This window comes from Drosophila willistoni, assembly GCF_018902025.1.
Source record: "Drosophila willistoni isolate 14030-0811.24 chromosome XR unlocalized genomic scaffold, UCI_dwil_1.1 Seg144, whole genome shotgun sequence".
Lineage (NCBI taxonomy): Eukaryota > Metazoa > Arthropoda > Insecta > Diptera > Drosophilidae > Drosophila > Drosophila willistoni.
The window spans coordinates 9,209,785-9,770,720 of NW_025814057.1; the positions used below are offsets into that span (position 1 = coordinate 9,209,785).

The 560,936-nt window shown below is 36.7% G+C and overlaps 54 protein-coding genes, 2 long non-coding RNA genes and 15 other non-coding genes across 96 annotated transcripts; 35 read left to right on the plus strand and 36 right to left on the minus strand.

Annotated features, from left to right (window-relative positions):
• Window positions 1-15,947: 15,947 nt before the first annotated feature.
• LOC6639519 (syntaxin-7) lies at window positions 15,948-18,745 on the minus strand. Its single transcript, XM_002061765.4, has 6 exons — window positions 18,697-18,745; window positions 18,155-18,366; window positions 18,019-18,088; window positions 17,792-17,936; window positions 17,269-17,712; window positions 15,948-16,800 (listed from the first exon to the last, which is right to left on the minus strand). The coding sequence occupies exons 2-6, from the start codon at window positions 18,294-18,296 to the stop codon at window positions 16,705-16,707; spliced, it is 897 nt and encodes a 298-aa protein (XP_002061801.1). The 5' UTR covers window positions 18,297-18,366; window positions 18,697-18,745; the 3' UTR covers window positions 15,948-16,704.
• A 1,122-nt stretch (window positions 18,746-19,867) lies between these two features.
• On the plus strand, window positions 19,868-21,976 carry LOC6639518 (membrane-bound alkaline phosphatase). The gene is made up of 4 exons (XM_002061764.3): window positions 19,868-20,053; window positions 20,294-20,553; window positions 20,622-21,726; window positions 21,790-21,976. The coding sequence occupies exons 1-4, from the start codon at window positions 19,945-19,947 to the stop codon at window positions 21,918-21,920; spliced, it is 1,605 nt and encodes a 534-aa protein (XP_002061800.2). The 5' UTR covers window positions 19,868-19,944; the 3' UTR covers window positions 21,921-21,976.
• Window positions 21,977-22,056: 80 nt separating this feature from the next.
• Window positions 22,057-26,986, plus strand: LOC6639517 (cleavage and polyadenylation specificity factor subunit 6). Of its 4 annotated transcripts, none has more exons than XM_002061763.4 (7): window positions 22,057-22,452; window positions 22,683-23,420; window positions 25,272-25,418; window positions 25,749-26,212; window positions 26,275-26,574; window positions 26,643-26,711; window positions 26,776-26,986. In XM_002061763.4, exons 1-7 carry the CDS (start codon window positions 22,384-22,386, stop codon window positions 26,975-26,977), a joined length of 1,989 nt encoding a protein of 662 aa, XP_002061799.2. In that variant the 5' UTR covers window positions 22,057-22,383; the 3' UTR covers window positions 26,978-26,986. The 4 variants fall into 4 exon arrangements, with proteins under 4 accessions (XP_002061799.2, XP_015034552.1, XP_023036190.1 ...); XM_015179066.3 differs by having other exon boundaries at window positions 26,779-26,986; XM_023180422.2 differs by having other exon boundaries at window positions 26,646-26,711.
• Window positions 26,987-29,818: 2,832 nt separating this feature from the next.
• Window positions 29,819-32,254, plus strand: LOC6639336 (bax inhibitor 1). 2 transcript variants are annotated; one of them, XR_006954698.1, is made up of 5 exons: window positions 29,819-30,149; window positions 30,617-31,070; window positions 31,139-31,309; window positions 31,361-31,505; window positions 31,745-32,254. XR_006954698.1 is itself a non-coding variant. In XM_002061762.3 (4 exons), the coding sequence occupies exons 1-4, from the start codon at window positions 30,079-30,081 to the stop codon at window positions 31,781-31,783; spliced, it is 735 nt and encodes a 244-aa protein (XP_002061798.1). In that variant the 5' UTR covers window positions 29,819-30,078; the 3' UTR covers window positions 31,784-32,254. The 2 variants fall into 2 exon arrangements, 1 of the variants encoding a protein (XP_002061798.1); XM_002061762.3 differs by lacking the exon at window positions 31,361-31,505.
• Window positions 32,255-32,308: 54 nt separating this feature from the next.
• LOC6639335 (gustatory receptor for bitter taste 66a) lies at window positions 32,309-34,385 on the plus strand. The gene is made up of 3 exons (XM_002061761.3): window positions 32,309-32,686; window positions 32,878-33,465; window positions 33,528-34,385. The coding sequence occupies exons 1-3, from the start codon at window positions 32,416-32,418 to the stop codon at window positions 34,286-34,288; spliced, it is 1,620 nt and encodes a 539-aa protein (XP_002061797.1). The 5' UTR covers window positions 32,309-32,415; the 3' UTR covers window positions 34,289-34,385.
• Window positions 34,328-35,558, minus strand: LOC6639334 (selenocysteine insertion sequence-binding protein 2). Its single transcript, XM_002061760.3, has 3 exons — window positions 34,972-35,558; window positions 34,668-34,891; window positions 34,328-34,605 (listed from the first exon to the last, which is right to left on the minus strand). Exons 1-3 carry the CDS (start codon window positions 35,517-35,519, stop codon window positions 34,379-34,381), a joined length of 999 nt encoding a protein of 332 aa, XP_002061796.1. The 5' UTR covers window positions 35,520-35,558; the 3' UTR covers window positions 34,328-34,378.
• A 209-nt stretch (window positions 35,559-35,767) lies between these two features.
• On the minus strand, window positions 35,768-38,054 carry LOC6639333. The gene has a single exon (XM_002061759.4). It carries the CDS (start codon window positions 37,967-37,969, stop codon window positions 35,879-35,881), a length of 2,091 nt encoding a protein of 696 aa, XP_002061795.1. The 5' UTR covers window positions 37,970-38,054; the 3' UTR covers window positions 35,768-35,878.
• Window positions 38,055-38,349: 295 nt separating this feature from the next.
• LOC6639332 (ADP-ribosylation factor-like protein 5A) lies at window positions 38,350-39,759 on the plus strand. The gene has a single exon (XM_002061758.4). The coding sequence runs from the start codon at window positions 38,919-38,921 to the stop codon at window positions 39,456-39,458; it is 540 nt and encodes a 179-aa protein (XP_002061794.1). The 5' UTR covers window positions 38,350-38,918; the 3' UTR covers window positions 39,459-39,759.
• Window positions 39,760-40,178: 419 nt separating this feature from the next.
• On the minus strand, window positions 40,179-41,913 carry LOC6639331 (ras-related protein Rab-43). 3 transcript variants are annotated; one of them, XM_047012020.1, is made up of 5 exons: window positions 41,852-41,913; window positions 41,329-41,544; window positions 41,171-41,255; window positions 40,683-40,939; window positions 40,179-40,608 (listed from the first exon to the last, which is right to left on the minus strand). In XM_047012020.1, the coding sequence occupies exons 2-5, from the start codon at window positions 41,539-41,541 to the stop codon at window positions 40,504-40,506; spliced, it is 660 nt and encodes a 219-aa protein (XP_046867976.1). In that variant the 5' UTR covers window positions 41,542-41,544; window positions 41,852-41,913; the 3' UTR covers window positions 40,179-40,503. The 3 variants fall into 3 exon arrangements, with proteins under 3 accessions (XP_046867976.1, XP_002061793.1, XP_023037088.1); XM_002061757.4 differs by lacking the exon at window positions 41,852-41,913 and adding an exon at window positions 41,632-41,733; XM_023181320.2 differs by lacking the exon at window positions 41,852-41,913 and having other exon boundaries at window positions 41,329-41,734.
• Window positions 41,914-46,462: 4,549 nt separating this feature from the next.
• LOC6639330 lies at window positions 46,463-47,634 on the plus strand. Its single transcript, XM_002061756.3, has 3 exons — window positions 46,463-46,799; window positions 46,869-47,280; window positions 47,346-47,634. The coding sequence occupies exons 1-3, from the start codon at window positions 46,463-46,465 to the stop codon at window positions 47,632-47,634; spliced, it is 1,038 nt and encodes a 345-aa protein (XP_002061792.3).
• A 678-nt stretch (window positions 47,635-48,312) lies between these two features.
• Window positions 48,313-56,205, plus strand: LOC6639427 (ceramide transfer protein). 4 transcript variants are annotated; one of them, XM_023178376.2, is made up of 9 exons: window positions 48,313-48,437; window positions 48,854-49,252; window positions 49,949-50,341; window positions 50,429-50,577; window positions 50,652-50,712; window positions 54,091-54,315; window positions 54,377-54,608; window positions 54,697-55,035; window positions 55,662-56,205. In XM_023178376.2, exons 2-9 carry the CDS (start codon window positions 48,911-48,913, stop codon window positions 55,787-55,789), a joined length of 1,869 nt encoding a protein of 622 aa, XP_023034144.1. In that variant the 5' UTR covers window positions 48,313-48,437; window positions 48,854-48,910; the 3' UTR covers window positions 55,790-56,205. The 4 variants fall into 4 exon arrangements, with proteins under 4 accessions (XP_023034144.1, XP_023034148.1, XP_002061791.2 ...); XM_023178380.2 differs by having other exon boundaries at window positions 48,313-48,418; XM_002061755.4 differs by having other exon boundaries at window positions 48,314-48,507.
• Window positions 56,206-59,258: 3,053 nt separating this feature from the next.
• On the minus strand, window positions 59,259-100,635 carry LOC6639426 (Down syndrome cell adhesion molecule-like protein Dscam2). Of its 3 annotated transcripts, none has more exons than XM_023180313.2 (31): window positions 100,495-100,635; window positions 90,778-90,914; window positions 90,521-90,642; window positions 90,379-90,437; window positions 85,093-85,169; window positions 84,396-84,585; window positions 80,905-81,070; window positions 76,395-76,485; window positions 76,189-76,276; window positions 75,926-76,074; window positions 75,740-75,863; window positions 73,636-73,763; window positions 72,245-72,381; window positions 71,376-71,518; window positions 69,973-70,134; window positions 69,059-69,203; window positions 68,397-68,833; window positions 68,153-68,306; window positions 66,775-66,892; window positions 65,192-65,354; window positions 64,534-65,031; window positions 64,067-64,213; window positions 62,682-62,834; window positions 62,323-62,417; window positions 61,063-62,113; window positions 60,847-60,993; window positions 60,444-60,778; window positions 60,311-60,383; window positions 59,771-59,851; window positions 59,537-59,708; window positions 59,259-59,451 (listed from the first exon to the last, which is right to left on the minus strand). In XM_023180313.2, exons 1-31 carry the CDS (start codon window positions 100,544-100,546, stop codon window positions 59,304-59,306), a joined length of 5,742 nt encoding a protein of 1,913 aa, XP_023036081.1. In that variant the 5' UTR covers window positions 100,547-100,635; the 3' UTR covers window positions 59,259-59,303. The 3 variants fall into 3 exon arrangements, with proteins under 3 accessions (XP_023036081.1, XP_002061790.2, XP_046867989.1); XM_002061754.4 differs by having other exon boundaries at window positions 59,771-59,920; XM_047012033.1 differs by having other exon boundaries at window positions 59,405-59,467; window positions 59,771-59,920.
• On the minus strand, window positions 96,761-98,001 carry LOC6639424 (acyl-CoA Delta-9 desaturase). Its single transcript, XM_002061752.4, has one exon. The coding sequence runs from the start codon at window positions 97,944-97,946 to the stop codon at window positions 96,855-96,857; it is 1,092 nt and encodes a 363-aa protein (XP_002061788.1). The 5' UTR covers window positions 97,947-98,001; the 3' UTR covers window positions 96,761-96,854.
• Window positions 100,636-110,919: 10,284 nt separating the features above from the next.
• On the plus strand, window positions 110,920-112,449 carry LOC6639423. The gene is made up of 3 exons (XM_023181626.2): window positions 110,920-111,176; window positions 111,245-111,966; window positions 112,043-112,449. Exons 1-3 carry the CDS (start codon window positions 110,996-110,998, stop codon window positions 112,316-112,318), a joined length of 1,179 nt encoding a protein of 392 aa, XP_023037394.2. The 5' UTR covers window positions 110,920-110,995; the 3' UTR covers window positions 112,319-112,449.
• Window positions 112,450-117,406: 4,957 nt separating this feature from the next.
• On the minus strand, window positions 117,407-118,942 carry LOC6639115 (eukaryotic translation initiation factor 4E1). Its single transcript, XM_002061750.4, has 5 exons — window positions 118,438-118,942; window positions 118,298-118,372; window positions 118,127-118,226; window positions 117,974-118,061; window positions 117,407-117,899 (listed from the first exon to the last, which is right to left on the minus strand). The coding sequence occupies exons 1-5, from the start codon at window positions 118,701-118,703 to the stop codon at window positions 117,739-117,741; spliced, it is 690 nt and encodes a 229-aa protein (XP_002061786.1). The 5' UTR covers window positions 118,704-118,942; the 3' UTR covers window positions 117,407-117,738.
• A 6,623-nt stretch (window positions 118,943-125,565) lies between these two features.
• On the minus strand, window positions 125,566-126,098 carry LOC6639114 (pupal cuticle protein C1B). The gene is made up of 2 exons (XM_023180131.2): window positions 126,077-126,098; window positions 125,566-126,012 (listed from the first exon to the last, which is right to left on the minus strand). The coding sequence occupies exons 1-2, from the start codon at window positions 126,086-126,088 to the stop codon at window positions 125,620-125,622; spliced, it is 405 nt and encodes a 134-aa protein (XP_023035899.1). The 5' UTR covers window positions 126,089-126,098; the 3' UTR covers window positions 125,566-125,619.
• Window positions 126,099-127,820: 1,722 nt separating this feature from the next.
• LOC6639113 (vitelline membrane protein Vm26Ab-like) lies at window positions 127,821-128,333 on the plus strand. Its single transcript, XM_023180128.2, has 2 exons — window positions 127,821-127,853; window positions 127,926-128,333. Exons 1-2 carry the CDS (start codon window positions 127,845-127,847, stop codon window positions 128,331-128,333), a joined length of 417 nt encoding a protein of 138 aa, XP_023035896.1. The 5' UTR covers window positions 127,821-127,844.
• Window positions 128,334-129,387: 1,054 nt separating this feature from the next.
• LOC6639111 (cuticle protein) lies at window positions 129,388-129,990 on the plus strand. Its single transcript, XM_023180122.2, has 2 exons — window positions 129,388-129,510; window positions 129,583-129,990. Exons 1-2 carry the CDS (start codon window positions 129,388-129,390, stop codon window positions 129,988-129,990), a joined length of 531 nt encoding a protein of 176 aa, XP_023035890.2.
• Window positions 129,991-131,269: 1,279 nt separating this feature from the next.
• Window positions 131,270-131,816, plus strand: LOC124460716 (pupal cuticle protein C1B-like). The gene is made up of 2 exons (XM_047012181.1): window positions 131,270-131,330; window positions 131,403-131,816. Exons 1-2 carry the CDS (start codon window positions 131,322-131,324, stop codon window positions 131,814-131,816), a joined length of 423 nt encoding a protein of 140 aa, XP_046868137.1. The 5' UTR covers window positions 131,270-131,321.
• A 1,075-nt stretch (window positions 131,817-132,891) lies between these two features.
• On the plus strand, window positions 132,892-133,447 carry LOC6639469 (pupal cuticle protein C1B). Its single transcript, XM_002061745.3, has 2 exons — window positions 132,892-132,900; window positions 132,973-133,447. The coding sequence occupies exons 1-2, from the start codon at window positions 132,892-132,894 to the stop codon at window positions 133,384-133,386; spliced, it is 423 nt and encodes a 140-aa protein (XP_002061781.1). The 3' UTR covers window positions 133,387-133,447.
• Window positions 133,448-136,624: 3,177 nt separating this feature from the next.
• Window positions 136,625-137,372, plus strand: LOC6639468 (cuticle protein 12.5). Its single transcript, XM_023180103.2, has 2 exons — window positions 136,625-136,815; window positions 136,888-137,372. The coding sequence occupies exons 1-2, from the start codon at window positions 136,687-136,689 to the stop codon at window positions 137,335-137,337; spliced, it is 579 nt and encodes a 192-aa protein (XP_023035871.2). The 5' UTR covers window positions 136,625-136,686; the 3' UTR covers window positions 137,338-137,372.
• Window positions 137,373-139,596: 2,224 nt separating this feature from the next.
• On the minus strand, window positions 139,597-140,161 carry LOC26529348. The gene is made up of 2 exons (XM_015179152.3): window positions 140,095-140,161; window positions 139,597-140,007 (listed from the first exon to the last, which is right to left on the minus strand). Exons 1-2 carry the CDS (start codon window positions 140,113-140,115, stop codon window positions 139,804-139,806), a joined length of 225 nt encoding a protein of 74 aa, XP_015034638.1. The 5' UTR covers window positions 140,116-140,161; the 3' UTR covers window positions 139,597-139,803.
• A 2,171-nt stretch (window positions 140,162-142,332) lies between these two features.
• LOC6639467 lies at window positions 142,333-144,844 on the minus strand. The gene is made up of 3 exons (XM_002061743.3): window positions 144,721-144,844; window positions 144,450-144,646; window positions 142,333-144,334 (listed from the first exon to the last, which is right to left on the minus strand). Exons 2-3 carry the CDS (start codon window positions 144,450-144,452, stop codon window positions 142,523-142,525), a joined length of 1,815 nt encoding a protein of 604 aa, XP_002061779.2. The 5' UTR covers window positions 144,453-144,646; window positions 144,721-144,844; the 3' UTR covers window positions 142,333-142,522.
• A 612-nt stretch (window positions 144,845-145,456) lies between these two features.
• Window positions 145,457-146,501, minus strand: LOC6639466 (polyadenylate-binding protein, cytoplasmic and nuclear). Its single transcript, XM_023180097.2, has 3 exons — window positions 146,241-146,501; window positions 145,990-146,162; window positions 145,457-145,932 (listed from the first exon to the last, which is right to left on the minus strand). The coding sequence occupies exons 1-3, from the start codon at window positions 146,352-146,354 to the stop codon at window positions 145,497-145,499; spliced, it is 723 nt and encodes a 240-aa protein (XP_023035865.1). The 5' UTR covers window positions 146,355-146,501; the 3' UTR covers window positions 145,457-145,496.
• Window positions 146,502-153,471: 6,970 nt separating this feature from the next.
• LOC6639465 lies at window positions 153,472-155,009 on the plus strand. The gene is made up of 2 exons (XM_002061741.3): window positions 153,472-154,206; window positions 154,286-155,009. The coding sequence occupies exons 1-2, from the start codon at window positions 153,589-153,591 to the stop codon at window positions 154,823-154,825; spliced, it is 1,158 nt and encodes a 385-aa protein (XP_002061777.3). The 5' UTR covers window positions 153,472-153,588; the 3' UTR covers window positions 154,826-155,009.
• A 1,937-nt stretch (window positions 155,010-156,946) lies between these two features.
• Window positions 156,947-158,411, minus strand: LOC6639496 (probable deoxyhypusine synthase). The gene is made up of 2 exons (XM_002061740.4): window positions 157,994-158,411; window positions 156,947-157,948 (listed from the first exon to the last, which is right to left on the minus strand). Exons 1-2 carry the CDS (start codon window positions 158,204-158,206, stop codon window positions 157,067-157,069), a joined length of 1,095 nt encoding a protein of 364 aa, XP_002061776.3. The 5' UTR covers window positions 158,207-158,411; the 3' UTR covers window positions 156,947-157,066.
• A 974-nt stretch (window positions 158,412-159,385) lies between these two features.
• On the plus strand, window positions 159,386-165,703 carry LOC6639495 (cyclin-T). Of its 2 annotated transcripts, none has more exons than XM_023181698.2 (4): window positions 159,386-160,696; window positions 160,776-160,821; window positions 161,333-161,958; window positions 162,027-165,703. In XM_023181698.2, exons 1-4 carry the CDS (start codon window positions 160,081-160,083, stop codon window positions 164,348-164,350), a joined length of 3,612 nt encoding a protein of 1,203 aa, XP_023037466.1. In that variant the 5' UTR covers window positions 159,386-160,080; the 3' UTR covers window positions 164,351-165,703. The 2 variants fall into 2 exon arrangements, with proteins under 2 accessions (XP_023037466.1, XP_002061775.1); XM_002061739.4 differs by having other exon boundaries at window positions 162,030-165,703.
• Window positions 165,704-167,424: 1,721 nt separating this feature from the next.
• LOC6639494 (serine protease 3) lies at window positions 167,425-168,320 on the minus strand. The gene has a single exon (XM_002061738.4). The coding sequence runs from the start codon at window positions 168,295-168,297 to the stop codon at window positions 167,485-167,487; it is 813 nt and encodes a 270-aa protein (XP_002061774.3). The 5' UTR covers window positions 168,298-168,320; the 3' UTR covers window positions 167,425-167,484.
• On the plus strand, window positions 168,309-170,340 carry LOC6639493 (brachyurin). Of its 3 annotated transcripts, none has more exons than XM_023179219.2 (4): window positions 168,309-168,714; window positions 168,781-169,340; window positions 169,404-169,666; window positions 169,734-170,340. In XM_023179219.2, exons 2-4 carry the CDS (start codon window positions 169,111-169,113, stop codon window positions 170,051-170,053), a joined length of 813 nt encoding a protein of 270 aa, XP_023034987.1. In that variant the 5' UTR covers window positions 168,309-168,714; window positions 168,781-169,110; the 3' UTR covers window positions 170,054-170,340. The 3 variants fall into 3 exon arrangements, with proteins under 3 accessions (XP_023034987.1, XP_002061773.1, XP_023034990.1); XM_002061737.3 differs by having other exon boundaries at window positions 168,309-168,571; XM_023179222.2 differs by having other exon boundaries at window positions 168,309-168,567.
• Window positions 170,341-175,375: 5,035 nt separating this feature from the next.
• LOC6639492 (acyl-protein thioesterase 1) lies at window positions 175,376-178,131 on the minus strand. Of its 2 annotated transcripts, none has more exons than XM_015179085.3 (7): window positions 178,045-178,131; window positions 177,669-177,801; window positions 177,563-177,594; window positions 177,089-177,476; window positions 176,849-177,004; window positions 176,701-176,718; window positions 175,376-175,545 (listed from the first exon to the last, which is right to left on the minus strand). In XM_015179085.3, the coding sequence occupies exons 2-7, from the start codon at window positions 177,714-177,716 to the stop codon at window positions 175,486-175,488; spliced, it is 702 nt and encodes a 233-aa protein (XP_015034571.1). In that variant the 5' UTR covers window positions 177,717-177,801; window positions 178,045-178,131; the 3' UTR covers window positions 175,376-175,485. The 2 variants fall into 2 exon arrangements, with proteins under 2 accessions (XP_015034571.1, XP_002061772.2); XM_002061736.4 differs by lacking the exon at window positions 175,376-175,545 and adding an exon at window positions 175,734-175,782.
• Window positions 178,132-178,386: 255 nt separating this feature from the next.
• Window positions 178,387-179,743, minus strand: LOC111519746 (nestin-like). Its single transcript, XM_023181590.2, has 2 exons — window positions 178,810-179,743; window positions 178,387-178,716 (listed from the first exon to the last, which is right to left on the minus strand). The coding sequence occupies exons 1-2, from the start codon at window positions 179,683-179,685 to the stop codon at window positions 178,453-178,455; spliced, it is 1,140 nt and encodes a 379-aa protein (XP_023037358.1). The 5' UTR covers window positions 179,686-179,743; the 3' UTR covers window positions 178,387-178,452.
• A 1,413-nt stretch (window positions 179,744-181,156) lies between these two features.
• Window positions 181,157-182,530, minus strand: LOC6639188 (PCI domain-containing protein 2 homolog). The gene is made up of 2 exons (XM_002061734.4): window positions 182,310-182,530; window positions 181,157-182,240 (listed from the first exon to the last, which is right to left on the minus strand). Exons 1-2 carry the CDS (start codon window positions 182,469-182,471, stop codon window positions 181,209-181,211), a joined length of 1,194 nt encoding a protein of 397 aa, XP_002061770.1. The 5' UTR covers window positions 182,472-182,530; the 3' UTR covers window positions 181,157-181,208.
• A 380-nt stretch (window positions 182,531-182,910) lies between these two features.
• Window positions 182,911-184,382, plus strand: LOC6639187 (1,5-anhydro-D-fructose reductase). The gene is made up of 4 exons (XM_002061733.4): window positions 182,911-183,135; window positions 183,248-183,390; window positions 183,446-184,144; window positions 184,212-184,382. The coding sequence occupies exons 1-4, from the start codon at window positions 183,067-183,069 to the stop codon at window positions 184,270-184,272; spliced, it is 972 nt and encodes a 323-aa protein (XP_002061769.1). The 5' UTR covers window positions 182,911-183,066; the 3' UTR covers window positions 184,273-184,382.
• Window positions 184,383-184,859: 477 nt separating this feature from the next.
• LOC6639186 (aldo-keto reductase family 1 member B1) lies at window positions 184,860-188,732 on the plus strand. 5 transcript variants are annotated; one of them, XR_006954703.1, is made up of 7 exons: window positions 184,860-184,879; window positions 184,947-185,031; window positions 186,953-187,095; window positions 187,167-187,650; window positions 187,718-187,926; window positions 188,109-188,312; window positions 188,578-188,732. XR_006954703.1 is itself a non-coding variant. In XM_047012032.1 (6 exons), exons 1-6 carry the CDS (start codon window positions 184,875-184,877, stop codon window positions 188,621-188,623), a joined length of 972 nt encoding a protein of 323 aa, XP_046867988.1. In that variant the 5' UTR covers window positions 184,860-184,874; the 3' UTR covers window positions 188,624-188,732. The 5 variants fall into 5 exon arrangements, 2 of the variants coding, with proteins under 2 accessions (XP_046867988.1, XP_015034555.1); XR_006954702.1 differs by having other exon boundaries at window positions 188,109-188,294; XM_047012032.1 differs by lacking the exon at window positions 188,109-188,312.
• Window positions 188,733-190,267: 1,535 nt separating this feature from the next.
• Window positions 190,268-193,577, plus strand: LOC6638977. The gene is made up of 8 exons (XM_002061731.4): window positions 190,268-190,460; window positions 190,650-191,059; window positions 191,124-191,194; window positions 191,316-191,853; window positions 191,914-192,070; window positions 192,142-192,958; window positions 193,021-193,217; window positions 193,284-193,577. The coding sequence occupies exons 2-8, from the start codon at window positions 190,898-190,900 to the stop codon at window positions 193,376-193,378; spliced, it is 2,037 nt and encodes a 678-aa protein (XP_002061767.1). The 5' UTR covers window positions 190,268-190,460; window positions 190,650-190,897; the 3' UTR covers window positions 193,379-193,577.
• Window positions 193,578-194,568: 991 nt separating this feature from the next.
• LOC111519749 lies at window positions 194,569-197,576 on the plus strand. Of its 3 annotated transcripts, none has more exons than XM_047012179.1 (4): window positions 194,569-195,110; window positions 195,327-196,197; window positions 196,265-196,810; window positions 196,874-197,576. In XM_047012179.1, the coding sequence occupies exons 1-4, from the start codon at window positions 195,006-195,008 to the stop codon at window positions 197,044-197,046; spliced, it is 1,695 nt and encodes a 564-aa protein (XP_046868135.1). In that variant the 5' UTR covers window positions 194,569-195,005; the 3' UTR covers window positions 197,047-197,576. The 3 variants fall into 3 exon arrangements, with proteins under 3 accessions (XP_046868135.1, XP_046868134.1, XP_046868133.1); XM_047012178.1 differs by having other exon boundaries at window positions 194,569-194,683; window positions 194,776-196,197; XM_047012177.1 differs by having other exon boundaries at window positions 194,569-196,197.
• A 1,168-nt stretch (window positions 197,577-198,744) lies between these two features.
• On the minus strand, window positions 198,745-202,222 carry LOC6638975 (transcription factor SPT20 homolog; the record flags this gene model as incomplete). Its single annotated transcript, XM_023181564.2, has 5 exons — window positions 202,094-202,222; window positions 199,992-200,682; window positions 199,759-199,910; window positions 199,579-199,695; window positions 198,745-199,506 (listed from the first exon to the last, which is right to left on the minus strand). Coding segments are annotated over exons 2-5 (1,647 nt in total), but the record flags the coding sequence as incomplete, so codon positions are not given.
• Window positions 202,223-202,571: 349 nt separating this feature from the next.
• On the minus strand, window positions 202,572-202,928 carry LOC124460700. Its single transcript, XM_047012116.1, has 2 exons — window positions 202,865-202,928; window positions 202,572-202,807 (listed from the first exon to the last, which is right to left on the minus strand). Exons 1-2 carry the CDS (start codon window positions 202,926-202,928, stop codon window positions 202,611-202,613), a joined length of 261 nt encoding a protein of 86 aa, XP_046868072.1. The 3' UTR covers window positions 202,572-202,610.
• Window positions 202,929-203,349: 421 nt separating this feature from the next.
• LOC6638974 (protein O-mannosyltransferase 1) lies at window positions 203,350-216,213 on the plus strand. Its single transcript, XM_002061728.4, has 5 exons — window positions 203,350-203,411; window positions 212,222-213,802; window positions 213,867-214,429; window positions 214,501-215,277; window positions 215,351-216,213. The coding sequence occupies exons 2-5, from the start codon at window positions 213,060-213,062 to the stop codon at window positions 216,073-216,075; spliced, it is 2,808 nt and encodes a 935-aa protein (XP_002061764.2). The 5' UTR covers window positions 203,350-203,411; window positions 212,222-213,059; the 3' UTR covers window positions 216,076-216,213.
• Window positions 216,214-216,282: 69 nt separating this feature from the next.
• Window positions 216,283-218,140, plus strand: LOC6638973 (EF-hand domain-containing family member B). Its single transcript, XM_002061727.3, has 3 exons — window positions 216,283-216,902; window positions 216,976-217,152; window positions 217,217-218,140. The coding sequence occupies exons 1-3, from the start codon at window positions 216,391-216,393 to the stop codon at window positions 218,013-218,015; spliced, it is 1,488 nt and encodes a 495-aa protein (XP_002061763.1). The 5' UTR covers window positions 216,283-216,390; the 3' UTR covers window positions 218,016-218,140.
• A 414-nt stretch (window positions 218,141-218,554) lies between these two features.
• Window positions 218,555-218,628, minus strand: Trnai-aau. Its single transcript has one exon. It is a non-coding gene; the product is annotated as a tRNA-Ile (tRNA).
• Window positions 218,629-219,470: 842 nt separating this feature from the next.
• Window positions 219,471-220,427, minus strand: LOC6639064 (mitochondrial import inner membrane translocase subunit TIM14). 3 transcript variants are annotated; one of them, XM_047012189.1, is made up of 3 exons: window positions 220,383-220,427; window positions 219,836-220,075; window positions 219,471-219,767 (listed from the first exon to the last, which is right to left on the minus strand). In XM_047012189.1, exons 1-3 carry the CDS (start codon window positions 220,410-220,412, stop codon window positions 219,654-219,656), a joined length of 384 nt encoding a protein of 127 aa, XP_046868145.1. In that variant the 5' UTR covers window positions 220,413-220,427; the 3' UTR covers window positions 219,471-219,653. The 3 variants fall into 3 exon arrangements, with proteins under 3 accessions (XP_046868145.1, XP_002061762.1, XP_023037118.1); XM_023181350.2 differs by lacking the exon at window positions 220,383-220,427 and adding an exon at window positions 220,232-220,268 and having other exon boundaries at window positions 219,474-219,767; XM_002061726.4 differs by lacking the exon at window positions 220,383-220,427 and having other exon boundaries at window positions 219,473-219,767; window positions 219,836-220,286.
• A 2,405-nt stretch (window positions 220,428-222,832) lies between these two features.
• On the minus strand, window positions 222,833-222,906 carry Trnat-agu. Its single transcript has one exon. It is a non-coding gene; the product is annotated as a tRNA-Thr (tRNA).
• A 590-nt stretch (window positions 222,907-223,496) lies between these two features.
• Trnat-agu lies at window positions 223,497-223,570 on the plus strand. Its single transcript has one exon. It is a non-coding gene; the product is annotated as a tRNA-Thr (tRNA).
• Window positions 223,571-223,850: 280 nt separating this feature from the next.
• Window positions 223,851-223,932, plus strand: Trnas-aga. The gene has a single exon. It is a non-coding gene; the product is annotated as a tRNA-Ser (tRNA).
• A 142-nt stretch (window positions 223,933-224,074) lies between these two features.
• Window positions 224,075-224,148, minus strand: Trnat-agu. The gene has a single exon. It is a non-coding gene; the product is annotated as a tRNA-Thr (tRNA).
• Window positions 224,149-224,448: 300 nt separating this feature from the next.
• Window positions 224,449-224,522, plus strand: Trnat-agu. Its single transcript has one exon. It is a non-coding gene; the product is annotated as a tRNA-Thr (tRNA).
• A 407-nt stretch (window positions 224,523-224,929) lies between these two features.
• Trnat-agu lies at window positions 224,930-225,003 on the minus strand. Its single transcript has one exon. It is a non-coding gene; the product is annotated as a tRNA-Thr (tRNA).
• A 298-nt stretch (window positions 225,004-225,301) lies between these two features.
• Trnat-agu lies at window positions 225,302-225,375 on the plus strand. Its single transcript has one exon. It is a non-coding gene; the product is annotated as a tRNA-Thr (tRNA).
• A 209-nt stretch (window positions 225,376-225,584) lies between these two features.
• Trnat-agu lies at window positions 225,585-225,658 on the minus strand. The gene has a single exon. It is a non-coding gene; the product is annotated as a tRNA-Thr (tRNA).
• Window positions 225,659-225,923: 265 nt separating this feature from the next.
• On the plus strand, window positions 225,924-225,997 carry Trnat-agu. Its single transcript has one exon. It is a non-coding gene; the product is annotated as a tRNA-Thr (tRNA).
• Window positions 225,998-245,116: 19,119 nt separating this feature from the next.
• Window positions 245,117-268,244, plus strand: LOC6639315 (MOB kinase activator-like 2). The gene is made up of 5 exons (XM_047012117.1): window positions 245,117-246,152; window positions 264,562-264,722; window positions 267,001-267,097; window positions 267,154-268,137; window positions 268,184-268,244. The coding sequence occupies exons 1-5, from the start codon at window positions 245,188-245,190 to the stop codon at window positions 268,242-268,244; spliced, it is 2,268 nt and encodes a 755-aa protein (XP_046868073.1). The 5' UTR covers window positions 245,117-245,187.
• Window positions 268,245-273,726: 5,482 nt separating this feature from the next.
• LOC6639314 (putative alpha-L-fucosidase) lies at window positions 273,727-276,289 on the plus strand. The gene is made up of 6 exons (XM_002061724.4): window positions 273,727-274,151; window positions 274,213-274,354; window positions 274,928-275,034; window positions 275,100-275,576; window positions 275,636-276,054; window positions 276,109-276,289. Exons 1-6 carry the CDS (start codon window positions 273,923-273,925, stop codon window positions 276,214-276,216), a joined length of 1,482 nt encoding a protein of 493 aa, XP_002061760.1. The 5' UTR covers window positions 273,727-273,922; the 3' UTR covers window positions 276,217-276,289.
• Window positions 276,290-277,821: 1,532 nt separating this feature from the next.
• On the plus strand, window positions 277,822-285,994 carry LOC6639313. 2 transcript variants are annotated; one of them, XM_023181614.2, is made up of 6 exons: window positions 277,822-278,323; window positions 279,301-279,501; window positions 283,183-283,473; window positions 283,537-283,606; window positions 283,997-284,779; window positions 285,408-285,994. In XM_023181614.2, the coding sequence occupies exons 2-6, from the start codon at window positions 279,322-279,324 to the stop codon at window positions 285,830-285,832; spliced, it is 1,749 nt and encodes a 582-aa protein (XP_023037382.1). In that variant the 5' UTR covers window positions 277,822-278,323; window positions 279,301-279,321; the 3' UTR covers window positions 285,833-285,994. The 2 variants fall into 2 exon arrangements, with proteins under 2 accessions (XP_023037382.1, XP_046867993.1); XM_047012037.1 differs by having other exon boundaries at window positions 279,306-279,501.
• Window positions 285,995-292,507: 6,513 nt separating this feature from the next.
• On the minus strand, window positions 292,508-301,185 carry LOC6639312 (protein charybde). The gene is made up of 4 exons (XM_002061722.4): window positions 301,054-301,185; window positions 293,509-294,289; window positions 293,230-293,340; window positions 292,508-293,151 (listed from the first exon to the last, which is right to left on the minus strand). Exons 1-4 carry the CDS (start codon window positions 301,118-301,120, stop codon window positions 293,073-293,075), a joined length of 1,038 nt encoding a protein of 345 aa, XP_002061758.2. The 5' UTR covers window positions 301,121-301,185; the 3' UTR covers window positions 292,508-293,072.
• A 23,242-nt stretch (window positions 301,186-324,427) lies between these two features.
• LOC6639311 (V-type proton ATPase 16 kDa proteolipid subunit) lies at window positions 324,428-325,092 on the minus strand. Its single transcript, XM_002061721.4, has one exon. It carries the CDS (start codon window positions 325,000-325,002, stop codon window positions 324,520-324,522), a length of 483 nt encoding a protein of 160 aa, XP_002061757.1. The 5' UTR covers window positions 325,003-325,092; the 3' UTR covers window positions 324,428-324,519.
• A 1,909-nt stretch (window positions 325,093-327,001) lies between these two features.
• Window positions 327,002-327,909, minus strand: LOC6639310 (V-type proton ATPase 16 kDa proteolipid subunit). The gene is made up of 2 exons (XM_002061720.4): window positions 327,848-327,909; window positions 327,002-327,668 (listed from the first exon to the last, which is right to left on the minus strand). Exon 2 carries the CDS (start codon window positions 327,630-327,632, stop codon window positions 327,150-327,152), a length of 483 nt encoding a protein of 160 aa, XP_002061756.1. The 5' UTR covers window positions 327,633-327,668; window positions 327,848-327,909; the 3' UTR covers window positions 327,002-327,149.
• A 26,719-nt stretch (window positions 327,910-354,628) lies between these two features.
• On the minus strand, window positions 354,629-354,702 carry Trnai-aau. Its single transcript has one exon. It is a non-coding gene; the product is annotated as a tRNA-Ile (tRNA).
• A 1,067-nt stretch (window positions 354,703-355,769) lies between these two features.
• On the minus strand, window positions 355,770-356,213 carry LOC6638592 (ketohexokinase). Its single transcript, XM_002061719.3, has one exon. The coding sequence runs from the start codon at window positions 356,211-356,213 to the stop codon at window positions 355,770-355,772; it is 444 nt and encodes a 147-aa protein (XP_002061755.2).
• Window positions 356,214-364,671: 8,458 nt separating this feature from the next.
• LOC111519484 lies at window positions 364,672-365,340 on the plus strand. Its single transcript, XM_023180630.2, has 2 exons — window positions 364,672-364,865; window positions 364,930-365,340. Exons 1-2 carry the CDS (start codon window positions 364,754-364,756, stop codon window positions 365,280-365,282), a joined length of 465 nt encoding a protein of 154 aa, XP_023036398.1. The 5' UTR covers window positions 364,672-364,753; the 3' UTR covers window positions 365,283-365,340.
• A 1,707-nt stretch (window positions 365,341-367,047) lies between these two features.
• Trnar-ucg lies at window positions 367,048-367,120 on the minus strand. Its single transcript has one exon. It is a non-coding gene; the product is annotated as a tRNA-Arg (tRNA).
• A 489-nt stretch (window positions 367,121-367,609) lies between these two features.
• On the minus strand, window positions 367,610-367,683 carry Trnai-aau. Its single transcript has one exon. It is a non-coding gene; the product is annotated as a tRNA-Ile (tRNA).
• A 429-nt stretch (window positions 367,684-368,112) lies between these two features.
• On the plus strand, window positions 368,113-368,186 carry Trnai-aau. The gene has a single exon. It is a non-coding gene; the product is annotated as a tRNA-Ile (tRNA).
• A 2,022-nt stretch (window positions 368,187-370,208) lies between these two features.
• On the minus strand, window positions 370,209-416,806 carry LOC111519486. Its single transcript, XR_006954743.1, has 4 exons — window positions 416,779-416,806; window positions 411,860-412,028; window positions 390,452-390,536; window positions 370,209-370,340 (listed from the first exon to the last, which is right to left on the minus strand). It is a non-coding gene; the product is annotated as an uncharacterized LOC111519486 (long non-coding RNA).
• On the plus strand, window positions 377,346-378,624 carry LOC6638587. Its single transcript, XM_023180624.2, has one exon. It carries the CDS (start codon window positions 377,445-377,447, stop codon window positions 378,576-378,578), a length of 1,134 nt encoding a protein of 377 aa, XP_023036392.1. The 5' UTR covers window positions 377,346-377,444; the 3' UTR covers window positions 378,579-378,624.
• LOC124460727 lies at window positions 405,457-405,984 on the minus strand. Its single transcript, XR_006954742.1, has 2 exons — window positions 405,922-405,984; window positions 405,457-405,859 (listed from the first exon to the last, which is right to left on the minus strand). It is a non-coding gene; the product is annotated as an uncharacterized LOC124460727 (long non-coding RNA).
• Window positions 416,807-419,611: 2,805 nt separating the features above from the next.
• LOC6638946 (protein arginine N-methyltransferase 1-A) lies at window positions 419,612-420,791 on the minus strand. Its single transcript, XM_002061714.3, has 2 exons — window positions 420,389-420,791; window positions 419,612-420,328 (listed from the first exon to the last, which is right to left on the minus strand). Exons 1-2 carry the CDS (start codon window positions 420,748-420,750, stop codon window positions 419,695-419,697), a joined length of 996 nt encoding a protein of 331 aa, XP_002061750.1. The 5' UTR covers window positions 420,751-420,791; the 3' UTR covers window positions 419,612-419,694.
• Window positions 420,792-431,555: 10,764 nt separating this feature from the next.
• On the minus strand, window positions 431,556-431,629 carry Trnai-aau. The gene has a single exon. It is a non-coding gene; the product is annotated as a tRNA-Ile (tRNA).
• Window positions 431,630-446,857: 15,228 nt separating this feature from the next.
• LOC6638944 (5,10-methylenetetrahydrofolate reductase) lies at window positions 446,858-466,397 on the minus strand. 2 transcript variants are annotated; one of them, XM_023180068.2, is made up of 4 exons: window positions 466,323-466,397; window positions 448,089-448,742; window positions 447,921-448,018; window positions 446,858-447,851 (listed from the first exon to the last, which is right to left on the minus strand). In XM_023180068.2, the coding sequence occupies exons 2-4, from the start codon at window positions 448,576-448,578 to the stop codon at window positions 447,480-447,482; spliced, it is 960 nt and encodes a 319-aa protein (XP_023035836.1). In that variant the 5' UTR covers window positions 448,579-448,742; window positions 466,323-466,397; the 3' UTR covers window positions 446,858-447,479. The 2 variants fall into 2 exon arrangements, with proteins under 2 accessions (XP_023035836.1, XP_046867987.1); XM_047012031.1 differs by having other exon boundaries at window positions 447,921-448,015; window positions 466,323-466,396.
• Window positions 466,398-482,323: 15,926 nt separating this feature from the next.
• Window positions 482,324-483,505, plus strand: LOC6638943 (DNA ligase 1). Its single transcript, XM_002061712.4, has one exon. The coding sequence runs from the start codon at window positions 482,385-482,387 to the stop codon at window positions 483,447-483,449; it is 1,065 nt and encodes a 354-aa protein (XP_002061748.4). The 5' UTR covers window positions 482,324-482,384; the 3' UTR covers window positions 483,450-483,505.
• Window positions 483,506-517,999: 34,494 nt separating this feature from the next.
• On the plus strand, window positions 518,000-520,517 carry LOC6639570. Its single transcript, XM_002061710.4, has 3 exons — window positions 518,000-518,425; window positions 518,970-519,698; window positions 519,779-520,517. Exons 1-3 carry the CDS (start codon window positions 518,263-518,265, stop codon window positions 520,285-520,287), a joined length of 1,401 nt encoding a protein of 466 aa, XP_002061746.1. The 5' UTR covers window positions 518,000-518,262; the 3' UTR covers window positions 520,288-520,517.
• The last annotated feature ends 40,419 nt before the right edge of the window (window positions 520,518-560,936 follow it).

The window sequence follows — 560,936 nt, forward strand, 5'->3', positions numbered from 1 at the left end:
GCTGCTGCTTCTCTTTTTCACTTTGTTTTCCAATTACCATCTAACCAATTAACGAGGAAATTTCCCCCCTTACAGACATACATATGGAAAAAGTGCAAATGGATATTGGAAATGAAAAACTCATTCCAATACACACTTAATGCTTCTGAAACTTCGGAAGCATTGGCATTAGTTTAACGAAAAGAAATACAACACAATACAAAGTAAACAAAACATTAGCATGCAAAACATCTGTTTTTGTTGAGTAGGTCTTATAGTGTGAGGGATGATGGTCGAGTGGAAGGGGAGGGGGGAGAGGTGGGTGGCAGGGGGAAAACTGCATGGAGCCAATATATCAATTACATGTCGATGTCGAATGAACATAATGCAACATGGACAACTCTGACTACCGGAAAACCTCAACAACTACAACAATAACAACAACAACAACAACAACAACAACTTAGGGGGAACCTGTATGAGTGGGGCAGCGAGTGGTGGAAAGGAGATTGGGAGGGGGAACTCTCGTTCTTGTTCTCATTCGCCTCGATCGTCTCGTTCTCGTTCTCGCCTTTCGCCTGTCAGCTGCAAGTCAATCAAATAGCAATTCTCCTACCAAATACCCATACCCATAACAATCCATTCCATTCCATTCCATTCGTATTCATTCATATGTATATCCATCCATCCCATTGCACTCGCTGAAAAGCTACAAATGCCTTATTGTCAAAACAAGCGGCAACAATTAGTTTACCAAATTACATGAAAATATTTTTTAAATGCTTGAAAAACATTCATCGTACACTGATTTGACACATGTCTGGGGGTCGCCACTGAAGTTTTTGAGGTCGTCTCCTGTCACAAATTTGTTTTTGGCGCGGGTGTGCGAGGAGGGAGAGAAGAGATAGATGGATATGGATGGATGGATGGATGAATGGAGATGGCGTTGGCAATAGTCGATGCGGTGATGCGAAGAAGATGGTTGAGTTGATGGGGGCCAAAAAGGGAGCTCTGAATAGTCAGTCGTCCATTTGTGGCATGTCGCATGGCATATGGATATTCATGTGCTTAAGTGTGTGTGTGTGTGTGTGTGTGTGTAAAGATGCAACGTGTTGAGATTTGTTTTTGTGATTTTTACATGTGATTTCGTGTAAAATATCCCCCACAAGAGCGTAGCCCAAAAGGGATAGGAAACAAATTTTGCAAAATATTCCCAATTTAAGTTACCAACATTATGGCTAGGACAATGCAAATAATAACTTATTATCGTTAGTGATTCAGTTAAAAAAGCAAAATGCTAAAATGCTAAAAATTTAAAACCATGATTACTTGTTTTTGAGGAAAGAGACGAGTTTTTGAACCAAATGTTGAAAAAATCAAATTACTAATTAACCGAAATTTGTATGCTAATATAAGGATGGTTCCTTCGGAGCCCCTTTAACCGTTTAGAGATGATTAGGGCTTAAAACACACACACAAAAGTAAATGTTATTTCGTGCAAAAATCTGTAATTTTTTAAGAATTTTTATTGGCGATACGGATAGTCTCAGTTCAACAACATTAACCCAATATGTGTGAAAATTTTCATCCAAAAATATTGAAAATTAAGTAAGATATAGGCAATTTTCGACGGGAACTCGAAAAAAAAGTGGTTTGCGGTGAACATCGTAACTCGTCACAGAATCATCGGAAATGATAAAATCAAATTGCATTAGTTAAAGGACAAAATTCGCCAGGTAACGCTCGACGAATATCGCCCAAAACACCAAGTTATTTGTTGTTGTAAAAATAATAAATTTAAAAAAAAAAAAACTCGGCAGGGTTACTGAAGAATTTAGTGAAGAAGTACTGTGCAAAATTTTAAATCTTTTCACCGACTTTGAAAATGGCAACTTTTCAGGAGAGCGTTTCAAAGTTTTGGACACCCAAAAATCTAATATAAAACGGACGGCCGACCTGCGTTCAACTGCCCATAACTTCAGAAGTTTTACTCGGATCGATCTAAAATTTTAACACCTCACATTCAGAAAAATAAATTTTAAAAAATTAAAAAAAAAAAAATTGTAATACTATACCTCCCCGCTTAATAGAGCTTAATCAAAAATCAAAAATTTATGTCGTTACGTTGCTTTTAAAGATATTCATTCATTTGGCCTCATCTATTAGCATCCGTTGGCCCCTTCTCACTTCCTTATTTCGCCAACCATGTGCACTTTGCACTATGTTAAATTCCTGTTATTTGCCTTTTTACGCTGCCTAACCAACCTCCTCCAAGTTATCCAAGCTATTCAAGATTTGTTCACTAGAGGATGATGATGACGATGATGATGATGATGATCACGAGGATGATGATGATGATGATGATGATGATGGTGGGGCTGTGCAGTGTGCAGTGTGTTTTATTTCAAATTCACACGAAGCCCAAAGCATCATGTAATTTGTATACACAATAGATCGTACCAAAAAGCCATGGGGAGTATAGTATATCTCGTAAATTAACGGCGTTCCATTCCGCTTACACACATACAGATGCACTGACACCCACTTCTACACACACACACACACACACACAGACACACATGTATGTACATATGTATATATATTTTTCACTTCGTTCGTTTTTGGTCATAAAATAAAGTTTCGAGAAGCGTATAAAATTTATAGCGATTCTTCTGGGTTTTGGTAGAAAATCTGACAGCAAACACCTTACATATTCTCCTTCTTCGTCTTTTCATCTCCCCTCTCATCCCCGTCAATTCCATCCCATCCCTTTTGGCCAACATCTGATGTGATGTGATTGACATGTGTGGTGCGAGTGGGAATGGGAATGGGAATGAGAATGGGAGTAAGAGTAGGAGTAGGAGGAGGAGGTGGAGGAGGAGGAAAGAGAACGGTCGTCTGGCATAATGCAATTCGCATTTCAATGCAATTTCACAGGCAATTGCAGGCAAACTAAACAATGAACTAAGCAGCTCAGTAGCAGCCAAAAAAAAAAAAAAAAAAAGAAACACAATAAAAGCAAAAAGGGAAAGGGAAATGGAGAACAAAATGCAATGCATGGGCCCTTTACTCATGGACGATTAGGTCCATGTGAGAAAAGTAAGAATAAGATCAAATGGTTACAGTTAGAAGAGAAAATGATGATGATGATGATGATTCCTTCAGGGGCTCAGGGGCGCTTCGGTTTTCGGATACTTAAGGTGCTTACATGGGTTGCTCTTTTTTTTTTTTGCTTTCTTTCTTTCTTTTTTCATCTCTCTATTCTATTCTATTCCATCTATCGTCTTACTTAGTTTTTTGTATTTGTATTTTTTGTTGGACAAAACAATTGTGCAACAATTTGTTTTGGTGGTGAGCTTAGCCTACGGGGCTCTACGTTTTTAGAGCTAACAAAAATTCTTAGCGGATTCCCACTCGAACCTGGTGGTCCACCCTGCCCACCCCTGACCGCCGTTTGCAGCAGTCAAAAGGCGGAGAGAATATACGAATTTTCAACCCCTTTCTTTTCTTTTTTCCTTTTTTTTTTTTTTTTGGTTTGTTGTGTTGGGAGTGAACTTTTTAGCATAACAATGGCGTGCACAAGAGAGTCTGAGGATGAGAATGAGAATGAGGACGACTTCTTCAACTGTTTTTCGTTTGGGTTTATGGAAATTAGCAGCGAACACAATTTCAGCCTGGAAGGGATGTGCCCGGCCGATAGAGAGAGACATGTCGACAGGAGATCGGCAGAAAATTAATTCATTTATATGCAGAAAATTCAATGATGTTACAATGTTATCAATTTTGGCCCAGCGGCAAGATTTCATCCATCCATCCATCCAGTCAGACAGTTGTCAGTCAGTCAGTCAGTCATTCAGTCGTCGTTGTCGTCGTCAATTGTGGGTGGTTATGAGGCAAAAAAGGGCTTAAAGGTGTGGCCACAATATGATGGCTTAGTGAAGGTCTCTCTCTCTCACACACTTACTCAAATATATCTAAAGATTCATACATATACATCCTTGCATGGGTAAGAATATGGGTGTGTGTGTGTGTGTGTGTGCTTGGTTAAGTGGGTGGTTGGTTGGTTGGTTGGTTGTCGAGTTAATTGATTGTGGGAAGGATTGACTGGCTGTTGATTGCCAGCATATGGGCGCAAAAGGTGATTAGAAATCCTTCAAAGTTAAGTCGACTTAAATTTGTCTGTTTATTTGGAATATCATTAAGGATTATGCTAACCAAAACTTAATAAGATATATTTTCTTTATAATGGAAATTTTATAATTGTATATTAGAGATGGGATCGGGAAAGAAAATGCTTCCCGTCCCATCCCGTCCCGAAATCAAATTTGCTTTTCCCATCCCGGTTATCCCGAAAAATTTTTAGTCCCGACCGCGGGTCCCGACATTTTCCCGAAAATTTTTTTTCATATATGCATATTACTTTATTTATATATTTGTTTTTCCAATAAACTCTTACTTTATATATCCATATTTTTATTTAAAAACAATATTTTTTCAAAATTGTCTCCAATAAGCCGAGTTTTTCTGTCTTCCAAAATTCTACTTGAAGTAGAAAAAACTCTTTCGCTAGTTGCAGAGGATGTCGGAACATTTAAAGTTTGCCTAGCCAGCATTTGCAATAATGGCAATTCATTGCACTGCTTCCAAAAAGACAATATATCCACATTTTTCTTAGGTTTAACATTCTTAATATAATTACTAATTTCTTCGTCAATATCATCTTCACATGGAAAACACGAAATATTACACGAGTAATATTACTCGTGTAATATTTCGTGTTACTAATAAATTGCAGCCAGTGAGTAATATCGATAAATACTGAAAGTTTTATCGAACATTTTATTTTTGGGTCCCGAATAGTTTTTGGGTCCCGATAGTTTTTCCGGGACCTGCGGGAATTTCGGGATCGACCTCTTATCCCGTCCCGTCCCGGTTTTTTGAAAATCTTTCCCATCCCGCCCAATTCCCATAAAGTTTTCGGGTCCCGCGGGATTCCCGAAAATCCCGATCCCGACGCCCATCTCTATTGTATATACATAGATGGCTAAAGAAAGAGAGTCTCAGACACACCTACTTCCCCGCCTATTTCCCTCTCTCTCACTGTCCCTTTTTTGTATGCATGACCCTTAACCCAAAACAAATACTCATACAAATTGAATTTCAAATCAATGTTTTTAAGTATTTCCGACCGGAATCGATGTATAGTATAATTTCCATGCAATTTCAAGTGCATATTCAAATTACACTTCAATATATTTAACTGCCCTACAAAAAAAAACCATTCGAGAGAGAGAGAGAGAGAGAGGGAGTAAGACCTGGCATTGCGTTAATGAAATGTGACACGTATTTCCCTCTGACCCAACTTTCTGAATGTGGATATGCCCGTGCTCCTGTCCCTTACCAAGTCCGTGCCCTTACCCGTGCCCGTGCCCAATGTCCGTCCCACTGTCTGTGTAATAAATATGAGACTCATTAAGAAAACCATAAATAAATGCAGCGTCAGTGCATGACCAGCAATTAAGTGCGAGGAGCAGGCTCAAGATCATCAGCCAGCAAACTGAACCCAACTTGTGACGATTAAGAAAAAAAAAAAACGAGAAGAGAACTATGACTTATCACAGTGGGCTAAATGCAAGTTAAAAATTAAAAAAAAAACTAATGGCAGTAGTAACTTTATCTTAAAAAACTAAAATTCTTACATTTAACTTCGATCAAAAGTGAGTAAAAATCGTAATTTTTTTATAATTTTTAGCATTTAACCCATTTGAAAAACTTAATTTCAATTTCAGGCCAATTTTTACATTAAAAAAATAAAATTTTAATACACTACCAAAATCAAAAACGATTTCAAATCGACAAAATATCATAAAGCTTAAATTTTTGGATAATTTGTCCACATTTTTTGCTCAAAACTTTTGATCTCTAACTTACAAATGATCTTAACAATCGTATAGTAGAATGACAATTAATGTTTCCAATAATTTTGCATTCCAAATTACTTTTGGTTGCTTGGTTTTTGTGATATCTCAAACCACTGTCCTCTTACAGTGTTAGACGACAGAGAACCGTGGGCGGGGTGCATAGACAATGTAAGCAAAAGGTCTAGCGATCTGTTAGCGATCGAACTGCAATGAGAAGATGTAATATGAGCAAATACTATGAAACAGAGAGAAAAAGGAAAAAAACAAAAAACAAAAACAAGACTGTCGCCCTGCTGTCTGGCGTGGTCGCTGGTCGGTTGAACTGTTCGCATTGCCCACTTAAGGCAATCGGGTGACAAATTTTAATATTTTGATGTGTGTTTTGGGTGTTTGGTGTGCCCCGAGAATAGGCATGACACTTGAATTTCAATTGCTTTGGTCCGACGATGATGATGATGATGATGATGAGAAGGGACTTGGGACAGGTTTTATGGTTACGCACTCACTGTATTATTTACTGTATGCAGATGTTTGCCCCGCTCCTCGCTCCTACTCATTGCTCCCCCACCTCCTTCTCCTCAACAAAAAAAGAAAAAAAAAACCGAGGAATGCCCGAAAAAAATTCAAATTCTAGTGAATTTCTAAAGAAATATCTAGACAAGGAAGGAGCAGTAGCTTCGAGGGAGTTACTAGAACATAGAAGCAACGGAGGGCACTGCCAAGTCATGGCCCTGTGAACTCTGGCACCTGTGTATGTATCTGCCATAGATACACTCACTACGAATATATGTGCCCAGACCCAGACGACGTTTCCTCCTCTATGGCAATAGATAAAGAGCAAATGGAGCAAAGAGATACAGAGAGAGTCTATTTGAAATTGTGACCTCAGGCTTGTTATGGATAAAAAACAATCAGGATGAGAAGGCACACACACACACATACGCATACGCATACGCATACGCATACGCATACACATACTCACACACAAACAGCCGCCCCTTTCCAGTGATTTGTTCTTTGATTTAACATATGCCAGTTTGACCCCCAACAATCTGGTTTGGTTTTTCTTTTCATCACCAATCGATTGCACAAATTTTTCGCTTTGTCGCGTTCTCTGGGCAAGCAACCGGCGGCTACTTGGCCGCGCCCATATCGTGTCCAAGTTATGCCCAGGGCCTGCATATGAAATATCATGAAATGATATGGAAACACCATTCGACATACTCCCTTTTCCCCGCTCCCCGCTCCACTGTCCCCATTCCACATTCAACAAATTCCTGCCAATCCAGGACAATATTTACAATGAAAATATTATTCACCCATATGGACTTGAGGTCGTAATCCATAATTGGAATTGTCGTCGTCACCGACGCCGCCGGTCCCACTGCACCCTTCTCCTCCTCCCGCTACTCCTGCTTCTGTTTGTGAGTGAATGAGTGAGTGCATATAAATTGGTCTGGGATTTGGTTAACAGGTAACACAAGCCACCAATCAGTTATCATGGAGATTTCAACTATCATTCATTGAAGATAAGGAAATGCGTCATAACAAAAATGATTCGAAACAGACGAATTTTTAAATACATTCCACTAATTCGATTAACTTTAATGATTAAATCGTTTTATGATTGATACTAAAAACTAAAAACTAGAAAGTCCTTCAGCAGGATTTCAGGACAAGACAAGAGCAGAAGGGAAAGGAGAATTGAACTATTGATGTTTGGAAAATGGTAATGAGGTTAATATTGGTTACCATTTAATTTATAAATATAAGTATCAACGCTTTAAAGTCATCTTTTGGTCCTTTTGTTTTAGGTTTTTCGTTTATGATCTATGATTTTCAAACATTTTGCTTTAGTTCCTTCAAAATTGAGTCTCAAAAAACTCCAAGAAAATCGTTTAAGTAGCTTTCGAAATCAGTTTTTGATTGAAAGTATCAAATCCAAAGACTGGCCCATCTACTTCACTCATGAATGATAAGTGTCTTTATAATTTGTTTCAAACTATTGGCTAAACTCTCTAAATCATTTGGACTAATGCTTTTCAAATTAGCCTCAACATTTGTCAAATCGTCGATGCCGCCTCCAAACCGCCTTCTGGTGCGGATTCTAGACCCACTGACATCTTCTTCTCCAGAATATGAATCATTCTGCCTAATGAATGTGTCTGTCACATGCTGTCAACACGTTGCTTAACGCACATACCCAGTGAGCGAGTGAGTGAGTGAGAGGAAGACTCCCCCCTCCCGGATACCATAGCGATCCACGAATATACATAATTCATGGCCCTTCCTTTTGGCCCATGGACTCCCCCAAATATGAAATGGAGCAGAGACACAGCCACCATGAGACAGAGAGTGGGCTATATTTAATACAAAGTGACATTAATGTCAGGCATAATTTGAAAGAAAGGAAAGAAAACGCCAGCGGAAAAACTCAAGACACACACACACACACACTGGCACACACACACAATCAAAAAACGATAAACGAAACAACGATCAAGACCAGAAATAATTTGACAGCCATCTCCCCATAACCTACACCTCTCCACCCCGCCCACTGCTGCTTCTTTACCGCAATCTCTTTTCGTTTTTTTTTTTTTTTTTTGAAAAAGATTGAATGATTGAGATGATCATTTTGTTATTGCAGCTTTATGTATTTGATTCAGTTGCTCTATAATGTTTTCTTTTCTCTCCATCATTCTTTTTTAGTTTTTGGTACGTGTGTGAACTCGATGAACTAGAAAATTGCCCTGGCCATGGCCCATTGTCTGTTGTCTGTGGGCCTCTTTTGTTGCAAATTCATAAACAAACAATTATACAACAAATGGCCCAGAACGCAGATACCCAGAAACAAAAAAGAGAAACGAACAGGAGCCGCATTAGACACCTAGCCAAATAATAGGAGCAAGCCAGCCAGCCAGACAGACAGGCAATCTCAATGCACAATAGTTATCAAGCACGGTGGCATCCATCCAAAAAAAAGAACCCAACTGGGATACATCTATGGGATATATATATTGTCTGACCCCTTAATCCCGTCCTGCGGCAGACAACAACTCAATATGTGATGTACTCCGTTACAGTTGCTTTGCGCTCGGCTTGATCGCCCTGATCACCCTGATCACCCTGATCTCTTTGTAGTTTTGGTAGTCAAAGAGACGGAGGGTTACCAGTTCATTTCGATCATTTTAAACTCAAAGCCGGCGCGGTGTTAATTTATAAAAAACAGAAACGCGCCCCCAGTTTGCAATTTTTACTTTGCTTTTATTTTTTTCGTTCGTTTTTTTCGCTCTTTTTGCCATGTTGACGCTTTTTTCACACAGCAGCCCCGACGCGTGGTATATTGAACGCAAATCAGATAAAATTATATAGTTCGCTACTTGTTTATATTCAGAGTATAGGGCATATAGAGCATATAATTTAGCACAGTGGTTAAAATTGATCTAAAGTCAGTGCAAGATGAGCCAAATTCAAGTTAAAGCCCATAAAATAAGTTTTTCATGACCTTTTAAAAACTTTGGCTAAAGGTCTTAGTTACTTTCGAATGACTACCAACTTGAATTTAAGTCGCCAAGATGTATATCACAGGGAAAATCAATTCCAAAGTATATATATTGTTGAACATCCTTAACAGGAGAGTTGATCTTGCCACATGTCTAAGCCACTAGAGCTCAGACTCTTCAAGTGCAAGTAATAAAATGTATTTTAAAAAAGTTTTGTATTCAAATGTTTGTTATTAAAAAAAAACAGTGCTTATTGAAATTATACCAAATTACATATTTACATACAATGGAACGTGTATCATTTCCTAGCCATTATGCGGATATATTTATTATATCTTATGGTATTGGGTTTTGATGCAAGGTTCTTGATCAAAGTATAACGAGTTTGTTATATAATCGCAAACAAATTCAAATTTATGTATTTTCAGTTTGAAATATTTGGTATAACTCCAATTACTCAGGTATGATCGAATTCAAGGACATTGCCAGGTAGGGAGTTTGACTGGGGCGGTACATCTCTCAAAAAATAACGTAGGTGTTCCAAGGCCAGTTGGAATTTATTATATAGAAAGGTTTTCCAGTTCAATCTGCAATGACTTTTAAGCTGATTATAGACTGGCTTTACTTATATCGACTATGTGTACAGATTCTTTGGCTTTAATAGACTGAAAGATCTTAAGAACAATTACTGTTTCTACTGAAACTATAAAAAACTCTCAAATTTAATGAAAAAAGACAAAATCTGTATATATTTCTAGATACATTGTTGTTTTGCCGACCTTTTTGATTAAAATCATTGTCATCGAGTTCTATTTCTAGATACTTTAAAAGGTGCAATAGATGCTGACTCAATTATCCAAAATAAAATGTATAATTATAATAATAATTGAGATAATTGAGTCTGCATCTTTAAAATAAGAAATTACTTATTTTAAAATCAATCAATATCTAATTTTGGCAATTGGAAATTTTGATCTATAAAATACAGTAAAATGTTGAAATAATAACTTAAGGTAGCAAAAAGTTTTTAACAGAACCTTTAATCTCTTCAGAATATAAAAACCTTCATATGTATATGTATATATGAAAAATAGTAGTTATTAATATTGATTTTTTAGGGTATAATGATGAAGTATTTTTCAAAGAAGTAACTTCAGTAGGAATGAGAAGAAAGAAAACATTATGTCAATTATAAAAGAAAATTTGGACAAAAAACAACTCATTACTCCTTAAGTTAAAACCCAAATGAAACGAAAAAACTTTTAATTTAGTTACTAAATGGATTATTCTAGTCAAGATTTTAAGAGGATAATGTTCTAATGGAACGTATTGTAGTTAGTTAGAATCTTTACTCTCTAAATTCAGATTAATTGTTATTAAATATAATTTTGATGTATAAATTTATTATTTATGAACATAACTCTGCAAGAGGTTTGAAATTGTTTGTTTCCAAATTCTGTTAAATTTGTTGTTTTCACATAAATGAATTAACTTTTACATTTTCCATTTTACAATTTGGCTAAATTTTGATGGTCAAATAAAAAAATAAATATTGTATTTGATGGAAAAGTTTCTCCAAATAATATTAAGTTAAATTTGTTAATTAAAATAAAGGTTTGCTACTATCAATAAACGTTTGACAATTGCAAATGGATATACATACAATATATATATATATATATCTATAGTAAGAACTGAAATGACAAAGATCTAGTAGTTTTAATTCAAGTTTGTTTAATTAATAGTTTAATGGGCATAATAATCATGAATAGGCAAATGGACGTATTTATAAAGCAATTTCAATTGAATTTAATATTTTTATTTTGTTTCACACGAATTGAAGAACTCCCAAGTTTTCAAGTTTATATATGTATATTTATATATACATGTGTATGTATGTGTGTATGGATGTCCACTTGACCCTCTCACCCACTGTGCATATGTATATAATTTTTTTGCTTGATGATTTCTGCCTACACAGCAGCAGCAGCTACTGTAGGAGCAGCAGGCTCCAAGCCTCCACATCCAACAACAACCACAACATCAACTTATATATGTATGTATAGTGAAGAGGCAGGCAGGCAGGCAATCCAGCCCAGGCGGCGTCTGCGGCGTTTGGGGGCGGCGGCAAAGATCAAAGACCAAAGGCAGCAGCCGCTGACTGCAAAACGGTTAAAAATCTTTTGAAATGTGCGCACTTTTTGACACCCAATTTGTTTAGAAGTGTGTGCTTCTAGGTGGGGATGATGAACATCATGATGATGATGATGATAAAGGCGAAGGAGGGAAAGAAGGGCCGAGGGGCGGGCCCGGCTAGTGGCAGTTCATAAAAATGTTGAGATTGAGATAGATACTATTGCTTATAGATTTGGTTCATCAGTGGGCCACTTTTTCTGCGAATTTCATTAATAAAAATGTCGAAAGTGTTTAGGGGGGTGCGGGTAAGGGGGAAGAGGGCGGCGCGCAAAGTGTTTCCCACTTTCCCCCCCCCCAAAAAAAGGTAGAACAATCAAAAGAAAGCAGCAGCAGCAGCTATAGAAATACGTTTTCAGTTTTGCCTTTTTGTTTTTAATAAAAATTCAAAAAGATTTACACTTCATCAAGTAAATTCTACTTAAAATGCTGTAATAGAACAAGAAGAAAAAAAAAAAAAAAGAAACGAACGAACAAACGCAAACACACACGCATAAGGGGAAATCTCTCCCCACAACAACAAAAAAAAAAAAATCTTTTTCATTCATAAAAATGCTTAATTAAGAATTTTTCCAAAGAAGCGAAGAAATGAGATAATAATAAGTTTATTGATTTGGGAAATGCCACAAAAACCGGATGAACCGGATGTTTATAACGGTAAACGTGTGTGTGAAATGGCATGCAGATTAAGGATGAGACCCTTTAAACAAAAATTTTCCCCTACCATGATGAAAAACTTCTGGTAAGCCAACGCCAATCCCAGTTGTTGGCAAGTTGGTAAGTCAATCCATGCTTAAGCAAGTTGACGGAATTTCCTTCCTATTTTTCGTATAAGTATTTTATGCGCCAAAGTCAAAACATGCGTTTGGGAAAAATTCTCGATGAACAGAAGGCTGGATTTATTTGTACAAAATGACTTTGCAAATGAGATTCCGATTCATCCATGTACATACATATGTATGTATGTACATATGTATGTAGGTACTCACTTGGTGGTAATGACCACACTACCAGAATGTGTCAATATTATTATGGGCCCATATGATGAAAGACCTATGCAAACACACACACACGCACACACACACACAGACAGGCACCAGCATCAGCATAAAGGATGATCTCTTTGTCCCTGAGTACTAAGTACTACCTGCTGTTTTGAAGGTGTGCATAGTTTCTGTTAATGTTCCAACACCTTCCAATCTCAAGATCTCAACTCAATCAACGTGACCTGCGGCAGAGAGACTGGATTTTCGAATTGATTTTTTTTTCCTCAACTTCTTTTTTTTTGTGTTTTTTTGTGAATGGAGGTTGAAAAATATGAATATGACATGTACCAAATAATCGATGTGATTACGCCGTGTTGTCAACTGTAGACTCATAACCGTAACCCTTGGCCCATCCACACACAGAACCAATCAATAATGTTCGAGTGTGGCGAGGAGGAGGGAGAACGCGGTGACGTATTTGGACAGCCACTGACAGGCCAAGCACAACCAAAAGAAATCAACAAATTGGATATCAATAAAGGAACCATGAACAGCAAATACTCTCTCTCGATCTAAATACATTTACTAATGTATCCCTAAGGCCAATGACATATTTTGCATTTCTTTCTCATTCGTTTTAACTTAAACTTCTAAAAAAAAGAAACATTTATGGAGCAATTAATTGAACTTAAGAAATAGTTTCAATTCTAATTTAAATACATTATTATAGAGTTTAAAATATAAGGATTTGAAATAAAAATAAATTATCTAAAATTTAATTTCGAAAAATATAAAAAGTATGTATAAATAATATTGGCATGGCCTAAAAACAACCAAACAACCTTTTTTAAAGAGATTTATTGGCTTTGAAAGATGTTTTTAAAAATATTTATCTAATTTACTAAATAAAATTAAAAAGGTTACAAAAAAAATGATCAATTACATAGCTAATAATGACATTTTGACATAACAAACTAATCAATGGGTACATTAGCCTTTATATAGACGTAGTCGTACGAACAAGTGGCCCATATGACACCAGGCCCGGGCCTGTTCCGAATGACCCTAAGTAAAGTTAACGTCATAACCTCTACCCACTCCGACCTAAGGGAATAGGTGTATTACATATATAAACATAAATTAAACTAAAGAAATAGAAGATATTAAATGTAATAAGATATATAGGTATATATATATATCTGTAGATAAAAAAAAAACAGGATAGGTTAAAATAAAGATGATTACAACTAATTACAAGCGAGGAAGGACAAGAGCGCAGTTTTTATACCCGGAAGTGATGTTTCGGAACCGATAACATGCCAAAGTCTGTTGTAGTCACTACATATGTAGTATACAAAAAGGTTCATGCAGAGAAATTAATTTAAAAAAAAAGTATTAAGTTTTAAACCCTTACCAAAAAAATAAAGAGACTTTTTGATTGTTATCAATTATTTTTGTTGGCCAGCTCGAGCTCAAGAATTGATAATACAAAAGAAGTCATCCGATGTTGTTTGGCTTTTATTTTTTTTCTAAATGACAAACTTCGATTCTGTTTTTTGATTATGTTTATTTATACCTTTAGAATTAATTGTGTTAAGTCGAGAAGATAATATCGGACAAATGGGCGATTGCCATACGGGCTCGTTTTACGGCATTTTCCATCACTTCGGCGAGCGTTTCGGGCGATAAATTCTCGCATTCGTGTCGGATATTTTCCTTGAGGGCTTTCAAGGTCTCAGTTGATGTAAACACGGACCTCCAAAAAAATCCATAAAAAGAAGTCCGGGACCGTTAAATCGGGCGATCTGGCGGGCCAGTGCACATCGCCAAAACGCGAAATTAAGCGACCCGGAAACGCGTTCTTCAGAATGTAGACACAATTATTCCGCGTTCTTGGGGGATGTATCGCTCCATGGCTTATTCACTTGTATTCTGTATCTGTCTGGTCCACAAATGTCAAAACAGATTTGACATTGGCGGCCATTTGCAAAAATGAGAGCATCTTCCAATAAGGTGATTTCTGTACTAAGAAACCTTAAAGAAAAAATTAACCAAAAACAAAACTGGCTCTAAGAAAAATGTTTAAAAAAGTAATATGAAAGATTTAAACTAAAATAAAGTAAAAGCCGTAAAGAAAAACCACTAACAATAGCATAAACTTAAAATCTGTTGACAGATGATTAAAGTTTTAATAGCTATTTTTAAGTTAAAGTTGTATTATCAAATATGGCGCGAATAATTTGTAAAGGACAAATAATAGATACGAATTTAAAAAACAAAATTAAAAAATATAGAAATTACTTTCATAAAACAAAAAAAAAAAAAAATAGATATAGACAGAGAATGACTATTCATCGATCGACTTATGGTATTTAGTTACTCATTATGTTTCAAATTTAAACTCCTAAAACTGAATAATTTAACCTTGATGATATAGTCAAATTAATCAATATACCCTTCATATAGAGTTATACATTTATAGTTGGTGGAATAAGAAAAAAAAAGAAGAAAAAAACGAAAAAAAATGAGTGTATAAAATCATCTTGTACCAGAAATAACTACATGACTTGGCGCAAATACAATTTGTGTGCGCGATCTCGTGTATTTGTTGTTGTTGTTGTTGTTGGGTCCCCCAAAAGACCCGAAGGCCCAAGAGCCAAGAGAGAAGGAAATGAGCTGCACTTAAATGCATGCGAGAAAACCACTCGATGCCAACAAGTGGATAAGAAGCCACCACACAAATGATGCCCAAACGAACTATCAATGTCAGTGAATTGGCAAAAAATTTAAACTCAATTTGTATGCAGGCCCAGAGTCCGAGTTCGAGTCCAAGAGAGGAAACCCTTTACACATTGACACACCTCAAGCAACAGGCCAACAGCCACAGACCTGCCCATGGGCTGTGCCTCAAGTGTCAAGCGTCTGCCGCATTGCATTAATGTGTGTGTACGTGTGTGTGTGTGTGTGCGTGTGTGTGGTGGAGGAGATGATGAACACCCAGTCAGATTTGGAACTTCAGGTCCAGGGCATAAGCTGCTGAAGCATGCGTATCAATGCACAACACAAAATCTTAATGATCGTCAAGATGGAACTGAAATGAGGAGTAGGAGGTGGTAAAGATGGTTATGCTTGTTGACAGGGGGGGGGGGGGGGTGCGGAGGGAGTGGGGCTGAAGATGATGTTGACCATGATCAGGCACATTTTGAATATCGAAAAAGATTTAGAGTTCCATTCATTGATTCATTCATTTCAGAGGGCAGCCAAATGAAGTGCTCGAAACGTTTTCAGCGCAAGCCAGTTCCCCCCACCTCCCCCACCGCACTCTCTCCTTCCACCACTTTTCTTAAGGATCGTATTTTTTGTTTGGTGTTTCGTTTTTGTGTTGTTTTTATTTATTTATTTTTAATAATGTTTCTTTTAGTATATGCTGGTTTTATTTTTAGGCCTTCCACTTAAACATAAATCAAAGTTACAAAGCGCTGTGTTTCAAAAACAGAATTAATTAATTAATTTGCAGCCAACAATTTTCTTTCTCTTTCCTTACTTTCTCACTTTCATCTCTTTTCTTTTGTTTTGTTTTCTTTTCATATAATGAAATATACAAAGTGCTTTAATATTAAATATTGTACATATATAAAATATAAGATAAGATAGTTTTATAGCAAATATATAACATAGAAGAGTGTAAATGTATATGGGGAAGGTTCCAATACTTATTGAAAATCATGCAACAGAAATTTTGAGACAATTTTTGTCATAATTTTTAAGTTTTTAAGGAGTGTTTGTTTTGTTTTTTTTTCTAATCGTTTTTGGTTTTCTTTTTTTTGTAAGTTTTTTTGTTTCCTCTGTTTGGAACTTGACTTTTGTCCAATCCCAAGCCAATTTTAAAGCCTTCAAATGCATCTAAGGTTCCCAGGAGCGTTTTCGGGGGGGTAGAGAGAGAGAGAGGAGTGGAGTGGTTTCTCAATCATGCATTTAACATTTGTCTTTTTCACAATAATTTTCTAAGTTCTGGGGGGGTTTGATTTCAATTTTTTTTTTTGTTTTTCAATCTGTTTATAATTTAGTATCATTTTTGTTTTTTGCTTTTTTTAGTTGATCTTTGCAGTTGAGTCTCTTCTAGTTTTTAAATTGAAATACAAGAATCAAGATGATAAACAGTAAAACAAAACTCAGTATGCCTATAAGGATTAGTTTCTTCTTGCGTACTTTGTTCTGCAAAAGAGAAAATAAGAAAATATTATTAAATGGATATAGAGTTTGAAATGAGCTTTAAACGATATTTCTATTAGTCAAGAGTATTTAACTAATTATACTATAATTTATTCTATATAACATCTCTACAAAATCTGAATTGCAATATGTATTCACTTTTTTCTATTAAGATATAGAAAGATCTTTAAAAACTTAAAAATAATTACTTTTTTTTCAACAAATTCCTAAATGATTTAAAGCTCACTTAATGTCAATCTTAATTATGAAGATTGTGGATCGAATTAGGTGCTAATTGGTCCGGGTAAAAGGATTGATTCAAATCCCAATTACTTCAAATAATTGACAATCTATACTATATATATTTTATAAACTAAATTGGATTTTGCAATTTAATAAAAACGTGCAAAATGTTAAAAACGAAATTAATAATGGAAAATCATAAGTTGGGATAATTGTTGAAATATTTACCTTATAAGAGCTTGCCTTTCGCAGATTTTCCGTACCCTGTGAGACAAAGACACTTGTCTGTTCCACCTGGGACTCAATGGAATCCACAGTCAAGGCCTGCTCATAAACCATGGCGCCCAGTTTCTTATAGATCTCATTTACACCCACAATATTGTTCTCCAGTTCACGTATGGCCTGTTCCTGTTCCTCTAATGCCTGCAGATCGACTTGCTCTTGCATTTGCGTTTGGATTTGCTGTTGTTGCTGCGATTGTTGGCTCGATTTGTGATTAAAGAAATTGTCCTCAAAGCTATTGTTGCTGCTGGCATTATGGGAATTGGAATTGCTATTGTTACGAGCAGAGGAGGAATTACTGCCGCCAGGTGGATGGGAAATGTTATAGTTCTGGGCACGAGCCTGACGCAAAGCATTCTTTTCAATGTCCGCTGTTTTGCGTTGAATGGACTGTAAGAATGAAATTAACATAGATAATTATACTAATAATAACAACAGATAACAATTGATAAAAGAGAATGAGTCATACCTGGAAGGCGGTCAATGCCGCTGTGAATTCATCAACCAGGCGATCTCTTTGGATCTTCAAATGTCTTTCCTTGCATTTGTCGACTTCATTGATCTGACTGTTAGTATCGGTGACCAGTTGCTGGGTATACGTCATTAGTTGATGACTATAAAGAGAACGAGATAGCAGGAGAGCAATTGTTTTATGCTTGTGAGATTTGATTGTTAAGTCAATGATAGATTACGAACAGCTGTTTTTTCAATTCGGGCGAATCCTGTGGGGTGTTCCTTTGATTGACCATACGCTGCATTGTGCTAACTAAAGAGAATGCGAGAGAGAGAGATATTAAATTGATTCGTGTGATTAGTCATAGGGGTAGCTTACCATTACGTTGTACTTTTTCTATGCTAGTGGTTATGATCTGGGCCAGACGTTGAAATTCAATCTCACTGAGGCCTCCGCCCCCAGAAATGCCACCACCGCCTCCGCCTCCGCCGAGGCCATTCTCCATATGCTGCAAATCCATGCTTTCGTACGCAGACACCTTGATGACCTTACAATTTTCCCTTCACTGAATATTGTTTTCTTTGTTTTGCCTGCAATCGAATTCAATTAGTTGAGTTTTGCTTTTTTTTTTAGTCACTTATATCATTATATAGTATATACATATGCGTCTCAGCCAAGTTTTCTTTTTATTTGTATGTTTTTATAGGGCCTAAGGGGTGTGGTAAGGGGGGAGGGTGACAGTGGTACGAGTGGCGGACTGTGGGGGGATGACTCTTTGTTTGATTTTGGATTCGGGGTCAGCGCAGACATTTAGCAAAATACATTTACTTGGACAATAAGGCTTGATAATTTTTAGCACTTTACTGAGATGATTTTAAACAGTTTTTAGTCGTTAGCCAAGTGGAATTCAATTTAATTACCTATAACTGCAAATTTGTTGCGTTTTTTGTGTTTTTAATTGTGTGTGTGTGTTTTTTTTTTGTTCAAAGTTAGTGTTGAGAGGCGAAAACAGATGATAAAGATAAAGATAAAAATACCAAAAATACCAAATGCAGTGTTACCCTGTGCTTAAAGTGAATGTTAGTGTGGCCTTTTTTTATATGCATAAGGTAACGGCAAATTGACAATTGGGCGCAATTTTTAAATTGTTTGAATGTTAACATTAACCAAAGAGATCTACATTGACAACAATTAAAAAAAAAAAAAAAAATAATACAAACTAAACAAGAATAATACTGAAATGTCGTCATAATGTCAGAGGATGATAATCATTTAATTGCCCGGCTAATAGAAAGATAATTGTCATGCATTTCAAACATTAAACACACACAAAACCGGTTTCTAATATATACATTAAATATATTCAGAAATTGAGTTCTATATTGATTAATAATGCCATAAGAAATCAGGTAATGAAATCTAAACAAACTGCATCGCAAATGTCTGTAACTAATGACCCAGGGAAAAGGCCAAAAACCCCATAAAAAAAAACAAGTTGCCCAAAAAACAAAAACAATTTAGGTACATATAGACATAGAAATGTTTGAATGAACTAAGTCACGTTGCATAGCATTTTAAAAATCACTTAAAGAGATTATATATTTCTTTTTTTTTCTATAATTATGAGTAAGGTAGCTAATCTGTAGCTGGGCCCACACCAAATTAAGAATCTACTATCAAAGCTAGTGTAAATGATTCGTATGGTAATAAAAGGTCTATTCGGGATGCATTTGAAACCTGTTCTAAATGATTAAAAAACCCTTCATCCAATATGCATACAATTTAAATATCAATAAACTAAGAAAATCTGGTTCTTCAACAAATTTTCCAAACAATCGTTTCCAGTTTTTCAATTAATAGCCGTGTGGCAGCATTCTGTTGTATGCGTATGTGTATATCCCGAAAAATTGAATATTTTCGTCGATGTTTTTGTTACATTTGTCTGTCCCCAACCCCCTTCCCCGCCTTTTCTTTCTCCCCGTACTTTTGACTTTCATATAAAACGCAAACCACAGTCCGAATGTGGTTTAGTCGTACCGTAGACTTTATAACGGTTCTGTCTCCGATATCCCAACTCGAAAGTTGAACTTGTCTCTTCGATTCATCAAAATTCTACGTCTCTACCGAGAGAGTGAGAGAAAGAAAGAAAGAAATTAATTAAAAGCAAAATGCGTATTTTTCGGCTATCGCCCGGTGATCTGTTCCTACCGTTTCCACTACCCCTCCTCCTGCTCCAGTTGGCCGTTTTAAGCCATTGTCAGTACACATATGGGCCAGGTGCGTGACGTTTTGTTAGCGAGAGTGCTGCTAGCTGGTTGAATACAAATACAAAACATATGCAAAATACACTGCTTAATCAAGTGCTAAACAGAATATAAAGCCCTAAAAAAAACACAAACACACACACACATACGCACAAAATTCTGTCACACAACAACAAAAGAAATATTTAAATTAATATCACACTTTCGCTCATTAAACAAAAAAAAATTCTTATTTTTTTCTTTTTTCTTATAGAGCAGAGCTGGCATATACATTCTCAAAGTGCGCTTAGGAATAAGGAATTATGGTTCCATGATGCCCAACGTACACTTTACGAGAAGCTATCAACGCCCCCAAATCAATATTTGGCCAAGAATGTTATATTCTTTCTGGGCGATGGCATGTCAGTGCCCACGGTAACAGCAAGTCGGATATATGATGGCCAACTGCGAGGCATTGTGGGTGAACGAAATCGCTTGGAATTTGAGAAATTTAATCATGTTGGTCTATCAAAGGTAAGTGGAATATTTTTCCAATACTTTCGATTTCAAAAAGCATAACTTTGGGGATGAAAATTCTTTAGACATATTGTGCCAACAAACAAGTCTCCGATTCGGCATGCACAGCTTCCGCCTATTTATCAGGGATCAAGGCCAATTATTTGACCATTGGTGTGACCGCTGATGTTCAGTTGAATGATTGTGCTGGAGCAAGATTACCACAGAATCGTTTGTCATCGATAGCAGCTTGGGCATTGCGTGGCCGTAAATCAGCTGGTCTGGTGACCACAACACGAGTTACTCATGCCAGTCCGGCTGGTGTGTATGCTCATACCTCAAATCGGGATTTCGAGAGTGATTACGATGTCCATGAGTTGGGTCAGAATCCAAGCAATTGTCCGGATATAGCTCAGCAATTGATAGAGAGTGATGTGGGCCAACGATTGAGAGTAATTCTCGGTGGTGGAACTAAAAAATTCTTGCCCAATACTACGACAGATATTTATGGTAATCAGGGTCAACGATTGGATGGACGAAATTTAATAAATGAATGGCAGTTGAGTAAGCCGGGAAATGCCCGAGTAGTGTTCAATCGCACGGATTTGCTTAACAATGATCCGAGGACAACCGATTATCTGTTAGGTCTATTCAATGCATCGCATTTGGCATATCATTTGGACGATAGCATAGATACACCAACATTGGCGGAAATGACTGAAGCCGCTTTGGCAGTTCTTTCAAAGGATAACAATGGCTATTTCCTTTTCGTGGAGGGCGGACGAATCGATCATGCCCATCATGAGACCAAGGCTAAAAAGGCTTTAGACGAAACTGTTCAATTTTCGGATGCCATACGCAAGGCACGTCAAATGACCAATCCATGGGAAACATTGATTGTGGTTACTGCTGATCATGGACATACGGTTACAATTAGCGGCTATCCTGATGTGAATAATAACATTACAGGACTAAATTCCGAGCTGAGTGATATTGATCAATTGCCCTATGCCACGCTCTCGTATGCCAATGGGCCAGACTATCAGAAATTCTATACGACTAATGATAGTGTAGTGGAACGTGTGGATTTGCGGACATTGGATATTGGCGACAAGGATGCTCGCTATCCTCATGGAGTGCCCATGTCAGAGGAGACCCATGGTGGCGGAGATGTGGCTGTCTATGCCCATGGTAAGTAATGTATTTGAAAAATAATTTCAACTGCCTCTTGATTCCCCGCCTCTATTTCCTCAGGACCCTGGTCACATTTGTTTACTGGTGTGTATGAGCAAAGTTGCTTGCCATCCTTAATGGGTTTCGCCTCTTGCCTGGGACCAGGAATAACCTATTGTGATCTGCAGCCCAAGGAATTTTATAATCCCTAAGTTTTAGATTTTAAGACAGTTTGTAATTTGAATAAAAAAAATAGACACATTTCAAATTATAAGTGTTGAAAAATTTGTTTGTCAGTGTTGGTGAATACTTTTTTTTGCTGTAATTCAGTATTACAAGTTTACTTCGATCTGGTCCCACTACACTCCGCCATTTTAAGCCAAGCTGCTGAAAAAATATTTTCGCGAAGCAAAGTGGGTTTTATTTTCGTACATAAGTAGAATGTAAATAATTGTGTATGTAAAGCACATATATTAGACAAAGCCAAAGCAATTAATTAGTTAATTGCACGGAAAGCAAAGTTAGTTACTTAACTTAGGAGAGCCGCGCGCCGGTGGCTGCTGTACCCAAGCGTTTCTGTGTTGGTGTCTGCTTGTCACAGTGAAAATAAGTGAAACGGGCCAAAAAAGTGAGAGAGCCGATTGCTGCTGCATTAAGAATTAACCAGTGGCAACCATGACCGATGGCGTGGTCTTGGATTTGTATGCCGAAGACCTGGACAAGGACTTTACCGGGCAGGCTCAGGTGAGTGCAGAGTAAATGGAGCGCTGCGGCTCTGGAAGAGTGGATGGTTGAAGTTGAGTTGAAGGCGGCGGGCGCGTGTGTATCTATTCACTTGCGCCGCCCCCCCTCCTCCACCCAATCAACGAGCTGGTCACACTAAACACGCGAATTCACATTTTTTTTTTGTTGTTTTTACTCACATTTATGTATTTCTTTCTTTGATTTTTTTTCTTTGTCATTCTCTCTTGCAGGATGAATTTGGAGGTGATGGTGTAGATCTATACGACGACATCGGTGGACCCTCAGAGGCAGCTGCCTCTGGCGGCGGCGGTGGTGGCACACCCACCGCAGATGGCTCAGCCGGCCCCGGTTCAGGGGATTCTGCCTCAAGCGGCGGTGCCGGTAGTGGGCCCAATGGAGTTTACCATCAGGGCAGTGGTAGTCTAACTCCAACCATGAATCGACGCTATCAGCTGTATGTGGGCAATCTAACCTGGTGGACAACGGATCAAGATATTTCGAATGCTTTGCGCGACATTGGTGTCGCTGATTTGCAAGAGGTGAAATTCTTCGAGAATCGGGCCAATGGTCAATCGAAGGGATTCAGTGTCATTTCTTTGGGCTCGGAGCAAAGCCTGCGTGCCGTCTTGGAGCAGCTGCCCAAGAAGGAGATGCATGGCCAAACACCGGTAGTTACCTATCCCAGCAAGCAGGCTTTAACGCAGTTCGAGAGTTTGCAGAAAACACGTCCAGTGCCGCCGCCTCAGCAGAATGGTCCGCCACGTGGCCCGGCACCACCAAATATGAGTGGAGGCAGCGGTGGTCCCATGCCACCACATCCCGGTGCTGGTGGCCCTCAAGGCGGTGGTGGTCCGCCCGGTCATCCGCCACGGATGAATCCCATAATGCCACCAGGTGGACAATACCGACCCCAGCACATGTCACAGGTGCCTCAGGTTGGACCCAATTCAGGACCTCCACGCATGCAGGTGTGTTTCATTAGCTTAATCTTTCTCTTCACCTCCCCCTCCCCCCACAAAAAAAAAAAAAAAAAACCTTCAAAACTTTTCATTTTGCCGTTTAAAGTTTCATTCCCTTTATATTTGATTGTTTCTAAAAATTGTTGAAAAGATTTCTCGATATCATCATCTCTTATTTGTTCTTTTCTTTAGATCTTATTTTTATTAATTATTACAATGTTATGATTAACAAACGCTATACACATTTTTTTTTTTTAATTAATAACTTTAACTTAAATGGTTTTTATTTTGTAATTTTACCTCAAAATTGTTCTGAATGCAAAATTATTAATTTAATTCCTTTCCCGACAAAACAAAACAAGAAAAATCTTTTTACTATTATCTTTGTGAATATCTTTAATTTAATTTACGATATTTATATACTTAACGTCTGTGATATTTGGTCTATATGCCATTCTGATGATTAGCTAAAAAAAAAAAAACATCGTATTATATAATCATCATTGTCGTATTAACTAGGTAAATTAAGTTTCTTGTTGTTGTTTTTTTTTCTCTTGGTTTTAAGTAAATTAACCTATTATAATTTATTATTGATTTATCTCTTTGGTTAAACAAGTAAATTCAGAACAAATTTGTGTGTGTGCGTGTGTGTGTGTGTGTGTAGCAATCCTAAATAGACTTATTGTTGGTATATCTGTTTATATATATATGTAGGACCTACACATCATATATGTATATATACATAAGCCTTTAGGTTATAGGAAAATGTATATAGGAAATTTTGTACAGGAAAATGTATTGTAATTCGCACAATGTAGATAAAAAAAACACCAAGCAAAGTAATAATCCGCTTAAAATATTGTTAAAACAAAAACCTTAAATTTATGTGGCACAATTTTAAGGAAAAAGTAGAATTTAGTCAACTTTCAATTTGATATTATACTCTGTAAAACAAAAACAAAAACCTTGTTAAGAGAGGACCTAAATAATATGCATGTATTAAAGCCATAGAATATAAAGTAATTAGTAAAAAGAGAAAGAAACAAAAAAAAAAGATAAATTTATATTTCAAAATATTTCTCATAAAAGTCAAACTTCAATTGTCTTCTTATTTCGAGCAATAATGGAATGATATATAAATAACAACAAGAACAACAACGAAAATATTTTTATTCTCGAGTTTATTCACTTTTGTTTGGCGCCAAGTAGCTTTAGCTATTAGTCCTTTAAGGCTGTCAAGCTTGATCCTTGACCTCTTGCGATGCATAAAACGCATTGCCAATAATCGAAGAGGATTATTGGAATATATATTTCGGTCTGTAAGTAACGTTTGGGTTGTATTTTCTAACTGTGAAGAAGAAGATCCCCAGTTAGTTGTAGAAACTATATATATATATATATATATATATATATATATATATATAGATTAGACAAAAGTTTGAGCTTTAATTGTTTGAATTGTATATCTATATAGTTAGATTTGATCTACTATCTTTCTCTCTCTCTTTTTCTCTATCGTATTTTATTGTCTGATTTGAGTTAATTTGCAAAATATTATGTTTAGCCTTTTTCCTTCTTTTTTTCACCCTCCTATTTTTGTTTATATATTTTTTTTGTACTATTCTTCCTACACTCCTCGTTATCAACTTATATATATAAATATATGTATATTATATAAAAGAAAAAAAAACGTTTATGTATTACGCCTTATATATATTTATGTTCTATTCCATGTCTTTGACAACGGTTTCGCACACTTCTACCCCACAACAATCAATCAATGAACAACAACAACAACAATCAACCAACCAACCAACCAACCAAATGAACGATAACGAAATATTTATGTAAATTATATAGCCGCCAATGCATCCCCAAGGCGGATTAATGGGCAATCAACAGCCGCCACCAAGATATCCACCAGCGCAAGGTCAATGGCCGGGTCAACGGCCAGGCGGACCACGACCAGGTGGTCCATCCAATGGACCTCCTCAGCGTCCTCCAATGGTAACAAATCCCTATAAGAAAAAAAAAACACAAAAAAAAAAAAGCAGACCCCTTTTACTACAGATAAATCTATTTATATTTATATATATCCTCTAACTTAGATCAAAATTTCAACTAACCGAGATATTTAAGTTAACTTTAATATTGTATAAAGGCCGCTTAAGCAGATGTATTCAGAACATTTCAAGATAACATTAAGACAACCACCCACCCATCCATACACAGCGACATTGATCAGAATCTCACCTGTTGCCGATTGACCTCTTCCTGATGGCTGTTGACCGTGTGACTATTTGACTAATCGTTGTTCCTTCTCCTTTACCTTTTTAGTTCCAAGGTGGTCCAATGGGTATGCCAGTGAGAGGTCCCCCCGGTCCGGATTGGCGTCGACCGCCCATGCATGGTGGATTCCCGCCACAGGGTCCGCCACGTGGCCTGCCACCAGCTCCCGGGCCAGGTGGACCGCATGGTGCACCAGCTCCACATGTGAATCCAACGTTTTTCAATCAGCCCGGCGGTCCGGCTCAACACCCTGGCATGGGTGGTCCCCCACATGGAGCACCAGGCCCACAGCCAGGAATGAATATGCCAATGCAACAGGGTATGAATATGCCACCACAACACGGGCCACCGCCACAATTTGCCCAACACGGGCCCCGAGGTCCATGGCCACCACCACAAGGCAAGCCACCTGGTCCGTTCCCCGATCCGCAAATGGGTCCGCAGCTGACGGAGGTTGAGTTCGAGGAGGTGATGAGCAGAAATCGTACGGTCAGCAGTTCGGCCATTGCCAGGTGAGAGCAACAGAGAGGGAGAGTGAAAGACCAATCCAATTGTAATATTTTCTCCTTTGCAGAGCTGTATCTGATGCCGCCGCTGGCGAATACTCCAGCGCCATTGAGACCCTGGTCACAGCCATTTCCTTGATCAAGCAATCAAAGGTGGCACACGATGAGCGCTGCAAGATTTTGATAAGCTCATTGCAGGATACTCTTCATGGGATTGAGGCCAAGAGCTACAATCGTCGCGAGCGTTCACGTTCCAGGGAAAGATCGCATCGCAGTCGTCAAAGACGCGAGCGTTCATCGTCACGCTACCGTGAACGGTCCAGGGAACGGGAACGTGATCGAGATCGCGAGCGCGAAAGAGATGGCGGGTAAGTGATCCGAAATGAATGAAAATATACGATATAACTAAATTTTCCATCGTTTTATCCTTTTACAGCAGTTATCGTGAACGTTCACGGAGCAGAGAACGTGAACGTCAGGCTCAAGATCACTACAGAGATGACAGGTAATGAATGATTCGGCATTATTGACTTATTCCAATATTAATCCATGGCAATCCTCTGTTACAGTAGCAGTCGTTCGGCTCGTCCACGTAAATCACCAGAACCCGTTGTGGCGGAAGCTGCAGAGGCTCCCTCTTCGAAGCGCTATTATGAGGATCGTGAACGGTATCGGTCATCGGATCGTGAGCGGCGCGATCGCGATCGGGATCGTGATCGTGAGCGTGAACGTGATCGGGATAGACGCGAGGAGCATCGTTCAAGGCATTGACTGCTAGAGCAGACACGCAAGCGAAAATAAAAACACACAGACACACAAACCTAGACCTACACCTAACTAGACACACACACACACACACACACACACACACACACACACACACACACACACACTGAACACACACAAACACACTCAAACTCTTTCTAATAAACAAAACGTAATAATGATGCCGCCGCCTAGCTTGAGATGCGCGATTTACCAAATTCTGATTTGTATCTTAACATTACCAATATCGTAGGATATGAATATATATAATATGGCATACAACATAGTTTCTCCTAGACCGCCGTACCCAGACGGAAAACTGAACTGTTGACATACGACACACACACTACAACAAGAACAACAACAACAAGCCAAGAAACTATAAAAGAAGGCAAAAAAACAAAAGAAAAACAAATGAAACAAATCAGAAACAAACAAAAACACAACAAATATGTTCCAGCCGTTGCAAAGGATGTTTAAGGAGAATGAGGATAAAGAAGCGCAAGGATCAGATCAAATGTTGATATTGATTATGAGAACGACGACGAAAGTAGGACAAATCAGCGTTGGACAATTGTTTGTGGAGGACTAAATATGCTCATCAACCCACACACACACACACGTCTTCGCAGCAGAATTTCAATATTATTGTACTTTAATATTTCGGTTTATTTAATAAAAATATATATATATGGAAAAAAACAAACCCAAAAAAAAAACAAAAAAAAAAAAATGAGAAAATAATAATTGTTCGAAAAAAACGATTAACTTTCAATCTTGTCTTGCATTGTGTGTCTACCATTTAATCTACTCTTAGTTAATCAATTTTATAAATTGTACAACCAACAATTGTATGTTAACGATAATCAATTGCAGCATAAATACTGCAATAATCAAATTGTTATATTAACAAAAACAAAAAAAAAGAATACCAAAACCAAAAAACAAAAAGCGATATTTTGTTGCCAAAATGAACAAAGCGATACAAAAACAAAAAGAAAACCAAAAGAATGCAAATTAAGAAAACCTCAAACGAAAAATATGAAAAGAAATTTTAAAAAACTCAAGCAAAAATCCATTGAGAAAGATAACGGGCTAGAAAGCGACAGATTCTTTTGTTGTAAGCGTATTTATTATTATTATTATTCATTCGATTCATTTGTTTGTAAGCCACATCGCTCTGTCTCTTTCTCTATGAGTGAATGAATGTGAATTCGAATTTGAATGTATCTGCTGCGCATGTGTGTGTGTGCGTGTCTATGCGTATGTGACTGTGTATGTGTGTGTTTGTGTGCGTGTGTAGATTTTAAAATATTCAGACTGAGCCCAACAAATTTTGTAGCATTAAAGAACAACAACAACAACAACATTCCTAACCGCATTTAGTATATGACGTAGCACATAAAAGAAAATTTACTAACATTGTTTTTTTTTTATTATTATTATTATTATTATTATTGAATGTAGTTCGTATACTCAGAATTGTCTGCGGGCTGGGTTTTGGCTGTTTGTTAAACAAATTAAAATTTTATATACAATCGCTAGCATTTCCAATTGTATCATTCTATGTATTTAATATATATTTATCTATATTTACACACATAATTTTTTTTTTTTCAATTTAATTTATTCTTTTTATTTTGTTTGGAGACTTTAAGCTTAATAATTTCTTTTAATTTGTACATACATACGTTTTTATTGTAAATCAAATATTCAAAGTAAGATCTAAAACTCATCCCAGCACTAATCCCTTAAACTAAAGAAAACAAAAAAAAAAGCAACAACAACAATTTACAGATGTGTAAAATTTTTAAGGAACATAATTTTATGAACTGAAAGTGAAAGAGATGGATAGATATACCTACATATACATATATATCTATACATACATTTATACATAGATGTATTTTGTAGTCGTTAGTGTGTACCTGTAACTCTCATCTAGGCATATATATTTAGGTCTGAATAATTTAACGAGCTTAACTAATGAAACTAATGAAAAAAAAAAAACTGTGATCTTTGAGAGAATACTGAACATAAATTATTATGTAAAATCATGACGATAAAAAAAGCAGGTAACGTCGCAACCAAATACTATTTATTTATATATACTTACATATATATACGTTTATAAATATATATCTATTTATATATATGTTCATATACATAACAACATTTATGTATATTTAGTAAATAAGTCGTCCGCGTGTTTTTGATTGTTTTAAATCAAAAACAAGCACTCGCACAAATTTAGTCATTCCCTTAATTAATTCATTCTTCTATCTACATTCATTTTTCCAAGAGATGAAACTGCGTTTGATCTAATTATTATTATTTTTTTATTTTATTATACAAAACAAAAGACTAAAAATATACATACATATATATTTCTGCATTTTCCAATTATTATTTAAAATTTTTTTTTCTTCCAAAAATATGTATTTACAAATAAAAATTTTTGTTTAAATTTGGCGCCCACAAAATGCACATGAAAAAAAAAAACAAAAAAATCCAAAAATAAATGAAACGAAACAAAAATGAATAAGTTTTAAGTGAGCTCAATCAAAATTCGTTAGACATATATATATTTTTTTTCTATAAAGCAACAAAGTAAGTAAAGGTGCAATCGTAAAACTCTCAGCATGATTCAGTTACAAAAAAAAATTAAAGGTAAAGTGTACTTTAAAATATGTTTTAGGATGGTAAAAATATGATTTGATTTTTAAAATTTTTTCTCACGTATTATGAGCCATATTTACACTATAATAGAAGGCAGTGTAAATGGGGCATAATATTTAACAGCAGTTCCCAGTATTTTTATCGTACATTAACATTCCCACTATTTTTTTTCATTATTTTAACGTGCTGTAAAATAAATTTTGGACTATTTAATAACTAAAAGCACAAACAAAACAAACAACAACGATCCGAGTAGTCGTTACCAAAGACGTAAAAAAAAAAAATCAAATCGTAATCAAATTGTAAACAGTTCTCTCTCTCGTTCCGTTCACTCCTCCGTTTGATTTAATTTTTGTTTTAACAAAAAAATAATACACATAAAAAAGAAAACCAAAGAAGGAAAATTTATATTGAAAGGACACGGAAAAATGGCAGAGACACAGGGTATAAATATAAACGAGCGTTTCCAACGCTTTGTGAATGGACTCAGCGATAGATAGTAAGTAAAAGAGAAATCAAAAAACTGTTCGATGCGAGAACATTCCAGATGCATTCCACAAAAGTTTTGCACTCTGGGACTCAGGTGCAAGTGTCCGTCTCGTCTGACTGACGTGGTGTTGTTTTGATATCGAGTTCATGAGCGTAGCCCACATTCTATTTGCAGAGGGGGGTCCGCCACATCTTTATTTACCTATACTTATTCGCTTTGTTTGCCTGACCGTACGAAAGGTCAAATTCATATTTCTTCGCTAATTTCAATAATACACTGTGAAATTACAACAGAATGTGCCGAGGGGGGAGTCTACACTTATGTTTTTATTTGGGGACCACATCAACAGTTGGCCGCACAGTAAAATCAATAATCCTTGAACTAATGCCACCGCCCTGCTGGCGTTGCCCCATCCACCCCCGCCCCATTCCATTAGCACTGATTATTTCAAATTCCCCTTTTTCTTCTTTTTTTAGTGAGCCATATGTACGCCAGCATCTGTCCAAGGTGTATATGGTCTTGGGCAGCACCTCGGCGGCCACAGCAATCGGAGCCGCATGCCAGATGCGAGATTATCTAGATCTTGGCATATTGGCAGCTATTGCCACATTGGTCCTGGTCTTGGGTCTCCATTTCTACAAGGATGATGGCAAAAACTATTACACACGCCTCAGTATGCTATATGCATTTGGCTTCTGCTCTGGCCAGACATTGGGTCCACTATTGGGCTATATTGCCAGCATTAATCCGGCCATTATCCTGACTGCCCTCACCGGCACCTTTGTCACATTTGTATCCCTCTCCCTGGCCGCTCTATTGGCTGAGCAGGGCAAATATTTGTATCTAGGTGGTATGCTGGTGAGCGTCATCAATACCATGGCCCTTTTAAGTCTCTTCAATATGATCTTTAAATCATATTTCGTTCAAGTGGTAAGTGTTTGTATATTCTCACTGTTGAATGTTTCATTAAATAATTGTGTTGCTGTTTGTTGTCCTAGACTCAACTTTATGTTGGGGTATTCGTAATGGCCGCTTTTATTGTCTATGACACCCAGAATATTGTGGAGAAATGTCGCAATGGCAATCGGGATGTTGTCCAACATGCCCTGGATCTGTTCTTTGATGTGTTAAGCATGTTCCGCCGTTTGCTGATTATCCTGACACAGAAGGTATGGCTTATATATATTATTCATTCATGTCAGTCACTCACTCACCCACAGCTCAAAAACTTTATGGTCTAAACACCATGCAAATTCCAAAAATGAAAAATCATTATCCTTATTTGCCATTGGAAACACTTTGCAAAAGTTTTGACAGACGCAAAATTCCAAAAAAAAAATATTCCTTCTTTTGTGAAATCAAACGGTATATAGACCGATTTAAATATCTTTCTCTTAACCCAAGGCAATAAATATGCTTACACAAAAAATCAGCTAGAAATAATTTGTAGGTATAATATGTAAAAGAAAAAAGTATATTTATTTCGTTCTCAAAATATTTTGCAAAGTTTTCTAGCCATATTTTGTGATATAGACTATTTATTAGACCTTGGAATTGTAAATGGAATATCGTATAAATCTTATTTTACCTCCCTTTCCCCTCAGGAGGAGCGAAAACAAAATGAACGCCGCAAGAGGAACTAAGGCCATAGTAACAACATCTCTACTAAGCCCTATATACTATCCAATCATCACCACCACCACCAACAACAACAACAACAACAAATTGGCCATAGAAGCAAAACCCGGTCTTATGGCCAAGAAGAGTAAACAAAAACAAACCTAAAAAGAGAGAATTATTGTTTTTGCAAATTACATTTCTCCAAAAATTTTAAAAATAGAGCCGTGTATATTTTGGCTTTAAATTACATATACATTCAAGTTACACCACATACATATATACATATATAATAATGAGTGAGCCACCCCGCCCCTCTACCATCCTCCTTTAATGGAGAAAAAAGCAGGAAAAGAAAAAGGGGCGGCCCTCTCCCACAATCCCTCAACTGTTTATATCCAAACAAAATTGAAGAATATATACACTACACTATGATGATGTTGTATAAAGCAAAAAAAAAAAAAAGTAATAATAAATTGATTGAGTTGAGTTGATTATATCTTCGTTGTTGTTGCTTTCCCCGTGTCATTTTAATTAGGCTAAGTGCAGCAGTAGCAGCAGCAAAAGCAAAAGCTGGTCAAAGGTTAGGGTTGTTATTTGACCACGGCCTAAACGTATTGGCCAACATTTGATGTTGTAGAGGTCAGCAAGCGACAACATGCCGTCGACGGTGCAGGCGGAATCCACCAATACGACAACCACCCGGATGGTTCATCCATTGCTACAGCAATTTCAACAATTATTCTTTGTGTCCAAGTTAGTTGGCATCTTGCCGCAAGATTTGGAAAAGTTTCGTTCAAAAAATGTTCTCGAGAAATCGCGTAATGGTGCATTCTATATGGTGTTTACACTGATTATCTATATAATATTATATAATCTGTTGATTTACTCATTCGGTGAAGAGGATCGTACATTAAAGGCATCGCAGAGTGAGTAAAAAAATCGCTATCTTATTGTTAGTTTCTTTTGCTATATAAATAGCAATACAATTTTCTGTTTTAATCTAATCAGTTCATTTAATATTTTAATTTTCAATTTCATTTGATTAGAATGAGAGGGAGACAGAGAGAGAGAGTATATCGATTTTAGATTAACTCGACTACTTGTCCTTTTTTTATAGGCACTTTAACCTTTGTGATTGGTTTATTCCTGACCTATATTGGTCTCATAATGATGGCCACGGATCAGTTGACCGCTCTGCGTAATCAAGGACAACTTGGTGATCTCTATGACCGTATACTCGCCGTAGATGAACGTCTCTTTAGAGAGCAATGTGTGGTCGATAATAGTCATATATCGGGCAGGATTAAGATAATGCTTATAATGACCTTCTTCTTTGAGATCTCAATACTGATAGCCACCTATATTAAGCTAGTGGATTACACTCAATGGATGTCCGTGCTTTGGGTGGTATCGGCAGTGCCCACTTTTATTAATACGCTAGATAAAATATGGTTTGCCGTCTCGCTATATGCATTAAAGGAACGTTTCGAGGCCATCAATACGACACTGGAGGAATTGGTGGCAACGCATGAGAAATTCAAGGCATGGCTATCGGGCGGTGATCCCTATATGGATGATAGTCATAGTTTGGATAGCTCACAGCCTCCGCCGCAATATGATAGTAATTTGGAGTATCTATACAAGGAACTTGGTGGCTTGGATATGGGTTCATTGAAGGGTTCTGGCCGCAACAAAGTGGCTCCAGGTCGGTTAGCTGAATCAATTGAGATGATATTGTACGTACAACTACTTGCTTTTCTTTTACAGTTGCCCATTCGATGAACTCTTTTGGCGAATCGGTGCAAACTGGCCAAAAGCCTCAAATGAATCCCATGACCGTTAATATGGCCCATGAGAGTGAGCTTAGCAATGCCACCAAGGTGGAGGAGAAACTGAATAATCTATGCCAAGTGCATGATGAGGTCTGTGAAATTGGCAAGGCAATGAATGAGCTATGGAGTTATCCGATTCTATCTTTGATGGCCTACGGTTTTCTCATATTTACGGCTCAATTGTATTTTCTGTATTGTGCCACACAGGCTCAATCGATACCCTCACTATTCCGTTCGGCCAAGAATCCCATTATCACGGTGATCGCATTGAGCTATACATCCGGCAAGTGTATCTATCTCATCTATTTGAGTTGGAAAACGTCGCTGGCCTCAAAGCGTACGGGCATAAGTCTGCACAAATGCGGAGTTGTGGCCGATGATAATCTTCTGTACGAGATTGTCAATCATTTGTCATTGAAATTACTCAATCACTCGGTGGATTTCTCTGCCTGTGGTTTCTTCACTCTAGATATGGAGACGCTGTATGGTGTTAGTGGTGGCATCACCAGCTATTTGATCATTTTGATTCAATTCAATTTGGCTGCCCAACAGGCCAAAGATGCCATACAAACCTTTAATTCGTTTAACGATACAGCTGGACTTATGGGAGCAGCTACCGAGATGGGCAATGAAAGTTCTACCACTACGATCCTATACGATTTGATGACGACCACCATGATGACTCCAATTGATTGAAATGTTTTTATTTTGACTTTCTTTTTTGTAATTTTTTTGAATGCACCTTCTGGCACCACACACATTTCTCTCTTTGAATAAATTGTCATTTCACAATGCAGTTAAACGTTTGTAGTCCTTTCTAGCTTCGTCTAATTCTAATAACAAGTCTTTGTAAATGTCCTGCGCTCCATCGTAGTCCAAGATGGCCACACAGGAGATTTGAGCTCGCTTCTTTAAGGCGTAGGCTAACTCCCGACGCATTAGGGAGAAGCAATATGGCACATTGTGTTGTTGGCAGGAAAACTTAATCTTGTCTATCGTTTCATCTAGGCCGTCTGTAAAAAAAAAAAGGAGCAAATCCTTTATTAACTTTGCATACATAGTTGAAGCTACTCACCTTCACCTGGATTTGATTCGCAGTCTGTAGCTAGAATAAGCAGTTTTACTTTGTTTCTTATATTTAAATGTGAAATAGCCTCACGGAAACCCAATGCCATGCGCGGATGAGCACGAGCCTTGATCTCATTAGCTGCATAGGCTCGCTTCTGAAAGCGATCCAAGTCCTTTAACAATTGGGTGGTTAATTTTTTCAATTGAGCTCTTGTACAATTATCGCAGTAGCTAAAGAAGAAATGTTAAAAAGGTGTATTCAGTTAAGTTAAAGAAGAAAAAAAATGGTAATCCCTTAATGGATGGGTAACCTTCTAAAGCGTCGAGAATGTATGGAATGGCATTTGTTTGTCTCGTTTATGGATAATCCTTGTAAACGCGTCTCCAACTCCAGCTGACTAGATGAAGTTTCCATCATAGACGATTGATCCTTCTCCTGGTGTGGTGAATCTATGAGGTGATTATCAGTCTCAGGTTGCTCCGTGGTTGTTTCTTTGAGTGCCGCTGCCTGCTTTAAATTGCGATAACTTCGAATGCTACGCTTTAATCTGGTTACTTTCTCTTTGGTAATTAGATTGCGATGGCATTTGCCTTTGCGTTTGGGTACAATTGTCCTAATAAGACTAAAATTTGGACTCTTCTTTCTTTGGAGTTGCTGTTCCTTTTTGATCTGTCCTTGTTTTTTTGGTTTCCGACACGGCAAACGGCATATAAAATCAAACAGAGTATCGGCGTATTTATGCTTATTTTTGTATTTGTGGGTGCGCAACATTTTAGTTGTGGCCGAGTCGTTATCCTTATGCAGATCATCAAATGTCCTGTGATCAATAATATTTAATTTATCCGAATTGCGCGACATCTTCAAGAAGATTTGCTTTTTAGTGTTTAGTAACCTTTCGAAAAGCCGTTTCACTTAACCCTTTAGTGGGTGTGAGACCACACTTATTGCAACACCTGAAGGGTTAAAATTGGTTGTTTGGTGTTGGTAAACGCATGGATAGCGCTTGGTTTTGAATTTTAATGAAAAGGAAGAACAAAAAAACACCTGCGCTGTAAAGTGTAAATTTCATAAATTCAATTTAATTTAATTTAAATTAAAAACAGAAATTAAAACAACTTTTGGCTTATTGAGTACAGTCAAGTGGTTGGTTCACTGGTTGTTAAACTCTAATCTTATATCTAAATGTCTTTCATCTATAGAGGATTCATTTGTTTAAGCTATAATCTAATACTACTTTCGATGGCTATATGCAGTTCATTAAATTCCTTGAGGTGGGATAAGATTAGATCGCGCTCCTTTTCATAGATCTCCCAGTATTTCAAATACTGACTAACATGCTGGAATACCAAGGAGCGAGCAAAATCCAGACAACTCCGTACATGACGCATTCTTCTCCGACAACTAGATAGGACCATGCGTAACTGTTGCTCTGGCTCCAATTGGGCCAGTATGAAGGCAAATACATTCTGCACATCCACTCGCACATCGGTGGGAAATACCACAGATTCGGCTGGATTGGATTGGGGAAAAACAATGAGAGCAGGAGTTTCCGGCATAGATAGTTCCCAGGGTAGATCATTCGCCTGGCTATCGAAACGTATGAAATGTAGATCCGGACTCTTCAGCAATGCCGAAACTTGGAGAAAGGCCTGCGACAGGACTGCTGATAATCCACAATCGGGACGTTGCATGAACACAACTTGTGTGGCATTTGGACGCTGCAGAGCTTGGAGCAATAGCTGTCGATTGTAATTGGAGACAAACAGTGAATTGGGCGGAAGCAATGAGTTCTTATGTATTCTAGGCAAAGTTCTTGCATAGAACTGTCGTATAAAGTCCTTCAGTGCCACATAGGAGAATGCTTGATGATGATGCTGAGGCATCACATGCAGAGCCTCTTCTGCCAGATCCAGGATAAAGACTTGCACCAAGGCGTGGGGACTTTGATGATTTTGAATTATACCCAATTGTTGCAGGTAATCCTTATATTTGATGGAATCGAACAGCACCACGCCCAATGAGCGATTCTGTGGTGGATTTTCGGCGGAATGTTGCCAAATCAGATGGCCATATTTGGTCACCATTTTGGCTATGCTAATCTTTAGCGAGGGCGTGCCATGTTGGGTATGAGCAAGGCATCGATTCCGAGAATGCAAAGCCATCAAATGAACTGGTTGAGTGGCCTTTGGTTCAACATTTTGATGACTATAATGAAGCCAAAGACGATCGAGATATCTATTAATTTCGTAATAGTTGGCTAAAGTTGTGCCATTAAGTTGCCAGGACACCGATGGCCATTGTAGTGGATCAATTGCCTGCTCCTCCCTAGATTCATCTTCTTCGCTCCAAAGTCGATCGCAATCTTCTTGCTGTTTCTTCTGCACGATGGCCTGCTCTTCACCCATCACCAGAGGCATGGCACTCTGCTGCTGCTGGTGATGCATCTTAATGCCCATGGCCAGCACCGGCATATGGCGAGCCTTCGCTGCTATTGTCATTGGGTTGCCATAGCCATTCGAGATTAAGGAGAAACTCTTCAGTGAACTTCTCACCCATCTTAATATATCCATGGATGTCCAATCGTTGGTTGTCGTATTGTAGAAATGCACACCATTCCGACTGTCGATCAGCACCAGTTGAGGTAACACTGAATTTTGCTCCTTCAGCATTTGCCTGGCACTCTGGCCGAAAGTAACCGTAAACCGTATATTTCTCTCCGGATCAAGTTCCAACCAACGAACCGCTGCTGACCGAAACCGTCTGTAGGCTTGATCGTCTGCTGAGCTTACTAACGCCAGGACAACTGCATCGGCTATCTTTCTTAGCTCGGACAGCTCTCCGCTCGAATGGATTCGGTCTAAGGGTTGAATTAAATTGTTCATAAATCGTGACAAATCATCAAAATGCCAAGCTCCTTGGTAATCAATCATCATATTTCGACCGTAACGAACAATTAGTGTCGGATATTTGTTTGGATAGCCACCGGCTCCAGCTGGAATGGGTCCGAATGTCCGGCTGCAATTGCACTGCAAGTGCCAGCAGTCGACTGCACCAAAGTAGGCGTAATCATGGTAGTAATTTGCCACAGCATTGTACACCAGTCGAGCTAATCTTGCCTCGCTTGACCACGACACGTAGTAAAACAGCACCGAGAGTTCAAACTCGAGGGCTCCCCGCCTCACCTGGGATACACTGCGACCGGGACATTCGCTAATCGGTGAGCTGATGGGATTCGAGGCGGTCTGCGAGTGGGCATGTGCAGAGTGGAAAGCAAACGGTAACAGCAGTATGTATGCTATTAATTTCATTTTTCTTTTTCTTTTATTGTTTACGTTGCTAATTAAATTTCGGTGCAGTAACAGCTGATATTGGCGAATGTGCTGGCATTGAGCAACACTAATGTGCACGATGGGTACACCAGCACTGTTTGGTGCAGTATTTTTCAGCACTAATTATGGTGGAGATAAATAATGTGAAACAAGAGTTATAATTAACTTAATTGTATCTGCAAATTGGCAGAAACAAAGTTGAGCAAACTTTTTGTATAAAAATTTTGTTTTCCCTACAAAATAGAATCATAAGAAAATACCAAACATTAGAAACGATAAGTTTCGACAAATGTATTGTTAAAGTTGGCGGCATGAACTATCGTTTGTTCAGTCAATGTTGGCAACACTGTTCAGTCACTGCCCAGCACTGGAAAAGCGAGGCGACAACCCTAGTGTGCTGTTAATTAATCACTTTTACTGTTTACTTTTATAACTAATACTGTTGTTAATTTAATTAACAAAACACAAAAAAAAAAAAACATAAAACGAATTAAAATTAAAATACGGGTATTGTCATCTACAACGACGCAAAAGACCATCACAGTTTCCTTAAGCCACCACTTTGAACTGCAGACCAACGAAATAGACAAAAAAAAAACACATAAAATAACATAATAATATTAAGAAAGTCGTCTACTGTGCGTATGTGCGTGTGTGTGTTTATTTTGTTGCATATTGAAGCTTATAATATATGCAGAGTTTCAATGCGAACGCATATATAATTCACAGCTTTTGGCCTTCCGCTTTGCCTTTACAACAGCACTACCATCAACAACAACAACAACAAAGACGACAACCCACACAATCGCACACAAACATATACACGGGCACACCACAAGCGAAGGAGAGGAAGAGACAGAGACAGACAGAGAGGGGAGATAAAGGAGATAGCGATAACCTGTGAACACCAACAGCAACAACATCCAAGATGGGCCTCTTACTCTCCCGTTTATGGCGGATGTTCGGCAATGAGGAACACAAACTTGTGATGGTCGGTCTGGATAATGCAGGAAAGACAACAATTCTCTATCAATTCCTAATGAACGAAGTTGTCCACACAAGCCCCACCATTGGCTCCAATGTCGAGGAGGTTGTCTGGCGGAACATACACTTTCTTGTATGGGATTTGGGTGGCCAGCAGAGTTTACGGGCCGCCTGGAGCACTTATTATACAAACACAGAGCTGGTCATTATGGTTATCGATTCAACGGATCGAGAACGTTTGGCTGTGACGCGAGATGAACTATATCGGATGCTCCAGCATGAGGATCTGAGCAAAGCCAGCCTTTTGGTCTATGCCAATAAGCAGGATCTGAAAGGATCCATGTCAGCGGCGGAAATATCTAGGCAATTGGATTTAACCTCCATAAAGAAGCATCAATGGCACATCCAAGCGTGCTGTGCGCTCACAGGCGAGGGTCTGTATCAGGGATTGGAGTGGATCGTTCAGCGCATTAAGAATAAATGACAGGCTCCTGCCCCTGCCCTAGTTGATAGTTAATAACTAAATACTTACATATACACAATACATACGATTATAAAAACAAACGAAAAAACGAAAACCATTATACAAACTTGTGGTCGCAATTCCAATTTTTAAGAGTGCAAAATTTGCAAAACGTCAATCAAGAAAACCGTTTTTCAATTACCATTTCCCTGTTTCAATCTACATACATATATAATATATATGTATGTTTTGTATGATTCGTCATTGTTAGGAATTGGAATTGAGATTGGCCCAGTTAGAAAAATAAATCAATTTTTTTATATATATTTTACAGAAAAGCAAAACAAAAAAAAAAAAAAAAAATAACACAATTTTTAAGAGTTTCCAAAATTGTTTAAGACATTATTAAATTGTTGTTGCCAAGCCAATATTTCAATAAGTGCTTTAGTTTTAAACTACCTCCCTTCTCTACTCCCCCCTCTCCCCTCAAACACTTCCGGCCTCTCCAAATCCCAAAACTAACTAAAATCTAATATAAATGATTGAATAATAAATAAATTTACGTGTTTAAGATTTTAAGCAAATTATTACCTACTTCCACTAACTAAAAAAAAAGAGAATGTGAGATAAACACAAGAACAACAACAACTGCAACAATGAAACAACCAGCAACACAGAGAGAACTAATAAATGAGAAGAAATTGTTTATAAAATAAAAAAAAAAAAACACAAATTTTATTTCGAAAATCTGTTGGACGTTTTCTTAATTGACCATAAGTCATTATCATTATTGATGATGTGAGATTTGTTTGTACTCTAGCTTGTTAAAAATAAATACATATTCAGTGTACCTATATATATAAAACAAATTAATCCAATTTGGGTTAAAGTAGATTACTAAATATATATATATATATAAGTATATATATGGTGTATATATATAGCCACGCGAAACAGTTTTGATCACAAAAGATATATAGAGATGAATATAGTGTGAGGTTAAAACAAATAACATAAAAATAAAAGTTATGCAGTTAAACACACAGATTAATAAAAAATATATGCTTTAAGTTAGGTTACAGGAACTGCTGCAACTTTTCAGTGGTTTACTCTGGCCCAGCGTTATTGTGTGATCATCCACTTCTTGCACATTATTGGCATCGTGTTGTCGCTATTTAAGACACCGAGAAACAGACGATTAATCAAATCATCAATAGAATATACTTATATTTAAATAATTTCTACCTTTAATTCAGTGGCCAAACACCGAAATGCATCTTCCACATTCATATTGGACTTGGCCGATGTTTCCATAACAAATAATATTTCAGGTATATATTGACACATTTGGCGGGCCTCCTCGAAATCCACTTCGCGCTCCTCATCCAAATCACATTTGTTGCCAATCAATATGATTAGCACATTGGAAGCTGTATATCTACGGACCTCTTCAATCCATTTCTGAAGATTCGAAAAGGAAGAACGCTTTGTAATATCATAAACTGCAATAGAGAATCAAGTTAAAACGAAACGTAGCGTAAATTAATTTGCGTGGCAATTGCCAAGAGATATGGTCGACGAGGTGTCATTAAAATCAGTGCCACTTCATAAAAACTATTATCAGAAGGAGCTGCCAGGTAGGTGGGGGCTCAACTGATAACACAACCATGACAAATGTGTGGGTGTGGGTGGTGTTAAGTACCGGAAGTTAGACGTCACCCTCTCTCACTCACCTATTAGGACACCATTGGCCGAGCGATAATAGCTCTGTGTAATAGTACGAAATCTCTCCTGACCAGCTGTATCCCAGATTTGTAGCTGCAAACAAAGACGAAATTCCCAAATGAATCATTCAATGTATCGAATGAACGTTTATCTGTCTTTGGCTTACCTTTACTTGTTTACCCTCCACTGCAATGGTCTTCATGGAGAAGTCAACTCCAATTGTATTCCCGTGACGCTCAACGAAGTTGCCTGTCTTGAAGCGTTCCACAATGCAAGTTTTCCCCGTGCCACAGTCGCCAATTAGAACAATTTTGAATAGAAAATCAAAATTCTCCTCATTAGGCAGAGCCATTAAGGTCTGTGGATTGCGGGCTGTCATTTTCTGAATGGGATGGATGGCTTTGTTTATTATTATTATTTATTACTAATTTGTTTTAGTTGTTGTGTTCTTGTGTGATGTTCACCGTACAAGCAGGTGTGTGCAGGTCCCGCTTGCACCTGTGTGCGTATGGTTAATTGTCCGTTATCTCCAAAAACCAAAAACAAAACAAAACTGAACTAAAACTCGCCACACTCTTGTTTTATTCCCCACACTGCATAATACTTACTCACCGCAACAAAACGGATTCTCTAATTTTTTGTTATTGTTCAATGGTCCATAGCCTGGCAACTCTATTGATATTACTTACCAGCCGCAAACGATTCACAACACTGCTTGCCCGGCACTATTTGAATATTGATTTAAAAGCATTCCAATCGCAGTCTATGTAACTGACAACTTTTTCCAATATATGTACCTAACTATATTGAAATATATATATGTATGTATTTTTTCTCTGGCTTCATGTGACATTGTTTTACCGCCTGAAATTACGCAAGATCAATGGCGAAAACTATCAAATGGAAAGCGTTACCACGGTGCGTGCATGTGAAATTTCTTTTGTCAATGGATTTCAATCACATTGACAATTAAGACCCTTCAGCACGTAGAAACAAAAAGCTTTTTGGTAAATTTTCACCACGTACCCTAATGATGGCGCCATTAGTTTTTCCAAATGACGTTATAAATATTTATGTATAAAATACATTGAAATATTTCTAATACCACTTTTCTCTTGCTAAAAATTGAAAATAGTTGAAATTTTTTACAAGAAAACCTTGACCTATTTATATAAAAAAAAAACTTATATATATATATATATATTAATCTAATGCATCTTAATCTCACTTTCAAACCACACAGCGGAAGCTGTCAAGGAAAAAGGAAAACAAAATAAGAAAAACAAAACATGTTCTACATGCAAATTGGCCTGACCAAAAAAACCAGCCAACTGCTAGGAGATTGCCAAGTGAATTGGAAAACCGCATCGTACATGGACGATCTTGGTTTTTAGATGGTGTGCTATACGCACTCGCACTATTAGCATTGCCCCAGTCATCATTTCGCAATGGAAAGTTTAATTGATGCCACCGCCGCCGCCGCCGCCGCCTAGACCAGAACTCGTCTGACAGGAGAAAACCAAACAAAAATTTGTTTTCCTTCTCTAGCCTTTGGGATGACCCAAATAGCCCATGGAGAACCCTCACGATGAGTCACTGGAATGCCATAGGGAAGTTGCATCTTGTTATATTGTGCTTCTTGGTGTTGGTGTGTTTGTGTGTGTGTGTTAAGTCTTCCTTTAAAGCTGCTGCAAATGTTGCATCTCTTTTTGGCAAAAAGGAAATCAAATACCAAATAGGCAAACACTGACGTTTTATTACAGGTTTTTTGTTGTTGTATGTTTTTTCGGCTGACTTCAGCCTACCTGACTGGCGGGTAGCTTCTGCCTCTGTCTCGTATCGGCGTTGCATTATGGTAGTTGCTTTTTATCGGCCGACTTGCTGGCTAGTGGCTTTAGTTGAATTTCAAACGTTTGCGCGCGCGGTTCACTTCGACAGTCCAAGAGAGAAACAAAAGAAAAAAAATAAATAAATTTGAGCAAATCTTTCAATCATTAATAATTTATCAAAGGACTTTTAACCCAAATTTTGTTACTTTTCATCTCCTAATTATTAAGGGGTTTTTATTTTTTTTTTGTTTTTGAAAGTGCATTTAACGTGAGAAAAGGAGAAAGAACTGAAAGAGAATAATTTGGGTCAATTTGCGAGTGGGCCAAGTTCATTTCAACGTTTCAGATCGTTTCCAGCTGATTTGTCTATAACTTATGTAAGCCTCAAAATGTTGGCAAAGAATTTGCTGATCATTTTTTTTTTTGTTTGTTTGTTGTATTAATTACTTTCCTAATTGTTATGCATTAAGTGTTAGCTTTTTTATATATAAACTTTCTATCCGCCTGTGTGTTTCTGTTTCTGTCTTTGATTTTGATTTCTGTTTCTGTGTGATTTTGATTTTTGATTGATTTCTTCACTTATTCGAGGCACGAACTAACACAAAAAAAAATTCCAACTGGACATCACTTGCACTTTCCTTTACTTTGACTTAAATTGCCTTTCGCAACAGTTATTTATATTTTCGTTTATTTTTTTTTTTTTTGTTTTGTCGCTTAATTAAATATTCAATGCCATTCTTCAAAAGCGGGTGCAACGTGCTCGTTGGAAATTAAATAAAAATACAAAAAAAAAAAAGAACGGGGAAATGGCAAAAACAATTTTTGTTGTTGTTGTTGTTGTTGTGTGTGTGTGTTGGTAGGCCCATCAAATTGATTTTTTATATACAAATGTATATGCATATATATATATTAAGTATTTCATTTGTTTCCATTCACCTGTTAACCCAGTTTCAGCAAGAAACAAAAAATTATAATCAGACAGAACTTGAAGTAATTTTTAAGCCCAAGCCGGAGACAAAACACAAACACACACAATTAAGCGACTTAATACAGATTCTGTCCCAGAGCCAATTAAAGATCAGATGCACTAATTCACCATAAGTTGGCAAAAGTGTTTTCTCTCTCTATATATTCACTTAACTTGGACTTCTTGGACTTGCCTGGTCGGTCTCTCCTCCAGTTTGGCATACCACAAGCTGACATTTCTTGCGTGCCTGGTTAGATAGTCCACTTTGTCCACTATTTGTGAACTATGTGTAAATTGGGTATACCCATACATACATATATACTTATATATATAACATGGGAAAACCAGCTAACACCACATAGAGACATTTTAGTCAGGTTAATGTCCTTGTAAAATACTTCAAAAGACATTTCAATGTGATTTAAGCTGATTTCGAATATGTTTTCTTAATCTTTATTACATTTATTAGCTTCTAAATGATGATACATAACTCTTATATATCCTTAGACAAATGACAAACTAATACATTTTAGTTGTGAAAATTTCAATTTGCATTTAGCTTCAGTTTTTTGGAAATAACATTTAAATTAATATACATAAATTCGAGCTGACAATGATGACTTTAAATATAATTCTGAAACATTTTGAAAACAAAAACTATATTAAGCGAAAATCTGAAAATATCCTATACTTTAATAATAATAATAATAATAATAATGAAAAAACAAAGAAAGAGTATCAAAATGTTGTTGAATTTGATTCAATTGAGTGTCTGCAATTTGTAGCTGTTGGTGTTGGTTGGTTGTTTCGTTGTTGCTGTTGATTTCCTATAGAAATCAAAATCAATCCTTAAGACCATTCATGGCCATAAGCGAGAGTCCAATAGAAAACGATCAGTTTCTGTTTGACTGCAACCAAGTTTGAGTCCAATTCCGACTCCGAATCCGACTCCAAGTGCGAGTGCGAGTGCGAGTGCCTGGGCAAGTCTTTCGCCTCAATGTGTGTATGTCAACTTCATTTGATATACGGAAAGAGTGGATAGGCCAGTTCTTCCTCTTGCATCAAGTGGCAAACATTTGGTTAAACTAAACTAACTGACTAACGCACTTGCGCCCAATCAAAATCACTTTTCTGGCCGGCGCCTTCTTCTTCTTCTTCTTCTTTACTTCTAGCCTAGATAGTGACCCAATTGTGAATTTGAATTTCTCATGTCTATCATCGTCGTCTTGGTCACTGCAATTAATCTCATCTGCATTTGAGCCAAAGCTCAAGGCAGTTAGTGGTTGTTGTTGTTGGCCATGGCCATGCCACGCCCACTGTCTAGTCAATGTCATGTCTTTGTCATGGTCTAACCATTTGGGGAGAAATTTTAAACCCTTGTGTGCAAAAAATCAAATTGATCTAGATTGCTTCTTTTTTTTTCTTTTCTTCTGCTAGATGAAAATTGTAGCCTTTGGGAAAGTGCTTGAGCATCTATTAATGTGTGTGTGTGTGTGTGTACGCGTCTGTGTGTGCAAAAAGAATTGTATCAAATGGCAGACCTGCTCGACTCCTTCTTCTTTCAGGCTGGTTGAACCGGGTAGGCAAGGTTCAGGTGCAAGTTGCATAATATTTAGCTGGATGCATTTTTTTTTTGTTCTGAAATTCTAGATGAGCAGTTTGTCTTTTTTTTTGGGTTAAATGCAACTGGTTTTCTTTTTTATTGATTTAGAATGATAAATCAATCTGTTAAGATGCTTTCACTGGAATAGTCATGTGTAAAATTGCGAATTGCCGTACTCAAAGTTGTAATCAGAATTCAAAACTCTTTGCCAACTTTGCTAACGGTTCATGGAACAATGCCAATAGCTGAAAAAAGCAACAACAACAACAACATCGGCAACAATAATAAAAACAAGATATGTTCGACAGGCGCCAAAACTGAAAACCAGTTGGTATCAAAATGATGATGGAGAGAGGCTTTCTTAGGGGCTGAAGCTGGGTTATGAGAATGCAGAATGGGCTGTGGTGTGTGTGTGTGTGTGTGTGAGTGAGTGTGTGCTTCAATTGCTGTTATACAACTGTTGAATAATGAATGCCATTAGGCAAACGTTTTTAACAGCTAAACTGAGAATAAGTCTAACAATCTGACCAAGTCAAGTTTGTTGCCTAAGTCTTTTAATAACTTAAGCCCAAATTGAGTTTGTTGCTTAAGTCTTTCGTTAGTAAAAGTAATTAAGGATAATTCTTTCCATTCCAAAATGAAAGGCAAACTAATAATAAAACCTATAAAAACTTGAAAATGATGTTTTGTCAGCATATTGTATAGAATTTTTGTTTTTTTGAAAGTTGGAAAGGATAAAACTTACTATAATTTAAACACATTTTTTGGTTGTTTGTTTACTTTTCATGCTAGTCTTAAAGCAATTTCACTTAATACTTATATACTTATAATTATCATTACCTCAGCCTCAATCGCAATCGCAATAGCAAAAGCAATGGCAATGCGTGCAGGTGGCATAGCAATGGATAATAATACATTAACATTAACTTGTCTGATGCTGATGATGTTGATGCTGTTGCCACTGATCTGTCTGAGTCAAGAAATGTGGCAAGCGGATGACGAGGAGTCACAAAATTTGGCCGATCAGCTGGCGGATGCAGAGGCTCATGTTCAAACGGATTTCGATGGCAATGCTCCACATATACGCAAAAAACGTCTAGTCTGGATAACAGACGACGGACGTTTGGCATTGCCGCCGGGCACATCGCTAACATTTACACCAACAATTGCCATGCCATTGGTTAGGCATCCACCCGAGGGCTTCTTCTCTAATCTGACCATCAGTTTTCCAGTCACAAGTGAGTGTGTTGTTCGCAAAGATTGCTCAATTCAACATACATTGATTTCGTTTCGGTTTCCATTTCCAGTTGACTTTGATAAGCTGGGACTGACGGATAATCAAAATCCTTTGGGTGATTTGCCCCCCTTCTTTGCCCGATCATTTGGCCATGAAGCTGGCCATATGCTGGGGGACTATGTTGCCAGGTATTTGCATGTCCAGCGACGTAAAAGAGACCTCAACGAGCAGAAGAGCAGAAGTGGAGAGAATCGGCCATATAAAATACATGAAGAGATTCCTAACTATCCGGAATTACCTGCCGGACTTCAGCATTTTTTCCATGGTGGCGAAAGGGTTCTACTCTATGGTGTAGTGGAGGATTTTCTGGCCACCTTTGGCATGGATGGAAAGGCATGTTTGTTGCGTACAATTTGTGAAATGCATTCGAGAAGTCTGGAGAAATTTGGAGTTTTTGGTGAAATGACAAAATTGTTTTTAACGTAAGTAATGAGATATTTCAAAATTTTCAATGTACCAACTTGAAATTTGGTCTTTATTTTTTAAGGGTCACCAAATCACCGTTTTCTGAATTACTGCCCGAATATGTACAGGCTCAGCATGTGGGTGAGGGCAAACAGGCGCCAGGTGAATGTTTTCCCTACTACAAGGCTTGTCCCAAAAGCATTTTCAAGGCTTTGGCTAGTAAATATAGCAAACCCACCAAAGCCACAACAACAAGGACGACAACAGCCCGACCTATGGGTGAATACCACGAAGAGCAGGTTATACAACTGCCTGTTAGCTCAATTGATAATGATAACGCTCCAGTTATCAGCAATAACGTCTATATGTAAATTATCCTAAAGACCTCGCCCCAAAACCAGTTTATTGTTGACCTCGTCTAGTTTTTTAACAAGAACAAAAATTGAGTGAATATTGAAAGTCATTTGTTTGTAATTAACATTTACTAATTAATTTTTAAATTCGTTTAAATTTATTTATTGTATTTATTTTTATTTATTTTGTTTAGTCAAATAGGCGTTATTAACTTTTATTAGTGTTGTAAATAATCATAATTGTGGCATAAAAACGAAGACGAATTTAATCTGCAATTATCGCTGTAATTCCAAGTTAAATAAGATGTGAAAAAATAAATGCAAAAATAGACAATAAGATTCTTATTGGCAAAAATGTTGTTGCAGCCGTTTATCTAAATAAGTTCATTTAACGCGCCAATGTTTAAAAAGTCAGCGGTGCTGTGAGCAGTGTTGTTAAATTTGACTCAGAGTATCGGTTATCGATGATGTGACATATCGATAGTTTCACCAACAAAAATCTATCGGGTGTTGATGGCAAACATGATTTAACAACTCTTGCCAAATATTTGTAAAATGTTTTTAAAAATGAAATAAACGGTGTGAAAATCAAGTAAGTTAACTGCGAATTGCGATAAACTCAAAGTATCACCTCAAATGTATCGATATCGTAATCTATCGCGGTGGCCATGTGTGAATGGCTGGCGGCAGGAATCATTAACAAAAAGGTTTTCGCTCTGGCCACACTACAATCATTATTCCACAACAACAAGCGGGACCTCCAAAATATAATCCCTCGGTACCCGTACCCAAGGGTACCAAGGTAATCCAAAACCCAAAAAGTAAATAAATAAAAAGAGACGTAAATACGAAGCAAAGAGTGAAAGAGAGTGCGGCGGCCGTTTTGGTCAGGTGAGAGAGCAAGAGCCACCTAAGCAAAATGTAAAATAATACCCGGGCTCACACCGGCGATGGTGTTGAAGCGAAGAAGAAGGAGCGGCCCATTTGACTCGGAGTCAGACCAGGCCCAACTCCCAATTGGTAATTGGGAATACATATATATCAAGTGAATATGTGTTGTATATTCATCTTGCCGGCATTGTTGTTGTGGGTGTTGTCGTTGTTTTTGTTGTTATTGTTATTGTTGTTGTTGTTGTTGTTATTATTGTTGTTTATCTACGTGGACGTGGCGCAATATAAATTGTAATCTCTTGCTGATTAAAGTTGTTGCTGTTATTATTATTATTGTTGTTGGTAGATATTTAACCCCCTCCCCTCCAAAACGCACAACGACGAAGACGGCCTTCAATCCGGCATGGACATGACAGCGGCAGCTACAGACACAACAGATACAGCTGGTGCTGGAACAGTACCAGTTGGTACTGGACATACCACAATAGTCACGCCCCTGCAGTCGAGTAATGAGGCGCCGGCTGCGGCAGCAATTGGTTCGCAAAGCGAATCATCAGAGGAAGAGGATTATTTGGACAATAGCATTGAATTGCGTGGATATCTAAGCAAATGGACCAACTATATCTATGGCTGGCAACCGCGCTATATTGTTCTAAAAGATGGTACACTCTCCTACTACAAATCGGAATCGGAATCCGATCTGGGTTGTCGTGGTGCAATCAGTTTGGCTAAAGCAACAATTAAGGTAAGCCACATAGGCGTAGATCGAACCGTCCCATGATATGTGATCCAGGTCGAGGTTTCAATGCAAATTCCAAGATTAAACCACAAAGAAGACTATTTTGCAACAAATCAGATTCAATTATAGTTGATCGAGAAAAGATTAAACCCCCCTTTCCCCATATGATTTAATACTATGGGCTACGGCTGTGTTTATGGGAGCTTGAGACGATGGCGCGCTGGTGGTGGTGGCGATACGTCGAACAGAGGCCAACCAAGTGCCTTTAATTGAACTAATAAAAAAGTAATGGGAGTAATAGAGCATGTGTGTGTATGTGTGTGTGTGTGTTTGTTGTGTGTTTGTTGTGTGTATGTGCGCATGTGTGTTTGGGTCTCGAAATTAACCGAGAGTTCAAGTTGTCCCCGCCACATACACCCTACGTCACCCCCGATTTGATTTGACCAACGGGCGCACAATCAATGCAAGCCAAGCAAGCAAGCAATCAATTAACGTTAACCAGAAATAGACCAGAATTGAAGTCATCGACGATGTAAGTGCCAGTGGCCTTGGTATTAGTTCTAGCTAATGGCTAATGGTGTTGACAGGTGGCGCTTCTTTATCAATTTCATTGTCCATATATATATATTTATATATGTATATTCATTTATGATTCATAGACCAATTTACCCATCTACCTCCTTATTATATACATCTATCTAGGCACACGAATCCGATGAGCTACGTTTCGATGTTGTGGTCAATAATCTAAACAATTGGTGCCTTCGAGCTGAGACAAGTGAAGATCGTATGCATTGGGTGGAAGTATTGCAGCTATATAAAGAGGATACTGGCAGCACGGATACAACTTCATTACGTCGCCATGGCAGCACAATGTCCTTACAATCGAATACTATATCATTGGCCAGCGGTGGCAGTCTCAAGAAAACGCAACGTAATCTACGTGAAAAGGTCGGCGAACTGGAGACCTTCAAGGATATACTTTACGGTCAGATTGATACACTGCAACGGTATTTTGATGCCTGCTCCGAGTTGAATAAAAGCAATACACAGCCCTTGGATCTCGGTGATGGTCTAAAGCCCATTGATTTCAAGGTAAATACCTTTTACCCTACATTGTAAAGCAATAATTAAACGTATTTATATGTATGTATGTATGTTCGTCTCCTTACGATTATCAAGGGTGAGTCAATTACGTTTCGTGCCACAACGTCCGGCGTTCTAACGACCCTACAACATTGTTTGGGAATCATAAGTGAAAATGATGAATCATGGAAACGAAAACTGGAGCGTGAAATTGATAAACGTCGACGCTCCGAGGAACTGAATAAGTAAGTCTCTGACATGAGATATATCAATGCATTACGTAATAACTATCTATTATCTCTCTTATTTGTATTTGTAGAAAGTTGAAAGATGAAATGGAAAAAATGAAACGTTTATCATATCCAGGCCCAGACTTTGAGGTAAGTTTCAAGGTCATTAACCTTCGTAAACCACTTGAAGATGAGTCCCCCCGTCCCTATTGTGGTTATCTCAAGAAACGCTACAGGACCGAAATAAAGGACATTTTCAACGCTTTAGACACAAAGCCAAAGCAAAGTCATTCCAAAGCATTATTTGCTTCATTATTTTATGAAGCAAAAACGTTCGAAAATCTAATTACTACCGACTTTCAGTTAAATTTCTCAAATAATTGTATTTTAATTAGTACAACTCAAATCAAGAAGTGTTTATTTGAAATGACCTATTATCGATTCTGTTGTGGGCTTAATACATTTTTCTTTCAACAACCTTTCCCATAAATAAGTATATAAATATCTAATGGCACACAATTTGTAGTTCATGGTCAGTTGATGGATAAATAGATAGATTTACTTACCTCACGAAAATACACAAAAAATGCGGCAAACAAATAACCATAAAAAAGGCGTCAAAAAATTATAACCTGCCTGCCTGCCCCTCTTCGCTCTTCTTCTCTCATTTTTGTTTTTCCCATTTAAACAACTCTCACTCACTCTAGTTCATGGTTTTTTTTTTTGTTTTTTCCATCACGTAAAGTCAAATTTCATTATTATGGCCGCATTCCATTTATATTTAAACAATTTCGATCTTATGTTAGTATAGTTGTTCTGGTGTGGGGAGTTCTGATCTTATCATACACTTGGCATGCAAACGTTTCAATATTTAATTACTTTTTCCCTCAACTTCCGCAAAGCAAAAACAATAATAATTTAGATTACATATGTAATGCTTTTTAAACCATTTTGATGTAAGAAACACATTTCTAATTGTATCTAAATCTATTTGTAATGTCGCAATTGCCTTGGTGGTTTGAGGATGAAGAGATGAATGAATGATAGTTTAGTTTAGTTGGTGGTCAACAACCAGTCAAGCGCAAGAATGTGAGTAGCTTTTGTTTAGTAGGAGTTAGTATGTCAGGTTATTGACAGCTGAAGCCAATATACTAACATATTGTCACAGGTATTGGGGTTGACAATTGCCTGTCAAAGCTTAGCAGAGCTGACAATAATACTCTTACATTAGAAATGTTGTTACATGACTTTTGCTTTCACCTCAAAACGAAATGTGTACTCCATTTTTTTAAAAAATTTAGTATAAAATCGTTTTTTGGTAATAATACTTTATATAACCCAAACATTTGAACCAATATTGATATTGATTGATTGATTTAATGGCAACCTAAAATCGGTTTGTAGAGTTGAAAACTTGTTAAGAAATGAACCATTAATAATTTCTCGGAAAGTATAAACAGCTTTGTTTATATAAATAAACCCTTAATGGGAAAATTATTTAGATTGAATGGCAATTTCCTATTGTTTTACTAGGGTAGTAAGCCCTTTTATTCTTAAAAACATTTGTGTAAATATTATGAGATTTATTTTCTATATAGAGAAGGGATTAAACAAACTTTAATTATTGATAAAATTGTGAAATTAGAGTGTACAAATGTTGTTTAAATTTAAATGGGATATGCTTTTGGCTCTTTACGCTTCCCACCTGACATATTTGATTGACTGACTGACTGACTGGCTAACTGAACGAGTGATAGACTGATGACTTATGGCTTGTCTGCTTCGCTGTCAGCTTTATGGCTTTATGGGCTGAGGTTCGAAGCAGTAGTTAGTCCAGTCCGCGGTCAGCGATCGAGTTGCCAACACGTACAAATCATTTATAAACAATATACAAAAAGAAACAAAAACAAAACGAAACTGTTTTTGTCTGCAAATTGTGAAACTAAACTTTACATACATTTTGTTTTTTGTCCATCCACAACGCATTGAAACAAGTTGAAGTTGAATAAAATTTCAACATTAAATTCAGAATGCCCTCGGCCCGTTTTATTTGGCGCTCTTGCAGCAAAGTCAAACAAATTGCGGTACGTTAAAATGGGCGGCAAATTGATGTGATACGAAGGCGTTAAGTGAAAAGAGAAACAAAACGTCCCTTCAGTCCGTTAAATTGGCCTCATTTATGGTCGATGGGCGTTGAGGTTGGGTAAGAAGAAGGATTGTTGCCGTTTTCCGAGCAGCAGCAGCACGTCACATCACGTCACATCACGTCACGTCGCGTCTCGTCACTTCGCGGCACTCCATTCCACTTGAAATGGGGCCAAAAAGGGGGTTTCCCCATTCTATCCTGTCACCCAAAAGCCGAAGTTTTCTCCAATGCCGTTCACGCATTGATTTATTATTTAAATACGAGGAATCCTTTTATACGAAGCTTTTTCTGTGCTTTCTCCTTTTTCTCTTCTCTCGTTCCTTCTCTTAAGATGTCTCTTTTTCTCTCTCTTTTCACATTTTGCTGTTGCTTTCAGACATTTTGTTCTTTATCTTTATTTTTGTTTTTAGTTTTTGAACCACCAAGCAACAGTTTGTTTCGTATCCTTGCTCAAGACGGAAGGATTTGTCCTGAATGCACGCTGCTTTGCTTAGTTTATTGTTCGGTTCTCTCTTTCGTTTTTTTCTCTCTTACCCATTCATTTAGTTAACAATTTTCCTCCGTTTCGTTTAAGTTCCGGGGTTAAGAAAAAAGCCAAGCAATTAGTTTAGTTCTTTTTGTGTGTGTGTGTGTGATTTTTTTTTGTCCAGGTTAAGAGCCTGGTAAGTGAAAGGAGAGAAACAGGAATGACTTCATAACGTTTTAATCAAACGACTAAATTCAGTTAACAAATGAATTGAATAAATTTACAAAATATTTCCATTCATAGATTTGAAATTCCTTGGAAGTATCTAGCTCTGCACGCGCTTACCAAAAAAACAACTAATAAAAAGATAAAGAACTAAACAAAAAGGGAAATATTATGAATTATAACTAAACGTTGGCGACGACGACGACTACAGTGAGCACTTGAAATTGAAGAGATGACGTCTATTTTAGCCAATTATGGCTTTGTTCCCATAGTTGGGAGGCTTCACTACAGTGTGTCCAACACGCATCCCCCAGACGAGACCGTGCCGGACCAGACCAGACCAGACAGTCTTTCATATTTAGTATTCATGGCACATGGACGCGCCTTTGTATCTATTATGCTCGCCCAATTACGCATGCTGACTGAGAATCTACTAGCCATCACTCCTCTCTCTCTCTCCCTATGGGCTCCTGTCATTTTTTTTTGTTTTGCTTCTTTGGGCCACATTTGTTGTCCGGCAAAGTGTTGACAATTAATTTATACAGAGCACGTTCCATTTCTTTGTCGAATTGAATGCGGTTTCGTCATTAAAATTAATTAGACCAAACCCAATCCCCAACTCAGATTTGATGTCCTACTGATGATTGGCTGAAATTGTATTTCATATTTCATAACATGTTTTGCATTGCAGGAGGGTCCACATTCCACATTACCCGAGGATGAGTTCTTCGATGCGGTTGAAACGGGTTTGGAGAAAATTGAGGAGGACATGCAATTGCGTTTCAAATTGAGACTTCAATCACAAATCTCACAGACATTGGTCAATGTGCCGCATGAGGCAGTGGCCGAGGGTGAAGAGGCACGCGAGGAGTTCGGTACTGGTGCCGAGGCCAAGAATCATGCCCTGTGGTCCGAGGTAAGCGGTCAAGTAAACTCAATTATTTTCGTCTACTAATTAAATTTTTCTGCCACCACAGATTGATCGTGTTTGCAAGGAGCAATTGCATCATGCACGTGAGGGCGTCGGACAGGATGGCAATGGTTGGCAAATTTTTGCCGATGAGGGTGAAATCAAAATGTACAAACGTGAGGAGGAGGTCAATGGCATGGTTATGGATCCATTAAAGGCTTATCATTCAGTAAACGGTGTGACAGCTAGAGAAATGTGCCATTATTTCTTTATGCCCGAATTCCGCAACGATTGGGAGAGTGAGTAATATACATATGATTTGTATTTGGGCAAGAAAATAGAAATAGAATTGACCCCTTTCGCCCATTATCCTTGTTTTCGTTGCAGCTACTTTGGAAGACTGCACCATTTTGGAGAAAATCTCAGCGGATACATTGCTTTTCCTACAAACCCATAAACGCATTTGGCCAGCCAGTCAGCGTGATGCTCAATTTTGGTCGCATATGCGTAAAATAACCGATGGCCTTGAACCAGGAGCAAGGGATTGTTGGGTCGTGTGTAATAACTCAACGGAATATGCCAAACAGGAGTCAAAGAATGGCAAATGTGTACGCATTTTTCTAACCGTAATATTGGCCTGCCAAACCCATTTACCCGATGATTATGTCAAGGGTCAACCCCTCAATCGTGATGATTTGACCTGCAAAATAACCTACTGTTCTGTGGGTAAGTAATCTAACAAATAATAACAACAACAACAACAACAAAGCAACAATATACGATTCTTTAACTCGAAATGCTGCAACAAATAAGAGTTGATATAATGCCAATCAAATGATTATATCCAAAATATGTATATGATTACTACTTGGTAGTATGTACAAGAATAGCTTTATGATATGCTTTACTAGATTTACTAGTATATACGCAAATCAATTTATAAGACGACCGACCACCTGCCTAGATGATATCACGAATATGTTGAGAGAAAAAAAGGTAAGCAACAAGTTAAAGACAATTTCCCCGTTTTTCCAAAGAAGACAACAAATTATTTAGTTAGTTTTATAGCTTCTCTAGTTTATCTAATCGCTGAACTAAAGCTATAAGGTACTATAAGGAACAATCTTGGCAAATTGGAACTGTTGTCTGGGGGGCAAATGAGTCTGAGTCTTGGTCTCGTTGGTCTTTAGGGATATTATTGGGATTGTAAAGTCAACTTTAGAGTTCTATATCTACTTGAATTTGTTGCAAAAATGAAAAAGAAAGAATGAAAGAAATATTGTGTGTTGCGCAGTGTTGTTGTTAAGATACGCACTTTCATGTATTGATGTTTCATTCACATATTATTTCAGTCAATCCCGGCGGTTGGGCGCCGGCAAGTGCTCTTCGTGCCGTTTATAAGCGGGAGTATCCCAAGTTTTTAAAACGGTTCACCGGCTATGTGATAGACCAGTGCAAGGACAAACCCATAATGTTCTGATATTTGCCATAAGCAACAAAAATCAATCAAAAACACAATAGAAACAATACACAAAACAAAAAAAAAAAAATGAAAGACGGAAGATGAAAATGAAGCCCAACCAACCAATCAAAGTTAATATTATCATTATCTATATAGCTTAGTCTTTATTTTATAAGAAATGCCAATTCAGTGGCTGAAACAACAACAACAACTTTTTGCAACAAATCCAATTTTATATACTCTTTATGATGAGTTCTAGCCTACCTATACACTTATAGATATATACCTATATATATATATATACATATATACACACAAACACACACATATATATACATATGTGTGTGTCTATGTGTCAGTGTTCGGGCTGTAAGTGAAATGTTAAAATTCCTTTTAATTTTGTTCATCTCCCTTTTTTTATATAAACAAATCAAAGAAAAATTAAACCCTGTTTAGCCTTAAGTTATACATATATATATATATAATCGGTGTAAGTGAAACACAATCATTGTATAGCTATAACTTCCAAAAAAAAAAAAAAAAAAATTCTCTATACACACACATATATAGATATTTATATATATATGCTAATGAAGAAACAACAACAAAATCTCTATGAAAAATGCTTTAATTGCAATAATTGCAAAACAAACACAAAAAATAGAAACCGAAATGAATGAAAAATGAAAAAATTCGATAAAGAGAATGTGAAAATGTTGTTTTTTAAAAAAATGAAGTGGTGATGTGTTTTTTGTTTTTCCAATTGTGAGTCTATATACACAAAGAAACCTTTCTATATACAACAAACTATTGTCTATCTATCTATTTACCCACTACCCACAAGTTTTTGCCCAATGAAATGATTTGTTTTTACTCAAGAAAAGAAAACTGTAAATAAAGTCCAACAAAACTTATTGTTATGCTGAATAAAAGGCATTATCTTTTCCTGTTTTTTTTTTTGTTTTGTTTTTTTTTTTTTCTTTTATCATATGTCATGTCATGTATTTCGGTTTTCTTTCATAAGTTTGGTTTAATTTGGTTTTTTTTTTGCTATGCGGATTTTACAAGATTTCACGCTTATGTCTTTGTATGTGTGTGAGTGTGTGTAATTTTACAACTTTTTTTTGGTTTTGTTTTACATATATATATATATATAAATATGTATTTTAGTTTATCGTTTTCTTTTTTGCTTTCAATTTACAACCAAATTCTCGAGTTGAAGAAATTTTAAATGCCTACGATTTTGTATTTTGTTTTTTCTTTTGGTTTCTCATGTAGATTCGAAAATGGTGCAGTCTGAAATGTTTCATTTTGCCAAAAAATTCTCAATATTTAATACTTTTTCTTTATGTTTAGTTTGGTTTTTTTTTTTTTTTTAACTTCAACTTTTTGTGCTGGGATTGTTAATATTAGATATATAGATTTATATATCGAAAGAATTTATACTTCTTATACCCTTGAGCAATGACATTGTAAGTTAAGCTAATGAATCGTTTAGATATACATACATACATCTGACATCTAATCAGTTTTTAAATCTAGATTCTTTAGAAAAGTTATGAAAGAGAAACAAATTTAAATTTGACTATCATAACTTTTTTAGAAATGGAAAGAAGTTAAAAGTTTGCAAAGTCCTTTTTGGCAAGAGTATACAGTATTCGTATTGCCCATGTTGAATTTTCTTTGGGTTATTATCTTTCAATATATAAATGCATATTTTGATGTATCAACAATCCTTGATTATAACTTGAACCACTTTATTTTTTATCATTAAGTTAGATATTGTTAATTCAATTTGATGTTGATGTATTTTTAATGCATTTGTCCTGTTTTTTTGCTTGTTTGTTTTCTTTTGTTTTGCTATATTATGTTTTAATGTATTTGTTGTGTCATATTGTCATGTTATTGGTTGCTTTTGGTTGTTCATATTTTTGCATTTTTGTTTAGCTATTGGAAAATAGAATTGTTGTATATTATATGTATGTATATGCTTGTTGTCTATATAGTTTATGTATGTTATGTAGGTATATGGTATGGTACAGAGCAGTATGTGTGTGTGTGTGTGTGTGTGTGTTGGTGTGTATAGATGTATTTTGTATTTATAATTTGGCAAATATTCGGCTATATCCTGTTGTGGTTTGCTATATTTATCAATCTGCTGTCCTGGGTCTAGTTTTAGTTTTTATGTTGAGCTGTTTTTCTTGGTTTTTGCTTTTCATTAACATATCCTTGCATAGATAATGGCTAGATATGATGATCTGATGGTATGACCAGAATAATCTTTATTCGTTTTTGAAAAAAAAAGTTGATTTTATTCCTAATGCAAGGATAGAAACTTCGGTAAACCGAAATTAGCTTAGGGAAAGTTTTCTCTTTTGCTTCGTTATGAAAATGCATGCTGGTTTACGACTTTGGCTTTTCCTTGAAATATTTTCCGCGCTAACATATAATTAATGATAACGTTTTTCTTTCATTTCTTTGTGTGTGTGTGTGTATACATATATATATGTATATATGTTTTAAATGTAGTTATGAGAGATGCTTAGCTATTTACAACAGTTTCATAAACTTTGAATTTTATGCATTTATTATTATTGTGTGTTTTGTTTTCTTTCTTACTTCCCACCCATTATCATTATTATCATCATCATAATTGTGATCATTATTAATTAATTCATTAATCAATAGAATTCATTTAAATAACTAGCTAACAGTTGTAAAGCAAACACTTACAAACTGATGCAAAAAGTTGATGAAAACAAACAATTCAACGAAATGCTTCTCATAATAATGATTTACTACAAATACACAGAATCGATTTTATATACTATATATATATACATACATATATATATGCGTTCTTTTTAAGTTTTCAATATATATATATATATGTATATGTAGGTATATATTAATTATATATATGTGACTGCTTTTTATACTCAGCAAAGGGTAAGTTCAAGTTTTATCGTCTTTACATTAAATGCTTAGCTTAGAGTCTATAACATGAATTCATTCATTATACTCAAATGTTTTTTGTTTTTTATTTCATTTTGTTTTTTTTTGTCAAGTTGAACTAAGCATTAATCAGTGTGTAAATAAGTCTTATATTGTTTTTTTTGTTTTGTTTTATATTTTCCTTCATGTTTTCGGCAAATTATTCGAAAATTTATAATATTCATATTCGTTACCAGTTTTTTTTTTTTGTTTTATCTTTTATTTTTTTTGTAAATAGTTTTTGGTTTTAAAGTAATTTTATTTTTAAGAAAGTTGCTTAGTTTTGGATGTGTGTGTGTGTGCCATTTCTTATGGATTTTACAACAAATCTTACAATTTTACATATTTCTGTTTGTTTTTTTTCCCCCATTTTCAATTTGCAGAATTCAAATTTATATATATAAATTTTTTGTATTTTTTTTTTGAAATTTTTTTTTTTCTTGTTTTTTATATATATATTTCAATTTTGCAAATATTTAGATTTTTTGGAAGTTGTGTATTTTTTTTGTTATTTTTTAGTTTTTTTTTTTTTAATATTTTAGACATTTATTTGAAATGCTTCACGCTGTAATTTCTGATTGGCACGCATTCGTGGCGACGTTTGGGTCTTTGTCTTCTCGTTGGCATCCGAAAAACGAGCTGGTGGATTTATGTGGTCCTGATAGTTTGGTGGATAGTTGGATATGCTAAACGTACAGGGTTCTAATTATAAATATATAGAACGAACTGGTCGCTTGGTTCCTTTCTTTTCTTCTCTGATTTAACTCTTACCTAAAAGTAGTCTCTTCATTGTGACTTGAATAGCCACTGGAACTTCGGACATGACGCTGTTTGCCGCTGGTTCCGGGTTTCCCCGCTTTACGTGCGGCAAACGGTGGTTTCGATTTCCTGGTCATGCTAGTGGGTGTTGTCTCCGATGAGGAAGATGTCTCATCTTGTGTATCTAAATCAAAACAAGAGTTAAAATTGCATTTTGTTATATGCATTCTATATGCAAATGCTTACCCCGTTGGGCGCGATATTTGGCCGAGTTAAGAGCGCGTGCAGACACATCATTGTCGGACTCGGAGCCGAGTGTGTCATATTCTGTAATTGGTATGTGAAGTGTTAGGATTTTCCTAACTTCGGAATCTGTTGAACCTGGATTGTCCGATTCTAAAAAGTTTAGTACGATTTTCGATGGATTTTTGTACGTTGTTTGTTTGATTTGAGATTTTTTTGTGGGTGAAAAATGTGAATGAAAGAGAAATGACAAAGATAATTAAACCCAAGAGGTATGGATGAGGCGAATGAGGTGATGATACAAATTTGGCTTAATTCTAACTAGAAATGAGTAGAGTTAAATGTACGATTAGCAATACAAATTGTTGATATATATAGAGCGATTAACACTTAAATGGACTTGAATCCTTTGTTAAATGATAAAAGGAGATAAGAGGGCTTATTTTCTTATCAGTCTTATATAATTGATTCTGATTGTATTTTCAAAAATTAACGCTCATTTGATCAACAATTGTGTTTGTCTTTAAACTTTTTAGCTTTTACCTTGACTCTCGGAATGTGGATCACGTAGTCGGCCGACTTTTCGTCGTACTTTTGTATATTCCGGTTCCTTGGACTGTACAAGAATAGATTATAGATAAAATTGAATATGGGCATTTTGCAGAATCACACTCACATGATAGCTCTCTGGCTTGACATCATGATAGACAAAGGATCCACGCACTGAATGATATGGCCCACTATAGACATTGCCGCTATATGAGCTCTCGCTATATGTTTGCTTGTTCAATTGGAATGTGGCATATGGACAAATATCCTCGATATATTCATTGCCCTCAGCCTTGCCAAAGCTACCAGAATCATTTGAATTGGAGCCACGTGGCGCTGAGCTGCCAGGATTACAACGTACAGCCAAATATTGCTGATCCCGATTTTGTTTATTCTGCAAATTGGCCAATGATGGTGACTCCGACATGGATGAGCTGGCTAAACGTGCCTGATTGTTTAGTTCTATATAAATAACAGGTAACAATTTTATGCATATTCACACTGATCATCATTTCGAATCAAGAACTTACTTCGTTTTCTAAGAAACAGAGCCGCTGCAATTAGGGCCAAGAGCATAAGCAGGGATAGGCAAATGGGTAACAAGAGTTTGAAATTCGCATAGAATGGTAAATCGCTGAGATGCGAAACAGGTGTCGAATGATCGTTGTTATACAAAACTACAAAATAAAAATAAGAGAGGTTAATTTTTAGTAGATTTAATATGATTTGATTGAACGACGACTCACCTCCTTGAGGGGAAAGCGTTGTGAAATTATAAATGGCTGTTGTCGATCCCGCATTATTGTGGGCAGTCACTTTCAGTTGGTATTTGGTGCCAGGAACTAGATCACTAACCGTATAGATACGCTCTGTGGGCGGTATATGATTGGAGACCACATTCCATGATGATCGGCCATAGACACGGGATTCGATCATAAAATATAATATGCCACAACCGCCATCGCCCCAAGAGTCAAGCCAACAGGTGACACTGGTCGAGTTATTGGTAATCATTTGCGAGTGCTTCGGCTGTACGGGTGGATTGCCCTTGGTATAGGAGTTAACAATGTCACACGGAAGGCCAGTGCCGATTTTATTGAATGCCGTGATATACAATTGATAACGTGTGCCACACCATAAATTTGTCAATAGATGGGAATTCGTTTTGGCATCCACTTGCAGTTCCTCCCAATCGCCATTATCGCGTTTATAGTTAATGACATATCCCAATATTGGACTACCACCATGACTATTGTCCAGCCATTCGAGGTGGAGGCTATCTGTATAGGAATTAATAACCGTCAAATTGGGAGCCTCTGGTGGCACTTTAACCACAATATTATAAACGATCTCATCCTTGCCCCAAGTGTTCTCCACACTGCATGTGTAATTACCCGCATCGCTGGCCTGGCACTCCTTCATATAGAGTGTACCATTCTTGGCTATGGTCTTTCTAGCACTTGTCTCCATATTATGGCCATCCTGACGCCAAATGGTGACTGGTGCCGGTGCACCCACTTTACGACACGGCAGCTCTAAGTGCTCTTTCCAGGGTGTGACAATGCGTTGACTGAACGATACAATGCGCGCTGGTACCTTATTGTTGGGCGGCACTGTCACCACTTGGGTCTTCTCGCCCTCACCCATTTTGGTGGAGGCAGTCAACCAGAATTGATATGTCGCCGACTCTTGGGTGCGGACAGTCTCATGCATTTCCACATAGGGACCAAGTAGACGTTTGTGTGTTCCCTCCTCGCGGCCACCCTCCAGCATGGACATATAAAAGGTGTAGCCAGTCTAAATGAGAAGCGAAAAATTAATAATTCTAATCAATTTCGAGTTCTTTGATAGTTTTCCCATCCATTCTAATCCATCTTGAATGTGGGTTTTCTATGCCCTTCTTGTCTCTGACAATTAAAGTTATCTACTTAAGAGTTTGGATCACTGTTTAATTGCCAAATTAATTAGCCAAAGATGGGGGGAAAACTGCTTATCCTAGTACTTACGATGTCACCGTTGGGCAAGTCGGGCGGCAGCCAGGATATTATGATTTTCGTGCTCGACGCGGGTATTGCCTTGATTGCTTGCGGCGCCGAGGGCACTGCATTCCACAAAAAGGAAAAAGGCGACGAATAAAATAAATATATGTATGTTATTCATATATATATATATGTACGTGCAGTTTGTAGTATAAAGCTTTCCATAAAAATTGCAAGCGAGGCGACGACCAAAAACGGATGAGAATAAAAGGAAAAGGGCTAGGCAAGGATGGTGGGGGTTTTTTTTTTTTTTTTATTTGGGGGCGTATAGAAGGGGTGTAGAGAGCCGCACCTCGTTTGCGTTCATTGAACCGAATGCCACTTACCATCCTCGTGGGTGCGGCAATAAAACGGTTTGGTTTTCATGCCATCGCCTACTTTGGTGTAAGCCAAAACCCAGACCGTGTAGTTGGTGTATTTGCGCAGATTCTCGATGGTGACGTATTGATTTGTTGACTTGACAACCTCCGGATCGGTTTCTGAGTGAGGTAGAAGGGGGATTGAGTTAGCCAGTGAGCCAGTGAGTGGGTGAAGTGTGTGTGTGGATGGGTGTGTGGGGGTGGTAGAGCATAAGAAACAAGAACAATTAGCACTGATTGGAAATATGAAGACCCACACAGAAGGCTAATTATATTGCAAGACCAATGTCTCGCTATTCGACAGGGAGATGACTAACACACACACATATGTACACATACATCAATACATATGTATGTGTGTTAGTATCCACAATTATGGCATTGATAAAAGTATCCATGGTATTAGGTATTAGAATTAATCATAAATGGAATTCAATTGAATTATGATATAAATGACACATAATCGGTCTATAATCTTTGGGCTAACTTCAATTAAGATTTGGTCCTAAAACTATAATTAATATTTCAAGAAATTAGATATTGATATGACGCAATTGCAAATAAATTTGTGTCTCGAACAATGAGAAAATAATTAGAAACATTTCATTAGCTTTTCATTATTAGCTTTTCTTTTATTTTTGTACCTTCTGAAATTCCAAATCTTTTGGCTTTCGTTTTATGAAAATAGCTACCAAATAGAAAAGATTATTTTAACTTTAGATTGAATAGATATACTGAAAATCGAATTGAAGCCAAATTTAGACTCTGAAATATTTATTTTGGAGGTGTCTTGAAAATTTCTTGTACATTGCAATACCAAATCCTTTTTTGTTGATAGTTTTTGTTCTTAAACTTTAAATTTTACGTTAATCTTTGATCAAACTGTCTGAAACTTAAGTTTTTAGAAACTATGCTAAAGCCAATTGAGAATTACATAGATTTTGCCTCAGATAAGCAACGATTGAGGGTGTCTAAACTGTTTAAAAATCAATTAATATCTTGTTTCGACAGTCAGTAATATGATTTACGCAGATGAAATTGAGTTCTGTATCAAGTTGACTAGATTTTTGAAATTTTGTGAATCGTATTTTAAGAAATTGCATTTCTTTAATCAAATGCGAAAACCGTTCAGCATCGTAATGGGTTAATGGTATGGCATAATTGCTGTATGCCCGCCGCCCAATGCCGCTGAAGTAATTTGCAAGGCAAACATTTTACAGAGAAACAGGAAACAGAGAAGCCAAGTGGCGGATACGGACAGACAGCCAGACAGACAGACAGGCAGACAGACTTAAGGGGCGGAGGAGGGTAAGGTCTGGTTGATTCTTGTCTCGATGAGACAGACGACTTACCATAAAGCTCGTCGACCGATATGTAAAACACTTTGTAGCCCTTGATTTTGCCATTTTGCCCATCGATGTCCGGCGGTGACCAGGTGATATAAATCGATGTGGAGCCCAGGACATCGCATTGCGGCGATTCTGGTGGCGATGAGGGAACTGTTTGTGTGTGTGTGCCATGAAACAAGAACCAAAAGAACAAGAAGGAAAACTTTATTAAACGTTTTTTTTTTTATTTTGTATGTGTATGTGTGTGAGTGTGTGTGTGTGTGTGTTTGCTACGGCTACAACATCAGGTTTGGTCTCGACGCCGATGCTGGCCTCGGTACGGGCAATTAACAAATCCAATCAATGTTGGCTGGTCCTACATCCCTCAATGTTGGATGGGATACGCCATGCTCCAAATTGGGGGCCCATCCCCATTTGCATTGCAATTGCCGCCCCCCTCCCCCCCCCGGAAAACAAACACATACACTTACCATCTTCCATTGTTTGCACGGCAATTTCCTTGCTTGGAGGACCACTGCCTTGACTGGTATAGGCCTGAACAATCACATGGTATTGGGTAAACTTGTTGAGATTGCTCAACACCGTCTCGCCACCGAAATGTGAGCGCACTTCAACGGTCTTGAAGCTAAAGCCCTGAGTGGGATTAACCTCTTTATCCTCGGGAGTTAGCGACATTTGATATCCAACATAGTAGCCAAGTAATATGCCATTCCAATGGTCACGTTCCGGTGCATCCCAAGTGACCGAAATCTCTGTTGAACTCTTCGCCTCGGCACGCACAGTCAACGGTGGCCCAGATGGCACCTCCTCCAATGTTGTTACTTGTACCACTTCAGAGAATTCGGATGCTCCCAGTTTATTTTCAGCCGACATCCGTAAATGATAGGCTTTTGCTGGTCGCAGCTGTTGGATATTGACCACTGTCTGGCCACCGGTGATGGTAATGTGCTCGGAATTCTGCCAAATGTCTATATTAGAGACAAATTGTACAAAACGAAGAGACAAAGAAAAAGCGATAAAGACATTTAAACATTGCAAAATGATAAGAGTTCATGGAGAACCTACAAAATTTACTTAAATTTAAACTTGAAAACGTTTTTTTGATATCTCAAAAACCAAGAAACTTACCAGAAATTTGTTTATAATAAATGTGATACTCTTCGATTGGACTGTTGCCAGCAAATGGTTGGCTCCAGGTCAATTGTAAGCTACGCGATTGCTGTGAATTGATGCGAAGGTTCTTTGGCTGTTCTGGTACCTCCTGAACGATTAGCTGTATGGACATTTCATCCTGTATCGAAATATGGCCAAGTGTGTATTAGTTTTATCAATGCGGTTAGACAGAGAGAGAGAGAGAGAAGAGCATTAGGTGTGTATGTGTGTGTGTATGTACATTTGGCACATTAAGACTTCATTTGCACACTGTCTGCAGTGAAAGTCACGACAGCAACAGCCAGTTGCAACTGCTCCAGTGCCAGTCTTAGTCAAATTGCCATAAATTAGGGTTAACAACAGTTGCCAGCTGGGTGAAATTGTGTGAGTGTGTGTCAGTGTGTGTATATGTGTGTGTGTGTGTGGAGTGTGTTGGCAGGTAGGTGGATGGGTGTTCTTTATACACAATTTACAGACAGACGACGTCTGGGTAAAAGTTTGCCTCGTTGTACAGATTGCTCACTGAGTCAAAGTGCAGAATGGAAGACAAGGAGGAATGAGGTAGGAAGGGAAAGAGACGTGAGCTCAGCCAGAGCAAAACGGTGATTCAACATGAAATCTGTTTCATTTGTGGGCTATGCAACTAATATTTTGAAGTGCAAAACCCGAAAACAAGTTGCCAAGATAAATGGAAATGTACTTACATATAAATATGTCTTTAAACAAGTTTCTAAGATGATAAGTTTTTTGTTTTTCAAGTCAATTCAATCAAGTATTATAAAATTTAGTGGGTAAGAAAACGATTTTCTAATGATTTCTGTTTAAAAAAAATGGGATCAAAATCGTTTCAATCTTTAAAAAACCCTTGTCTTCAAAAAAGTTTGGTTTCCATGAATATAAAAAATGATAATAAGAACTACAAATGAAAAAGCAAAACTTTTGTTACAAAATATATAAATTGAAAGAATGTCTCATATTTTAGCGCCTAAAATTATGTAATTATGTCTATTGCAAAGGTGTGAATCTAGGCAATTTTATATTGTATCAGGATCAAAGGATGTAAAGTTTTAGGCAGAAACTAAATTATTTTGGGTCCTATACGATCTTGGTGAAGAATATGCAAAAAATATATCAAATCTTTATCTGAAATGTTTAAAATCCTAAGGGTCTCTGTCCTAAATATACTTTGATATGATCTATTATTTGAAAACCCAATAGATCAAGGCAATTTCTAGCTTTGCGAACAGTTTCGATCCTATGGGATAGGAGACTAGGGAAAAAAAGGACTGATCCTTATCTCTGATTTTAATTGAATCATGAATCACGTTCTCTGTTTGGTGTTATGTATTTGCCTTCAATATGGGTATGCCATTGTGTTTTCACTATTTCCAATGGGTACATTTTCCCCATCTTTGGCCTATACTCTTACATATACATTTCTATATATGTATGCATGTAAGTGCTATATGTACATACATACGTACATACACACACATGTGTACTGTTAACAGAGTGCTGTGTCTTTTGTGGCACAATAGTGTCACCATTGCAAAACTTACCTGTCCGAATGCATTGCTTGCCTGACAGATATAAATGCCCGTATCCTGGCGATATGTATGCGAGATGCCCAATTCGGAGACCATGCCATCGTCGAGCACTTGATCTCTTATTGTGTAGCTGTATGCGTGTGTGTGTGTGTGTATGAGTGTTTGATTTATATGCAAGTAAAATGCATTTAAGAGATACAACGACACATGCAAACGATGGCGAGATACGGATACAAGATACGTTGTGTGGAGCCAGGATACGAAGAGGATACGTGTTTGCGCAACGTGAGCGATGCAATGCAATTTTATAACAATGTTTTCCACGTTGCATCAGTTGTTGTTGTTGTTGTTGTTGCAGTTGTAGTTGTAGTTGTAGTTTTGTTGACAAAGACGAAGACGTACGAGGCCGAAACACGTAGCATTTTGTATGTGTGTATTGGTGTGTGTGTGTATATGCGTGTGCAAATGGCATAAATAAATAAAACGCGTGTGTGTTGCCATGAGAGAAGGGAGAGAAAAGCCGGAAATACACATACATTAAAATACTTATACGATTTATATATATATATAATACAAGTGGGCAGAAAATGGAGCAAGAACTGGGACAAAACCTGAGATTGCTTTTACGTTTGCTCAATTACAAATTAAGCTTCAAATACATACACACACAAACACTCACACGTACGAATACTCTATGACATGTGGCACCGATAGCATTATCTAACACTAAATTGTTGAAATATTTCGAGAAAATCCTTAATGAAATAAAATTTTGAATATATATTCTAAGGACTGTCTAATAAACTTTGCGATCTTTGCGATCTTTGCCTAGGTAAAATTGAACTATATGCCTACAGATTGGAATTTGTTTAATGTAGATAGAGAGAGAGCAAATGCTTTACTTTGCGAATCTGTCCAACTAACTGATTAAGAAATTGACTTACCCCACTAATATAGGGTATATGAAATAATTTACTAAGCTGCAAAAATCTTAATTACTAAAATTCATTGCAGCACCAAATTTTTGATTTTAAAAACTATTTTTTCCTCAAGTGTGTGTGTGTGTGTGTGTGTGTTGACTGAAGTGGCACAATTCACATTCTTCTTGTAGTTGCCTACATTGAAATTGTGTTACCAATTTACCGTTCTCAATTTGTTACTATTTTCTTCGTCTTCTGCTTCTTTTCATGTATTTGCACAGGTCTTTTAATTAAAATCAATTTGTTGCTTACAATCGACTTGGAATTGATTTTATCAGACCAACTTACAGATAAATAAACAAAATACAAACACACACAAACAGACAAATAGACAAACAGTCAAACGGTAGAACTAAGGGTGAAAGGGAGGGGGGAGGGGGATGAGTTGTTTGGCATGGGGTTACTTTTACCGTGAATCCAGCGACTCATCAAGATATTGTTGCGTTGCCTGAATTTTCCATTTAAAGTCAATGGGATTATCGCCTTGTACATTGCATTGAACATGCACCTGTTTGCCCTTGGCCACGGAGATTTGTTTCGTTTTCGTTTGAAAATGGGCAGGCACTACGTGTGAATGGAAGTAAACAAAATAAGCAAAAAACAGTTGACAGTTGAGACTCCAAAGTATAGATTTCTTGTGGTAGATGCTCTTACCATTCACTTTCAGAAAGATAACTTTGCTAACACCAGAGCCAATGTTGTTCTTTGCCTCGCACAGAAAATGTCCTTGAGACTCTTTGCTGATCTTCTTAAAGTAGATGGTGCCATTGGGAAATAGTTGAACGGTGGGCTCATAGAGAAAATCTTTATATTCGCCTGGCGTTGGTCCAATCGCCTTCTTCCAGGTGATGGTGGGCTTGGGATAGCCAGCCGATTGGCAATGCAATAGAACATCAGCTCCAGCCTGGGCACTGGAATCCTTTGGCTCCAATATCCATTTCGGTGGCACATTAACAGTCAATGGTACCGTAAAACGTTCTGTACCAGCCACATTGCTGGCAATACAAGTATAATTTCCCGAATGATCCGATGCAATGTGCTCAATAACCAAACTGGCTGAGTATTCATCTAAACGACGAAAGACTTCATTGCTAGACAAAAGAAATGAAATAGTATTTTTATATCAAATTTAAATTGAATATTGATAAGTTTTTGCAAACACATGCCCCAAAAAGTAGGCAACAAAATGTCTATAAATTGCATCAGCCAAAAGACTTTGTTTGCAAAGTGCCCCAAAAAGGTAGGCAACAAAAAATGTACAAAAAAAACACTGTAGAAACTAAAAGCTTTTTGCTCTTCTAATTGGATTTACTTACCCCGTGCCTATTAGTGGCTTGCCATTGCGTTCCCATCGAAAACTGACTGGCAGATCGCCCTCCAATATCTGACAGGAGATGGCCGCTCGCATACCTTCACGCAGCATATTGGTCATTGCCTGTATGGGCATAATTTTTGGTGGCACTGTGGGTGAAATATTCAAAAAAAAACATGGAGAGTCCATAAATGTATGCATATACATATAGATTACATACACTAATATATATATGTATGTAGGTACTCGCAAATAACCATAAACATTGAGTGAGCATTTGCCAAATGTCGCCAGTTTGGCTTAAGCACAAAAGCCACTGAGCCTGATAATAATCAAGGATGTATGTATATATATATATATATATATATGGAAAGAGATAGATAGATTGAGAGAGAGAGAGATGTAGGGGCGTGCCACTACTCGTGGCATCAATGCAGATGCGGGAGCTTAGCAACAGCTGCCGAGTAAATTATTATGAAGAGAGCAAAGAGATAGCAGCAGCCGTAGGATGATGACGAGGCAGACAGAAAACACAAAAGTCAATGACTCCATTGTGGGTCTTTTTCCTTTACCCCACGCGTCCCCCGAATACCCGTATCGCGTCTCCCATTACCCTTATCCGCTTGCATGTGCATTAAAAAGCGTGCTCTGGCAACTGGAAATAGTTGGTTGCTGCGGCTGTATAGTTTTTTTCTTTTCTCTTTTTTTTTTTTTTTTTGTTGCCAGTTTCTAATTGGAATAGTTTCATCCACTGTATTCCTTTCTCATGCTATAGCCTCTACTCCGCCCCAATCTCTTTGCTTACTATCTGCTCTATGCTTTTGCCGCTTTTAGGCTCGGAAAACTTTCTAATTTAAATATTGGAAAAATATTTCGCATTATGTTTGTATGTATGTATGTATGTGTGTATGTACGTACCCAACACTTGAATCTCCACATTGCGCCTTGAGGTCTGCTTCTGTTTATTTTGGGCCATGCACGTGTACGTGCCAGCATCCTCCAGACGCTGCAGTTGCTCGATAATTAAGGTGCCATTGTTATAGGCGCGCTGTCGTCGATTTATGGGCAACGTTTGCCCATCTTTTGGGAGAAAGAGTGAAAAAGAGAACACAGAGGGTGAGCGAGATGTTCAGAGAGGGCGAACAAGGACCAATTAATTTGGTTATGTGACTTATGGCTGGCCATGCATATTCATACATGTCCATATATATGTATATATATATGACAACCAACACCTTATACCACTTGGGTGAAAATGAATCTTAAAAGGTATTTTTCAAGCAAATATTTGAGTGTTTTTAATGCAATAAGAAAATATAAAATTAGATTTGTCAGGGTGTTAAAAGTTAAGTAAGTCTAAGTTGTTATATTTTGATGGTTAATCAGAATAAGCAAAGTATAAATATACTATACATATGCTATTCCAGATTATAATTGAAACTGAATTTCTTTCGGTTCCATTTCCATAAGTCCTTTTGTCAAGTTATTTTCTTTGAATTTTCTTCAATTTACATTTCTAATGCCTTGTAAATAAAATTGATTCACGATTCAGGAACAAAAACAATGAGTAAATACATTGAATTTTGAAGAATGTATTCAAGCAATTCAAAATAAAGCCTAAAAGCATGCAAAAAGTTTTGAGCGAATTGCAGTGAAAAGGTGCAAACGAAAATGAAAATTGCTTTTTAATACCAAAAAAAGTTTCCAAATTTGGAGTTTTATCTTTTAATATTGAAGATTATTATTATATTTCTTATTTTTTTTGGCTCTTTTCGTTTCATAATAAACACAATTTCATGTTGACATGAAAGATAAATAAAAAGAATACCTATATATTTTTATAGAAATGCGACAACTTGAAATAATTTATTTCATAAAGAAAAAAGAAGAAATACAGCCAAAATGATATGATAAAAATACCAGCAAAACAGTAGTTGAATTTTAAAAATATAAATCTTTATGTTTGTATGCATATACATATATAAATATATTGTATATATATATATATATATTTATATATGTAAAGGTACACGTTCATTTGGTAGTTTTAATAGTTTTCACTGATATGCGCAATAACAAACGTGCAATTTTTAATAACAAACAACTGGCCAAAAGGCAAATAAACAGGAATGCAACTGAATGCGGAAAAACCAATAAGAGAAAATCTACTATATGTACAATAAAAAGTTGAAATCAAATATACTATATACATACATATATATGTATATATGTTTGTTTGTACATGTGTTTTCTATGTGAGTGTGCATTGAATTTTATATTAAAAATTTTGCTTTGAGTGGCCTACACTGATTCATGCTTACCTCTTTCCCAATGGATTTTATCGATGGGATAACCAGCCACAGGACATTTTACAATCAAATCAGAGCCAGAGATTCCAGTTATTTTTGGCATTTCGCGTATGTAAGGCAATCCATAGATGTTCACTTTGGCGCTATGCGAAACCCTGTTAGAGAAATAGGTAGAATGGAATGGAATGGAGAGTAGAGTAGAGTAGAGTAGAGGAGAGCAGAGTGTAGTGGAGTGAAGTGAAGCGATGTGAGTAAGCAGAACTGATGCAAGTGATGTGGAATGTATGTAGGGCTATAAAACATTGTATATGCCAGAAAATTCCTTGTACAAGCGGGGCGTAAAACCAACTAGAACCAGATTGAGTATTAGTGATGACATTTCAATTGTAAAAAGCAAACATTTTAACAATTCGAAACGAGAATGTATTGTATGGCGCGAAATTGAAATATTCAAAAGAGAAAAAAACCAAACTGATTGAGGCACAAACACTCACACACACACACACACAGACACATCAAATGAGTATATCCATGGGGATTAAGAGTGTTTTTGTTCTTCAATAAAAGGTATTCTCTTGTCATCTCTAGTCACGTTTCGCCTACAAAAGTTCGCTTAGCAAATTGTTTGGATTTTATGTTGCTTTTGCCTGCCTGCTGCAAACAATGTCGAGCCGTTTTTTTTCCTCATTTTTTATCCATTTTTTTCCCCCCTCGTTTCGTTTTTAGCCCCAACTAAATTTATGATTTAGCATGGAAATGCTTTTTATGTCATTTCTAAGCCCGTCTCCCCCACTTCTCCCTGTGCGGGGGAGGGGTTCCCTTTCTCTTGAAATGTAGTTTGTATGCGTTTGTGATTTATTTATGGAACTGCGGCTACTCACTTGCCAATTGCATTCTGGGCCGTGCAGGTATATTCTCCGCCATCCTCCTCCTTGACATTTGATATATTCACATGGCTGATGACATCGTCATGAATGGTAACATATTGACCCACTAAAAAGCGTGAGTTGTCTGGTATCTAAATGGTTAAAAGGCACAAACATGATAAATATAAAAGACAAAAAGAGAGAAAGAGTGAAAAAAATAAATAAAGTGGGCCAATTAGCAAACATTTTTCCCTCCGCACACACACACACACACACACACACACATATGTATATACACAAAGCAAGAGGGAAAAATCACAGTACCAGAAACAGGCATAATGAAGTGTGTATGTGTGTGTGTGTGTGTGTTAGCAGTAGTAGTGTGAGAAGTAAAAAAAAAAAAAAATGAATGAAAAATTCATGTAAATCGAATTGATTGAAATTGCATAAAATTTGCACTAGGCCAAAGTGAGAAGATGCCCCCCCAGAATGTCTATCTGTGTGTGTGTGTGTCTGTGTGTATTTTGAGAGAGGCCATGGGATGAAAATTGCAAATTTATGCAAATAAACGAAACAAATCCTTGAAAATGCTCCATGGTCATGAGTTTGAACCAAAGACATGAAACAGAAACAGAAAAAGGCAACTAAAATTCTTCAAAAATACAAGAAAAAAACGAAAACCAAAACGAGTGTAGGAGAAAGCCAAAGAGAAAAGCAAATGCCATGGCATCTAAAGTATGCACTGGAATTGCCAAAAAACAACAACAACAACAAAAAAAAGGGGAAATACAAGAAGGAAAAATCAAGAAACAAGAACCAAAAATAAGGCACAAAAGTTGCTAGGGATTTTCCAAAAAGATTTATATTTGTGTGGGTGTGTGTGTGTGTGTTAGTGTTGGTGTGTCTGTCTATCTTTCATGCCGTATATTGCAGTAGTATAAGTGAAAATTGTAACTCGGAAAACATATTTTTTTTTCATCTTTAAGCAAAATGCCAAATTCGTATTTAAGATGTTGAGATTTAAAACTAAAAAATGATGGCAACAATATGTCAAATAAATAGATTTAGTTGCTAAGAATTTTTTAAGAATTTTCCGCATGGAAATCTTATAGAGACTTTTGATTTTTATTTTTAGTTTTTTCTGCATATCAAAATGAGATGGCAACTACTTATCAACTACTTTTTCCCCATGGTGATAAGTAGTTATTTTCTTCTATTTTGATAACATGGCAATGGCAACTTGATTTTCACTTGGAAACGGAAACGCTGAAGGCATTTCCTTGTTGCGTTTGGACTTGCCAAGCTAAATGGTGTTCCATTCAAGTTGCTAGTTGTGACTGTGTGTGTGTGAGTGTGAGTGGGAGTGGGAGTGTTCGTGTGCGAATGTGTTTGGTGATTAAACTTACCGGAAATCCGTCCAAGGACCATGTAAATTGAGGCAATGGATTTCCGGTGGCAACGCATTTCAGTGATACCGTCGGTCCAGGCTGCAACGTTTGCTCCGAAAACCAATAAAGCAGTTCCGGGGAAGCATCTGAAATGGACAGAGATACAACAGAAACACAAGAATTTTTATTTAACTAACCATTGCAGTTATGTGGTTATGATGTTGAAATGAATTAAGCATCTCAACTGCGGTTTGAATGTTTTAATGAAATAATTCTACAAATCTTCTTAACTCCTAGGGAGGTCTTAATGCGTTTTTAAAATGTTTCATTATTTGACAATCAAAATCAGATTCACACATTTTCTACAATTGCATTTCCTTGACTTTGCCATTTTGTTCATCTTCATCTTCGTCTTGGTCGTCGTCTATGTCACAAGGGGGTGGGGAAAAGCGGAAAATGCATTTGACATGCCAACAAATGTTATCCAGCTGCTGAAAATTGTATCAATTTCCTTTTGCACAGCAAGGATTTTTCGGCTTTCGGTATCTTGGCCTGGCATTGTCAGTTATAAGCTGCCATATTTATTTGCTCTCTGACACACACACACACACACAGAGTGTGAGAGAGAGACAGAAATTCGCACACTTTTGCAACGTTGACACAATTGCTGCCATATCCGGCCGCTTAATGGCGCTTGGCACATGCCCCAAGGGCTACGGGGTTATCGTTATATCGAGGTACACGACGGCTCGCGGGGTATTCGATGGAGCTTTTAACACCGAAAATCAAAAAAAGGAAAACCCCCAACAACAACAAAAAAAAAACATGGAAGCGAGAGTATATACTCTCAGTTTCCCCAGGCCCATCATCCAGTCAGCCTGGCAGCCAGTGCGAAGCATGCCAATAATATATCGAAATCAATTTCCGTTTGCGCCTAAAAGCAAATCACAAAAATTGTTGCCAAAGCGACAATGCGCAAATGTGTGTGACAATGTCAGGTTTATGCGTCCGATTCGAATCGCGATAAACCTAAACAAGTAACTACAAAATGAATATAGATGGCGATGCAAAATGAAATTTGAAGAATTTATCTATTCATTTAGGTCAAAAGTGTATAAAAACATTATCTCTATTTATACAAAGTATCTATTCAAGTATATACATATATGTATCTAGTATGTTTTTCTAGCGGCCAAGCTAAAAGCAATCTTTAAGTTTCGTATTAAGCGGGATAAAATAATAGTTTCCTATACATAGACTAAAATACATCCTAAAAGTATGCAAAGAGCAGTTCAAGAATTCGCTTTTTAAAATATATAAAAGAGTTTTCAAATATATGTTTGATATCCTCAAATTTATAAATTTCTTGCAAATGATGAATACTTTTCCAGCCTATTGCATACTTTAAGGAGCAAAGTTCCCCTATTTCGCCTATGCCTAAGTTGGTTAAAAGTTTTGTCTACGCATAAACTACGCATACATGTTTGTATAATCAATCTATGATACATTCATGTTTGTATTGTCCCTGAGGCTGGTAAATGTTACAAACTGCCTCATATGTATGTTATATTGAAAGACAGCCCCTCTCGCGGTCTCCATTCCCTTTGGGGCTACGCCCGGAAACCTATTTAGTGTCTGCGGCTAGGATTTTTAGTGCTGGTAATAAAATTAAGTCGTCGTCGTCGTCGCTGCGTTTTATGGGACAGTTAGAGCTTTGTCCGTCGCATTGTTGTTGTTGCTGTGCTACTGTGATTTGTTATCGTTTCTTATGTTAGTCAACATTTGTTGTTGTTGCTGTTGCTGAAAAATGTTAGCAATTTGCTAAATTAGAAAATAATGAAATGCAATTATGACAAACATTTATTTGTGTGGTCTGCGGTCGCCGCAAACAGCCAGGAAAAAAACCATCAACGAAAGAACTCCCTGCCCACTTTGGAGGAGGAAATTACTCTTTTGATTGAATGGGAGTGGCAGTGGTAGTGGTAGTGGTAGTGGTAGTGGTATGTGTGTGTGTGGCCATAAGTGGTTATTAATGGCCATCAGGATGTCAAATTTATTACAACAAATGGTTATTGAAAGAGAGCAATCGAGTGTTATGTAGTTTGTGTTTTCCCTTACTTACCGCCCAATTGAAGTTCAGCTGTTGATTGAATTTGCTCCCATTCATTTGAAACGAAACATTGATACATGCCCGGATCCTCCTTTTGCACTTTTTTTATAATCAACCGTGGCGGATCAGTTAAAATCTGTAAAGAAATTTTGTTCGTGTTTTGGTGGCCATTCAATTTGATTTGTTCAATTGTCGTACCTCGACTCGATTATCTCTCAGTATGGGCTTGCCGTCATGCAGCCAATTCACATCATGAACCGGATGACCCGAGACAATACATTGAAATTGCGCATCCTTATCGACATCGACGGTCTGCACCTGTGGCTGTAGATGGGCGGTCAAGGGAGCTAACCAACGGGAAAGAGAGCAGATAAAGAAAAGACGAAAGAAAAATGCACATTATCCTTATTCATTTACACACCCAGAGAGAGAGAGAGAGAGTGAAAGAGAGGGACACTCACCTGTCACCGTTAGGGACACTTGAATGGTCTCCTCGCCAGCCGTATTGTTCACCCAGCACAAATATTTTCCACTGTCCTCGAGACGAGCCTGTAACACACACACATACACACACAGAAAAGGAGAGAGACATAAATCAATTGGCAATCAAAGGCATTTTCATTTCCCATTTTCCATTTCCATGTCCAACAACATTCACAATACGCACCTTGGTGATTTTGAGCAAACCCGCCGAGACGATGGTGATGCGTTCACTCAATTGCAATGGCAGCAGCTGCTCATTCTCCTCCTTGAACCAACTGCAAAGAAGATACACACACACACACACACTCAGATGTAAATATATATATATATGTATGTATGTATATATACATTGAAAATGTTGGCCAAACAAAGGTTGAATGAAATTCATTTCTTTTATATTTGCACAAGCTTTTGACAGTTCGATAGGCCTTGCCTTTGCTCTGCATTGACTCTTCAGGCATTCCGGATTCCCCCTTCCACACCCTTTCCCAGCGTCACCAACACCACCTCCCCCCCCCTTTATCAATCTTGTTGTTTTAAACAAATTGAAATGACGACGATTGAATTATCAATAATTTCGAATTCGCTTCATTCAATTTCTTTTCCTTTGATTGTTGATTGTTGAGGTTGAGGCAAAAAATATTTTCAATAGCACTTAAGTATTGCGGGGCCAAACGGGGAAAATGTGTACGGGTGGCGAAGTAGGCGTGGCAATGGAATTGATTGAGTTGCATATTACGCACGACATTACCTATAAAGTATTTATGATGAAATTGTGCAAAAATGGGACATGATGAATCCGCAATGAAGTTTTCAAAATGTTTAATCATTGAACTCTTAGCTAACAAAAAAATAAACTCACAATCAAAAAGCTGTTCAAGTATTTCCGTATTGACCATCACACACAGGAATATATCATTTTAAAGACTAAATTGTTGATCCAATTTACATAATTTCCATCAGATTCTACAAACGGAGACAAAATCTGTTTGTGGGTGTGGCAAATAGTCGATAAGTCATTAAGAAGTTTTTAATTTTCTTTGCATCACTGCACACACACACACACACACACACACACACAAATAACAGAGTATGTGATATTCATTATTGAATAATATAAGCAAATGAGACGGCGTGTGAGGTAAAAGAATATAAATTGCGAAAATCAACAAAGAGCAACGCATTTTCACCCCTCAGACTGATGTCATAATCTGTTTGATGGCTGGTCATTCCTCTTTGGCCAACAGGACCCAATCCATTTTTTTTTTTGATTTTGCCCGCTCTGTGACTTTTGTAAATAAAGTTATTGATTTTAATTTGGCTTTAATTGCACTTGAGTGCATTTCTCGTCTTATGGCTGATGGCATGGCATTTCTTAATTAAAATCAGGCAAAAATACCAGGCATACCCAGAGAGAACAAGGACTATGAAATGAAAGAAAGGGGTATGTGATGAATGCATGGATGGATGGATGGATGAATGGATGGATGGATGTACGAATGTATGAATGGTTGTGGCGAGAAGCAGTCTCTCTCTCTCTCTCTCTTTCTCTCTTTTTAGCAGTAATTTGCATATGAAGTGTCTGTTTGTTGGAAATCGGAATATGTTCAGTCATTAACAACAACAACAACAACAACAGCAGCAGCAAGAACTGCATCAATGTTGTTGTGGGAATGTTGTATGAGGTGGTTTTTGGAGAACAAAAGAACGAGTTTGCCATCAACCGACGCCCGAAACTATGCAATAAAAAATGATTTCAAATATTTCTATGCCCAAAAGTATGAGAGAGAACAAAAAACAAAACTGCCAACTATTTTCACATTTATGAGCAACCAGCCGCCAGCAGCCAGGACCAAAGACCTGCTGCAGGTCGCAAACAATGCAACCGAAAACAAAACTCGTCGCCGTTTTCACCTCTCTCTCTGCTCAGCCCAGCCCAGCCCTGTGTCCTGCCCACGCTCTATGCATATTTCTTCCTGCTCCTTCGTCTTTTGGTGGATGCTTGGCACAGCGGGAGACATCAAATAAAAGGCAGCCGCGATGTGGCATATCCTGGGTACATTTTTTATGCATGCAACGCCAACGACGCAGCAAGGACATAGAGAGCGAAGGACTAAAGGACACAAAACACATCCCTGAACTGTATGGGCCATATTACTTGGCATCCTTTTGGGTCATCCTGGCAGCAAGGACAATCTTGCCTCACATCGCCATAAAAAGCAATGCATGTTTTAGTACTCGAAAATCGCCATGATGAGCCAAGGGCCCAAGTGGCCAAAGAACATTCCACATATACATACATACATACATACGTATGTATCCATGTTTATCTTCTCTATGTCCTGTACATTCTCTTCTTAGTCCTCCTCCTCCAACTTCTCCTCCTCCTATTCCATACTCTTCGTTTTGAACACCGAGTAGAGTAGTAAAAACTTGATCGGCAATTTGCCATTTTTGGCCATAAACGTTTCGCAACATTTGATTGATTTGTGCTTGACATGAAAGAGACAATTTCGCGTACAACCAGCAAACGACAACATGGCCGACTCGATGAGGGGGTAAGCGAAGTAGGCGAAGGGAGGCGAAAATATTTTGAAGACAAGACAAATGTCTCGGCAAGTGGCCCAATAAACAACATTGATATACGTATATGCTAGCATCTGTTAACTTCCATCCTCCTCAAATCGTGTATACTGCGTGGTGCGAACGCTTTGGCATTTTCAACACTTAAAGTCAATGCCAGGAGAGGCATAAATTTTTGCCAACTGAAGTCAAAGTGTCAGAAAGTTGACATTTTTCGAGAGTATGAGATACATCAAGCTTTAAGTATGAGGGAATTTAAGTGATAAAGATGTATGACCATGGCTCAAAATATTTAAAGTTACGTCAGTCGCCTTAAGAGGGGATAGAAAAAAAACTAACACTGCCACTTTTCATTTCAAAAATAATGACGATATAGTAAGTCTGAACTTGTCCTTATTTAGGGAGAGCAAAATTCTCGTAGTGCAGGAACAATAACTTTTTTCACAATGTCCAATGGACATCCTGTGGACTTTTCTAGAAATTTCAAGTGGTAGGTTTTTTATATTTTGATCAATCCTCAATGAAGGTGAAAGAATATTTTAGTTAGACTAGCAAAATTGAATATAGAAAGGTAACATAGGTAACTTTTCCAATGATTAGATGTCCTTATGGCCAAGCTAGAAGGAAAGTTCGTTAACTAAGCAAAGAGACCCTTTGTCGTTATAGCTTGATTGTTTCCTGATTTAATGTTTGATTTGGCAGAGAGTTTTAAGTTAATAACACAGGCCGACATTTTCGAGGTCGTGAAAAAGTGTTCTAGGTTCAATAGGTCTTTTATAGTAATTCGGGGGTGCTGATCACGGCCCTGTACTTAGTTTTTGCCCATCACGTCGGGATTTCGAAAAAAATGCGTTGGAATTATTCAAAATGGCCTCATTTTCAATATTTTCTAGTATAATATAAACAAGTTATTATACTCAAAACGTTATTATTTTAACCTATTAATATATTAGGTATGATTTAAACGCAATTTACACAAAATCAAAGAGGCGTTTCTTTGTTATCATCCATATCATCATGCACTTTGGATATGGTTCCAAAATGAGTAAAATTCGAACCAAAAAGTATGCTATAGGGATTCGAAAAATTTGCAAATTGTTAATTTTAAAAAAAAAATTATTGTAATTTTATGCATCTAACAAATTGTTTATATGTAATGTTGGCAAACAACAGCTATTTTTCTTAAATAAGAAATTCTACAATTCGTTAAAAATGTAGAAAAACAATTTTTAGCTTTATATAGTATACTTTTGGGTGCCTATTTTCCAACCCTAGATCCCCCAATTTCACAAAATCTGGACGTGATGAACAAAAACTGAGTATGCAGTCAGAATCAGCGTACCCGAATTAGTCAAAAACACCTCTCAGGTTAACGTCACCAAAAATCATGTCGGCCTGTGTAATCAGCTTAGGGTTTAAGGGATTCATTCACCTCATTTAACATGTTCTTTAGTCATTGAATGCTATGGCTTTGAATACACTTTAAGAATGCATATGATGGATGAATTTAAGTATCTTAACCATATCGACTTGAATTTGGGCCAGCTACAACTCTCGACCGCTGAGCCATCAAAATGGCCTAGGGGGAGTTCCACTATAAATCTCACCATAAACTCATATTTTACAGTTCCACGTATGTATTTGCATATATGTATGCGTTTTTTTTTCCGATTGTACATACATATATGTTGGTTTATATATCCTTTGCGATGCGATGCGTTGTCCCACATTTTGACAATTTGCCTGACATTTTTATTATGATTTTTCCATCATGGGTATTTCGTTCGCTCTCTCTTTATGTTTTTTTGGGTTTCTTTTTTTTTTTTTGGCCAAGAGCGCTAAATATTTCACATTGTCATAAAGTGTGGACCAACTGTGGCTGCTGAACGTATGTGGTATACCTGTCTGTCCCTTTAGCCGCTCTCCCCGTACCCCCCTCTATCCAAGTTGGGGGGAAAAAAAAACCAGCTGTGTCCTGTGACATGGCCACGTGTTTAAACTTGTCCTGTGCCCTCTTGTGTTGTTTCTGTTTGATTTTGTTTTTTCGTTGCTTTTTGTTGTTGTTTTGTTTTGTGTTGTGTTGTTGTTGTTCTTGTTGGCATTTTACTCACCGATATGTTGGCACCGGATGTCCTTGAGCTATGCACGGCAACGTTGTTTGGCCATTAAGGACAACATGCCGCATCGAATGCTTCTCCACGTTGATGCGCGGCTGTACCATGCCCTTGGGCTCCGTTACAATAATGCGGCCAGGATATGTGGAAATTTGTATTTCAGCTGTGCGGGAGAAAAACAAAACGCACACACACACACACACGAATATATAGAAAATACAAAAATGAGCAAAATATGTGAAAAACAAAAATTACTCAAGTTATGGCAGCCGGCATTAGTACACAAGAGTACCCAGTTTTTGCCCCCTTTCTGTTATCTCCCTACACCCATGATGCCACAGGCATTTACTTAGATTTAAAGCGTAACGCTTTCCTGATAAAAAATACTGAGAGACACACACACACACACGCACACATATACAGAGTGTGGAAATATACATACATACATATATGACAGCAGTTGTGCATATTCTGTGCATGTATTTTTTAATTAATTAAAAGTAAATGAAAGCAATCAAGTTGATTACCTGGACCACCTGACCAGGCTCTCAACCATTCATTATGCTGCTGGGACACGCCCTAGTCCTTTTGTCCACACACACCCACACACACACACACACACACACACACACACACACACCAAGAGAGAGATAAAACACTCTACTACTAAATCATGTTGGCCACAACCCAACATTTCGCGGCCAACAAATCCCAGACGAAGCATTTTATTAGGCCACTCGGCCGAATCAAGTTGGGTGGATGGGACTTTTTTTTTGTATTTTTCGTTTTGTGTGCTCTACTATGATACATAGTTAGTAGCTTCGTTTATAATTTCAATTTTTGTTTGGCATACTTTCACATTTCATACAGTGAATACAACCTACTTTCAATATGAATTGGGATTACGAAACGTTATATAGATTTGATCGATTTTTTTCTTTTTTTTTTTTTGGTAACTTTTAATTACAAAAATACGTGGAAAGGATTTTAAATGATTTTTATTAGTTCGTTTTAGTCATGTGTGTGCTGTAATTTAATTATGCCACTAAACATCATAATTATCCCTGAAAAGATCTTTATTATGACAATGGATGAGAGTGCGCAAGGGGTGGGGGGTGGGGGTGGTAGGAGAAGGGATATGCATGTGAATGGCATGGTCATTATTGTTAGCCATTCGTTCATTGTGTCGCCATGGAGTTATTGTGCAAACTAAATGGATTTTTGGTTTAAATTGTAATTATGTACGTAAAACGAGAGGGTAGGATGGGGGATGGGGGCTAGGAAGGGGTCAACAGGCTCGCTCCGAGCGAGACAGCGGTCATGGTAGGAAAACGACCGAAAACTGTTGCCTGCTTTTGTGCGCCAGGTATGCGCTTAATGGAAAATGGCATGAACACACCACAGTTTGAGTGTGTGTGTGTGTGTGTGTGTGTGTGTGTGTGAGTATGCTAAATGAATTAGTTATGACCACTATCCGTAACGTAACCATCTCCACTTTCAAAGTTCCTCTCACTTTCCCTCGCCCTCTCCCCTCTCTGAAGCTCATATTACACTTTTAATGAGTGCAATGTAAGCAGTTTTGAAAGAGAATTAGTGAGAGAGAGATAGAGAGAGAGAGAGAGAGAGAAAAGGGCGTAATAGAAAGGGAAAACCAAGAGATGGAATTGGTATCCATTGTTCTCTCTACACAATTCCATAAAATTAATATTTGTCTGTATATACATACATACACATGAAAATGTAAGCCAAAAATATACGGCTGTGTGTGTGTGTGTGTGGGTGTGTGTGTGCAATTACAAACAAACATATAAACTTGAAAGCAACTTGCGGCTTTTGTGGCTTCAATTTCAATTTGATTAATTAAATGCGCATAACAAAAGTTATATACAAATACCAGAATCGCCCGAAAAACTCAACCAGCCAAGAGCTAAAGCTTTCGAGAATGCAAACCGCAAGAGTTCGATCCATATATATGGAGTATGTGACTGCAAAAATTTGCCAACTTTTTCAAGATGCAAACGAAAAAGTGAACTGTAAATAAACTGAACAAACAACAAATCGCTCACAAAGAAAATACAAGTTGAAGAAACCAATAGACACACACACACACATTGACAGAGAAATGAAAAGAAAACGAAAAACGGGGAGGTAAAGCCAAAAGGGAAGGGAGCGGGGAGGAAAACTTTTATCGCATTGATTGATGATGTGAAATATGCGAACAAAGGCTAATAGAAATTCAGCTTAAGCGCATTTTCACACACAATAAACTTCAAATAAGCAAAAAGAATTCCACATATTGACTTGATGCTTTCCCTTTTTCCCCCCCTGCCCGACACAATCACATCCTACTCTCGTCTGTGTGTGTGTGTGTGTCCAGGACTTTTGTTGTTGTGGGCAAAACTCCTTGGACTTTTCCTTAGTATTGGTTCTGCTGATGCTTTGGGCGCATTGCCCTTTTTCGTCCTGACGATTGAATGTCACGCATCATAAATTATGCACAAAAACGACAAGTTGACTTTTGGTCAGCAAAGGAAAAACAACTATTATATGGGATTTACAGTTCAGATCAAGGCGAATCTCACATGTGTGTGTCTGTGTGTTTGCTTTTGCCTGTATATGTGTAAGCAAATAACAAATGCTGAGTAAATAATTACATCCTTCTTTTGTATACTCTACAGAAAGACAAGACAAAAATGTATTTCATTGAGCACATAGTTTAAAAAAACAAATCATTTTCATTAATACACCTAAGGTCAAGTTAATAAGTACATCAGGATTATCTAAATTGTCTAGTTATTGTGTATAGCTTCAAGAGAAATATCAAATTGTCTTTAATATTATAATAAAAAAAGCTTTCTTCTTAGTCTAGGAGTATTATCTGTCTCTCTCTCTCTCTCTCTCTATATCTCTCTCTCTCTTTGTATGTGTGTCTAGAGTGAAGAGTATCTAATAGTCATTGCCATTATTTAGTAGCAGCATTTTGATTCTTTTTTATGCTACATTTACATTTTATTGCTAGTGGAAATTGCAAGCAAACAATTGAGATTATATATATTGATTATATATTGAAATTTGGCTCAAATCTTGAAAATTATTTCCAATTATTTCGTATTAACTATTGAATTGAAAGACCTTTGTTTACTTCAATTGAATTTATTGCTTTTGTTCTCCACTTAAAGCCAAATTAGGCAATCCTTTCTAAGCCTATTATAGAGTGAAATATCTTTTCTATTGATCTTAATAATTTAACTATCCTTCTCTCTTTAGGCTTTAATTGCCAGTCAGGCCACAAAATGCCTCTGCCTCTGCCTCCTGCTCCAGTTTGCTAATTTATTCAACTCAATTATAGTCTCTTTTCCCGCACGAAAGTCTACTCAAAGTCATTCTACCATCGCCAACTGGGTACTCTTGCCGCTGCCAATGAAAGTGCTGCCAATTCATGCATCGTCCAGTTGGACGATTAAGCTGAAAATGCGATTATCACGTACTTGTCAGTTTATTTACAGTGCGGCATGTGTAGCTTTTGTACGCATCATTGGGTCCCGCATTATTTATGTACAATTCGCCATTCGATAGCACCGTGTACTTGCCGCCAATATCAGTGTTTGGATACAGATGCATGCCGGTGTCCTGTACCCAGGCGGTGACCATTACAAATTCCGACATGTAGCTGGGCACCTGCAAAAAAAAAAAAAAAAGAGACAGAGAAGACGAAGTCGATGTGTAAGTAAATTTGATTAACAATTTCCCTCTCGTCCTTCTCGTCGTTTTGCTTTTTGTTTGTTACGGGGCACAAATAAGATTTGAGTGTGAAAATGTGTTAAGTGAATTTTTTGTGTTGCCCGGAGCTCGGAATGGCCAAATGGATTGCAGTCCTTGGCGCCGGGTTAGAATAATTTGATTGATGTGGAAAAATACACTGAGAACAGAGGTGAAATATGTTTCTACATCAATTTGGTTTTTCCATCATTATTAGTAGAAATTGCAAGAAGAATTGCGGAATCGCAAGGTTAAAACTAGTTGAGAATTACAATGAAATAAAACAAGCAAAGCAGAAGGCAAAGCTCTAACGTGGTTTGAAGAATTTACTTTCTGAATATGATATTTAACTTGATTTGATTACTTTCTTTTGTGCTGTATAAAAATTGTTTCGGTGTAGTTTTTGCTGTTGTTTTTTTGGCTTACCTGACACTTGAGGACTGCCGTGTTGCCTGTCATCACGTATTCATCGTGGACCTGCACCGTATACTTTTGGTTGACAACTGTAACGAATTAAAAAGCATATATTATGCAAAGCGTTTTTACTTTTTGTATATTTTTTGGTTGGTTTTGAGTTCAAGGTTATGTGGAATAAAGCTAATAAAACCAAACAGAACAGAACAGAAAGTAAAATGAAATACGAGCGAAGAGAAACAATTATGTTTCTCCCTCCGTTTGTTTTTATTAGTCGTATTTTTCTTGTTGTTGTTGCTTTTGTTGTTAATTTTTAATGTTTAAGGATCACACATAAAAAAAAAGGGCTAAGGACAACTTTTGTTATTTTTGCTGTGACAGCCAAAATATGTGTGGAACATTAAATAACCGGACTAACAGCAAACAGGAAAAGGCAGAGGGGAAACAGAAGGACTAGAAGAATAGGAGATGTCTGTCACACACATACACACACACACACAGAAACACACCGACATTGTCCAACATATTGTGACACTTAACAAAAGTGTTGCCGTTTGTCAGGCGATGACAAGAGAGGACTAGACAGGGGAAGCCAACCAAAAAAAAAGGACAAATGTAAAGACCGTTAAAAAATTGTATTCGGCAATTTGAGCTGAAGATTTTTTACACACAAGAATGACAAGGTCTCTAAAAAAAAAAGACAGGCATCTGCACAGTGGTGTGAGGCTTAAATGAAAAATATGTCAAATATAATTAATGTTGGTTAATTTTCTTGGAAAATTTAATACAGTTATCTCTTTAACCTTCTTAAACCTTGCTTTTTAAACGACTTGAGTTCAAGCTCACAAAAAAATTAACTGTAAAACACTTAAACTGATTGAGAATTACAACTAAATGAATACTATCAGTAATTCAAATAGAATTTGGTGTAAAATAAGTTATTGAATCGATTTTATTATTAATATCAATCAGTTTCAATGGATTTCAATGAACTTTTAAGAATAAATTTAGATAATCATAAAGATCATTGTTTATACATATAAATTCAAGGAAGAATTTCTCCCAAAAAAAGAAACTGTATCCTGTTATTTTTTGTTTCTCCTAAGCTTTATATATCGTTGGTTATATATGTATATATATTTAGGTGTTTTCTGGTAGTAAGAATTTTCTTTTATATTTTTGGCCCATTTGCTGCAATGAAAAACATTTAAATTCCGCTCACGCTTTTTACCATGTTTTCTTCTTGCCTGTTTTCTGTATTGTTTTGTTGTTGTTGTTGTTTTTTTGGTGGTTCTGGCCATTTGTTAGCCAACTTTAATATGCTAAAATTGGATAAAGTTTAATTTGAAAAGTTGTTGCTATTGTTTGTTTGCTGTTGTTGTTGTTGTTGCTGTTGACTGAACAACAACCAAAAAAAAAGAAAAAGAAGAAAAACTGAAAAAAAAAACTTTGTGACAACATTTTATTATAATTCCTATGGTCTGGGTCTGAGTTTGGTTCTGGTCCTATCCACTACTACTCTCAATTCAAGTCCCGCCGCTTCTTCAGTTCTCACTCTCTCGTCGACTCTCCCTCGCTCTCTCTCTCTCTCTCTCTCTCTCTCTCTCTCTCTCTCTCATTTTTTTGACTCTTTTCCCCGCTTTCCCGCCTTCCTTAGCTCTTCAATTCGTTGTGTAGTTTAGTGCAATTTTGTTTTTGTATCTTCATTATTTGTATTGCCCGGACCCGAGTCCCGGCCCGGCTCTATATAATTTTTGTTGTTGCATAAAGAGTTTTCCTTTTTCTCGGTTTTCGTTTTTTTCTATTTTTAGTCATGACAAAGTTTGATATTCTTTTTTTTTCTTTCGCTTTTCATGTTGCATTTTGCATGGAAATTTACCAAAAAAAGAAAACTCAAGGACCCACGAAGGGAAGTGAAGGGCGAGGGGAAAGCAAATTTGAATGACTGGCGAGGGGGGTAGAGTGACAACAATGTTGCATAGTAAAAGGACAGACAGGAACAGGACAGCTGGGCAGGAAAGTTAGTATGAAAGCTAAGTTTATGGTAAGTGTTGGAGAGAAGTTGGCAGAGGATCATGAGGAGAAAATGGAGAAGACATTCGCTGCACTCGAATTTTATGCGGAAATTCATTTCCGTTTTGTTTTTGTGTATATGTCTGTCTGTTTGTGTGTGTGTGTCCTTTTTTCAACTGACATGAAGAGAGAGAGAGATATAGAGGAAGAGAAATTTATGTGTATGATGTGCGTGCCGGAAAGATGCTTTTGGTCTTTCGCTGATTTGCAGTTATTGTGCACAAGTTTTTTCTAGTCTAAGGATGCGGGAAGGGTGGGACTATTAAATTATCATTTGGTGTGGATCTGATTGCCATGAGGGGATGGATAGCTAGCTAGCTAGCTGGTTGGTTAGTTGGTTGGTTGGTTGGTTGGTTGGTTGGTTGGTTTGCTGCGGTTTGCAACCAGAAATGAAGAACGTCTCCTCAGATAGACAGACAGACAGGGAATTGGGGTATGTCATGAGCACAGGATGTGGCATCTCGTGTTACAATTTATTTAGTTATAATGATCTGTACCAAAGAATTGAAAAACTAAGTACTTAGTCAATACTGAACGTACTTATAATTCTAAGCGAATTATTGTATAGTAACTTATTATTTGACCTTCTTCTTATAAAGGAGATATCCATTTGATTTCTAACCAGTTTGAAATTAGACTTGGTTTGAGTGTTGAAGTTTTAAGACTGGAAACTAAGACTGCCAATTCGAGTTGATTACTATCAGTTGACTAAAAACTTTGTTAAAATGGGTTAATTGCAAAGGTACTCGTACTAGTGAAAGTTTCTTACACAACAAAAAAAAAAAGAAGAGGAGAAATCTAAGCCGACAACTCTAACTTATGCATAGAAACTTTTGCATCTCATTGTTATATACCTGCACATGGAAGTTATCTACCCATATATAGGTGAATGGGTGGTTGGGTGGTTGGGTGGTTAGGTTTTGGGGCATGTTATTAAGTATGTGGAACAATGTGCAACTCAACTAATTAGAAACAAATTACGCAGGTTTCATACACAAGCATCAGCCTGCTGGCTGTTAAAGAAACTTTGTGGCTCAATCAGAAACTTTGTGCACTTGCAAGGATGTCTTGCCAGGGATTCTTCTCTCTTGTTCTAGTGTGTGTGTGTGTGTGGGTTTGATGAAATGCAAAAGTGCACACAGACAGGCACAAAGTCAGCGTTGAAAAGTCGTGCTGGCCGTGGTCGTGATGGCATTGGCAACTTTGTGTGACTCCCAAGCAACATTCATCACTGTCAGCATGTTCTTTGGCCTGACAAAACCAGCAATTGCGTTTGCCAGAGTTGACTAGAGTTTAGACAATCTATGTATACTCACTATGCCAAATACATATACACACTCATACACACTCATACACATAGACACGACCACGACAAATGAGTGAATTTGTCAAGAGGTTTTTGTGTTGGCAACTTTTTTTGTTTTTTTTTTTTCATTTTCTTTGTGCTAATTACGCGCATTTAACACAAAAGCGGCAAACATTTTCCATTGCCATGCCATTCTGTGTCCTTTCTGCGTCTTATGTCCTTGGCAATTAAATAATGGCAGTGGCCAGATCGAGTGGAGATTTCTATTTGCCTTTTTCGTTAGCAACTTTTGCAAATTAGGCAAAACGTTTTGCGCCAAAAATCTACGCGTTGTCAAATTGTTCAAGCGTAAAGCGAAGGGCGAGCGAAAGCAAAAAAACAAACACAAAGAAGAAAAAACAATTTTTTGGTCTAGCATGAAAACGATTCTGGCAGAAAACAAATATACGGACGAGAGCGTAAGAGGGTGAGAGATGGGCAGAGATGACAGAGGTAGAAGGAAGACCGCAAATAAAATAAGCCAGCAGACGTGGCGTATACGTAACATAACAGTTAGAACGTTGAAAAATGGCCGCCGGACGTTGAAACTTTGCATGAAAATCTACGCAAGTCACTCGCTCCTCTCTTTTACTTTGCGTGTGTGTGTGTGTGTGTGTGTGTTTGTCTATTGGTCTTTGTGTGCCCTCGTGGGGCAGACTCTATCTTAGATCTTTGTGGTTGCGACTTTGTGCTATTTGTTTTGCTTTGAACTGACTTCTCTTCTCCACACACACACACACAAACACACCACACACATACAGCGCCGACCCCGCCACAGTCTCTTCTTGTCCTTCTGTTAATTAAACGCTCCGAAAAAGTCAAGTGGACCCTTTGAGGATTAGCTAGTCAGCCTAGCTCGGTCTCTCGACAAAACCATTTATATGGGGCATATCTTTTATGGCCTTTGCTAATTGTTGTTCTTTTGCTCTTTCTTTCTCTATCTCTATCTCTGTCTCACACTCTCTTGTGGTCGTTTTATTTTTGTTGCTTTTGGGTAAAAGTTGAAACAGCCAGCTCAATGAGCCGCAAAATCTATGCGACATGTGATGGCAATCAAAATGATTGCCCCAAAACTAGAGATAAGAACAGAGACCCTCTCTCTCTCTCTGTCTCTGTCTCAACATGGCAGTTCATTAATGCAGTTAAATGAAGGAAGAGAAAGACAAGTTTTTATGCAAGAAAACGTACAAATAAAAATGACGAATCCATAAATGCTCTCTCTTTCTCTCCATCTCACTTACTAACTTACTGAAATTTACTTCATTAAACCCAAAAGGCGCCAATCTCAACTCTAACTTGAACTTTGATGGAATAAATTTTCATAGATTTTTCGCTCAATGATTTTGAGCCAGTTGACGCTTGAGTTGATGGTTAAGTTTGGCTCAAAATTCATACAACTTCTCGTTAATGAGGCTCTACTCTATATCCAGGAACCAACCAACAAAAACACATCCAGTGGAAGTCAATTCTCACTGTGAGGCGCCAAATTAGCGCACAGCAGTTTTTGGCTTGGCGCCGTTGGGCCCGACTCCTCCCTACCTCCCTCCCTCCCACCTTCCCCCACCCGGAAACGTTGAAACTTGCCGAACCGAACCCCCGAAAAACATTTGCCACTAGCGATAGTAATTAAAACTTGCGTTGCCTGCCTTTTTCGACTGGCTATCCGACCAACGCGAAAAACTTTCCAATTAGGCCAAAGTTTTCGACAACAACAACAACAACAACACCAACAAGGCAACTCCCAACGTCAGCACAAATCAACTTGCTGGCTATAAATTTGGCTACCACTTAATTTTTTTTTTTTCGCTTCGTCCTCCTACTTCTTTTTTTTTTAGATTTTTTTTTTTTTATAAATTAATTGAAATTTATTTGGGACTTACCGCCACGTACATGAACCTCTCGACTGAGCACAGTGCCAACCAGATTTCTTAATTTACATCTGAAGGATTTAAGCATGAAGAAATCAGTCTCAAGAATGTACAAATTTATATATAGAGTAGTATAGAGCAGCGACAAGTTTACCTGTAGACAGTGGCATGGACTTCATGACGATATTTCTCAGCTGTGAAAGGATAGAACATCATGCTGCCATTGGATAGTTGAAAGACCATATCCTGTTGCGGTGGTATGGGTGTCCATTCCACCTGAAATGAAAGGTATGATAAAAGATTGCCTCCATGCATAATTCAAGCCGAAGATGGCGGCCAAAGATGATAATGGGAGTGGGGGCAGTGAGGGGCGGCGGAAAGGCAGAAGGTTATTTTCTTTCTTATACATACCTCCGGTGGGGGACTGCCATGGCCAGAACATTCTATGAGTCCACCCGAATTGTTGGAGAACTCGACGCGATGCGGGGGCTCATGAAGAAATATCGGTCCCTGCAGATCCAGTCCATTTACAATGTGGCTTGTTTCAACTGCAAGAGATGTAAATGGTGAGAAGAAATGAGAAGAGAAACCAAAAGGGAAAATGTGTATAAAAGAAAGTTGCAAAATTTTCAGTTAAATTTAAATTTTTAATTAAATGTGGCGCGCCATCAGGCGTGACGTGTGAGAGAGAGAGAGAGAGAGAGAGAGGGAGAGACAGTGGCCAAAGTTAATTTCAATTTCTGTTAGGCCAAAAAACTTTTCGACCAAATTAAGTGGCAGGCAGAGAGGGAGAAAGATAGAAAGAGAAGCCGCTACCGTTAATGTTAACGTCAACGTTAGCATAGCCAGCGGGGTATTTCTCTCTCTCTCTCTCTCTCTCTCTCTCTCTCTCTCTGTCTCTCTCTTTCACTCTCACTCTGACTTGGCCTAAATTTTAATGAGGCGTCACTGCCGTCCCCACAACAAAGGCAACTGGCAACGGGCAACGGGCAACAACAGAGACAATTGCTTTTTACCTGCTGGCCATTGTTGTGGTTGTGTGGCCACACAAAAACCTGTCTCTAATTGCTTCTCCTCAAATATTCTCTCCAAGTATTGCATAATTTTAGGTCCGCTTTCAAATTGCTTTTGATGCGGCTTTTTATGTCGTATTTATTATTAACAAAAAACAAAAGAGAGACACAGAGACAGAGAGAAAGAGAGAGAGAGAGAGACTACTTGATGAAGGTGTAACTTTTGGGGCCAAGAGTTGAGCCTTGCATGTGCGGTTACTTGGACAACAATCTATGTATATGGAATACTTTGGGAACATTGTTGCCAAAGTGACCTCTTTTTCTTCATGTGTGTGTGTGTGTGTGTAAATAATTTAATAATTTTTCCACAATTTTTGTCATGAGTTCTTTTGAGTCTAACAAAAAGAAACTTGAATATTAGGCAAGAGAATTGCATCTCTGGCTGTGAATTGTGATAAAAGAAACATTTGAAGAATCTCCCAGGAGAACAAACACACACAAGGCATTGGGCAAGTGACAAGCTCATATATACAGATACATATATACATATATATATATATTTATGTTTTTGCTCTCTGTATGTCTGATGATGATGATGATGGTGATGGCATGAGCCTTGGTGCTTGGACTCCTCATGGTAATTTCAACAAACAGCCGCAAAGTATGCAACACTGAATTTGTAAGCAATTTTCAAGTCAAAAGCAGCAACAACAGCCGCAACAGCAGCAGTCGAGCAATAATATGAAAAATTGTTTTGTCAAAAAGGCATTAGGCAAAAGATAACGACACAACTGTGGGAAGATAGCAATAGAGTGACTAAGGACATAGAGCCAGGGGCAACGGGAGCGGAATAAAACCGGACGTTGGCAAAAGCCCCCAAAGTGTAGCAAACTTTGTGCCACTTTCCTTGCGGTTATGTTGCTGTTGTTGCTGTTGTTGCTTTTACTGCTACTGCCTGGCAACACGCTGTCAACTGCAATGCCCAAAGGAAATGCGCCGCAAAAAGCAGCAGCAGCACCACCACCAACACCAACAGCAAGCGGGCAAAAGGAAAAAGCCAAAACAACAAAAAATTGGAAAAGAAAACGAAAAATTGTTGCTAGTAGTAAAAAGTGTTTGACGCAAAAGTTGAAGGATGCCAGCATAGCGTATTAAATTTGCAGTTTTAGTTTTTAAGTCACTTAAGATAAAGTTGTTCCCTGAAATTTTACAAACAAAAAAACGAACTTCAATTCCTGCGGAATGGCCAGAAGAGAGAGAGAGAGAGAGAGAAAAGGTAGAAATATTTAATGAAAATTTCATTTGCTCATCTGTCTGAGCTCTTTGCCTTAAACATTTTTGTGTCTTATTTTCATTCATTTAATTGCTAAAATTGACGAGACATGCGTTTTTGCACACAAACACAGAAATGGAGGGAGAGAGAGAGAGACAGACGCCATTTGGCTCAGATTTCCAGGATGAATTTCAATTAAAAGTTTACCTAAGACACGAACAGAAGTTGCAGCTAATTAGGAGGAGCTTAGGCCACCCACATATCTCTGTCTATCTGACAAAAAGTTGCCCGATAAACTCCAATGTCCTTTGTCCTTTGTTTTTTTCTCTACTTTCTCCACATAATTGAATACACGCCGCTCCATTTGTCAGCATTGTCAATCAAAGGACAGCATAACAGGAGCTGCAGTGTAGTACACACAGAGAGAAAGAGAGAGAGAGAGAGAGTAGATGGTTAGCAACCAAGAGAAAAAGAAGAGCAACGGGACGAGAGTGGAGCTTATTAATGTAAGTGCCGCTCACTTTTTCTACTCCCTACTCCTGCTCCTTGGCTCATTTTTCCATTCGCTCCTTTGGCTAAAATCAATTACGCGTCTGTCGTCTCTGGCCAAGCAAAAAGCGAACTAAATGAAACTAGCAAATGCCAACGGCAGACTTGCATCATTATCATGGATCATTAAAATTTGCCCGTTGCCATTGCCATTGCCGTGTTGGTCCCTCTTTGCCATTGCTTGAGGATTGCAGGAGAGGAAATGCCAACGAAGCAAGCAGTAAAAGTAATGAGAAAGGAGGGAGTAGAATAGAAGAACAGAACACAAACACACACACACACACACACACACACACACACACATACACAGAAGAAACAAAATGACGGCAGAAACAGACTAAATGCAAATGAGCAACAGCAACAGCTTCAACTTAAACTAAAGCTTCATTCCACTCAACTCTCCAGATGCCTTATCTAAAAAGAAAATACACTCTAAGAAATGTATTCATTGTAAGTCAAGACATAACTTTTCAATTTCTTTTTAAGGAAATAACTTTAATTTCACATGAAATAATTGCACAATGATTTATTTCCTTTTTCTTTTTATGTCTTTTTATGTGAAGTTGCCAAGAAAACAGCGATAAACAATAAGTAAACAAAGTCAGAAAAAAAGGAGGATCAGAGTGAGTACAAAAACTTCTTAAATATAATTGCATATTTTTAGGCGGGTATTGGCGAAATTATTTATTGGAGCATTGGCTCTTAAAATTTTCCTGTTTCAAATTATTTAAGAAATGGATCTTATTTGATGAGTAATCCTCTTCAAGGATTATGTCCTTCGATACCATATTCAAATGGTTTTCTAATTGCATTTGTTTGCAGTGCACAGCAATTGCAATTCTGTTTTGTTTAGTTGAGTAAAATCCTTATTTAATTAAGAAGAAAATCTGTGTGAAGAAAAACTGTCAACGGAAATGGACATTCTGTGTGCAGGCAGCAGAGGACTTTAATGAGTGCATAGCGAATGGAACAATAATGTTGCAAACAGTTTGCCAACTTTAAATAGTGCACACTAAATCGAAAGAAAAAAAAAAAAGAACAGGAAAATAAAAAAAGAGCTCTTACTCAATATAAAAGCAAAGACGAAAGAAATCGACTCAAGACAAACTTTTCCGCACACACCATTTAAATGAAAACGCAATTTAGAGTGGGGCAAAAAAAAAACGACAATGGCTACAAAAACAACAACAACAACAACAACAACAATGACAATAATAGCAAGAAAAGCGTTAAAGCTGATTTGCATATGCCGTGTGCGACAGAAAGGAAGAGACCAAGTAAAAAGAGAGAGAGAGAGAGTGAGAAAGAGAGATGTCAGAGGAAAATGTCGTTACATTTTCCTTTTTCTTGCGTAGGAAATGGCTTGACAAATATAAACAGCAGGGCAGAAAACCGTCAGACAGACACGACCCAGGGAATTTGATTGAGGCCCTTCCCTAACCTTACACTTCCACCCACCCCTCATCCTCATACTGTGGCAATCCTCTGCTGCACATGGAGGCAAAGCGACTAAGACAGGATAGGCAGCCGAAAAGTAGGCAGCATTTAATATTTAAAGCAGTAGCCTGGAATTGGACTTGGTCCTCTTGAGCAGGGCAGGCAAGAGGGCACACAGGCAGCAGGTCTAGGGCTGTCTGTGTCTGTGTGTGTGAGTGTGTGTGTGTGTGTGGGTGGGCGGTATGTTGATGCTGATGGTGCCTCAAGTGCACGCATTTTTCTGCTTAAAAGCCTCGACTAATGCGACGTCGAAATGGAAGTCCGGGGATCTACATACATAAGTCTGTCTGGGTGCTGCGCAACAAAGCGTAACACAGTAGGTGTGTCTATGCGTTCTTTGTGTATGTGTGTGTGTATAAGAGTGTAAACTGTATATGCTTGGGTTTTTACTATGGCAAACATAGATGGCCAAGTTGCCTTTTTTTTTTGCTCTCTACTGTGCTCCGCAAACTTGACTTGCTTTGACAAAACAGAAAAGAAAAATGAGGAAACAGAAACAGATGAAAGACTGTTTGACTTGAAAACTTGACTGATTTGAAGTTTACCTTAGCCTCGTCACAGAACGAAAAAGTAGTGTATCATTCAAGTATATAAAAACTCGTCAAGTCATACGTATTCTTTAAAGATGTTTATTTACTTTTATTTACTTTTTATGATCTAATGCTTGATGGCATTAATCTATCTAGAATACTTTTCTCTTTAAGCACATTTGTTCATTTTAGTTTAATATTATTGGAGAGCCATCTAAAAGATTCTTAAGCTTTTGTTTTAATTTGCATTCTTAGCAGATTTTCTCTTGGTAAATCTCCAACAACAAAAAGCCAACACACTAATGACTCTTGGAGTTCTTTTTCAATTGCAACTGCCATGCAACGCATTTTTCTCATCAAATATAAACAGATAAGTACGTGAAAAAGAGGCAAGCGAAAAGAAAACAGGACAAAAAACAAAAATAATTAAGCTGAGCTAAACAAAAAAAAAAAAGAAAAACAAAAATTATATATATACTCTTCCTTATTCGCTTTTGCTTGCTGCTGCTCCCTTTTATACGAAATGTGTTGCTGGCAGCCTGCAACACTTCCCACTTCCTTAACAAGCCTTTGGCCAAGCTCGTCCTTTTTATTTCATGGCATTTTTGTCTGTTATTCATTTTTTTTTTTTTTTTTATTTGCGGCCTCCCCTCCCTTTCTGGTTATTTCTTTTTGTTTTTTTTTTTTTTTTTACTGTATAACTCAAAAAGCCAAAGTTATCAGCAAAAGATCAACGACAGTTCCCATGCCATGTCCATGTTTATGTCGTCGTCTTCATTCTCGTACTCGTCGTCCTCGTCCTCGCCCTCGTCCATGTCCTGGCTGCCGCAGGCTCTTTGTTTCTTTCACATTGCTAAAGTCCAAAAAGAGCTGCAGGCTGCGGGTTGGGTCCTGTCACTGCCTTTTACTTCAGTGCAGCAGCAGTACCAGCACCAGCACCAGCACATGCTGGTCTCAGTCAAAGTCTCAGTCGCAGTCGCAGTCGCAGTCGCAGCCTCAGCTTCAGTTTCTGACTGTGACAGTGGAGTGGAGTGGAATGGAATGAAGTGGAGTGGAGGTTAGGAGGGGCCTTTCTTCTTCGGCTTGTTGCTGATGATGAAGCTGATTATGCGCTGCATGCTTTGGACTTAAGCTTTTAGGCTTTGCCTCCATCAGTGCCTTGGACAATGTTGCCAGGTCCTCACAAAAGGCAACAGCAGTCAGTCTTGTTTCTTGTTTTTGTTTCATAAAATAGCAGTCGGCAGTCGGCAGTCGGCAGCAGCCAGGAGCCAGGAGCCAGAAGCCAGAAACTGCATAATCTTAGCCCTCCTGGCGTGCTATGCTGTGACGAACTGCCATGGTTATTTACCCCGCATGTTCCCTTGGAAACATCATCAACTTGCTATAGCAACGTGACATTCGAGGTCATTCACATTTCGAGGGCAGGGCATGTTGTTGAACTTGCTACAGAAATGGGGAATTTCACTACAGGAGCGGACTAATAATGGATAATGAATCTGAATTGAATCGTACTTCTTTTGTTTTTTTTTCAATTTTTATTAACAATAATTAATTTTATTTCCCCACTTTTGTTCCCATATTGTCTTTGGTCTAATGCCAGTTAAAAAATGTATACATTTCTCCAAATTATTCGTCCTTCTGATGCGTTATCGTTGTCTCCTCCATATCCTCTTTGGCCTGATCCTTATCGCCCCAACCCCAGACATTGTGACTGCCATCGCCAGTGCGTATAACCCGTCTCTTTACCATATCAGTGGACACACTCTTTAGATCATATGCCCAGCCAATTGAGGCGAAGAACTGAATGAAATATGTTGTGAAATCTCTCGAGTATTTACCCAGCTCGGCACTCTTGTAGTCCCACGGAAAGACATGATGATAATTGTGATAGCCCTCACCGAAACGCAGCCAAACCAGAAAATGTTCATCCGTTGGACTAATTGTCTTATCATAGGGCCGCTTGCCATACATATGAGCCGAACTATTGACCAACCAAATCAAATTCAGGGTCAAGCACCAACGGAACAACGTTGGCACATGCCAGGCATTGTTGAAGGACTCATTCCAGCAGTACATCGGTATCGCAGTGGTCAGCAGAAAACAACAAATGGGCATTAGGATCATGTAGTATTTCTTTTGGAACATTATCAACGGATCATTGCGCAAATCGGACAGATCGATGCCCTTGCCTTTGGCAATCACATCCGGATGCTTTTTGCAGCACAACCAACCGATGTGAGAGAAGAACCAACCGCGTTGCGAATTGTAGGGATCGGCGTCGGTTTCCGAATACTTGTGATGAACACGATGATCGCGTGCCCAAATATAGACAGCATCCTGAAAGGCCATTGTATTGAGGAACAAAAGTATCAGTTGAAGCGGCAAATTTGCCTTAAATGTCCGATGTGTCCACAATCGATGGGCTCCACCAGAGATTCCCAGGGCCGAGAATAATATGGCAAAGAGGGTAAACACAGACGTTTGCCATTTGACGGCGGTGAATAGAAGCCAAATGCCATATGTGGATGCCACATAAAGATAGGCAAATGCAATTATATTGAACCAGACCAATTCAATTTTACGTTTCTCTGCGTGCTTCAGATGCTTTATATCCTTGGCCAAGCCGCCATCGATGGTCTCAGCATCCGCCTCAAAGAGCACACCCGTTGTACACATATCCGGTTGTGAGATTTTCTGTTCTTCGGCATTCGGTGGCATTATCACACTCTGATCACTGAGATTAAAAAAAAAAAAATAGGATAGAGACTGAGACACACACGTCCGCACCTCAGGAAACTTGAACGTAAATTGTCACTGATCAATGTCTCAGATCACATTTATATTGACAATATATATATATATATATATGTATTTGCAATATTCTTAACGTTTAAGGTCTATAAAACATTAGAGTGTATCAGATGTGGACACTTCTCTCTCTCTCTTTCTCTCTCTCTCGATCTGATCGATGTATGTATTTGCATATATCAAGTCTGATGTCTATAAAACGTAATCAGAAATTAGTTTTAGGCTCTCTCAATCTGTCTACGTAACGCTAACTTGAATTGAATTAAATTTGTGGAGAGAAAAGCTTGAGCCTCTCCGGAAAACATTTCAATTAATTAATTCATTGCACATTAAACCATTTTTATAAAGGTGTGTCTCATGCGTACATATATAATTTGCTGACCTAGACTATTCCATAACAAGAGTTTTGCCTCACTGTATACAGTGAAACCTCTCGTGGCGGTCTTTCTAAGTTATTTGCTATAATAACATAATATATATCAAAATTTATTTCATGAAGTTGAAGGTTAAAAAACTAACCCGAAAAAAAAGATATCCATTTGGGCGAATCTTTCACTGTATATAAACTTTAAAGCACCCAAAAAACTATATGTACATATATTGAAACACTATCAAAAACCACAATTTCGATAAATATTTCAACTTGATAGATTCCAGATACAAATATTCGTGGTATTAAATAATAAAAAATTGTCACGTCTGAAAATTTCGTGATCGGCGTCATTTATGAGGTAAATACGTAAATTCGATATGCGGAACACTAAAATCTATCTACATATACATACATCAAATTTATTGCATATTTTATTTAGGTATGCCTAAAAACGAAGACCATGAAGGCCATTGTTAGAATTTGCAGTAAATTCAATTGCAAATCCCTTTTGCAATAGGAAAATTCAAATTAAAGCAATGTGGAAAATGTCAAAGCAAGTTAATGGCTGACTTGGGGTTTGATTTGCCAAATTAAAATTTTCCAAGTATACCAACTAATATATGTACTTTCTTCAACTAGAGACGGTCCTGTGTCCTTTTCGGTTACAAACTTGGCCCATAGCTGAAAGCTACGTGTAGAGAACAAATTTGTTACGCCCGGCTAGTCAAGAAACGAACAAACGAACGAAGCTCTCTAGTCACACATTTACACAACACACTTCCATTTGGTGGCCTCCACTCGAAACGAGTTTCGCAGGATACTCAGTAAGGAACGCCAGGAGCAGTTTTTGCACTCCACGAAACATATTTGGTTGCTAAATGCCATGACACATTAGACAATGAGGATCTCTAATTATGTCTCGAAAACTGCAATTAACATTTGATCCTAGCCTGCCATTGCTCTCTCTCTCTCTCCTTCTCTTTCTTCATGTCTGTCTGTGTATGTGTGTGTGTGTGTGTGTGTGTGTGTGTGTGTGTTTAGCTCCTTTTGTGCCTTGAAGTGTCAAGCCACGCCAGCGGCAGAAAGTTTTATAAAATACTTCACGTCTCCCCCCTATTCATTGTGGACCCATTCTAGATTCTCCAACCATACACCATCCGCCTTGGCATGCAAACTTTTGCCATTGTCGATGTTGTCGACTTTGCCTGGCTTTTGGTTCTGTTGCTGCTGCTGCTGCTGCTGCTGCTGCTGTTGTTGACTTCATTTCTTTGAGCAGCAAAAGCGATGGCAGCAGCACAACACAAACAAAAGTGAAACGTGTGCTTTTCAATAATTCAGTTTTATGGCACAAACTCGAATCCAACTCAAGCTCCTCTGTCTCTCTCTCTCTCTCTCGTCTCCTACCATTGCTCGCCTTCTCTATTCCCCTCTCCTTTTTAGATGTTGATGTCGCTCATTAACAGCAAATGGCAACAGCAACAGCAACAACTACAACAACAACAACATTCAACTTGCGTATGCGTTAATTGAAATGCTTTTTTACTTTTTGCCATTTGCAATTTGTTTTTTTACTGGTTTAAAGCAAGTGGAAACAGGAAAGGATATTCCCAACGTAAGTTTCAATATCTTTGACAACACGGCGTATACGTAACAATTTCTCATCAAAAACAAAATGCTCATCTTCCGCACGATGTAATTCAGCTTGTTCCATGAGAGCTTTGAAATTTTGTATTTCAAATTTGATTATTTTGCTTTACATATTTTCAAATTAGAAACTTACACTTGGAAAAAAACGGAAATTTAAATAAAAAGCACAGATATTTTATTAAAAACAAAATCCAAATGAAAAGTTAGAATTGATTTTCAAAAATTGTTGTCGTTGTTTGTATGGAAATGGAATCAAAAAGCTTGTTCAGTTTTTCCAATCCTTAGTATATAAATAACTTAATTTCTATTTTGTGAAAGGGTTTTTGGGGGAAGGGAGGAAACCAATTCAATCAATTGAAGGTGACAAAACCAATAACAAAGAAATTCTCATAGAGCTCGTTTTTTCACAAAGCTCTTTTGAAATATTTGGTTACTCACCTTGTATGACATACAGGATCAGGACAGCCTTAAAAAGGCTGTAAAAATCCATTTTTTATGAGCACTAATGCTTTCCATTACATTTTTTATGTGTGGATTTTAAATGCCGAATTTCGCGCGGTTTTTGTTTTTATTATTTTCGTTGACTTTTTGGTTTTTTTTTTTTTGTTTTTTTCTTTGTTCGTTGTTGTTGGTTCTTGTTTTTCTTGTTTTTGTATTTTTACTTTTTGTTTGTCTGTCGATTTAGCTTATTCAATTTCTACTTCGCTGATTGAAGTTGTTAATGTTAATGTATCTCTTTTTTCTATTTTTTCTTTTTGGGTTTTTTAATTTTCCTCCTTCTTTGTGTTTGTTGTGTTTTTTATTTGCATCTATTTAATTTTACGTATTAAACGCAACGAGGAATTTATTAGAATTTTAAATGCCGCCGGAGATTTAAATGCTCATTGTATATATTTATGCTGAAATTGAAAAGAAAAATCAATATTATTTACGTGTATATATCTCTTCGACATAGGATAATGAAATATCGGCTAATTGCCGATTTTAGCCCGTATCTTTCAGTGTTTCATTGTTGTTGTATTGTTTTTTGCTTTTCTTTTTGTTTTGTTCTTTTTTTTTTTGACTTGCTTTTGATTTCACTTGACGACAGTCAGTCAACTGCGATTCGCATGTCAGCGGGGATATTAATCATGTCAAGTCCACGCTACAAAACACACACACACACACACACACACACACACACACACACACACACACACACACATAGACACACATACACATACATACACAACACACTAACACGAAACCTCCAAACCACTTCGGCACTCTGGCATCTTATGCAAAGGGGAAACTCAACTGGCAACTACAACACTTGAAGAAAAATCTTGGAATCTAAACGACAATAAGAAAGTGCCAGAAGATTTCTAAGATGTTTTAGTAACCCAAAAGAAATTGTAAACTTTTGTAGTTTAGAAAAATTATGAAACATTATGAAAGAAATCGATATTCATTTCAAAACTTATCAATTTGTTTTTTATAGAAGAAAAAGTAAAGATCATGATATACCTGTAGCTCAATATTAAATCTATTGTTGGCTTAGTGACCAGTAATATAGCTGCAGATGATCTTTGACAACCTTTTTGTGCAGTGTATAAATCTTTACCCCTCTTATGGTGCTGCAGTTGCGATATATTTTCCTTTTTCTTTTTCCTGGTTTGACTTTTGCGCCCCTTTGAGCGCATTTTTATGCGAAAAAAAAGCGAAGAAGGAGAAAAAATGAAATAGAAAAGCCAGAAGAAGAAAAATTATGCATCAGCGCGAAATTGGAGCGCCATAAGTTGCCAACTGAAGTGCTGACATCCTCATCTTCAGCTGAAGCTAAAGTTTTTGCGCCCCTAAGTATCTGACGGATGCAAAATATGACAAAAATATGCTAAAACACGTATGGGTGAGTGTGTGGCAAGAGAGTGTATAAGTATGTGTGTGTGTGTGTGTGTGTGTGTGTGTGGGTGTGTGTGTCAGGACTCTTATAGTCATTGTATTGGCTGCTTGACATTACATTAACTTTCCCCGTGACTAGCTCCAAACGGCAACAATTCCCCAAGGTGCGGTGGTAAAACTAAAATGAAAATGCGATATTTGCCGAAACTTGAAACTATGCAAAAGGGACAGATGAAAAGCACAAAACCGAAACAAACAAACACAGCAAACAGAAGAAAAAAAAAGAAAAAAAAAGAACTGACAAAAACGACAACATATAAAACTGTCAATAACGATAAAGTAAAAGTCAAAAAGGGACTGCAGAAGGGAATAACACAAACGGCAAAAAAAAAATACCGACAACAGCAACAAAATGTCGCTTAAGCAACATGGAAATTATGCCCAGTGCGAATATCATCAGGAAACTTACAGGCATGGAAAATATGGCAAGAAAAAAAACAAAAAAAAAAAAATGAAGAGGATGGAGCCTGATGGGGCAACTGAAATGCTTCGTTTATTTTCTCCTACATACTTTTTATATTCTTCTTTTTCTTGTGTTGCTTTCTTCTTTTTTGCTCTTCTTGGTGTGTAAAAAATCATGACTTGGCAATTATGCGGCAAATGTGCGCACTGGGCATGACCAACAGCAGCAGCAGCAGCAGCAGCAAAATCACTACCAACAGGAGCGGTAAACGGCAACGGCAGCAAAGTAAAGGAGACAAAGCATAAATATTACGCATACGCCGCATTGCACTGCCAACGTTTGCTAAATTGCTGGCAATTAGTTTAAAGTGCGACAGCATAAAAAAATATCAAAATTGCAAGCCTAAGCAGCTTTTAACAATGCAATTTTTGTATTTTTCAAAACTGAGCTTAAAACATAACACAAAGTACTGGGCGTGGACTAAGTATAATGGAAAACTCCAACAAGGCATGCCGAAAAGTGTATGCCCTTTGAATATGGTGAACTGGGCATATTTACTAGCTAGATGTTTCAACTTGTATATAGAACGGAATGAATAGTTCAAAGAAAGAACTCCGCAAAGCACTTGATGCTCAAAGACATGCTCCATGAAATGCCAGAAGATGGACAAATGCAATTTGCCATCCGCTTGGTAAGCGGGTTTCAGTTACGTCTCATGCCTTATGCTTTCCTTTGGTTGGTTATCATTTGTCTTGGACTTGAACGCGCTCTCGCACTGGTACCCTTTACGGCTTAAACACTTCAAGTCAAGTTCGATTTATTTATATTACACTTAACGCTGTCTGTGACAATTTTCAGTCGGCTATTCTAGCCAAAGGTTGCCTCTAAGGCACTAGACAAACACATTGCCAGAGCCAGTCTGTCTCTCTGTCTGCCAGTCTGCTAGTCATCCAGTGAGCCAGTCAACCAGATGGGTTGTACATGTAGTAAGACAAATGCAATTTATAGACTTCAACACTTGGTTGGCCCCCGTCGGCTTGGGCTCTCTCGGCTCTAAGCTTGGACATGGACATCGACTGGCTCAAGTTTGCCGCCGTTAGCTGCCAACGTCTGCCAAATGCGTGATTTATTTTAATAGATAATCATTACGCCATCGATTTCTATCATGTCTATAGCTCAAGTGGGGGGTGGGTGTGGTGAAGAATGGGGGGGAGGCAACAGTTTGAATCTGTTTCGCTTGTTGCATGCGATCCGAGTTCATTTTACTTCTCTTTTCTCCCCATATTCTGTTTTCCTACGGTTTCTGCCACCTCGTCGTGATACGTGAGGCAATAAATCAAACAAAAAAAAAAAAACAAAAAAAATAACGTAAAAGGAAAGAAAATGGCTTTTAGTTTATTGTTTTCCGTGAGCAAATAGAAAATCTATGTTTGGATATATATCCAAGATAAATGATATACTTTAGCTGCTTTGGCAGCAGAATGAACCAGCAACTTATGAATAGTTATTAACCCGATTACGACCAACAGATAGCAAAGATAAGAACAGAGGGCAATTAATTGAACACTCACACAAAAAGGTTAATTCAGAATGCTTAAGCTAAGCCGTCTTACTTGTAACTACTAAGGGGATTCTCTAATATTAATATCTTCCAATTCGTTCCATGGGCCATTTAGATCATATAAAGACTAATTCTTAAAGTTCAACCCGTGGACCGTGCCTATTTCTTTGCATTCAGCCAACTGGGCATAGTTCACGGTTCATTCACATGGATGCAGAGAGCCGTCGCCGTATTTAAATTGTGCCATTATGCACTCGAGAGTCGGGGATGCCAAACCCCTGACTGAGGCTCAGGCCCAGGCTCCTTCTCTATCTCTTTCCCGCTCCCTCTGTTTCTTTCGTTCTCTCCTTCTCACTAATGACTTTTTATGGCGCCTCTGGTGGAAAAAAAATCAATAGAATGCAAAAGAGAACCAGCAGTACTGCATGGGAATCTCGGCATGAAAACAAAGGATTGGGTTTGTGGTAGAGATGATGGCGGCTGACAGAGAATTGTGATAGCTAACCGGCTCGCTGGCTGGCGGCTTGTCGTCTGTAGCTGTTGCATTGTAACACACTGGCCGACCGGCTAGCCGCAAACAAATGCTAAATGCAAACGAGACAAAACAGGCAAAAAAGGCAACAAAAAACAAACACCAGAAAAGAAAATCAATAAAACAAAAGCATAAAGTACCAAACAAACAGAACAGAACAGAAAATGCATAACAAACTGTGAAATGAAAAGCCAAAGAAATTATATAAAACAGAAAACAAAAAAACAACAACGAATATTAAAATCAACCAGCCGAATTCTATATATTCTTAAACCTTAAACTTTTAATGATAATCCAATCTGAGCAACATATATTTTAAATTAACTTATTACCAGAAAACACAAAAAATTGCATAAACTTATCTACCACGAAGGTGATTGAAGAAAAATATAGCATACATTTTGGGGCCAAATCAAGTGACCAATATTATAATGCCTTTTTCGCAAGAGTAAAAGTAGAGGCGGAGAAGTATAAAGATATAGAATGGGATGGCAAGATGATTGCTTGCTCTGGCTCTGAAGTGCACATAAAAATCATTTAAAAACACTAAGAACAGGAGCCAGAGCAACAGCCACAGCTACAGCACCACCAACTGGGCCCAAGGTAAGACCAGGTCCAGGACCAGACTGTGATTCACTGCACAAAAAAGAATTGAGTTCACCATGGCCTAAGAATGTGTGTGTGTGTGTGTGTGTGGGGGTGGGGGAAATGAGTATAGTGGCCTGGATGGGCAGAGGTTGTGCACACAAAATGGGTCTAAAGTCATAAACTTTTTCCACATAGCAGCAGCTGATGCCAACACGTTAGTTGTTGTTGTTGTTGTTGTTGTTGTTGTTGCTGCTGTGTTGTTGCTCTTGTTACTCCCTGTTCAGTGATTTTTCCTTGCCTTTTACTATGGTAGCCACGCTTTGCTAGTCTTTTGTTTCTTTATGACTAACGAGCAAAATATTGGGTTAAGTAAAATAGTCTAGAAAACATAAGAAACAAAAAAAAAAAACAAAAATTGAATGAAAAAATAAAAGAAAAGCCGTCTAAAATATATTGCATATTTATGTAAATTCAGTTGAGGTTATTGCCGAAATTACAGTCTGAAGAGTGACTGCGGTGAAAAGTGTGCCAAAATAATGACTGTCTGCAGGAAATATGATGAAATAGTCTAAGGCAAATATGCAAATATTTTGTTTATAGATTTCTGAATAAACTGTGCAAAGAGCTTGTCATTGTCAAAGGAATTTATATTGAATTTGAACATCAATTGAAATTTCTCTGAATAACGATTTCTCAATTTTGACTTCATGAGATTAAAACCTTCTTACAATTATGTCTTCCGAGTTGACCCTAAAGAAAAGCCGTCGGCATGTTTTCCTTTTAGTTTTTTGGCTGGATAAATCAAATGGTCCTTAGGATTATATTAAAACAGAGAAACGATTAACTCTTATAACTATAGTTACGCTCAATTAAGTTAAAACGCGTTTGCTTAGAGAGGTCTGGGCCATGTCAATCATATGCCCATCCAAAAAGGCAAACAATCATCTCAAACTTTTTTGTTTTAATCTCCATTAAATGCTGCCACTGTTTTTAGACCCAATCGCATCATCCTGCCATCTTCTATATATACGCGGCAAACACATCAATCACGCGGCATCGACCCTGCTAAGAATAATTTTCAAAATGTGCCAACCCGCGTTTTAAATGTCACACGCCAATCAAAAGAGGCAAGAATAACAACAATAACAACAATAACAACAACCAAACAAGAAATAATATAGAAACAAAAATGCTTGCCAGCATAAATAAACATAAGCCAACATAAGTTGGGCAGGTTCAGGTTATCCAGATCTCGTCAGTGGGGGGCATAAATAAAATATAAGCCAAGTCCTAAAAAGAAATTGCAAGCGTCTTTAGCATGTGTGTTTGTGTGTGTGTGTGTTTTGTGTGTGTGGACCAAAGGCAGGGAAAGTGATTTCTTAATTTCCCACAGAGAAACTTTAATGCCACATCTTGTGGCACCCCTTTTCTTTGTTTCTCGCTTTCTATGCCTTCTTCCACCTTCTTATTCTCTGGGTTAAATGTTCCTGCTACGTGACTTTTGTGAAAAATGATGGATTTGTTTCGTGGATGGGTTTGGAGGAGGAAGCAAACAAAAAGTGAAACTTTAAGTTTGTTTCGTTTTGCCGTTTGGTTTGTATTTTTATGTTTGTTTCCCTGTTGTCCCTGTTAAGGGCAAATTGCGCATACGCAGCGTAAAACAATTCACCAAAAGCAAAAATTGCGTATACGCACTGCGGGCAGCTGTTGCAGCAGCGGCAGCATCAATTGTAGTAACTGGCCAGTAAATAGCTGAACAGGAAAAGTACATAAGCCTATAGAGAAAGATACAGAGAGAAGGAGTGTGTGTGTGTGAGAGAGAGAGTGAGAGTGGGAGTGAGACAAAGATAGATTGAAAGATACGAACGAGTGATAGAGACAAGAGAAAGAGCAATGCGAGCGAGCGAGAAAGAGAAAGGAAGAGAACGACAATGACCGAAAATTTAAATCAACCAAAAAACCGGCAACTGCAGGCTACTATTACTACAACTACTACGCACATGGAGCGGCCATTTTGAATGTGTATGTGAATGTGAGTATGTGTGCGTGAGTGTGTGTGTATGGTGTGTTTGTATCGGTCACTTCCGCTGTAAAACGCATGAAATACGAGCGAATTTTTACTACACATCAGCAACAGAAAGCATAAACTAATGCGACATTCCCACAACCAGTTGGCCGACGCTTCGCATCTGCACATCTCTGCATCTCCACCTCCCCCCCATCTACACCCTGATGGCCATCGTTTTTGAATGTGTGTATGCGGCAATCGATAAATTTTGTGTGTGCAGCAGCATCAACAACACGACAACAACACCACCAACAACAACAACAACAACAACAGAAACAACAGTTGCACTAAAAGCTATATATAGTTGGGCATGTGTTGTATATGCCGGCACAGACACGGAATTTATAGTCTACTCCTCGTTTTCCCCATTCTACTCTCCCTCCCTCTTACCTTACTTCTTTGCTACAGCCAAAAATAGTTAGTTGCACGAGGTTTGCAGTTTCGTTCATAAAATCAATAGGTCCAGCCAGTTTATGTCGTTCATTCTCTCCTATCTCTATCTTTCCCTTTCTCACTCATTCTCTCTTTCTCCCTTCTCCCTCTCTCTCGCATTTTTCTTGTGAATAAAAGACCGGCCGGTCTTTATTTTATGTGAACGATTTCATATTCCAAGCACAAAACAGAAATAAAACACAAATGCCATACAAAGAAAATGTCAAACAATTAGGCAGCAATTAGGCAAAAGGGTGACTATGGACTATAGAGGTGGAGCAGCAGCAGCAGAAGGACGAAGAGACGGCGGAGGAGGAGTAGCTAAAAATGTAACAAGAAGGATAAAATCCTGACGAGCACAAAGCCAAGCATTGCTAAACGTGTCTTCAGGTTTGTCACAGCAAAAACAGAAAGAAAAAAAAGTAAACCAAAACCAAAAGGGGGAATTGTGCCTTCAAGGAAGCCACTTAAGCAGTGCCAGCTGCCTGACAGGAAACAAGTGTGCGTGCGTGTGTTTGTGAGTGTGTGTGTGTGTGCATATGCGTTATTGATGAGGCTAGGTGTGAGTTGGCTTGCTGGTGGTGGTGCTTACCACATAAGCTTCTATGCATATTAGGTTTCAGCAACAAGAACAGGGAAAGACTATTGCCATAATTCCATATAAAATGTTCGTCCAACATACAATATTAGCAATCATCATTAAAATTCTATGACTTTCATTCATTTCAATTTAATAGGATTGCAAGAATTTCACTTAAATCTTCAACTTTTGTGTGAAATCAACAGACATTAAGGACTTTGAGGAACAAAAAATTAATACATCATATTCAATTACTTACAACCCACTCACTAAATCATATTCCCGTCGCTTTCTTTGTGGCATTCACTTAAAAAAAAAAATCCAATTTTATTCTTAAGTGAAATTTGTTTAATATTCAAATCAAATTTGCTTCTACTTTGCACTTATTTCACCTTAAGTACACCATCAACAAGAACCAAACAAAAAAAAAAAAGACGAAAAAAAACAACGAAATTTCCATTCAAAAAACACTTTTCCACGTTGCCATACTTATATGCATGTTTGTTGTAGTAGTTCATGTAGTGAGGACGACAAAAAAAAAAGAAGAAAACGTTAAGTTTTTGCTGCCTCGATTTTAGCACGTTGTTGCAATTCAATTTATTTTCAATTTGCAAGCATGCAATAAGAGGGCGGTACGAGGTGCAGGCGGGGGCGGGGAGGGGGAGGGGGAAAGCGAGTAAGGTAGGATGTAAGGTAAACTAGAAAGCCAAACGGAGGAGCACCTTTCATTAGGACACAACTTTATCAGTGAAAATTTTAGCGTTGCATACTTGGCGGCGCGTTGTCTTGATGGCAACGGAAGCCGGTAAGAGTTCGAGCTGATGTTATTGTTGTTGTGTTTTTACACTGCAATTTCCATGGCATATACAACCATACCACCATACACACACACACAGACACACACCATGCACACCTTTGAATATATGAATGTATATATAAATTTAATATATATGTAACTCTGTTATTTACACGGCACGCACGTTTGCCGCTTCACTAGTAGTTGTTGCACTTTACCTGCCTTTTGCATGCTCTTTCGTACACAATTCTCAATTGCAATTGACGGTAACGGTAACTGCGATAACTGCGGCGGCGCGCTCTCTTCTTGCTTGCTTGCTGTACACTGTACTGCAATTGTTGATAACGGTGTCTCTAATTCTCCATCGCACTCCTTTCAATTCTCTCTCTCGCTTTCTGTCCTTCTCTCTCACTCAATCACACACAAACTCAATCTTGCTAGCTCGCTTGCTCTCTCTCTCTCTCTCTCTTTCTCCCTCTCAGTGTGTGTGTGTGTGTGTGTGTCTGGCACACTCCACACTTACAAATTGAACCGTTATACTTGTCGCTGTATTCAGGGCAAAAAAAAAAAAATAGGAGCAGACAAGAACCGTACAGGAGCAACGTCGAACAGCAACTGAATTCACGTTGAGCTGGGCAACGCATTTTCTAGATGGCTATATGGATGCCAGGTTTAGGTTGCCATAGTCGCGTCGGTGGATGCTGTGTACAACTGCGCAGAATCCGAACGACAATGGTTAAGCAGCGGGATGGAGCGGGTGCAGCACAACATGAAACGTAGTAAAATTCGTAGTAATTGGATGCTATTTGGAGTTTCATTCATTCATGGCATAGCCATTTGACTGCCCGCCCAATTGAACTGATCAATGTACCTGCAATGTGAATGCTGGCAATGCTGTTCACCTTATTGTCGTTACATAAATACAAAGAAAGGCATACCTACATATGTATGTATGTACATAGGTACCCTCCAGTACCAAATGTCCCCGGTCGACAATGTCGCCGCATCATCGACTATACCGACGTCGGCAGAATTAAACCATCCGCGGACATACCGTCGACTTTGTCGCTCAGTTGTCCCGATTGTCCTTATTGCTAGGCCATCTAATGTTAAATGTCGCCGCAACTCAAATGAGCGTATCGCCGCTATGTCCCCCAAGACAGCGGACATGTCCCCGCAAACTCGACGGAGAGTCTCCGCAGACGCGTACTGCAGGGATGTATGTAAGTTGTATGCAGTTCCCATAAATCATTGTAAGGAAAGTCAAAAGGTAGCTTTGACTATCGTCTCAAGACGATCCAAACAGTGATAAGTACCAAATTGGGAGGCAGCGTTTCCCGTTGTTAACCTGAAAATAAATCGAATCAAATAAAACACAGATTACATAAAAAAAAAACTTTAGCAGATTTATTGTGGAAAAATGTAGAAATAATTATTCCATCTGGCACACAAAATAAACGCAGATTATTGATTCAAAAACATACAACAGAGCAGGTGAAATTGCATAGTAAAATCATCAGATGGGCTTTCCATCTATTTGAATTTTATCTTACAATTAGTCACTTCATTTTTTACTCGATGTAGTGTTGAAAACGAATGTTTTCTGCTGTAGTTACTTAGCAGTAGTGACAAATAAATACCAAAAAGTATTTTCACAGATTCTAAGGAACTTTCTGTCACGACTTTTAAAATATTTGGCATTCTTATTGGCAGCTTCCAGATAATTTCTTCTCCTTTGGGTAAAGTCTAATAATTACTTTGCTTGAGAGAATTACTAGAGAATTATCGGCTGAAATGAGCTTGCTAGATTTGCCGAAGAAATCCCAAAAAAAAAAAATAATACTTAAATCTATATTTTGGGATTAAAAATGTCACAGAGACAAAGAACGTGGCTTTTCGATTATTTAAGTGTTGATTAACGAGAATACTTACTATTACTTCATAATGGTCATGTCCAACACTGAAGTGTGATTTGACATGTGCTTTTATCTAGCAGAAAAATTTTCTTTCCTTTCGTGTCGTCAGTTGAATCGGTTGCATGATGAATGAGCTAAAATTTGTGTCTACTATGGAGGATATAGCTTTCCTATATTGCTATGATATGGGACCGCATGGCTATTTTGTTAACGATGTAGATGCCATTTGCAATTCCATTCAAAAGGTATTCATTTCGAAGCGTTCTTATTTTAAAAATTGCATGCACAATCTGCATAAAAGCGGTAAGCGAAATCCCTTTCAATGTATTCTATACATATTATAAATGATTAAGGCTGATCTCACCCATCAGCTGCCTATATGGACCATGCCGAATTGGATATGCCGCTGCACTTTGACATGTTCTTGCCCATACGTCTGCCCATGGCAGTGAAAGCAGTTTTCAAAAAGAAGGAGCGCACCGTTCACCTAGGTCGTCGTAGAAATTATAAACATCCGTTCTTCTCTGGCAACTCTGTGAACGCGCTTAACATGAACTTATTGTTTGAGAAGGAAATGAGTGAAGTGATTGCCCAAATTGGTAGCGTTTTGGGCCGATCCGGCGTCAATTTCGATTTGAGTTATTCAACCTTGAAACACAATAATCAGCCGTTTCTACATCAATTGGTGGCCGAAGCACGTCTAGGACCGTATCCTGCACCACGTGAGACGAATGAAGTGATTTGCATACGCTTTGATTTTGTTTTGGCTTTAGAGTTCGATGAGAGCACTATAATCTTGCCGTCATACTTCAAGCCACCAACGAAGTATAAATGGTTAGCCTATGGCATGGTTAATCAGAATAATAATCACGATCCAGCCCAGTGGGCAGTTCTTCTACCCAAATGGCAAAATGCTCATTTAGCCATCTTACTTCGTGGCCTGAATATGTCGGTGATGTTATATCGTATGCTATATCATCATGGTTGCTATCGCTTTGCTTTGCCGGCTGCAATTAAATTCGGATATTTCTTGGCCATTGAAGATCGTGGAGTTGAGTATATGAGGTTGTCAATTGCAGAGTTAATGGTGATGGTAAGACATATACCACCTTATGTTTATTGTATTGGCTTTCCATTAAATTTTTGAAATTTTCTGCAATCCCTTGTAGACCCTTGGTCATCAGGTATCTCGCAATTTAGGTACTGTTGTTGCCAATACCGCTGCCAATGATGAACAGCAGAAACGTGCTCAAGAAATCTATGCTTTGCTGGTCCATGCATTTCGTTTTAACGTAATTAACGCTGACTTTATCTATAAGTGTTACCGCATTAGGTATGCCCCACCCACCCCGTGTCGCTTGAATCGATCACTTGAAAATTTGCGAGAACCAGAAGACCACCCAACTTCCGGACGTATGCGACGTACACGACGTCGAAGCATTTGAAGTTGCAAGTCTTCAAAGTTAAATTGACCGAAACAAGTGGTAGAAGGAGGAGCATGGAAAGCAGGGGAATATCAGGACTTGGTGGTAGAGGAAAACCAAACAGAATAAATACAACTTTATTATTCCCTTAACAACATTGTTGCTATTGCTTTTGTTGGGGTTTTATTTTTGTTTTAGCAGAAATTTGAGTAAAAACTGAAAATTGGCTGAGTCGTACTGTTCTGTTTTGTTGTGTATACCCAAAAAACCCATCGTCTTAGTGTCAAATCTCAGTAATTGTGCAACTTTAATGCCAACAAATAAGTGGAAATGTCTGAAAACGAAAACCGACAAACACCCAGGACCGCATTATGAATGAAAGAGGGACGGCACATTATAAAATAGTTGGACAACATTTGTAGCCTGCTCCAAGTGAAGTAGATCTTCTTCAAGCATCATGTTCAATATTTTGCTTGTGTTTTAGTGCATAGTAGGTAGCTAGAGGTCTTCCAGTTAATCCTTTATACATACATATGTTTCCATTAAAAGATCCATAACAGAATAGAGATTTAGGTAAATGTCGCTGCACTTAGTGGGCCTTCTTCCTTCACTCCGTTCCCGCACATGTTTCATAGGCTTCGGACTGAGTGGGGTAAGAGCTAAGAGACAAAAGTTAATAAAAGCCAACTAAAAACTAAAGCCTGGCTGGGCTACGTGGACCTACGAGCACCTTCCTTCGTTCCCGCCCTCCCCCGTCGTCCTGTGTGTCATTGTGGAAAAAGTTAAATTGCAAATAGCATGGGTGGGGTTCCCGGCTCAGCTTAAAGTGGTGCAGAAGGTGGTGGGAGCGGCATGAAATTTTAGAAAAATTTGCTGTTATTGTTGGGACACCCACACACACACAAACACAGTCACAGTCACATAAAATAAAAACAAAAGGGGTAAAAGGGTCGGTCGGGTCGCATTAAAACAGAAAGACACAAAAAAGTTTCAGAGTTGCCAGGTTCGCTTATGTATATATTTATATGGAAGGATGGTCGTGGGTGGGTAAACTTTTTGTCAAGCTTTTGACATTTCATTGTTGTCAACTTTTAACTAGTTTTTTTATGTTGTGATTATTTTTAAATGCAAATTCGCGCGCGCTCTCAAAAAAGGAGGCTTTATACGGGTATAAATTTATACACATACATACATATATGTACAAACACATACAAATAAATTGTATTTTTTGTATGCTTATTTGGACACTTTTTTGACTCATCTCGCCCCAATTAAAGCCAACGTCATGCAACTTCAATACAAATGCCTTTAATTGCATTTGAAAGTTGAAATTTGACAAATGTCCAAATACAAATTCACAAAAAAAAAAAAAAAAAAAACAAATTTCTATCAATATATGCATTTTTTATAGCCAAAGATGCTAAAAATCAAATATTAGAGCTTGCTGAAAATCTTATACTCTTGCAATGTCAATCTAAATGTGGTTTACTTATTTTTCATAATACTCTCTCTTATGTAAGGGTATTGAGAAAGGAAACGAAATCGTTTTGAAATGTGTTAATTGTGTTAATTTGTAGTCAAATGTTTCAGTTTGATTGGCAATCGAGAAATTATTATTGCATTTATCCAATAACGTTATATACGAAGAGTACACACATATATATATATATATATATGTATAGGTATATGTTTATATTATATGGTGATATAGGTATTATATTCGTTATTTTAATTGCATTTTCCTCGCCTTTCGACCGACCGAAATCCAGTCAACCGAGAAACGTTCATAGTTGACAGACAGCCAGCCAGTCAGCCACAGACACTGCCAATGGAAATGAATTGAAGCTGAAATGCAAATTCATAAAACGAAATCCATAAAGACGATGGAGCCGAGCCGGGCAAAGCACAAAATCATAAACTCTCTTATTGAGAGTCGTAAAATGTGCAGCGGCTCGGGACGGTGGGGGAGTTAATGATGTGCCTAAGCTTAAATTAAAACAAAAGGAAGAACAACAAAAAAAAGAATAACGAAAAACAAAAAAACACTAAAAGGTCAGAGGGGAAAAATTGAAATTATAATGAGTCTCGCACAGTGTGAAATTATTTTATATTAAAAATAAAAAAAAGAAAGAAAATGCCAAGAGGGGAAAAAAATATCGTATATGTATATAAGGAAGAATGTTCCAGGCAAAGTCAGATCTAGGAATGTAAAATGGGGTAAAAAAGTGAAGTCCATGAAGGACTTCAAAATTGTCCAATTTTATGTAAGGGGGCCAAAAGTTCTTTAAACTTATCAAAACAGGAATTTGTGCATACTTTAGGGAACAAATTTTGCATAGGTGTTGGTTATTTTAAATTTAATTTAAAATTACAAAATTTAATTAGTACTTTATTTAGTTGGAAAGCAAAGAAATAACTAAATATTCTTTTCTTTATTTTCAAGTGAAGATTTTTGCATATTTTTGTTATCAATTTTGTGTTTTTTCTAACTCACAGCGGAAGCTAAAAATTTCCTTTACAAAGTCTTTAACCAAGCAAATAGACTATTTTTTTCTTTTCTTTTTTCATTTTTTTGTAAGTAAGCTTCTTTTGAGAATTTTCTCAATTTTCTCAGCTTGTCCAGAGAAGGAAAATAACTAGTCCGGGTGAAATATAAAAGGAAAATCTTCAAACTGTGGTCATGGCCAGCAAGTTCTAATCAAAAAATAATTATGAGCGACAGGGGAGAAGTGAAGTCCTGGGCTGCCAGTTGAATTACATTTGAATTATGACCGACAGTGGAACGGGCGGGAGGGGGCGGGGTACCAAAACAAAAAAAAAAAAAAGAATAGAAGAACTGATGTGCAGCAAATGAGCTAAACGAAGGCGAAGTGAAATTTGAGTGGTGCCAGTGGGATGACAAGACAAGGAGCGATGCGTAGAGTTGGCTGAAAGCAGCGTAAGACACCAAGGAGGGGCAATAACAGCAAAATTCTGTCGCAATTTACGCAACAAACAGAGCGCTGAAAATTGCACAGACGCGACAAAAGGCAACCGCAAAGGCATGAAGCTGGAACTGGAACTGGAGACCGAGAAAGTTTATGCGAAAAACAGACAATTAATTTGTTTTGCAACGCAAAAGGGACACACACACACACAGAGAGAGAGAGAGAGAGAGAGAGAGCCAGGAACAGGACACCAGGATCCAAGGACGAGTACTATGACGACAAAGGGGGACGAAAAAGGCGGGAGGCAAACAATTTCGTGCTTGTTGGCAAAGAAAATTTACGTGGCAAAGACAATTGGGGGATAGCTGGCAACAGGACAGGACAGAGGACACTACAGGACAGGCTGGGCCAGGACTGAATAGACCAGGCCCGGGACCAGGGATAAGGATACAAACGGAACAGAACAAACAAACAGAACATGACCAAAATGGTCAAACATTTTACGCTTTTTGTTTAATTAAAATGGCAACAGGCTTTGACTCTTAAAGCAACAACGGCCACAGCAGCGGTTAGGGGCAGGACCAGGACCAGGACCAGCAGCAGCAGGAGTAGGAGCACGAGCAACAGCACCAGCACCAGGCAAAAAGCAACAGTAACACAACCAGGTCCTCCGCAAAGTCAGCGCTTTTTCAATTAAACTTGCATTTAATAAAAATGTAGGTACTAAAAAAAAATAAAATAAAAAAACAAAAGGAATCCACATTAGTTTGCTAGCCACTACGGCCAGGGATATGTTGCTTATCCTGCAAGGATGTGTCCAGAGTTTACATTTACCCTATATACAGACAAACAAACATGGTATACTTATCTATGAATACAATTATGATTCTCCTTTAAAATTTAAATTAAATAATTATCACTCTCTCTATGTTAATACCTAATCATCAGAGAGAGAGAGAGAGAGGACTTTGTTTTAAATTTATAGGCTCCGTTTCAGTCAGTTCTAATACAATTATATGAGACAAAGCATGTCAAATCCTTGAATTCGTGGAAAGGAAAAGAAATTTAATAAAGTTAATTCAATTTGTGACAATTCTGATGCTATGCAGACATCCTTACACTTCCTGGACCATCCCAATTGTCCACGATGCTTGTGAGTTTTCCTCCTCCTATGATGTTTCAAATTATTTTTGGTTTATTAAATTATTAGTTTCTGAAAACGCACACTTTGGCAAAAAACATTTTAAGAACTATATGCAAGTGTGTGTGTGTGTGTGTGTGTGTGTGTGTGACACATAGCAAACTGTGTACGGATGTGTATATGTACTTTCTATAAGAAATATTTGTCCTGTCCTCCACTCGGATCACTTACCTGACTGCTTTGCTCGCTTCTTTTTCCTTTTTGCTTTTATCACGTACGTGTTGGCATATCAATTGACGTTAGCCAACCAAATAACTGCATGCATTTGTTTTCGCCAAAGAATTCAGTTCATATTAAAACATCAAGTGGAGGTGCACGACGAACGGTATGAAATGGAGACGAGGGTCGAGGAGATATGTCACCGCTATCGCTGGCAGCTATAGTCATGGTCATGTCATGGATAACACCATGACGCCCTCACACACACATGACAGTTTCATGCTCTATGCCAAGCTAGTATATCACGTTCTTGTCATTTAGTGAATACCACTTCATAATTCAATAAAACAATAAAAAAAAAAAAAAACAGAAGAAAAAGAAGCCAAATCCTTACAAATTACAACAATCAAATCATATCAAAGTGTGGATGCGTGTGTGTGTGTGTGTAAGACTGGTTTGGACGGTTTGCAGGGGGTTGGCTTACCATCAACCCCCATCCATAACATATTTCCATAAATTGGTCACAATTTGCTCGCTACTCAAACATAAACACAAAAGCCGAGGGGAGGACGTGAAGATCTCCTGCCACACACACATGTATACTCTCCTTTTATAAGCACTCGCCGCCACATCAGAGACCAGGAATAGAGCGCTAAGGAAAAGGAGAAATGATGGCGCAAACGATAATCGCCATAAAGCGAGTGCCTGGCTCAGGGGGATACGTGAGGAGAGAACAGATGCTGTGTTTCCACAGACGTGGAAAGCTTTTGCTTTGCTTTTTTATTCATATTATATACATATACATATATATTTCTTTTTTTTTCCTCGTTTCTATCTTTTTTGTTTTACTTTTTTTTTTTCTCTTTTTGTGCTTGTTGGTTTGTCGAGTTTCGGTGTATAAGGTTCTGTATAAAATATTCACATATGTATATACGAGTGTGTACTTGTGTTTAGGGTGAGTGGGTGGGGGGTTGCGCGATTACTTTATCTGATCCGAGCCGATCGTATATGCAGATTTCTTTGCCAGAACTAAGCATATACGAAGACTCAAGATAGATGAAGGCTGAACAAATAAATAATAATAATGTGTCCAGACTCCGATCCCAAAATACGGCGCAACACAGTGTACGGAGTCTGACAAGTTACGAGTATTATTACAATTTATATAGTGCGTTCACATTGGGCCCATGCTGTACCATCGCATCCTTATGGGCTTGATACTGTATCTCCATATCGCCTAATTGAAGTAATTGCTTCATTTGAAGTCCAATCGATAGAATGGCTTGTTGATTATCCGCATCCTTTGTCCATAGAGCTAATTTATTTGAAGGGGAAAGGAATTTAATCTTCAATTCATTTTAAAATAAAAAGGTGACTAAATGTACTTACATAACTTATTCGCCTTATTACGCACATTAATGACAGCTCCACAAATTTGTTCAGAGTAGTTAAAACACTCGCCAAGAATGCACAAAAGCTGCAATAGGAAACCACTATTAGACCGGTTCTTAGTTTTTGGTAGTTACAATTAATGCCTCTAACCAAATCATGCCACATCTTATTGACAAAGTACTTGGAGGCTTTTTCCAAGAGCATTATCCAGCGACCGCCATTCTTATTCGCATCATCCTCCCACATGGGACTACAGATGGGCCAACAACAAAATGGATTAAAACATTTTAAGTCTTAGTATTAATCATAACTAAACCTTACCGTACTCCCTCTTTGAAAACCATATAATCGTTAAAAATTTTCAAATCAGATGGTGGCTTTATGATGTAATAGACACTGCATATAAGAAATGAATCTATGAAAACATTGAATTCCATCAATCGCTGTATCCCGAGACCAACCTGAAAAAATCCTCGACAGTATTAAAACTGGTCACCTCGATGAGCATATCAGTCCAGGATTTGCTACGATCGTTCTCCCAATGCCATTGTGTCCAGGTATGTTCCAATGGATGCTTGACGGTCACCTCATAGTCAATGAGGCTGACAACCCGATGGAACGGTGGCTGCAATGCGTGGCTCTCTTCTTCATCTCCCTCATCAGCGTAGTACTCCAATTGGTCTGGAGTGGGCATCAACGCACAGTGCTCGTAACCCGTGTACACCATGATTATTATTATTTGTAAATTTCTCCTTCAATCGTTTTTTTTCCTTTTTCTTTTTTGGGGGCTTTGATTGGTTGTTGCAGTTTATTTACTTTTTTTTTGTATTTTTTTAACTTTATTTTTTTCCGAAATATAAACACGTTTGGAATATAAGTGAATATTGTGTTAGCACATTCAGAGTAAAATCTGTACTGCCGGACAATGAATATTGCTGAAGGATGTTGAAATTTGCAAATTGAAATTAAAAACCACGACTACTTAACCATGAAATGTCAAAGAGAACAAGAAGAAGAAGAGGGCTTTAATTACCGATCTAAATCGATAATCGATAACATTGTTGCTTGTGCAACGCGACAAGTTCACTTGTCACAGTGTAGCCATACTGTTGTTTTTCCACATTAATGGCAACACTTTTTAATTGCCCAACACTGAACAAATTGAAAACGCTTAATGTCGAGAATGATTTGTTATGGTGCTAAATAAACAATAAGAAAATACTATCACATCGATCCTGACCTGTTCTAACTCCATTTGCAGTTGGAGTACAAGTGGTAAGAGAGTGATATAGAGGAATTGGGTGGCGTGAGTCCAACCACAAGCTACATGCATACACACACACATGTACAATGACGCTGCAGCCACAAACTGTGTCTGTGTCTATCAATTGAAATGTCACGCTAATAAAATAAAATGCCAAGCCAACCTAGACTAGACTAGACTAGCCTAGCCTCTAGCCATACCATACGATAAATGCACGAAAATAATAAAATGTGACTCAAATGAGGAAAGACGACAGCGCCAGCAACAGACAAGAAGGAGTTCTTTCCGCGCTTCTGTGTGCATGTGTGTGTGTGTGTGTGTGCAACAGTTTGGCCTGCAGTCAATAATCGAAATCGACTTGGGCTTGTGGCAATAAAAATTTGTCTTCGCCGCTTAAGTTTTGCGCCTTGTTGCACAGACAGTCGACAGTCCGCCCTGCCTCTTCGACTCCGGCTCCAGCTCCGTCTTGCTGACTCCTGCTTCACCTCCTCCTATCGTTGCAGATAATAAAATATGTGGAACTGCCGGTGGTACGTACGTTGGGGGTAAAGTGGCTTTGGGGCAACGTTGTAATGTGCACCATTTGTTGCTACGGAGATGGTGTAAAAAATGCCACCAAAGCCACAGTGGCTTCTCCTTGGGTTTTTGTCTCTTTCTCTCTCTCTCTCTCTCTCTGTTTCTGTGTGTGTGTAGCTGGAACACGACTACCTCCTGCTGGAGCTTGGTCCTGTTCTTGTGAATTATGTTTTGGCCAAGTTTTGGAAACAAAAGTGTTGGCAATGTTCCTAGTTTGTGTGCAACAAATAAGTTGCCTGCTTCAATTTACTTAAAAATTCTATTTATTTTTTTGTCTTTCGGTCTTAAGCAGCAGGACAGAGCAGAGCACAACCATCATCAGATGGTAAAGGAAAGAAACGAGAACCACGAATAGTAGTTTCAACCATTTGGTGGCCGTTTCCAGAGACTTAAAGTTTTTGCCTTTTTTTCCTTTTTTTGTCTACGGGTGCAGAGATATATTCTCTGTTGATTGGGGTAATAAATATCAGAGCAAATGGCAAATTGAAATGGTCGGGAATAATGAGCTCGGAAATCTGCAGTGATTTTGCCATTTCCACAGAGAAGACATATGAATATATACATAGATAGTCGTATATGCGACGGAAAGTAAATGTAACTTAGATTTATGTAGTATTATTTAACAGCTGCAGCGGCTCAAATTTTATATATTTATAGATATATTGTGATTCCATACGATTTAAATGGCTCAAATATAAACTGCTCAATCGATTTCTATAAAGAAGAAATGTGGCGTTTTTTTTAGATTTTTTTAACCCGGCAAAATGAAATTGTTTTAACTTTATATTTTGATTTCTTATCGTTTCAGATAATCCATTAGATCAAGGCAATGTCTCAATCTTTTTTTTTCTGTTTTTTTTTAAGTGTTTATTTAACTAATTTCTAAAATTTCTTTTTTTTCCTTTTTTTTTAGTTTATATAAAGAAAAATAAAGTGTCGTTTATGTGGATAATCGAGTTGGAATGAAATAGTAATTATATTACTATTTACACTATTTTAAGATTTTTTTTTATTTTTTTTTTTTGAGTGTTAATTAATTATGATTATAAAGTTGAAGTATACTTTTTTTCTTTTTTTTTTTTAAGTGTTGCTTATATGTATATAAAACTTGATTAAACGTGATTGAACGAAATTTGAATTTAAAAAATCAAATTGGTTTCCATTTGGAACCATAAATAACTTATCGACAGTAATGAAGGAAATAGGATGAAGAGTTTAATTGAATTTTGTGTTGGTAAGTACATTTAAGTCCTTTACACTTTAACTATTCCCTATATTCAGGTGCAAGTTGTTTTATTTTCAGTTTACTCTATTCAAGTTCGAATCAAATGCTTAGTTATGCTTAGTTAAATTTGACTTGCTGCAATTTCTGCTCAGGTGGCAATATTTTACAGCTTTTTGCACTTTCCTACGGTTGAGTTGGGTTTAAGAAGTTTCGTATCTAGTATTTATGTGTGTATGTGTGTATGTATGTATGTATGTATGTATAATATGTAGGTACATGGTCAGTAAATCTTTTAAAATATTGCTATGTTGCTTACACAAAAAGCAGCAGAAGCAGCAGCAGCATCAGCTTCGTTTTAGCTTAAGCGCCTTTTGCTGAGTGCCATGGCAAAAGGCAGTAAAAACGCCCACAAAATGCTAAGGAAAAGCGCGCAAATAAGTACCAAGAGTAGGATCAGGACCTGAAAAGAGGAGGAGGAGGAGGTGAGGAGGACTTTGAGCTGAAGTCGGTGTAAGGATGAAAGTGAGGAAGAATCTCCAGCTCAGTGCAGACAAGCGCATGCAAGAAATGAAAATGATTTGAAGCATTATGTTTGCCTCCATTTTTCTTCACTTTTTCTTCGTATTCTTTTCTTCTGATTTTTCTTTCTTTTTTTTTTTTTTTTTGGCTACAAAATTGCTTTGCTCTAGCATGTTGATTGTAAAAGATTTCAGCGTTGAGAGCACAAAAGCAGGCGATGATGTACGAGACACGACGCATGTCGTACATTTTGCACCTTGAGAGGGCCAGTGAGGAGCCAGCATAAGCAGAAGGAGCAGCCGCAGCGCAGCGCAGCGAAGGATGTGGAGCGATGGAGATGGCAGCTTCACATAAAACAATAAAAAGCCATGGCAAATACTAAGAAAAGGAAGATTTTCTTGTAACAGCGCCGCCTTGGGGGCGGCCCAACTGACAAAAGCTTCCTGTCTGTTGTCCTGTCAGCATGTCCTTTCTCTCACCTCAACTCGACAACTTGGAGAAGACAAAAAAAAAACATCCTCAAGGTGTAACTGCTAAAATATATAGGTGTATGTATGTACGACAACGTATATTCCGCTAAATGCTTTGGCCAAAGACACAAGACTGAGATGCCTTCTGGCCAAGACGGCGGACGAGGAGAGACGTTTGTCGGAGTCAGGTGAAAGTCATTTCACGCTAAGGTTAAAATAATAGCAGCGCGTAAATTAAACAGCCAGTTGAAGCCAGCCAGAGTCGGAGGAGTCGCGGGATTCATTGAAGTGGCACAGTGGCAGCCATCGAGCCATCACAGGACCACATCCTGCACATCCTATTCTATTGTATGAGGTCTGCACTAAGATGCTTAGCAGGTACACGTCTCCGTTTCCATCTCCGTGCACGGTCTCATCCAGCCACCCAGCCATCCAGAGGCATGAGGGGTAACCACATTGCGCACTGTCAGCACTTCATTTTCCAAGCCAACATGCCGCGTGCTTCACTTAATGCTGCACAGCATGGCTGATGGCTGATGGCGGATGGATGAGAAGAATGGGAATGATGGCCACAGAAGAAGAAAGCGAAACGGAATGAAGTAGAAGAAGGAACATGAACACAATTTAATGGTGGAAAGGCGAAGCAGAAGTCTCTTCTTCATCATGCACATAACTACAAAAACGAGCAGCCAGCCGTCGACATGCTGCATTTCAGTTGCATTTTCTTTGCGAATACTTAACGTTCATCAGGAGATTGCACCCAAAATTGTCGAAAATGATTTGCTTAGTATTGTCAACTAGTGTTGGAAAACAGACAATGAATGAGATATTTGAAAATACACAAGATATACATCTCTTTCAATTGAAATTTGTTTAAGAATATCCCGAAAATAATAACTTATCTTCCTTTTACTCCAATTTCAATAATGACATTTTTGTCGCCTGTTTTTTACGCATTACGTATACGTACATGATATTATGCTCGCTTGCGATACAAATCTGTATGTGTGTGTGTCTATGTGTGTGTGCGGTGAGGTTTGATGGGTGAATTGGGAAGAGTTTGGGTGTTATAAAATGCACTTTTGGGGGTCTGAGGCAGAATGCATTGGTGTTTGTTTCGTTGAGCTGCCTTGGCGCTGAGTGTTTGTGGCTTGTCTTTTCCGACTCTCCCGGTCCCCCGTTGTTGTTTACCACTTCCACCCCCCATTCCTAAGCTCGTCTACCTACCGTGTCTCTCATGGATGGCAGTATGCTTAATGCTTTATGTTTGCCAGCTTTCAGCTTTCTTTTGTTGTTGCTCCTGCTGTTGCTGTTGCTGCTGCTGCTGCTGATGCTGTTTTTGTTGTAAGGTATTTTCCTTTTGTTCGATGAAACGTAAAAATAGCAACAACCAGAGCAACGAAAACTCATTTTAGACAATGCCCGCATAATTCCAACAAATGAGGAATGAGATGAAGAACAAGTAGATGAGGAAAACCAACCGTCTTTTCTCTGTTTCCTTGTTGCTCCTGCTCATACTCTTCAACTTAAATGGGGTATAATAAGTTCTTTAATGTATGGAAAAATGTGCTTGAAAAATCATTCCTATCAAATTTGTTTGATTAAGGGAATTTTTATTCACTAGGCGACGACAAGTTACACACGGCAAGTTCAATATTGAGTTTAATTTAAATAGAGTATTTTAAATGTCGGTATCCAAACTCGAGTTTTGGGCGGGAAGGAAGAGTATTTTTGCTTGTTTTGCTGCTGATGTTGTTGTTGTTGTTGCTATAATGAGGTATTTCCGTTTTTGTTGTGGCTTGTGTTTACATTTCGTTGCGTTCGCCCATACAAAGCGAAACCGCAAGAAGTTTCTTTACGCGCTGTCAGTTTTCATAATGAAAGTGGATGCTGCTATTGCCACGCATGACACCACCACCCAACCACCCATATCAAAGACCACCATCGAATGCCTTGGAACCTACCCCAACAGTTATTCAAGCGCAAAATTTTGCAGTAATCTGCCGACGGACAGCTAAATCCCACATATGCAAAAAAGAAAAAAAAAAACAAAATAGATACGAAAAAGCAGGAAAACTTTCTTCACCCTGCAAGGATACACTTGCCTCCCCTCACCACTCTAAAACGTACAGCTTCAACTTTTAACCCTTCCATGCCATGTGGCGAGGGGGTGGGTGGCAGCACGATGAAAGCCTGTTGCTCCGTGCTGTTCTTGTTCCGGTTGGCCCTGGTCATTTACGCCCATTTAGCCACATTTACCAAAGTCAACAAATAAAGTCCAAAACTTTTCTCTCTCGCCCCACTTGAAAAGAGGCAGAAAGCGAGATAGTAAGAGGAAGGTCCTCCGGCCAGGACCGATAATTGGCAAACTTTACCAGCTTCATCAGAAAATTCGCTTTAAAAGACCCATTAGATTCGTGTGGCAAATCAATCCATCAATCCCCAATATCATGATGAGTTTCAACATTTTCATACGTGTATATAGACTCGACACAATCCTATTATATTGTCATAAAACTTGGGCCGTCTTGAAGTTGCTTTGGCCCCACATCCTGCCTCTTCGTTCAACGCCCTGCTGCTTAGTCAAATGTCATCAAAATCATCTTTAGCAAAAGCTGTTGACACAAATTCGGGTTTCAGGCCTCATTAGCGCTCTTCAAGTTTTGCCTGCCGCGGCACTTTTCGCTACTTTTCGTGTCAGCATCAGGTGTCAATTTTAATTTAGTGCCTTTCCCAAGGATGTGTCATCTCTGATGTTTGTTTGCCTTTGCGGTTGTTGGGTTAGGTTTCCGTCATTGCGGGAGGATGGCTTGGTGGCTTGATGAGGAATGTTATAACACATTTTGGTGGCTTGCGGCTCTGCGGTTAATGTGCTAAATTTTGGATAACTTCAAATTATAACACAATGGCAAATGCTCTGAAGGAAGGAGGGTTAAGTAAAGGCGAAAACGGATTGCAATTGTAACAAGTAAGTGGGGAAGCAAACCTAGATCATTATGGACAGATGTGAAAGGGTTTCATTATTATTGAAAACCCTACAGATTAACCCAATATTCCTTTCTCTCTAATCACTCTCTCCATATGAGAGTTATGTTAATTTATCCAACCGGTTCGTATTTAAATTTAAGCGTCATATTATTCAGATGGGTTCTGTTCGGTTAGCCTTCTCTACCCCTTTTTCATGGGCGGAGCTTGGTTAATCCGCTTGGCAACTGCCTTGCCGCTCATTGATATGCTTCTCCATGAGCAGCCACGAAATGTAGCAATAATTGAACGCATAGTTCAAATAGCCATAAAATTCAAAGCTCGCTAATGGAGCAGCTGAAATATGTGATGGCCATTCAGCTATGAATGCTAATCCATTTGTTCCAGACGAAAACCATTCCATTCACAAAAAAAAATATTTCATTTCAAACTGAAAACGGTTGTTGTTGATTGTAGTTGACGTTTCTGTTTTGTTTTATTTCATATTGCAAAATCACAAGGAAGGACAAAATAAATGCCAAAAACCATGAGATTCATTCATGGGGGCTTTATTTGTTTTTGGTGGCGTGGTGTAGGTAACGATTCAATCCATTCACCTGGTAACTTATTTCTTCAACAGAAGAGGAGCAGCAGGGGCAGCAGCCACAAACGGACGGGCCACATAAGGGGAACTGTAGGCCAAGGGCGAGGTGTAGGCAGCTGTATAAGCTGGAGCACCGAAACGGGCAATTGGAGCAGTGTAGGCGGCGGCGTAGGGAGCAGTGTAAGCAGCAGCTGCCAGAGGAGCGGTGTAAGCGGCGGCGGCAAATGGTGCAGTGTAAGCAGCTGGGAAGGCAGCACTATGGGCCACATGATGAGCGGTATAACTGGAGGCATATGGGGCTACGTAGGCGGCACTGCCAACGACAGCTGGAGCAGTGTAGGCCAAAGGAGCAGCAGCCAATAATCCAGGCTTGGCAGCGGCCACAGCCACAACAGCGAAGAAGCAGACGGCGAACTACGGATGTACGGAAATACAGGATAATACAAGAAATGATTATGATGCTGATGATTCCACTTACGAATTTGAACATTTTGATTAGTTTTTGGTTTTGATTGTCTCTGAGCAGATGGATGACCAATTGATTTGTGATATACCAACATTGACTGCTTGCCTCTTTTATAGCCACTTACACTTTTTTGGCCAAGCCAACTGATTGGCCATGCCACTCACGTACAGATTGGGCCAAGTCAACGACTGAGTGAAACCATGTGGCGCATGCGCAATTCTTGGCTCTTTGCTTGATAGTTTTCGCTTGGGCCATGTCTTGTCTTTGTCGTCCAATCGATGCGTGCCTGAGCGTTCATTGCCTGGGTATATAGATAGGTAGATAGCTAAGTAGTTGTGGCCGTCCGTCGTGGTCTTCGTCGTTGTGTCTGTGTCCATGACCTTGAGCCGCCGGACTGCAGTTTTGTTTACATTTTAATGGGGTTTTGCGGGTTTCTACCGCCTACACTTCTGTGTTTTGACAAACGGTAGCGGTAGCTACTTAAATGGCGTGATTTATGGTTCCACAAGCCGTGATTGTTGTTTAAATATTTTCACTGGAAAATTATATAATTAGTGTTATTTTACACTCAATGGGCAATAACAAATTTACCTCATCTTCTTATTCCTTTATCCGTCTTCGATTAATTCGAGTTCTTTGGACATGGTAGACCATAGACCAAAAATGAACTTTATACATTTATTATATGTATGTCTTTAGAAATCTGTTAAAATATAAGTCAAAATACAAAAATTCACACGACTCTAAAGCTTGAATATTATGGAAATGACACTGTTAATTAAATGACTTAAAATTTAGTTTTAAGTAGCAAAATGTAATTTGTTATAATCAAATCAATGAAGTAATTTTGGTTTTAGTGAGATCGTGCCAATAATAAGATGCTTTAGTCTTTTTGGGTTTGCCTGAAATTTAAATCGCAAATATATCTTTAATTTAAAATAACATTGTGAAAATGTTCAAAAATGGTTCCAGAATCGTTCAATCCCAAGAAAATTTTAATGATATGCTTAAGCTCATAGAAAAGACTTTATTGAATACAAAACTAATATGTTAAGAAGTTCAAACCATTTAAAATCCATTTTCAGCATTTTTTGGAAGAAAGTAGAGGATGCTAATAGACTTAGGAATTCTCGATTTGAAATCGTATTAGGGATTTTTGTGTGAAAAACTACATTAGGATTCCTTTCCTCTCGAATGAGAATAATCAAACATATATACAATTTGATTAAAAAATGTTATTAAATATTATTTATTTTGCCTGATTTTTAAAAAATAGATGAAGGTCTTTGCTGCCATAGCCACATAATAAGCTAGCTTATAATTTTACTATTAATAGGTTAGCCCTTAAAAAAATAAATACATAAATTTTATGTGAATACTGTATAATTTGAAAGTTCTTAGATCCTTAAAGCCAACAAATTGATATATAACTTAAAGTGTACACAAAATGGCAGAATATTTTATATTGTTGGCCAAATGGCAGAAGTTCATAGAATGATAATCACACATCAGTGATTCATCATCCCCCAACATTGACCCATGTCAACTACAACAGTTAATTCAGAGTCGCCAAATAACAATTGCCCAAGTTTCGAGTGATTGGACACTGCTGAATGCGTGGCCTTCCACCAATGTAAACATAATCGGATGTGTACGCGCCATGTTAATCAATTTCGACTATAAAACGAGTCAAACGAACCGAAGAGTTATCAAACAAAGCTCACAGCTTCAACTAGTCACAACTAGCCAACAAAAAAAAACAACCAACAAAACTATCAACATGAAATTCGTAAGTGAAAAGGTGTTGCTCCTTTCTAGGCGGATCCTAACCACCAACGAATCCTTATCCTCCATCCCTTAGTTCGCCGTCTGCTTCTTCGCTGTTGTGGCTGTCGCCGCTGCCAAGCCTGGAATATTGGCTGCTGCTCCTCTGGCCTACACTGCTCCAGCTGTCGTAGGTAGTGCCGCCTATGTGGCTCCCTATGCCTCCAGCTTCAACGCTCATCAGGTGGCCCACAGTGCAGCCTTCCCAGCTGCCTACACCGCCCCGATTGCCGCTCCTCTGGCCGCCGCTGCCTACACTGCTCCAGTTGCTGCCTACTCTGCATACTCCGCTCCTCTGGCCGCTGCTTACACTTCTCCCTTGGCTTACTCTGCTCCTTTCACCGCTGCCTACACTGCTCCAATTGCCCGTTATGCCGCTGCTCCCATCGCTGCTGCCGCTTACACCGCACCCATTGCAGCTGCTCCCGTCCTCCTGAAGAAGTAAATCACGAAATGGAATCTTGACCTACGACTGTGTTAATAAATTTTTTTTTAATTTAAATAATATTGAGTTTGTCTTGCAATTGGTACTAGAAATATTTTGGTAATAGTTCGTAAGGTTCTAAATACTTGAACTTACTTAAAGGATATTCAAATGAGAACGAAATATCAATCGCTCTCTTGTTTCTCTTAAGAAATGACTTAATTAGTCTGCCTAACAGAAAATGGGGAAAACAATATTGTATTTGTTTGAGAAACATGGTTAAATTTGATATATTTCTATATGCGAATGAGGTTTCCAGCATTGGTTTGATGTTTTCAGTTCGTTGTCTGAGTTAAGGAAAACGACTTTCGGAGTATTAGAACAAATTATTATGCCTATGGTCTACTGAAAGTTTTATTTTGTTTCAGACAATATTCGTTCATCTTGAAAGCCACCAGATCGAAGAACTATAAGAAAGAACTGTTTTATTCTTTTATCGTTGAAATTTCCAAATATTTTTTCTGCATTTGTTGAAAATACACATTTCGAGCCACTTACTCCTAGTACCATATATACTTTGAGCCTACTTTAATGTCCTAAGAAGTCTAAAATGTTAGATGCTTTTAAATCATTACAGATTTCTTTTCTTTCTTCTTTATATTAAGATTTCGTTTCCTTTCAATTGTGAAAACTTTCTTGCTGATTGCTCCGTACACAGTTTATATATATTAAAACATACTTAAAGTTACTCCATTGAGTTATATAAGATTGCCTAATCTTGCTTTGCTAATATAACCTTGAATTAAATAGTCCTCCAGAAAACTTGTGTTGAAGTCACATTAAAATTCTCATTTCTTATTTTATAAATGATATATTTGTCTTATAACCGAACCAATTTAGAAGAGAAATTCCAGGGATATTGGGATGTTGCATTTAATAATAGGACCTTGAAACATTACACTTGTATTTCAAAAACGATGAACCGAAATCGTCCAAGTTTCAATTAATGTTGGCTGCATTTGTAACCAAACGTGGCCTTCGACTGTGTGTGGCCAAAATCAAAAACCTATGCGTCATGTCCGTCGATTTCGACTATAAAACGAGGCAGGTGAATCGAACCATTATCAAACACAGCTCGCCCCTTCAAGCAGTAACAACTGTCCAACAACCAACCAACAAAACTATCAACATGAAATTCGTAAGTGAAAAGGTGTTGCTCCTTCATAGGCGGATCCTAACCACCAACGAATCCTTATCCTCCATCCCTTAGTTCGCCGTCTGCTTCTTCGCTGTTGTGGCTGTCGCCGCTGCCAAGCCTGGAATATTGGCTGCTGCTCCTCTGGCCTACACTGCTCCAGCTGTCGTAGGTAGTGCCGCCTATGTGGCTCCCTATGCCTCCAGCTTCAACGCTCATCAGGTGGCTCACAGTGCAGCCTTCCCAGCTGCCTACACCGCCCCGATTGCCGCTCCTCTGGCCGCCGCTGCCTACACTGCTCCAGTTGCTGCCTACTCTGCATACTCCGCTCCTCTGGCCGCTGCTTACACTTCTCCCTTGGCCTACTCTGCTCCTTTGACCGCTGCCTACACTGCTCCAGTAGCCCGTTATGCCGCTGCTCCCATCGCTGCTGCCGCTTACACCGCACCCATTGCAGCTGCTCCCGTCCTCCTGAAGAAGTAAATCACGTAAACGAATCTTGACCTACGACTGTGTTAATAAATTTTTTTTTTAATTTAAATAATATTGAGTATGTTTTGCAATTGGTATTAGAAATATTTTGGGAATAGTTCGTAAGGTTCTAAATACTTGAACTTACTTAAAGGATATTCAAATGAGAACGAAATATCAATCTCTCTCTTGTTTCTCCTAAGACATGAATTTATTAGTCTGCCTAATAGAACAATTTGTTTTGAGATATGTATATATAAGTATATATAGGTTGTTTTTTTTTGGTAAGTATATTTAAAGTCATTGTCTAGACTTGGACAATGATTAAATTTGATGAAAAACTTAAACAACATGGCAAAAGTACACTGAAAAAGCAAAGCCGCAGAAGGGCTGAGACCGAGAAGACTTGCCCTACCAATCAGGATCAGGCCTGGAAGGCAAATCCATTGGGTACAACATATTTAGTGTGCGGGCATAGTTTTCATTTGGTAGGGCTGTTGCCTGCCGAGGTGGCGAACTCCGAGTCTCAGGACCTCCTTGTGGACTGAGGGGTTCTGTTAGTCCATGTGTAGAACAGAGTTCCGGACATAGAAGGGGCCACCGATCAATCTACGTAGCAGCTTGTTTTGAAACCTTTGTAGTATTTGCCCGTTGGAGTAACACGCTGTACCTCACATCTGGATGCCGTATGTTCATATGGGCTTTAGGGTGGACTTGTAAAGCCGAATCTTGTTTGATGTGAAATTTCCAAATATAAATATATGAGTTTTAGATTTCTTTTCGTCTTCATATTAAAACTTTGTTTCCTTTCAATTGTGAAAACTTTTCTGCTGATTGCTCCGTGGACAGATTATATCTATTTAAAGGAACTCAAAGTTACTTCATTAAAATTATACAAGATTGTCAAATCTTGCTTTTTATTTTTTAATATTAACTTAAGTTAAATAATCCTCCAGAAAACCTTTGTTGAAGTCACTTTGAAATTCCCCATTTCTTATTTAATAAATTATATATTTGTCCTATAATGGAACCAATTTGGAAGGGAAATTCAATCCAGGGATATCGGGATGTTGCATTAATAAATAGCACCTTCGAACGATTCACTGGTATTTCAAAAACGATGAACTCAAATCGTCCGACATTCAATTGAAACAGTAGTGTTGGCTGCATTTGTAACCAAACGTGGCCTTCGACTGTGTGGGGCCAAAATCAAAAACCTATGCGTCATGTTCGTCGATTTCGACTATAAAACGAGTCAAACGAAACGAATTGGTATCAAACAAAGCTCACAGCTTCAACTAGTCACAACTAGCCAACAAAAAACAACCAACAAAACTATCAACATGAAATTCGTAAGTGAAAAGGTGGTGCTGCTTCTTTGGCCGATCCTAACCACCAACGAATCCTTATCCTCCATCCCTTAGTTCGCCGTCTGCTTCTTCGCTGTTGTGGCTGTCGCCGCTGCCAAGCCTGGAATATTGGCTGCTGCTCCTCTGGCCTACACTGCTCCAGCTGTGGTTGGCAGTGCCGCCTATGTGGCTCCCTATGCCTCCAGCTTCAACGCTCACCAGGTAGCCCACAGTGCTGCCTTCCCAGCTGCATACACCGCCCTGATTGCCGCTCCTCTGGCCGCCGCTGCTTACACTGCTCCAGTTGCTGCCTACTCTGCATACTCCGCTCCTCTGGCCGCAGCTTACACTTCTCCCTTGGCTTACTCTGCTCCTTTCACTGCTGCCTACACTGCTCCCATTGCCCCTTATGCCGCCGCTGCTCCCATCGCTGCTGCCGCTTACACCGCACCTATTGCAGCTGCCGCTCCCGTCCTCCTGAAGAAGTAAACAATAAAAACATTGATATTGTTGTTAAGCTTTGACCATGAAAATAAAAATCAATTTGTTAAACCAAGAATTTAAATTTTATGGACATAATTAAGATTTTTATGAAAAACTGAAAACATTGCGATCACCAGTTTGCTATTCTCTGAACCCAGTTTATCAAAAGCGGTTAGGGTTATAGGCTTGCCAAAATCAGATCAACTTGAATAATGCTTTTTAACCCAATACTTACAAATTAATACTACATAATATTCCTAATCTGAAAGCGACACTTTTCCACTCAATTTTCTAGTTTACTATTAATTCTAGAGAATGAATTAATATTTGTGTTGTTCTCAACAAGACTGCTCAAAAAATATTTGCGAGGTCTCAATTCCAATGGGCTTAAATAAAATAATGCAAAGGGTGCAATTATAATTACTAGAAACGAAATCTTGTCATAAGAATTCCATACCTACATATACGGTTGGTTAAGTATAGTGAAATCTATTTGGAAAGAAGCAAATTAACGTTTGAATTTTCAGTGTAAAGTAAATTTTTCCTATTTTCCGTATATGTGTTTATTTCTGTTCGGCTATCTCTTAGAAACTCTATTCGGCAATATTCTAGTTTGAGAACACATCTAATAATGATTGATTATTGATTAAAGATTTCAATATAATGATACGGACAACTGATTTTGGTAGTCTTATTGTTTTGAAGTACTAAGTTTGATGAATTCGGATTATTTTTTTACTTTCAAGGTTATATTAATTTTGAAATTAATTTGAGAGTTTAATGATATAGTTGTTCGATTTGGGTGCCACTGACAGTCCCCAGAAACCAGAAGAAAGGCAGTGAGCAAAATGTTAGTAAACCAAATCACCACGAATTGTCCAAGTGTCGAACCAACGGCGATGTTGGCTGCATTTGTAAACGCGGCCTTCGCACTCTCGAGGCCCAATTGGATTTGTATGCGTCATGTCCGTCGATTTCGACTATAAAACGAGTCAAACGAAACGAATTGGTATCAAACAGAGCTCACAGCTTCAACTAGTCACAACTAGCCAATAAAAAAACAACCAACAAAACTATCAACATGAAATTCGTAAGTGAAAAGGTGTTGCTCCTTCATAGGCGGATCCTAACCACCAACGAATCCTTATCCTCCATCCCTTAGTTCGCCGTCTGCTTCTTCGCTGTTGTGGCTGTCGCCGCTGCCAAGCCTGGAATATTGGCTGCTGCTCCTCTGGCCTACACTGCTCCAGCTGTCGTAGGTAGTGCCGCCTATGTGGCTCCCTATGCCTCCAGCTTCAACGCTCATCAGGTAGCCCACAGTGCTGCCTTCCCAGCTGCCTACACCGCCCCGATTGCCGCTCCTCTGGCCGCCGCTGCCTACACTGCTCCAGTTGCTGCCTACTCTGCTCCTTTGGCTGCTGCTGCCTACTCCGCTCCTCTGACCGCTGCTTACACTTCTCCCTTGGCTTATTCTGCTCCTTTGACCGCTGCCTACACAGCACCCTTCGCTGCTGCCGCTTACGGCGCTCCCATTGCTCCATTGGCCGCCCCTGCACCTGTGATCCTGAAGAAGTAAGCATCAGCAACCAACTCTTGTCCCGTGACCGTGTAAATAAGTTTTTTTTTTTTTTATACTATTAAAGACCACTAAATGAAAAATTTAAATCCAACATTTTTTTATTTGCTGTTTATAAATTAGTATTTGAGTTGATTTCTGTCATTCTTTTCCCTTTTCAACAAAAAATCTTATATAATGAGGTTTAGATGAAGGGAAAAGTAATGTAACATGAAATCAGCAGGCTTTGTGTTGTAGACCGTCCATTTATTATAAATTGGACAATATTAATTAATAAATGTTATATTTTACAAAGAAACAAAGCGAAGGAATAAGAGAAAAAACATAGGAAATGGAAAAGTAAAAGAAAAAGGAAATACAAGACTTAAATCTCACTAATTAGAAATATCGAGTGCAGGTTTAAGTTGGTCCCTTTCCCATAAAAAGGTGCCACTCGCATCCACACACACACACACCCCACTCATATATACACACACACACACACCCACAGACATTGGCAAGACTCACACTTGAAAAAGTGTTGAAGCGTGAATTTTGCTTAAAAATGCCAATTACGCGAATTTAACATGGCGATGGAGACGAAAAGAAAGGAATGTACAAGGATCAGGAGGCGGAGAAGAAGAAACGGGAAGGATGGTAGGGATGAATGTGTGTCCATATGGAGGATGGATGGATGTATTGTATGCACATGGTGAGAGCCAAATGGTGGTAGCTGAATTGTTGCCTCTGCATCCCCGGGACTTGCCATTTCCATCTCTCTCTCTCTCTCTTTGCCTCTTTCTCAAGTGTTTGCCATGTGACTCTGCATACAAAGCAGCCTATTTTTGGGGGAGGCGTATCTGTCCTGTCGTATCCGCCTACTAAATGCACAATCATGTTGCATAGCCTTCCAACCGCAGGCAACAAATATATTTGTTTTCACACTTGACTTTGATGGGCTAGGCAGAGAGAACATGAGGGGCGACAGTTTCTTATGATTCTCTCGTCTCGTCGCATTCAAAGGGACGCCTTTCATTGTCAAGTTTGTCTCGATACATACATAGATACATATATATATATACATATATTGGTTAATCCGCCTAAAAGCTTTGATGCCAACAGTTAACAGTTTCAAGTGCAGTGCTCAAAAATTCTCAATGGACCCGCAAGGCAAAAAGAAAAGCATTATATCAAAGAGTTTGGGTTCCACTTCCTTCTCCCCCTCTTCGCACACACACACACACCATGCCCAATCCTCTGGGGTACATGTACCTTCTAAGTGGCAGCAAGTAATTAAAAAAATATATATACCTATATATATATATTCACATATATATGTATATTTAAAAATGAAAAAAAAAAAAGACCGCACAAGAAATTTTCACAAAAAGGCGCAAAAATTGCGCTTCGTTTGACTGGGACCAAAGCTTAGGGGACAAGGACCTCAAAACCAACACTAAAGCCAAAGGACAAAAAGATCGACTAAGCTATACCTAAGCGGGTAAATCAACAAAGACAAATCGGATAGAAAATTAAGATTTATGGCCTTCTCTGGTTTTCTCCCTGTTCCATATTATCGGAAATTTGAAGGCAACTCGTCTAATGCTACTTTAAATATTTTAAGTTGGTCAACTGATGGCATAATTGAATCACTTAGGTTTCTAAATAAACTTAATCTCCTACTTTTCAATTTGATCTCTCAATATACCCGTAATAACTAATTGGATGGACTTGGAGTAGAGTAGAAAACAAAACACAAAATTTGCAGACGGCAGAAAAAGGGAACTTTGAACAAGTTGCGTGAAATATGCGGCACTTTTGCTTTTTTTTTCTATACCATCCTGTTCACCCCTCTCCACCTGTGGTCCATGCCTCCCCCCCAAGAGTATTGTTCGCCCCCTTTCCTTCAGGTTGGAGTTTATTGCCACAATAAAGGCGCAACTTACTTGTTCTGACTTTGGCTCATGGTCGGTCGCTCGCTCGGTCGGTCGGTCGGTGATGGAGACGAACAAGATGAAGAGGAGACGAAGGAAGAGGATGAGAAGGAGGCAAGCAGGAGCAGCTGTGCGTGCGCGTTAATGCGTCGTTTAAGTGCCGTAAAACGTGAAAGGCACACATGACACCCCCCACAACCCGCCTACCCACTGCGAATTCCATTCCCATCCATCCTATGAGGTCTATTAAAAATTGCGTTTTGAATTTGTCTCAAAATGTTTGCGACATTTGGCAGCAAAGGTTCCCTTTTTGTGAATTTAAGTGGTTTCCAGAAATTATTTATAAGGACATGCCTCCATACCATACATACATATGTATATGTACATATGTATGCACAAAAGAAACCAGGGAATGGAATGGGTAGGAAATTGAGTAAAGATTGTTGCTAACGTTACCGTTCAGGATTCCCCTGAATCCTAACCTTTAGGCGTGTGGCACAAATGATTGCTTTCAGTTTATTAAAATTTGAAATTGAAGCCATTTAAAATGGATGAATGAAGCATTGGTTTGATTTCACAAGAAGAGGTGGCCCAGCCTCTGCATCGTTCTTCATTTTCCTTTTTCTGTTCAACACAATACAATGGATTACAGAAATTTTGGCAATTTTACTTACAGAATAGAAATCTGTCAATTCTGTTGTATCACATCGAACATGGAAAAATACATATACATATGTATGTACACGGATTCCGAAAATAGTAACATGGAATAAACAAAGAAGTTTCCATCGGACGATATGTAGATTTAAGTTGGAAAGTTCTCTAAGGCTTAACCATCCAATTTGGGTTGGGCTTAATGATCTATTAAATATGATAATTGGTTAAAATACTTCAAGTTAAATATCTGAATTAGATCACTTTGGTGGGCTTTAAAAAATTAATTTAATTTTCAACTCTCATTTAGCCACTCCTAAGGGTGAGTTTTACTCGTAATTCCTAAAAACTTTTTCTGGATTTGAAGGAGCGTACATAATTGGTTTATGGCCTCTCTGCTTCGTCTTGGGAAGCCGCCGTCGCAATTTCAATTTGCCTTGTGCACACACACACACCAACACACACACATAAACACACACAAAAGTCTAATCAAATTACTCAAAGCTCAAGTGCCCCCAGCACGTGCCAAGTGTGTGCGTGTACAACAATGAATTGGCCTACTAAACCAAGTAGTCCAAGTCGTTCAAGCCGAGCCGTCCAAGTCTCAATCTCAAAGTGTCCAAGTTTCGAACGAAACGACGATGTTGACTGCATTTGTAAGCGCGGCCTTCGAACTGTGCGAGTGTGTGTTTAGCTGTGTGTGTGTGGAGGCCCAATTGGATTCGTATGCGTCATGTCCATCGATTTCGACTATAAAACGAAGACAGTGAAACGAACCGTTATCAAACAAAGCTCACAGTTTCAACTAGTCACAACTAGCCAACAAAAAAAAACAACCAACAAAACTATCAACATGAAATTCGTAAGTGAAAAGGTGTTGCTCCTTTCTAGGCGGATCCTAACCACCAACGAATCCTTATCCTCCATCCCTTAGTTCGCCGTCTGCTTCTTCGCTGTTGTGGCTGTCGCCGCTGCCAAGCCTGGAATATTGGCTGCTGCTCCTCTGGCCTACACTGCTCCAGCTGTCGTAGGTAGTGCCGCCTATGTGGCTCCCTATGCCTCCAGCTTCAACGCTCACCAGGTAGCCCACAGTGCTGCCTTCCCAGCTGCATACACCGCCCCGATTGCCGCTCCTCTGGCCGCCGCTGCTTACACTGCTCCAGTTGCTGCCTACTCTGCATACTCCGCTCCTCTGGCCGCAGCTTACACTTCTCCCCTGGCTTACTCTGCTCCATTGACCGCTGCCTACACTGCTCCCATTGCCCGTTATGCTGCCGCTGCTCCCATCGCTGCTGCCGCTGCTCCCATCGCTGCTGCCGCTTACACCGCACCCATTGCAGCTGCTCCATTGGCCGCTGCTGCTCCCGTCCTCCTGAAGAAGTAAACAACGATCAGAAACATGTGATCATATATTGCCCCTTGACTGTGTGTAAATAAATTTTTTGTTTTCATATTTAAAAAATCAAACGGAAAAAGATTATTTATTTAACTAAATAATATGACAGAGCTTAAACTGCCGTTGAGTTCGAAAATGTTCGTAGGACTAATGGAGTTACAATGTGGAAAGCTTGCCAAATGTTGCGAATCTGTTTCCAAACTTGATCATCTTTCTGCTCTACCTTGACGTCCAGATACAACAAAAGTGAAACATTTGGTAGACTGAGACGCGCTTCACTTTTGAAAAGTTTACTTTACTTTTCATATTTTTTTTTGCTAAATAGATATGACAGAACCAATTCAAAACATGTACAACAACAACACGTACAACCGGGAAAAGATGGAAGAATCCAACTTAGCTTACCAAAAAAGTTTTCAGCTTGACGCAGTTTTATTGAATAAAAAGGTCATTAAATTTGGACGCTATCTGTAGCGAGAACTTGTGAAAATGGGGACAAAACCCCTTGGCACCGTAACCACCGATGCTAAAGCCATCGCCACCCCGCCACCAATCCCTCTTTGGCCACCGTCTCCGCCCCTCTCTGCCAGCCTGAAAGTCGTCTTCTATACATTGGATTTTACTAGCCTTTTCCGCTTACGTAGGAAAAGTTTACAACTACTTGGCGTTTACTACCTGAAGATGGAGCACAACGACAAGCATAGAGGAAAGAATAGTGACGACAGGGGGAGTCGGGACAGCGGGGAGGGGTTGGGAGCTGATAGAGGTTGAAATGGAGCGGCGGTGCAGGCTAAGGCAGGGAAAGAGGTAAAAGAGATGATGCCAAAGTTATGATAAGCAGCAACAGGACGAGCGAAGGAGCAGCAGAAGGAGCTCTTCAGGCTTTCAACGCGCAGGACAAAGTCAAGCAGAAAACTTCACTGCCGCTGGAAATGGAGAAAAACGCAGGAAACGCTGAAAGGAAGCATATTTCATATACAGCAAAAGAAAGAAGGAAAAAAAACTGCAAAAAAAAAAACAGAAAAGAAAACGAACGACTACAAGGGGCAGCAATAACAGGAGGGGCAAGAAAAAGGGAGAAGAAATCCTTTTAAATGGAAAGTTTAATCCAAGGCAAAAGCAAAAACTCGCTCAGGGAGATGCCTCGATTTCGATAAGAGAGTTGAGGAACCATTACAAAATTTGTTCGCCGAGCAAAAGCGCATTGAGGCAAGCACCCGAAACTTAGTCTGGCATAAACCTGGCCAAGTCCATTTTTGGGTTAACTAACTCACCAAAAAACAAAAAGGCCCCAAAAGAAAGCTTGTAAAGAAAGAATACTTAGGCACTTATTAGAGGGGGGAAAAAAAAAACAAAAAGTAGTACAAAATGTTGGCTTAATCAATAGCTTGTGAAACTATTTAAATGACCAGCATAGTATAGTAACGAATTGACAACCAAATCTTTTTGTCTGCCGGGCAAAAGCAATAAAATTGAGTAAATAAAATTTGTATTCACTTTATATAATTTTGACGATTTTTCAAATCAAATATACACCCCAAACGTAAGGGGGAGAGAAAAAGAGGGGCACACACACACACACACAACCCACAACATACATATATGAATGAAGTACATACATACATATATATGTTAGATTCCCTTTCGACATATACACAATCATGTGCAAACGTGTTCTTCAAATGGATTACATGAATAAAAGATTTAAACACGTCAGGTAAATCAGTAGCGGGTTACCAAGATACACATACACACACACACAACCTGTGTGTGATATCGTCTCATTTCCATTCCTCCGCCCCCTGCTACAGACACCATCCCTGAAGAGGTTCATGTAAAAATATTCACAGGTGTAAGCAAAAAAAAAAAAAAAAAAAACACAAACACGTACGTCTGTATAGGTGCCAAAGCAAACACCAATCTATTGATTTTGCTTTATTTGTTGTTATTCATAAATGTTGTTTTTTTTTTTATTATTTACTACAGATGCTTAAATTGGAATCAATATAATCAAAATTTAAATTGGATTTCAATTGAACTGATTCTGCCGCTCCTTGCGAATAGCCAAATAACTGCACACAGTGGAGCAAATTACCTAATTTTCGTTGTGAAATTTCACAACAATTCGTTGCCTATCGATTGCTAATGATAAGTTTGATGGTTAAAACTTACCGTGTGCCAAGTTTTGGCCACTTGACTGCTCCGATTTCTTAATTTGCCACAATTTTAGGGGTAAAAAACAAATGCTTAATTTGTTATAAAAGCTTTTTATTCACATTAACTTGAAAAAAAAAGAGAACAAAAAATGTTTCACAGAAGCACAAAGACACATACACAGGAATGCAAATTCCCACACACATACACACACAAATATATATATATACGAATAGTTGTTAATAAGCTACAGTTTAGTAATTGAAAACACTATTAATTATTGCCGGTTATCGAACAGATTCAACGTCTCAAGTATGTGTAATACGGATATGTGGCATAGGCACCATAAACAGGTGTATACGTATACGCCGCATAGGCCGGCGAACTGAAATATCCGGGATAATAGGTTGACGGAGCTGTCGCTGCATACCATCCACTTCCTGCCACTGGTGTTGTAACTAATAGCTGCGGCTTGCCATTGCTTAGAACCGCAAGCAAAGTGAGCTGAGTTAAAAAAAAAAAGAGTTGAATGTTGAATTCTCAATGTGAAAATCCTTAATCCTTGTTTTGTTTTCTTTTGTGTATTCTTACCACTAGCAATTTGAGTAACATAATGTCGGGAATATTTTGCTGCTGCTGCTGCTTATCGTGTGAAATTCAAAATTTGATTGACAAAATGATCAAGCAATTCAATCATATTTATAGCTTCGCCTTCACTTGACGTCAGCGAAAGGTAGAAAGAGAGACATACATAGAGGGAGACAATCATGAGAATTTATTAAACCATTAATATGGTTATACATCGAGAGGTAGAGCTCAACAAGCTATGGTTTGCATAAATTATAATGTAAATTGCTATTTCAAATTGTTAAAAACACAAGAAAATTAAATAATTCGATATGTCAAATAGGCAGCACTTGCTATACTCTATAAATTGGAAACTAACCATAGAAAATATGGATATATATGAGCTAAGTTAAGGCTTGTTTTTTGGTGAATAGAATAACTCGTCTGCTTCCGGCGCTTTTCCCTTTCATTTGTTTGCCATATTTAATAAACATTTCCTCTTGCATCACAAAGTCATCAAGAAATTCTCGTTAAGTGTTTTTATACACTTATTTTTTGTTGCTAGAATTGGATCTGTCATTGGATTACACACAACTTGGCCCTCTAGCTGCCAGCCCTGCTCCTGCCTCTGTCTCTGCTAACTCTTCACCCATCCACACCCACACAGGCACACAAACACACACACACTTAAGCGTTCTTCAATGCCGCCTGTTGCGCGGCATTTTGCCTCTATGCATAAAATATTTGCGTTTATTTAGACGTTGTAAAAATTATAATTATGTGTTCGTGCTTGGCATACACATATGTTATATGGAATGGGACCTCCCTCCTTCCACAAAAGCAAAAGGCAATGCCAAACCAGACCATATTTTGCGATCAATTCTATTAGATAAGACAGAGACTGAGAAAAAGAGACACCGAGAGAGACTGTGAGATAGAGAGGGAGCTCATAGGGTGATGCCTTGGTTTTAACAACAAAAATTTGCAAACTGTGCAAACAATCTGAAAGAGATAAAACGAGACAAGAGAAAAGGAGAAATACACACCAAGTAGAGAGAGAGGGAGAGAGAGAGAAAGAGTTTGGGCAACATGTTTCGCAAGCCATAAATAATTAATTAATGCAGAGTGAGAAGTGTTCTATGCAAATGTTCATATATAGACCATAAATTTAACTCAACCAAAAGCTGATGAAGCCATCAGTATATATGTGTAGATATATACTTCCATACAACTACATCTCATGTACTTACGTACATACATATATAATATTTGTATGTGTATGCACATTTCGCTTGACTGCATTGTTGGTTAGTTGGCAAGTTCACTGACCACCACTGACCACCGCCACCACCAACATCGTCATCATCATCATCATCGTCATCACTTGTTCTTCGAGTAGCAGTTCGGGAGAACTAGTGCTTGACCACGCCCTGACTATTCTGGCAACAACTCGCGCGGAACTACTTACTTACGAGGAGTATACAAGTAAGTGCCTTATAGCGACAGTTTTTGTTTCGCTACTAATTTTCAGTTTGCTTACAAAAAAAAAAAAACATAAAACAAAACAGCAACAAAACAACAAAAAACAACACATAATAAAATGGCGGCGGCTACTCTCGACCAGCAGCTGGCAGTCAGTTTTTTATTTTTGTGGACCTTTTGTTGTTGCAAGATACTCTGTAAATAATTGTGCCTCAGCATGGAGCATATCCTCCAGAAAATCAGTGATAGAGTTTTTCCATTTATTACTGAGAATTACCTCATGATTACTCACTGAAAAGTTGATTCAATGATCATGCATTTATCAAATATAGTAAATTGAGAAAAATTTCAAATATTCTGCAAAACCCTTAAAAACTCTTAACTTTGGTCTTTACTTCCATCGGGGATAATTGTGGATTTTTGAAATATTTATTTAATATCTTTTTACCAGGATACTTTCCAATTTCATCTGGCAACTTCTACTTGCCGCCAACTGACTGTGTCTCAAACAAATTTACAGTGTTGCATAATTAGAAAAAAATAAGAGAAAAAACACAGGGAGAGAGAGAGAGAAGGCAGTAAGGCTACCTGTTTACCAGTCGTAGTAGATTGTTTGTTTGTTTTCCATCATCGTCCATCCAACTGCTCCCTGGCCACATGGCTCCCATTAACTCTTTCCAAAGAACTCTTTGGAGTTTATTGCGCACGTATTTGTGTTTGTTTGTTTTTATTTTATTTTGTCAGTTTGTAATTTAATAACGAGTACAATTTAAATTAATTAATGAGTAGCAAGCAGCGAAGCAACAACAACAACAACTACTACTACTCCCAAAGGTGTGAGACAGAGAGGGGAGGGAGTAGCAAACAGAACAAAAACAACAACTTGACAACAAAAACTGAAATTGAAATTCGATAGTAAACTGCCATTGAATTGAATTTAAGTTTGCAGTCTTAGTTGGTGCTCCTTCTGCTAATGCTGCTGCTGCTGTTGACATGCCAACGAATGCAAATCCTTGGCCAATTGAAGATACTTATCCTCCAAATGGGTTAGCATCTGCTGCAATTGGACACCATTCACACGGCCAGCACATTCCTGGGCACACAGTTGCTTCAGCTGTTGCAGATGGGACATACGTTCAAGGATTAGTTCCTTACGACCGTTAAGAACTTGATTTAACAAACTCAATGCCTCCGCCGCTTTGGGCAGACTCTGATTGAGCATAATGCGGCGATAGGAGCGCCAGGCATGCTCTTGACTATGCTGCAGTGTGTGGCAATACCACTTGTGGGTCGCTCTCTCCAATCCCCTATCGATGGCACGCCAACGCCATTGACCCAAACCCAAGCCGGTGAGCCCGAAACAGGTGGCAAAGAAGCCCAATCGTTGAGGTAATCCATGCCAGCGCTGCAAACGTTTCATAGCCCGATGGGCACCAATTAGGAATCCCTGTGTACGCTGTTTTCCCTTCATCTCATCGCAATGGCTGCTTCGCTGCTGCTGCTTTAAACTGCCATCCAAATTGTAGTATTTAAGGCAACTTTTACGCAACTCCCTATTGCGTTTCCTTAGACGATTAAGTCCCTCAGTTTGATGGGAGTTCCATTCCTGATGCATTACAATTTGCAGAGGTATTGAAGTTACTCTTTCCTTTGCCCTAGTGGTTGTAGTCTGTGTCTGAATCTGGGTCTTCCTCTGGTTCTGAGTTTCTATTTCTGCCTCAGGCTTGCTCTCTGCTGCATCGCTCATTTCGGGGGGTTTAGGGTGCTTAGGATGCTGATCCTGCAAACTTGTTTGGCTTCTTGTTATCATCTCGGCCATTTTATCGAAACAAACTTTTAGGCTACGCACTGCCTGAGGTCTGGACTCCAATGAATTGGAACTTTCTGTGTGCCCACTAGTGGTAGTAGATATCCCGACAGTTGCTTCATTTGCAACATCACCGCCCGACTGTGGATTTTCTTCGTAATTTGTAATTTCACTTGTTGTTGGAATTTTCTCGTCACTTTCATAGTTTCCACTCGATTGGCACTGCTGCTGCTGCAGTTCATTTTCCATTGCTAGCTCGTAATTTTCAATTCTATCTCTAACAGATTTCAGTTTCTCTTCTTGGGCCGCCAATTGCTTGAGTCGCTGCTCTTTTAGATCTGGGTCTGATTTATAGCATCGATGCGAATTGTAGGTATTGTCTTTGCTATGTTTTTCTATATCTCGGTTGCTGGTTGGCTCCATCTCTGAGATTTCGGCTAATTCTTCAATAGGTTGTAGCGTACGCGTCTTGCTCCATTTTCTGCCACGTGAATAATCCTTGCTCCTTGGCCTGGCATCTTGAGGTTGTAGTTCGTTATTAACTGGATGCCTTAGGGCATACCTTATCACACTCTCTAGCGATGGCTCCACATTGTTTTTTGTATGACGACGGAGGTTTTCATTAGTCACAGTTAAATAGGCATAACTGTCTAGAATGACATTCAAATCCTTATCCAAATTTGCGATATCGACAAATGGATCACGTAAATATCCAAATTCCTTTAAATGGCCATACATGAGAATCATCAGACTATTCCTGGCCAATTTCTGCTCCTTGGGCACTGTACTAAATACCCGTAACCATTTGGCGATGACAATCTGATCCGAGGGGCAGGCATTACGTCTGTGAGTCCTTTTATATCTCCTCAGCTGCGATTGATAATGTTGGTCCAAAAGCTTTTCACCTGGCTCCTTCTCCATTTTAAATTTTACATTTAGTACATAGAATTTATTATTTTTTCCGATTTGATGTCTCTGACGGATGACAGTTTTTGGAATTTTTAAAGTAAATATATATATGTATATGGAGATATGCACATACATACATACATATGTATGTACATATATCAAGTTATAAGTCTAAGATTACCATGTTGGGGGAGGCGTCGTTTCTATCTTAAACGTTTTACATGGGAGTAGAAAGGATCCCGTCAAGAGGCCCATTCAAGACAAAGTGTTGCGGTTGCCTTGCCACGTAAATTTTCATTAGCAGAGAAGCGCGTATAAATTAGGAAAATGAAGCAGCCACATAGCGGCGGGGGGCGGAGGCGGAGGCGGCATCGGTGGCTGTGGCAAGGGGTTTATGGAATAGAATGGTATGAGAGAATACGGACAGGTCTCTGGCACTTGAGTGCTCTTACTCAGCTCAGTTCACCTCGCCTCGCCTCATCTCATCTCATTTGATTCACGCCGAGTGAAGTCAGAGCTTAACCACAGCGGCAACAAGAACGTAAAGGAGTAGTAGGTGCTGCTGCTGCGGCTTGTGGTGAGCTCTCTGGGCTTTACGGGCACGGCAAAAGTTCTACTTCTGCCTTCTCTGTCCGTCTGTCTGCTGCGACCGTGCATAAATTTATATTGTTAAACATGAGCTAGAAAAAAAGCACGCGCTGCGTGTCAAAAAAAAAAAAACAACAACAACACATCAGTAAAGGCAAAATAAAATGACTTGACATGTGGAAAACATGAACAAAAATAACAAAATTAAACCAAATGAAAGATAAAGAAAAAACAAAACAGCAAAAAGAAATTGTGACTTGGAAAATCTCACCCTTAAAGAGAGATAATCAAGCGATATCCCGTCAAATAAAGCTATCGTCCATGTCTCTTTTCATTCGGTGGTCCAGCATCTTCTCTTTCTCCTCCGCTTTTAAAATGACTCATCCATTAATTAATTCAGCTTCAAATAAGGGAAGAGGATTCCATGAATTCTCATCTTAGGAATACAAAAAATATTACAAAAGTATAAGAACTATACCGAACATGATTAAAATACATATATCTTTTATGTTGTTTTTTGGTTTCATTTTATATATACATATATGCAAGCTTCTAAGAAATACAAAAAGGAAACCTTATAATTTTCTATTATTTGGCAACTGAATTCAGAGTCTTTATTTTGAAATTTCAATCTCTACAGCTAGGTAAGCCTTATTAGATTAAGCATCTGGGAACAGCGGCACTTGTTGGGACAGAGCAAATACAAGTCGACATCTTTGTTAATAATCTGCCTATTCCATTTAAGGCAACAATGTGCACTAATGTTTATGGAACGAAATGGCTGATTCAGATGCAACCAAATGACCTTGGCTTGGCTGCCAAATAAACCGATGTGCGTTCGCAATGATAGATGGGCCAGACATGCTGCAGCATTGTTCTCGAATCGTATGTTATATTGATAGCAATCTGGACTGTAGCCATAAATTGTCAATTTCTCAAATTCAAAAAGTTTTTGCAATTGCTGATAGACTTCCTGCGGGGCAAGAGTGTTGATGCCATGCAATGACAATTCCCTGATATTTTTCGATACTCTCACTGTTACATTTAGACCATTTTGGAGAAAGCGATTGGACAAGCTTTAAAGTAAAGAAGCCAATTAGAGATTGCTTGGCAAAATAATTGATTAGACTTACCTGTTTAGAGCCAAGGCAGAGCTGGTTATATCAATATATTGCAAATAAGCAAAGCCACGACCTCTGCCATAGTAATCAATCTTGTAACGCATTTGAAAAATTTCACCAAAATGCGTTGCCACTTCCATTATCTTTTCAGGTGTGCATAGCGAATGGATGCCTTTGAGAAACAACTGGCAAGGGGACAGGGAAAAGAATTTCGAATTTAGATATTCTTGAAGATTTCTAGCAATGTGCGCGTATGTACGTACCTCACCCTCTCCAGACCTCAGGGAATTAATGCGATATTCATCGAGTGTCTTACAAGTTTCTACAAGGATAGTTCCGTGTGATTGTGTTGTTTTATATGATTGACCTGTTTCCATAGTTTTGTCCGACTTTTTACTATATTTGCAAAGATAGAAAACAAATATGAAGCTGCAACACGTGTTTAAACTTTCGGTGCATTTAGAAAGACTGGTCACACTATAAATTTTGATAGAGTTGCCATAGTCACAAGAGAATCAAAAATACAATGGATCGGCAACCTAAAAGTTAGCTATGTACATATGTGTGTATGCACATATGTTTCTAGGGTAGGTCTTTAAGTAAATTTTTCATATCTTCCCAGAAACGAACAAAATATGTAATTCCATATGAATATTTTTGTTTTTCTTTTGGTGTCGGGCTGGGGAGCTAAGATGTTTTCCCCCTGTGTCAAAAGCGGCCGCAGCTTGTTGACTTCATTACCTTAGCTGGAGGGCAAAGCATCATCGTCACCGTCATCATCATCATCATCATCACCTGCTTCGTCGTGTGGGCTAAACAAAACCAACAACATGCAGTTTTTCATATGCAAATTAATGCAGTCGCGTCTTGAAGTGCCAGGACTTGCAGGCAATGCGACAACCTGCGGCATAATGCAATTAAATGAGTGCATTAAGCAGGCGAAACCTAAAACCAGGACCAGGAGCCGAATCCGCCAGCCGACTGCCGTCAGCTGGGCATTGTTTATACAGTGAGAGAAAGAGACTATTCATGCATACAGAGGAAAACACACATACATACATACATACATATATACGCGTCTCCAATTCACACGGAGTGCAATGATCGAAAGAACGAAAAACGGGATGGCAGGAGCAGTTCCAATGCGACGCTTATCCATCAAGGCGTTAGCCAGAGGTCCATGGATGGGTTAGGATGGGTCGGGTTGGGTTGGGTTTGTGGCTGCAGCAGCCTCGTTATGCATTCTAATGCGATTGCCGCTCTTGACGGGATGTCGTGGCAAACGGAAGCGGATGTTGTTGTCCTTGTTGTTGTTTTTGTTGCCGCTGTAGCAATTAAATTAGAACTCAAAATCGAAATGCTGGTTCTGGTTGTGGGTCTTCGGAGCCAAGACCTATGCACAAGAGCAAAAGTAATAGAAAACAAGATTACTGCACTGCGGATGGGTAGAAAAATAAAAAATATGCTCATAAATATTCATTTAATTCTAGATAAGTTGAACGCAAACGCGTTTAGTAGACATCTTCAAGGAATTGAAGCAAGTGAATGACTCACAGAGTTGTTGTTCCAAACGATTTGCATTAATTTGTTAATTCAAGCGCAAGAACCACGCCCCAAAACACGCGTTTCGCTCACTTAAATGCCATTAAAATTTCAAAGGACACCCCACCAATTGTGTGTCTGTGTGTTGTGTGTGTGCGAGAGAGGGAGAGAGAGATAGATGAGGTGTTCTTCGTTCATGCTAGGATTATCTTGGATTCAAATCCGTTCATTTGACTGTTAATTGAAGTTTGTTAATAGAAACAGAGTTAAATTATTGTTACAATAGTTTCGCAAAATCAAAGGACAAGGGATTCAAGTGGTTACACCATTCCCCCACCATTCATCCGCTCCACAATGCAATATGGAAGTAGCTTTAGCTCCATATTTTTGGTTTTAATTTGCCTTGCAGTTGGCACAACATTACCCAAGGAAGGATGAGGTCCTTTCTGATGTGGGTTTGGGTTGGGGGAGGCAGGTAGGGAAAGAGGCTCATGGATTTGTATGTTTGGATATATATAAAGTATGACCTATTTTTCTTACATCTGCAGACCTATCTAGAGCTAGGCAAAGGCAAAGGCAAAGCGGCAGCGACAGCGGCAGCTTACCTGGTTATTGCGGCAAGTGCCAATATTTGTTTTCTGCAAAACTGGAAGGAAACGAAGGGAATGAAGGAAAAGAACGAAAAAAAAATAAAGACAGGAGATGTGGCCACAAGTGACACAGTTTGTTTAATGCTTTAAGGCGTTGCTACTTTGGGATTTGGGTCAGAGATTGTGACAGGTGAGGCAGATGAAGGTGGAACTAGAAGATGGACTGGGGCAGCAGCGACTGTCAACGGAAAGTGAAAGCGAAAGTTATGCACATATTGAGTTTTTCAGGCTTTAAATGTAGCTTTTCAATGTGGTTTTAGTTTCAGTTTTTATTTTCATTTCACAGAGAGGGAGTTCCTTCCTTTTGCTTCCTTACCACAGCAAAGCAAAGAGCATGACAGATGCGGTTACACCAGCAGTAGCATTCCTGACTAACTAGAACCTGAATTCCGCACCATTCCCCAGCACTTAACGCGACTTGTTTTTTGTTTTTTTTTTTTTTTCTTTCGGTTTTTGATGATTTTTTAAGCAAGTTGTCGTTGGTTGGAAATGCCATTAGCACAGGAACATGCTTTCATATCCCACATCCCTAGGATCCATGCATATGCATGACTTTGGTTTGGTTCTTCTTTTCCCCTCCGGCCCCAACTCTGCGATTCGTCTTGTTTTTTTTTTTTCTTTTGCTATGTCAGTGAATAATTGAAAGTGCGCCCTATGAGGTGGAACCACATTGAAAACGAAAAATGTCAACAATTCAATTTATTAATCCTCTAAAAGTAAAAATATCTTGGTCTAAAATGTCAAAAGAAATAGATATTAAATTCTAAATAAAAATTAAAAAACTTTAAATCACCTTTAACTAATCGTTATCCTCCTCTTCCTTTAATTTACATTTTAGTTTTAAGGCAGATACATCAATCTCTCATTCCTTTGAAGGAGCAAAACTTTTACCAATTATTTCTTATATTTTATTAATCAATTCAATTTTTGACACCAACAACACCAAAAAAGGAACGCAACAAAATTATAAAAATTTGTCTTGCCATCTGGTTCATTTATTTTTTGTTCTCTCTATTTCTTTTCTCTTTTTTCTTTAGGAACGACAGCAACATAAGTTCACAATGTCTACTTCTCGAGGGAAAGAAAGTGCCAAAAGTTAAAACAACAACTCAACATTGTGTCTTTAGGAGGCAGGAGACAGAAGACAGAAGACAGAAAAGAGGATAGAGAGTAAATATATCTGGCGTTTACATTACTTTTTAGATGGATTCATTATAATAATTATTCGGGCTATGGCTAATGATCGATTACAACAGAAAGGATAGGAACACAAAGTTCGGCAAAGTCTTTTTGTTGGTTCATTTCTACTATTTTTGTGTTGTCTTCGTTTAGGGATAACGAAAAACTTCGCTGGTCGTTTGACCAACTTTGATATAAAACACACGAAACATATACATAAGTATATAAATATTTTATAAATGCCATAGTGGGTGGGCGACTCTTAGCACCAGCTAGCACATTGTCAAATCCTTGAGGTAATATTATTAAATTCTTTACAAGCAACTGGGAGCAGTTGATGTTGATGTTGTTGTTATGCTTTGCTCTTGGTGTTGGTGTTGGTGTTGGTCTTCGACTTGTCCTTGTTATGTTTACTGCCCGAGCCCAGCACGCCCCCCGCACTTCTCCTCCCTCCTGAAATGGGTTTATGAGCGTGTTGTGTCCTTGTTGCTTTTGTTTATATTGCATATTAAATAAATTTTGTCATGCCTTCATCTTTTTTCGGTTACAGAGAGTGAGGGAGTGCTTTGCGTAGCATTGTAACTTTTGCTTGTTGACAATAAAATAACATTTTGCACTCACTTATCCAGCTGGGGTTTCACTGCCTTCTCTCCTTTTCCATCATTCTGGTCTTTGTCTTTGTCGCTGTCGCTGACGACATCATCGTTTTTTCCACTCACTTTTCAAGAGTTTTCTTAATGAAAAAAGTTTCCACTACAAGAACCAAAAATATTTCTTCTATGTATGTAAGTATTTATATTTATATATGTATGTATGTATGTATGTATGTATGTTAGGTGTGCGTATATATTTTGCAGTCCGGAAATTGACCCGCAATACTTATAAGAGTTGATTTCTGTTTGAATTTTGTAGTTCCTGTGCGTCAGAGATCAAGACAAGTATGGAAGAGTAAGGGTATGCCAATGGGTATGGGTGTGTGTGCTTCATTAAAACACACAATAAAAACACTTCATCATTGCTTGAATTTCTTGTGCAAACTTCGTCAGGCAAAGAAGCATACTAACTATGTACAAAGCGGCGGGCGGAGTCGGTAAGGAAGAGCCGCAACGAGCTCTACGCTCGAGCATAACAATATTAAGCATACGCAACGTGAGCCCAAGTCACAGGAGGTACATACATACATACATAGATGTTGCTGGAAACTGAGAATTGTCTACTTCTCACGCTGCTGCTGCTGCTGCTGTTGTTGCTCCTACTGGTGCTGATGATGATGCTGATGCTATTCCTTTTCCTGTTCCTGTTGCTGCTCTCGGGCTATGACCATTGAAAATCAATCAATAAAACTCCAGGCTAAGTCAATCGCAAGGAATTTTTTATATTCCTCATACTCACACTCTTATTTTTATTTCTTGATATACACTGCGAAGAAAACAATACGGCCTCTAATGCAGCTATATTCATATCAATTTCAAAAACAGTTATAGATATTTTCCTACTCTCATATAAAGATAGAATTAGATTAGAAATTCTTTAATCCTTTTATAGTAGATGCCTGAGTAGTTTTCATCGATGTATGTATACTTTTGTGCCCAGTGTATTGGCATTTTCAAATATTATGCGGAATATTGGAGCCAGCTGCTGCTCATGCTTAGGCTCCGGCTCCGGCTTCAGCTCCAGCTCCACCTACAGACCAACCAACTAGCCCAACATTCCAATTGAAAGTCAAACACAGTGGCAAGGGGCAGGCGGTTGGCGCCTGAAGCGACAAACAGTTGGAACTGACTGACAATCGATTATTTCCAAAGCGTGCAAAATAAAACATCAAATGAAATAAAATGAAATAAAAATCAAATATGGTTATGCAGCAAGCAAGGACCTAGTGAAAGGAGTTTGAGTTGAAGTAGAAATTTTCCTTGCCTGTCATAGAGGATGGATCGGACTGACTGACTGACTGACTGGCTGGCTCACTCACTCACTCACTCACTCACTCACTAGCTGACTGAATGTTTGGCACAAAAATTCCTTCCTCAATCGAATGGCAGTTTAATTTCATTTCAATTTCTTCTGCTGTTGCTGTTGCTCTCATTTCACATTATTTATTGTGCAATAAATAAAAATAAAAAATAACAAAAAAAAAATAGAGAGAGAAAGAGAGAGAGAGAGAATAAAGTGGGGGCCAAAGTTTGCATTAGCATAGCAACAACAAGAACAATATTTGTTGGCTCTTTTGTGTCCAGGCCACACACACATCCGCAGTTTCGTCTACAAAATTTTGTTGCAAAATTTCATTATGTACGGATGCCGCTTAAGTGCACATTGAATTCAATTAGAAGCGAATATACATACACATATATTCCGATATATGCGAGAGAGAAAGCGAGAGAGAGAGAGAGAGGATATGTTCAAAGCTGCCAATTGAAAATTAAATTATAAAATATTTCACACAACGCACAACCAGCTAGAGTTGTTGGCCTTTAGAGATAGAAGCAGACCAAAGAAAACCACAGGCAGAGGACCACAACAGAAGTCTCCATGTGTGTTGGTCAAAACCAATATACATACATACATACATATGCATACATGGACATGATGTGTGATTGGAATCCGCTACATTAAGATGCAAACTTTTCCTCAGAAACAAAAAGAAAAGTTTAAATTCCCAAGTTACTAAATCCAGTTCTCAAGAATATTCTCAGATCTTTTAAATTCTTAATCAAGCATTTGCATACAATATAAATCAAGAATCATATTCAAGATGATCTTAGTGTCTCTATGTTAAGGACTCTAACTCAATTAAGCTAGCATATATGTATTTGTAGCTATGTATATTTCCATGGAGGGAAAGAAAATGGTTTTTATTCGTTCCTTGAAAAATTATTTAGGTATATGGAGGACTGGGTCTGATGCTGTTTACTTACTATGTACATTCTGTTGTTTCCTGTTTGGGGAATTACCACCATCACCATCGGAATCACTATCATCATCTGCAACTTCACTTTATTCCACTCCAGTCCACTGCCGCCTCCGCCTGGTGTGGTGTGCTATTAGTGTGGTGGCCATTATTTCCTGCATTTAATTGCACTACTCTTGGCTGCGGTTTTCTGCTACATTTGTTGCTGCTCCTTGCACCCGTGGACCGAGGACTATAATGCACTTTGGCTAACCAGCCAAGAGATGGTTAGTTTTAACTTTACCTTTGCCTTACACTTTCCTTTCACTACAAGTTTTTTGTTTTTCTCCTCTTTTTGTTGGTTTCTGTTGCTGGTTTTTTTTTTGTGGTTGTGTTTCTTCTTCAATTGTGACGTATTTTGTTGGTCATTGTGCTTTGTGCTGTGAAATGATTTATACTTTAATAAGCGTGGAAAGGACATGGAAGAGAAATTAGATGGGAATCACCCATGTTTCCCTTTCTGTGGGATTTTTCTTTGGACTTGGTTTATTGCCATTTTTCTTTGACGCTCTCTCACAAAAAGGAATTTGCGCAATTTATGAGCAAAGAAACGATGCAGACGGAGATAAAGAAGAGCGCAAAAGGGGAGCAAATACCAAAGCCGCCGCTGCCACCGTCTCGTAACTAAGAAATTAAACATCGGGGCCATATTGAAGGAAGGAGTTGGCTGGCAAAGGCTATGGATTATGTGCAATAGATGGAGAATCTTAAAAATATTTGTGGTATTTACGGCATTATGGCAGAGCAAGGCTACCAACAACGCAACCAACATTATCTGCCGGATAAAAGGTGCGAAAATTGCGTGCAAAGGGCCCATTTGATGGACCCTAACCTACATCTCACAGCTAAAGGACGTTTGCTTGATGAGATTTGGCAGCCATTTTAAGTGGAATTTTACGTAAACTTAAGTAACTAAGTCAACTTGAGTTTACCTCGCTTTAATTCGGTTGTTGTCGGTACCAAACATAGCTCGCCTACATTTTCTCGGGACATTATCTTTGAGTTCAAAGTAAAGTGAATTAAAGTGACCCAAAATTAGAAGACTTTTCCACATCAATGTGTTTGGTATCGATTGTTCTCAATACGTTATCTAGCTGAGAAACAAAGTGAATTGAAATTTCTGTCATTTAATTTTCCGTTTTTTTGAGAACGTGTTTTCATTTGAAATCAAAAGTGCCATAACGTTTTCAATCGTTCACCAATTCGTTTCGATTTCACAAAGCAAAACAAGAAATTCACAAAATAATATATATTTTTTAATAATAATAGTGAAAAGAAAGTAACCCTAAAATGGGTGGACTAAGCGAATGTGCTTTAGATCGCCATTTTGCAGCACAATTGCGTGTTATTAGCAATTTGAAAGTGAATAAACTAAGAAAGTCGGACCATGGGATCACTCAGCAGTGGCTTAAAATCTTCAGTCAGGTTTCTGGGCAAGAGAAGTATGCCCGCAACTGCCTAATGCTGTTAATGTATGGCCAATTGAAGGAAATGGGTCGTTTGGGTAAACCATTCACTGACCCCAGGAACACACAAAGACATCTGGATGATGTCCTTAGCGAATATAATGGTAAAATTTATATGGCCAAACCAGATAGCAAAGATAATGACGATGCGCTAACTAATATGGCATGCTGTGGCGATATATCCCATACAACTGAGGATGATCATCTGTCGCACAAATTGGACCATAAGATCTCAAGTATTAAGGATCTTTGGCAGGCGAATCAAAAATTTATCAAGGAAATTGATTTATTGCATTCGCAGACATCAGATCTAGCATTGGATAGCAAAAATCGTAAACTGAATACGCAAAAACAAATATCATTTCAATTGCCCAATTCTACAAAGACAAAGGGGGAGAATAATCCAGACATAATGTCCGATATCTGGAAATCATCCATGCAGGTGAATACAACAAATTCTCATGCCTTCTCCATTGGGTTATTTTCTTTTTGGTTTTTTTTTTCCCCCCCTATTTCCCTAGGCCATGAATCGACTAAAAAAGTGGACTGGACCCAATGAACAAATTGACTTTCTTTCCACATGTTTGCAACATGAAATAAACAACATGCCCGAACTGCAAGAACAAGTTGCCAAACTGGATCGTCATTTCGAGCATGTGGTAAACTTTTTAATTGAGCAGACATGTGAGCGCCATGACAAGAACATGATGAACCTGTACGATCGGTTATTTAAACAGCAAAAGGAACTGCAACAGGTCAAAGAGGAGCACTTGCGTCAATTGAACCACATGCTGGAATATCAGAATAGACAAAAACAAATTAGCGACGAGCAATTCATGTGGGAGAAAAATGCAAACCGCACAGCCAGAGCAACTACTGATCGTTATGGCCACAAAAATTCCAAAACTCAAATCGAATCCGAATATCAACAATGTTATCCCAATGATGTGCAAACAACTGAAATGAACTTCAATGCCAACAATAATGTTGGGGATCAACCGATGGGTCAGCCTATGTATGACAATGGAAGCTGCAGCTATTGTAAGGCTCGCAGTCAATAGAGACTATGTGTGGGCATCACATATACGATTAGTTTGGATTTTTCCAATGTGATGTGTGGGCATCACATATACGATTAGTTTGGACTTTTCCAATTGCCGTTTTTCATCTATTTTCTATCTTGATTTTCAATTTTCTTTTCACAAATGTGTTTTCCAAATCAATAAATCGTTGAGTTTCTTGGCAGTTGCTTTTACTTATTCTTCTTCGTTCAGCCAGAGCCCCACTGTCAACTGCAAAAAACTTTTAATGTAGTTTTAATTTTCTCGTAATCACTGACCAAACTTAGGGGCAAAAGGCTAAAAATCTACGCACTTAAGGGAATGGCAGCGAAAAAAAGGAGAAGTTAAAATAAGAACAACAACAACAACAACAGCTTTAGCTTTGTTCGTAATTAGTTTTTAAGCACTGCAAGGAAGTGCTGCCCCCCTCCTTTATCTGCTCGCGTCTTCCTTCTTTGGAAATGACAACTTGCATTTAAGCGCTTCTTAACGATGGCCGACTGCCGATAATGGCCTCAGGCCATAATAAATGCAATTGATTTTCTTGCCAAGTTTTATAAATTTTGAAGAAGCAGAAACGAAGAAAAAAACAAAAACAGAAGAAAAACAAGTACATTTCGTTAGATGATAGTTTATGGGAGTTTCTTGCCAGTTGGAAATGACATCTGGGCGAATAATTGGCTGTAATCAAGATGAATGAGTGAACCTAAATTTTTGAAGCATACTTATCGGGGCAATGTGGTACTCGACAGTTTCCTGTGGGAGAAACTAATTTTAATTGTTAATAGGCAATTCGCGAAACAAAATGTTATTATAAGAACTTCTTATAAATAGTCAAAATTTCATATTTTGCAGTTGTGATCAAAAAAAACAAAAAGAATATAAACAGAATGAATCGAATAAACAGACTTTGAATACAGGTAAGTCCAACCAATCTAAATATCTGTATGTACATATGTATGTTCTTTCGGTTCTATTCATATTTTCAAGTCTCTAGACGCTAGATCTTTTGCCACATCAAGCAAAGTAATTTACCACCCACTTTTCTAACAAAAATACTTTTCAAGAAGTTGGTCTCCAAAGTGTCCATCGTCTAGCGCCGAGTTGTCAACAGCAGGAAGCCATTAAGCGTCATTGGAGGGAGTTGTTGCTACTGCTACTGCTATAGTCGCATCTAAATGTAAACGTTGCAACAACAGCAAGTGTAGCAAGCATTTGGGGCACTTCAGTGTACAGTTGGGGAAGATAAAGTGCCGCAAAAATGCAACTTTTGTTGACCATTTCAGATGCCGGAGGAGGCAAAGTTGTGGTCACAGATGCGCCATCCAATTTTATTTACACAAAAAACTTCCTTGCACCTAATACGCAAAAATGTGCCAACTCAGGGAATTGTGAAATACACATACACACACACACACACACACACAAGTATATATAATTATATATATGTATATGAAGCAACTGTTTTTTTTTTTTGTCCGTTTGGCCAGACGGAAATTGTTTTTCATGGGTGAGAACAATGCATACGAATCCGCATCCGCCATAAGCCCACAAATTTGTCATTAATTTTCTACCACTAATGTAACCGCCGAGCTTCCTTCACATTCCCGACAAACGGCAAAGGAAAAACGAATTTTCTTGCTCAACTTTTTCACAGTGTCGTCTGTGTACGCATCATTAAAGCCAAAAAAAAAAAGAGAGAAAAGTGAAAAACGAAACTTTTCCTTTATCCCTCTCCATATTTTTGTGCTCGTTACCCACTCTACTCCACTCCCCCACACTTGTGCGATATTTTGAGCTATTGTCGTGCAGTCAAGGGAGGAATGATGATATGGTGCAACTTTTCGAAAACTTTCTTTCACTTGATGGTGGTAAAATGAATAGATTTTGGGTTGCAGAAAAAAAAGTCCAAGAGAACTATCATCCACTCAGACTACGTGGTTTTTCTTCCCTTTGCTTTTCTGATCAACTTTATGAAATAGTGTAAAAGTCATTCATTTTCAACAAAAATTTATAGTCTTAAATCCATAAGCGACATAATATTATACATGGGATAGCGTCTTTCTCAAAGGCTTAGAGTTGGTTGTTTCGAACTCGGAATTATTAATGTTACAATTATTATTCATTTTGTAGAGAAATGTTGTTTATTGCTTTTAATATCTCAATAGCATTCTCTTTAACAAGTATTTGGGTTTATCACACAAATAGACTATTGACTTAAGGATTGTTTGTTTTTTTCTTTTAATTTTTAAAGTGACGTTTGGCAAACGTTTCAGCAACAATTAGTGGAAATACCAAACTGGCCTCTGCATATACCTTGACTGGCGTTGCATCCTTTTTGATTTTCCCCCATGATACGGCTTCATCTGGCCGGGCTCCGCTATCGCTGCCATCAAACTCCGATGCTGTATTGATAAAAACCGAGAAATCGGCACCATTTCTCATTAGATTTGCATTGCATATGTGATGTTTAATCACACCACCGCCTACAATAATCATGCCGCTGTTGACAGCCTTAACGGCCATGGTATTAAGACGCCTTAAGTCGGACAGAATGTCCACCACGAGACCAGGCTGACGAAACGAATGGAAGTACATCATGTCACCCAAACTGCCATCGGTTAGGGCAGGACAAAACACTGGAATTTGGTTTTTGGCTGTCCAATAGTATATTGAGCTAGGATCCCCGATGCGTTCGCCCAATCTCTGAATGATTCGTGATGGCGACCAAACGGTGCTTTTAGTGCGCTGCTCTTCTAGCATCTCGTCGAGCAGAGGCATTAGCCAATCTTCAAATTTGCAATAATTATCATTGGGTACCAGCAAATTTCCAATGCGGTTGATGCCACGCTCGCGAAGTTCCTTTCCACTAAGCTCGAAGGATCCCATGTAAGTGGGGGCTAAACATTTAATAAAATCCTCCTCCACTCCCCCTGCTGTGGTAACAATGGCATCGATCATTCGATGTTCGGCCAGGAAACGCAGGGTTTCTCGCATTCCTGAAGACACGAGATTGGATGTGTAGCCCAGGAAAATGGTACACTTGCTGCGACGGCGTATAAAGTCATCCGACTCATGACTGTCCTCTTGATCTGGTTCCAAAGGCTGGGCCCTGCAATCCAACTATGAAAATCAGTTAAAACTGTTTATCCAATTTTAAAAACTCACCATTCTGTTTATTTCCTTGATGGCCAGGCCAAGATTGGTGGCCTGAAAGCCGGTGTTTACATAGGATTCAAATAGTTTGCTGTAATCCACACCATGGTTAAAGTCATAGCCCTGCACCTGAGGTGTATTTTCAGCTATGGGCTTACTTCTCTTCAGTACAGCATCTTTGGAAATGGACATCCCTGCATCCGGTTCACCGCTTGCGCTGGACATTCTTAACACGAGGTAAACAAACGAGGTATACAAAAGAACGAGTAAAAGTTTTTAACTGCTGTCATAAAATAAAAAAAAAATCCAAATCTATGATGACAAAATATTTATTTTGGCTAAAATCATTCAACCCAATATTGATTAGCAAATTTAAAAAATTTTTTAATAATATATTTCCTCGCTTGAAGTAAAGCAAAATCAAAACATGCCATTTAGCAAGCAATTTATCGAGTTTCGATAACTTTACATATTTAAATTGATTGTTCGTTAAGTTAGCGACACTGTTAAAAATTAAGTAGCGACGGTCTGTTAACCCACTGTTAACTTTTTTACATTTTTAGTTTTTCGGTAATTTAAGCCTTTAATTATTAAGAATAGATTAAACTTCTGTTTGAATTCAATTTGAGTACAAACTGAGGATTGAATGCCAGAATCGAAAAATACTAACACAATTTTTGAATATTAATGTGATTAATGTGTAATTGTGCATCCGTTTGAAATTGATAATTATATGTGGAGTTGCCATACTACCAATTTATCGGAAAATGATTATTATCAATATTTTGGCCATCGATGTGTCAAGTATCGATATTTTTATTATCGAACTTTTTGAGTCGAATTTGTATGAGGGAATCATCTTAAAAGTTGTCTTAATGTTTTGCCATGCTGTTCGTGGTCAGCCGGTCTCTTAAACTCTTGCTTTTAGTCAATAAAGTCAAGTATTTCTTTTGCACTTCCTTTGGCGCCAAACAGTAGGTAATAAAACGTTTTCCAACACTAGATGGAGAAACTATTTTACCCAAAAAATGTATCCATACCATCCATCCAGCTATACAAAAACATAAAAAGGATTTTTCGTGGAGAATTGACGAAGTTTAATTTATTCTTAATATTTAAAAGCTTCATTTGTTTCAAAAAAGTTAATAAATAGCTAAAAAGATAAAAATTTTAAATGCAGAAAAAGTAACAGTGGGTTAACAGAGGACAGTCGCTAGTTCGGTTTTAACAGTGTCGCTAACTTGACGGACATTTCGACCCACTATTATATTAACAGAACTAGCAAAATGTGCTATCGATAAGCGATAACAGTGGCATTTTGCCCGTATTTTTACCCTTATTTCACCCAGTATTTTGTCATCACGATGGACAGTCTACGCAACAGCAACAACTACAACAACAACGGTGAATTGTGATTTTTGTGATACTGTGCTGATGCGTGGAAAAAAACTAATTCGAGTGGTATAAACGGCAAGCGTAATGGTTTTTGCGAAAAACGCAACCGAGTGTCCAAAACAGATAACTATGAATTGATCTAAAAGTTGCATAAGTCGCTATTGCACGCGCCCCGTGCCCGCGCTCCCGTTTTCTACATTTTTGTCGCAGTCGCAGTTTCCAGAAAACGAAAACCACACCACACACACACACACAGACACATAAACACCACTCACACACACACACACAAAAACACGCATACAAACATAGAAGGAGAGCAGCCAGCCACATACATTTGGGAAAATTTTGTGTAAAAGCAGTCAATAACGAATGTTTATGTCAATTTTTGTCAAACAAATGTGTTACCCGCTCCTTCCCGCATCATCCCGCACCGTAATCCCCAAGCCATCAGAAGCAGCCACACTAACAAAGAAAAGGCAGCGCTCCTCTTCTTCTTCAACATCATCATCATCATCGTACAGTTCCTACAACTAGTGAGCGAGAAAGAGAGAGAGCGAGAGCGAGCGCGGGTGATTGAAAGAGCGAGAGAGAGAGTGACAACGAGTGAGTAAGTGAGTGAGGGACGGAAATCTGGAATTGTGCGCAATAAAGAGGCTAGCACGTGAAATTCCCCATAAACGGCAACACCAAACACACAAATCACAATGAGTCTCATGGCCACGGCAATGCCCGCAGGCGGCTCCTCATCCTCCTCCAGCACATCCGCCCCAACAGCCGCTGTATCCACGTCCGCATCATCATCTTTAGCCGCCGGCACCTCTGGCTCGTCTAATGCGACGCCGGGCAACAGTTTGCCATTTGAGAAGGATAAAATCTGGTACTTCACCACGGATCAGCTTCTCAACTCGCCCAGTCGCCGTTGCGGCATTAAGGTCGATGATGAATTGCAATACCGCCAGATGACCGCCTACCTGATTCAGGAGATGGGCCAGCGACTGCAAGTCTCTCAATTGTGCATCAACACGGCCATTGTGTATATGCATCGGTTTTATGCGTTCCACTCGTTCACCCACTTCCATCGTAATTCCATGGCATCGGCCAGTCTCTTTCTGGCCGCCAAGGTGGAGGAGCAACCCCGCAAGCTAGAGCATGTGATTCGGGCGGCTAATAAATGTCTACCACCTACGACCGACCAGAACTATGCGGATCTGGCCCAGGAACTGGTGTTCAATGAGAATGTCCTGTTGCAGACACTCGGATTCGATGTGGCCATCGATCATCCGCATACGCATGTAGTGCGCACCTGTCAGCTGGTCAAAGGTAGGCACAATCTGCCCCACTCTCCCCCAATCCAATTACAGAGTAATCTCATCATCTGTATGTGTGATATGTATTTTAGCATGCAAGGATCTGGCGCAGACATCCTACTTTTTGGCCTCGAACAGGTAAGGAGTCTTAACCCCCAATGGGTGGACTGCTCCCCACTGCATCCCATGAAGCTTCACAATCCAATCCAATCCATCCTCATTTTGTCCTGCTTTTTTGGCTGGTAACCTCAAGCGTTTGTCTATCCCAAGGAGTCGCTGAGGCGATGTGACATGATTGTTCCTGCTTAGCAAAAGAAAAGTCAATCTACCTATTATTTACCTAGATCGATCTCTTTTCTACCTGCCAGCTTGGAAGACCTAGCGTCTTCCAAGAAGAGCTCATAAACAAAAAAAAGATGCAGTTTCCTCCTGCGGCGCGTTAAAGTAGTAAAAATTCACGCACATTTTTGTTTACTCTCTCTCTCTCTCTCTCTCTATGGGTTTTTACATTTCTAATGGACCGTAAATCCCCTGATCGAATCGAAGTTATTCTAGAGACACTCCACCACTGCGGCATAGACAAACGCTTTGAATATGTTGATATCCATATTACCATGATTTTAATCCTTTAATTGCTTCATTTGGATAGCCTCCATCTGACCTCGATGTGCCTGCAATATAGACCAACTGTTGTCGCCTGCTTCTGCATTTACTTGGCCTGCAAATGGTCTCGCTGGGAGATTCCACAGTCGACCGAGGGAAAACATTGGTTCTACTATGTGGACAAGAGTGTATCGCTGGATCTGTTGAAACAATTGACCGATGAGTTTATATCCATCTATGAAAAGAGTCCGGCACGCTTGAAATCGAAGCTAAATTCCATTAAGGCCATAGCCCAGGGAGCCAGCAATCGGACATCGTCGAATAGCAAGGATAACAAGCCAAAAGAAGATTGGAAAATTGGTGAGATGATCAAGGGTTATCATTCCAACATAGAGCTAGCCAATGGCAATGATAGTCGCGGTGAACGGGATCGAGATCGAGATAGAGAACGTGACCGAGAACGGGAACAAAGAGAACAGCAATCGCTGCTGCCGCCTCCATCAATGGTGCCACAACAGCGACGACCCGATGGCAGTCATCAACGTTCATCGTCCGTGGGTGTACCAGGTAGCGGCGGCTCTTCCTCCTCCTCCTCCTCATCATCATCATCATCATCTTCTAATCACAAGTTGCCAAATTATGCGGGCGGTCTGCCGCCCGAGGCCCACCCAGGTAAGTACTGATAGAATTGAAATCTGTCCTGGAGAGCTTGAGCTAAATGTTTTTCCTCTTGTTTGTAGCAGATCACAAGTCAAAGGCTGGCTATAACAACCGCCTGCCCTCAAGCCATCAGCGGAGTAGTAGCGGTAGTTTAGGCTCTTCCACCAGTGGCGGCGGCGGCGGAGGCAGTGGGAGTAGTAGCAGCAGCCAAAGAGGTAGCTCCTCCTCCGCTTCGTCGTCGTCATCATCGAGCCAGCAGCAGCAGCAGCAAGGGCGGCCATCAATGCCCATGGATTATCACAAATCCTCACGGGGTATGCCTTCAGTGGGTGGTCCAGGTGTGGGAATTCCATCGCATGGTACTCACAAGATGCCCTCAATAAACAAGCCGCAATCACAACAGCAGCAGGCACCTTCTACCCATCCATCTGCCTCCAATTCATCATCATCATCGTCCTCGGCGAATATATCCTCCAAGGAAAAGTCGCAGAGTAGTAAAATGTATCCGCAAGCACCGCCACCTCCCTATAGTAGTAATAATGCCCAAAATAATCCATTAATGTCGCGTGGAGGATATCCAGGCGGCAGCAATGGTGGAACACAACCGGCTCCTCAATCGGCTGGTGGCTATAGTGGTGGCCATCGCAGCAAATCCGGCTCCTCCGTCCACAGTATGCCGCCGTTTGAGCAGCAACTGCCCTATTCCCAGAGCCAGGGCTATAATCATCTGCAGCAACAGCCGCCGCAGCAGCAGCTATCGACGCAGTTGCCCGTGGACGCATCCTCAGCCAATCAATCGAAGAACTCCAACTCCTTATTCAGTCCCGAATGGAATGACATTAAAAAGGAGTTTCCATACAGCCACAATGGGCTCCTACCTCCGCCGGCATTACCGGCGCCGGCACCGCCTGGCCACGATTACAACAAGCTGAACAATCACAATCCACGGGACAAAGAAAGCCCCAAAAAGGAGCGTCTCACGCCAACCAAAAAGGATAAGCATCGTCCAACGATGCCTTCAATGGGCGGGGGCACCAGTGGAGGAGCAAGTGGAACTTCTTCAGTCAAGCCTATGCTCCCGCCACACAAGATTAAGCCTCCCCATGGCAGTGACATGCTTCCCAATACCACACTCGATCCGACTGGTGGCAATCCCAGCCTGAAGCGGGCCAACGATGGCCAGTACGGGATCAATAAGATAGACGATGTCGATGCCATGGCCATGTCGCGTGAGAAAATGCGCAAAATGGACAGTGCATCCGGTTATCCGGGAGGTTATGATGACAAGCACCAGGCCACACCGCTGAGTATGTCGAATGGCATTGAAACGACTCCGGATTTAGTGCGTAGTCTGCTCAAGGAGTCACTCTGTACATCGAATCCATCGCTTCTGAAACCCGACGCACTCACGATGCCTGGCCTGAAGCCACCGGCTGAGCTGCTCGAACCGATGCCACCCACAACAGTCGCCGTCAAGAAGGAACCGATGGCTGTGAATCCAAATCTTTCATCAGCCTCCACTGTTCCTGCCGCACCAATGGATATTGTTGCGCTTACCAAGCTCACCAGCAGCGGAGGCGCGGGCATTGGCGTCGGGGGTGACATCAAAGACGAGAGCGCCAGCAAGTCAGAGAAGAAGAAAAAGAAGGATAAGCATAAACACAAGGAGAAGGACAAGTCCAAGGACAAATCGGAGAAGGAGGAGCGCAAGAAACACAAAAAGGATAAGCAAAAGGACCGAAGTAGTAGTAGCAGCAGTAAAGACACCTCATTGCCCAACGATTCACTCAAGCTGGTGATCAAAACGAACACGGCGTCCACAGCGAATCCGAATGGCAGTATGCAGGTGCAAGCTCCTCCTGCCATGGCAGCTGCTCCTCCCCTTAAGCTAAAGATAAGCAAAAACAAGGTGGAACCGAACAATTATTCGACAGCAGCCGGTTTGCCCACCAGCAGCAGTAGCTCCTATGCTGATCATGTCCGCGGCACGTCATCCTCCTCTTCCGATAGAGGTGGCAATCATTCGGCCATTGCCTCATATCTAACCATTAGTGGGGCAGTAAGCAACACAAACACCTCCTCCTCCGGCACCAGCACAAGTAGCAGCAGCAGCAGCAAGAGGAAACACAGTGATCGAGATCGGGACAAGGAGAGCAAAAAGAGTAAAAGTCAAGATTATTCTAAATACAATGGAGCTGGCGGCGGCGCTGGTGGCGTTTATAATACCTTAGGCGGTGCTGGCGCCGCACCACATGCTGCTGCTACCTCCTCCTCCTCAACTGGAGCCTCATCCCTGCAAATGATGGCCCCAGGCAATATGGTTAATCCAAATTCATCAGCAGCTAGTGGCATCGGCATGGGCCTGGCTCCGCCGACTGCTTTGCCCGTCTACAACAAGAAGTAGTAGGCCCACACATACACGCCCCAAACCCACGTTTTTTTTTTTAATCTATAACAAAAATAGATATATATATATATACGATATAGCTGTTAGAATTTGTTGGAGAGATGCATTAGTAAACTAAGTTATTATTGATTCATTTGGATTAAGCAAAACAGAGAGAAACCGGAACAGCAGCAATTTTTTGAAATAGATAAACGATAAATGATCGATTGATTCATTGATTAGTCTCCTTAAATTACTAACAAAACGAAACAAAAAACCACTCAACAAAAACAACAACAACTAAGATGTAAAAGAGGAAGGGAAAGAAAGATAAAGTAACATCTGTACAGCATTAATTAATTTATAATTATAAAACTATATATATACGATACCCCCCCCTCTACATATATACATACAGATACAGATAGATATATGTGTGTGTATATATATATATATATATATATATATATATGATGTATCAAACATAGTTGTAAACCAATTGTTGGCTTAAGTGGGCATTCAAATCGTTAGAAAGATAATGAATACCAATATCAGACAAATTCAACCAGGCAAAACCTAGGCACTACACTCGTCTCAGATTAGAGAGTAACTACGCATCATAATGGCCGTCTAGCATTTAAGTTAGCAAATCATCTAACACACACACACACACACATCTATAAAAATCCCAATGGGATCTGCTGTATATAGTTCACACACAACGGATAAATATATATATAATACGTATATTATATATAGAACCAACTTCCGCTTAGCAAATTACGGCCCCCCAACAAAACTAAATGCAAATCAAGAAAATATTCTAATTACCACACAAATTAATTAACAAACAAACACACTCAAACACACACACACCTATATAAAGCCAGCGCTTTAATTCAAAATTATTGACGCCAAAAGAAATTACGAAAAGAAAAGAAAACGAAATAATTAACAACAACAACAAATTGCATATTAAATTATTTAAGTTCTTAGTATAGAAAACCTGTTGCTACTAAGAGAGTCGTCCAAAAAAAAAAAAACAAAAACAAAAACACAAAAAATGGAAAGCAAACTAAATTTGGTTACACCGAGTTTTCAAATACCCTTGCTAAACCACAATATTGTAGTGATCCTTTTCATGAGATATAGTAGTTCGATCCCAAATCGATCGAAACAGTCGTTTATTAGGCAGAAAAAGAGACGACGACTTAACGATGTAATAGTCCGAATTTATGCAGCCAGTCAAACCAACTGAAATCCACTGTAAAAACAAAAAACATGCCCCCTCCCCGTCCTCCTGCTGCCACACCCAACCACCCCCCTGCAAGGATATTTACATAAACAAAAAAAAAAAAAAAAAACTACAGCTAAATGCAACAAAATTAAACATTTAGTTAGCCAAGTTAATTTTTTTTCTTTTTTTTTTTAATTTAATTGTAGTTTTTTCCCTTTGCCCCACACACCTACAACCCCAAATGTCTCCCCCTCTTCCCCGCCGCCCCAAAAAAAGCAAAATAATTCTTAATTGTGTGTTTTTTTTTATCAATATGGAAATATATATGAATATATATATATATATTTTTAGTGTAAAGAAAATTGTTTCTGCGAAAGCGAGCGAGACGGAAGATAAAGTCATATCTTAAAACTTTTGTCGTAGCTTTCATTTGTTTTAATATATATTATTAATTACATTGCATCGCCGATAAAAACACAACACAAGCAAAAATACAAACAAACAAGAAAAAATCTAAACAAATTATTAAAAAGAAAACAAAAACAAAACACTTCAAAAAAGAAAATGAAATTAATAAAATGAAAAAAGAAAAATACAAACAAAACGAAAACAAAATACCTAAAAATTGTTGTGCAAAGTAAAAACAAAAAAAAAAAGGCAAATAGCAAACACAAAACAAAAATGATGAACAGAATGCGAAAGTTGGATAAGAAAATGTTTAACGAAATATTATTTAAATGCAAGCAAAACTAAGCTAAAGATTATATATGCATATATATATGCATATGTATATATATATATGTGTGTATGTGTATGTATATAAACACAAAAGTTATATAGACAACTAAGTAACAAACAACAACAAAAGAAAATTCTATTCAAAAACAAAAAAAAAAGAAAGAAAACTAAAGCAAATAACAAAAAAAAAAACAAAAAACGAAAGGAATATGAAATTTTATGTAATTTTTGACTAAAAGCGAAAATGTTGAAGCGTGTTTTTTCCAACACTTATTCGTATATTCGATTTCTAAGGTTATTGCATTAAGCTGCAAGCAAAAAACAACAACAAAAACCCCCCAAACAATCCTCCCCTTATCCCCAATGAAACCCCCCAAAATATACATACATATGTAGCTCTATACTATCCACACTTGAACACACACACATACGTCTAGACACACCCACTCACTCATCCGCCCCCACACACAAACACACACAGACAGACATTCATGTAATTAAATATAAGTTTTCAAAGAAAATCCAAAAAACCCAATGGCGAATCCAACGATCCGATTCTCGTTTTCTTTACTCCTATTGCGGGTAAAAAAAAAAAAACAACAAAAAAACCACACATATTTTTTTTTTTTAGAAAATTTTCTATATTCATTTTCCTATACATATATATTTGATTCCTTCCTACCCTACCCTATTCCTCCTTATTATTATCCCATATTCCCTTTCCCCCCCACCAAAAAAATACAAAATCAAACACAGAAAACCTTTTTATATTTTAAGTTTTGTACATAAAAACACACATATACATACATACATACATACAATTTAAGTATGCATAATACAACAACAAGAAAAACCTAATTTGTCCTTAAGGATTCGTGGTGGTTACGTGCAAAGTTTTCGGGTTTCATTGGAATTGGCTGTGTTTCGAAAATGAATTCACTCGAAAATTTTGAAATGTTTCCACGATGAATTAAAAATGCGACAAATCGATTTCAACAAACAAACAAAAACCGGACAACAAACAAAATGAGAAAAATCTACAAAAAAAGAAAAAAAAAACAAAAAAAAAACGTAAAAATAAACAAACAAAAAAATCAGAAAAAAAAATTCAAAATAATTGAACTGTGTTTTCTTCTTTGTTTCTCGATATTTATTTATTAATTGACTGGAACTGGAACTATGGTAAGTCGGGTATATGCTCCCGAATCCATTCCAAGTAACTGGTAATGCGGGTAAAGACAGCCGGAAAACCAACTTCACAGCCCATGGAAGTGCCGAATGAGGTGGTGCCAATTAGATAGCTTGAATTGCCATCCCTGTAGACGAGCGGACCACCGGAGTCGCCATGGCAAGTGGACTTGCCACTGCTGGTGCTCATGCAGATCATTTTCTCGGAGACGGCGCCACTCCAATACATGCGACACAGGATGTGGGGCATCACCGGCATGGCCACATACCGCAGGACGGGTGAAACCGAATCCGAGCTATCGCTATCACGTCCCCAACCCGAGGCATATGCAGTTTGCTGTTCGTACAGGGAGTACGAACCATTCACTAGCCTTGGCAAAATGGCCGCTCTTATGGTCTGCGAGTAGGCAATCAATCTGGGCAGCTTTATCAAGGAGATGTCATTGGTCACAGTGCTCTTGGTCCAATTGGCATGGACAATGATGCCCGATTGATCCACGATGAAATGCCGCTGGCCAGGCTCAGTCACATCACTGATATTGGTGGCGCCCAGATAAACGTGAACCGACTCTGCCCCGTCCAGGCAATGCGCCGCCGTAACGATCCAACGATGTGAGATCAGAGTGCCACCGCACCAGGTGGTCGATGAATTGCCAAAGGATACATTCAATCCAGCCTGATAGGGAAATTGGCCAACTTCAGCCAGATTGCCATTGGTAATGCGAGCATTATTATCATCGCCATTGACCATTAGGAGGGGATAAGAGGCCAAGGCCAATAGGAACACTAAAAACGACTTCATGCTGAGTAGTAAATTGAATAAAGACCAAATCAAAATCGAATTCAACATTTATACAGAACTTAGAAAAACGTATCTTATCTAGGTCCTTGACCATCAAATAGATTGTTGTTAATATCATATATGTATGTATGTAATTCACATGTTTGGGATTACACCCAACTTGAGTTAAGATTTGTCAAATGTGCACATTATAAGGATGAATCACGCGACCCTGAAATTCCAAAACAATCGAGTAAGACAAAGGCCATAGTGTGGATCAGACAGATATATGTAGGTATGGCATATATACTAGAGAGTAGAGCATTTAAAATCTTAATTACCGAACCAATACAAACAATTTCTCGCTAAATAAGCACTTTAAATGATAAGAGACACAAGACAAATGAACACTCTTAGAAAATCGCATGATATATATAGGTACATATGTTTATTCTGACTGTTGTAACGAAGTGACTTAATTTCCTATATTTATTTTTGTTTTAGGAAGTATATCACACACGGATTTACGGAGGAAAGTCTTTAATCGCAGAGAAATCATAGCGAAATGGCATTTTGGGAACACCCTAACATCTAGCATCTGAAATGAGTCCTTATCAAAAGTAACTGAAGAGCGAAACATATGTATTTCTTAAACAAATACAATATTCAAGTGGCGTTGAGATTTCTTCTAATGATAATCCCTCCAATTGGGCATTATATACCCATTGTGACGACGGCAACGAAAATGGCCAATCGATATGCCCCATTCAAAAATAAAATCTCCATCGAGTGGCTTAGCCGCCTTAGTGGTATAATATATGGTCTACCATCAACATGCTATTCGCTTCCCTGATAATTGCTCTGACGATAGGCCTAACTCAGTCGCGACCCAATGATGAACTGGTTTCGCAAGGTCGCATAGCTGGAGGGACGGTGGCCACCGAGAGTCAATTTCCACATCAAGTGGGTCTCAGCATTGAGGAGGAGAACAATTTATTCAGTTGGTGTGGCGGCAGTTTAATATCCGAACAATATGTCCTAACCGCTGCCCATTGTGTGGAGGAGTAAGTAATTCTAAAGCTTCCAAATTGGTTCCACATTGATTTTTCAGTTTTTCGCCCCAACAGAGCCATAGCCATTGTGTACTACTTGGGGGGAGTGCAACGTCTGGCGCCCCAGCAACTAATGAAATCGCTTGATCCGAGCATACAACTGCATCCCGATTGGAATCCAAAAACTCTGGAGAACGATATAGCCCTGCTGAAGCTGCCACAACCGGCCATTCTCAGTGGTTGCATAAAGCCCATCAAATTGCCCGCAATCGCCTCAAGTTATGCCAGCTATGACTATAAGATGGCCACTACCTCGGGATGGGGTCGCATTAACGATGGTTAGCTCCTTTCATTGCCAATACAAAATCATTTTCAGAGTCATATCATTTTATCCTTTCCACACAGTGTCCACAGCGATATCGAATGAACTGCGCTATGTGGTGCGGTATGTGGAGTCAAATGAGGATTGCCTATATACCTATGCCAATGTGAGACCCACCAATATCTGCATGGATACAACTGGTGGACAATCCACCTGCACTGGTGACTCCGGAGGTCCTCTAACATATTTCGATCATACTCAGAACGCTGAAATCCTAATTGGCATCACGTCATATGGAAAGAAATCTGGTTGCACTCAGGGATATCCATCGGTTTTTACTCGTGTCACCGCCTACTTGGATTGGATTGCCGCGGTCAGCGGTGTAGGCCATTCCCAGTCATAGGGTCCCCAAATTGTAGAGATACCGAACAAAATATGATTCAAAAAGATATTCGTAAATTCATTTCAAATTCAATTCACTTTCATTTATAACCATGACAGAAATACTAATTTACCGCAGGCGAGAGCATACATATCCTTATGTCAAGAATGAGCAGGTCTCCTTTTTGGCATTTAAAAAGGATTTATGTAAAAAGTATAAAAAAATAATACACATTTTTGTTGAAATCGGTTGGAAATACAAATACAACAAGCAACTAGGCCAAACATTTAATAATATACATCTTAAAAATCTGCAAAACTTAAAGCATTTTAGTTTTTGTTTTTTGTACAAATATCACAAAAATTATTTCACAGTTTAATCAATTTACGTGATACTTTCGAACATGCCATTTGCATTTGAAAATATATTTATGGAAATAAAAGGGAATGGAAATAGAGCACTTTTTCATGATCTCGAAAATGTCGGCCTGTGTTATTACCCTTCGATTTTCGAAAAAAAATCATGATGTAAATCAAGATGTTTTGAAATATTGGCTATATTTTAGTTTTTAAGGTTTAAATGCAAACTTACAGAAAATTAAGAAATTATGAAAATCGGCAAAAGAATCCAGAATTATAAAGTTAAAGGTTTTCAAGAATTTGTGAAGCTTAACACAAAAAAGGCGATGTAAGTAAATTTGAAAAATTCAAATTTATTAACTTTATCAAGTTAAAATTTGTGTCTGCTTAGAATTAAATTATGCTAAAATGTCTATATCTTAGTTCTATCTTAAAAAAATAATTACTCCAAAACTAACTACTGTTAGCGCGACACTTTCATGAACTATTCGGATGTCCTTTGACCACATTGTAAAACTTGTTCTTCGATTCCGAGTGACACAAATGGCTCCGGGAATGTCCTGAATGGCTGAAGAAGATGTATTGTTTCATTAGTAAACAAAAGCGACTGGATCCGGTTTTCTACGATACGAAAGGAAAAATTTAGTAAGAAGGAACTTGCTATACATTTTTCGAATGACATTCCAGGACCTGGCGATATCAATCGATGGTAAAAAAAACATCCTATTGGTCCTTAAAATGACTGAGTTATGAGCAGCTTTTTGTATTTTGGACTAGTTATTTTTTCCAAGACCCAAATTGAATCAGAGGGCTGAAAAAACTGCAGAAAACTAAAAAATCCTTGATATCTCAGCTCTCCGCAGGACTATCGCCATGTCCTTTCAACCAACTTTAGTCCTTGATGGTACGTATCTTTTGACATCACTTTAATCAGGATCCTTTAAAGGACTCTCGAGATATTTGCCATTTTTCTTTAAACAGAAATGTCCTTTTATCTCAGCTTCTCGAAGGACAATCCAGGATTTCTTAGTGTCAGTCGATGCGGGTCATCAAGGACTATCATCTGACAAAAGGACCTCCTGATCGTCCTCGAAATGGCCTAGCTATAAGGACATTTGTTGTTTTTTGCGACTTTTTTGCCATTTTTTGAGCAACCCCCTTAAAAAAATTCGAGTAAGATTTTTGAGAGGATATTGAAATTCCTTAAATGTAGACTGATAGTTTTGATCATGGAGGACCAGAAAAAGTATGTCCTGACGAAATCGATCAATGTCCTGCGCTGATATGGTCTTGAGAAAATTATACTTTTTTGGCTTTTCAGCTCTAAAATCCGTAAAACCTTTGGAGGACGAAAGGACATGGTTTCCTAGGATGTCCTTCATGATATCTATCGATTGAGATCTGAAAAAGTTGGGGTCATCTAAGGATGCAGGACATGAAATTTTCTGAAAGGGTCCTTTTTATCAACTATCCGAAGGATATTACAGGACCTGTGATACCCACTCGATGCGGCTGAAGACGGAATTTCATCTGGCAAAAGGACATCGCCATTATCCTTTAAATAGCCGAGTTATGACTAATTTTCTATTTTTTGGACTTGTAATTTTTAGCTTAAAAATGTATACAATTTATGTAGCATACTTTTGGAATGAATACATAATTACTGTTTTACAATTATTTGAAAATGTGTAACGGACTCTTGGGCATTTGAATTTTTGAATTCAACTGGCAGTTGGATTTTTTGAATTTCGAGGGCAGCGAAATTTGAAGTTTAAGCGACGAAATTTGCTCTGGAGAAAATATGAAATACCAGGCCAACAGAATTACTTAGTAGGTGGCTGGTTTAAAATTATTTTTAAATGCTTAACGGACTTTTGGGCATTTGAATTTTTGAATTCAACTGGCAGTTGGATTTTTTGAATTTAGCGGGCAACGACTTTTGAAGATTGAACGAAAAAAAGTCCGTTACAATTTAAAAATGGTTTTAAACCAGCCACCTACTAAGTAATTCTGTTGGCCTGGTATTTCATATTTTCTCCAGAGCAAATTTCGTCGTTTAAACTTCAAATTTCGTTGCCCGCTAAATTCAAATAATCCAACTGAAAGTTGAATTCAAAAATTTAAATGCCCAAAAGTCCGTTACACATTTTTAAAAATTTTTAAACCAGCCACCTACTAAGTAATTCTGTTGGCCTGGTATTTCATATTTTCTCCAGAGCAAATTTCGTCGCTTAAACTTCAAATCTCTCTGCCCGCGAAATTCAAAAAATCCAACTGACAGTTGAATTCAAAAATTCAAATGCCCAAAAGTCCGTTACCCATTTAAAAATAATTTTAAATCAGCCACCTACTAAGTAATTCTGTTGGCCTGGTATTTCATATTTTCTCCAGAGCAAATTTCGTCGCTTAAACTTCAAATCTCTCTGCCCGCGAAATTCAAAAAATCCAACTGCCAGTTGAATTCAAAAATTCAAATGCCCAAAAGTCCGTTACCCATTTAAAAATAATTTTAAACCAGCCACCTACTAAGTAATTCTGTTGGCCTGGTATTTCATATTTTCTCCAGAGCAAATTTCGTCGCTTAAACTTCAAATCTCTCTGCCCGCGAAATTCAAAAAATCCAACTGCCAGTTGAATTCAAAAATTCAAATGCCCAAAAGTCCGTTACCCATTTAAAAATAATTTTAAACCAGCCACCTACTAAGTAATTCTGTTGGCCTGGTATTTCATATTTTCTCCAGAGCAAATTTCGTCGCTTAAACTTCAAATCTCTCTGCCCGCGAAATTCAAAAAATCCAACTGACAGTTGAATTCAAAAATTCAAATGCCCAAAAGTCCGTTAAGCATTTAAAAATAATTTTAAACCAGCCACCTACTAAGTAATTCTGTTGGCCTGGTATTTCATATTTTCTCCAGAGCAAATTTCGTCGCTTAAACTTCAAATTTCGCTGCCCTCGAAATTCAAAAAATCCAACTGCCAGTTGAATTCAAAAATTCAAATGCCCAAGAGTCCGTTACACATTTTCAAATAATTGTAAAACAGTAATTATGTATTCATTCCAAAAGTATGCTACATAAATTGTATACATTTTTAAGCTAAAAATTACAAGTCCAAAAAATAGAAAATTAGTCATAACTCGGCTATTTAAAGGATAATGGCGATGTCCTTTTGCCAGATGAAATTCCGTCTTCAGCCGCATCGAGTGGGTATCACAGGTCCTGTAATATCCTTCGGATAGTTGATAAAAAGGACCCTTTCAGAAAATTTCATGTCCTGCATCCTTAGATGACCCCAACTTTTTCAGATCTCAATCGATAGATATCATGAAGGACATCCTAGGAAACCATGTCCTTTCGTCCTCCAAAAGGTTTTTCGGATTTTAGAGCTGAAAAGCCAAAAAAGTATAATTTTCTCAAGACCATATCAGCGCAGGACATTGATCGATTTCGTCAGTACATACTTTTTCTGGTCCTCCATGATCAAAACTATCAGTCTACATTTAAGGAATTTCAATATCCTTTCAAAAATCTTACTCGAATTTTTTTAAGGGGGTTACTCAAAAAATGGCAAAAAAGTCGCAAAAAACAACAAATGTCCTTATAGCTAGGCCATTTCGAGGACGATCAGGAGGTCCTTTTGTCAGATGATAGTCCTTGATGACCCGCATCAACTGACACTAAGAAATCCTGGATTGCCCTTCGAGAAGCTGAGATAAAAGGACATTTCTGTTTAAAGAAAAATGGCAAATATCTCGAGAGTCCTTTAAAGGATCCTGATTAAAGTGATGTCAAAAGATTCGTACCATCAAGGACTAAAGTTGGTTGAAAGGACATGGCGATAGTCCTGCGGAGAGCTGAGATATCAAGGATTTTTTAGTTTTTTGCAGTTTTTTCAGCCCTCTGATTCAATTTGGGTCTTGGAAAAAATAACTAGTCCAAAATACAAAAAGGTGCTCATAACTCAGTCATTTTAAGGACCAATAGGATGTTTTTTTACCATGCGCATCGATTGATATCGCCAGGTCCTGGAATGTCATTCGAAAAATTTATAGCAAGTTCCTTTTTATTAAATTTTTCCTTTCGTGTCGTAGAAAACTGGATCCAGTCGCTTTTGTTTACTAATGAAACAATACATCTTCTTCAGCCATTCAAGACATTCCCGGAGCCATTTGTGTCACTCGAAATCGACGAACAAGTTTTACAATGCGGTCAAAGGACATCCGAATAGTTCATGAAAGTTCCGCGCCAACAGACATTTTAGCATAATTTATTTCTAAACAGACACAAATTTTAGCTTGATAAAATCAATAAATTTGAATTTTTCAAATTAACCTACATCGACTTTTTGTTTGCAAATTCTTGAAAACATTGGGAAGTTACGATTACTCTTACGATTTTCAAAATGACGTAATTTTTTGTTAGCAAAACTTTAGAGCTAAATTTTATGCCACCATGTGAAAATGAGGTAGATTAAATTGAAGCATTTTTAAATCGGTTGCGAATTGGCCAAAATACAGTCTGAGATATATACATATATAATGTGACCAAAAAATCTGAAAAAGACTTAACTTTACGGCATGAAATAAATTTGCGCAGATCCGACTAATAAATTAATTTTTAAAATTGTCAAATTGGGAATTCAACTTACGTTTACTAACACTGTGTTGACATTTGATTAGTGTTGGAAACCAAATGAAGTGATTGAAGAGTTGCCGCCTAGTTTGAAAACAAAAATTGAAATTGGCAATTGACACGCAAGTTTTCTAATTTCTGCGATAACTTTATTTGTTTTATTTCTTTTATTATTATCTTTATATTTTTACCAAATTCAACATTTTGTTGCTTCACTAGGTGAAGGACTTCTCAATTTCAATTTCATTCTTTCAGCAACCATGGCGAAGGAAATTCATTATGCCTAAGATCTACCATTAAATATATATACATATGTGTATATATATTTTAATACATATGTATAGGATGCATGTACAAAATGATAATCACTAAAATACAACAATTTATTTCACAGTATTTCTGTTCTTTTTCGACATCTGCTCTTGACTAGTGGGGGTAAGGAGGATGAGGAAGTATTTGCTACTATGATATCTGACAGCATTGCGCCTTTCTAGCCATTGTCTGGCTGTTATCCCAATGTGTCTGCAAATATATAGATGAGAGGCATGATTGAGTGATGGCTGGAAATCGTGGCTTTTAAGATAATTATGTATGAAATTAAAATTCTACAATAGGTTGTTATCATATATATATATATATACATCTGTTTATATATATATATATACGTATATATTTTTTAATGCACATATGTTTGTTTTAATGCCATTAATTACAAAAATAAAGTGACCACGGATCTTATAGATGATTATTCAATTGTTGCTGCATATGAAATAAGAAAGAAACAAAAAGAGAAGAAAAGAAACCAAAAGTGATTTGAAAAATAAAACTCAAAATACAATACTACAAATTAAATTTATAAGCAAAAACATCGTTAAATATTGATTCTCAATGATTTTGCAGAGTGGAACATAAAAAGCGGTAGCACTTATTTTAAGTTAACAAATTTCCAAAAATTCCGATAAGATTACAACCTTTTCCATTAATGGCAAAATCAAATACGCAATCTGTGTTTTTTATTTTGTTTTTTGCCCGAAAGAACCAATTATAGTTATCATCATCTTTTCCATTTATTTTTTGTTTATGATTATTTCGGTTTTTGGATCTAGATTTTTTGTTCGATTATATGTATAACTTTATTAGCATGTAATTAAAGTAAACGGAAAAGGAAATATACCCAAAGTTGAAAAACTTTAGCAAATTTGTTCCTTGTATCATCATCAACATCGTCATCAACATCATCATCATCAACAACAACACATTGCATTATGTATATATTAGATTCTTTGTTTTTGTTTTTTTTTTTTCTGTGTGTGGTTTTTATGTTATTATTACGTATGTATTTTTGTATTAGATATTATTTTGTATAATTGATTGCTTTTCAAATTGATTAGGCTAAAACGAGATTGAAACTGGTGTGTATAATAATAACTGTGTGTAGTAGAATTTGTTCTGTTTCCGTATCTCTTAATCTCTGGATTTCTCTTACTGCGTTCATTATGTTCATTTCATCGTTTAATCGTTTCTGTTTGGCTTTTAGTGTACTACTTTATAATTTTATTCTCATAATTATTATTTATGCTGATGCGCACAAAGTGGAATGCGTTCGGGCGGGGGGTTTTCTCGGTTTAAAAGTGCTAAAGTGCAATTTTGTTTATTTGTTTTTGGAAGTTAGTTTACCCATTTACTGATTATGTCCTGCAAGTGAGAAGAGCAAAGTAAGTGTAAGGAAATTCTATTAGCGGTCGTTGGATAATTACATGAAAATATACGCACACACACACACACACACGCACAGGCGTACACACACTAGTGCTGTTACACTCACCTTTACGTCGTCCATTTCATCGTCTGATGACGAGTGTGAAAGTCCATTGTAGGTCTTAAAGGTGACATTCTTCATGAAAGATTTGAGTAAACTTGCACTTAGCTGGCCAAACTTGTAAGGCACCACAGGATCGTAGTCGCCATGCGCCTGGAAGATCTATAAATTTCAAAATTTTTAATAAATATATTCTTACTAATGAGTAGAACTAATTAACAGCAACAAAAGGCAATTAAAACTTACCGGCACATCGTCGCTGTTTACTTTGGCCCCCGGGAATTGCTTGTGCAGCGGAAGCCAACAGGATAGAGCCACCACGCCGGCCAGCGGCTGATCGTACGTTAGCGCCGAATACAATGCCAATGCTCCACCCTGGGAGAAGCCACCAATCACAATCCGATTGGCTGGTATACCCGCGCTCACCTCCTTCTGGATCATACCGTGAACATTGTCTCGTGCTGCCTGTATGCCCGGCTCATCCTCTGGCCCAGAGATGTCCAAAGTCTTCAGATCGAACCACGAGGGCATGCGGAAGCCAGCATTTAAGGAAACGGGCTGTGTGGGCGCCGTGGGGCAAATGACCTTCATGAATGGCGGCCTAATGGCTGCCAATGCACTGCTCCAACCATGTCTACAGAATTGGGAGGAGAGAAACCAAAGTTAAAGGGTAACAACTAGCTTTATAGCCATATGGACTAATCCTTGACGGAAACCTACCCAGTGTCGCCCAGGCCATGCATGAAAATCAACTGAGGGAGAAAGAATTAGAAGAATTTCAGCAATTTACTTGCAATTGTCATCCCTGTTAACCCCAGCAACTTACCGTTGCCGTCTGCTTGACCGTGGCCTCGATAATGACCGGTGCTGACATGTTGTCGTTTTCTTCTTTAATTTGTTTAGCCTCTTTCCAACTATGCCGCCAGGTGACAGGTACAGATTGTTATTGCTCGGTCTTCCTAGTTGAACGAAAAAGGGAAAATGCTTGTTAATTCTCACTTACGTGGCGTGTGTGTCTGTGTTTGTTATGTCATTTTAAAATTAGTAATATTGATTATTTTAGGTACGTCCGCCACCTTTCCTGCTTCCCTGCCCCACCGAATTATCATTAGCCGGCATGTGTTCTAACTTTAATTTAGGCTCGCTCAAAACAGTTTTTATTGTTCATTAATATTGAATACCTTGTTTAACTTTATATTTACCGAATAGCTGTAGTTTGTTTTTCTATTAATTTTGTTTAAAGACTACGACTAAAACATCGGTGTTTGGCAACGCTGCGAGCATGTCTCTCTCTCCACCTCTCTGGACATTAATCGAACGGACAGTGCTGCCAGAGCATCCGATGGAAAATTTTCGATAATGACAGGTTGTCGATTGTGTGCGATAAGTTATCGAATTAGATACGAGGGCTTTTTCAAACAGTTGTTCTCACGTTACTTTATAAAAGACAATATTTTTTGTAAACCATCCTACATTTTAATGTAGGACAAATTAAAATTCTTTTATTGAGAAATATATTTAATTATTATAAAAAAATGTTCGTGTGGACACGTCGTTGTTTTTTCAATTTTATGCCTTAAACTGCTCCAACAGTTGGCTCAAAAGCTCCACTATCTTAGCCTTCTGTCCTTTATTGTTAGAGCTATCGTTTCCCTGCTCACCGGCATTGTCACTTCCAGGGCGGCTTTGTTCGCTGGAGTCGCCTTGCTCACCGGAATTATCGTTTCCAGGTTTTCCTTGTTCACCGGAGTTGCTGTTTCCTGGCTTTCCTTGTTCACCTTGTTCATCGGATTCGTTGTTTCCAGGACGGCCTTGCTCTCCAGAATCGCTGTTTCCTGGTTTTTCTTGCTCGCCAGAGTTATTTCCAGGGCGGCCTTGCTCGCCAGAGTTGTTGTTTCCAGGACGGCCTTGCTCGCCAGAGTTGTTTCCAGGACGGCCTTGCTCGCCAGAGTTGTTTCCAGGACGGCCTTGCTCGCCAGAGTTGTTGTTTCCAGGACGGCCTTGCTCAACAGAGTTGTTCTTTCCATGCTTGCCTTGTTTACCAAACTTTTTGTTTCCAGGCTTTCCCTGTTCACCAGAGTTGCTGTTTCCAGGCTTTCCCTGTTCACCGGAGTTGCTGTTTCCAGGCTTTCCCTGTTCACCAGAGTTGTTGTTTCCAGGCTTTCCCTGTTCACCAGAGTTGTTGTTTCCAGGCTTTCCTTGTTGACCGTCACCAGACTCGCTGTTTCCAGGTTTGCCTTGGTCACCAGACTCGCTGTTTCCTGGCTTTCCTTGTTCACCAGATTCGCTGTTTCCTGGCTTTCCTTGTTCACCAGAGTTGCTGTTTCCTGGCTTTCCTTGTTGACCGTCACCAGACTCGCTGTTTCCAGGCTTTCCTTGTTCACCAGAGTTGCTGTTTCCTGGCTTTCCTTGTTCACCAGATTCGCTGTTTCCTGGCTTTCCCTGTTCACCAGAGTTGCTATTTCCAGGCTTTCCCTGTTCACCAGAGTTGCTGTTTCCAGGCTTTCCCTGTTCACCAGAGTTGCTATTTCCAGGCTTTCCTTGTTCACCAGAGTTGCTGTTTCCAGGCTTTCCTTGTTCACCAGATTCGCTGTTTCCTGGCTTTCCCTGTTCACCAGAGTTGCTGTTTCCAGGCTTTCCTTGTTCACCAGATTCGCTGTTTCCTGGCTTTCCTTGTTCACCAGAGTTGCTGTTTCCAGGCTTTCCCTGTTCACCAGAGTTGCTATTTCCAGGCTTTCCTTGTTCACCAGAGTTGCTGTTTCCAGGCTTTCCCTGTTCACCAGAGTTGCTGTTTCCAGGCTTTCCTTCATCATCAGATTCGTTATTTCCAGGACCTTGCTCATTGGAATCGTTATTTTCTGGAATCTCTACCTCGTCAGAGTCCTTGTCGTCTTTTCCTGGGCGTCCTTGTTCGGAATTATTGTTGTCCAATTGTGGACGTTCTTGATTGGAAGCACTGCCATGATCCCAACGTCCACCCAGTTCCTTGGGATCCAAATAGATGTCAATATGAATTAAAGGATGCGATTCATCAGCCTCTTTCTTGGAGCCTTGCGGTCTGGCTAAGGCGACAACCAACAAAGTGGCAAAAATAGCTAAAGTTATGCTTTTCATTTTCGTTTGTTTGCTTCAGATACAACTGATGCCGAAGAAGTCTTCGCCCGACACTTTTATAGGTAACCAATGATTGATAGCACGCCCCACACGACTGATAAACTGATAATGCTTTGATTTATGGGTAAACCATCTTGAAAGTCCCACAGTTAGGATGGTCAGTGAATTTGATCGTAATTGAATCTAATCAAACATTCTACTTCCCATTAGTGTGTAAGTATCTAATCAGGCAGACGAGCTACTTAACGCCTCTGAAGGATTTTCCCAGACCCATAGGATGACTAACAAACTCGCGACATTCGGTAGCCTGAACATTGTTTATCTTTTGCCTCTTTACCAGACATTTCATTTATTTGTTTTTCAAAATTAATTGTTATAAAAAAGTGATTAAGTGTCCCAATATGTATTATAGATATACATACATACATATGTATATAGAAACATATGTATCTATATTCGATCTTAATTTGCTTTAAGAGCATAGAATTGTTTAATATCTAACCCTTGACTATAAATATTTTTTATGTTTCCGTACTTGGAATAAATGAAAATAGTCTTATCTTAACAATTACTAAACTACGTAGAAGTAAACCCTTTATTGGCGTTGAAGTGAAGAATTGCCCAATCAGATTTTGTGTGGTATTTCCACTCTTGACACAATTGTTTTTAACATTTTAAGCACCTAATTTAGTAAAAATATTTACTTCTGAAATCCAAGAAAAAGTTTTGGAAACAAGTAAACCAGAATCTAGTAAATTTAAATTTTATAATCTATCTTTTCGATCTTGGAGAAAAATAATGCAATTTAGAAATGAGTTACAATTTTTTAAAAACAATAATTATTATGTTTGATTTTCATTTCATTAATTATACATAACTATTTATGATTTATATCATTTTAATGAAAAATATTACTATTAATATTAACTATTATTTAGATATATTTTTTCTGATACATTTTTAGATTTGCCAACCTTATAAAGCATTTTCAATCCCATAAAAAATATAAATTCTTCATCAACATCAAAGAGTGAGTCAAAAACTATTTGAATATCAGACCAAACAGTTTGGGGCAATCCGAAATGACTAGAGTTAATATATTTTTACTCTCAGAGCAGTTTAACATTAATAAAGAATGATACTTAAGACTTTTGGATTTAAAAAAAAAAACTAGTTTTAATATTTGCAATTTAATTCAAAAAAGAACATTGTTATAGTTTTTTATATAATATTTATGTTGGTTAGGTCTTAACTACGTAGAAATCAACGGTGGAAATGGATTCTGCTTGGATACAACCAATTTGTTGTGGACATGAGACATATAGCCTTTGATCTTGCCTTCGTAAATTAGATTCGCTACGATGCAGTGCGTCTCATCGAGTGATATATCTGTGACACCTACGAATCGCAGGGCCGTTAGGAAGTCATCCATGTCCAGCTGATGCGTCTGGCGTATGACGAATACCTTCTTGAACAGATTCCGGTAGACAATAAACTTAAGTTTCTCTACAAGTAAATAAATGCCGCTGCGGATGAGGACGAGTTCTTGCTCGCGGACAATCTCATCGAATTTGTTTACGTTGCCAGCTTTTAAGGCCAGGGCAAGATCATGGAAAAGCAATAGATCGTATCGTTGCAGCAGGGATTTGCGAGGCAGATAGCCGAGAAGCATTTTTACTGGCACCAAATAGATGAGAATCAAACGTTTATTGCTGGTGAAACGTTCCGGGCAATGGGAGAAGGCATATGCCAGATCATCGACAGCCTGACGATAGTTGGAATCAAACATGGCCCGCCGCCCAACAAAGTATTTATATGTGATTTGCTCTGGCAATGGAAAGGTGTCCTTCAATGAGCAGTTCTCTATGGCCCGGATGAGGGGCTTACACAGATGCAGTTTGTTGATGCGAAAATAAATTTTAAACAGCTGATTCACCAGATTCATCATGCCCTGGCGCTTTGTGTCCTCTTCGGAGGCGCGGCCATCCGCGGCACAGACGCGAAAACAAGCCATCATGCAGTCGGCTGCCTTCTCCAGTATATGGCCAGGTGTAAAGCCGCGGCAATGCTTTTCACAAGCCTGGGCCAAGTACCGCAGATCTAGGCATACGCGGTACATCAACGGAAGGCACCAGTTCTCGTCCCTCAACTGTTGCAGAAGCTTCACCACGGCCGAACAACACGCCGCCTGCTGTGTGTAGGCATCCATATAGTTGGGTGGCTCCTGGGCGAGATTATAAAGCACCTTTAGATGCGCACTAACAGCCTCATCCATTGATGTTCTCTATGAATTGGATGGGAATGGAAGATAATGCAATTATCACTGAGTGAATCGTCCACAAGACCAGTTTACCTTCAGCATACGCTCCACCAATTTCTCCGGCTGGGCAATGTAGAGATTGTGGTTCTGCACGTGGATGTCACGCAAGGACAGAAATGTGGCCAAATTGTCACCATCGTCATCCTCCGCTGCTCTTAAAACGCCGGACAAATAGTTATTTACGCTTCCAAACATTTTTGGATAAATCTCTGAATGTTTTGCCGGCAAACAATGTTTTCTAGTATTTCTGCAGTGTGACCAGCCTCTCTGACATAATCCAGGGCTGCAGTGTCGAATCAGTTTGCGCCATTTTTAAAATTATTTCATTTTATTTGAAAGCAATTAAAAAAGGAATTCCAACTCTAATTTCTTCGCCAACATGAAGAAATGCCCTTCATAAAAGACATTAGAAATTTACTAATAACTCGTTTATAAGGATTGTATTATCATTTTTTAAGCATTGGTGAGTTTTTGTTGTAGTTAACGCAAATCATTCAACCAAGTGCCGCTCTGAAGCGAGGTTTAAGTTTTCTAACGGTCACTCCAAAAATGATTTATCCCACGAAAAAAGAAAAAACTAAAACTACTCTACCCAATGAAATTGAAAATATAAACACAAGTTTCTAAATTTAAATCATGTATAAGTATGTAAACGAAATACTGTCACCACAAATTTGTTTGTCGTTTGTAGCCAAATTTACACAAATCTTTCGTATTTTAGCAATTCAACAGAGAAAAAATACAACACACCATTACGAGAAGAAGCCGAAGAAGAAGTCACTTAGGGACAATGTCAACTCCCAATTTGTTACTAAGCAATGGCACAAGTATTCCAATGGTGGGCCTGGGGACATGGCGTGTAAGTATTATTAAGTAATCGCATTGCCATCTCATGGCCAGTGTCAGGGTCAAGAGAAAAGCTCTGTTGGCCATTGTGGAGCTTTGAAAGCACAGTTTTTGCTTTATTTCAGAGCTCACCGGAGGTGGTCACACAGGCTGTCAAGGATGCCATAGATATAGGATATCGTCATTTCGACTGTGCCTACATATATGGCAATGAGGCACAAGTGGGTGCAGCAATTCGGGACAAAATTGAAGAGAAAGTGGTGACACGGTAAGCTTTAAAATTCCCAAATTGGTTCAGAATGAATTGAACATTACCATTTTAGTGAAAAATTGTTTATTACGAGTAAATTGTGGAACACATTTCACAAACCAGAAATGGTACGATCTGCCTGTAAGGAAAGCTTGCGAAATCTTGGCCTCAACTATCTAGATCTCTATTTAATGCATTGGCCCATGGCCTATAAATCTGGTGAAAGTCTATATCCAACATGCCCGGATACTGGCAAAGCTGCCTTCGAGGACATCGACTATGTGGACACCTGGAAGGCCATGGAGGAATTGGTCGATGCTGGCCTCTGTCGTGGGATTGGTGTCTCCAACTTCAATGCACAGCAAATCAATCGATTGCTTGACGTGGCCAAAATAAAGCCGGTTATTCTTCAAATCGAATGCCATCCGTATTTGCAGCAAAAGCCACTTATCACCCTGTGCTATGACAATGACATAACTGTGACTGCCTACAGTTCCCTTGGCTCGGGACACACACCGTACGAGAAGCCCGGCTCTTATCCGTTACTCAAGAATCCGGTTATCCTTGCCATTGCCGAGAAATACAATCGAACTCCGGCACAAATATTATTGCGATATCAAACTCAAATGGGCATTGTTGTCATCCCACGATCGGTTAGCAAGCAGCATATGTATGACAATTTCATAACGATCTGGGATTTCGGTCTAACCATTGATGATCTCGCGGCAATTGATGATTTAGACTGCAAGGGACGTTTTATGACCATGAAGGCGTACGTATAGTAGAAGGGAAATAGTCTTTTGGGCAAATTATAAGTATATTTTCTCTTCCCAAAACAGGGCCTATGGACATCCCCATCATCCCTTTGATATAAATCGCCGGGAGACAGCTCAGGATTAGAGTTCAATGGATGATTCTATTTATAAGAATGTGTACTTGTATTCATATATTCTAAAAATAAATGTGACAGTTGTCTAATGTTGTAATGGACAAAATATGTCATAACTATATTTTTTACAATTGTGGTTCTAAAATTTAAAGATTATAATTTAACTTTTATACTAATATTCAATAGAAATTGTTTAAAGACCTTAAGTTTACAAGTCGTTTTAGTCAATTATTAGGCGAAATTTTAAAGTTGTCTCGTTTTTTGACTATATTCAAAGCTAAGAATATTAATTTTTAATTGAAGCTAAAAAGTGGTATATTTGGAAACAAGATAGGAAGATTTAAACGATCCTGTCATGTGATAGGTATTCCATATTCGAGACAAACCAAAGTTACCTTTGAATTTTATTATTATTCCAAGCGAATAAGTAGTTTCCAGTGGGCTTTGATATATTAGTCAGCTTACTTTTAAAGAATTCAAATATTTTCTATATTCATAATTATTTTTCAAATCGAATAAAATGTTTCTTCCCCCAAGAGCTGCAATTGTCAATAAGTCAATTTTATCAATTGTTCAAACTTCAATCCGTAAGTATGCCGATACGGAGAAATTTATGTGGTAAGTAATATAGGAAGAGTCTCCCTAACGAACCATCTTCATGATCATCAAATGTATCCCAAAATAGGTGTCCAATTACATTCACTAAGCCACCAAAGGCAATTTTCGCAGATGGTAATGAAATACCCTTAATCGGATTGGGAACCTGGAGAGTAAGTACTGTAGTGTATGTAGATCGAAACACTAGTTTGGCCTTTGAACACGCGAAAACCGTTGTGATGCAGTGCGCAACCCTAGGGCTGCCGGATCCGTCTAGACGAGCTTTCCGCGAAGCTTCTCAAAGCTAGCCATCGGCCAGAGAGATAAGCACTTTGGGTATAAAAGGCGCAAACAGCTGTGTGACGGCGTTCAGTAGTTTTCAGTAGAAGATTCATTTGCAATCAAATTATAAAGATTGTAATTGTGTGGTGTAAATAATCCTTTTTCTTGCAAACACACTCGAAAATTCAACAAAAAAAAAATGGCCAGCAAAGTACCAACGGTTAAGCTAAACAGCGGTCACGAAATTCCCATCATCGGTCTGGGTACTTGGGGTGTAAGTACACTATATATACAACTATATACTATATCCATGAAAAGAGATCACAAAAATTAAACAAGTGTTAGGGGAATAGCAAACTATTACTGTACAAATACACATATATGTATATATATATATATATATATATACATATATATATGCATTCTAATCAAGTAGTTTTCCATTGCCCATGACTTCCCGGTTTTTTTCCACATTTTTTTCTCTTTTTCTTGTTTTGCGCGTTTTCAAACAAAATGAAAGACAAAAAAAAAAAGATTGCCACGCTCTCTCTAAATGTTATTTTGCCGGTTCGGTGGGATAGTTAATTTCTTGCCGGTCACTGTGTGGGCGTGTCTCCATTAGATTGGGGCGTTGGACATAACTAGTGATAATTTTAGTTGATAAAATGTGTCATTTTTCTTTATGCACTCTTTGCATTTCCTTCTCACTCACCATTGTTGGCAAAACTATTTACAATTTTAATTGAAAATTCATTTCCAAGTATGGCGATCCCAAGTAGTAGTTGTTGTCTTGTCAAGGTGACCCCTTTGTCCTTATGTCACGTATCATAGTATTTCAAAAGCAAAAAATAAAAAAATTGATTAAAAATACATGCTTATCTAAAGCCATTTTGAGAGTTAAATTCAGAGTTTGTCTTGAAATACACATGGCTAAATTTCAGTCTTATCTCAATCAAGAACTTAAGTGCAAATAACAAAATGTTTGAAGCAAAACGAAATTTAAGTAAAAACTAAAATAAATGCCCTTTAAATGGTTTAAAGTCATTCCCAATCCTTGGCTTAAGCTTAATAGAAGCAAAGCCATTGCCTTTTAGTTGCAAATTTTTCGAAATCAGGAATCATTTTTTAAATTGTTAAATAAATTATATAGTTTTCAATATAAAAAGATGATTAAAATGGACTGAAATATAAACTGTATGAAAAACTAGATTTTTGTTGTACAATTTATGTTGAAAATATGTCAAAACAATTAAATAATTATATTCAATTAGCATTGATTTATGTTCTAACATGATGCAGCGTATTTCTCTATAATTAGAATGTGTTTTAATATTTATACCAAACTCCAAATTGAGATTCCCATTGGGAACAGTCTTCACTAACTAATCTTACTAAGGTTTCTGTACAAAATACATTTCTTATCAATGAGGGCTGGTCCATTTTTTAAGGGCACATACCTTTCATTAGTGTTGAAGTGGAGGAGGTGGGGGAACTATGTAGTTTTAGGTGTGTTTGTGTGTGTATCAGTAATCTGACCTGATAATGCTCTTGCCCACTACTTGTGTTTGTAGTTATAAGTGACGTCAAGTGTGGAGCACATTTCGATTTCTAAATCACGCTCCTCCCAACTGAGAGGTCCCCCCTATGCGAACTCAATGGTGAAATTCTTAGCCTAACGACGTGAAAGATTTTCCAATCTGTATTATCAACTCATGGATAATAGAATATTCTGGCACAAAAGTGTCAAGTACATAGAAGGCCCGTTCTCACTTTAATGCGAACTTGTCTTATTTCTCATTCTGTTACTTTCAGAGCCCTCAAGGTCAAGTCACGGAGGCTGTCAAAGTTGCCATCGACGCTGGTTATAGGCACATCGATTGTGCCCATGTCTACCAGAACGAGCATGAGGTCGGCGATGGCATTGAGGCCAAGATCAAGGAGGGCGTTGTCAAACGGTGGGTAGCTGCAAATCTTCACACATATTTATGAACATTTCTTAATTGTCCTATTTGTATTTGGGTTACAGCGAGGAGCTGTTCATTACCAGCAAGTTGTGGAATACTTTCCATCGCCCCGACTTGGTCCGTGGCGCTTTGGAGACCACATTGAAATCGTTGAAGCTGAAATATCTCGATTTGTATTTGATCCATTGGCCTATGGGCTACAAGGAGGGATCTGACCTCTTCCCCGCCGATAAGGACGGCAAGACTCTGTTCTCGACTGCCGATTATGTGGATACCTGGAAGGAAATGGAGAAACTGGTCGAGGCTGGCCTAGTCAAATCGATTGGTGTCTCCAATTTCAATAAGAAGCAAGTGGAACGTGTTTTGGCCGTGGCCAAAATTCCACCAGCCACCAACCAAGTCGAATGCCATCCATATCTGACACAAAAGAAACTCATCGAATTCTGCAAATCGAAAAATATTACAATTACTGCATACAGCCCTCTGGGTTCACCCAATCGTCCATGGGCCAAGAAGGGTGATCCTGTCATCCTAGAGGAGCCTAAGGTTAGCTCTCAATAGCTCTCTCACATTCACATTTGTAATTATTTTCATGTATGGATTTTTTTAATAGATTAAGGAACTTGCTGCGAAAAAGAATAAGACCGCCGGACAGATTCTTATTCGGTATCAGATCCAGCGTAACAACATTGTCATCCCCAAATCGGTGACTAAAGATCGCATCGAATCAAATTTCCAGGTCTTTGACTTCGAATTGACACCCGAGGAGATTCAAATCATTGAGAGCTTTGAATGCAATGGACGCCTGGTGCCTCTGCTCAAGTAAGTTGAAAACTATAAACAAAAATGTTGTTGAAAATTTAAGAAATTCCAATTGAAATTATAAGCCAATTGGTTTTCAAGTTTCACAAAACTATTGAGTGTATCGGGTTAGGTGTAGAAACTGAAATTCATTCAATAAGAAATGATATTTTTGTTATCCCCTTTTGTATTTAATTATTTAGGGAGGCTGGTTCTCACAAACACTATCCATTTCACGATGAATTCTAAATCAAATAAAATCCATAGCCCAGTGAAGAGAACAAACAAGAAAAGAAGGCAGAATAATAAAAGAAAGAAACAATATATATGTAGTTATTTAACAAATATTTCAAGAACTATTAGCAAAACTAACGAATTGCGTCAACAAGGTAAAAGAACAATTAATGGTATGTTGCTTACCCAAACTGTTGAATTGTGGCTAACGCTGATTTTTATGCTATTCCTCTGACTAACTTATATACCTATGCCTGTAGTCCAAGAGAAGATATGGCACCATCTACAGACAAGAAACACACATACTCCGTATTCCTGATATACCAATTCAATTGTACACTCTCCTCTATTTTGTCTGCCTATGCTTTTGTAGTTTGTTTTTCAGTTTTATTCTAATCAAATTATGATTTTATATCTTCCTTTTTCACTATTTTCCAGTGTCTATGGTCATCCCCATCATCCATTCGAGAATGATGAATTCTAGAATTCAAGCAACGAGAAGGCCACACAATTAAATTTAATCCTTACATAAACATTTAAAATGTATGCTAAACAATATGAATTATAATAAAAAAAAAAAAACAATTTATATACTTGGTATACTTGTTTGAAATATTTTCTGCAGTAGGAATGATATATTTTTTTTTTTTAACTTCAATTGTTGAAACTAAACTGAAAGCAAATATTTTGCACAGTTGTTCTTGGTCTTGACTTTTACGGCTAAGAAGTAAATGTGGTTAGACAATGGATTCCAAATGTTTTTCTTTTCTTTGTTTTGGATTGTGGAACCTCTTAAATACGTCGGGAGGTATAAAAGACGGCCAATTGTTCGTTTCGGCCTTTAGATTTAGTCTATCTGATATTATAAATGGATCATGCGTGCAGTTTATATCGGCTTTTCGGGATTACTCCGTTTCAGCTGCAACGAGCAGCCAAGACATCAACAAACTTTAATTGAAACTTTAATTCTTCTGTACGATGGTGAACTGGAACTGGAACCCGTCCCTTAATAAAGATAGCACAGCAGCAGTTGCAGGACAGAGTTCTTATTCAATGAATTGCCAAATGAATTGTCAAAAATAAGAACATCTGCGAATAGTCAGAGTTTGACTATTTTAATTCATGCTCCAACTTTTACATAGAAAAGTGATTCACATTGGCCCCTAAAACTGATATTTAGATTGATATTTGGATTGCTGTAGCCCTTCGCCCACACCCGCCAGTTTCATAGATAACTTGGAAGGAAAGACGTTATTAAAATGGGCGTTAAGATATTCCATTTGACGTAGGTATTAGTTTAGCCGTTGGCTAAGCGATTTAGTGGAATTGTTTAAACAGTTGTTTTAATGTTTATGAGACAGTCGAAAGTGTGTACACAGTGAAGGTAACAATACAATTTTTAAATCAAATCTGATTATTTGGCATTTTTATTTATTGTTTAAAAAAAGAAATACAATTTATTTCCCTTATTATCGTGTACAAGATGAAATATATCTTGCCACGACCATTTAGGTGGTACAGGGATTTGAGTTGGTGGCTCGGTACTAGTCGAGGAACCTAACCACAAGGTCGGCTCTGTGTTGGATGAGTATGAGGCAGTTGAAACTTCCCAGATCAATATACCAATAAACAGAGCGTAGTGTAAAAATGCCTTCATTTTTGTTGATTTTCCGATTGCTAACTAAATTCGAATAGACCCAATTTCGGGCATTTTATACATTTGCTAAAAATTTTACCTGCCGCTTTGTCAAATATTTGTTCAATTGTCTTTCTTCTAATTAAGAGCAACGAAGAAAAACTAGGCAACAGAAAAATGTTGACACACGCGAATGGATAAAGATTTTTTAATTACATAAGTAGTGAACGAAACCGAATTAAATACGAAACTTTTAGCTAAGTCATGGGCTAGCAGCTATTAAAACTGTAGCGCAGCAACAATATATTTAAAAGTACAAGATGTGCAAAATTTGAAATTTAAATAATTCGTTATTTCAAAAATCGTCAACTATCGACGATAAAGTATCGTTTATCGGCGACAAATCATCGTCTATCGGTATAAAATTAGGTTGTCGAAAATCAGATGGTCAGTTTGGAAATGGACTAAAAAATACCAAAAACAAAAGTGAAAGAAGAACGTGCACACAACAAAAAAATCGACCAGATCACAGCCAACTTTTTAAACAACAAAATCAAATAATTAAAAAGCAAACATTGGGCACCTGACAATGACATGGCGTGCAATTGATTGAAGAAAATCTTTTAATTTGATAAACAATTGAGAAGTAACAATAAAAATCAGTTTGCAAAAGAAGACTGGAATTGTAAGCAATCCACATATACGCATGCATACACACACATAAATGTACACACACACACACACCCACACTTGGACATACAGACAAAGCAAAAGCGAATGAAAATCTTGTCTCGTCTCCGATTTTTCCATTCAATTTAAAATTGGAGAAATTAAAAATTGTGGTTTTCATGTAAATTTTGCTTTCCATTTCCAGAACAATAAAATACGAATATTGAAAAAATAAGTGCAAGTGCGTGTGGTGGGTAAGGTTGAGCTCCAATTCAATCGTGACGCCCATCGACGACGCAGGGACACAAAGAACGCATACACAACGCAAAAACAGAGTCATCAACGACGACGACGAAGAAGAAGAGGAAGCATTTGCAGACGTTTTAACGAAGACAAACCTGGAGACAGGAGGCGGATCTCTGTGTTAGTAGTTAGTCAGTCATCTTATTAGCCATGACCATCAAGCCAGTGAGTGCACCCAGTGCCAAACGTGTCTCCGTCAGTGGCAATGTTGTGGATGCTGAAAATAAAGAGCCTCAGGTGGTAGTTGTTGGTGGTGAGCAATCGGTTGTCAATCAGACACATCGCAATGTCGTCATCGATGGCCACAGCCAGGTGGGTGTCCCTTACATGTGCATGTGGTGCATACATACATTTGGTGAACGTATTTTCTCCACAGAGTCCACAACGTCGCAATGTGGAGGTATATGACGAACTGGCACGCACACACCGTTGCAGTCCACACAAGAGGTAAGAAAAGTTGGGGCTCGTGTTTTTTTTTTTTTTTGCCATGAACATAAAAGAAACGCATACTTGATGACTATTTTGTTATCATTTTTTTTTTCCTTGTTTTTTTCTTCTTTTCTTGAAGCTCCCGCTCAAAGCGTCGTGATCATCATGATGAGCGCATTCATCATCACAAGCGTGATCGTTTGGAACGTGAGAAATTGACACATTCAACTGCTGGTGTCGTTAGTGTGGGTAGCAAGAGTCCTCTTGCTACAGTGACGGCTGCTGCCGTTCCAGCTGTGGTCAATACCAACGGTAGCCCTGCGGCAGTGGGACGCACATCACCGGAGCATTCGATTGGAGCTAATACCAGCAGCAAGACCCAAACCAAGACTCAATTAACACCAACAGCAGCTGTAGCCAATCTACTTAATGCGGTGGAGGAGACGTTTTCCGGTTACAACAGCGGCGATGAGCATCTACAACCAAAGGATCGCAAGATAACAGCAGAGGAGTGGCAGCGACGTGACAATGAGTTTGCCAAGTTCATGGAACAACGAGGATATGAACTAAAGCCCGTCGAAGAGGACGGAGCTTGTCTCTTTCGCTCTATTTCGTTGCAGATCTACGGGGATGAGGAAATGCACGATGTTATACGCCAGCACACCATGGACTATATTGTAAGTTGTAACTCTGTGGAAAAGTGAAACACAAACACATTTCTAATTACCTTTTTACAGCATGAAAATCGTGAATATTTCGGACAGTTTGTCACCGAGGACATCAACAATTATATTCAGCGCAAACGTGCCCGGGATGCCCATGGCAATCATATTGAAATTCAAGCCATATCTGAAATCTATAGTCGCACTGTTGAGGTCTATTGCTATCAGGCGAGTGAGTATTTAATTGATAAGTTATTGATAATTGATCAGATGGTTTGAAATATTTTTGTGTTCTACTTAAAGATCCGATTAATATCTTCAACTCGGAACAGTCACAGCCGGGCTATCCACCGTTGCGTCTATCGTATCAGCGTGGCTCTCATTACAATGCAATTTTGGATCCATATAATGCCACAGTGGGTGTGGGTCTGGGCTTGGCTGGTTACAAGCCCGCCTTGCAGACCAAGGAGGCAGTCCATCTCAGTGAGCAGTTGGAGATCGAGCAGACAATGTTTGAGGACAAGCTAAAGACCACCGATTGGGAAGCCACCAATGAGGCCATCGAGGAGCAAATAGCACGCGAATCCTATTTGCAATGGTGTCGTGATAATATGCAGCGCACTCGTAGCAGTAATCCAGCCGCCGGTTCGGCTACATCAACATCAACAGTGACATCAGCTGAGGCGTTAACCGATTCATCGGATGCTTCACCATCCAAATACTCGGGTGACTCGGGCAGTTCACCGACTGCTTCTAGCTCCAAGGGAACCGATTCAACAGTATCCACAGCATTTGGGCTCTCCCCCAAGACGCTGAATCAGTTTGGCCACAAGCTGGCGCCCCCACCAGAGGCAATTGAATTAGGTAGCGTTGGCGGTGGTGGTTCTGGAGCTAATGCTAATGGAAGCAGCAGCGGCAGCAGTCCCGGTGGTGCTGGCGGCGGCTATGACAGCGATGCAACAGACATGAGCAGCACCAGTTCACTTGGCCATGGACCTGGCAGTGCCTCGCCAAATACAGCAACTACGAATCAGCGTTCGAGCAAATCGCGGCGTTCGAATGGGTCACTGCGCAAGAAACGACGGCATGAGGCCCGCGACACTACAATGGCCGGACAAAGGTTAGCTCACAAAACAAATAAATGTATATCAATGATGTATTTAAAGGATTCTTCTATTGCAGCCAAGATGTAATCGAAACACCTGTGCGCAAGAGTCCCAAATGCGATGCTGTGCCACCTGATGCTAGGGCCCAGACACCAGAAGCCGATCAGCAGCCCTGTACATCGAAGCAATCATCCAATTCGCCACCGAAACGAAACGATGTTCCAGCTTCTAGTTTTTACCAGGAACTGCTTGAAGCCTCCTATGCCAATGATGGTAACTCGAATGAGTTGTGTTTAATCTAAATGTCGAACTTATTGTTTTTGGTTTGTTTTCTTGCAGGCGTCAATGAGAGTGAGATGCTCCAACGGGCCATACAAATGTCCACACGGGACTATATGGAGGATCAGAAGCGAAAGTATTTCACCGGACCATAAACGAAATGGCCAAATGGAATCAGTAGAGAGAGAGACACAGATAAAACGAATAAGAAACCCAAAAGTGGAAGTCGGGGAGGGGGAGAAACAAAAGAATGGAGGGGAAAAACACAAAATTTCTGTTGCTCCGCATTGATCTTTGTACAGTGATTCATATTTCTTTTCTTCTTTTAAAAGCAAAGATGAAAACAAAAACAAACCAGAAAAAAACGCAAGAAAACTTACCAAAAAAACAAAACAAAAAAAAAAGAAACACAAAAAAAGGAATCATAAAACGCAGAAACTACATATGTATGATCTAACATGAATTTATATAATATTCAATACACACACACACACATACACAAACACTTACCTACTTATATGTATATGTAAATAGGCACACGTATATATATATATATTCATAGACATATATATATATATATAAATTTATATATACATAAATGTAGTTGCATTCAAGCCAAGATTGTATATTCGTTGCCCCAAATATTCTACATGTAAATCCGCAATTGTTCTATTTGCGAACTTAAAACAACAATTAAAAACTAAGGAAAGGGAAACGATGAAAAAAGAAAGAAAACGAGCTAAGTGAAATTTTTTTGTTGAGATAAGCTTCAAACCAAAATCCAGTCCGATCTTCTGCTATGTTATATTTATATATATATATAAACAAAATACATATAGCCTAACTTCCTTCCTTTAAATAAAATAAATAGTTACTTTGTAATACATTTAAGGATTAGCTTAAAAACCGCGTACACATGCGCAAATCAAACAAAGAAACATCTACACATACACACAAACACATACACACACACACACACACATAAATGGTGCATAAAATTAAAAACATAATTTATGAGTACTCTTAATAATAAAAATAAAAGATAACCACAGATATATAAATGTATCTATCTTAATGTATAAATATCCATGTGTCTGTCGATTAACTTTATTTTAGAATGTGCTCCCTAATTAATCGATGATTTTAAATTTGACAACTATATATTTTTCTATTTAGAAAGGAACCCAATGGATTTTCTGTCAGCAAGAAATTGTCAAGCCCCTTGTGTTTGTACGTCTGTTCACTTCAGTTGAACTAATACTTCGACCTGTTAAGATCTCTAGCTCTCTCCTCCAAAAATAAAAATATTTACTAGTATTTTTCTCTGTTTTCTGTAAGCATTAAAAAAGTAAAAAGGATAACAAGTCTAAAAAAAAGTTTGTAAAAGTTTTCGTGTGCGGAAAGTCATCGTGAAACCAAAAACCGGTAAAAAGTCTAAAAGGATAACAAGTCTAGAAAAAGTTTGTAAAAGTTTTCGAGTGCGGAAAGTCATCGTGAAACCAAAAACCGTGTGTGAGAATCAAATAGTCTAACGCGTTGCTTCTTTTTTTAGTTTTCGTAATATCCTGGAACTCAAGAACTGTGTGTAAGAATCAAAAAGGCTAAAACGGTGATTCAAGAATTGTATAAGGAAAAACTTACCTCTCGGTGCTCGGAAAGGACTGAACTTCCCGCTGCTTTCTGTACTCTGAAGATCGCCGCACTTAGTCAAAGGCGTTTTGTTTAAGGACCACAAAGGCTGAGTGTGTGTGGCATCGTTCTTAACACCACAAAAGGGACATAATGACTATTAAGCAAGAGGATACCGGTCGCGAGGCTAACCCTAACGAGGAGGTTGCTCCATCTCAGATAATGGCACAATGCCCTGCTAATGACAACGTCGAACAGGTGAGTCGGTGTCCACAAGGTAGGTATGCGAAACTTGTCTTTTATTCGCAGATTGGACAAAACGATCTTGCTTCAGCGGATCCTGTTCCCTTGGTGGATGCTGTTTTGTTTGTGAATGATCCATCAACTGCAGTAATACCGCCATCTCAGATAATGGCACAATGCCCTGCTGATAACAACGTCGAACAGACTTTTACAAATTCCTTTCATTCGCAGATTGGACAAAACGATCTTGTTTCGGCGGATCCTGTTCCCTTGATGGATGCTGTTTTGATTGTGAATGATCCATCAACTGCAGGAATACCGCCAAAGGTATGGATCAACGAGAACCCGGAAGAGCTCCTTGAACAAAATGAGCTTGTTTCGCCTGATGTAGCTGAGGTAGTCACAGACTCCGTTCCAGAAGTGAAAGCGGCTCTGAGTGTGGAGAAGCCATCGGCCACAGCCATAGCACCTATGGATCCACAAGAGATCGCTCGAATGATAATTGCAATGTTGGATCCCAAGCCGGATACCGTTTCGATTGCATCCGTTCCAGTAGAGGAAGGGGCTCTGATCGGGGATAAGCCATCGGACATAGACTTGGCAACTTTGCAACCCTCAGAGATCGCTCCAATGATAGATGCATTTTGTGAACATAATCGTTCCGCAGTAGAAGATATCGTTTCGATTGAATCCGATGAGGCATCCGAGGATAAACATTCCGGCTACAACAGCAGTGATGAGCATTGTCAGTCGACAAATGGCGAGATCTCGTCTAATGAATGGGACCGACGTGCTGATGAATTTGATGAGATGATGGCCCAACATGGACTTAAAGTATTAAAAATGTGCTCAGATGGAGCTTGTCTCTTCAGGGCGGTCTCCGTACAAATTTACGGAGACGAGAACTTACACTATAAAGTCCGAAAGCGAACCATGGATTACATACAACAAAATCGTCATAAATTTCAACACTTCATTACAGAAAATTTTTATGAATACGTAGAGCGTAAACGTGCCGCTGGTACCCATGGCAATCACGTCGAAATCCAAGCCATACATGAAATCTATAACCGCACTATTGAGATCTATTCCTATTCAGCAAGTGAGTAAATGTTTCTTTTAAAACTGATTCATTGTACTCCTTAATTACCCATTTCCATATCCACTAGCTCCGATGTATGTGTGGAAAGCAGAGGAACCCCGTCCGGATGTTCCACCGGTGCGCCTGTCGTATGAGTGTAACTGCCATTACAATGCAATTGTGCCTCGGAATAATGACTCAATGGATTTCAATATGGATGTGACTGTGAGTGTGCCTGTGGATGGTACGGATACGTCTAAAGAACAGTGTGAAAATGTGACCATTGATGTAAGCACAGAATTGACTAGCGATCCTCACGGTGTGGAAGCTCGACAGGAGAAAGCAAATGATCTTGGCATCACGTTGGCTGTCGAGCCAAATTCAATTGATCATTGCAAGGAGCTGACAAACCAGCCCGCTGACTGCGAGCAACAAGAGGAGCAAGCCAAGAGTAAGAAAAGTGTGAAAACTGTGCCAAAATCCAGCAAAGGTAAACGCGGACGACCACGTCGCACAGTAAGTTTAAACATAGACCCCCGGAAGAGACAAGCTCCTCAGGATGACACTTGTCCTCCAACAAAGCGTTGTAAATATAGTGACCAATCATGCCAAACAATCAAGAGTTCCTTTAATCGTAAGCAAGGGCAAGAGGATAATAATTTTAATGGAAACTAATTTTTTTTGTTCATCCTTGCAGGCAAAAATAATAAATATAAACGACGGAGATTATATCAAAACTTGCTTAAGTCATTGTGTTCTATTGATGGATTGGAGCGTAATATACGAATGTGTATACAGGACTATCTGGATCAACATGAAGATGAAGATCAGGATCAGGATCCGGAGCCTGAGAATTCCCAAGATTTATAAACGCAAAAATCCTACATAAACAGTGGAATAGAGGGAGAGAGAAGAGAGTCAAAGAGAGAGAGAGAGATATACAATGGTCTTGTGTATTAGTTCAACTTTAAATGTTGAGCATATATATATACTTATACTAAGTATATGTATGTCTATATATTTTTTTAACAACAAAAAGTCATATATACATAGGACACATTCCAAATAACTTGGACTACTGGATCCGCCATGTTATTGTTGGCTTTGTCAACCGTTTGAGTTAATAGTTAAATATTATTGGCCGCATTTCGTTACTTACCTCAAGCATCTCTGATTGAGTTTTAAGTAATAGAAACAAAATCGTTATTGTTAAATTGTTATCTCACGCTAAATCGTTTTGTCAAAAAAAAAATTGTTAAATGTCCGTTCGTTCCACCAACAAACACGAAATAAAACATAAAAACAACTTGCCTTCCATGTGATATCCTTTGTTCTGTAGTTTCCACTTTTTTGCCTGTGAAATAATAAAATATTTGATTTAAATTCAATTGACTTGCATATTTACAAAATTGTTTTAATCATTATGGTGAAAAGTTAATTAAATTATCGTACACACACATTAGACCTAAATTATACGTACTTAAAACTAAATTGTAATCTCTTATGCATATGCATATATATATATATATATATATATATATATATGTGTGTGTGTTTGTCTGTTTGTTGATGTTTATACATAAATTGAATTATGCAAAATTTTTATTTTGTACAAAAATACATTTTCACTAAAAATATGTATCGTATTGTGTCTCATACAAAAATTATTATTATTTATTGCACATTTGTTTTATGGTCTCTTAGAAAAATAGTAATTTATGGAAAGCAGCGCAGACAGATCTGAGATCCGAATGTGCTACTATATGCTATATATGTATATTGTTGATTTTTGTGTGTCGTATTAAGCATAAACATTAACATATCAGATTCGAAATATTCGATTAACTAAATTTTCAAGATAATAATAAATAATTAAATAATAATAATACCTACATTACGGAACGATCTCAGTTTATTGCCTTAAATCATCAGAGTTTGTGTTTCTGTTTTGTTTTACGGTTACGTTTACGGTTACGTTTACGGTTAAGGTTTCGGTTTCGGTTGTTGTCCGTCTTTTAGTTTACAATTGTACAAATTTGATTTGATTATTAGTTTTGCTATTGTTTTGGCGGCTCAATGGGCCAGTTTCATTTGAAGAATACATTTTGGTCTTTGATTTCAGCATAGACGAATAAAGGGCCCCTTAAAGTATGCAATAGCAATGCAATTTACAACAATGTTTTTGTTCCAAGGATTCTTTTTTATCCACTAGACCTTCCAATATCTCTTCATATGTATGAAAAAAAATGGAATTCTTTGACTGCTTATTGCATACTTTGGGGGGCAAATCCGCCACTGGATTTCAGTACGTACCCGAAACGGGGGGAGCCCATTGTATCTAGTCCACTGTGTGTCTTGTGATTTGTGTTATGTGCTATAGATATAGTCTATATCTTTGTATATATCCGATTTGTGTGAGTCAATTAAAATTGTGTATGCCGAGAGAGGTTTGAATTCATTTTCTTTGGTTTTTTTTTTTGGTTTTGTAAATTTCGTTTAACTGACTTTACAAAAATCATTTGGCTAATTAAGCATTTGCTGTTGTTGCTGTGGCCCCGGGCCTGAAGTCTGTTGTTGTTGTTGTTGCTGCTGCTGTTGTTGCTGCTGTTGCTGCTGCTGCTGGGCAATAACGATGTGATGTTGCTGCTGTTGTTGTTGCTGCTGCTGCTGTTGTTGCTGCTGTTGCAATTGCTGCTGCTGGCTGGCCAACTGATTGGCATGTTGCAGGGCAGCTGTTGTTGCCTCCGTGACGACAGGTTGCAACATACTCGTGCCATTCTCACGCCTCACATGGCTATTTAGCTCGGCTTTGACACGGCGGGCAATGTGGGAGCGCGTGTGTTTACGCAAATGATCCTTGCGATAGAAACCCTTGCCACATTCCTGACACTGATGCCGCTTCTCGCCCGAATGGATGACAAAATGCAAGCTGAGCTGCTCTTTCCGTTTAAAGGCCTTGAGGCATACCGTGCAGATGTACGGCCGTTCCGGATTATGCGACTGTTTGTGGCGTGTGAGATGATCTTTGCGTTTGAGAGACGCTTGGCATATATCGCACACGTAACGCTTCTCCAGATTATGGCCCACCAGATGGACTTCGAGCAATTCGGGCTCCGGATAGGCCACATGGCATTCGGGGCACATGTAGAGGGGACTGCCATCGAGGGCCGTACTTAAACGTATCTCTCCGGGACGCAATTTGGGTTTACGGTCTTTGTTGCGCTTTTTACGCTTCTTCTTTTTGGTGACGGTCGCCGTGGTCGACCCACTGGCGGCAACTGTTGCAGCACTCGTTACTGCCGTCGCTCCAGCTGCTGTCTGTTGCGCTTGCTGTTGCTGCTGTTGTTGCTGCTGCTGTTGCTGCTGCTGCTGCTGTTGCTGCTGTTGCTGTTGCTGTTGCACTTGCAATGTGGCCTGTTGCTGTTGCTGCAGCGGCAATTGCTCCTGCTGAGGTATGCTAATGGTTGTGGTGCCAATGGTATTAATCCCAATGGCTGGTCCCGTTTGCACTTGTAGTACCTAAAAGTCAGAAATGGTCAAAGTCATTTATCCTGTTTGTTTCTATTACTTTGTCTCTCTTACCACATTCTGTTGGTTCTCCTTCTTAATCGTTTCGGCCGAATACTTGAGAAAATGATGCAGTGACAGGGGCAATGTGTTGGCTGGAAGATGTGAGAGGTAGTCCGCGACTGTGGTGCCCGGCGTGAGTGTCTGCCAGGAGGTATTTTGTAGCACTTTACATACAAAACAAAAAGAAAGCATTTAGTTTGTGATTCATTTGAGGGGGAAGCAGGGGAATCGATTGACATTTCTACCTTGTTGTTGGAGTATGGCATTGCAGAGATCCTGTGTCAGTTCTTGGGGTGCTGCAACCTGTTGTTGCTGTTGCTGTTGCATTTGCTGCTGCTGCTGTTGTTGTTGCTGCTGGCCTGAGGTGCTCGCTTGTAGGGCATCGGCTGTGCTTGTCGCCGTTGCTGTTGGAGCATAGGCAACTGTGGCATATTGTGGTTGCTGTTGTTGCTGCTGCTGTGACGATGCAACCAAATGTCCATTGTTATATTTATCGCCTTGCATTGCCTCTTCTTGGCCGCTTCGAAATTTATTATTACTATTGCCGGCAGCTCCACTTTGTCCAGCTGACATGGAAGGCTGACTGAAATGCGTCATGCCTACGGCTGTGGTTGTTACCTGTTGTTGTTGTTGCTGCTGCTGCTGCTGCTGTTGTTGTTGTTGATAGCGATTATTGCCGCCGCCTCCACCGCCGGCATCTTGCTGTTGTTGTTGTTGCTGCTGCGGGTTGTTGGTTGCCGTCACTGTGACATCGGCAACGGCAGCCGTTACCGTTGAGACAAGCGGCGCTGAGCTTGTGGTAAACTGCGGCAGACCGGATATGTTGCCAGGGAAGGTGTTGCCAAAAGGTGTGAAATTCATTGTGCGTTCGTTGCCAAGATCGTTGATAGTTTAAGAGCTGGGGCCGGGAGGGTGAATTGTGTTGTGCGTTGGCAACTGTAAACATTATAGAATTAGCATTGCAATCATATTTAATGCAAGGGCAGAGAATACCCTTTCACAAAATTATGCTATAGACAGGCAATCAAATTTTCTTTTACGAACTTAGGGGATGTGAAATGATCCACGATGCAGATTATGTATAATTCTTTACCAAAAGTTCTACAGGTCTCAAATTTAGCATATTTTTGACTTAGTCTCACAGAAACTTTAAACATTTCGCTTGCCCAGAAAAGTATGCTACAAGAATTTGAAGTTGTTTCATTTCGTTTTGTGTGTTTTAGAGAAATGAAAGCTTAGGCCAATGTTTAGAATGAAAAGTGAAAACATTGTCTAAAATTGTTGTTCTCGTCTTGTTCCTGTTATTGTTGTTAGCACTTACACACACACAAATACCTAACCTAACCACCCACACGTGGACACGTGTAAAAGGCAAATAAAAAAACAACAAAAAAATTCCTTATGATGGGTATTCAACTAAAAAAAAAAGAGCGCCAAAAGCTGCGCGTAATTTTTGAACAAACGAGAGAGAGAGAGAGCGAGCGAGACATTGAAAAAGTGAGAAATAGAAAGAGCAAGACGAAGAAATATACATAAATAGAGAGATAGAGAAAGAGAGAGAGAGAGAGAGAGAGAGAGCAATGACGGCGGCAGCAAATTCCTAGTCGAGATTAGTGCCCACAAAACGTTTTTTCTCCCAATTTTTCGTACACATTTTACGTAAAGTTTTAGACAATTCATACTTTAATATATATAGAAATATATATACCCGTCTATAGATGTATATATCAAGTGTGTTTCATCGGACATTTATTTTAGAGGCTTAGCTAATTATTGATTTTCACTCTGAAACTTGTGGGTAAGTTTTTTTGTATATTTTTTTCCTTTCTTTCTTTACGTTTCATGTTTTTTGTGTTTTTCCTTTTTCCTTTGATTGTCTTTGTGTGCGTGTGTGTGTGTGTGTTTCTTTTTTTTGTCGGTCTCCGAAAAGACAAATGACTTTCACTAGGCAACCGTTGCGGCAATTGCAGCTGCAAGTGCAACTTGTCCATGACGCGCGCGAACCCGTGACACAGAATACAAAATCGGAAGGCGTCCCCAAAAAAAAAAAATAAAATACCAGCCCAACCACAAGCCAACACACAAAAGGAAAATCCCCGCCGACATCAACCGCCATGCCGATAGGTGCAGCAGCAGTAGCAGCAGCAGCAGCTGAATTTTCCTTTATTTTTTTCTTCCTTTCTTCTGCCCGGCCTGCCCCATTCTCTCTCCATGAGTCACGCAAAAAGGAAGAAAAAAAAATGTATGGTGACGGGCGCGCAAAGTAATGGCCGTTGGGATGGGGTTGGGCAGGTGGCTGGAGATGGAGATGGAGGTGGTGGTGGGCCGTGGTTCTTCTTCTTCTTACCAACTTTCAATGTCTGGTGCAGCAGTCCATGCATATGCACTGCATGCATTTGGCACCCACTGTCTGGGACGGTTGCCGCCTCAGATGCGGCATCCAAGCAACACACACTGGTAACAACACGAGGGCCAAGCCAACCTAGCGGCGTGTGGCGTAAGTTTGCTACTGACCCGCCATGGCATTGATTCACTCCAACTTCAGCTCCTCTCCTCGGGTGCTCTCTATATGTGTGTGTGTGTGTGTGTGTGTGAGACACGAAATAGTCGAGTCAGTCGGGTCGGTTCTCGCGCAGAGATACACGGCCGAGATAGCCGGCAAAACGAGGCATTCAGAGAGAGAGAGAGAGAGAGAGAGACAGAGTGAGAGAACCCCAACTAGTCGTTCTCCCTCGTCATGACAATGTTCGGTATGGATTTGGGCAGTAAAATCTATACAAGTGAAATCAAACAAAAAGGAAAAAAGAATAAAACTTCCGGTTTGGTTCTTGTTCCGTTTCCGTTGCATAGAAAAGCATTCCCATTTATTGTTTTTTGGGTACACACAAACCGTTGCTGCCACGTCGATAGCCTCGACGACAAACACACTCGGGATTATAGCAATATCTTGCGGCCGGACAATAGTCATAGTCATTAGTATTGGTCATGGAGCACTTGATCCTTAGGCAACTGACCTCTTCATTTGCTTGACATGTTATACCCACAACCTCGTAGTAATCTTCTATGAGAAAAATATATCATCTATCGGTATATATATGTAGGTATATCTATAGTTTACCATTCATCTGACCGATGGCTGGATGAAATGAGGCAAAGCAAAGTATCATAAATAAGCTAAACATTTCGACTAATCTATTGTAAAGTGAAGTGGAACAAACAGGCAAGAGCAAAACAAATAAAGCGTAAATAATGCAATTATAATAGAAAGAAAAAAAAACGTTGGAGATAAACTAGAGGAATCTAAAGTTAAACTGACTCTGCTGAGACAATGCCATAAACATGACCCATTGATGGAAACATAAATACATTTCCATATATGCAGCAGACGTAAACGTAAACTCAAACTCGAACAACAGCACCAACAACAACAACAACAACAACCAAAACAAAGATGCTGACTGCGCGCCCCTGACACTGAAATCCGCATTGCAAGGCCAATCGACGAAATCAGGCCACGCACACGAAACGAGAACTCCAGGCACACGGACACGACAACGACGCGGCAGTAGAAACACCAACACCAACAACAACTGCCATAAAGCCATCTCCTGGCAAATGCCTACCCAGACCAGGCCAGGCGGGGCCAACCCGCTGGTTAACCAGAGGTAAGTGCACTCTGAAACTTGCCTCCATTTCCATTTCCAACTCCAACACCAACATCAACTCCACGAATGCATTTGTATGTGTACCTCCCTTTCTCTCTCGCTAACTCTCTTTCTTTCTCTCTCTGTCTCGCTCTCTGTGTGTGTGTGTGTGTGTGCCATCTCGGCGGCATTGCATCATCATAGGTCCTCGTCGTTGTCGTTGTCGTGGTCACAACGAACAGGAACAGGAACAGCAACAGAAACACCAGCAGGTGGAGCAGAAGGAAATGGGTAGCAAGTTGTGGCTCGCGATGCGTTCTGATGGTCAAAACCGCCTCACCATCTCTCCACCTTAGGTTCATTTTGAATGTGTTACAAGTGCACTGCACAGTGGGGCTCAGAGTCTCGGATTTCTTGACACACAGAATTACATTTTTCTTCATAGACTGAAAAGTATTTGGGAGGGGTGAGAATCTTTAAAACCTCTGGTCAAAGCAGACATAAATTTTAGAAAAAAACTCTTAAATGCATCAAATTTATTTCATAATAGCTTAGTTACTTGGTATATATGTAGGTACATACTATATGTATATAGAAGGGCCGATTATAAAGGAACTTTATCCCCCAAAAGCAGTCCAAGAATTTCTCAAAAAATTATTCTTGACCGACACTTTACTTTCTAGTGTTTATCCAACAGATTTTTATAAGGACAACCAAATCAACATTGTTTCACTGTGGGGACCCATGGCGACGTCATTATCCCTGCCAGGTTGTCTGTGGTCTCTCGTTGTGGGTGGTCTCGTTTCCATTGTCGTTGTCGTGGTCGTGGTCGTGATCGTGGTATGCTTCTGCCGGGGGCTTTGCGAAAGACAAACTGTGAGGCTGAGTGCAAGTCGCGCGCCCGTTGCTTGTCTATGGTAAAACTCCGGCTCCCGCCTCTCTGTATCTGTGAGTCAGTAAGTGTATTTGTGTGTGTGTGTGTGTGTGTTTGGGTATGAAAGTGAAATTGCAGAGGCCGAGAGGCCGCATCTATATCGTGGTCGTGGTCGTGGTCGTTGTCGTGGTCTCGTGGTCGTGGCCGTGGCCATGACCCGTCTGCAAAATGCACTCAGCTCACACACAGAAATATATATGTTTATGTGCATACAGATTTTTGGGGAAAATTCAGGAAACGCGGTCACATTCACATGCGTAACACGGATGACAACAGGAGGGCGAATGAATGACGACGACGATAACAACAAAGACGGCCAAACGGGGCGTATGAGTAATATGTGTTAAAATCCTTAAAGTTTATTGAACTCTCCGCCTTCCTCTTCATCCCATCGATATAAAAATATCGAGAACTACTTAATTAAGTTCTGCTAACAAATATCTGTCTTATCATCTTATCTGAATTGTAAAAGTCAAAACCTAATTTATCCCATGACGTCTCGATGAACTTAAAAGTTCAATTCTCCAAGGAATGATTTCCTATTCCCAAGTGCATTTTTATTTATTCATATTAAAGATTGTTTGTTTTTCATTATATGTATATGCTGATGAGTTTTTTTTTTAAATATGTTTATATAGCATACTTTTTTGGGTCTTTTGGGTCCGATGATTCTTTGCATGAACAACATATTTTTATAGCATACTTATTTGGGCATTGTTGGGCAACAGTTTCTACTCACTTTGTACTATTAAATATATTTCTACAATTCACAGGAAACGTGAAAGTGTTGAGACACACACATACACAAAACAAACACACTCTTGCACATACAAATATACAATATATAACCGAAAAAAAAAAGCAACTGAAATACTGCGACAAAGCGGGCAAAAAGCTACAGCTTCTCGTTAGTGAGGATGACGATGATGACGATGACGACGATGACGTAGACAACGTGCATATGTAGTGTCGATGCTGACGTTAAAACGTAAACTGATTGAAAGTGTGTTGTGTCCGGCCGGCTTATGCCGGTTTGTTGATGATGACGGCCAGGCCGGGCCGGGTTGAGTCGGGTCGGGCGCCTAAAATTGTGTAGAGTTTGGCGACGAGAGGCGAAAACGATGTGATTGTGAATGTGAATGCGTATGGACCGACCCCGACCCCTCAGAAAAATTGTTTTGTGACAGAGGCAGGACCAATTTATTTACTCTTTAAAATGCCGACAAAGCGACAATCAACACTCACACATGCACACGCACACACACGCACACACACACACACACAGATAAATACACACTATGTTTGACTCCTCGCTTTCGCTTTTGTGTTTAGTGTTCGGTTGTCGGCTCACGATTCTCTCTCTTTCGCACTCTTTCTCTCTTGGTATTTCTTGTCTCGTTCTCTCTATGCTCTCTATGCGTTGGATTTTGTTAAAACTCTCTATATCTCTCTCATTCTCAGATTGTCTACCTTCCTCCACTCTCTTTCTGTCACACATAAACACACAGACACACACACATACAAATTGCAGGCAATTGCAAGTCAGTTTTCAATTGTCAATTTAAAGGCGCGCGCCGGCAGGTATGCAACAGTTTTTTTCCAAATACATTTTTATAAGCATTTTTTTTGCGCATATATGTACATATTTCAAATTCTAGCAAAACTCATTAAAATATATATGTATATACAATATACATATGTAAACATGTTGTAGGCATATATGTACATATATATACGCCATTTTGTGTACATAAGGAGACTTTTCTATATTCAATAGAGAGACGGCAACTGATTTATTAAAGTAACTAAACATTAGGCAGGGGGCATACAAAGAAATGCGGAGAATACGAAACATACATATATCTATCTTTATATATATGTAGCTTTCATCTTTCAACTAAATATGTAAATTTTCATTTACTTAAACAGAAAAAAATTAATGGCAAACTCATTAAACTAATGATGGACTTTTAGTTCAGCGAACTTTGACAAGATTAAGCCAATTCTTTTAATGTCAAAATTAAACTTCCATGAACAACAACATCTAAAATTAGGCAAAGTTTCTTAAGTTTATTCTATATAAGTATGCTTAAACGTTGCAGAGCCAAACTTTCATATGGCTAAGCCATTTAGTTTAACTTGAACTTTAACTTAACAGCTTAAGTTTCTCTTGGTTTAAAAAAAAGTTCTTTAGTTTCTTCGTTGATACCAAAAGAGTGAAGAAATTTGAACTAAACTCAAGCTTTTGTTATACAAATTTACAGATACAATATAATTCATTTTATATATTTACTCCTTAAACTGCAAGCAGTTTTCACTGCATACTTTAGTGGGTAAATTTACTCCAGTTTACATGCCTAGTTCCACATTTGCATATAACTTATAAAATAAGTGCACAATACTGTTGGAATCTGAAATTTCCTCAGAATGTGTTACGAAAAAAAAACTTACAACTTTGCAACAAAATTTCTATCTCTTGGTTTGAATGCACAAAATCAATATTCTAGTTTATAATAGGAAACTCTAAATGCAGAGGCACTGCATATTTGTGCCAACTGCAAAATAAGAAAGGAACAAAAAAAAAAAGTCAACAAGGAAAGGAGCAAACAAAACGAAAAGGCAACCAACCAACCTTCTAAAGCCGGCAAAACAGAGTAAAACCAAAAAAAAAAAAAAACAACAAAGGCACAAAAAATAAGGCAAGGTCAAACACGAGCATCCGAAAAATGGGGACTAAAAACTAACCAAAAACTAAAAGTGAGTTTGGCATTGCAAGTAAGGCTGTGACACAGGACGATGAACAGAAACAGGAGCAGGGAACAGGGAGCAGGAGCAGCAGAATGAGGCATTGGTGTAGGTGGCAGAGGCAGAGACAGAAGAGCAACGCCAAAATTCATTCATAAAATTTCTAAAACGCGCTAAAATCTAAAATTCTAAACCGCACCCCATCCACCCGGGGTTCTGGTTCAGGTTCCGGCTTCTGGTCCCCGTCCTGCCATCCAGTTTGTGTGTGACTGTGTGTGAGACCAACCAACCAACCAAGCCCATTTTTGTGTTTTTTGGGTGCAGGGAGATTGCGAGAGATAGAGAGAGAGAGAGGTAAGCGAAGGGAGCTGCGGTGTTCCTGAAGGCTGCCCAATTTTCTATATTTTCTATGTTCTCCTCCTGGTGCGGGCACAACTAGCTGTGGTCCTTTTGCCTTTCACGAGTGTGTGTGTGTGAGTGTGTCCTAGTTGGTGCATGTCTCCCATGTTTTTCAGGGGGTACGCGTAAAAAATTACCCACTTTTTCGGGTGTCAATTTTAGTTTTTGGAGAAGAGCACACAGAAAATACAAAACTATTCTGCAGTTGCATCTCTTTGTGATGGGTATGAGTATTAAGAGAGTTGAAGCTGAAAAGTATGCTATGTTTTACTTGACTTGAAATTGAATTTTTGATATGTGTGTTTTGTGACCAACTGTACCCAAATGCATTTGACGACAACGATGCAAATTCAACTAAAAATACACACACACACACACACACACAGAAGAGACCACTAAAAAAACACATTTTATATGTACATAATATATATATATATATGTATAAAATAAAATCCATCTTTTATGTAAAAACCAAAATACATAAACCACAAAAATAAAACAATAAAAAAAACATACACACACACACACACACACACGCACATAATTACACAGACACATACATATGTCTAGGCATATGGACGGCAGGCAGGCAGGATACCAGGCACCCTAAGGCCTCTTATCAAAAACTCTCTCAGCTACATACATACATATAGAAACACATACATACATACATATGCACATAAATATATGTACATGTGTATGTATATGTATATGTATATCGTTTGCTGCATGTGCGCAACAAAATGCGTTTTTCTGCACTGCATTGCCATTCCGGCCCAACGAGCTAAGAGCCCCAAACAACAACACCTAACTTTTGCAGTGCTGAACAAGTGCAACAAACTCTACACAAACAACACAAAAACTCCATTCGACCGTCCGTCCACTAACCCCCCCACCTACCCTACCCACCTCTCCCAAAAACTCATCCCCAAATCCAAACGCATAACCATATCCGTACAACATATCGCCGCCCCAAACAAAATGCAATCAAATGGCAAAAATTTTTGCCCAGAACTGTGCAATATTGAGAAACAGTAGCGGACTGCAACCCCTCACATAGAAACGATCGGGGGCGCCCAAAAACAACTTGCAGTTAAAGATGAGTAATAAAGTTTAGCCATGGGTTAATCTGGGGCTATCAAAAGAGACTAGTTTGCCCCCTAAGGTATGCAATAACCAGTTCAAAAACTCGCTATTTCACACATATAAAGAAATGTTTGAAAATTCTGTGAATAAAAAGCAATATTCGAAGCAAACAAAGGTCTATAAACTCTTTTTATTCCCATTGCATACTTTGGGGGGGCAAATTTCCAATTTATATAGTCAAAATTCATAAAATTAGTTACTTTTTTGAAGGGGTTTATAACTTTCATTACGCTCCTGACAGAGTGCAACTGCATTCTGCAGTCGGGTCTCTTGTCTGGTGTGGTAGGCCAAGAGAGATAAAGGAAAGGGACTGAGAGAGAAAGAGAGAGAGAGAGGGGTAATGGGTAAGGCCAGACGAGACACTGACCATAAAACAGCAAAAACAAATTGCATGAAACATTTTAGTTGCATTTTCTATATAGAAAATTGAAGTGTGCATATGTATGTGTTTGTGTGTGTGTGTGTGTGTGTGCATAATCCATGTACATTGCATTGAGTTTTGCATCAACGTTATATAGAAACTGCATCCCTTAGCCAATCAGTTCAAAAAAATGTCTATGTATGTGTGTGTGTGCGTGTGCATGTGTGTATGTGCGTACATAAAATACATTTCATTTAAATTAAAATAAATAAAATACTTTTGCTGCAACTCAGTGACGCCTAAAAAACAAAAGCTTAGACTAAATGGCCAACACGACACGACAGAGAGACATTTTGGCTAGACTATATATCTATAGACAATATATGTATGTATGTATGTACATATATCGACAGGATATGTATGTCTCTATATATGTGTATAGGAAATGCATTTGCTTTCCTTCTTGTTCATGGAGTTTAATTGATTCCACTTCAACGTCTGTTTCCTTCATCTTCATCTTCATCTTCAATTTCATCAAAAACATCATCAACAACATTTTCTTATTGCTGTTGTTGTTGCCTTTTGTGGCTGGTTAGAAATTGTAGGCAATTTATTTTTCAAAAATTCATTAATTTTCTTCCAAAGGCAGAAAATGTCTTTTCCTTTGTGTTTGTGCGTGTGTGTGTGTGTGTCTGTGGAAGGCTGTAGGTTTTAAGCTTTGAAATTTAATCAATATTAAAGGAAAACTCAAATCTTAAGCAATTTAATTAAGGTGCAAAATAGCTTTTAAAACATCTTTAAATATAAATTAGATAATTAACAGTTCAGTATATCCTATAATGTAAGGAGATGGGAAAGGGATCTTTTTTCCTCCACTAGGAGCTCCCTAAAAATAATCTAGACTTATGTATTTTTTTGTGAATTTCAAATTATTAAGAAATTCAGAGCCAAGACTCTTATTTCCAAGGTTCTTATATGTGTTTTGAATCCGTTGAAGCATCGTTTGAAACCATCCTGTTAATTAGCTTTAATCTAGCAGTTTTGGTGACTCAGACTTTAGTCAAACTTTAAAAGAAATCCATTTTTTTTTTCTTAAACTAGATAATCGCGGGATTTAAATTCACTTTAAGTAGACTTATCCCCAATGTTGGATTTTTAGTTTATGAGAATCTTAAAAAACTTGGCTTAATCAAAAGAAAATCAATGCAGATAAGTTTCATGGGGTCAATGAACTTGCAGAAATTGCATCAACAGTAGATGAAAAATCAACGAATTATGGCCATTTAAAACTCGAAGCATCAAGGAAAACAGAGTAAGAGAGAGAGAAGAAGAGGGAGACACAGGAAGTAAACGACACGGTTACGGCTACGGATACATTAACCAAACACGGCCGCTGAAATTCCAAAAAGGAAGTGGCTAAGGGGGAAGTGGACAGGAGGAGAGACACAAAAAGGGGAACAACAACGTCCTCGACCTAGTTCAATGTCAATGTCATTGTGTGCCACATTATCGCCATCGCCGTCGCCGTCGCCGTCGACGATGATGATGACGACGACGACGATGACGACGACGACGTCCTTTCGCAGGCTTGTCCTTGGCTGGAGGAAAACACGAGCCACGGCCACGAACATGGCCCAAAGTGGCACACGGGCACACGGCACACTGGGTACACAGGATACTCGTCCTTAGTCATACTCCACCCCAAACCCCTAGTGCCACGCACACACACACAGCAAGCACACCCATTTAAACGAGACAACAACAATCAGCAAAAGCCAGCCAAACTGCTGCAACGATGCACACAGGCAGCATGACTGGTCCAGAGGCAACAGGCATTAGCAGGCAGCAGGCACCTGGCACCAGGCCAGGGTGGCGACAATATCCTTGCACTTGTGCAGCAAAGGCCGCGAGGCTGGGGCTAAAGCACTCACAATCACACCTCCAAGCTGAGGAGGGAGGGCCAACCAACCAACCAACCAACCAACCAATCCGCCGTACAGAATCCGAATCAGAATCAGAACCAAAGCTCCAACTCCAAACCTTAACTCGTTTGTCGTGCAATTCGCCTCCTTTTGGACGCGTGTCCGTGGCCATGCAGGACCTCAAACTCCATTTCGAAGTGCCCCATTCGCGTTGCACTCCAAGCTGCACTCCACAGTGCTCCACTTCACTCTCCCACTCTCCCACTCTCTCGTTATCGCTCTCTCTCTCTCTCTGGTACTTTATCTATGCCTTTGATTGGACTGGGTTGCATTGGACCCTCGCTCTTTCTGTCTCCCTCTTGCCCTGGGGGTCTCCCATCATCATCATCATCATCATCATCACCACAACAAAGTCTACATTCTGGTTCAGACAAAAAGGGTTCGGGTTTTGGTTAGAGTTGGCTTTTTTTTGGGGGGTAAGCGGCGCTAGGGATGTTTGGGTTTGGTCCTTTAGCAAATTCTCGGCAGTTCGTGCTCATGTTCGTTTCGATGCACATCGTGCTCTCGTTTTGCTCTCTAAAATTCAAAGTTTATCCGAGTCCTGTTTTAATATGTGTATGTGTTTGTGTGTAGGAACTCTATTTCATGGTGGATGTATATGTATATGTATTTTCATAAGGGTGACTCAATTGTCTTTTAAAATTTCATATCAAATGGGGGGATCGTACGAATCAGATTGGCAAGCTACTAATAAGATGGCCAACATAAAGAAGAAGATGAGAATGATTTAAGTTAAATACCGAAAGCTTCAGACCAAAGAGAAAGCAAAAATGTCAAAATACACATTTTCCATTACACAACGTTACCGTTATTGATATATGTATGTTTTATTTAATATACCCTTACAAAATGGACGGATTGTTTGCCATAGTTATATCTTTAGCCCTAATGCCAATTCCTTTATATAAAGTTATAGGTGTTCGATTGTTTCTATTCCAAAGAATGTGTTCCAGACATTAAAATTAAGTCTAAATAAAAATAGCTGGAAAAAGCGAAGAAATTAGTTTGTATACATACAGACAAATTATATTTTAATGCCAAAAAAGAAATTTGATTAAAAATTGATTAAGTTAATTTTTTTGCCATATAAATTGTAAGCTTAGATCTCTTATTTTCTATGTGTTTTTTACCCTCCTCTTCTTTTTATGAACATCTGTACTTAATCATTAATCAGAGTTTGTTAGTATCTTTGTCGCGTGTCCCGCTCTATGAAGTGTGTTAAAGGTGTTAAAGACCGTAAAGTATATTGCTATTTTTATTACAGGTGACCGTTAGACGATTACCAAACAGAAAGAGAGTGGCTGAAGACCGAGATATAGAGAGAGAGAGAGAGAGTAAGCAAAAAAGAGTGCCCATTTGAGGGAGAGAGGTCTGCAGAAGAAGCAAAAATGGGCTAAGAATCAAGACAGGCAATAACAACAACAGCAGACATCACCATTAGCAGCAACAACAACATGGAGAGAGCAACTCAGCCGGTCGCATTCCAGCGCAGGTAGCGCAGTCAACGTCGACGTTCTACCACGATCCCGGTCCGCACAGTCAGTTTTTCTCTCTCGCAGTTAGCGTCGAGATCTTCAGCCAGCAAGTTGGCCAGAGTTTGAGCTCAGGTACCAACCCATAACAACAACAACAAGCAGTCAAAAACAATAAAAAAAAGAGAAAAAGAAATTCAATTCCGAATATGGAAAAGATCGTAAATATATTCGAATATAAGTAAAAACAACAACAAGTATCTTTTGTTGATGCGCGCTGTGTGTACGTGTGCGTGTGTGTGTGTGAACTTTCCTCAAGTATGCGGGAATTGTATTTAGGTGGTTTGTTTTTTTTTTTTTATTGAGTCTGCGTAGAAAAAGAAGCTAAAAGAAAGTGCGAACAGGTTTCTTTGGTCTCTGGCCACTGCAAGAAGAGACGTGGCACAACACCAACAACAGATCAGACATTCTTTCAGATGTATGTATGTATGCATACTAATATAACAAACTAACAATGAAATAATAAAGTGAAAGTGATTAAATGATATGAAACAATATTTGCAAACAATAAAAAAAAAATACTTCTCACGATCGAACAAAAAGAGGCAAATAAAGTAAACAGATCCCAGCATGTCGTCAACCTACACAAGTACCATACAACGCCGCAAGACGGCAACAACAGCAGCAACAACAACAACACGCTCCAAGTCAAAGCAGAAACAACAAATTGCAGTTGAAAATAAGCAACAACAGCCAATCGAAAATCAAATCAGCGAACAACAACAAAACGAAAGACTTCACTTTCGCAGCGCAGGCGAGCAACAGCAACAGCAACAGCAACAACAACAACAACAATCACATAGTCGCCGACGTTCAACAACCTCACCACCTACAGCTGCTAACTCAACTAACTCACCATTATGCTGTAACGGTGGTCTGTCCTCCATGCTAAATTGCTGCCGCGATATTAACTGCCACCTGAATGCAGCGACAGCGACAGCAGCAGCAACAACTAATGCAGCGGCAGCGGGCTCTAATGCTGCACCTTTGCGCGGCAGCGTTGAGCGTAGTCGTCGCTCAGAGAGCCGGCATTCCTCGTTGACGCCAACGCCGACGCCGACGCCGACGTCGAAGCAAACTTCACCTTCACCAACCGCAACTACCTCGACATGTTCTCGCTCTCGCTCTAGATCACGTTCATGCTCGTGCGATGATGATAGCTGCTTGAGGAGCAGGAAGAGCACTAGGATTGGCAATTTTCCGGCAAGTGGTTGGTTTACAGTTAACCTGAGCATCGATCTCTTGAGTTGGACCCTATTCCTTTTGGCCTTTGGCACACGTTTTTACAAATTGGCAACACCAGCTCACGTTGTGTAGGTATTTTGGTTCCATTCCCACTCCATCCATGCGAATAACTTGCATTACTCTCGATTCCAGATTCGATGAACTGCACTATGGCAAATATATATCACATTATATGCGCAACATATTCTTTTTCGATCAGCATCCACCGTTGGGCAAGCAATTGATTGCCGGATTGGTTAGTTTTGCCGGCTACGATGGCAATTACACATTCTCACGGATTGGAGCTCCATATGCACCAAATGTGCCCATCTTTTGGCTACGTTTTGTCCCCGCCCTGTGTGGAAGTCTCCTGGCACCGGCGGTCTATAAACTTTTGCTGGAGGCGCAACTACGTCGCTGGGCAGCTGCTCTGGGTGGCCTTCTGATTGTCTTCGATAACTCTCTGTTGACCCAGTCACGATTTGTCCTCATGGAATCGATGCTATTGCTGGCCAGCACCGTGGGCATAGCCTGCCTGCTGCGATTTCAGAGATGCCGTCTGGGCAGTGTGAAATGGTTGGTAAATGGTACAGCCGCTGGCTTCTCCTTGGCCTGTGCAGGAAGCATCAAATATGTGGGCTTTCTCGCCCTTGGCTTGGCTGCATATCTTTTGTGTCGCCACCTGTGGCAATTGTTGTACGATGCCCGTTTAAGTAGTGAGTAGAAAACAGATATCCAGAGAGAGAGAGAGAAAGAGAGATGATGGTAAACTTTTCCTCCATTTCAGCATTCCAACTCTGGCTGCATGCATTGGGCAGACTTTTACTATTCGTTGGCATTCCACTAATCGTCTACATCGGTGTCTTTTATGTGCACTTGAAGAGTTTGCATCGGGCTGGGCCTCATGATAGCATAATGACAAGTGCTTTTCAAGCCTCACTGGATGGCGGATTGGCCTCGATTACTCGAGGTCAACCATTGGCGGTGGTCCATGGCTCGCAGATAACTTTACGGCACACACACGGACGCACCTGTTGGTTGCACTCACATGCCGCCGTCTATCCAGTGCGCTACAAGGATAAGCGAGGTTCCTCTCATCAACAGCAGGTGACCTGCTATTCCTTTAAAGATGTCAACAATTGGTGGATTGTTAAGCGACCGGAACGAGATGATCTGGTTGTGGGCGAACAACCAGATGTCATACGACATGGTGACATCATTCAGTTGGTCCATGGCATAACGAGTCGTGCTCTAAACTCCCACGATGTGGCTGCTCCCATGACCCCGCAATGCCAGGAGGTTAGCTGCTACATTGACTATGAGATTAAGATGGAGGGCGAACTATTGTGGCGTGTGGAAATCCTCAATAGAAAGACAGAAGGTGATCGCTGGCATGCCATCAAATCGGAGATACGTCTCATTCACGAGTCGACAGGAGCTGCTCTGAAATTTAGTGGTCGTCAGTTACCCGACTGGGGCTTTAATCAGCATGAAGTGGTAGCTGACCGGGAACAGGAGCATGACGATGCTATTTGGAATGTGGAAGAGCATCGCTATACAAAGAGTAAGCCTAGATTATATCCACTTCTCATCCTTTGGAAAAGATTCAAGATTCTGTCTATCTCTGTTACTTCTAGCTCAAGATCAACGGGAGAGAGAACGTCAACTTTTGTCCGCTGAGATGATACCCACGCATCGGACACGTCTCTCATTCTGGGCCAAGCTACTCGAACTGCAGACAAAGATGTTCTGGCATGCCAAACAGCTGCAGAGTCACATGTACAGCTCGATGCCCCATGAGTGGCCATTGTTGGACAAGGGCATCGCCTATTGGGTCGATGGTGGCAATTCCAGTGCCCAGATTTATTTGCTTGGCAATGTTCTCATCTGGTACACGGCCAGTGGTGGCCTATTCATCTATGCCGCTTTGCTGGCCTTCTATGCAGTGCGTCGGCGTCGCCTCTGCTATGATATATCCGTGCAGGAATGGGAACGCTTCCTCCTTGCCGGCGACACATTCTTTGTGGGCTATTTAATGCATTATTTGCCATACTTTTTTGTCGATCGGACACTCTTCCTGCACAATTACTTGCCGGCCTTTGTCTTTAAGTTACTTCTATTGTGTTATGTATTGGAGCATTTGGATTATCTGTTGCGTCGCTATTGCACGGGACGCGGTCTTCATCTGGTGCAGGGCTATCGTCTCGCCTTAATCTTTTGGTTAGTGGCCGTTGGCATTGTTTTTGTCAAGTTTTTACCTCTAAGCTATGGATCGACTAAAATGTCGGCCGACGAGATTATTAATCTTAGATGGAAAGATACCTGGGACTTTATATTGCAAAAGAACTATGCGCTTAACTGAAAAGGGCATCAGTGTACCATGTACCATGTACCATGTACAATAAACTGTTACAACATCATTCTAAGAAATGTATGTACTCAACCTAGTTACATAAGTTAGTTAGTGAAATAGTTTAAATTTTAATCAGACGACGAATAAAACAATTTATTTATACATCCATACATACATATTTACCTAGCCTTTGCTCCATGTATCATTTTGAGTTTATAGAAATTATTAGTTATCAAACTAAAGAAAACATCTCTTAGATAAGCACACACAAAAACAATAACAAACAAAAAACATACAAATACTAACATTTTACTCCATCTCAATATGGTTAACAATGAACGCTGTAAGGATCAAATTGGCGATATGCGAGCCGCTGGTTTGCCTTCGGTAATCGGCGGCAAGGATCATCGACTCGGTGTATGTTTAAATATAGCAAATCCCGAAGAGAAAGCCGAATATATGATAACCGCAGAATGTAGACGAAAGAGGGCTGTAGTGACTCCACGATCGCCCATCATGCCGGAAAATAGTGTCGGCAATCTATTGGCCATTGAACTCTCCAAATCTCGTTTTGCTGCCTTTAAAGAGAAATTCTCCGAGGATATGTATTTTAAAAAGGCTAAATTGGGTCATGCCAAGCCGGCTGGGGCTAAGCCGGAGCATATCACCAATACGAATACAACATTTGGTTGCTCCTCGACCAATTCGGAGAAAGTATATCCCATCATATTGCCACAAAAGACAGCCCAACAAATCAATGAGGAATATGCGAGTTTCCATGATAAATATATTTTAAGTCATAATCATTATTTTCCCGCAGAGCAGGTCAATAGAAAGTTAGTTTGGTTTAAATCTATTTAAAGAGAGAGAGAAAAAAAGTTTTTATTCTTATATCACCTTATCCAATAGATATAGCAAAGCATTTAATCGTCGGGATACCTTTGGCAAATTTTATGGCGTCGATGATAATGGTGGCAAGGTGAAACGCTGCATGCAACAATGTTTCGATCAAGTGATTATTGTGAGTAAAACCCAAATGGATTACATTGATCGCACCTATGGACGTTTGGGAAAGAAGTACAAAAAGTAAGATGCACCAAGATACGAGTTCAAAATATTGTATAACATTTTTGGATTTCTTTCATGCCAGATATCCTTATGTAGTGCCACCCGATATGACCCATGGGATACCCACAAGCTTCTCCGAATGTGATGGCAAAATGTTGATTGACAACATTTCTCCGTGTGTCAATACCACCAAGCTCATCGATGCCTTTGGCTATTTGAATATGTGGCGACAGAATCTTCACAAACGCCATGATTTCCATATGTATGATTTAAACTCAATGCTGGAGCGTCACGATACGGATAAGAAGGGAAAATTGCCGTTTAATAGGATCATTGAAATTATGCATAAAATGCATTTACGCATCGATGGACCCAAAATTCGTATAGCTATGATTCACTTTGGCATGCTCGATCCAAAGAAATCGAGCTTAGAACTGGTTGATTACAAGCAATTCTGTCGTTTACTCTCCATTCATGAGCCATTGCCCACCACGGGAAATATATCGAGTTTGCCAGCAAATATCTATACAAAAGATACAATATATCGACTCTTTTGTGCTGATCTCAAAAAGAAACCTAATGAGGGACGAACAGAACGTAAACCGTTTCGTACAGATGACCAGCAGGATGATGATCTGGTGGGAGTCAAGGATCTAGTTCAACCGCAATTATCTACACTTCTGGGCTTGGGTCATAGTGATTATCAACGTCATCGTTCGAAATATCAATTGGAGAGAATTTTCAAAAATGTTCTCACCAGCGATGAACTCAATTCACTGTGGGAGAAACTTCCGAATGAATATCAAAATCAGAATGATATGTTTTCTGTAAATCAAATACGTTCCGCAATTGATAAATACCAAATAAAAAAAGTGAAATAATAAAAAATGAACAAATAAAGTGATTAAACATCTTTGTTTCTTTAAGACGAATCGGTATTGTAGGTATTAAATTTCCCTTGATTTCCCAGCCAATTGGTTTTAGATTTTCTCAACTGTTTTTCTACCTTCTTAGAATTCAATCAACTCTAAAATAGTTTATCCAGCAGTTCAGTCTTAATCCGACTGAGGTACGAAACTCTTGTCTCCAGACTAAAATTAAACAATGAAATTGCTTAAAATTGCTACGCTTTTGCATATAATATTTGCTCAATTGATTGGATTGTCTTTTGCCATGCATAATCCATTCATGCATGAGGGTAACAATAATTTTGCATAGAAATCATTTATGGTACATATTTATTATTCTAGGTTGCTATTTGGGTGAAGTTTTATCATGTACATTACGTTTCTTGATTTGTTGGCGTCATCATTGTAAGTGCATAGAAAATCATATAGAAGCTGGACCAGGTCTAGGTTGTTTATATGAAGAATTTGGCAAATAAAAATATATTTTGTATAACAAAAAAAAAAAAAGTTTGTGGCCCATGAGGGGATCGAACCCGCGACCTTCGCGTTATTAGCACGACGCTCTAACCAACTGAGCTAATGGGCCTTGTTGTCAAAGGCGCGCCAAATGACTTACTTGGTTAAACGATTCTGGCGAAAGCTCTAGAACTTTTCCACTTCGACACTAGTGACGTTTATATTCTCTTTCTCATGCATCCTTTTGTACACACTTGGTAAATCTGTAAGTAAGAATTCCAGTAAATATTTTTAACATGGATATAGAGAAATAATTATACAGAGTAGATTAATTAAGTAATCTGCCAATCTCACCTCATAAATCATTTAATTGCTTGATTTTTGTTGTATTTGGGACACAATTCAACATATTTATTTCATAAAAAAAATAGTAAAGAAAACGAATTATCTCAAAAATTGTCCGTTCTTTTCAAAACTTAACTGGAATATCTTTAAAGAAATTGCTTCTCATTATTTTATATGCAATCTTTCTATAAAAAATTCTAGTCTATAACTAAGTTAACGAAAACTTTTCAATTCATTTCCCAAACATATTGACTTATGTATGTATGTATGCCTTCAATTCGAAGAATTAAGTTCTTAACTAGATAGAGATAGACACATCTATTACTAGGGTCAAAGGTTACACACACAACAATTTGTTGATTTCCGCCCTAAAAATTAAGATTTTTGGACTAAAAAATGTACATACATAGGTATACATTTTTGCTGACAGCATTTTATAGTTATGAGGATCAATCAAAATTAAACGACGACTTCAAAAACAAGTAGTTTTGGCGTAGAAAGAGCCGGAGAAAGCCCCAAGTCGTTTGATGGGCTGATATTTTGGTGCCCACATTCCCAAAACTCTCCCTTGATTTTATCCAAGGATTACACACATTTTAGTGATGGTTTGACACTGAAATTTTTACTTAATCTTAGTCAAAGTTTGTAATTTCATATGCAGAACTTATAAACAAATTCATAACAAATTTTGGATTTTTTTTTTTTTGGTTTTTTTAATGCCTATACACACTAAATACACACTTAGTTAATATACAAATCGGCGGACCACCCTCAATCTAAACTGGACTATTGTTTGATATCATCATAGGATCATTTGCCACTGTCCAAAAAATCTTTGGCCTCATTGATTTTGGCCGCCAGATATGGTGATCCGCCTCGATCTGGATGATTTAACAGCATAATTTTCTTATGGGCATCCTTAATCTACACAAATAAGAAACAGGGAGTCGTTAGTCTACATGTATAGGCCATTAGTTTGAACAACATTTCACCTTTAGCTTATTGGCACTTGGATTGACACCCAAGATGAGAGCTGCCTCACGTTTGCTCATCTTCGGCTCAAAGCCGCCTTTATAGTATTTTGAATTGGCCATGCTTTCGGCATCGAATTTGGGCAAATTTTTTAGGGCCTCATTGATTTTGGTTGTCATCTGTGGCATGCGGCGTACCAAATGTTTACCAGCGAATCCCACAGCAGCCACTCCAAGTCCGGCCAATATCAAGGAACTTGCCTTTAAATAGTTGGTAGAGACAGCCGCGGTTGAGGCGGTAGAGGATTGTTGTCGTTTGGATTCCATTGCAAATATATATACGATTGAGAGAGCAATAAGTTAGTAAGATAAAAGCAAATATTTGCTCTCTAGTTAAAAAGTGAATTAATTTTGTACCATTTTATGTAATTATAAAAAAAAAATGAAACGAAATATTTTGTTGTGCACAACAGCTGAGACTAGAATGTGAAGGCATGCTTCAATTCGATTGAAGTTATCGAAAATTCATCGTTAGAGCATACAATTTCTATTCGTTAGGTCGACTTACCGTTACTCTACCTGTATATCTTTTTGACATTGTGATATGTATTATAAAACATAAAACTAGTTGAATCTAGTTGAATCAAGTCAAAGGAAATTGAAATTTCGGAGATATTATATATGGATGGTATTTAAAGTAAATATAATATTCGTCTTTCATAGACGCTAATCTCTATGACTATATGTTTGAATTCATTAATTGAGCAAACTTAGTTTAGTTACTTAAGGCGATTAAGGAGCAAAATCATTTTCAGATGATAGATGTAGATGATATATAAAAAAATTGTCTATTTTTTTGTTGAGAAGGGAAGAAAAACGCCTTTGAGCCTTCGAAAAGGCAAATTCTCGTCCAGTCTCCTTTCCTTATCTCCTTAAAAGAATTTCGATTTATTTGAAGGAAATTTAATGTTTTCATTTTAAACATGTACAAGTGAAATCAGCTGTTCGCTCCGCTAATGCTGAAAATGAGCGAGAAAGCAACACATGACTCATTTCACCATTGAGTACAACCTGCTGCAACCCTTGAGTCCAACATGCAACCGTTGGAGTTCGAACGAGAACGAGCTTTTGCCTATCGAGTGTCTGCGCAAAATCATCTATCGATTGTTATCGCCAATCGGTGTTGGTGGGGGGGGGACACCAAGAAGAAAAAAAAAAATAACACACAAAAGTCAAGAAGAAGAAGAGGCGAGAAAATTTTTTGATGTGAAAAGTTTGTTTAAACAAAAATAAGTAAAATTTCCCAAAAATATTGATTAACAAGGAAAACGTTCAAGTGCGATTTTCTGTAGGCGGTCGGTCCCCCGCACGTCGTGTGTGTGTGTGTGCGTGAGTGTTTGTGTGCGTGTGAGTGTGTGTTTGGCTTGTGTGCAAGCAAAAAAAAATAAATAAATATCCCCAAAAAAGAAAAAAAAAAAAAGGAAAAGTCAAAAGCAAAGAAAAGGCATCCACAACAACAACAACAACGACGACAACAACAACACAACAATAAAAAAAGGCAAATTATTTTTGCAGGAGGCAGCAGAAGGTTGCAGCAACCGTCAAACTGGAGCGCATTCCGGAATATTTGCGCGACACCGTCGATTGGCTGATGGGGTGAGAGAATTAGTTGCTATTATCCTACATATCGTGCATATATACATTTCCGTCAGTTTGATTTGTTAAACTGTAAACTAGGATTACATATTTGTATATATAGAGTTACGACGACATCGCACTGACTGTTTTGTCTCCCTCTAACTATCTCACACCATCTCCTCTTTTGCTCTCTTTGTCTCTTTCCTTTTTGATGTCCTCCTCTTTGCTTTCTTTCGCTTCGTTGCCCATTTGGCCTTTTGCCAATTGGCCTCGTTTTTTTCTCTTTCTGTTTTTTGTTTTTGTTATTTTGACCATATCAAAAAGAAATTTCTTTTTTCGTCTCCGTTTTTTTGTTGTTGTTGTTGTTTTGTCGCGCGTTCTTCTATATCGCCAGGAGAATGATTCAAAGGAGAGAGCAGTCTTTAATACGAAAAAATATATGAGTATTGGATCTTACATCATTATCATTAGAATCCTGACAAAAACAGGTTGACACCAAAACAACAAAAAAAATATAACAACCACCCTTTGAAATTTCCAGTCTAAAAAAGGATAAGGGTTATTTTATATATTATGTGCCCACTGGGAATTCATGATATGGCCGCCATTAGAACCTGTTTTTGTCTACCTACTACAAAAATAATAATTAGGAAATCTTATAAATTCATTCATTATTATCATGGCCAAAAGGTTCTTAGCCAAATATTAATTAGACTTATTCCAATCATAGATAAAAGGCCAATCGTATATTAATGTAGACAAAATATTGAATTTTGTTCGTTTAATATAACCAATGGCCGGAATATAATTCATACATACGTAATCTAATACAATTTACTTGACATTTTCTTTGCAACATTAACATTGTCTTTATATAGTCGTCATGTAATTTCAATCAATAAGCAATTTTATTGATTTGTCAATTGTAACCAAAAATACAAATTCTTTCAATTTATTATACAAACAGGCACATCGATATACAGATGTGTGTATATACATATACTAAAGTATAATCTGTATTACAATTGGCTGAAGCTCATGGCAAGGCCACAACTGCGTTTTGTTTTGCCTTTATCTTTCATCTAGTACATTGTGGATGCTGTTCCCTAGAGCTACTATGTATATACACACACACGTATATTCATACATATATGTATGTATGTAATTATATAGTACGAACATACATCATTCATATGCATGTATGCAGCACATCATTGTGGCTCATGCGATAATCCTAAAGTTTATTCAACTCTCTCGGCAATTCCATTACAATTTTTAATCAATTTGAATTTAAATAAATATATAATAAAAAAAATAATAATAAAAAAATAACCGCACAACAAAAAAATTGTGGTTGGCACTTTTCCACATTTACTCATAAGGCCCCGACGAGATTCGAACTCATGATCTCCTGTTTACTAGACAGGCGCTTTAACCAACTAAGCCACGGCGCCAAGTTGTCCGTGTGCGTGAAAGTAGCCAACTTATGGGAAAACTTCTTAAAGACCGTAAAATGTTTTTTTTTATTTTTGAATGTAAGCAACAACAAATTGAATAGGTTTATTTTTACATTGTTTAAACATTTTTACTTTTTAGCACATTTATTTTGTCTGCCCAAGAGGCAGAATAGTTTCAATTCAACATTATCTTATCACACATTTCCAAAGACTGAAATTGATTTCCCTCTGAAACCGTTTCTAAATAAGTTCTAAATGCAGTGAAAGCTGTTTCATCTTATATTGCATCATCATAAATGCATACATATACGTACAGATTCCCATATGTATGTGTGTACGTTGAATAATATTTTTATAGGTTAAATAATAAGTGAAATGGCTAGATAATGGCTAGCTATCTCTCGAGGTCGATTTGGTTAACTTGTTTTAGCTGATTATAAATTAATTCATATCAATTCCAAGCAGATAAAAAATTGTACATAAATATTCTTCACATCTTTCATATTTTGGGCATTTGTTTAAAAATAAACAATCATCAGAACACAGGCGTTGGCATAACTTGAATATTGTCATTGGCCAAGAACATCGGCGCCGTGGCTTAGTTGGTTAAAGCGCCTGTCTAGTAAACAGGAGATCATGAGTTCGAATCTCGTCGGGGCCTATAAAGTATAAAGCATCCAAGATTGTGAAAGGGTGTTTTTTTTCATATTATTTTTATTAGTCAAAGAGTAAGATGCACGGGATGTACTTATCATTGGCAACATGTAGCAACATGTAGCACCAGTTTCCATTTTTCAAACGTGCTAGAATGTCTTTGAAAAAAGCGCACACAACTCTAGGTGATAATGCTTTTTAGCTATCATTTTTCCGGTTTTGCCCATTGTGTTATTTGTGATTGACTGATTTTAAAACCATGCCATCTGACCGCATCTTCTTAAGGAGCAGTCGTGGCCGAGCGGTTAAGGCGTCTGACTAGAAATCAGATTCCCTCTGGGAGCGTAGGTTCGAATCCTACCGACTGCGATATTGTAAAATAATTTTTTTATTTTTCCTTATTAATTTTCTTATCTATTCATGCTGACATAATGTTAATTAAAAAACTGATTCATTTTATACGCATGAATAAAAAAAATAAGCTGCAACTCATTTCAGCTATTTTACTTGTAGGCCCCGACGAGATTCGAACTCATGATCTCCTGTTTACTAGACAGGCGCTTTAACCAACTAAGCCACGGCGCCGATGTTCTCCGGCGATGTTAAAAGTCAATTTGTGCGTAGAGTGTGCACATTGGTTTTAAACACTTCACAATTATAACTATTTTTAAATATAGATTTTTGTACAGTTTAATAAGATAAAAATAGCTCTGGCAGGCCATCAACAAGTTTTTTCATAACTAATTTTATATATTAAAAGTCAAGATTTGTAATGATTTAGAAGTTGAAATACTTAATATAATTAGTCAACAGATGTAAAAAATATAGATATCCTTTGAAAGTTTTTCGATATAAGTTTACTAATTTTATACGATCAAACAACTTGGCGCCGTGGCTTAGTTGGTTAAAGCGCCTGTCTAGTAAACAGGAGATCATGAGTTCGAATCTCGTCGGGGCCTACCAAGCATTTCTTCTATGGGAAGTGTTGTGTTGGAAGTTTACTTTTTTGTTTGAAAATTGTAAATTTGTGATAAGTTTAATTTTAGTTGGAAAAATAATCCTTTGTCAGGATTTTGTTACCAATACAATGTAACCTGTCGACCATGATTGCTTGCTTCTTAAGAAGGCGAAGATAGAGGGCGTGCTTTTAAAGTCTTAAACAGCGTTCTTAAAATGTTTTCCACTTGGTGTTGTGTGCGTTTTTTTTTTCAAACACATTCCAGCACGTATACAAAATATTGAAATTGTCTCTAAATTGATACGAACATACATTGATATGAACATCCTCTAAAGTTGTCGAAAAATAATAAATAATTACAAATAAAAAAAAACATCCTTTCACAAATTTGGACGCTTCATACTTTATAGGCCCCGACGAGATTCGAACTCATGATCTCCTGTTTACTAGACAGGCGCTTTAACCAACTAAGCCACGGCGCCGATGCTCTTCGGCGATGACAAAAGCCAATTTATGCTCAGTCTATGCACATTGGTCTTACATACCTCAAAAATATTTTTTATTTTATTTTTTTTTTTTTTAGTTTTTATCTATGTTAACAAGTTAAAAATAGTTTTTCATGATACTTAAACGTTTTTACAGTAAAAAAAAATACGAGAATTGTATTCGAAGTTAAATAACTAAATATTCTTATTAATTAATAGATAATAATAAAAAAAATTTTTTATTATCCTTTGTACCTTGATAAAAGTTTATTTATTTTACAAGGGCCAACAACTCGGCGCCGTGGCTTAGTTGGTTAAAGCGCCTGTCTAGTAAACAGGAGATCGTGAGTTCGAATCTCGCCGGGGCCTTTCGGGCATTTCTTCTTTGAAGTGTTTTTTGGAAATTATTTTTTTTGTTTTCTAATTTATTTTCTGGAATGATTCTCATTTGAATCAATATTCCTTTGTTTGTTTTTACTACGCATCCAACAGGTCAGGTAAAATCTACTCTTAAATGCTTTTTGCAAAAAAAGAAACTACATCAAAAAAATGAGAACTTTCTCACAACAAATTCACAAAGGCCCCGGCGAGATTCGAACTCACGATCTCCTGTTTACTAGACAGGCGCTTTAACCAACTAAGCCACGGCGCCGATGCTATGCGGCGAAGTCAGAGGAAAATTTATGCATTCCTTAAATGCCTAAAAAAAAATTTTTTTTCTTTTATATCTATCTATCTTAATAAGTTAAAAATATTTTTTTTCCAAGCTTTTTCAATTTTTTTTTCATGTTCAAAATATAAATATAATATAAATAAAAGAATATTTTCAATAATCAATAGATAATAATAAAAATATGTTCAATATCCTTGCACGTACTTCGATATAAATTTTGTACTTTCACATGGCATAATAACTTGGCGCCGTGGCTTAGTTGGTTAAAGCGCCTGTCTAGTAAACAGGAGATCGTGAGTTCGAATCTCGCCGGGGCCTATGAGGAGATTATACGTTTAAGTATGATTGATTCCGAACTTTTTATATTTATTTTGGTTTGCCAGTAAAAACACGAAATATGAAATGTGTATTCCGAATTAATAATGGAAATACAACGAGTGACCTTTGGAAAGTTTTTTTTTTGTAAAAAATATAAAGATTTCTGAAATATTCATGATTTTGGATTCATTGTATAAAGAACTTCAAGGAATGTTAAAACGAAGCTTATAATTTTGGTACAATATAGAGTTGAAGTTCAGTTGGTTAATGGAGAGTGTAGAAATTAAAGCTAATTTTCTAGATTTTATTAGTTGCTTTATCTCCCAAATTCGGTCTCTCCAGCATAAGTTGCCTGCCTGGCCGTAATGAACTTTCCTTTGTTGCGAAAACAAATTAAGTTCACACATACACACACACATTTATCCTGCTGTCAAATTGATGGCTCTTTTTTGTTTTTGTTCCTTTATATATATAGTCAAATCTATGCTTGGGTTGTCATCAAATCCAAAGGGACAAAGGAAAAACAAGAAGAGTTACAAATTGTGTCACATGTCACACCCCAAAGACAAAAAAAAAAAAAAAGAAGAAAAAAAGAAAGAAAGCAGAGCAGAGGAAAACACACAGTTGATTGGGGATGGCAAATGGAGAGCGAACAGTGACATTTTTATGTACATATACATATATGTATATGTCAAGTCTGCATCATTCTCTTTCTCCTTCCGGTGTCTGCCTCCTCCCGCTTTTGTCCCACCTTCTCTTTAATCATTCAAGACTTTCATTAAAACCATCCCAGCACAAGGCAAAGCAATTAGATATCATTCGATTGATTTTTTGTTTCTTTTGTTTTCATCGCCGCTAAAGTTCCTAAGAAAGCTTGTCCGGAAGTGGTTAATCTAGCTTAAGACATGGGAAGGAACTTAATTCTCCATTCTTTAGAGCACTTTACATGGTGTCAAGATTGAAAAACAAAAAAGAAAACACTGAATCGAGGTTAGTGGAATAAGAACTGAATGGGTTTTAAGGTATTCTTGGATTTAACTAACAAGACAAAGGTAAGAATTGAGTTCCAATAGATGGATGGATGCATGGATGAACGGACAGATGAAAGCTCTCCGCACGCGCCTGTCTGATGATGGCTCGGGGCCCGGACCCGGACAGCCTTGAAGGGCACTTAGTATGAACTCTAATTGAATTAGACAGACAGAAAACCCCAGCAACAACAACAATAACAACTACACGACATAAATAGCATGGTGGAGCAAAAAGAAAACAAAACAAAAAAAAAGGGTTAAAACACAATACGCCAAACGGCCGACCCGGCCAATGACAGTTGGCCATTTCTTGCTGCTGCTGCTACTGAAGGAATTTCATTGATTGACAGCTGCAGCAGCATTCTGGACAGCCAGGCCGAGGCCACAACTGGGCGGGGGGTTTCTTTTGGGTGGCGACTTACAAATCACTAAACAAAATCAATTTTGTAAAATGGTCGTTAAAACTGGACGAAGGTTTCCGCTGAAATATACACGAACTGCATTCAGTTGCAGACGAGAGCTGCATGCGTTTAGTGTTTGGCCAGTTCCTAGTCCTTTTACTCCCGTAGTTCTTAGTTAAAAAGTTTTTTTTTTTTGTGGTTTCATTTGATTTGGTTTGGCAGCGTGTTCATATATGCGACCCGAATCATGAACTGGGCCATCTCAAATTTGACGGGCGGCAATCGGGTTAGCCGTGCCATTCTTGTGCGTTATTCCTCGGTGCCGTTGGCAGATGCCAGTGATGGTACATCGACAGCTCCACAGACACCCACAACAACTACACCGCGTCCCTCCACATCGCATTCATCGTTATCTTCAACATTTGCGGCCACTTTCCGGCATGTACCAGGACGTGCTGTGCCCCGACAACAGGCCAACAATAATAATACCAACAACAACACCAGCAACAATAACAATAATGGCAGTGGCAGTGGCAATAGTGGCACTGCAACACAATTATCCCTGCCCATGGATGTTGAGGAAACGGTCACTTGCTTTTGTCGGTAAGGAGACTTTAAGTTTTTCCAAGTTTATTTTCGACTCCAACAAAAAATTGGATAAATTCCACTAATTCCCGACTAGTAATTAAAGAATAATCTATTCACAATTTTTACATTGTATTTTGGTTACCCCAAGAAACACGTCACCATATTTCATTTCAAGGAAATTTTCAATTTCAAAATTTGCGATTAATATTTCTTTTGGAGTTGTGTGGGTTTTTACAACCCATGATAAGGAAGTTGACTGTCGACATTTCCATTGATTCAGACGTTTCCTTATCTAATTTCTAAGAAACAACGGAGAATTAGTGAATTAAAACAAAAGAATCTCTAGAATCTTGAGGAATTTGGAAATTTTCTGGTATTTTATTTGTTTAATTGGTCTGAAAAATACATTTTAACATTTTGTCGTAACTTTCAGAAGTTATTGTTTGTTTTAGTAATATAAAACATTCGAAATTAAAAATTCTTGGCAAATTCTTGACTGAATCTGGACTAATCCAGTTCCTGTAAGTTAATTTCAAATGGAAAAACTATTTTCTTGATTAATTTCACAAACTGTTTAACAATTTAAATGATCAATTTATGTTTTTATCAACCTTTGCGCTGTTTAATAGGGACTTAAATAGGTTTATGCTGAGGACTTTCAATACGAAAAAAACTTTATTTTTATTTATTTCGTAGAATTTCTAAATATTTGTATATATGTATGGGACGACGCATTTAATTTAATTATTAAAATCGTTTAATAGAGTGGAGAAAAATCATTCTAATTAGTTTAAGTAATTTATTATCTTATATCTAATTCATCGGCTTCTTCGTGGCATTGAAAATTAAAATAAACCGCAAAACCCTCGAACCTTTCTTATACATACATACATACATATGTATATTTTTTTCATTAGTTTTCCAAATAGGTGATAAAAACTATGTGGCCAATAGCAAAAAATTGCGTTGTATTTTCTCAACCACATGCAATTTTCGCCTGCTAAAAGGAAATTCTATGACATAGAGGGAGATAAAGAGGGAGAGTGAAAGGAGAGAGAGAGAGAGAGAGAGTGTGGTTTTTCGCACAGCGGGAACCAACAACAGCTGATTTTTGTATACATTATAGAATTTTCATGGCTATACTAGATCTTTCCCCTTTCCTTTCTCACTCTACTTCTGTCAGCCTTAACTTCATCCCCCCATCTCTCTATTTGGCTCTCTTTCTCTTTCTCTCTGTCCATTTCTCAAACATGATTAAATTTTGCAAACTTTTTTTTTTCACTGCGCATTTTCTTTTCTTGGTTTGAAGGGAAAATGTTGTTGATAAGACCGTTAAGGGGGGAAATGTTTACACCTACATAGATGTAGATGTATATGTACATACATATGTATATGCGTCGCATTTAAGATGACACGCCCCCTTTTTTAACTGTTAATGGCCACATATAGTACATAAATCACACACAGTATGTGGCGTTTATTCAAATTCATTGTTGTTTTTTTACTTTGTTGTTTCACACACACTCACACAAACAAATACCCTATAGACCGAGAGGGGAAAGGGGCTTATCTGCAAAAAGGCAAAACTGTTCAAATATATTCAAGATCCTTACCATAAGTCTAGAATCAGAGTCTAAAACGATTCCACCATGATTAGGATAGGAAGTTTTTTAGTTATTGCAAATCCTCTGTGTTAGTGTGATTGCCCCTTTGGGATTCCCCCTTTTTTAAGGTACATATAGGGTAATTGAAGAGTCGCCACATCGACTTGTAATATGCGAATCTTTTTAGAGTAGTTTTCTTCTGTGTTTTTTTTTTTTGCGCACTTCCTAATTTGATGGCTACGTCTGACGTCATTGGCAGTGCGCATGACCCACAGCAGCAGCAGCAGCAGCGGCGGCAGCAACAGCAACAACAACACATCTTGATACATTTTGTTGTTGTTTCGTCTTATTTATGTGATGTGGTAGTGGCGTGACCGACTAAACGGAACTCTCATCTCCATGCCCCCCCCACTCTCCGTCCGACCGTCCGTCCGTTTGCCTATCGGTCCTCCTTCACGGTGTGTTGTCCGCCTTGAGACTCTGTCTCTGTCTCTGCCGCAAGCGTCGTAGAAACAAATAAACAAGCCAAGAACAACAACAACAACAACAACAGCAATGGGAACAATAATAGCAAAAGCAATATTCATTTATTTATTTATTTATTTTCTCTTTGCACTATGAGAGGAAAACAATTCTCTCCCCATCTCTCACTCTCTCTCTCTTAGCCCCCACCTCTCTCCCATCTACATAACCATCAACCTTCACCATCATTACACGCCTCCTTTCACATTTGCAATTAATTTTAGCATACATACACAATACATGATGATCAATATTTATGCTAAAGATTCTGATTCCAGTTCCGGTTCCATTCGCCAACGCAATCAATTGATGTTTAGAATGGCCAGAATGTCAATGGAATTGGATCGAATAGCATATCAATATCTCTCAATCAATCACTCATAATTGTAAAGAATTTGCATCAACGAATGAAGCTTGATGGCAAATACTTTGAAATATATTTAGATATTGGGAAAATAAAATTAAACTAGACAATCATTGAGGTTACTGTAAAGGATATGATTATTTTAGGAGGGATAAGGAGGAAGGAATTTCTTCTCCCTTGTGGACTAGCCGTTAAAAAGAATAAGAATACGATTTACTTAATGTTGTTGAGAAAAAAGGGGCTATGGACCCAAGTATCTCAAAGTGGGCCCAGAATTTTCTCTAGACTTGCGTGTTTTTATGAATTTTTTAATATTGAAAAGGGGGTTCTGCATTTTCCTTAAAGCTCTGGCTCTAGTTAAATAGAATACAACTACTTTTGTATGAAATTAAGGGGTTCATTTAAGTATACCTACATTTGTATGTTAATTTGGATATTTTGTTAAACAATTTTTCTGCTATTTTGTAGATAATTCACCTAGTAAACCTCTGTTATAGAAATCCTGAATAAAAATAACAATTAATTTGAATAAAGACTTCTCCTTCTCTATCTATTGATATCCTTGTCATATCTGGAGGCAAACTGCTTGGTAGTGAAGTGTTTTTTTCTTTTTCCTTTGGATCCAAAAATTTTAGTGCTATGTTAAAAATTTGTTAAACATTTTTTCACGATCCTGTCGGAGACATGAATGAAAATTTAGGAGAAGCAACCCCAAAGTCAGTCGTGGTAGATCTCAATTGAATGAAGAGGGAGAGAGCAAGGAGACGAATAGGTGGAAAAGGTGAAAAAAGAAAAAGTGCATATGTGTATGGGGTGTGTGTTTGTGTGTGTGTGTGTTCCGTTTTAACTGGCCGCCCGCACTCAACTGCAACGAGTCGGGCCTAATGCTAGGCCCAACTATGGCTGTAATAAATAATGGGAGAATATTTGCCAATTCCAAGTTAGACGAATCGCTTGAACCGCTATAAAGGCAACCAAGCGTCGCAGTTAAAAGTTGCAACAACTTGGAAAAAAAAACCCATATAGCTACATTCATTTATATATTCAATGCGAGAGAGAATGAATCATGAATTGTAAGTGAGTGTGTGCCATTATCTTCGACTCCGTCGTGTGTGTTGTATGGAAAAGTGCAATCTTCTTTATGCTCCTTCTCTCTCTCTCTCTCTCTCTCTCTCTCTGCTGCTACTCTTTGTGAGGAGACTTTTGAATCTTCTTCTTTTTGTTTCTTCCTTTTTCTTGATGAACTTGTGCCGGTTGCGTTGCGGGCGGTCACAGGTGTTTGCTTCTCAAGACACTATGGAGAAGGAGAACGCAACGAATTGTGTCGGTTGTCTCGTTCTTTCATTCTCTACTTTACCGCTCAATGGAGACCGGGATGGGATGGGATCGAGACTGAGATCGGGACTGGGACTGGAACAGATGCTTGTCCAAGATAGGCTCTTGTTTCGTGTTGTTGTTGTTTTTGTTGCTGTTCCTGTTTCAACTATGTACACATACATATACTTATATGTATATGTAGGTACATATATACATATATATATTTGTCTTCCATGACGAGGCACCTTTTCTGCTTTTCGTTGCATTTTCCATGAAAGGTAGACCCAAATCATACATGAATACAAGTTCCTGTGTTCCTCATTTTATGTTGCTGTTGTTGTTATTCTATTTGATTTTTGATTTTATTTCTTCCTCTCACCCTCCTCCAACCTCACTCATCTGAGAACCCAGGAACCTACGACTAATGGGCAGTAGATGTTGATGATCTTGTGATAATTGTTCCCTCAGGGAGGTCTCAGGGTGCTAATGATGTGTAAGAATATGCGGGCCAGGCAAAAGAGTTGTACTTTAGATCTACATATAAGGATAATAATGCATTTACCTATGTAACAGTTAATTTATATCACACATTTTCTTTCTTCTCGTTTCAGGTGAGTTAAAATTTTAACAAGGATTTTTAAAGTCAAATGGAATACAATTTGGTAAACTTCATAACAAATAGTAGTAGACTCTACTACCAATTTAAAAAAAAAAAACCAAAAAGTAATAGCAACATTTCATTTGTCTGTAGTCTGGCAACTCACCCCATTTTGCTGCTGTCAGCTGCTGTGGCCATCGAACACATGAGCCGTTTCCATGTGTTGCAGCTCAGCTGATTCCGGCAGAGAGAGACAATGAGAGAGACTAACATACAAGAGAGAATATGAAGCAATTTCAGGGCTAGAGTTGAAAAATTCACGGGGGGGCTCTGGTGGGCTGGTAATAATGGTTTTAGGTGCCATCCCCCATATGAATCTACCACTGTATTTGAAGAATATTTCGCCCCTCATGGTTAATATATTCCTAGTAAACTAACAAAATAAGCAAGGAAAATCAGGATACTGCTTCGAAGGCGATCCTGCAGAGACTTTCTTATATTAACTAATTTATTTGTTTAGATTTGAAAGGGCTTGGACACAAAGCTTAAAAATTGGTTTTACTTATTTTCGGGTGCTGGCTCTCTTTTGGAGGATGCCATTCCGCTCCTGTTGGAGCTGTCAAACAAGTGGTTGAAGCACATTTACTTTTTTCTTCACGTTTACGTGGCTATCACACATTTATATGCGAAACACACACACTAAGAGACACTGCTCTCTCTCCGTTACTACTTGTCTCTGGTTCACTCTCTCTCTCTCTCTCTCTGCTCTGACAGAGTTCTCGTTCGTCTTGACAAGAGACAGAGAGAGGGAGCGAAAACAGTTGGGGCCACCATCAGCAACATCATCATCATTATCATACACTTTATGTGTGTGTGTGTGTGTGTGTGTGTGTGTGTGTGCTCCGCTTTCGTGTTGCCAGCTTCTGTTTGCGGTCGTATCTTGGTTTCTCTCTTTCTCTTTGCTCTCTGTAAGCGTGTTTGTGTGCGTGTTGCCAAGCGCGTTTGCCTCATTTGCTCGATGTTGGCATCGTTCGTTGGACGTTCGCCTCATTCACGTTGATTCCTTTCCGTTGCACGGTCGTGTTGAAGAGAGTCGCCTCCGCCGTCGTTTTGAAATTTGTGACATTGGTTCTTTCTTTATTTCTTGCTTTCGTCGTGTAAAATTGTGTTTATTTTTTTTTTTTTGTAATATTCTTTTTTTTTGTATTATTGTATGAAAATGTCCGGCAACGACGCTGTCGCCGTTTTAATGGCAACGGGCAAATATTGAAATATTGTGAAATGCTATCAATCAGATCAAATCAAATCAATCAATCAACAAATACATGAAAATGCAGTTTAATTTTCGTCTGTGTATCCTGAAAATGGGAAAATGTAAGATAAACTTGGTCAGCAGAGGCGGCTGCCCGTCTCTGTCTGTGTCTCTGTGTGCGTGTGTATATAAAACTGTGTCATTCACTCGACTCCAAACACTGCAGACAAGTTTTAAATGCCTTTTTTTTCGTAGCTCTCTTGTTGTTGTTGTTGCTAAGTCTTCTGCAACTATTGCCACGGTTTGTTGCTTCACTGATTACGCGCAATGCAGCAGCAGCAGCGGCAGCAGCAAGCGGCAGCTTCGAGTTCAGTTGCAAAACCGGCGAAGCGCAACGTTTAGAATTGGCACAGCAACAACAACAACAACAACGACAACAAATGCAGCAACAACAAAAACTGTTACGGTACATTCATAAACGAGACTAGAGGAGACAAGAGCCTTTCTTTCTCCTTCGCGCTCTCTCACCCTCTCTCTCTATCACACTCACACTTTATTGTTTTTTAACCACTTCCTGAGGCACTTCCACTTCCTGAAAGGCTTCCTGTCCAACACACTCACACTCTCAAAAAGGAAAAGGGGCATCAATCCAGCCGCTCTTCCTGTCTGTTAGTACTCATACATACATACATACATACACCTACATACTAACTAACACTAAGTACGTGTTCAATAAGTTGAGACTTTAAAAACTTCTCAAGTTTGGTTTTTTTTTTCTGCATTGCATTGTGACATCGTGTTAATTTTCACACTTTGTGTAAGGTTGCCCTCTCCGTCCCTCCGCCCCACCAGTAAAGCAACCTTCCTGCCCCTGACTACAGTAGCAGCTGCTGCTGCTGCTGCTGCTGCTGCTGTTTGCTGGTGTTGCTGGTTTCCTCCAATGCCAAATGCGTCACCCTATTGGGCTTTTTTGTGTCGTAGGACTATTGATTATTTTTTTCATTTCCCTCTTCTTTGCATGCAGGAGAGAAATGGCAAGGCAAGCAATCAATAGACGTTGGGAGGGGGACAAAAGAAAAAAAACAAAGCTGATCTAAAGATTAAGCGTCCAGGTTTTAATTTAAAACTTTCCCATTCCCATTAATCGACTTTGTGTTATGTTTGATTTCGCCTTTTGCTTTGACTAATTAGAAAAGTTACCAACACTTTTCTCTCTATATGAAATATTGAAAAAGTTAAACAAGGAGAACCAACTCATACCCCTTCTCTCTCTCTCTCTCTCACCCTCTCTCTTTTACTTGTTCAACCCTTTCACCGCGCTCTCTACAAATTCTAAAGAAAATTGAATTTCCCCCCTTCTTCGAAGCAGAGTTGTCAGGTGATCTTAACTGAATTATTTATATGTTGATCTACAGTTCGTTTACATTAACAAGTTTTAATGATAGTTTTTTTTTTTCTTGTGTGGAATTGTAGGAGATTTTTTTTTTCTGTTGTTATTTGTTGAGTTTTTATTTTTTTGCAGGGTCTACGTGACGTATGTGGGATATTTACAATTTTAATGCTTTTATCTCTCTCTCCATCTCGCTTGCTAATTGAAGCGTTAGTTTGTTTGTTTTTAGAGAGTTCTTTTATTTGCTATAGCATACGTTTGTGGGCCCATAAAAGGAAATAAACCTCTTTGTGTCCTCTTTCTTTCTAGAGATGAACTTTTTGATTTCACTTGGATTTGAAAATCTTTATAACAAGAAAAGAAAAAGGCAAGAATAAAACTCTTACATTTCGGATCGATGCGCTAGTTTTTTTTTCCCGAAACCGTTATAGCAGAGTGTATGTGTGTGTGTGTGTGTATGTTGTGTCGCCAGGCAACCTAGCATACAAAACGTGGTCTATGTGTGTGTGAGTGTATAAGTGTGTGTCTAGCATGTGTCATTGCATGTGCATCTTGGCGGTGCTCGAGCTCACGTCACCTCACGTCGTCGTCGTCGTTGACGTTGGCGGCAGCAGCAGCAGCAGCAGCTTCATCCAGTCAAACCTAGCCAAGCCAAGCAAGGTTTCCTGCCAGTCGCTAAGGCGGTTCAGAGTGGTGAGCAGAAAGGAGAGAAACAGGAGGGAGGGGGGCACATAAAGTGGAGAGGTTGTGAAACTTGTTTTTATTTCTTTTGATACTAATAATTCTACACGGCTTATAAGTCTATAACTGGTCGAGAAAAAAAAAAATAGACAGTGCAAGAGCAGCAGAGAGCAATAGAGAGAAAGAGAGAATGAGAATGAGCGACTGGCTGCCCCTCGATGGCTTTTGTCTCTCTCCGTCTCTGTCTCTGTCTCAGTCTCAGTCTCAGTCTTTTGGTCATTTTACCTCTCTCCTTGTCTATTTCGCTAAATGCTCGTTTGACCTTTAACGGGGCTTTTTCATCTCGCCTCTCTCGCTCTGTCCCCTCTCTGCCTTATTCTATATTTTGTCGTTGTCGTTTGCCTACATAAAAATCGGCAACAATTAAAGCTCATTCAAAACGCGAGCAATGGAAATGAACGACTATGATGAGTAGAATAACAACAACACCAACAACAAGAACAACAAAAAAACGCGTTATTTAGAATCACTTCATAAATTTTGATTTAATTGCCTGGGCTAAAGAGAGAGGCGAAGAAGAAGCAAAAGGAAATGAAGGTGGTTGAGATGATGGCGGGTGTGAAAAAAAAGCACAAAATAAATGACAAAACAAAAAAAAAAAAAACAGAAACACCGAAACAGAAACAGTCAAATTGGCTTCAATGCGAGTTGAAGGTTAAGTGCGACCAGCAAAACCAACAACAACAATAAAATCGACACGGAAATTAAGCACCAACACAACAACAACAACAGCAACTACAATAAGTTATATGCCAAAAAGTAAATAACAAACAAAACAAAAATATATATCCAAAACGAAATATCTATAACAATTGAAGGCATTATGGCATATAAAAGTATTTATTTATTTGTTTGCGGTTAAACGACAAAGTAAACCTTTTTTTTTTTTTTAGTGAACACCTCTTTTTTTCTCTCTTTCTCTCCCCCCTCTCTCCACGCTCTCTCTCTCTCCCTCTCTTTGGTTAGTTTATGCAAGAGATGTACACGAAAAGTTAGTCCACCATTCACTTCTTTTTTTTTTTTGAAGCTAAATACATAAATCAATCTTTAATTTTCTTGTTGCACCTTCATGAAAGGTGTCTAAATAAAGGATTGATCTTTTTATGGAAAGTCTGAATTTTAGTCAAAGAAAAGTGTAGATTAATCCTTTTCATGCTTAAGCTTCAAAAAGGTCGGAAATGTATTCGCCTGATGATGAAATCGGTTATAACTTTTTCGATTGGCCCTCGCCAATATAATAACTTTATTTTATAAGTCATATCGATTTGGCACGTGTATTATAAGCGGCCGATTTTCCCTCTTTTATATCTATGTATGCTTATTTTTTCCTTTTTTTTTTATAAATAACCTTAAACGCGCTGTTGCCACAAGCAGCAGAAGCAGCAGCAGCAGCAGCAGCAACACGAAAAGTGTCAATGTCAGCTGTTGTTTTGTTACCCGCACCAAAATCGAAGCAAAAAAAAAAAAGTCAAAAAAAAAAAGACAGTATATAGAAGAAAAAAAAAGAAAGAAAAATCGAACATCCGTGCTAAATTTGTTATTCAGCTGCCGGCTGTCCTTTTTTCCCCCCATCTCCCATCTCCTCATGCTGTTGTGGTTTTTGTTGTTTCTTAAAATAAAACTAAATATGCGATATATATACATATAAATAAAAACACACACACACACACTCGTACATATAACGTACATAACGTTTTGTCTGTTTTCTTGTTTATATATACAAGAAGATATTTCATTTAAATGAAATCAAATTGCAGCTAGCTAAATATTTTTGCAAATGTTTTTCCTGTTATTGTCTGTCTATTCGGGCTGGTTCATCTCTTCACCTTTCAAAGTGTAACACACGCGCCGCTAATTGCATCAACACAAAGAGAAAGAGAGATAGACAAATATGAAAAATATATATATATATCTATAAGATAGTGAAAAAGCTATAGAGTGAGAGAGAAAGAGACTAATACCACGAGAAAGAGAGAGAGAGTATAATTGTTAGCCATCACTTTTCTTGGCTTCCATACAAAAATGTCAAAAAGCAGCGCACACAAAAGGCACAAAATCATAGCGCAAAAGTAGTATGAGAAATCCATGTTGCAATCAAAGTTTTTTTCCATGCCCAAGTACAAACACACAGACAGATATAGATGGATATATGTATAAGTATATGTATGTACATATATATCATCTTAACTGTGGGTGAAACTTTGCCACACAGAGTCGCTTTACTCCCACTCACAACATCTTGCGGCAAAGTGAAGAGATATTCCACTGTGGTTTTCCACTGATATCTCAGTAATCGTTTATCGTTAAGCAGAGTCTATGATAATAATAAATATCAACCACTAAATGTCGATTCGTCAGATAAAGATCACTCAACTATTATCGATCACTATCGTTTCGATATTATTGTTTATCGCAGAAAAGTTATCGATATGTAACAATTATGGTTTCAAAACGATTTTGTTTCTATTTCCAAAAGTGTTTATGGCTCTTAATTGATCAATTGATTGACTTTTGTCATCGATTGCGTCAGAAAACTTATCGATATCTAACGATTATTGTTTCAAATGCTAAAAGGCATATGAATTCATGTACTAATCGACATTGGTTGATAGAAAAAAAGTATATATCTCACGAAAACAAAAAATTCCAGTAATTTTTCCCACAGTATTGTTTTACACGCTTTTTTTTTTTTTTTCTTTCATTCAAGAAACAAGTCATGCTTTATAGAGCTTGTAAGTTTAATAAATAAATTCAACTAAATTTACTTGTATTTTCTCGCATAGAATATATATAGAATATTAATGTGTGTGCGTGTGAGATGCCTTCGTTTCGATCTCTTTTTAAGGTTTGCTTGGGGTTTTGGTTTCTTTCTTTTTTTGGTTTTTAAACCAGTTAAGGCAGTTTTTTTTGGTTTTTTTGTTTTGTGTTGTCATTCAAGGAATATCATATTCAATATATATATAATTAGATAGTTAGATACTTATACTTATGTATGTGTTGTTCATAGATTTCCCAATTTGTGAAATAAGATTCACTGTATCTCATGTTTTGCTGGTTGCCCTCTTTGGATTAGATGTTGTTGTCGTCCAATTGCCCGCCCACCACCACCACCACCAACAGCATCAGCATCAGCACCACCATCAGTCATGGCAGCTGCTGTGATCTGTGATGGGGCTATATAATTATGCGGTTGTGTCTCCCGCCCACCTCCTACTGCCGCCCACCGGCTCCCGTTGTTGTTGTTGCTGTTTCTGTTGCTGTTGCTGTGTGGCAGCAACACGATTGGCGGCAACATCTTCACAAACACAAACACACACACACACACACATACAAAATATACATATAAGAAGCCTTGTAACTGGATAGTGAAAATTGTGCTGGTTTCCCGCTCACCCACTATCCACCATCCGGCAATTCACCCGCTCCTCCTCCTCCTCGTCTTCCTGTTCATTCCTCAACCTCCTGCTTCTGCTGTTGCCGCTTCTAATCATCTTTTAGCTGCAGCAATTTTCGGCTACTTTTGCAATCGACTCCCACAGACGGACGGATGGATGGATGGATCCCTCTCGCTTGTTGTTGTTTTGTGTTTCTGACCGCTTTTTCCCTAACGGGGCTGGCTTTTCCTATAATTTTGGTGTTTCCCCTCTCTCCACGATTCTTTCTTCTCTTGTTTTGGGTTAGCGAAATTACTATAATTTGGTGGGAAATTTTATGGGTCAAATTTTTAGCTCTGTTGACAATAAAGCAAGACAAAAAACAACAAAAAAACCGAGCGATGCGCCGCCACTGACCGCAGAGTTTTTTATTTAAAATTTTTTTTACTAATTTGCTTAATTAGCGCGTAGATTTGTGTGTGTGTGTGTTTATATGTATTTATTTTTTACACGATTTAATTGGGTCTATGTGTTTATTTTTATTGTTTTGTTTTTGGTAATTTTACTGGGTCTTCTCTCTGTGTTTTTGTTATATTTCGTTTTTTTTTCTTCTTTTTTTTTTTTTTTTTGCATTTCTCTCACGTTTTGGGCTTTGTACAATTTTATGGCAAAGCCTGAGAGCTTCATCGTCGTGAATGGAGCAATCTATAGAAAGAAAGAAACAGACAGGCAAAATTGAACGCGACAGACTGAGAGAGAGAGAGAGAGAGAGATAAAAAGTGGGGGGAAACGAATGATATGCCGGGCATATTAACGTTCCCAGAATAAAGGGAGTACGCGATAGGCGGGTAGCGGAGAGAGGGCCAGAGATGGTCGAGAAGAGACGAGAGGGGAGAGGATTCCATTAATGTTGGAAACGTGATGTGCGGCGTTTTGTGTAACTCGCCGTGAGAACTTGGCGGGTTTGCAATCGCGTTCAGGTTTCGCTGCTGCGTTTTAAATGACAGCGAAGCGCAGCAAACGAATGAAAATAACGTGGAGTAAATGCACGTAGATCGATTCATGATTGGCTCTTGGTATTGGTCTTTAAGAGTCACACACTCACAAACACACACTCTATCTACCTATCTACCAACATACCTACCTACATTAATCAAACTGAACACTCTGCTCCAAACTCTGTTTGGCCTTCAGAGTGTGAAAATTGTTGCAATCGAGCGATCACTCGATCGAACCACGAAGAGCAACCACATACTGCGTTTGGGGTCGAGCCCTTGAGACGAGACGACTTGATCCATTATTCACTCTCTACACAAGACTTGCAGAAGAATTAACACATTTTTACATGGAGAATTTTCATAAAAGAAAGTTCTTCTCTAACCTCCTCTCTAAAGAAAAGGTGTTCAAAGAAAATTTGTCAAAACTTGTTGATTCCGCACATAAGAATCACTTGACTATATACATATAACTTGTTTCTTAACGCTTAACTAAATACTATCCATAATGTTTACTTTTACTACTATCCATAATGTTTATCGTCTAGATTCTACTATCAATGATGTTTATCGATAATTATCATTTGGATTGTATTGTTTTTATCTAAAATGTTTCTGGTTCTTCATAAAAGATTCATTGAGATGCTTTAATTCCATCAATTGGTTGGTTATTCTCAAAATGAAAAGTCACAGCGATTTTCTCAGTAAAGTTATCGATATTTAACGATTTCTAGCTGAGAACGATAAATAGGATATCATAGGATACTCTTAAAGTGTAGAAAGTTAAGAGTATTTCAAACGTATTTTAGTTCTATTTATCAGTAAACGAGTCTAGTAAAAAAGACATTGGGATGAATTTCTGTTTATGCCATTAAAGGCAATCTTTTTTTTGTGTGGAAAATCCGCTATTTATGTTGGTTGTTGTTGCATCAATTTCAATTTTCAAAAGTGGAAACCGACATATACTATATATGTGTGACCTCAAAGACCGAGTGTGTATGTGTGTGTGTGTGTGTGTATACATACATATATCACATCAGGCATCAGCGATCCGTACCGCAAAAGCTAATTGCTTATGCACAACGCATAACCTTGCCACTTCATGACACTCTCTTCTGCTTCTTCTTCTTGTTGTTGTTGTTGCTTGTGCTCGCTTCGCTTCGATGGTAAACCAAAACACACACACAACAAGCAACAGGGGCAACCCTTCCCCTAAAAGTCATCATCTAATAGAGGGGACGACATTTGGGGAAAGCTTTCATCATTTTCCGCAACAGGCAAAAGCAGCGGGCTTTCCTCTACATCACCTTCCCCTCCTATGCCTCCCTCGTCTCTCTACAACTTGGCTTAATTGAAAATTCATAGTAAATCCAAAAGAGCATAGAAAACGACAGCTGCTCTCTGTGTAATGGTTTGCTGCTGGTACTTTTCCTAGCATCCATCCACTAGGAAAACCAAAACCAAACAGAGAAAAAACAAACACACAAACCCAAGTGGAGGAAAAAAAAAACACGAAGAAATAGAAAGAAGCACATTAAAATAATATAATTATTTTTCTTTGGCTAGACTTTTATCTCTTTTACTTACTACTTACCACTTTTTTTTTGTTTGTGTCTCTTTGTCTTTTATTTCTTCTACTACTACTACTACTTCTTGTTTGGTCTGTGCTTTTTGCTACTTCCCCTTCTTCCCCCCACCCATTTGGTTTTTTTTTCTTTCTGCTCTTAAGCGATTTATTTCTTTGCAGAGATTTCCGCATGCTTTTTCAACCGTGAACAAAGCACGAACTTTCATTTTAAAATTCTCGAAGCGTGGCTCTACACGTTGAGCCAACGTAGAGTAGAGTAGAGTGTCAATTTGCCGAGTTCTTCTGCATGAAAATGAGTCTTAAGAAATCCACCAAAACAGCAGCAAACAAAATCACCCACATTTCTGTTAGCTGGTTAGCTTTCTTCTTGTTGGCCACTTTCTGTGGGTCTCAGTCTTCTGAGTCGTCTTTTGGGCCAACGTGCCTTGAAATGAAAATGTCAGAAGCTTTGGCAGATTTTGGTAATTCTACAACTAATTGAAATTTGTGTAGAAAGTTTTTTTGTTTTAGTTTTTTGTTTTTTGTTTACTCTAGTCGTTTTGTTATTCTAGGGGAAAAATATAATATTTTTCGCCTTTCCATTTGGGCGGCTTTAAACTAATTTTGAGTACATTGTGAAAGTTACAAAATACAAAGTGTCAAAAAAACGTAAGGCCATTCTATTTTTCACACCTTTTTCTTTTCTTTTTTTCCCCCCTCTGCCCTCTCTCTCTGTCTCTCTTTCTTCTCTCAGAGGGGCGATATCTTATTTTCACTTCACTTCACTTGTCGTCTTTGAGTTCAAGTTATTGTCGATTGAATCATTCAAGTCTTCAAGCACGTTTTGACTCATATATGCTGCTGCTAATAGCCCAGATAAGCTCTGTTTATATATATGTATATATCTGATTTATACATGTATATATGTATAATTGTGGCGTGTGCCATTGGGAAATTCTGCTGTATCGACTAAAATGACAACAGGCAACAATAACAATAACCACAACAATAACAACAACAACAACAACAAAATATTAAATTTAAATGACTCATACAACAAAATTTGTAATCTGCTGCAGCTTCATTTTATTGACATGCTTAATGTTTGTGTTTTTTTTTTCGAATGTGTGTTTTTTGGCATGATTAATTTGGTCGTCATTTTTGGGGGAAGACTGTGGTTACAAATTGTGCCTTAAAGTCGCATAGATTGTGAGTCACTATGCAAATTTAATTTTGTGTATTTAAAGTCGAAACAAACTGTCCCATTTGGATCTCTCTAGAGTCTAAAAATTCAATGTTCTCAAAATATTACGTATACGCAGTGGAAAAGTTTTGTCTGCTTTTAAGCAGGATCTATAGATTATAAGATTAAAAACAAAAGTCATTAGTTTTTTGTTTTTTTTTTTAGAGAAAGTTTTCTTAAAATGAAAATTAATTTCAAGCTCAAATGAAAAAAAAATTCGTTACATATGCGTTTATTTTGCTGTTGAATTGAAAAATTGATTTTTGGACTTCTTAATCTATTTCAATTAGCGCGAACTTGGCCCTCCGCCCCTTGCCGCCTCTCTGTTTCCCCCTATTTGGTGTGCTTGCCCTTCCCTTCTTTTTCCACATGAGGCACAAAAGGCAGCCAGAGCACAGCATGATATGGTACAATTATTTGGGTGAAGGTTATCGGGTGACCAACCAACCAACAAACCAACAAACACAAAGAGTACAGAGTCAAAAGTTGATCCGACGACTCCTTTTCCGATATATAAGCAGCCTATATAGGCAACCGCTCTCCTCCGTCCCCCCTTCCTTACCATTTTATGGCTCACTTTGTTTCCAGTTTTCTTGTTTTTTCGACTTATTCGGTGTGCCCAGCCCATTTGGCCACCATTTCTTATGCTATGCTTCTTTAATGATGAGTTTTAATTTTTTCTTCATTTTTTTTTTTGCTGGTTTTCGCCGCGGCTATTGCGTAAGCTCCCCCCTCCTGTCCTCCTACCCTGTCTTTGAATGACGAAGTCGTTTGCCTGCCTTTTACTTTCTTTTTGGCCTGTGCCAAAATGTTTAAGTTGGCAACAAAATAATAAAAAGAAAAAAGAGCGAAAAGAGCGCTTACTTTTTTTTTTCTCTCCCCCTCTTCTCTACAATTCTCCATCTTGGCATTAGGTTTTTGCTTTTTATTTATTTTTACAATTAAAATTAAAATTTCAAATAAAAAATCAACAGAAGATGAAGCAAAACTTGTTGTTGCCAAGTAATTTGCATGAAAACCGTTGATATAATAAAACAAATTAGCAGCGGCAGAGGCAGGCAGCAGGCAGAGCAAACAAAACAACAAAAAACGAAAAAAAAAACTCAAACAAGGCAAATACTTATAATTCATTTTTATAGTAAATAAATCTAATTAACATATAAGCGGATTTTAGCTTAGCTTTCAGGCGAATGCCAAAGGCGCCTACTACCGCCTACTTGCAAGACTTAAAATATAAAACAAAGAGTGCGACAGAGACAGAGAGAATGTAAGAAAAAGAGGGAGGGATATAGTGTATGCCTGTTTGTGTATTCAATTTTTACTACGCAATGACTCAAAGAAACTCACGCGATCGCCATATAGCACATATATGCGTATATATATATAGTATAGGAAATATATATACAATACGACTGACTATATAATGTACTATACTAAAAATGTATAATATAAGCAAAAAAAAACAGAAAAAAAAAATGGTCAGCGCGCGCTCTCTGACCAACGCGATTCTCATCTGTCATCTGCACAGTGGTACAAATGTGTGGCAAAAATGCAAATTAGAAATTGACATGCAGCAAATGATAAGCAATAAATTTTAGAATTGAATTCTTTATTTTAAAGATGTTTTTCTTCCCTTCTTTTTAAAGGAAAAAGTTTCTTATCAATGATTTGAAATCATTTTCTAAACTAAACTCATTTCAGTTAATCTTAGTTGATTAATTTGCCTGCAAATTTCTTTTTTCTTCAAGTTTAAAAGACTTAAAGTTTCGTTGTTGTTAAAGCTATTATATTTATTATAACATTTTATAGAGCAAGGAAATTTCATATATAATTTGTATAATTTAAACAACAAAAACAACTGCACACACACACACACAGACACACACAGAGTCGGCACACGCAAAAAAAAAAAAGAAGACCAAAACAAAAAGACAAACAAAGTTGAAAGTTGAAAACGAGAGAAAAAAAATCTTTGTGTATAACTTAATTCCATTTTTGTTATTTATTTTTTTTGTTTGTTTGTTTTTTAGAAGAAAGTTTAGCTAAAATGTTGAGAGAAGAAGAAGAAGATAGAGAAAATTCATGAAATGAAATGAAATTGAACAAAATTTTAAGTTTAAAACAAATGATCCAAGCACAAAGTAGTGACAAAAACAAAAACCAAACAACAACAAAAAAAAAAGGTGAAAAGTGACAGTGAATAATGTTGAGAGCGCCCACACAACATATTGTGGAACTTGGCTTCGGTAAGACGACGACGACGACGACAGCAGCAGCAGCAGCAGCAACATTGCCAGTAACAGCAGCAGCAACAGTCAACAGCAAGCAGCGTAAAACGACATTGCTACAAAAGCTTAGACAACAGCAACAAAAACTACTGCAAAAGCAATTGACAACGACGACGACGACGACTGAAGTGGACGATCAGCAGGAGAAGTTTGAGAAAAAGGAGCACAAGAAATCAGCAGCAACAACAACAGATTATTATTTTAGACAGCAGCAACCAACATTGTTGCTACTGGCCACAACAGCAACTATAACGATCGAGGAGGAGCAGCAGCAACAACAGGAACAGCAACAACACCAAAAGAAAAAGAAGAAAGAGCCAACTAGCTATAATCTGGCAGCGGCTTTGAGGCGCAACAAGAAGCCAAAGACAAACAACAGCAGCAGCATTAGCAGCAGCGGCAGCAACAACAGTCACAGCAGCAATCAAAGTTGTCGCAGCAACATTAGCAATAATAATAACAACAACAGCAGCAGCAGCAACAATAACAACAACAATAATAGTTTGTCTAATAGTTGCATTAACAAACATAACAACACTCATTATAAAAACAGTAAAAACTGCAGCAGCAGCAGCAGCAGCAACAACAACTATACAAGCTACAACAACTACATAAGTAATTACAATTGCAAAACAAGTGAACAACAGCAACAGCAACAAGCGTGGAAAATATCAACAACACAGCAGCAACAGCAACAACAACAACATCTGTTCATTAACAACAACAGCAACAACAACAACAACAACACTGTTTCTAGTGGTCACATCATCATGTCTCCCACTTCGCAAGCGCCCACCCGAACATCTTTATTCGATTCTTGCCATCGCAAGATTCGTCTCATTGGCGGCGGTCCAGTTGCCTTTTTAGGCGGCCTAGTGGCGTAAGTTGATAATAATAAAATTTACATAAATTATACATACTATATACCTATCTATATAGCATAACTAATGTGTGAACTTGATGTCTTGTCTTTTGAGACAACAAAATCAACAAGCACAATAAGTGTGGCAAATAGAGCCAACTATACTAGGTGAATCCAAATTTTCTATACATCAAAAGTTATCGAACAATGAAAAAGCAATCGAAAGTCCCTAGAAGTGTTTAGGATTCGCTAAAACTGAGCAAACTGACAATTTTCAAGCACTTTAGCACTGATAACGTTCTGATTATGGGTCTAGAAATCAAGCTAGTCCAATATTATAGTTACATCAAAAGTTATCAAACACTTTAACAACAATTTAACGATTTTTTAACGGTTAGAGATCTTCATAATGACTTAATTCATAATTTTGATTAAGTAACTATAAAAGAGTATAAATTTATCGACCATTCAGTAAACCATAATGACATAATAAGTCTAGAAATCAAGCAAGTCCTATATTATCGATATATAGCAAAAGTTTTCGAACAATGCAACAGCAAATCAAAGTTTTTCAAAGAGCTCAGCGATGATTGCACGACGATTCAACGATTTTTTAACGGTTATCGATAACAAAAATCAATACGTAGCAATAAATCGATATATCATTTCTATATATGCCTTCTTGTAAATCTTACTCGACCATAGATTAGTTAAAGTTTATTTGTGGGAATCTTCTTGATGTTAATAATGGTCAATAACACTTTTCCCGATGCCCAATGATGATAAATGTAAACCGTTAATCCAAGTATTTCTTAATTTTTTTTTTTGACATTCGCAGTGAGAATTTTATGCAAATTACAGACAATTTTAAACAGATTATGTATATAGATTTGCATTTAATTTTTATTTTATTTAATTTTATTTGGGAGAGAAGGTCTCTTTTGTTAAGATATCTCTTTTGTTGCCGCATTACCGTTAGTATTAATGTTTAAAGGTTTGTTGGTGGAGGGCCAGAAAATTGTAGAATATACATCAAAAATTAGCCATACAAAGCAAAGAAAAACCATTGTAAGAAAAGGTGAACCCAAACAGAGCTAAAAAGATAAATGCCCGAATTTTGTTGTGTTGTTGTGCGTTTCAGTCATTCTTTATGGCTTTAATTACTATAATTTCTCAAGCGAACGAGCGAGACCGACAACTAAAAGCACTTTGTAGTGCAAATTCAAGGTTCAAGCGGTAATTAAAATATCAAAAACCAAAAGAAACCAAGAAAAACAAAACAAAAGTAACTTTGAAACAAAAATTTTTATATATGCATAGGCCTCTAAGCCATATAATAAATAAAAACAAAGAAAAATCAACAACATTGGTCAAATAGTTGTGTTTTATTTTGAAGGTCAACCCGAGCCAGTAAGCTCTATTGGAGCTCTCGAATTCTCTCCATGTGTGTGTGAGTGTGTCTGTGTTTGTGTTAATGCAATGTTAACACGCAAACGCAGTCTTTAGATATGGTATATCCCCCCCACTAAAATATATATATCACAAATATGGAGTGTGTGTGTGTGTGTGTTGTTGGGGGATGGTGTGTGCTTCTTCCTTATTTATTTTAGAATTCAAATTCAAATTCAGTCCGTCATCTGTCCAGTTCAGTCAACTTGAAAAACCACAGAAAATTAACATCAGTTTGAAATGATTAAGCAAAGTTAAACGACCGCCCAAAAATAAACCCCAGTTGAGTGAGCGAACGTTGACACTGTTCACTGCTAACTGCTGCTGCTGCTGGTGCTGCCCCCGTCAACACTTTTTAAGTAAAGTGCGCTGAACTGATAATTAGTTAGAAAACTAAATATTGACAATGGAATGAAATTTCAAAAATACAATAGGCAACACAACTTGAAGTAAACGAGATGGAAGAAACAGATGAAAGAAGTGGGGAGTAAATTGTGTAGGGGGTAGGGTAAAAGTAAAATGTTTCCAAGTTCTCTTCTACTTATACATTAGTTATTTGTCTGTAAAGTGTAAACATGCAGCTCACACACACACACACACATACACTTACTTAAACTTAAAGAGTAGAATAAAAAGAGAGTCTCGAATTCTCAGTTCCTTTTCCTTAATATACAAAGTTTTAATTGATAAATTCGATTCTTTCCATATACGTATACGTAATAATTGCGTATACGCAATGTTTGCAATAATTTAATAGATGCTTGTTCTTTAGAATTATTGCATTTATAACTGAAGAGATTACTTGACTTGTTTCATCTTTGATTAAAGCTATTCTTGGCTTAATGCATTCTTATTGGCCAAATACTCGCAATGAACTTGCCTTGCTTTATTACGTATAAGCAATATTTCCTCTTTATTTTTGGCAAAACCTTATATGCCCCAATATAATAGTTCAGAAAGGGTATCAAAAGAAAAAAAAAAGGCATCAAAACAATGACTAACTGTGTTTGTCTGATGATGATAAAGAAGACGTAGAAGAAGAAGAAGACCAAAAACCAAAAACCAAGAAGAAGCAACAGCTAACAGCTCATAACAACCATCATTTGTTTTTGTTGTTGCTGCTGTTGTTGGTTATTGCAAGAGGAAGAGCAGCAGAAGCAGAAGCATATGAAGATGATGATAAACCTGTCAGGCACAAAACACACACACACACTCGTACACACACTCGCACACACACACACACACAGGAAAAGGCAACGTGTCAATGGCATAGTAAGCAACAACAGAATAGAAATTTGCATAATAATGTCCATGCTTGATGATGATAATAATGAGTTGTTTTTGGTTTTTTCTTTTTTTTTTTTGTGTTCAAGAAGTTTGAAATAAAAAAATTTGAATAAAAAATTATGTAAACACAAATATAAATATGAAAAGAAAAATCCCTCCACACATAAATGAGTAATATTGTCTTAAGACAGAATTGTGTGTAGTGTGGCCCCGGTTTGAGCCAAACAAAAACAACAACCACATACCAATTCACTTTACTTCAACTTCATTTCATTCTTCTTCTTCTTCTTCTTCTTTGTCTTCACACTATATGCATTTTAATGTTAACTGTACGTGTATTCCCCCCACTCACCCCCCTTTAACATTATGGCTAATTGAACGCTGTCAAGCATGACAGAATTGTGGCTCATTTTGTGGTTTGTTGTTGTTTCTTTCTTTTTTTTTTTTTGTTTGTTAAGCGTTTCTCTACAAAATTGGCAAAATCGAAATGATTTATCTATCCGCATAAGTAGTAGTAGTCACTAAAAATAGACACCAAGTAAATCATTAGATGACTTAAGATCGATTCTAAGCAGAGAAAGCTTTCCGAAAGCATCTCCTTCTCCTTTAAACATAATTCACTACATTTCTATTAAAGTGCGAGATCTCTCGCTCTCTCTCTCTCACTCTCTTCGTCTCTCTCTCTCTCTCTCTCTCTCTCTCCGTCTCTTTCTGTCTGTCTTGGCACCCTCGCAAAACGTAAACGTTGCGATTCCATCATTTATCCCAAGCATTTGGATAGAAAGCGTTTTGCAAGTATTTTTATTCAAGTTGCTTTCACTTTACGTTGCAAAGGAAGTTAAGTGGACATATTGTGTGTGAGTGTGTGTGTGTGTGTGTGTGTGTATGGCTTGGTAGTTGTTGCCTCAGATTTTCATGCTTAAACCCAACTGTAATGTAGATAGATAGTGTGTACCAATGTGTGTATATGTGTGTGTGGTGTGCCTTACTTCATATCTTAGCATTATTAATCTTGGTCCAAAAGCCACTTTCGCCCTTTACTGCTCTTCTGTGTTTGTTGTTGTTGTTGGGTGTAGCTGGAAGTTAGTTAACTTTGCTTCACATCTGTTTCGTTTTCTGCTCCAGCTGTTTCTTTTTTTTCTCATTGCTGCTGTTGCTGCTTCTTTTTCTACATCTTCTTGGACTAACGTTTTAATTTCCTGTACCAATTTTGATATATATACGCAAAAATTTATGTTTCCATTTTGGTTTTATGGCCTCACCACTGACCACTTTAACGGCTTTTGGCAATTTACGAGCAGCCCAGAAAAACAGATTTTCTTTTCTTTTTTTCTTATATGTAAAAAGAATATTATGTTGCAAATAGATGACAAAAATTTGACCACAGATGGGATCTGTGTTTGCTCTTCTAGTTGGCTGACTCCTCCACCTCCTCCTCCTCACCTCTCCTACTCTGTTTTATTTAAATAAGATTACAAAACTAAGACCATCCAGACAAAGAATAACAGGTGCTTTGACCTCTATGTGCTCCTTTCTTTACTCAAGTTTTATCTTTTCCTATTCTTCTTCTTCTTCATGTTCATTGACATTGTGTAACATCGTAAGTTCTGATGTGTGTACACACTGGAACACACACACACACACACACACCCAGACTTAATGACTCTGCACAACAAAAGTCGAGCAACAGCTGTTGGTGAGACAACAAAAAAGTCTTCAGTTTTCTCAAATTATAGACATGAAAATTAGTATTTCGAGTCCAAAAACAAAAAAAAAAAAGAATCAACAGGGCATATCAGTTGATTCAAATTAGAAATGCTTCAGTTATTTTTGTCAGGTAATGCTTAAATGAAAACATTTCGCAAGAATCTTACCTCTATTTCGATTTACATTCAACCTCATTTAATGATGCAACTTCAAGTCATTAGAAATACTTCCTCTGTGTAGATTTTCTTCTCTCATTGCAATTATGTTTGGCACACAAGTTTAAGATTCTCAATGATAACTGACCGACGACCTGTCTGTTGGTTTGGTTGGTTTGGTTGGGGCCACGATCTTAACTTGATTCGTATATAACGTTAGTTGTTTGTTTAGACTAACACTGAGACTGAGACTGAGACTGAGACTGAGACTGAGGGTAATTATTTGTCCATTAGCCCCCAACCATGTGGGGCAAAAACTGTTAAGAAAAAAAAGCAAATTTGGAACACAACACTCTTTGGGGGCAACACCAAAACTCCAAAACACACACACACACACACATACACCCAAGGGAGGTCAGCGGAAATTTCTATTTCCATAGAATTCAACAGAAATCATGAGAAGATAAATGGCATTGGTTGGTAGTAGACTAAATACATTTATATGTTTGTAGGTATAACAGTAACAAAACCCCGAATGTAGAATATAATAATAATAATAATAAAAAAAAAAAAGAATAGCAACTTTTTTGTTGACATTAACAATTAACCTGCAACAAGAAGAGGTTACATTTACAGCAAAGATTCAAGAGTCATTCTTCTCCAAATGTGAGTCAATCTTTTCACTTAATTAGAACCTTAACGAGCTTAAGAGAGAGAGAGAGAGAGAGAGAGAGGTAGATAAACCGTTTGTAGTTTAAAGTTAAGTCAAACCCATCTATATCCTTGATAGGGAGTAGCTTAATCAACAGTTTGAACTTATCAAATGAACCTTGCAAGTAGATTTCTTTTGAATTTTCACATTTAAACTTCCTTTCAACACTTTTTTTTTTGGCTTTACAACAAAAGAACTCATTGGTCTTAGCTTTTTTTCACCTACTTCCGTAAGCAATCACCAAAAAAAAAAAAAAAAAAAACTAAAGTGACCATGTTGTCATTAGGTTATTTTGTTAATGTGAAAATATTGCTTTAAGCCAGAGTTAACAATGGGGCTACTGTGTATTGAGAGGGCCTGGCCCTTGGACCGACCAACCTAGTGGCTTAGTACAACATAAATGTATGGGGGTCGGTCACTTGTCTATATCTACATACACCAACACATGCACACATGTTAATTCATTATAAAAAAAAAAGAAGAAAAACATTAATGTAATTCATTGCTTTTATTTTGATGGGCTGACTTTTCTACCTGTCTTTATGTATCTTTCTCTTTCTTCCTCTTTGTCTCTCGAATTTCACCCGCATGCAAAAAAAAAAAAAAACAACAACAAAGATATATGTATGCAATTATCGTATATACCTTTCGGATATATGTTTGGATCTGGGTGTGTGTGTGTGTGTCTGTGTGAATTTACGTAGCTCATAAAATGTGTTACCTTGAAGCTGGTTGCTGGTTGTTTGGTCAGTTTGTTGTTGTTGTTGTTGTTGGTCATCAAGTTCCGGCTGCGGCTCATTTACTTGCGAAGCTCTTGCCCCCACTTACTCTCCCTCTCTCTCTCTCTCGCTGCTGTCTTCCACTTCTTGTGCTATCTTCTTTCTGGCATTTTTTAATCCATTTAGCCACATGTTATTGCCCATCATCAACTGACTGGCAGCAGGCAGCAAGAGTCGTTTTTCTCTTTCTGTTTTTTTTCTCCAAATACTTTCCATTATGATTATTATAATTTTGTTGTTGTTGTTTTCTTTCTAACCTTCATCAACAAAACATTAATGTCAGTAAGTTGTCGTCACCCGCAACTCAGTGAGTGTTCAAGGCGGTGGAAGGAGGGGGGGAGATGGAAAAGAGTGCCAAGTGCCAAGCCATGTTATGAGTCATCACAACTGCTGCTGCTGCTGCTGCGAGAGTCTCTCTACCTACCTCTCTCTCTCTCTGTCTCTCTCTCTGTCACTCTGTCACTCTCTCAAAAATTGACGCCAAACTCACGTTCTTCTCTGCGTCCAAGCCAAGTTCGTTTCCCCCCAATTCCTCCCTAGTCCCCACCTCCCTTTCCATCTATCTATCTCTTTTTGTCAACTTGTTTCGTTTTATATATTTTTTTTTTCTTTTCTTGTTTTCGTATGCTGATTGTGTATCCGTACACCGCCAAATGGGCAACGGTACTTTTTGCAATTTATGGCTGGTTTGACGGAGGTTTCTGTTGGTTGTATTGGTTGGATTGGAAATTGGCTCAGCTGATTCATATCGTTTCGAATGAAGACATTTTGGCCAATTAACCATATCCCAAGAAGTAACCCACCCCTCCGTCCCCTACAAAATCCCATTTTCAATATCCGAAAACCTAATTAAAATGTAGAAAATTTCACTGCTTGGTCTGTCTGTTCTCTGTCGTCTTTGTGCTTGATTAATGCGTAATTCTTCTATTGTTTCGCCATTGGTGACAAATACATGTATATACCGCTCCCACAACTCCCTCCTCCTACCCCCGCCATCATCATTATCATCATCATCATCATCATCACTTGCGTAAATGGAGCGTGGCTTTGATAGATTAATGCCTTTTTGCCATGAGTTATTTAGAATGTTTTTATATAATGTACGCATTTCACCATCACCAATGTTGGTGGGGGGTTCTATATGGCTAGATGCTGGAAGGGGCAGGGGATCATGTGCATCAGAACTTAAGCACTATGGTTAACTTAATAGGTTAATTGGGCCAATTCTCGCTCAATTCTTTTTTATACATATTTAGGGTTCAGTAGATTGTTAGCCAAATATTCAGTCACTTACATATCAACTTGTTTCCATTTGCGTCACGATCCTTTGCACACAATCCTGAGATATGAATGAATGAGTAATTAAAAAGTTGTCGAAATTATAAACAAATTTTTTGTTTGTATGGGAATTTACCCATTTGATGTCACTGTCCACTGATTGTGAGTTAGATCATTTCTGGGAATTTCAGTTTTTTGTTTTTTTTTTGTTCACATTGTTCAAAATATTCCTAAACATGTGTACATAACAGTTTTGTTTTTTTTTTTTTTGCTGTCTTTAAAATTCTATTTCTGTCCATTGAATTGTAGAAAAATTTCAATTCATTTGCCTTTGTGTATGTGATTCTTTTTTATTAATTTATGGTTTGCAAAATTTTTGACACCTTTCGTCCAAAGAAGTGAGAGTGAAAGAGACAGAGATATATAAAGAGGAAGCGAGAAAGAGATTGTTAATTGCAAACAACACGGAACAAAATGAATATTAATTGTTTTAAATAATTTTGAACTTGGCAAAGGCAAACGGCAGCAACAGCAGCAGCAGCAGCAGCAGCAGAGGTAAAGACAGAGATAGACAGCTGTTTCTTGGTTGTTTTATTTCGGCCTCTCTCTCTCTCCCTCTCTGTCGCTATGTCTCAGTCTGTGTGTTTGTGACATTCGTCATCTGCGTCATTCGCGAGCTACAGAGAGCAACTGCAGACAACAACAAGAACATTGTCGGGCGCATCGCTTGTCGCATGTTTGCATAACGAAAATTTATGTGAGCTTCATATTTGCGCAATGCACAATTGGAAAGCTCAAAAAACAAAACCGGAAATTACCTTTTACCACAACGAATAATATATACACTCACTCAACACACACACACACACACAATTGTCAAGTTCTAATACCGATCACGTTTATTATATCTCAACACTTGAACGATAATCAAAAAACTAAAGAGCGGGTTGAAGAGCCAGCAATTATGATGCCGCAAAATTGATTGAAATCAAAATTATTGCTGCTCTCCTTCCACTCGCATGATTATGACTGATAACGAGCATGCACATGTCAAAGAAGATGTCTTTTTTGCTTTCTTTCTTTCTTTCTCTGTGCGTCACCAACAAACGATCAGAAACTGTGAGTGAGTGTGAGCAAGAGGGTGTGGGGAAGAGGCTACAAACAAACTGCCGTTACCAATTTCATTCAAAGTGCAAGGCATCAAATGCGAAAGGTGCATGCATGGGAAAGAGATAAAGCAAACAAGAGAGAGAGAACTTGGTCAGTGAGCAAAACAGCGTGGGAGCGAGTCATAGTGGACAGCTGTTTGACTTGGCTCTTTCTCTCTCTCTCTCTTCTAACACACAAAAAGCTATGTGTGGTCGACTTCGCTGCTGTTGCGCTGCTACTGCGCTGGTGGCAAAGGTGCGCGCGCTCTCGGTCGCCTTCGACTGCGACAAACAGTCTTCTGATTCTGATTCTGCCGACACGAGGCGCGCGCGCACGCATGTAAAAAAAAATAATAAAAACAATCAAAATAATAAAAAAAAAAAAAAAACAACAAAGTATTATTAATAATAATAATCTTAACAATAAACAAGGAAAACAAAAAAATTGAAAATAAAACACGCGTCAGCCATTTTTTTCTGTTCTCTCTCTTTTTTTTTCGTTTTGTTTTTGCCATTTAAACGGGAGTGAGCGAATGTTTAATCATTATCAATCAAAAAAAAAAAATAAAAATATTAAACAAAAAAAAATTGTCGTCGTCGTTGCCCGCCTTCGTCAACGCCCTCCCCTCCCTGATTCCCCACAATCCCCGCCCCTCCACCCACTCCCACCGATTCGACACTTAAAATGGACTTGAAAAACGCGTTCAACCGGCTGATGCTGACTGTGTGTGAGAGCTCAAAGCAGCGCAGCAGCTGCAAGAGCACCGTTTGCTAGCAGCAGCAAAAGCATCAACTCTCAACCTTCAAAAAAAAAAAAAAAAACGCAAAACTTAAACAAAAATCTAAAAAGTTTGTCATGCATACATATGTTTCGCTATCTCTCTTCCTCTTTCCCACCGCCTTCACATCCCCTCTTCATCGTCAGTAGTTAAGATGACGCCAATTTGTCTACTTCAAAAGTGTTAAAGAAATAAATAAAAAAAAAAGACTAACGGTTATGCTTGTAGTATATGCATGTGATTGATTAATTGACTGTACTTAAAACTAGTGGGTGAGAGAGACAGTGTCAAAATGATGTCTCAATCAAGCAAAAGAAAGAGTTATACACTTCCCTAAGCGCCGCAAAGAGTGCTTTAAAATATTTACAAAAAAGCAATGATGATGATGATGACGAAGACGACGACGATTACAGGGGAAGGACAGAAGTACTGAAATGTGTCGGGGGGTACATATGTACCGTTAAACCATAATTTATTGATTGATAATGAGGTCGTCAGACACACACACACACATACACAAAACCTTTCCGTTGTGATTCCTGTCTGGGGAGGGGAGGGGGGAGAAGGGCAGAATTGGTTGATTGAGTTGGTCATAGTTTTCATTGGAAAAATGTGCAAATTTATTATTGTTATTGATAAGATTAACCCATAGGATTACTGACAATGACTTTAGGCACACGCACACGCATACACACAGACACACACACACACACACACACATGCACATGCATTGTCACACTTATACATTGTCTCTTACCCACATAAATTGACATCGATCAAATGAGTGCACGATCTTTGTACTTGACGGACGATTTTTGTACTTGTTCATTTTGCCTTAAACTCTTCTAACCTCCTCCCCACCCACCCCTGAAAGCCCCTTGCTCTACGTCTCTACCTAATTGTCATTAATTAAACTTGCAATCGTTTGATTTGCCATGATAATTTATGCACACACATACACACAGACACACCGACATCTATATGTTGGTTGTCTATATGAGTTGGAGGCATAGAGCACAGAATAACGCAATCAATCCATAAATGTACGTGCTCTGTTGTTGTTGTTGCTTTTTACGCTCTACCGTTACGTTTGTTCAACTTTTACTTTTTGCTTATTATAATTATTATTATTTAAATACAAAGGGAATGGGGGATAAATCAAATGCCAAGGAAAGCAAAATTTGTCCAGCGAAAAGGGGTCAACACTTTTGCTCAAGTTAACCTTTTGCACTTTCAATTCGACACAAAAATAAATGGCTTATATATCTAGACCTTGCAAAAGACTGCTCATGATTTTGGTTTTCATTTTCAAATACATACATTCTCATTTTTGGTTTTTCGAGTTTCCCCACGTATTTATATGATTTTTTAACTTGATGTAACTTCTGGATACCTATGTATGTATTTGTAATGCCATTATTCTGTCACGTTTTTTAATGCTGACTTGGCCCTTTTTTGTTGCTGTTGTTGTTGTTGGTGTTGTTGTGTTGTGGCACATTATACATAGATAGGAGCCAACCACCAAACCACCAAATGAGCTACAAGCGCATATTTATAGCCTCCAGATCTATTACATCATCGTCATCATCATTGGCATGATTGGAAATGTATGTAGAAGGAAAGAAGGGCTGGGCAAAGTCAAAAGGGCGGTCTCTAATCCCAAGAAGAAGACGAAAAAAAAAAAATACTAATAATAATAATAATAAAAAAATAGAACGATGGGAAAAAAAGAAATATTGGCCAATTCATTCGACTGCCCTGTGCTTCTCTATATCTTATCTTTTCTTTTTGAATTGTAATCATTCTGTATGAGTGTAAGTGAGTGTTGACTGCATTCTATGTACATACATATATATATCTATATAGTGCCTTGCTCACTCACACTCACACTTACAGTCACAGTCCCTCTCTCCGTTTTTATGACTGTGCCTTTTTACTATGTAATATCTGTAGAGTCATTTCAACACCTAAACATACATATGTATATAGTATACGCAGTTACTTACTCAACATCGTCAACAAATAACAAGACGCTGTTATTCTCCTCTCATAGTCATCTGAACTCAACCCAACCCAACCCATCCACCCACCCATCTACTCAAACGCACTCTATCTTTAGATAGATAATGACAGTTACGATAGAGAAGGCAAAAGGCAGAACCCATCCCCGTTCCCCGATCCGGTCTCCGTCTGACAACTCTGCCTCCATTTACTACCTCTCTACCCATTGCCCATTGTCATTGTCTATTGTTGTGTTTGTCGTGGTGCGCCTTTGTTTCTAGATATTTGGTAATACTAATATATATATATATATATATATTTACATCTACACCTACTTACATACATATGTATGTATATACAATCTAGTATATGTATATGTATATGTATATATTTCCATTATGTTGTTGTAATCAACTGCTTGTGTGTTAGTCAGTCTACTACATACATACAAACAGACAGACATACATATCTGGCCATTTATTTCATGATTTCATCATCATTATCATCATCCTAGGATGAATGTCATAATTGCTAAACATAAACACTAACTCGAAATTGCCTTTGCCTTTGCCTTTGCCTCATAGCAATACAAACAATCGAAATAAAACCATATTATTGAGCAATTTTACCATATGCTGCTAAAATGTAGATACCTAAAGCAAAAAATGCAAGAATAGTACCTAATAAAAAGTAACAGAGACTGCCCAACAGAGACTGCCTATCAGCCATATTTCGATTAATCGGTGTAGAGTAAATATTCATTACATAGCTACGATTATTTTAGAAATTAGAAGAAAGAATAGAATTCATATTAAACTATTAAAGTTTGATTCTAAGGAGCTATATTTTAAAGCTTTGAAATATACACATACATATTTCGATTTTTGCGATTATTGATTGTAGAAAAATCGATAACCAAAATTGAAATGCAGTTAAAGATGAACCAACTCTTTCGACTCTTTGTTAGGACTAATGACCAAATGTACTTTAGTTAATTTTGCTTAATGAATAGCTTCACCGACATTACATACATATGAATGTATGTATATGTAAGTTTGATTCATTTAATCGATCGATTTGCTAATACCAATTCCACCAATGAACCATATCTCACGACTCGAGTTCGAGTGCCTCGATGATAGGTACATAATACTATATAGGTAGAGTTTCCATATCTACATACTCCTGCATTTATCTAGAGTGTGTGTGTGTGTGTGTGGTAATAGAAAAAGCTTTTTAATTGATAGATCAATTTCATGGAGCTGGCGCGCGGCGTCGGCCCATTGAGAATTTTGGTTTTTTTTCGGGTTTTTGTTGTATTTATTTTGCTTCTCGTGTAAATGGAAATAGCAGTAGCACTTATCGTATGCGATAAATGGAGCGGTGGCAATTGAATGGGGGGAAGGGGGGTAAATGCGAAGGGCGGAACGGTGAAGTGGTTTGGGGCTGCTGATGGTTATATGGGTCGCGACATATGTGCTCATGGTCAGGCCCCAAATTTTGTTATACATATATTTTTTTTGGGGGGTGTTGGTGTGTGTGTGTGTGTGAGCTAGTGCATATGCCTCAATATTTGATTGTGTATGTGTGTGTGTGTGTGTGTGTGTGTTGTGCAGCAAATGGTTTTTGGCTCACCAACAAATCCACTTGCTGGCCCCAAGCAACCATTTGCTGCTGCTCTCCATTCCAGTTTACCCTCCATTAAAAACCCTAGCCACATATGGTTTTTTTTTTTTTTTGGTCTGTGTGTTTGTGTATATATTTCATTTACTTGATAATATATATAATATTGAGACAGGTTCTGCTTTGGGGTAGCTCTATGATGGATTGACTGGCTGCCTGCCTGCCTGCCTGCTGGGAGGAGATTGAGTTCTGAACCTTTCTCTTGCCCTCGAACTCATGAAATATTCGCTGTATTTTCGGGTTTGAGTACATTTTGATCATTTCAAGATATAAGATATCCTGATTCTGCTCTTAAATCTTTGTAAACTTTAATCTTATTCTTTTTGCTGTGAAAAGTTATCAAAATGTTGTTAGATAAATCTCTATTTAGTAAAGAAATTTGTTGAAATATCTTTAAACCTTTCAGGACTAGGCAACATTTTGTAGAGGTCTTAGGTTTCATTTCGAATCATTCGAAAAGTTTATTAGGGTATATGTCTTTCGATGTGTATTTTGCCCTTTTCATTTTATTTTTAATAAATTTCAAGTGCAAAATTCTTTTACTTTTTTTTTTTGCAAGGTCAGAAAGCATTTGCCCACGTGAATGTCGCTGCTGTTATTTTTCTCACTCTTTCGTTTTATTCTATTTTAACTATTATTTTTTTTCGCCTCTTTTTATTTATATATATGTTTGTATGTTTATTTGTATGTATGTGTGTGTATGTTTTATCCACCCTCCCAAGAGTCCACCCCTGGTTTAGTGGGTTGGTGGATATCTAAAAGGTGGGCCAATAGGTAGGTAGGTAGGTAGGCCCCCGGTATCCGGAAATGATGTGTTCAAATTTTTATTTATCGGTGCTCGTTTCGCATTTTAGTTTTAGCATTTATTCAGTTTGCCTCGTGTTGCCGCAGCGACGTCAAAAACAAGAAAAAAAAAACGAAATATATATATAATGCGATATAAAAAAAATTTAACGTGCCAATATATTTGCGGACTTCTCTGCCGACACATCGAAACGAGGTTTTTATGATTAACAGCGAAAGCAACAACCACAACAAGAACAACAACATAAACGAAATAAAATTGTGTGCCCTCCCACCTCCCTTCAAACCCCCCTCCCCGACCCTCTTGGTGACCCGCATGTTTGCTTGTTGTGTATGTTTGTTCATTGAATGTTCTTGTGAAATTCTTATTAAAACGTTATGCTTCTGTCTGCGCTCCGTCTCTAGCTCTTCTTCTTCACATTCTACCTCTTATCGCCGGTATAACACGTCAAATTGGTGGACAGTATTTTTTTTTTTTTGTATTTTTTTTTTGTTGGTTTGTTATTTTGTTTGTTTACCCCACAATAAGAAGAGAAATGACACACTTATTATTTCTGCGGTAACAAAAAAAAAACATTAATAAACAAAAAAGTTCTTCCTTTCCTTTCCTTTTTTTTCATGTTCTTATTGCGATTGATTTATTGATGTCAATATTGAATAGTGCGAAAGGCATTAGCCATTCGATTGCATCATTTTTCATATGAAAAGAAAAACAAAATAAAATTTGCCTTAACATTAGTTCCTTATTGAAAAAAAAATGAAATTAAGTTGAGTTTTGCCAAGTGAGTATGATAAAAAATTTATATTGATTGGTTCTCTAGTTAATATAGTATATCGAAATAAATATATCACAATAGTTTCAGAAATCCAATAAAAAAAAATATATATATGATTGATTCAGGAAACTTATAAAATTCATAATTCTATATATTTCTATTGGGAAATTTACAAAAATATTACTCAAAACTTGATGACTAAATGCTTTTCGATTTTTATTGATCAATGCACACGAAATGCTTCAAATAATTAACATAACATTTTTATTTTCTATTTTAATGTTTTTTTTTTTTTGTTGTTGTTGTTTGTTTGCTTCGTTTTTATTGCATACAATTTTAATTACACCATTTTTACTGTGACATTAAATGTTTATCTGTGTGTCTTGGGGGGGGTTATTGTCATTGTTACCTTGAAAGTTTAAAGAATTTCTGGATTCGTTTTAATGTGATCTCATTGCTCTATCGATAACAATTTCGTTACATATCTAGGATTGATAACGATAAACTAAAAATGCATTTCTACTTTGCATGATGATTCCAAGGATGGAAAATCTTTTGGTGTTTTCCACTCAATTATTGCAACCCAACATTATTCCCCATTTCGTAGTGCCTCGCCTTGATTCTAGTGAGATCTTTTCAGGCCATCATCAAGAAAAAACAAAAAACCACTCAGGCACCACCTTTTCGACAATGATGACAAGTAAATTACGTGCAACAAATTGAAATTGAAAATGAAATTGAAATGTTTCACTTCGAGGGGTTCTCTCTCGAGTCCTTGGGCATCAAGGACCAAACCTGACTGAGGGTGGCGCAGGTCACCTTCCGTTTTGCTCGATTCCATGCATATTTAACATTTTGTTGTTTCCATTTAGTTTAGTTTTTGAGATGCGGGCCAACCGAAAATTTTCATTATCACCTTAAAAGGTTGGGCTTATTGGGTATAACGAGGGAGCTGGGTGCTGGGTGCTGGGGGTTGGAGGTTGGGCTAAAATTTTAGGTGTAGGTGTGGGGCAGTGAACTGAAAAGTCGATTGCGTTTACGCCATGCCACGCCTCGGCGACCTCGCACAAATTTGTAAAATGTCAGAGATAAATGTGTGCTACAAACAAATATCCAAATATATATATGTATGTATGTACATAGATATATCGTATAATGTATGTAGATTATTTTATCGCTTAAATTTTTGTTTTGTTTTTGGTCAATACGCTTCGTTGCCTGTGGGTAGAGTAGAGCGAAATAGAGAAAAAGAGTTTGCCATGGACTCAAAGCTCAACTCGACTCGACTCTAGGGCAACAATTACAATTGTGTTAGGCCGAAAAGGGTGGCGGAAAATCGCAGCCATGACTTTTGGCGCAGCAACAACAATAAGAACAACCGAAGCAGTAGCATGATAAACATAGTGTAGAGATTTCGACAAATATGATACGACGATACGAATAACATTCATGGCATTCATGTGCTACGCATTATTTTTATTTGGTTTTATTTCTGGATAAAAGAAACAAAAAAGAAACCAACACCAACAACAATTGTTGATTTTGCGTAGTGATAAGAGCACAAGAGAGGTAAATAGTTTCCATGTGTGTTCGCTACAACAAATTCAAATGGCTGCTTGGATTTCCTGAAGAACTTTTAGAAGAAATTCCCAAAAAGCAAGTCATCATTTAGAAATCGGCCAAAATTTTGAATACATAGCTATTATATGTATAAGTACGTCGGTTGTTAAGTTTCAGAACGTTTAGAATAGAACATGGACGAATCTAGAAAATATTTTCAGAGTTAAGATTTTTGTTGCGATACTTTAAAAAATTCACTAAAATATGAAATTGAAATATTGCTGACTACCAAAAACAAACAATTTTAAATCGAATAATAGCGAGCAAAGATGTTAATTTCAATTCAGATAAATTTTGGGCGAAATTGCAAACGCAAGCCACAGTCTTGATAAAACCTTGAAAACAGAAGCAAAAGGCAAGAGGAAGTTTAAACATTTTAATCATTATTAAATTCTTTATTTTAAGAACATTGAAGAACACTTCTAAGCTAAAACCCAAGTGCTATAGCCTTCTTATCAAGGGTAAACCCTAATTTATCAGCAGCTTTTTCGAAAAAAACTCTCCACCAAGGGAGATTTCCTTTTAAAATTCTCGCTAAAAAAAAATAATATGTAATTTAGCTAAAAAAGGTTAAAGAATTTTGATTCCGATTGATAACTACTGCCAGTGCTGGATTTAGTTGAAGGGGAAACCTTCCCTTTGGTTTGAAATGTTTAGATATGGTAAAAGATATTTTCTCATCTTTCTTTCTAAAAGTAGATCTTTTAGAGATTTTGTTATTGTTTATCGATAATTTAAAAAGGCTATCATGTCATCCCCATCGATAGCATCAGCTTTTAACAATATTTTTATTTTTTTTAACAATATTATGGACAAGTGTTTCAATATTTATCGATATACAAAGAATCTAGACATTTGAATGTTTAGAAGAACATAGCAAGCTGTGCTAAAAATATCGTATCGACCAAAAGTTGCAATGCAATATATTTCGTATTATATTTTAAAATGTAGAGCTCTTACTAAGTCAACTAGACAGAACTGGTAAATTTTTTCAAAATTAGTATCCCTAGAGATATCCCTAGCTGAAAATGCTAGTTAAGCTTTACAAGTGACTAAAAAGACACGACAACGCAGGTTCTTTGTCTTTTGTTTTTGTTGTTTTTGGGTTAATACCGATCGCGGCAAATAATGTTGCCGCCGCCGCCGCCGCCGCCACCGCCCGCTGTGGGGCGCTATCATTCAGAGGTATTACTCCGGCCGACCTCCGTGTAGCATTTTTTTTTTGAATTGAGTTGTGTGAGTTAAGTTACTGAGTTTAATCGACGACCCCCCCACACACACACACACACACACATTTACACACACACACACTATATTTATTTCCCTGGACTGATTACGGAGCTACCGTTGAGAGAGTGCGACAGAGACAACACACACACAAACTGATTGAGGAAGAGGTAGAGAGAGAGAGAGAGAGAAAGAGAGAGAGGGAACCTACGACCGAACAGCAGCAGCATAGCGATAACGTTTTTACAAAAACGATTCATTTGGGCTTTGCCTCTGTTTGGCTACGGTTTTCACAGGCAACCAAAATGACCAAAATAACCAAAATAACTTAAAAAAGGCAAAGAAAGAACATCCAAGGAAAAAAATATACCAAAAAAACAAAAGCAGCAGACAAAAAAACAAACAAAAAGCCAACATCAAAGAAAGAAGAGGAGAGTTTCCAACAAAAAATAATGAGAATAACTCCAAGCTCCAAGGTGCCAATAGCAGTGACATTCAAGTCTGATGATCTAGAACCAAATAAAAAACTAAATAAGCAACAACAAATAATAGTAAAACAAAAATTATCCAATACCAATTCGATTTGTTCCCTTTCATCTGTCTCATCAATATCTGCATCGTCGTCGATAACAACAACAACAACGTCAACAACTACAGCAAGTGGTAAATCATCACCAACATTAAGAACAAACGAAAACGAAACCTCAAATCCAAATACACCATCTTCATCTTATGTGATTAAATGTATATTGAAAACGGCGCGTTTTATGTGGCAAGTGACAACGATACCCGCTAAAATTGGTGAAACCATTGGCACCCTTTATCGTTATGCACAGGATTCGGTTGATAGTTTTCTCTGTGTAGCTGGGTGAGATTTACTGCTTAAATGTTAAAACATAAATTGACAATTCTCTGATAAATACAACACAAACGAAATATTGTATATGAAAAAATATATATTTAAAAAAAAAAAAAAACTTTAATATTTACTCAAGTTTTCCTAATTTCTTATATACTTACAGCAAAGCCCGTCGCAAGGAAAGGGATGGCGATCAAAGTTCAACAGATACCAAATTATATTTGGAGGAAAGCGTTCTAGAACGTAAATTACCTGAAGCTGATCTCAAAGCCCTAGTGGATCTTCCAGCTGGTTTGGATTACAATGAGTGGCTAGCATCACATAGTAAGTACATATACCTAACCCCACTTCCTCCTCCCCCCAGTCCCAAGTGTCATTCTTATTATCAAAAGTTGATTTTCACGTGATTTTTCCATTTGTTTTGAACTACACACACACAACACATACACATGTATGTATGTATATAGCTCACTTTATCGTGTGTGATTTATATGTGATTTATACATACTAGTCTTTACTTCTACTTAGTCTCTAACTATAGAGAAATCAGTCTAAATTTGTATACATTTGAAAAGAATTTGTGATAAGCTCACACAGGTGATCCATCCCCTTAAGCGATGTCTTAGATGAGATTTTGGTATTCAGGTTGATTTGCATATAAATTAGGATTATCTCAAATACAGAAATAAACATATTCAAGCAGATATATGTACATACATATATTCATACATATAGGTATATAAATCAGTATCTCGGTATACATATATGAATGAGACACTTATCAATGGAATAGCAGGTGTTAATGTTTTGTCACTTTACATTTCGTTTCTGCTATCAGTTCCAGACATACTCATTGAGAATTATACTAAATATTTAATAAATATTTATATTCTTGATATAGATATATCTAACTGTATTGACTGAAAATTAAATTAAAATGATGGAATCATTTGATCAATTTCAACAGGAAATAAAGTATTAAAATGCTTCGTTTCTTTTTTAGATTAAAGGGGATAAGTATTTTTGAATATTAATGGCAAATCCTTGAGGGCAAAGAAAAGAGGATAAATGATCTTCTCCAAAGGCGATATTTTGTCCTATAAATCGAACAATTTTAATGGAAAGATTTTCATTTTGGCAGAATGAAGCTCTAATTTAACTATTTTCACCAACAAAATCTACATCTAAATTTTATTTTTTTTGTTTAAAGAATTCAATTAAGATGCCCCCCCATGACTGACCCCCTTCCTAACTTGAAGTAAGCTCTTGAATCATAAGGCTGAATATATCAAAAAGTAAAGTCTTTAAAGTCTCAAAAGCAAACACGTTTTGTAATTGGATATCATCACACACACAAAGTTGATTCTGAGTCATTTTAATAATACCTAACTAGCTTAATGTAATTAAACACCATGTGTGTCGTGTGTGTTTGTTTGTGCCCCTAACAGTATGCAATTGTTTGCCAATTTGTCAATCTCTGTCAACGTGAATTAATTAGATACCTGACTGTTAAACCCATTCTACCTTTTCTCCTTACACTAGTAAGAAGAGAGAAAGAGAGAGCGAGAGATGCCGCCGCTTACATCACCATTGTCATCATCATCTGAATCAGAATCGAAAGCAATTTTAAGAAAATTACATCATCTTGTAAAACAATCACTAGATATATGTATATATATGTATACATATAAATTTCATAACGCACAGCTTTGACTTTTTGTTGACTTTAATGAGGCAAATAATTGGCAAATCTATCAGCAAATTAGTACCTTCTGCTTCTGCTGCTGCCGTAAGGGTGATGATGATTATAATACTCATGATGATGATGATGATGCACACGTTTTCAATGCATTGATCTGTTCAAGGTCAAGACCCACCCAAAATTATCCAATCGCGTTTCCCCCCATCTACCACGAGAATGAGTTCATACAACAAAACTGACAATCTCTATCTCTTTCGTATCTGTGTGTGTGTGTATTTAATGCAATTTCTGTTGCTTTTGCTGACGTAATTTGCTTAAACCATTTGTGCAAATATTGAGTTGGCATTGACCTCTTCTCAAGAAGAACGACAACGACAGCGACGACGACGACGACGACGATGACAGCAGTGATGATTATGATGAACTAAGCTTATCACTCATCGACTGGAAAGAGAACATATGTTCAAGGCCCACCTGCTGATGCAGTTTTTTTTGATTTTATCATGGGCTTAAATCGTAACTCCATTCCAATGCAAATGCTCCAATTGACAAACCCAAAATGAGAGCAGGCGATATGTATTACGAGTCAAATCTTGAAAGGATAAGTAGTAAATGATAATCCTCCGAAATATTTGAAGTATATATAAAAGCTTTAGTGCGGCTTAGATTTTGGTTAATCGGGTTTCAATTTTGAAATTTAAGCAGTTTAAAAGATATAAAATAATTTATATGGAAGAAACTTCCCATAGAAGTCAGAAAAATTCAAAATTATAGCATTTTGCGAGGAGAGTAAACTTTGAAGAAGGCTCAATTGATATCTCCTCCATGCGAAATCAATATTCTAATCCTTAGATCTCTTAAACTAACTTGTGTATATCGTTGTCGTTATCTATCTTGCAGCCCTGGCTCTATTCGAGCATGTGAATTTGGTTTATGGAACTATTAGTGAATTTTGTACACAATCCGGTTGCACAGATATGACTGGACCTGGCAACAGGTAAGAGAATCGAGTTTCTTTGACAATTTTTGAGATATTAATTTTGGATTTTACAGAACGTACTTATGGTTCGATGAGAAGGGCAAGAAGACACGTGTGGCGGCACCTCAGTATATCGATTATGTGATGACTTTCACACAAAAGACGGTCAGCGATGAATCGATATTCCCAACCAAATACGCAAACGAGTTTCCCGGCTCGTTTGAGTCGATCGCGCGAAAGATTTTACGCTTGCAATTTCATGTGATAGCGCATCTGTATGCGGCGCATTTCAGAGAAATAGCGTTGCTCGGCTTGCACACCCATTTAAATTTGACATTTGCGCATGTAACCGCCTTGCACAGGCGTTTCAATTTGATCGATGAGAAGGAGACCGATGTGTTGCGTGATTTGGAGGTGGCATTGCGTCTAACCGATGACAGTAGCAGCAACAGTGGTGGACAGCAGCAGCAGCAGCAATCCCATCATCAACAGCAATCGCATCATCCACATCAGCAGCAACAGCAACAACAGCAACAACATCAACAAGATGCTGGTGGACTGTTGCCGCATGATAATACTAGCAATGCAACTTGCGATCAACAGCAGCAACCACACAACAACAGCAGCAGCAACAGCACCTCCTCATCCGAGGCAATGCCTCATGTCAATTCACAAAGCAACAATAGCCACACCACAACACCCTCAGCATCGCTGATCGATGGCGATTCGGCATCGCCACCAATTTGCACGCAACCGGAGGCTGGTGCCTCATGTAAGCCAGCCGGCAGCAGCGGCCTATTGGGCGGCATATTGGGTGATCTGACAAGCGGTGAATTTGGTGATACAACACGCTATTGCACCTCGGCAGTTCCTCAGCAGGTGGTGGTGGCGGCACCGGATGCATCTGTCACTGGCATTGGCGGTGGGGGTGCATCGTCCATTGCCGTTATGAATAATGGCACTAATCTGCTAACCGGCGGTGCTGCTGCATTACATTTAAACTTTAGCAACAATAATAACAATAATCATAATTTGAATCATCATCACCATCATCACCACCATCATCATCATCATCACCATCATGGCGGTGGGCATCATCATCAGCAAGCGGCAGCAGCGTCCTCAACAACAGCAGCAGCGCAGCAGCAGCAGCACAGTGGTCTAATACAATGCAATGCGGCGGGGGCGGGGCCGGGCCCAGCAGTTTCTGCGGCATCAACGACAACTGCCGCCAATTCAGCACCATCGGCATAGTGCGATCAGCTAAGAAATAAATTGAATATATATACCATATATGGCAAATAGCAGCAGCAGCAGCAGCCGCCGTAGCAGCAACATCAGCTGGCAACAACCAACAGCAACAACAACAACAGCAACAACAACAATAGTAGCAGCAGCAGCAGCAGCAACAAACAAACAAACAAACAAACAAAAAAAAAGAACATTAGAAATACTAGTTTTACGCAAAAATGTTATTTAATGTTATTACATCTATGATCCTAAAGTTGAAAATATTGTAAAAATAAACAACAAAAAAAAAAACAAACAAAAAAACAAAAACGAAACACTAAAAAGAGAGCAAGCAACAGCAACAACAACAAGAACAACCACATAATGCAAAACAGCAAAAAACAAAAAAAAATAAGAAAAAAAAAAGAAAACCAAAAACACACACAAAGTAATTTTAATGAGCAGAAGAGAAAACAATTCAACAAATTCAATATATACATATATATATATATGTGTATATTAGGGTGACCCACGATAAATTCAGATTAGAAAATCCTGGCGAATACCTTCCAAGTCTTTTGAGGGATCAGGATGAAAGAAAGAACTTTAAATAATTGTAATGATAAATGATTTAAGTCTCTTGAAAGGACATTCCACTTAGTTCTCAGGAGAGTTGAGATTTCAGGGACAGATTTCCTTAAAAAGCATAACTAACTTACAAATGCAATGGAATAAACGTCAATGGGAATTATAGGGATCGTTTAGTTGTATATTAATAACTTTAGACGGGTTCCTGACGTTTAAGCTAACCAAGTAAATTTCAAATAAGAGGAAAAAAAGTAGACGTCAAAGAAATATGACATACATTTTTTTTGTTGGGACACCCTAATTAATGCATATAGCAAACGATCGCCTATATATGTATGTAGAAATCAATTGAGCCCTTGGCTTAACATCACAAGGTGGACATATGTATATTTATACACGAGTACACTACGCAGCAGTTTTTTGCAGTCGATCGATTCCCTTATGACTTTGTTTTATGATACCGAAATGGCTAACGTCATCTGAAAGTTGATATTGTCAAAGAATAAACCCAATCAACTCTTCTGCAAATTATCAATCATTCAGTTAAAGGTATAAGTATATATAGGCTTGCATTTCAGTTAGGGCTTAACCATTTGCGAAGCTATTGGATTTAGATTCTTATTGGTTTGGTCAGAGGATCGTAGCCAGTGTTTGGTAATGAGTTTTATAGAGCTCTCCTTTGGGTACTTGTTCTAAAAAAGGCCTATTCCAATGAAAATCTTTTTCATAGAATGCGAAAAAAACATGCCTTTGACTTGAAAATTATTTAAAATACAAACAAATCGTAAGCTTTCTAGATTTCTCAAGAAATATTTGCTAACTTTTAGTGTTGGTTAGTGAGACAAAATGGTATAGTGTTGCAAAAGCATGTGGAAAATGATGACGCAAAAGGTCATTGTGTGTTTTTTTTTTTTGTAGTTCCATAAGCTGGTATAGCACGTTGATCTAGATGTGTACTTATATAATAATATATAACACTATGTATTTATATATATATGTATGTATAAATATATTTGTGTGTGTATATATATATAGAAAAGAGCTGAGCCGCAAGCATAGAGTTTAGAAAATTTTTGGGCGCTTATGCTTTATTCACAACAAACAAACAACAGCAATAACAACAAACAACCACAAACAAAAAAGCTAGACTATAAAATCCATGTGAGAATAAGAACATATATATACATATATGATATAAAAACAAAAAGGCATAGCCTTAAGAGGCCTAAGACAAAATGAGAGAAAAAGAGCATAAAAACTATAACAAAAAAAACTTGCAATACACTTTTAGTTAAATTTTACAAACCACACATCATTTCCATTTCCACTAGCTCCACAAAAAAAAAAAAAGAAACCTAAACAAAAGTTGAGAAAAATATAAAAACTCTAATACTATTGATTATATATAATTAATGAATTGTTCACGTTTTCGCTTTACATCATTAAACACACACACACACACACACACACACACAGATAGCTAAACATTTTCACTGACTCTTCGATCAGACAAAATCTCTTCTCTTCACTTTTTAAGAATATATATAAATTAAAATACACAAAATCAAAAAAAAAAAAAAGTTTCACACTTTTATCCCTGCTTCAAAAAGTTCAATTTACCAATTCACATTGTATATACATATATATATATATGTGTATATATTCAGATCTGTATTAAGAAGATTGCTCAAAAATCATGAAAGAAATATAAAGACGGACAATTCATTTTGTCCTTAAACTTTTGCTTCTGCACTCAACACTCACTGACTACCATAAATGCCCTAAAAACTCACACACACACAAACACATACACAAATTGTTAAATTAAAGGAAAATAGCACTTATCCATATAAACACACACACTCACACAAGAAAATCTTTGAAAACTTGTACTTTGATAATGAAAATTTTCAAAAAGGAAAACAAAAAGTAACAATAGGCCTAAAAGTATGCAACACAATGTGAACGTTTTCTCTTTGAGGTCTTAGAAATATGCAATTATACATTGTATATGGTCAATCGATTCCAAACTCCTTCCAAGTAGTTTCGAAATCTATTTCTGACAGTGAAATGCCCCTATTGGTTGGACTGTGCCCCGCCCCTCTTTTAAGTGTAGGAAAAGTGACAAAATCAGAAATCTTCAAACTTTGAAAACTCACCAGATGATTCTTCTGTAGTTATAGTTGTATTATATATATTTCCAATGCTTCAAATAGTTTTTATGCGCTAAAATTGGAAAAGAAGAAACAAAAACAAAGGTAAGTAAAATTTTTGTCTGGCCATTTCTTTGGGGCACTATTATTTTGACTGCATTTCATGGGTAGCATACTTTTGGCCCAAAATAAATTCAGCTAAATCATAATATATATATATATGTATTTGTATATGTATATTGTATTTTTGTATCTGTGTATCCTGTCGCCTTTTCAACTAATCCATATTGTAGCAACAACAAACAACAACAACAACAGCAAGTAAAACTAACTAACTAAATGGCAATGAAGCAAATTTACTTTAAAATTGAAAAAAAAAAAATACAAACTGAGACACACACACACAAATGGAAACGAAGACAGAGACAGAGGCAGAGATATAGCCAAAGAATTTCTCTCTTGTAGCATTATTAGAGATATGTATATGTATATGTTTAGTAACTGTAAAGCTGTATGAGCGTGTATGCGTGTGTATTAAATAAGCAATGCAATTTCACCATCCTTCAACACAACAACAACAACAAAAAAGACGAAAAAGAAAAACCCACAACAAAAATAAATAAAATAATATAAATAAAACTGCAAAAAAATAAAAACTGTCCAGGCTTAAGCTAAACACAGACACACACACACACACACCAACACACACACACACACAATTTAATTGTTAATCGCAAAACAAAAGCAAAACCAGCAGAATGGAAATTGTGAAGGATATAGAAACTATATAAGTAGTCTCTCGAACAGATGGTCGAAAATATATATTGTAGAAATGACAAATTCAATTCAGCAAACAACAACAACAACCAGTAATAATAATATAAATTAATAAACAAGAAAACAAAAAAAAAACATTTAAAAATGAGAGCATTTTATGAAACATAAAAACAACAAACAAAAAAAAAAACGATAAGAAAAATAAACTGTTATGTTCAATTGAAAATAAAAGTAGGTCTTGTGTTTCTTCTGTCATTTTCATTTTCAATAGCCCCAGTTCCGATTCGGATTCATTTCAGTAGCAAAGCACAGCAGCAAGTGAAAACATCAAACAGTTTCGGTAAAATAAGGTAAAAAAAAAAACAAAAATATTAAATAAAAAGTAAAAAAACCCAAAAACAAAAGGAAATATATCCTGGTAAGTGAGAACAGTAGATGAGGGAAATAAAAAGGATTTGACTTATAATAAGTATAAGTAAGTATAATATAATAGCAAGTTTTCTCTTCTAGAATAATGCTGGAACTTAATTTTCATTTCAAAATATAAGTCCCATAACATAAATATATAAACATCGAATTGCAAAATTCAAAATGGATCATCCAGAAACTATCTCTCCTTGATGACATCCGCATTTATCCAGATCTCAACCTGTTTATTAAAGCAAATGTAATCGGTCACAAGGGGTGTATTTTTTTTGGCTCCCCACTGTCCATTTCTATGTCTCAATATGGGAATTTTGGCGCAGAAGCTTAAAAATTTTTTTTTTTTTTTTTTTTTTTTTACCAATTCTTTTTATTTACAATCTGTCCTTGGACAATCAGTAAATTTGGAGATACATAAAAGCTTAAAAATGCGCTGCAAACTAGACTCAACCTTGGGCCTTAGATAGAGGAGTTCCATAGAACAAATGTTTCGTGTCTTCAATGAAGATTGGCTGCAGCAATGAACAGCCGTCCATTGTACTCTGTCACTGGAGCGACTTCATTAAATTCTAGACAGGCAACGTTCCTGAAAGTTGCCAGAGAAATCTTCCACTAGGTTGCAGTAGCCCTTGGCTCAATTTAAAGACAAAACGACCACAACGAAAGGCCTGTTCTCTGGCAGAATGTCCACGTAAGGAGGCTGCTGTCCATTTACCTCTTTCGGTTCCATTTCTATTTCGTATTCTGACTGCCGGCAGCCTTCCATACCACATGCCTCCATCAGACGAGGTGCTCTGCAAGCTCTCCTCACTGGATTCGAGGACCTGTTTAAACCTTAATTTCAAAAAAACACACTGCTTGATCCAGAGGAGACCAGAGTGTTGGGTGCGCTTCCAAACCAACCAAGGACATTTGGCCCCACTACTTGCATTGGAACGAAAGTTACTCTTATTCTTTTTGGAACTACTACACGATGTGGCAACCCAAAGAGATCGTGCAGTTTAAAACAAAATGAAATAAAGTAAAACATACAAAAGTATAAAATTGAAATGGGTGTAGAGAAGGGACGATTTCCTCTTTCCTCTTGTATCTACCGTAGTCAAAGGATATTTATCGGATTCGCTTCAGTTTATATTGATGGATTCACCCATATGGTTTTATCATATTTCCACACAATCTGTACTCTGCTCAAAATCAATGCAAGAAGAGAAACTTGATAAACAAAATTCTGGCATTGCATTCGCAATTCAGTCGAGTTGTCAGGGGGGGGAGTAAGTTTTATACATATATGTACATATATCTTTTAAAGCGGCGATTTTTTTATTTGTTTTTTTTAAGTAGGCTTGCCAAACCTGTCACAGAGCCACGTAATGTAAATGATTGAAAATTCTGTTTATCAACCTATTTACAGTTCTCTGGATTATCCAGACTGTCCAGTTTCACACACACACAAACGCACACAGAGAGAGAGAAAGAGGAAGAGAGACGGGTGGGAGAGAGGAGGCACACCCTCCCAGTAATAAAATTTCATTTCATTTCATTTCGGATAAGCATCTTGTGCTTAGTTGTTGTCGTCGTCGTCATTGTCGTTGTCGTTGTCGTTGTCGACGCCAACTCTCTCTCTCTCAATTTAGTTGAACACTGAACTTGCAACGGAACGGAAGTTTCTATAATGCTTCTTGGAACTATATGCCTACTTCTGATTCTTATGGAATCCACCGATTTTTGTACAAGTCAAATGCCAGGTCCACCACGTACACGTTATGAACCCAATTGGACCAGTCTGGATCAGAGACCTTTGCCCCGTTGGTATGATGAGGCAAAGGTAGGCATCTTTCTACACTATGGTGTCTATTCGGTGCCTAGTTTTGGTTCCGAATGGTTTTGGACCAATTGGCAGAGTGAGTATTAATATTATCATTTAGAGACATCTATATGTATATTTGTATTTACATATTATAGATCTACACAATCCAGAGTATATACGATTTATGCAACGTAATTATAAACCAAATTTCACTTATCAACAATTCGCCGAGGAATTCACAGCCGAGCTATTCAATGCCACACAATGGGCGTTGCTTTTTAGAGATAGCGGAGCCAGGTACAGTCTTCATTTTACAACTTTACAAGTAGAATAACATAACATTCTCCATGGGACTAATTCTGCAGACAAAAAGGAAAAAGACAATGGACCTTACACCCTTAGACTTTAGATTCAACTCCTTGAAGGCTCTCACGTCCAGTGACGAGATAGCGCCTAGTCTGAATCAATCGTTGACGGTTCCGATAAAAAGACCAGTCTACATTCTGTCACAATCAAAATACAATTTCGAAATGGACAACAAGTCTATAACTATGTTGATATCCTTCCGTAAAATACATAGTTTATTGTCATAGTATCATCTTGATCATGTAGTTTCAGGGACTGTTGAGCAGTTCTTTGGAAATTTCGATGATTATGAAGTCTATAATGAAGTCATACTCTGATAATCGAATATAATGGAGGGCTGTTAGTTGCATCAGCTAATGATGATGTCAATGCCATATAACAGGCTACTCTGATCGAATGTGATGAGTTCTGACTGACATAAGATGATGATGATAGGCTTAAACTAACATTTCATGAAGCTCTCAACCTAGTTCAAGAATTCAACTATCTTTTACATTTTCTCAGATATGTTGTTTTGACAAGTAAACATCATGATGGTTATACCCTGTGGCCTTCAAAACATAGTTTTGGCTGGAATTCCATGGATGTTGGACCCAAACGGGATATAATCAGTAAGTAGATACAATCAGAGTAATTGAAAAGACATTTTATTCAACCTTTTTGTGTTAATTTCTAGAGGAATTATCTGCTGCTGTGAGAGAAGTTAGCGATTTGAAATTTGGTTTATACTATTCACTCTTTGAATGGTTCAATCGTTTGTGGATCGATGATAAGTTACATTTGTTAATGCAACAAAACTATGTAAATCAAAAAGTTCGACCCGAACAAATGGAATTGGTTGAACAATATTTACCTGATGTCATTTGGTCCGATGGTGATTGGGAAGCACCAGCCAAATATTGGAAAGCTGAGGAATTCATTGCCTGGCTCTATAACGATAGTCCTGTCAGGGACACGGTAGTTACGAATGATCGTTGGGGTTTCGGTACAGCTTGTCAGCATGGAGATTTCTACAATTGTGCCGATCGTTTCAATCCTGGTGTCCTGCAGACCCATAAATGGGAGAATGCATTCACCTTGGATCGCACTAGTTGGGGTCAGAGATTCGATGTGACCTTGTCGGATTTTATGAGCTCCAGAGATGTTATTAAAGGTAAGTTGGTGTCTTTTCTCACCCACTGACCCACCTGGGGTGTTTACACATTTTTCTAGAAATTGTCAGCACTGTGAGTTGTAATGGCAATGTCCTAATCAATGTGGGACCCACCAAATATGGCACCATCCTACCAATCTTTGAGGAACGTTTACGTGATATGGGCCGTTGGTTAAAAATCAATGGCGAGGGCATCTATGGCAGTATTCCGTGGATCTATCAAAACGATACCATAACCCCGAACGTTTGGTATACAACGAAACGGCATTCGACTGACACAAAGACTACCATCATCTATGCCTTTGTCCTCAACTATCCATATGATGACAATGAATTGGACATTTATCCCCTTGGCAAGGATATACACATTTTTCAAAATATTCTTCTAACTGGTCTCGATATTGGCGAAAATAATCAAATCTTTAACAAATCAAACACTCAAATAATAATGCTTGGCATGGAGGATACCAAAATTACGGTAAGAAATATATATATTTGTGAGATCTTTGATATTTGACAATTTTCTTTGTAGTGGACATCGAAGGATAATAAATTACATATTGTATTTCCACCTAAAAATCATATAGACAAACGAGGATTGGACTATGCTTGGACATTTAAAATAACTATTAACTCATAAGTATTATTTTAACTAACTCAATATTTTAAATTGATTTATGCCAGAATAAATGAATCAAATGCAACAATCGTCACTTCCAATTACATCAAGTCAAGGGGAGGGGAGCTTCAAAAATCTCTTAACGAATAATCCGAACAGAAATTAAAAAGCAAAAACAAAAAATCCAAATTCACAAATATAAATTTGAAACATGAAAACAAATCGCTCAAAAACGATTTGCAAAGAACAATTTTTATCTTAGTTATATTTGTTATAGTTAATCGCAATTTAGCGTATTTTTAAATGTTAATACTTTGATGTTTTGCAGAAATTAATTTCGATCTTATTTCTTAAACTTAAATTGTGACCAAATTTAAGTTTTTCAGGTTTTAATGCAAACTCAAAGATCAATTTCTGATAGGAAAACTGATATATAAATTTGGAAAGTTAGGGTTATTTAAGAAATTTTAAGATATTTTTAAAAACAATTTTTAGTTGATTATACCTATTTTCCTCAGACTGTATTTTAATCATTTTCTAGCAGATTTCAAAAAGTTATACCTCATTTTACTCGCAGTTAAGCATATTTTAAAATGATATGGATTATACGGATGGATATTTAAAAATTTCAATTTCAATCCGATTTTTAAAGCAAAAATCTTGGTAGTTTGCAAAAATTTACCAAAAATTTAGTTCTCAATTGATGCTGATATAAAGACATTATTCTAACTTGAAAACAAAGACATGAATTTGTCAAATATTTCAAAAATTGACCAAATTAAAGCTTCATGAAATTAGGGTTAAGTGGAATAATTTGCTGTTCGTTGGGAATTATTAGTCTCGCTTGAAGAGAGACTTGAGAATTACCTTGATATATATTTAAGAATCGAAATCAAAATTTATAAGCATTAAAATGATTTTCGACAAATTGATTGAAATTTGGCACTGCAACAGATTCGCAAAGTTCGGTTTTGAAGAACTTTTGATACGTTTTCGAACGAAATTAAGTTAAACTTTTATTTTGCTAAGTGAATGAATGAACATTGAATCAACTTTTTAGTGATCAAAAATTTGAAATGAGTTCTGAGAGAACGGGGATCTTCAAGGTTCGGGCATTTGCTAGTCCTTCTAAATTGCTGATCCGGCACTGGTGCTTTAAGTAAACATGACATTTAAAATTTTAAATTATATAAAACTATCAAGAAGATAAGAAAAGCCTGTGCATTTAAATATGTTAAAAACTTATATTGTCTATATGCGACTTTGATTTCATAAACAACTTTTGTTGGTTTTTTCTTTTTCTTAGAAAAAAGTTGTATACTTGTAAGAAACTTAACTTTTCTTATTGTTGAAATATTTTTGTCTAAGCTCCAGCAAATTTCCAACTTTTGTTTAACTTTTGAATTCTGAAATTCAATCGGAAGGAACAAGAATATAGATAGACGACAAAGAGGATAGAACATTTTGCCTAGATATACTTGGCCTTGCAGTAAATGCAATTTACATGCCCTTTCGGACGGAGGGGAAGAAAGCTTTAAAAGCTTGTAAAGCTCGCCTTGGTGGTAGACCAAAAGGTATTTTGAGCCAGCATTTTTCGGGGCCGGCACTCGATCGTTGTTATTCAACGCCAATAGACGCGTTTCGTATTGTATCGATTGGTTTGTGTGTCTTGAGGTTCTTTTCTTTACGGTTTCTTGTTTCGGTTTTTTGTTTTTTTTGGCGGCTCGCGACAATATTTGGATTTATATTTCGATCACGTAATGGTTTATCAAATGAATGAATTCATCAAATCAAAATGCTCATGTTGATGGCATCCATTGTGAATCTAGGATATATGAGAGATTAAGCGAAACAAAAGTGCCTTGTGATATCTAATAATAATGTGAAATGTGTTTTCAAGTTAATATATAGGTATACATTTTGTGTTTTTTTTGGTTTTTGTTTTTTGCTGTGGTACTTTTATTTGTTGTTGTTGTGGCCATCAAACTGTCATTTAATTGTAAACCTAATCGACGAAGAATCTGCGCTTTTGTTATTGAGAGAGAAGAACGAGGAGAGGAAGAAGAAGAAAAAGATACTGGATAATTTCAATGTGTATTGAATTCATGTTTTGCGGCATTTGCAAAAGGTACGAGAGATCCTATAACCACTACATACCACTTACTACTGTGGCTAATGAGTGCTCTGTCTATGTGTGTGTGTGTGTGTTGTAGCTCATGTGAATGACTGAAAAATGCATTCATGTAGATATCTATCTGCAGGATTGGGGAGCGGCACACATACTCGATTCGATTCAATTCAAACTTGTCTTGACTTGGCAAGGGCAAGAGCAAAAGCAAAACAAAAACCAAAACCAAAACCAAGATCAAGTATGTAAGGATGCAATTAGTCACTCGACTTGAAAAAAAAAAGCAATTGACAGGCCCACCCATTTAAGCCATAAGAAGATTGCATTTGGATTAAAAATCTTTTACAGACAATCTCTAGTAAAGATCCCAAAACAAAACACAGTATAGACTTTTCTTCATCTTCTATTCCATTCCATTTGCCAATTTGGGAAAGAAAAATTTATGCAATCATCGTGAAGGACCTTTTTTTTTCTTAAAATGCAAAGCAAAATGCCACAACAAATTCCACGAATTCACTTCGTAGGTGGCTAGAAAATAAAGATACATCCAAAAGATACATATGTATGTACATATAGGAACATTTGCAGTCATTGCACCTGGAAGTCACTCATATGCATATATAAAAGAGACAAGAAGCCAAAAAGGCAAATGGCCAACAGAGCAATTGTTGAAGGGTGTAAGGGGGCGGGGTAATGAAAAAGCCTGGCGCCGAAACCTGAACTTCTTTTGTCAGACTCTACTTAGAAATGTATTTTTTTTTTGTTTTTTTCGGGGTCTATTAACCTTTTCCAGGTGTGGTCAACCAACCGACCCTCTCTTCTACCCTTTTGTTTTTTTCTGCTGATTGCACACATCATTTTTATGTGCCTGGGCATTCCCATTATATCAATTTGCAAATTGAATTCTTTAGTTTTTTGTTTGTTTTGCCATATTTTGAATTGTTTTTTTTCTTTTTGTTTCTTTTCTTTTGGTGTAGAGTAGCCTATGACGAAGACAAATGGATCAGAGTGGCGGTTTAGAGGTCAGCAGCAGCAGCGATGGCGTCCCAGATGTCGGCGGCGGCGTCATCGGAGGAGGAGGAGGAGGACAACCAACACAAATTACCTCAATTGATGGCTTCTTCAATCGGAAACGTGGACGACCGCCAAAAAATCGATTTGTCGAGGTCTACAAGAGTGTAAGTACTAAAAATACATAGATTATGCCTATATATACATAGGTCTTATTTTGGGAAAATGTTGTATATGGTATTTGGATTTCATAGAATATACAACAACATATTTGAATATTCATTATCAAGAATATTATTTAATAAAAATAACATTGAAGGTATTCAAAATATATTGAAGATATGAAGTAAAACAAACTTTGGGTTCTCTTTTTTTATACCATGCCCCAAAAAGGGTGAAATTATACATTAAAGTTGGGTAAATGTTTGTGGCAGGCAAAAGAAAGAATTTTGAAAACCCATACCCATACATACATACATTCCCCATCAGCATCAATAGCCAAATCGATCTCTCTATATATAAATTTGTATAGTCTGTAATCAGATTGAGTTTTGCCACGCCCCCTTCCGCCTCATAATTCAAAAGCAAACTAAATACCCGCAAAAATTTGAATATATATGAAAAATAGTAATGAAATTTTTTGCACTAGTATTTTCCCAAATAACTAACTAACTATAACTATTCTTTTAGTGTTTTTGTCTAACCAAAAACTAGATTTTACAGATGGAATACATATGATATAGACTTCTGATCTTGGTGATATTTGGCACAGTTGTTAATAGACATAGTAACATAACAAATTCTAAATTTCATAAGAATTGATTGAAATTTGACTATTCTTATAAGAGTTTTATACTTTAATACTTGTGGATAGACAAGCATATTGACAGACAGAAGGATGTAGCTATGTAAAAAAAATTATTCGTTATCCATAATCGTTTCCATTATCCCCGACGGAACTACCTTTAAGTATTGTTTCATCAGGGGGAAACTCCACCTACGTCGTGGTTCGAACTCGAGAACAACAGAATTGTAGATATAGTAGGTCTTCACTGAGCCACCGACTAGGTGTTAGCTAGGTACATATGTATATGTATATATGTATATGTATATCGTCTCCTTCTTATTCCAAACGTCAGACATATGAATATTCTTTTTCAGTTTTTTAAAAGCCCTCGAAACCTCTCCCAAAAGAAAGTAGAATATTGAGATCAAACAGATGATCGATTCTAATAGAAACTGGCAATGCCCTGCAAAAGTGCATAAGGGAATCAATGTTGACCCCCATGTCTACTAATTGCTAAAAATATCTGTTAAAAAGTGTGTGTCTAGAATGACATCAATAAATAGATGTAGGGAAATGTACTTGGGATTGCTCAATGTATGTGTGTGTGTGTGTGTGTGTATACCTCTATATAGTACATGCCTATAATAGATAATATGCCCTTATTCCTTTTTGGGGGGTGGACGGTTTGGTTCGTTTGTTGTTTTGTCTGGTGGCCTAATATTAGGAATTTGCACCTTGCCTGCCCCTGCCCCTGCCCCCACCCCCAACTTCCCACCTGATCGTACCGCAGCACGCGTCGCGTAATGTCTCGTCGCGACGCGTCGCATCAAATCGCCTTCGGGCAAGACGGCAACGAGAAGGGGGGTGGTAACCCCTAATGCGGCATTTTATTTTGCTATGTGCCTTGCATCTTATTGAGTATTTTTTTTATTTTTATTTTTTTTTTCATTTCGGATTTGGTTTTTGCCATATTCGTCATATTTAATATTGACAACAAAGTGTTTCCGCATTTATTTCACGACGGCCCCTTCAAGCCCGAACGTTTTGTGCTTTTTTAACTGTCATTTTCATAATTTCTACATATTTTTTGTTGAATTGTTTTTGTGAGTGCTGTGTTATTTTTTTTCTTCTTCTTCGTCTTCTTTTTTGAGCCCAGTTTTGTTGTTGTTGTTGTTGTTGTTGGTGCAGCAAAAGAGGCAAGGCAAAGGCAGTCACACACGCACTTGTGGCTACGATTACCCCAACCCACGCAACCAAAAACAAAACTTTGTAGTTAGGGTATCGTTTGGACTTGTAAGACGACAAGGGCGCAAGGGGGGGTATGGAAGGGTACTAGGCAAATAGATATGTACATATGGCCTATAGTGTCTGTGTGAATCAGACAGAGAGAGAGGGAGAGAGAGACAAGACAATTTGAATATATATATATTTTTTTTTTGTCCATTGCCATTTGCGGTATTCTTTCTTTTCATTTAAGGGAATTTTGTATAGACTTGAGTATTTGGGAGGAGTTTGAGACGGAAAACTGTGTCGGGCACCAGTTGATTCCATTCAATTTTCTTCATTTTCTTTAGAGGCGCAATTTCCAGAGAAATATTGCATGCAATTGAACTAAATTTTTCTTTAATGCGTCATGAATTTGCTAGAAAATTGACATAAATATGAAAAGAATTTCGTAAACAATTATTAACTTCTAAACTAACTTAACTAAAGCTAACAGATTCAAACCCATTGTGATTTTGACATCAATTGATCAAAATATCTTTAAAAGAAAGACCATAAATAAAAGCAAACTAAATTTACAGAGGAATAAAGTCTGCAAAGTTTGTTGAAAGCAGAAAGATCATTATTCTTAAGCTATATCTTTTCTTTAGGCAAGTTCTTTGCCAAGTTAATAGCATGTCTTAACTAATATATAAGTAAAAAAATATTCAGTTCAGAATTTCTGGTGACAATTTAAAGAGAGAAAAGGCATAAAAATAAACTAAAGATCTTAGCTTTTATATCATCATTAGACATTCACCTTGAGTTATGAGGATTTTAGGTGACAAGGATGAAAGAGAGAGAGATAGAGAAGAAGGGGCAAAGAGAGAGTGGGCGAGAAGGAGGGAGAGTGAAGTGAAGTGCTGCTGGAATGGGTCATTTTTGTGGCTCATATTCACTTTGGACTTAAATTCATTCATTCATACAAATTCTATATAATACTCAGCGACGCCTTCACATAGCACCGACAATAACAACAACAATAAAAGAAATAATAATAATTATAATACCCTACACACACACACACACACACACACGGACACGGACACACATGTATTGTATTTTTATCAAATAAGGTGTGTATGTACTTATATGTGAAATATCCACATATGTCCGTGTGTATGTGTGTGTGTGTGTTTGTGCCACAACTTATCAGGTAAAGTCAAACTCGTTTCATTATATTATTGTCTTTCAAATGAAAAAAATGTTTCGTTTTTTTTTTTTTTGTGTGTAATTATTATGAAAAATGTAAACAAATTGTTGCCTTAAATACCCTAAGAAAAAAATTATTTAAACCCAAACTTTAAATTCTAAAAAAAAAGTATTCATATATTTGTCGGTTATATATATAGAGAGATATATGGGTAATGCCTTCCTTAATGGCCATAACTTTCATATAACCAATTATGGGTTAGAGTATCCATTTGTTGGCATTCCAAAGCGAGCTAAATTTCAAGTGGTTTCTCTTTTTTTTTATATTTTTTTTGTATTTTGTCATTTTTGTATAATTTTATTATTGATTCAATGCGTGAACAAAATTTAAATAGTGACATTTTGGGCCAACAACAAAAATTGACGGAAAAAAAAACTAAAGAAAAAAAAACATTAACAGTAATTTCGGAAATAATAAACTGGTTGCCACTTTATTTATACCTTTCATAAGTATACATATATATCTATGACGCGCCCAATAGCCCAAATGCCATTTCCATTTTCAATTACCAATTTCAAATTCAAATATGTGTGTACCTGGCCTGAAAACTATCCCTCTTTTCCCCTCTCCTACTCCCTCCTTTAGGCCCAACATTCACCGCAAGCCATATTCACCAGCTTCAAATTGGAGAGAAATGAACAAAATCTTGGCTCAACAACAACTACAACGATCCTAGTCCCTAACGAAAGTGGCTTTATGGAGGATCCAGTAACAGATCTCACCTCACCTCCCAATTCCAATCGTAGTCGTAAAAAATGCCGCCTAACAGAGACAACCCGATCCCAGGTGATGGCACATGAGAGGCAAGAGCAAGTCCAAGGATTTAGCAAGGAGTCCACGGTGACCATGGATCGTTCTCCTTTAACACCACCGCAAGTGAGTGAAAGAAAATGAGAAATCTCTATCAACCATATAACTTTATTTTATTTGATTCTTTAGACGATCTCACCTGCCTTGCTTATGGCGCCCTCAAAGAGAACATCCTGCAAAATTTTAGAGCGTGTTTCAGGTTGAGTTTTGAAAAAAAGAATCCATGGACGGTTCTAGGACTGTGAAATGGGGGAAATTTGCTCCTTTAAGTATGCAATGAAAAAAAAGTACAACTTTTCGTATGCCTTGTAATTTACAAATTCTGTACAAGCAATGTTTTTGCTTTTAGAAGCAAATTTCCCTCTTTTCCCCTGCCTAGATCCGCCTGTGACTGTGAATTAGGTGAAACTTTGTCCCCTCTAAGTATGCAATGTTCTGTGGATGAAGAAATTACTCAAATAAAATAGATAAAAGTTATAAACTTATTGAAAAGTAATGAATACTTATGACTATTGCATACTTTAAGGAGCAAATTCAACCCCTTTCACAGCTTTTGTATACCTGGCTAATTTTTTCAATTATTTTATAGTTGTTCGTGCAGCTGGCACATTTTATCCAGAGAATGCTACCAGCTCACCGGCCATGCCAAGTCAAAGCTTGCAAGAGACAACACTTGCTGATCAACCCGAAGATCTAAGCATGCGTCCGACACCAACAACAACAACAACAGCAACGAGTCAACCAATTTCCCATCACAACCCACCAAGAACACCACCAACACAACCACAAGCAAATCAAGGAAATGGTCTTAATCTTGTACAATTTAAACAACTTATCGATCTATATCAGCGGCAAGTTCTATTGCCTAGTTTTCTGGCTGCTGCCAGTCAATCCCAAAATAATCCCATCCCATCGATGGATATGCGTTTACTACTCGAGAACGCAGCCCAACAGAAGCTAATGTTAATCAATGCAGCAGCAACAGCAGCTGCTGCAGCAGCGGCGGCTTCGGCGGCGGCCACGTCAAATGCACCCAACCAGACCCTTACTCAAGTTCCGGCCATGCCAAGAGCCACAACGAAACGTACACGTGTCGAGGATATACCAACGGGTTATCTTAAATTTCGCTTCAATGAGGATTGCAGCTTTGAGCAATGTGGCTATCGGAATCATCAATCACATTTCCATTGCAATCGTCGGGATTGTCATTATAGCTTTTGCGATAAGACTCGATTCGTTCAACATACAGCACGACATGAACGCATGGATACGCTAATGGGTGATGATTTCCAGCAATATCGGGCCAATATGCAATGCGGCATGGCCAATTGTTGCTATGCGACAGCAACAGCAACAGCAGAAGATTCATTAGGTGGGTAAAATCATCTCAATTTAGAAACTCTACATTTTTTCCCCCTTTAATAATAGGGTGGGTTCAGGAAATAAGGAAAATTTGCACCTTAAGGTATGCAGTAGTCACCGATATATTCAATTTTCTTAGTAATTTTGACTAACAACAATTTACACTTAGGATCAGTTCGTTTTAGGTACAGAATATTTTAAAAATGCATCTCAAACTTAAAAGACTAGTAAAACTTTTAACACAGACCATTAAAATAACCTTTTTTCTTAAAAGGGTTTTTGGTTCTAACTTGAAAATCTTTGTATCGAACGGCAAAAAACGACCAACATTCTATTAAATGTTTTGACTTTTCAAGACGTTCTACAGAAATATTTTATATTTTTGTCTTTCGTTATAAAACAATTCATGTGCTTCTAAGAGAGAGAGAAAGATATATTAAAATTGTGGGCATACTTTTAGGCTTAGATTTAATATATTCTAAATCTGCATTTTTTCTCTATCTTGTCCTTCCCTCTGTCTTCCTCTCTGTGTATCTAAGCAGCAGTAAACAATATATATGCATATGAACCCTAATCCATTTCAATCTCCATCTCAATTTCTCATCCACCAACTCCCGCACTCCCAAATGCTTAACCAGATGCCGTTGTTCACAAGAAATCATCGCATTTCCATTGCCGTAAATGCGATTACGTCTGCACCGATTCAAACAAAGTGGTGGCCCATCGACGTTTGCATCTACGATTGGAATATGTACGGGCAGCTGGTTTCCGTAAAGTGGCCAGCAATGAGATATGCGATTCGTCAACGACCTGTTCCTATGCTCTACGACATACACACTACCATTGTGTCACCTGTGATGGCAGTGTCCTATCTCGGGCTCAATTGGCTTCACATAAACACAGGACGACGACGACGACGACGACGACGGCGACGACAACAATGTCAATGGCGACAACAAGCTCAATTAGCAAGGATTTGTTGAACGCAGATGACAAGGAGCAGGGCATCATCGGAGCAACATCATCATCATCGTCATCCAACTCTCAACATATGGCCAAATGATTGGAACTTGAAGACTTATCCTTAAGATTAGTACACCTTTTATCTGGCTATGAGTGTCAACATATACATATACATACATATACATACATATCTAAGTAGTAGAAATTGCACAAAGGATTTAAAAATTGTAAAGTGAATGGAGAAACAAAAGAATAAAAACTAAAAGAAACAAGAGAAAAGCAAACCATATGGAATGAATCAGTGCAAACATATGGCGAATAGTTTTACATAATCAAATCAGTGGATAACAAATGAACGACAACAGCGTGAAAATAAAACCTAAAAAGAAAACCCAATCAATGAGACATTTTACACATGTATGTGCATACATAGAATGTCAATCAACTTTAGAGTGGCGCCTGTTGAAAATTGAATGCTTAAACTTCTCATTGCATACTCTAGGGGGCAACACTCCCACATTTTCAGAACTCTCTACCAGGCATTGCACCACATCAAAGTAGAGACATTTTTTCTTCTCTAATTGTACGTAAAAAATAAAAGCCCAAAAAATTTGAAAAATTGTCATCAAATTTACAAAATAAAATTTGAAATGTCTAAGCACAATTTGTAGCCTCTCATTGTTTTTCTTAAATATTTTTGTGCATTAAAACAAAAAACAAACTAAATCTTATAAAAATATAATAATATGAAATATAATTATAGCCCCGGCTTTCTGGTTATAGTATACTTTTGGGTGCCTATTTTCCAATCCCAGATCCCCTGATTTCACGAAATCTGTTCTCTCTCTCTTAGTCTAAACTTTGTAATGGTAATAGCTAGCTTTTAGCTATATTTAATAATAAGGAAATAAAGCATATTATGAAATGAAATATAGAAGTTTTCTGACCACAATTTTGACCTTGCGATTTTTGCCGTCATTCCTAGTAAATTTCTTTTTTTCCCTTTTTTTATGGACTTTTCGGTAATGATTATGACACCCGATAAATAAAAATCTGAAATCTGGCAATATCCTTTTATCCTAAAATCATTTCATTACTTACCTTGAATGTATCACATAAAGGAATTTTCTTAAACGTCAAGTATAAATAGAAAGTACTTCTTTGTTGATTGCTGAAATAAAATGTCATTTATACATGACTAAAATATACTTACATTCATCTTCAACGAATTACTTACCACTAGTTTTGATATTTCCATAGTCTACTTATTGGTGCAAAATATAAATCTTCTACTAATTTGCTGGTCGTCGCTGGTTTTGGGAACTCATCCCAAATTTTAATTTAAGATCTAGGTGCCAGAACCTCAACCAAAGTCAATTGAAGCAACTTTGATTTTGAAAGGCTTTAAACACCATTGGAGAAAATCGAGAAAAACAAGTTGGTTTTATTTTTTTGTCACATTTAAAAAATTTATTGTTTTGTTTTTTTTTTTTGTATTGATTTTTTTGTTTGGTTTTTTTTTGTGGTTTATTTTTGAATTTTTTCATTTTTTTTTTACTCAACTTTTACACAGAGAAAAAAATTATTTTTATTTTTTTTTTTTTGTTGCAATTTGTTGCATTGTTGTTTTTTTTTTGTATTTTTTTCTTTTTTTTTTTAATTTGATTAATTAAAATTTGTTAAATTGCTAGAATTTGTTAAGCGCTACTAAAATTTAAATTTGTTTTGTTTTGTTTCCGTTTTACATACATTTATAATATAATATATAGATGGTACACGTATATATATATATATATATATACGCATACATATATAGTAATAATGGAAATCTTTAAACTCTACATGATTTACAACATAGACATTTTTTTTCATTTTCACTTTGCTTTTGTCAGAGTTTTTGAGTTATATTCTATATATATATATATTTGATTCTTATTTGATTTTGCTTTTTAGGCGGTGATGAGAGTTGACAATGGGACAATGGGCGGGCGGGGAGGCGTTTGATGTTTTGTTGTAGGCGATCGAAAGAATAATGCTGCTAACAATTAGAGATCGATCCATTACTATATATATATATACCTATATATGTGTATGTATATGTATGTATGTTTGGTATATATTCAATTTTTTTGTTGTTTTTGTTTTGTTTTTGAAAAGTGTCGATTCTAGAATGCCAAGTTCTTAATGTTCATGATTGCACAGCTTGTGATTGAGTGTGAGTATATTTATTATTATATTGAGATGATGTTGATTAATTGAAATGAAATTTTCTTTTTGTTCTTGTTTTTTAATCACATGGTGGGATAATCGCTTCGATTTTGTTTATCTTTTTGTTGTTTAGTTCATTTTCCAATTCCAATTCAACATTCATTTCATTTGAAGAATCATGATCATGATAATAAGAATCTAAAGTGTCCACTAGATGGGAGATGTAATTATTAAATGATGGTTTTGGGTCAGGGATCTGATCTGTTTGTTGTTGTGTATGCTTGAGATATACATATATATTTCTATACATATATCTATTATTTTGTTTAATATATATATATATATATATATATATTTAGTAATAATTATCAGGATTACTTTTTTGATGTGCTCTGCTTTTAATTACTTGATTCACTATACTTTCTTCTTCTTCTTCGCTTTCTGCCTCAGTTTTTTCATTCTCATCTCATTATAATTTGTTTTTTTTTCTTCTGAGGCTTTTTTTTAATATTTAAATTACTTTGCATCTTTTGTTTTTGTTTTGTTTTACTTTTTCTGTTTTTTTTTAATTGATTTGTAATTTGATTTTGTTTTGTATTCTTTTTGTTTTTGTTTTTTTGAATGCATTAATTGGTTCCCTTTAACACACACACATTTAATATTAATTATTTATCGATAGACCTACTACATACACACATTATTTTATATATATATATATATATATATATGTATATGTATATATGTATGTATATATAGAATATGTAAAAAAAAACTCGCTACACAAATTTCTCTCAATTTCTGCATACATATAAACACATATATATATATATATATATATATATACATATATATATATATATTTAAATTTAATAAATATTTTTCTACCGTTTTATCGGTTTTCGTTTTGTTTTTGTTGTTTTTATCATTTATTGTTTACAAAATACTTTGAGGAGCCACTGGACGTGTCTAAGATTTATCCTTTTTACACCATTCCATGTTGTTTTTTTTGAAAATAATTATCAAAATGAAAAATTTCTTTTGTTTCATAATCAAAAATTATATATCGTCAACCATTTTTTTTTTTTTTTCATCCATCCATTCATATTAAACAACATCAAAAGCGTTGCTATCTACAGTTTTTCTTTTGTTTTTGTTTTTTTTTTTGTTTGTTTTTTGCACATTTTCAAAGCATTTGCACAGGAAAAAAAAAGTTTTTTAAAAGAGATGAAGAGAAAATTTTGTTGTTTTTTTTTAATGTTTGCTCATAAATGCTACAAAAATAAAAAATGTGTTTTTTAATTTATGATGTTGTAATAATTTGTCTGCAACCGAAACAAAAAAAAAAATAAAATAAATTTTCAATAACAATATAACACTCAATTGAATATTGTCAATTTGTAAACAGAGAAAGAGATAACGAGTGAGAGAGCGAAGGTGGGAGGGCGAGATTTTAATATTTAACATCATTTCAATTAAAAATGTAAAGAAACAAAAAGTTTGAATTGGAAAAACTAAATTTTTGCTTAAAAAAAAACATATTCTGGCATTATTGTAGAATTTTTTACTCTAATTCGCAAGCAAATTAAAATGTTAAATAATTTAGAATAGAATTTGAGTGTTATAAAGTTATTTGTTTTGAAAATTGTTGAAGCATTTAATGTTTTTGTATCGGTGTTGTTGTAGTTTTTTCTTTTTTGTTTGTGTGTGTGTGTGTGTGTGTTTGTATTTTTGTTTAAGATGATTATTAATAGTTATTATTATTAAATAGATCACATTCATGGTTCTATTTTTCACTTGCTTTAATTATGTTCACATTTTTTCTTTCTTGCCTTCATCGATTTTTATTGTTAATAGAATAGAATAGAACATATATATATATATATATATATATATAGATTTGTATATATATATCTTAAGATTTCTTTTGTTATTGCTGCTACGGTGGCCCTATTTACACATGAAAGTGTATGTTATGTTCGTATGATTGTGTGTGTGTGTGTGTGTATGAACAAAAACTTATACTTGAGTGGCTCATGGCTTAAAAAACATGTTTTTTCATCCTTTTGTTCAAATAAATATATATATGTGTGTATATATAAAGCAAGTTTTCAATACGTATTTGAGTTATACGAGATCTTTTTGAGTTAGGGCAGGGGGAGCTTTGGGTGATGGGGGACGGGGGCGGTGGCGGGGTAGGGCATGGTGGTGGGTTTTCATTTTTTCTTTCTTTTGTGTGTTTGGTGGAAATAATTCTTTAAATTATTGCAAATAAATTCTTAATTCCTATATCTCTTAGGGTTTCGGGTGTTTAAGTGTGTCTGTGTGTATGTCTGTGTGTATGCGTGTGTGTGTGTGTGTGTGTGTCTATATATATGATTTTGAAATGTTTCAACGGCTTTTACAATTTTGCATTTAAGTTTACTTAATTTTTTTCTTGTTGTTGTTGTTGTTGTTGTTGCTTTCGTTATTCTACACTAAAAATTATTTTAAAATTTATTAACACAGATGACTTTATATATTCTTCCATTTTGTTTTCCAAAAGTTTCTTCTCAATTTCTTTATGTTTTTTTTTTCTATAAGTTGCCCATTTTTTTTCTTCGTTTTTTTTGCCTTAATTTTGTTGTTGTTTTTTGTTAAATTTGTTAATTTCTCATTTTCTTTCTTTTTTTTGATTTGCCAAAAATCAAAAAAATAATCGCTAAACAATTTATAATTATGTATATGTATATACCTATATATACACATATTTATATATATGTATGTATGTATATATATAATATATATATGATTTAACTGTTATCGCGATTTTGTTTTTGTTTTTGTTCTTGTTTTTAAATACTAGACGAAATTTGTTGATGGAATTTAACCAATTTGTTTGTCATTTTGTTTAATGTTATTAACTAATAACTACCATTTTAACACACAGCTACGCACATTGAATTTGTTTGTTTGTTGTTGGTTTTTCGTTTTTGTTTTTTTGTTTAATAATAAAATCTTAGAATTAGAAACACATCAAATATTATAAATATATCTCATATATATATATATATATATATATATATATATATATATATATATATATGCACATATATATATATATATATATATTGGTAGATTTTTATCGTTCTTTTTTTCTGAAACTTTTTGCTTGCTGTTTTTGAAACTCTGCTTAAACTAAACATGAATTTCAAGATGAAAAAAAATGATTACAATTAAAATTAATAATACATAAGTTGAAATTGTTAATAAACATTGTTTAAGAAAATGGTTGTTGTTGTTTTTGTTTTTGTTGCTGGTATCGATTCCAAATTAAGAGAACCTGCTAAACAATGTTTTTTGTTTGTTTGTTTTTACCATAAGCAGTTCTCTTTGCCTCTAAAGCAAAGCCGAAAAAAAAAACAGAAAAAAAATTAATTTAAAAAAAAAGCTATAATTATTTAATTGCCTGCTTGTGTGTGTGTGTGTTTTTGTTTTGTTTTGCATTTATCAATATTCAATATTAATAATTATTATATAATATCACATCAACTTTGTTTTTTTTTTAACATCTTCTTCATCTTCATCTTCACCATCTTTCTTGCTTTATACTTAAACATCCATCTTTCAATCCTTTTTGCTGATCGTATTCCTTATGGTTTGCTTTCATATTTTTATATATATATCTATATATATATATATATATATAAATTTGCTTGTATGTATGTATATATAGATGTTTTATATAGCCTAATTAGATTGGTTGAAGAAAAACATTATCATTAATATATATATGTATATATATATTAGGGTGACTCATCTGACTCAATGTGGAAAAATATCTGAAACTGTCATCGAACTTGAGAGCAGCTCATTACACGAACAGAGATTTTTAGATCTGCCGTCACACTTACTTCGATCGTAAATGATCGTGCATCTTCAGCAATGGCACTTCGGCACCGATCGCTTGCCATATGTATGTATATGAACGAAAAGTATTTGAATTGAACAAGTTTTGAAAAGTTCAACAATTTTCGAATGTGAAAACAAGTGAATACAAACGAATCGAATCGGAAGTTAAACTAATAGTATCACATCTCTTCCTCTTTTATCAGATGGCGCACCTTTTATGTGTTATAAATACACATCTATATATTCATATATATATATACATATATATAGACATGTACCAACTACATAATGTATAGAATTTTTGTTTTCTTGGATTAATTTGTTGTTACTTTTGGTGTTGCATCCATCCATCCATACATACATAGCTAATACTCTCTCTTTTATTTTGTTTTTTTTCTGTTTTGGGGGTTTTTTGTTTTGTTTGTTTACTTTTGATTTAGTTTTCACTTTTCTTCCTTTCTTTCTACACTTTGATTTCCTCTTCTTTCTCTTCTATTTTTGTTTTTTTAAGTTTTTTTTTTTTTGTTTTTTGTTAATAATAAAACGGATAACCGACAACCGTTCACTGAGTGAAGTTCTCTGGATTTGTTTTTCTCATTTTTCGTTTTTTTGTTTTGTTTTTGAATATTTTAAATATTTTTTGTGTGTTGTTGGTATTGTTTTTTGTTTTGTTTTTCAAAAAGTTACTTTTTTGTTTTTTTTTTTTTTTTTGTTTAAGCCAAAAAGTCAGTCCAATAAGAGTTTTGAGTTGCCTGCAACTGCAGTTGATTTGTTTCAAAATAATTGTTTCATTTCTCTCTTTTTTTTCTTACTTTCTTTCTTTCTTCATTCATTCCTCTTTTGAATTCTCTTCGTGTGTGTGTGTGTGTGTGTGTATTTTCTTCATTATTTACTTATTCTTTTGTGAGTTGATTTGTTTATTTGCAGGAGTTTGCTTTTTAGTGGTCCAAAGTTTGCCTCTATTTAGGGATTGCTTGGGTTGGTTTTCCTTTGACGAAATTGAAGGATTAGAGTAAGTGTAATGGAGAAGGAAGTGAAGGTGCTGGTGATGGTGGTGGATGGGGAGGTCCGGGAAGTCAGGATGTCGTCCATTGCACTGATTTGCTACTGCATTCTTCTGGTTTGCTGCTGCTGCTGTTGCTGCTTTGTTTTCTGTTCGGAGGGATTGAGTTGGTTTTTGTTTTTTGAATTTAGCAATAGTCCAAAGAATACGACAAGTCCCGAGTCCCGTCCTTTGATGGCTTTCACTCTGATGAATAGAGCTTGTTCTTGGTTAATGTGAAATCCGGACTAATAATGATGGTATTACTGCGTGTAAGGTTTCTAGAGAGAGAGAGAGAGGAAGAAATCAAAGTGTTTAGATATGGAAAACGTTTCCTTCATGTATGTATATGTACTTACTTGAGAAATTGCGGTAGCAAGGAGGTCCAGCCGCTTTTGTCCTGTTTCAATGTTAAATACAATTCAAAAATTGATACCGTATCGGGATCTACCTTAAAGGAGGCAATGCGTCTGCAAGAGAGAGGGAGGGAGAGTTGAATTATATATTATTATTATTTTTTTTTATTTTATTTATACTGTGATTGGGCAGTGATTGTAAATTAAAGCCAATCTTCTTACTAGCTATAGCTACTAGGCCTTAAGCTAATTATTATTATTATATTTTTAAATAGAACTTACCTAACATTGTTGGGCTCACTCTCAAATTCAATGAAAATGGTGCAGGCACGTTCGCCACATGGCTCACGCTCCGACATCCTTATAATTTCGGCCGCAATCCGCTGGGTGAGATCATATGGTAGTGTTACCTCAGTGCAGGCCAAATGACGACTCTTGGCGTCACGCAATTTGCACTGCAACTGCTGTGATAGCTCCTCCACAGCAATGGCGCTAACATCATCCAAGTTATCGGCGGCCCCGAAACGTGCACCGGCCGTCGATTGCAGCGGTGAAGCAGGCAACACTACGGCGGAGGCAACAGCTGCCGGCGTTGACGGTGGGGTGGTGTTATTGTTGACAGCTGACATTGCTGCCGTGCTGGACAGCACATTGGTCATATAGGCATGATGCAAATGATGATGGTGATGATGATAGGCAGCACCGCCGCTCCCAACACCACCCCCACCGCCATTCAGTACATCGAAACTGGCCGCCATTGAGGAGGATGATGATGATTTGGCTGCTGTCACACTGGATGGTGGCACAGGAATCGGACCCGTCGTCGGTCCAGAGTGCCGTGTACCAAGTGCCTGATGCTGACGCATGTGTAGCACTGATGCGGGATGACCATCAACAACATCGACATCCACGATGCCAATGCTATCCACCACGTCTAGTTTCAATTCTAGATCGTGCTCCTCTTCGTCCTCCTCGTCGGTTGCTCCTGCTCCTGCTGCTGGATGGGCCGGTGATGCAACGCCAACGCCCGTTGTTCCTGGTGCGGTTAACGGACTCGTCCAGTCTGCGCAAAATACAAAACAAGAAAAACAGATAACAATAAAATTCAAGAAAAGCGAAAAGCTACATACAAATGAATTCATCGACCCACAGAGCGACCGACCGACCGGCATAGCAAAGAGGAATCGGAAATTGGAATAAAAACCAAAAAGAAGAAGACCAATAAAAAAACAGCTGATGTTTGCACACATACACATACATTAACTCGCTCTCACTCACATACAAGTCCACTTGCATTACAACGGACGCACACACTCACACACACACACCACCGCCACCAAAATAAAAAGCACTCAAAATTCTCACTCAAGTGAAGCGCGTAATGCGCAGGCTCGCCCCAAATATGCTCAACTCAAGAAGCTTCCAAAGTGACTGAAAAATCACCTGGCAACAACAGCTGGAAAATCAGCCGTTCTGTTCGGCTTCTATATTTCCAGCTGACGACCGATTGTCTGTCTGTCTGCTTGCCGTTTGCCCCCACTCTCTCCCCTGCTTTCATTCCATACAACCGCAATGGCTACCCCCCATAGTCGAAAGGTTTTTTTTTTTTTATTTTTTTGCTGTTTCTGTTTCTTCTCTTTACTTTTGTATTCTCATTTTGTCAGTTTCTTTTACATTTTGTTTGCAGTTGCATTGCCCCATCTACATGTATGTATGTATGTATGTATGTATGTATGTAAGTATGTATGCATATGTGTGTACCTCCCACTCCCTCTCTGTCCCCCTCCTTATTTCATGGCATTCATCTGGTTTTATTATGACGTCTTCCTTACTTTTAAACCTACCTATTTACTACACATAAGTACATAACACACACACACACATGCATACGCACCGCGACGTTTTTATTTCTTTTGCTGTTATTTTATTAATCGCACAGTAGGACAAAATAGATTTTCATTAGTCATAAATGTTGTGTGCATATTTTACTTTTGTAAGGAGATCAAAATGTAAATAATTACTTTGGGCTTTCGACTTTTATATGTATGCATGTGCATCCATAGATGTGTATGTATGTATGTATGTACATAGTTAATTGCTATTCTTTGACTAGATCTTGAGAGATTTTTTGTTGTATTTTTTTTTGAATTGTTTGTGTGAGGGAAATATAACCATTTTGCCTCCCCCATTGTCTTTTCTGTATGGCCATTGTGTGTTGTTGCTTTTGGTGCGTAGACATGTTTGTACATGTATGTAGGTATGTATGTATGTATGTACACATGAAAAAGCAGTTAAATTTTCTTGCTGTTGCCATGCCTTACAATTTGCACACACACATACACTCTTTTACACTCACACACAGACACCTACAATGCATACGAACAAATTAACTACTTGGCTTGTCTCAACGACGTCTTGTAATTAGCGCGGAAACTCTTTGAAGAGCCTCCTCCTCCCCCTCCGCGCTCTACCACCCCCTCTTAAGCACCCAGACCCCCCCACTCTGTCTCTACTGTTGGTGAATGGACAGCAGCAGCAGCAGCAGAGAGACACAGTGCCAGAGCTCCTCCCGCGCTCTCTCTCTCTCTCTCTGGCTCTTTCTGCACTCTCCTTCTCCTTCTTCCTCTTTAGTCGTACCATGGTCTGTTACCTTTCGTTTAGGCACGCAGCGCACCCGCGCGTAATTAAGAAATTAACGGCACATGTTTGCCACTCTCTCTCACTCTTTGAGAGTGTGTGTGTGTATGTTTCTTTCCCTTTCTTTCTTTCTGTATTGGATTTTGTCAAGTGTCACTGATGTCCATAAAAAAGAAAAAAAATAAAACGTCGAAGAAGAAGAAGGGTTTGTACAAAGTCAAAAGCGAAAGACCAAAAAGGAAACACACAAATGACAACCACACATTTAATTACAAAGCACACACATACTTTACATATACACGTACACACATACATATGTATGTATGTATGTACATGCATACATTTGTAAGTATGTATGCATATGTATTTTTGTATGCATATTTGATTTTGAAAGAGAGACAACAACAACAAGGCATTCCATCCACTGTTCTAATACACCCTCTCCCCGGCCTCTACCCTAGCCATCCGTTCAAGCAGCGGTAGACTGACTGACTAAAGCAGCAGCAGCATCAGCATCAATTCATCCAAGTTAACCGCACACCTCAAACATGATTGTTGGCTGTTGATGGGTACTCACTCTCTCATTCCTGTTGTTATTATGTACATAATACATGTGTGTGTGTGTGTGTGTGTTTCTGTGCAGCACTTCAATCCCAGACAGTGGGTGGGTGGGCATGTATTATGGGCATGGCCTTGGATTTCAATATTTGTATGTACATACATATGTATGTATGTATGGATGTAAGTATGTACATATGTATGTATTTATGTATGTAAGTATGTACGACCAATGTGCCTAAAGTTCCGCTAGGTAAAAACTCATACATATGTATGTATGTAGAAAGACCTATGTATGTATGTATGTACGTATGTATGCATGTACAACCATATCACAATTTGAAGTGGACAAGTCCAGTACCGTTCCGTCTAGCTTCATCCTTCCTTAGGCAAATCTTCACCCTAAGGGCTCTAACTAAGTAATTGAAGTTCCTAGAAGCTATAAGCATCTATTGAAACGCTCAAAACTAACGCCTTAGATAAGGGACTTCCCCCCTCTACCACCACTCAACTGGTAAGAGGCTACCAAATTAAGTGTAGACGTCATTTAACCCTTAGAGGGGCAAAGCGAACATTTCTCACAGCTTTTATGATTAAAAATCTTGATTTTTAGAAACGTCTCCCACATTCAGAAATGTATTTTCTATTGAAACATAAAATTATATGTTACAAAAAAAAACGGGTTAAATATTTTGGCAAAATTACTGCCAAAATAACAGAACAACCCCGAAAGTAAACCAAATATACATAAGGACATGCATACATATATGTACATATGTTCATGTACGAGTTTGGAGTGTGGGTGTGTGGGTGTTGTAAGTAATCGATAAGCAGTTGACGATTAATTATTCATTTCCAGCAATTTTCGGTAGTCATTCACATTACGTGCTCGTATGTAAGTAAGTTGATTGGTTTGCAAGGATGTTAGACTTTAAATCAGCTCCTTGATAACCCTTTACACTCTGCACAAATAAAACGAAAATCAGCTACAGCCATTAAGAGTGAGTTGGGTGGGGTGGGAGTGGGAGTGGGGGTGGGGGTGAGAAGGACATGAGCATAACTAATGTTTATTCAAAGAAATTAAGTAATTAATTAAACAACATTATTGCCGGTGGTCACATGGCGACCCTGTCTGTCCCACTCTTCCACCCACCCATTGACTCACTCTCTCTCTCTCTCTCACTGTTTGGCTTCGACATTTGACTAGCATATGCATGAATATGCATGTCTGTTGGGTCTGGCTTGGCATCGCATGGCATAGCTTTAGCTTGGCATGGCTTGAACTGAGGTTGGGTTGGACTGGGCTGGGCTGGGCTGGCTTCGTCGTCGTCGTCGTATGTCCTTCGAAAATAAAATTGCATGCGCTCAGTCAGTCATGAAATTAAATTGACTGCAAATACGTTGCTAGAGGGCGATAGCGAGGGCGGTACAAAATGGTGGGGCCTACACAGAGGGAAAGAGATGGACGACAACAGTGTGACTGACTGACTGACTGACTGAATATGAGAGAGCGAGCGGGCTTTGCCATGTTTGGATCTCTCTGTGTATGTGTGTGGGGCGACATGTTGTTGCATGTTGTCGTCGTCAAACGCCCTGTTTTCGCCTCTGGGTGATTTTACATTTTTGTTTGTCGAATATGTATGTACGTATGTATGTATGTATGTGGTGTGCGTGTGTGTGTGGTGTGTGTGTCTGCCTCCTCTATGTCTAGGTCCCCTGTCTAATTTGCACACAACTCTCTTTTCTTACTTGGTGCAAAAGTTTAAAGTGACAGGATTAACAGGATGTTGCATTATCCCCCCTACCAGTCAGACACAAGAACAGGATATACCATACATACATATATACATATGTATATATATACCTATATGTATGTACATGTATGTTTTTATGTATAGGTAGGCACATTGTATATGCAAAATGCATAATGCAAATTATTCTTTTCAACCCTCAAAAACGATGAAGAGCTTTTCGCCTCTCCTCTCTAACAAAACAACAAGGACTTGCCAAAAAATAACAACAAAAAAATACCCTGCATAACACTCAAAATATCAATCCTCATGATCCTTTTTCGAGTTAAAAGTATTTCCCAATTTCTAGCTCCACCATTAACAACAAATGAATTTAAGTTTTCTTCAATTTTAAAAAGAAGGATGAAAAGGAGCATGAATTGGAGAAAGATCTTTTCCCCTTCCCCGTTCTTGACGTCATTTTGCATAGCCTTTAACGGGCATGTAAAATGTTGTTCTTGTTATTGTTGTAGCCAGACATCCTGTGACAGATATGTATACAAAAATTTCAACCCCACAAAAATAACCAATTTTTTTTGTATAAACATTTTCGGCCAAAAGAAAAAAAACACAACAAAATTTAACTCAATTTTCCATGACTAAAATGAAAGTTCTTTTTCATTTTTGTTTTGAGGGAAAAACTTAATTAATTTTCTTAATCTGATTACAATTTTTAAATGTCCAATCAAGGCTAGTCAAAGATTTTACCTTACGAAAACTTTTAATTGCTGAGGGCGAATGGAAAAAAATAAAATAAGATTTTTAAAAGAAACATCGATAAACTGACTGACTGAGTGACTGACTGACTGAGTGAGTGAGTGAATGTTTGTTGCCCTTTTTTATGTCTGGAAAATTTGTTGAAAACATCAAATGAAATGTTTCCATACGCTATAAAATTAATTGAATCAAAAATGGGCCATAAACCCCGAAATACATGGCCATAATGGCATTAAAAGTTCTCCTCTTCTTCCCCCCTCCCTCCTCTTTGCTCACTCGTTTTTGGCCCAGTGAGCAGCAGCAGCAGCAAGCACAGTAAAATTATGGCTTAAATTCTTAGAAGAGATGAAATATTTACCTAATTGTGTAAAGATATGGTTATGTATGTATGTACATATGAAATACTAAGATTAATTTGTAATACACATAACTAAATCAAAATTCTCAAGTGGGGGAGGGGGTGACGATCCGCGGAAGTACTCAGCGCGCCCATCCATCAATATCGCCCAATGAAAAATATGATAAACATTTTTTCCTCTCCTCCTCAAAAGTCAATACTTTTCGTTTTGCGTGGCGTTAAGTAAACTAAACTAAAAACTTGAAAAACTCTTTACATTTCCTGCACTCGTATGTATAAATTCTATTTATTTTGATTTTGAATTTAACTAAAAATCATTGAGACATTTTTTTCTTAGCTCTTGTTAAAGCGAAACAACGTAATTTTCTATAATTTTCCTGATCAACTATAAAACTGGCATACAATTTTTTCTAGATATGAATTTAGGTTTTAAAATTTCGTAATTTATATTTAAATATATTTATTTATTTTTAGATTTAATAATTTCTTTAGTTTAAAACTAGTTTAAGTTGCCATTGATTGTTTTGGGAAAAACTAATTTAAATCAAATATAAAAATTTTTAAAGAAAAAAATAGGTTTTTTTGTTTTTTGAAATTAAACTTGTAAAATTTACAAGTATAAAATCTTCACTAAGAAAATTTGCTTCAAAATTCAAATGTTAAAAGAAAATAACTAACTTTTTCAACAAAAAATAAAAGGTCTTAACTTAAAGACAAACTTTTAATGTTAAAAAACAAGTTTTTTTCAACTATTAATGTATATTTTAATATTATGATCAAACTGAAGCCAACATAGAAAAGATTTTCTTATTGGTTTTTCTTCGAATTAAGAATTTTACCAACAAATTCATCTTAATCTCAAACCGGCAAACAAAACGTTTAATCTAAACAAATAAGATATTTGATATTTATATTAACTTGATTTAATTTTGTGAAAAAAATCAACGGTTTTTTGTCTAACTTTAATATATATGTACAGATGTATATTTTTAAAAATTAAGCAGGAAAAATATTGTAAAGGGTTCTCTTTTACTTTTCTAATAAAACAAAACTCAAATTGATTTCGGGCCAGCTAACAATTTTCACAAAAGAAAATTAATCTTAATGAAACAAACTTTTGCTTTTTTTTAAATTTTACAAACATTTTTTTTTGCATTTCTTTAATAATTTGTTTTTTTTGCAGAAAGTTATCTAAAAAAACTTGCAAACAAATAATTATATTTTGACCAATAAAACTTTTTTTAACTTTAAAAAACTAACTGCAATGCTAAAACAGGTTTAAAGTTTGGTTTTTCAATACAATTTTTGTTGTTTCAATGTTTCTTGCACACAATTTTCAAATTATAAAATTTTCTTTAAAGTTTCACAACGAAATGACTCAAATTCTTTGCGAAAAAAGCACAAGTTTAATGTTTTTTTCTTAACATTTGCAGTTGGACTTTAAAATTGAGAATGCCTTGAAAAGTGTCAGGTTTTTCGGCAAGTCTTGAAAAAAATTTAAACAAAAAAACTATAAACCGGCGGCTAATCTGAGTTTAAAGTTTTGTTTAAGGTTTTTTTTTGTTATAAATGGAATTTTGACTTGAGTAAATATAACAGCAATTTAACTTTAAATTACAGTCGGCACTTTTGTTTCTTAATTAACACACACACACACATACATACATATGCACTCCCACTCACTAACACTTGCACTAACTTAGAGATAGTCTGAGTTGTTAAATTTAAAGAAAAAAAGAGAAGAATATTTATTTATTGTGTACTCACCTTTAATTTTATTGACACCAAATTGTCCCTGAATATGATTTTGTACTGAGAGCACTTCCATCTTCATAGATGAGCCGTTAGATTTTAAAGTTGTTCTTCTTCCTTTCCTTTGCTTTTGCCTTTGCCTTTTGTGTTTCTTCTTAAGCTTTTATTTTGTTTTTGTTCTATCTGTGTGTGAATATTTTCTGCTGCTGCTGTTGTTGCTGCTTCTTCTTCTATGAATTTCGTTGCGTTTTTTTCTTATTGTGTGTATGTTTGTTTGTGTGTGTGGCTTGTTGTGGATGTTGATGTTGATGATGATGAAATACATATATTTGTTTATGTATTTGTTTGTTTGTTAGTTGTTGTTGTTGTTGTATGTGGTAGAAATGCACTTTAATCACAAGAATTGAAAATTTTTTACTTTAAACTTTTTTTATCTGTTCTTTTTTTTGTGTTTAGCGGCTGCTGCTGCTTCTCTGCTTCTTCTTCTTGAAAGTTTCTTCAATTTGAATTTCACATTACGTTTTTGTTGCTGTTTGCTGTTACTTGCGGTTGTTGCTACGGCACGACGACGACGACGACGACGACTTCTTTCTCTCAATTTGAATTGTTTAACAAATAATTTGGGTAAAAGTATCAACAACTAAATTTGTTATTCTAGGCTCTTTCAACATATATATATATATATTATATATCTTTAACTTTCTAATACATTACGAGTGAATTAAAAAGTTTGGCAAAAAAAAAAAACAAAAAAAAAAAAAGGAAAAAACACGTGTAGAATAATCAACGGAAATTGCCGCCCCGCGTCCTGTTGTTGTTGTTGCTGGTTGCTGCTGCTGTTGTTGTTGTTGTTGCTGCTGCTGCTGTGCTCAGTTATTTATTTAAATATATATATTCGATATATATATACTTGTCTGTATCTTCATGGGGGTTTGTTGGTGGTTTTCTTTTTTTTAATATTCGCAGATTTATTAAAAAAAAAGTTCCGATATTTTTTCCCCAATTTCTCAATTTGAATTTATATTTTTCTTTAATATAATATATATATGCGTTTTTTTTATTTGTATGGCGAATTGGACTCTCGAGGTGCGTGCGTGCGGAGGCCGTCTATTCTGCTAACTAACAGGCAGAGCTCAAGAGCGAGAGTGAGCAAGAGCAAGAAGAGCAAGTAGTAACTAGTTAAGTGTGAGAGCAACGGCTCTGCTGCTGCTGCTGCTGCTTATACTGATGTGTATGGTTGCTGTTGTTGTTGTTGCTGCTGTTACTGTTGCTGTTTTTTATATTGTAGGAGTAAGAGAGAGAGATAGAGCTTGGACTTGGGGGGACGGCTGCGCTGTTGCTGCTTGCTGTTGTTGTTGCTTCGGCTTCTGCTTCAGCTTTGAACTGGAGGGACGGGCGGCGGCAACTTCTGTGGCAGAGCAGTTTTCCAAAGCTACTATCCGGCCGGCGGTGTGCACGTCGCCTTTTATAGCAATTTTCCGATCGCAGTCGCAGCGCTGCCAACGTCGCAGCCGGAGTGAGTTTTCCCTTGGCCGTGAACTGTGCCATGTCCAAATGCGCATGTCACCGTCCACGCTTCACCCCGTCTTATCCATACTCCAACATAAACTCTCTCAGCGTGTCTCTCTCTCTGTTGCTCTGTGTTGCTCTCTGTCGCAGTATTTGAGTGTATTTCCAGCTGCTGCATATGCTGCATATATGAGACCATACATCAGCTGTTCATTTGCGGCTTACATTTGTGCACTCAAAGAGAGTAAGAGAGAAAAACAGCTAGAGAGGGAGAGAAAACGCTCAAAGAGAACATTTTACTCTTGAGCAAAAATTACCATAGCGTGAAACTCTCTGTGAGTGGAATTGAAGTGCTTTGAGTTTGAGTTAAACAGTTGAGATCACTTTGCCAATTCCACTCAGAACTTGCCACAATCTCTAAAAACCTCTCTCTCTCTCAATCTTTGCGGGGAGGCACAATGCAAGTTGACTTGAATTGAATTTCAATTTATTAAGATCACTCGAAAATATATTATTAAAAATTAATTAACTTAAACTTCTAAATCATTTAATACAGATTTCTCATTTCTTTGCATTTGAAATTTAAATTATTAATGTCAAATAATTGCAAAACTTAACAACAATTATTATATTTACCCTAAGGGACTTTTGTTGTTATATAGAATTGAAAATTATATAATAAAAAAATAATAAAAATCTTTCCCTTTACATCAAAAATGACCGCATGAAATGCATTAATTTTCTTAAATTTTTACTTTTTTTTTTTTTTAATTTTTAAGTTGATTATAGAAGTTTAACAAAATAATGGCTCAGCCAATTGCTTTGACAAAATTACATGTCAGAGACTGCATAAAAAAAATCAAAGACTATAGAGGAGACATTTTTTTTTTAAATTGCATAAAAATAATTCAATTATCAACATTTTTTATATGTATGTATGTATGGTAATGTATTTTTTTTCTTTTGTGAAAATTGCCAGGCTTGGTCAAGTTCAATTTTGTAGTAATTTTAATAGGATTTAATACATTTGTTGTTGTTGTTGTTGTTTTTTGCACTGAACATTTAATTGGCAATAGGCAAAGGCTCAGACCTGTAAAACTTTTCAAAGAGATTAAAAATGCAAATAAAATCATTTTTGATTCGATTAAAACACACATTAAAAAGCTCTTCAAAAATTGAAAAATATAAAAATATATTTCAAAATTGTAATGCCAATTATAAGTTTTTTTTTAGTCCAAGAGATTGGCAATGTTTTTTTTTCTTTTTTTTTTTTTTAATGAAATTTTCCATACATTTTTGCTGAAATCGAATTTCGATTTAAAAAGCTTTGATAACCCTATTAAAACCCTTAGACAAAGGACATGCTAAATATGTTGCTAGTCAGTCGAAATACTCTACAATATATTGAATTTACTTACAATATCTAATTGTTTTATATTCTTTATCGAAATATTAACCTATGTTGTTTTAAATTTGATATTTAATAAATATGTACATATATCTTCTATATATGATATTTTTCTTAAATTTTGTTATACCCTTTTGTCAGTTTGGTGCGTTTTATAGGGTATGGAAAACATTTTGCGACCGGCACACAAAGGCTGCCTGTCACTGTTTAAACAATTCATCTTAATACACATAAAAAATGGGCGCCAATGGTGTTGGCCAGTCAGCCGGATGGGCAGGCTTTACTATTACCAACCAACCAACCAACCACCCACCCATCATCCTTGCCTACATCCCACCCCCCACCCCTCCTGGCTAGCTGCTTCTGCTTCTCCTGCATATTCTCTGCTCTACAATCCTTGTTTAGCTATTTGTCACTGCTTCGTTGCCGAAAATGTGGATGTGGATGCCACGTAGTTGCAGCACTAGAAGAAAGATTCAACAACAACAACAACAAGAACAATATATGTATATATATTTTTTTTTTGCTTTCTTTTGGCATTGTTGTTGTTGTTGGTCCTGTCAGTGATGTGGGGATTTACACATGTCAGTTAATGCTGAAAAAATGTTTACACAACACAATTGCCGTTCCATAGAGAAGAAGATGGCGTTGGATGGAGTTGGAGGAGTTTTCTTGGTATGAGATTGGATGTTTTGGGCCTTGGGTCTCTCCACACAGCATGGGGGCGGCAGCAGAGGCGTCAGCATCGGTGTCGGTTACGGCGACAGCGACAGCGACGGCATCGTCGAAAGCATCGATGGTAAAAGTTTTAAAGGCCAGTTTTTTTTTCCTTGATATTCCTGCTGGTGGTTCTTTCCTTCTATTTTATTTTTTTTTTTTTTGTATTTTTTTTTCCGTTTCCTCACTGCAGCAAATGTCGAATCAGGATAAAAGTCAGTGGCATACAATTAATCAAATGCATGATTTATATTCCGCTTGGGCCAAACAACTTTAACCTAAATACGTCCCGCTGTGTCGTCCCAGAGTTTCTGTCAAATGAGATGTTTGGGGCGGACGGCAACAATTTTCTACTCTATGCTGGACAACCTAATCACAATGACAGTGACCAGAGTCCGGAAATAAAATGTAAAAAAAAGAAGAAGCAAGCAAGAATGAAAAAAAAATAAAACTCGTTTCTCAGTGTTATCTCAACCACGAAAATACCCTAGACGCAGATTTTCTTTACGAGCACCCCCAGAACGACTCCCCCCCCCACACACACACATCATTCAGCACAAAGTGGTGCACCTCCTCATGAGGTGTCTCATCCCCAATTGCAGTAAAAGCAATTTAAGATTGAAACATTTCAAATTATTGCTCAAAAACTCTAAATAATAAGAAGAAAATGTAATGGAAATACTTATTTTTTCAATCAACTGTACTGCGAAATGATTTATGCAATGTGTTAGCAAATATATAAAAAACAATGCATTGCCAAATGTATTAAGCAATGCATTGTCAAATGTATTGAGCAATGCATTGGACAATGTATTGAACAATGCATTGGACAATGTATTATACAAGCACATTACTCAATATATCGGTAGAACATATTGCATTGCACACATTAGCCTGTATAAATTTCCTCTGTATTTAAGTGCTTCTTAACTGTTGGTTTAATTCAATAATAATAAATAATATATGAACCTTTTTCTCACGAGGGCCATTTTTATATGCATTGCAAGAGGAGGGCAATTGCAATAAAAAGTATGCAATAGAATGGGTCTCTTTATAGTTATAGAACTTAATTATATTCAGTTGCGTGCATTGGTGGTTAAAAGAAAAATGCGAAAGAAAACGTTCTCTAATGGTCACAGAAACGAAAGGAACACTATAAATAATTTGAAGAAATGTTTATTAGGTGACTTTTCTTTTCAGTTGGCCCAGAGAGAGACAGAGACAGAGAGAGAGAGAGAGAGAGAAAAAAACAACAAAGTTTTTGCAACACGTAGATGGCAAAAACATACAAAAGCACTTTGAAAACATCACCGTTCCATCCAGTCAGTATGCATTGTGAGAAATTACGCTAAAAGCTCTCACTCTCTCTCTCTCTCTCACTGTCTCCCCCCTCTCTCTGCCACTCTTTCTCTTTGTCTCCAAAGCAACAGCAGCAGCAGCAGCGGCGACGTCGGCAGCGGAATCTTTTCCTCATCATCACAAAAGACCAAAAACGAACACTGAAAGGCGAAACAAAAATCAAAAATTCCAAACAGAAACTTCTGTGTGGCAGCTAACTGATTGGAGGCAGAGGCAAAACTACATGCAAGAGATTCCCCCAATCCCGCCCTTCCCCAAACGTATCCCCTCGCCACACTACATCCCATTACACCCCATTCTTTAACCCTCAACCCCTCCCTCCCCCCGCCCATCTATTCATCCAATACCTATGTATAATCAAAGCCTGACTAAAGCTACCAATGAACGGGGTATTCGGGAGACTAGTCGACAGCTAACCGAAGGGGGGGAGAAGACTAGAGGCGGGGCTGAGTTGCTGAAAATAGGATACGAATGAACCACTTAGTGTGGCCCCGAGTCGAGCCCAATGCGGTTGCCTTTTACAATGCGTTGCACGTTTCGCCAATAAAACAACAACAAGAACAACAACACTAACAACAACAGCAATAGCAATAGCAAGGGGCAGCAATCCTTTGAGTTCGCTTCTTGCTTTTGCGTTATTTTTTTTTTTTGTTCTTTCTCTGTCATACACTGGCACAAAAAAAAAAGAGTATTAGCAATTTGTCACAATGTAGACCAGGAAGGGCATTACGAAATCCTTGTCACACATAGAAACACACACATATACATGTCGATCTTGTCGATCTGTAGGAATGAATTTTGGTCATCTATATGATTATTTTAATAAATATTTCATTAAGCAACATATTCGTTTATTATATATGTATATATCTTTCCCTTTTCCAATCAAGTAAAACTTTACACAATTTTGCAAATAATATTGTATAGCTTGAAATTGTGAAATGAATGTTGCCCCCTAAAGTAGGCTAACTATTTGCTTTTTTAAATGCCCTGTGAGTTGAAAAATAATCCATTCTTAATAGACATTAGGAAAAGTTATAAATTTGTTGAAAATAAGTAATACTTTTTCAGACTATTGCATACTTTATGGGGCAAAGTTTTCTACAATTTACAATAACACATTGGCCGATCATTTTAGAAGAAAAATACTGTTTAGTTTTTTGTGTTTGATAACTTTCGGATATCATTTTTCGTGTTTTTAAAATGGAGATATTTGGATGGAATGAAATATTAGCAAAGTTTTTTTTTTAAAGATATTAAATAGTGTAAATGTTTTATTTATAATATTATAAGGAATATTATTTCTTTATAAAATCAAGGAGAATTTTGGAAAATTCTTTAAGTTTTTCTTTATATAAAAGAAAATGCATTTTCCAACTAAATATAATATACTTATAGATATGATGATATATGTGGATATACATACAGATATATCATTATAATATATTAGATAATAAAATAAATAAGTTTTTATATTTACTTTAAAGAAGATATAATTCTAAGTGAATTATCAAGAGTTAAATTTAAAAATCTGTAGGTAATTATTGATAGGAAAATCAAGTAATTGATATCATTAATTTTAACATTTTTTTCATCGGCTTCTTTTATTCATTTAATTCATTAAAACAAAAAGAGTTGATTTAAAAAAGAGCCAACAGGAAATCAGTCATCAGTCAGTCACATCTTTCGCCTAATCCTCTTGCAGATGAAATTAGAAAAAAAATAAATAAAAAAAAAAATTGACTAACAAATTGATGTTGATGCGGATTATCTAGTTTAAGAGTTCTGAATCTATTGTAGAACTGCTTTCTGCTTGTTGATATGGCAACTGGGAAAGGTACTTCACTTCACAGGATATATGAAGTTCGGTGAAGGAAAGTTTTTTTTTTTACTTCCTTGGTGTTCCCCTCTTTCTTTATTATTATTATTTATTTTTTTTTTTTTACTTTTTCTGGTCCTGTTGCTGTTGTTGTTGCTGTTGTTGCTGTTGTTGCCTGCTGCTGTTGTGGTTTTGCGTCGTTCACATCGATTTTCATGTGATTTGTGTAGACGTGTTTGGGTTTTATTGATTTTCACTTGATTCTCTCCATATGCTTAAATATACTTAAGCCAAAGTACGTGCGCCTGGCCAACTCATATGCCACAAATGCCAACAGCAGCCAACATCCAACAGCCAGCAGCCAGCAGCTCTTAGCTCTCAGTTCCCAGGCTCTAATGTCAGGATCATGCAAGGTTATCAACATAATTTCCACCCAGGCTGATGACGCCTCTTCTCCCACTCCCCCTCCCCCCTGCCCCACCCCATATCCCGCATATCACCATCTAGTTTATGATGTAGTAGGTTTTCTTCTCTTTTTTTTTTTTGCTGCCTCTTCTGAAGATGATGATGATGATGACTGCGTGTGCGGTTTGATAAGACGGCACGGGGCGGACTAGAGGGACCATAAGCGGGTGGGGTTGGGGGTGTGGACTGGGACTCATATTGCCAAGGCTCTAACCATTCGGCTCAATTTCGCTTTGGTTCGGCCTCATGGGCATGCTTATTTCTGACAGCTTTAAGGCTTCAAAAAGGGAATGGGACAGAGACGGAGACGGAGACAGAGGCAAGGAGCAGGACCAGGAGCAGGAGCGGGAGCAGGTACAAGGGCATGTTACATGACTGCTAAATTGATGGAAAATGAAATACTTGAGTAGAAAGATGTAATTCCTTTCTCTCATTTACCTTGTACTTCAACAACAACCAGCAACAACCGGCAACAACAACAACAACAACAACAACAACACTTTCCCACTTACACTCCAACATCGTATCAAAACGCATATTGTTTTATATCCAAGTACAAAAAGTTAATTCCAGGCATCAGCTGGTCTTATTTATCTATATTTCCTTTGTAAGCCCTTCTACTTACTTTTTCGAATTCGTTGGGCATCTGGACAATGATGGAATGAATTCAGTATATAGATTTCATTTAAATTTCTTTATAGTTGGCTCAGGCCTGTAATTGGTTTATAAGAAAATGTAGTTGGCATAAAAATTTTAAGATCCAACAACGTAGATTAGACAAATTCTTCTTATATAAGTATAAGTATATGCAAGAAATTGACTAGATTGTTATGGAATATCGTAAGGACTATAATTTTAATGTAACAGAATGTTAACTGTTACAACTGTTGCGCACTATTTTCTTAACAGAAAGTGTGACTTTTACAGGACACGATTACACAATGTTAACTGTTTTATAACTGCCAAATTGGAAACTCTCACAGCATGTTAACTTGAATAGAAAGGGTATTAAACAGTCATATTAACTCAATAGAATGGCAACTTCAATAGCATATTTCCCAGAAAGTTATAGCTAACCAAATAATGACTGAAATGTTATCCAAAATAAAAGGATGAACTCCAAAACAAAATGTTAACTCTAACACAGTGTTTACTGTTATTTTGAGCTGATCCTAGAACATTGATTTTAAAAGCATTTCAAAAAAAACATTTTATAGTATTTTATAGAAAAAATCCACTTCATGGCAAACGACAATCAGGTTTTCATCTGCTAAATCAATATTTAACAATATATTTTTAAGTAACTATTCGGTAAACACTTAAAACTCTCAAAATTTTAGTCTTTAAGATTATAATTGTAAACTGAAATATCTGTTTCAAAATCCAAGACTAATTAAGGCATCGAAAAATATTATTAGAATCAACATTGTATTGAATTTATATCAGAGACGCAACAGTTCTCATTCTAACTATTCAAAAATACTGATAATAGAACCTGGAATTAGTTTCTATATTATGTGTTAGCTCCTTCCAAAAAAGGGAAGACAAAAAAATTGAAAAAGGTATGAATTTCACATCAAATATTAGAGTTTTTAAGGATCATCTGCTTAATATTTCTTTGAGCAAGATGATAAGGTATTAATCAGAAAAGAATAGAGTGAAAAAGAACCTACAGAGTGGAGAAGGGGGTACGGTTTAGTGACAAGTAAAAAAAAAACGGAAAAGAAGAATGTTTAGTAGTTTATTTAAATGTCCCGGTTTTTTGTCGTCTTCTCTGTGTACCCAGATATTAAAATAAATTTGTAATTCAAAAAGCGCGCAATAAATTGTGACACCCCACAAAACTCACTCGTATTCACACACACAAACAAACACACACACAGCAAGGATACAAACAACTTGGCAAAGAGGAAAATATAAATAGGTTGCCTAGGTGAGGAAGGGACAGAGCGGGGGCCAGGGAAAGTCGGTGTATAGAGGTGGTTAGGTTAGGAGAAGATGGTTTCGGGGTTGGGCGGAAGGTTTGTGGTTCTTGGTGTCGCGTTGATGTGTGGCGCTTGTCGTCGGCATGGCAAAAGTACTTGAAGAATTACATACACACACACACACACACACAGGAACACCAACATACACACTTATATACAAAGCATGCATTATTCATGCTTACTTCAGAATTTGCGTTACAAAGTAAAAAATGTTGTAAGGACACTTGGGGAAAGGGAAAGTGCAAAAATTCTACCAAAACCCAAAGAACAGGAAGTGCGAATGAAAGAAACAAACTTTTGCCTAACGGAGGAAAGGGAAAGAGAGACAAAGAGTGAGTGAGACAGAGACAGAGACATAGAGTGAGAGCCAAATATTCGAGGTAAGCGCAAAAACCGCTGATAGATTAGAGTTTTTGGTGGTCGGTTTGGATGGTTGGCTGGCTGGCTGGTTGGTTGGTCGGATTCGGTTTACTCCATGCAAATTGCGTCAGCTTTACGCCAAGGGAACAACGCACAGCACAACCAGCCCATGACCTGCGATGACTCCCACACACCCACTCACATAGCCCTCCCCTCCCCTTATAGCCCATCCCCAAAACTTCCCGCCACTTCCTAGCCCGCTTCTGTCCGCACAAACAAATGTACATAATCATGTCAAATGTCAGCCAAAACGAAATGAGGGAAATACTTGATGGTGACGCTTGATGTGGTATGGGTAAGTCGGTCGGTCGCCCTCCCTTGGGGGCCACCTGGTCTTTCACGCTCGCTGTCTTGATGGACCAAAAAAAAAATTGAACACTGAGCGAGAAAATGTCAAAAGTAAACATTTTATAACCCAAAACGAAGCTAGAACACAAATCCAGGTCATGAATTGCATTGAGTCGAGATAGCTAGACATTTTTTTACAATCAATTATTTATGCCATAGTCAGCTTCTTCCGTTACTCACAAGATAAAATATTAATATTTATTTACATTATTTTTCGTGGAAATTTTTTGTTTCAAAATTGAAATTTCGATCATTAAACTTTAACTTATTAACTTGTATACAACTTTATTGATTTTAGGGTCGTAGATAGACATATACAGAACAGTGATATGGTGAACCGCGCCCCTTAAAGTAGGCAATAGACTGAAAAAGTATTCATAGTTCTCAATAGATTTCCAGCTTTTCGTTTCAACAATGTTTTCCCCAATGTTTCCTTAATATGTTTCAACAAATGAATTCTTTGACTGCCTATTGCATACTTTAAGGAGCAAAGATTTCTATTTCAGAGCCCTAGATTTGTCATTGATTAGTTTTATCATCTTTTGAGTATGTTTTTTCCGCTTTTTTATATTCTATATTCTACAAGAAAGTCAGTGTTGAAAATTGCCATTGATAAATCCCTAAATAATTACTTTATACGAATATGATATAAATTCTATAGGTTTTTTTTTCAATAAAAATTTCATTTTGTTTTTGCTCAGTGTAGAGCATTTCAGCTGTCGTGGCGGTAAATTGATGGGACCATCAAATATTGACAATTGCATAACTTATTTGGCTTGGAATTGAATATTTTCGGAAGGGCAAAAGTCAGCGGCAAATGATATGATCAAGGATATGTATTTGATTGAGTTTATTTCTGTTAACTAGATATTGTTGTCATTTCGTTTCTTTATTTTCGGTTTTAAAATGAGAGAAAAGAAAAAAAAAGAAAACAAAATGACAAATACACACACACACACACACTGAGAGAGGGAGAGAGAGACAAAGAATGAGCAAGAAGAATCGATATATTTACCTTACAATGCACAAGAATCGGACTGAAAGTAGCTAAATGACATGGCTAAGACAGCTGGGCCGACGCCCATTTAATTGAACTGTTTGAGCTTGACTTATGCAAAATTCAAATAGACAATGCAATGAAATTACAGTTAACAGTTACGAACGCTTGGCCGTCACCCCGCACCACCGCACCGCTCCGCTAACCTCTTGGGTCCCCCTCTGACCCTGACCACCACCATCTGAAAAGCATTTCGCTTAGTTCCCACAGGTTGTCAGATACCAGTAGGGTGAAATAGAAGGGGCCCACCTGGACTCCGCCCGCTTATTAATAACGACAATAAAATTACAAATTGTGACATAAAAAACAAACAATGAGAATAATAATACATAATAATGAATTTGGTTTGGACAACTATTAGCTTTTGTTCAGTCCACATTATTATGGATAATTTAAATCGCTTTTTCCCTCTCCTTTGGATTAAAGCTACAATTTTTCTTGAATAAACTTTCTTCAAGTTTATAAGATAGAAAAGGTTTGACAATTCTTTAATGAGCTTAAATCGAAAACATTTTGATAACTAAAATCTATTGAAAATAGAATTTTAAAGCAAATACTTAAATATTTAAAATATCTTTAAATAAAGAAGAAAACTTTTTCTTAGAAATTAAATCAATTTACCTTAATCTGCTTACTTTAATCAATGTATTAAAGCAAAGTTTGCTAATGATGGGATTTGCTGATGTTTGGAATTCTTTGTGTATAAACAATCTGCTTACCTTTTGTGCTGCCTAGAAATAACAATGAGGAGCGGACTAGGCCGCCTTAAGACTTTGATTTAATTACATTTTTGTTTTGCCCTTAAAGTAGTAGAACTTTAACTATGCTAACAAGTGTCTTCATGACTATAACAACTTTTTTTGTGAATATTTTTCAATATTTATTTTATTAAATATGGCAAATCTGCCAAACAATCTGTGATTTTTCAAAATTATAATCAAATCATCGGCGCTTTATAAGACTAAAACTTCATTAGCACACGCTAAAGAAGAAAAAAGTTCAATGAAGTCATAGCACCGACTTTGATATACCACGCACCAGGTAAACTAACTACAGTTGAACCTTGATTATCCGGGACGGTCGGGACCAGAGCCATCACGGAAAATCGAAAAACCCTGTAAGTCGACAGAAAAATTTTTCACGTAATATGTACATACATAAACGCGTGTTTCTCATTGATTGCTAACTATTACGGGGAAGCCCCGAATTCATTTTATTATTTTAGAAAAAAATTTCGTTTCGTTCAAACCGATTGTTAAGAAATAAAAGTGTTCCAAATTTGATTGGGTTGGTTGAAATATTGCAAGAAAAATTTAAAATTTTTTCGAATCACACGAGTCTATATAGTATAAAATTTACTTGGAGGGAGGCGTAGGAAGGCTGACAAACTTTTTGTTATTAACTTAAACTGCAGGTATACCACCTGAGTCCAAAAATTAAATTAGGAGGAGCATTCAAATGTGTCAAATGTTCTACTGATCTGAATTCCATCGATAACTTGTGGGGTCAGCTATAGATTCAGGCGGGAACAGAAAAAAGTGCCAACAATCGTCAATTGAGGGAGTGCGTCAAAGAAGATATCGATAGAGTCTTGCCAAGCTTTGATTAAGAGTATCCCTAACCGGATGGAAAAAGTAATGGTGAAAAAATGGTGGATACATTGGATATTAATCACATAATGAAACAAAAATAGATTTTCAGTGATTTGAAAACCAAAAAAATTAATTTTGACTTAGTCAATTAAAGTGTACTTATTATTTTCATCAAGCACAATTATCTGCCATTACATTTTTTGTTGTCGTAACTTTTAAATAAAATTATTTTTCTTTTACAAATTAATGAATTTTTATAAAAAAACGTTCAATAAAGAAAAGAGCATTTAAATTTTTGTGTTCAAGTTAATAGAAAAAAAGTTGTGCTAATCTAAAATCAAAAAAGTTCAATTTTAAGGGGTGTACTTATTATTTTCATCATGAGTGTATCCAAAAAAACAATTTTACTCACAACAGTGCATGGAATAAAATAGATTTTAACATTAAGTTAGAAGATGATTCAGGAGTTTGGGGTAAAAATGAGTGTCCTTTTTTCAATTTACAATTTTGTATCTCCTCTTTCCTTTTGGAAAATTTTAAATTATTTGTTGCATTATTTCTTTCTAGTTGTTTTTTTTTTCAATGCTATTAGCAAATTTTCTAACATGGCAACTTAAATAAAATATACATAAAAATACATATTCTAAACGTGTGTGTGTGTGTTTTTGTGTGTGTGTGTATAGAAAATTCACTTTGTCATTTACACAGCCATTAGCCAGAACCAGAAGCAGAAACAGAGCTAAGAACCGAATTTCTTCCTTCTAGTCCGTCGTCCCTTGTCATGTCAAAAAAGTGGACAAGCCTCCAAGCGCGACCAAATGAGCACCGTAGTCCTTCCCCTCCCAAAACCCATTCCAAAAAATACAAAATGGCCAACTTTCAAACTTTTAAAAGTTTTCAGCTTTTCACTTTTTTTTTTGTGCTTTCCATTTGCTTTCGGGTTCTTTTTTTTTTTTTTTTTGTTGCTTTTCAATTTAAGCAAAGAAGCTTGGTAGGAAGCTGGCCATGGTGCGTCGTTAATGGTTTCTTTTTTTTTTTCTTCTGTTGCTCCTCCTTTTCTCTACCAAAAAAAAAAAAAACTTATGAAACAAACTATATACAGGCGGGGGCGTACGGTTCGAAGGAGCTTCAATGACCGGACCGGTGCGTTGGGCACGTCAAAGTCATCTCTTACAAGCCGGCATAGAATTGAGAAGAATGGACGGCGACCACCAAGAGGGTTTCTCTATGAATTTCATATGATATTCATATTCTATCCTCCTAATCCAAAGTAAAGTAACTAATTAATTTGGTTTAAATTTAACTTTATCGTTTGATTTATCAATCTAAATAATTAGCCATAGATTGAAGAGGTTAGAAAAATTAACCATAATAACAAAAAAATTTTTAATAGAAAACTTCTTTGACCTAAATTTTTATATTTATACATTTTTTTAAGGAATTTCTCACACCTTGAAACGTTAATAATCCAATTATCGATTTTTAAAGCCATATTCGATTATCGATAACTCCACAGGTCTATCTATAGATAAACTGTTTTGATTTTCATATTTAAAGCAAGACACATTAAAGAGTCTAGGAGAGTTACTTTGACCGACTTTATAGGTTTATATAGATTTCTACATTAGTTGACTTTATTGTAAGTTTTTGGTTCAAATAAATTGCTTGACTTGTTGTTTGACTGGTTCGAAATGAAATATCGTTATCGATATCGTCTTAGGAACGTAATTTTCGATATTTTCAATATATTTGATCCTGAGAAAAGTAAATCTTTCGAAATGAAATGTCTTTTGCTATCTTCTAATCGAAAATGTAGATATTTCTATTCGATAGACAAGCAGTTTATACGACAAGCAGTTTAGTTACGAATTTAGACCCTAGAAAGTATATGGATCTGTATTGTAAAATGTATAACTTTGAAATCTTTAACTAAGTTTCAATAATAAGCCTAATACCAAAGTATTTAAGATAAAAATCTTAATCCAAATTGGCAGCTTTCAAAAACTGCTGAAAATTTTGGACTTGATTGTTACCTTTTCATTATCTGGCTAATTTGGATAATGAATTTTGTGATCAACCCTCGTTGAATAGCCGGTTCACTTACATGCTGCTACTACCCATTACAATGGCTGGGTAATGTCACGTACTTTCGCCAGCTAAACTCCTTGTCGGCACAAATGGTCGTTCTCGTCCTTGTCGTCAATGCGTTGCCCTTCGAAAACGAACCTATTCAAAGCCTCCGTGCGTTTGAATTCTATTAGCCCAAGAAAGGATTTTCTGTGCTTCCGAACAGCTACTACTGCTATTGCTATTGCTGCCATTGCTGTTGCTGTTGCTGCTGCTGTCATAAGCACTTTTGCCCCTTCACCCTCCCCCTCTACCCCATTCCCAGTAAGCTTAGAAACTCTCCTTTTCGTTTGCCATTTACCCTGGGGTGTATTTTCTTCATCATTTTCATTTCTGGTTGGGGTTTTTCTCCTTGCACATCCAATTGACATTTCAGCTTAAGTCATTGTATAAGGCAGAGCAAAGAGAGTGAGAGAGAGAGGGAGAGAGTGGGGGAAGGAGGCAGAAAGATTGCTACTAGGGAAAGGGCCAGAGCGAAGAGGAGGCACAACAAAAGGCAATGCCAACAAAACGGAAAGCAGTCAGGTCCCCGGTACCAAGTAGCAAGTAGCAAGCTGAAGCTGTCCGCCATTCAAACAACCAGCCAACCCAGCTAACCAGCTACTAGTGCTCCTGCTTCTCCTCCTACTGGTCTTGCTCCTTAACATTCTCATTCGGTGTCGCTGTGTACATTTATTCTGCTCGCTAGGCGAAAAACAAAGCGCAAGGAAGGAAGCAAAGTGCAAAAGCTGCAACGGCAACAAAGCACCACACAATTACAGTCCACACAGGGAGACAGAGCATACAAAAAAAAAAAAAAGTTACAACACAAAACGAAAGGCAGACAAAGGCAGGGGGCAGAGAAAGAGTAAGAGTGAGAAAGATAAAGGAGAAAGGGAAGAAGGGTATTGCTGCTGCTGCTGCTGGTGATATAGAGGGGTCGTCTCTCGGTGTTTACATAAAAACATTTAGACTGATCCACAGATAGGCGGAGGAGAGACAAAAAGATAGATAGATAGAGAGAAAGAGAACGGGAAGGAGAGATTGAGATTGAGAAAGAGAATGCTAAGCAGAGCAAGGGATTTGGTAATGTCCCATCAACGGAATGTGGGTTAATGGACGACGCCCCGAAAAAAAGAAACAAAAGACAAAAAAAAAAAACACACACAAAAACTTCAACTGGCTAAAGAAAAGCAAAGCGCTCGAATGATAGAAGAGAACTTTTGCAGCAAAACTCTCCCAAGAGGTGACAAACATGGATTCTCAATTTGTATCTGCAAAAATGCAGAATACTTTTGCTAAACACACACACACACTCACACATTTGTATAGGCATACACAATTTAGGCGCATTTACAAAATTTTCATAGCGAACCCTAAAAAGTATGCTACATATTTGCTTAGGGTCAAAAGGTACCCAACTAAAGGGGCCACAGCAAGTAAACGGGATGCCCTTATGTCAGAGGTCAACAGACCAATACTATTGCGGCACAAAAAAAAAAAAGGAAGAAACAAATTGCTCAATATTTGCATTCGCCTCAAGATTTTGCATTTCTATATAAAGTAGCACAGCGACAAAATTTACTCCTTTAAGCAATTTAATTCCATATTTATATTCTAGGAATACGTTTAGTATAAAGTTTAATTGAAAATTGGCATACTGATAGAGAAAATATGCAAAGTACTATATGTTATATATGTGTATGTTTACATACATAGGTTTCTTGTTTCTAACAAACAAATATATCTTTCTTAATCATAGAAAAACAAACGATTTAGGAAAAAATTAACTTTAGTCCCAACTAAATAAAGAAAATACAACATTTTTTTGTACAAAATCCAACATCATTTGAAAAATTCTGTAATTGATTTAAAATTTATAAACAATTTTGTTATTTCTTTTTAAAATTTTTGTGTTAAAAATTCATTGAAAGTATTTTTTTTTTCATTTTAAAATTTTGTTTATTTTATTTTTGTGGAAAAATATTTTATTTCATCTAAAATTTTCTACACTTTATTCTTGTAGTCGAATTAATTTCCAATTAATAAGTATTTCGTTTTCCAAATTTGTGAGTGAAGAAATTTATTTCATACATATTTGTGTTTTTTTTTACATTTCATTTCAAAATTTTAGGTTCAAAACTGATTTAACGCCCTATTTATGTGACAAAAATTGAAAATAAATTTTGTACACATTTTTCTTGTAGATTAAATTAATTTCAGTCTTGTCCTTTGCAAAATTTCAGTCATTTTGAAAAGGAGACAATTTGCAAAGTGTTTTTAGAATTTAAGGAAATAAATGTTCCTTAAAGTATATTTCTTTAAATTCCAAGGACATAATATTTGTACTGATTTATAGATATATAAAATCAAAATCAAAATGAATCTAAAAATATTCTGCCCCCAAACTCCCGAAATACTTTTAAAGTAAACACGTTGAGCTCTCTTGACCTGGTCAAAAGTCCAATTTATAGGCAATTATTTGTTGTTGTAGAATTTTTATATATTTTGATTTAAATTTTTTTTTTTTCTTTTCTTTGTTTTTTGTCCTAGCAATTCGACACCAAGAGCAATTGCCAGAAGGCAGGAAGAAGTCGGACGGACTTACAGCACTTGAACTTCACTTCAAGTGGCAGTGGCAGTTGCCACTGTGGCAGGAGTGATTTCTGGTGTAGCTGCTGCTGTTTGTCCTTGCCAACACACACACACACACACACACAACCAGCATGAACTGTCGCCACTAACAACGCACCAAAATGAAGGCAATATCTCAAATGGGGAACCACATAAACGAAATAATAAATACCAAATGATTTCATAATGAATGGCAGCCAGGCAGAAAGAAAGAGAGAGAGCCAGTCAAAGAAGCAGGCAAGCAGAATGACATTTCTTTCTGCCAAAAAGGAACAGCAGCAACGTCCCAGCAAAATGCAGGGAGCAGAGAACAGGGGGGGCAAGCCCTCATCCTGGCTCGGCATTTCTTTCTTTCATTACAGAAATTGCAAAGGAAAAATAATAAAAAAAAAAAAAATTTCTTAATTTCGTTTCATTTCATCAGCAGCAACAGCAGCGACAAGATTTACAACATACTGCGAGCATAAAATAAAAATCTTATTTTTTCCTCTCGTTCATGCTTTGTGCTTGTGTGTGTGTGTGTCTGTGTGTGTGTGTGTGTGTTGTGGGGCGAAATAAATAAAATGTGAAAAAAAAGAAGAAATGGTGAACGAAGGAATAGGAATGAATAAAAATACTCAAACGTACCGAGGAAAAGCGAGAGAAAGAAAGAAAGACAGCCAGCCCAGAGGGGGGCGTTGACAATGTTAATAGTTATGGCAGAGAGAAGCACCAAAAGCGAAGGCAAAGGCATCATCATCCCATCACATCACATCCCAGGACCTTGGCAATTGGTAGTGGAGCAGCAGCAGCATCAGCAGCAGCAGAAGTAGACTTGTACATATTTCTGCGAATGCAATAAAACGCACATGTGTTGGCCCCCCCAACCACTTTATTCCTCACCCAGTCACCCATCCCATCCCTTCCCATCCCATCCCTTCCTGTACTCTCTTTGGCTCTTTGGCCGGCTTCTTCATAATTTCTGTGCGGTTGTCGCAAATAAATTTGATTTTGAGCGAAATGCTTGAAGATTGACTGACTGACTGACTGACTGAGGGAAGGACGAATAGACTGGCTGGGTGGCTGACTGACTGACTGCCTGACTAACTGAGCTCTGGCTCTGGGGCCGTTTCTCTGACTGTGAATTATAGTTAACTCCCGGGGCTTACCATGGCAACTGGCCACTTCTTCCATTGCCACACCCCCCCACACACACACACACACACACACACACCCACCCACACCCACATACATAGAGAGCAGCTGATAAGTTTTAGCTTCTTTTTTTTTTTTTTTGCTGAGTTTTGCCATTTCCTTTTTCTGTGCATTGACCTGCCCATTGTATGCGAACCCCCAACAGCGATGTCTCCGGCCATACACACACACACACACACACACACATGGACAAAAGGGAAATTGAAACCGTATTGAAGAAATAATAATTCATACAAAAAAACGAGATGAAGAAAAATAATCACAAAAATAGATCCCTTCACACACACACACACACACACACACAAAGAAGATTGCCTAGAAAAGTCGAGAAAAAAAGAAACGGAAAAATAACTAAACTCATCAAAGCCCAAGCATCAACACATTAGATAAAGAACCATACAAAAAAAGAAAATAGTATAAAAAGCATAAAACGAATTGAATAGATTGTGGGATACCAGATCAAACGAATTATACAAAGATTCAAAATGACAAAAAAATTCTCTAAACTAAATAGAGATATATTCTTATCAGATCAAAAGCGTATTATATTATCTAACTACTGACTTGGATGGGGAATTAAATAAAAGTTTTTCTTCTTAATTTCACAAGTTTAAAAGGGCCAAAAGAGAGACGTTCGAAAGAAATGGCTACTAGGGCGGCTTTAAATCCTTTAACACAAATGATTTATGAGATATATGTACACACAGTTTATTGCCATAGCTTAAATTTTGTAATTTTTAAGCTATTAAATCAAAATTTGCCAACATATTTGTTTGGGATGTCGTATGAGTAATATTTCGAATATAATAAAACTACATGAAAAATAAAGAATGGAACAAAAAACACGAGAGCAGGAGACAAGCTGATGAAGTAGCAGGAAGAACAAGAAAATTATGATGAACAAGAACAAGTGTAAGAGAAAGAGGAAGAAGAAGGAGCAGCCAGCAATAGGTCGTAAGAAGCGCGTCAAACGGAAACGCAAAAGGACAAACATGCCATAGAGCAAAGGACAAAAGTCAAAGCTGAGGACAACTTGGTCTCCCTCCCCCCTCCAAAACACCACTCTCTGCTCTCACCCTCTTGCTGAGGTGTTGGCAACAGGAAAAGCTTCAATCAGCAAAAAAAAAAAAAAAAACGAAACGAAACGCACAAGGCATTGGAAACTGGCAGAGGGGAATTTTTGGGGGTAGGGGTGGGGGGTAAGGCAACCAACTACACATTTAGTGTTTATTTCGCATTTATTGAGGCACCGGACGGATGGAGGTGGATGGAGGCAGTTTTGGGTTGGGGTACGGGGGAGTGGGTGTTGGTGTTGAATGAAATCAGCAAGAAATAAATATCCTTGTCCGCCGCCGCGTCTCTTTCAACCCCCCCTCCATACCCCTCAAACCAATACATACACATATATAAATTGTTTCCAAATCATTGGACACCAGACCAGGCCACAGCAAAATACGAAAATGAAATTAAGTCCACACAACCAGAACCAGAGCCAGAACTAGAACAGAACAGAACAGAACAGAAACCCAAAAGCAGAGTTACAAAACGATAGCATAAGCAAAGAACTAGAGAAAAGAGACAGAGAAGAGAGACAGAGAGAAAGAGAGAGAGAGAGAGATGAAGATGAAACCGAAAATAGAGAAATGGAAATGGTAGACTGAAACTGAACTAAAAGCCAAAAATCATATGATGCTGATCTCAATGATGATGATGAGAATGGCAACGACAACGACAACGACAATGAATGTTTGCTTGAATGACTGAGTGAGTAAAATGAATGAATAAAGATTCTAATAGAAGGCCAACAACCAGCAACAGTACACACACACACACACACACACACACAATCATACATATACGTAGATGGATTGATGGGTGGATGGGTGGACAAATGTTTGGACGGACATTAAAATTAAAGGCGGAACGGTTGAATGGTTTGTGGTTGATGTGTGCGGGTTTTAATGGTCCAGAAGTAGAAAGTTTTTGGCAATAACCGAAAAAAAAAAAGAAAAACACAAAATAGAAACCAAAAAGAGGGTTTCCATAACACAGTTACGCCTGACTGAATAGTTTTTATCGGTTCATGCATTGAGAGACATTCTCCATAAGGACAACAACAAAAATAAAAGGATCGCACGCCACACACACACACACGCACACACTTAATCACAATAATCGTTAAAACAAAGTTTGCCAAACAAAAAGAAAATCAGCTTTTCAGTTACTTTTGAAGCTCACAAACATTTCACATTTCTATGGAATAAGATTTACATATTCTTGTTAATAAAAGAAATCAAAAATTGATATATATATATATATAAAAGTATATATGTAAATTTTAATTTGTTTTGTCAAAAGATATGGCTGACTTTGATCTTACCGAAGCTTGACTTTCATCTATATATAAATAGAAGGAGAAAAATATGACGTGTATATCAGCAGTTCTATCATTTGATACACAGATTAATTAAAAAATTTAAGTTTACCTAATGGAAAATGTAACTATTTTTACGCAAAATGTTATGAAATTCGGTAGACCTACAGATATTGATAATAAATAGTAGTATACCAAGTTTGATAAGAATATATTAAACAATAAAGTAATAACATGGTGGGGCATCGGTGCATGGTTTATAATTCGAACTTTGACTGTTTGGGAGAGGAATTAATAGAAGAAACTACTAAAATCGAATGATTTTGCAACTTTTTAAGACTTTGAAACCTGAATCATACGTTTTCAAGATTCACAATGGTTTCATGTGTGAAGAAATGATGGTAAGGATGCTTGAAAACTTTTTTCTTTTCGTTTTTTTTTTTTTTGTTGTCAAATGTTGTCACATTTGAGGATTGGGACAATGAAGTGAATTTTTAGGTTCCAGTATCTTTTTTATTTTGATACATTAAAAATCATCTAACCCCAGTCCCTTATGCAATCCATTTGAAGTAAAGTAGGTCTGACTTATCCGACACTTTTGTTCATTCATTCATTCATTCGTTCGTTCGTTCGTTCGTTCGTTGGTTCGTTCATTCCCAAGCATATTTATTTATGTTTGGGCCCTGCCATTTGTACAAAGTGTTTGCCACTTAATAAACCCATTTTGCTAAGCACTTTGTCAGTGGGTGAGTGGGTAAAAGGGAGTAGTGGTGGGGTGGTTTGGTGGGTGGTATTGTGCCAGAGGGATGTAGGGAGAATGCTCTCTCTTTCTCTGTCTCTCTGTGGGCGTTACGTTTTGCAAATTCAACTGCTTCCGTTTGTGCTTAAAGTCTCACACCACTCGCTGTTTTGCCATCCCCCTACCCCTAACGATTTCACCACCTACGACGACCCAATCCTCTTTCCATCTCATTCCATTACCCAAAAAACCATTCCCATACCCATCCATCCCTCTATTCCCTCTATTGCCACACGCATTTTACTGTTATTTCAGCATTAAAAGTTCATTGAGTGGCAAAGGAAGTGAAAACAATTATCTTCAGGAAGGTGAAACATAAATCCTCGAATCCAAAAGTAAATTGCAAATTTCGTTTATTACTTTCTATGTCACACACCGAGACCGAGAAGAGGAAAGAGATGAGGTCGTCGTTGGTCCCTTTCCTTTCGAACCGAAAAAAGAAAGAAGAGAAACCCACCCACAATCATCCCTACCTATCGTTCTTGTTCTTCTTTCTCTCACGTTACGCTCCTTCTTGTGGCTTTGGCTCGTGTACGGTGGGGGCGGGGCGGCAAGGGGGCAGGCCTTCTCAAGAGATTTGTGGTTAAATCGAATCGATATTTTATGTTATCTCATATTTATTATGCAAACACACTTCAAATGCTAATGCCAATTGGTGATGACTTGCCAAAAATGACACACGCACCGGCACACACACACACACACACACACACACATACGACTTACTGTCCCAGATACAGATACTCTCATATAATTGTATGCTGATGTCAATATGTATGTGTGTGTGTGTGGAAAAATGGGTGGATTTTCCTATTGAATCGCCACTGTATTCACATTAATTCTGATTGGTATTGAGTGTGTTCATTAATTAGAGAAATTTATTATAATTCCACCCACAGATCCAACATTCAAATGGGATTAGAATATTAAAAGATTGAGAAGATTTCAGAAATTTGTAACAGATTATTGACTAGAAGAGAGATGGTTAGCATAAAAGTATACAAAAACTTTGCCACAACGAATTTTGAAAAGGTTCAATGATGGTTTTTCGATAATTTAAAAGGGATTGGAAAGAAAGTTATTCCTATAATAAAGAAGAAATGACAGTTACCTAGTAACATTACCATTTAGGTCAACGACTTTCTATGATGCTGTCCCATAGAAAGGATCAACATTTCATTGACTTATTTGAAGCAAAATTAATCAAACTAGGCACCGATAGTTTCTATGAATATTTGCAAAGTACTTGAAAGTAGTTATTATTAGGGTTGTTATTAATTATTATCGTAATGCAACTATTGTTATTTCTAAACCTGCACATTGTAAGCCATAAATTGATAACTCAGTTCCTTGGAGGAGTATTTTGTAGGTTCTTCATACTAGCAGATTGACAGATGTTGCCTAACTAAGCATTGCGAGTGGATCCTCTCGAGCTAATAGCTCTATTTACTAAACAAAATACTGATTTTATCTCAGTTCCCTGAAGGACTTTCCAAAGTCTGCTTCAATCTAGGAAAAGATTATCCAGTTGAAATATCTCATTTCTCTCAAGCAAATGCTTTCGATTGTCTTAAGAAATAGTCAATATTGAAAGTACAATTTCCTTTTAAAAATATAGTCTTTTAAATACAAAAAGATTGTGGGAAGAGAAACCATGGAGGACCGTGAAACTTTATTTAATGACCAAGCAACAGCTCACAACTTGGTATACAAATAAATGGCCACAATTAGCCCATATAGACCCAAGACTTCAGCAAAGATCAGTATCAGTATCATGCCAACGAACAGACGTGGCTGCTGGGCAGTCCCTCGTACGCCAGCATCTCCGGCAATTCCAATGGCAAAGCCAGCCACAAGCCCGGCAAGTCCGACAGCTAGACCGGCACCCAATTGTATATAGCCCTTCTGTATGGTATAGTCTTGATCCAGCGAGCCAGCAATGAGAACGGAGACAACCAGACCATATATGGCTATAATGCCAGCCATTACAACGGGTATTATGGATTTCATAATCAAATCCGGGCGATCGACAGCCATTTGGGTAATGCCCATAGCCGAGACGGCGGTCCCATATGAGGCACCAAGTGTTGAAAATATAATTGCCGATGCCGCACCAATGCTGCCACAAAATATGGCATAATCGGGCGTATCATTATTTGGATTAGCTTCCGAAGTCATCGTAGTAATAGTAGTAGTAGGAAAGAACAAGTTGTTTGGTTTTTCTTTTGCCAATTTCAATTGAGTTGAAATATTTGTTTGATTAGAAAAACCTTGGGGCCCTTTTTTTCATTTTCTTTCCCTCTTTTTTTTTGGATTGAACATAAAGAAAAGTTTCTTTTTATATATTTATGAATATAACGCATAGAAAAAGAGAGTGAGAAAGTAAAGAAAGAGAATAAACCGCATAAAAAAAAAAAACCATTTAGGGTATTGAAAATCGAAGTTGTGCGGTTTCAAATTTCCTTTCTCTCCTCGCTTTACCTCTCTGTGTCTCTCTCTCTCTCTCTCTCTCTCTCTGTATCGCTGTCTGCCACACCGCGCACTTGTTTCAATTAAACAAATTGAAAAATATGAACCCCAAAAATCGGGGACTGAGCTTAAAAATGCGCAGGGACCCGGAAATGGAAATTTGTTGCTATCGCTAAGGGAGTGGGAGGATAAGGTCGGGTGGGGGGGAAATATGGCGGGAATGGGAGCGATGGCACCATGTTACGTACATTGGGTGATGGGTTTTTGGGGTTTCAAGTTCTGTTGGAGGGGTATGCTCCTGCGACATCTTATGCGGTGGCACGGTCACACACACACACACACACACACACACATACATATACACAACATATACACCATTTACACCACAAACAATCCCTGCCATAGCCTGATGTAGCAGCTACATGACGTTTTTATTTGTGCGCCACAATGTTTTGCATTTTGAATACACATTCTCTTTTGTGCCTTCCTTAGGGACTACTGTGTTTGTGTGTGTGTGAGAACCTGGCCAAAGGATGTGGGTAAGGAGTGGGTAGTGAGAATACAACCAAGGACGGGGGCTTAGGACTTTATTACTTGAGTTCACTTCTGGCGTTCGCTACTTTCATGTTGATGTGATTGTTAAGTTGTGCGCGGTGGTAAAAAAAAAATATATATATATATATGTAAAAAAAAGGTGACACAGATTTGTCGCTAGCGAATTATTTCGCCTGGGAAATGTTGCATAATTGTGTAAGTGAATTTATGAGAGGCCACAACGGAAAGGTTGTACCCAGTAATCAGATGTGAACACGACTCACAAATTTCTCTCTACCGCCCCCCACCCCCTCACCATCACGCCCCCCAACAAAATAAAAATAAAAACAGATTGCAGTAGCACAGAAACAATGCGGGTTGGGGAAGCAGGGAGGCATAAAGCCCAAAAGCGTTACCAAAATGCGATAACTAAGTGACGACAATATAAACTACATATACTTATGTATGTACAAGCGGGTTAGAGACAATTTCAGTATAAATTACGGCAAAAAACAAACGTTTGGAAGTCATAAACCATTTCACATTTCCAAAAGAAAAAACGAATAAATGCAGAGAATAATTTTTGCTTTTCGGGTTTCATAATTTTATTGTCAATTATATTAAAATGGCAAAACAAAATCCGCAAAGTATCCTTACGGTGGATCTACTCAAATTGGCCAATGTACGTCGTCTGTTCAGAGCTATAGTAGAACAAGCTTACAACTGATATAGGTAGAACATTTATCAGAATCAGACTTCCAAGAGGTATTGGCCAAAATACTATGCTATGCGTGTGAGAGGGATGGCTATCTTCAAAAAGATTTTTGGTCAATTACAGTATGCAAGGATAAAGAACTTTGGCATAGTCCAAACTAGAATTCCTTCTTGGTGATGAGATTTAACTGTATCTTAGTACTTTTTACTAATGTGCGACTAACTTTGCATTGGGCAAATTAATTTTTGCACTCACCTTCGAAGATGTAATGAAAATTGAGTCAAATATACCTAATGTTAGATGGAATGTCTTATTTTTCGCTACCAAGTTTACGATAACTAAAAAGCCGGCAATACGGAATAACACTCCAGGCATAAAGTTTTGAATTCTGTCAATGCTTTGAAATTTAAAACTTTAAATAAATTTTCATTTCTTTCCTTTTGGAATTTTTCATGACCATTTGATGAGTTTAATTGATGTTTTAACCCTTTTAATATTTTAGGTATTCTGTGATGTTTTTTTTTTTTTGGTTTTTGGTCTTGGTAATTAGCAACAACAACAATTGAAAGCAACAAAGGAAAACAAACACCAACAAATTGTCCCCCGCTTATTTAGTGTATAAATAGATGGCCACAATGAGACCATATAGACCCAAGACTTCAGCAAAGATCAGTATCAAAATCATGCCAACGAATAGACGTGGCTGTTGAGCAGTGCCACGTACTCCGGCATCGCCGACAATTCCAATGGCAAAGCCCGCTGCGAGACCGGCAAAACCCACAGAGAGACCAGCTGCCAAGTGTATATAGCCCTTGCGTATGGTGTAGCTCGGCGACAAGGAGCCAGCAATTAGTACAGAGACAACCAAGCCATAGATCGCTATAATGCCGGCCATAACGACAGGTATTATCGATTTCATAATCAATTCGGGACGCATCACAGCCATTGAGGCAATGCCAGTGCCAGATTTTGCAGTACCATATGCAGCACCCAATGCCGAGAATATAATGGCCGAGGCAGCGCCCATTCCACCAAAAAAGAACGCATATGCCGGCTTATCCTCATCGTCCTGAACTTCGTTCGATGACATCTTTGTTTTCGCCTCTTCTTCTTACTCACTTCAGTTCTGCGAAAGAATATTGTGTCAGTCAAGGATGTTAGTTATGCAAATGAGAATAAGAATCCTGCCTGTTTTTGTTTTTTCCCTTTTTTTTGTGTGTTTTTTTTTGTTTTTATTATTTTCTTGGCTCTTTTTTGGTTTATTTTTTTTGTATTTTTTTTTTTTTATTTTATTACTATACTCACATATGATGTGGAAATTTATGCCAAATTGTATGAATATCTATGGAGATTGCTATTTGACAATGACGACAGATTTTACAGCGCATGAGAAGATTGCCTGATTTGTTTTCTAGAGTACATTTTCTTGAATAGCATTTTTTTTCTTCTTTGATTTCATTTCGATTCGCTTTTTTCTTCGCGGGTTGGAGAAAATTGACTGATGAAATTTTGGTTATTGGAAAAACAACGATCGATACGAATATTCAATTTTAAATTGACTTTCTGATACAGACGAAAACAAAAATATAATATCAACGCGACAGTGGAATAATAACCATAAAATATATGTAAATTGTTAAATGCTTTTAATAATTGGAAAATTTTCGAGACGAAGCAAAATGAGCTTGAAGCTCTCTATGAATTAACATACTAAAAAGTAACTTTGAAGTTAAAGTTAAGTCCAATAAATTGTCATTGGTTTACATTTTAATATATGTATATAGAATAAGAAAGACTAACAAAAATGGTAGCAAACGGAAATAACACAAAAAAAAAAGTGTTGATAAGAAGAAACTCTTAAGAAAGTATTGCAAAAGTGTAAACGAAAAGGAAAGAGCAGAAACAAATTGAAACATCCTCAATTGGAAGGTGGTAAATAAACAGGAACCTAAAACGGCAATGTAAAGGGAAGAACACTGTTAACCAAGAAATCACTTAAAGGTGGTGGTGAAAACATCCTGAATTGGAAGTTGGAAAGAATCAACTTAACGTAGAACTAGCCTGAGAAAAAAAAGAAGAAAAAATTAAAGGCCAAGGCCTATCAAAGAAATAATAAACTTTTTAACAAAGTAGCCTTTTGACAACATGAAAACTCTCGTGAAAATTCCCAATCTATAGTAGTTTCATCGGTCATAACGAAAAGTATTATTCTATGTGAATTTTCAAAACAATAGTTGGAAACACTTAATTGATGTTCTTTTGCCTTGAAACTAGTTCTCTCTCTTGAGTTCCTGCTGCAATTGATTGTTATGGCTTTAAAATTCTATTTGGCACATTTTTCTCTTGCTCTCCGCCCCTTGCCGTATGGCCCGTCAAAAGCAATAAAAAAAAGGGAATACAAACAATTTAAACTGTTACATATATATATATATATATATTAGCAATAATTCGAAGCATCAATTTTTTTATTGTCGCTGGCAATCATTTAATCATCTGGAGTCATCAGTTGTTGCTGTGTTATTGTCGAAGGACTTTGATGGCAGAAGGGAACCATCGGGCATTTGAGCATCCGAGCATCGAGCATCGAGCATCAGCGCAAATAATGGAGCGAGCAGCGGCTCTATTTCGCTACGAATCGCCTCATCGCCCATTTGACACATGTGTCACTCGACTGTGACTGTGACTGTTGGTCTGGGTCTGGGACTGGGACTGGGACTGAGTCTGGGGGACTGAAGAGGCTGCTGTAGCTGTAGCTGTAGCTGAAGACTGTTTTGGCTGTTTGGCTGTTTGGTTGGGCTGTGGCTGTTCGGCTGTAGCTGTTCGGTTGACAGCTGTCAGTGTCAGTTTACATAATTTATAGATTTCAACGCATAAAAAAGTCATAAAATTTACAATGTTGCTTTCAACACACACACACACACACACACACGCACACACGCATGCATAGACTAAAGCGGTAGGCCTGAAGCCTTATTTTTTTTTATGAGCGAAGACATCAATTTTCGCACAGCTAGCAACTACATACATACATACATATGTACATACTTATGTATAAAAAAAAAAAAGAGAAGAGAGATATGTACATATATATGTCTCAATTCTCTATTCTTTTCATTGGCAATACGAAATACTTTTGATTTATTTGTATTTATGTGTGATTCCCTTTTCAGCATATTTCCCTCCTCCTACCCCTTACCCTTCTCACCGACATCATTCACATCACAGCCCGAGTCTGGCGATAAATCCTCGCACTCAACAAAATACATAAACGATTTATAGTTGCACAAAACGAGGTCCAAACAATAACTAACAAACGCAGCAAAAAAAAAAAAAAAAACAGAAGAAAGAAATAATACAATCACACTGAGAGAGAGAAAGACGAATTCAAGTCGAAGAGGTGGTAGAAGGATGAGGAGCAGCAGCAGCAGCAATGGAAACAGTTGGAGGATTTGTGTTAGTAAATCCCAGGCGCAACTCGCATAAATCTTTAATGGAAAATCTTTTGCAGCAGCAGCAAAGTGCCATGGCAAAAGGCATTACTACAACAGCAAAACCAAAAAGACACAGCGAAGGATTGTGCAGAAGGGGGTAGAGGGGCACGGGGGCAGAGGCAGATAAAGGAGCCCATGTAGTTGGTTTAGCGGTTTGATCGATTCATGGCATAGAGCAGCAGCATATAATGGTAAAAGTACTTAGATTGATTTGTTTGCATCGGTTTAACATTTGCAACATTTTTCCTTCAATTGAAATTATTGCAATTTCCATTCATCGGTCAGAGTTGAGATTCATTTATAGAGATAGGTACATACATACATATACATAGTTTATAGTCTATTTACCATATTTATAGAATGTCATTCATGCATTATATTTAAACTATTTGACCATACTTTGTACTAAGATTTGATCTTAAAATATTTAAATGTTCCAACAATATAATATTAGTCTGTTTTCTGCCGAGTTAAAATATAGTTAAGATATTCAGTGGAAAGTTTTTCTAGAGTATATCGAACTAAAACTAATGTAACAAACTTTCTAACTGAAAGCTAGTGAAACAAACTAAATTTTTAGCATATTCATTTTTCGGTAAAACAAACTTCTAAATCTAATCTAAGATATTTTGCAAGATGTCCAAATGAAACAATGGCTAAATAAAGTACTTAATTTGTTAAAGTACAGTGAAACCTTGATAAAACGAACTGAATATAACGAGTTTAATGTTGAGTTACTTGATAAATGGTTATTTATTACTTTTTTTCAAGAGACTTAACAGTGATACCTCGATATAATGAACACAATAGTACGAATTTTATAATAAGTCCCTTGAAAAATTAACACAGTATTCTGCAAGTCCCCTTAAATTCGTGATATCAAGTGTTCATTGTATTTAATGTGCTACATACAAAATTAATATCCTTGATTTTACAAGCATTTTCAAGCGTAGATTTTCCAAATTTTTAAATAATTACTGGGCATGTTAAAATATCCTTGCCAAAATTTATTACCTTACAATTTTTATGGGCCCATTTTGGTTTAATTTTCTATGCAAGCTTTTTTGGGGTGGTTTCCACCAGGCATTTGGGATTTCTGTGACACTCTCTTTCTAGTTGAATTTATTTATGGCACAACCTTAAAAACAAAAAAAAATCATTTTCAACATAATTTTTGGCAATTTCACAAGATTATTACAAATTTGTTAATAGAGTTATGGTCCAAAAATTGTTAGAGTTAAAGCTTTGTAAATTGAAATTCTATTTTTGTTTATAATCTGTTTCCTATAATGTCAACCACAAATTTCCAACTATTTTCTAGTGATTTAAGCTATCATCATTTCAAGATGTGTAGATCGTTAAAAACTCTCAACAATTTCTATAATTATTCTCATTTATTTATAAATAGTTTTTAAACAATATTTGAAATAACTACAAATACGATTAACACATAAAATAATCTAAATACATGACTTTTTGACTATGAAAGGTAAGTCTATATATATGTATATATGTATCCAGTTGTATATAGTGAATTTCTATTTGCTTATTATGGTGTTTTACTTTAGGTTGGGTTGTGGTGATGGGGGAGGGGTTGGGTTTTTTTTAGGGTTTTAAATCGCGCGAAAAGTTTCAATATATTATTTTAATGTAAAACATTAAAACACATGGCTTATTGCAAATATAGTGAAAATTTACCTTATACATGCTAGGTTGGTATTTTCATTATTAGTGTTGTTGTTGTTGTTGTTATTGTAGGGATTTGCCATGACCTGTCCATTGTCATAGTTCCACAACAGCAAGTAAACATGCGTTTCCGTTTCATTTTCCTTCATTTTTTTTTTGTGTATGTTGGGGAAAAGTAAATCGACTAAGTTCCTGCCAAAGTGCAATAAATGAAAATTGTAGGGCATGGGTTGGTTTTTTTTTTGCTTTCTTTTTCGCTTTTCCTTTTCCCTTACCTCACCCCATTTCGGGTTTTCCCTGTGTCTGTGTGTGTATGGTGTGTGTTTGTGTGTGCCTTGGGCAAAACACAGTAAAAATAACTAACGAAGGAAATTAACCAAAAATAAATTAACTGGAAACTGCTGCTGTTGCTGTTCAACCGGCTCCCCGGTCCCGCTGATTGTCCCACAACCCCACACACCACACCACACCACACCGCACCGCATCGCACTATATCGCACCGGCAGAGTCAAAAGGGTTTTATGGTTTCGGGTGTCAACTGAGCTGCGTTGCGTCGTTGCTTCCGCTACTCTGGGCTTTAGCTCCGTCTCCGGCACCGTCACCGTCACCGGCACCGGCTCTGGCCCTCCAGCTCCTCCGCCGATCCGGTCCGCTCTCTCTCTCCCTCTCTTTTAGTCTATATCTCTCTTTCTCTCTGTGTGTGTGTGTGTGACTTTTGGAATCCCAAATGTGTTTTCAACATGCAATTTTTATTATTGACTGCTGCTGCTGCTACTGCTGCTGTTTCAGTTGCTGTTGCTGCTGTCGTGCTGGTGCGCAGCTTTTCAGAGTTTTCCGCCCGACGAATCGTGAAAATGCCATTACTGTCAATCAAGTGCGGGGCAAAGGTTTTTCTGTTTTCCAAAACATTAAAGCTACACATTTTACGTACTATGTATATATAAATATATATATATATATACAACAAGAAGCAAACCGAGTTCTGGTTTAGTTGGTGGAGCCAACAACAACAACAAAATGTTGATTAAATTTGTATGAGAATTTTTATATTTCATTTGAAATTGCCGAGAATTTCCATGGGTTCCCCCTTTTTCCGCTCGATTGTAAATTGATTTTGGTGATGAATTTGTTAAGTGAATTTCCCTTCAATTTGTAACCAGTTTTCGCTATTTGAAAACTTTGATTCTATTTGCCTGATTTGTTTTATGGTATGTACGTCCGAATGAATATACAAACATACATATGTACATATGTATACAGATTTATCTATCTATATACTTAAATCGTATTGACGATATCATCGTATATGTAATTTCATTAACCTAATGCATTTTTAAGACGCTCATAATGTTTTGAGGCAAAAAGCTCTTTTACTTTTTACACAGGAACAACAACAAATATCGAAAGTACCAAATAAAAGTTAAACACAAAACAGAAGAAGAATGACGAAATCTCATAACATAAAAAATGCGAGAAAATTGCTACGCCCAAAAATTAAAAGAAAAACCCCCAAAAAGGGAAAAAAAAGAAGCAAACCAAAAAAAAAACTCAACTTAAATAGACAAGCCAAAAGAGAACAGAAGTAAAGTGAAGGACGTTGATGAGAATAAAAAATACAAATAAACAACATAAGATACAACAACAGCACAAAAAAAAAATAAGAAAATAAAAAACACGTCAACATATTTTGTTTGAGTAACGATCATTTAATACCCTCTAGAGGTGGCCAAGAGACTTGAATGAGTTAAAGAAAGGGAAATAATTTATTAAGAACTTCTTTCTGCTTATTGGATACGAATACTTATCAACCCATTTTCATTAAGTTTAAGATGTTTTCTTATCAATTTATATATATATATATATAACAATCTATCACAATTCTTGTTTTAGTCTAAGACTTTTTAACTTTATTTTTCTAATTCTATCAATTACGTCCATTTCATTGTTTTCCTATGAATATCTACATCTATTTTAATTCATCTTATTCTGCAATTTTCTTATATCTTATCAAATATCTATTCATGCTTATATTCTATTATCTAATTATCACTATAGATTTATATAAATACCTGTCCTGGTACGCTTTTATCTAAGTAACTTTTTCATCTATCTATTTATCCATGTACATATATGTACATTTAAGTATTTATTTATAAGCATCTATTCTATTACATTTTTTCTATGTCTCCGGATTTTATCTACTTATCTATCTACATATAAGTATTTCTATCTTTATTTTGTATCTATATGTTTATCAATATATCTATATCTATCCTCAGTGGCGGATCGTCGCTAATCGTCCCCAAAATTCGAGATTTTGCTAGGAACATCCTAGTTGCATATTTATTAAGTATTTATCTATGTATTATAAAAATATCTATCTATATTTCTTTTTCTTCATCTACCCACCGATTCATCTATTCACCTTAGAAAGGATCTATTTATTGGACTTTCCCATGACCTCTGTTATGATCCTTCTGATCTAACTCGTCAAGTATACCCGCATTTTGCGTTTCAATGGGCACATAGGGTATAATGAGAGCATTATTTTCGCTATAGAAAATCGTGAATAGATTTCGTTAGGCCTAGCCTAGGCTAGGGCAGGCATTTTGTGTGTCAGTTGATGTGTCGTTAAACTGTAAAAGACCGTAAAAAAAGCGAGAGCCATAAAAAAATGAATAGTCGCACAGTCAGTCAGTCAGTCGAACATGGAAGCAGCAGAAGCCAAAAGCGAAGACAAGCCGCAAAATGAACGGAACGGAACAGAACAGTACCAAAAATTTGAAACGTAACGAAACGACAACGATATGGCTGTGCGGAAGGGGGGAGTGGGGGACTACTGACCAGGCGAGTAAATCATTTTACAATGGAGCCGCAGCAATAGGCTGGACTTTGCCTCTAACTCTCTTCCCCCATCCCCCAGAGCTAAGACTTTATGGCCCTTCTCAATGAAGGACAATCAAGTAATAGCCTGACGATTTTTACGATGACACAGAACTACATAATAAAAGATATATCAGTCAGTCCAATGTCCCACACACACACACACACACACACACACACACACACACACACACACGCACACCACTCTCCATTCACCCATTGACCAGTGACCAGTTAGCAGTTAACAGCGACTAGCAAACCATAGAACCATTCGAAATTCAACAAGCTCTACTCTTTTTCCCTCCTCCTCCCTTCCAGTTAGAACTATGGCGTTACATGTTGGCAATCAGTTTTCAGCTTGTTGGACATTTCTGACAATTTTTGCTTTTAGCCTTAATTTTTTTGAAATTGATGCAGAGCACGCAAAGGATTCTAGAATCAGATACCTCTTTTTCTGAACTTTTGTTGTTAAATTTTGTTGAATTTAAAAGGAAATGAATCAGTTAAGTCACCACAAATCAAATTGAATTGATTGAATTTATTATCAATGTATAATGTTTTTCTGTAATACTTAGTTTCTTCAGATTTCAAGAGACACAAATTAGACAATCCGCTTAGGAATTAATTATCCTTGCAGATGTTAGGCACCGACTGCATTTGGCGATAAGTGCGATAAGTAGATATACTATCGAAATGAGTTCATAATTTAGCCACTTTATGAGTGGACACACACACACAGGTGTTTCTCGGCATGTGAGTTGGTTCCTTTTGTTGTGTACCTGCTGAAACAGCGAAGCGTGAAGTTGATGACATTGATTAGGGTAGAAATTACTGAATAGAAAGATCTAGAGTAAGGTAAGGTAAGGGCTATCTATGGTTAGGTAGTGGTAGTTGCATTCATCGGCAGCAGTGAAAGTGAATAATGCATGTGAGTTATGTAATATTGTAACAAACACATACATATATGTGGAAAGTAGTTTAGGTATCTTCTGCTACCTAGGTTGTATCTACTTGTCTATGTGTGTGTGTGTGTGTGTGTGTGTATCGGGGGATAAGCTGTTGTTAAGCCAAAAGGAATGGTACCCATTTTTGGGTTTTGCATTTAATGCCGTGTCATGGCTACCGCCCACTGACTGGCTGGCTGGCTGACTGGCTGACTGACTGGCCACATATTAGATAAATTAGCCGTAATTTTTTCTTTCTTCTGCCTGTATTTGATGGCAGAAAAGAAGAGGCCACCAAAAAAAAAAAGGTTTTTTTTTTGTTTTTTTTTTCTTCTTCCATTCGGTGTTCAGTTTCTATCAAATGTGCGTCTCATGTGGCGGCTTGGCCTGGGCCCTAAGTCTAAGGTTCCATAAGTTATGTGTCATGGCTTAGACAATTTGGCTAGACCACTTCCACAACACACACACACACACACACACAAGCGGACAATCAACATAACATCAAGTGAAAAACCTCTTATCATTGTTAGGCGGGTGGCTGAAGTGGAACAAATTAATTTCGTTCGTTTTAATTCCCTCCCCTTCTCTCTGTCTCTCTTGCCTCTTTTACATTAACTTGGTCTTGGTCTTCACCTTTTGTCGTCGTCGTCGTCTTTGTTTTCTATTCTTTTACCTCCTTGTCCCCCTCAATCTTTTTTTTTTCCATACATTTTTCCATCATTTTAAGTTGTGTTGTTATAATTTGAGAGCCATTAACTCACATCATGTTGTTGAGGTCAGAAATACATTTACATATGCAGAGTTACTTTATGTATGTATGTATGTATATATATTTCTTGCCAGATTTGTGGAATCATGGTTTAATTATTTGCATGAATTTTACATTTAGAGTTCCTGTTTGATGTTTACTTCTTTAGTTTTTAATGCTTTGATTAAAAAACTTCATAATGATGAGTTGATTGTGCTCGATTTCGTTAACTCTTCATCTCCTTAGCAATTATGTATATCATATCAGCAGTTATCAAATGAAGAAAACCTGATTTGGAAATGTTAGCAATGGAAACCGATTGCAAGCAATACACATTTAAACTGATTTCACATGGAAATCAATTTTCTCTTAAAGATTGTTGAATTTATTATGAGTATTTGGTAGTGAAAAGGTTCTTAAACTTGGACAGGTATTGACCAAGTCTTAAGGAGAAAATAAATCAGTTTTAAAATGTGTTATAGGATTTGAGGTAAGAGAGAATTTGATATATGTAAATGACTTTAACAGACTACAAAACGCAATGGCATTGAATATCATATCGTTGATGCCAAAATTAGTTGAGAATTACAAGAATTATAACAATGAAACGATGAAAAAAAGGATTGTCAAAGCGAAAAGTAGCAAAGTTTTAATTTATACTTGTACTTTATAACATAATTAAATATTTTAAAACTCCAGAAAAATTAAAATTAAATAAAAGAGTACTTAGTAAAATATTTACACTAAATTAGTCGATTACTTCTTGGATTAAGTCGTTACTTCTTGGTTTAATATTTCTGGCATTTGTACTTGATTTTCATTATATTATGCTCCCAAAAATATGCTATAAATATTAAAATGTACCAGAAAATGGAACTAACTGAAGATACTGGCAAACCAAATTGTTGCCATAACACATCGAATCCACCCGAATTGAACCTTTTAGAACGGAGTGTTATAAGAATTCAGTTACTTAAGATATTGGCCCTTAGTGTTTTTGAGGGATAAACAAATTGTATGGTTGGACTATGTTTGATAGGACTCATGGCGATAATAAACCAGATGGTGGGAGGGGGGGTACGGGATTACACAATGTTTTTACGCAGGCTTTCCGGGTTCGAGTGTTTGGTGTTTCTTTTATTTTTTCAGTTTAGCTAAAAGTTTAACCCCGTCGCGTGTGGCTTGAAAATTCACACCCATCACATATACGCGAATTGAGCAAACCTTTTGGCCCCAGAGCTCAGCACACACACACACACACACACACACAGAGAGAGAACACATGGGCACGCAATCCGCTTCCTGCCACCTTTTTGCTATAACCTTATACTCTCTACTCTATATCGCTCGTATCGTATCGGGCCCTGCAGTCTAAAGTGTCCAATCAAGTTTTTTCGGTTCCCTGTTTTTTTTTTTTTTGTATTTTTGAAATGAAACCTAAATAACATGTCATAATAAATAACCTTCAAGCGACCCAGCAGCAGTAACGGCAACAGTAACAGCAACAGCAACAGCAGCAGTAACTTTAGCGGCAGCAGGCGAGAAATAAAGGCAACCAGGAACACACAGGGCCAAAAGACGAAATCCAAAATCCTGTAATTACAACGTAAATCCAAAATGTCTCAACAGCACACACACACACACACACACATAGAGAGTGAAAGAGAGAAGTCGACAGTGAAAGAGAGACAGAGGCCAAAGGGAAACTTAATTCATATATCAAAAAGTTTGCCTTGCCCGGTCTGAAGTGGACGAGAGTAGCAATTTGCGCGCAAGTAGCCAAGTCCAAGACCAAAACCAAGACCAAGACCACGACCAAGTCCGAAGTCGTGTAATATATTGTACACACTTTATAGGTCCCCAAATGCGGTGCGGGTGGTCAACGGAAACATGGGGCTAGAACGAGTGAATCAACGATGGATGGGGTTTTAGGGGGGCGGGGTCGGGGTCGGGGGAGGGTGGCGAGGCAACAGCAACAGCAACTGGCCTGTCGTGTCGAATGAGAAACACAGCAATTATGCAATTTGATAATACTTCATTCTCGGGTAATAAATATTAATTATTTTTTCTTGTTTTTTTTTCTCTTTCTTCTCTTCTCCTCTTTTCCTTGCCTCGTTTCAGTATTATTTTTGGTTTTTTTTTTTTTTGGCGAATGCGATTTCATGTTTTACTCACTGAGCTGAGCGCTAGTTTACGGAGATTTATGGGCCAACTGCCTGCAAATGAAATGAGACGTCTTCCTCCTTCCTCTGTTGAGCCGCCTGTCCTGTCCTTTGCCTCCTTGTTGGCTCCTTCTTCTTCCTTTCCAAGATTCGAACGGATTCGCATGTTCATGTTCAGACATGTGAATTTGCTTCAAGTTTTCGTGTTATTCTTTTTTGGTTTTTGTTTTGTTTGTTTCATTGTTTTTTTTTTTTTTGTTCTCTTTTATTTCTTTCTTTTTTTTGCTTTTTTTTTTTTTTTGGTGTGTTGATTTCATTCTGTTTTAGTGTTTCGGTGTGCTTGTGCAGATTATTCGCTAGTTGCGCTATACTTCTAGTGGTTAGATGGGTTGCGGTTGCGGCAAAATGTGCAAAAATTCTAGACAAGACCAAAGTTGAATCGCTATATGTATATACGGATGTGAATACATTCCATACATATATATTTGTGTGTTTGTCGGAAGATGAACAGTTCCACGAAATAATAGTCGAAATAGCCTATTGCTTATGCAGATTGTAGAATTATCAAAATGCATACGAAAGTCTTTTTTGTAACATAAGCCAAACGAATTGATATAAAGTAATCCTTCTGATGGTCAAAATACGTAATCATTTCCATCCAGACTAATCTAATTTTAAAAGCTTTCTCTTGGAACTAATCTATGTCTACTTCTTTTCTTTATTTTAAATAGAATCGTTCATTAGAGTCGTCCTAATAGAATCGTTTGGAGTAGTAACTGGACTTTTCTCTGGCAAAAAGAAAACCCTGTCAAATGACCCAAAAAATGGGTATAAAATACATATATTCTTAATATCCATCTCAAAACTTGGAGTTAGCTAATCCAAATTTTTATCTGTCAATGTCAAAATTCCAAACACAGAAGGAAAGAAGTCATAGTGGGTAATATTTATCCTAATTATACAACTTATCACCTAGGAATAGCAAATTACAATCCCAAAACTTCAAAGAGACGACCCAAAATGGTTTTGTTTTCAATTTTTTACTTACTGTAAAGAACTGGCAAAGATCTGAATCGATTCGCATTTACAAATCGTTTGTAAACGTAAAACAGTTTAATTTTTGAATATTTTTGGAATTGGGCAATGAAAATTGAAATATATTTGATGTGATAAAAGTAAATGTGACTAAAGTTGATGTGACTAAAAAATTAACGATTTGAGGGAAAAAATTGTATCTCTAAATACAATGAATTTTGATTTTGACAAATTTTATTTGAAATATTAAACAAAAATTTATTTGCAGATATTTTTGACAACTTTCAGATAAAAAAGTTATTGGTTTGATCAGTGTCTCTGCCCAGGTAGCCAAAATTCTTTACAAAATGTTTGATCCTTTATGTCGCATTGCAAATTCATCACTCATATATGTAACCTTTAATTGAGCTAACTCTATCCCAGTGGCTATTGGTTATGCAATCCCCTGTGCCATTTTCCATTTGCCATTTCAGTCTATGTTATTCATCTAGCTGCTGTCATAAAACCAATTGAATGCCTGAATATACAATTGGGTATTAGCCAGCATTTCGTATACTTAACTTTTCATACAAAATGAATGTGTTTTTGTTTTGTTTTTTTGTGGAAACTTCCAGGCCGTTTACCTTTCATTTCGTTTTACCCATCAGAAATCTCTCGTGCATAAGGAACATTTTAATTTTCGAGCAAAAAAAAAAAAGGAAAAAAGTAACACTCACACAAACACACACACACACACACACCGAAATTCAACTGACTCCAATGGAAATTGCTGCTACACATATCACACTTGCACTCGCAGGGGTGTGGGGGTGAGTGCGGGGGTGGGGGGTTGGTAGGAGGAAAATAATAATAAAAGGCAACACGGCACAGAAATGAAAAAAGTTAAATTGAATTGTGTACGCTCTGGAATATTTACTCCATTTCGCCTTGTGTCCTCTGTCCTCTCTGTCCCCTTTCACCCCACTTGTCCCTGTGTCTCTTGTTCTGCGTCCTGTGTCCTGCGTTCTACTACTGTTTCCTTCTGCACTTGAAGTTGCCGCAAACGCAACTTTTTCAGTTACTTTTCCCTTTGCTTGTTCTTTTTTTCCTCATTTTTTGTCTTTTTTTTTTTTGTGTGTGTGCAGTTGTTGTAGGTGTAAGAAAAACTGTCAAAGTTGCTGAAATGGCAAAACGTGGCAAACGAAAAAGAAAAGTGTAGAAGCAGTGGCAAAACGTTAACGAATAACTCTAAACAGAATTTGATATATCACAATATATGTAGGAAGTATCAAACAAACAAACAAACAAAATAGAAGAAAAGCTTATGGTAAGCGCCATATACATAGTTTCTATACCCTAACAAAGTCTCCATTTACTTGAATGAAGTGAAAGAGTGATGTGATTTTGTTTAAAAAACTTTATAAATTTCACCTGACATTCGACTATGATCAGATTTTGATGATTTGTTAAGAATTTTAAAAGATAAACAAGCTCACTTATCTTTGTTACTCAATTGTTTCAAACAAATCAACAAACAACTGAATGTGAGTTGATGAACAACTGATTGAGTGAGTAAAACAAGAAACATACGCTTATCACTATTATAAGCAAGGAAAGTAATTTGATAACAATTCGATATATGCATTTGATTAACGTTAATATCGATCGATAATGTGAAAGATTTTAAATCAATACCCATTACTTTTGATTTTTGATTAAATGATGTAATGCAATGCAATATGATCTCTAATTTGCGATTAATTGCTATGCTAATATGCTAAGACAGAAATATTTCATTTATTTAAAAGCGATTTCTGTAGTTCGTTAACATTAATCGATTGATTAACACACATATTGACTAATAAGTACTTTAAAGCAATAATCAATGTGCAAGGAAGCACATAAATACTACGTTTTCACATCAAGATTTCCTATATAAAAAAAACCTTATCGATTATTATCTCGGTGCAGTCTTTGTTTGTTAAGGGTCGTCGGCGGTCAACCCACACCTTATTTTGAGCTGGAAAGAAGACGTGTAATAATATTTGACATCTCTCGTTCCAGATGTTATGGCGCCCATCATCATTATCATCATCATCGTCATCTCTATGCTGTATGTATGTTAGTATGAATAGAAATTGGCAATCTATGTATGTATGTATATATGTGTGTGTAATGGCAACTCACTAGCCAAAAATCCAAATGGCCAAATTGTCGTCAGTTAAATGGTTTACTGTCACGTCATTGGTCTCTCACTCATTCTCTCTCCCTCTCTGTATATTTTGTTGGTGAACATAAAAACCTGAAGTCAGAACATTTTTTGGTGGGGCAACAATTAATTTTAATATACCCCCACAAAACCAAAAGAGAGCCAAAAAAGAAATCATTCCTTCTACATATATACATATACATATACTACACAATTGTAGTCTTTTAGCCTCATTTATATGTGAGTTGATGTTGATATTGTTGGCCACATTAAGCCATACGTCGCCATAATACAACACGTCACAATATACAGTCAGAAAAGAAGTTGCTGGCTGCTGCCTGTGGTCGCTGACGAACTGTCAACTTAATGTCAATATGTCGCCTGACATTGATGTTGATTTTCCATCGTCATCGTCATCGTCAGCTTCGTTGTCGTCTGTCGTTCTCATTGTCGAGTGTGCATAATTTTATTCTTAACATTTTATTTGACTTTTGGTAAAAGAGATAAACAAAAAGAAAAACAAAAACAAAAAACAAATGTATGTATATGGTTTTATTCCATCTCCCCAATTTTTTGCTTATATATTTATTTGTTTGCCAACTTGAAAGTGTATGTAATGAGCTTGTCGTATAGTACATATGTGAAACACATAAGTATAAAAATCATTTTCATCTTCTTCATTCCAAGTACTATACTATATATACATATACAATAAGTAAGTTCATAACTTCCACTCTACTAAATACAACTGATGACTTTTAAAGGGCTCCAACTTTCTCTATCTCTCTCTGTATATCTCTCTCCTTTTTTTTTTTGGGGTGATTTCTATCACAATCAGATTTTTGACTGTAACTGATGGGATCAATAGTTTGCATATATTTTCGAAAATCTTAATCTGCACTTTGAACAAGCAAAAGAACTAATTCGATTGTGTGGCTATCAAAAGCAGACTTTTTCCATAACCAAATGGCTGTCCAAGTGGGTAAATTTTCTCCTCTCTTTTTTTTTTTTTTTTTTATTCATTCGGACATGTGTATGTAGCCTTAGAATCCTCATTCTCATTCTCATCCATATGTATAAACTGAATCCAAAATGCAGATGCAGTTGTGTGTGTGTGTGTGTGTGGGAGGGGGCGGGACTTTGGGGTGAGTAAGTGAATGGATGCTTTTCGCCATCATCATTGCAAATGGCTCCTAAATCATAAGGATATCATCAATGTGGCACACGACAGTTTGTGGCATATGCCACTCCAGTTTTTTGGGCTAACGGGGGTGAAGGCGGGCGGCAAGGACAATGGAGGAAACGTTTCATGCATGCACAATCGCTATCCAAATGCAAGCGGAAACGGAAAAGGCAATGGCTCTGGCTCTGGCTCTGCTTTGGCTTCTGCTTCTGCTTCTGCCACTTTTGCCAGTGCCACTGTCAGTGACTATGCCTCTTCAGCCACTTCCACTGACTCTGGCTGCATGTAAAATGGATTTCACCAAAATGGTTGACATAAAAGTGAACGTCATTTTTTATACCCTGTAAGTTAAAAGCAACAAAAATACATACAAGTTAAGCCCTTATTGGATTAAACTTTATGTAATCTAATAATCTTCAATTCCTTTCCATTTTGAACTCTTATGTTCTGAATTCTTAAGTTCGAAAAGTCCCCTCACAAACCATTTTAAGAAGTAGCAATCAATCCATGTTTAAGGACACTCTTTGGTGAATCTACAGAATATTGGCAAGTCTTTTCTATTCTCTCTAGCTGGCAAGTGTAAAAAATATTTAGTTCTTGACATGTCTAGTGGCCATTTGAGATTAGAAATACGAACGTTCTTTTTGAATAGATATATAGTAAGTCTTTTGTTTATACAGTAAGATCTACCAAATCCTGACAAAACCTGAAAGCAGGCAGAAAACTTTATATATACATATATATTTTGCTTATTGAATTGAAATTCAAAGATTTAGAAACTATTTTTGGCTTATTTCCTAGCATTTTTTATCCCAATGATTTAACTCTAAACTTTTCCAGCTCCTTTTCCTGAGGGATACAACTGTGTCAGAAAACGATCGAGATGTTATCAAATTTGAGCTTGACCTCTCTAACACTTGTTTTTATACCCTTGTAATAAGGATTATTACATTATTTAGATCGGATTGGAATCACAGGACGCTTACTCCAACTTGATTGCTTGCTATACTCGAACTAGCCAAGCCGTTTTAGTTTGATCAACTACGTGAAGTATTCGAACTTTGAACACATCAATGATTAAATTAGACCGAAACAAGTCGATACTCTTTATTAATCGTACTCGAACATGGTTGGCTGTTTTGATCTGTCTGGCATGAACATTTCATTTCAGATTGATATACTCCTTAAGACTCGTTGGATATTAACGCTTTATTTCATATTTTAGACTTGTGATTAAACAATCTCATAGCAGTTCATTCAGAAAAAGTAAATTACCAAAAGTCAATTCTGTTTTTTATTCTGTTTAAATTAGTTTGTTTTGTTCCAATAATCTTGGTTTTTTGTGCTCTTTTAGATCGATCCTTTCTGTTGTTTAGTCTCGTTGTTCGTTTTCCATTTCCGGTTTCCTTTGCTTTGGGTATTGTGTAGTTTCTTTTGCCTGAATGATTAAATGCAGTCTGCATTAAATGCAGCAATTTCCATGGATGCTAATATTGGTAAAATCAAAGAGATGGGCGGAACCTTTTTGGTCCGATTTTGCTATCTCTCGCCTTATTTCGTTTCGTTTTAAACCGTGTGCCGTCCCAATCTGTCCTCGGTCGCCTGGTCTTTGTCATTGTCATTTGTCGTGTGTTTTTTTTGTTTTTTGTTGTTTTGTGCAACTTCCGCTTCATTGGGCAATTACGCAAGCAGCGCTTTGATTATGCTTGCAGCCCGCAATTGTTTTGACATTTAATCAAAGCGAAAGAACGAGTGAGCCAACCATCCAGCCGGCGAGTTGGCAGTGTTGTCAGGAAGATGGCTCCATAACAAAATGGCAAACATATTCACCGAAACAGAGATAGATAGAAAGATAGATAGATAGATGGATGGATGGATGGGAGTGGAGTAAAGTGGATGAGTTTAGGTCGGGAGGAAAGAGAGCAAAGTTGTGCTTTAGCTCCCTGATAAGCTCGACTGGACACTTTGGTAATTGAGTAACTTGTCCGCTGGCAGTTCAATGTCCGCTTAATGCTAACCCAAGTCCATCTACCGGTGGTTAGGAAGGCGGTGGCGGAACAATGCTAGCTCACGATACTATGGGGTATATGGAGATCAAAGCGCTTTGCTTTTGCTTTTACTTGGCACAACACACAAAAAAAAAAAAAACCAAACGAAACGAAACGAAACGAAAAAAAAAGTGCTTTCATTTCCTTCTACACTCGCATCAATTGCGCTCGACATGACAACCACAAAACATCCTTCGATAATGTCAAACAAAAAGGCAACAATTTGGACTTAAAGAGGCGACCTTGTTGCCTCCATTTAGGATACCATTCGACCCACCCATCACCCACTTATGCCATCCGCTGTCCCCCCTCTCTTACTCTCTCTCTCTCTCTCTTGGTTGGTTGGTACTTCAATTTAGTTGCAACACATTTCCGTTAGGACTCTTGCACAACTTTTCTCATTTCGCCTTGTCATTTCATTTTTATTTCAATTTATAAATCAACAAAATTGACTTCCGCTTCCGTTTTGCCTGCCACTGACTTTCAGTCAAGACACAAATAGAGAGACTGAGCTAGTGGGAGAGGAAGTGTGGAGTGGGGGAAAAAAAGGAAAACTTTTTGATATACATAAACTTTAGTCAAGTTTTCTTCGTTTTTTTTTTCTTTTTTTTTTTTTTTTTTGATTGCCAACGAAAAATGCTCGTACTTGTACCCCGTGTGTACTCAATAGCCTAGTGTGCCTCCTGCATGGCAAGTTGGGGTCAGGATGGCTGGCAAATTGAAGTTGTCAGATTACATATGCATGTAACCTTGGACATACACACACACATATAACTAGATAAATCGATAAGCAGCTATCTAAATTGGCATCTTTTCTTTCAGCTTACATGTACATACATAAGATTAAACTATTTTCGGTACGATCCATTTGCTCGTCTATATATGTACAATCAAACAGAAAAAGTAGGTTAAATTACCGAAAATAAACAATATACTTTTGTATACTTTTGCTCATTCTTGCAGAAATCACACACAGGAAAATAATCAAAAAATGAGAAGATGACCTGAGCAAAAGACGTCGAAATTTTCTTTTCTTTTTTTAGGCTTAAACTTGGCTATTTCGATCTCTAACTTATAGTTTAAAACTAAATTCTGCTAACAGGCAATATATATATACATAAAGATAAGGACAGAAATTGCTTCTTTTAGCCAACCTATTTGTTTCTTTTGACAATCAAGTGATGTATTCAATTCACCAATTATGTATTCAGAAAAGAACTTCAAACAATCAAGTGTTTATTCTAAAAAGAACATTTTAAAAGTAAACTGGAAGATCAATTATATCAAGTTCCAGGTTCCAAGTTCATTGTCTGTAGCATCGACAACTTTTTGGATAACACTTCTATCCAAGTCGAACAAAAACAAATATGCTTAAAATAAAATCAGCGATTTTCAAGATATTTCTATGAATTTCTAAAAAACTGTGTTTTTCCTCTAAAAACAATATTTATAGATGTCCAAAACAATTTCGACAAAACAGTTTTTTTAGTTTGATAATACCTTTAAAATCCTTTTTGCACTTACATAAAAACGTAGCCAATATGATGGCATCAAATGCAAAAAAAGGATAACAATTAATTAAAAGAATTATTTAAAATTCGAAGTTTTTTTCCTGGTGCATGGATTGTACTTTCTTTGATAGAGGTGACCGAATTAACATTATGAAAATTGCATCTGTAGACGGGACTATATCTTAACATCAATAAGGGAAAAGAGTATTAAATGATGTCGTGATAAGTTCTACTAAACAGTTTGTATTAAAACCCAAAAGCCTTGATTCAAATTGGAACAATTTATGAAATTTTGTCATGTTGTCTAATTAGTATTATTTAAACAAATCTTTTAACTTGATATCTTTTCCGTTTATCTCCATTTTATATATGCACACAGCTTCTTTGATTGAGTGTGTGTGTTCATGCATAAATAGGCTTTACTGTAGCCGTATTTATATCTGTATCTTGAGCTTTAATCGTTTGTCGGTCAGAAAGTCAATTCACCTCACATACAGAGTGATATGTATGTATGTATGTATGTGTATAGGGGGTTTGGGTTTTCTTTCCTTTTGACTTTTTCATTCATTTCAAAAGTTGCGTATGCGTAATTAATGCCTTGTGGCTCTTGATTAAACATGGATGAATGGCCCTGCATTGCCCCATCTCTTAAACATACATATATGTATATGTATGTATGTATATTTTGTATATGTAGATGTATGTCCCTTTCTCCCCTCCCCGCACCATTATTGCCGCATCCTGGTTTTCTACTCTTGCCACTTTTTTGGCTCTCTGGTCCCCTTTTTTGTTTACCTATACGAAAAGTGTATTCTGGTTTCTGGTTCTTAAAAGTTTGTTTGTTTGATTTTCGGGTACGTATGTATATATATGTATAGGTAGGGTATGTATGGATAGGGTAGGTAGGAAGTGTGATTTGGTTAGAAGGAAATTGATTAAAATGTCTGCACACGTTTTGTTTGTTTGTGTGTGTGTGTGTGTGTGTGTATGTAGGAAGGAGTTTTGTTAACTTTATTGAAATTTTTGTATAGTTTTTGGTTTTGTTTGTTTATATTTGGTTTCTGGCTGGATGGAAAAACTAATTTGTACCATGATATGGCAATACATATATATATCCACATACATACTTAATTATATATGCATGTGTGTCCCAACAAAACAACGAAAAGTTTTCAAAAATACAAGTTGTTGTTAAATAGTTCATAGACAATTGGGTCCAAGCCATCAGCCAAAGTTGAAACGAAACCCAAAAAGTTGATTCAAAAACAAAACAAAAACCAAAGAGAGAGAGAGAGAAAGAGAGAGGAAGTTTAAAAATATAATTTCCTTTCATTTTTTTTTTTTGTAGATTAAATAAAACTAGGCATATCAAATTTTGATTATATCAAGTCAAAGTAAAAACAAAGAGTAAAAATATTTATGCTAATCTTATCTAAGGTCAATTTTGTCTCCTTCTTATACGATTTGTTCCAACAAAATGATTGACCATGAATTTGGAATTGCTTGGGGAGATTCCTGACCATGAATCATAGCGAGAAAAGTTAAGAATGAAGGTGAGTGGGATAGTTTTCATCAGATTCCACCACATCCCTGATTGACCATGAAAAAACATAGAGAGAGAAAGAATAAAAGCAAATTAAAGTCCACCAAGGTCATTTTTCTCACACACACATACACAAGAAAACTCTATCAATTTGCTAAGAGGGCACGGGCAGTAGGAAGGAGGTTTACGGGTACGGGTACCTGGCAGACAATTGACAATTGGCTATTGACATTTCCAATTGTTGCTCACCCCATTGGACGCGACCAAAGAATAGAAAATGAACAAAAAAAAAAAAAAAAAAGGAAAGGCAACCAACCAACCTCCTACTGAAGCATACAGAGAAAGGAGCGGGAGCAGCAATTGGTTGTGGTAGGGGATGGATGGAGTAAGGGTAGGGGTTGACAAGACACACGCATGCATTGAAAAGAAAGAAAGAAATTTGCATAATAATAGCAATTGCACACGCTTCAGGTATTAAACACTCCACTCGACCCCATCGACCGACCCATCCTCAACTCAATTTTCTCAAGTCAGAATGAGGCAAAAGAAAAAAAAAATGGGAAAATGAAAATAAAAATGGAACAAAGCAAAATGTAAAGAATCCAATTTTCACTTAATTTTCTATGATGGTAGAGTTTGCTTTCTTGGAAAATGTCCTGCTCTACAATGTTCCCTCTAACCACCTCAACCTCCGACCAGGACACCACTACTCTACCTTATATGTGTATAAGTGTGTGTGTGTGTGTGTGTGTGTGTTGTGTCATGGCAACCATTTTCCATTTTTTTTTTCTTTTTCGGTGCTGCTGATGCAAAAATAAAAGAAGAGAAACCCGAGAGAAAGAGAGAGGGAGCGAGCAAGTGAGAGAGATAGGTTGAAAAAGAAAAAGCAAAGAAAAGAAAAGTAGTCGTCGAAAAATGCTTCGAGCAATTTTCATTTGGTTTGTTATTTTGTTTCAAAGTATCAATTTGTGTATCATTAAAATAATTTGATTCCACTCCGACGACCCTCTCTAACGGTATTTCGTATACAAAAAACCAAATCAACCAATTCGGATACTAAAGTAAGGGTATGGGTAAGGGTAAAAGAAAACCAGGGTACAGAATACAGAGTACGGGTGGGGTCCAGGGGCATGGGTTTTCGACTCTCAACCTAATTATATCACCCCGGGGAGGATTCCTTGCCCTTGAATACAACAAGAGAAACCGATTGTTTGTATGAGCGAGGAAAAACTCCCGAAACTCTGAAGCTCTAATTATGCCCCTAAACGTAAAACGATAGAAACCTAATAAAAATAAAAGAAGAAAGGATGAGACCGACCGAGGGAGAGCAGAGAGGGAAGGCAGGATGGCTTACGGAGAGTTCACATATTGAATTTCATTCAAACAAATCAGTTTGGAGAAAAGTCGAGATAAAAGTTTAGAAAAAACAACACCAACAAAAAACACAAACACACACAGAAAATGGAAAAAGTATTTACTTTATCGTAACTAAGTTAAATCTTAACCGATTTTAGTTTGGAATGCCTTTGGCAACTTGAATTTTTATCAAGAGTATTTTTTGTTGTTGTTAGAAAATTTATAAAAAATACAAAGTTCAGGTAAACTTCTTTAAAATGTCAACATATGTTAGTCCAGATTATTTAGCCTAAAACAAAGGCTTATTGATTTTGCTACATACATAAATTTGTCTTTATTTGTTGTTACTATTATTTTCATTGTTAAATAAGTGTCTTCCAATTGCAATTGCATAATCTAATATGAATGAAGTAAGTAAGTCGTCTCGCCGACTTGGGTATACCATACATTTGAACCAGTTGAAACAAATATTTAAAATTTCGAAAACAAAATGTCTATTAAATTGTTTTAACATGCTCATACCATATGCTATCTCGCTCACTCTACAAACACACGAGCACTCTAGCGCCGCCACTAGCCAACGACCAATTCTGCCCTTATGGATCGCGTAGCAAAATACGTTCGTACGTATATTTTGTATGTTTCTAGTCCGATTTTAATCAAATTTGGTAGTTTGATAGAAATAGATAAGATTTATTAGTCTGCCAAATTTGATCGCGATGGTCAAAAAATTGAAAGAGCCAATCGGTTTTTTCTAAATTATGGAGGCGGAAGTGGGCGTGGCAACATATTAAAATATATGTATTCTGCGCGCATACTAAGCCAATATACATACTAAATTTGGTGACTTTAGCTTTGTTAGTTTTCGAGAAAATCAGTTTTGTTTGATTTGCGGGGGCGTAAATGGGCGTGGCAAAATTTTTAAATAGTCAATGTCTGCGCGTCTATTATGCTAGCTTACATACCAAATTTAATGTCGGTAGCTTACATAGTTTTAAGAAAATCTGTTTTTTGTAAATTCCGGGGGCGGAAGGGGGCGTGGAAAAAATTCCAATGAACTCTATATATTTACATATCACACGAGTCTACATACCAAATTTGGTGGCTTTAGCTCTTATAGTCTCCGAGATCTGCGTGTTCATACGGACGGACGGACGGACATTTTGTCGACTTTAATATACCATTTCACCCTATGGGTGTATGGTATAAAAATTACCTTCCAATTGTAAATTACTTATAATCTATAAGCTATGGAAACTAAAGTCTTAAATTTTATGGTGCATATATAAGATTATTAAGCATAAGATGGTTTGATTTTTTTTCCGGTTTTTGTTTCTTGTCATTCTATTGACTATTAGTTAAAGGAACTTACAAGCAAGGAAAGCAAAACTAAAGGACTGAGTGGCCACTACTTCAAAAGTTTTAATGTCAATTTATAAAGAAAGTAACAAAGAAAATTAATATTTCCATATCCTGATATCTTGACATTTTCTTTAGATCTTATTTCTGTATAATGTGAATGTCAAAAATTAAATAAACTAAACTGAAAGTAAAAAAAACCTTTGCTTTGGTTGATAATATTGTCTTCTCTTTTCGTATAAATGTTAATAATAAATAATAATTTCAATGAAGATTTTATATAAATGAATTACCAGATTTCATGTAAATAAATATAAGTATTTGTGTTTACTTTATATATACGTATTTGTTTTGTATTTTTAATAAATCTCAACTCATGCTCTTTACAACATTTTATCTTTATTTTTACTTTCTGAAATTTTCTCTCCTTATATATATATTTTTTTCCTGTTTGTATAAATCTTTGCAACAAAGTGAATAAAGGACTTTACATTAGAAACTTTTGGGCCTTCGCCTCTTGAACCCAACCCCAACCTCCATTTGGAAACTTATTTGCATTTTGTGTGTGTGTGTGTGTGTGTGTGTGTGTGTGTGTGTGTGTGTGTGTAAAAAGAAATTAAGAATAATTATATGTAGATGCTATGTTGTTTAATTTTTGTCTAGCTCAAAATGACCAACGTTTCAGTTGATGGACCAGAGGTGTGAGTTGGGGGTGAGAGATGATTGCAGATTTTGAATGGGGCGACGATGAAAATATTCTGCCTAAACAAAGTTGACTCTCCACCCACCCACCCACACCCCCACCAGCATCTCTTTCGCAATGAAGCGAGCAAGCGAGCGACCAACCGACCGACCTACCAAATAATAAACCCAAGATAAGGGACAGGGCCAAAAGAAAATCATTAGCGTGGGGTTGGTGGAGTTCTGGTGGTGGGCGGCGGCTCGGCTGATTGTCATCCAGCTGTAAAGTGAATATAAAAATGGCAACAAAAAAAAAAAAAACCAAAGCAAAAAGAAAGGAAAGAGAAAAATCACGTTTAGAAAATCGACCATGCCATAATTTTTGATACCCTTCCAAAGGAATGCAACTATTTTTGATTCAATTTTAAGCAAAGTTTAAAGTTCTCAATATTTTATGGTCCATTAAGTTCAATCAATGGGAAAATATATTCTGTTATGCAACATTTTTCCTCTTCAGCTGATGTACCCATTTCCAGGGTAAGGGTATTTAAAATGTAAAGAAGTAAAGGGGGTGGGGTTTAAATTTGACTGCTGAAAAATTTCAACATTTCGCTGTTATCTTCTATGGAGGGAGAGAAGTAAAAAGAGGAGGATGGAGGCAGCGTGATGACCTCATTAATTTTCAATCTGAGCACGATTACAAGACGCTGGCGCCACGCCCACCTCCCCAAACACACACCACACACACACAAACACACACACACACACACGTATATATACACACATATAAACGCACTCCTCCACTCCACTCTAATTTATGATGATAAATGAGTTTCAATCAAGCGGCAGAAGTGAAGTTGACTGCCACGGACGACGGCCAGTTCCGGTGGCCATTCTGACCAGACCAGACCTACTCCTCCTTTTCTGCCTAAACCCCCGCCCCCCATACTCTATCCCTCTATCCATTCCCCGTTCTATCAACAACCAACATCCTCCAGCAACATAGCCACAGCTCCTCAAATCCTCGAAAATTTTTATGTATAAATTGTATATAATTTGATTTGACGTCCAGTTTGATGGAGTGGGGCGACGAGGGGAGGGGTAAAATAGACCTTCATTTGAATATTTATGAATGATTTTTCTGCATTTTTCCATTTGAAAAATTCGAACGAAAAAATTAAATTTAATTAATTATTACTTTTTTTTTTGTTTTTTTGTTGTTGCTATTTATTTTTTTGGAATTTCTATATACCCTGTAGCAAAGTCCATAGAGTATATTGGGTTAATGGTAATTACAAGGATCAAAAGTTCTCGATGATCACATGGTCAGAACATTTCAAATATCCAAGAAACATGTCTTGATTTTGTATTTTTTTTCTGGACAATCAGCCGAAAAAAAAAATACCAAAAATTAGCATTTCAAATTAAACATTGATGAATAATTAAAAGCCACAGAAAACGTCAAGGGTATTCGGATATTCGGTACATGCCAAAATAAAGCTCAGTGATTTTGGTTTTTGTTTTGAATTTCTATCTAATTGAAAATACTGACGATTTTTAGTAATTTGCATTGATTAAGTGGAAGCAATTGCCATTTATTTAAATAATCTTGCCATATTTCAAATTGTCAATGTGCTAGGATGGCAAGGGAGATGAATACACATACATACATACATATAGTCCATAAGTCCAGTCCATTTACTTCACCTCGGCTTACCCACACCGTACCACAAAAAAAGGGTTAAACCCTTTTCAGCAGCAGCAGCAACAACAACAAGAAAACTGAAAATGAAAAGGAAAATGAAATGGCAATGCAGCAGCAGCAGCAGCAACCATTTGCAATCAATTGGAAAGGCAACACACGTATGTATATGCACACATACATACATACTTATAGTATGTATAGATAAAGTATACATATATATACATATATATGTGTATAAATATTTTGCTATATTGAAGGATTCACATAAGAAATATTTACTTATATATATGTATATACAAAGCATATAACCATATATCCGATAATTTATTACTGTTTCATTTTATGCTGGACGACAAGGGGACACGGACATACTGGGCAAAAATGGCAAAAGGACACAACACAACAGAACAGAACACAGTGCGGAGGTAAGGTAATTATTATCTTTGGCCAACGGTGCGCATACGTAATGAATGGCCCGGCTTTAACGGTTTAAGGTTATGTGACACTTTGAAAGCCCCGTTCTCTTTTCTTGTCTTCTTCTTCTACTTTACCCCCAATCCATTGTCACCCCCCCCCCCCCCATTCTCTCTCTTGCTTTTTTGCCACATTTTCACTTTATGCTATAATACATAAATTGTATATTTGGCATGTTCATTCATTCATTCATTCAACATCGAAAGGAAAAAAAATAAATCCAGTAACAGTGAGAAAAAGCAACATTGCTTATTACGAATATTGTAGACCCTTACAAGCATTTGTAGAATCCTTTCAGAATCACAGAAAGAATCTGAAGGAAGATATCAAATGATTCTATAAGTCATCTGATTCGCATTTATTTTAAAAATTAATCGGCCTGCATTCAGATAGATGCAAAAAAAACCATAAAAATCAATATATCCATCTCATCTGAAGAGTATTTGTCTAAAAAGGAATTCACTTTTCGATTTAACTCCTGAAAAAGGCCATAAAGAGTTTGTCCTCCATTCACCTTTTTGCTTTGCTTTGCTTTTTCTCTTTGGCTTTTGTTTGTTATCATTTATTTTCCAAGAATTTTTGATAAAACAACGAAAGCGGAATTAACAAAAACAAAAAAAAAAAAATTTGGGGGAGAGAAAACAAAAAATAAAAAGAAGCAAATCCCTTTTCAATTTCACTTTTCAACAACAGCAAAAACATAAAAAAAAAAAAACGAAAAACTGAAACGAGAAGGACCAAAATGAAGGCCATAAAACGCAGGCAAAGATTTTAGATAATGTGAAAGCATAGCAAATGGCTAGAGTATGAGTGCCTTGGGCTTGGGGACCCGACTGAGAATCAGAGATATCAAATTATGTAAATCCTTTTTAACATGGATAACTATAACAACAACAACAACAACAACAACTTATTCGCTTTTTGTTTTCAAATAAACGACAGAGATTCAATATAAGAAAATCTCCCGCCATCTGTGCCGGCTGAGCGATACCCTCTCTATTTTAAATATTGAAACGAACAAAATCAACAAATTCTCACCTAAAAAAAAGCTTTAAATAAATAAATAAAAATAACAAAAAAAAAGAATCTTGGCCCATGAGGGGATCGAACCCGCGACCTTCGCGTTATTAGCACGACGCTCTAACCAACTGAGCTAATGGGCCTTGTTGCTCATCGTTGACAAAAGCTCATTTCGAGCTTCCTGTAAAGGAAAAGTTTTTATAAAAAAAAATTTTTTTATATTTTTTTTTCCCGCATGAGGCATTCTATATTCCATACAAAATATAATTCTATTCCTTAACTTTATCCAAAAATCGAACAAGAATTAGTCTACCGATTTAAGACTTTTTCGCATATATAACATCTATCTTATCAAGCCAACTACATACATATGTATGTGTGTATGGATAGACCAAGTTTTATATTTCTTTTTATGATTAAGAGTTAATCGTTATAACTTAATTGATGAACATTTGCAGAATGTAAATAATGTATTTAAAGTAATTTTTAAATTAAGAATAATTTTTAACCCATTTTTTAAATGTTCTTTCATCTCTGTTTTAATTATCTTCTGAGCATAAAACCTTTTCATAAAAAGTTCCATCTAAAGCAGTTTTTAAAACCTTATATTAAAAAATATATATATTTTCGTAGGTTAATTTTATAATTTAACTTTAGTACTACTTTAGCCTCAAAAGCACTACAAAGAAAAAATATTTATAAAAGTTGTTAAATATGTATTCTCTCTTTCTTTCTAATTGTAAATTAATTTTCTGCTAAAGAACTGTCTTTATAATATAATCATCCGATTTAAATTATATTTGGAAGAATATAATTTATGATGATCATTTGTTTTTAGTTAGTCCCATAATTCTATAAGAAACAAAAAACTTTATTCAAAGAAAGTTATTTTTACCCGATCGTTCTTATGGCAGCTGTATGATATATCTATCGCCGATTCTAATAAAATCATTAAATAATACTAAATTCAAAAATTAATTTCAAATTCGAACAATCGTTCATATGGAAGCCATATGATATAGTGGTTCGATTTGGCTGAATTCGTACTAGCCTAATTTAAATTTGGTTTCAACGGTGTAGAAGATTTCGCTGATTCAAATGAATAAATTAACGGTTTGACGGACTGGAACAGAATGTCCGAATTTCGTATTTAATATATTTTTGTACAAATATTTAAACCAAAAATTTGAATTTATTTCCCAAAAAAGAATTAAGACACTGGAGAGACTAAGATATCGGCTATATGATCGTAACCGTATTTGGTGCACTTATGACTGGCCATGCGATTGCCAAAATCTAGAGATATCGAAACATCGCGTTCTCTTATATATCTGGCATAGATAAAAGATGCTGTTAGCGTGTCGCCAGCACCAAGGGGATCGACCATTTTTGATGGTTTGATGGTATATGCCGGAACTAATGTATAATTGCCATGTGGATCTACACAGGCGACACCCTCTTTGCGCCACATGAAGATAATGTAGGGACGCTTCAGATTTAAACCCCAACGCATACGCATCTTTTCGTCCATGATGGCGCAAGCATCCTTCGGCGTTAGCCAGCCATGTTGGTCTGCCAGCTGCTTGGAGAAGAACACATAGTCACAATAATCCACCAGCGGCCACATCTCTTCCAGGGCTCTATCAAAATCCATTGATATGATTATTCTCTCTCCCTTTGGGTTTTGTTCATTAAATTTCTCCACTTCACGCATCATAGAGAGTGTGACGTTCGCGTACAAGCACCGAAAGTGTATCCAACCATAATTATTGAGATCAATTTTTTGAAAATCCTCAAGTGATACATATGGATATGTTTTATTGCGACAATAGATTATATTTTGCGTCTTTGGCGATGTCGAGAGTATTACCGATGCGAAGGGCGGTTCTTTATCACAGCGTGGACAATGATCGATACAAATACCACGGGTTTGCATATCTTCGATAAGGATGCGAAATAGATTCGATGTACTTAGCATGCCAAAAAATTCACAATTTACACCAAAATTGCGTAGAACTGTGCATATATTGGATGAATTGCCGCCGCGTTGCCAAAAGCCTTTAGCACAGCGTAATTCTACCGTCTCTTTGGGAAATTTCTTAACAACCGTAACGTAATCCATGACGCATAAGCCCACACATAGAACTTTCTTCTTGCCAACAGCCCAGCTCACTTTACTGCCCGGATCACTCATCTTTATATCTCCCTCTGCCCGGCCTCTCTCACTCTCAGTCTCCTATATGGCAATTTAGATAATTTTAAAAACTTTTGAATTTTTATTTTATTTTTTGGAAACAAACATCATGTGAGTTGAAACGAAGAGGAGATACTGTTTACTGTGATACTGGCTTCCGGTTTGTCTCGGCATTTATGTAAATTACAAATTATTTCACTGGGAATTGTTTTTGGCAAACCCAGTGAAAATTGTGAAAATGTGAAAATGTTTGGCAGCGGCCGCGGTGGCGGCGGTGGCGTCGGCAATTGAGAGAAAAGCATTTTCGGATCTGTGTGTGTATGAGAGAGCAGACTTTCTGTATATTTTTGTTGCTCTTTCTTTGTATTTTAACAACACACATTGGCTGTTAAGCAGATATAAAAGATAGTTATTGTTATTATTATTTTCATGCAGAGGAAGTGGAACTATTTGAATTTGAAATGATATGAAACTGCACTAACAGCAACTGGAGGAATGGAAAGCATTCACGCCATACAGTGGAACATCGTTATGAATGAAAATGATTGTATCGATTGTACTTATATTGCCAACCCATTATTAAGAATTATATTGCTAATAATAATGCTGGCGTTCAGGGTCCAGTTAGCCATTCAATGCAAATCTCTTGGTCTTTTATGGTAACCATCTTGTGCCTAGAGTCATGCGATTTCAAAACTGTTTGGTTAAGTTGCTTGGTATATAAAAATCAAATAAGTACTTCTTTTTTTTTATTGTTTTAGTATTATTTATTTAATGTTCAATAGTTTCTTTACTGAGAGAAAACGATTTGATTTGCATTGTTACCTTTCATTGCAAGAAGTTCATTATAATTTATATTAGGCTGAATCTTTTTAGAATTTAAATAGATTTGCTAATAAAAGAGTTTTTGGTGACCCCGACGTTTTTTATAGATTGAGTGTAGCCGTTAGTTTAAAAGGAAATAAAAACTTTGTATTGACAAAATTTAAAAGTGATTTTTTAAAGAAATTTAATTTGGTGACCCCGATGTTTAGGCAACAAATGGAAAAATTTCTAAGAAATGTCATTATTTAACGAGATGCAAGTGTGTAACGAACATTTTCATATGTTCAGTTTATTATTACTGGCACAAGTTCCAATAGATTCTCCAACCAATTTCCGAGTCACTTTAATATATTCCTGCTTCGGCTTCATGCCCGCAGCCATGCCATGGCACGCATAGATTATGCAGTTGGCTTCAGTTTATGATTGGCAAATCCAATATATGTCGCGAGGATGTTTTTTTTTGTGCCTTTGCTCTTTCTTTTTGGCATGATGCAGGCAGACGACGCACTCTGGCTGCAATTTCGACAACTGTCGACGCTTGCACGCAGATTTCGCTTGGCTAATATTCACACACACTCTCATGCACACACACACACACACACACAAACATACAAAAGGGAGACAGAACATGATGGCAATGGCGATGGCAGTGCAAAACCGTTTCCGGCTGATGGCGCAGCGAAAGGGCAAACCACAGTGAAAGAGAGAAACCCAAAAAAAAAAAGAAAAAAAAAGAAAAAGGGAAGAAAAGTTGCTGTCGCAGCAGTGCGCTAGGCAAAATAAGCCAAAAATATGCGCCAATAAAAAAACACACATACACTCTCCTTCACACACACACGCACATACTTACATATATGGTATATATTCGCCACAGCTGGAAAAACAACAATCAAACCACAGTGGTAACATATTTTGTTAATTTAACAAAAGAGAACAATAATAGTAGTGAATAGAGCAACTGACACAGAAGACTTTTGATAAGATTAATAAATACCTCAATAAATAAACCTTTTATATCGGTTTTCCATTCATTACTGTTCGTTTTCTTTAAGAAGTTTTGAAGTTTCTTCTTACAACTGCTTCTTAATCCGAAATATGGTCGATCCGTTGAGTCGATCTCCAGCCACTGCAAAATAAATAAAAATCTAAAGAAATTACAATTTCAGCAATATTTCCTAGAAAATAAGATTTGGTGACCCCGACGTTTTATATGGATACAGTGCAAACAATAAGTTAAAGGACCAACATGTACGAATTTCGTGTTCCTTTTCCTTATTTTCTTTTTAAGGAGCCTTTAAGCCTTAATTTTAAAACAATAGCGATAACAATTCAATTCAAAAAGATAATAAAACCGTTCCGAATTTGAATACAGAAGTCTAAAATAAGGAAATTAAAACTTCTGGATGAGATTTTTACGTTGTGTAGGCCAAAGTTTAACCACATTTTGACCACTGTCTGTATGACCATTTGCAGTTGAATTGCTTTTGACATTGGCCGCCGCTGCCGTCGCCATTTTGCATTACTTTGCATAACCCAAGCGGCATATGAAGTGCCAGAGGAGAAGATATTGGGGGTATAACCATTGGGCTCCAACAAAATGAAGTTTGGAGGGAGTGGGGGGGGGGCGACAGGGTCTGCCGCTGTGCCTCTATTTCACCAGCACATTATGTGAGACACACACACACATGAGTGAAAGAGTAAGATGATAGGCAAACCAATGTTTTTTAAAGTCCAAGTCCAATAATTTTTGAGGACTCCCTTTTGATCAAAACGAAAAAAATAAGAACCAAAACCAAACAAAATGGAAGGAAAAGATCTTATTTTTCGTTTGGGCATGTTTTTCCGATTATTACGCTCATTACATAGAAAAACAGTTAACTTGTGGGCACATTTGTGTGTAAGTGTGTGTGTGTGTGCCCGAGATTTGTTATTATTTTTGTGCTTCGTTGCTTTTTCAAACTCCAATAACACACTCGTACATATGTGTGTCTGTGTGTTTGTGTGTGTGTGTGGGCTGGGACCCTTTCGTTAAGTCTCCTTGCTCCTTTAGCTATCCACTTGTTCAATTCAAGCGAAAATCCTTTCAAGTCAGCATGAGTAAAACTCTCGCGCGAAATTCATTTGTTAAACCTCGACAACAGGAGAGAAAAAAGGCCAAAAAAAAAAAGCAAAAAAGGACGCGCACTTGCCTAATCCACTGCAAGGACCTGACAGCGTTTGCTCTTGCTGTTTCTGTTTCCCTTAAGAAATGATTGATGAAGGTATTGGCGAAAAAGTTGCCCCGCCTCTCTAACTCAACCCTCCCACCAATGGCCCCTGCATCGCCACCTTTCCACTTGCCAGCATCTTTTAAAAGAAACAAAAAAAAAAAAAGAGATGAAGGAAAAACAAAAACCGTAAAGAGACGACGAAAGCGAAAACGAAAAAAAAAGCAAACCATTTAAATGCATTAAAGGAAAATTCTTCATGCTTTAAATTGATGCTCGATGCCAACAACAAAATCAATCAAATTCTGAAGAGGGGATTGCCAACATCATTCTTAACCTTATCCACCATCCGTCCAACCCCCACCACCCCCTCTCCACATTCACATCTCGACTGAAAGCCAGTTAAATCATTATTATCAAAAGAAAAGTTAGCAAAACAAAAACAAAAACGAACGAACAAACGACTGAAGAATATCCGTATAGTCTACTCTACTCTACTTTAGTCATTTCAAGTCAAATCGAATGACAAAAGATACCAAGTTTAATGTTTGTTGCTAGAGAATTTTTATGATTCCCCGAGGTTTTAATGACCATCATAAACATTTGTGTCTACATTGACCTGTTGGTTCTTGACATTTTACCTGATGATGCCTTCTACTAGTTGGCTTATTTAGTGTTTTTATGGTCTAGTTACAAACACACCGTCTCTTTCTCTCTCTCTCTCTCTGTGTCGTCCTTTCGTCTTTTTGATAGTATTAACATATAATTTATGTATGAACACGAACACTAACTAACTAACTAAACACACTTACAAAACTGTTGCCAAGTCTAATGCAATCGTAATAGTTGAGAGAGTAGAGGAGAAGGAGAGTGGGTCACGGTTGGGGTAAGTAATAAAGCAATAGACACACACACACACACACACATACAACTATGACAGGATGGTAGGGAAATGAAGGGGATGCTATAAATTGATATACAAAAAAAAAAAAAAATTAACAAAAAATATATATAAATAAACGTAAAGGGAAAATGGAAAAATACCTTAAATATAAAACTGTCAGTAACATAAACTGATAATAGAAATCTACAACAACCAACCTATATAGAATATACACATACATACATATGTACATACATAGGTACATTTATTTCTATATATAAATATATATATATATAGATACGTAAAATATTTTGCGTACATTTAATTTTACGATATGCAAAATAATCATAAAACGAAATAAGCGCAACAGCAACAACAGCGACATCAAATATTGTAATAAAAGCACGAGTACCCCCAACAAGCAGCAACAGCAACAACAGCAACAAAATGTATATCAACTTCCGCTTCCGCTGACTGTTCCTGGCTCCTTCAAAAATGGCCAACAACGACAACGAAAGCAAAAACCCCCCCAAACAGTGGGCTAGCCCCTCCTCCAAGACGAAAGAAAAAAAAAATTAAAATTTCAATTTTCATTTTTTTATATATGATGAACCATTGTCCATGCACTCATTTGAAAGCACTTTCTATTGAGCCAAAATAAAGATTCTTGGAATATTTTCCAAAACCAAAAAAAAGTAATCATTATCCGCAAGGAATGAATGCGAATCAAAATATCGTTTCGTTTTCGTTTCACTAAGAATTTCGGTGTTGGAAATCAGAACTATTCAAACAGTAAAGTTTTTAGTTTTAGTTCTTGTTTTAAAAACTGGATACTGGATGTCTGGAATTTGAGGCTTTCCTCCTGAATTTTCTTAAATAAAATAACCAATAGAAATGCTGATGCACTTTCAGACATCTTTATCGACTCTTTATAGAAAATTATTTTGACAATTTTGGCTGTATTTTTTATCATTACAAAACAGTTTTAAAATAAGTAGATAAATTAAGACAATAATTGGTTCTATCCAAAGATATTTAATAAATTCATTTTGAATGTAATATTTTCTAACGATTCCATTGCTATAGAAAGGATATTTTGTTATAAAAAGATATGGACATACGAGCACATCTTTAGCAAGTTGTTTAATTATTGGTTTCCATTTATAAAGATAAAACATTTTGTTAAGAAAATTATTAACAATTAAAGGCTCTTCAGTGAACTATTTCATTATTAGATTCCATTCCTAAAGATTCAAAACGAGGTTGGTAAGTAATGAAAATGTAATGCATAAAGAATCCCAAAAGATCGATTATATATTCAATGAAACCATTTACTTAAAAATTGTGTAGAATTTTCTAAAAATCAAAATTCTTCAAAGTTAAATTAAGTAAAATTTAAAAAAACAAAAATTTAAATCTTTATTTCAGTTTAAAAATTCACATTTTAGTTGGAATATCAAGGATTATAGGATTATAGTCCGTTGTGTGTATTTTGTTTGTTATCTTTTGCCATTTTTCTAAGGACTTAACCACTGTATATGATGGTTGGGTGTCTGCTTATGTTGCCAGTGACCATGCTGGTATTTTTATATACCCGTTAAAATTCAGCGCATACACATACACGCCATGTCCTGCCACGCCTACCCGTTGAAGTACACACACAAACACACACAGACACACAGGGGGAAAAATACACAGAGTCATAATCATAAACAAGTGACGGCGACCGCGACCGCGACATTTTATAGCTAGACCTGAGCGGGTGTACATGTTGTGTGGTTTAGATCTGAGACTACACTGAGAGAAAATGGCTCATACTTACAACTGTCTGAGAAAAGAAAAGTATCCCGTTCTCCTAATCATAAGTCCTCACCTAGACTTAATCTCTGACTTTCTACATTTTTGGCTAAAACATATACTTCATATAGGTGGATTTTCTTACAGTGTAGCATAGGCATAGGTGATTTGCATGCCAGTACACAGTATGGCAGATTTTCCGTTTTTAAGCTCAATAATTCTTTGGTCCCTAGTGCTGGATATATATTTGATTTGAGAGTTCTATGCTCAAGGCGGGGAACCTTTCAAGGGTGCATTTCTCTTCTCTTTTTTTTGGCGAGTGTACTTTTAGCATAAATTAAAACGACCGTTAAGCATAAGCTCGCCCAATTACCAAAGTATACTTAGCCATTATATTAAGGGATTTTATTATAGTGTTGACTGTTTGTGTAGCCGTCCACGTTCCATCTAGTTGCATTCTATGTGGAAAAAAATGTGTATGTGTTTGTGTGTGTGTGTGTGTGTGTGTGTGGCACCGCCCCAACCAAAATATACTGAACACATGCATGCCTGCATGTACTTTTATCGGCCCTTTGTCATTTGTCATGTTAATTTAATGATTTTCGCTTTTTTTTCTGCTTTGCCTTCATGTCATTTTTTTTTTCTGTTGTTCTTTCTCTATCCCTATCCCTATTGGTCTCTCTCTCTCACTCTTTTCCTCTCATCCATGTTTACCTCGTTTCGGTTTTTATGCCTTAATGACAATGGCCCGCGGGCACTTTCAGTGTTTAGCTTCATGTGTGTGTTTGTGTGTGTGTGTGTGATGGCGGCGGCTTCTCCCATAAGTATGCTATATAAATTATGTCTGTATGTCTCCCCGTGTATGTGTGTGTGTGTGTGTGTTCAGAGTTGTCAACTTGCTTGACATTTCGTTCATTCGCTTCGCCTCCTCAGCTGGAGCTGTAAAAACTTAATGGGATCCGGACGCCCATCACATTGCCGCATTGGGCGTAGCAGGACAAAAATTTGAGTTATGCGTGAGGCGCTCAATTTGTAGCCGCCTTCACGCCTCCCTATCTCTCTTTTCCCTTCCCTTTCCGCTACCCGCTGTCGTCCTGTCGTCCTCGTCTCCTTGTCGGTAGCTAAAAATGTTTAGATTGTCTCGTTTGATTAGTCTATTTGGGTTCTTGTTTTTCCTTCATTCATTCATATTTCTTGTTTTTTTTTTCCTTTTTTTTTTTGTGCGTCCCTAGTTTATGTTTGCATGTCAGTGGCTTAGCAGACAGGTGGAGTATCGTTGGTAGGGTGTTGGTAGTTTGATGGAAATTTTCCATAACTAGAGTCTATGATTTCTTAATTCAAACATTGTCAAGATTTACGATTTCTTTGAAATGGTTCGATTAGGCGCATTGGCTTGGGGTAAACTAGCTAGTTAATCAAAACAAAAACAAGAAAAATAAGGTGTGCAACATATGGAAATTTATTGATTTTTTTATACAAAATTGTTTCTTGTTTGTGTTTGCAATACCAGGGCAGGTGAGGGCCTCCCATCCAACTTCAAGTGTATGTATATTCTTGTTCAGCATGTGAGTATATGCTCATGTTTATCCACCATGTCCTTCCACCTTTCCGTTCTTAGTTCTTCGTTTGAGATGTACATTCCAGATGTATTGTAAAGTCGAGTCCTTGGAGTTTTTCAATCTGATATTATGTGTTATAGCCACAGCCAAAGGAACAGTCTGTAAAAAAATCAAGCGGACCCACATGCTTCAATGAAAACCTTGCTATCAGTTGGTTTGCCATAAGATTTCAATTTCTGGATAACTTCCATGCCATCGATGATTTTACCAGATATTTTGCCAAACCTGCCACGTTGGATTGACTGCTTTTGACCATCGAGCTGGAAGTGATAGCTCATGAGATATTTTCTCTTCTGCATCTTCGGTGATTCAGTCAGTCTGCCATCTATGACTACTCTTCCTAGCTTCTCCTTACGAGTGGATAAGTCGTAGAAGAAGCGAACTTGTGCCATATTTTCTGTTCGATTTGTTGAGAGAGACAGATCTTTATTGTTGAAAATCTTGGCCAGAATGAGAGAAATCTGAGATTAAGAATCTAACAATTCAAGAGCTCTCTGACATAAAATGTCAAGGCCTGCTTTAAATGATTGGGGATTTTGGCAATCAAATTTCTTACTTTCAAGTCAAAGTTGGCCATGAAAAACATTTTATAAGTGTATTTCATAACAACAACAACAACAATAACAACAACAGCAATAGACCAAATAAATTTCCTGTTTTGTTCTCAATATGTCTAGTTTGGCTTATGGTAGATATTATGTCCTAATTAGCAGCCCCAATGGCAAACTTAAGCTCTTTCGCAGTTTTTACAATCCCATTAGCCAGGATATTCTCGATGCTGGTAAGTAAAAAAATTCTAAATTCTAATTTTTTCCTCTTTTTCTTAACAATTATGTATATTATAGCTTCTGAAATTGGCATCCATGGCAAATATTTATTAAATGCCGAAAATAATGCAGTAATCGGTGATACATATGCCCTACGCTATGTCCTCGATAAAAAACAAATGCTTATAGTAACCGATTCATTAGACGACATAGTGAAGACGGCGCCAGAACATATCACCCTTAAAAGGGCAACTAAGGGTGAATCGACAACGGATGAGGATTTGTTTGAGAAAACTGTTGATATACAAATTGAATTGTCGGACAAATTGACAGAATTGCGTTCACAATTTAGTTCTGTTTTGGGCTCGTTTACCAATTTTCTACAGGATTTTGCCAAAACCCAGACTGGACAGGAAGACGAGATTATATAATTTATTTTAGAAATGTATAAATCACTTACAAAATAGAATTAACAAAATAGAAATAGCATTTTTTAGCTTCTTTTATTATCCTAACTATGTATGTATTAAAAAATCGATGGGGTTACTTGCAAGAAATGTTTCTGAACAACCAAAGATTGACCTTTAGTATATAAACCAACGATGGAAGTGCTTCAAAAATATATATTTTTCAAATTTTTTATGTGAAATGAACCTCTATAAGTATAAGATTTCGTTTATTGTTCATCTTGACTTCGAACTACGGTAATTTTACCATATCGTATGATTGATGAACTGCCGGAATCTCGGGCTGGTTTTCTAAAACGATTTAATTGCATTTCGGATGGTTCAGATGTTGGTAATGGCTCTTCCTTAACACTAACACGTGATGGAGCATCTCGTATTACAAGTAATAGATTATCAGGCTTTTTAATGACACGATTCAAATATTTGATACAAATACGCTGTTCATTTGTTAGACCATCCTCATCTGGGTCATCCGATTGGCTACCAGTATCGATAACGGCAATTTCTTTTTTGGGACACACTTTGAAATTGGCAATATGTTCGTACCCGAAACTGGTAATTTTGTGACTAGCAACCATATTGGAGAAATCGACAGCATCACGTAGACTACGTTTACGCACATAAATTGAATAGATGAAGGCAGCATTGAAACAATCTCCCACACCGAAAGAATCTACAAATTTCTTTGGCTTATACGCAGGCAACTCAGAATAATTGCCATCGGTATCTATGCAACCAGCACCAAGACTATTCCAGGGGCATATAAAACATGGACGATTCACATGAATGTAACGTGGTATGGGTAAAATTTCATCTAATTTGAAACAGGTCTCCTCTGGAGATTTGCAACCTATTTCATTGGCCAATTGATTGGAGAATATAACATAATTGCACATATCGAATAAATCTATATTTTTTTCATATTCCTTATCGACCATTAAAGAGATTATTATACGATCTTTCAAATCACGTCCACTATTGTATTCCAGGACAGTGCGTATCATTCTCATTGTCTGCTTAGTATCATAAGCCTCGAAATGTATCCATCCAAAACGTCTGAGATCGATTTGTTTGAAATGTTCCGGCCTAATATATGGAAAACCCTTGTCACAGGTAATTATCGAACGTGTGCTCGAATCGGATGTTAGTATAATAGTCGAGAAGGCTGGATCTGCATCCGTTTTGGGACAATTATCAATGCCAATGCCTCGTTTCTGAAGATCCTCTTGCATTAAGTGGAATGCACTTGATCGGCTTAGCATGCCAAAGAAGTTGACCGGGGCACCCAATAACCGAAGGACTGTACATATATTTGAGGCATGACCACCGCGTTGCCAGCTCGTTTTAATGCAACGTTCACGTTCATCCTCTTCAGGAAATTTCTGTATTACTGTCACAAAGTCAATCATTGTACAGCCCACACACAGTACGGGCTTCATAATGCTTAACGCACTCGTATGGGCCATGAGGAATGAATTTGAAATACAAATTTTGAATTTTTAAATATTTGTATTATTTTTGAACAAAAAGTTAATGTGTAAATGACAGGCAAATCAAAAAAAATACTTGCAATTCCACGTATTTACGCATACAAAACAATGCAATGCGTACGATATTCTATCTAAATTGTTTAAGTAATAGGCAAGAAAATGTATAATAAATAAAATACCAAAAAATATTTCAACGCATTAAAACAAATAAAAAAAAATAAAAAAAATTTACTTCTTTTCGACCGTGACAGGACTCGAACCTGCAATCTTCGGATCCGAAGTCCGACGCCTTATCCATTAGGCCACACGGTCACTTGAATGCTTCGGTTTCCAACGCCTATTTGACTCACAAGGTCGTTTTAGAACACTGTTCTGAATGTTTTGTAAGAATTATATAAATTACTTCAATTTATAAAACTAAAATACATACTTATTAATTCAGTGGGCATTTTAAAGCCGATTTGAAAAATATTTTTCAATTATGGTAAAGTATTTTGTCATTACATTTTCAATGTTTTTTTGTTGTTTTATACAAAGAGATGAATTTAGAATATAATACTTGTTCCAAACTACATTTGTTAGTCTTGAATATTTCATAGTTTTTTCTTTGCCACAATCTCTTGCAAAATATAAGAACTTATGTATCAAATATATGTATATGTGTCTTACTTTCTCAGAAATTAATTTATTGTTATATACATTTCTTTTTTCAATTTAATTAATTTGTTTAACAATAACAAAAATTATAGACTCATTTAAATTGTTTAATAAAAAAAAAGGAATTAGCAAAAAATTTAATCTTGGCCCATGAGGGGATCGAACCCGCGACCTTCGCGTTATTAGCACGACGCTCTAACCAACTGAGCTAATGGGCCATGTGCTTGCCGACGAAAAAAGCTCTTCATATACTCTGCCACCTACAATTAGGTGAAGCATATTGTGAATTCATTTTATTTTGAATATATTTTACATGTGTTCATATGAAAATTATATATAAAATAAAAAAAAAACCCATATTATGGTTTCTTAGCTAAGGAGAAAAAAGGGAGAGACAAATACAAAAATACTTTGTTAATTTATTAACCAAAGAGAGAAACAAAGAGAGGAAGAGTAAGACATACACTATTTGCTAAGAAAGAGATGGTGCATCTTTATATATGTAAATTGTCTTATGTAAGAATTTAATGTTTTACTCAAAATGTGTGAAGTCCAGCATTAAGCAACGTTTTTGCCCTTCCATAGGGTTAAATGCTTTCATTTTGCTCCCTTAGTTGAAATAGCTCATCTGACAGCTGAGACGACATGGCCCATTAGCTCAGTTGGTTAGAGCGTCGTGCTAATAACGCGAAGGTCGCGGGTTCGATCCCCTCATGGGCCAAATTGATTTTTTTTTATTTTTATGAATTTAATTTTTTTTTTATTCTAATTTTGAATTTAAAAAAACATTTTTTATTGTGGGAATTTGTTTACTAAAAATAGAAAAAGAATTTATGTTTTTTTTTAATTTGTCGTTTAATAAATTTAATTTTTTTTTAAATAAATGAAATGTATGTGCGATCTATTTCACATTAATGTAAGAGGTAAAATATTAGAACTCAATACTAAATAGGTTACGAAAAACAAAAAATTAGTTTTATTTTTGAGTTAAGAAAAATTGTTTTTTATTATAATAATTATTTCACTTTTAACTTTTTCCAAGTAGAGTTTAAAATATAATTATTTATATTCATATTCATAAATGTTTATATTTTCAGGTCTTTCTATTCTATTTCTAATGGAAGAACAATTTACTTCACATCGTTCTATGGAAGTTTAAAACTTTAAATACAATAGTTTTGAAATTATTTATGCAAAACTAATGTACATTAAGCTAGGATACTTAACATCAGGTATGTAAGTTCTAGGTACAAAATAAAAACGTTTAAACACACTTGCCAAGTGGCATAAAGAGATGATTTTAGTTTAAAACAAATTAAGTATAATCTGCATTTAGAATTTAGTTGAAGGCTTAGAATGTATGATCGTCTTGATGTTTGGGATATTTACTTGCTATGAAAAGATTTATCGATTTGTTTAACAAGACAAGAGACAATATGCTAAAGTTAAAGTTGGCTTCACATTGAAATTGCCATCAACATCATCATTATTGTCATTGTCGTCGTTGTCATCATTATCATCATCATTGCTCATGGCGCTGCTGTTTCTGCTGTTGCTGTTGCTGCTGCTGCTGCTTGATATCGCGCTATGAAAATATATAGGAAAATTGTCACTTATATTCCTGGTAATTGTTGCTGCTTCCTTTGCACCAACAACCAACTGGTTCAGTTGTTGTTATTGCTGTTGTTGCTGCTTTCTTGTCCTGAATGATAAATGACCAAAAAATATATATATTCTCGTTTTGTCTGTCCGCCAGTCAGTCAGTCCGGTCGTCTGTCTTTGCCTGTTGGTTCGTTGGTTGTCCAAATGCTATGCATAACATTTGTACAATGCCATAGAAATTGTTGTTTATTCTCGCACTATATACAGACAGATATACCTACATACATACATACATATTTATGTAACATTTATCTTTGGTTCTGGTCTTGGTCCTGATGCTTGGCTACATTTTGGCCTGACTGTGGAATTAATCATGTGGCAATTATGCTTGTTGGTGCGACACACACACACACAACGCCTTCGGGGGTGGGTGGCAATCAGGAGCGGATTTGTCCCCTGCCACCCAATAAAAAATAAAGAAAGATAAAGCAAAGCTTGTAGTACAAAATGTTATTATTCGTACATTTTCTTTTCAAGACTTAACAGGTATTTGAATTTTATTTCATGAATGAAAATCCTGTAGTCCAAATTGTCTTATCTCTTTAATCTTATTTCTTATCTTATCCCATCTTAAAGTTAACAATTAACAAAAACTGCTTGTTTATTTTAATTTAACATTTTTGAAGTTTATTCAAGTTAAGAATATACAGTTTTAATATTAATTCAATAACCTTTTTTTTATGATTAAAATTTTCAATAAATTACATGATTACATGAGCAAATTTTAAGGCATTTTTTCTTGACTTTTTGTACTTTTCTATAAGTATTTTTTTATATTTTTGAAATTGTTGTGAGATTTTCAAGTTTTCCTACTCCGAAAGTGAGATTTCCCCAACTCCTTCGACGCTCATGTAATTAATGGATGCCCCCTAAGTACCTTGAGGCGCTCTTAAGTGGCGGAGAGTTAAGCCCAGGAAGAGAAAAAGGCCAACTTTTGTTTATTTTAGCATGAAAATTAATTAATTTCCTGGTAGGTTAAAATCTGAAAAATTGTTTTGATACATTTAAGAATTATTTCTTTGTCCAACCTTTTCCATCAATTAGAATCTTAAATACGTACAATATCTTCTATCGTATTAAGAATCGCTCGACTCTAATTAACTCTACTTCAGGTCTTTTATATATTTCAAAAGTGATCTTTTCGTGAAACATATTTTTCTCCTAGCGCAGTCGCCATAGTCTGTTTTTAAACATATAAATTCTGAAAAAGTTTCTACTTGATTTGAAATTAGAAAATACTTGCAAATTGTACATCATTTTATCAGCAACACATTTAAATCAGAAATTTACCTTAATTAAAGAGAGACGAAACATTTAGAATATGGACACACCTTTGTAACAATTTGATTTGATTTCGTTCCTGTGTATATTTTTTTTCTTCTATGTAAGTAAGATGAGGAGATTTTGTTTGCTAATGCTGAGCTTGCACACACACACAAGCACACAGATACAGACACAAAAATAATTGAAAGAGAAAATCTGAAATCTAAATCAAAACGGCAGTTGCATGGGTTGTTAGAACACGTAACTAACTAACTTTGATACCAATACCAATATTCCCATCGTTGTCGTTGCCGTTGTCGTTGCTTTTGCCCGTCCGTCGTGTTCGAGTTTGTTCTTTTAATTAATGCGAAATCTAATTGAAAAACTGATACGCACGCCAGAGTCAATGCCGATGCCGATGTCTATGTCTATGTCGATATCCGTTCTATCTGTGTGTATGTGTGTCTCTCTCTCTGTGTGTGTGTGTGTGGAGTATCTAACAGTGTTAATTGAAATTTAATCTAAGCTCGAAGAGCTAGTGATGTGATGCGAATGCGAATGTGAATGCGGGTCGTCGTGGTAGTCATCGTCGGCACAGATTAGAAACACTCGCGGATGCGAGAACCAACTTCAATACAACTTTCCTTTCTTTTGCTAGTTAGTTGGGGCTGCTTTTTTTCTTATTTTTTTTTTTCTCCATCACTTCTAGAAGAACACGGTGTTTTTTTTTATTTTTTTTTTTTATTTGAACTAGCCAAGAAGTACTTTTTGCCGCTTCGGCTATCTACTCTTTAATATCTATCAACCCAGTTAGAGGGGCCTTAAATCAATTGCTGCTGGCTTGGCCAATGCCATTAATTTCCCACAACGCGTAGATCTTGGCCCAGGTCGCTCTTTTCTTTCCCTCAAACAACAACAATGTGTGTGTGTTTGTGTGTGCATTTTGCCGATTGCCGTTTGTCTGTCACCCAACACACAAGCAAGCCAAACCGACTTTAATTTATTTTGTCTCCTCATGCGACTCAACAATGTCTCGGGGCTGCTTGTTGCATTTCTTTAATTTATTGCACACTGGCAATTCACATACGATGAACACGGCTAACCACAACAGCAACAACAACAACAACAGCAGCAAGATTCAGTTTTAGTGTTTCACAATTTTTAGAAAATACCCCAGAAGAGAAGACTTTTAAAAATAATTATTTCTATCAATAATATATTTAAAAATTAAACATCAATTTGATAATTTTTGCCTAATAAACCTAAGTTTTAAATTTAATTTGTTATTTTTTAAATTTTTCGCTAGCTTTTTAACTTATTTATACCCTTACAAAAAAGGGTTTAGGTCAAGAGAGAGCACTGAGGAAAGCGTCAGTGAGCAAATACAGACAAAAAGTTTCCGTAAAGCCATCTCCTCTGGATTAATGTAAACTCCCTCACCTTTTGATATCCAAGTTTTAGATTAGAAACTTTTTTAATTTTTTAATTTTAGATTCTTTAGAAATTCAGTATTTGTTAATCTAACACACTACCAAGTTTCTTTACGATCAGGCAACTAAATCATGACAACAATTTTCACGAAAAAATGTTACCTAGGCTAAACTTCCTTTTTTCTCCGCCAAATTTGATAAACTTGATGACTTTATTCATTTTTTTCATAAGTAACTATCAAATAAACCTATGGAAATCGTTAGGAATATTCCAGGAGCAAGTCTTTATAGGAGGTCCTTGGAAATTTCTAGCATCATCTAATCATCATCTAACTCCAAATAATATAGACCAAGTGTTGAAATAAACTACTTTCTTAATATTAAAATTTTCGAATTTATCTAATGGGAAACAGTTTTTAAATGTTTAAATATTTCATAAGGATTCGTAATGTTCTTTCCTTTTTGTTTTTGTTACATTGTAATTCATTCATGTATTGGCGATTTGCTTTGGTTGCTTCTAAAGATATTACAGAAATTGAAGATATTCTGTTTTGTGAGTTTACGGCCACTTTTCAGTGACATTTACTGCTTTGGCTGGCAATGCTCTTTCATTCTCGTTTTGAAATCATGTGAAAACTAAAATGTCTTTAGTCCTTGCTAGGGTCCTTTCTCATCTCATTTCGTTTTCGCAGTGTTGGTTTTGCGCCTGGTGGCGCGTCCACCCACTTTTTTTTCTTTTTTTCTTTTAGGGAGTTAGGTAGGAGGAGGAGGAGGAGGAAGAGTAGCAGCAGAAGGAAGAGGGGAAGTAGGACCCTATGCTTCGTTTAGTTATTTATGGCATTTTGTGAATCAGCAATGTCGACGCACTCAGCGTGAGATTGTTTATGCCAACTGGCCCTGTTCCGTACCGTTCGTTCGTTGGTTCGTTCGCTGCCTTGTTTGTTGCCGGCTTTCCCTGGGTCTGGGTCGTCGTCGTCGTCATCATCGTCGTCTTTTCTAGCCACCCAGAATTGGTGCTGGTGCTGCTGCTGCTGCTGCTGCTGCTGCTGGTGTTGCCTGGGCTACTTTTCGCTGAGCTGCAGTTGCTGCCGCTGCTGCTGTGGCAATCATAATAATATTTTTGCAAGTACTCTGCTACTCTACGAGTCTGTGACTCTAACTGCTTTGATGCTGCTACTCCGTCCATTTGCCAGCCATCCGGCTGGCTCTGGTACCGCTTGCCTTGTCATCGCATTATTATTCCGCTTCGACATTTTCTGTGCTCTCTTTTGCTACTTTACTATTATGTCTCTCTGTATGTGTGTATGTGTGTGTGTTTCTTTTTGCTTTTTTGCCATAAATGGTTCATAAAATTTTATATACTTCATACATAAAGGAAACCGTTTGCTAGCGCTCTAGCTGTTCCACTTTTCACAATATCAAGGAATATATTTATGTATGTACACACATACATATATACATACATACATACATAAATGCAATTTAATATTTGAACTATCAAAATAAGTTTCCAAATCTTGCATATCTTTCGCCGCGTATCTTCCGCGTTGCTTCGGCCCAAAATCAAATGCTTAGCTTATGCAATCGATCTGAATCTCAGTTGAAATCTCCATTTACGTGACCAAAAAACGAAACAACCAAGAGGGAGAAAAAAAAAAAACCAAAACTAAAAATGAAATCTGTAAGCAAACTATAGCTTATCAACTAATATATACCCTATAACATATAAATGAAAGCTTAAATTTTCTCTATCATAACTGAAATCTGTTGAAAGTCTGTCTAGGAGTCTCTGAAAAGATTTATCTAATGATAAAATGCATTTCCCTTAATTTTAATAGAAATTTTCGAAAATATCCTTTGCCGGCTCGAGTTCAATTCTTTGGAGAATAAATATAACAAACGATGTGTTTTTCACTATGTTATAAAGGTCGCTAAGATTAACAACTAATATAAATTTTATTTTATCAACTTCGATGATCCTTCTATAACTTTTACCTCTTACAGTAATTCGTTGCCCACTTCTTACAACACAATCCTAAGGAAGAAGCTGCTGAACGACCTCTGACATGGGTTCAGAAGCAAGACTCAGACTCAGAAGGACTCTCCAAGGACCAGCAATTCTTTGTACCTCAATTTAGCATGAGCTCTTTGCAAAATTAACTATTTTCCAAGTTTTTAAACTGAATGCAATGCAATGCATCAATCTACCCATTTATTACCCTTCTTTTTTTTTTGGTTTACACAGTACGCAAAAATAACGAAAAGAAAATACCCAATGGATATATGTGAGGTTGTGAGCCGACGTCGTCGTCGTCGTTGGTCTCTCTATATCTCTCTTTTCCCCTGCATTCAAGTATCTATCCATCTCCTCTATATGTACGTATTATCAATTCACCGCTGCTGCTGCTGCTGTTGCTGCTAACAGTTGAGTTCGCTGGCCGTTCATGAACTACAAAAAGCAAAAATGTACATACATAGAGAGCTCTATAGCTCTATAGAGGTACATATAGTATAGAGCTGTTAAGGTATGTTTGTATGTATGTATGTATGTACCTTGGTGTATGCACTAACAAACAAACAAACAAACGCACTGCGCCGAAAACGTGTGCTGTGCGTTTTGCATTGTATCAGCAGCAATTCAACTTTGACGTTTGGCTAGGCAACAATGCAACAACGAGGTAAATCTCTCTTTTTTTCCCGCTCTCATTCTCTCTAGTTGGTCTATTGCCTCAACTGATCGACAATTGAAATACTCTAACTATCACAGCACACACACACTTTTTCTCTTTCTCTCTAAACGCAGTTCCACCACTTTAACAGCAAAAAAAATTATAGAGGGACACTTAAAAGGGGGGGTTCTGCATCTTTAAACACAAAACTGCGTTTTGCAAGTTCATAGCAAAACAATCACATCCAACAAATTAGTTAAGCAATGTTAATAGACTTGGATTGGTAGGCGGAGAAACTAACTAACTACGAAAGACTAGACTTCATTGTGATGCTGCCTTTTTGCAATCCTTTCTTAGAGACATTCTGTTCTGTTTTAGAGTCCTTTTACCTCCAGCTAATCCAGAATTTTAATTACGCGACATTTGTTCCCAAAAGTATGCAATAAAATGTCAACGAATTTTAATTTTAATCAAATTTTGAAATGTCATGACCACAAAAAGTGATTCTTATTATTTTTGGTTAATCTTTTTCTACTATTTATTAAATCTACTTGAAAAAAGGAATATTTCAACTGCCTATTGCCTACTTTTGGGGGCTAAAGTTAAACATTTCAGCAGTTTACATCCCGAACCTGCCGAATTACATAAACTAAAGCTAGACCATTGATACTAGGAACAAGATTTGCAGATTTCGTCTCCTCATGTAGTCAGACTTGCCCTTAGGCGCGAACTTGCCTCTTACTAATTGTAAGATTTATCTTATCTTATCGATATCTTTGCCATTTTTGAAGCCTAAATTTCTAAATATATATCCTTGAGGGCAGATGAAATAATTAATGAATATTCCATTTTATGGAATTGGGAATGTATTTTCTTTCCTCATTCATACATTTATCCCAAACGAGTTTCCTAGTTAAAGCAAAATAGATATTGTCATCTACTCGAAAGCGTAATCCATATAATTCACATCAACGATATATTGTTACATCCAAGTTAATCAGTTATCTGCAATATGAGATCACCCTTGTGCACCTTATCGCAAGTGTTTTTGATTTATTTGTCAAATAAAGTGACTCAGGAGGAAAATGTTATATGTTTCTTATTCTCTATACGAAAGAAAAGAAAGCAAAGATATAATAATATTTACAGTCGCATTTGTCATTTTGCCTAATTGTGCAATTCATTGCATGTGCAGCAGCTAATGTACCCCAGGTCTTTAATATTTCATAGAACTTTGGCAGCGACGTTCGACGGCCTAGAAGTTTTCTACGCCAACGAGCAAAAAAGTAGAAAAAAAAACAACTAAAACCGAGAGGCAAAGACCAAACATGCTCTACAGCAAATGCAATTTGGTGCTTGTTTGTTTGTTGTTTCTTTTTTTTTTTTTTTGTTGCTTGATAAATGGGTGCAGCGTTTTATTTTGTTGTTGTTTCTTTTTTGGTTTTGGTTTTCGTTTTAGTTTTAGTTTTTTTGCATTATTTATGTATCTTATTTGTATCTACGCTGAAATAATTATCTGCATTGCATTTCAAAAGAGGCAACAACATTTTTGTTAAGCAAATTTATTCTCTATGTCTGTTTGTCTGTGTGTGTGTGTGTCGAATAGAAACGTGATCAGAAGTCGATCTACATAAATATACTGCGAGTATAGAGTCAGACAAAATATAGAGGCTATATAATAGGTACATACATAAAGCTAATCACATTTTCAAAGCATTTACGAAACTCAAAATAATTACACACATTAAAAAAAATCTGAAAGCGAACAAACAAAACATAGTGAAAGTGTGTTAAAGAATTTGAAACCACATAAATTTAATTTCTTACATAATCAAAGCGAATTAAAAATCAAATGAAAAATCTGTTGAAAAAACGAAATTGTAAAAAGTTTTATAAAAAATATTGCAACTAGATTACATTTTGCCAACTTTTGTTAAGAAGTAAAGCAAATTGAATTAAAGTTTAAAAATTGGTCAAATATTTACAGAATTTGGGATTTCTAAAGTTAGGATTATTTGAGATATTTTCCTTAGACTGTATTTTAGTAATTTTCTAACAGATTTTAAAAAGGTTATATCTCAATTCAAGCGTAATTCAGCATATTTTAAAATGACATCAAGTACTTGAATATTTAAAAAATTCAATTTCGATCCAATTGCTAAAAAAATTATGATTTTTGGCAGAAATTGACAACATTTTAGTTTTTGTAGTTTTAATACAAACTTAACGAATAATTTCCAATAAGAAAACTCATATATGCACTTTGAAAATCCATAGAAAATGGCTTAAATTACAAATTTTCAAAGTTTGGGTTTTTTGAGAAAATTTTAGATAATTTCAAAATAACATTTAGTGATTTCGTATATTTCTCTAGCGCTATATATTTGTTTATAATTATAAAATTTATAAACATAAAAAAAGGTTTTTAAAACACTTTGTGGAATGTCTATAACAAAATAATAACAATTATCAAGTTTAGTTTTTTCTTTTATTTCTTATAACTGAGATGGCAAAAGTTCTTCATTTATTTTTAGAAATTTTTGATATTTTTTATGGTTTGTTTAACTTCTGGTGGTATCCATCATTATCTCTAATCATAACAATTAATTATAGTAATAACTTGCTTTAGTCTTAGGATTACAAAAATGATAAGAGCTTTTCTTTACACATTTCAAAGTTTAGTCATTGTTTAAAATAAGACAAATTTTTAGCTATTTCTTTCAGTCTAACTAATTTAGTGATTCACTTATAGATTAATCAATGTTATTTGGCATGTCAAGTCTTAGTAAAATTGTTTCCTATAAATTAATTATAGACATTTTCATAGTTACATAGAGAAAATTTTCAAAAAAAAAAAAAATTAAATAAATAATAAATATAAATAAAAATTTTCAGGGAAACATTTCGATACATATTCTTTTGTTTTGCTTGTAAATAAATTTCAGGAGATTGAAAATGCGTTATCGACGACGATTAACAATGAAAAGTGTGTCCTCGCATAGTTTGGATCCTGGCAATCAGGTGGAGACGCAGGAGGAGGAGGAGGATCCATGCAAACGTGGCATATTACGCAATACTTGCTGTCGCCGTTACAGAGAAAGATTGCGTAGCAGTCGTCAAACGAATATATTCCAAGGTCTAATGACCATTGTGGGCATTTCATTAGCAATAAGTTTACTCATTCTGAATGGCATTGAGGTGAGCGAAACAGCCAGTGAAATGGGTCTAAAGGCAACGGCTGCTCTAGCCTCAGCATCGGCGGCTATGGAAATGAATCAAGCCAAAGATGCCCTTTGGATGGGCATAACAAAATTATTCGCTAACATCGGCGAATCAATGCCCCATCAACAGGTGGGAGATGAAGAGGAGGCGAAGGGGGAGCCAAGTAAAACGACTCATTCATATCATTATCATTGCAAAGAGAAGCGTTTGGATACAAAACAAATTTTTCATCAGATTGGCAAGAAAGTGCTTAATCAGGAGCAGGCCTTGACACGCCTGGAGCGGGCATTAGATAGCGATTGCAAATTGAATTCTATCGCCCTATTGGGCCCGTCCGGCGTGGGCAAGACTTTAACGGCCATGACATTGCGTCAGCATTTCCCATGGCCCGAAAATGTGCACGCCTACTCATGGAGCACCTATGTTCCCGATGAAGTTCGCAAATTTCATATGATCAGGCAATTTGTTGAAAATCTCTCCGATTGTGGCAAAAATCTATTAATCATTGATAATCTATCGGCATGTGACTATAGCATTGTGCCCATTTACAATCAAATGACGGCAACGACGGTAGCCAATCAAAGTGTTTTCATTGTCTATATATTCAATTTGGAAAACGAACACTATTGGCAACAAATTGATATTCTACAAAATTTACCAGACGATACAACTTTAGTTAATTTTCGTCCCTTTGGACGTAATGAACTGAAGGATTGTCTGGAAAATGAGCTAGAAATGAGACAACAATATTTCGGACAAAAGACATTAAGGCGCATTATAAACAAAATTTATGATGATTTCTATTCCAAGGGCTGTAAGGGTTTAAGAGAGCTTATATTAAAGAATGGCTTATCAGGAATCGTTTAAGATACCTACACACACACATACATACACACATACATATATTTGTATATATAAATAAATTCTATATCGTCTAAAATTACACTGTGTATGATCTAAAGTATTTCCTTTCTTCTTTCTGTTTGGTTGTTCCACATAAAATAGTGGAAATTTTCCACATAGATTTGTGGGTTTGAGAGAGACACAAACATATACATACATACATGTACATATATGTATGTATGTATGCCCAGTTTTCACTTGCAAAACTTTTCCGCTTTGGCAACAATTATACTAGCTGACTCAGCTGATATCGAGGAGGCCCCCAGGGACAGAGACAGACACCAAACACCATACACCATAGTCGGCGAACCCAAACCAAAAAAAAAACAACAAATCTCTAAGCCCAAGCCCTCCCCCCCTCTCTCTAAATGTCGCTCTCTCGCTCTCTATCTTTCTCTTATTTGCTCTATTGTTTTTCTGCATGCGGTAAAAGTCGGTTTTGAGGGCCAACAAACTTTTACCTAAAGCATAATGACACATAGAGGAGACATAATTACCGCTGAACCCAAGCGAACCAACCGCCAAGTGATCTCCGCTTGACAGCTGATGGAGCTCTGCAACTCTTCGAGCTTTGTATCTAGAGTTGAGAGTTGAGTTTAGACTTAGACCTGGAAGATGATGATAATGATGATGATGATGATGATGATGTTGATGATAATGGAGCCAGAGGAAGCCAGAGAGTCGCCCCGCCAAGAGACCCCAAGAGCGTTGACTGATTTATGAAGACACTTTTGCAAGTCGCCCAACTTGATTTTCATAAACCGTTACCGTCTCGGCGTTTGTCTGCGCCGTCTGCCTTATTGTTAGTATTTTGTATGTGGCTTTTTTTTTTTTTGTCTTTATAATACTCTATATTGGGCAATAGCAGGCTTATATGTGTAAATATTGGGTATATCTACTTAATGGCGCTCTTTGGGTAAAAAAAATGATCAAAAGAGCACAATAAAGTCTACTTCAAAGACTTTAAAGAAGTCTGATTCAAAGGTAGTTCATATAGGTATATTTATTGTATTCAGTAAAAGATCTAGCTATATATTTTTTGAGATAAAATGGCTCATTTTATTTGAAGAAATCGGTTAAGGGGCTAAAGGACTTTCGCTTATTTGACTCCCAGAGGATAGGTCATTGATTCCTGATGGATTTGGCCTTGAAGTACCGTTATAAGGCGTACACTTGATCTTAGAAGAATCAATTGGTAGTCACGATTTAATTAGAGTATTTTTTATTCGTACAGGTCTTGGCTACTTTTTGACTTTGTCTTTTCTGTTACGCTTTGTCTTGGTTATTTTTTGTTTTTTTTTTTTGTTTTGTACTTTTTGTATTATTTTGTTGTTTGGTTGTTGTTTTTGTTGTGTTGTCTGCCGTTTGAGGTTTCCTCAATTTTGTCTATTACACGGCTCTGAATTGAAGTGTCTTGTACATTTTTGTTGTTGTTTTTTTGAGCAAAGTTGTGTTTGTTGCTAAGCGCCCAAATGACTAGTTGACTGGCTGTCCCCATCTTTGTCGTTCGTTTCGCCAAGCTCTAGCTCTGGCTCTGACTCTGGCTTGGCTTTCGGTCTGGTTTGGTTTGGTTTGGTTCGGTCTGGTCGGTTGGTTAGGTTAGTTCGTTCGTTCGTTGGTTGGTTGGTTGGCTGGCTGGCTGGCTGGCTGGCTGGCTGGCTGGTTGGTTGGTTGGTTAGCTGGTTTGGTTTGGTAATCATGTTGGCAAGATCTTCCAGCTGTTTTTTTTGTATTTTGGAAGAGTTGCCCCAGTTGTTGCTTGGCGAGGTTAATCGCCAGCGTAATGGTAATGGTTTTATGTTTCTTTTGCTGCTTCTCCAAATCAGCTGATGTCTGCCGTCTGATAATGATGAGTAAGCGCTTTTAATGCCATGAACTTCGAGCCACTTCTACAATAATAATTGTATCTTGGCCTTTGTGATTAGACCTGGTCTAGTCTCTGCTAAATTACTAATTCATTTTGAAATATTGATAAGCAAATTATCCAACACTTGATATTTGATGATTTGGCAAGGTCTTCTTCGTCTCATTCTCTTCCTCTATCTCTTCGAAATCCACTTCACAAAGGTTCCATTGTAATGAAACCCAAAAAAAAAAGAAAGACAAAAAAAAACGAGTATAGGAAAAAAACCATAGCACTTTTTTTTCTCCCTTTGTTGCTGATGAAGCAGCAGAGTCTGTATTTCGAGTGATAGACAAATATTTTCGAGTTGTGCGTAATGTATGCGGCATGCAACCCTTTTTCTCGGCGCACTTCACTTGAAATCTATGTATGTATGTCTGTATGTATATGTGGTACGGCACACTTGAGGACTTGAAACTCTTTTAAGGGTTCTTCGCAGTCTGAGATGAACTTCATTAATACTGAACTTTTGATGACTAAGTGATAGACTTCCATAGCAAAGCAGGCAACCGAAATGAATTGACTCTCTATCGTTAGCCATAATATTAATGGTAACGGTTTTTGCTTAATCTTTAACGATATATCATTTAGATAGCCTCACAAAAGTGACTTTTCATTAATTGCTTTATTTAGTGATGATACCAGATCTCGATAACACATGCAAATTGATCGACATCGATAAAAGAAGCTTAAATAATCGAACGTTTTTGGGAATTTACTAGCATTTCATCTAAAAAAGTAGTCAATAAAGGCCCTAAAATTGAGTTGTACAACTTGACAGTGATGATCACTTGAATCGCATAGTTTTTGATATGTGAATCAGAAGTGGGATCCCAATCCCTGCCTTAGGGGCAGGTGCTTTGGTCACGGAAAAGGCAAAACGATCTTATTCTAAGCAATCATAGTTCATGTTCATTAAATCACATATTTGCCTTTTTTTTTGGTCACAAATTAGACTTACCCCACTTTCCTCTGTCTCTGATTGATCTTGCTCAACTAAAATTGATCTAGCCAATGAAACTTCAATTACATTTATCTCTAGATACACTCAAAGATATTACAAAGTATATTACAAGCAATTGGAAAAGATATAAACCATTCGGATTGGATTACATAACGGTGATCCCTACAATGAAAAAGCAAGAGCACTCCCCTGATTGATACATGAAGATAACTACAAATGGATATATAAGAATCATCTTGCAGCATTTTTAGATTGCTTTTAATGCTGCATAAAAAACGTTAAAAAGTAGCGCAAATGTGCGCCACATGACAGCTTGAACGACGATGGCGATTGCGATGGCGATTCCGATGGCAATGTCGATGGCAGCATAAATTAAGCACAAACTAATTAAATGCGTTTCAATTGAAGTTGAAACTGACAGCAGCCGCCATTTGCCATCGAAAATAATGAGCAGCATATTGCTATCTTTTCCTCGTCGCTCTCTCTCTCCCTCGCACACTCTTTTACTCTATTGCTCTTTCACTGTGTATGTGTGTGTGTGTGTGTGTATATTGTGTATCTTTGTATCTTGTAGATACACTTGGGCATTCGCCAAAGACTCACGTACAACATGTCTGTGTCCATCTACAAAATTTAATTTTGCTACTCTCATTGGAGATGTTGTTGTTATTGGATGCTGGTTGCTGATACCTTTTCGCCTTCTTCTTCCTTCATTTGTTAGAATTTGACTTACATCAAAAAACTTCTTTGGGCTCCTCTTGCTCTCTCTCTCCCTCTCTCTAAAATTTGATGGAAATGTGTTTGAAATGTTCTGAGCCTCACAACAACAACTAACCGAAAAGCGCGAAGCCCTAAAAAAAAAAGAGAAAGAAAGAGCGAGGGGACGGCACTGGAAAAATACCAAATGCCATACCAAAAGCCCAAATGAAATGAAAATATTTCATCAAATGAAATGAAAGTTAATCATAGCAAAGAAAACGCATTCAGTAGATTTTCACTATGAACGAAGCCACACAAAAGCCATCAAAATAAAGCAAAAAAAAAAAAAAAAAAAATAGCAAATACACTGTATAGTCTATATCTAGATACCCTGTAATCAATAATTACAACAATTTACTTGAAGACTTTTCTTGAACAACTATCAATTGGAACTGATCAACATGCTCTTGTTGCCTCAAAGGGTACTTAATCAATTTGTCTCAGCATTGGTTAGGGTATCGTATATGCTTATAAGAAAATACGAAATACGAGAAAAGAGAAGCTACAAAATTTTTGCTGTCTCTGAGCTCTGTTTTGTTCTTTAAAACAATTAAAGCAAATGTCAATTGAATGGCGTACGGAGAAACGCTAATTAAATTAATTGAGACAAGCAAAGGCGAGAGAGAAAGAGTCTCTTACATACAATGTAGTTACATATAGATGACGATGACGACTACGATGATAATGATGATTGTGATTGTGATGATTATATGACCACCATCCCTTAGACAAGGGGAGCAATAAGACACACACACAGATACTGTAACTGACCTGCACTTTGAGAATTGTGTAGGTGGTAGTGACCTCTGTATTAGATGACAATTTGTTTTATTTAATCAAAAAAGACTCACAGCTCACATACACTAAAAGAAATGTAGTTTTAGCTGATTTTTGATAAGTTTATTATATATATTTGAAGATGTACATTATATAATATCTAAGCTAACTCTTCTTTGCATCCTAATCCTTAAAATATATGACATGAAAGTTTAATTTTTAATGTTTAACATGTCGAAAAATGAATATATATGTTGCAAGGTGATGTGCTACTATATTTTTGACCACAACTGTATGTATGTATATTTTCGATTGCTATAAAGTAAATGGTTTGAGTTTGAATAAATTTATAGACCACATTATCTGCAGCATCAAAATATACTCAAGTGATTGAGATGTTCTATAAATGTACCTAACCAGGTTTCATAAAATTCTTTTAAGAACTATAAAAATTTCATATTAAGGTTTTTCTAGTGGCTCATCTAGTATAGTTACTTAAATGTTAAGATTTTTTAAGCATTTTCTTTGAAATATGTTATTTAGCTACACATATTATGGTAATTTTTAAGATTAAATAACAGTTTTTAAAACTGCTACAGTAGATCTTCAAGAACTTCTTCAAAAACAAAAACGTTACTCCTTACAATTCTGTGCTTAAATAATCTCAATTTTTGTTTAAATTAATAAACCTTGGTCATTATCTATATAACTATTAAATGACGTCATGAAATGACAAAACAGAAAAGTGATTTGTTCTTAACTTAGGCATTGAAATCATAAAAAATGTATATACCCTTTATTTATATACTACAATTTCATGTACATTTCAAAGTTTTACGATCAATTTTATTAATATTTTGCTTTCAATTTAATTGCCTGCGCTACTATTTTAAATTCAACAGAGAATAAAAAAAAGTACATTTTCGAGTTGGCTTCAAAGACTTTGAAATTTGAACTAAGAACAAAACAGAAAAAATAAAAGAAATATATTTTCTAGTTAACTTCAAAGACTTTGAAATCTGATGTGCTTTAGTTGCCTTTCTCTCTTTATAATAAGCCTGCTGTGGGATATGCAATCTATACCCAGGGCTAACCCATAGAAGCATCGAAGAACCAAGTAGAAGTAGAAGTTTCTTTTAATTTGCATTGCCCATAGCAGAAAAAAGTTGAGGTTTTCATTTATTAGAGAGAGGGAGAGCGGAGGGAGAGATGTGCCACAGCGGCAACAGCAAAAGCAACAGCAGGGGCAGCAACTGACCCAACTGGTTAGTTGCCGGTTATTTGTCCCTCTTGTTGTCTTCAACTCCCTTCCCTTCCCTTCCCGTCCTCTCCGCTTCTTCTTGTTCTTCGTCTTCTTTATTTCTTCTATATTCTTTTCCTTTTGCAGCTCCTCCAACTGCTGCTCCGCCTCCTTCAGCCCCACAAAACTTTGTTGAGACTCAACTTCAACTCTTTCAACACTACTGGAGTTACACACCTACCACACTTTGTTGTCGTCTCATTCTCCTTCTTTGTTTGGCTTGCCCCTGGACCCTGCCTCTCCCCCTGCCCCTGCCCCTGCCGCTGCCCCTGGCCACTGCTCCTCACCCCCTTTCAATGATTGTGTCTTTCTGGCAATTCCTTGTGTTGTTTACGTTTAGCGCGGATTTCTTCATTCCACGCTGGTTTGTTTTGATTTTAAAAAACCGAAAAAAAAAAATTACAAAAAAACCAAAAAAAAAAAAAAAGGTTGCGCTACAAAAACTGGCTGCTGCTCTTGTTTGTTGTTCTTTGGGCTTTTAGATATTTGGCTTTTGTTTTTGTCGTTTTCAAAACAGAAAAAAAAATTAAACTTCATGCCTCACAAATGGCTAGTCGACTTGAGATACTCTAACCAAAAGTTTAGGCTAAAAAAAATGTGTCTTCTAAGTGGCTTTTTAAAGTAATTTGCTGAAAAATTTCTAAATTAGGTCATATCTGCTTCAAATAACTTTCTCAGATATTTTGAATTCTATTTACCTAATTCTAGGGACCCTGAATATTAATTTCTTGTATTTGTTTTTAATAAAAACAACTTATATGTAAGAAAACATTCTAGATTGAATCTACTTTCACCATTTTTTATGAACAGAATATATAAACAAATTGATGAAAAACATTTTTTTGTTTTATTTGATCAAATTCATTAGAAAAAAAGAATTATTTTTGGGTTTTTATTTATATTTTTTCACAGCTTTTTAAGTAAAGAGGGTTAAAATCTTTCAAAATCTTCTTAGATACTTTTCATGAAATTCTCTTTGTTCTTATTGCCATCACTTGGCCAATTGAAGCATCATCTATTCATATCTTTCTTCTATCATTAAGATCTCTATGGACCCATCTGTGCATAGAGTATTTAAAAACAAAAAAAAAGAGCCGAAGAAAAAATAAAGAGGCACGGACAACAAGATGATGCCTTTAACTGAAGGTTTATTATTATTTAGCAAAACAATTTTGTTTGGCATGAAATGGGACTCTAAGAGCATCTGCCTGGATTTGTCACTCAACTACAACTACTTTGTAGCCTACCTAGCTCTACCTATCTGTCTCTCCCTCTGTGTCTCTCTCTATCTCTCTTTGAACCCTTTGACACCTAATTAAGATTCATAGGTAGTCTAAGCTTTGTAGAAAAAAGTATATTCAAATTGGTATTGAAGTTTAGTTGAAAGTTTACTTTTAAATACCTCATTCAATAATGTTTATAACGAAACTAAATGAAGAAAAGTATCATTTTCACAGCGGTTTTCGTTTAGCTTAAAACCGTTTCAGCTTTTGGGTAAGTTTTTTTTGTGCGTTAATGACATTTTGTGTTGTTGCTGGATAAGAATGGCTTTTGGCTTTCTTCCCCATGGAAGTGGTAAGAGAAGAGTAGACGGGGAAGGGGTAAGTAACGATTAACGGTTTGTGTTACAATAGCAGCAAGCGGTTCGCCATTTTTCCCTCCTGATCTACTGAAGTTTTTAAGAACTTTGCTGCTGATGCTGTTGAGCTCAACCAAAACTGATTAATTTATCAAAAGGTACTTGGACTTTATTCAACTGTTGCAAATGGGCCATCTAATCGTCCCGTCCCACCATCTAACCAACCAACCATTCCCACCATCGTTCCCTCCTCTCTATCCGGGCGGACGACCTCTTGCCCGTGCGCCCGCTTAACCGCCACCGCGGGAGCTGCAAAACAGAGAACAGAACAGAAATAATAAACACCAACAAGTGTCGTAAAAACAAATTAACGGCAATGGAGCGAGAGTTCTCCGGCTAAAGGCACACACACACGTATACATACATATACAAGCAAAAGCAAAGGCAAACACTTGCCTCCGGCCTAAGTTTTAAATGAGCAAACATTATTTTAATTTATAGCATCGCCTTTGCCTCTGCCTCTGCCTATGCCTTCACTTCTCCTCCAATCCTCTTGGTTCCCAAAACATTTCGTTTCGTCCCCACATAGCACTAATCCGCCGAACAAAATGCGGCATTTCCCTATGCTCCTCTTTCGCGTCTGTATTACGTGTCCATGTACATATGTATGTGACTGTATGTACGGATGTTTTCCCAAAGGGACAGCTGCATTTGAGAGAATTAGAGAACTTCCCATGTTTTCGATTCGTATTAGTTGGAGAATACAGCGCACACACACACACACACACACGCACACATAAGCGAGGGTAGTCTCTAAAGTAATTGACTGTAACTATTTTGCCCTTCTGACTAATGTGTTATGCATCAGCGCTAAAGCTGTGTCAGCAAAAACCCCAAAAAATCCAAAAACTAAGCATACAAGATTTGCTTGACTTCAATTTACTTGATTATCATCATTTATTGATGTCCAATTTTCTGAATAAATCAGGTCACAGGTCAATCAGATCGATAAATAGTAAATCTGCATTCATTAATCTCTCGTTTTTGAGTAGAAGAACCGTATATTGACAGGCAAATTAAACGTATTGAATGAGCTACCAACGATATTCTGTTCTTAACTTGAAATATTTGAATTTCTTTTACCTCATCTACAAAGTTAACTTCTATCTGCTTCATTCAGCATTTAAAAGAAAATGGATTTTTAATGCGACATATTAAATATATGTCATATGAAATGGTTATAACTAATTGTAAGTCAAAAATATCGTGAATAAAAATGTGTCTAAAGAAAACAGATTTTATTTACGACAAATTAGAAAATTGTTAAATCTAAGCCGATTCTTGTGGGGGAAAAAGCTTTTAAATTTTCCTTAGAGTTGTTGTCTCTCTCCTTTCCATTTTTTTAAAGAATATTTTTAGCAAACAAACCAAAAAAAGTATAGGAATCTCCATTAAAGGTGACACTAAATTAAAAGCATTAGACCCGTGAGTTTTTGATTATATTAGAATAAAATTGCATGCCACCCTCGTTTCATTGTAAATGTACGTATGTGTTTGCAAAAAGGGAATGTCAGAAGAGAATGGGATAAAAAGGGAGTTAGTATCAAGGATATGAAGGTATTACTTCACCTTTGGAATTGCATAACTGAGGCTAAAAGTTTTCTCCATGAAATTTAAACTAGTTGATGCCTTCAATTAGGATGGCTGGATATAGGGTTGGGTTGGATTGGATTGGGCACCTTCCACTACCCTCTCAAGTGGGCTGTGGGCACTTTTATGACGAAAGCCAGATGTCGATGAAGCTGCCACAACATGCTTGTTCATACCATACTTGCCATCTGGCCAGGGCCTGGATGGGATGCTATACGATGCGATGCGAGACGATGGTATGGGAGCACACTCATGAGTGTGCGTGTGTGTGTGCGATTGTATGAGTCATGGTCTGCTCTGTTCCGCATATGTTTTTACTTAGGGCATCATCATCATCATCATCTTCATGATTTGATGATGCATTTCGACTTAAATTTAGTGGCAAAACATTGTTGAGCGCATTAAGCAATTATGCTGCAGCCATCTCGAAGATAAAATACTATTTGAAGACATTCTCTGCACCGATTCCAAAATTCATTGCTCTACACACACACACACACACACAGAGAGACAGATGTGAGCGCATCAAGTGCAATGCTTTGGGTAGGGTAGTGCGGGTATTTTTGTGTGGGGGGAAACAATGGGGGCGAATTTCTAAGTAAGTATCATATTCCCACCAAATAAGGTCATTTCTTCGATATTTTGTTCTCAGTGCTTGGAGTGAATTAATGGATTTTATATCTCCATCAATTACAATTCTCAAGTTGCTATTACCACATCCACAATTTACCATTTTTTCATACATACATATATTCAAAATCGAAATACTTTATTTCTTTCAAAATTGATCTTAAAGGCGGTGTATTTCTAATAAATTAGAAGACTTACTTTTTGATACAATTAGGGCACTAAAACACATACTTCTTTCCCCCTTCCCTCTTACGGTTTGTAGCTAATTGCCAAAGAGAGTAAAGAAAAAAAAAAGTTTTGTCCGAAAGTTTTTTTTTTTTTGCCCCAAAACTAAAAGCCGTTTTTCCCCCCTCGTTTGGTTTTTTTTTCTTTTTGTGGGGATTCGTTTTGGACCTGAAACATTTAGTTGTTGGGCTAGTTAGGGTTATGATTTTGATGTTGATGAAGTGCCACAATTCACCAGGAAGCAGAGCCAATGCATGAATGAGTGATGTGGCTGATGGATGTGAACGTATGTGGGGCAGAGAGATAGGGTAGTCCTGCGGGTAGTTCAACCCTCGCTTAGTTTCGATAAGTGTGCGGCGGCTTCTCCCACATACACACACACACAAACACACACACACACAAACACACACACACACACAGTTCCTATTTGAAGTTGATGGATGACAATGGTCACTACCTACCATACCCTGCCCCGTTACCTCCCTCTCTATATAAGTTTAATGTAAGCCTACTGCTCTTTAGACCCCTTCCATCTTAAAGAACTGGTATGCCATGTACTTGATAAATGATCAGGCATTATGAATGCTTTTCGACCCCAAAAACTGCCCATTTTCTATGTAACCAAATTGAGGATTTGTTCGGCTTTTTGAGTAAAATATTACATTTAGTAGTTGAAAACATACAAAACAAAAAAGCAAAATGCTCTTAGATACTAATTGGATCATGGAACAATTGTTTTAACCCAAATGCATATATATATTTATATTTTCTAACTATTTTTTACCTAGAAATCTATATTTTTTAAAAAAGTTCCTTAAATTTTGATACATCATTATATTTTCTATATAAAAGAGATGCCAAAGTCAAAATGCACAAAGAAATGGCAAACCATGTCGGATTGATGTGTCTTCTATCGATGTCCATCTGAGAATAACTCAATTATTTTATATTTTTTACATAAATATGCTTGAATATAAATAAAATACGACATATTTTAAGGTCATATCTCTTGTATATTGTCGAAATCACTGTAATTAATAAGAATTTCTCTTAAGTTGACATAAAAACATTTTCATGCTTTAGAAACTTTTCTTCTACTCTTTATCTAGATATTCGAAAATGCATAATTTTTCTGTTGCCTAAAGTGTCTTTAAGTAAAATTTGAATAAATTTGAATTTAGTTTAATCAAAATATTAACATAAATATCACTTATAATGGTTTGCTGCCACATAATATATATCTTTTATACAAATGACTCACATCATTATAAACAGTTTGGAGGATCCAAGAAACTAATTCTTCTATCATATAATTATGACCATTATATTTAGCATAAGCAAACATTTTCGGTTGTTGTTTTTTTATTTTCTCACTCTCTCTCTCTCTATCTCTCTCTCTCTCTCTCTCTCTTTTTTTGTGGGTGCGTATATGTGTGTAGTTGAGGAAGTCGAATGTGTAATTAAAGGGAAGCATTATAGCCATGGGCGTAGAGGACATCTAGAGAATGAAAATTGTTAAGAATAGTTTTGCAGTAATCCCATAAATTTAGAAGAATAATAAAACCGAGTTGAAAGTGAATAAACAGATTTATTCATATCTAAAAAGAGTTTTTGATGCCTTGAGAATGTGAAGGATTTGTTTAAAGATGTCTTAAGTAAGATAATTTTGAGGGTAAATAGTCATATAGTCTTTGTAACATTGCTTATGATTAAAAGTAATGCAACAACACCAAAATTTGAAAGTTTTTGTAACCTCTTCTCTAGACTATTATTTCGCTTTAGGGGTTCTTTTTTTGCCCTACGTCCCTGACAATGGCTTCATTTTGGGTTTGGTCAAGTAAGTCCTATTTAGTGAAGAATTATGCAAATATCAGGAAGAGTGAGATAGAGTGAAAACACATTAGAGAGGGTCTCAGCTGCTGTTTAAATGCAAATTAAATGCCGTGGAAATTATACATAAATACATACATATGTACATTGTACATACATATGTATACATTAAATACATATGTAAACTAAATGTAGTATATACTAGCTGACTGGTACTTACATGCTTACAAAAATGATGTTCCATGTGAGAGTGGAGAGAATGGGTAGAGGCCGCACAACACAATTAACTGACCACAACAAAAAATCTATAATTAAAACCACATACAATTTGTTGGCATAAATAAAATAAAATATATGTAAATATATTTTTGTGTGTCTCTCACATGCATACACTCTTCATGTGTGTGTTGGTGTGTGTCTATAGGTCTTTTAATTCTGCGTTTATAATAATGCTATACACGCACACACTTGGCACGTTTTGAAAATGGAATTGTCAATGTTATGGGAATACGACACGTTAGTTATATATATATGTATGTATAAAAATTTGTATATATATATATATAAGTAGATTTATGTGTAGATATATTTTTTTGACAAATTAATTTGATATTCCACTAACATTGCACACGTCATTTCGTATTTTTTAATTTGACAACTGACATTTTGATGTGCAATTAACGATTATAAAGAATATAGAAACGAACAAACAAACCAAAAAAACAAAATAAAAAACTAATTTACATACCCTGTAGCTAATAGCTTATAGGTGGGTATAACGGACACTCAAAAGGAATCTTCCATTAAGAGATATTTTGTCATTTTATACTCTACACTCTATGCAGGGTATTTGGATGATCGGTTACTTCTTACTTCTATTCAATTTGCTGTTGTTTGCATTTTAAGTAGTGAAAGCGTTTGATTGTAGCACGAGTTGGTACTTATACAAAAAAAGAAAAAAACAATAAACATATGAAAAATTTATATACAATTATTGAAGATTACACGACAAAAACGCACGAACCTTTGCCCTTATGGAACTAATATTTATCAAAATCATCAAATATCATATTGATTTTATACAAAAGGTGGGAGGGATAATAAAAACGAGAACCCATTACAATTTGAAAACAATTTAAGCCATATGTTTACATGATTTAACTTTTCGTTAAATTTTCAACTGATAAACTTATAACATTAACGTTTTATTTAATTACATTTTAATTAAATTCTGTTGCACTGATAGATAAGCACTAGAAAATGATAGATAAGATTTCAAAATTGTTGAAAATTGTTAACCAAAAGCAAACATAAGAATTAACCATTCTTTGTTCATTGTAAATTGAAATTGTTGATTTTTGGATTTTTCAACAAGATAAAAGCAACATACAACTTAAGTAAGCATTAGTAACTTTTGTAAGGTAACAAAATTTCCATAAATTATGTAAATTTACAATACTCGTACATAGGCTTAGCTTTATTTGTTGGTTTGAAATTAATTAGAAATTCTGTTAAAGTATATTTAAATGTCTGAAAAATGTCTTTTGTTATAGAATTCACACTTTATAAGAACCCCCAACAAAGGTATCGGTTATCGATTTATCAGAGTTGTCTTTGATTTACATTTAGCGTTTAAAAATCGACCAATCTCTTTGAAAACTATTGACAATCTTACTTGTTTTAAATTACTAAGGATAATGCAATTTGAAAAGCATAAACTTGAAGCAATGATTTCAAATTTTCCTTCATTAATTTTCCAATATTATGGCTATCGATATGTAAAGTTTTGCACTAAGCACAGAATATTTGTTTTCTTAATTTTTGATTTATTAAATTCTTTTGCTTAGAATTTATCTCAGCATTGCCATCGCACAGTGGTTCGTTGGGCAAATAATGCTCCAAATTTTAGAGTCTCTTGGTTTCAGATCGATATCTTTAAAAGTTTGAGATGTTTTTTGGCGTAAGGAGACACTGTGCATCGTCTACACTTGGTTACGCAATCAAAATTGATTTCCACTTTGATGGCTACGCATTATTTTGCACATTAAACTGATTATGGCCAACACACAAAAAAAAAAAACAACAACGAGAGGAAAGCAAGCAAGAAAAAATTTTAGGACAAAAAAAAAAACTAGATAGATGTCAAACTTTGCCCTGGCCTCTGGTGGGCTCAAAGTGAATTTAGTAATTTATTGAAGATACTAGTGATGAGAGAGGAGATGGTCTCTCTCTCTCTCTATCTCTCTTTGTCCCTCTTTCTCTGTAAAGTGAACTGTCATAAATAAAATAAATAAATATATATTTTGCTCAGCCAATTTGTGCTTTATAATCAAGGATGATGGCCAGCGGCAAACGACGAAAAGGAGGCTCAAAATCAAATCTATTGACGAACCTCCGGACATGATGCTACACGTGATGCCATTGAAATGGAACATCTTTCATTAGTCCTAGACCATATTGAGAATCTGAGAAGGAAAGATACATAGATGGATAGAGGGAGAGTGGCAGAGAACGATACTATACGAATTGGTAGCTTAAGGAAGAAACTCTGGCCATAACTTTCAGGCATGCTGCTGCTGTTGCCGCCGCCCATCACCCATCATTTGCCTTGTGCCAGAATTTGGCACTTCAAAAATCCTGTGAAATCTGTGACCAATGGCCGGGCCAAGCATTCTTCTCGTTTTTCATTTAGACCCCGGTGAATTTATTAGCATAATGCGTAAAAATATATCGCCAACGTTTCAGGGTTTCACTTATTTGACAGCTTTTCCTAGCTTCTTTGCTTGACTGCCCTCGTCCGCATCCGCAAAACGCGGCTCCGTGTCCTCTTACTCTTACTCTTGCTCTCTCTCTCTCCATCTCTCTCCTTCTCCGTCCCTTTTCTCATTGTTCATTATGTTAATAAGCGCAAAAGGCAAACGCGAAAATTTTTCCTATAATGAATCCCTCTCGACCAGCACCAGCAGCAGCAGCAGCAGCAGCAGCTCACTCGAAATCTCTAATATTCAAGTTTATTATGTCATCTTTGGATGGGACAGACGACAAGGATTGACGTGAACGCCAACGAGGACAACGACAGCGACAGCAACAGCAACAACAACAACAACGACGACAACAAGGAGATGAGGGGTACAATAAGGACGCTTTGCTGCAATGGCGCCATAAAGTTTATTCGTGTACGAAAAATACCTATTTGTTTTAATACGGAAACTGAGAGGAGAAAACTGCCAGAGAACTGGGCACAAGTGGGCACAATACAGGGCGATAGAAAGAGAGTAAGTGTTGGAGGGGGGGACAAAGGGGGCAGAGGCAAAGACCTGGCCCTGGACACTTGTCCGGCGGCCATGTCGCAAAAATCATGGGGGAAAAAAAAGGGTAATGAGCAGAGCAGCTGCAGCCAACGGGCAAGCATTGACGAGGCACTCCCCATACAAATCGACACAATTATTTTTGGCAACTTTTGTTGTTGCCTCCTGTCGGTTGGGTTCTCCGGTCTCCGGTCTTTTTTTCCCCATGTACTTTCGTCAGAGTTCGTCAAATTGGAACATTTACATAAATTACACAAAAGAGTGAGAAATACGAAATAGCGAGGATATATTGAAAGTACAGAAAATATGATACCAAATACATATGTATATATATTTTTTTGGTTTTTTTCGACAAAAAAGTATTGAAAAGTATAAGCAAACAAAAGAAACCATTCAATTTCATTTGGCTAGGCCGTTGACGTAGATTTACACTGCTTCCAGTTTCAATTTTTCTTTAATTTGTTATTCTATTTCAGACTACAAACGAGGTAAATAGATAAGATATGAGCCAACTGAAATGGTATTTAACATATGTTTTAACTAGAATAAGAAATATCTTAAATATTGTATAGGAAAAGTATATAATGGATTCTCTAGCATGATATATTTCGAAAATTTTTATAGAGGTGGTCCTATTTCACTGAAGAGGAGTGTACATAGCCTTAAATATGCTTGTTAATAGTTACCTTTCTATAGCAATAGTTCTAGTTTTCTGGAGAGGAGTGTACTTTTGTTTTGAGTGTGTTTTAAACAATTTAATAGGAGTGTATACCAATTTCTAGTTACTTCTCCACATCATTACAAATCTTAAAGTAACTCCTAATCTTCTAAACTTCTTGATCCAGTCAAAAGACATTTGAAAGGAAAAGAATCACATTTAATTTGTAAAACATTTAAATTCTTATATTTTTTCATTCAAATTCTGCCAATTTATGGAAAGTTGTAAAGCGAAAAGGAAAATGCAAAACTAAAAAAGAATTTGAATGAGAAATGAATCTGTCTGTTCAAAAAACGGACAACAATAAACTGAATAAAGTCAGAACAGAACGAAACTGAACCAAAACTCTCTGTGTGGCATCATGCCCCATGGGACTTGGAGATGAAGAAATGAATATATTCTCATTATGCTCAATTGAACTTTTTCACATTCTGTCGACTTCCTTTTTCCGTATTTAAAAATATATTTAAGGCTTCTTCACTCCACTCTAAGAAGGCATAGAAAACGAGAAGGGCAAAAAATGGGGGGAAAAAAAGGAAAGAAGGCGCAAAAAAAGGAAAGAAAAATCATTAGACACAGCTGGGCGCCAAACTGAGCTTGAGTAATAATAACTTTCAATTGCGGTTTATGCCGCCGGACGGACAGACAGACGGACTGGACTGGAAGTAAATGTGAACTTAAACCTGGTCGACGACGACTATATGGACATGGACATGGACATGGACATGGATGTGGACATGTACAAGGACACGGACCACAACGAAACCAAACCAAACTGAGGCGAGTGAGTCCCTGAATTTTAAATATTTATGAAATGTGTTGTAAGTAGCAAATTGTGTTTGTCGGCTTCGCATCGCTTTTCAAATGGTTCACAAAGTCATTCAACTGGCCCACCATCACCACCACGACCACCACCACCCATCATCATCACCCAACTGTCCTTTGTCCCCCCTTGCGCTCTCTCCTCTCTCCCTCTCTCTATCTCTGCCTGCCTCTTTATTTATTTATTTATTTATGCCTGTGCGTTTGGTTTTTTGGGTCCGTCTTTTTGCCTCCTTTGTGTGTGCAGCAGCAACAACATTTCCAAAAGCACAAAACTTATTTTAATTTTAATAGAAATTAATGAGGTAATCTTCGTTGACTGACTTTGCTTTTCCTTGCCGCTGCCTTTTGTGGCAAATGGATTTTAATTTTCAGGGTCCACAAGGAAAAAAAAAAACAAAATTTTGTTTTTTTGTAACTTTTCTCTGGCGGTCATTTTATTTTTATTTTTTTTTTGTTGGCTAGGAGGTTGGGCAAGTTAAATAACTGTACAGATTTATAATTGTTAGGGCTACAGATTGAAGCCTAACAACAAATTGTTAAGTAAATATTACTTGTTTATGGAAATGCAACAATCAGCTAAGAAAAATTCCAACGTAGGTTAGAGAACTGGCTGTTTGAGCGCAATTAAGGACTTAGTCTTCGAGCCTATATATATCTTTGGAACATACATAAAGACTCAAGTAAAAATGGCAAAGAAATGAAATTGGGAATATACACTTTGCTTCACTTTAACTATTGTTAAGCTAAAGTGACCATTCTGTCCTGATATCCCGGGTCGCGGTTTTGAAGACACTAATGAATCATCAAGGTATAATTAATGAATCATTAAGGAATCAAAAAGGAAGGGATATCTATTAAGTTGATGAATAATCACAGAATTTCTATTATATATTCCAAAATACTCTCGCAGTTTACATGGTGGATTCATCAATTGAGTCTTTTTAAGTAGATTCTAAACACCTCAGCCATTTTAAAGCTCCTGTTTAATATCCTTTGAGTTCAAATAGAAAGCCAAGCTACTTTATTAGTCCTTATATGCATTCTCTATGGTTGCTCCGTATTTTATTTCCTTTAGTTATAATTCTCAACTTGTTTAAGCAATACGAATATAGATGGCGAAATAAATATTGTCAGAATTGTCAGTAGGCAAGAGACGAAAATATTTTGGGTTAATCTAAAGTTAAAATGATTCAGTTTCTTGACCCTTGGGCTTCCACTGCTCGTCCCTCTCGCACTTTCTTGTTCACTCTCTCTCTCTCTCTCTCTCTCTCGCTGTCTCTCTTTCTGTCTTTCAGGGCATTAAGTAATCGTAATGGTAATCGTAAGTAATCCCCGGCTAAGTCATTGTGATGCAGCACTTTGAAGTGAGTTGTTTTTTGGCCAGTTCTTAGCACTTAAACAGCAACAAACAAACACACACACTCGCACTGTGTGTGTTTGGTGGGGGGTGGGAAGGGGGGTAGAAAATGAAAGAACATTTTGCACGCGCTGCCGCCTTAATGACGACGATTAAAATGCACTGGGCAGGGCCATGACAGGGACGCAGGTGCATGAGCTGTTTCGAGTGGGTGTGGCATGCCATGATGGAGGCATGGTTTTTGCTTCAAGCTCAGGCTAAGGGACTGAGGCTGGTGACACTTTGTGCGATACATGAAAAACTCATAAAGCAAAAAGGAAACAATTACAAATATACGAGACGAGTACATCATATATATATACATATATGTATACAAGAGGGGAGTGCATGTAGTACTTACATATATATTAGACTGGTTCTTTTCTGTTATATGGAAGAAAAAAAACCATTTACAAAGATATCAAAGAAATGAGGAATATTTGAGATTCTCTTAAAAGTGAATTAGTCATATGTTTCCCAAAAAAAAAACAGAAAAATTTCAAAACGTTTCATATGCTTTCAAATTGTATGCCCACCTGTCGTATACGTGATATTATTATTTTTTAACCCTTTTAAGATTTTTCTTTTTTTTTTTTGTTGGACAAGTTTTCAACCTTTGTGACTTCCTTTGGCAACAACAACAAGGCTAAAGGAGAACCAGACTAATGTATGTGCCACCTAAACATGTGTGTGTGTTTCTTTTTTTTTTTTTGAGCTATGAATGATGCTGTTAGATGGGTCGGTGGAGGATGCAGGGTGGAGGGAAGTGCTGTAACGGCTGCGCAGATGTTTGAAGGATTTCTCCTGTTACAATTTGTTTGCAGCGCTTCGCTTTAACAAGTATAGCCCCCCACTACCATCACCACATCCATCCCGACATCCCGCCAGCATCCCTCTTCATTTTTTTGCCCCCCTACCATCTCTTCTTCTCTCTAGTAGTAGCAGCAGCAGTTTCAGCGCATTCCTTTTTATTTCCTTTTATGGTTTTTCTTCTTCGTTTTTGGTTGTTTTTTTTTTCTGTTTTTTTTTTTTTTTTTCGTTGTGCTGAAGAGTGAAATTGTTTCCGCCGCACTTAACGATGCGGCGAGCTCTTCTTCGTCTTTCATTTTGGTTGGGCAAAACATTTCCGCAGCTCGTCGCATAATTTAATGCAAATACCACGCCTCCACTCCGCTCCGCTCTCCAGTCTCTGTCTTTCTCTATCCCGCCTCCATTTCCTTGTACATCCATGCCACCTATTTCCCCCCGCCAACCAACCTTCTTTCCTTCACTGTGTGTGTGTGTGTGTGTGTGTGCGTTTCCTCTTCCTTTCGTTTTGTTGACATCATTGCGTACAACTAAATATCGATTTTAATAAGAGAGCAGCAAGCCAACATACAACATTTTGTGTGTTCTTCCTCCTTTTTCATCGTCTCTACCTCCTTCTCCCCTTCCATCTACTACTTATTTGTTGTTTCTCCTTCTCTCACACAATCTCTAGTGCATTTCACTGGCTTTTTGTCCTTGAGCTGACCTTTGGGATGCTGAATGCTCTAGCTGGCTCCATCTATTGCTGCTGCTGCTGTTGGTGCTGCTGCATCTGATGTCGTTCTTGGGATCCTTGAGCCAACTGCATAATGACATTGAGTTGGCTTTGCTGGCAGCAGGACTGGCGGGGACTGTGGGGGGCGTTTAGAGGAGCAAACTTGCCAAAGCCGCTGCCGCCGTTTCCGCCAAGCGAATGAAGTTAAAAGCAATCACTTAAGATTTAACAATTGCTATGTTTTTTCGCGAAAGGCTTCCTAAGCCGATCACCAAGCATAACAACGTCTTTAGTAGCAAAAAGAAGAAGCAAAACGGGAGAAGCAAAGTTTACACAAAAATTTGTTCTAGCAATTTTAAACTAATAATTAATCATCATTGTAATTGCAATCTTCTCTACAAAGTCTTCATTTCGCATCGCCCTAAACTAAATTGAGCTAACACTGAAAGCTTAACGTCATATATTGCTGATTTGAAAAACAACAACAAGTTAATAGATCCCAATATAACAATGTTGTTCTACAAACTAATGAAATGCATATAGTCACTCGGATTCCAACCTCTAAAATCATTGAAATGCAATGCTTTTAAGTCTATTGGAAATATATTTTTGCATTTCTCATTGTTTTAGTTTTAGTTACTTACGCTTTGAGTATTTGCTGGTTTTTTATACCTAAAACATGTGCTAGCTTTCCAATAAAGGAAATTCTAGGTATAAACGTGGCCCTCATTAAATACAAATTTGTTTCTATACGATTGTCAATGTGCTGGGACTTAATGATTCAAGGTTTCTACAATACAATCTTATAAATGGCTGAAAAACTTTTAGAATTTATGGCATTGACAAATTTTTAGAATTAAATGCCCGAAGAGGACGTCGAGGGAATGATTCCTTTTTTTCCATTGTCCAAAAAGTTTATTAACTATCGTGGTATTAATCGCTAGTTAGTTTAAATTTCGTGTTTCATAGGTGGCAGGTTAATCCATATTATAGATCAAGTTTCTTACAAACCAAGAGGCATTTGGGTATCCTCAAAGTTGATAACTAATTGTAAGCTAGAAAACATATTTAAACGATTGCAACTTAAACTTTAACCTCATTTGAATTTACTACAAGGATTTAAACGACAGTAACTGATTTTTCAAACTAAATTATAAAATAAACCCTAAATTATATAGGATTTCATTTTCTTGATTAAATAAGTAAATACTTTTTAAGTTACAAACTTAAATAATTCTGCAAACGAATTGAATGCATTTAAAATTATATAGATTTCTTCATACTACTAGCACAAAATGGCAAATTATTGTTCTTGAACTTAAAAAAAAAACAATTAAATATAATTTGATAATTTATTTAAGATAAATACAACATCATATTGATGAGCAAGCCCGTAGCAGATTATTGTCATTGACTTAAACATTGATGAAGAGTAAATTAATTTATAAAGTCTTTATGCATAAGTAATAGACTAAAAGATAAATTAAAATGAACAAAGAGTCTATTATAAAATTGACCAATACTAACTTGTTTGCATTTGTTTTTTTTTTTAAGCTTATGCAATGCTAACAAATAATTCAATACGTATTTTTCTTCAAAAACAATAAGTTCTGTTAAATCAACAAGTTCCCTGAAATAAATATATTTGTAATTTAGCTTAAAATTATTCGGCTAAGGGCATATACAATCTAATTGACAATTTTATACCTAGTAATTCAGTAAACCTAAAAGTTTTAAAAAAAAGGCGAATTAGTTCCAATCCAATGCCAAAAAAAAAATTTAATTTTTTTTTTTTTAATTTACTTTTTCTCATATTTTTGTTGAGCATTTAAGTCAAAATTCAATTACATTTTACTAAGAATTAGAAATCGATTGCCTTGACTTGTAGGTGGGTACGAGAAGGAAGATATCAATGAGTTTCAAGATGAAAGAGGGAAATAAGAAATTGAAGTTTTTGACTTACTCGCCTTGTAGGACTGGTTTAGCATGTTACAGGGTATACCAAAAGTCGTGCAGAATGTAAGAATTTGTAGTCTGTTATGATTTGGCAACTTAGTTCTTCCAGTTCTTAGTTTCATTTCTTGGACCTTCTACTTTTTTTTTTAAGGACAAGTAAGGGCAAGGAGTTATCTTGGTCTCCCTTTGCATATAAACTAAGCCTGTCAACCAGATTTCAATCCGTCTTTATACACCATCTCTCCAATGTTAGTTTATATATCCCGATGTCTGTGTGTGTGTGTGTTAGTGAGTGTGTATTTTGCAAATTTGTATCTTTTCAACAGAGGTCTGCTGCTTCGTCGAGAGCGCACGTTAATATTTGGTTTGCGTGTATTTGTATTTGTTTTCCTGTGGCATCAACGAAGGGTCGGGGGAATTGGAATGAAGTTTTTTTTTTTTTGGGGGGGGGATCGGTGTGTGGGGGCGGGATTGGTAGTATATGGAGTATGGGATCCAAATAAATCCGCTATAAGCCCTTTTGCACAAAAATGTGTTTTTCTATTTTGCATAAAAGTTGTGCTGCGCGCTTATCCCTTTTTTTTTTTTGCTCGTCTTCTCCTTTCTTTCTTTTTTTTGCTCGTTCGTTCGTATGCGAATTCGCATATTTAAATTCGAGTCTCTGATATTTGAAATTCGATTTTTTTGCGCTTTCCAGTGTGTGTGTGTGTGTGTGTGTGTGTTTTTTTTCTGTTTTTTTCCCCTGTGTGTTTCTCTGTATATGTGTGTGTGTGTGTGTGCTGCTCCACGTGTGCCACGTGTCTACTTATTTTATCCTTCACACACACAGGATTGCGTGTGAAAACTGACAAATGCGTATGCCAGCGGTTTGATTTTTTCTCTTTTCTTTTTCTTGTTTTTTTCCCTTTGCATTTTATTATTATTATTTTATTTTTATTTTTCTGCTTGGCGCATTTTAAAATCCAAATGACTGTAATTGGAATTGGCAAACGCGTTTGATATACGAAGGAACGACAGTTAAGAAGCCCTTAATTGGCGCTATTCCAATGGGGACAAAACAACAAAAATTGTGAGTGTATTCCATGGAGAATTTGTTGTCAAACAAATAACAGCAAAAAAACAGAAACAACAAAAAGCAGTAAGCCCAAACCAAAGTACATAAAACTCTCATCTCATATAAATACAAAATACATACATTTTAGTGAGATCAACACGAATACATTCAAAACTTTGGTTAGCCTGAGTATTAGTCAATTACAATTTAGTTATTGAATCAAGAAATTGTGAATAATAAACAAATAAAGGAATCATTGAATTACTGTGTAAGTACTCTGAATATCTAGTGAGTCTTATGTATTTATATGTCGCTGAATGCGAATCCCTGAATCGTTAAAAATTCATGAAACTCCGAATATTTATAACTTTAGGTATTCATAAGTCTCAGAATGAATGTATTCAAAGCCCTGAATCATTCAAGAACTCTGAATATCGAAAATATAAATTCAAAATACCGAATATTTATTATTTTAAGTATTCATTTGTAACAAAACTCAGTATTTTGAGTATTCATTTGTAACAAAACTCAGTATTTTGAGTATTCAAAGACACTAAATGAATATAATCTCATATAGAATTCGAGTCTTGCAATCTATTTCAATATCTTACATGCATAAGTAGTAGTAAGTAAGTTTCTAAAAAGTGGTTCCTTAGGATTCAGAAGAACCCACTTTCAGAAGTCGAGTGGTGTCGAAAAGAATCGGTGTTTAAGGGTCGATTTTTTTGTATGGATACTCATTCATCTCATTCCTTTGATTCTGTTTCAGTCGAGTAGTAAACCAATAAGTTCAACTACTATATGTATATACATCGTATATCCAATTCAATTCCATTTCAAGATGGTTGAAAACTAAAATGTTCAACAGAACTACCCGAGACACTCACAAATAAAGTGTTTTTCTCGTCCTTTTGCGAGGTTTATACAAAATACCTATGCATATGTATGTAGGTTGACTTAGCTAATCGCGGAATGTTCAATTGTTGAGAGTGAAATAATTATGGTGAAGATTTTTGTGAACATTTTGGGCCTAGAAAAGTTCTTCAACGATAATTTCCCACACCCAATACCGGGTAGCCACCTTGGAAAATTCCTTAGCCCTAACCACCGACCGACCGTATAACCGACCAGACCATCCCTCACCCTCTCACGCTTTCTCTCTGGCCCATTGACACCCCTTTTTATGCCGCACTTTAGCTAAGAAATTTCTCTAATGACTTAAACGCAGTAACCACTAAAACATTTACAGCGCTCCCCCAACCTGCTACAACACAGCCCCCCTCCGCTAACCCGCTCACCAACCTCCTCCATTCACTGCCAATCTGCCCCGCCTCGTTGTTGGGTAGAGTTAAGGTAAATACTACGCCCGCCTTGCTACCGTCTCCTTTACTTTTCTCATTTCGTGCTGTACGTAGGTAAAGTGGCGCATTTTTGCGCAAATTTTCCTCGAAACCGCAAGTAGAAAACTCATTAAGCGAAAAGCATTTGATGGGTAAAATGAGGGTCAGGAGGTGGGAGGGGGGGCCGTGGAGGGGTTGAAGAGAAACGGCAGGTAAACTTCAACACAGCCTCCCGACAGTGAGAAAAAGCGAAGGGAGCAGTGAGATTCTAGCATTAGGGAAGGAGGAAGACGTAGTATTAACTTGAAGTAGATACATATGTAAGTAGTGGTAGTGTGTGTGTGTGTGTGTGTGTGTATGTGTGTGAGTATGTAATTTTTATGTGTGCATGTGGCAAATGGCCAAGTACTTCTGATTGACCTCGTGTGGGTAAAAATAATCAAGCAACTAAAAAGTATAGAAATCTAACCAATAGTTACCTACATATCCAATTAGTGTATTAATATTTTTTTGAGGTATGTACATATGGATACATATGTATGTACAAATGTTCAGTTACTAAACTTAAACATAATTATTAAAACAAAGAAGAAATAACGCAGGCTAAAGTGTAATTTTGAACATATTTTCCATTAAGTTTGAGAAAAAGTTGTGAAAAAAAAACAAAAGTCATATATTATTTCTAAATTTCTATCAAATGGAAACCCGAATACAAATTCAACAAAAGTAGAGTCAATGGAAATAGGTAAAATCCTTAAAAAAATCGAACTCTTATCCCTGAATTTGTAATTTTGTAAAATTCTTTGATTTTTTAATAATTTAAAATTTTTATTTATTTCGAAGTGATCTTGTGAAATCTAATCAAAGTGCTCGAAATCCAATAAAAAACATTTTAGAATCCTATTAAAAAAAACTTCATGAAATTTCTGTTAAAAAAAAAAAACAAACATTTATTTAGCTGTAATTTTATTCCAAAATAATAATTAATTTAATAATTAATAATTCTACAATTGTCTCTATATGAATTGGATTTCGAATAGCTTACAATATTTCAAACAAATGCTGTTCCTAATGCTGATTACGAATATACTAAGATAATGCTTAATAATCTTCGAAATGCTCGGAGTAAATTGGCGACTCTTAAAAGAAATTTAGTTTAATTTACCTCTTTTGGTTTGTTAATAAAAGAAATATAATCTAAATTATTTTATGACTAGTTTCTTTTCTCCTTTTTGTGAATTAAAAATTTTGCATTGAAATACATTTCCTCAGTTGTCAAGTTTTTGAAGAACTGAGTGAATGACTGAATGGTAGAGTGAGTTTATTTAGATTCATTGTCATTCACTCATTTAACTCTCGTACAAGTAAAACTCAAGAGAAGTGAAGTCAAATCACTCTACTCACTCTACTCTTAGGTTAATACTCTTAGCAAAATATTGCTCTTGAGTAGTAATTTTTGTCACTCAAAGAGATATGAGCTAAATATTTCTCACTCTCTCTCTCTCTATCTCTCACTTGTGCTCTTTGTCTCTGACTCTCTGACAAAAGTTGAGCCCTCAAATTCTGATGGGTTTCCATATGTGTGCCAGATCTCTCTCTCTCTGTCTCTGTCTCTATCTCTCTCTCTCTCTGTCGTTCACACATGTGCGTTTATTTCCTAGAGAGATATAATATACACGAGACATTTCTCAGATAAAGTGCAAAAATTGGCGTCGATTTCCTACCTCAATTTTTGATATAAATTTGGTTGGCCGACATCGACGTCTTTGCCGTTGTCGTCGGCGACTATAAAAAATTAGCAATATTACTCCAATTAGCCAAGTTAATAATTGTGAATGCAAACACACAGAGACTGGATTGGCAGCCAAATCGAGAGCCAGGCCCATCTTGAAAAGGCCTCTTTGGCATCCTTCCCCCCTTCCAAACCCACTTACCGCACCTCTCACCAACCGTGCACGTCGTGCTTGTCGTCATCAAGTCTAAATGATTATTATTATTAAAAGTTTTTTTTCGCTTTTTTGTACTTTGTCACTTTTGTGCCTTTTTGCAGACGACGCGTCTTGAGTTTGTTTTATAAATAGTAGCAAAAATGAGCCAACTATTTAACACTATTTAGCACTATTTTGCAAATTTTTAGGGCAAATCTTTTACAATTAATTATACATTCATCTCATCCATCCATCCATCCATCTATCCATCCATCCAACTATATATCCATCAATACACTAGAGAGCTTAGGTGAGAAATGAGTCTAATTCACAAAAAACTTTATCAATGTAAATAAAAATCATTGTCAAAAGTTAACTGGTTTGAATTAGAGCAAACCGGAAGCTAACGAATATTACACACTCTTTTTTATCTACCAATAAAATTAACATATTGTCTATTTTATTTTAGGAACTGTTCAATTATTATATTTAATCAATTTATAATTTAATGCCAAAGTTTGAATGCCCTTAAACGTTTTTGTCTTTTTATTCCATTTGTTTGACCGTTATATACATAAGTAGTTATATATAGTCAACCGATTTTTAATAAATTGTTTCCAATAATTAACAAATTTTGCTAGTAATTGTTTGAAATATAAACACAAGTTTAGTCTAACCTTATCTATATAATAAAACCGCTCGTTCTTAACTAAATTTCTTACATTCGCTTTGAAAATAATGTTATAGATTTAAAATTCTATGACAGCTATATCATATGTTAGTCCGATATTGACAAAATTTTAAAATGGATGCTTGGCTCCTTAAAAAAAGGTTGAAATCAATAAGTATTTGTATTATAATACCGTAAAAAATAAATGCGTTATGTATCTTAGGTTCCATTTTGAGCTATTTTGACCTAAAAGGTCCGATATGGTTGATTCGAGATATACCATATAATAATATATCCAATACAATATATACTAAAATGTCTGCAGTGTATGAAATCCTTCAGTACTGTAGCTTGCGTCTAGAAGGATTTTCCGTGGATTCAGACTAACAGACTCGGCTCTACGTGGTCGGAAATATTTAAAAATCAAAGATATCTACGAAAAAGCTGTCCAAGAATTTGAAAATATGTTTTTCCTACACCCCCTCGGTTAGGAAAGAAAAATTGTTCATTCTCACGTTCATACTGGCATGTATGAATAATTTTATATTTTTATAAAAAAAAATAAATAAAAAAGCCGAAAAAAAACGTCTATAAATTTAGCAAATAGTTTGCAAGTTACTTAAATAATTTTCCAATAATCGCAAGCAACGTAACCCATTGCAAATAATGCTGGCCTATAAAGAACTGCCTGGCCGCCTTGAAGTAATATGACGACGACGATGACTCTGATTTGTAGAACTCTGCAATGACGAATTCACCAGTGAACGCAAAGGCTCCCCAGGAAGAGTTCAATGTGGCCGATGGCGGTAAAATCATTTCATTCTCAAAGAACTCCTGCCATCGTGGAGTCGCAACGTAAGTTCTGTCTTCTGGTCTTCGTCCTCGTTCAACTAGGATCATCATTTGCTTTTCTTTTGATAGGAAAGTATTTGTCAGCGATTTTGGATGGTTTAACCAGACCCACACAACTTACCGTCGTACGTGAACTTGAGAATTACAAAGCATGTCAGCTGGATCTTTGAGTCGCAGCGCAACCGTCCCGCAATTTCAATGAGGTCGAAAATGATTACATCAAAATTTTGGAAAATATCAAAATCTGAGAGCCCTAACAAAACTGATGTAACTACTGTTTAATAAATTTATAGACTAAAACAAATTTTTCTCTCTCTCTCGCTTGTTGATAAAACTCGAATTAAATATTCAAGTGACATTATTTTCATGGAAAAGTTGATTAAAGATTTTTCTCTTTTACTTATACTTAAGATATAGATACATATATCCGGTTGTAACTGCTACCGTTAGTTGTTCCGATTTCATACAGAATAAGAAGAAGAAGAAGAGAAGAAGATGGAAATGAAGAAGAAACAATAACAATAATTTTCAATTCAAAGCGTCTGTCTTGCCAGACGTTGCGGCGTTTTTAAAAAGAGTTCATGCCTGGGGAAGATGTCTGGGCCAGGCAGGGCCGGGCCGGGCCGCTATCAGTTTGCTATACATACTTACATATATAGTATATATATATGTATATGTGTACATACTATATTAATACATATTGTATATAGTATGTTGTATTTATCTATGTATAGCCATTGTATTTTGCGGCTGATAAGTTGCGCGCGCACAATCAAATATTTACTTTAGACATTTGTACTAATTGCATTGTACATATTGACACAGATTATATCTCATAGAGTGCTCTATGTACACGCCATACATACATATATGTGTGTATATGTATGTGTGCATGTTTGTGTGGCCACTATGTACTGAATCTATGAAGGAGTAACATCGTACTTCTTACATACATATATGTATATTTATGTACCTATGTACATAAATACGTTTAACAATTTCATTTGTGAGGTAAACTCACGAGACGGCACTATCAAAGGTAAAATTGTTGAAATGCCTCAAGGACCTACACACAAATACATAGACACTCTCACGCGAGCCTAGACAGAGTTACAAACATGCATAGAAAAACGAATTGTTCTTATAAGCCGTTAAAAATCACAGTTGCTTTTTGATTTCTATTCAAATTACAAAATTACTTACAAAATTTATCAACTTTTTATAAATTTCTAAGCAAATCTTTTTGGAATCCTCTTTCTGATTAACTAAGAGGTGAATGAGCTAAAATGGTATCCTAGCCACGACTTTTCATGATAAGTTCCTATGACGCTTTCTTTTAATCAACTTTGTCTCCTCTTGGAGACAAATTGTTAATCATACACGGTTTGCGGCTTATATTTTCTCATTGCACTTTAAATAAATCATATTTCGAGTAATTTTCGAATATTTTTTTAATCGAGTATGAAAATAATCATATTTTAATCAACAAGAGCGCTTAAAATGCACTCGTCAGAATGATTTCTCTTACAATAATCTTAATAATGCTGGGTGAGTAATTAAGGTATTGGAAATATTAAAACTCATGAATAATAAGTGTCTATATTAGCAGAATTTTTCAAAATTTTAAACTGCTCATCTCAAATGTCTAGGAAATGCCAAATAGAGCTTCAATTTCTTTTATCCATGGTACTCTATGGTAGTTTATTCATTTTGACTCAATTTCATTCAAATTTAGCATAGGCAATAATCATATAAATCGTATAAACGAACAATGTGTACGATTATTTCACATATTTTGAGAAAAAACGCGGAAAATTCAACGTCATGTGCTAAAAATTGTATGGAAAAATGATTAAAGTTACTTTGCATAAAGAAATTTCGATAGATTTCATGCAAAATAAGTTGATGTACATCAGTTGATGTGCCTTGTAATATGTCAAGGCCTCATAAATGGCTCAATAGAGTTAAGGTTATGTATCAAAAGACATACATATATATGTATGGGAGTTTAATCTAGTGGCATTTTTTTTAGTAAAGGCGCTCTCAACACCTTAAAAAAATATCTGAAAGTAAAAAGACTAAACAGTTTTAGTCATCAGTCTGTTGTTGATTCAAATATCAATTCATTTTTTCAATAATATAATAACTTCCATTAATTTCACTTGATAAATTGGAAATGTTTTCGCGTTTTCTCATCATCAACTAAAACGGATGGCAACTGCTGATTTTGGCTACCGTTTTGTAATCTTTTGATACTTGGATTCGCATTAGAGAAAGTAGAGTATGTAAATTTTGTAAGTACAGATGACCGTAAGTAAGTGCTGATAAATGTACATAGATGAATGTCTATTTGTCTATGCTTCAGTTTCACTCTGTGTCTCTGTCTGTGTGTGTGTGTGTGTTTTGTTTTTGTGCCTTGTGTTTGTGGTCTTTCACATTTGCCTTCATCCGATCCAAATGGATGGATGGATGGATGGACGCGCGGGGTCTCTTATCAAACCGCGTAATTAACGTGTTCTATTTATAGATGTCGTCTTGTAGTTTTTATTTTTATTTTATTTTTTTATTTTTTCAGCGCTCTATCAATTGTATCATCAATTGACTTTCAGTCGTTGTGGTTGTTGTTTTGCTGCTGTGGCTGGCTGGTCGGTCTGTCTCTCTGTACCCCAGCTGGAGAATCGCCATGGAGTATGAGAGTAATGGGGTTGGTGGTTTGGCGGAGGTGGGTGGCTAGGGAAAGGGAATGGGTATAGTATATACAAGTACTACAATAAGATTATCAAGCTGAAAAATCAACAGTAGCCCCAACCAAGGCGTTTGCAAGCAGCAGCAGCGGCAGCATCAGCATCTGTTGTTGTTTGTTGATTTTGTTGTTTTTTTCTTTTTTTTTTTTTTGCTGTTGATTTAATAAATTAAAACTCGTAAATTAACTGTGAAGGCAAAAAACGACGCGCGACAAATCAAATAAATAAATAAATGGCCAGTAAACTGAAAGACAGAGAACGAGAATAGTGTATGGGAGAGAGAGAGTAGGCAAGGAGTGCAAAATTTGCCAAAATACAACAAATAAATAAATGTATATGTACATATACATCATTGTATGTACAACATGTTGAACAAATTGTATAGAGTCAAGGCGAACCCTTTTTAGTGAACAAAATGAGAAGGAGCAAGAGGAGAGACAGGACATACCATAAATCTGCCACAGTTTAATCTCACCTTAAGTAAGTTGGCATCTCTTAGGATTGGTTTATCTCTCTTCATTCTTTCTTTATTCTACTTAAGGCAAAAATTAGGGTCAAATGCGATGAGTAAATCAAAATATTATCAAAGTAAAACCCGGAAGGAACAAAGCAAGAAAGATTCATAGACAGAATCCCAGACGAATTTCCTATACACTTTTGTTTTAGATTGTAAATATGTGATTTCAAGCTTGACAATTTGGTATTTTTTGAGACATTTTCTTAAGCTAAAATAGTTGAAAACAATTTTATCCAAAGAAAAGTGGAAGAAATATACATATATAAAAACAAATCATAAGATCCTTTCATTCTGTTTTTTTTTCTTTTAATAGATTATGTGAATCGATAAAGCTTAATATCTACTAATTTACATTATTAATTAATAATTAATAATTAATGATTAAGAATCAAGTACTGAAATTGTTTTTTTTATGTCATCACATAGTAATATATTAATTGGTACAAAATTGGGGATTTCTACGATAATGATAATGAAATTTTATAATTATTTTTCAATTAAAGAAACACAAATTACACATATGATACCGTTTTCGTTTCGAAATTTCTGTCATTATTAAAGTTTTTAAGTTTCCAAATGAATTCTGCATTGTTTAAAAAGTTTGTCTTTGCTTTTTCCAGTTAAATGTCAAGGGGTTTTTATTTTTTCTGTTTGCCAAGCCAAAAGAGGTTGGAAAGGTTTTTCTCGCCCACTGTATCGACAAGCATTCGTTGTGGGCATCGATAGTAAAATTGTCATCGTATATTCATGAATAAATTTTGTGAGGTAATCAACACTTAGGAGCAAAGAACTTTTGATTCGGAACGAAGCGTTTCATATAATTTGCATATCAATAAAATGACATGACAGATATATGTATGTATGAATGTATGTATGTATGTGTGTGTATCTGAATTTATTGCTTTGTTGCTTTTAAATCTGCATTGAACGGGAATTTAATCACGGTAATTCAACTTGAAAACTGTAGGTTTGATCACACTGTACTTTTGACTAAATGCAGCTGGAAGTTCGTTCGTTTAAAAATGCATTAAAATAGTTATAGATTTGATTTTATATATTTATATTCTCCATCAAATGTGGTTTTTGTATAAACAACGCATTCTTAGACCTATATAAATCACTCAAAGTCCAAGATCCTTGGCCTTTTAATTACTATGATAATGATAATAATCATAACACATTTATGATCCTTTGGCAAACGTCTTTATGATTAGAACCAAGAGAACCCTCAAAACGAAGGGTAATAGAAAATAGCACACGTGTGCCCTGGACTTTTGACGATTTGGTTGATAAAACCAAAAACTAAGCCACAACCATATGAGCAAATATGTAGATAAATATACATACATATATGTATAAGGTATATGTATGTCTGTACATACATATGTACAAATCCCATCCCTCTTGCCATTCGAAACGTTTATTTACTCTTACCACATAACACAGCAGAGGGTGGCCTGGCCCAGCTGACGATTGAGTTATCAATGTGCCCATCTGTGTTAATGATAACCGTTAGGTTTAGGTATCTGGCCCATGGGCACGTGTGTGCCTCTGTGGCTCGACGTCGTCGTCAGTTGGGTCGTCGCTTGCTTGTTGAGAGGAGCCACCTGGGAGGAGGGATGGAATTGGGGAGCGGTAAACGTAATGAAGAGTCGATAAGGCACACAGACCCACAAACACATTCAACCTTTTGGCTTGCAGTCAATTGTGAGCTTAAATACAAAGTCGTTAAACCCTTTTTTTTTTATTTTTTTTGTGGATTGGAAAACTGGGGGCTGAACTGGGTTCGGTTGGTAGGTAATGCTGCATGATTGATTTGCTTGGATGCAGTTGGCTCACCTACCAAAAAAAAATAAAATAAAATTGATCGATTGGCCTTTGAACAAGGTGTGAGAACAGAAAGCCAAAATAAACAATACGCAACAATACTTTATTATTGTTAAATAATTATCATATATTTACTGAAAATCTACTCTAGATACATATACCCACATAAGCTAGTATATCTATCTGTAGTTTAAGTCTCAACAGGGCCACAAAATGGAAAATTCTATATATTACTTTCAAATGAAGTTTAGGAAATTTCTCTTCTTTTAGATATTTTGAAATCGCTTATATTGTTATCAATCAATATTGATTACTTTGCAATTAAACACTGAGACAGTCAAATCCTCTCTTAAGGCAATAACCTTAATCATATTCTAACAAAAGTTTGTATTAAAAATGTTTTAAAACCATTGAAAACTTTAAAATTATGTCTTCTACATGAAATTTAATTAAACTGATATTTTTTTGAAAAATTTTTAAAGTATTTGCAAAAAAGGATATCACAGCGAAAAAGAAGAAGAAGCTAAGAAAAAGGTCGAAAAGCAATAACCTCATATCATTTTCTATGGCAATTTGTAGTCGCTGATTCCGAATATCAGCCTGGATTTTCGATATTGACCTTAGGGTCAGGCTAGACTGACACTAGAAACACTTTAAGAAGAATTAAACACTCTTTTAATATTACTTAGAACTTAATATTTTAAGGTCTATGATGGTTCCATTTTATGTAAACATCTTTCAATTCATAAGCGGAAACATTTTGGCCCCCACATACATTTCAAGAAATACAGTTTATCGATCAGTTTTTTTGCCCTCCCCATCCCAAAAAAAAAAAACAACAAAATATGTATTTATGTAGGTACACATAAATATATACATACATATATACATATGTATGTATGGATATGTATAGATAGACACATGCATGCTGTAAATTTCGTAGGCAAAAGTTTTATCCAGTACGTGCTTACCCCGTGCGCTTGATAGTTGTCGAGGAGTCGTCTGCTTGGTATGTGAAGTACACACTTCAATTTCAATTCGACAGCAGCCAATTGCAAATCGCCGAACAAGCCTGCAGGCCCCCAATAGCCCAGGACACTCTAACCAACATAACATTGAGTATAGATATTTAGATTTTGCCTGCAACAAAAACATTATCGAGAGAATTATTATAAAGTGAAAAATTTGACAATTCCTTCTATAGAATCCATAAAAAGTTAATGCCAATTGAGAGTTTAAATAAAAAATAAAAAACTTAAAGTTTTTACTTTTACTTATTCGTTATTTCAATTTCCAAACACAATATATCAAATTCCATGTTAACAGTTTTTAAGAATAATTATTATTATTATTTTGTAAGGATTATTTGAATATAATTCTAATGTAAAGTTATTAGCATCACATTTTGTTTATAAAATAAAATTGTTAGGTATTTAAAGTTCGTATAGAAATAAATTTGCCTATACTATTTGCGCCAACTAGTTTTTCTATGTTGTTGTTGTTGTTGTCGTCGTCGTTGCCTGTTTCTGTCATTTTGCTGGCTTGCCCACTTGGGATCTTTGGGGGACCGGGACCGGGACTGGGCTCGGACCCTCAAGGCCCTTTGACATGCCTGCAATTGTTGTTATTGTCTTTACATTTTGTTGGCGTGTTGTTGTTGTTGTTGATTTTTTTTTTTAACACAGAGAAAGAAATTGAAAAACTACTAGAGCAAACTTCAAGTGAGACGTGAGAGAGTGAACACCGTGTCCTGTGTGCAGTAAAGTCCCGAGTCCTGCAATTGAAATTCCAAGCAGACCGAGAGCTTAGAATGCCCCAAAGGTATATCCCAACCCCAACCCCAACCCCAACGCTAAGCCCCATCTTCACTTCGAATATATATTGAACAGCCATAGATGAAAGCAGCAGCGGCAGGATTCACTTGGGAACTCTTCAAGCAATTACGAGGCGTAGGCTCTAAGAGTTTCATAGCCACAGCAAATTTCGTTACGCCTGTCGTCATTCACTTTCACAGCAGCCTTTAGAAATATCAGCATCAGTGTCTAGCCATATGGTCCAGGATCTTATTCGTTCGGTCCGTGCTAATTATCGGCTATACAAAGGGAAATTGCAGGAATGCGTGTTCTGTGTGTGTATGTGTGTGTTTTCTACGTCGCCGCCGCCGCCAAAAGGAACAGCAAACAAATATTTACTAAACGCACTCGTATTTAATTGCATTGCGGCCAGTTGAATTGACCCAAAATAGGAAAAACGGGAAAACAGGCATATGGCATTGAAATGTGAGAAATGGTCTTCTCTATTGGGTCTATGTACATATATAGGGCTGAGGATCGAAATCAGCTGTGCCCAAGGTCGTGTTGCAATTGGAAAGATAATACTAATAGCTCTAACATGACGAAGCAGCTGACCTTTGAAAGGGGGCGGCAGTAACGGTTTCAACGGGGGTGCAAATTAACTACACATAAATTTTAAACCGAAAAGAAAAGTTAATCTCCCTATCACCTCTCTTTGTTTTGTCTGCTACGCATTCTTGCTGAGATTTATACAACTAAAAATCTTTCTATACTCTTTATCTAAGAGGCTTAACTGAGAACAGTTTATATATATCATTAAAAACTACTAAATATACACTGACAACCAAAACTGTAACACCAGTTTGCACTCTCCAGTTGGGTCAGCTCATAACTCTATTCAGAGTTAACCTACAATGATGATTGAAGAATCAATCAATCTACGACATACTATTTCGACATGTATTAAGAGTATCATCAGATAATATAAAAGTTGACTGTCCCACATATGTCCTTTGGTATTGCCCTAACTCTATCAAGCCAAAAGATGGACATTCATATCAAATACCTCAACATTTTCTGCTTCTATAGTGTTGGTTTCTATTTGAATATCGGTCCAAATAGTAATAAATTAAATGCTTTTTTAAACTCCATGACCTATGTTTTATCCCACTTGAAGGCGTAATTTTCCTTTCCTAGTATTTTTAAATATTTTTTATGTTAAAAAATTATTATTTTAACAGTTTTCCTTCCTCGTCAGTGTAGGTTAACAAAGAATAAAGTATTTCTTATAAGAACTGTTGTTTTTGCACTAGCTGAGTTTAATTTAAATAATTTAGCAAACAAAAATAAGTTGAAGATCAATTTTCCTCACCAAGACTTGTACTTTAAGTGATCTTTCCTATAGCCAGACTAATTCGGACTAATGCACTATACTATACTTTCTATGGTCTTAAAAAGCTAGAATACCAAGTTACATACAAGTATCTCTCAAATTGGGAGAGTCAGATTGATTTAAACAGACGGACAGCCGTCGTTCGAATAATCAAGTATGTATATATTGTATATAGTACCAACATATATACATAAGTACATAAGTATATAGTATGTACTATGTAAACAGGGTCGAAAATAGTTTTTTTTCTTCAAATTTATAATACCCTCTCTAACTCATGGTTAATGCATAAATCGGAACCAAGTAAGAGAATACTATAAAATTTGGCTTATTGTTAGACTCAAACGTCTATTTAATCCTTTTGACAAACAATAACCAGTTTAATATGGAAATGTTTTTGTTTTCGAAGAAATTCATTCGATTAACCACCAAAAGAACGGCATTGTCATTAACCATGATTTTCCACCCTAAACATTAACAATATCATTGTCATCATCGTCATCATCCTTATGAGTAGGGGGGGGATCGGTATTGAAATTGTGATCGGGTTGGTCAGGCAGGCGGCTGGCAGCTGGCAATTGGCTGAAACAGCTGAAAATTTGCACACACTCTCTCAATCCTTTTAGCACGAGTTTTCTCTGTATGTGTGTGTGTGCGAGTGTTTCTGTGCCATTGAAAACGGTTCCGTTTCGGTTCTTAGGAAACATTGTTCGTGCTGAGAGGAGGAGGAGGAGGAGGTGGCGGCGGCGGCGGCGGCGGCGGCCTACCACTTGTGCCTAAAAATATTTCAATTTTCGTTTGCACGAACAGCTGAAATTCGTCTTCGTATATGACTTTCTATTTATTTATTTGCCCGGAACCAGGAACTAGGAACAGAGCAATAAAGAGAGCCAGGCGCAATCAGGACAATGCCGGAAACGTGTTTCATGTGTCGACGCAGCAGCAGCAGCCACCACTTAAAATGTCTCACACAGCATGCAAATGTGATCGTGCCAGGATGTGCCCAGGGATCTTACTGTGTCATTCAGTGTGTGTGTGTATGCGTGTGTGTGTGTCTGTGTATCTGTGTGTATCAGCTGTCGACAATTGCGGGTAGTTAGCTCTGGTCATGCTGTGCATCCGATTGCAGGGAAATAATCAATAAACAAGTCAAGCGCTCCCCCTCTCCTACTCCTTTTTCCTCCTCCTTCTCCTTCTATTCTCGACTATCCCTCTTGGCAAATGTTTGTAAAGTTGTAAATTGTCAATTTGTCACCCAAAATGAAATGAAATGCTGGTCAATAGAATAACCCTCACCTCTCTCCCCATCTCCCTTATGCACTCCATTGCCATTGTTCTTTGCAAAAATTTGTTGACAATCATAGCAAATATTTCGCATTTAGTGTCTTGAATATTAAGTTATGCATTTTAAGGATGGCATGATGTGATGATTTTCCATGAAATTCATATAAAATGCAGGGTGTGACCTCATAATTTGTAGAACTTTTTCAATAATTTTGAAAGGCCATCTATACGTTATCTATAAACCATAAAATTGTGAGCAAAAAGTCTATGGGATTTCCTGGGAAAACCTTTTTGTGGGTTTCCTTTATCTTTCTATCATAAGCTAATTTGGGAAAACTCAAACTAACTGAAAACTCACAGGCTACTTTAAGATCAAATTTTACAAAAATAATATGAAATTCATTGAAATTCCCTTAACTCTTCCCTCATTGGGGTTTTTTGATTCCTCATCTAAGCCGTTTGAAACTTCCTTTTCATTAACTGGGTTAAAGTGTAGTCTGGGATTTCTATAGACCTCCCCACACTCTTGTCTCTTGTCTTTCACTGCTTCTTCTTCTTCTACCCCCGCGAACATCTAATTGCGCACGTCAAAAGAAATCGCATGACTTCTTGCCAACATGCCACCCAAACAACGGGAGCAAAACAAAAGCCGCAGAGGAAGTCGTCGTCGCTGTGTGGCATGCATCAATTTGTGCAACATGGCAAAAATTTCACGCGTACAAAATGTCCGGGGAAATGGGGGAAAAACTGGCGAGAATTGCTAAAGAAGAAAGTACATAATGAAGGAGAAGGAGATAACAACTGCATCATGCGGAATGGGGAAGGGGGCGGTGGGGGAGCGGATAAAGGCAGAAAACACATGCACAAACAGACAGATAGACAGACAGACAGAAAGTTTAATCAATGCTGACAGAAGAGAAGAGACAAAATGCGTCGAATTGCCGGATGGCGGTGCAACGGGAAGGTAAACTGGGGAATGGGGCATGGAATACTTTAAGAAAAAACAAAAACCATTTTCCATTCAATATTTTCACTCTAAAGCGGGGCAAAATAAGTGAACGTGTGCGAGAGCGGATCGATAAGTTCGTGAACTTAGGTGGCTAGGGAAGACATTATTGTAGGGGAGGCACAAATCTTAATTGGGGGAGCGAAAACGATTAAAAGTCAGTTTAAATAGAATTATTTTAAAAAATCTTCTCACATAATTTATGTTTTCCCTATAACAATCATGTATTATCCAACACTTCTTATCAAACATACAGTTTTACATTCAATAAAGTGCACAAATATTACAGTTTGAAAGCCCGAAAAACAAAACGTTCTTATATAACAGTTTCCAGCTTCACACTCAAATACAAACATACATACACATACAACTGATCCAGACACATACACCCACACAGCCACACAGCTTACTTACATTTTGCTCTCTGCCCAAATGAAATAAAAAAACCAAAATGGCCTCCCAATATGAAAAAACAACAACAAGCCAAGAGTTTGCTCTTCCTTGCATTTCACTAAAACACACACACTTACACTTGCACGCGCTCTGAAAAAAAAAACACACACACCGACGCGGCCACCCGCCAAATTGGCAAAATTACCAAAATTAAGTTGATAATCACTTAACGGACTTGTATGCTGCGCGATTTTCATTCACTAATTAACAATGCACAGAAAAAACAACAAAAAAAAAGAACAAGTTCAATGAATTTAACACAATAAACAATACATAAATAATTTAGAGAAAACTTTTCGGCTGCAAATTTCACAAGTGGTAAACTTCAACTGTAGAAGAAGACGAATAAAGCAAAAACAAAGTTGAGAGAGCACAGAATGCCAAAATGATGAGAGCGGGTTAGAAAGAGCGAGAAAGTGAGCGACTGGGAGAGGGAGGACAAAAAGACTATAGAGCAGGGGTAGGCACAAAGAGAGCCAGCTCAAACTGTCAATGTATGCGTGCGCTTGCTTGTGTACGTAAGCTGCTTTACACTGCGCGAATCGTATGTGAAGAAACGAATAAAAAAATTAAACTGCAAGTGAAAAATAATAATTCCGACATAATTGTTGTTCAGAAACTCAACTATTTCCTTTACTTCTATATTGTTTGGATAACTTTTTATACGAAGGAGATCTTCTAAATAGCTATCAGTAAGACTATTTCGAATTGAATCTTTAATTAATTTCATTGTCGAAAATGTGGATTCGCTTATATTGTAATATACTTTTTACCCTATTGGGACAAAATATAAATAATGGCAAAATATTTTTGTTGTTGCCATGTAAGAAAGTGAAGCATTAATTTTTCTGCGTGTAGCTGCGTAACAAAGCGACATAGTACTGCTTTCGTCAAAAGTCTGTGCGACACTAGCTGTTTTTTTATGCACTCAACTTGTACTTCGTGCTCACATCGGCATGCACACAGACGGCCACACGAGCAATTGCCGAGCAAAAGTGCCCGCACGGGCTATGGGCGCCTACCTCTGCTATAGAGTGGGATCAATGCGACACAGTGACGTCACAACAATTGCCCAAGGAGCAATTAAATCAATCTACCAAGATATATCTACGATTAGCCAATAAAATCTTAGTACATCTTAAACCAATCCTTTTTCTTTAACAAATTTATCAATTATCTACATAATTTAAATGAAATTAAACAATAAATACAAAGGCATCTTTATAAATTTATCAAAACTGAACATGAAACTAAGCGATGACACAAATTAAATCTTCTTACACTTAATTAATGTAAGTATTAGAAAATATTTTCCAAATTAGCGTAAGATTTGTGTAATCAGTATATATAGAAGTAGAAATAATTATTGGGAATAAAGGTTTATTATAATAAAAACCATATATGTATATATACGATATATTATGCGATATCGACAAAAATTGTGTAAAATTATAGCGTTCCAAATCATAATTTGATTTAAATAATACATTTAAGTGTTATTTTGAACCTATGGAACACCATGTGATCCCATTTATTATAAAGAAAATATTTTAAAATACTAAAAAAAATGTTAGGAATCTTGCCACCTCTTGGGGAACTGATCTAGACAACATTTTTAGAGGCAATCCAATCGAAAAATGAGTTAAAGATACTTGATCCATAATAAAGAATAAACTGAACCACACCCCCTGGATGCGTCTCTGCATCTATTGTCATTTGCCCCTCTTCCAGTTTAAATAATCTGTATTATGAAGAACAAGTTTATAGACGTATGAGGACTATATTGCCCCACTGTATATATATACATATAGGCATTTCACATGTAAATTTCCAAATCTAGTAATCCTTGTCAATTCAAATTTCAAGCCCCCATTTGATATACCTGTGTTTTTAGGGAGCTCTTATTCAGTTGAAATTTTACCTCACAACTTTCAATTTCTCATTCTCTGAAATTTTCAACTATTTTTCCAAAAATAAGAAACTAAAATGTTTCATTTTACTTATATTTTATTTGTATCCGTTCTTCTAGGCCAATCCTTTGGTAAAGAAGAGCAACCGAATCATTGCTGTAATCCCTGTGATGAGGATGATAATCAACCTATATTCCAATTGACGGAACAATCATGGAGACTAATGCTTAAAGGTGAATGGCTTGTGGCTTTCTGTGCTCCAACCACTATAAGATGCCACAAATTCGAAGACACCTGGTTGAAATTTGCCCTGGAAAATCAAAAGAACAAAGCACTTGGATGCAATTTGGAAGTGGCTAGCATGAAACCACCATTTTCTACGACGATGACAGAACGTTTCTCATTGGGTAGATTGCCTCTCATTTTGCATGTGCGAGATGGAGCCGTTCGTGAATTGCCCTGCTCCAAAGCTTGCACCCTTAGGGAACTTCAGGATCTAGCGAATAAATGGGTGAATATTGATCCATGGTCCTTTTGGAGTCATCCCGATGGTTGGGTGACCTCCATAAGTGTACAATACGTTAGTTTTATCGATTGGATACACGAGAAGCAGTGCTTTAATCTCGACTACTTTGAATCGAAATGGTTGGCACGTTTAATAGTCATGATAGTCTTCTCAATTTGCTTTACCACGTCAGTTGAAATCTACATGTGTCGACTGGAAAAACGACGGGCCACGGCAGTCCGATATCCATGCCTAGCATGTAGTTATCGCAACCGCCGCAAATGGTAATGCCAGGAAGGAAGAAGCAGACCAAAAGCTTATATCATCCACACTACTCTCGTCCATCCCCCCAGGATATTACAAAATTCAAAGCAAAGTGTTTGTCTCATGTAGAACGACAGACCAAAAATGTTATTCATGTTAAAAATCGTTATAAAAATTAAATGAGTTATAAATGGTATTTTACATATTTGCAGCTTTACCCTGCATACGACAGATTTGCTTATGCATACGAATGTTAATCAAATCATTTTGGCATCTCCAATTGATATCGAAATCCAGATGACGATCGCCACGTTTGACCACAAATAAACCACTGATCGTATCATTCACACACAAAGGCAAATGTTCGTCGATGTGAAAGAGTGTCTGCTTCCATTGGGTACACGGGGCCAGGGGACTGGTCGATATAGTTTTGACCCCATCATTATGAGGGAAATCGAACTCAAAGTAAACCACAAACCAATGAGCAATGCATTTGCGTACAATGGGCAAACAAAATTTCGTTGTAAAACTGAGATCATTGCGTTTTAAGGTCATCAGATCAAAGGTCTTGAGAAGTTCACTCTTGGCAAGCAATTGATCTGCAGGCACTGCGGCTACCAATGGCATACGTTGGACAATTTGACTGGCATATGACATATTCAAGCCGGCGAATCGTGACCAAAAACGTTTGGGCGGCACATAGTTTCGATTCTCGGTGGCAGCTGTTAGATATAGACGAGCATTGCAAGGAAAGATATATCCATCCGATTTCAACCACTTGTCACGGGCATAGAGAACCGCATCCAAACTTTTATTATACATGAGACAAGCCCTGCAAGAAGGTGAAGGAAGGAAAGTGAAAGTAATGTCTTGATATTTGACAGTTGCTTACCCCATCCATTTGGATATAATAACATCAAATTTATTTACCGGCATGGTAATCTCTTTGATATCTCCTTCGATCACTTCAATTATATGATCCAATTGATTTTGGCTTACCAATTGTCGGGCCACCTGGGCCACAGGAGTTGGCTCTTGGGCAATTACCCGGGCGGCACCCAAACGAGCGGCCCACATGGATAAAAGGGCGCTGCCACAGCCAATTTCGAGAACCACAGCGTTCTCAAAGAGCTGCCCGTTCGCCTCCATGGCATCCTTGAAGTCCAGCATAACATAATCACGCATTATCACCTCCTGAGTGGCGAGAAACTCAAGATAAACCGATGGGGAAATTACAGATTCTTCAGCTTCCATATTTCTATGCTTCCAGTTCCCGAAATAGAGTATAAACAATGCCTATCGTCTATCGATCGAATGTATAGTGTATCGATAGTGTCAAATTAACTGCATATATCGATAAGCCTAAGAAAAAGCCCGTTAAAAGCGTTTAAATTTGAAAAATGACAATCTTTAAATGATCTAAAAGTCAAAATTTAAAGATTAGAATGACTATGTTCCTTGTGTTTTCAATCAATCGTAAGCTTATGACCTTTCTAAGAGTATAAGTACTTATTTTTTATGTATAAAGATGGGGATTCAATATATCGATAAGCCCCACAAAAAAGACGTTGAAAGCGTTTTTCAATTTGAATTTGCCAAAGTTTAAATGATCTACAAGTCAAGGTTTGGTATTTCCATTAGTTAGAAAGGTATTTTTCTTGAAATTTTTAGTCAATTCAATGGTCAGGGCTTTCTTAAGACTACGAGTTCTTATTTTCGCTGATTGTGAGATGAAGATGATGATGATGATGAGTAGGAGGGGGAAAGGGCGACGGATATTTGTATCCGTTATTTGCTCTGACGTCAAACGGCCAACACGGGACGCGTGCCAACAGAAATTGAATGATAATGACTAGTTGTATGTAGAGAGCCCCATCAGCACCACCCAACCGCAGTCTTTTCATACCACCAGCACCACCCTCCCACTGACTTGACCTTGAAATTGGGAAAGCAAAGAACAAGTGCGCGCGCGATCACTCTGAAAATTCATTAGTTGGCATAAACACAGAGGAACACACACACACACACACCGCACAACACTTTTACAGAACGCGAACAACAATAAATAAGAATTTATTTAGCTATTTTCGAAAATCTGCCATCACCATCAGGGCGAAAAAGAAAAAAACCTGAGTGAAATATTGTTGATTTTCCCCATGAACAGGTTTTTCTTATTCAACTCATGTTAGGTGACAATTATTAGGAATTAATTTATAGTTTAAAACTATGTAATAGAATTATCTAAGAGAGTCCAGAACTGGTTTTAGTTTTTCCATATTTCTCATGATGTAAAATTAAATCTGTCCAAAAAAAAACCAATTCTGTACACGACAGGAACCCAGGAATCCAAGGGATACAATTTTCAATTATCTATTGAGACTATAAAAACCTAATGATAGGCATACACACACACACACACACCATGGGGCATGCGGCCATACCATACATACCCCCAACTGTGTGTGCAGATAACAGGTAATTATTATTTTTGGCAAGCAGCCCATTGCTAGTTCCACATATTTCATACATATTTTTGGCATATTCATATTTAGATGAATTGGGATTGGGCGATTGGCGATGGGCGATGGGCACCCCGTAGGAAATAGAAAAAGGTTCACATCAATTTGTTCTTTTTTTGAAATCTGTTTGTCTATCCATGGGGGAGCACATGTAATTATTATTGATACTAAGGAGCCAAAAAAAAGAAAATTTAAACATTTGTTTAGTGTACTTTTGCTTTGCATTCAATGCAATTACATGTGGAATGAATTTTAAAGAATATAGTTATTTATTTACCATTCATTGTTGTTATTTGTTTACGTTCTACTTGAGTAATTTTCTTTTATATTTTTGTTCTGGTCCGATATTGTTTTGCGCTTGATTTACTAATTCTATTCTTGGTCTATCTAACTACATATACAAACATGTATGTATTTGTGTCTATTAAGACCTTTGTGGCCGACCCCTTAACTTGGCTAGGAGGCACTGTGGTCTAAATGTAGTTAAAAGAGGCAGAATTTGTATTTTGATATTAACAGGATTTCATAGGATTATATACATACATATATAGCCCAAAACTGATTAAATCTAAGATGAAAACAAACAATTCAGACCACTGTGCAGTGTGGCCACTGTCAAATTATATTTTGCTTGGTCACGTAGACCATAAGGTAATGATTTGGCAAGAGTAAAGCACGTTTTTCTACCTATTAAGAAATGAATAAATAATATAGGTATAATATATATATATATATATATATATATATATATATCTGTACATGTGTTTTTTTCAATTACGTTTTTGCCAAAAAGATGACAGCTGATTACCAGAAAAGACAGCAAATCCATTTTTAAGCAAATGACAGAAATAATTTTTAACAAATTTTTGTGAATTATTTTCTGTTGCCAGGCTACATAAAGAAAGTGTCAACTGAAAAACAAAGTGAACAATTTTTCACTCCCCCCCACCCCAACCCTTTCGCACGATTCCATCATCAGCAGCAGCAACAGCAGCAATTAGTCGAACAAGTCCGATAATCAAGATCCAAAATGTTTGCCGATGACAAAGATAAAAACTTTTGCTGACGTTCGTTCATTTGCCACTTTTGCATTATTTCGATTCAATGGAGCGTTACGAACATCATACACAGGGAGGGCATTATAATGTACATAAAATATATATATGTACATATGTGAGAGCGTATTGTAATTAACAGGAAACACAAGTTCAACAACAGAAAAGAAAAAAGGTGTACGTAAAAATTGTTATTATGATGGGTTTTTGGTTAACGGTAAAGTTCATGATAACGGTCATTTTCAATTTGAATTTAATGTGTAAGTTAATTGAGGAAATTTAAGTTAAATATAATATGTAAATACAAATGTACATTTGTTCGTTCGCATTTAAAGCATAAAATTAACACTTGTATTTTATTATAACAATTTTTTTGTAATACAAGAACATAATTATTTGAATTCTTATTGAATTCGTATAAGACCAAGAGCATTGAGTTTTATATCAATCAATTTTGTAAAAAAAATTGTGAAATTTTGCTAATAGATCAAAATTACTTTATATATCATCAAATTGTAGTCATTTTGTATGTAAAAATGGTATGACTGGGATACAACATTCTGATTAAGTCTCTTAATTTTAATGCTGTTGATCTTTCTCATTCAAAATTTTTCGAAACCGCCATAAAAATCCTCTAAAAACAGCTGCTGAAGCTTATCGATATGCCAGGGTTACAGAATTTGCCTATGGTTTGCTAAATCAATAGAACAAAACTATCGATAGATTGTCATCGATAGGTTATTTATTACTCCTTTAAGTTTTGCCGCGTCTGCAAAGCAGTTTACATTTTCTTTGATTTTTTTTTAGTTTATGTGTGTGCTAAAAGTGAATAATTGTGCAAATTATAAATATCGGCTAAAAGTTAATGCTATTATATGCCTTAAATTTGTTTATTTAATATTAGTTTTAATGTTGAATGTTTGTGTAAAGAGACAGATGGCCTAAGAAATGAGCGAACAAGAAAAGGATTAAAATTGAGAGACAAGCTAAAAAAAATATTGAACATCATGAAATAGTTTTAATTGCTTTTACTTGTGGGCATCTGTTTTGTCAATCAGAACACATACATGTATGTGTTTCAGCTAGGATCATGAAATTCCTGAGCTCTCTCTCTCTCTCTCTCTGTGTTTGAAATCGCAATTAACCTGCTCTCTTCCCATTTAGTTTGGACTTGTCTTTTGGCGCTGTTGCATCTCGACTTATTGGTGATTTTTTTTTTTTATTTTTTTTGTGTGCAAAGTGAAAAATGGTGAATAATAAATTAAATAGAAAAAAGTTTATGCTCCAAGTTAACAAAAGAATAGTTTCGTGTTTCAATCACTAAATTAGTTTACAAGTTATTCTTAATAAACGTTAGGAGTAAAATTGAGAGCTAATATAAAAAGAAATCAAAGTTGTAGGTGAAAAAAAAGTTGTAAATGTTTAATATTTTTATGTTTTACTTTAATGTATGTTAATTTTATTAAGCAGTATAATAATTTTCAGTGTGCAGCTACAGATACATATCTTCATATGTACATGAAAGCATAAGAATACATGCACACATACGTACGTAAGTACATATGTATGTGTGTGTTTCAATTAGGATCAATTGCAAAGCTCTCTTGCCTTCTCTCTCCAACTTTTTGTTGAAGCCACAAGTAAAGTAAAATTTTAAATAAAATCTTTAAAATAGTTAATGCAGAGCCGCGGTGCTTACTTATTAAATAGTTTAATTAGTTGACAACATATTGTTGCTGTTGGGTTAATAAGAATACGAGAGAAAAGAAAAGAATTCAACAAAATCTATTCCACTCTCACATATACTTCTCAAACTGTATAACAGTTTTAAGAAGTACAAAATCCCTGAGTGTGAAAGAGCCAAAAGAAAACAAAAACAAAAGCAACAATTGTTGTTTTTTTTTTTGCTTCTATTAGAATCATTAAACCTTAATGTTCTCTCAATCTTCCTTAAGTCTCAATTTATTTGATTTTTTTCTTCCTTTTGTCCTGAAAATCTTGGCTACATTTGTGGTTTTTATTCAAATCAATTTTTTTGTTTTGTTTTTTGTGTGAGTGCGCGAGTTTAATGTTAAACATAAATTTATTTGTTTATAAAAATAATAAAGCTCCCAGTGATAAATTACATTATTTTTGTGTTAAAATCGGTTACTTGTTAATTTTTAAATTTCGCTAATTGTAAGAAGAAGAGGTAATAAATATTTGGCGGCCGCAGTTATCGCCGAAGGTCACAGTTCCTCTCACCGAAGTCGCAGTCACTTTCGCCAAAGTCGCAGTCATTATTTCGGTCGCCTTCACAAATGACATTTCTAGTGTTGCACAATTAGCAAAGAATACTATTTTTTGTTTTTCTGTGGTGCTTAAAAGTTATTAGTGTGGTGAGTAAATAAATTATATATACATTTATTTATTGTATTTATTTCAGATCGACCAAATAGGTAAGTATACATCATATGTACATCATCATCGTACAACATCGAACTCCTTACATACAAATTCGTAAACAATCTTAGCTGTTACATTTAGTGTGACCAGTTGGTCAAAAAGACCAACTTGTTGCTGCCAATTGGCCACTTTCTTATTAACAATAAATGTGTTTTAAAATATATGTATGTATAAGTGTATATCAATAGAGAGATACTTTTCAATTCGAATTAGCCATCAATTTTGTTGAGGTGAAGAGAAAGGATGATGCGGCATTTGCTCACCTGCCGTGCATCAGCTAACACATTAGCACAATAAAACTACGAATACACGGGGAGTTTTATTGAAGACAAATAAACGATAAGAAAGCTATATACAAATGATTATAAACAAGATCATTAATTTAATTTTCACACACTTCTTCATCAATCAGGAATTTATGTATGTGATAGATCGCCAAAACTCTCTCTCTCTCTAGTCATATTGAGGGTTTTGATAAATAAACTAAATTTTAAACCATCAGAGTAGAGAGAGGGCTTAGAGATTCAATTATTGTTCAATTCAATATTGCAAAGTTGAGTTGTTTCTTTTTTTTTTTGTTTTTTTTACCAAAGAGTTCATCCAACTCGGTGCTCCATTAAACTTTTATAGAGGTTTTTTCTCTCGTTTTTAATCTGCATATGATATAAGAAAATGTTGTGACTTTGTATAAGCAAAGATAAAGACAGTCATCTGTTTTTCCCCTCTCTCTTCTCATGTGTGTGTCATCCTTCATATCATCTCGACGACGACGACGAAAACGACGACGATTTCGATAAAAATTTGCGAATTTGTATAGATTTTTTTTGTGTTTTTTTTTCGGTTTTTGGTTTTTTTTCGCTTGTTGCCAACGCGATTTTATTGTTTCGTTTGCGTGTTGCTTGCTGCCGCTTGACAACAAGCAACGGCAGCAGCAGCAACCGGGTTTTCGTCTGTATGTGCCTACACTTACTCACCTTCGCCCCCGTCACTGCCGCTGCTGGCCCCCCTCATTCCAACCTCATCTCATCCATTAAAGTTGACTGACGTGCGCTATGGGCATTGGGTCGTGCAATTTTTGTACAGTTACATGTTGATGGGCCGACGTCATAGACGACGACGACGTCAAGGAGGAAATGGATGTCAACTGTATTTACACTGTAAAAGCCGAAAATCAAAAATACTTTACTTTTGCCACACTAATCGATCATCGATCGATAACATCGATCTCACAAATTGATCACCTTTACCCACCACAATCCCTGCTTGTTGCTAGAGGGCATTTCAAAGTCGATGCTGTGATCGAACAATTTATTACTTATTTTTCGATCTCTGTGCGTTTTTTTTTGTGTTTTTTTTTTTTTTTTTTGTTTTAAATGCATAAATTTGTTTGCTATCGACAGATTTACATTTGCCGCCGGCGTCCCCTAAAGATACGTTAACCTTTTCTGTTGCCATCCGCGCGGAGAGTTTGCCGTGTGCGTTTTTATTTTTGATTGATCGCACAATATCACCAATATATGCATGTGTTTTGTATATATATATATATTTACAAGGTTTATTTTAAGAAATTTTTCAAAAATAATATTAATTTAAGAGTTTATTTGGATTGAATTATAGGATATTATTCTCAAGGTAGGTTTGGATATTGACTTAAATCCTCGGTGTGACATTTTGACAGAGTGTAGTCCCTTTTGGTTTAACATTAGATTCTTAGAAGTATTTTGTGCAAAGGATTCGTCATGTTATAGTATCTGCAGAAATTCTATAAACTAGGATACGGTTCAAGGAAGTTTTACAGGCTACTAACTCTCATACTCCATTCGCTCCCATAATCTTGAATCGTACGTCGATTTGGGGTAAAACTGGCAAACTAAGTGGCCTCAAATTTCATTTGATTCATCCAATTTCACCCAAAATAAACCTCCATGTGTATGCTCCATGGGGCATACTAATAAGTCATTCCTTCATTGCATGGAATATGTACATAGATAACAGATCAATATCTTCACGATATATGTATAGAGTGATAGAGTATGGGATTAACTGAGGCAAAGATAAGCAGATAAATCTTGATTATAGCCTTGAGTTTTGCTGTCTTGAATATCTAATATAAAATTCTGTTTTTTAATTTGTGCCATTTCAATGGACCATCTCTCTCCCTCTCCCTCTCTCCCTCCGTCTCTTTAACTATCATGACACTATTATTTGTGCTCTCCCATGACGTTAGTACGCGGCGGCAATTTTAGATACCATTATATGTGGGGCCGATTGAAAAGTAGAAAAACAAATCTAAAACGGTCAGTGACGGTTTTTTTTTGTGCTGATGAAAAACCAATGTACGTCAGTTGAAAGAGGTTTTTACCTATTGCTTGTTAATTGGCTTAATAAACACACAAATAGCATAAATTTCAATTAAATGATGAACGAAGGCAATGAAATAAACTTTATTAATAGTTGTTTGCCAAATAAAATATATACAAATATATATTATTAATAATTTCTTTTTAGTTAAATAAATAATTATAATAGAAGTGAACTCGTACAGTAAATATCAATATGGTAAGTGTTAATTCTCTGCATTGATGAAAACATCTGACGCATAAACTGAAACTGGCCAGTTGAAAATTTATTCCAGTTTTTGCCACTGAGAAAAACCACACTAAAGTTAGGTTGTGCTTATGGTTTTTTCCAACCGATCTGTGATCTAAAGTTCATGTTGTTGTTGTTGTGTACTTTCACTGATTATTATCCCAATATGTATGCATCTAGTGTCTCTCTTCATAATGTCGTGTCTATGTCTATGGCAATATATATACATACATATGTATATTGGCGCCAAAGTCGTTTGCAGTGACGTAGAGTGACCTTTTTGAACACGCCGCGGCAAACACTCACCGCACGTGAGCTTGTGGCCGTCTTCCTGGTTTAACGTCACACTCATGACGGCGCTCACCTGGATAGCCCTCCTTCTTCCCCTCCCCCGTCCGCAGATCAAAAGATCTACCAAGTGAGCATCGTGCCCGTGTCATTTGGACAACGTGCTGCACTGCACAACGTGGCTAAGCAAAACGGACTTCGACGCGGCGGCGGCGACATCTACGTGACTTTAGTCACCCACAGCAATTGCCACCTAGAAAGGTTTTTTGTCGTCATAGCAACTGAAAACGAAAAAACAACAACAAAATATATTTTAAATGCTAATGGTTTTTTGTTCTTGTGAAATGATTTTTTGCTGTAATTTCGCCAGGTTTATTTTTTAATTCAAAACTTGGCCAAGATATCCTGTAATTGTATTGTTGGCTTAGACATGGGTAATCCCTTGGCTATTCGATTTGCATGGAATTTTTGGCCAAACGTTGTAAATTGAATTGAATCTCAATAATCAGGTTAATTGACACCTTTTCAGTCCTAACTAATGGGACAAGTCCTTAACCTAGTCGACTCGCATATGTTTTTAGGCAAAGTGAACTGATTGGTATCAAGTTATGGTTGTTTTTATCCCTGCGATACCAAGGATTAGGAGTGGATCGCTTCAGCTTTCCACTTTAGCCACATTGACTGAGCGCTAGATGAGGCCCGAACAGGTTAGTAAACACTGATGAACCATAAACCTTTATAACTATACAGTAATGGCAAAAAACTTGAGACATAAATTCTTGGACCCTAAATTCTGATATCATTCGATTCTTATATAATATGATAATGGAAAGTTTTGATGTGTTAATTAAATAATACAGGCAATATCCTAGCCTATACGATGTTGAGCTCTTGGATTAAATTGTGCTAAATTCCCTTTGCCTTATGCCCTTTGCCGATATCACATATAGGAAATGAAGATATTCAACTTAAGATAGAACTAAAAACCCAACATTAGAGCAATTTTTTTGACAAGAGTTGCTAATTGAAATAGTTTTCGATATTAATTTGGGTTAGACAGGTGATGAGAGTGAAAGAAAGGATAATTAATACAATGAACTAAAAATTTTGCATAGAATGAACATTTTCTTTTTATTTTTGTTCGTTCTTTTGTTTAGACAAATTGAGGCACATTGTCGGCACGGCACGGCACTTAGCTTTCTATTTCCGTTTCCTAACTTGTTTTTTTTTCCGTATTTCTTTTTTTTTTTTTTTGGTGTGGTATGGCAAGAACTTTCAATGGAGCCTAATTACATTCGCTTTTTGGCATCATTTGCATGCTTCGATGACATTTTCAACGCACTGAAGAGCGGGGACAATCAATGGCAGAAAAACAGAGAGAGAGAGAGAGAGAGAAAGGAAGAGAATCTATTGTTTTTTTTTTTTGGTAGAGGATAGGAGGAAATGTCAGGTCAAGTGACGCTAATGAACTTGTGTGTATGTGTGTGTGTGTGTGTGCCCATTGTTTCTGGTGTTTTTTGTTGTTGTTGGGCGTTATTAATATTAAATAAGAATAAATTTTTTTTTGTTTTTTGCAGCTTTAACCACAATAACAGCAAATGGCATAGAACATGTCATGTAGACAAGCTGGAAGGGGGGCGTGTGGGGCGTGGGTGGCAGGGGAAAGGTCTGACAATACGTGTATGTAACATGACACAAAAGTCAAGTGTAAAAGGCTGCAGCAAACACAACACACACAAAATGAGATAGAGAAAATAATAAGGAGAAAGAGAAGCCCCACAAAATGTCAGTCGCCGTCGTCGTTGTCGGCACAGTGGGACATCATGAGGCATCAGAAACGACGCGTGGAGTCAAAGAGAGGGAGAGAGAGAAAGAGAGAGGGAAGAATGGTAGGTTGGGGCTAGGGGGGGAAGAGCCATAACACCGCACGATACAAGCAATTAAACAATTGTAAACCAATTGATACACACGCTCATTAATTAAATTAAATGATGGAGAAACAAAACTAGAGAGGAGAAAAGTTCAGCAGCATTTCCCTCCCTCCCTCCCTCTCCTCCTCTTTCATATAGATAGACTTTTCTGTGTGAGTGTGTGTATGTGTGTGTAGCAAAAACCAAAAGCAATCAATCATGCCAATTAGTTTTAATGGGACCCCCTCCCGTAGACAATTCCATTGCATTGCATACAGTAGTCGTCAAGTTGTTCGCTCGCTGCATGGCAGTTAGACAATAATAAAGATACAACAACAACAACGACGACGACAGACAGACAGACATACGGCCAGAGCAATCTGGATTCCTCCTCAGCGACTATCAACCAAGGACTAACAAACCATAGGGAAAAGGAAAGAGGACACGTAACTAAAACAGTTAGCTTTAGCGAAATGTTTCATAGAACAAAACACACACACACACACACACACTAAACTTACCTTTCTGTATTGCCGACAACGAAGAACAAAAGTGTCATACAAAGATATAGTGAATATATTTCCGTATATTATTCTATTGAATATATTAATTTGAGTCAGCGACGGCATTTTGCGGTGGATGACTCAAACCAAAACTTTAAACGTATAATGAACCGTGAACAAAAGAAACGTAATTCCTCTTATCTGGTTATACATATATAATTCTCATATATAGTGAGCTGATCTGGGTGTTCTTTTTGAGTCAAGAAATCGGTCTTTGAAATCAAAACTTTATAATTTTAAGAGGTAAAATATAGATTTTGGCCGTGCAAATTTCCCTTCTTCTTTCTTCCACCAAGGATCCGTAATATGATACGATCCATGTTATATAAAGAAAAATAATGTGGAAAATTGAATTTTTCCAAAATTTTGTCTGTTTTCATATTTTTCAATAAAAATTGAAGTTTTCTTATACTTACATATTTGTAATTTTCATCTCTCATGTGAATTAATAAATTTACCTTTATTTTTGTACTTTTTTTTGACTATCTCAAGAGCAAAATGAGAAAACCCCAAAAAACAACAATCTAGAAAACAATTAAAGAGAACCTGCTCTTTAATATATATTTGTTAGATTCCTAACAACTATAATCATTTTTAGCTGCTAATCAAGGGTTTATAGTACTTTCTTCAAAGTATTTTTTTTTTGTTTTTGCTTCTTTTTTAGAAACAAGGAAAAAAATAATTGTTTATTGGCCCATGAGGGGATCGAACCCGCGACCTTCGCGTTATTAGCACGACGCTCTAACCAACTGAGCTAATGGGCCATGTTGAGTGGAAGCTCCCGAGAAATCAGTTTCAGAACAAAGAGAATATATATTCTTTTTGAGATTCGGATTCCAATCGAGTTCAATTAGAAGATACATAGACATTCAATTAGATAGTATGAAAAAAGAAAAGAAAAAAAAAAAAGTTTAATACATTTCTATTTTCTTTTTAGCTGTTATCATACAAAGAACAACTTTCATTTAAATGACCGATAAGAAGAGTAAGTGAGAAAGAGAGAGGAGGGGAGAGAGAGAGTTCATACAAGTTTAAACTTTATCTAGGCCAAATGAAAACAATATTCATAGACTCTTCACGAAGAAACAATAGAATCACATTACGATAACAACAAATTCAGTACGTCCGTCCGTCCGTCTGTCTGTCTGTCCCGCTTATCATAGAAATCTTTTGGCTCGTGCATTTCGGTCGTCGATTGAGGAGGGGAGAAGAAAAACTGCGTTAATTGTTCGGCAAATTCGGCCATTGAACCACCTTCCACCCACTTGGCCTTGTTTGACCTTGTATCGATGAGCGGCACTCTCTCTCTCTCTCTCTCTCTCCCTCTCTCTCTCTCTCCCTCTCTCTCTGTTTGTGGGGGGTCGCAGTATGTGAATGTGAGAATGAGTGATGAGTGGGCCTGCTGCTACTGCACGCAAAGTATATCAGAAATAAGAGAGAGAGAGAGAACCTTTAGATTTTGTTCCTTACAATTCATTTTTTTTTTTTTTACAAGTTTTTATTAGGAAAATTCCATTTCCATTTGTTGTTGCTGTTGTGTGTGTGGTGTGTGATGTGTTTAAGTCAATATTTTGGCAGCTGTCCGCATGAAATAATTGCAATTTAATGGCTTGTCAACACGTGTAAGGGGCGTAGAACAGGTGCGATCGCCGGTAGCAGCGCCAAATGGAGGTGAACGAACATTTAAGCATCAGCCCTCCCTCCTCTTCTCCGCCCAACAGCTCCATCTTGATTGCACTCCTTCAAACATCAGCCACACACGCCCAAGTTGATTGGCAAAGTTTTAAATATTTAAAACAATTTTTGACCTTGATTTACATTAAAAACAAAAAAAACCAACAAAATTTCAGAATATTTTTTTTTTTTTTTTTTTTTGTAGCATTATGAAAATCATAAATTATGCCTAAAAACACAAAAAATGAGACAAAAAATATTACTGCTAAAATTAATAATGAGCAACAATTAAAATAATAATAATCATAATTATAATAAAAAGAGAAATAAAAAAAATAAATAAAAATAATTAAAATGTTTAATAAAAAGTAAGAAGAAATATAATTATTAAGCTACAAATAATAAAATAAAAAAATTAATTATGACAAAAAATAAAACATAATAATAAGCAAACTAATAATAAAAACAAATTAAAATAATAAGAACATAAATTTTCATAAAAATAATAATAATAACAACATAACAACTATTTTACTTCCTCACAAAAGGAAAACAAAGCATATTAATAATAAAAAAAACTACATAATAATACAAACATAAATTTAAAAAAAAATTAAAGTAATAAGCACATTCTTTTTTATAAAAAATAAAACAATAATATAAACTTAAAATTATAATAAAAACATTTACATAAAATTATAATAAAAAAAATAATAATAGAACAAAAAAAAATCCAAAAATATAAATAATGAATGAATGAATAAAATAATAAATAGGTGAATAGAAATTAAATACTTTTTTTTAAGAATTTTAAAGAATTGTTATCAAATTTTTGGAGTAGTTTAAAAATGTTAAGAAATCAAATAGTTTAAGTAATTAAAATAAGTTTATTTAGGCACTAATGGGGGGGGAAAAATGCTAAAACAAATGCCTAAGTCAAAAATACAAAACAAAAAACATTATGACACTTTCTGAGGCAGAATTCGAACCCATGCTGAATTGTTTTATAAGCGAATGTTATATGAATTACACCAATTAAAAAGATCGTGGGATGGCGATTTATATCCGACCCATGTCTCTTCTTCCCTTCCTCATTCATTGGCGCACGTTTTATAAGTTGCTTTGTCGGCCAGCAAATGTTTATGCATATATGTATATTAATCCATTTTGATGTAATTAAATAACGAAATAAAACAAAAAAAAATCATACAATGTAGTCAAAGCATTTTGCATTAATTAAATCTATAGATGTTTGATATAACTTTTTTGTTTATTAATTTGATATAGGTAAGTGACGAGTTGTTTTACATTCTAGATACACATAAGTACATATGTATATTAATTGCCCTAGTTTTAATTGATTTATGTTATTTTTATTTTGCGAATCATTTTCAAGTGGCGACCTACAAAATACTATAGAAACCGCATTAAGTGCCTTCAATATCTAAAGATTTCTATATAGATTCAGTCTACTTTCGTGATATAATCTCTTTCCAATTTGACTTCATGACTCATGCGATCAAGTTAAAGATAAAAAGAATAAAAAGGAAAGAATTTTGGAACAGTGACAAATATATAAATATTTTTATTTTGTTTTTTTTTTTTTTGTTTGTTATTTTTGGGAAAACCCTATCCAATATTGAATGCTAAAATGAACTCGACAGTTGTACAAATATATGTACTATATAGTTCCATGCAGTGTATGACAAAACCAATGACAGAAGAGAGGGGCAGGGTGGGTGCTTATAGCTAAAGGGGAGAGCCAAAAGCTGTTCGTTTCTACGTTCGCGTGACAAGCCCAAAGCTCTTTCCCTTCTGTACGCTCTTTGCCTGCTGCTGTTGCTGCCTGCCCCTCGAAGACCCCCACCTATTCACAGTGTTTACCCAGTGACTAAAGTTTAACAACAACAACAACAATGCATAGTTTAAGGTCATCTATATAACTGTTGCCAGGCCCCGAGAACCTAGAACTAGATCCCCCACTAAGAAACGGGAAAGAGAAGCGGGGCAAGAGGGAGGTCTTCTCTATAGTATGGTTTGGGGCAAACTGCTGCCAACGTGTCTGTGAATTCGCACAGTGGAAATTGTGCAGAAAATTGGTTAGAAAATTATTAGATAATTTCTATAAAATAAATTGTTAAACAAAAAATACTTCAAATGAGATTCCCATTGTGGGAATATTTGAAAATACTTTGGAAAATGTCTTTAATCTTATCTAGCTTATTTGGAGAAGGAAATCGAGCATTTTAAGAGAAAATCGTTGGTTATTGGATAAATTTGAGAAATTCTAGAGGTAAAATCCCAATTTAGGGGGAAAATTTCCCTCATTACATATTTCCCTGAATCAAAGAACAAAACTTTAAGTCATTGACCTAGTAAAGTCTACCACAGAAAAGAGGATTCAATCATTCAAATTCAATCATTCAATTGTATTTACAGAAAAGAGTCCATATGTTTTCATAACATTGACCGTTTATCGTAACCAGGTTTGACTGTAATATTAAGAAATCGAAATATTGATTTGAAATACGATTATGAAAAGATATATTTTTCCATATTCTTCGAACTACTGTGAGAGGGTCTATTATATGTAGTTATATACACAATTTTTTCTTTTTCGCTTTTCCACTTACAAAACTTGGCTGACTAACTAACTAGCTAAGTCTAACTAGTCTGTCGGTCAGTTATAATCGGTTGACGACGGTGAGTAACAGTACTTGGATGGTATTGTTGTTGTTGTTACTGATTGTGAAGTTTTCTTGGAGGTAATTATCTGTTGTGGGGGACCTTCAATATATGTATGTACGTTTCCATTGGCTTTGGAGCTATTACGGTGGTGGTGATGGTGGTGGTGGTGCTGCTGCTGCTTCTCTCTGTGGTGGGGCTCGCGTGCTGTGATGTTGTTGCTAACCGGTCGATGACTAATCATCAATCAGGCGATTGTGGTATATCATTAAAAGTGCTTACAATGGGCAAAGAGCGCACATAGAAAACACACAGCAATACACACACACATACACAAAATAGAAAAAAAAAAAAGAAAACAACACAAAAATAATATAATAAAAACGATCAAGATCGAGATCGAACAGCGGCAAGCACCGTACACGATCTAAACCCATTTTGGTTTTGCTCTGCTTCAAAAGAGAAAGAGAGATAGAAAGAGAGAGAGAGAGAGTGCGATAGTGACAGAGACTATTAAATACTCTTATTTCATATACTGGAAATAAAGCCTTATTAACTGTTGATCAATTGATTACCAATTTTTGCTATTTTTATGCTAGAAAAAGATACAATTGGGTTTAAAGATGTTAAGTTTACCTTAAGTTCCGTTACGCATTACTTTAAGAAGAGTTAAGTGAAGTTACGTTAAACATGACTTGAAAAAGAGGTCGATTCTGAGGTGAAAAGTCATGTGAATTCGTGTGAAGGCAAAAAAATATGTTTTCAAACGTTTTTTAAACCGTGCAACATGTGCTACTTTGTTTAACGTAACGTAAGACATCACGTTAAGAGTTAAGTTGAGAAGAAGCTAAATTTAAGTTGATATTTTTTAAGAAACGCTGTGAATGCCATAAAACTTCCATGTTGTAAGGAGTTTAAAGGGTTTATATAACCTCATGTAATGCATTACGGTAGGAGTTACGTTAAAAAGAAGCTGGAATAACCTATTAAGTTTAACAATTGTCACTAGAATGTACGTAACGTTAGCGAAGGGAAATGGGCTTTTAAAGGGGGAATGGGGGTTCGAGAAAAATTTATAATAACTGCTTTTGATAATATTTGAGTAGTAAAATTTCCAAATGGCGTAAGGTGTAAATAAGTAAGTCGGATGATAAGATAGTTAGTTAGCCGATTGCTGCATTTTAATAAATTAAATTTTTGCCACTAACAAAAGCTTTGATTTTGTTCCCTTTCACATTAAATTCAGTGGACCCTTTTTGCCATAGAGAGACAGAGAAAGAGAGCGAGAGGGTATTATAAAATATAATAGATCGACATTAACCCACTCGTACCATGTACTCAAGTATGATACCTCACCTCTCTCTCCCTCCTCGAACCGCCATACCGCCTATAACCACAGCAGAAGGCAACAGCGGGCATAAAAATCACACGGTGCCGTCAGCTTGTCTGGCGCGATTTGCTGTAGTCGTTGGTTGTTGTTGCTATTGCTGTTGCTGTTGCTGGTCGTGTAATTGCAGGCAAAAAAAAAAAACAAAAAAGGTGGCACAAATGTCGTTTCCCCCCCGCACCCGACACTGTCCCCACCAACAGCTACCTCACACCTTTATCCAACCAACCAACCGACCAACCAACCGACCGACCAAGCAAACCACCCAACAGAGACCCTAAGCTAAGTGCAATGAATTCGTTGTTGTTCGATGTTGTTCTTCTTGCTGGTGTTATTGTTGTTGTTGCGCTTACGTAAGCGCAAAAGCGGCAAAATGAAATGAAATGAAATTGTTGTAATGGGCGATTTTCATTGCGGCATTACACGCCACCAAAAACTCTTGCTAACACACCATGTGAATTTCATTTCAGTGAAATTATGCCCTTGTTCAGATCATTTTCAACTATAACCAACTGATGATATAAGAAATAGAGTCTAAACTTTTGATTTAACTGTCTTCCATAATAGAAAATGATTTTGAGTCTAGATTTAGATTTAGAATTTCCATGATTTTTAGAAATAAGAAACGTCTAACTACAATCTGCATATGCGAAAAAGAAGATCGAAATATTTATTTTGTCAAGTAAATATCATTCAATAAACGGAAAAGCAACAAGTTTTTAAATAATAAATGGAGGAATTTTAGTTTAGCTCAAATTATACTACTCGTAACTTACATTTAGGTGAAGATTATCCAAAGGAGACTCATAAGTTAATCCAAGCAAATTGGAACTATTTAAAGTCATTCGGATCTGTTCTTGGCAGCAATTCATCCTAGTTTTTGAAAGTTTTAATTCGAACTATTCCTATTCGAAACTAAGTTTGGAGCATTTTAAAAATATTTGAGAAAAAGCATATTTTCTATATAAAATTGTATTTATTTGTTGCTTTTTGGCTTTATGTTCGCTAATATTACATACTAACTTCGATTTAGTAACGATTTGCAAAACAAAACAGGCCAATTTCCAATTTCGATTGTTTGTCCTATTCAATTCTAGACTTATTAGAAGAATATTGGCAAAAAGATTAGATTCGAAAACAGCTTCAAAATGCGTTTCCCATCAAAATTCAAGAAAAGTGATCTGAATACTTAAACATTTTTTGTCTTTTTTTTTTGGGTTTAAAGATATAACTAAAGAATTTTAAGGTTTACCACAATCGTTTCCATTATCCCTGACGGAACTACATTTCGGTATTGCAACATCGGTGGGGAAAAGCGACCCACTTAAGGTTATCCAATATATTCGGTAAAACTGACAATAAATTCATAATCTTCTAATATTGTTTCAGTTGAAAAAGTAATCTAATAAATAAATAGTAATCCTGATACAGTAGTACTAAATATACATACTAAAAAATATATTGAATGTTTTCTACATTGCTTTTCTTGTAATTTTTCTTCATTCTATCTACAGCAAATTTCAATTGAATATGCAAATACCCTACATACATAGGGTATTAATATAACGAAATATTGTTTGTTTCTCTTTTCTTTCTTTGATTATTTCTCTCAGTGTACTTAGTACTTGTATACATATACATATACATATATGTGTGAATGTGTATTGTTTCTATAATTACAGCCTATTTGCGCTCTATTCTCAGTACACATGAAATTTTAATGGCGGCCCCAAAGCTGCTGCCTGCGCCCCCCTTGCTGCCCCCTCCTCCCACCATACTATAATACGATGGACTTCTAGAGAAATGCCAAGTTTTCTTTAGCTCTGTGTGAGGTCTCCGGGATTTAGCCATTTGGATCGCTCTTGTCTTTGTCTTTGTCATTAGACAAGACCTGTCTGTCCGTCTGATTGTCTTGGTTAGAAATTTATATCTATGTATGTATGTATGTATGTTATGTGTGCTAGTAATTCAAATGTTGTGTTCATTAAGGGTCTTGAGTCAGAGAGTTAGTTTTCTTTTGTGTTGCCACTCATTTTTGCTTATTTCTTTCCTAATATTTTATATATGACTTTATCTATGAGGAACTACATGAATCGCTAAAGTTACAGTTTTCAAGTTTTCAAATAAAAATTTTTCATTCATTTCATGAAAGGGAAACTGGTCATATCTGCCCATCAGAGGTAGTCTCTCTTATCGATAAGAAGTCATAGTTGTGGGTGGTATGATGCACCAGTTAGTAACTAAGCAAGTCTCCAACCATGTCCAAAATGTACCTCAGATACTTGTGCGTCATTGTGGATGAGTAATTCCGCTTCCCTTTTGCAATGACTCCATATTTTAAAAACGTTACTCATTTCTATAATACATATACATATGTAAGTGAATTCGACCTGAATATCTTTTAGTTAATAACCCTATAAAGATAAGACAGTTGAATTGGGTTAAAAGCTGGGCCAAACCGCGATTCAAAGAGAAGGTTTTCTAATTCTCCGACGGCAGAACTTGGCCTTTTGACTATATAGAATCGATAGGAATAGGACATTAAAAAAAGAATTTATAAAACTATACCTTAATTTCCCTCATCTCAGTTCCCACTGGTCCCCTAAATCTTTATATAATTTGTCGAAATTTGTCTTTTATATAATAATATCCAAGAAATATTTCACTTCAATTGGGGTTGAAGAACACTTCGTCAACGCATTTTGTCAGCTTAAAGATCAAGAGTATAGCCAAGATATTGTCCACCCCTACACTACAACTTATGGGCACAAAGAAAGTCGAAAAATTGTGGAAAATTATTTGAGAAACTGTAACTGATAAACTCAAATCCGGACTTTCCCTCCTCAATCAGTCTATGGAATTTTAATAAAACATATAACAATGATCTTAATTTAGAGTCGAATGAAACATTATTAATTTTAATGGGATAAAACTTCAAAATCGTTATTGTATGAAAATGCGATAATTTATCTTCCATCTCTTTTATTCCTTAGCTTTCTTTCCTAAGCAATTTAAACTATCTCTTTTAAAACTCTTTCCGCGATTAATTTTGTCAAAAACAATGAAATTGCTGAAAAACGAGGACTAAACGAGAACACAACCCACTAAATATATGAGATTAATCAACTTATTATTACACATACATATCTAATTCATAAGGTCGTAGATACTTCCTTTTGGAGCACCACACACTTATATACACACACACACACACACACACACTCTATGCTCAATGTGGTGTGGCCTTATCTTTGCTTTGCTCTTTATAAAGCTTTATTCTCAAGTACGTTTCATTTGACTATCATTTATCCACAGTGAAAGCTCGCTAAAAGTGTTGCCAGTTTGATGATCTACATAATTTTTGTGAACAAGTGTTTGGATTAGCTCTCCCTCTCTCTCTCTCTCTCTCTCTCTCTTTTTGCCCTGAAATTGTGCATGAAATATTTATGTGTGTATATACATATGTATAACTTATCTCTACTAAACTAAAGTCAGCGGATGATGGCAGGAGGAGAGGGGTAAAGACGAATGCTAGCGAGAGAGATCTCCTCACACGCACATATGTTTCATATAGTGGCATAATTTATGACCAAGTCGAGAGCGATCAAAAATAAAATGATTATTTTCAGAAAAAAAAAACAAAAAAAAAAAACCGAAGAAGGAAAAGCAAATCAAATTATAAACAAATGTTTTACGTACATTGGAAGAGCGCACCACCACCGATAGAGCCAACAACAACAACAAAAATAAAAGACCAAGAATAACAAATATTAAAAACAACAACAAAAAAAAAGAAGCACAAAAATCAAGTAGTATGTAGAAAGAAAGAAAAGAAGCAAAAAAAAAAAAGAAAAATTAAAATTAAAAATAAAGAATAAAAAGGAAAAATGTTTTTCTGCCTCCCCCGCCGCCGCACACATGGCCCCTTTGCTGCACCCTTCCACCTCTTCTACACTTTCTTATTGGGCCTCCTTTACTCGGCCCGTTTCCCTGGCGATATCTTTTGATCTTTTGGCTTGCTTGCAGATTTCAGATTTCAGATTGTGGCCTGTCAACTGAAGAATTGTGAATGCCGCCGCGCTGCCTCTAGGGTGGAGGGCAGACGGACGAACGGACGGATGGACTCCTCTCCAACAACATGAGAGACGATGATGATGATGATGATGATGATGACGATGATAGTGATGTTGGATCTGTGAGGAGGGGGGGTTTGAGGGAGATTCGTATCCGAGAATTGGCAAACATCAACTGCAATTGCAAACACACACAGTTCGCGGCATAAAAGCTGACAGATTGTTTTGAATTGAATAGCGTAAATTACAAACCCATCGCACACAATTTTGTTTCGTTTCGTTTCGTTCATTGGCTTTTTGCGAGCACCACCTAAATTAAATAAGTTTTTGTATTTTCAATTTGACGCAAATTGCCTCAACTTTCAGTTCGTCGTTTTCGCTTTTCTTTCTTGATTTTTTCAATTTATGTTTTTTTATGATTTTGTTTCTCCTTTCTGGCTTTTCGTTTTATCTCATTTTGTTTTTCTTTTCTTTTCCTTTCTGGCATTACAAAGTAGCCCAATATTCACAGAAAATGGTTTATAATTTATATACATACATGTGTCTGTATATATATATTTGCTTTTTTGCAATTAATTCTAGCGGTCGGTCGAATTGTAGTGTGTGGTGTGTGCGTTCGTTCGTTGATTTGGCATATGCATTTCGCTTTGAGGCAGGTCGCTAAACTGGCACAAAACACATCTACCTACATACATACATACATACATACATACATACAAACATATGTACGTATATATACGTAAACAAAACGAAACGCACACTTTCATGCGGACAGTACGTGAACACGTACTGAACAACAACAACAACAACGACAACAATATACATACATATGTACATCAAAATTGCAAATTGTTAAAACTAACCTGACTAACATGAAAACCTTATGGAAATCGTACAAATATTGCATCATATCATTTGACGACAATATATCTTTAGAAATTTCTCCTCAAAATTTTCGTTATGACTAATTTCAATTTTAAAACAATTTTTTTTTTCTGTCCAAATGATAACAAAAGTTGGTGAAATAAAGTGTGTGCTGGCTCAAATGGGAAAGCAAAGACTATTTTAGAGTTTTAATCATATTTCTTCTCCTAAAACTAAAATTTCGATAGCCAAACTGACTGATTTCCCCCCTAAGTTTTGATTTTCCTCATAAGTTTTGATTTTCCCCCTAAGTTTTGATTTCCCCCCCCACTAAAATTATATATATGAAATGTTTAAAAAATATGCCCTAGATAGCATTTAGGATAAATCTAGTCCTCATTATATATACAACTATATGTATTTGTAGGACAGGTGCACTTGAGTTTTGGTTTCTTTAAACCAATTTTCGTCCAATTTAATGTGATTCGAGATAGTTTACCCCAAATTTTGTTGACTTAGCTTTAACTACCTAGCTTGACTATGAACTAAAGATAAAACTTAGTGAGATACAGTGAAAGCTTAAATACTTTTCATTAACTCACCCACAAAAAAGGTTTCTCCCAAGGTCCTATTTACCTGTGACCATTACGAAATGTATTTCAGAAATTAATTTCTTTATATTGCAAAACATTACTCTACAGGAAATTTTATTCACTTTAGGAAAAACAAAAAAAACTACTAAAGTATATAACTAAATTTTAAACAACTTTGTTATAGAAATACAAAATTTTATTTTCTTTTATTTTTTATTCACTTTTTTCGCAGTTTAAAATACAACATAAATACACATTTGTTTTATTTATTTGTTAATTTTCAAATGCTTTGCCATCCGATTTCTTCAAAGTTTAAACTATAAATTCACAATTAAAACCTTGGGGAATAACACAAATACATACATAGACAAAGCTTCAACCCTTTTTAATGCCCAAAACTTTGTGATATTGTTTAAGTACACTAAAATTTTGGTATATTTCACACCGGTTTATTTACTCGTTATTATTGAATTGCTTGAATATATCATAGAGATGCTTTGCTTAAGCAATAAATTTACAAAAAAGGGTTTACATTTGAAGCCCTTTGGGAATAGTCAAAAGAACTCGAACCCTATGCATATACATACATACATATGTATGTATGTAAGAGCCCAGCGCATATATATATGTATGTATTTATGTAGTGCACTTGTATGTATATGCTGCTATATAGAATTTACAATGTGCCACATGCTGTTTAGGTGGGCTGCCGCCTCTGCTGCCGCGTGTCTATTAATGTTTTTTTTTTCTTCTTTCTTTTTTTTGGTCGTAAACAATTTGATTTTCTTTAATGCATTTTGGTTTTCCGTTTGGTCTTTTTATGTTTTTTGTTTTTTCATCTCATAAAAGTCATTAAGTGTTTCTGCTCTTGAGTGTAACGATCTTTGATCTCTTTTAAGAGAGAGAGAGAGAGAGGAAGACTTCTTAGCTCAGCTCTCTTTCACTCAATTCACTCAAGCGATCGTTCAAGTGTTGCTCTTGAGTGACAGAGAACTAAATACAAAGAGAAACAAAAGGAGAGAGAGAGCGAAAATGAGAGCCATCTCTTAAAACAGGTTCAACTCAAGTGGATCGCTCGCTCGTTCTCTCTCTCTCTCTCTTCACTCTCTCTCTCTGCTCTTTCTGCATTGCACTGCACTCCCTGAAACAGTTTTCCACTCCACCGATATAGACAGCTGGTTCTGCCAGCTGATTTAGATCCAACCCGGCTGCCTGCTGTTCGTCCGCCTCCCTACCCTTCCCCTTACCCCGTTCCCCCCGCTCTATGTCAGTGACTCCTCCACCCACTGATTGTTTGTTGGATCGCGTAGCGTAGCAAACGAAACGTGAACGTGACTTGGTTTGCCTCTCTTACATTTTCCTCGTCCACTATACTTTTTCTATACCCCTCTCTCTCTCTCTCGAGCTCTCTCTCTTTGCACTCGATTTTCCCCCCTCTTCTTCTTTTTGTGTGTCATAAATAAAAATATAAAAAACAACAACAAAAACAGCAACAAAATGCTTTTGCTAGTTTGCTGCGCCGCTGCTGCTGCTGCTGTTGCTCCTTTGTTCGTACGATCATTTACCGGCCCCAGTTACAGCCTCCCAATCGACCTCCCCTTCCCTACCCTTCTCTGTTTGCCACATCTTTTGCTGTGAGTCTCTTACTCTTTCTTTCTCATATGGTCTTTTTCTCTCTCTCTCTCTCTCTTTTTCTGTGTGTAGCAGTGCAAACTTTTTTTCTTATACTCTTTCATATAGGGAAAATGCAATATTAACTAAAGTTGGCAGCGACTATTAAGTAGATATAATTATTTTAAATGAATTATATTGGCTTATTCTCTGCCTGCATATTAATTCTCATGTATGTATATTAAATTTTATAAAATTAATCAATAAGTCAAATTGCAACGAATAATTAGATAAATTTTAGCCCAAAGGCATTAGAACTTAGAATTAATCGTTTTTTTGCTAGTATGTACATACATAAATAAATAAAAAGTAATCGGGTTAAATTATTCCATATAAAAAATTCATCCCCTTCAAAAGGACTTCAAATAGGAGAAATGACCTAAAAGACTTTACATATTTAGGACCATTTGTTATTGAAAATTTCTCATAAATCCAAATATATACGAAAATTTGCCAAATATTTTTGAATTCAATTTATTTTTGTAGAATTCGTGTGAAAATTTCAACAAAAACTATAAAGTTAAACCTAAATACAATAAGAATAATTTTAGGGTAAAAAAATAATATGTTAAATCAAGAAAGGTTAAATATGTAAATGTTAAATTTTAAACACATATATGTAATACCAAAATTTAAATCAAATATTAAAACATGAAACATATAGAAAAATTTTAAATAAATTAAAGGAAAATATTCAAATATCAAAATGTATCAAAAACAAAAAAAAAAAAGAAAATATTAAAATATCAAAATGTATAAAAAAAAACAAAAATATAATAATTAACAAATTTAAATTTAAACAATTTATACAGTGGGTACTTACATGTTTTTACATTTTCCTGACTATACTTTTAAACAAATTTCATTTGCAAATTAATAAAAATATTGTAAGAAATTTTTTTTAATAAAAATATTTACTGATTTAAAAAATAACAGTTTTGCTTATAAATTGTTGTGACAAGTTCGAACATTTCGATATTAAACAAAAGAATTCATGTAAAAACTTAAATTACAAAAGTTTAGAAATTTGTTTTTAAAACTATTACATAAATTTAACTTGTGTAATTTCCAAATTAGTTCGGATAAGGCGAAAACTTTTGATAGTAATCGGTGGAACTTGTAATATTTATGTAGTATATATATATAACATTCTATTTGCAAGGGTATAGAAACTACGGTTAAGGCAAAAAGTTGAGCCCCAAGCCCTCTGGTTTTTGATATTTCTTTTCTTTTTTTTTTTTATTTATATTTATTTTTTATTTTTTTTAATTTTGTATTTTGTACGTTTGTCTTTGTTTGTGGCCTGTCGGACAACTCTTCGTTAGTCTTCTTGGCATGGGGGCTTTGCCGTGTTGCTGTTGCTGTTGGTGTTGTTGTTGTTGTTGATTTGCGCTCTTTGCTTTGTTGTTTTTCTTGCTGTGGATGCACACACACACACACACACACTCATGTGTGGATACTTGTGTGCACACACAGATACGAAAATTCATAGGCCTGTTTGGTTTGCTTTTTGGTTTTATTTATCGTGAGTTTCCTCATTTTACGCTTATTTGTTTTGAAATAAAATTAAACGACGCATAACAAATCAAAGAAAAGAAAGAAAGAAAGAAATAAATAAAACAACAACAACAACAACATACAAAGAAAAAAAGAAAGAACTGACATGAAAGTAATGCTGCAAAGACATCAAATGTATGTATGTATGGGTATACCCTAACCGGATCTTTTTCATATTACAACAAGAGGCACTTCAATCAATTTTTTCCCATTTATTCATTTTTCGTCAATTTAAATTGCAAAATCTCAAGTCAGTAAGTTTTGCAATGAGACTGTGTGTGTGCGTGTGTGTGTGTGTGGGGCATGTGAAAGAGGTTTTAACTAACTAACTTTGAGAACTAGTTAGATTGATACAATTTTATATATGGTTAGTGCTTTCAAGATGTCAGAAAATTTCATTCTCTTTAGGAGGGTGCAACCCCACAGTTGGCCAATTACATGTATCATAATTGGAACATATAGGTCAGGTAAGATCTGTCGTCATTAGGAATTTGATGGAATGAAAAACTCATCGAAACGCAGTTAGTTTCTTTGTTTTTACAAGTATGTAGATGCATATATGATATAAATTCATATTTAATATTGTTTTCTCTAGAGACAATGATGACAATTCATATTGACGTTCAAAAGTCCTGCCATCAGGAAGAATCTGATAAGGGAGCCTTTAATTATCCAATATTTCTTTGATTTGTTCAAACATTTTTTTTATACTTTGCAAAATTTTTTTTTTTTTTAATAAAAAAAACTCTTTTTCTTAAGTAATTTAATTGCATCACCTAAAAAAAATTAATTAATTCGTATAAATTAAGGATCTTAGGAGGCTATAGGAAAGGAATTAATAAGGTTTTTTTTTAGATTCTTAATGACCCTTAATGAAATGCATAATTTATTTTCCTTATTAATCTCAGTTCAAACAATCTATAAAATTTTAAGCTTCTTAAAGAACAAAATATTGTATACACATATATTATAGATCTAAGATAATATAACTAGTTACATATAGTAAATAAAACCACTTAACCATGCATAAGTTGACCCTCAAAGAGAAAAGGATAGACAATGACAGGGACAGAGGGCAGGGAAAAAATTGGAGCTTCATCTCTCAAAGAAATATTTTATTTTTTTATTTTATTAAATATTTTTGTATTTTTGTAATATTTTAATCTATTGTTTTTTTGTTTTCAACATTTCTTTTAATGTTTAAAAAAATTTATTTTATATTTTTTAATATTTATTTGATTTGTTCAAACATTTTTTTATATTTTGAAATGTTTTTTTTTTCAACAAAATTTTCTTTATTGTTCAAACAAAATAAAAAATAAAATAATTTTCTTTTATTTTTTTTAAATATTTTTTAGCATGTTTATTCTTTCAAATTTCAAACAGGGTCACGGAATAGCAATGTTTGTTTGTTTGTTTTGCAAAGTGCGCACATACACATATGTATGTACATACATACACACATATATACATACATACGTAGAGAGATATGTTTTGTGTGTTGCTCCCCAGGGAAATGTTAACGGGAAGATGCTTGACGAGATGAGAGGGGATGGTGGAGCGGTGGAGCAAAATATTTTCGCAAATCATTTTTCAAGCTTTCAGCTAGCAGCTGCAAAAATAACTAGCCGGATTTGTTGGTGGCAATGATGAGGCGTAGCCCTTGCCCTAATGCGTCATCACCGGGGCGAGCAACCCCTTCAGGATTTTATGTCACCGTCACCTTCTCTCTGAGTATGTCGTCTTCTGAGTTGTGTGTGTGTGTGGCATCAAGCAGCGTTTATCCTTTTCTTCATGGCTGATCAACCGCAAGTTACAAATGTCAAATGTTGTTTTTGTTAAAAGACCTTTTAATGTGTGTGAGTGTGTGTGTTTCTTTGTGTTCGAGTGCGAAAGCAACCCTTGGTTAGAAACAGGGTTAGGTTAGGAAAAAAAAGGAAGCAAAGAAAAGGTGGCCCGCCCATGACTCAACAATTCTATTATTTCATCAAAAATATCTACGCATTTTCGCAAATTTTGAGTGACATTGATGACAATGACATATAAATGGCAAACTTGTCGAGAGAGAGCTTGCATTATTTTTGTTTCCTTTCCATTTTTTATTTGTATTTTATTGAAGTATCTTTAATGTGCGCAATTCATCGAGAACCATTTGCACAGGTCTAAAACGATTCATGGTGAAAAATTGTATACCTTGTATACCCAAATTAGCAGTGAATATATCACGTATATTACGCACAGTCAGATCTACAAAGAATTTCAATATATCATCGGCATTAACACTTAAATCATTCACTTCATTGGGCAATCGGGCGCCTGTGATATTCTTCACTATATGATAATTCCTTACAGAATCGGGCACCATAATACCAATTATAATGGGCACTGTAACATTGGCTTCCCGACAATCGTTGATAAACTGAATAATCTTCTGAGAACTATAGCATGTCTGGGTTATGATAAATTCACCACCAGCAGAGATCTGAAAAGAAGAGAGAGAGAAGAGAAGATATATGACTGAAAGATTTAAAATTTCAAAATTGTGTTTTACCTTTTCCTTCAAATATTGAATATTGAGTATGGGATCATTTATGGGATTTTTATGATAACCTTCAGGATAGCCGGGTACACCAATCGATAGGTTATCTGCTACGAAAAAGGGCCATCAAGTAATAAATAAATCAAAAGAACCACTAAGAAGGAACTCTATTTCGTTTACCTTTTCGTTGCTGTCTTGCATATTCAATCATCTCTCGACCGTAGGTAAATTTTTGACCCTCATGTATCTCATCACCGCGTACAATTAGAACATTACGAAAATTCTTAGCTAGAAATTCATTTAAACGCTCCTCAGTCATACGATAGGCCGACAAATGGGCCAAGACTGGTATATGTGATTCCATATGTTTGGCCAATTGCAAAGAATAATTCTCATCCATTGGTATATTCCAGTAGCTAATTCCCAGCCAGACTAAGCTGACAAATGCTGGCAAAGTTGGCAAAAATTCATTAAAATCCAAACAGGTGGGTTGATTTGCTGTCAATGCTGATATCTCAATGCCATAGAAGAACTCTTGACGGGCCGTAAGATTTTCAATCAATGATCCCAAACCAATATCATTAGTTCTTCTCTCACTCGATGACAATTGAGATGGGGCAAATTTTACACACGGCTCATAGCCTGAACTTGAATTGACTGGCGGAAACATTGTAAACTGTTTGATTTGCCGATCTGTTCAGTTGAAAACCAATTCAGACACTGATCTCTGAGCATTTGTTTGTGCAGCAGCAGCGACAGCGATTATCAGCGATGTTGCTCTATGAACTTTTGCTTGTATGTGGTAAACAAAACTGGCCGATTTTTATTATAATGCTGCAAGTCATTAAGCATAAACAATATTTATATTAATAATTATACATATATGTATGTTTGCAAGTACATTTGAGCAATTTTGACCAATCTCTGAATCTTTGAATAGTTTAGTTGTTGAATAAATTAGCCAACTTCTCATTTAATTACAATTAGGGTCAAAGCAGAAAGAATTGAAATCGTTAGACGAGAGATATATTTAAATTACCGGTTTATTTATCTAAGAGAACAAGAAAATTTGATTCTTAAAACCGACACAATAAATCGAGTTCCTTTTAAAACAAAAACGGTGAAAATTGTGAGTGTATTTTTGTAGTCCTACGAAATGATAAACAATGACTTTTAAAAGGGGGCTTTTAATATAATAAATGTCTCAATTGACAAATGAAAAGAACCGCTAAAATTGCGAAGGGAGTTTCTATCGAAAAACTAGAATCAAAATGGGCCATTTGAAGTGTAATAAAGCCTTTTGCTCTTGGGATAGAAATCATAGTGAAGGAAAAACTGTAAAAATTAAGTATAATAAGTGCATTCTGCATAAAAAATATAATATAATGTTTTTTCAAAACATAAAGTATTCGTTTACTTAATTTTTAAAATATAGTTTTTCTTAGTTAAGGTAAGCCTTGTACCAAATTTAGACATTTTGAAACAATTATGGAAATTATGTGGGAAAATATTCTAAGTAAAATTTTGAATAGAGTTGGGACAGAGTTAAAGAAAGTGTTTGATTTGATTTCCAAAAAAGAAGATGCGGTTCCAAAACAACATTTCCCATTTCCAGTCAAAAAACAAACATCTTAAAATTATGTCTAAGTGAAATGCCAATGAAACTTATAAAAATATATTGATTGTCTATCTTGACATTTTGCAAATTGAGCAAATACATATATCAACAAAAATTGCATTAAAAATGGTAATTTTTTTAGACTTGAACCTCGTCCTAAATGTTGATCAAAGTTGCAAAAGTTTTGTTGTAGTGTGTAATTGTTTAAACATTCCGCAAAAGACAAGAAATGGGAGCAACGAAAATGATGTCAAATGATGGCTTAAAGAATAGTAAGGGTAAATGAATATATATATATATATATATCTTTATAATCAGAAACAGAGTCTTTGATTTTTGTAGAGAAAAAGTTCTTAGATGAAAACCTTTGACCATTTATTGATATAGATCGTTGGCAATTAATCTCATGCATTTTCAATTGAAACTAATAAAAGATTGTTAAAAGTTTTCTATTGATTGGATAGACTTAGATCCTTTTTTGTGTATAATCTTTTCATGGCAATTCCCTTTAAATTGAAATTGTACTTATAGAAATCGAGTGGATTATTATTATACAACGGAAGATTCTCGAATGATGCAATTCCGTGTACATAAAATACATTTCGGGATGCATGGAATTTTCCATAGAGTTGTTCACTCAGTCGATATTACATTTCTACGTGTTTTTTTTGGGGGTTGAAAACAAAAATCTGAGGGTGCGATGCATCTATTCATCTATCCACCACCGTGGCCAGATGCGGTGCCCGTGATGTGAGTGCCGGGCGGAATTATTTTACCTATATGCCTATATAGGTTGAAATTGTACCAGCCTAGCAGCAGGAGCAGCAGCAGAGAGAGAGGCGAAATTTATTGCTTGTTGCTAAGCGCATGGCACAAAGGACCCTCGTAACTGGGTGAGTGGGCTGGCTTGGCAGCTCTATAGCAGCTCTGTAGCTGTTGCTCAGCTTTCCCACTGACTCACTGATTGACTGACTGACTGACTGACTGACTCACGGAATGGCGGCTGCGTTTTTGGTTTTACCCTGTTGGCAAAAAGAGGGTTGATAATTTTTTTTTGTTTCGGTTGTTGCTGCAGAAATCGCATCATTATAATAGCTGAAATCTGTTTAAAGAAATGAATGAATGAATGGGTGACGACGACAACGACAACGACAACGACGAAGGAGCGTCAGCAACAACCCTCATGTGTGTGGTTATGGGCTCTATAGACAAGAAGCTGGTCCTGCTGGATGTTGGACCACCTTTGTTGATCTGAAAATTGCGTCATCCCATTGCTACTCGCCGCCCCATGCCTGAGCTGTAAGACCAAGCGAACGTGCCAGGCACGCATCCTTCTCTCACTTACTCACTCACTCATTCAGTTCAGTTCAGTTCAGTTCAGTTCGCTTTGCTTGGGTCTTTGGGCCCGTGGCAGCAATCTCGTATGAGTAACTGACATAATTAGGACTTAACTGGAAGTCACGCGCAGCGCATTGGTAATCCGAATCCTGCCCTGCTGAGGAGGACTCACACTCATTTATTTTGCTTGCCGATATGAAATTCAAGGTCACAATTCAATCTAGTAGGTTGCCAGGCAAAAAGTCGCACACGAATTGAAAGGAAATATTCAATTTGTTTCAATGAAAGTCCTTCGAATTACCAGAAACCAGAGAATGTAATCATTATCTCATACATAATGCACAGATATCGACCATATAATTGAAACTGTGAAAATGCACAGCTGAATATTCCAAAATCAATATTCTAAAAAAAAGTTTAATACCTTTTGCAGTAATCTTTCTCACTAGCAAATTTTCTATTGGCCAACTTTCTAAGGCAATTATAACTTTTCCATTTTCTTAGAATTTTAGATAAGGTTACGACTAATCTATTGAATAAAATATCCTGAAGAACAAAATTGTCACAACTTTTCAGCGGTGAAAATGTTTAAACAATTTGTAGTTGATTTGCTATTAGTTTAAAAATTTTACTCAACATAATTTACATAAAACGTTTTTTTCAATCAATCATTCAATCAATCAAAATCGTGAGCTTCAAATGGGGTGCAGAAAGGTTCCAGAAAATCATATGAAATCTCACCTTAAGGGAAGAAAATCTTAAGTCAACTTTAAAAAATATATAAACTAATTACAGCGAGATACGAAAATTCATAGTTTTTGATCTAATTTTGATTTTAAAGTGAAGTAATGTTATTCTTGCTGGGTTTTCTTAGGTTTGAGGTCCAAAAAACAATAATATTAACTATCATTTAACAAATGTAACAAAAAACAAATCAAATCAAAACAAAACTATTGAAATTTTTAAAGCTAAAAGAACTAAATTTAATTGAATTAAAGTAAATTATAGAAAATTTATTGCAAGTCTTTTGGAGTAATTTTTGACTATTTTGTAAACATAATTACTTAAATAGCAAAAATAACAATTTTTGGGATGATGAAACATTTTCAATGGGAATATTTATTTTCACATTTTCATTGTCATTTTCGTCCGGATGTCGATGGAAAAACAACATGATGATGATGTGTATATGAGAGTAAGAGGGTGAATTGAAGGCGGTGAAGGTTAGCCTTGAAAAAAAAGAGTTCCGCCCGAAACAAATACATATAAGGGAAAAAGCAAGTCAGCCAAGCGCCAGGGCTGACTGGGCCATAACATATGCCGACCTAATGGATACCCTATATACAAGATATTCCATGATGTAAGGGCTTTGCAATTCTCCCTGCCCTGTACCCTGTCATAACCATTTTGTTTGGTTTTTTTTTGGACTATACAGGGTATATAGAGGGGTATATAAGTATACGGTACTGAAATATATTTGTACGTATGTAATTTAATTATGGGCTCGGTCCGGGTGACGCGTATGGCGGGTGGCAAATTGCCAAAAGAGAAAACAGGAAGAAATACACAGAAAAAAAAAATACGCACACACAAAATGTACGCATATCCTGCTGTTTAAAAGTCCTTTCGGCCTGGCCATCCCCCCCCGCGTGTCGTTTCACTCTTTCTCTGGGCTTTCCTCCTTTTTCTGCTCCCCCTTTTTTGTTTTTTCTTTGTTGGCTTGGCTTCTTTCTTTGTGTTTTTTTTGGGTGCGTGTGTTTGAGTCAAGCTGTGCACATTTTCGGTTTGATTATCGAACACAATATTTTTTCCGTTTTGTTGTTCCTTGTTGGTCATAATTGACGATTGCGCCATGAGTTGCCACAATTTTGCGCTGAGTTTTTTTTTTTTTTTGCCCCACATTCACCACTTTCCGTTCGACATCCTTCGTGGGCATCCATCCCCTGCCACAAAAAAAAAAAACAATTTACAATTTTTCAAAAATTAAATATTCTCAAGCCATTTGTCAGATATTGAGAGAATTATGAAAACAATAAAAAAAACAACAAAAATTAACCCATTTTTTTTTTTTTGATCCCAACTTTGATTTGATGTTTAAGACAACTTAGATGTGTACGTAGGTATGTATGTGTGTATGTATGTATGTATGTTTTTTTCCCCATTTGAAGGTAAACCAAACTATTTATCATCTGCTGAAAATGGAAAGAGCAGCGCGACAAAGTAACCGTTAAAGGTCTTAAAAAACCCGTTAATAGCACGAGCGACACCCACACGAAAAAAAAGAAAGAAAGAAAAAAAAAGGAATGATAATAATAATAATAAAAAATATATATATATATGTTTGGATGTATGTATGTATATATGTATAAAATCTATAGTATATATATGAGGCTAGTACAATGGAGACGACAGCAGCCCCATAAATGGCTTTCCAACCAACCGACCAAAAAAAAAAAAACAACACCAAACAAAAAGATAAACTCAAGCTAAAGTTTTTCTCTCTTTTTTTTATGGCCTATTGATTTGTGACGCCTGCCTAATCGAAAAGCAAAGTCAAGAAATATATATATATATAAAAACAACAACAACAGCAAAAAAAAAAGGTGTACAAAAAAGTATTGAGGAAACAGCTCAACTCGAAAATCCCATCAAGCGAAGCGACAGAAGCACTTTACAGTCGAGAGATATGTATGTATATATAATATCTACTATATGTTAGCTGTTTGCCATAGCCAAAGGAGTGGCATGGCAAAGGGGGAGGAGGCGGAGGTGGAGGTGGAGATGGAGGGTATATACAACCGAAATAGATTTATTATTCAATTCCGTGGTGTCATAAAGCATGCTTTAAACTTGCCATTTTCTATTTCGGTTACCGATATAAACATTGCTTTGAAGACTTTTCTCGCTCTCTCTCTCTCTCTCTCTCTTTCTCCCTGTTTTTGTTTTCCAAAATCGGCTAAAGTTATTTCATACCGAGGAAACACCATTTGTTTCAATGGTGTCATAAAGCTAAAATAGTTTCATTACGGTTTTCTTTCATTTACGTAAAGGTTTATGATGGCAAAAAGTTTCTCCTCTAGCCTAGATGTACCGAAACAAGTTTAGTGTGGCTATTCAAATAAATATATTGATATGCCGTACCCCAGTTTAGGAATTTGAAACAATAATACTCACACTTAAAACAATAATACCGAAATTTTGATGCTACATAACCTCAAAAATAGACAAAAAAAACCTTAACTTGTTGCATTTTTAGTTAATGAAATCTCTTAAATCAAAGTAAATCTGAATAATTGAAATACAAATTCATGAGAAGAGTTATATTATAATCTGATCTCTGGGTCTGATTTAGAGTTTTGTTGTTCAATATTTCAAAATCTTTGCAAAAAGTTTTAAGAATTTATTCATTTCCTTTGTAATTTTATTAAAGAATTTACTATTCATTTGATTCATTTGGTTTTCAATTCATTTTATTATTCAACTATGATTGGTATTATTTTGGTTGTGAATACTCTTCACAATATATTTTTGAGTCAAATTGACTGACGGAATGAACGAATGGCAGTCTGACGGAATGACGGACTGGCTGAGTGGCTGACTGACTGACTGATGGCATGACGAAACTAACGAATCAACGGACCAAACGACAACCAAAGACATAAGTACAAACAACAACAGCAGCAGAAACAACAACAACAACTACAGAAAGCGCGGCCTCCTATTAAAAGGCCTGGCATCGCTTGAAATACAATAATGGGGATCTCGAGACCGGGCCTAAGTTTACTTTGCCTTTTTCACTTTTGATATTTTGACATTTTCATTTGACAGCTGATTGAAGGGCCCGAACGAAAGGCAAAGACAAGAGGCCTCGGCATAGGAGGCAACGGTGTGTGTGATACGATTTTGGGATCTATGCGGTGGCGACGATGGACAGACTCGACCAAAGTGGCAGTCAGTCGGCACAATCGGCAGTGGGCAGAGGGGTAAGAGTAGTGGGTAGAAGTAGAAACGAGAGTGTATAGTGGCAACTGGCCAGGAACCATCACTATACATGTCAGCCTGTCCATCGATGGTGGTGCTGCTGGTGCTGCTGCTGGTGCTGGCTGCCGATGATGTCGATGCGGCGGGTGTCAAGTGCCGCCTAGTTGCAGCAGTGAGGCAAAAATTTACAAATTTTCCATAAAATATACATATGTATGTATATGTACGCACACACACACAGAAAAGGCATCTCCCATATTTCATGTTGAAATGAAAATGGTTTTTGCATTTGTTTTTTCAAATTTTGATCTAATTTCTCTCTTTTGACAATTGAATTGCCAAATTCAAATTGAATTAACCAAGTAGTTTCAAATTGCCAAATACAAGAGGCTGACTTCTCGAATTTCGAACCACTGTCAATTTTGTGTGTGTAGAATGGTTGGCAAAAAGGCGGCGGCGGCGACGGCGGCTCTCAAGTAATCGCAAAAACCCAATGCGTTGAGCATATGAATGTGAATGTGTGTGACATGTTTGTCGAAAATGCTCAAAGTTGTTTGACGTTAGAGGAAAATAGAGGTTATGTGCCTGGCCTGCCCGTTGCAGGTCGCCGCCGCCGCCGCCTAATGGCATTGCGTGCGTTTACTTTCAGCGTCAAAGTGGCCCCGGGTCTCGGGTACCGGGTTTCTCGGGCTTGGAATTGGTGTTTGCTGTTTAGGTTTTTTTTTGGGTCGGAGGCTCTTTCATCTCTTTCTCTCTCTTATGGGCTCTTGGGCCTTATATTTGGGTGTGTGTGTGTGTGTGTATTTGTCTAACTGCACTTGACAGTTGACTGGTGGAAGAGATATGGAGATGGAGGTCGCCACGCATTAGCCTGATCCAATTTTGGGACACGAAAGTCCAAAAATTATGCTCTCTGCTAATTAGGTAACGGACAAAGACGTTTTGCTTTCATTGACTTGGATAACAACAACAACAACAAGTAAATAAATATTGTTTTTTTAGGGCTGCCTTTGTGAAATGTGAGTTCCATGTTGTCCCAAAAGTGTTAAATAAATAAACAAAATCAAAATAAAACAAAACAGAAGATCTACGAATATTTGGACAAACAAAAAAAAAATGTTAGGCTATGAAATATTAGCAAGCTATAACTGTAATATTCGATACTGCAAGAGTTTATTGCCTCATTTAGAGGTATTCAAAAGGTTTTTATTTATGAACCTTTCATACATTATAGTGGACCTTTTGAAACAAATATCCACTTAAATATTAATTGAAACCCTGTTTTCCATCGACTAAATTCAATCAAGTTTTAGTTTTTGCTATTTTAGCATGTGGTGACCCCGACGCGTACAACTTACGCCTAATTGACGAACCTTCTGGTCGCTCTAATGATGATTTTTTACTGCAGATTTTAGCAGTTTTTTATTTTGTTTTGCAACGTAAAAATCCCATAGGTTACTGCAGCTGCAGACACCCAGGAGGAAAGAAAAAAAATTATATACATACATAGTCAGAATTTGCAAGTTTCCCCCTTTGGCTTCGAGCACTTTCTTAAGTGCTTGAAAGCAATGCTGGGTCCGAAAGTACGTACACTACGTACATACAGATGAACATATATATATAGTCGTCGTTGTCGTCGCATACGAGTAAGTATAATCAACATGGATGGCGAACAATGGGCCCAGGGTCCTGGAGAGGCGTTCAAAACGAATTTGCCACAGCACTTGGGCGCTCAAAAAGCCGTCTCAGCACTGTACAGAGAATGCGAAGGATGAGAGAGAGAGAGCAAGAGAGGGTGAGGCAGAAGGATGATGAGTGGATGAGATGAGTGAAGTGTAGAGTGTAGAGCAGCAGCAACGGGCGACGGGCAACAGCAGCGATAATAATGACGGCGAAAACAATTGCAACAACGGTAAACAAGAATTCGCTCGACACGCTCTCGACACGAGGAGAGGTAACAGCAGAAACAGAGCAGAGCAGAGCCAAAGCAAAGCCAAAGCAAGGCAAGGACTGCAGCAGGACTAACACGCAATCACGCGCAATCTTTGCTGCCCTTGAAGGGTGGGCGATTGCCATGGAAGTTCTGCTATGTTGCCATGGGGCTTCATTCCCACTCTCCCTGTGTGTGTGTGTGTGTTTATGTGTGTTACCTATTCATCCCGAAAGTTGTTTTTGTTTATCTGTCAACATACACAAGGCAACATCATCGTCCTGGCGGTTGATGTTGATGCTCTGAAGCTGCTGCTGCTTCGCTTCTATATAAACAACTCTGAAACGTTTGATTTTCACCGTGGTATGAGTTCAATGAAAATTGATTTTACTATTTTCTTTTCAAACTATTAAAAACTGCGCAATGTAAAGTGTAGCATTATCAAAAGCTGAAATCATAATACTTTAACCAACTTATAATATTAAAATTATAATCTTTCGAATGCACTGTTGAGAATTTTAACCAAAAGCAGCAGAAATAGAAATCAATCGAGGCGTGATCTTCTCATTGCCTTCCAGACAAATTAAAAATAGCAAATAAGGTAGGGGGAGTGGGAGATTGACCCATTTCGAAGCTCAGATTCGATTTCATTGGTGCCTGCGACCAAAACGGGACCAAAACTTGGTAACTTTTATTATTTTTCCACTTGTGGCCATTTCCTAAGCCCCACGCGAAGTAAGGATATCAACTTTGTCTCGTTACCTTGAATTTTAAATAAATCGTATTCAATACTGTTTTTGAAATAAGTTTGAATAAATTTTGTTGCACTGTGATCCTTTGCTAACTCATTCTAATTTCCCCTCACCTTACCGCCCACAACCCCCGCCAAACCACCCAGCCAATCTCAAGAACGGTAAGGATGATGGTGATGATGATGATGATGATGATGATGATGACGATGACGATGACGACGTCTCTGCTGGGCCCATGTAACAGAGCGCGTGTGAGAAATCATCTTTTTAATTTTCACAATCAAATGTTTTTCGTTATTATTTTCGTTTCTTCTTTCATTTCATCCATTCAACCAACCAACCAACAAACCAAGTCAGTCAGCCGCATTTTCCTAAGCTGAGTGGCAGCTGTACGAAATTGAATCGAGAGTGTCCACAGAGGGGGGTGAGGGTGGTGGTAGTGGTGGTGTTGGTGGTGGTGTCGGCGATGGTTCTGATGATGATGGTGTTGGTAGATGGGGTGCAGGCCACTCGGGTTTTTTTTTTCTTCTTTTTTCAACAAAGTATGGACGGGGACGAAAACGAGGAGAGAGAAAGAGACTCGAGTTTTGTTTTGTGGTTTATTACACGCAAATAAATTACATTTATGTTTGTTTGTTTCCATTTCCATTCCCATTTCCACACACTCATATAGAGTTGTTGTAGTTTTTCCTATGCGATTTTCCCACATTTCCCCCTCTCCCATACCCTTGTTCTATGTCAGCTCTCAGCTAATCACCCCCTTTGGTATTACCAGTGCCGATCATGGCCGTGGCAAAGGGGGCATTTATTTCAGTCTCTCGCTTAAAATCAAAGTGAAATAAGTAAAGTTTGTAGGGCTAAAAACTATCTATAACTTCTTTTAGTTTAGCCCATAAGTATTAGATATTTTAATGCTGTTTATGTTTAATGTAGACCTTATTTTGAAACTGTTAAGCGATTGATTTTGTATTCTTCTACATTTTACTCGGGTATGATTGGCAATTGTAGTCCGGTTGAACTAACAGTTTTTTCTATGAGTAACATAAAGTTATGACGACTTCCATATATACTTTTGAAAATACTAGTTAGCATAGACATTTGAATAGTTTAAACTTCAATATTGACAGCTTTTCCCATGATATTTCCCTTGATTTAATTGTATTCACTAAGAGAATAGACACGAAATCGCTTTTTGGAATTATCTACCTGTTTTTCGTTGTATTTAATTATAATTCTCAACTTGTTTTATCCTTAAAAAAAATTAACTTCAAATTTTGCTTACATTTTGGATTTACCCCTCTTTTCTAAACTATTTTAGGCCTACGCCCATGAAGGGGCTGTTATTGTCGTCGGCTGACGTTGTCCGTTTTATTTCGTTTCGTTTCTCGATTGTTTGCTGGCTCTTTATTAATTTGATCATTTCATGATTGCGGTTGGGTTTAGGTTTAGGTTTGGGTTTGGGGTTCGTTCATTTGCTAGTTGTTTTTGTTGTTGCTGTTGTTGTAATTAACCTTTTGTCTTTGTCGTTTGTCATTGCTGCTCATTTGTCTGTCTATTTCTCTACCTTTCTCTCTTGCTCTCTCACTCTTACTCTAAACAGTGCTATCTGTTCTGCCTGTTCCTGGCAATGTCCATGTGTTAATGGCAGCAAACGGTTGAAAGGTCCAAAGGGTCGTCGGTCATATCATTTTTGACTCTTTGTTGTTGTTGCTGTTGTTTTTGATGGTGTACCTAGGAGGTACCTTTTTATAACTTTGGTAGTGGATAATTATGCACTTGACATTTGATGAGGGCGTGTTGTTCTCCATTTTAATTGCTCATCTGATTTTTAGTGGTTAAAATGGCACACGCACACATACACATAATCACCCGATGATGGGTGAAAGAAAGTGTTATAATAATGCTTGATAATTGAGCACAGGAACCATTATGGGACACAGACATTGGTGGTGTTTTTTCGGTGTTACCAAGTTGCGCAAAAAAAAAAAAAAGTTTCCACAATAGTCGTCCCATGGGCACAACTTCGACAGGCCAACTAGAGTAGTTATCAATTGCACAAGAGGGGAGAAAGGGTTGAAATTACCAACTTGGTTTTCGGTTTCAAAATATTAACCTTAATTTAATGACTTTTGGTTTGGAAACCTGCTCCTATAATTTTTCTTTCTTTCCCCCGAAAAGAATCTAAATGCCAAGTGATTCTTTCTTTATCTTTAGAGCCTAAGAAATTGGTTGTAAAATAACATAAAAATTGTGCTCTATAAATTTTTTTTTTCGGTTTCTATTCGACTGCATAATATAATTCTCGGAATATTTGTCAAATTGAAGTTACTTGGCGTCAGAGCTTTAGCTTAATTTCTTTATTTATACGAGCATTTATTACGATTCGTTTTTTTTTTTCTTTCTTTTGCTATACATACATATGTATGTGTGTATATATATTTCTTCTCGTTCAGCGTATTATATTCCTATATAAATTTACATTAACATTTTTTCGCATCATTTGAGCGGAGAACAGAAAAATGAAGGGGGCCAAAAAAAAAAAAAATTTATATATAAGTATATGTATAAAAATGGTAAAAGAGAAATGGGAAATGGGAATGAAACGGAAAAGCAAAAGGGAAACGCACATTAAAACCAAACCAAACCAAGACGAGCGAGCACAAGCGATGCTCAAGCAAACGAAACTCATTAAAATTTTACGAACTTTACGTTTTTGGGCGGCAGTTTTTCTCTTTTTATGGCCTTTTTGCCATACAGACCGACCAGCCCAGTCCAGCCACAGTCCCCAGCACTTTGCCTAATTTCACACAGCGAACGAGAGAACGAGAAAGATGCGACAACCAAGTCAAGTCAAGGACTCGCCAGAAGAAGAAGGAAACAGATGAAAAAAAATAAAATAAAATTAAGAAAAAGACATTCGAAATTTTGATCACGTTACATTTTTTAATTGTTCCCCTGCGGGGTGTGCTCTCATTAAAAACAAAAACCAGAGAACCGTGCTAATTTCAATAGTGACGAATTTCCAATACCCTTAGATCTAACGATCTGCAGAGACTTAACAAAACCTAAAAATAATTTGAAATTTAATGATCCTTTATTAAATTATCTCTACTAGTTACAATCTCGATGGTCAAGGGATGCATTAAAATTCATATAACCTTGTTATTGTTAGGGTATTAAAAACAGTCAAGGAAGAAGGCAAATTTGATAAAAAAAAAAGAAGACGACTTGTCCCATTCTGGGGTAATTGAGACCTTACCAAAGATCTCGGTATATATATATATATAGATTTTTCCCACATTCAAATTGAGCAGCAAATTATTTAAAACTTTTATTGACTTTCATTTATTGAGAATAATTTTTCCTTTTTTTTTTTTGTATGTTTTTTTCTCCTTGGTTCTTTTCGTTTTCTCGTCATCTAATAATTTCCCCTAAAACATTTCCCTTTTTTTTTTTTTGGATGGGTGGAGTGTTATTTTTTCTGCTGCCACGTCAGCAATTTAGAAATTAGCCTCAAGCAATTTAAATGTTGTAAAAAAAAAAAAATATAAGGAAAGAAAAAAAACCAAAAAAACATAAAAATAACATGACGAAAGGCGACACCAGAAAAGCTTTATGGCATTCGGCCTGGGGTTATTTGTTAGATTAAACGCAAGACGATTAAGTCGTTTGAAGAGCGAAAATCTCAGACAAGGACAAGGATATAATTATGCGTATTTGAATGGTCTATTAACTGAGGATATTTGGCTTAAGCTTGTAAGCATTAATAAACGCGCAAAGTGGTAAGAGAAGAGAGAGAGAGGGAGACAGGAAGAGTGAGAGACAGATACAAACCGGAAACCGGAAGGGGAAATGAATGAAAGCGAACCCCAATGCAAACTCCAACACAAACCGACCTAAGGCAGATTGATATGTATATATAATCCTTGTCATTTCTCATATATATTAAGTACTATATAGTAAAACTATATCACTTGAATGTTTCATTTTTACCTGTAACTAAAAAAAAAAAGAAACAAACAGCTATTAATTACATTACATTTTAGTGTTTTGAAAGAATTTTCATTAACTTACATACATATGTATATATACATATGATAAACACTTCTACCATCTGCTTTAGGACTATAATATTACTTAATTTTATTAAATTGACAAGTGATTATAGCATTTTATTATCTTTAAACTGTTTAGAATTCTATAACCAAAAATTAGAAATTAAATTTATTTTTGGTACTTTAATTTAAAATAATATATATAATAAAATTTTCAAGAAAATTGTAGTTCTCCTTTCTGAAAATAGCAACTAAGCTCTTAAAAGTGCCGATTAAGATTGCAATAGTTTCTTCATATATCTACATTCTCTGTGCTTCTAATATAAAATGAACTCTTTAAATTGGTTCCAATGCTTCAAACTCATGGCTCTATTAAAACGTTGATTAATTTATTTATTTTGAATTATGATAATTAAGAGACTATCTAGTTTCTATATATATATTAGTTTAAACAGTTGAGCAATTAAGCTCTTCTTAGAGCCGATTGACATCTGCTTAGTAGGTTTGTGAGAATAATTTATTTAATAATCATATTATAAATGCCAATTTATAGAATTAATTTTGTCTGTTGCTGCTGCTGCTGCTGCTGCTGGCCGTAGGCTTTTTCTTAATCCAAGTCATTATTATTTAGCACTTTGAATTGGAATAAATGGAATGGGTTAAACCTGTTACCTAGTATTCTGTCTCTCTTACTCCTTCTCTCTCCCTCTCTCTCTCTCTCTCTCTCTCTCTCTTTCAACTAATTACGCAACGTGGAATGGAAAGTTTCTTGCAAGAAAAACAGATGTTGCGGTGGAGCGAATAAAAGTTAAGTATGGCAAAACCATGTGGCATGTGGCATATTGTATGACACAAATAGTAGAAGTGGAGAAGAATGAAAATGGAAAATTATGCAGAATGCACGTGACCCAACTTCATTTTTGCGCAAAAGCCACGCCTTCCCCCCCCCATTCCGCATTCAATGTGAATGCGAACACGAACACAAGCGCGATTTATTCGATTTTCATTAAAACAAACAAAAGCGTCCAGCACATTTAATTGCTTAATTTATTAATAAACCAACAACAACAATAACAACAACAATAAGAACGAAAAGAAGAAAAAAAGAAGAGAAAAAGGGGAGACTCTGAACATAAGCAGAGAAGAGAACAGGAAACTGGCCAAGCAAATTAGTTTTTCATCACGAACGCGTCAAAATGTTGCCGAGAAACTGAGCGTTGGGTGGGAGGTGGGCATGAAGGAGAAGGTGGACTGCCATAATGATGAGGGTACACAAAAACAAAAGTCCTTTGGGAAAATTAACACTCTTTGATTAGGGGGCTCCAGGCCGCCGCCGCCGCCGCCGAACTGCCGCTTCCTCTGATTCTAACCGCCCCCAATCTGCTTATTACGCATACGCCATGTTGTCAGTCAATCAATGGACACTTGAGCCACGCCTCCATTGAAAAGGATGCTGCCTTCTGCCTGCTGTTGCTCCTGTTGTTGTCAGGCAGGCAGGCAGGCGGGCAGGCTGGCTGGCTGGCTGGCAGCAAAGTTACGCAATTTGTTTGGCTTATTATTTTCATAATCAATATTCAATTTAGGCGCACACACACACACACAGAAGAAAACATTTGGCCACAGTGAGATGAAAACTTATGAAATTGAATTGAATTTGCTGCGGCATAATGCGAAAGTTTTTCCATCATCAAATTGAAACCAAGGTGGTAGCAGCAGCAGCAGCAGCAGTTGCTGGAAATTTCCCTTGAGGCGGCAACGTCGACGGCAACATTTTGCACTGAAGTTAGTTATAATTAAACATGGAAAACGTGGCCAGGATGACGCCCAAGCCAAGCCAAGCCAAGTCAAGCAGGCAGGCGTTCAAATTGAAAAACAAAAAACCACCAACTTTTCTGCTTTCCATCCGTTAGCCTTTTTTGCATTCGATTATTACTGTTACTATAAGCATCTCTCATTTCATCTCATTCCTGATCTAATCTCATCTCATTCGTTAGGCAAACCAACCAACGCCATCCTATATGTGTACCATTCCATCATCAATTCAGCCCACCCTGGGGGCATATTTTTGCAATTCTGTAGTATAATATTTTGCTCATTTACACTTCATTGCATAGTCGATGACCATTGCAGGCCAGATCCGGACCATGGCAACAAGAAGGACCCTCTAACTCATCTCATCTCATCAACACGACCACCACCACCACCTCCTGCTTCACCTTATCCCTGTGGAGTTCTTTTATCATTGGGAGCGCTTAGGAAACTTTTGATTGCTAACAGATGAAGGCACAAATGATGAGAATCAAATGAAATGAAATGAATTGTAATGAAACGAAATGAAGCCACCTCCCCCTCCTCCCACTCTTGAGCATTAATGAAAAGTATCTGCAAAAAACATACAACAAAAAAATGTTGTTAGTTCTTCTTCCTATTGTTGATTGCCAGCATATCTCCATCCGTATTAGCTTAAATCATTAGAAATCATAGAAAATTATCTAAATTTTTTCTAGATATTTTATACATAAATTGCATTTGTTTTATTTCAACAGTTTGCCCCTTCTATTCTTGGGAGGGGTGTGAGAGATTATCAAGATTTGGTTTTTGTAATTCTGTTAACTTGAAAGATAAATAACTTGAGTGAAATATTTGTTAGCGTATTAGCATCGCAATTACCAGAGGGGGAGGTGGGGAGGGGAAGGAAACAAAAACAGTCTGCCAAACCCTATATAGAAAGCAGTTTGCTGTGCTCTGCTCTGCTTTGGTCGGGGCATAAATCTCTTTTTCCTCCCACCCCCCACGGCCATCCTCCGCCCCCTCCCCCACACACCTCTCATGCCACTTGCTGCCCTGTTTCGCCTTTAGCTTCGGCCCATTGAAAGTGTCTTGTGTTTGTGTCTTCAATAAATTTCAACACCCAAAAACACACACACACACACACACAGACACACACAAGTGTAATTAATATTTCAAAGCGCAACATTTATCAAACAAACATTTTGTTTTTTTTTTTTTTTTTGGAAAGTTGCCGGCGATGAGCAAACAAACAACAGACAAAAAAAAACCCAACAAGCAATTAATGTGGCACACTCTAAAACTTGAAAGCGAAACAATAAAAAAGAAGTTTGGTAAATTAAACAAAAACTTTTTGTTTTTGTGTGTGTGTGTGTGTGTGTGTGTGTGTATGTGTGTAAATGGAGGCGTTGTCCCAAAGACCCAAAAGCCAGACAATCGCAGTAGCCGCCAGGGCAGGGCAGAGCCCCTTGGGCCATGCGCTTTCAGTCGATCGAAGACAATCACAAATTGACAAAAACAACATCGAACAAAACTAAAACGTCGTCGCGACATCGTGTAAGGTTTCCCCCACCTCCCCACTTCTCATCTACCCATTCGTGTTGACTGAATTTGTTGGCCATGGCTAAGGGAGGGGGTCTATGATATATGATTTGACTTCGCAGGATTTAATTTTATTAATGGGCATTAAAGAGTTATTAGATAAAGTATAAAAAGAATTACAAATAAATGGTAACTAAATTGTAGTATATACATACATACATGTTTATGTTTATGTATAAGTGTCTTTAAAAAAATTACCCTATAGTTATGAAAATTCTAAATTAGCAACCAAAACAAAAGAACAAGTTCTTTTGGTAGAACCTATTCTTCATACTAGTATAAGCATTTTGCTAGCAGCAGTTACATAGTTACAAGGCAATCGTTAAATTAAAGATTTTAATTATAATTTCCAATTCTAATTATTTCACTTTAAATTTTCTTTAATACTTTATTTTGATAATTTATTTAGTTTTTTTTTTGTCATAACATTTAAATGTCTTCGATTTGCGCTAAGTATTGCCCCTCCCTATTATATTATATCTATGTATACAAATATATTTATATATTTTAAATACACATTATCATATCTAAACTGCGACCTAAGTCTGAGCTAATTATTTCAACGTTCAATAGAACGTTGGTCAAGTTCTTTTCATAGCTTTAATAGAATTTTTTTTACGTTCATACCAAAACATTGAAAAGTCCAAAATCAAAAATTAGGCAAGATTTAAAAAATGGAATAGGAATAGGAATATAATCATGAGTAAGCTGTTGCTATATCTAATAGATGTATTTTTCGAAAGGCAAGTAAGGGACATTTCTTTTCCTAAGAACGATGTTTTACCTCTCAAGTTTCTGAGATTTCAACTGATTTAAGTTCAATTTTCACCGATTTTCCTTAAAATGATCGATTTCTTCACCGATTCCCTTACCTCCTTAGCTTAAATCTATATTAACAATCTATAATTGTAAACAATTAAAATTTGATTGAAACATAATTATAACTTGTATCCGAAAATTGGAAAAACTTGTATTCAATATAATTAGGAATCAATCAAAACTGGGCTTAAGCCGGCTTGAGGTCAATAAATTTTACTAATTTATAAGATTTTAAATCATAGACAGCACAAAAGGTGAGCAGGTTGTCTGTATGGCTGTTTCAAGAGCTACCAAGTTCTATCAATTTTATAATTAGAAATAAAAAATAATAGAATTTTTATGCTGGGACTTTTGATGGGCCTAAAATTCTTCACTTTGACTATGTTTTATAAGGCTTTATTGTAATTTGAATTAAATCTTCCTAGTTCTTATTTTAGTTCACGCAGTTGAACATACATACATATGTATGTATGTACATATATATATTAAATTATAGCATATATGCCTCTAAATATGTTTGTTTGCTTTTACCTTTTGTTATTCTTTCCTTGTAGTTGTTGTTGAGGCTGTGTCTCTTCCAATTCTGACACATTTCTTTTACTCCTACGACTGGGTACTTGATACTCAGCATAGACGTACGTTTATATATATAAGTATAAGTATATATGTATGTATGTATGTACCTCTGTCTACATATATCTTTAATGGCATATTCATCAGTCATTTGTGATAAAAATCGCTGAGCAAAGGCGCTGTGTGTCTAAGCCAGACAGAACAGAGAGAACCACAGTCACAGTCAGACTCTAAGCCGGAGTTTGAGTCTCCGCTTTTCCCCTTCTCTCTTTTTCTCTCTTTCTCTGTGACGCTTCCTCCACCGCCCCCTTGACACCGCTGTCTCTTTTCATTTTTCTATCTTTGTATTTCTTTGTGTCTTTGAGTGTTGGGTTTAAGTCGTCGTCGTCGTCGTCGTAGTCTCTTTGGTTTTGGTTTGGTTTGGTTTGGGGTTCGCGGGTTTGGGGTATACGGAGTCTCGCACCGTCATTTAGTTAAGTGGCAGTTGATTGGAACCAGTCGCAGTCATCATCATCATTTAAATCTTGCTTGCTGGCATTTTCCTTCTCTGTCTTTTTTTTTTCTTTCCTTCTGTTTCTGCTTCTTTTACTCTTGTGTATATATGTACATCTATATGGTTTTATTTTATTTTTTTTGGTTGTTTTGGTTTTATACCCTCTCCTATCCTCCTACAGATTTAGTTTTTAGCATACATAATTTTTCTATTTGGTATCCATCTTTAACTCCAAAGCTGTCTCTTTATCCATCTCTCTCTCACTCACTCTTTCGCAGTGTCTGTCTCTCTTTCTCATTCCTTCCTATCTCACTGTTACTCGCTGGGCCTTTAACTGCTGTCATTAATGAGTTACAGATATTACACATTTATAGCTGACAGACACGCTTATCCACTTTAATCGTGTTTGTTTCCCCTTCCCTTCTGCCCCTCCACCTCCCCCACCATGTCAACCCCCGCCTTAACCCTCTTACAGTTCCCTTCTGCCCTCTATTATGCACACTTTTCTGTCTAGCTCTTTTCTTAGCTCCTCAACGGGCTACTGTTTTTTTTCTTCTTTGGTTTTTTCTTTTTGGTTTTTTCTTTTTTTTTTTTTTTGTGTGTTGTTGTTAATGATGACTTGTTTTGTTGTTGCTATTGTTATATACCTCTAGGCCTGCAGGCAAAGGCTTCGTCATCGCTTAACTCGCACAGTGGTCAAGGGTTTTTCGATACTTCAAATCGATTTTGGACAATCTTGATCTCGTTTATTTAAATGCATTTTCAATCATATTATCTCAAGAGAATTGTTTTTTTTTCAGTTATAGAAACAAATTTAATTATGTTTTGCTATTCCATTTGACTTCTCTTTTTGTTCGTTTGTTTAGTTTTAGCTTTGTTTATGCCTAAAAATGATTAAATGTAATAACTTTACATTGAACATGCTTAAATATTTTTAAATATAACTTTATATTTTGTTCTACATTTGGTGACTTATCTGCAAATGAAATTATAGTAGATTAAATTTTGCCTTAAGCCTTTGCTTCCTTAAAAAATATGAAAATAAATATCTTTTTGCACGAAACTTCTCTTTGATTTAGTCATATAAATCTATTAATATAAGTCTTATATTATATTTATTAGTTATTTATTATATAGAACCACATTATTGTATTTCTTACGCCAAAGATATTCGATGAAATAATAATATTGAAATATTATTGAAGGTTTGTAAAATATGACTATATTTAACACATATGTAAAATCATAGTTCAAAATAGATTTAGCATTATTTACAAGTAGCTTGTGCTTGGTTTTCCTTTTTTTGGTTATTTTTGATCAATTTATTTTGGTGATGTTGTATCACTGTGCATTTGGCTCTGTCTTCTGTCTTGGGTCTTTGGTCTACGTCTTCGTCATCTTCATCAACATCAACATCGAAATCGAACTCAAACTCGTCCACTCCAATCATCAAGTCTTTAGCTCTTCAATCGATTTCGTGGCTACCGTATTTCTTTCTTTTTTTTTTTTGTTTTTTCTTTCTAGTTCATCCAATTTTAAGTTTGTTGTTGTTGTTGTTGTTGCTTTTCGGCTGGTCTTCTAATAGGCTTCTTTTTGTTGTTGTCTTTGTTTCTTTTTTTTTTGTTGCTGTTGTCTGACTTTCTGCCTGATTGATTTTCAGCTTATGGATCTAGTTACTGGCCTCTGTGTTGCTTTTGCTAGCTGGCTGACTGGCTGGCTATCTGTCTGTCTGATTGTCTGTCGGTCTGTCTGTTGGTTGGTTGTTCTTCGCGCATTATCTACATTGTGGCTGTCGTGGCCGATTCCTTTAAATTACTTTAATTGATGGCATGCAAGTGGCTCGGTCTTGGTTTTGGTTTTGGTTTTGGTCTTGGTCTTGGTCTTCGTCTCTCCAACTTGGACACGGACACTCTCGTATATATCTTCGATTTGGATTCAAAAGATTCAAAGCTACAGATTCGGACTCAATGATTTCTTTTCATCGCTCACCGATCGACAATCTGTCGTGCATGAAATCGCTCTACCAATTAGAGATGATGATCAAAGTTGAGATCGAACATCATTTTGTTGTGTTCCATTTTCCTTGCCGCTACACAGTGATAGTGACGGTGGTGGAGAGGGGGGGCAAAAACAGAGACTCAGATGAAAGCATAAAATTATCAGCTAAAGCATCAAATGGAGCATAGCAATTCCATTAATTCCAAGGCTTTGGGGAGTGAGTTTTACGTTGATTCTTCTAGATTTTCAAATCTGTAATCAACACTTGAAGTAAAATTCAAGTCTAAAATTTGCCTTGATTAACGTTCAATTAAATAACAAAAAAAAAGTGGTATCTTTTGATTGGTAATAATAGATTTGAAAAGTGTCAATTTTAGATAATTATACCATTTTGCTTGGTTATCGTTTTGTTCATTTGAGATGCATTCATAATTAAGGTGATTTCAAATGATTTAAGCTAAGTTTTTCTTCAGCAAGAAAACTTTTCGATAAAATATTAAATACTTATGGGTTATACAACAAGTTAAAGTCCTACACCTTCATTTAAAATGGAATAGGCTTAAATTGTTCTACACTCAGAAAAACCGATAATAACCCTTCTAGGAGTCTTGATTGAGTCACACATTGCATTTGTTAACTAAATCCAATAATATTTATTAGCATTCAATTAACATTTGATGCGATGATTTTCAGCTTAAATTTAGGTAAAGTAAACATACATATTTGATCCCCCATGAAAAATGCGCATCATAAAGTAATGGTAGAAAATAAAAGCTAAAAAGCTTATATATGAATTAGGGATTAGTCATAGCGAATCCCCATGTAATGTGGGGGGGCGGGGGTATTGGATATGAAAAGGTATAAAGAAAGAAAATACGCAGAAAGAGGATATTGGTTATTGAAACTTTGTTTCACTAGAGAGCAAACATTTCGGATTTTGATCATATAAATGATACCTCGGCAAAAGCAAATCAGTTTTCCAACTCATTACACACACACAACGTATGAATGTATGGATGGATGGTTCGATGGATAAATGGAGAAGCCCAGGACACGCAAGGACACGGCTCAATAGCCACCCAGCCAGCTGTCAATGCTGATGAGAAAAAGCGAACAATGCTGTAGCTCTCTCTACCTCTCCCTCTCTCTCTCTCTCTCTCACTCTATGTGGCAGAAGTAACTCTACTCTTATGGCCATAAATCAGGAATTGTAGCCAATTCAATTCATTCATTCATTCATACATACATACTTATTCACATTCACATTCACATTCGCATTCACATTCACATTCAATGCGCTGACAAGTCGCAAAAGGCATTGGCAAAAGTTAATAACATGCAGAGGGGCACTTCTAATTCGGCCATACCCTTTGTGTATGTGTGTGCATGTGTTATGTGTGTGTGTGTGTGTTTGAAAGGGATAATAAAACTGGAACTGGGAAGTGGAAGGACAAAAGACGACTTGGCAGAACCGGAAATAGTCAAACCAAGTGCCGAGCAACCGACTGACGCACTGACACACATTTTGCAAACAAAAGGACCTGAAGCAAAAAAAAAAAAACAAAATAAAAAAACCAGGAAAAAAACACACAAGAAACAGAGAGAAGAGAAGGAACAACAACGAAATTGAGTAAAATAAAAAGCTCAAATAAAAATGCTTTGTCCAGGGGCGGGCGGACACACACACACAAAGAAGCTAACCTAACTAACCGCTGATGATGGAAACCACCCTTAATGGCAAAAGGACATGCAGGATATGCCCAGGTTCGTTTGGCGGCATGGCAACAGGCAAAGACACACGGCTGCTGCTGAAACCAAAGCACATCGAAAGATCATAATAATGTGTGTGTGTATGTGTGTTAAACTTGAAACCAAAACCAAGGATACCCGACAGGATACCTGCCAACTGCCTCTCAAAACGAAAACAAAACAACCAAAAAAACCGAAGGAAAAAAATACACGAAGAAGAAGAAACCGGAATGCGCCCGGCCAGGCGATTGCATCATAAATTTGAAGTGAATCATCGGGGCCAGAAGAGAACTAAAGTAAAGTAAGTCCTCGCACCGACTACGATATACCATGCACCAAACGATGCATACAGGAAATTCTCATATATGCCATCTCGCTTACTCCTATAAGAACACGAGCAGTGTGGCTTCGCCACCGATCAACTTCACTTGATAGTAAACATTTATGTAGGGCGTAACTTGTCTATTTTTAAGTCGATTTTTATGAAATTTGGTGAACCGATAAATATTGTTAGCAAAAAATAAAGTACCAACTTTAATACCGATATTTAGAGACGAACGGGTCAAATGGATCGTTTAAGATGACCAAGAATTTATTTACAAAATGTGGTCGAAAATCCTGCCGCAATCTATTTCTTCCTATTTTGTCAACTTTAATATACCACTTTACCCCACTTTCGTCTGCATGGTATGAGAAAAAAGCCAAAAAAAAAAACATGTTAAGAAATGCAAAATGGAAAAGATCCCAACTAAACACACACACAAGAAGGATATAAACTTATTTGCATATTTCAGTGTGTTGCTTGAACCTGTGGGTGAATGCTTGCCTCTGGCAGATAACCTCTTCTTGACCTCACTCCCACGGAAAAGTTATGGCAAATGGAATTGACAAAAATTTAATAATCTAATCTATTGTATATTGAACGATGGCAAAAAAGAAGAAAAACACACATAGAGAGTGTGAGAGAGAGATAGGATAAGAAACTAGAGAAGCGAAAAAGGTAAAGCCAACAAAACAGGCAATAAAATTCAGCAGAAAGTGGAGCTCAGAAAAAAAATCCAAAGGAAATGGAAATTCCACCGTAAAGTGTTACAAAAAAAAAGAGAAAGGGATAAAGAAATAAACGACAGGTTTAAAGGAAAGAGGCGAATAGATAAAAAATAATACCAGAAATATATAAACATAAATACCAAACTCTAAAACAGATAAGATAATGAACATGAGTCAAAAGGATTCAAAGATTGGAGAGTCTTGGGAAGAGCAATTTTGGTAACATTAGAAATATTAAGTCGATCATAGTTAAGGTTAAGAAAAAAATAAAAGCACGGGTTGAAAAATTGCAAAGAAAACTAAGATTAGAAAAAGGATATTCAGACATTCAAACATATTCGAGATTGAAGTTTTCTAGCCAAAGAGATAGATGGATATTTGGGTGAACCTAAAAAGCGAATATTATGTGCCCACATCTTATCCTCTCTACAACTTTTATTGAGGTAGTGTTGCGTGTGTGTGTGTTGTGTGTGTGTGGTGGTGTGATTAAGTGATGGACGCGTATGGACACATGCAGCGTTATATTTAGCATACACAAGCAGGCGAATGGATGGCAAAGTAGAAGGACCTATGAATACGAGTACAAGACTCGTATGTAAATATATGTATATATACATATATATATATATATATAAATGTATGTGAGTATGTGTGTAAGGATAGATGAAGAGAATGAACACTGAACACTGGCGAGAGTCCTTGCGCTTTTAATCATAAATAACAAAAGGCCACATGGCGCGAGCGCTCTTTCGCATCAGCAACACACAGGGTGTACACACTGTACACACACAGTACACGTAAAGCATTTAGCATTTAGCTTCAGCCAACAAAAGCCTTCCGCCGACGCCGCTTTTCCCTTGCCCCCCTGCCGCTCTCTCTCTCTCCGCCATTGTAGCCCTTTGCACAGTTAGTGGCCATGTTGACCAAGGATATTTCTTCCATTCGGCGGTGTGTGTTTGCCTGTTGATAATCCAATCCACCACCACCACCACTAGAGCCACCCATAACTGGACTGACTGACTGACTACTACATATAGAAGCTGGCTATCCGCTGTTGCCATGCGCTTTACATTTCCGCCTCATGGACGCCAAACATGCCACACATAGGCTGACCTGGCCAGAACATAACCGAACCAAACAGAACAGAACAGAAGAAGAAACGCCTGGAACGCCTAGCTGGTCTATTCGGCTAGTTCGTTATCCTGGCCACAGTTAGGGCTAAGCAACTGCGCAGTTTTTTGCCCTATGTGTGTGTTTGTCTGTGTGTATGTGTGTGTGTCTCTATTTCTCTCTATATATATACATATATATGTATATATATTTGTGTGTGCAGAATTTTTTGATATTAATAGCTTTGGACAGTTTTATAAAGGCCTTTCGGGGTTAACATGTTCAAGTGGTATTCATATTTTCCACTGACCGGACCTGTCACTTCTACTCTACTTCTCTTTTGCACCCAACTTCTGCTCTCAATGTGTGACAGCTGCCGCCTCAGCATAAAATTTATATGTGTGGCAAAAAAATTGAGTGTAGAAAGCCCACTCTCAAACTTCGCGACACTAATGGTGGTCCGATTGGTGGTGGTACATCCAATTTTCATGTAATTTTAAAACGAAATTGCGAAAGGCAAATTAGGCAATGTGATCCAGTAAAAAGTTGTAAAAATTCTAGTGTCTATATAAATACATGGAGTAAAAAAGTGTTTAGCTGACAACAGAGACACCTCGAATGATTTTTTAAAGTACTTGAACAGTTTGAACATTCATATTTTCTGATTTTTTATCTAATTCAAAGAAACATAATCTCTGCGTGGTTTTTTTGTGTGAATAGCTTTGAGTAATACAAATAGTAGAGATGAATGAAATAATATAGACCAAGATTACTGTTGAAAATTGTGGAATCTTTACATATAAAATCTGCAGATTTTATACTTGTCTATCAAATTTCTAAAACGAATTGAAAATGAAGTAAAAAAAAATTGTTATTTAAAATCGATTAAAGTTAACGATCATTTTGTCCTACTCCTATTTGTAAATTTGTTTTAGTTATTAATAATTTTCCAACACTGCACTGCAAAAATTATAGTGTTGATAAAGAACAAATGAATTAGAAGGAAAAGTTTCTCTCACATTCCTCTACATTTTCTCAAGCAAAATGTTAAGCCTACTCAGCGTCATCTTTATCAATCTTAAACACTGCATTTTAAGAATTTTCAGTGTTGGTTAAGATGACAAATTGTGGCACTCTTTATCAATCTTAAACATGGAGCTTGTAGAGTTAGTTAAAAACAAATGAAATAAGAAGGGAAAATCCATTAATAGTACAGTATGTGCAACAACTGGTTTCGAAGCCCCGTTAAGCGTGTGAAAGGATAAATTTGAATGAGATTTAATCAAGACTCATTGAAATATGTGTGAACACTCAAACACACACACACACACAGGCACATACAGGCACATACATCTCCTTTTCCCTACACATATTGTATTTCTATTTTGATCAAATCAACCACAACAACATATGTGCAGCAACTCGTCAAGCTTCTTTCTTTCAATTCCATCTCTTTCTATCTCTCGTTTATATCGCACGACAATCCCATGGTGCTTTTCCTTGCTTTGATGAAATTTTCCTTCAAGCATTTTGATTGAATTTTAAAGACAATGGAAAACAAAAGGCCCAAAAACACAACCAGGAACAACCAGGACGAAGAAAGGAGGACGGGTGAATGGGTGGACGAGAAGAGGAGGGTTGCGCGCAATCTATTGAATAAGACGCAATGCGCGCGCGGTACAGCCAACCATCCAGCCACATCACAGGAGTTTTTCCTTATTGCGTCTTTAGCCAAAAAAAAAAAAGAAGACTTCAAAGCAATGTGCCCAATGCGTTGCGTTGCGTTGCGTTCAGTTCAGTTCGGTTCAGTTCAGCTGGGTCGTCGTTTTTCCCCATGTTTTGGATATGGTTTTTGGGTTGGAAAACTGCAAGCTTCGCATTGAGTACAGTTACACAATAATCCCAGTCAAGGCTGAAGCAACAACCGGGTAGGTTTTCGGTTTGGTTTTGTGTTTTTTTTGTTAGTATTATTGGGTTGCCTTTTACCGCTTTTACTGCTGCTGCTGTTGCTCCTCATCTTCTCTTGTTGCGCAGCATAAATTACGCATTTCATGTTGCTACGACGTAGTTCGCAGTTGCCGCTGCCGCTGCTGCTGCTGCTGTTTATGATTTATGTGCCGCGTGTAGCGATGACACAGAGGACCAGGATGAGGACGCGTACGGAGAAGACACGGTGGCACGGTGGTAGAGTACAGTTGCAGCCGCCCGTTTTTGCGAGTTAAGTGAAGTGTGGTAGTGTAGTGTAGTCCTGGTGGCTCTGGCGGTTCTGGTACTGAAAATTACACGCAAATTGCACGCAACACGCAACAAAAGGCGACGGCTGCTGAAAAATTTCATATGGAAATGACGCGAAAATGCCACTCATGCGTTTCCTTGATGTGCCTGCCTGCCTGCCTGGTGCAGTTTTTTTTTTGTCACAGGTCCTGTGTACGCTTATTGCCCACAAGCCACCTACCTTCTTCTCTTCCTCACCATTTGTAAGTTATGCGTCATCCTCATCCTTATAGTCAAAGGAGGCAGAGGAGGAGAAAGAGGAGAAACATGCGTGTAAGCCGGTTATCGTAACGTCATTTCTCGGTTCCATTCTGGCCACTTTAAATATCTTTATACCAATCACTTGGCGGACCATGAGTCAAACGGTTGTGCAAGGGCTAAAAGGACTAACGATTGGGCTATAAGGACATGTTGCGGTTGTGCTAGACCAAGTGGAATAAAAAGATCGGTTTTCGAAAGAAAAACCACCGTAGATTACGAATGTACATACATAAATGTATATGTACATATATGTATATAATGGTTATATGCATGTAAATTAAGCCGATAAGCTTACTTACACTCACATTATATATGGTTAAGTTGAACTTACTTGAGTATGATATCAACAATACAACAAGGATTAAGGCATCAAGAGTTTCGTTTACATTGTTGACCCATAACCATAATGATTCATATATAAAGATAATATAAAACATGTTTCTTTCTTTTTGTGTTTGTGCTTTACTTCTTCTCCCTTGGTAGCCCTTAAGTCCGGCTTTTTAGTTTTCTATTAATTAATTACTCTGATGCATATCCTTTTGCTTGGACATTTTGCCTTGTTAGTTGGCTTATCAAAGTCATCCACGCTCCACACTCCACAACCCCGTCTCAGATTCAGTCAGACTCTGACTGGCTAAACTATATGTAAATATTTTAATAATAATGTAAAAATTTCAGTTAATGTAATGAAAATTGTATAAAAGTTAAGCTGTTTGCTTGTTAATAAACAAATGTATGGAAATTATGAAAACTTTTTTAATGTAAGTGACAGAGTTGAATACAGTCAGGAAATTAAATTAATTCTTGTAACGAAAGCCATTTATTTAAGAAATTTAGTCGTTTAAGCAATTAGGCCCCAGAGAAGTCGAAGATTGTTTGTCGAATGCGGCTCGAGATTTTTTCAGAAGACTATTATTTTAAAGGCAGTTTAAGTAGATAAGCTCTTAACAATTTAATGATAGAATTTAATAAATTTAAAATACCAAATAGTTGAACTTAAATCGGAAACCAATATGGTAAAAATGAACATACATATATTATATATAACTGTCTATCTGTCTGTCTACAAATATAATATGCCCAGAGCACATAAATCTAAATATGCAAATAATTCCCTTTACCTGTTCGCATCGACATCAGCTGGCGGCTTTTCATTAAATTTTTCTTTCTCTCTCTCTCTGTGTCGATGTTGTAGTTGTTATTTTGACAACTTTATGGTCAGGACGGACAGAGAGAACGCACAAACAGAAAAACAGAAAAAACGCGAAGAGCCATTTAATATATGGCACATTCGTCCTGGCCGTCCGCCACCGCCACCGCCGCCGCCAGCCGCATCTCACTTTTTAATCACTTTTCATGAGCTTTTAATTACACATACGCATAGTTAGCCCCGGTGTCCATGTCGCGTCCTTCGGTACACGGGACGACAGAAAGAGAGAGAGAGAGAGACCAAAACCAAACAGGAGGCAAAATGAAATAAAATGAAATGAACAAAAAAACGATAGAGCCGAGTGGGGTTGGAGTGGGGTGGAGAGGGGTGGGTGAATAAAAAAATAGAAGAAATTCCCCACTCATTTCCGTTATAATAATGTGTGAAAGGATATTAATTATGAAACAAGCGAATGGCAGGAAGAGCTGGGCAATAAAAACAGCAAGCGACAGGAACACCATGCGTGACCAACAACAACAACAACAACAATAACAAAAGCGACAAGAAAAACAATCTTGTGTATATTGTATTTTATGCGAAATGGGTAGCCACATGGCACACAGGGTGTATGGGGGAGGGGGGAACTGAACTGAAACCGAGAATGGGCATAGCACATGAATTGAAGGAGGAGTATCCCAGGTTTTGTGTGTGGTGGTGATGATGGTGGAGCGTTAGGCGGGACGCCATGTAAGTCGGTGAGTTGGCGGTTAGGTGGTGCGCAAAGCGGAAACGGGAGCAACATGTGCAACATGTCGAACGGAAGTGTCGGCCATATTTCGCATACACGTATCCCACATAGAAAACTCCTAAATAGGCTCACGTCACATACACACACACACACAAGCATACACACACACATGTAGAGACAAATTACGAGCCTGGGCCAAGTAGATTTTTATGTAATGCCGGTCGGTTATTGCTTTCATACATTTATTTTATTTCATTTGGCCATACACACACACACACACACACACACACATGCATACGTAACACACAGGATACACATGGAAAATTTCCATAATTCCATTTCACATTTCAATTACCCTAACTAAGTAGAAAAAAAAGAGCCAACAGCAACAGCAACAACAACAATAACAAAATATTCACATTTGTTTAATATATATAATTTGGTCTTTAAAATTGATACTTTAAGGCTTATTTTTGTCATATATAGAGTCCTGATTTGGGATACTATAATTCTATAGCAATTGCTGAGTTGTATACCCTTACATGCTATAGGGTATTTAAATGGATTTAGTTATTTTCGGTATCCTTCTCTCCCAGTGACTCATCAGCTAAAAGAACAGACAAGACTAGAGAGGAGAATTGGGAGTTTTGTGAGTTAAAGTAAGGGAACCGTCTGCCGGTGACAGCAACAGCAGAAACATCAGTCCCAATGACGATGACGGGTACTGTCGTCCATCAGAAGAAGATGAGTGTGGACATGAGTCGAAGCGAAGTGGCAGTGAAGTGGAGTGGAGCGGAGAGAAAGGACTCTGTGCATCAGTTGATCACGTTGCCATTTCACGTGATGATGCTGACAGGCAAGGCGGGTGGAAAACGTACAACAACGACGGATATCCATTCTCCTTTACCCATCCCCCTTGTACCAGCTGTCCTCATGTCCTTTTTGGAGCTTTTGGCTCCTGGCTTCTGCTACTGGCTGACTGCTGCGTGTAATTGCCGTTGTAATGTCGCCGAAACGCGAATATAATTGCTAAAAATGTGTTGCATCAAACCCAGAGAGACGTGCCAATGGCCACCACCAACCAACCAACCAACCAACCAACTCGGAGAGATGAGACAGAAAACAGGACGAGAGACTTTTCCCATTTCGTTAGCTCCCCTCTGCCACCCGACGCCCATTCACCATTCACTCTCAACATTTTCCATTTGAATTTAATTTTAATTTACGCCCAACGGCCAACGGCCGTTTTGACGGAAATTGGCAATGGCAAATGCCAGAATGAACATTCCATTTCCAAAACGTTCGTTTGTTCGTTCATTCGTTCGTTCAGTTAATAAGTGAGAAAAGGAGAAAGAGATAGCCACAGTTAGTCAGTCAGTCAGTCAGACAGAGCAAGAGAGTGAGAGAAAAACCAAATTGTAAGTGGATGGTCTAATTGAAGCAGCCGTCCCTCAAGCAATTAGTCGATAAATTGAAGCTACAACAAAAATTGTAAGAATGGGGAATTGTAAATGAATGTGAAAAAAAAAAAACGTTAAAACCAAAAACGTAAAACGAAAAAGCCAACCGGAATGAAAAGTTTTCAACTGAAGTGGCTCTCGAATATTAAATGCAGCAGCAGCAGCAACAGCATCATCTAACCAGCATCAGAGTTAACACATATGCAATAATTTAACAGGTCTTTTCGTTCAAAATCTATCTAACTATTTTAGTTGTTAAGCTCCCCCCTCCCCATTCAATTTCTCCTCAATCACTTAATCGAACTAATTGTGGGTAAAACAGTTATTGCCCATCAAATTGGAGGATTAGGAAAATTTTTAGGCACAAATATCAAGTGCAAATTGAATTTTTCATAGTCAAGAAACTTTTCCGTTCATCGTTCTATCTCTCTCTCTCTGTTTTTCTTTGTGCTGATGATTAGTCATCAACATTTGCTGGGAGACCCCTCACACCCCCCTCCCCTCAATCACCTTTCTAGATGGGTAGACATGTGTAATTTTCCACTAGCCAAAAATCGTGTCATTTAGGCCCTAAGCTTAAACGCCAACTCATTAATTGCAAAGAAAATTAACAAAGAAATAAAAAACAAAAAAAATTAATAAACGTAATGTGTATGAAAATAATTTTTCCTAAATTTAGCAAAACTATTAACCACGGTACGTTAATTTCATTAGCATGTCTCCACTGTCTGACTTACTTTCAAGATTTTGTTTTGTTTTTGTTTTTGGATTGTGTTTTTTTTTTTTGTTTGGATGGTTTTATCCGAATGTCGATGGCATTAATTGCACTAATTAGGTGGTCAATTAGCATATGCTTACTGGATTTTTGTCGAGACGAAGTCGCCGACTTGGTTGTCAACACACACACACATTCATACACACACACACACACTCTGCCGAACAATGGCCGCATTAATAAATCAGGCAAAAATTAATTTATTTCGACAGCTTTTAGTCATTATGGTTTTGATAAATTATTTCTATCAACATAATGATGATCACATCAAAAGACAAAAAAAAAAATATATATAAAAAAGTGCAGCACCTGTTCTGGCCATTAACTTTTCTCCCCAATACACTTTCTATTCAACTAAATTTGGTGACCATTTTTATTATTTATAAAACAAATCAAGACTGAAGGGAACTAATTAGAACTAATCTATGATTAAAAAATAAAAGGGAAATCAATAGAAATTAACTTTTCCATTGGGTGAGAAATACTTTTCGCCCAGATTTATAAAAAGGATAAGTTTAGCCAATTTTTCAAAATATATTAGAATTTGTATGTATATTGAGCACTTTTCAAGGCAAACACCTGACTTGCAATCAGTTTTTTATATGTAAAATCATTTCCTTAATTCAAATTGTTTGTAGGTTTTTTTTTGTTTTGTTTTTAATTCGTTCCTATTGGCATTTTTGTTTTTCGATTTTGTTGCTTGCGGGGAGTCTTTGCTTACTCTATGCCCAGTTAGGGTATATTAGTTGAGTGGAGTTTTCAAAAAGTTACCATAACTAATTTTAAAGACTCTTAAAGTAACTTTAAGTTAGTAAAATCATAAACTAAGTTAGGGTGTAAAAACTTCGTTTAAAACCAAAAATTAAGCTTGGTCTCTTTTTTTTTTGGGTTTTATTTTATTTATTTTGTTTTTTTTTTTGTTTGCTTGAGCTACATAATTTAAAGCTAATTAATTTTCCTGCCATCGAAGCTCATTTGAAAGACATCAATCAAAATCCAGTTGAGTTAATTGCATTTACCTGACGATGCTTTTCATTTCGCTGGTTTTCATTTTTGGTTGTTTGTTTTTGTTTTTTTTTTTTGCCCCCTCCTCCCCTCTTTTCCCGCTTTCTGTGTTCTGGGCCTGTCCCTGTCAAATGGTGACAAATTATTCAGTCATTCGTGTGGAAAATTCCCCTTTTTGTATGTACGGTTTGGAAAATTCTTGTTAATAGGCTTTCGAATTAAAGGTTACAACTTAAAAGTATAAACTATAACTACTAAAAAAAAAAAACACAAATAGAGAAAAAAATCTATTTGATTTTCTGGTTCTTTGGCAAGAAAATACTGTAATTTTCACACACCTTTCAATAGGTGGTGTGTCCATGTGTGTGTGTGTGTGTGTGTAGCACCTGCTTCATTAACTGTATCCAAACGAAAAGCAAATGCCAAGGTTCATCGATTAACAACAACAAATATAGCTCCAGCTCCAACTATCGGGCTGAAAGCTAACTGGAAAATATCAAAAGTTCAGCAAACAAATGGCATAGAGACGACAGACAGAGAGACTAGAGACCGGCTCGATGGCTAATGCACGGATTGTGTTTGGTTTTTTGTTTTTCTTTTGTTTCTTTTGTGGGGCTCGTTTCGGCACACACAAACACACACTCACACACACACCAAACACACACATACATACATACACACCCATTTTCCATAGAAAAATTGGGTGCGTTAGTCAAACATAAAGTAAAGTAAACTGATAAAAATCATAAGTCGACGTGGTGTAGTATAGTAAAAGAGGTGGAAATAGATAAAGGAGGAGTGGCGGCTTTAAAGGAGTTGGAGAAGAAGAAGCAATAGACGAAGAAGAAGAAGAAGGTGAAGATGAAGGTGAAGTTGTAGGCGGTCGACGGGGGGATTATTACCAGATGAAGGTGGTCTCACGTAACACAACAACAACAACAACAGAAAAATAAAAATAAAATAAATATATTAGGCCAATTATATTTTGAAAATTTACATGTATTGTAGAGAGGTATATTCAAGTGTTCCCCATCCACTTGGGGGCCACAACATAATCTTGATGCTGATGAACGAACGAACGACTGAGGCGAACGAATACATACGTTTGTATGTTTTCTTTTCTATTTTTTTTTTTGTTAGGAACCAGAACGTGCAAAGGCATAAACCAAAAAACTGAAACCGATGTGATCCCAAAAACAAAAAAAAAAAAAAAAAGCCCAGCTTGGGGTGTGGCCTGGTCTGGCCTGGCCTGGGATTCATATCTTTACACCAGCATCGCCTTTATAATACTTTTATTTTGTTTCTTTCCTAGATTCTTTGCATCGAACCAAAAAGGCGATACATTTAAAGACTTTGAAATACTCTAAAGAAAGTGAAAATGATATTTGATTTTAAATTTTAAGACATACATAGAAACCATTTAGGATTCAATAGAGACACTACAGCTTGGTAATAGAAATATATATTGATTTAGCTCTCAAAATTTTAGAACAAAGTTGGTAGTCCGCTAAGAACTGGATGAGATGAGAGATGAGAGGCAAGTTTAAACATTGTTTTCCCTTTACGAGAATCAAGGCTTAATTTCTTTAATGGCAATGTAACCCAATTATACCCTAACAATTTGGATTTCTAACATTTTTTATAGAGTATATATGTACATAAAACTATAAAGCACCCAAAGTAGCGTCAGCGCATGCAGCTAACATAATTAATTTTGGAGGAGGATTAGGACAGAGATTTCAGTTACGACGACGACGTGCTTTTTATTATGTGATTGTGTGTGTGTATAGACTCTGACTACAACTACTGACCCCATCTTGATATTTATTATGTTTTCATTTATAATTGGAAATCAGATTAAACTAAAAAAAAAAAACACACACACAACAAAGTAAACTCTGCCTTTACCTTTTCAATTATCCAACATTAATATATGTATATACAAAGATGGCAGGCAATTTTCGAAATAAAATCATAAATAAAAAAACTTTATTGAAGCCAAAGGAGACGACGACGACCACGATGCCAATGTTGATGATGACTACTACTTCAGCATCATCGTCTTCGACATCGACTACTTCACTACACACAACTCACCAAGAGCGACATTTCAGTGATTTAATTAAAGTGACCCAATTGCTATCTAGTGCTGATACGACAATGATGACGACGAAAACGGATGATAAAGATTATTATAATTATGATGACTGCAGCGATTTGAATAGTATGAATGATATGGATGATGATGAGTTTATAAATATACCAGATCAAGCCACATATATGGTGCATATTAAGAATTTACCAAATGATGCCACTGTACAAGAGATACGTCGAATATTTGCAAATTATAATATACGATCTTTGAACTCGGCTGGCAGTTCGGCCTATATTGAGATTGAGAGTCGTGAGGAAGTAATTAAACTTCTCAAACTGGATGAGCCCATGTGCCGTGGTCGACGGCTTTTCATCAATATTATTGACAGATTTGCTGGCGGTGATTCATCAAAGACCGCAAATGAAAACAAAAATAACCACCACCAGATTGAAACCATTGACACCTACCAAACCGCAGACACCCACATACCCATTCCAACTATTACCATAGACACATCCACATCCACATCCACAGACACATCCAACTCCCAACTCCCGACTTTAGTTGACTCCAACAACATATGCAATAAGTCCTGGCTGGAGAATCACAAATCGGAAACACCTCAATCCTCATTAGAAATGTTCTCCATTGATGTCAAGCCAAGCAGCATTGAGGAACTGGAGAAACGTATGCAATTGCGTTTGCAAAAATTGTGCGAATTTGAGAATGCCGAAACTTTGCGTATGGAGAAATTGTCAGCGATGATGAAAAAACCAAATGATTCCACAGACCCCAACATCATGCAAGAGGATGATGAACAGGAAATCGAAAAGGAACAGGAGCAACAGCAAAAGCAAACAGATGAATCAATAACTCCCATGTCCTGGCGAGATTTTTGTAAGCAGCAAGGACTTTAAGTACTTTGCCGTTTTATTTCTTTGTCCATTAAATAAAACGCATATGAAGAGCATAATCAATTGTGTGTTCTCAATAATCGTATTTTAGCCTAATCCTTTCATGTAAAAACAATAAATGACTTAGGCTAGTTATGCTGGGAGAGAAGAAATTTGTGTACAAATTATGATATTATTATGACCTTTTGTTTGCGAACTGAATTAGGCTTTGTTTTGAGGCTTATAGTTAATACATGAAATTCAATGAAAATTCTTAAAGGAATAAATTGGAAAATAGAAGCAAAGATGTGCTTTTGCCTTTTGTTTTGTTGTGGCTGCAAATGCCGCTACGGTAGATAATAATATTAATTAATTATCTTAACAATTGCTGTCTGATTTTCTAATCTACGCTCTTCTCTATATGTGAATAATAATGTAAATGCCTTTAAGCCGATTTGCATTTTTTTTTTTTTGAAGTTCTGTTGGCTAGAGAGAATTTTATATTTTGTTTATTAATAATCAATAAATACTCGATTTATAATTGGGCAACGTAAGACGTAAGCAAAGTGAAAAGCTTAAGAAAAACTTGTAATTAACCTGAAAAGATTTTGGCCCGACATTTAAACTAAAGGCACTTAAAATAACAAAAGAGTACCTAACCTATTGTTAATGCATTTTATGCCAAATTTAATGCAATAATCGGCTTGCCTTATCTTCAGTGCCAGGGAAATAAAGTTCCCAAGACGCGCCACCAATTGAAATTACGGATTTTGGGTAATAATTCTATTCACTAAAAGAGAGAGGGAGAAGAGAGAAAGAAAGATTTTGGGGGGGACGAGGACAATTGACAAATGCTCATCATAAACATGGTTCAATATAAGATGAAATTTATCAAATCAAGAGGCCTATTCCTAGCTATATATAAAGTTATATGCGGATGATTTCATGGCATGACGAACAAAACAAAAAAAATAAGAAGAAATGACTTTCGCAACGGTTATCAATAACCGGGTATCGATATTTTATGAAAATTGATACGGCACACACACCGAACCGCACCCCCTGCTGAAGAAGGGGGTGTAGGTGGAGGGGTAGGAGGTATGAAATATATAAAAATAAATAATAATAGCCATTATTACAGAGTTGATGCCACCCCTAAATAGTTTTTCCTTTTCTCTTTTTTTTGGTATTTGCTGTGTTTTGTGTCCTTTTTGCCAATGCCAGTCATAAACGCACTAATCCGTCAAAATTTATTGCCCAGAACTGGGCAAATGCAGTAACACAGAGAAACCGAGAGAAAGAGACAACAATTTTTTTTCCTTTTTCAAGAGGAAACAGAAGAGACTAGCAACCGGCGAGAAAAAAGAAAAAACACAAACACAAACCAAACCAAAGTGAGTAAGAGAAGTAGAAGTCCTCGAGCCAATTGATAACGTGCGTGTGAAATTTATCAAATAAATTGAGGCCATAAATGTCAAAGCTGCGCATGATTCATAGACAGAACACACAGAAGAGAAAGAAAGAGAGAGAGAGAGAGAGAAATGCGAGCAGAGGGGGGGTGGTGGGACAGGGCCGGAGATGAGATGAGAAGGAATTGGGTATGGGCTAGGACAGGAAAAGGCAGCAACTTCCAGCGTCAGCTTTCAGTTTCCGTTTTGCCAATCAAACTGGATTTTCTATAGAAGCGACGTGGGGAAGTGTGTCTGAATACCCTTAACCTTCGTCCTCGCCATCCCCCTCCTCCATATAGTCATCCATCCACACCCGCACTCTTATAGCAGGCAGACCAAGTAAAAGTCATTGACAAATTTGCGATTTGGGATATTGCAAGGGTGAGCAATTTATTAAAAACCCATCAAAAAGAATTAAGCTGCAAATTTTGGATTTTTGATTTGCATTTGCAATAATGACAATAAGAAAGAGTGGGAGAGAGATAAAAGGGAGACCAGGAGAGAGGTGTCTGTTGGTTGGTTATGGTGGGGCGGGGCAGGAGGTAGCTTTAAATTTTCTCTAAGCCATTACTTGGCAATTTTTGTTGTTGTTGTTGTTGATGTTGGTGTTTGGAGCCATAATCAGAAAGCGTAGAGAAAAATTGTAGAGAGTTATTGTTGCTGTTGTTGTTATTGTTGGGTTCAGCACAGCGTGGCTATCATTATTTAGAATTTAGAAGTTGCTGCTGCTGCCAGCAGAGCTCAATGGCTTTTCATTTTGTTTCTCTTATTTTTCGTTACTGTTATTGTTGCTATTATTAAATTTTAAAGCGGCTAATGACAATGCAGAAAATTTAAATATACACTGAGAGAATTAAACAGAATCCCAGTTGGTATTAAGATTGTATCTTCTAGAGTTAAGTTACCCAAGTAAAGTATGTAACTAACTAGCTTCTGCTCTACAAATAGTTCATACCAATATCCCAGTGGGTCATAGTAAAGCACTGTAAAACGAAAGTGTAAACTGTTCTTTTAGCTATTGACTACACATTGTTATTTCTGTCTCAAAGTTCAACAAAAATGAAGAATATTTTGAACTTAACTTAAATGATGTACATGAATAAATAAAAAAGGAGAAAGATGTTATCTTTGGCCTTGTAGTTTGGGCCATTTTAAAATCGTTAATAAATTTACTTGAATGAGTTTCGTTTTCCAAATATTTTTGTATTTTATAAGTTTTTTTCATATATATTATGAAATATTTCTAACTAAACCTACTTTAATGAGATTTTTCCATTTTCCACTGAGATATTTCTCAATAAAGTGGGTTTTATTGTTTATTGCTGTTTTCTATAGCTGTTATAGTGGTCCGAGCCAACTAATTATCGATTTCGATCTCAACTAGACAACAAAAAGCCTAAGTACCAAGTTTCTTTCCAGAAGCTGATTGAGGGCGGAGAGACAAACAGAAGGACAGACAGACATGGCTATATCTATTCGTTTTCTCAGGTTGTTTATAGTTTCTAGATCCCTAATACACATATAAGGTTCAAACTCTATAGTTTTTTAAGAATGTTAACTTTAATTTTAACATGTAAAATGTCATTAACCATCAATAGAAAGTTGTATCTCATTTTTATAATGCTCAGAACTCTTGTTTTTTGTTTTTTAAAATGTCTTATAATATTCTTTAATCTTTTTGGCTATAATTTTAAATATTAAAGCTAAGTAAATATGCATTTTTATCATATTATTTTCATTAACAATTGTTTTGATAGTTTTTTACCCAGTTAAATATGTGTCTAGGTCTTTAGCTCATTAGAGAATTATATAATATTATGTTCAATTAAAAACTTATGTATATGGCTAATTATTTAATTTATATTAAAGGAACTAACCGAGTATAAGATGACTTAAGGGCAATGTATTCCTATGCTGTTTATAAAAAGTATTTCATAGCTATAGACAATTTTAACCTTCAATGTAAAGTATAAGTAAAACTAACTGGAAACTAGCTAAGTTTAGAAATCCTTTGGTCCTATTAAAACCTTTTATGAGAAATATAATGTGATAAGTTAAGACCCTTTGGCTAAAAGTTTCCTGCCTGTCGAGACGAAACCTAAAGTAATCCAAGGGATCATAATCTTTGCATATATCGCTTAGCAATTCAAATTCTAGAGAGATACGTATTTTTGAATTTTCTAAACCTTTCTAAATATTACTTCTTTGTTTCTGAAAACAACGTAAATGGCTTAGCCAACAAAAAATATAAAAAAGGCTCAAAAGCAGCCCTAAGGCGCACACATTTATTCAAATATATTTTGCATTTGTTATACGCATCTATTGAAGTCACTGCAGGAGCTGAAAGTTAGGTCACATAAAGTCTTTCTTTTGATTTCCCAATGCGCAATTGTTAAGTTACTTTTCACCCTTACTTACTTATTTGCATATGTAGATGTATGCATACTTTCACTCATTTCATTTCACTACTTTCCTAAAACACTCATCTATCAAAGCTGTTTTAGACAGGCGCTCTCAGAGGGACTTTTGGGCACTTCTGGCTTGGTCATTTGTTAGATTTTAATTTTCACAATTTCAACCATAATACGTTTTATGGATAACCATCAAATTAAGCCTTTCAAAATTCGATATCATAGAAGGAAAAATCCCACAAAAACCTCATAAACCAAAACCAAAAACCACAACTAACCAACAAAAACAAAAAACCATTAAAAACCAACCAATCAAAGTTTTGTTCTAACAACCCAAATAATATAATGCAACATTTTCCATGTCCGTATATATGTATATTGTACAATTAATTTTCTAGTAAAAACTAAAAACTTGCAAAATACCAAGCCTCTAGGAGCATAATAAATAGCTTTACCAATGCGACAGCAAAACCCAACCAAGACTCTTAATAAAAGTCAATTGCTGCCCACCCCCCAAAAAAACCCCAAAGCCATCCCCTTCAACCTTCATCGGTTTGTCGGACCAACAACAACAACAAACCAGAAATCTCCAAATGTTCCTCTTCTCTCTCTCTCTCTCCTCTTTCCTCCTTCTGCTTCTTTCGTTTTTGCAAAGCATTTTGAAATTTTAATAAAAAAGTCCTTTTATCGCACTTAGAAGGCCATTTAGTAAGCTAAATTATACCCGAGTATTATCTGGGTAACATTTTTTGAACCGTGGGCGGGGAGGGGGAGGGGAGAATGAATAAAGGTGGAGGTGGAGAAGCAGTGAAGGGTAAGGGCAAGCGGTGACAACTGGAAATACACTAGCAATAGCACAAATAGCAATGGCAATCCCTAAAAACCCAATCCCAAACCGAAAGAAAACGAGAAATACGAAAAAAAAAAAAAAAAAGAAACTCAAACCCAAAATCGTAGTCAAATTGGCCATGTTAAACCGCAGACTATTTGGCTATGTTGTTTTTGTTGACCCGACTTATCTCTTGGACTGGCAAACGGCAATGGCAAACGGCAACGGCTACGGACGGCTACCGCTACGGCAACGTAAACTTGCCACAAATTGGCCAAACTTGCTGCCTCTGCCGCTGCTGCTGCTGTTGCTGCTGCTGCTGCTGCTTCTATGTTGTACGTAGTAGTTGGCTCTTGGCTGGTGCTGCATAAGTCCAATTTATTTTTGGTTTTTTACTTCAAAATACAAAAAAAAAAGCAAGCAAAACCAAATCGAATTAAGCTAAAATCTACATAAGGTTTTTCTTTCTGTGTGGCTGTAACATCACACTGGGACGAACGGCCATTTGAAAATGTTGCTAACAATTTAACACAATTTTCAATTATCTGATATACAATTTTCTTTTATATATATTCAGTATCTCACCTTTTTTAACATAAAGGAGAAATTTCTTTCAAAAGATACCATAAAAATATTAAAGAAAGGTTTATAATAAATATTTTATAACTTTAAAATCGTTTACAATGGAAATTAGCATGTATGTTCCATAAAGTTTATAAACTAAAACCACTCTCAGTTTTTTGTTTATGCAGAAAGCAAATCTTTTACTTAACACCAACTAATTTGTACTTTTAATTTTAAGACAACAGGCATATTGTATATTTCTAGTATAAAACTTTGTAGCAATTAAAATTTTGTAATTTTTTCGTATATTTTTGAAGCACTGTGCCAATGGTTTGTTTCGATTGTTTCGTGCGCCTCCCGGTCCATTTGTTTCTTGCGCTTGGGCATGAATTACATTTCTCTTTTGCATTTTGCTTTGTTGTTGCTGTTGTTGTTGTTGTTGCTGTTGCTGCTGCTCTTTCCCATTTTTATTTCCATGTTGTTGCTGTGTTGTATCGCTTCTTTTTCTCTTTATATTGTTGTTGTTTTTTTCTAAATGCTAATTTATGGGCATGTGTTGCCATTTGGTTGCCGTTGGGTAATTTTTGTGCCCACCAAAAACAGAAAAAAAGAAATGAAACGGAAAAAAAAGAGACCCCGAACCAGCAACAGCAGCAGCAGCAGCAGAGGGCTCGACTAACTCCAATTGTGCCGCAGTTTTTTATACCCTATGCAGAAAAAAAATTTCATATTTAATATAGATTATTTCAAACAAATTGTCATCCCTAATTATAAAAGTTGACAGCATTATGAAACAAGTTTTTAGAAAAACTTAAAGCATTTACTTAAGAATCAAAATCGATTCTAGCTCCCATCTTTTGCGATGTTCCTAATGCCAATGTATAATAAAATATGTTTTAGAGAGATAATCATGTGATAAGATTCTTTCTTTGTTTCCATATGCAAAGAAATGATTCCCAGTTGGCTGGTAGAGGGGTGGGGGGTAGGGAATTCCCATTCAATCAACGGTATTTTTTTGTTGAAACGGGAAGAGACTAGATGGGTACTTATATAGATCTAAAATTCTAACATTGTGTAACATTGTGATGATGAAAATGTTGTATATACCCCAACTTGGTCGAATTGGTTGAGGGGGAGAGGAAGGGGAGGGGGAGAAACATACATACATACAACATACATTGAGATACATCGGCGGCGAGAAATGAAAACAGAAACAGGAAATGCAGTAAGCGAAATAAAAAGTGAAGTAAATTGCATATTTATGAATCTGTCAATTGTTTATACTTTTATGCATTTGGCATTTGTGTATGTCCATACATGTGTGTATCTGTGTGTGTGTGTGTGTGTGTGTGTATTTTCACAGAATTTCACAAGTTGTTATTTGTTGCAGTTGCTGTTGTTGTTGTTGTTGTGGTTGCACTCACGCCCCCTTTTTTGTTTTCGCATTCAACTTGGACTCTCGTAGCCATTGTTGCATGGAATTGCGCTGCGGTTCTTTTTTTTTTTTTTTTTTTGTGTTTTGTATTATAATTTTCTTTCTTTTTGGTTGGACTAACGCCCTCATATCACTCCCCCCCACTCGTTCGCCTCGTCGGTTTGGCCATGAGTGCTGAAGTCCAGCAGACAAAACAAACGCATAATAAGGCAAAACTTACACCTACTTCCTGTGGATGTTTGTACTGAGAGAAAACTAAAAGAAAAAAAAACACATACTTACGCTCCCTCCAATGTCTGGAAGCAATAAATTCAAATCAATAAACAAAATGAGAAGCGCAACGAATTTGCTTTATATACTCTATAGAAATCTTTTGGATCTCTTCTAGCAAAGATCAAGAGTTATTTGCAGGGTATTCCTTGATATTCTTCAAAATGTACATATGTGCAGGGTATAAAGAATTCAAACTTTCATTGTCTATGGTCGTCCTCTCTTCTGTATGTCTGTCTGTCTGTCAGTCAGTCCGTCAGTCTGTCTATCTGTTCGTATTTCTAGTTTGTATGTGTCTGTCTGTCTGTTTGTCTGTTGGCCTGTGCGCGAGTCGTTTCTTTGCTGTTTCCCATTTCAAGTGAAGGCATTAAATAAGTCGAAAGGTATAAACACAAACTGTTTCATACACACACTAACACACACACACTTATGGAAAAACGGGCAAACAAATAAGACCCAGGGCGAAGGCGAAATGCGAATGCTTTTTGGCCATCGAAGGGAAATGGCCAAAAAAAAAAAACTAAGAGTAGAAGAAGAAACAACATACACAATACACACACACACACACACACAGTTGAAATTCCTTCACAGAACATTTATTTTTCGGTCGCTTTTTCGTTACACACATTGATTTTCGAGGCCCAGGCCCGGACATACACACACTCACACTCGCACACACAATAACAACAACAAAAAACCAACAAATAAACCGAATGCAATAAACTTACCTTGCAACAACAACAACACCAACTACAAAAAGGTAAATTGTTCAACATAATTTTTTTTTCTTCTTCTGGTCTTGTTCTTCTTTTCCATTTAGATACTTGGTTAGTTATGAAGAGTTGGTCAGGCCTATCAAAACAGCTGTACAAGCTTGTGGTGGGAAACAAATTTGTTGTCGATGTCTTTTAAGGAGGTTGAAATAAAAATACCCTTAGAAGACAACAACGAAACCCCCAAAAATGAAAAAAAGAGAGAGCGGCCCTTAAAGTCAGCGAAAAAACAGGTAAGCGGAACAGGTAGTCAGCACATCTAACATTTACCCATGACATTAAATACCATCAAATATTATATCGAAATGCAATCAAATATTCCACTTAAACAACTAGACATATGGCAGTTCTCTACTCTTCAGAAAAAGAAAAAAACAAACTAATTTAAAGACTTTCCGCGAATTCGAGATGACAAATTTCAATTTGATGGTAAACAAGTAGGCACATATGTATGTATGTATGTCGGTTAACCCTTTTGTGTGTAAAGACTATAATCAAACCTTTTCCTTGACAAAACTTTAATGGAAAATCGTCAGACGAATGCTGAAAACTTTTAAATTATTTCTATGGAGTTACCTTAATAAAAAATTTTTTAACGAATTTTGATTAATTTTCTTATAAACTAAATTATAGATATAATACTATATAGATATAATAACATAATATGAAGATTCTTCTACACCGACGTAGAAGGTGAAATAATACTGAATGTAAGCTTAATCGGGGTTAATAAAATTGTAGATTCATGAAGTAAAATAACATAATCCTATTTTTTTTGAGAATATTGTGCAATTTTTTAGTTTACGAGGTTGTAATGCAAATAAAATGATCACATTCCAATAAGAAAATCTACTGAAAATGATAAGACTTATAAAGTAAACTGTTTTTGAAAATATTTCAAAACAAATTTTAAGTTAATCTGACATATATAACAAGTTTTTGTTGATTTTTCCCTGCCAACACACACTCTATGCATAACTATGTAATATAAAAATGTTCCAGCTGAAAAGGTAACTCTGAAGAATTGTTTAACACAAATAGTTTCAGAAATACAGGGGCGGATTCTCGATGGGGTAAGAAATGAGGGAAATTTACCCTCAAACGGAAGTTTACCTCTAAAATTTGGATACACAACGAACGATTTTTCTCCAAAATGCCCGATATTCCTCCCCAAATGCTTTATTTCCATCACTAAAGTTAAGATAATTAGAGTTAGGATCCATTTGACTCCATTGAAATGCAAAAGAATCTAAACAACATCTAAATCTAAAACCACTTGCCGAGTGGGTCTAGTAATTGGTAACAGGGATCTTTTGGTTGGTCTTGTATCCTTCCTCTTGCTCTTGCGTGAGCAAGTCAATGCTGACTGCTATGAATGAGTCTTATATTGCCATCAATAATTTGGCTATTGTATTTTGGCCAGATAGGCCTTACTAAGAGAGACTCTCGTGGTCTATGAATAAAGATTTTCAACCCATTCGATTTGACTCAATGTGTTTTGAGTGCCTACTCGTCGGCCGATTCGTTTTCGGTTATTCCCTTGTGCCCCGGCAACCACATTAGGCTTAGATCATTAGGCGATTTCCGGCTTAGCTTGGAATTGGTCTATTAATTATAGTTTTTCCATAATTGCTTTTTTCCTCACTTCTTTTTCTAGGACTTTAGGATTTAACTCTGTTTAAGTCTAAGCTTCTTTACATTACATTACATTACAGTTATTCAAATTAGTTTATTTAGCTTATATTACAATTTTCGTATTAGAAATATTATTTCAATAGAAATATCAAAAATTCTCATTTCTTTGTTTTAGGTTGTTAGATTTTGCCTTTTGATACATTTGCTATTTATTTTCACTGCATTTTCCGCGAGAGTTTTGTCTGCCATTGTAATGGTAACTTGAATTAAAATGTACTATGAAAAGTGCTTACAATGTGTATGATTGTATGAGTATTAACCCCCTCCGGCTCCTACTCCTCCTCCTCCTCCTCCTCATCCACCCTCTCCTGCAGCAGTCATTGTCCTAACTATGTATTTATCTGCTTAGCAGGAATACAATCTGTTAGCATTTCACCTTTTGTTCCTCCGCAATGCAGCAAAAGCAGCGAAACACATTCACGTGACGTGATAAAAACTTGGAGACCACCGGTTGTCAGTGGTCGTTGTAGTTGGTAGTTGGTAGTCAGTAGTTAGCGGACCCGCAGGAAGACAATCTACAATGGCAATTCATTGTGGCTTCTCATTAGCAGCAGGTAAACACATTTCTGGAACATTGCTTTTAATTAGTAAAACAGACGCAAAGTGACCAAAAAAAAAAAAAAAAAAACAAATGGAAAAACGGAAGGGCGGTTAGGTCAGCCGCCAGGTTTTTGGATAGTCGTCAGTCGACAGTCAAACAGTCAGCCAAACGTCGTCGTCGTCACCCTGTGCCTTTTTAATTGCAGCCAACGTCAAAACATTTACCAAATTAACGCAATCCAAGCTCAAGTAAATTGTTGGATACAAAAAAAAAAAAAACAAAAAGGAAAACAAACTACCAAAAAGTAAGCGGAAGAACAACAGGCACAAAAAAAAAATAAATAAATGAAGAAAAAATTCCCCACCGAAACCGAGTACAAAAACGAAATGAACGTCAATAGATTGCAGGTCAACACAATATACCAAGGGGCTGACTGTAGAGCCAAAAAGGAACGTTCAGGAATGGCACTAGGTGAAGCACAGTTCACCGCTTATCAGATAACAAAAAAAAGAAAACTTGCACTAATTTGTGTACACTTAGGACATGAATGGAAATGGCCATGGACGACGACGACCACGACGACGAATGGAAGGTGGATGAGGAAACGGACCAAGAGTATGACCACAAAACCAGATGAGAGTGACGTAAATTTTTCGTGGACAAGACACCATGAACAAAATATTGTACTGTGATGAACTTATACACACACATACATACATATGTATATATCCTTTATTTATATAAACTCTTTGCGTATACCCTTTTTTCTTCTTCCAAAAATGGATCATATTTATTTTGTGAAAGCAAAAAATAAAGAATTTTGAAAGTCAGCAATAAAAATACCATGTTAAGAATTATATCCTTATTTTTTTTTAAATGGAAGAATTTTCTATTTTCTATGTGATAAATATAAGATTTTGTTCCAAATTTGGACGGTGTTGGATCTAATTAAGTTTTAACGATTAATTTCATACACAGAAAGCGAAGATATTTGCTCAGATCTTACATCTATAGATATGACAGCTAGTACTCTATGTTATAGTAGAATTTCAAAGAAAATTTCATTGATTATCCTCCTTTCTTAATTATAATAGCAATAATAACTATAAAAGTCAACGAGACTCAAGAGAATAATAGATAAATTCAATTTAATTCTCAGAATATTCCCGGACAAATTCATTCTTCTATCTATATTTCCATGTTATATTTAAAATAAGTTACTTTTTAAATAAGTAACTTAAAGTTTTTAACTTTAATCACACTGTGTGTATTTTATTTAGAATAAGCATTAGTTTTTCTATCTAAGTGAAATGCAGAATGTGTCCATATTCCTAGTTAGTTAGAGTATCTTAAAGTTCAAATCATAAGAGGATTGTGCTAAAATTGGTCTTTACTTTTATATATATACTTTTTTTTTTTTGATGTTCACTTGTATGATGTAAAAATATAAATACACATATAAGTATTTGTGGATACATTGTAGCGGAGAGATATAATTTAAAGTCGTTCACTGCAGATATGCACAGACCAAGGGTATGCAATGATGGAGAGGGGTAGTTAAGGGGAGCCGTGGGAAAGGAGAAGGGAGGGCGCGAATTAACTACAAACGACTACACATTAATGCCACAAGTTAACAGCACCAGAAGCCGTGCAAGCGACAACCAAGAAATCAACAACAACAACGAGCCATCGAGCCGCCAAGGAAGGAACAAAAGAAAGGCCAACACACACACACACACGCATAAACTACGAAGAAAATACCAGAAGCTACATGCATGGATAGCATATATATATATATATATATATGTATATATATATCTCGAACGACATGTAAAATACAGAGAAACGGATATACGTACGACTGAAGCTGCGAAGGGGTTGCTCTTGGTCTTGGTCTTGGTCTTGGTCTTGGTCTTGCTGCTGTTGCTTTTTGGTGGTGGTCAACTGCAACACGTAAAATAAAAGATACAGATACAAGATATGGCCCCATGGACATGGTCACGGACGTACATATCTTCGACTGTATATACCCTGTATAGTGTACCCAACAAATTGTGTATATTGAACAACAGTCGACAGAAAATAAAAGAAATAGTAAACACCAGTAGGTGTTCTCTTCTCTTCTCCTAAAGGGTATCCATTAAGTTGACTAACACATACGTTTAGCCCATATTTCGTGTGTTTTGGGCTTGGCAACACACACACACACACACACACACACACACATTGAAATTAACATACCAAAAAGAAAAAAAAGGTTGGAAAAATCAACCAAGCAAGGGAGCAAAAAACACAACAAAAAAAAAAACAAAAGAAGTTGTGTTGTTTTTTACCTGGCCTGTTCAATGGAACGCCACATTTTGGAATTACATATGTACATATGTACATTTTGGACATGGTGTGAAAGTTATTATTATCTCTTAAATGCGTCAGGGAAACATTCAAGTTTCAGCTAACTGAATTCATTTCTTACCCCCCTCCTATCCGGTTAGTTAATACTTACAAATACCCCGACAAAATGTCGTGTAGTAGGCCCTACTAACAAGATCAAAATCTCTTCACATTCTCGTCGCCATGTAATCCCCAGACGTAACCATTCGCTGTTTTGAGACCGCAAAATGCTTTGACAACAGAATAGAACACACAACACATCCTTGCAATCAGATCAGCCTTTTGCATCCTTCTTAAGGGTCTAACCAGACAGGCAGACAGAACGAGAGAGAAAGATATTCGTTCTGTTTCTCTCTCTCTTGCTATGGCTTGTTGTGTGTTCAATTATAGAAAATTGCACAAATCCTTCAAAGTTTGAGTTGTTTTTTTCTTCCTTTTTTTTGCCTACACAAAAGTTCAACAGCAACAATGGTTGAAAATCTCTTCAAGGAGAGAAACTTGTATCTTATTAGCGCTCTCTCAACTTGCTCTGACACTAATCCTCAACCGCCCTCGCACCCTTCCTTCACTCGACAGTTGCACTTCAGCTTCAACTTGGCTGCACATAAGCCAAAGCTGAAGCTTAAATCCCCTCAAAAATACAAACAAAACAACAACAACAAAAAAGTATAAGAAAAATCGGCATCTTCTAGTTATAAAAATGTTTCACACGAATTCTAGATACTCTGTAGAAGTAATAGATATTGGAAATTGATGCCCTTTCGACCCCTAGGCAACATTTTGTGGAGATCAAACTAAAACCTAAAAATTCAAATTGATTAATACTTATGGCTATATCAAATATTATTTAGATTCCTCATTTTAATTTGGTTTGGAAAGGTCCCATGGACCTTTTATTTGGATGATTTTTAGTATTTTACTTATAAAGCTTGTGAGTTTATGAATTAAAAATATATTCATAAAATAATAATTATTCTTTCAAAGATTTGTTTATATATTTTCTTTTACTTAAATCATAAGAAATCAACAAAGAAAAGTTATAATTCTAATAATTTGTCAAGATAAATGAAATAGTTGAAAGTTGAAGGTAATCTTTACCCTTTTTCGGTTATAGGGTATTGAAAAATAAGATAACAGGCAACAATGAGCAACAGCAGCTGCAGCAACAACAAACAGGAGCCGATTTCGTTGTCAGAAAATGTTGGAGAGGGGCAAAGGCAGGGAAAGGGGTGCAGAAAGAGCAGAGTTGGAGCAGATTTAATTCCAAATTGTATTTTATGGCTCCGGCTACACGACTCTGGCTCTACGGCTTTTATTCGGGGGTTAAGAGGGGCGCACTGTCTCTGGTTCTGGTTCTGGCTCTGGCTAATTCCCGCATGCAATGAAAACAATTTTTCACTACAAGCGCGTTGATTTTTATCAAGCTTATTATATGGGTCGTGGTCGTGGTGGAGTCTCTTGTCTTTAGGATTGAGATGGTAGGGGAAATAGGGATATGCACACACACACACACACACACTCTCATACACTTACAGTCACATACTACAACGAGTACGCTTAACCGGGTGCAACCCTTTTGTTTTTTTGTGTGTTAACCATGGGCCTATCCCTGTACTGCCCGCATATCAACTGGTTACCCCAAAGTGCAACGCAGCGCGAAATTCCACTCATTCTTTTCTTTTTATTTTTAACAAGTTCTTGACGCTCTTTTGTGTTGCACACACACACACCGACACACACACACAACAATGCAAAAGGTTGGGAGTCGATCGTGGTCTTCCTTCTTATCCCCTTCACCTTTTGGCCATCGTCAACACTGTGAAGAGGTAACTTAAAACGCCGCCAGCATAGTTTTTGCCAGCGGCTACATTGTCAACGTCAGCGACGGATGATTACGACGATGATGATGATGATGACGATGATGATGATGATGATGACGATGACATTGACAGTCCATTCTCCTTCGCAAGCCGCAATCAGCTGTTGCTGAGGGCCCCTCTTGGATGGATGAATAGGAACGTATATGTATGAACAATGTGTACCTACGGGTATTTAGAATGTTTTGGCATAATTAAAGCTGCTGGCAGTCCACTCAGCTGATGTGCTGATGTTTTCTTATTGTTGTTGTTCTTGTCATGTACAATGGGACAAATTGTAAACTGCAGTACCACCAACTGGATAACCAGCTGTAATTTATACATTGCAAATGTCTAAGAGAGTCCACTGAAATGTTGAATAATATTAACTCAAGTTTACAGTCATTTTTTCTTTAAAGTCATCTGGAAAGAAAATGCATAAAATTTGTAAAAAATTAAATATGTAATTGTATTCTTCAAAAATCTGCATAAAAAAGTTATTTACTACTGCTTAAAGAATTCACCAAAAAAACACATTGAGAAGTTTTTTGAATATGTTCTTAAGCAGAACTAGTTGAGAATTATAGTTTAGCTAAGAAGAAAAAGTGTTGCTTATTAGAGATACTATTATAAATTTTGGAGAATTTCTCTTCAAGTATGAAAAGAACACTTTTAATTATTTTTGAAACGGAATTTTTTATTGAATATTTTTAAAATGTTTTATAAAATTATATTCCATGGGCTATATTCTAATCCCATGAAGTACATAGGCAAATTGTAAAACAAACTCCACTTGAACCTTTTGGGAATTATAATACTTAAGGCTATAACCTAAAGTAAGAAAATCATAAAAACAAAATCTACCTGAATTTGTTTGTAATTATAATAACATCAAGTATGAAAAATATAACCAATTACACTACGAAAATTAAAATAAAAAATAATTTTTAGAATTTTATATAAACTAAGTAAGCTTGAAAGCTAAAGCTTGCAAAATTTTAGATAAACAGAATAAAAAGATTGATTAAAAGCAAAAAAAATTGATTTCGCATCGTTCCTTTAGCTTTAATTGTGATTTTGACGAACCCTCAGGGAATTTTTTTAGTTTTGCTATGGGATGGCACCGAAAGGGAGGTGATCAAGTTTAACAAAAGGCTTAATATAACCCATTGTGGAATTTCTTTGACAGTGCATTGTCCCATCGTCATCATCATCATCATCGTCGACGTCGTCGTCGTCGTAGTAGTTGTAGTAGTAATAGTAGTTGTTGTTGTAGTAATAGTCGTTATTGTTGTTGTCGTCGTTGTCGACATCATCAACGTTGGCTGTCATTATTGTTTGCTTTCTTGCTGTCGGTATTTTTTTTTTCTTTTTCTCTCGTTGTTGTTTTTTTTTTTTGTGTCTTATGTTGTGTTGTTGTAACCTTAGAACTTCTTAAGTTGTGGCTGCCTTTGTAAATGGGCATAATACCGGAAACCCACAACAAGAAGCGACCAACCGAACCGACCGACCGACCAACCGACCGACTGACACCGACAACAATAACAGCTGAGCATTGGAGGCTCCATCTCTCTGTCCCTGTCCTCGTCTGCTGTTCCCTGTCTTTGGCTGGTGAGGAGGAGCGTCTTGTGTTATTTTTGAGGTGGTTCAGGCGATGCGCGCTCCGCTGCCTCTCACTCATTTCATAACAAAACGCCACAAAACAACCAAAGACCCAAGACCAAGAGTGCAAAGAGTGCAAAGAGAGCAAAGGCAATGGCAAGAACCAAAACGAATTCCAATTCCAATTCCAACATCAAGTCAAAGTCAAAGTATGAAAAACTTGCCGACAGTTCCGGTGAAAATCCGCTGCGCGTTTAGCCAAACAATTAAAATATATAGAATCCACTCGACAACTGCACAATTTACAGCATGTATTCATTCGGTTTGTTGTCTGGGTTGGTTTTGTTGGGTTGTTTGTTTGTTTGGTTGTTCGCTTACTCGATGGCTAGGTGGCTGGCTGGTTGGCTGGCTGGCTGGCTATGTTCGCTGTGTTGGCTTGTTCGGTTGTTTGGCTGTTTGTTTGCCGTCTGTGTAAGTGGCAGCATAATTACCACATATCTTTCTGTAAGTGGCACTCTGTGAAGTTCCCATTTAGACCAAGTTGAAGTTGTTGCCTAGCAAATGCTGCAAATGGTTAGAGTGGGGCACTTCCCAAGCCAAAGAGTAACCAGTACCAAGAGCAGCAGCAGCGCGGAAATGAGATTCATTCTTTTGCCTTTTTGCCACACAAACATTAAAATTACTAGCCTCTTGATCACACTGGGAGTTCTAGCTAAACGATTCAGTTAAATTATCTCCTCATTCTTGCCACAATTTCAATTGATAAACTGCATATAATCTGTATTAGGGTCATTTCCATTTAAAACAAATCTCTCTAGTATCATCACTGAAATAGACTTTCAGTAGTGCATTGAGTGGATTTGGTTAAGTTTTAGCTAAACAAAGTTAAAAAGTATCTTTGACTAAGTCCATGACCTTGTTACTTGTGGCAAAAGGATTCAAAACTAACAAACTAAGTCATACTTTTTTTCTGGCTTAAAACAAAGAATATCCTTTTCCCGAGCCTGGATATCCTCTAAGCTAAAGGCTATAATAGTCAAAATGCTACGCTTAAATTTATAATGGAACCCTTTTTTTTTGTGCGCCTCCGTGGGAGTCTAATGTGTTTCCGCTCTTTCTCGCTCTCGCAGATTATGATCTTAGTCTCTTTTGGTTTTAGACCAGTTCTAATTAATTAGAAATTATCATTTCATCTATATCTCTGTGTGTGTGTGTGTGTAACGATTAATTAATGAGCGTGAAATCAAAAAATTTCGAACAAATTTCGTTAATTCTTGTGGTTCCTTTTGTTTCTTTTCTTTTTGGTAACATTTTCCATGGGGACCCACCGCTAACATTATTAAACATCGATGAGATAAAATCTTACGAAATGCCATAATTAATTTTCAGTTAATTTTATAGGGCGGCGACATCTACGAACTTCTGTTTTCTTTTTCTTTTTTTTTTTTTTTTGAAGGGTGGGGGGGATTTTAGATATATATTTTCGGACTACTAAGTGGGCGGGAACGATTGCAGTTAAGTTAATTTACATAATTTCATAAGAAAGCGCCAAACACAGCAGCAACAGATCAGACGATAGAAGGCAGACCATGGTCTGAGCTATTAAAAGTAAGCCAACAAATCAGCCAAACCGAGTTTCCCAACAAAAACAACAACAACAACAACAACTTCAACTGCACTGAAAATGTATATATAAATTGCAGATCGGTATCTTTTGATGCGTTATTAATAACATGGCAGGGCAATTATGCATGGACATGGCGGCGGCGGTGGCGGTGGCGGTAGCTCATGGAGACCGGACCCAGCACCATCATCTGATGGTGGACAGGGATGAAAAAGAGGATAGAGGAGAGTATGTAGTGTGTACCGGGGTTCAGGTAAATCTCAACATCCTCATATGTATCTTTAGAGAGAGAGAGGGAGAGAGCTCCCCTCACCCTCCATCCCTGTGTGAACATAAGAAAAATCTAAGCCAGAAAGAAAAGAAAACTCGAAACCACAACAGCAACAACAACAGGCGAGATGAAAATTCAATAGAAATCTTTTTTTTCTTTTCTACAAAAGACAAAAAACAAGTTATAAAGAAAAGTTGCCAAGCAGTATGTGTGTGTGTGTGTGTGTGTGTGTGTGTGTAAAGAAAGGCATTGTCAGAGACACTTTAGCGGGCAGCAGCGCGGGTAGGTGCTGACTATAAGGAGTGGGGGTTAGGGTTAAGGGTAGAAGGGGTGGGGACATGGGTGAAATGGGGTTTGCAGCTCAGTGGACAAAAAAAATTTGAGAAAAACCCTTCAGCGATTTCGTGAAAAATCCAATACCATCATCATCTAGGGTGAACTCTATAAGCCCTGTTGCACCTATTGTTCAAGTGCCCCTTTTGCTTACCTTAGCGTATTACTTTTTTTCTAGGGGTGCCAGCAGCTTTTTTTTTTTTTGTTGTTGTCATTCTTTCTCTTATTCTTTTCCCCCTTTTCATTCAGAGCGAGCTATTCCTCTTTCACTCTATTATTGATAGATTACAATTTCTCAACAAGTTTACAACAATTACCTTTTGTTGTCTCAAAATTCTAAAAAGGCAAAAATTTGCGTAACAATAAAACAACAAAAAGAAAAAGAAAGCGAAAAAAAACCAAATCCCAATGATTCTGGAAAACGGCGACTTCTATTATACCCTATAATTGTATTTAGAAGGAAAGTAAAACTTAAAAAAACATAAATTAATAAATTTTTAAGTTTTTTTGAAAAGATTACTTAAAGTATTAGGCAAGTCCCTTCGATTCCATAGATGACTTTTAATTGGATAGATAGAAAACTTCAAATTTTAGATCTTTCGCAAGTTACGAGTGATTTATCTAGATTGTGATATTAACTTATCATATGTATATATAATTCTAACCACATTTTCATCAACATTAACGTACAGGGTATAGGAAAATATATGTATATTTGCTATGCTCGATCTAACTGCAACATTTATAGATAAACATTTCCCAGGCTCGATACAAATTAATATATCATTTGCATGACAAAAAAAAAGAATCATAGAATATAGAGTTTCGCAATTCCCTTTCTTCTCTTTTGATAGAAGGGGCCACCTCCTCTCCTTTATGCACTATCCCTTAGAGTATTTCTTGTTTCTTTTTTCTTCTGGGTGTGTCCCTGGCAATAATAACAAGCATTGCCTGATTATCTCATGCAAGTTTTTCCACTATTTTCCTTTTTCGTTTCATTTATTTCATTTGTGTTTTGTTTACTTGCTGCCGCCGCCTTTCGTCCTTAGCGAAAATTATGACGCAATTTATAGTTCTCGACTTTTACTCGGCCATTGTTAAGGGATTTTCCAAAAACGAAACGAAACGAAAAAAAAAACCAACAAAGAAAAAACCAAAGAAGAAAAGAAATATACCTATATATATGTATATAAAAAAAAGCATAACTAAGATTTATTTCCGGCTTTGTAAATTTTTGTTTACAACATATGCCGCGTAGATTTCTGCTGGCCCAGCTGGCCTGGCCTAAGCCCCGGTAACTTGGCCATCGGGGCGGGGCAGCAATTTACAGAAAGAAACAACCAAAAAACGAAAAAATAAAAAAAAAAAAATAAATAACGCGTTGTTTTGTTGTTTTATAACGTGAGAATCACAAACTTTAAAAACACGAGCGTGTGGGAAAAATATTAAAATTAAGTTGGTATAATTTTTTTGTAATTTGCAAACTGGTTACAACTGGTGGTGGCAGAAACACACACGCACACACACAAACACACGTATAGTGAGGTAATTCTCAAACAAAATGAAACCATCCAAAAGTGTCTCACAATTGATTGTGTATGAGAGGTAGATAGAAAATAAAAGGAAGCCCCATCTAACACAAAAAAAGGGCTTGTCGAAGGTTAAGTCACAACTAGTTCAATTAACTATTTATGTACCTATGTATGTCTTTCGGTTATGATGAGGTAATACCACTAAAAAGTGTGCCGAAATTGATTTTAAAAACAAAGTTAGACAGAAGAAAATAAAGGCTAGGCAAGTGCAATGAGCAAACAACAAACAAAATTTCAATATTTTGCCATTTTTATAGCTCGTAATAACAATTGGCATTCGACAAATAGTAAATTAACAATGACAAACTTTAAAGCAATTACTTAAATTTTGTTTAAAAAAAGTTTTAAAAAAATAAATACATAAAATAAGTAAATAATTTTTACTTTGATAGTAATAGAGACTTAAATTAGTGAAATAATCCTAGCAAATATAAACACGATCTCTGTTAGTTATTGAATAATTTGTATATCATTGATTTTCTATACTTCCAAGAACATGAAACAGAATTCAATAGAAATGATTTCATTCTGTTCGATCGCTCTTCAACAAAGTAATTCGATACCAAAAGAAAAAAAAAAACAAGAAATCGTATACTTGTAGAGAGACTCTACTTCTTCTCATTAAAATTACTGGAAATTGAATCTACTTTCTATCAAAAAAAAAAAAAAAAGAAGTATATATATTAATGAGGTAACGTAAGACTTTTTGTTTAATATGAGGTTTATATTAGAAAAATATATATGTATTTATACAATTATGCAATGATATATGAACATAAGTTTATCTTAAAACCATCGAAATCCTAAATCAAAGCCAGTCATGACATTTACCTACAAAAAACAAACAAAAAAAAAAAACCCCTCCATTTATATATAATTTAAGTTCTTTTTTATATCTTATAGCGGCAAAGTTATAACTTCTTACATCATTTGATTACTTTGGTTTTTGTTTTTTATTTTTCTTCGTATTTTATTTCCTCAATTCACCTTTTGACCCAGAGTCATATCTCCTAGCATCATCGGCCAGTGGCCAATTTGCTGAGACTCGAAGACAAAAAGGCAAATAAATACGAGTATCTATAAACATAAGAAATATCAGAAAAGTTATAATTCATTTTGCAAATGTCTTAGGCCACATTGGCATCATTTTTGGAAATGATGAAACAATATTTCATCTCAATAAAATATGAAAAATTATGACACTATAACCCAAAAGTCAGTCTCTCTGTTTTTATCGCCTTGCCATAATTCAAATGCCTATTTCGAACAAGTTGCTTTTGTCGTCGTTTCATTTCATACATATGTAATTCAATACCCAGAACATAAAGTGCAGAAGATATATGTATATATATATTTATATATATTTGTATGAGTGTGTCAGTTGTTTCTATGTAAATATTATACAACAAATTTATGATTCTTGGCCCGATTTCTGATGTCAACAAAAAATTATAGTTTACAACTTGCCTGACCTTAGCGCGCCTGCTGTCAACCAAGGAGGGGGGCAATTTGTAATGTTGAAGGAGATGCGCATATATGTACAATATATATACAATATTTGTATATATATGTGTATGTGCATACGTAATCATTTGACAATGGCTGATCTTTGTATTTGCTAGATTTTGAGTCTGGCATACATATTGCGCTTGAATGTTCCTCATTAGAAAATCTTGTAAATTGTTAGACACTTCAAGTGGAAATTGAACTTTAATTGGGGCGGGGCGTAGATCACATACAAAGTATAAGAAATACTCTTCTTTCTTTCTAGTAGATCACTTAAATTCATCGAATTTACATTTGCTATTACACTTGTTAGGGCAGAAATGAAACAAATTTTATTTAATACAAAACAAAAAAAATTAAACTTACCAAACCTACTTTGACCAATAACTTTTTTTACTTTTTTAATGAATTCTACTAGCACATGTGGTCTAAAGCTTTCGCGAGATCTTCAGTTACACTAAATAGAAAAGAAAGCAATACTTTTTGCCTTCTTGTACATCAAAAAGTTGTATCGGTTATCGAATAAAACTAGTAAATAGATTCGATAATCAAAAGAACTAATTGAATAAGTCATTTTATTGATTGTTAGCCGCTTAAACTCAACATTTTAAATTCTATTTTAGTGTTCTATTTTCAAAAGTAGCTTGGGCTATCGATTAAAACAAGAATATATTGTCGATTATAAAGCCGATTGAATAAACTAATTCAATAATGGATTTAATTGTTTCTTAGCCACATAAAACAACATTATGTAGTCCATTTTGCCGATCAATTTCGATTAGTATCGTTTAATAGTAATCAATATAATCTGAGTTATGTAAAATTAAAGTTTTGTAGTACATATTTTTTTAACTACTTCGATAAATATCGATTGTTAGTAAATAATAAAACGAGCGCCACGTTAATCAACATTTTGTAGTGTATTTTGTTGATCTACTCTAAGAAATATCGATTAATTCCAATCAACATACACGAAGATTCATTATAAATCAAAATTGGAAAAGGCCCACCTAATATTAGGTAAGGGTAAGGTATGGTAAGGTAATAGACTTTTAAGAAAAGAAAACCTTCTTATATTTTATATATATCGATATCAATTCATATCGAAGTAACGTCGATATAAGCTGAGCTCTTTTAGTCCTAAGCTCTAGAACTTTGTTCAAGCTTTTTCAATATGCTTTTTCTTTTCATAAGCTTTGATTCCTGATTTGATAAGCTCTTAAAAATTTGAAGATTTTTGTCAAATTGATATTGATTGATTGGGAAGGGTCTTCAATTCAAATAGCTGTAGAAAGATGAACATTTAATAAACTTTAAATCTAATCAGATTCCTTTTTTATAGGTAGACCGCTATAGATATTAATTTTCTACATAATTTCTCACTTAGTTAGTTAGCAAGTAGTTCCACTTGAGTGTAATAAATATGTTGCCAAGCGAATTGAAAATAAATATTATTTCAATTTTTATCTTTGCCCCTACATCGCCTCGATTGCCACTCATACTCCTCCACAATACTTACTGGCCATCTCTTTGGTCGGAGAGTGTGCAGCACATGCTGTCGACAGACAGACAGGACGGACAAACAGACGGACGAATGGACAGATCAGACAGTCAGACAGACAGACAAACGCACAGGCAGTCTCTGACAGACAAACTGCATTATAAATCATCTTCAGTTGCAGCAGCTACAAGTTGCAGCGGAGCGCGTTGCCGCCGCGCACTTTGCCACATGCTGCCAAATGTTCACTTTCATATATACACAAATATATATATATATATATAGAGAAAGAGAAAAGAGATGAAATGAGATGGAGATTTTTCCTTATTCTTTGCCGCATTTTCCTCTATGCGCTTCACTGGCATATCCAAAAATATGAAATACCCGTTTTTCGGTTCTTTTGCTTCTGCCTTTTCGGTTTAGTTTTCTGGTATTGATGTTTGCCTACGCCTACACCCCCACACCCACACTTACGCACACACACACACACTCCAATTCCCCTCTGTCTCTTAGTCTCTCTGCCATCCTTTGATTTATGGGCCTAGTTTCCAATATATAATTATGTTGTTTCTATTTTCGAAAAGATTTTCGAACAAAAATTGAAATATGTATATATTTGAGAGAAATTGTCACTCTCACTTTTTGAGAGGACTAAGCTAAACTGAAGCCAGCATTCTATTTTAATGAAAAGAACAAAATCAAAGTGATTTATGTCTCAATCTCCCGATGATGCACCAGCCACAATGTATTGAATTGAAAAATTTTTGGAAAGAAGGACGGGTGGGGGACCCATTGAAATTATTTTGGTTTTTGGCTAGAAATTTTTACATAATCGTGCCTGTGAACTGACAAGTCATTGATTAGTTCAACAAATGAGAGACGCTAGAAAGATGGAATAGAATGGTGGGCGAAGGCATATTTACTTTAGCTTTTGGATTTAGATATATTGTTATTTAGATTAACTAAAGTGCTAGATTTTTTCTAGTGAATGAGTGAAGGCCGCAAATAAATATAACTTTAAACTAGATGACCTGAAAATACCATTACATGGAATTTATTTTAAAATTATAGAAAAAAATTGAATGTGTTTTGTTCCATTATCCCCGATGGAATTAACTTTTAGTATTGCTTCTTTTGAATTTATAGAGTACTTAAAATATTGTGAGTATTCAAAGTGAACCCAGCTTTATATTATGATACGTAAATACTCAAAAAACTGCGAGTTGTTAAAAGTAATCAAACGATTTTTTAATGATTTAATCATTCAGTCATTCTGGCTTACATTAACCCTTCATTTATTTGTTTAAAGTTTCTAAAAATTCATTGAAATGAGTACTTTTTCAAATAGTATTGAATTGTACGTATTGTATTTAAATATCAGTTCTACTTATTAATGAGTTCTCGAAGTAATTGAAATTTTGAAAGTATTCAGGCAGCTCTCTATTTCAAAACCAAAGACCAAAGGATTATTATAAAACGCTTTATTTGAATTTTAGTTCAAAATTGGTTCAGATTGATTGTGGTATAAAAATGTTCTAACTTAAGATAAGATAATATTAATTTTTGCTTAGTAATTTCATAAAAAAAATGTCGAAATCAGATCATCTCACAAAGGGTACAAAATGCTGAATCAAAGACAGGTGAATCTACATTATAAAAAATTCCAAAGACTGACAAACATTTCCCATTACAAAAGAAATTCTATTGCAATGTGAGAAGAAAACCAATTAATTAAGCGATTTTATAATCCCATTCAACTCTCAGTTAAGGAATTCATGAATCGAAGGAAGCACATTAAATGCAATTCCATGGCATTATCTTCTGCAAATGAAAACAGATCTTATCAGAAAAAAAAAACAAAAAAAAAGCTCCCTATGAAGATTAAAAGTTTGGGGGGCAATTATTGCGAGACACACACACAGTGAAAGAGAGGAGTGTGGCAAACATAACCTCACATAAATAAATCTGTCAAGTGTTGCGCATAAATATCTCGGCAACATGTTGTTATGCTTTGTTGCTGCCTCAGAGGATGTTGCTCTGGCTATGACACTGACTCCGCTGTTTGCTGTTGCTTTAATTAAATGCTGCAATCAAGTGCGTAGCGCGATATTTCCAATGAAAAATATACGAAAAAGCAAAGGCAAGGGAAGAAAAGAAGACAACAACAAAAAAATGAGATATACTATATAAAGTGGCAAAAGACGAAAACAACACAAAAATCAGAGTGAGTGAGAGAGAGAGAGAGGTGAGGGGAAAGAAGTAGTAGGACCATTTGGCCGCGGGCCCGGTCCGGTTCGGCCTGGCCCCGGCACCGGCACCGGCCCGGCTGTGCCTCATGTTTGTGCATTGAGAAAATTGTGTCCGTTGCACATTTGTTGACTTTGCCACTTGCCTGCGTGCGGCTTTCCCCTTCTCTACATACAAACCTCTCCCTGCCTACCATATCTTCTTTCTATCTCTCTCTCTCTCTCTCGCTCTCCCTCTTCATTGGCTGTGTGCACCTCCTTTTCTGCACCTCCCCCCCTAGCCAAACAAGTGAGGCCCAAGTGAATTAAATTCATAATTAATGCGTTGCATGCACGCACACACACACACACATACACATACACATACACACACACACACAGCACGGACACGTAGCAGCTACCGTTGCCTCTTTGTTGCCTGACACGTTTATTAAAACTGATTTTCTTTTTTTTCCTTTTTTACTTTTTTTTGGTTTGCTTTGTTTTTTTTTTTTTTTTACTTTTTTTTGTGTTTTTTTGCCCCCTCTTGATATATACTTGCAGTCGATCCAACCACTTGGTCATTCGATTTGCCTCAAAAATTTTAAAATTTAAATATCATAACTAAGAAAAGCTAGTTTTGAGAAATTTTGGTAAGCTTCAGAGATTGGCAGATATATTCTAACATATTCAACTTCAATTTGAAGGAAAACCGCGAAATCTTCAGTTTGTATTATTTGAAAAAGTTCATTTGTGATCGATAATTTGCAAAATGTATGTATAAGGTAATTTAAATTTGTTTTCCAAAAACATGTATAGTTTTATGAATAGTTTTTCACATTTAAATGGGGCTAAAACCAGAATACTTAATACTTTTTTAAGTTTTTCAAACTCAAACAACTATCAAGTTGAGGATAATTTTCTACGATTATGTCCATATTTTTCTCAAGCAATTTATTTTATTAAAAGAAGCTCCTTAAAGTATGCTGTTACAAATAAAATTGTCCGAAACACTTTACAGAAATATAAAATGTTTTTAAAGAAATTTTGAATCACAAAATCGCATCTAATTCACTAATTTTAGTAATTAATTTTCAATAGAGCATTAACTCTTCGTTATGTCTTGCTCTGAGGTTTATTCACATTTTCTGTTTTTTGTTTTTAATTTAATTTTTTGTTTTGTTTTGTTTTGTTGCTGTTATGTTTTTGTTTTTAGTCATTGTTGTTTGGCTGACTGCCTGCCTGCCTGCGCCTGCCTTTTTGTTGTGGCTCTTTTCGTTCATTTTGCTCCTTTACATTTCACATTTTTATAACGAATTTTGATTTTATGCCAAAAGCATGCAATTAGAATTTATTTCTTGTTTTCATTTTTTGGTGCGTGTTTTGGGTCCCTCCCTCCTGTATGTAATGCCAAGGCACGCAATATACGAAAAACAACAACTACAACAACCTGAGAACGTACACGTCCACCTTTACCTTCACCACCCACCAATCCGCCCATCCACTCATCCATCTAACTACCCATCCACCCAGTCAGCCTATGCCAAAAATAAAATAAAATATCATCCAGCAAAAACAAAAGCTAATCTAATGAAATTAAATCTCATATTTAGTCAAGCCGTTTTAGTTGCCTTACTAAGATATTTTTTGTTTAGAGAAGAAGTGTTCAAATTTAGAAGGATCTACTTCTCGAAGACAAGGCCACGATGGGCAGACTTGACCGCCAGGTGCGCTTAAGTGCACATCAGTTAAACAAGAAACAGCGAACTTTAATACGAGAAATTAAACATAGCCTGGTGCAGGGTATACCAAAGTGACGACTTTACTGAAATCTTATGATTATATAGTTTAGATGGTCGACCCCTCCCCTCGCCATGATTTTCCATGGTCCGAAACCATTTTATGAGTTGTGCAGCAGTTAAAACCCGATTAATGAATACAATTAGTTATGTTTTTTGCATAAAGAAAATGAAGCGGAACACCAGAAGGGTAAAGCAAAAACAAAAACAAAAAACTAAATCTAAAGCTAAAGATAATAAGCAAAAGGCAAAAAAAAAAACGGAGAGCAATTCCCAACGGGAAAACGACACGTAAAAATGCATTTAATTATAATTATTACGCTTTATATTTACTATATTTATCAACCTTCTTTCCACCTTCTCTTATGTTGCCTTTGGTCGTCTCCTCCTCCGCCTCCTCCTCATCCTCCTCCTTCTTGGTGGCAGCGGCTTACCTTGCTCCGTTTTATTTTATGCTCTCTTCGTTTGCATTTATTTTTTTTCATTTTTTATTGCTGGTCAGCCGGGAAAATTATAGTAAATATAAATAATAAAACAAAGTGCATTAAAATGCACGCAAAGGCAGCCACGCCCACCGCCAACCGCAATTTAAATTGCATGGCACGCAACAGGACGCACGAGTCGATAAATTTTTCTTCTCTCTGTCCCTCTTCCTCTGGTGTCTCTCTGTCTCACTTTTGGTTGTACTTGTTTCTGTTTTTTTGCGAGACTTTTCTATGGGCTCTACGAGTATTTGGTGCGTTGTCGTCATCATCATCATCATCATCAGTGAAAAGGAGGAGGAGCAGGCGCGACGTAGGGGAAATGGCCACAGCCGCTTATTATCGCAAACTTAATTATTCAACAGGCTGACAAAATAGCAGAGAAAGGCACAGGATTGCTTCTACCGATGTGTGGGGCGTTATGCATGGGGGGCGGGGTGTGGTGGGGTGGGGTGAAATATTCTATAATTTGTGCCTGGCAGACGGGTAAAAGTCATAAATTTTCCATACACTTTAGGCTACAAAAGCCAAGAAGAAGAGACTAGTTAAACCTACACAAGTTACGTTGTGTTCTTCATACCCAATGCGATGATATTCTTCCATTCCACATACATATTTTACAACATTCAGTTATGCACGCTTTGAAGTGTCTTTAGTGAATCTCTGTACTCGCTTGTTTTGTTGGATTATCAATCATTCATAACAGATTAGACATAGATTAACATTGCGAAAGTTTTATTCTTAGAACTCATGACTTGACAATTAATTGCTAACAAGAGCATGGCTGGGGGTAGAAGCCAATCCAGCCGCTTTTCTCTTCAATTCTTAGCCTTGGCCTTAGTCAATGTGTGATTTTATATAAAAAATTAAGAGTTAAAAGTAAGCCAAAAGTCAGATCTTTAACTTTTCTTTACTTTTATTTTGATTTTAGTTCCTAAAAGAAAAATGCGTAAAAAATTGAAAAATTTAAGCGAACTTTATCTCCAATTAAATGAATTTTCATCGATTTCGAAGCTCTACCCGAGAGAGAGAGAGAGGGGTTAAAACTTAATTCAAGCTGCTAAACTTTAGTTAAAACCTTTAAATACTTGGGTTATTACTATTTTTTATAGAAATTTTTATTTGATTTTCACTGATTTTAGATTTTAGCTAAACAAACAAAATTTGATATTTCTGTGTTTGAATCAAAGTTTAAGTAATAATTTAACGATGAGACAAAAGGAGGACTATTCGTTTTTATATTTTGTCATAAGAATTTAATGATGAATAAGTTTGTATGTATGTATATGAAAAGCTGTTTTTATATCTCTTGCTGATATATGGGAATGCCAGCAATTAGTTATATACTTATATCCAATTTGGCTGAGGATAATAAAAACCATCAACTAAACAATGAATTGGTCTAAGATTATATAGGATGGCAATTTGGTGTACTGTTCAATTATTCAATGGCATGGACATTGAAAATGTGACGGGTAGGGAGGGGTGGATGGTAGATACAAATGGATAGATGGATGAGTAAGGCGGACCAAACGACGACGACCACCCACTGTACCAAAATGCCATATCTCTGCATTTCTAATGCGATTGTTAATGTTTTTAATGCCTGTCCTTTTATTGGCTACTGGAATCTGTATGTTAGTCGTCTCCCAATAGGCCACATAATGAACACAACACAATATAACAAGAACAACAACAACAATACCAAGGCCGGACCATACCACAACCAACTTTGTTATCTTCTTACTGGCGATGGAAGAAAGAAGAGCTAGAGGGGTGCAGGCGGACCTCCTTTAATTTTTATGGCTGCATAAATGGTCCACTGTAATTTGCTAGATTAGAATTAATTTCAAGGCGCAGCAGGCTAGAGATACGCGTACTTACATTAGACAAAGTTCGACAGTAAAAAGTAATGTATCTCTCTGTGATGTTGGTTATAGTCAGGGGCATGGTCAGGGGCAGGGCCAGGGATGGCGGCTGTATTAGGGCCCATGTCAGGGGGCTCTCCACATCAATTGTCGTTGTTGTTTGTTGGTTTGGTTTTGGTATGGTATGGTTTGGTTTGGTTTGGGCTCTTTCTCAGTCTCCTCCAACCTATCCCATTTCTCACTCTCTCCCTCTCTCTGTATCTCTGTCTCACTCTGTTGTTTTGTGGGTCCAGGGGTCTGGGCCTTTTGTTGGGATTTTATTTTCATTTATGCTTTTTAAGTGCTTCATTAAAATCGCGTATGGCAACCGGGGGCAGTCGGAGGAGACCTTTGTCAGCATCATCGCATAAAATAAAGAAAGAAAGAAAAGAAAAAAAAAAAAAAACATCAAGCAAAAGAAGAAGCAAACGAGAAGAAAAGCAGAAAAGAAGTATCTTTCAGATACATGTCCAAAACGCAAAGAAAGCAAACGAACCAATGTACGTACATATATGTATATACAACGATGACGGTGAAAATAAATAAAAAGAATTAAATCCAAACATGTTTTTTACTCAGACCCCAAGTCGCAGCTTCAACTCCGGTTTTAAGCCCTCACTCAGTGTGTGTGTGTGTGTGTGTGTATGTGTGTGTGTGCGTGGCAATAAGTGTGCCCCGTTCCTGAGGCAGTGCAAAAAAAAAAAGTTAAGTATCTTGTTGTTGTTACTGTTTTTTTTTCCTTCTTTTTTTTAAGGTGCGCGTATAAAGAGGCCTTAACAGGCCATCCCAAGTCAGCGTCAAAGCCAGACCATGCAATCTCACTCACAGTGGATTAAAAACCAAATATAATTGCCACAAAATTTTCAATCTTCTTTTTGGAAAATAATGAAAAGTGGTATAAAAAAGATTTTTTTTTATTGAATTTTAGTTGAGAAAATCTTTTTTCCTGAATTTTTACGATAGAAAATATAATTCTGTGCATTCTGTATGCTTTTGTCTGTGTCTTTAGATTTCTTAAACCAAAATTTTTGATCGATTGGTTTAATAATAATTTAATAATCAACTAAGATTAGAAAAATAATGAAAATAAGCTTTTTTCTAAGTGATCTTAAAAACCACCTTAAGGATTACAAAAACTATAATGAAGAACACAGATCTTTGAAAATTTGGATCCGAAGCTTAACAGAGGTTTAAATAAATCCAAAGAAGTTTTTCCTTTAGACAAAATTAAGTTTTAAAATCTTTGAAATAAATTTTGTAGAGTTAAATTAACAAAATGATAATGATTTCACTAAGAAATACCACCAATATTATCTTGTATTTGGTTTGTCTTCACTTATGAAATTACGTAAAAAAAAGTTGATATAACCAAAAATTTCAACCAAATTCATTTTTGGGCAATAAAAAAAAAACAATTTGAATCAAAATTTCTATAGTTTTTATTTAAATGGATAATATTTAAGTATGATTTCGAGGTGAGAAATTCGATCAATTTTGAACTAGTGTACACTGAGGCCAAAAGTTGCAACGTCAAAGATAAAAACAACAACAACAATAGCCAGAGAACAGCAACAAGACCCAAGACTAAAACCACTTCGGCACTTCCAAACTTCTCCAGCTCCTTTTGAACCGCATCTCCAAGCATACTCGTTGCCTCCTGTCCTCGTGTCCTCCTGTCTCCAGGTCTTCTCAATGCCTGCCTGACTTTTCTGCCTGCCATGTGCAAATCACATACAGTAGCAAAAAATTTCGACAGTTATTTACGATTAGCACAAAAGATACGAGACATGGCATGCGCTGCGAGTTTGCTGGAGTTGGCGTTGGAGTTGGAGTTGGAATTGCTGCCAGTTGCCAGTTGTGGAGTTGGAGACGTAGTAGTTTTTAGCTAGAGAGAGAGAGAGAGAGAGAGCGACATGAAGACCGATCAGCCAAACTGAGCCGTATGGACCCAGGGATATGCTACTGTTGAATCTTAGCCTCAGCGGGTGATGGCAACAAAAAAAAACCAAAAACGAAACCGATACAAAAAAAAAAGAAAAGAAAAAAAGATCTCGACCTGCATGCAGATACATACACAATGAGAGGCCAGAGAATTGACAATGGACAACTGCGACGAGCAGTTTAGAGTGGAGTGCTGGAGCTGGGGTTGGGAGTAAGGGGAGAGGCCCCAGATTTATTTGTTTGCCTTTCTCTCTCCAGTGTTTCCACTCCCGTCTCCTCCTCGCCCCAACCCACCTGACATATTGTTGACCCATAAAAAGCAAACTTTTTTGCCTTAAATAGTGTTTTAGGTGTGTGACTAGTATCAAGAAAGAAGAAACGATCGCTTTGCTTTTTCAGCTGTTCTACTTTCAATACAAAATCCGGCAGAGCTCACTTAAAAAAAGTAGTGTGTGTATATATAATTTAGCTGAATCGTTGATAATAATATTGGTTTTTTGTTTGTGTAATAGGATTCTATTATTATTATTATTTGCGATTTAAAATAAACTGCCCTCTATTCTAAAATAGGAGACTTTACTTGATGGCCATTAAGCAAATGCAAGCGAAGAAGGGCAACAATTGGATGAGAGTTATAGAAGCTGTCTATATAAAATATTCAGCCCTGATGTGGTCTAGAGGGAATATCTGCAAAATTTAATTATATATGTTTTACTAAGTCATTTTATTTGGCAAATTTTAAAGTGCTTTGCTCTTCTCTTTACCTTTTCATCATGATCTAAAACTGCATCCAGGGGTTAAACAGATTGAAAGCACACTATTTTGAGACTTTGAGACTTCTTGGCATGGACTTCTTGGATATTTATAAAATCCTCACTCTTAATAAGTGATAATATCTTTCGTATAGCCTGAGGTTAAGTACTCATACTCAATATGCTTATCTAATATGTATATTCTTTTGTGTTTTATCGACTTTTTTTAAATTTTATAGAACCATTAATATTATTAGCTAACTAGGCCTAAAATAAGAACAATTTTGTTTTAATTTTATTCTACTTTTCAAATATATGGTGATAACGAAAGCTTCTGAAACTCTTTTAATTATAATATATGTTAATTGGTTCAAGCAAATGGAAAAATGTATCTATGTAAATGTTTATGTCGAACATTTTTGATCCTCCATAGTCTGGAGTGTCTAAATAACCCACAAAATGTCAATATTTAGAATAATTTTCAACATTTCTCATATCTTTATACCCTGAACTAATAAATATTTCAGGTGATCGGGGCTATTCTAATACATTCTTAATCTAACAAAAATTGAAAACCTTTCTTAACCGAAAATCTTAAGATTTTAATCGGACACCCACCGAGAATATTTTTTAGATTATTAAAATTTGTTTACTTCGTTTTTAGGTTCTCAATGGTATTTCAACAACACAAGAGAAACAAAATAACAAATTTCATTAAAACCAGCAACCAAGTTCATATATAAAGCTTTGTTGTGGTTAATCCATAGTTAATTAAGTTGTATATTAACTTTAATTTGTCATATTAAGAATTTAAAATGGATAGAAAATCTTTATTTTTAAGTTTTTTATATACAACCTTTTGAAATTTTTTCCGACTCTGAGACTCTCCAATAAGATCAACACTAATTGTAAGTAAAAGTACTTAACAGAGTCACTTTGACACCTGAGCCCTGTCTAAAGAATATTTTAAAGACCAAGAAGAACATGCATTTTGGATATATTCCTGTTCCATTTAAAAAAGATCAAACCACATTTATAAACACATGTAACAATTTTGATTTGATAAACTTGATATGCCTTGATCCAATCTAATATTAAGCTCTTAGTTAAGTTGTTAAGAAATTGTTGGTTTAATTTATTTTAATAAGGTAACCAGTTGCCCATTAAATGTCCATCTAACACCCTACTAAAAACTGGACTTACCCTAACTTTGGCAAATGTCTATGTAGATTTTTCATGGGTTTTTGTTTTTGTTAGGCGATTTTCTCGCCTACTAAAAGTGGATGCCTGTTTTTGGGGTTTTAGATTGGGTTAAGTTCGTTACAATGCAGTAGTAGTAGTTGTTGTTGATATACCTACATAGTTGCAGTCACAGTGTGTGTGTGCAAGTGTTTGTGTGTGTGTATAAATAGTGGGTTCATTGCACGTAGCAACACTGGGCAACCGGCATCAGCACCAACGTTGGCACTGGCACTGGCACCGGCACCCAAAACCAGCCGAACCCATTATAGCAGCTGCCGTCCCTCTCTCCCTTCATTCCACCCCCCAGGCCACTCCACCCCCTTTCAAACCACCCACCTTGTCTCCTATGCTCAACGAACTAGCTGGCTCGCTTCGCTTTGGTTGCGTGTTCGCTAGGCGATTTGATAGTTTTTGTAGTTGTAGTAGTTGTTGCTGGTGGCTGGATGGCCTGGACAGGCCTCTCAGACTCCCCACCAACAACCTAACTGCCTGGCTGCCTGCCTGCCCCATGTGGCACCCTTGGGGCCACCCTTTTTTCGTTGTCGTTGTCGTCGTCGGTCATCGTGCATTTTGCTCTGTTTGCTGGCTTGCATTTTACTCTGCACTCGGTGCTGCTCTTTTGTTTCGTGTTCGTCGTCGTCGTCGTCGTCGTCGTCGCCGCCGCAGCCGCAGTCGCCGCCGCCTGCGTCGAGGAGAGTAAAGCTTCTAATGCGGCGCGTATACAACAATCCTCCCCGCCTCGTTCACCATCCCCCCCTTTGGGCCACCCCCATTTGGCTTGTCCATACCCCTTTTTGCCCGTGACCGATGCCGACCGGCTCCAAGTCAACCGATGCGACCCACCTCCACCGCACCACGCACAAACACACACACACTTAGACAGAGTGTAGTGTAGTAGAAGAAACTCTCTGTCTCTGGCTCTGCCTCTGCTCTGTTCGTTTGGGGCAGCAGTCAACGTCGTCGTCGACGTCGCTGTAGTTTATCGTTGCCTTTCTTTTGTGCTGCCATCGTCGTCTCGTTTACTTTTTCTTTTTTCTTTCGCCTTCTTTCTTGTGCCTTCTTTCTGATTGTTGTCGTTGTTGCTGCTTCTGCTGCTGCTGCTTTTTTTTCGCTTTTTTCTTTTTGCATCTCGCTGTCTCTTTTGCCTTGTTGCTTTTGTCTGTTTTGTTGTGTGTCTTATGGTAGAGCCCCACAGCTCCACAGTCGCCTCTGTCGGCGTTCACTTCACCACCCCCCCAACACCCTCACCCTGTACCCTGCACCCACCCGCATTACGGTTACGGACTGAGCCCTGCACCTCGTTCGCACCAGAGACACAGAGACTGACGTCGACGTCGACGTTAGCTGCTGTTGCCGAACTGTTGTTGTTGTTCTTTCTGGTTGTTGCTTTTGCCTTGTTTTTTTCTGCTTTTTTTTGTGTTTTCTTCTTTGGCTCTGTTGCTTTGTTGCTGTTGTTTTGCACATTCTGTCTGGTTCTCTCTTCTCGCATGCATTTTGTGTATCTCATCTCGTGTGCGCTTTCGCCGCCTTTTTCAATCTCTCGGCATCGTTGACGTCGCCGTTGCCGTTGCCGTCGTCGTCGTCGGCGTCGTCATCGTTTTCTCTATTTTCCCCAATCGCTTTTGCCTTTTCATTTTCAATTCGCATATTTTTGCAAACTCTACTTTCAGTTATTCGCCGATAATTGATGTCAAAGGACGCAGTTGGTTGAGTGCTCCGCCGCTGCCCAGAGACATTCACATCTCGACGCCCTGCACCACCGCTGCACCACCACCACCACTAGCATCTTCTTCTTCTCTTCTTCTTCTTCTTCGGCTTGTTCTTCAACATAACCTGTCTATCTTATCATGCCCAAAGAGGATCCATTTGTGAATCGGGCTCAACTATTAAAGGCCATCAAAAAGTATCCAGAGATATGGGATTCAAATAATAAGCTTCATATGTGCCGTAGCGTCACTTCGCCCATGTGGACAGAGATCGCTGAACAGTTTGGCGGTCATGTTCCTACAGGTGAGTGGTGGGATGGGGCGGGGCGGGTCGGGGGGGATGGGTTGGTGCCTTACATATGTATGTACATACATACGTTTACGTTAAGCTTCAGACTTGAACGACGCTTTCGCTCGTTCTCTTTTTCTCTCAATCTCTGCCTCTCTCTGTTATCGGTTTTCGCACAATGCTTTCTTATTCTTTGGGCTTGCTTCTCTCTTTTGACCTTACTCTCTTTCTCTCTCTCTGCCTCTCATTCATTCGTTCCCCGTTTCTCATTCAAAACAAAGTCAAAGCTGATTTTAAACGTCCTTTAGAGGTCTTCTCGTTAGTCCCTGGAGACCTTTCCCATTTACAAGGATCAGGTGATCCCATTTTTTTCTCTCTCTCTTTGCATCCTTTTCGTTCGTTATCCGTCTCTTATTCTAAACAAAGCCAAGATTGATTTAAAGATGGAACACTTTTGACCTTCTCAAGGATCTGCTTTAAGTACATAGATCCTGTTCGTTAGAATCGCTTTACTGTATTTATGTCGCTTGTTTATTCCCGATTATGTTTTGTTTCTTAGTCAAACTCCAGTCGATTTGGAGCCAGATGAAATATCACTACCATAATCTAGTACATCGCCAAATATTGCACAAGGAGCGCTTTAATACCAAATGGGAGCACTTTGAGCCAATGTCCTTTATGTACAACATAACGGTATCAAAGATTGTCGGTGCTCAGAGTAACTCTTCAGGCAATTCAACTGATTCAGCTGGCTCTGCATTGGAGGATCAGCATTCCACTGCTCAACCACAATCGACAACAACAACAACTTCATCATCATCAGCAGCAGGAACAGCAGCGTCATCATCAGGAACAGGAACATCATCGGGACGTGGTCGGCCCAGTGGAAGTTTTAGTTGGCTGCCACAACTGCCGCCACAGCCGCCCACTGGCGGAAGTGGCGGTGGGGGAGGCGATGCTACGCAACTGCCCCATCTGATTGAGCAGCAATCACTGACGACGACGACGACGACGGGTGGCGGCGGTGGTTATACCGCCTTTACTGGTCTGGTGCCTCCGGCAGCCATCATGGTGGTGGCAGCGGCAGCGGCGGTCTCCAATACGCCCATACGTAAGTTGGGACGGCCCAGTTCATTGCACAATAGCATGCGGGGACGGATCATTGATGCCATCAAGGCGCGACCAACCTTATGGGCGGGCAGGCAACAGCGCCCTGAAAAGGGTCAGGGTCAAAGTCGTACATCGGCCGTGTGGAAGGAGGTTGCCATTGAGATGGGTCTGACGGCGAGTGAGTTTTTCAAAAACAAAACAACTAAAAAGAATCCGTATAATTCATCTAGCACAATCGCAATATTTTAACTCTTTTAGCTCTCATGCAGACTCGCTGGTCGATCATTAAGCAACGCTATGTGGATGAATTACAAAAGGAGCGACATTCACAAGCCGCCCATCAAGTCTTTCGCTCCAATTGGGAGCATTTTGATCGCATGTCCTTCATGCGTGACATTCTGCTCAAGAAGGTGGATGAACGCGAACAGACACGCGAACATATACAAGAGATGGTCAGTGAGCAGCAGCAACATCAACATCAGCAATTGCAACCATTGCCATTGCATTTGCAACATTATCGCCCACCGCCAGGCCTAACGGGATTAGCCGATCATGCCCAGGATATGCCGATTGGCCTAGTGCAACATCAATTGTCATCACACCATCATCTTGATATTCATCATCATCATCATCCATCATTAGCTCTGCAGCATTCTCATGTTGGAGGCAGTACACGACGTCGTGTTAAACATGAATCTGATCTAGAATGGGATCCCTTTGAGATGATCCTACACGTCCATGGCAATGGTGAGCCGGCTGCCAATTAAACTAAAGACTGATCAATGGATGAAAGAGAGAGAGAAAGAAAGAGAGAGAGAGAGAGAGAGAGACAAGACCGTGTCCCCCCATCATCCATGCAACCATAAAACGTCGATCTGCACTAGAATCTGTATACTTAACACATAAAAGTATGTCATAAAAAAAACCTAATTAATATCAATTTTTTTTTTGTTTTTGTACTTGAAATAAAAATACTTGATATAAAGTAATTAAACTACCCATTATTTTTCCAATTAAAATTCGATAAGGTTACACTTCACATATCAATTAGTATCAGGGGAGCAACCAAAGGCACTTAAACGACGAAAAATCGGCTATATATAAAGATATAGCTGTGTTTCCAAGCTGAATTCTTAAGAAATTGAGTGTGTGTGTGTGTCTATAAATAACCCCCAATCGATTTCTACTAAGGTTCTGGGATTTTTTTTCCTCTTATCTGAGTTTTTTTTTTTTTTTTTTTTTTTTTTTGCTTGTAACAATTCTACAGATTTGAGTGCACTACTAAATTATGCTAATTTTCACTATGTGCGCCACATTTGTCGATTGCCAAAATCACAAACATGTTTCTACCTCCATTCACTCACTCACCCATTACGTTGACGACGACGACGACGACGTCGCCTTCTCTCTATGAGAAGGGCTCTGCCAATGCCAGCAAATTCGTTTTTCGTGTAAATTTTTTCCTGCTTTTGTGTGTGTGTGTGTGTATTAGTGTTAGTATGGAATATACCTAGAGTTCCGTAAGAGTTGGCGCGTAATTCCAATCACGTGCCACATAGTACACAGCAGAGCCGAAAACTTTTTACAAACTGTAAAACGTTTATCAAAATATCCTCCCAACCTTCAACCGACCATTCTACCACCCACACATGCTCTTTCTCTCTCTCTCTCTCTCTCTCTCTCTCTCATTGTTGCCGTCCCCCACATAATTGGTTGGCAAAAGGATTCTGGCTCACGATCCGCAACCGTGTCGTCTCCATCACCGTTTACATCTCCGCTACCGTCTCCGGGTTGGCATATCTTCAATAATAAATGCATTTCACTGTCGAATTTGCCGCATTCTGCACAACACACGTGCCTTAAATAATTCACATCGCATTTAGCAGCGTTTTTTTTTGCCTTCTTTGGTTCTTTTTCTCCTTCTATCCTTCTCTAATGGGCCCAGCGATTTGGGGTGTTGGTGGTTGGGGAGGCGTGGCACGCCGCCAGGTAAGTGGAAAGTAGTTGGCTACGTTTTTAGTTCTAGGCGAAAATTTGACTAAAAACTCAAGTAGTTTGTTCAAACTTTTTATGCTCTGTGGCATTTATCAACGCCCAAGCCCGGAACGACGACGACGATGGAAACTACTAGGCAACAGCAGCCCTGAGGAAAAGCACTGATGTGTGTATGTGTGTGTGTGTGTGTGTTGCTGGGTAGGGGCAAAGTTACGGAACAGTAACGTAAAAAAAAAGGGGGAAGCTGGAGGTTGTGGGGTTTGGGTTTTCTTTCTTCTTTTTTTTTCGACTGCCGTGTAAAAGTTTCTCTTGGCTCTCATTCAGTAGGTGTGTGTGTGTGTGTGTGTGGGTAGGTGTGGGTAGGGTGTGTGCGAGATGATGGAGCGTTATTTAAATGGTTTTCAGATGCGTACGTGCGAAAATGTTAGTAATAAGTTGATGCCAAGGATTGTGCAGGCAAAAGACTAGGCACTAGAATTCGGATATGCCAAAATAGCAGCATGGATAATGGCTATCGAAGCGATTTACGATTTGTTTATTCTGTAAAAAAACTAAAAAAAAAATCCAACAAATCGTATTTGATTGTTTTTATCGATATTCATTTTCTTTATAAAGCAAAAAAAGATTCCCATATAATGAAACTATTTTTAAAAAACATCTTACAATTTACAACAAAGAAAGAAAATGACAATAAAAATCAAATTTATATTTAGAAATTGTGAAGTTCTATGCTTTAGTTACTTAATTATAGTAATCAATACTCATAACTTTTAAATTCATTACTCTAAAGATCATTACCCTATAGAACATAACTTAATAGATCCTGAATTAACGTATTAAACAGCTGTAAGTTATATAATTTTAAAGTAATGTTGATTATGATATCTGTAATTCATTACTATGTAGATCATTACTCTATAAATCATTACTTAACAGATATTTAGTTTATGTATGATTACTCTACTAGATCCTAGCTGACTGTATTATATATCTGTTATATATAGAACCATATCTGATCTTTATAAATCATTACATTATAGATTCCAACAATATACATAAGCCTGATGTTGATCATGATCTCTGTAAATCATTACTCTTTAGATCAAGAACCAATAGATTGTTAAGTTATTACCTAATGACTTGAAAATTGAAGGCGTTTATATTATACGGCCATACTAATCGGGACTAATCGGTTTAACTAATGGTCTAAAGTGTAAATGCTTAACGGTGAAAGGAAACTCGCGTAAAAGAGTTCCATTACTTAACCAAAATGTTGCGCTTTTTCATTTCCTACTAACATTTCTCTTTTGGTCTCTTGGTCGTGGTCCCCCTCTCTTCCTTTACTGTCTGTCTGTCTCTCTCACTCTCCTCGCTGTGTGTCATTTTATAACGCTTTCTCCGTCTCGCTCACTTCTTTTTCCTTAATAGCTTTCAAGTGAAACGTGCGCTAGTGAAAACTTTGCATGCCTAAATGTTAGGGAGGTGCTTGCTTTCCGCAGGAAACACGCGTACATACGCATATCCACACACACACATATACATATATATATATATATATATATACATATATATTCTGCGTTAAATCATTTTCCACGCCCACACACACACACACACACATACACACAGTCACACGAACACACATGTGATAAGAATGCTTATGTGAATTATCGCACATTTTATACTATTGAGCTAGGAGGTAGAATGAACGCATCTTTCTCTCTTTGCAGTTGCAAAACAACAAAACGAGAAAAGAGAAGAAAACCCAAGGAAAATCTAGAAAACTTGTCTAAAAGTGCGCGCTCTACTCATATCTTCTAAACGGACAGACGGACGGACCGACATACGGACGGATTGGACGGAAAAGCGGACATACTCCGACAGTAGCGCATAAAAACTTTTAAATTTACTTTTGCTAAGAGTTTTTCCGGCCCCACGCCCATGCATATTCATTTCAACTCAAGAAAAAAAAGAAAATATATACGAAAACAGAAAACCAACAACAAAAATCCACACAACATCCCGCCTTCTACACACACACACACACACACGCACACACAACCATAGACACACATTGCGAACTTTTCTTGTAAAAGTTCGAGTGAAAAGGTAGTGCAAGTCCTGGGTTCCGGGCGGCGGCATCGCTTAATAGAGCTGCCAAAAAAAAAGGAAGAGGAAAAAAAAAATTGGTTTTTGTTCCTTATTTTTTTTATTCCGCCTCAGGTTGCGAAGCGTCGACATTACATTTGCTCAAAATTGTTCACCACCCATTTTCAGCTTAAAAAAAAAAAAAATAACCCAAAAAACCCGAGCCCAAGCCCAAGCCCTAGACCAAGACCAAGCCCAAGCCAATTTCCCCAGCTGTTAGACAAGCTGGATATTCTATTTTTTGTTTTCTTTCTGTGTTTGACTCTTGTCTATGGATTCTATGCCACGTTACAGTGGTTAAAAATTTCAAGAGACTTTTGATAATGGAACTCATATAAAAATCTATCAGTTTTTCTCAGCCCTTGGAACCCTTTCACTTACAAAAAAAAACCCCCAAGGAATGATTTTCCTGACGTTTCTCTTGATGTCGAATCAAAGATAAATGAAATTAGTTCATAGATAATGACTTAAGAAAACCGTTAGGGAAATTAGGTCGAAATTCTTTGATAGTTTTTCCTTATGTTTTATAAGTTCTTTTTGAATGGAGACTATACTTTTAAGTGGCTTTTAAACCACTGTAAGCTGACATTCCTTTCTATTGTGAAAGTTCTCCTTTTTTAGACAACTTGTCCAATACAAAATGCCCCAGCTTGAGTACAAAAATATTTGCTGTAAAATGTTTTTGGGGCCCACGTATCCTAGAGCAATTCGTAAACTAATTCTACATACGTGTCCGTGTCAGGTCCTCAGCGAAATTGTTACGTGCGTTGATCCAGCCAGCTCTAGCTAGCTGGCTAGGAGCTGCTGCCCTGTGCCTTTGGCTTTGCCTGTGCGTGATGTTTTGATTGCCGTCATGCACACGGATGGATTTGTACTCGTCCGTTGTACCTACATATTCGTATGGGTTACATTTGCATTGCGGGGCTTCCATCCAACCAGATATATAGTGCTTAAGTGTATGTGTGTGTGTGTTTGTGTGTGTGTGTGTGCAGAGAGATACAAAATTCAACTACCATTCTAGGATTTTTTGTGTTTTCTTGTCCTCCTACATTTTGCTTTTCCTGTTTCGTTTTCCCGTTTTTTATTTTTCTGTAATAAATAATTGCATTTTCACCTCAAGAAGTCGAAGTCGGCAAGGGTTTGTGCTATTAGAGGGGAGTATGTGGTAGATAGGTGGAGGAGGTGGAGGAGCAGCAGGATGAGATGGAGGAGCGGTAGGTAGATGGTTTGAAATGACACAATTCAATTTGGCCGCGTTTCCGTTCCGGTAGCGTTTCTCTTCTGATTTCATATTCTGCTGCTGCTGCTGCTGCTGCCTGTCACTGTGAAATGATTCAATTTTGCAGATTTGTTGGGCGCCAAATAAAAGTTGATGGAATATTTGCATGTCGAGGATTTTTTATTTTCCATTTCCCATTTTTATTTTTTTATTTTTTGCTTGCTTCTTTGCTCCTGATTTGAGTTGAGTTGTCATCAATCAATGCGGCACAGGAAAAAAAATAAATCAAATGCGAATTGTGCGCAAATTTTTGTGTTGCAAGAATTTGTTATATTGGATATGAAATTAATTTCCAGAGCCAATAACTTTTTCTCCCCCACACTATTTCAGTCGTGATCCCATTAAGGATTCATCAATAATGCTTAAAGTAAAGTAAAAAAAAAAAAAAAACACACACAATTTCATGCATATTTAATTTGTGATTTTTAAACAGTAACCAATATTGAAACATATGTATATTAAATTTAACATTTTAAATCGAAATGGCAATTTGAAGGACTTTCATTAGACTTAACTATATATTTATTTGGAGGAACATTGGAATGTTCTTTTGATAAAGTCTGTAAATTTTCTAAATTAAGATTGAAAAAATATCGGAAAAGCTTTCGGAGAATTTCTTCTCAATTTTCACATTAAAATCAAACTATTTGCCCCTAGAGAAAACTCAACCGATATTAAGGTTAAAAGTTTAATTAAGCAAAGGTCTCAATCCCTAAGAATATCAATTTTCAAGGCGTTTCCATATATGTATGTATATGTATTTAAGTACTTAACAACAAGTTGATGGCTGAGTTGATGTCCCTCTCTACATAATCACACAAAAGTATAATCTTTTGAAGGTTTATAGTACGATTTCTCTTTAGATTTACAATGTCAACTGTCCTTTTTCCCATGCTACTTCCCGTTTTGAACGGAGTCGCCTATTGTATTATATACCTACACATATATATATATATATACATGTATAATGGCAACTTAAAACTGAATAAAGTCATTTACATAATTTCCAACTAAGATGATTATGATAATGCTCGCATGTCCTTCAAGAAAATAGAGAAGGAAAATGAACATAAAGAAGATGAGAAGGAAAAAGAAAAAAAAAAACACTTTGAAATCTATTTCACAATGAATTATTTCCACAAAATTTTTGCTTTTGGGTAAACAGCCTTGTTATATGGGTTGTTAAGTAGCCCATCTCATTTTTCTCAACTACACAATTTCAATGCAAATGTGCCCCTACACAACAACACAATGGGGTCTGTGTCTTTATGTCTCGGTCTCTATCGATCCTTCGTTTGTTTCTTCGGTTGTAAAGTCACTTCCTAGATCTTGCTTTCTGTCTAGTAGTTACATCTCTCTTTTGGTCTCTTGCTTTTCGACATCCTTGAAGAGTCGTTAATGCCGGAAGTGTCCTTCGCAGAACTTGCACGTGTGCTAGCATAAAATAATGCGACATTTTTATAGCCAAAACGAGTGCCGTGTTAAAATTTATGAATGAATTTTACCGAGACACACACACACACACAGACAGGACACGAGAAGGCGGCGGCAGAAGACCAGAAGAAGATGATGGTGGAAAGAGGTGGTGTTGGTGGTGGTAGTGCTGCTGCTGGCAGGTAGGTAGGGGGGGAGGAGGACAGTCGGCAGGTAAGCAATAACTCAGTCTCGGCCATGCTAGGCGTTTTTCTTCTCTCATTTTTTTTCCTTTTTTTTTGGTTCCTTTTCTAATTTCAGTTTCGGTCTTTGCATAGTAAAAATGCCCTAAGATTTATGATGTGCTGGTTTTAGGCTATGGAAGGTAAATGGGAACTGAGTTAGAGACCGTTTGAGCTAATCCTGAATGAATGAATGAGCGAAGGCATAGACGGTATGTGTATGTATGTGTGTGTGTGTGTAAGTGTGAAAATCCGTTGATTTAGAAATTCCATTAATATAGAGATGTTCTTTTATCCGTTTCCATTGAGTTGCACAGCAGCAGCAGTGACTCAAAGTCATATACATACGTACATACATACATATATGAAGGAAATACGCTCATAAATGATGGAATTTGTATCAATGTATTAACATTATTTTAAAATTTGGGTTTATGACTGGGTGTTGGTATCCATTACAAGAGCTGAGAGTATCAACTGTTGGAATTTTACCCCTTAAGGTATGCAATAGACTGGAAATAAATAGATTTATCATTTATTTTGTCTCTTTAAGTATGCTAGGCTGAATATAGATGGATTTTTTGCACCGAGTATTACTTTTTATCTACAAACTAGTCCAAAATTTCTTAGAATCAAATTATTGGATTGCTTATTGCATACTTTAGGGGAAATAGTTTTCATATTTCGCAGCCCTAGTATTCCTTTCGTAATGAGAACTTGTGTCAATTTATCGTATATATTTTAATTAAGATATCATTTTCATTTCATTTGCTAAAATTGAAATCATCTAAATGTAAAAACAAGGTTGTGGAAATTATTATAATTACTCGATTTGTATCTGCAATTCTACCATTAGTATTTAACTATCGCATGTTTCAATAGGCAGATAATGACAAGGACAGAGAGAGTGAGAGAGAGAGACAATCAAGATAAACCTCGATTAATTACTGAAAGTTCCCACCTCCCACTTCCCTTCCAACCCTTACAATATCATCTTGCGTAACTATTTAAATAAAGGCTTACTTCATCATTTGGCTGAGCGGCTTCCATTGCAATTAGATATTAATCAAAATTTATGTACATACATTTTCTAAGAATAATTCCAGATATCCCCCCCATTATACTGATATCAATGTCAACTGACCGTCAAATTAGCATGTCGGTCAGTCATCATCATAAAGAAAAGAAAAACGAAATGCGGTCGGTGGTTGTTGTTCGAGAGGGGAAAACTAAAAAAGTTTGCCGCAACTTCTTGGGAAAACTTTGCTTATGTTTGATTTAGACCACCCTCCCCCCCTTTTGCCAACAACTTCAACTTGTCATATACATAAACTAAATGTATATGTCTGCTGCGTGTGTGTGTGTGTGTGTATATATAATATATACATAAAAGTTGTCCAAACAATGTGCACTCGTAACTTTCTGTTTTGCTTATTGACACATTTTCTCCGAGTTGGTCAAATACAACAACCAACAGAAAGAAGAAGGAAAAAAAAAACAAAAAGAACTTCTCACAAAAATGAGATAGAATCGACTTTTTGAATACCCTGTTTGTTAGAAAACTTATGAAACATAAATATGTATGTATGTAAATAGTTAGAAAAATAATAATAATTCTCAAAAATAGGAAATGCCAAACAAACTGTTCTTAGTCTTCTAAAGGGATTAAAAATTTTGCTTTTACTCTTTACAATATACCCTTTCAATTATGCTGATAGCAGGGTATACAACAATATGAAACGACTACAAGAAAAATAGAGAAAAACGAAGAAAACAGCCCATGCAATTTGTAGGCGTGAGGGTTTTGTTTTGGTTGGTTTTTCGTAACTTCAATGGGTCTTGGTCAATTGCTGCCTAGTTTTTGTCTATCTCCATCTCTCACTCACTTTTGGTCTTTGTCTATTTCTGTCTTGCTCAGTCATTCAGTTTATTTGCCTCTGACTGTCATTATTTTGTATAAATATTGACGCTCTTGTCTCATGCCCAGTAGCACTTTACGTTAATTGATTTCGTATTGGAAGCCACTTTAATAGGTATTATTGTTATTATAACAATTCCTCCATTACCATGTTGATTTCGAATTCGATTTCGATCAATTCCTGCCACCACCTTCAAACACACTCCTCCACACCCATCAGGTCGCACATGCATAAATAAACAAAAGGCACACACAAAAACGAAAAAAACACACACACTCGTACACATTTTCGATTATCTGCAATACCATAAACCATCATATACATACATATGTATGTATATATACGATATAGAGTCAAGTATTGCCTATTGTCTACCTCTAGCCAAGTACTTCCTCTATTTGCACGTATTGTACATATTATAGATATAGATATGTTATGTTATATATGTATATATGTATGTACTGTGTGTCTGGAGCGTAGGAATTTTAATTATTGTCGATCAGAGCAATCGTGTGCCTGTCCCGATTGTCATATAACACAACAAAGCAGCAGCAGTAGCAGCAAAAAAAAAAGTGCTTAATTCAAAATTAAATGCAAATACATTTTCGAGAACTGAATTTCAATTTAATAGCATACTCAAATGGCAATAAGTTCCTTCCTTGCTCGTTGAGCATCTGAAACCAAGTTTTACATTTAAATATATATATAATATATACTTACTTAAGCTGTATCTCTGTAGACTTTTACGACATTAAGCGATATTATTCAATAAATATTATCATAGTCTAGTCAATGCCAGACACTCACTAGATATGCAATTAGAATGGGTCAGTTATATAGTATAAAACCTATATACTGCTTAGTTTTCTCAATGAGAAAATATTGTATATATACTAAAAAATATTACTAAATAAATAAAATTTAACTATTTTGTCTGGTTTAACTATTTATAGTAAGTTCTACTTGGTTATCTCAACGAATAGATGTTTGAGACATTGCACATGAAACATAGAAAGTAAAACTGCATTAATAATTAGTTAAATTTAATAGATAACTGTTTTTTTTGTTGCATAAATAGTTGATATATTACTATAAATGGTTGTAAAGTTTATGAATTCTAACATTTAGTTGTTAAGTGACAATTTTAAAGCCACTTATATTCCATTCATATGTATAAGTAGTTGAAATATTTAACCGATTAGACCTAGGACTTTAACTTTTACTTTGAATTGAAATGACAACTTTGTATTTGATTCCAAAACTTTTGAATGCTTAAAACTAAAGACTTTGAATTTAAATTGTCAGTAGAATAATAAATAAACTCAGTACAACATATGAAACGATAAGTAATTAAACAAATTGAAAAATGTAATTACGTTTTTAATTTTATTTCTAAATTTTTGAAAAGATTTTCCATTGACTTTAAAATCTATTTATAAGGCAAATGTTTGTAAATTAAACATTGCCTATATATATATACTTTAATTTAATTCTTAATTGATATAGAATATGATAAGGAATTTTTATTTTAACATTATATTTATAACACGTTATGCTAATTGTATTTTAAACCATTTGAGCTTTGAGTTTATCGTTTAGTGAACTCCAAACAACTCCCCAACCACGTCCTCCTCTTTCAGCTCCTCCTCCTCCTCCTACACCACAATGAAAGGTGCAGTGGTAAAAATATTTAATATTCATTTGATAAGGAAATAACCGTATTAAGTAATTCTATAAATACTTTTGTCCAAAAACAAAAACAGGCAAGTCAAGTCGCGGAGTCAACGAAAGCTAAAGTATTTTTTTACACTCTTATATTTATAGGGGGGAGTGCATCAAAAGAGGAGAGATACAGATACAGATACATTGTCTACAGATATACATAGATACAATTCAGATAGTAGGCGAATAAATAGGTGCATAAATATTTGTATATGTTTTCACATGGCGCTTATCAGTGGGCAAACAACATGAAAGCCACTTCACTTCATTTCACTCCACTCCACATGGCTATATAGCCATGGCCCGGGCACAGTTTCGCTTCGCTTTTTGCCATGTCTTTTCTCTGCTCTGCCCTGTTCGGACTGTTTGTCTACGGTTTTTCGTTGTTGTAGTTGGTTCTGTGTTTTTTTGTTTTCTGTTTTTATCTTATCGCTCGACAGCGTCGAGTGAGACTCCAAGCCGTGTCATGGCTGTGGCAGCAACTCGCTGTCTCTGTCTTTGTCTGTGTGTTGTTTGCTCAATTAATACGAACTTTAATTGAAAAACAATACAATTAACTAAATCAGTTAAGCGCGTCGTCGCCGTTGCCGTTGTTGCCGTCGTTGCCATTGCCGTGGCGCCCGATCCACAGCTGGGTCCTTCTCTGAAATGGAAATGCATTTTCCCTACCCCAACTTTAATTCCCAATGCCGCCTGCCTCTACCACTTAGAAGTCTGCTGGTCTTACACCATCAGCCAAATGAGACAGTCAATTTTGCTACTTTGTTATGTCTTTGTGTGTGTGTGTGTGTGTGTATACTTAGATATACATACATATATGTTTTTATCTAAATTACTTTTAATCGCCATTTAATGTTTTTGTTTTTCTTGTTTTATTGCGACGTCTTTTTTTCGGGTTTTCTAATCTAATTGCAAAGTATATACATACATACCTACATATATGTACACATATATGTATATGTTTATGTATAAAGTAGGTATGTGTTTTTCTATACAGGAGTGGATTAAGTTTGGTTTTTGCTTAAGGGCTCTCTACAAATATCAGAAAAATTGTATTCTTAACTACTATTTAAATAGTTCGAGAGAAATTCGACAAAGTGACAAGTTTAGCTGTAGCTCTATCAGCTAAATTTTTTAATAATTTTGTCGTCTTTTGAATAAAGATCTTGATATTATGTAAAGCCAATGAATTTTTGATATAAAATTATAAAATAAAAAGTAAAACGAAAGGTTGTTACAAGACTTTTTCTATCCATAGTTCGTACGAAAAGTTTTAGGGAATCTGAATTATTTTCGTTTCTAGTTTATATCACTTAATAATTTGATAAATCTTTTAATTAAATAAAGAGATTGGCATTTACGCAAAAATCTCGGACTTACAATAAATTTGTATTGTTAATAATTTTTATTTGTATTTATTGTTCTTTACAAAAAGTCAAAATATTGTCAAATTCAAATTTGATTACTAATTATTTTTATTATTTTATTTTTTAATACCGTTTTAACGTGCTTTATTTCTAATAAGATTTTTGTAAAAATTTTTGTTCTGTTACCAATTCTTGTTTAAAAAACTAACTTTTGCTAACTTTTTTTTAGTTCTTTAACTTAAGAATTGAAATTAAATTAAAAACAGAATTAGATCAATAAACATTCATTGTATAAAACTATTACCAATATGGATAAAAATTTAAACTATTTGTCAAGAAATACATACATATATTCCTTAAAACCAAAAAGGTCACTATAAAAGATATATTAAAATCTATTCTTAAAAAGTATTAAAATACATTTTCTTTAAAACATTCTTGCTATTGAAACAATTCTCAGAGATTGCTACCCATGATTTATTCCTTACACCAACTTAAGATCATTTCTAACTTAGATTCAAACTTATATATTGCCAAAGTTTTTAAGGTTTCAATTGAAAAACAAATTTTTGCTATATGTTTTTAGTGATTGAAAGTTTTGCCCTTATCACATCGACCCTGTCTGCGTTGTGTGTGTGTGGGTATATAGTAAATGAGAGAGTTTCAAGGCCCCCGCAGAAAACAAGCAAAACCCGAGCACCAACTGAATGACTGACTGACTATCTGCAAATTGTATAAACAATTATAAACAACACACAAAAACTGGCAATCGTCGTATGACGTTTTTATCATGGCCTAGTTCTCTTTTATTGATATCATTAAAATCCCACCAAAAACGAAAAAAAAAGCAAAACAAAACGTCGTATTCGTGCTTCGTCTTCGTCTTCTTCCTCTTTTTGCCCATCATCTATTCCTGTTGGACGCGTGCGAAACCAAAAGATACATTTGGTTGTTTGGGGCCGTAAACAAAGTCATTCATTATGAAAGAAGCCCTCATCCATATGTTCGATTTCCGATTGCGTCAAAATGTATGTAGACAATGACTTTTGTTGTTAGTTTTTAGTTTTCAGTTTTCAGTTTTCATTGACGTCGGCTTTTCTTTATTTTTGTATTTAATTTGTTGTTTTTCTTCTACAAGCTATAATATACCTACTCATGTACATATGTATATCTAGATATACATACATTCACACATACATATATAATCATTCTTCTTTATTATTACTATTACTATTCCAGTTTTATATGAGAAATTGTGTTGTGTTTTGTTTTTTTTTTTTAGATTTTATCCGACTGACATTCACCTTGAATTACACAAAAAAAAACTCAATGGCTTACTCTACTACTACTCAGAAAATCAGCTGTCAAAAAACCACAACAATGGCTTTGGCCAAGAGTCAAACTCCCAGCATAGATATAGATATAGGTAGACTCGTATCTACGTACACTTCATGGCCCAAGGTTACTCTTGAAACAAAACCAACAAAAAGCTAAAAAAAAAAAAACAACAAACTATCTCAATCTAAAGAGGTTAAGAAAAAGTTTCTCTAACACAGAAATAGTATTAAGATCATTTTCATATGGATATATGATAGTACAATTTTTAGACTAGAAAAGTTGCCACAATCAAGAGACTACTTTCTGTAAATAAATAGGATTTATTTGGGCTGCCGATCTTCATATATTTGATTTATGTATATTGAAAATTTGTCCATTTCATAAGAGATTCATTTATATTCACATTTTAATTATGCTTAGGGTACAAATTTTGAGTTTAAATCTTCTAAACGATCTTTGTGATATATTCCTATGTAACAAACTTACAACTAAATATCAAGTTAAATCAGATTGATATACATTTTCTTATATTTTCATATTAAATAATGTTAATTAACAAAATCAATTGGAAGATTCTGTAAAATACTTTTAAATACTGTGTATTATAAATATGCATCTCCTTAAAGTTCAAACACAATGAAAAATATACACAATATATAAATTTTTAACACAGTCTTTCGATATACAGAAATCAATATATAATATGGGAGGATATATGGTACAATGTCTCTGGGTTTATGTAGTCAATTTTTCTCTAGGTCCATGAATTGCAATTCCTTTTTCCTTACCCCTCTGCCCTTCGCCATAAATGTAGTATATACAAGATTGTAAACAAAATATTGCAAATAATTTTTGGGTGCATACACAAAATGTCAAATGTGAGGAAGGCCATTAATATAAATTTCTGAAAATAGACTTTTCGTTGGCCGCCCACTGAATTGTGGGTAACTCTCGTAGGTTGAAAACGAGAATATATATATAGGTGTATATACCTATGGATATATACACATCGTATATGTATATGTATATGTATAGCATATCTATATAGTACGGAAAAGATAAATAATCAGAGAAATGCAAAAACGGAAAACTAAAAATGAAAACTAACAAGTGCAAATGCTCGCAGATTTTGCAATCAAAACAAACGGGCAGATTGAGCAAAAGCGGCCAAAAAAGATGAAAAACTATTTTTCTCGTTTTTGATTAGACTCTACGCAGAACAAAAAAACAACAAAAGGGGGAAAAACATTCGGCATGTCGATGTTTGAATACTCTTGAAAATTTTCCTTATCGCCGACAACAATAAAATTATTCATTTAAAACTTTATGCTCAATAGCAGCAATATAATATAGTAGTACAATTTGATTATCTCGTCCCCTTGTGCTGATATATGTATATACTTTATATGATTAAAAATACTTGAACTCCTCCTGACCATACTTAATGTATCAGATCTGTAAGGGTATAAAAACAACAGACATAGAAAAAAATAGAATTTTTGAATTGAGGCATTTTTTTACCCTTCCTTCCTTCTGCGTTTCTTTAGCAAATCTCAATAAATGTGCTGAAATTTGTATACTCTTACCGATCAATAAATTCTACTATATATACATAGGTATAATCCAACGATTTCGTAGCAAAGACTTTAAAAACGAAAGAAATATACTTAAAACTTAAAACACTTGAAAACACTTCTAAAATTTGTTTTTTCTATTATCTCTTATCGTGTTTATAATTTTGATTGTTCCTGGGATTATTTGATTGGTAAACCAATTAAAATCAATAAAATATATTGTCTATATAACTTCTAAAGATATAGAAAAATGTATCCTACTATATCGAGTGCTGTGCATCAAGTGGACTCTTCTATTTTAGATGGTTTCAAAAACTAAAGAAAGGGCATAATATATACCCTTTTGGTCAGGGTATGGAAAAACTACTTTAGTGTGAATTTAAATTTATTCTAGTGGCGAGTTTTGTTACTCACACCATCCACCCCCTCTTGTTACGCCTCCCGGTTACGCCATCATACCTCATACCACTCATTACCATATATCTCTGTCTATGTTTCTTGTTATTTTTGTACTTAAATAAAGCGCAATTGGCGTTTTTTTTTTTTGTTCTCTCACTCTCTGCCTTCTCTTCTCTGCTCTGCTCTTTCTTGTTTTTCAACAGTTGAAATTTAATAGATTTGGCACACATTCGGACAGGCAGCAGCCAGCAGCAACAACACGACTAGGGCAAGTTGTAAAATGTGTGTATAAGAACTTATGGAAAACATAAAGATACAAAGAAATTATCAGCACTCTCCCACTCCTTAGCATCAGCCTCATCTCTAAAGAAAGTAGAAGCCACCAAGGATAAACTAAAATTTAGAAAGAGCTACTTAAAAAACTCTTTGCATAGCAAAACCAAAACCAAGTGCATATGCAAACACTGCAAAAGAAAAGTTTTTGTACACAGAAAGGTGTTGGAAAGGCATCGAAAGAGTTTGCCATTCTCAATAGGTCTTTGATAAATGATCTATCCCGAAATTCGTCAATTAATTATTAAATTAGATTACGATTATATTGATTGTAATTCCCAATGAAATTAAATCTAATATAGAAATCAAAAATTTCTATATATATGTTTATTTTTGAGTTTGTTTTCGAATAATTTTCCAACTGGTGTATGCCGTAATTTGCATTCAAAACAACATTTATTTCTTTTTTTTTTCTTATCTTTTTTTTTTTTTTTGGTTTGTTGTTGTGCTTTTTTGCATAAATAAATAAAATTGGTAGAAAACAACAAAAAGGTAGCACATGTTTTAATAAACAAAAGCATATCGCAAAAATAAGCATATATATACCGATATACACATATAAACGATATGAATGAGCAAATTGGAATGAATGAATGAAAATGCGAATACGAATACAAATGGGTATGGGAATGAGAATGAACGCTGTCTGTCTGCAAGCGTCAACAACAACAGTTCGAAATGGCTCTCGTTTTGTTTCTCACCGATCAACAAATTTGTTGTTGTCTTTTTTTTTCTGTTTTTAATATAAAATCAGCATATACTCGATGCATTATAAATGTCTATGTATATACATATCAACTAGATAAATACAAAAACAAAAATTCAACACAAAAACACAATAAACCCAGAAAAACAAAAAATGTTTTTGCCCATGGCCACAGCTAACGTGGTCGGAATGGAACGGAACTGAGCAGATTTTGTAGTCTATAGAGCCATAAATTGATCAATTTAATATTATAAAGACAATCAATAAGATGTAGACTAAACAAAAATCCTTCTAAAGATCTTTTCTAAATAAATGTTTAACATAGATAAATAAATCTAAATGATGAACAAGATTAATTTGCTTAACTTGCTAATTCGAAGTAAGTTTTCAGTTTAGAAAGTTTACAAACTATAAATTCCAAAAAAAATAATCTACATACATACATACAATTAATGCAACTTATATTTATTTTTATTTCAAATCTAATGATTTAATTGCAATAAATATAAAGTTAATAAACTTCAAATTTAATTTACGAATAGATTTCGAAATCTATATTCGAAAAGTATTATATAGATTAAATACGGAGGAATTCAGTTTAGATCTTAAAAAAAAAACATATTTTAAAGATTTAATGCAACATTTTTCCATATCTAAAATACAAAATATTTCTTTTCAAACTAAAAACTAAAGAAATCTTAAACTTTGTGCTAACAAATTGTACTTAAAATTCTTGAAATTTTAAAAGAACTTTCCGCTTTTATTAATCCATTTTAAACCTGCTATCAAGCTCTATAATTAATCCTTTCATAACAAAGGAAACGAACTCAAAGCTCAAGCATTAAATTTATGAACTTTTCATTTGAAAAAATTCTCATTTTTCATTTAATCAATGTATATAGTCGATGGGATAATCGTTATATAGATTTATATGTTTATATATTGACATTCATTAATCAAATACTGTTTGCCTGTGCGTATTGGGATAAATTGCACACAAAACTTTTACATATGTATGTATGTACAATATATATAAATCAAATAGTCGATTGTCCAATGGATATTGCACACAAAAAGCAATCCCTAAAATCCAACAAACCAAACTTGTCTTAAATCAAACACTATTTTTCATCGGCCTAACCTTATTTGGCAGACTGGCGCCACTTAAATGGCAAAGTCAAAAATTAAATATTACTAATTAAAAGCAAACAGAGAGCAAAAATGCAAATCAAATATTAAATAAAAGACAATTTATGATATGCCGAGACAACTAAAAAAAAGCAAAAAATAATAATAAATAAACGAAAAAAATAACAACGAGAAGACACAACAGAAAGCTTGACCAAGGAAATTAAAATGGCATCGATTTGCAAACACTCTACAAATGAACAAACAAAAAAAAGCAAAAGATTACCAAGTTGCTTAAGGGAAAGCCAAAGAATAAACAAAGAGAGGATAAAGTTTAGTTCGTTTGGAAAATTATTAAACAAAGTGTCTTTTCCTTCCATTTCCATTAAACTTATATCTTTCAAGTACTACAGTATTAATACAGGCGCAATTTCTATATTTTTTAGGTTTTTGATTTGTTAGAATTGTTTGAAAATTTTGCGAAAGTGATAGATTTTTCTTTGTATTGATATCGATCGTGCAAGTTATTCTTATGGATTAGAACGGATTACATATATAGACACTATTTGTTGCAATTTACGTTTTGAAGTCTATGTTTATAGGGTATAATTATTATACAAGCAATTTGGAAATTGTTGTTCAAATCGAAGAAGTTGAAAATTTTAAATTCAAATGGCGTGCGAGCCGCATTTTGTTTACAAAATACAAGAATGACAGGGAAAGGGGCAATGTGTATAGCAATAGGGCAAATGGTGGGTGGAGGGGGGTAGAGCCCCACTTCAATACATAGTGCTATATGCATATTAGATAAAATTATAAAAAAGAAAACAAAAGCAGACGAAAAATACAACATAAAAAAGGCGTCGCAATATGCGCGCCCTCTAAAATTTGTCACGCCCGGACCCGGTTGCCACTTTACATCGCATCGCAGGGGAGTGAGAGTAGGGCAGGAGGGTGTAGGGTATAAATGGTGGATAGGAGTAGGTGGGGGCAGATCGCGCGGTTTGGTATTGTTGTCTTGCCAAAGCTGGGGGTCGACCTATTCAATATGCTGACACACGCGCCAAACACCTCCTACGCATAGAGCTTGAGGCCTCTATAGAGCTTGGGGGCTTCTACTACTATTACTACTACTACAACAACAACAACAACAACAACAAAGACAATAATAACAACAACTTTACTTACTACATACTACGCCGCAAAGTCGCAATCGCCTTCTCGCTCGCTCTCATATATATGTATGTATATCGTCGAATATTCGTGCTCTGCGCCGCGGCGTCCCACTCGATGAGTGCTAGTCCATTGTTTTCGAAACGAAAACGATCTGTTGAAGTTTTGCAAATGGTATACTCAGACCCCCAGACCCATACCCATACCCATAACCATACCGAGAGACCCAAATGGTTGCCCCAGCCACACGGTCGTCGCATGATATTGAGAGACACATTTCGATGGCAGTCAAATGGAAATAAAAATGGAATGGGCAACCAACAGCGACAACGCTAATAATGTGATTTGTATAGAGCAGCAAAACAAAATAATACGGGAATATGCGAACTTTATGTGTCCTAGGTATACACTTATATATATTTAGCATTATTGTTGACTGCTTAATGTGCTCTGCATTTTTTTTATGATACAGTGTATACAAAATACTTTTGAGACTTTAGAAATTTTAACAAGCTTTGCTTTATCTTTCAATTAGTAGAGCATATCCTAAAATAATGGATTCAATGGGTTATTTATTTATTTATTTTATGGTATTATATATCTATCTCAAGGATTATCTAAACACTAAAAATATTATTATATATTGGTGTCTATATCATTAAGACTAAGAATATCAATACAAAATGATTATAAAAAAACGTTTCTTCATAAACGAAAATGTAGAATGGGATTTTCTCTTGTTTTCATATTTTATGTGATCCTTCATTTTTAAATTCATTAAAATGAATTGATTATGGTAATCAAAGAGAATAGAACCATGAGACCTAGGACCTCAAAATTAAGTTAACTTATATTTTGTAGTTCTCCCAATTTTAATTCGTTCCTAAAACGTTAAACAAAAATCATTTTCTGATATATTTATGATATGAAGATTTACATATGGTCAAAGGGTATGCAATTCTCTGGCATATTGTAGTTCATGTTTTGGATGTTTTGGCTCATGAGTAAGAAGAAGGCATTGCATATGCGACTCGCAGGCAGTGGCAAAATACATTTAATCACTCATCATTTGGTTTGGTGTTGTTGTGTTTTCTATTTATTGTTGCTGTTGCCATTGTCATTTTTCAGCATGGAGGTATTTGTTTTTGTACTGTGCTGGTCGCCAACTAATTTGCATTTTAATACCCGTACACAGACACAGAATACACACAGAGCGCGACCAACTTATCTAATACATTGTAGTGTTGGGTCCACAGCTGCACCTATTTTAGAGCCGCTCTCTGTGGTCTGGACGATCGTTTCTTTTGTTTGTTTGTCGCCCTTTCTACCCTCCATGTCTCTTTTTCTCTCTCTCTCTCTCTCTCTCTCTCTCTTACTAGCACCCTAGATCAATTGTTGTTGATTCAAAAACAAAATAAAGCTAAACAACTGGCAAAGTTTCGACTAGCGAATACCCTTTACAAAGTAACTTAAGCCAAGTTAACTAACAAACAAAAAAAAAAACAAAGTCCTACCGCACATGAATAAAGTTTATTAGCAAAAATGTTCTCAATGGTGACCCCTACAAGACGGAAATTGGCAATATTCGAAATAGGTAACCCCGACGACTTTACGCTTAACCAGTAAATTAGATTCGCGTGTGTATTCGTGTGTAGGAAGATATGTATATTAAGTGTGTGTTCTGATGATGTCGAACAAGCTGCTGCTTCTGTTACATACAATTTGGAGATATTGATAAACTCGTTTTACCATATGAGTACGAGGTATAGAGAGAGAGAAAAAAAAGAGCTGCCGCTGGTGATGTCACAAGAATAACAAATGCTTTGGGCAGGGCACCTTCATGATCACAAAAAACACCTCTGTATCCCTCCCCCCCCTTACACCCTCCACTCTGTATCACTTCACTACTATCTAACTACTTCCATCTCTTTCTGTTGTATGCTAATTTTTTGTTTTGTTTGCAATCTATTAAAAACATAGAATGTAAGAGAGATAGAGACAGCGAGTGGGATACTTGAGAGTGAGAGATGGAGATGGATAATATAATTATAATTATAACCACTTTTTTGTTTTGAGAAATTAAAAACAACAATCCAAATTAATTCATCCACACCATGTTTGGCGCCCGTTTTCTAAACCAGCTTTTTGTCTCTGGTCTTGACTTGACTTGACTTTGTTTTTTTTTTCCTATATGTATGTATACTCTTTTTAGTCTTTTTTCTTTGGGATTTACCAATAGACATTAGTATATTTCGAGAACGGGTTAGTTGGTCTCACAGATAAAGGCAATTAATCAGTTCAATGATACGACTAAAACTAGGTGAAATTTGCTTTTCGTTTGAAAATTAATTCAAATTGGTTGTCATAAAATAAATGGAAAAAAAAGTCTGTCTTGGTTAAACTATTAAATTAAAAGTCAGCTGATATTAGAGCAGATATCTGGTTATAGCTTTAAGCTCTAGGAAATAAATAAATATGATGTCAAGAGAAAGACTCATTAACTTGGAGGCAGACAATTGATTCATTCGAAAACAAATATCTGTCTTTCTTTTCTCTTTTACTCAAATATGCTTAATTTTGACTTAAAAGATCATAAAGACTCAAAACCTTCTCCTCGAAACGCCCTTGAAAAATGATCGAATGACTCATCGAAATCAGTTTTTGTTTTAAATATTTTTGATTTTCTATGACAGATAAACAAATAGATAACTGAATACAAAAGGTTTGGTTTATTCTATCTAATTGAAAAACTTCCATCACAATTTCCAATTTTAAAAAGATACCTAGAAAAGGCGCTATAATTCTTTTGCCAGTCTCATTACTTAATTTACATATTTTTAATAGTCAAAATGCTTTTAGATTATCTGATAAGCATCACAAGAACGATCGACTGATTTCCAATATGTTGTTGTTGGATCTTCTGAAACAATCTATTCATCAAATACACACAATGAGTGCAATAGTGTGTGCAAAAATTTCATTACTCTTTTTCTCTACCTTATCGTGTTTCTCTTTCTCTCTATTAGAGGATTGAATTGTTTTGAATGAGTGTTTGAATGAAATTTAATATTATAGCGATTTAGATATTTTGTGCTCCCGCCGCCGCCGTTAACCAGGAAACGTCAAACGGTGTAAAGTCGTTGATGGATAATCTGTCTTTAGACAGAGTTGTGTTTTGTTTTGGATATATGTATGTACATATGTATAACTCACTCCCAATTGTTCCCATTTTGGTTGAATGTAGAGAAAAATGTTCATTGCACATTTCCTGTGTTGTCTTCGACTTAGGATAGAGTAGAGATGCCAATCCGATAGCCATCTTTTGCATGAGTGCCCAAGAAAAAAACAACCCAAGACCTTAACCCCTGAACCTAAATGCTGAAATACTTTCATACAAATCGTATCGGCTTTCGCTTATGGCCGCCTTGTGCATAGTGCACAGTGCTGCAAGTGCTTGGCAACCTGATCAAGGGCTTATCTCACCGATCGGCAGGCTCAGTCAGTCAGTTCGCTCGCTCTCTCTCTTTCTAACACACTTTCTATCTTTTGGCCAGTGCATTTGTCATGGATATCAAGTCCTACATAGGGCCCAAAAATGACAATAGGAAGAAAAACGTTAGGGCCCTGTCATAGGGAAAGGCATTATCCGCGCAGGCGCAGGCCATTGTTGTCATAAATTACACTTCAATTGTTGGCCTGAGCCTGGGATTGGGATCGAGATTGAGAGAATTGTGTGATGGTTATTGGAATTGGGACTGAGACTGGGTTTGGGATTGGTAACTGGGCTTGCAATCGTTAGAGCGTGTATTTTCTAATTTACTGATCGATCCCCTTGGCAAAAAGTGTCAAAAATATCAAATGTCCTTTTTGTATATGCGTGCAAGTGTGTGTCTGTGTGTGGACAGACAGGTCCTTGTCTATGCCAGAGAAGACCTGCTGCAGTTTGCTTCACGCTCCCATGCAATTCTATGGGATCGTTAAGAGGATCTTTTTTTTACCTCTTCTCTACCTGCCAGACATAATTAATTTAATCATTGCTCATTGCACACATTCAACAAAGTAAAAAAAAAAAAGAAAAAAAGGCAAACAAAGGAAGAAGCTGGCTGCCCCTGCCACTGCCTTTGCCTCTGGGTCAGGCACAAGTGTGTGTGCATGCATTGACATGCCCCAGACCCACGATCGGCTGAGGGCCGGGCAGAGGGACAAACAACAATCTGTGCCTAACAAGCGAAAGAGACCCTCAACGCCAACCGGGATGACAGGCAAGATTTTGTTAAAAAAAAAAAAAATTGAAAAAAAAATCCAGAAGAAAAGGAAAAAAACCTGATCAAGAACCCAAATCCCTAGGCAGCCCTCCATTGCCTGCCTGCCTGACTGACTGCCTGCCTGTTTGCTTGATGGAGTTGATCTTCTCTTCTTCACAACGCAACGTCATCGCCATCATCAACTCTTCATTTGTGTGACAAACAAAGACAGCAACAACCAACAGCCAGTAGGAGCAGCATCATCAGCAGAAACCTTTGAGAGAATATCAAAAACACTAAGGGCTCATCAGGTCCCAATAGAGATGGGCGTGCAACGTGATTGATTGAAAAGATTCACAGACAAAGTACTACACTGTACTACCGCACAGTGCACAGTATTAGAAATGCCAATTGCAGTTTTTATCGCATACAATTACCGTAAAGTATTGAGATCAGCACGTTCTTCAAAACCATTTAAATGAATTGTCTGTTTTCGTTTCATTATCACGATCTTTAGAGAAATTTTAGTTCTCATTTAACAGTTGTTAAGATTCACATAAAACATAGGATTACCGCTTCAGTTCTCTCTTGTGATCTGTTTTAGGCCCAAGAACATAAAGGAATAGATGTAAGGACTAAAACGCTTTTATAGCATACTTTTGGGACTCACACGATTTTCACATACTAAATTCTCAAACTTTGAATTCAATCATAAAAATTAAATCAATTAATATATACAAAAAAGAATATTTCTGTGAACTAGTTGAGAATTGTAAAAAATTAACTTTTTGTATTGCCTACTTCTGGGGAATTCGTCTCCATATAAAACTGAAAAGTAACACATTATAAGCCATAATCAGAAAAGTCAAAGAAAGATCCTTTTTTTTTTGTGAAAAATTAACAAATTATAAGAAAGAGCAATTAGAAAACCAAAAAGAAATCACTTGTACCTACTTGTTTGATATTTGTAAAAGAAAAAAAAGGAAAGAAAAATTGACATTGTTATTTATATCGGTTGCAGTCTTTGTTTTCAATCTACTTGTTTTCTTCTTCTCCTTCTTATTTTGGGGTTCAATTTTGTTTGTTTGGTCACGTAATCACGTGACCATCTCTCTTCCCTTGCATATATGTATGTACATATACCCAGTGTGTGCCTGTATTTTTATGATCTCCCCCACTGTGAGGGTCGAAATAAAGAAGAAGAAGACAGAAGACAGAGCCTGCGACTAACTGACTGACTGACTGACTGATCGACGCACAGACAATCTTTGCGTGTGCTTACCAAGAAATCCAGTTCCTTTACGGGTTGAATCTTGGCGTATTTTGGTAGTTAAATTGCGGTACATTGTCTCTGGTTGAAAGATCTGGATATTTGAACAACAGAGAGAAAGAGAGGCCCCAGTCAACATGGATAAAGTGTTGCTAATATATGATAGGCATATACACACTCCATGTGGATGTGTGTGTGTGTGTGTGTGTGTGTGTGGGTTATAGAGGTTTGGTTTTCACTCAGTTGGTTTTGCCACCTATCATCGCTCCCCGACAGCGTTCTTCAGAAATCGAAAAATATTATTGAGCAACGTCTCTCTTTGCCTCGCACTTTGCATATAAATCATTTTTATGACTTGTTATTTTTCACTATTTATTTAACTTTTTTTTTTTTTGTTTCTTCCATTTTCGATTTTTTTTGTTTTTTTGTTTTTGTGTTTCTGTTTTGTTTATCGAAAGGAAAACAGAAAAGTTTTTTTTTTTTTGCTTTAGCTCATTGTAAATTACAACATTATTTAGCTTGATTTGCTGTTGTGTTGATGCGGGATTGAATAATTAGACGCCATTTGGCCGGAGGTGATGGGGCTATATAGCTGTTCGGCTATATGTATATGCATGAAATTATATGGTATTGGGGTGGAGGTGAATGGAGTGGGGAAGTGGGGACCTGGAGCCGCATAATTAAAGGCCCAAATGAGAATTTTGTTTGTTTAGTGCCCCATGCCAGGCTATATGGCTCTAGGTACATACATACATACACATAGAGACGAGAATGTTTGTTTAATTAACCAATTTTTGACCTTGTCCAATAGTTTTTTGTGTAAACAATTGCCTTGGATGTCGAGTGCTGAAAAGCAGTTCCTACCACACAGCTCTTACATCTTAGATCTTTTTTTTCTGTACAATTACACAAAATGTACAGATACAGATAGACGGACGACGACGAGTCACAATCGGTTTGTGTTGTCTATTGAAAAGCTGTTGAGAATTCTTTCAAGTTTCATTTTGAACAAGGGCCACGGACAAAAAAAAAAAGCCCTTCGACAAGAGTACCTCTAAACCATGGGATGATGTTCAAATTTGAAACAACAGCAAAACCCGAGGAAAAAAAAATGTTGCCCCTCAAAGCATAATATGGTAACAAATTGTTCTTTTTTTCATCTGGTAGACATTTACGAATGGCTTACAGTTCACTTCTTGTCGTTTAATTTTATCTGTTTTTTTTTTTTTTTGCAGAATCATGTAAATTGGAGATTTTGTCTAGAGCAAAGCTATTCCAGGTGTGCATTAAAAATCAATTTGGAGACTTTGTAGGCCAAGTTAGTTACTAGAAATCTATGTATTAAAGATTATTGCTTTGTTAATTCAATGTGAAATTCGCTTCATTTAACTAAAGTGGCTTGTCATTTGCCAAGTTATTTGATATTTTGAAAACTCTAAACAGATTTCAAGACACAATTTTTTAGCTTTTAAGAGATTTTCTATTATACAAGTATCTCATTTGCATAAGAACATTTCATTTACATTCAAGTTTATGAGATAGCAAGGTTTTCTTAAGCTTTTACTCTTACTTCTAATAAATCTTTCCAATTCGAACTATTAAAAATCACTTTTAAAAAGAAATTATCATATAACTAAGAAAATTAAAGAGTTTCTTTCTGGAAAAGATTAGCAAATGTTTGTTTTTTAAGCAATAAACCTAAGCTAAGCAATATTGTTAATCGAGGTTAATAAATAGTGCTATTAGAGTAAAGATATGTAATACCAAAATGACTTAATCGATTGACCTTATTGTCTCCTTTCGTCTGCTTTGTTTAATCACATACGTTTGGCTTTTCTAAGAACTTTTTATTCCCTTAAATAGAAATAGCTTTTATTAATGAATTTTTAATGACAATTAGATATCAATATAGTTAGTTAAGGTGACCAAAGAGTGCCATCAAAGCACTTGACAGCCTTGCTTAACCATCGCATAGGATCGTAAATGAAGAGAGAATCCTTTTTGTCTAAAAGACTAAAGCAGTTGAGAGTTCAAAAGGTTAATAAGCAATAAACTATACTCAATATCTGAATAGTGTGTGGATATTGAATAGTCTCTGCAGTTGAAATTGCATTAAATGACCTTCGTGTTCTGTTCTGTAAACACATAAAACAGTTCAATGATCTGCCAATTTGGCTTTCATTTTCGATGCTCCGACATTAACATTAACACGAAAATCCACTAGAAAAACGAACCTCCCATAACTTGCCCTTCGCTCTCTCCTATTGCTAGACACGACAACTTACAAGTCCGCATAATCCGCCACAAAATGTTTGTTACATTCTCCCCCTACCTCCCTGCTGCCCGTTGGGTTCCTTGGGATTTTTTGTTTTATAATATAAAAAGTAAATGCTAAAATAAACAAAATTTGTGTATATGTAATATCAGAAATTTATGGCAATTGTACTAGGCCGGGCAAACATAAGTACAAAACGAAGAAGAAATTGGGAGGTAGAGAGAATCAGTGGGTAACTCAGTGAGTTTGGCGAGTGAGAGTGCGAGAGAGAGAGAGAAAGAGAGAGTGAAAACGAGAGGCGGAGAGGGGGAAAAAAAGAAAGAACAAACAGAAAAACGATTTACAGAAAACCAAAATTACGCGACTTGCTTAAATTCTGAAAAGCCATTAAACGCAGCTGGGGCCGGCCCATGGGTAGAACAGGGCCCAGAACTGAACCGCAATTATCATGAACGCAGACGATAGAGCAAACACTTTGACGCAAAAAAGCAACAACAAAAAAAAAAAGAAAAAACACCAAAAAATAAAAAAAAAAGAAAAGAAACTTAAATCGTTAAATATTTATAAACGAGCTGAGAGAAATAAGAAGAATGAAGCGAAAAAATAAAAAGGAATTCTGTATGCAAGTTTTTGTGGCAACGACTTAAAGATACTTTGTAGAAAGTTTTCACATTTTCCATTGCAATCTACTTAAAAAATAAAAAATAAAAATGAAAGAATAGCAAAAGAAAATGCAAAATGCTGCAATATTTATGCAAAATTCCGACAAGGCATCAACTAAAAATTTAGATTTATATTAAAATTTTGAAACAAATTTTAGTGTGATAGACAAATAGGAATATATAAAGCCTATTAAACATATTGTAGATATATTCTAGTGCACAGGGTATCTAAAAAAAAACAACAACAAAAACGGGCACCAAAAGAAAAGCAAAATAAACATGAGTGAGAGACAGAGAGGAGAAGTGAGAGAGACAGAGCACATAAGAAATTAGACAGCGGGGAGTTTTTTTTTTTTTTTTTTTGGACATAGAGAGAAGTGGTCAAGAAGTGGACACCAGCTGGCCAGCTGGGAGACAGCCATCACCTCATGGTAAAAATGAGAAGAGGAGTAGCAGAAGGAGGAGTATGAGGAGGGTGGTTGAGGAGGTGCGAGGGCTTTCGCTTCTACAGTGTTGTATATCAACACATCATAATCCCAAATGCATGGGAAAAGATAGAACAGGACAGGACAGGAGAGAAGACAGAAGACAGGCAGGCACACAGGAACAGGAAGAGTAAAGAGACATGTACATAAGCCCAAAAAAATAAAAATAAAATAAAAAGCAAAACAACGAACAAAAAAAAACGCAAAAAAGGCTGGCTGTTTATAAGGCTTAGACGTAATATGGCTTTAATGAGCTGTCTAGAGTTTTGGGTGCTGCTCTTTTCGGTTTTCCTTTTCACTGGTTTCCTTTTTTTGTTATTTTTGTTGCTTTTGTTTTGAGGTTTTGGCAATTGCGGTTACAAGCCAGAGCATAGAAATTGCACTTAAACAAAAACACAAACAACAACAACAAAAATTTAGTTGAAAACTAACTTAAAACAGATTTTCACTTAAGCCTTGTAATTGTTTACTTGGCTAACCGTAATATATAGGATAACAAAAGGCATCTAGTCTATATGTATGCTGAAGCAGTTAATAAGATAAAAAAGAAGTAGAATGAAGTACTCTATATATTTATATATATATATATTTTAAATACATTCTCAACAATTATTGATCAGAATTAATTTCTGTGTATGTTAAGCCTATTTATTTTGCATTGATATTTCTCATGCCATAACCAGTAATATGAACTTAATGTTAAAACGTTCTACAAAAGCTTTTAGATGTCTTTTCCTAAACAAAGTACTAAAACCGCAGTAAAGACATTCTCTAAGGCAGAGACAAAAAAACACTCAAAGCGAATTGAAATGGCTAAAATAGATTGCAATCATCAACCCAAAACTTGGTTATATCAGCTCAGTTTCTAATCCTTTCAACCATCTCAATGTGGAAATATTTTCCCTTCTAATTGGCCTATTTGAAATAACTCGAAATGAATAGGTTGCAATGTTCTACATGTTTGTTCCAAACAACATTTTGCAGCAAAATCTAACTAATTTAGAAATGTCCCCCTCCTTTACAAATGCTACTAATTGATATCCTAGCAATATTTGTTAACCTTGCTTTCCATTATTGTAAATAATGGTCAAGGGTTTTTTATTGTGCTGAATTACTTAATGGCTGCTGGCCGTTATTTTTCATTTTCATCTCAATAAATGAGAAAAAAAGAAGCCAATTTAATTGATTTTTATTTCAGTTTGAAGCCACACTTGTCCTTTATTCGATTTTGGTTCAGCAACTAAAACTGCACACACTGCAAAATCGTAACACATAATCCAACTTGAATCTCTCCATTGGCCTTATTTTTTTTTTGTGTCCCAAAAAACTTTTTCTTCTCGGTTTTTTTTTTGTCATGGATTTATAGTGTGGCATAGTGGGGAAAGGGGGTTTCAATGGGTGGTGAGGGATGAGGTGAGTTGAGGTGAGGTGTGGGGAGGCGCTTTGTGCCTGCTGCTGCAACAAGCACTACAATAGTTTAATTAACATTAACGCTGACGCCGAGGAACGATGACTCCTACTCCTCCTTTTGCTCCATGGACTATGTGGACTACGGACTACGGACAATGGACTACGGACTACGGACTACGGACTACTACTACTACTGATGGCAATAAAAAACCATTAAAAGGAATTTATTTTAAGGACCCGAACAGGCTATAAATCACATTACATGGCCCCGGCTATAAAAACAAAAAGCAACAAAACGCAGAAAAAAAAACACACACACACACATACAAAATATAAATCCCTTTTCTGGCAAGTCGACTATTTGAAATACCCTGTAATCAAAAGAGGTAATATATTAAGAGCCAAAATTGAGAAATTTGAATACATATATTAGAAAATCTACAGAATTGGAAAATTGTTGATCAAATATAAGTAAAAATTAAAATTATTCTAAAGCTACTGAACACAAATATATATATATATATATATATATATATATAATTCTCGGATTTGGAAGCTTTATTTAAGCCAAATTTTCTATCACAAACATAAAAATTGAAAAGAATTGATCAATATGGAATAAAACTATTGATCAATTCTTTTCAAAATGTTCTATATTTGCTTTCCTGTGACCCTGCAGATCCGTTTAGGATATGCTCATATATATATATGACTGATACATCGTTGGTAATATATCCTTACTTCCCTTTTTGGTTACAAGGGTATAAAAAGCTCCATTGGAGAGGCCGTTAAATGCTCTTGCACTCACTTGCCACTAACTTCTCTCTTCTCGCCCACACTTACCCTACACTCTTTCCCCCTCAGTCCCTATCTCTTTCCTTGTGTGTGTGTGTGTGGCAGGTGGTGCTGGCTATGGGCGTGGCAACGGGCGTTGATTTTGTGGGCAATAAAACGGATAAAAATGTTTTGTATATCGAAAAATCAATGCGTCAATTTTAGCCAACAAAAAAAAAGAAAGAAAGAGGAAAGGAAATAAGTGGCAAGAGGTGAGGAGAGAAATTGTGCGGGAGGGGGTAAAGGCATGCAAAGGGTGACAATCCTGGGGTGGCCAACACGAAAAGAATAGCAACAACTATAACAACTATAGCAATAACAACTACACACAACAAAATAGTAGTAAAAATTTTTTTATATCCATAGTTTGTTGCCGCTTTTATTTGAGTTATCACCGCCGAGTGGAAGCAACAAAACGCGTCATTAAAAATGATGACGATAGGATAACAAAAATGAAAATAAAATGGGCATGAAAAGTTTCGCTTTTATTATATCTACATACCATATATATATATATGTATCAACTATAAAATATATGTAGATATGCACAAAAGTAATGTGATTATAGTTAGTAATGACAATTAATTGATAAGGCTTATTAGGAGTAAACATTTTGTTAATATCCCTTTAATGTCACATTAAAATGCGCCTACCAATTTGTTTCATTTGTTTTATAGGGAAAGCAATTCTAAGATTCATCTCAGGATATACATATAAGCATCTCTATGCCTTAAGGATTCATTCAGGGAATTTAGTATGAAATTAAACTTGGAATTGCTCAAAGAATTGCTCTAGGAATTGCTCTAGGAATTCATTAAGGATTTTATCGAGACAAATACATAGAACTAATTAAGAAATATATTTCAGGAATTCATCAAGGAATTTCTCCAGCGAAATTCATTCTAAAATAGTATACTTTAATAAATTTAAATGTTAAGACATTTTTCTTGCTTGTAGTATCTAATTATACTATAAAAAATGTTTGTAAATTAGTTAAGATATTCTTCAAGTCAACAAATGTATCCAATTGATGGGTATATATCTCTCTCTCTCTCTCTCTTGGACTCTCATAACTCCATATTTCTCTGTGGACCAAAACAAATTTTAATACAATTTAAATGGATTATTTTTAGTGCCTCAGGTTTAAGGGCGACAAATAATTTGCCAAGAAGAAAATGCTAAGAATTTGTCATAACCAAAAGTAATATCATTGTTATGCAACAATTTCTGCTTTATCTATGTGTATCTTCATTCTCTCTCTCTCCCTCTCTCTATCTATCTCTCTCTGTCTTTTGAAGCACAATGCCTAAGCCTGTAATTAGTTAGATAACACAAATACCTAGGCCATTTGCCAAATCTTAATCCGCCAACCATTTCACATCTACAAAGCCCCACCAACACCCCCACCTACACCCCCCCCCACCACAAGCAACCACTTTGCCACCATTCATTCATTCCTTCTCGCTCATGCCATACCACCAGCAAAAATTAGCAAATAAATGTGCTTGAAATTAAAACAAATTAACAACATTTATTTGCAACGGCAAAAACTTGGCCATTCCCGTTGTCCGTGTGGGTACGGGGAATTGAAAAACTTTTCCTCTATGTGTCTGTGTGTGTGTGTGTGTGTTTGGATTGGGTAGTTGACAAGGGGCGGTCGGGGACGGAGGTTTTCATTCATCGCCATCAAGAATACCAACAGAATGGAAACGTAACAAAACCAAATCGAAGACACACGAGTGGCCAAAGCAAATGACACTTTTACTAGGGGAAACAGAGCATTCGAAAAAAACAAAACAAAAAAAAAATGCAAATTTATTGGCATTTAATTTAAAAGAGAGCAAGAGAAAAAAAAAGCAGGAAAAAAAAACAAAATTGTTACAAAAAACCATAAATTGAAAGCAACGACTTGGCCTATACCCTGTAGATAAATGTCGCAACACTTTTTTAAGTCCACATAGTGGCCAAATCCTAGGAAAATTCAGTTATGTCCTTAATGTTTAGATTCAGGTGATCATATATTGTTACCTCTCGATGGGTTACAGGGTATCAAAAACAAAAAAAAACGAAAAAGTTAAAAAACAGAAACAAAAGCAAGCATTGCCCGCATTTGGTGTTCCGGAACCCAAGAGAGAATCTCTTCACCTCTCTCATACCGCCATTCCGGAACCCTCATAATGTGCACAAAACTTTGCAACAAGCAACAACAGAGAATGAACCGAGGGCGGTGGGGAGAGTGGGCTTGGGGGTGCTAGGAGGAACCACATCAACAAATGCGGCATATAAACGAGCGCATAATGAGCTCAGTAGAAGAAGAACTTCCACTTCCTCGTAATGGATGGTTGGTTGGCAGGGCAAGCAAATCGCATTTAATGCCTAAAAATAGTAGCTATACCCAAACTGAAAGAGAAAGATAGAGAAAGAGAGATAGAGAGTGAGAGAAAAAGAGAAAGAGAGAGTGAGCTTCTGAGCCCTCTCGGAGCTCATATATATTAAAGAACCAAGCGAACGGAGCGGAGCTACTGCCACGCCTTCCTATATAGCCAGGGCTCAGCCTTTTTTATGCTCACGCTCACTCACACTCGCTCCTTCTTCTGTCTGTCTCCTTCCCCCTCTCCCTCTCCTCTTCATAGTCTTTCCAGTTTTCTGTGCATATCATGCAATTACTTTCCACTCAAATGTCAATTTAAATTGAAGTTTTATGCAAAAAAACATACTTGAAATTTTTCGCCTGCTTTGCCTCGCATCCTGTGTTCGCTCTGTTCGTTTGCTTTTCAAGTATTATCCAGAGGAACAAGAAGAAGAAGAAGCAGTTGAGTTGAGAACGAGACGAGCAAGCGAAATGAAGGAAGAAGAACAATTCACTGGGTCTCGGGGAATCTCTCTTCATGAAGCAGAAGAAGAAGAAGAAGGGGTGTGTATGGGTATCGGTATCGGCATAGCGGGTGGTGCAGGGTAATGGGGCAGGGGGGTGTTTTTTATGTGTTAGTTGCACATTTCGGAAATTAAGTTGAAATTTATTAGCACATCTTTGTCGTCGTTCTGGATTGGTTTTTCGCATTTCCCAAACAGCAAGAAAAAAATCCAAAAGAAAGGGCACTTAAAGGCTCCTTTTCTGCCGCCATCATCTATGGTATGGGGGCGGGTGTGACGAATTTGAAAAGCCCCTTTATCCCTTTTTTTTTTCTCTCTCTCTCTTAATCGATTTGTTTTGCCAAAAAGGACGCCACATAAATTCTAAGCGTTTGAATACTTTTCAAAAAAAAAAAAAAAAACTGCTAAGAGCAGCAAAAAAAAAGGAGTAAATGGAAATCGACAAGCAAAAGTTATTTCATTACAAAAATTGTTATAATTACATAAGAGTGTAAATGTACATATGAATTGATTGCTCAAAAAAAAAAAACAAAGTTCGAATAGTTTCCAATTAAAAAGCCAAACACACTCATTGACCTTATCAAGCGTCAAGCAATAGAAAAAAGAAAAATGTTCCCTTTTGCCTAGTCAACCGATATGCCCGGCTCAATAAAACGTAGTGCTTCACGATGCCAGCAGCAGTAAAGCACATTTGAAGGACCCTCCTTACCAAACAAGGACATACATATTCACACACAAATTTATTTGTACATAGCAAGGAGGGATACCCATACTCACACACACACACACACACACACCATCATCAACACTAAGTGTGTGTGAGTGTGTGTGTGTAGAGCGCCCCAATATTACACAATTTCCAATCGCATCAAGTCGTTAAAAGTTTCGATTACCCCAAACGCGTTTTACAATTGCCTGCAGGGTTAGGGTTGGCGGGGTAGAAGGCGGGTTTGGTGGGGGCGTATGCCGACACGGATATGCCGGCAATGAGTGTGTGTGTGTGTCTGTTTTTTTCAGGGTGTGCAAAAACAAATATTGAAAGTGGCATTAAAAAAAATAAAAACAAACAGCAAAAAACAACACTAAAAACTTTTACCCAACGCGGCGGCGCTGATTTTATTGCAATGAATTTGCGCTCAAATTGCAAATCAATGTGTTTCCTTCTGCCAGTCAATTTTATGCTTATTTTGTCAGGCATAAGCCAAAAACAAAAAACAAAAAACAAAAAAACACAGTAAAGGGAGTGTGTGTGTAATGGAAGAGGATATATTGGTTTGTGCTGATTTTTTTTTTTTTTTGTTTTTTAAGTTGCCACCATAAAGAAAACTTAATGACATCATATAATTTGAAACGAATTTAAAACTACTTAAACTTATTACTCCAATGACCGAATTCTTTTTAGCCAATCACATAGAGTCAAATGGTTTATATGGTATTCCTTTTTTATTCACTTTCACTATAAAACTTACACAATCCAATATACTTAGTCAATATCTTAGATTATAGCCTGTTGAAGCTTAGGAATTTGACAATTTATTTCATTTCTAAGGATTTATTCCATTGTTTCTAATTTCATTTCTTTCATTTTTTTTCAGGATTTGGTGTGATTGTCATCTAATTTGTTATTAACATCTTACCCCTGCTGACTACTTTTTGGAGTTGTTTGTTTTCGTTTACCTAGAAAAGAAGGTAATTTAAATTCCTTGGCCAATTCATTGCCATGCTAAGTACTTATATTTTCTTTATTCTTTATCATTTGTTGAACCTTGTTGGATGAACTTAAAAGCCAATTAAAAGTATTTCAAATAAATTTAGTGGTGGAAATCTGTTAATTCCGCTTGGAAAAGCCGTGCATAGGTGACATCCCTTGCTGTTTATCATTATTGAAATTTAAATATTCATTCAAAATAATTCAAAAAGAAAAAGCTATTCAGAAAACTAATTCATTAATTAATGAAGCAATTGACATTGCCATTTCTAATGAATTACATTAAACCAAATCGAAAATCATGAATATTTTGAAGATAAGTTCAACTTCGTTACCTCATTACCGAGAAGATAAAAGACTGGTATTAAACACTAGGTATGTATATACCCTAATTATGATCTATTTATAAAACTTTTGGGAAATAGCTTCTTAAAGGATTGTTAAATGTTGCTCAATTTGCTTGACCTTATCCTGAAAGAGTTTAAAATGATGAAGAAAAGTCGTATGTGATACTATTTCGAACATCATGCATAATTTGGAAGGAAAACTGAAAAAACAAGCTTCAATTTTGGGAAAGAAAACGAATCTTATATACAAATATTTAAAACCCTCTAAAAGCTGTCTAAAATTTGTCGGTCAAATGCTTTACTTAAATGTTAAGCAACAAACTCTCACCTAACAAATAGAGAGCAAAGGGTCAAAGAATCTAAAAATTGAATTGCAGATGGCAAAAAAAACCAATATAGAAGTATTTAAAGGCAAGTAAATGCTTCAATAGGATACAAATTTTGTCCTTGCTTCAAAAAGTTGAAATGTTTATGCATTATTATACCCTTGCAAAAAGGGTATATTAATTTTGGTCAAAAGTGTGCAACGCATAGAAGGAAGCATCTCCGACCATATAAAGTATATATATTCTCGATCAGCACGACGAGACGAGTTCAAATCGCCATGTCCGTCCGTCCGTCTGTCCGTCTGTCCGTCCGTCTGGATCAACGCAAACTCCTCCTAGACCGTAAGAGCTACAGAGTTGAAATTTTGCATGTGAGCTTGTATATACTGCAGGCGTTGTATATCTCGGATTCAGCGGGATCGGATCACTATATCATATAGCTCCCATACAAATGACAAAGTCACGAACAGTGACTTTTCTTAATAACTTCGTTATTTTCTGAGCTATTGTCGTGAAATTTAATATTGGTGAGTTAATTACACATATAAACGACTATGCCAAATTTGATCAAGATCGGGTAACTATATCATATAGCTCCCATAGGAACGATCTTTCGAAAACAGTGACTTTTGTCAATAACTTCGTTACTTTTGACGCGATTGCTTTCAAATTGAACATTTGTTAGTTTAATATATCTGTTAATGACTGTGCCAAATTTGATAGGGATCGGGTAACTATATCATATAGCTCCCATAGGAACGATCGGTGGAAAACAGTGACTTTGATCAATACTTCGTTATTTCCTATACGATTGTAGGCGTTTCTTTTGGACATTAGCCTTTTTAGCTTAAACGTTTTTTCACTTTGATGGCTATAGGTAAGAAAAAAATTACCAAAAAAGTTGCAAGGGTATACAAACTTTGACGCGGTCGAAGTTAGCCCCGGCCCTCTGGTTAAAATAAATACTTTATATCTTTACATTTGAAATAAAATCAAAATTTTCCTCAGATATTTATAACTACATAAATGTTTCAACCCAACATAAATGAAACGTATCTGGAATACTAAACACCTTAAGACTCTTAGCATAATCAAATTTATAGGTAGTTAATTGCTTTAACTACTAAATTGTATACGACAATTAAGTTAAACCACAAAAACCAAAAAAAAAAAAATTACTTCAATGATAATATACTTTTCGCTTCAAGCATTAGAAGGCAGATTCTTTATGATTTCTAGTCACATAGCATAAGATTAAAGAGAATTAAGGCTTTTAACAACTTAATCCTTTTGATTAACCTCGTAAAAATGAAGGGAAACATCAATAAAAACCAATCAAAAAAGTTTCAACATTCAGATAATTATATTACATCACATACATATATGAACCGAATCTGATGAGTTAATAATAAAATTTGTTTAATCTGCCAACAAAAAAGGCAGAAAGGGAGAGAGAGAAGATAATAACTTGATGAAATCTCAATCGTTTGACTTTGTACATAATAGATGTATATATACATACATATATGTATATTCATTGAAAATAATAAAAGGTTGATTAAGATTTTGTTGAAAAGTTTTATATCCTTTTTGTTTTATTTTTTCTTCCTAATTTTCCTTTCGGGTATTTGAAAAGGGTCATCTTGTTGTAATTTTGCTAATTCAATTGCTTCCATTGTCTGGCTGGCTGACTGTCTGACTGTCAGTTAGTCGGTCGGACGGTCTGCTTTTCTTTTGGCTTGGTGTTTGTCAGAGGGTTAAGAAAAAGGGCTGCGGAATATTAATAATAATTTTCCCTTTTATTTTTTAGCTCAAAGTTATTTGGCTAATGCAAACAGACAAAATACTTAAAAATATTGCAATTCGTTTTTTGGCTTGGTTCTGCTGCTGCTGCTCCTTCTTTATCTAAAGTCCCAATGTCCCCATGTTGTCCTGTTGTCCTCTTCCGCCGCACTCTTGTGTCTTGGCAGTATGTTTTTTTTTTGTTTTTTGTTTTTTGTCCATTTTCTTCGTTCATCAAGTAATTGAAATAACGTTATTTACATGCCAAATGTCAAATATTTGCAAGGATACAAATATTGATGCCGCGAGAAGACACATTTTTGAACATGGAAAGATAGCAAACAGACAGAAAGACGGACAGATGGAGGAGAAGGACAGTTCCGGATCTGTGTTGAAAGCAAGTCAGTAGCATGACCAAAACTCTCAAAAAGGATGAAGACATTTTGCACTTGCTTCAATTATGCGTAAAAAAGGCCAAAAGCGGAGATAGATACATAGATAGATAGATAGATAGATAGAACTGGGGAATGCCAAATAGAGAAATTGGTGAAGTGGTAAAATGAAGAAATGGAAATGGGAATGGAATTGAAGTGAAACTAAAGCCTTTTGCAAATAGTTGTTAAAATATGTCAATAACCTTGCCATTTGCTCGACAAGCGGGCGACTGCTGGAACTGGCAACTAGCTAACCGGGCCGGGCAACTGGGAAACTGGGATCTAAGAAGTGCCATTGGATGGTTCTGGGCGGGGGGTGTGGTGAGGAAATCAAAATCAATAGCCAAAGCAACCCTCTGGACAGGACATTGGTTTAGTAGTCGTTGTAGTTGACTATGAGGCTAGTGCAGGATTCCGCCCACTGAGGGAAGGAAATAGAATGTGGTGGCGGCAGCGGCGGCGGTGTAGGAGGATGGCAAGGATGAGGAGAAGTGAAATGTAGTATACACGAGTAAGCGCAGAAAATGTTTAATTAAATTCCGGGACACATTTGGCATGTTACATTGCCAACCACAGCCGGGCAAAATGGCAAAAGGGAATGAAACTAAACTAGAGAAAGAACTAAAGTGGTGGAGACCGGAGTGGGAGGACGGGTAAAGGGAGAATATGGGTGGCATTCAAACCACACCAGTCCTGCCACAGTCCTGTATTGTATGTATGTGTATGTCCCCTTTGCTAACTCCAAAACAGAAATTGCAATAAAAATACCAAAACGTAACAGAAATTAAGCAAAGCAAATTATGTTGTCGCCTAAGCTATTGACATTTTTTTTTTTTTTTTTGTTTTTTTGCTGTGTTGTTTTCTCTTTCTCTTGCCCTTTATATGTCTCTCTGCAGCAAAAACTGCGGTTGAGGTCACTCGGGGTGGCTGAGGTCCACCGACAGTTGACGAGATGCTGGAGCGACGGGCAAGGCTGGCAGGACAGGCAGTGGAATTGCTTAGAACTTGTGTATGTAAGAATATGGTACAACATTTTGAATGCAACAAGATTGTCGAAGCGACAAACTAACCTTAATTGAAGTTCTTGAAATATTTCACTCACACCCTGCACAGAAAAGAAAGAAAAAGAGAATATACAGAAATGCACAAGTTGTGTGAGCTGATCAAAAATGTACCTAACAATAGATATATGTCAAATGGAGAGTACTTATATAGTTTTAATTAAATTATTCATTTACTTACCTTTTGTTATTAGTAGTTACTTTAAAGTTGTCTAGTCTATAATATTATTTAAAGTTTACTCTTTCTACTGAACAAATTTTTGCCTAAAGCAGTTGGGAATTATATGCTAAGGTTCTATTAAAACTTTTATTTACTTTAATTTTTAAAGCATTCGTATTCGTATTGTTCTTTCTTCAGAGTAATATCCTACATAAAATAGTTGGAAATTATATTCTAAAAATCATTTTGAAATTGCTTAATTACTACTACTTACATTTCATGATTACCTTTGCTTATTGTCCATTTAGGATAGATAGATTACAAAATGAGTGAAAAACTCTTAAAACTTAACAATAATAATAACAATGTTTATCAATTATATTTTCTACTTACACTTATGTAAATGAAAAACTCTTTACTTTTATATTTCTCCCAACTATTTATTTATTTACTTTAAAGTTTTTTAATCAAACCCAAACAAATTAAAATTGTTTTTTATTTTTTTTCTTGTAAGTGATTCCCTGCCTAAAGCAGTTGGGAATCATATGTCCAAATTCTACTAAAATGTTTACTTAGTCTAAAAAAAAATTGTCTAGAGACTAGAGTTATTGAATTAAGAATACTTTTTCTGTTAATACCTTTTTTGTTGCTGATTGTACAAAATACAGACATATCATCAAATAAACAGACCAATTGCCCGTTTCTCTTGCTTCTTTTTTTGGTACTTTTTTTTTGTTTTTGTTTATTTGTCTTTGCTCTTTATCCCAAAGAAAAAAAAAAAAGTCCAAGAGTCGTCTATTAAATGTTATGGACCATAGAAAAATTTCGGTTACTTTGGTTCTTCTTTGGTTTGACTTGTCCAGATAGATTTTTTCTTTCTTGTTTTTTATCTTGGTTTTTTTTTTTTTTTGTTTTTATGTGACGCCATTTATAAATCTAAAAGATGGGCATCTGGTGTAATGTGATGGCCTTTTAGAGGGTCAGAGTTAGAAAATTTTTACGAGCTCTACACGGTCACTTCTAATGATTGATAAACCGCACGGGACCAATCAACGCTAGCAACAATAACAGCAACAACAACAACAACCATCAGCAACCTCTTGAAGAAATCTGCGTTGTCATCCTTCACTATCTCATCCTGTTTAGAGACGTCGTCTCTCCTATGCAAAAAAAAAAAAAAAAAAAAGAAGAGAAAAACAAAAACCTAAAAACTCAAACTGCGGATCTGATTGAGGCACAGAGCCAGAGGCACAGGCACAAGGCACCAAGCACCAGGCATAAGGCAGGCGGAGTTTGGAGTAGGAGTAGAAAAAGGAGAATAAGAAGTAAGATGAGGATGTGGATGTGGATGAGGATGAAAACAGAGGACAAGAAGGATGAGAAGGAGGAGATGGATATGCACATCAAATTGGCTAAATTGTCGTGAGGGACTCAATGTATGTAGTTGTCGTTGTTGTTGTTGTTGTTGTTTTTGCTGTTGGTATACCAGTTTCCAGTTTCTTTATTACAAAAAGGGGCTTGGGTCAAACAGCAACAGCATCGCGAGCATCGTAAAAGAAAACAATATTGTAAATAAAGTTTAGACTTTAAGCCAAAACTGGTTTTTCGGGGGAACAAACACCAAAACCAGCAACAGCAACAACAAAACCGTCCAACCGACCAACCCAACATCGTGACTCTTGTTGTTGCTGTCTTGGTCTTTGATGATTTTTTAACAAAAGTCGCTGCGGTTGCCTGTTATTGTTGTTGTTGTTGTTGCTATTATTGTTGTTATTGCTGCTCTTACTGCCGATTTTATATACACTTTACATAAGTGGGTAGTCAAATTTCCCAATAATCTTTGCATTTTGACTACAAAGTCTTTCTACTCTCTCAACTAGAGCTACAAAATCTATCACAGAAAATCAATCAAAGAACAGAGGACATTGATATTGAAAACAAAAACCCTATAAAATACATGAAATTAGTTCTGTTACTGGACGTACTCGAAAACTTAAGGAATCTTTTTGGTTAGACAAAAGTTTAAGGCTTAAGAAAAGATGTTCTTTTCCTTGCCAAACTAAGTTATAATGTGATAAACTAAGCAATATGCCAATCGTTGTTAAATAAATTAATGAATTTTAATAAATTATTGAAAAATTAGTATAGAATAATTTTACTATTATAATTTAAGCTATTAAAATCTTTTGGATGCATATGTATGTTTTTATTAGAAATAAAACAAATATGGCATAGAAATTCTTTATAAATTTGTCAAAATTTTTAGAAAACACGTGTATATAGAAACTATTAGTTAAGGACTCTAAAGTTCTATTATAATTAAAGGATTTTTTGTTGAAGTAAAGAGGTCTTAAAAGAGATTAGATTTTGCCCAACTGCCAACTTATTGAAAGAACTTTTGCTAGAATCCTTTTTCTTAGCCATTAACCAAGATGCAAGAGTATACATCTTTCGGCTTAACTAAGGCTCTTGTAATTTTTTTTTTCTAACTTGTTTTATTATACATAATTTTTGTTGTTGTTGTTTTTTATACTTTTTATTTATTTATTTATTTTGTTTTTTTTTTTTTTACCATAAAAGCAGTTGAACCACAAACCACATCCATAGCCGCAAAACTTCTTGTTCATAAACAACAACAACAACAGCAGCAACAGCAACACCAGTAACAGGCAGCACCATCAGCAGGCTGGACTTTGGGACAGACTCTTTGGGTTGTTTGGCTGGCCGAACCACTTTGGTCCCGTCTTGGTCCGAGGCACCATAAACAAACCAAACAAAACAAATCTAAGCCACGAAACAGGTCTATCGCTA

What these genes read in the sequence shown, in the direction of transcription:
- LOC6639468 (XM_023180103.2), top strand. Translation starts at nt 136,687, where the DNA reads ATGTCCATCGATTTCGACTATAAAACGAAGACAGTGAAACGAACCGTT. An exon ending in AAACTATCAACATGAAATTC is followed by an intron (nt 136,816 to 136,887) that starts GTAAGTGAAAAG and finishes TCCATCCCTTAG; the next exon opens with TTCGCCGTCTGCTTCTTCGC.
- LOC6639111 (XM_023180122.2), top strand. Translation starts at nt 129,388, where the DNA reads ATGTCCGTCGATTTCGACTATAAAACGAGGCAGGTGAATCGAACCATT. An exon ending in AAACTATCAACATGAAATTC is followed by an intron (nt 129,511 to 129,582) that starts GTAAGTGAAAAG and finishes TCCATCCCTTAG; the next exon opens with TTCGCCGTCTGCTTCTTCGC.
- LOC6639313 (XM_023181614.2), top strand. Translation starts at nt 279,322, where the DNA reads ATGGATCAGAGTGGCGGTTTAGAGGTCAGCAGCAGCAGCGATGGCGTC. An exon ending in TTGTCGAGGTCTACAAGAGT is followed by an intron (nt 279,502 to 283,182) that starts GTAAGTACTAAA and finishes TCCCTCCTTTAG; the next exon opens with GCCCAACATTCACCGCAAGC. An exon ending in CTCCTTTAACACCACCGCAA is followed by an intron (nt 283,474 to 283,536) that starts GTGAGTGAAAGA and finishes TTGATTCTTTAG; the next exon opens with ACGATCTCACCTGCCTTGCT.
- LOC6639496 (XM_002061740.4), bottom strand. Translation starts at nt 158,206, where the DNA reads ATGTCCAGCGCAAGCGGTGAACCGGATGCAGGGATGTCCATTTCCAAA. An exon ending in TCAAGGAAATAAACAGAATG is followed by an intron (nt 157,949 to 157,993) that starts GTGAGTTTTTAA and finishes TGATTTTCATAG; the next exon opens with TTGGATTGCAGGGCCCAGCC.
- LOC124460700 (XM_047012116.1), bottom strand. Translation starts at nt 202,928, where the DNA reads ATGTTTAGCTTATTTATGATACTTTGCTTTGCCTCATTTCATCCAGCC. An exon ending in AGCCATCGGTCAGATGAATG is followed by an intron (nt 202,808 to 202,864) that starts GTAAACTATAGA and finishes TTTTTCTCATAG; the next exon opens with AAGATTACTACGAGGTTGTG.
- LOC6639465 (XM_002061741.3), top strand. Translation starts at nt 153,589, where the DNA reads ATGGGTGGACTAAGCGAATGTGCTTTAGATCGCCATTTTGCAGCACAA. An exon ending in TCTGGAAATCATCCATGCAG is followed by an intron (nt 154,207 to 154,285) that starts GTGAATACAACA and finishes CTATTTCCCTAG; the next exon opens with GCCATGAATCGACTAAAAAA.
- LOC6639330 (XM_002061756.3), top strand. Translation starts at nt 46,463, where the DNA reads ATGGATAATAATACATTAACATTAACTTGTCTGATGCTGATGATGTTG. An exon ending in CATCAGTTTTCCAGTCACAA is followed by an intron (nt 46,800 to 46,868) that starts GTGAGTGTGTTG and finishes TTCCATTTCCAG; the next exon opens with TTGACTTTGATAAGCTGGGA. An exon ending in ATGACAAAATTGTTTTTAAC is followed by an intron (nt 47,281 to 47,345) that starts GTAAGTAATGAG and finishes TTATTTTTTAAG; the next exon opens with GGTCACCAAATCACCGTTTT.
- LOC6639519 (XM_002061765.4), bottom strand. Translation starts at nt 18,296, where the DNA reads ATGGATTTGCAGCATATGGAGAATGGCCTCGGCGGAGGCGGAGGCGGT. An exon ending in CCCGAATTGAAAAAACAGCT is followed by an intron (nt 17,937 to 18,018) that starts GTTCGTAATCTA and finishes TTCTCTTTATAG; the next exon opens with TCATCAACTAATGACGTATA. An exon ending in GAAAGGCAAGCTCTTATAAG is followed by an intron (nt 16,801 to 17,268) that starts GTAAATATTTCA and finishes TCTCTTTTGCAG; the next exon opens with AACAAAGTACGCAAGAAGAA.
- LOC6639466 (XM_023180097.2), bottom strand. Translation starts at nt 146,354, where the DNA reads ATGGAAACAGGTCAATCATATAAAACAACACAATCACACGGAACTATC. An exon ending in TGAGGTCTGGAGAGGGTGAG is followed by an intron (nt 146,163 to 146,240) that starts GTACGTACATAC and finishes TCCCCTTGCCAG; the next exon opens with TTGTTTCTCAAAGGCATCCA. An exon ending in TCTGCCTTGGCTCTAAACAG is followed by an intron (nt 145,933 to 145,989) that starts GTAAGTCTAATC and finishes TTTACTTTAAAG; the next exon opens with CTTGTCCAATCGCTTTCTCC.
- LOC6639186 (XM_047012032.1), top strand. An exon ending in TCATCCTAGAGGAGCCTAAG is followed by an intron (nt 187,651 to 187,717) that starts GTTAGCTCTCAA and finishes TTTTTTTAATAG; the next exon opens with ATTAAGGAACTTGCTGCGAA. An exon ending in CGCCTGGTGCCTCTGCTCAA is followed by an intron (nt 187,927 to 188,577) that starts GTAAGTTGAAAA and finishes ACTATTTTCCAG; the next exon opens with TGTCTATGGTCATCCCCATC.
- LOC6639115 (XM_002061750.4), bottom strand. Translation starts at nt 118,703, where the DNA reads ATGGTGTACACGGGTTACGAGCACTGTGCGTTGATGCCCACTCCAGAC. An exon ending in ACTGTCGAGGATTTTTTCAG is followed by an intron (nt 118,373 to 118,437) that starts GTTGGTCTCGGG and finishes TCTTATATGCAG; the next exon opens with TGTCTATTACATCATAAAGC. An exon ending in TAATAAGGCGAATAAGTTAT is followed by an intron (nt 117,900 to 117,973) that starts GTAAGTACATTT and finishes CAAATAAATTAG; the next exon opens with CTCTATGGACAAAGGATGCG.
- LOC6639336 (XM_002061762.3), top strand. Translation starts at nt 30,079, where the DNA reads ATGGCAGAGACACAGGGTATAAATATAAACGAGCGTTTCCAACGCTTT. An exon ending in AATGGACTCAGCGATAGATA is followed by an intron (nt 30,150 to 30,616) that starts GTAAGTAAAAGA and finishes TTCTTTTTTTAG; the next exon opens with TGAGCCATATGTACGCCAGC. An exon ending in TGATTATCCTGACACAGAAG is followed by an intron (nt 31,310 to 31,744) that starts GTATGGCTTATA and finishes CTTTCCCCTCAG; the next exon opens with GAGGAGCGAAAACAAAATGA.
- LOC6639333 (XM_002061759.4), bottom strand. Translation starts at nt 37,969, where the DNA reads ATGAAATTAATAGCATACATACTGCTGTTACCGTTTGCTTTCCACTCT.
- LOC6638946 (XM_002061714.3), bottom strand. Translation starts at nt 420,750, where the DNA reads ATGGAAGCTGAAGAATCTGTAATTTCCCCATCGGTTTATCTTGAGTTT. An exon ending in ATTATATCCAAATGGATGGG is followed by an intron (nt 420,329 to 420,388) that starts GTAAGCAACTGT and finishes ACCTTCTTGCAG; the next exon opens with GGCTTGTCTCATGTATAATA.
- LOC6639310 (XM_002061720.4), bottom strand. Translation starts at nt 327,632, where the DNA reads ATGTCATCGAACGAAGTTCAGGACGATGAGGATAAGCCGGCATATGCG.
- LOC6638973 (XM_002061727.3), top strand. Translation starts at nt 216,391, where the DNA reads ATGGTTAACAATGAACGCTGTAAGGATCAAATTGGCGATATGCGAGCC. An exon ending in GCAGAGCAGGTCAATAGAAA is followed by an intron (nt 216,903 to 216,975) that starts GTTAGTTTGGTT and finishes CTTATCCAATAG; the next exon opens with ATATAGCAAAGCATTTAATC. An exon ending in TTGGGAAAGAAGTACAAAAA is followed by an intron (nt 217,153 to 217,216) that starts GTAAGATGCACC and finishes CTTTCATGCCAG; the next exon opens with ATATCCTTATGTAGTGCCAC.
- LOC6639493 (XM_023179219.2), top strand. Translation starts at nt 169,111, where the DNA reads ATGCTATTCGCTTCCCTGATAATTGCTCTGACGATAGGCCTAACTCAG. An exon ending in GCTGCCCATTGTGTGGAGGA is followed by an intron (nt 169,341 to 169,403) that starts GTAAGTAATTCT and finishes TCGCCCCAACAG; the next exon opens with AGCCATAGCCATTGTGTACT. An exon ending in ATGGGGTCGCATTAACGATG is followed by an intron (nt 169,667 to 169,733) that starts GTTAGCTCCTTT and finishes CTTTCCACACAG; the next exon opens with TGTCCACAGCGATATCGAAT.
- LOC6638592 (XM_002061719.3), bottom strand. Translation starts at nt 356,213, where the DNA reads ATGGATTTTGATAGAGCCCTGGAAGAGATGTGGCCGCTGGTGGATTAT.
- LOC6638974 (XM_002061728.4), top strand. Translation starts at nt 213,060, where the DNA reads ATGTCGTCAACCTACACAAGTACCATACAACGCCGCAAGACGGCAACA. An exon ending in GCAACACCAGCTCACGTTGT is followed by an intron (nt 213,803 to 213,866) that starts GTAGGTATTTTG and finishes TCTCGATTCCAG; the next exon opens with ATTCGATGAACTGCACTATG. An exon ending in AGAGCATCGCTATACAAAGA is followed by an intron (nt 215,278 to 215,350) that starts GTAAGCCTAGAT and finishes TGTTACTTCTAG; the next exon opens with CTCAAGATCAACGGGAGAGA.
- LOC6639427 (XM_023178376.2), top strand. Translation starts at nt 48,911, where the DNA reads ATGGACATGACAGCGGCAGCTACAGACACAACAGATACAGCTGGTGCT. An exon ending in TGGCTAAAGCAACAATTAAG is followed by an intron (nt 49,253 to 49,948) that starts GTAAGCCACATA and finishes ACATCTATCTAG; the next exon opens with GCACACGAATCCGATGAGCT. An exon ending in ATCCAGGCCCAGACTTTGAG is followed by an intron (nt 50,713 to 54,090) that starts GTAAGTTTCAAG and finishes TTTGCATTGCAG; the next exon opens with GAGGGTCCACATTCCACATT.
- LOC6638977 (XM_002061731.4), top strand. Translation starts at nt 190,898, where the DNA reads ATGACCATCAAGCCAGTGAGTGCACCCAGTGCCAAACGTGTCTCCGTC. An exon ending in TCATCGATGGCCACAGCCAG is followed by an intron (nt 191,060 to 191,123) that starts GTGGGTGTCCCT and finishes TTTTCTCCACAG; the next exon opens with AGTCCACAACGTCGCAATGT. An exon ending in AGCCTCCTATGCCAATGATG is followed by an intron (nt 193,218 to 193,283) that starts GTAACTCGAATG and finishes GTTTTCTTGCAG; the next exon opens with GCGTCAATGAGAGTGAGATG.
- LOC111519749 (XM_047012177.1), top strand. Translation starts at nt 195,006, where the DNA reads ATGACTATTAAGCAAGAGGATACCGGTCGCGAGGCTAACCCTAACGAG. An exon ending in GATCTATTCCTATTCAGCAA is followed by an intron (nt 196,198 to 196,264) that starts GTGAGTAAATGT and finishes CATATCCACTAG; the next exon opens with CTCCGATGTATGTGTGGAAA. An exon ending in AATCAAGAGTTCCTTTAATC is followed by an intron (nt 196,811 to 196,873) that starts GTAAGCAAGGGC and finishes TCATCCTTGCAG; the next exon opens with GCAAAAATAATAAATATAAA.
- LOC6639423 (XM_023181626.2), top strand. Translation starts at nt 110,996, where the DNA reads ATGATGAATGAGCTAAAATTTGTGTCTACTATGGAGGATATAGCTTTC. An exon ending in GCACAATCTGCATAAAAGCG is followed by an intron (nt 111,177 to 111,244) that starts GTAAGCGAAATC and finishes CTCACCCATCAG; the next exon opens with CTGCCTATATGGACCATGCC. An exon ending in TTGCAGAGTTAATGGTGATG is followed by an intron (nt 111,967 to 112,042) that starts GTAAGACATATA and finishes AATCCCTTGTAG; the next exon opens with ACCCTTGGTCATCAGGTATC.
- LOC6639314 (XM_002061724.4), top strand. Translation starts at nt 273,923, where the DNA reads ATGCTTCTTGGAACTATATGCCTACTTCTGATTCTTATGGAATCCACC. An exon ending in TTTAGAGATAGCGGAGCCAG is followed by an intron (nt 274,355 to 274,927) that starts GTACAGTCTTCA and finishes ACATTTTCTCAG; the next exon opens with ATATGTTGTTTTGACAAGTA. An exon ending in TGGAGGATACCAAAATTACG is followed by an intron (nt 276,055 to 276,108) that starts GTAAGAAATATA and finishes TTTTCTTTGTAG; the next exon opens with TGGACATCGAAGGATAATAA.
- LOC6639335 (XM_002061761.3), top strand. Translation starts at nt 32,416, where the DNA reads ATGCCGTCGACGGTGCAGGCGGAATCCACCAATACGACAACCACCCGG. An exon ending in TACATTAAAGGCATCGCAGA is followed by an intron (nt 32,687 to 32,877) that starts GTGAGTAAAAAA and finishes CTTTTTTTATAG; the next exon opens with GCACTTTAACCTTTGTGATT. An exon ending in CCGCAACAAAGTGGCTCCAG is followed by an intron (nt 33,466 to 33,527) that starts GTCGGTTAGCTG and finishes TTTCTTTTACAG; the next exon opens with TTGCCCATTCGATGAACTCT.
- LOC111519484 (XM_023180630.2), top strand. Translation starts at nt 364,754, where the DNA reads ATGTCTAGTTTGGCTTATGGTAGATATTATGTCCTAATTAGCAGCCCC. An exon ending in CCAGGATATTCTCGATGCTG is followed by an intron (nt 364,866 to 364,929) that starts GTAAGTAAAAAA and finishes TGTATATTATAG; the next exon opens with CTTCTGAAATTGGCATCCAT.
- LOC6639334 (XM_002061760.3), bottom strand. Translation starts at nt 35,519, where the DNA reads ATGTCGCGCAATTCGGATAAATTAAATATTATTGATCACAGGACATTT. An exon ending in CATTCTCGACGCTTTAGAAG is followed by an intron (nt 34,892 to 34,971) that starts GTTACCCATCCA and finishes TTTCTTCTTTAG; the next exon opens with CTACTGCGATAATTGTACAA. An exon ending in CGAATCAAATCCAGGTGAAG is followed by an intron (nt 34,606 to 34,667) that starts GTGAGTAGCTTC and finishes TTTTTTTTACAG; the next exon opens with ACGGCCTAGATGAAACGATA.
- LOC6639188 (XM_002061734.4), bottom strand. Translation starts at nt 182,471, where the DNA reads ATGTTTGGAAGCGTAAATAACTATTTGTCCGGCGTTTTAAGAGCAGCG. An exon ending in TGGTGGAGCGTATGCTGAAG is followed by an intron (nt 182,241 to 182,309) that starts GTAAACTGGTCT and finishes TCCAATTCATAG; the next exon opens with AGAACATCAATGGATGAGGC.
- LOC6639424 (XM_002061752.4), bottom strand. Translation starts at nt 97,946, where the DNA reads ATGCCACCGAATGCCGAAGAACAGAAAATCTCACAACCGGATATGTGT.
- LOC6639570 (XM_002061710.4), top strand. Translation starts at nt 518,263, where the DNA reads ATGCCCAAAGAGGATCCATTTGTGAATCGGGCTCAACTATTAAAGGCC. An exon ending in TGGCGGTCATGTTCCTACAG is followed by an intron (nt 518,426 to 518,969) that starts GTGAGTGGTGGG and finishes TTTGTTTCTTAG; the next exon opens with TCAAACTCCAGTCGATTTGG. An exon ending in TGAGATGGGTCTGACGGCGA is followed by an intron (nt 519,699 to 519,778) that starts GTGAGTTTTTCA and finishes TAACTCTTTTAG; the next exon opens with CTCTCATGCAGACTCGCTGG.
- LOC6639518 (XM_002061764.3), top strand. Translation starts at nt 19,945, where the DNA reads ATGCGTATTTTTCGGCTATCGCCCGGTGATCTGTTCCTACCGTTTCCA. An exon ending in TCAGTACACATATGGGCCAG is followed by an intron (nt 20,054 to 20,293) that starts GTGCGTGACGTT and finishes TTTTTCTTATAG; the next exon opens with AGCAGAGCTGGCATATACAT. An exon ending in TGTGGCTGTCTATGCCCATG is followed by an intron (nt 21,727 to 21,789) that starts GTAAGTAATGTA and finishes CTATTTCCTCAG; the next exon opens with GACCCTGGTCACATTTGTTT.
- LOC111519746 (XM_023181590.2), bottom strand. Translation starts at nt 179,685, where the DNA reads ATGAGCAAGGTCCTGGAAATAACGAATCTGATGATGAAGGAAAGCCTG. An exon ending in CAACAACTCTGGCGAGCAAG is followed by an intron (nt 178,717 to 178,809) that starts GCCGTCCTGGAA and finishes CTGGCGAGCAAG; the next exon opens with GCCGCCCTGGAAATAACTCT.
- LOC6638944 (XM_023180068.2), bottom strand. Translation starts at nt 448,578, where the DNA reads ATGTTTCCGCCAGTCAATTCAAGTTCAGGCTATGAGCCGTGTGTAAAA. An exon ending in TGCAAGACAGCAACGAAAAG is followed by an intron (nt 448,019 to 448,088) that starts GTAAACGAAATA and finishes CCTTTTTCGTAG; the next exon opens with CAGATAACCTATCGATTGGT. An exon ending in TTCAATATTTGAAGGAAAAG is followed by an intron (nt 447,852 to 447,920) that starts GTAAAACACAAT and finishes TCTTCTTTTCAG; the next exon opens with ATCTCTGCTGGTGGTGAATT.
- LOC6638943 (XM_002061712.4), top strand. Translation starts at nt 482,385, where the DNA reads ATGGCAGGCAATTTTCGAAATAAAATCATAAATAAAAAAACTTTATTG.
- LOC6639311 (XM_002061721.4), bottom strand. Translation starts at nt 325,002, where the DNA reads ATGACTTCGGAAGCTAATCCAAATAATGATACGCCCGATTATGCCATA.
- LOC6639332 (XM_002061758.4), top strand. Translation starts at nt 38,919, where the DNA reads ATGGGCCTCTTACTCTCCCGTTTATGGCGGATGTTCGGCAATGAGGAA.
- LOC6639331 (XM_047012020.1), bottom strand. Translation starts at nt 41,541, where the DNA reads ATGACAGCCCGCAATCCACAGACCTTAATGGCTCTGCCTAATGAGGAG. An exon ending in TGGAGGGTAAACAAGTAAAG is followed by an intron (nt 41,256 to 41,328) that starts GTAAGCCAAAGA and finishes CTTTGTTTGCAG; the next exon opens with CTACAAATCTGGGATACAGC. An exon ending in GTTTGGCCACTGAATTAAAG is followed by an intron (nt 40,609 to 40,682) that starts GTAGAAATTATT and finishes TGTCTTAAATAG; the next exon opens with CGACAACACGATGCCAATAA.
- LOC6639312 (XM_002061722.4), bottom strand. Translation starts at nt 301,120, where the DNA reads ATGAAGATGGAAGTGCTCTCAGTACAAAATCATATTCAGGGACAATTT. An exon ending in AGTGAGCCCAACAATGTTAG is followed by an intron (nt 293,341 to 293,508) that starts GTAAGTTCTATT and finishes TCTCTCTTGCAG; the next exon opens with ACGCATTGCCTCCTTTAAGG. An exon ending in TTGCTACCGCAATTTCTCAA is followed by an intron (nt 293,152 to 293,229) that starts GTAAGTACATAT and finishes CTCTCTCTCTAG; the next exon opens with AAACCTTACACGCAGTAATA.
- LOC6639315 (XM_047012117.1), top strand. Translation starts at nt 245,188, where the DNA reads ATGTTGAGAGCGCCCACACAACATATTGTGGAACTTGGCTTCGGTAAG. An exon ending in TTTTTAGGCGGCCTAGTGGC is followed by an intron (nt 246,153 to 264,561) that starts GTAAGTTGATAA and finishes ATATACTTACAG; the next exon opens with CAAAGCCCGTCGCAAGGAAA. An exon ending in ATGACTGGACCTGGCAACAG is followed by an intron (nt 267,098 to 267,153) that starts GTAAGAGAATCG and finishes TGGATTTTACAG; the next exon opens with AACGTACTTATGGTTCGATG.
- LOC6638587 (XM_023180624.2), top strand. Translation starts at nt 377,445, where the DNA reads ATGCGTTATCGACGACGATTAACAATGAAAAGTGTGTCCTCGCATAGT.
- LOC6639426 (XM_002061754.4), bottom strand. Translation starts at nt 100,546, where the DNA reads ATGGATTTTTACAGCCTTTTTAAGGCTGTCCTGATCCTGTATGTCATA. An exon ending in TTATTATAAACAAATTTCTG is followed by an intron (nt 65,032 to 65,191) that starts GTAAGTTTCTTG and finishes TCTCTAATATAG; the next exon opens with ACATTTGGCAGAATTCCGAG. An exon ending in TCTGTTTCTTAGAAAACGAA is followed by an intron (nt 60,779 to 60,846) that starts GTAAGTTCTTGA and finishes TTATTTATATAG; the next exon opens with AACTAAACAATCAGGCACGT.
- LOC6639494 (XM_002061738.4), bottom strand. Translation starts at nt 168,297, where the DNA reads ATGAAGTCGTTTTTAGTGTTCCTATTGGCCTTGGCCTCTTATCCCCTC.
- LOC6639495 (XM_023181698.2), top strand. Translation starts at nt 160,081, where the DNA reads ATGAGTCTCATGGCCACGGCAATGCCCGCAGGCGGCTCCTCATCCTCC. An exon ending in TACTTTTTGGCCTCGAACAG is followed by an intron (nt 160,822 to 161,332) that starts GTAAGGAGTCTT and finishes TCATTTGGATAG; the next exon opens with CCTCCATCTGACCTCGATGT. An exon ending in GCCGCCCGAGGCCCACCCAG is followed by an intron (nt 161,959 to 162,026) that starts GTAAGTACTGAT and finishes TCTTGTTTGTAG; the next exon opens with CAGATCACAAGTCAAAGGCT.
- LOC6639064 (XM_002061726.4), bottom strand. Translation starts at nt 220,141, where the DNA reads ATGGAATCCAAACGACAACAATCCTCTACCGCCTCAACCGCGGCTGTC. An exon ending in CAAGTGCCAATAAGCTAAAG is followed by an intron (nt 219,768 to 219,835) that starts GTGAAATGTTGT and finishes TTATTTGTGTAG; the next exon opens with ATTAAGGATGCCCATAAGAA.
- LOC6639492 (XM_015179085.3), bottom strand. Translation starts at nt 177,716, where the DNA reads ATGTCAGCACCGGTCATTATCGAGGCCACGGTCAAGCAGACGGCAACG. An exon ending in CGGTCAAGCAGACGGCAACG is followed by an intron (nt 177,595 to 177,668) that starts GTAAGTTGCTGG and finishes TTTCTCCCTCAG; the next exon opens with TTGATTTTCATGCATGGCCT. An exon ending in TAAACAGCGACGATGTGCCG is followed by an intron (nt 177,005 to 177,088) that starts GTAAGTTTTAAT and finishes TGAAATTTATAG; the next exon opens with ATCTTCCAGGCGCATGGCGA.
- LOC26529348 (XM_015179152.3), bottom strand. Translation starts at nt 140,115, where the DNA reads ATGTTACTCAAATTGCTAGTG. An exon ending in TGTTACTCAAATTGCTAGTG is followed by an intron (nt 140,008 to 140,094) that starts GTAAGAATACAC and finishes TTTTTAACTCAG; the next exon opens with CTCACTTTGCTTGCGGTTCT.
- LOC6639187 (XM_002061733.4), top strand. Translation starts at nt 183,067, where the DNA reads ATGTCAACTCCCAATTTGTTACTAAGCAATGGCACAAGTATTCCAATG. An exon ending in TGGGCCTGGGGACATGGCGT is followed by an intron (nt 183,136 to 183,247) that starts GTAAGTATTATT and finishes GCTTTATTTCAG; the next exon opens with AGCTCACCGGAGGTGGTCAC. An exon ending in GAAGAGAAAGTGGTGACACG is followed by an intron (nt 183,391 to 183,445) that starts GTAAGCTTTAAA and finishes TTACCATTTTAG; the next exon opens with TGAAAAATTGTTTATTACGA.
- LOC6639517 (XM_002061763.4), top strand. Translation starts at nt 22,384, where the DNA reads ATGACCGATGGCGTGGTCTTGGATTTGTATGCCGAAGACCTGGACAAG. An exon ending in ACTTTACCGGGCAGGCTCAG is followed by an intron (nt 22,453 to 22,682) that starts GTGAGTGCAGAG and finishes TCTCTCTTGCAG; the next exon opens with GATGAATTTGGAGGTGATGG. An exon ending in CTCCTCAGCGTCCTCCAATG is followed by an intron (nt 25,419 to 25,748) that starts GTAACAAATCCC and finishes TTACCTTTTTAG; the next exon opens with TTCCAAGGTGGTCCAATGGG.